Here is a 546,134-nt window from a genome sequence, read left to right on the forward strand (position 1 = left end):
AGTTCGGTCTGGACTCGATCCATTGAGGAGTAATTATGATCAGACAAGAAACGTTCGGGCCAATCAAATGGCCGGGGTGGGCTTTATACGTTGATGGACAGATGATCTTCAGGGACGTAATCATCACGTTATCAAAGAGCGCTTAACTGATTTCCGTCGGAGATGACTGGAGCATGAAGTAGCGCGTGTATGACACGCCAATTCGTATTTCCATTTTTGGCACGCTATCAAGACGCATAATCGCTTTTCAGCGTGTTTATGAACGCTGTTGACTTAACGTTATTACATAAAGTTATGACTGTTCCCTTACCATCCTAGGAAAAAAAAAAGATCACTCCTCAGATGTAGATCTACATTTTGCTTCGTTTCGCTCGGACATTTGACGGCGTGTACAGACACGTGGAATCACTCAGACGTTAATGGCGTAGACATACACATACACGCGGATAGCTCAAAATGCGTAGAGGTAACACGCCACTTGACTCGAAAGTGGCGTGTATGTTTACGCAAAAGTCATGATGTCATGTTGCGTCTGTTATAAAATAAATCGACAGCGCATTAATTTTAATAGAAAAACAGAGAACTGCAATCAAGGCATTTGTCGATCGGAAAGATATTTTTGGCGTCCTTCCTACATGATTCGGGAAAAGTGTAACTTATCAGCTGGCTCTGACGGTCGCTAAGAAGATGGGACGTAATGAAAAGCCTGTGGTCGTTGTGGTTTCTCCTTTGGTCGCACTCATGGAGAAGTAAGTAAAAGAAGCAACACTCGTTATTTAACTTCTAAAATATAGTTGAAAACTGCGCTATGCAAAGAAGTTGACTTACTGCGTTGCTCCGATTGGTTGTAGGTCTATCGACTATACAATTGAGTGCAGTTCGGTTAAGACGCGCCTCATAATCAAAGCCCTACGGAGCGGTTTCAGACTCATATTCTCTCTAGAATATGAGTATGACGAAGTCAGGCTACCATACTATAGCTTGTTATTTAAAATCAATCAATCAATCAATACCGGATTCAAAACTGGATAAGTATTTATTGATAGTTGAATTACATTTCTCTTTTATACACATTTCATAAATGATACAGGATTTTACATTGTCATTTTTAAAGTCTTCTAACATTACAGCATCCGATGCCAATGACAAAACCAACAAATAAAGAATATGAAAAAAACGTTTTTCATTCAAAGTCACCCATTTCCCTTTCCCCCGAAATATAATTATCATTTTAAGTGCACATGAAGAAAACTTGAAAATAATACATGTATCTAAACCATAATCAGTGTGAGAGTATAATGAGGAGCTAAAGAAAGAGGGGCAAATGGGCGGTGTTAGAGAAGGAGACTATATAGTGCGCTCAAGTCTTTCATACTCTCTGTTCTCAGGTCAGTGTTTAGAATAAAGGCAGCACTGCAGCGGTCGAGCAGCAGCATCGAGACTGAGAGAGAGAGAGAGAGCAAAGACAGGCTAAAACAAGACAATGTAGGAGAGAACCTTGACCAATCAGAGCCTGTGATGATGAGGTCACGGAGGGCCAGGGACTAGGATGGAAAACCAAACTCTTGATGAACCAGGAGTCTGTTAATCGGCAATCAGCATTCATAATAATCTTTGCTTTTTTGATTCATTTATATATAATTTCCCCATGTAAACATACATTCATGCAACACCCGCTTTAGAATAGATTCCATATATTGTATATATATTTTTTAAAAACCCTGAAACAAAAAGAAACCCTACAAATAAAAATAATAATAATAAAAAATAACATAAAAATGAAGGTATTAGATAAAGACCAGGTCCAAGACCTCTTAGACGGTCAAGGGATGTCAGTGTACTGGGCTTTTTTGAGCAGGAGATGTGTTTTTGCCCTATAATAACAGTTCAGAGTGTGTATCGGGTTGAATTCGTGACTGTTTGATCACATAGGTGAGGCAGAATGGATGTATTTTTGGCTTATGATGGATTTAATTATTTGGACTGCTATGAATGAAGATTATGCACAAATAAGTGACCAGGGACCTTAATTCTGACTCATCATCTTGTTCCTGGAATGACAGACATCACATTCATCCAGTCAGATTTTAAGGTTTAGGATTCATATAATTAGTCGATAGTTTCCTATAGGGCGATTAATGCTGAGGGTCAGCAATACGCCACAAAGTTCTTCCAGGACTAATGGTAGATGTGCAAGTATCCTCTACTCATTAGCTACAACTAGACTGATGGAGACAGAGTTTGAACTTCAGTTTATTATAGGATGTGCGATCTGATAAACCCTGTTAAAACACACAAACTCGGGTAAAAGAGAGAAGCAGCTCCGTTGAAACCAGCTGGGTTGCAAATAATGCGGTTATAAGGCTGTGTCATCCTTAAAATAACCTAGAGTTCAGGTCTTGCTGTGTTAAATAACAGCGTAATCCAGTCAAGCATGTTGGGTAAATCCCATAGACCAGAACTCCCAGAACTCCTCACCAGACACTTGCACTTTTAGCCAGATGTGCAAAACCGGCAAACCACAGTTTGGTTCATTATAACGGGATCGTTCTTTCCCTCCCAAAAATGTCTGTTTAAAGAAATAGTAAAAATGGAAATTATGGAAAAATGTCATATTTAAAGCTATAGGCTGTTGTTGTTGTTATTATTTGTAATACAAAATAGAGAAATTTTGAAGAATTGTCACAGTTGATGCAGCTCTTTTCCATTAAACCACAGTTCATGGTGATCATGTCTGTCAAGCTCCAAAAAGAACGTTATGAAAGTAGTTCATGAATCAAACGCTATATTCCAGGTCTCCTAAAGTCTACAACAGCTTTGAGTGAGGAATGGACTTAAATTTAAAATGTTGAACACCCAAAAATGAACTTCTGACGTCGTTCAAAACGTCCGAATCTTTGAAACAACAAACGAGGACAGTATTTTTATCAAGTCCACACAACTTTGCTGCCTCAAAAAGAACAAAAAAGATGGTAATCACTGTGAATCAAGTGGTTTAATTCAAGTCCCATGTATGTGTGCTGTATTTATGTTAATAAAAGGTTAAATGAAATCAGTTCACCATGTCACACAACAGTGTCTCATCAGAATACTTGGATTGAACCTTGATTCTTATAGATTTTTGGTTTTGGTTGCATGAACTTTCAATGAATGGACGAAAATGCTGAGAAAATATTAACAATCATTTTGTGTTTTGAATATGAATGGGTTTGGAATGACATTAGGGCTTAAAAAATTTCATTTTTGGGTCAACTAACATCAGTGTTTGAATCAAAACACGACTGACATTTCAGAGTTTTGTTGGAAGGGAAAAGATATCATTCTGTTCCTCAGAGTTGTTGTACTGTACTTGGAGTTGAGTGCTGCAGGGGTGACGTATTTTGTGGGTCAAATCCCAGAAGCGAGTTAGCATTTTAGCACTTCCAGTTCCACTGTCCTAAAGTCAATGGGTTTTTTGAATGGGGTTTTGGTTAAAAGCCTGGAATAAAGTCTGTGGGGAACACAAGCTCATAACATTTTTACGTTTTATTATATGACATAAGGGGAATTGCTGATAGAGTTTAAAGAGCTAGTTCACCCAAAAGTGATAACTCTGGCATCATTTATATATAAGGCTCAAGTTGCAAGTTCTTCTTGGAAAAACCCAAACTAATTGATTGGTTTTCTCCAATTCTTGAAGAAACACGAACAGTTTACATGATGAACGGATTAAATTTAGTCTCTTTTTCACATATGTACATTCATCAACCTACATATTAGATATGGTAAACAGAAGCTCAAACATGTTTGATGGACATGCGAGAACCAATGAGGTTCTTTCTCGTGTTACGCAGCACGTTTGAGCTTCAGCAAGTGCCAATGAGGTTTGTTCTCGTTTTTAAGAAAGAACAATTGAGCTTTTATGTTTGCTGATCAATGTTTATATGGAAATAAAATCTGTTCATCACATAAACTGATTGGGCCTCTTCAAACTAAACCACCTGATCCATATGGATTCGTTTTACGATCACTTTGCGGACTTTTTAAGCATCAAAATGGTAGTTGCGATTGGTAGTTGGTAGTAAAATTGGGATTTTTTTTTAACCCTAACCCAACATCTCAAACAATGTTGAGGTTTGTCACGCTGAGAAGAAAGGTTTTGTCGAGTTTACGAAGGTGATGCTTACGTCCGGTTATCATGCACAAATACTTCATCACTGCAGCGCTGTATATAGTGTATAATAGTTTATTTTTTTTAATTTTTCAAAGAAAATGTGTGTAGTTTCTGTAGGCTGGAGTCTCACCCTGTAATATATGAACAAACAGTAAGAATGAAGACATGCTGCTTCTAAGGGGATTTGAAACTCTTATGCCCTATCCGCCTCTATAGACACGAACAGTACACAAACATGGCTTCAAAAACGCTTGATGATGACCATAAGCACAAACATGGACAGTTTGACATAATGGATGGACTTCTGCTGTAGACTCACAGAGCTATTTCTCCAATGGGGTCTGAGTGTGTTGTCCCTTAAGAGACAACAAGATTATGGGTCAGGATAATGGCCTAAAAATGTGATATGAGCAATCAAGGATCAAGTTGATTTCACATCCCTTATATTGAAACAGTCTGGGTCGAAACACTTTTGTTTTATACTTTGTAATATAATATATAAATGACGTTGATGATCAGCTCAACCCAGCCAGAATCATTGCTAAGGCCTGTCGGCTACAGATAGCACACATAGACAAAGGATGCGACGATCTCTCTCTATAGCATGCCACGAAGTGTGCAAAACACACGCTAATTCTAGATCTAAAATATTACACAATCTCTGCACGTTCCAGAAGACTTGGCATATCGAGGCAGATATATGCAGCTAAAAACGCCACATGACTGATGGGAAATTGATTGCGTCCAGAACCTTTTTTCAAGAAAAAGAAATCGCATTTTACACAGTGACCTGCCTTAAGACCGTTCGATGAGTAATGCGTCTGATAAACAGCTGTTTAGTAACAAGCACGCTGCAGCAGATGCTGTGAGGCACTGTGGGAAAATGCCATTTGATGATGTTCCAAAGAGAAAAGAGGCGACCTTTTGGAAAAAAACGATCCACCTGCCAAGCGAGCATGTGTATGTGCGTTTCCCATCGCAATGTAAAACCGATGGAGATCATATTTCTGAAGAAAGAAAGCTCAGAGGTTTAGGGATGAACTATTTGACTGTCGCTTGATGATGGGAATCTCGGAAAATAAAGTATCGGAGCATCTGCAGGTGTGTAATGTCTGGTGGGATGGCTAAAATAAAAATAAAATCATCAAATAATGAGTAAAAGAAAAGGTTTCTACTCATTTCTTTCTTTTTTTTTTTCATCATTATAATAAACATAATATGGCTTTTAAAAAAAGTGCCAACATTTCTTTGATTCTTTTTTTTTTCTTTTTGGAATAATAGAACACACAGTGATATTTTAGCTGTTAGGTCTGCCTTCAGCTCTTAACATGTCCGTACAGGAAGTGAGAAAAGGAATCAAGCTTAGGGCTCTTGGGCACAGGTGTCAATGCAGCGTTTCGGCCACAAGAGGACTGGTTTCGATGGTAAACGGATCTTTTCCCGAGATGGAAAAGAGCACCACATCCCGAAATCTCATCCGCAAAGTGTCAGAGTTAGGGAAATCAGCAGTACTCCAATGTGGGAAAAAGCCAGAGGGCAGATGGTTTTTAGACCTCAGAGTCTGTGTCCCATGCAAGACGTGGGGTCATTGTCTCATAGCGATGTACTGTTTGAATCCCAGTCTACCAACTTCCTGTCTGAAGTAGCTGTGTGGTCCTGTAGCGTTACGAGGGCGCCTGATCCGCAAGCATCTGTCATCCGTTCATGGATGTAGAATTAACATTTCATTTAATTGTATCTCTTCTCCTCTGCATAGACTTGCCAAATTAAAGAAAACAACAAATAGGATAATAATAAATCTCCGAAGCTTGCTGTGGATATGGTTTTTCATTGAGGTTGTAGAGATAAGAACAAAACACAAAAAGACAGACAGAAAACGAAACGCAAAGAGGCAGAAGTGAGTGAAATAAGAGCGAGAGGCAAAAAGGGCTTCACTTTCTCATCAGTCCTTGCTGGTATTGATTTCCTGGACAGGGAGGTGCAACTGCAGCGGGTCTCGTAGACGCTTTAGATCCGACTCCGCCTGAGGAAAAGATGTTGGAGAAAATGTTAACACTGCTCTGTTCCGTACAACAAAACAGACAGTAATCAGCGGCTTTAAAAATAAGAGCTTCAAAAATGACAACAAGCACCATAACAATCTTAAAAGTAATCCATGTAACCCCATAAAGTCCTATACAGTTTCAAATGAACACTCGCCAAACTCCAAATCCGGGTTCTAGGAACTATAAAAAAGGTTCCTCCGGTGCGACCAGGGCCTAATTGAAGTTCCGGGTCAAAATCGTCCCTCAGAAAGTCCCTGCTTGCGAGGTAGTACTTTTTCAAAGTTTAGGAACTTTCAGGGCTGGGACTTTGGCACTAAACACTCTGATAGATTGAGTTCATGCTGCATTTTGATTGGTTGATAGAAAATTGAATTTCAATTGAATTTTCAAAGTAATGTTGAGTAATTTGCCTAATGATACTTAAAAAAAACAGTCGAAATTAGGGCTGGGTAATAAATATCGATTTCTCGATATTAATCGATTCTCATTTTTAAGAACCGATATCGATTCTTAAAATCTCAAGAATCGATTAGTCATCCTGTTTCATTTGAATAAATGGAACATTGTATTGCGGCTGTGCGCATCCAAAAAAAAAAAATAAAAAAATCGCAATAATCTTTGTCCTTTGTTACTATTGATATGAAACAAAGTCTCAAATTTCAAATTATGTCCATTTTCTTTAGAAATTCAAAAACAAATAACGTTTTAGCGCTGTGGCGTGAGATCGCTCTGGCGCAGCTCACGAGAAGCAGCAGTGCTGATCTCTCTTTCCGGGTTAATAATACCAGTCACAGCGCCAAATAAACATGAATGAGCATCTGAAAGTGTGTTAAAAGATGGAGTACAGCTTATTGAAATCCGTATCATGTCACATTGATTCGCTCAATCAGCGTTTCAACCGTGGAAAGACGTCAGTTAAACAGCTTATCAATGTCATTTATCGTCATATTTACCTCAGAAAACCCACATCAACTCGTTAGTCAGCTAGAAAAAATAACTCTAGAGAGGAGCATTTTGCTAAATATATACACCTTATTACGTACTGTATTATAATCTTAATGTTCTTCAATATTTAATGCATATTTGAATAAATCTGGCAAGTTTTTATGACAGCCAACATTTAAATGTTTATATTTCATATAATCTTCTTATTATAAAAATAAATAAAAGTGTAATTTAAGTGTTTGTATAGCTACAAAACAGTTAATTATTACCTTCATATTAGGCTAATGAAGCCTATTAGGCTACAACTAGACTCCCATAGTTTACAGCATTAGTTAAGAGATTTGATTTCCTTGAGAAAATTTGCCATTTATTGTAACTGATATCCAAAATAATCAATATTGAATCGAATCGGAATCGAATCTAATTCCAAGCTTGTGAATCGAAATCGAATCGAATTGTGAAATTTGTGTCAATACCAAGCCCTTGTCGAAATGCAAAAAGCAACAGGTCTGGGGGAAAAAAGTTCTTCGGAAAAATTGTTCGGTGGAATTTTTGGTCAATTTAATTTTGGTGGAATTTTGGCTCATGTCATTCGCCAGTTCGCCATCTTTATGAATTCTAGCAATGTCATTTTGTGAGAACATGAAGCTCGGGACAGTTGACAGGCCAGTGCAGCATCGTCATGAAAGTTTTAAGCAATATTCAAGCGCAAGAAGACGTAAAAGTGAATTCGTTACTCCCTGTGAAGGAAGTTTCCTGTTCGCAAACATCCAAAGTGTGCGCCCAGTAATTGCGAATACTGAATTTAACTCTCTTTCATGTCTTCTTGCGCTTAAAAATTCCTGTATTTATGAGTATCCCCATAAACTTAGTCAGTTATGCCTTAAGTGAACATGAACAGTTGAGAAAGTGCATGTCTGCAAATGTGTATCAGTTTATTGGATCTGCACATTAGCTCTTAAAGTGACAGCAGACTAATATATACCTGCTGCCATCTACACTGAGAAAAAAACTCACTGCCTTTGAGTAAGTAATCCTTTAATAAGGATTAATCTAAGTTTAATTTATACAGTGAAGACTATGCATTGTTACATGTTTCTTCAGGAATTCATTCTAAAACGCCAATTTGATGCTCAATTATTAATAATGATTCTTATTATTAGTTATGGGTGTAATTGTTCAAATTACTCACAGTTTGGTGTGTATCATTGTTTTACATTCACTGTTTCAGTTCGGTTCAGTGTGTGCTATGTTCAGGGGGAAAAGGACTACTGTCTAGGATGACCATACGTCCTCTTTTTGGACCTATAAAAAAAATTAATGATCGCCCAAAATGTTGGATTCGGCTTTTGCTTTCTACAGTCACCATTCATTATAGTGGTATGACTGTACCGTATCCCTTAAATGTCTGAATAGTTTGAACTTGCCGCTTGCTAGCAACTGTTTTCTTGCATGGAAAGGAGTAGTCCACTTTATATTAAAAAAAAAAAAAAAAACTTTTGCTGATAATTTTCTCACCCCCATGTCATCCAAGATGTCCATGTCTTTCTTTCTTCAGTCGAAAAGAAATTTAAAAATTTCAGTGCAGCTTTAAAGGGCTTTAAACGATACCAGACAATGAATAAGGGTCTTATCTAGCGAAACGCTCATTTCAAAAATAAATTCGTAAAAATAAAACTCATTAATCAAAGTGAACGTATCTTTTTTCGAATCATTTCGTTTGTTGAATGAACCAAATGACTCAAAAAATATTTGTTCATTTTGATGGACGAGTTCGAACAGGGGAGTCACGAACGAGTATCACAGAACAGAGCAAGGCGAGCATTTGTGCTTTTAAAACTTAAACTTTGTTATTTATGTTTTAAATGACCGATCGTTTCGCTAGATAAGATCCTTATTCATTGTCTGGTGTCGTTTAAAGCCCTTTGAACACTTCGAAGCTGCACTGAAACTCTCATTTGGACCTTGAACCATTTGGTTATATGGAGAAAAATCCTGGAATGTTTTTTATCAAAAACTTTAATTTCATTTCGACTGAAGAAAGAATGACATGGATATCTTGGATGACATGGGGGTGAGTAAATTATCATCAAAAGTTATTTTTAAATTGAGCTACTCCTTTAAAGACCTAATAAAAATCAACATTTCGTGTCTAATTATTTACTTGTTTGTTTGGGGTTTATTCTGTGATAACAACCAGCTGGATTTACATTAACCCCCTTATTGATTCACTACATTATTAAATGTCCACCATACCAAATATGAATTACTGTGACAAACCACATTACCAAATCACCGTGTCTAATGAGTACATACATCATTTTAAGAGACTATAAAGAGTGATGTTTGTTTGTGCACTAGCTTACATCAGCAATCGCATCCTTCAGTTTGTTGTACTTCTCAATGTCAAAGCGTGTTCTCTTCGCTCCCTTATGAAAGAACAGCAGGTACTGTCTGTCCCTGGCATCTGGGTAAATATATTCCTGTGTGAGAGAACGACGACAGAGAGGTCAGACGGATCTCCAGCCGCTTCGGCACCTTCGAATTCACAGGGACCTTATGAAATTCCACTGATCTAGAAATAAAGAGCTGGAGCTGCTCACCTGACGTGTCAGCACGAAGTAAGCATACATGGCCATGGCAGTGCCGTAGGTGATAAAATACGTGACGGGCTCCATGATGTCCCATGAGTACTCCCACCAGGTCAGCCGTGCAAGAATGCCAAACTGTGTGGCCATGTAAGCCATCCCACCCCACAGCACCCACGTAGTCCTGCGCTCGGCTTTCTTACACAGTTCTTCTTTGACCTGAGAAAGGAGATTACATTCGATTTTACAAACATCTAAAAAATAGGATTTTAGCATTACAGAACAGTGGTTAAACAGTGGAAAAGTAAAATGACAAATCATTAACAAGAGTTTCTTATGGCTTATGTTTAAAAAGGTTAATACATTTGAAGTGCTTTACACCTTACTAACGACATGGGATATTTACATATAAAATAGATTATATACATTTATATGTCAAATATATTTCCGTGATGGCAAGCCTAAGGCTAGTCTTCAGCGTCACATGACATTTCAGAAATCATTCTTATACGCTGATTTAATGCTCAATAACTGGTATTATGAATTCTTTAAAGGAGAACTCCGGCGCAAAATGAACCTTTGGTCTAATAAAACATTGGTACCTAGTCGACCGTTCTCTGAGATTTGTTTTAATGATAATCGAATGTAAAGAGTTATCTCTAAAAACTGTTTAGCGTATAGTGCTAGTAATGGGGGCATTGACTACATAAAAAGAAATCGCTAGTTTATACCACTAACAAGGCTCAAAATGGCCCCACACTAACACAGTAACATAATGAGGCTCCATACATGCAAAACGAAGCATTGAGAACTTTGTAAGGGTACAGACCGTTTAATAAGAAGATACTTTATAAAGACAGTCCACTTCGTGTATACAGACAGGAGCCATCTTAGAAAACAGTCACGACAAGTCAAACCACGAACGACGTGCTGAGTGAGCAGAACCCATAGACAGTAAAAGAAATGGACACAGCGACCCCGTTGATTTCAACGGAGAGAGCTGAAGCTCAACATGGGCACTCACTTCCTGATAGCCAAGCGTTCTGCGCAGGCTCAAACTGAGCTTGACGACGTAGATGTCACGTGAGCAAACTGACTGACTTACAGTAGCTGTGCCAAGAGAAATTTTAATCGTGCACAGAGACGGCGAAGCGCGACCTGGAGCAACTTTTGGTAAGTATTCTGATTAGTTATTTTGTCGTTTTGCTTCTATTTATGCCATGGGCTGACTTTAGACAGTAAAAGATTGCCTGCGAGGCTGTGCGAGCTTCTCTTCCTGTCTATACGGTAATTCTCTACTGTGCGACGGACAGTCGAGTGGTTATGACGCAATTTTTAGCCTATTTTTACAAGAACGGCTTCTACGTGGCCATAACGTAACATACAAAGTAATGGAGCCTTTTATGCATTGTCGTGTTTCTTTAGAAATAAATAATGGATAAATTGAGTCTTTGCACGCCTCAGATGTAAAGTTATTCGCTGTCAAAGTGACGCCAAAATGAATGGGAGTCAATGGGATGCTAACAGCAGGTGATAGTAGGCTACAATGGCGGCCCCCGGAGGCATCTTCAGCTTCCGGCTAATGGATTACCCCCTTGGCAGAACCAGAGCCTGTCTAGCGGAGAGCCTTGGCACTTCCTATTGTGTATCATCCTGGTTGCAGTTCCATTAGAATTCCACTGGAGATGATCGCGGGCGAGTGCAGAATGAATGGGAGTCTATGGAGCTAAACGGCTAAATGTGTCTCTTTCTCCTGTCGTTTAATCAACATAGATTTTATTGTTGATTCCGCAAGTTCAAAATAGATTATAGGCCTAAAGTCGAATGAACGAGTACTTCTGTGCTTTTGATTTCTTATAGGTTAGGCCGTTGTTGGCCGGAACACGCTAGCATTCTGCTATTGTGTGACATCATCACATTTTTGAACGGATTTTTAGAACAGATAAGTGAATTTAAAATGCAATTTTCAGCTGAGTGTATTATCTTAGCCCTCCCTTTTGAATGCAACTTTCAAATTACTTGACAAAAAATTACATCCTGAGAAAAGTAGATTTCTGGGGGTGAAACCCCATTGACTCCCATTCATTCTGCACTCGACCGCGAGCGCCCCCGCATGGACAGAGACGGTTACTGCAGCCAGTCCAGAAACCGGAAGTGACCAGCCAGTGCCAATTCTCTTCTATTAGACATTCTGTGGTTGAACTGTATGAAGTTCAGTGAACTTCTGAACTGTATGAATGGCGTTCGGGGGTCGACTTATCGAGACTATTTTCTAAGATGGCTCCTGTCTGTATACACGAAGTGAACTCTCTTTATAAAGTATCTTCTTATTAAACGGTCTGTACACTTACAAAGTTCTCAATGCTTCGCTAAACAGTTTTTAGAGATAAAACTCTTTACATTCGATTATCATGAAAACAAATCTCAGAGAACGATTGACTAGGTACTGACTGCCGGAGTTCTCCTTTAATAGTGCTCATTTAATAATAATGGTTATTATTATATTATCAATGTTAAAACAGTTGTGCAGCTTAACACTTTTGTGTTAAACGGTGATTAATTCTTTGATTAATAGAAAGTTCAAATAAATACTGTTCTTTTGAAATGAAAATAACAATATATATTTAATATTAATATATAATATGCAGTAATATTACTTTACTGTCACTTGAAACAATTTAATGCATCCTTGTTGAATACAAGTATTAATTTATTTTCTTTTTTAAATAGTATATTATGGTTTTCGTAAACACTATAAAGCAGTGCCACGCAACAGTTTTTTTTTTTTTTTGATTGATAATAATAAGAAATGATTCTTGAGCAGAAAATCAGCATATTAGAATGATTTCTGAAGGATCATGTGACACTGAAGACTGGAGTAATGATGCTGAAAATACATGCGTACATTATATGCAATAGGTAACGCTTTACTTGAAGGGGTGTGCATAAGACTGACATGACACCTTCATAACCATGATATGACATACGTCTTGAATATGAAGTAGGGTTTATGCATGTTTATGACAACTGTCATTAAGTGTCATTCACTCAGCTATGACATTTTGAATGCAAATATGCCATTGAGATGTCTTTATTATGACATCTTGACATAAACCAATACATCATAACCTGTCAGTGTCTTTGTCACGACAACTTGACATTAAATTAAGTTAAACTGTCATGTGGTAGGCTTTGACATTGGCTGTCATGAATATTTTTCGTGACCTCAACTACAGTGGTACTAATTGAATTTGTCATTAAAAAGTTATAATGGCTTCATGACAGCCAATGTCAAAACCAACCACCAGACAGTTTAATGTAATGTTAGACAAGTTTGATAATTAATCTGCTGTGTCATGTTTATGAAAGGTTATGATGTTTTGGTTTGTCAAGTTGTCATAACAAAAGACGTCTCAAACAATGTCATATTTGCATTAAAAATGTCATAACTGAGCAAATGACACTTAATGACAGTTGTCACAAACATGCATAAAATTTGTCATGTTAGTCTTATGCAAACCCCTTCAAGTAAAGTGTTACCGAATTGACTATAAAGTAATAGTTTAAACAATTTTTTAAATACTTTATTACTATACTTAAAAAGTGTAACCAAGATATGTCATGTTAATTTCCTCAAACTGAAAGTATTTGTTTGTTTGTTGCTATTTTAGTCTATTTTGCACACTCCTTTAAGACTAAATATGCCTTTTTGATTCTTGCAGAAAAAATAATAACAATGATACAATGCAAAAGAAACTGAAGTCCATTTAAAAATCAGTGGAGCGGTCAATGCTTTCAATGAAATAAGTGTTTGTGTTATTAGGTTAATTGTGCTCACTTCTAAATGCTGGAAGAACAGTTGACTTGAGCAGAACTTTGCAATTACAAAATTAGCCGTATTAATGCAGCTCTCAGTGTGTGAAAATCCTCAATTCCACAATCAATCTACTGTGCAATTAGACTAATTATCAGCTGTCAACAGCTGTGATCAGATAATGTGTGTTAGTATCACTTTAGATGTTTCCTGCCTGTGATATCCCACAATACTGTGTGAGCAATTCAGCGGTTGGTGAAACTAATAGGGTACATATGTCACATTTATACATTTTCAGATGTTCAGTAACAACAGCCAACAATTAGACATACCTGCAAACTTCAAAAAAAGACGAGCACAGAACAGCAGCGCCTGTACAGCACACTGGTTCTCTGCTCGTGTTCTTGATCTTACTGGCTGTTCTGCTACTGGATGCTATAATGATATTGGTAAACTACTACTGGTATAGCTTTTGAAAATTTGATCACAAATGAGATGTTAGTTGATCTTCATCTATTCTGGAAATGTACATAATGCAGGGAAAAGCCTATGTACATGCATCTATTATTATTATTATTATTATTATTATTATATCTCTGCATGTGGGCAGAGACGAATCATACAGAGCAGGGAAACTGCTTACGGACACATTAAGTTTGACAGAAGATGAATCACGAGAGCTCCACTCATTTGCAAAAAGTTGAACTTTTCTTAATTGTGAAGCATTGCTGGATACAAATGGAAGCCTGAAGCTGCCACAGAGCACAACAAATATCTGTGACTTTATATCGCACATTGCTATTAACAACTCTTACAGCGAAACATACTGTATATCTTGCAGCTGTAATTGTTTCGCGTAATTGCAACTTTATATCATTCTCCCTGTGACTAAATATGACTTTTGAAATTGTGACTACAGCCCTATTCAGACGGAAAATATTTCTTGTGGACGTCTGTAAAAATGAGCATGGCACCTCAGTGATAAAACTACAGAGCCCCCCTAGTCTCACTTTGAAAAATAAAAATTATAACTATCTCGTGACCTCAAGATACTAACTCGTGGCCTCAAGATACTAACTCGTGGCCTCAAGATACTATCTCGTGGCCTCAAGATACTATCTCGTGGCCTCAAGATACTATCTCGTGGCCTCAAGATACTATCTCGTGGCCTCAAGATACTATCTCGTGGCCTCAAGATACTATCTCGTGGCCTCAAGATACTAACTCGTGGCCTCAAGATACTAACTCGTGGCCTCAAGATACTAACTCGTTGCCTCAAGATACTAACTCGTTGCCTCAAGATACTAACTCGTTGCCTCAAGATACTAACTCGTTGCCTCAAGATACTAACTCGTTGCCTCAAGATACTAACTCGTTGCCTCAAGATACTAACTCGTTGCCTCAAGAGACTAACTCGTTGCCTCAAGAGACTAACTCGTTGCCTCAAGATACTATCTCAAGATAATAACTCGTGGCCTCAAGATAGTAACTCGTGGCCTCAAGATACTAACTCGTGGCCTCAAGATACTAACTCGTGGCCTCAAGATAGTAACTCGTGGCCTCAAGATACTAACTCGTGGCCTCAAGATACTAACTCGTGGCCTCAAGATACTAACTCGTGGCCTCAAGATACTAACTCGTGGCCTCAAGATACTAACTCGTGGCCTCAAGATACTAACTCGTGGCCTCAAGATAGTAACTCGTGGCCTCAAGATAGTAACTCGTGGCCTCAAGATAGTAACTCGTGGCCTCAAGAGACTAACTCGTGGCCTCAAGAGACTAACTCGTGGCCTCAAGAGACTAACTCGTGGCCTCAAGAGACTAACTCGTGGCCTCAAGATACTAACTCGTGGCCTCAAGATACTAACTCGTGGCCTCAAGATACTAACTCGTTGCCTCAAGATACTAACTCGTTGCCTCAAGATACTAACTCGTTGCCTCAAGATACTAACTCGTTGCCTCAAGATACTAACTCGTTGCCTCAAGATACTAACTCGTTGCCTCAAGATACTAACTCGTTGCCTCAAGATACTATCTCGTTGCCTCAAGATACTAACTCGTTGCCTCAAGATACTAACTCGTTGCCTCAAGAGACTAACTCGTTGCCTCAAGAGACTAACTCGTTGCCTCAAGATACTATCTCAAGATAATAACTCGTGGCCTCAAGATAGTAACTCGTGGCCTCAAGATACTAACTCGTGGCCTCAAGATAGTAACTCGTGGCCTCAAGATACTAACTCGTGGCCTCAAGATAGTAACTCGTGGCCTCAAGATACTAACTCGTGGCCTCAAGATACTAACTCGTGGCCTCAAGATACTAACTCGTGGCCTCAAGATACTAACTCGTGGCCTCAAGATACTAACTCGTGGCCTCAAGATAGTAACTCGTGGCCTCAAGATAGTAACTCGTGGCCTCAAGATAGTAACTCGTGGCCTCAAGAGACTAACTCGTGGCCTCAAGAGACTAACTCGTGGCCTCAAGAGACTAACTCGTGGCCTCAAGATACTAACTCGTGGCCTCAAGATACTAACTCGTGGCCTCAAGATACTATCTCGTGGCCTCAAGATACTAACTCGTGGCCTCAAGATACTAACTCGTGGCCTCAAGATACTAACTCGTGGCCTCAAGATACTATCTCGTTGCCTCAAGATACTAACTCGTTGCCTCAAGAGACTAACTCGTTGCCTCAAGAGACTAACTCGTTGCCTCAAGAGACTAACTCGTTGCCTCAAGAGACTAACTCGTTGCCTCAAGATACTAACTCGTTGCCTCAAGATACTAACTCGTTGCCTCAAGATACTAACTCGTTGCCTCAAGATACTAACTCGTTGCCTCAAGATACTAACTCGTTGCCTCAAGATACTAACTCGTTGCCTCAAGATACTAACTCGTTGCCTCAAGATACTAACTCGTTGCCTCAAGATACTATCTCGTTGCCTCAAGATACTAACTCGTGGCAATAGTATCTTGAGGCCACGAGATAGTTATAATTATTTTTTTTTGCCAAAGTGGGACTAGGGGGGGCTCCGTATAAAACTCATGGATTCAGATGGTCATTTATCTACAGTTGAGGAGCCAGTTCAGTGATCCTACGAACCCACTGCTCAGTCACATGGTTGTCAGCTGTAAATAAAATGGCATATACTTGGAATAATAAGAATAAGTTCATATTTAATGTGAACGAGCCTCTCCTCAATATTATTAACTCGTCTTTATCTTTAGGTCATGTCCCAAAAATATACAAGCTGGCTGTAATAAAACCGCTCATTAAGAAACCGCAATTAGATCCAAATAACTTGGCAAATTACAGACCCATTTCAAATCTTCCATTTATGTCCAAAATACTTGAAAAAGTAGTGTCCGCTCAATTGTGCTCTTTTTTGCAAGAAAATTATATCTATGAAAAATTCCAGTCAGGATTCAGACCGCATCATAGTACAGAAACTGCGCTAGTTAAAATTACAAATGATTTACTTTTAGCTTCTGACCAAGGCTGTATCTCAATACTAGTCCTACTTGATCTTAGCGCTGCGTTCGACACTATAGATCATATAATACTCTTGGATCGACTACAAAACTTCACCGGTGTCCAGGGACAGGCATTAAGCTGGTTTAGATCGTACTTATCGGACCGTTCTCATTTTGTCTGTTTAAATGGGAAAAAATCAAAGATAACGTCAGTAGACTATGGAGTACCGCAAGGATCAGTTTTAGGCCCTCTGATATTCTCAATATATATGCTGCCACTTGGTAATATTATAAGAAAACATGGAATTAATTTCCACTGTTACGCTGACGACACTCAATTATATATTTCATCACGACCAGATGAAAACACTAACTCATCTAAAATGACAGAGTGTCTCAAAGATATAAAATGCTGGATGACGCGTAATTTCCTGCTATTAAATTCAGATAAAACGGAGGTATTACTTATTGGTCCAAAAAACTACTCACAAAACCTCTCACAATACAACTTTAATATAGACGGATGTCCTGTTACTTTATCCACAACAGTAAAAGACCTGGGTGTTATACTAGACCGCAACTTGTCGTTCGAAAATCATATTTCATATGTTACAAGAACAGCCTTTTTCCACCTTAGAAACATTGCTAAGCTACGTAACATGCTATCTATTTCTGATGCAGAAAAATTAGTTCACGCATTCATGACCTCGAGACTAGATTACTGTAATGCTTTATTAGCTGGTTGTCCTGCATCCTCAATAAACAAGCTACAGTTAGTACAAAATGCAGCTGCTAGAGTTCTTACTAGGTCAAGAAAATATGATCATATAACACCGATTTTATCATCTCTACACTGGTTACCTATTAAGTTCCGCATCAACTACAAAATACTACTACTGACCTATAAAGCCCTAAATGGTTTAGCACCTATGTACTTAACGGACCTTCTTTCGCCCTACAATCCACCGCGTTCCTTAAGATCACTAAATTCAAGGCTTCTGGTCATTCCTAGGATATCGAAGTCCAGTAAAGGAGGGAGGGCGTTCTCGCATTTAGCTCCAAAACTCTGGAATGGCCTTCCCGATACGGTCCGAGCCTCTGACTCGCTGACACAGTTCAAAACTAGATTAAAGACGCATCTCTTTAGTCAAGCATTCACATAATGCTTACCTTCTAGTCCTCTGTTATGCCATACGGAACCGTTTGCCACTGAAACTGCTTAACGCACCAGTGGGGCTCGACAGCCTTTTAGACAAACGGGTCGGCGCGTATGGTTGGGTTGCGGAGAGTTCGGGTTACGGAGAGTTTGTGAGTTATAACGGAAATTATTATGAACATCAGCTATGCTAATTATTTCCCATCTGCCTTTCTGCTGTTATCTCGGGACGCTTGTCCCGAGAAAAATGGCGTTCGCCAGGTCCAGTTTTGTGTCCAGCCTCTCACGGGGATTTCGGATGCCCCAACGCCTGTGATGAGACGACTCAACGCCTGTGATGAGACGACTCAACGCCTGCGATATGTTATGGCGCCGTTTGATTCATAAACAATATTTATATTTAAACAATATGAATGTAAGCCAGAGGAGAACTGGCCCCCGACTGAGCCTGGGTTCTCCCAAGGTTTTTTCTCCATCCAATCTGATGGAGTTTTGGTTCCTTGCCACTGTCGCCTTGCTTTTGGCTTGCTTTGAGCTTGCTCAGTTGGGGTTATTTATTTAGTGTTTAGCAATGTTGTTGATCTGTGTTGTGCTACTTACATGTTATCACTGTGAAGCTGCTTTGATACAATCTGTATTGTGAAAAGCGCTATATAAATAAATGTGACTTGACTTGACTTGACTTAATGTAATAGGGAATTTAATTTCTAATTTCATTATTTAAAGGCGCAGCATTGTAAGAGGTCGCAGATTAAAAACAATAAGGTGAGGCTGTGACGGAGCGTGGCATGATGGGAGTTGTCGTCTTCACCTCCACTGCCGATGGAAAACAATCCAATGGGACTTACAAATCATGGATGAGGTAATGAAATAAAGTTTAATAAATTTTACATGTAAGTAATGGAGTGTAATCTAAGGTTTAATGCTAAATTACTACTCATACATGTCGCTTTATTTGTCGAATTAAATGGTGATCTTCAAAACAATCATACTAAAAGTATATTTGATAGTACTCACAGCATTTGCAAAAAGGTGGACTTCATATTTAACGTACAACACATACTGTATTTAATTACACTGCTATAGTCTTGTTACCCAAACAGGGTTAGGAAATGCTACACCGACATTATTCCTCGTTCATTTTTCCTCTTGTCCAAAACTCTTCTTGGCATTTAATTAATCCGTACATTTACATTTCTTGGAGTCATCTTTGACGACAGAACCTGCCGCAAACGATAACGAATAACTGTGTCCATGTGCGCAACAACAACACAGAGGTGTACTAGACGCTACAACTATTACTTCTGCATTTTTTTTCAAGAGACTAACTGTGTTTTCTTGGTTTCTACGACAGTAAAATTAGAAACGGTGCATAACGCGGACATGACGTCATTGACAGGCGACGCAATGAGGAGGAACATTAATCTGGTTGAAATTCTATGGATTTAAACAGTGTTGGAAACATTTGGGGTAATATAATTAATTATACAAGTCAACAAAACATAACACAGTCCTAGTGGTTTTTGGATATTATAATGCAGGGATCTTACATAATGTGCCTTTAAATCTCGTTTAAAAATGGGAAAATAGTCGCACAATGATGAAATACTCTCAAAATGATGAATGTGCAATACTAAAGTTAAAGTTCTTATTAATAATAAAGTTAATGCAACCTCTTATTTACACAAGTTAAACCTAATGCTGCTTCATTTATATTTTGTATATAACTACATAATACATTTCAAATAGTAAGATCTGAGATGAACTCGGGCCCAGATGTACAGTATAGATGTATAGATTTCTCCTTCTGTAACAGAGATTCAAGTTGCAGTTCTTGATTCTGAAGCACTCCTGAGTCAATGTGGCTATATACAGTATACACAGTATATATGAAGAGTTCAGATGCAAAAGCCTCTAAATGCCATTTGAAATTTTCTTCTTTAATGATGATTTTTATCAAACTTGTATATTTAAGTTCAGTGATTTCACTTAAATGGCAATGATAATTACCTATTAATTGTTATTTAAATGAAATAACTGAACTTAAATATACAAGTTTGATAAAAATCATCATTAAAGAAGAAAATTTCAAATGGCATTTAGAGGTTTTTGCATCTGAACTCTTCATATGTACTATATAACACACCAGTATGACGGTTTCTCTGGATTCCCTGAATCTTGTGGTATGGGTCGGTTTAAGTGTAGGTTAAGGTTTGAGGGAAGGGTCAACTGTGTAATTACAAATGTAATTACGTAAATGAATTATAGCTGTAATTACATGCTGGTATTTTTAAAAATATAAGTACAATGTAAAAACATGCATGTACACAATAAGTCCATTGTATCAAATTATTAATTTCAATGTAAGTATATAGTACTTAAAGCCACTTAATATAAATGGGACGATGGAATTAGGTTGCTTAGTGAGAACATTGGAAATCTTTTCTTTGTACTTTCATCAGTTAAATAACGGTACAAGAGAATTGACAAATCATAAATTCTTAATTTTATTGGATTTTAGAAAATGTCCAAACTCTTCTGGAAATGGGGTTGTACTTTCCAGCATTTCAGTTGCCCTGACAAAAGTGTACATCTTTAAAATGCAAACATCCAGGAAGCGCAACAGTTACTGTGCGTACGGTGCTGGTTAAAAATATTGAAACGATCCCTTCTTGCAAACTCAGAGATGTGCATTTGGATGGCAGTTAATATTATCACATGACCTTGGTGTGTGTCAAAAAAACAATAGGTAATTCGGCCAGGGATTCTTATGCGGATGGTGGCAGAAAAGAGCGACACTTTGTATTCAGAAAATAAAATGACTGACTAACCCCAGTAAATGTTGCAAATACCTTACATCCCTATGAGAAACATTTACCGTCTGAATAGGGCTTTTGTTTCTTGTAATTGCAACTTTATATCTTGCAATGTGGCCTTTTCCGTAATGCAACTTAATTTCCTAAAATTGCGACTTTCTTACCGTTACCTTTTTAATTTGTTTACTCTGAGGTGGAAACGACTTCCACAGGACCCCTGTGTGTGCCTACATTCTTTTTGTGCAAAATAGCCAAAAAGACTTTCAGAATGAGGGCATTAAATTAGTCCTGTTTATGATGTCAACATGACATATAACACAGCACACCTTCTCCAAGGGCCGGAGCTCCGAGTTGAGGTCCTCCAGTCGTCCAATCAGCTCTCTCTCTTTGCTCAGCTGATGCTCCTCTATGCGCAGAGTGCTGTAGAGCTGCTGCACCAAGAGCTTGACGTCGTTCAATCGTTCCGTGTCCTCGTGCGGTAGCAGATCTGCAATGGATGCCAACAGAATATCAAAAACTCTTCTGGGCATCTGCAAAGTTTTGCACATAATGACCCACAATGCAGCAGGGAAAACTCACCTCTCCTGGGTGGCAGCACCAGGTGTGTTGTGTCATTTATGACTAGCTTAAAGCTGTCCATTAGTAAAATGTCAATCCCTGTAGAGGACGCTATCCTTGCTCCATCTACGGAGAGAGAAAGAGAGGGAAATTAGAGGCGCTTGAAAGTGTACAGTCTCTTCAACCGCAATCCTCTCTCTGAAACGGTTGTGAAACACGAGAGCCGATCTAAATGCTCATCAAAAAGGTTTCCTGCTGTGTGTTAGTATGCTCATCAGGAAGAGAAGTTTTTTCCAGTCTGAGGTGAACGACAGTGGATTTCCTCTCTCACTCATCTACAGGCTCAAGCACCTCTCACACGGGAATAATTGAGCTTGAAACGGAGCAGACATGCAGTTTGCACAGAGAACAAATGATTCATGTTCCTCAATTAGATTAAATATGTACTATCAATTAAACACTTCAGATAAAGCCATAGATTCAACTGCGATTTGTGGATTAAACTACAAAACGCAAACTGATAACTTAAATGTTAATTAAATTTTGCCCATAGAATTGCGAACAATGACCGTATTTACATGCACAATACTCCATTAACTATTCTTAAAGGGATAGGTCACCTAAAAGTGAAAACTCTGTTATCATTGTATTATCTGTACACTTGAATTAGAGGTGTGCTTTAAGTGAGCAGGGCGTGACAGTGAATATCTAGCCAGTGCAAACCCTCTTTTAACGTTAAAAAACTACTGTCAGGATTTACTAAAGACACGCAGTGGAAAAATGAGCGCTGAAAAGGGTTATTTTTGTGGCTGATATTATTGAATTTGTAGGAGTTTCCCTTTAAGACGCACATTTATGGGAGAGGAGTGTTTAAAAGAATCACGCAAGGTGATTTACTAAGGTTTGCGTAGAGATGTACAAAGTACTAGAAACCCGGGCTTGAGTTAAAGTTCAAGTGCTCTATCAAAAAAGTGACTTGAGTAGAAGTTGAAGTGCTCTTTAAGCACCACACTTACGTAGAAGTACTAAAGTATTCAACATTTTTTGTACTTAAAGGGTTAGTTCACCCAAAAATGAAAATTAAGTCATTAATTACTCACCCCCATGCTGTACCAACCCCGTAAGACCTTCGTTCGTCTTCGGAACACAAATGAAGATATTTTTGATTAAATTTGAGAGCTGTATAACTACCACATTGGCTGCCTAAGGGACTGCCTCTTGACGGCCCAAAAAGTCAATGAAGAAAATGTTTAAATATCCCAAGTGACTACCGTGGCTCAACTATAAGTTTATCAAGCGACGCGAATACTTTTTGTGCGAAAAAACAAACAAAAATAACGAGTTTATTCGAAGAAAAGAATTTTATTTTCTTCCTTGTAGGCCAGAAACGAGACTTCCTTAGATTTCCACGACGCATGCGCGAGAATTGCGATCTGCTTACACCAGCTTACACTACTTCAGATCGCAAATCTCGCGCATGCGTCGTGGAAATCTAAGGAAGTCTCGTTTCTGGCCTACAAGGAAGAAAAGAAATAGTCGAATAAACTCGTTATTTTTGTTTGTTTTTTCGCACAAAAAGTATTCGCGTCGCTTGATAAACATAAAGTTGAGCCACGGTAGTCACTTGGGATATTTAAACATTTTCTTCATTGACTTTCTGGGCCGTCAAGAGGCAGTCCCTCAGGAGCCAATGTGGTAGTTATACAGCTCTCAAATTTAATCAAAAATATCTTCATTTGTGTTCCGAAGACGAACGAAGGTCTTACGGGGTTGGTACAGCATGGGGGTGAGTAATTAATGACTTAATTTTCATTTTTGGGTGAACTAACCCTTTAACTCTTTCCCCGCCAAACACGGAATTTTCCGTGTTTAATGAAAAAACGCATCTGCGCCAAACACGGAATTTTCCGGGTATCCGTGTTTTAGGTGGTATACGGTAAGGAAGACCCGCGCGCATGTCCTGAATGATTGCGCAACTCTTTGATCAGAGAAACAGATCGCAATCGTCTCAAACAGTGGAGTAGTGAGAATGTATCAGACAGACAATGCAGAGGTATATGGCTGAAGTACTGGAGGTTAATGGACTCGGAGTCCGATCACTCTTTATTTGATAATTCTGAATCTGATCGGGACGAAGTAGTCAGTGAGAGAGATGCACATGTTCATGCTAGCCATGGACGTGCCGCAGATAGATCGTATAATATTATGACACTATAATATGTATGTGTGTGTGCATGCATTTATGTGTGGCTGTCTAAATATGAAGGTGTAATTGTCAAATTATTTCTCTCTTTGTGCACATTTACCACATTGTAATATGTATTTGTGTGTGTGTGTGTGTGTGTGTGTGTGTGTGTGTGTGTGTGTGTGTGTGTGTGTGTCTAGGCCTGTTTATTGTAATTCCAATTATTCATTATTCACAGGTAGAACACAGAGAGGCAGAAGTTTTATTGCAAAAGTTACATTTCCCTTACATCCTGGGAAATTTGATATATTTTACATTTATTTTATGTTTTTAATTTATTTTGGAAAGTTTTATATATGAAGGAAACAACATCTGAATGTATTCTGCTTTTAAATGCACTTGTTTGATAAAAATACCTTTTTCTCAGTTTTTTGTCCAAAATGTTGTGTTTTTGACAAAACCTACCTCTGTTCAAGAGGCAATAAAAAAAGAACAGATGAAGATAAAATAAAAACTTTTTTTTTGCCTAAAAGCAGAGGCTCAGATCTTTATTTTTATATATATCATCTTCATATATTCATGGAAGAAAATATTCAGCGGGGCATTCAAATTTAGCGAAAATCGTCAAAAACCCTGGCGGTGGCTGGCAACTTTTTTTAAAAACGCTGGCGGGGAAAGAGTTAAGTATTGCAAGTAGTTTATTTTAAAATTCAATACTTAAAGGGATAGTTCACTTTGAAATTAATTTTTGATATGTTTTATCTTACCTCAAGGGCATCAAAGATGTAGGTGTCTTTGTTTCCACAGTATTTTCAATTTTAAAATTTTTCAGTCAAACCGTTGTTGTCTATCAGTCATACACTGGAGGCTAAGGGGGTCCACCAAAAAGCATGCACACAGAAGTCAAAATTAAACATGATTTAATGTCTCGTAAATGTAAGTACACATTGATGGCCTAAGACACGAAACGAGCGGTTTGTGTGAGAAAACAAACAGTATTTATATCGTTTTTACCTCTTGTAATCACAGTGACGTCCAAGTGATCTGAATCAGTTGTGCAACTGAACCGAACTGAATCAGTTCAATGTTACGCCGGAAGTGATCGCTTGCGTGTGACGTCACTCAATATTTACAAGGAGATTTCGGAAGTTTTACCTTTTACTAAACATATTTAGATATGCCGAAATCGTCTTCCATTGCGGTTTCCCGTACATCTAAATATGTTTAGTAAAAGGTAAAACTTCCGAAATCTCTGTATAAACAAAGAGTGACGTTGGCGCGCAACGATCACTTCCGGCGCATGCGCAGACCGAAGCGCCCGTGCAGTCAGATCATTTTGTCATGGCTATGATTACAAGAGGTAAAGACGATATAAATACTGTTCGTTTTCTCACACAAACCGCTCGTTTCGTGTCTTAGGCCATCAATGTGTACTTACATTTACGAGTCATGTCAAATCATGTTTAATTTTGACTTCTCTGTGCATGCTTTTTGGTGGACCCCCTTTGCCTCCAGTGTATGACTGATAGACAACAACGGTTTGACTGAAAAATGTCAAAATTGAAAATACTGTGGAAACAAAGACACCTACATCTTGGATGCCCTTGAGGTAAGCTAAAACATATCAAAAATTAATTTCAGTAAAAAAAAAGTACTAAAAGTAAAAATACAAGTATTGTGTCATGTAATTATTAAAGAAAGCAGTCGAAAGTTTGAACTAGCAATCAAATAAGGCGCTTTGGCGGGATACAAATTTACTTTGGCGGCCGCCAAAAACATGTCATTGGAGGGCAACCCCTGCATTAGTTGTCAATGTGTGTGTCGATCAATACCATTACCCTATAAAACTGGCGTGTGATTTAGGCAGCATGAAAGCCAACTTGCAACGAATGATTCGTAAAAATGTTATAATTGTAACGAGTAACTATCAGAACATTAAAAAAATATTGAAGTAAAAGTATTAAATTCATCGAAAATATCTACTGAAGTAATACTCTAGTAGAGTACAGATACAGCATTTTAGTTACTATACATCTCTGGGTTTGCGCTAGTCAATGTACTGGTGTTTGCGCCATTATTTACCGCCCCAAAAAAGCAAGTCTTAAACCAGACGCTACCTGGTAGATTGCGTTGGTCATTGTGGAAATGATCTGACTGCGTCTGTGTTCTTTAATGTACGCATCTACACATCAATGAGCAGAACTTTTCACTCCCATCTGTGCCATTTTGGAGTTACCCTCTAATGCTAATTCGCCCTGTTTAGTCAATCTGCCCATTTACATATTACAAGCTGATTTTAGCCAGTTAGAGTTTTGCTGTACTTGTATACACACCATCCACAGACAAATCAGCTTATAATGCAAAGAAAACCACAGTAGTGTCCAGAGATGTACTGTACCTTCAGAGTAGATGGCGACTCTATCGATGCCCCTGTCCTCGGCCTGCAGCTGCTGAAGGAAAACGCCCACATTGTCGCTCAAGGGTTTGAGGGTGAACTGGCAGAGTTCTCGTCGGGACGGCAGACGTACGGATATCACCGGCAATCCGTTCTGATACACCACCGTAACGTCTGCGGACACAATAGCAATGGTCGTTAGATGTGTAGTCACCAAATCACACAAGCATTTTATGTATCCTTTAGCTATCAAGTGTCGGACTAGAGCCTTTGAACGATTTTGAACTGTACCACCGAAAGAACAACAGCCAAGCAAGTTTCTTAGACTTTTAAATGGCCAAAGAAAGATTTGGAGTGCTGAGAGTGTGAATAGCAGTCTATGAGGGACCTTAGAGGAGTCGATGGCCAGCAGGGGGCAGTATTGCAGTGACAGTAAGGGGGAACAAAAGAGCCTTGTTGAATGATGGGAGTTTTCACCACACGACTGCAGCATTACATTGGTCCTGCCGGTCAAGTTATGTTGATCTCCAGAGCAAACAGCAAAGCTGGCCACTGTGGTGTCATTGTAAATCACAGTTTATATCACAGTCTGTGCGAGCTGTCCTGTAGACTGTACAGTTCTGATCCAGAGCCCTTAGTAAGCCGTATTCACCAAGCGTCCCATTATACTGCCTCATTACTGCAGTCGTTAAGTTTAAGGAGTCCGTGATGCTCTGCGGTGAGATCTGATGTCTCTGGATGATGAAGACTGGAGTCTTTTCGAGTGTCACTCACTCATCCATGGTGATGAATCCTACACTTCCTAAATCTAAATGACATGATTTCATTTTAGACAGACTCAGCCTCTGTGCGATGAGATTCATATTACGAAGTGGATGTGTGTCAGCTGAACAAATTTCCAGTGCAGACAGCTTCAGTGATTATAATGGGAGAAAACTAGTATTATACAGTCTGGCTTTGCTCTGCATCAGCTTCGCCAGAATGAATTCCTGGTTTGAGAGTGAGACCAGTCGGTTAAAGGGGCTAGTGCAGAGGTATTTTATTTCTTTCTCAGAACTGCCTTTTCACATCGAAATGAGCGGGACGAAAGATGGGTCAGCGGCTTTGGCATTATGACTCCAAGAGCATTTGTCAGGGCTGTAGTTTCATTAGGACCCTATGATTTCCACTATGCAGAAAATGGGGATGGAAAAAAGGGAATGAATAAGATGAGATGTACACTTGTTTCTGATTATGTGAATATTAAACTACAAAAAGGCTATTTAAATATGAAGTCTGAATGTTTTGCGTGTATCCAACACTATCTCACGACCAATTCGTACAAATTCGACGCATGATTAAAAAGTGGCTAATTCGTACTAATTCGTACGACCTCACTCGTACTAATTCGTACGATTTGTCTTAACCCACGTGATGGTTAAGTTTAGGGGCGGGGTAAGGGGTAGGTCATTCGTACGAATTCATACGAATTGGCCAATTCGTAAAATATGTACGATTTAGCAAAATCGTATTAATTCGTACGAGTGAGGTCGTATGAATTGTTACGAATTAGCCACTTTTTAATCATTCGTCGAATTCGTACGACTTGGTCGTGAGATCGGGTTGGTGTATCTTTGTGAATCATCACTTAACTTATGGAAGCTTGTTTCCTCCACAGAATGAAAAATAAAAAAAGGTAATTGCGACTTTTTATCTCACAATTCTGACTTGTTTTCTCACAATTGTGAGTTTACATCTCGCAATTCTGACTTTATTTCTCAGAATTGCGACATATGAAGTCAGAATTGCGTGATATAAAGTCGCAATTGCATGTTATAAAGTCAGAAATGCATGTTATAAAGTCAGAATTGTGAGATATAAACTATTCTAAGTTATAAGTTAGTAAGTATACTAAGTTAGTCCCCCCCCCCCCCCTTAGAATTGGCCTAATAACTTGCAATTGAGTTTATATCTCACAATTCTGAGAAAAGATGTCCGAATTTCGACATATAAAATCGCAATTATATGTTATAATGTCAGAATTGCGAGATGTAAACTCGCAATTGTGAGAAAAAAAGTCAGAATTGTGAGATTTTTGTGAGAAAAATTGTGAGAAAAAGCTGTCTTTTTTTTTCTCAGAATTGCGACTTTATATCACGCAATTCTGACTTTATATCTCACAATTCTGACTTTATAACACGCAATTGCGACTATATATCTCGCAATTCTGACTTTATATCACGCAATTCTGACTTTATATCTTGCAATTTTGACTTTATCACGCAATTCTGACCTTATATCACGCAATTTTGAGATAAAAAGTCGCAATTGTTTATTTATTTATTTATTTTTATTCAGTGGCGGAACAAGCTTCCACATTTCCTCGCATTCAAGTTGTTCCAAACCTTAAATGAATGGCTGCACACAAAAGATATATATATATTTTTGAAGAATAGGGGTAACTAAACAGTTGATGGGCTCCATTGACTTCCATAGAAGTGAGAAAATGAAAGAATTTTTAGTTCTTGAGTGAACAACTGATGTGCAGCACCAAATAATAATAATAATAAAATAATTAATTTGATTAAACGAAATGCATCTTAAAACATAATTTAAATTATTAAAGTTTCATATTAATTTGTTTTAAATAAAATAAAAGAATTTCGAAAAATGTAAAAGGATCACACAGAAAAAAAATGCATATCAGCCATAATAAAAATTCAACTAATTAGAAAACCTTTCGATTATTTAAATTTCATCAAAACATTAAAGATGGTATCTATAACCCAAATTAAAATGGAACTTATTTTATTCAGAATGAGTTTCAGGGAAAAGCTTTAAACTAACTTTACTATTGGAAGATTCATTTTAGCAAACTGGTTCATTCAAAAGGTTTATTTCAATGATCACTCAGGATCTTTTCTGTTTTATTAGCTGTAGACAGTGTGTGTTCTACTATAAGATGCAATTCCCCTAAATGAGATTGTGCTCCTCTGATTTTAGAGATTTAATTGAAAAGACATTGGGCAAATATATAGCTTAAATTAGGTAATTCTATTAGTACATTGAGTATATTGTAGCCTGGTGAGTTACAGTTATCTTCCTCAACACTGGTCAGGATGTATGTGAACTGAGTCTTTAGTGAGCCAGCTAAAGTACAGAAGATCCCAGACAGCATTAAAGCTTTGAATCAGCTGCTCTGATGCAGCGTGTCATGATCCAACTGTTATTAAAATCCGCTGTGAGGTAAATCACTCTCTCCTCAGTGCACAGATTTAACAGCCCGCATTCATACTCGTCTCTATGTCTTCACCTCTCCTAACCTGCGGGGTATAATCTATCTAAATGACACAGAGATGCATTGCTCTCCTCCAGGCAGACTGACCCCCTCACCCATCCAGTCAGGTCTACTAAAGCACTATAGTTGGGGACAAGGAAACTACATTACCCACAAAGCACTACGAACACTGCCTTGGAGCTGTGCTGAGTTCGAGGAGGTAGACAGAGTGCCATTTATCAGCTTTCTCATTCATCTTAATGACACTAATCATAAGACATAATGTATTTTTGAATGCTCATAAATGGTGATAACGGCTAAGTTATGGCATTTAACAGCATGGGGTTAACAAAACTTGCATTCCATTCTAACTCCGAAAGTCAGTTTGGAAAATGCAACAGAATGCCAAGTGAAATCACATTTCCAAAATTAGAAACTTGTGAAAATGTAAAATGTTGACATGTTGGGTATATGTCATCCAGAAATAAAAATCCTGTTTACATGAAGTAATTGTAATGTTTTATTAACTTGTATTCATGTATTATTTACTTGCGCACTACATGTATTCCAGTCATGGTGCACAGAATCAGAGAAAGCAACCGTGATAATGTCACCGGAGCTACCGTAAGCAGAAATGCACTAAAGAGAAAGCTGACATTTATGTCAGAAGAGCTTTTTTTAGCAAACAGTAAATATTCAGTCTCCTACACTGGCCAGTTTGTAAGAGAAGTGAACAAACATGCATGTTCATAAGTGTGTAAGGTATTTTTGAATCTGATTAAGTAAAGTCAAATTTTTTTTTTCTGTTGATCAGATTATTTCAGGTCTACAACACCCATTTCAATCCGATCGAAATTTCATTCGCATTGACCTCAATTGGATTGATTGAGGTGTTTATGTGAAGGCTCTCAGTCTGATTGAGCCATCAATCTGATTTTGGATTCGATCAATAGCCTCTTTTCCATCGTCCGGCTGAACGGTTCTGAGAACTTTAAGAACTGATTCCAGTTATATTTTTCGAGCTTGGTTTGGCACGGCACCATTACCAACCATTCTCGGCCTGGACTTCTAAGCACGGTTAGCCATACCCACGTGTAGTGACATCGCCACTCAGGATTGGTCACTTGTCTGTTGCCTGGCCCCTAGTTTTTCTATACATGGCCAAGTGTGCTACTTGAGCGAAGATAACACAAGTTAATAATAAAATTAAAATAAACAACTCTTGCGTTCCACAAGCAATGACTGACGCATTTGAATTACATTCCAAGGATTTTCCCCATAGTGGAAAATAAAACCATATCCATACCGACTAGGTCGGATCGGCACGAGTTAAGCAACAAAAACGGTTTGGCCTGACTGTGGAAAAGAGGCTAATTTGGGTGCATGTAAAAGCAACTAATGAGGCAAAGATCCTACATTACATAATGATAAAAACCTGTTTGGAAAACATACTGAGTCCCAATTCGCCTACTTATACTACACCCTAAAAAGTGAAGAAAAGTCACATCTGGAAGAACAATCCTAAGTAGAAATGGGAATTGCTTCAGACTCTACAGTAGTGTCGATTAATGCCAGGTTCAGACTTTACAATATTTGTGTCTGTTAAGCTAGTCCTACGCTATCTCACGACCAATTCGTACGAATTCGTACGAGTGATTCAAAAGTGGCTGATTCTTACTAATTCATACGACATCACTCGTATGAATTTGTACGATTTGTCTAAACCCACGTGACTGTTATGTTTAGGGGCGGGGTCAGGGGTAGGTCATTCATACGAATCCATACGAATTGGCTAATTCGTAAATTACTACGAGTGAGGTTGTACGAATTGTTACGAATTAGCCACCTCGTAAAATTCGTACGAATTCCCGTGAGATCGGGTTGGCTAGTCAGTGTGTCCGACTATGCGATGTTGACTATTAAACATGTCAGACTACACGTTGTTCATCATCTTTAACAATGTGCGTGATGTCATAGGAACTAGCGACTGACTTCCGGAAACAAGAGCATAAACAAACTACAGAAGCAGCGTGTTATCTTACCGCCAGCATTTATTCAGTTTCTTTTCATTAAATGAACTTGCGTTCTCTTCGCTCAAATAGCACGCTTGGCGGCCAGGCAACAGACAAGTGATGTCACTACACGTGCTAAGTCCAGGCCGAGAATGGTTGGTAATAGTGCCGTACCAAACCAAGCTCCATTTCTTACAGTTCTCAGAACCGTTCAGCTCGGCGATGGAAAAGAGGCTATTGATCTAATCCATAATCTGCATTTATCTCTTTTCAATCTATTGTGTTTCCACTCGAAGAAACATCATAAAGGCATAATTGCATAATTTCACTTAATAGCAACCTATATCAACATCTCTCTTTCGCTTCAAAATATTTGAAAGGTGTGTACGGAAGAGCTTCTGTCCTCTTATTGTTCAACTTCACAGATGTGGTGGAACCCATCGTAGAGGACCAGAATTTTTTTTTAAACATGCTAGACTTTCTGTCGTGACTTAGTTGTTGCCCACCGACACACCATACGAGATGACAGATCGCCGTGACGCAAAGAAAATTTACTGATATTGTATCGTCTGACCTGGCCAAATATTAGCTAGCTAGCTAACTGGTTAAGGAATTTTGGGATTATGTAGAGCATAAAATACAGTAGTAGATATAAAAATTAGACTCAATTAAATTAGATTACACTTGCAATTGATACAACCAAGTGTGTTACATTAAGTTACTCCGTCTTTTCTCCCAGATGTTCAAATATTTATGTCGATTTTTATTTGTTGAGTATATGCTAAGTTCTCAGAGCTAGCTGGTTGGTTTGGTTCAAGGCTTTGAACTCTTTATTAAACAATTTTCTGAAATGTCTTAAGAGAAAACCAAATGGAGAACACGCTTCTGAGAGCCATAAATAGGCGGTTACAGCAGAGCACTAGTTTGTAAACCATCTCAGTGATGCAAAAACCCACATATATTTGCTTTCAAATAAACCACATGAACATGAACACTCACCTTCTGTAGAAGAGGATGAACACAGTAGTCTTTGACCCTGCCATGAGGGGGAGCCCTTCCAGCCCTACAACAAGAGAGAGAGAGAGAGAGAGAGAGAGAAAAGGAGGTCATTTGTTGTTGAATCTTATTAAACAGTACATCTACACAAACATTCTTACTAAACTGCTTGCACAATCTACTCTGTTTAAATTGTCGTAGACATTCCCCATTCGCCCAGGCTTGTCTGACTGCAGAGTGTGAGATATGACAGTGCTGAGATCACAGATGGGATTTTTTTTTTCATTTTGAGTAGTTGCTGTGTGTGTCTGATCTAAAACAATCCTTTAGGGGATAAATGGAAATGTTTTGTCTCGGTAATGTGATGGGGGTTGGCACTGAACATGTACACAAACGATACACACAAACATTGAGGCGTGTTTGGAGGACCACGGAACTAATTCAGGAACCACTGAATCATGGAAAATGTGAAGCTGTTAAACCATTTCAAGTTCTTATTTTTACTTAACAAAAGTGACTGAGGGCCAAACTGTTGGATAAATGAAACAACAACAGTAGTCAGGGAAGTCTAGCTGAGGGAATAGGGACTAGCTGAGGGAATAGTTCACACCAAACGGAAATTTGGTTGTTTACTTTTGTCATTCCAAACCTGTAACCTGACTTTTTTTCTATAGAACAAAAAAAGATTCATTTTGATAGAATATACAGATCACTCTTTCAGGGGTTGTCATTCTCCAAAACACAAAACAAATTAATCTCTAAAAAAGTATCATACAAGTGGCCCATATCTGACATTTTGCACTATATATCCAAGTCTTCATATGATAGCATAGTGTGAGAAACTTACTGAGCCAGTCATTATTCACAGTTAATTTTGACAATCTGAGTCAGATCTATTCAATGAATCAACTGATCCAGTCCACCAAACTGGTCCCGAACAATTCCCGTTCCCTAGTTACTTTGATTGTATTGAAAAGAATGGCCAAAAAATATTTTTCCATTTATGTTCAACTAAAGAAAGTGCAACATGAAGGATGATAAATGATGCCTTTATGCTCTATCCCATTAAAGGTGCAGTCACATTTACCAGCTCAGCGAAATTTAAAGAGCGAAATAGAGTAAGTGGTAGTTGCGTAGGCTGTCAATGGAGGGACAAAAAGATCTCTGATTTCATTAAAAATATCTTCATTTATGTTCCAAAGATAAACGGGTTTGGAAAGAGTAATTAATGACAGTATTTTCATTTTTGGGTGAACTAGTACTTAAAGGGATAGTTCACCCAAAAATGAAAATTAAGTCATTAATTACTCACCCCCATGCTGTACCAACCCGTAAGACCTTCGTTCATCTTCGGAACACAAACAAAGATATTTTTGATTAAATTTGAGAGCTGGAACACTGCTACATAGGCTCTCTAAGGGATTGAAACTTGACGGCCCAGAAAGTCATTGAAGAAAATGTTTAAATATTCCATGTGACTACAGTGGCTCAACTATAAGTTTATCAAGTGACATTTTCTTCAATGACTTTCTGGGCCGTCAAGTTTCAATCCCTTAGGGAGCCTATGTACTGTAGCAGTGATCCAGCTCTCAAATTTAATCAAAAATATCTTCATTTGTGTTCCAAAGATTAACAAAGCTCTTACGGGGTTGAAGCTCATTTTTGGGTGAACTATCCCTTTAAGGTATATGAACTTTGAAAATGCTGCTTGCATTTGATGCAACAACAACCACAAAAATATCAGAAACAAAGTATGCAAATGAGGGTTGGGCAGAAAAACACGTGGCCAGTGAAGTCTGACGGAACACCCTCTGTCTCAAACCAGCAGTTGGGCGTTTCTGAAGTGAAAGGCAGCCAGAGGGGACCCACATGCTTTGAATCGAGGGAAAATACATCACATTTTCCACTGTGCCTCTGGAGAGCACAATTACCACAACGAGCGAGACAAATACAGAGATAAAGAGAGCAGAGAGAGAGAGAGGGTTGTGGCTAAACTGAATGGGGATTCTGCATTGAGATCATGTGAATTCAAGAGACCTTTGCCATACACAGCATCACACGCACACACACATTTTGCCGAGTTAACAGCAGCAGTGTGTTTGGGTGTAGAATGTCCGGAGATGCGGTCGTTTAAGCGTGCACCTGGTGTCCGTATAGTGTTGAGGTGAACAGGTCTGATCCATACTCTTCTGTCAGCGTGTTTCACAAGCCGCTCCATGTCTTCCTGAAATAGAGCTCTCGACATTTCCGCCCACGCATCACGCATCCACACACGGACTCTCCTCCCACACACAGAGCCTCACTAACCTGACAGCATTCTGAAATACTCCACAACACTTATACGCACAGTGGATTTACTCGCGTCGAGTCGCTTGTGGTGCACCAGTCAAACCTCACGGCTTGGGATGGGACGAACAAGTGTGGAACAAGTCATGAACTATCAGCACTTGGTTGCTCCAGGTGGATTGTCCCTTTAATAGATTCGCTTTGGTTAAAAGTGACTGTTTACTTGCTCCCAACTGTAAGCAAATGACTCACTCTACTGTAACCTACATGCTTAGATGCAAAACAAAAGGGATCAGGTGCCAGTTGAACCAGCTGTTTGTAAGTTACACTTAAAGGAGTAGTTCACTTTTGAAACAACTTTTGCTGATAATTTACTCACCCCCATGTCATCCAAGATGTCCATGTCTTTCTTTCTTCAGTCGAAAAGAAATTAAGGTTATTGATGAAAACATTCCAGGATTTTTCTCCATATAATGCAATTCAGTGGGAACCAGACGGTTCAAGATCCAAAAGAAACTTTAAGTACAAACTGCAACCTTGTTCAAAGGGCTTTAAACGATTCCAGACGATGAATAAGGGTCTTATCAAATGAAACGATCACTCGTTTTATAAATAAATAAAGTTTGTTTTAGAAGCTCAAACGCTCGCCTTGCTCTGTTCCGTAACGCACTCCTGTTCGAACTCGTTCATCAAAATGAACAAATCTTTTTCAGAGTTATTTGGTTCATTCGGCGAAAGAAACAAACAAATTGATTCGGAAAAAGATTTGTTCATTTTGTTGAACGAGTTCGAACAGGAGTGTCACGAACGTGCACCACAGAACAGAGCAAGGCGAGCGTTTGATCTTATAAAACTTAAACTTTGTTATTTTTTTTTTAAAAACGAGCGATCGTTTCGCTTGATAAGACCCTTATTCATCATCTGGAATCGTTTAAAACCCTTTGAACAAGTTTGCAGTTTGTGCTGAAAGTTTCTTTTGTAACTTGAACCGTTTGGTTCCCACTGAAGTCCTTTATATGGAGAAAAATCCTGGAACGTTTTCATTAAAAACCTTAATTTCTTTTCGACTGAAGAAAGAAAGACATGGACATCTTGGATGACATGGGGGTGAGTAAATTATCAGCAAAAGTTTTTTGAAAAGTAAACTAATCCTTTAAGCCTAGTTTTGACGTAAATGGGCACTAAGGCCTTGTCCAAACGGACACGGGTATTTTTATAACTTTTTTTACGCGGTTCGTCCACATGGAAACGTAGCATCAGGTCACATTTTTGAAAACCCTTACCAGGGTGAGGATTTTCAGAACGCAGGTTACAGTGTTGTCGTGTTGACAGTAAAACCGAGGGTTTTGCCTTGCGACGTCAGAGTGTGCGCCGTTATCCGCTGTGTTTGACGTCAGATTGTGCGCCGTTATCTGCCTTCTGATTGGGCAACGTGGCTTTACGGTTAGGGTTATATGCTGGTGCCTGCTGGTGTGGCATACTCTTGACAGCGATTGATAGCGTGTTTGTGTTTTTATAGCCCCTTTTCCACCAAAGCATTTTGAGAGCCGGTTCGGAGCCGGTGCCTGCGCGCGAATTCAGTTCTTTGTGTTTCGACAGCCAAAGAACCGGTTCTCGGCCAGGAGAACTGGTTCCAAAACGGCACCAACTCTTTGTTGGACTAGAACCGTTCTTTTACCACGTCATGCTTTTTTTTTTAAACGCGGGAGGAAAAACTCTGGTTATAAAAATACCCGTGTCCACAAGTTGGTCCACAACTCCACAAGGCCTAAGTTACGCAATATTCACATTCACAGCATTTTAACACAATTCAGCTCACGTATTACCCATGGTAGCTACTGGATAACCCATGGTAAATGTCAGGTTCTAGGCATTACATTATAGAGTGCTTATGAGCTACTAGTTATGTTCTGCCTTAAGAGCAAATGGTACAAAGTGCAGAGTTAGTTACAATCGACTTAGTAGTTACTAGGGGCCAGATTTAATAACATCTTGAGCCAGCGCCAAACCCTCTTTTGGCATTAAAAACCTACTGTCAGGATTTAAAGACACGCAATGAAAAATTAGTGCTGAAATGGCATGGACAGTTATTTTTGCAGCTGGCCTTACTGCATAGGCATTTGTAGGAGTTTTCTTTCCAGACACAAAATTTATGAGGAGAGTGTTTAAATGAATCATCCAAGGTGATTTACGCTAGTCAATTTACTGGTATTTGAGTCATTATTTAACTGAGTCTTAAACCAGATTTCCACTTCTCTTGGTAGATCGTGTTGGTCACTATAGAAATGATCCTGGCACTGTGTTCTTTAATTTGCGTGTCGTTAGTACATCAGGCACAGAACTTTCTACTCCCATCTGCACTTTTTGGGAATTGCCTTCTCACACTAATGTGCGGTATCCGGCCCAAAGCCTCTAGCGTTAACTTTGTTCCAAATTATGTAAGAACTTATGAATGGCTGGTGCAACCATAGGATCCAGATCTGTGAAAGGATAATTAATGCACTGTACCCCAACTGCCAGTTGGTGTATCTATACAAACAAACAATATTCCAACATTTCTGAAATTTCAAGGGCAAGTATGGAAGCTGGTTTATGATGATGATCAGCTGGAAAACAGATGATATGGTGGACCACTTGTTAGTTAGTTATGTTCAAAGCCACAGCTTTAAAAGAAAGAGATCACAATGAAGTTCTGGGCATTATTTACTCCTCACATTTTTCCAAGCCTGCATGAATTTATTTTTCTTTTCTTCAGCGGAACGAAAGATGAATTTGTGAACTTTAGTAGTTTACCCTGGTCACTCTTTTCACTACAACGGAAGTGGATGGGAAATGACCAAAAGCATGTTCAATGTGGAAATAAAATGTATCATGAATCTAGTCCATCCATAGTATACACAATCTGCCTGAATGGTACTTTAGTACAGATCTGATTCTTGAGCCAGAAGATTAGTGAGTAACAACCCTAACAGTTTTCAATCTCTTTGTTGTGGCTTCAGAAGATTTGGAATATTGCAAACAAGTCATGTAGACCATCGGTTTCCAACAAGGTGGTCGTGGCCCATAAGGGGGCGCGTCATATTTTGAAAAGTCTTGCGTTGGGATAAATGCTCTCATTGTTTGTGCGTAGCCTACACAGAACTCGTGAAGAGCTTATAACATGTGCAAATTAGCAGGAGGAATCCCTCTGTCACACACACAAATGAAGATGCGAGGAGATGAGGTCGTGATCTATGATGAGAAAAAGCAGGTATGCTTGAGCATTCTGCCCTTTAGGGTCGCATCTTGTGAGATCACTTCACGTTTTTTGGTTTGTTTACATGTCTTTGGTCCACGTTGCGTTCAAATTATCACTTTGCTTGGAACGGACCAAGACCCATCTTTTCAGCTGTCTCAGTCAGCTTGTTTGGTGCGCACCAGAGTTCAGATGGCAGCCTTCACGCTTATCCCAATAAATCGCACTAACAGAGCAATCTCACCAGGGTTCGTTTCAATCCAACCAAACATGCCAAGTTTGAACACCCTAATTAGTCAGAAAATACTTCTTAGTCTTTTAGCCAAGGTTTTCAGTCTGTCATATTATGTACAGTCCAACTTATTAAAATCTCTCTATAGTGTATGGCAATGTTTTTTGTAAATAGATCTAAAAAAACAACAACAACAACAAAACCCCACAGTTTGAATCAGGGGCATTTGGTGGGAATCAATACAAATGAATTTTTCATGAGCCTCAACCAATGTACCACCAAATGAAGGCTAATTTATTAGAATTCAATCTCTGGGAAAAATATCGATTTGTATTGATTTAATTAAAGATTCAAACTGACACTAAAGTGGCACTGAGATACCATGCAACCGATGATGAAGGTCCATTTGGAGCGTTTAATGCTGCAGTGAGAACTGGAAGTCACTGGTTCAATAGATCTAAAGCCCTAACTGTCATCGCAAACACAATGCTCGATTGTCACAATGGCGATAAAACGCCACAATATGTCCAAATACAACGCCAGTGCCAATCAAACACAATGATGAGAGCAGATCTGACATGGCAAATAACTGCTGACAGACAGCCCAATGGCCCGAAGGAGTTTAATAAGTGAATCATGGATCCTGAGGGGGGAAAGAGACTGGAGGTCGCTGCAGTTCTGATGAGGAAAGTCATTAATTAGTAATGAAGAGATAACGAGTCAATCCCTCTTCAGTAGAGGGAGATGTGTGCTTTCATTATTACGACTTATATGTGAAAAGGTGTCAGGGGGCTTTAGACAAAAACAACAGGCTTTAGCTTTACCTAAACAAACAAAGAGAAGTGTCGGATTCACACACGACACAACAGACAGCTCATACACCGTCTGATGTATTCAGCACATTTAAATGGCAAAAGCCAGCATAATTAAAGCATCTGATCCAATCATATTGAACTGGCATCTGCACTTTCTGAGCGTCAAGGAGAACTAGCTTTTAAGGACCTGTCATTGTCAACAATGTTTCCAAGCTGCTGCAATGAGAGCTCCTGGAGAAGAAGCTAGTTTCACAGTTTCGCCAATTAAATGCACACTATGCAGGAATTCCGTTTTTGTCAAACAGCGACCCCTAGAGTCGCTGTGGAGTACTTGTATTTAATGTTAAGGCCATTGCACACTGAGTACGAAATTCGCATCCGAAATTTTCGCACGTAAAAAAAAAAAATTCAACCTCACGTTATGTCAGTCACGCTTGCACACCGCCTCCGAAACTTTCGTCCGTCATAAAATTAATCGGATCGGGTTCGATTTTCTGCGTTTTTCGCATCCAGAGCCAGCATTTTGAGAGGTCTTTTGACAATTCAGGGCCGGAGGGAGCTCGTCCTCAAATCATTGCACATTATGCGCCGTGCTTTCAGTTTCGGTTTTCAATTCGATCAAGTGTTTATGTTCTCTTCTCTATATTGGATTATGAAATTAATAAACCTCCCCTTTCAGTCAGATTGAAATTTAGGATCAAATAAGGTGTGATTGAGCAGCCTATTCGATAACTAATGTATTATTTGGGCACAATATATACACAATATATACACAATAACAGCCTAGCTGTTCTGTCTGCCCAGCGCTTCCACCGGGCCACGCGCGGGTGTGTGTGTGTCCATACCTGGTCCATACCAGACACACTGCCAGTCTCCGTTCAGAATCGATTGGTTCACGGAAATTGGTGGTCTTGTTTTTAATATGTGGCTCCAGAATCGCTAGCAAAGCATCAAACTGTCCCACTGACATTCTGAGGTAAATTTTGAATCGCTCAGGATAAATTCGCAACTCCTTGATAAGGTGGAACGCTCCTTCCTCTCGGCGCAATTTCAGGATTGGATGGACGTAATATTTTCTCTTTCTTCTCTTTTCAATAAGAGAGAGGGCAAAAATCATCCTCACTGCTTGACGAATCCATTTGGTATTTTTGCGTTTTTTCCCGCAAAGGTTTAATAAATACTATGCGTTTCTATGCGTGACGAATTTTTAGGCTGACGAACACGAAAATACGCATACGAAAATGTCGTACTCAGTGTGCAATGGCCTTTACTGTCGTAAATACGCACTCACAGCCTGATGAAGCTGTTATATTAAGGTACAAATGTTGCATAGTGTGCATGTACTGTAAATGTACATCAAATAAGAGATCTAGAGCTAAAATGTGTTTTTGAACTCAAGCTGAGCGCTCGTGTCCGCTGCTATCGGTGTCATGGATAAATAGTGTCTCTTGTGGCGGCACGCATGCAGTCTTCACTCGGACGCGCTCTTCAATCTATCGCAGTTGTGGAGACTCTCTATTCATTCCAGTGAAATCACAAAATAAAATGCACAAAACGTGTCCCTGCTTCATATAGACTGTAACCACTGATGAACATATTCAGTTTTGATGAGAGAGAAAAAACGTAGAACCTGTAACCTCTGACACGCTTGGCAAAAGATCTATCACTAGGCCATTAAAGAACTCAAACAAAACTTGCGAATTAATGCATTTATTTACGGGTTGAGCAGAGAGTAGGGATGGGCAACGATTAATCGCGATTAATCACATCCAAAATAAAAGTTTGTGTTTACATAATATATGTGTGTGTGGTGTGCATAATTAATTTGTATATATAAATACCCACACATGCACGTATATATTTAAGAAAAATGTGTAATTAATATATCAAATATTTATATTTATATATAATATTAATTATGTATAAATATATATAAAGTATATGCGAATATTTCTTAAATATATACATTCATGTGTGTGTATTTATATATACAAATTAATTATACACACTACACACACACATATATTATGTAAACACAAACTTTTATTTTGGATGCGATTAATCACGATTAATCGTTGCCCATCCCTAGCAGAGAGGCTCATTCTCTTTTCCTTTTCCTAGTCTCTCCCGACCACGTTTTCCTTGCTTTTTCCATCGTCGAGTATCACGAAATGCGCGCAAGTGTTTTCGTGCTTCATGTTGTGTTTGATGTTTGTGACGTCGCTACCATAAAGCAATGTCATGATTCTCGCGAGATTTGTCAGGGGCGCTCCTCTCAAACTTGCATTGCTGGTTTTTCCGACGTGTCATGTTAGGAAAGTGACATCAACGCATACCCTCTGATTCCTCTTCTCCATTTTCTGTTAATAAATGCCCTGTGGTTCACAGTGATTAGCAGAAACCAACTATAACTTTTCAATGAGTGGTAATGAATTAAAGGTTCTCTAAGCGATGTCGGGTGACGTGACTTCTTATACGACAATTCACCATGACGTCACAACAATAATAGACGTTCTTCCCTATGGCAACACTAGTAAATTGCATGGAGGGAGACACACCGCCGGCAGAAGCCTAATCTACATTTCAACAGTTGATTCAAAAACAGACGTGGTGGAAATTCGGACATAGTTAACATGATCATTAAAGCTTAGATTCTTTGATCTAGAGACGTGCACTCCTAGTCCTAACGCACTAGACCGCGGCGCGGGACTAGATCTGATGGCCGAGTGCGGGCGGTAATGCACTCTGTGTGTGCGGATTGCAGGAGAATAAAACGATTCGCGGGACTCCCGCAAACTAGAAATATCTATGAATAAAACAAATAAAAACTAATACATTTGTATTTATCTGTTGCAGAAAAGCAACAAGAACAACTAAAACAAAATAGAAATGACTACACGGCAGAGTTTCTTTTTATAACGTGACTGCAGCGATGAGCGATGTAGCCAATCACAGACATATGTGTTGATTTATTGAACGCATTGGCCAATCAGAAGCATTTACGATGAAGAAGCATTTACTCACCGCTCAAAAGAAAGTAACATAGAAAGTAATAGAAATAACTAAGTTAGTTGAGAACGTCAGTTATATAACGACCCACGTATTTAAATGGTTGGGTTTAAATCGGGCTCAGGCTCATAATTAGAAGACGACATGCACTTTTGACGACGTCCACTCGCTTTAACCTCCTCACCCACAGGTTCTGCTGGATAGATTTACTTTTTTCTGAAGGAAATCGATAAAAAAAACCTACACCTTTTGCTGTATATCTGGTGGCGCAACCCCAAACACAACATATTTTCGCCATAGATTCAACTTTGATCAACAACAATGATTTTAACGGTGTAACTGTTCAGTTGCCGGCTGGATCTCTTCAGTTAGTCAATGGAAGACGCTCGCGTTCTGCCACCCGGAAGTATCGCGGTGCCTATTGTTTACAAACATTCTGAAATGCCCTATTGACGTTTAAAGTATTTTCAAACAAAATGGAGGTTAGATAGACCCTCCCTCCTCCTCATCTGCACTGACCCCCCCAAACCCCACCCCCAGGGCCTTCTTGTCAGTTATTGGCTGGAACAGTTTATGTTTCGTGGACGGGTCGCCGCAGTTTGACTTTGTTGCCATTTGTGGATCCTGGGTTGTCTGCATAGCCTGCGTTCGATCGCTTAGAGCAACTTTAAGGTGGCGTATGCGACACTGGCCACAAAGTTTGACAAAGTTGAGCAATATTCGGCTTTGTGTAAATGAGAAGCGATGCAATGTGGATACTACCAACAGGAGTGAAGAAGTTACCTTTATTTATATAGTGCTTTATACAATCCACATAATTTCAAAGCTGCTTTACAGTGATGTCAGTTGTCAGCTCAGTTCAGTTCTCATACAACAGCGTGAGTGCAGTCAGATCAATAATATTGTTGAATATTAAGAGTCCCTATAATTAAGCCAATCACAAGATCCACCTGCAAGTCGAGCAGGAATGCTTACTAGCACAGCAAGATGATGACCTTCAATTATTTACTGAAGAGATAGCAGAGATTGAGCAGAAGCGATAACTCACTTGGAGTCTATAATAGATTGTGGTGTTGCTTGCTTTATTTCTGTAGCTCAATTTTGGTAACTGTTGCTAGCCAAGAACTGTGTGTCAGTTGCTAAACTAAGAACTGATAATGGGTTGTTAGTGTAGGAGATCCTGCTGGAGATTTAGCTCACACAGTTTGGTTTTAATTTGTTAATTCAAGAGGAGGCTCAGCTGTGAAGCAATCATTGACTTTCTATTTAACAAACAATTATCGCTGACACAGAAACGTCAGTCCTTGTGTAAAGATCCATCTAGACAAATCCAAAAGGCACCGAACTCAACATTTAATGAATAGTTCATCCAAAAATTAAAATTCTGTCATTATTTATTCGCCCGCAAGTTGTATGAATTTCTCTCTTCTGATGAACATAGCAAGATATTTTGAAGAATGTTGGTAACCAGACAGTTGACGGACCCCATTGACTTCCATGTTTTCAAGGTAAATTTGCAATAATGAATTGGTATAATTATACGTGAAACTCCAAGGCAGCAGTAAATTCATAAACCCTTGCTGGAAAATGATGACATATGTGGAAAATCATTACTGACTGGTCATTTTTTAGCTCATTCTTAAAGGGGTCATCAAATGCAAAATTCCCTTTTATATAGGTGTTTGCATATAAAAGTCTTTACAGTGTAGGGACACAACCACCATACAATGAAAAAAAAATCCATTTACTCCTTTTTTTATCCTCAAAAAGCCTAAACACACTCAATAGGTGGTTTGCGGTCACGTGATTGTGTTGACGCGTGGAATGCAGATGGAGGGCAAGGAGTGAAGAGCGCAATGGACGAGATGGAGGAAAATCCGTACTGTACTACTTTAGACGCTATTACAAGAGAAATATATAAACAGAAAATAGAAACATATGTTGGACGTGATCCTTACGTTTTGAAGAGGACCGATTTTCAACTGAATTGAGAGATTTGATCGGGGCTGTAGATATCAGCAACTAACTCGTCTTACAGACATACTTTGACTTTACAAAGTTCGGAAACTGGTACGTTACACAAACAGCCACATAAGTGTATTGAAATGGAATTAAGGCAACAGGATTACAACTTCATATGGGCCTATATGACAGTTTTGGGGACTTTGAATTGTTTGTTTTGCATTAGCATTTCCTCAGAGCTCTGACTTAATGATTATCATCAACTGGAGATATGTCCACCTGAAACAAGGATAGGCCTATAGGTCTTTATTTTCCAGATTATTCCCACAAATGCATCTCCTGCTTTCTTTCATGGCATGATTCATTTTATTAAAACATAAAATTAACTCTGGAAAGATAGTTGTGATATGACGTGGCATAAGGGCAGCCATGCTAGTAATTAGGCTACACCGTGTCCCTTAATCACGAAGATATTTTTTTCTTTATATCGGCCACGCACACTCATGAACTGACTGAACGCTGTGTTGTGTGTGTGTGTGTGTGTGTGTGTGTGTGCACCAGTCGCGTGTGATCGTTGGACAAAAGTCTGGATGTCATATTTGGTGCGCGCAGCAGCACTGCAGGAGAGCATGAGACGCGCATATTTTCTGGATTCTCCCGCTATTAAAAAGATCGCTATATCATCACATTAAGTTGATAATTAAACACAGACTAAAACAGCCCTTATTAGTCCGACGACCAGCCCGCGAGTTTAATCTTCTCTAATTGCAATTCGTTTGTTATGTCAGATGTCTTCTAACAAGACTGCAATTTTTCAACACGCCAAAGTGGCTAGTGGGGGCGGTGACTGTGTTACCCGCCACGCGTGAAATTCACCCGCATTTGGCGGGTGTTAATGTCAAGCCCTGGTTATAACAGGTTATAACTGACGTTTGAAACACTGTAAATGTGTCTAACAAATGAATAAATGTAACATAGGAATAGACTGATATGTCCCACATTGGAGTGTTAAAGGGGAAATGAAGCAGTGAATCAAGTTCACATGATTTACAAGATGGATTTCCAATATAATCAACAATTATATAAGGAACATTACAAATGTAAACATTTAGAAGAAAAAAAGAAAAAACTTTGTATCTTTCGCCATCAGGGCGCCGCTATTGTGCAGTTGACGTCACGGGGTTGGTTGGCTCAAGTTTAACAGGCTCTGGGCATTGAAAATTGCGACATCAAACTGTGTTTATACCAGTGAATTGACCGCGAACGACTAATGTTAGGTACAGGTATTAGACAAAAAGACGACGTCTCATGTTATATGTTGACAAACTGCACATAGAAACATTGTTCGCGATGTCTGCCGTCAGATATTCCCGTCTCGTCAATAACATGCAAGTTAGCACGTATTTGTTAAAGGGGAAATGAAACGTCCATATGTTCGCACTGGTAGCCCAGATAGCAAACTGACACTGAATCAACGTGGAAATATGACATCGAAACAACGTTGATCTGACATTGTTTTGCTCATCGAATTAACGTTGAACCAACGTCAGACACGTCATTCTTTCAAAACTAACGGAAAATCAACTTGAAATCAACGCGTTGTTTCAACGTTATGAAAGCAAACCAATTTTCGATTTTCATTTAGCTTTGAAGAATGCCGCGTCTGACGTTGGTTCAACGTTAATTCGATGAGCAAAATCAACGTTGTTTCAATGTCATGAGAGACGTTGTTTCCACGTTGATTCAATGTCAGTTTGCTATCTGGGAGTGCTAGTAACGTTAGCTACAGCCTACATATACTAGGAAAAAGTGTCTCCACTCTGACATCCTTCAGGGAAAGCATCGCCGCTTCCACACGTCTAACTCCCGGCACAGCATGGTAAACGTGCGCGCCGGTGATGCAGAATTGACCACGCAATACATGCTCAAGATCAACCTCTTGACAACAGATGGACTCGACACGGAGGGCATCGAAGTAACGCTACAACAGCCAGACTGACACCTGGTAAGTTAGCGTTGCAAACCCGCTCTCCGCCCCAAACCACCACTGACTGTTCTACACAGCAACGTAACTTACATGGTGTTGACGAGACGGGAATATCGGACGGCAGACATCGCGAACAATGTTTCTATGTGGAGTTTGTCAACATATAACATGAGACGTCGTCTTTTTGTCTAATAACTGTACCTAACATTAGTCGTTCGCGGTCAATTCACTGGTATAAACACAGTTTGATGTCGCGATTTTCAATGCCCAGAGCCTGTTAAACTTGAGCCAACCAACCCCGTGACGTCACCCGCACAATGGCGGCGCCCTGGCGGCGAAAGATACAAAGTTTTTTTCTTTTTTTCTTCTAAATGTTTACATTTGTAATGTTTCTTATATAATTGTTGATTATATTGGAAATCCATCTTGTAAATCATGTAAACTTGATTCACCGCTTCATTTCCCCTTTAATATATTTTGATGGGTTGTACCCATTTTTTTTTACAGTCTATAGTCGACACGCCCCACGGAAGAGAGTGGTTGGGTGAGCAGTTGCTCATTAGCATTTAAAGAGACAGAGCTGTTTGAGGACGTGTAAAAAGTGTGTTGTTTTACGCAACCATTGAGGAATTTTAACCAAAGTGTGTTACACACTTTACATGAAGACCCTAAAGTGTAATACCAACTAGTGGAAAATAGGCATCCGATGACCCCTTTAAGGTCTTTGCACAGAGTCCGAAATTCTTGCATGTTAAGAAAATAAACACTGTTTTTAAACAAAAGATTTCACATCGGGTTTGATTTTCTGTGGGTTTTTTCGCATCCGTAAAAAGAATGATGAGAGGTGTTTTGACAATTCAGATCGACCGAACGACAAATACGAAAAAAAAATTGAGAATTTCGGACTCAGCGTGAAAGGACCTTTATTGACGCGCTGCTAAGACTATCATGCCTTCTGAACAACAAATCAATTTTGTTCCAAACCTCTGTCCGAGCAGACAGGTTAATAAGTGTGGATGAAACTCTCTGACACTGGCCCCAGGCCATCCTTATTCTTGAGCACTGCAGTACAGCTCACATTCACAGAATAAAGTGCACCTCTGATCACCTTAACTCTTCTCCGTGCTGCTCTATCCTTCTCAGGACTGTGCCAGTCGGCTGTCAGCAATGTTGACTTCATTCCTGCCCTCACCAGTCAGTCAAGCCCGTGTTAGCTTTATCTGAGGACCCATATAGACAACACTGCAGCCCTGTCCACTAAAACTAACTCTCAAAAATACAGAAAAAAAAAATACTATGATCGTATGTAAATACTAAAATACCACTGCTTCTTCAGACACTAAGCACTAATCTCATTGACTCACACTAGACACACACACCTTAGTTTTTCATGTTTAATTGGCTTTTTCCATAGACAATGATTTTTATACTGTACAAATTGTATATTTTATACATTTAAACAGTTCCTAAAACATCCCTTAGTGTGATTTGTAAGCTGTTTTCCACATGGTTACCAAAAATTGGTAAAAGGATTTTGGATATTGCCACCTTTGTGTGGATTTTGTCATCACAACGGAGGTCTCGCACACACACACGCAGTAGTGTGTACTCTCATAATGTACGGTACCTGTAATAGATAGTCAGCATGTAGTGAAGCCCAAACAATGGTTAGATTAGTGTCTTGATCAGATGCTGCAGTAAGAGACAATACAATCATAACAGTTACACCCACACACTTGCACTTCTTTACAGTGTGTCAGCACTAATGACCGCTACCACTGTTTTTAAATCAGGTCCTCCTCTCAGCTCAGGGAACAACACAAAGCACTGCTCAGCAGCGAAGCCACATAAAGAACAACAATCGAGAACTGGGTCTTATTCTGAACTGGTACCACTGCTCTTAAATGTCTTTTGCGGATAGAGGATTAAAACACTGAAAGTCTTTCCTGTGCCACTCAATCCGGGTCTCAGCAAACGAAATCACGTATTCTCTGAGTTGTCAGCTTGCGTTATGAATTGAATAGGAGACCGAAGATTCATGCCGCAAAAAAACAACACCGCATGCACTGTAAGGAGTCACTGTATGTTGTGTCAGTTGGTTATTAGAAGAGAACAGCTTGTGTGGGATTAAATGAATGGCACTGCATTCACAGTGGTGTGGTGTGTGTAATGTAGACGGGGAACCAGAAAACCCCTCCCGTCCTCCCTGCACGCTCACACACTGACTGAAATATTCAACAGAGGGCTAGTCAATAGCACAGCACCCGTAGAATCAATGTCACTCAGGCAGAGAGAGAAATGAGGAAGCAGATGTGAGAGGACCAATAATAGACAATACATTTGTGCATTCCCTCTGTGATGTTTTTTATTTGTTGGTCAATATACAACTGTGCCAGGCGGATGCTTTTGCTGATATCAAGCTGATTTTTAGCGCTTTTTAGTGCTAAATTTTAAAGTTGAAATCAATAGTAAATTAAAATTCACCCTTTATTCTCCTGGTCTTACTGTGATTCATTTGTGCATGCTATTCCAAATGAAAAAATATCTTCATCATCTTTCACACAACCCATCTCTTCCCTCAATCGCACTATCCTAGTAAGCAAATCCCACTTAGTACATACTCTTCCATATCCTGCTTTATATCCATGACCTCACTTGCTGGGTTTCCATGCAAAATGTGGCATGAAAACGGCAAGATGTGAATAAAATTTCCAAAATGCGTAGAAAAAAAAATTAGCCACTCTCTCTCTCACTGCACATCAACTACAATGGAAACATTTACTGAATAAATTCCTAGATGTACATCAAAAAAAGTAATGCGACTGAATAATTCAATCAGAGAAGAAATGTTTTTACACAAAGTTTAATCTAAACCTCCAGTGATATCACAATGAAGGGAAAAGATCACCCAAAAATGAAAGTTCTGTCATCATTTACTCACTCTCATATTGTTTCAAACCTGTATGAATTTCTTATGCGCAACGAGATATTTTGAACATTGGAGCCCATTGACTTCCATTGTATGGACAAAAATAAACACTGAGAAATTTCTCAAAATGTCTTCTTTCGTACAGGTTTGGAATGGTGTGAGGACTTTCATCTTTGGGTGAACTATCTCTTCAATAAAAAAAAGTCACAGAATAGACGGAAGTTGTAGTCAATGGGAAAGCCACTATTTTGCTTACATTTTTTGTGACGATTTCAATCTATTTTACACATCAGACAGTAATGACATTAAAGGATTAGTTCACTTTTCAAAAAACTTTTGCTGATAATTTACTCACCCCCATGTCATCCAAGATGTCCATGTCTTTCTTTCTCCAGTTGAAAAGAAATTATGGTTTTGAATGAAAACGTTCCAGGATTTTTCTCCATATAATGGACTTCAGTGGGAACCAGACGGTTCAAGGTCCAAAAGAAACTTTCAGTACAAACTGAAAACTTGTTCAAAGGGCTTTAAACGATCAAACGCTCAAAGATCAAACGATCGCCTTGCTCTGTTCTGTGGTGCACGTTCGTGACTCTCCTGTTCGAACTCGTTCAACAAAATCAACACATTTTTTTTCTGAATCAATTCGTTCAATGACTCGGAAAAAGATTTGTTCATTTTGATGAACGAGTTCGAACAGGAGTGCGTTACAGAACAGAGCAAGGCGAGCGTTTGAGCTTATAAAACTTAAACTTTGTTATTTATTTATAAAATGAGCGATCGTTTCGCTTGATAAAGACCCTTATTTATCGTCTGGAATCGTTTAAAGCCCTTTGAACAAGTTTCCAGTTTGTATTTAGTTTCTTTTGGAACTTGAACCGTTTGGTTCCCACTGAAGTCCAATATTTTGAAAAATCCTGGAATGTTTTCATCAAAAACCTTAATTTCTTTTCGACTGAAGAAAGAAAGACATGGACATCTTGGATGACATGGCGGTGAGTAAATTATCAGCAAAAGTTTTTTCAAAAGTGAACTACTCCTTTAATGGCAAAGACAGCATCAGGTTTATTAGGCTGCTGTCACTTTAAGATCAACTGTTACACATGCATTTTGTTCAACTGTTTATGTTCGCTCAAGACAAAAATAATTGTGTTTCACTTAAGACAAATGACTGTTTGCGAGAATACTTGCGAATATGGGCATTTGGACACGTACTGCAAGTATGTGTATCTAACCGTTCAAGCAAAAAAAGGCGGCAAAAATAATTCGGTTCACTTCTCGCGGGTTCATGTGCGTGGGTCTCTCAGAACTGTCTCTCTGACAGTGTGTGCAAATAGCGAAATGAGATGTCTTGTCTGCTTAAAAACGAATGAAACATTTGTGACCACACAGCAGAGTAACTTCACGTGAGCGTAACCGCGATCAGTGTTGGGGAAAGTGTTGAAGAGTAATGCAATACAATATTGTGTTACTCCCTTAAAAAGTAACTAATTCCGTTACTTAGTTACTTTTTAAGAAACATAGTTACTTTTCTCACCTGTGCTGGGCTTGTTTTTCAAAAAGTAACAAAAAGTTGTATTTTTGGGCAAATGTAAAGGCCCTTTCACACCAACATTTAAATATTAAGGCTGAAGAAAATGCAAATTCACACGTGCAGATTAGATAGCAAAACTCAAACTAACCTTCCAGCTGTGCTGACATTCTGGATTGCAGAAGAATAGAATGCAGGAGAAGAAAGTTTAACACTTACGTCACCAACAAAAAAATTTAAAAAAATCTAAAGTCATTTTGCTTTTGGTTTAAATCACCAAAGGTCAGCAGCAAGTACATTGGTCAATAAAGCGAGATTAAACGCATACAAATATATAACACATTTAATTATTGGTGGTTTACAAAGTATTTCGAATTTGTATTTCACTAATTTCATTTATTTTGAAGAAGTGAGATAAAAGTAAATGCATGCTCACATTTAGTCTAGAACTACAATAAGCATCATATTCGCACAACACACTCAACGCACCTTACTCAAAATATCTCTCAACATGGGGACAAGAAAGGTGTCAGTAAATAAATGGGAAAACAAGTAACTTGCTTATTTGAAAAAGTAATGAGTTACATTACTACTTACTAGTTTAAAAAAGTAATCCGATTACATAACTCGAGTTACTTGTAATGCGTTACCTCAACACTGACCGCGATGGAGATTATAGTTCAAAATAATAATGTCTACTGGTATATCACCCAGCCCTATTACCTTGGCAACTTGCTAAAATAAAAGAGTTAAAAAAATATATTTTATCAGTTAATATTTATTTTATTTTCAAGCAATGGAAATGTATTTTTATACTTTTAGTTTTAGCCAACGATAATAACCCTGGTTAAAGAGTATCAACTCCCATAAAAGCAAATCATTTTTAAATTAAATGCTTTATCATTTATGGGTGTATACAAACTAATATGGCAAACAATCCATTTCACATTGAAATTAAAAAACAAAACAAAACAAAACAAACATTGCAGCTCTTGAGAGCACAACCCTAGCAGTTCAGTACAGACAGAAGGAGAGAGCAAGAGAGTGTGTCGTGATGACGGGAGTCAGATGAAAGGATTTCTGGGGGAACACACGTTTGTAAGAGCGTGTGCACATGGGAAATCTGCATCGGCACAGAGAGAGACTGCAGGAAACATGATTACTGCAGTGGTGGAATCCCTTGCCTGGAAAGGAGGGTTACCCCTCGCCTCTCCTCTCGCAGGCATCCCTCGCCCTCCCTCCCTCCCTCTCTGAATCCTAGTGTTTCCCTGTTTGATATGTAATAACGCCCCCGCTACCCCCGCACTGCGCTGAAACAGCTCAGCACAATGCATTTCACACCGCACGCATGTGTCGTACACGTGAGGATTTCAACAGAGGATGTGGCGTGCAGAACACAAGAGCGCAAGCAGTGTTAATAAAACACCTTAACGCGTCTACACTTTAATGCCTGTAACATTAATCAATGTGTGCTGCAGCACTTTGTAGTATTACTGCAGAAAATCACAACCATCTGGGTTTTTCTCACACAGCACACAATAGACACATTTTGGGAATACTTTGCATACACTTCAAAAGGATTGGGACTCAAATTGATCAGTCGACCAATCACAATCCTATTGTGGTCTAAAAAAAAGAAAGGTCAAGGCAAGCAAATAACTGGATTTACATTTTCCAGAGTAAATAAATCAAGTAACAGTGAAATAAAGTTTAAATGTACCCCGTATGCTTTCTCAGATATTACCTAGTGTGTCAAACTGATTCTGAACTGCCTGAAACGAGTCATCAGTAATTGCAGAATTACTTTGCACGAACCAACCAAGGTTTGTGACAAATGTGCATAATGCTAGCCTATGGTCTTCACTAGCTGGGTTTCCACCCAAAGTGAAGCAATGTTTTTGCAATAAGGTTGCAAAAAACAAAAAAACGGAAAAACGAAATATGTGCGTTCCAATCAGCTTGTTTGAGCGGACGACAGTGGTATCGGTAACCTAGTAACCAGTGTTGTAGTACTCAAGACTCGGACTCGTCTCGGACTCGGTCTCGAGACCATATTTTAATGGTCTTGGTCTTGTCATGGACTCGTGTCCATTTGGACTCGGAATTGACTCGTACTCGAACATTTCTTTTTTAGGACTCGGACTTATTCCCGAGTCCACTCGAGTTCAATTAAAAATATTTTTCATGATTATTAATGTATGTTAATAAAATATTTCTTTAAATTAATTGACACGCCCAGTGATTGGTGATTTTCTAGTGCGCAACTGCGAATGAAAAATTGTAATAAAATTACTTTTAACACCACCTACTATGTGGCCTTTTTACCCTAAACTGATCATATTTTTTAAACTCTAAGTAAATTCAGTAAAAAACAAAAAAAAGGATTTCTCTAAGTAAATAAAAGTAAATTAGGTAATCAACCCTCACTGGTCTCGGTCTCGACTCGGACTCGACCGTCTCTAGTCTCGGACTCGACTCGGACTCGACTCTCTATGGACTCGGTCTTGACTCGGACTCGACTCTCTCTGGTCTCGGTGTCGACTCGGACTCGAGTGAGGTGGTCTCGACTACAACACTGCTAGTAACCAACAGTAAATAAAACACCATCAGCGGAAACTGTGACTACGTTTAAACGCAGTCAATAACCCGTTCAAAACCGAGATATTAGTAAGAACCCGGTCGCGAACGGTCATGTAAACACAGGCAAAAACCGGAATATTGCTCATATCCCGGATTTTAAAAATCGGGATATTATACCTGGGGTACCCCTTTTCGAACCCGATTTTTTTTTTTTTGGTCATGTAAACGCCTATCGGCATATCCCCATAGTGATTTGTGTTCTGCGCATGTTCTATTCGCAAGGAATCTTGGTCATTTGAGTAGAGAAACTTCTCGGCACATACAAAAATCCGCGTGCCGTATACCGGAAGTAAACATGGCGAGACACAGCACAGCATACTTTTGGAGCGAGGTCAGTAACGTTACCAGCATCAAAGCGCAAGCAAAGGCGATCGCTATCTGCCCCGAACTATTCATTATCCGCGTGCCGATATTGTTGTTGTTGTCTTTGGATACAGGAAGAAGAACGTCGCCGTTTACATCGGAGAGAAACTTTCTCTGCTCAAGCATGTAAACGGGTTATTCCTAATGTTTTAAAAACCCGAATAGTGACCTTAACCCGACCAAAACCCGAAAATTGGCTGCATGTAAACGTAGTCAGTGATGTGTCGTTTGAATCTATGAGCCGACTCCTTTAAAGTGAACTGCGAGTCGTTTCCAGTCTGAAAGCTGTATAGTATATATACAAACCTGAGCCAAATGATTGGAAATCATTTCCCTCTTTTTATGCCGAGTTCAGACTGCATGATTTTAGCCACGATTTTGGCTCGCCGACAGGTTTTGAGAAATCGCCGACAAATGCCCGAAATCACAGGCAAATCGGCGCTCGTTCACGCGAGTGACAATCACGCAGTGTGAATGAACAAAGACGCGAACTGAGAGAATCACCGACGAGTCGCCGACGCCCGTGAGATATTTGGCATGCTAAATATCTGGACCTGTCGGCGATTCAAAATCCTGCTGTGTGAAAAGTGTTTTGACTGAAAACTACATCGGCGATCACCGGCAGCCAGCGAGAGAGCAAGATACAGAGCAGCAGGGAGTTCGGGGAGGAGTTATAGATCACATATCAACATGATATGGCATTGTTTCAACAAAAAAAGCTTCTTCTCGGTCTATTTGGAAACAATAAATGGAAGAAAAATTAGTAGAAATTTGGCAGGAGCACTCGTGTCTGTTTTACCAGCTGTACCACAACCGGGGCGAAAAAAAAAGTCTCACGTGAGAACTCCGGTCTTGCACGTGTGGTGTCGCGCGTTGTTTCCTTTTCATATCTCACGCGTGTTGTGAAATGTAGTTTGCGTGCAGCGTGCTAGACAGAGTCTGTCGGCGATTTTTCTAAAGTCATGCAGTGTGAAACCTTCTGTCGCCGATCCATCGTCCAGTGTGAACACAGCAGCGACTGAATGCTGGCCAAGATAGTCATGCAGTGTGAAAAGAGCAGCGACCTGACTACTTTGAAAATCGTGCAGTCTGAAAGAGCCATTAGGGAATAGGAATTCCCATTGTGAGGAAACAGCAAATTAGTCACGTATGTTTGATGTTCACTACGTCACTAAATCTCCCATTATTCACATTAACCGTTTTTTTTCGCACAAGTCAAAAACCATCTCAAGCGAGCATAAAAACTTTTGCAAATTCCTTTCATAATTTGGTGTTTCCATCCCATTTCTGATGTGATGCTTCAAAATGCACATAAAAACAGGGTAATAGAAACATAGCTATTGGCTGCCTGCAAACAACGTCTACTTTGACTGCCCTCAAACACTGTAATTGTAGACTAGGAGAGTTCGGTTGGTGTTGTCTACATGTTGAGAATACTTTGCATGCACTTCAAAAGGATTAGGACTCTGGCTTAAATTGATCGGTCGACCAATCACAACAGATTGGGGAATCTGACCAATCAGAGCGAAGTAGGCTCTCAGAAAGGCGGGATTTAGAGAGACTGAATCCTTGATCGAACCCTTTCAGGCACCGTGAGAAAAGAGGTGATGCTGCACTGTATATTATGAGAAAATTAAAGTGTTCCTTGACCTTGGATGCATGTAAACCTGTTGTAGGAGACCTCCAAAACAAAATAAGAAACCTTTCAAATAGCATGACTAAATAATAAACCAAGTCACACTGTGAGATATAAATTCACAACTAGAAATTCACAATTATGCAATTATGAATTGTGAAATGGTCACATTTATGAAAAATAGCTACAGTTATAAAGAGAAATACGTCACAACAGAAAGATGTATATAGTTCAAAGTTGGAATTATGAAAAAAAGTTGTCTGCAATGTCTTCCATAATTAATCAAATATCCCTCCCACATTCAAACTTTCTCAATTTGGTATTGTTTTAAACAGTGATGAAATCTTTTACCAAGGCAACAATTTACATTTACATGATGGCAACCATAATTTCTTCCAAAATAACAGTTAACTGCATTTATTTCTACTAAAGCAAAACTGTGATATCCTGCAAAATGTAAGCTTTCATAATTGTTTTAATAAGCATAGTAATAATATCATTTTGCCGAAACATTGTAACATGATCCATTTGTCAAAGTTTCCCTGTTCAGCCATCTCTAGTATTGAGAGCAACCTTGGGAACTAGACACTAATGTTCGATGTACACCGTCTGCTTTTGGCTAACCTTTACAAAACACAAAAACACAACTCTAATATAACACTACTATTAGCCAAATAAACCTTTCTGCATCTGAAAGTATAAAGTCAGTGCAGTTGAATCATTCTGTTTAGGTTCAGTGCAGGGAGACGCACTAAAACAGACAACATTAAACTCAGAATGATGTCATTCAAGTTTGCGTATTCACTTGCGGTGTGAAGCCAGAATCATGTTTCTGAAGAGATCTACTCTATTTACAAATCATCCTCAATTCTACAGTTTCACAAATCACATCCACCCACACACACACACACACTTCACTGAACTGAATAGATTTTTACACCGAACATAGTAAAAACACCTAAACTCTGACTTCAGCTCTTTACCATGTGAAGTTGACTAGGCTCACTGAGATGAAATGTATAATTGATTTGTGCTTCCAGATTTATTTAAATTTCCTTGTTGGATTTTTAGTTAACAATATCAACACCGCACTGTATACAATTCAACGTGAAATGAAAGCAGCAGTGTAGCATCTCTCATATTGGCACATGTTAGAAATAAACAGCTTGGAAAAAGCTCCACATTTTCAAACAGATGTCACGCTTCTGAAAGATGTGAAGCTATAGTCTTGTTATTTCTTTTAGTTACTTCCCAACACTTGGCACACACACTCTCCATTGTGTGTACAGAACAAAGCACGGTTCAATGTGTATTATTTAGGGTTTGGTCTTTTACATGACAACCACATTCTACAATTTCTGACTGGAATTTCTGATCAGACAGTGACAACCAAACCAAATTTACATTAAATCCAAGTAGCCTTGATTGTGCAGAGCCAAACTAAACAACTATCACAATTTCAGGAGTGACTTCTGTAATCTGTACAAACACTTATTCATCACGCATTTAGATCCAACTGTGACACGCAAAAGCTTCACTTTTAACATAGCAGGTCATTTAAACCAATAAAAAATAAGACTTTTTTCAGATTCTGGGCTCCTTTCTTTTAACAATGTCTCAAAGTGTGCTAGTTTTTGAAAACCCAACATAATCGTCTCTGTGAAAACTAGAAAAACACAATTTTGTGAAAGCGGAGACATTATACACATGCATGTTATGTGTTCAGTCTATAGAGTTCTGTAGTGTTTCTTTACAAAGTGACATCAACTATTGGACTGGTCGAATAATAAAACGTTTTTAATCGTTTTGGCGGATCTGTGTGAACGGGGATTGCTTTGACGACGTATTTACCTACAGTATATGCAAAAAAAAGAAGAAAAAAACGGAAAGGAAAAACGTTTCCGTTTGAATGTTCCATTACAGGGACACACAGATATTAAAAATGTGTTACTGCTGAAATTAAAAATGTTTATACTATTATGTGCAAGAAAATTATTTTAAACAAACAAACAAAAATGCTACAAGTGAATTTAGGCATCACAACATTATATGTAAAGTATGAAAAATCTTTATTTAAGATTTTAACAGCGTTAGTTGTTTTTACAGTGTTTTTTATATTCAATTTAAATGACCTTTAAACATCCAATATCATTCAATGCCAATAATAATAAGAATAATTAAAAAAAATCCCTAATTGGCTTTATGCACAGCTCTGCACTACTTCCAGATCTTCAGCCAGCTCCTTGTTTCCTGTCTGCCATTATTGGACAAATTGATTAATTCAGGTGTGCCTGACCTCAGTAGTCACGGCAACAATAATCAGACACACCTGAATTAATCAAGTTCGTCCAATAATGGCAGGCAGGAAACAAGGAGCTGGCTGAAGTTCAGGAAGTAGTGCAGCTGTGCATAAAGGTATCTTGTATAGTGCATTAAAAATCATTACTTTAAGAATTGGGAACACATTTCAGAAAGGAACAAAATACAAAGCTAGAAGTGTTTGCATCATAGACTGTAAAAAAAAACATGGACGTAGTGTCCGTGACGTCACCTAGAGCAATTTTGAAGCCCAAAGTGGCGAAGCCGGCTGTCGCCATCTTGGTAGTGTGTCACTCCCGGATAAATGAAAATGGGCAAAGAGTCAGAGGTGACAGCTAACAGACAGCAGACGAACGGCTAGTAGTGACATAAGCGGCAATCCACCGGTCACTCAAGTGGCCACGCCCTTAATTATGCAGATCTTTAAGACTTAATATAATTTAAACAATGAGTTAAAAAAAAAAAAATTCACCCCCCTCACAGTTGTCATGAAGGGCAAAATTACCTATATAAACCATAACTACTTTTTGCACCAGGCTGTAAAAAAAAAATTTTTAAATCTGCTGTAAAGTTGGGCATTTTAACATGGGATTGACTTTTTGGCAGCCTGTCTCTAGCGGCCAGTCGATGAATTGCAGTGTCACTTCCGTGTTGGATTCAAAAGAGAGACAGGGAGGTTGCTGTTTGGTTAGCATTCATGTTCTTGTTCCCCATGTTGAAATGAGCGCACTGCATGCCAACCCAATGAGTCATACGGAGACAGATGGTCATAGACTTCAGAGAGCGAGTAACCCGACCACACAAACCTCACACATGACTCGCTGGAGAATTCTCAGTGACAGTTGCGCAAATATGTGCACACAAACCCCAGCAACAGACTCACTGGAGGATCTTAGGCTCCTACAGTACAACACAACCTCATGGCAAATCATAACTGCTTTACGTTTTGGTGAATTGGTGGCTAATTCGAATGAATTCAAACGTTTTCATTGGATCTTACGGCCAGTGATTGGTATGTTTAGGGGTGTGGTTAAAAGTGGGCCTTAAGGCTTGCTTTTTTCTAATTGTATGTTTCAGCACGATTCACATCATACGAATTCATACTAAAGTCACCTCGTAGCACTGTTTCGTTTTCTAGTTGGCTCCTACAACAATGGCCTCCTATCCTGGAGACCTGCAGTCAAGTATTCCTCTGCAGGAATTACATTTGCTTGTGGAAATACTGATGGCTTATGTATCTGAATGCTGGCGTCTCCAGTGCCAAGATAGGGTCTGCTAGACTAGGGGGCGCAACTGGGCTGGGAGGAAGAGAATTAGCCCTGGCCTCCCTCTGTCAAAGTTTCCGCTGCTTGTCTTTCTGTGGCTCATGTCCTCAGTTTGGATATAGAGTAGCATGGCTGGGTGATACAGCAAAAAAAATCTCTATAAAATATATTTTAGACTTTTGTTATGCATTTATCAGCTCAGAAACCACTTTAAAGGATGACTTTTGTAATCAAAACTACCACTATAGACCATTTCACAAGATGTAAACAACACTGGTCCAGAAGCACTTCCTGTTTCAGTTTGTAACTGTTTTCTTTATTTCACATGTAAGAAAACATCTTAAAGTTGTTTGTTTAACTTTTTGATTCAGTTTTAAATGTTCTGTTGGTTGTATTTTATCCCAGCTTTTATGTAGTGTTAAAAAACTGAAACAGGAAGTACTTCTGGACCAGTGTTGTTTACTTCTTGTGAAATGGTCTATAGCCAAGTAATGATTAATATGAAGAAGTAAAGATGATATTTAATTGTTTTAATTTATATACACAGCAAAAAGAAATGCATGTTAGACAGGGACTGTTTAAAGTGTCAGTTTTGGTGAATCGTTAAATTGATTCATAGAAATAAAATTCAACTTACCAGATCTAAGACCATTTTTCTTATTGAAATTTAAATTAGAGACGCTACAAAACTAGTAAAACGCTAGTAAAACTACTCAAATGACAGTCTTTAGGAAAACTAATGCCCAATAAATAGCTCATCAAATCCTTTAGATATTCATAATTTTGCTTAATTTTATATCATGAGAAAAAACTGTGCGAACACATCGTGAATATTTAATATATCACCCAGCCAAAAGACTTATTAAATGGTTATTGATAAAAATGAGCCAAAGGCTTGGAGATGACTTACAATGTGTGTTTGTGGAGTTTTCCAAAAGTCTCATAATTAATTCCCAAAGCTGTAGTAATTCAATGTTCATGTCAATAGACTTGAGTAATGGTGTCTGAGGATGGCTTACAATAAATAAAACACACATGCGCTTGAAAAGAAAACAAAGATTTAAATCACACATTATAGCTGATGTAAAATACTCCTGTCAAAAATATACAGCAATCAAGAACACAATGCATGTTTCCCACGATTGTGACTCCTGCACATGCATTAACGCCACATCTGATCCATTGCTTCAAGTTTGCCTGATCACTAAGACAATTAATGTGAATGTTCCAGCAAAATCTGGCAACATATTAACTTGCACTTCAAACAGTCAGCTTAAAAAAATTAATTCAAGTGATTCAAGTGTGAAATATGATGTATTTTTCATCCAAAATCAAATACTTCGCTACTAGAAAGATTGTGGAAAAACTGTACACCAATAGTATTTGAAACAGTAGGCGAATTTAATGGACACTTTACTATCCCATGAGGCAACAGGAGAGGATTTGTTAACGGTGGTGAAGCGACGCAAACGACGGCGTAGGTCATGTGACCATATTTCATTAAAGGATTCGTTCACTTCAGAATTAAAATTCCAAGATAATTTACTCAACCCCACGTCATCCAAGATATTCATGTCTTTCTTTCTTCAGCCAAAAAGAAATTAAGGTTTATGAGGGTAACATAGCAGGATTTTTCTCCATATAGAGGACTTCAACAGTTATCAATGGGTTGAAGGTCCAAATTGCAGTTTCAATACAGCTTCAAAGAATCTACACGATCCCAGCCGAGGAATAAGGGTCTTATCTAGCCAAACAATCTGTCTTTTTATAAAAAAAAATAAAAAATAAAAAAACACATGTATATACTTTTGAACCACAAATGCTCATCTTGAACCAGCTGTGATGTGCCACACATTACATAATCACGTTGAAAGGTCACGCGTGACGTAGGCGGAAGTACGGACCTGGTGTTTACAAAACGAACGTGCAAAGTCAAACGCCATTATTAACATATATAAAATAAAAGGTGACATCATTGAACGATGAAAAATTGAACGATTTTGAAGTTGGAGAAAATGAGATGGAGTTTTTTGATCTACCCTACATTTTCTGCCTATGTCATGTAACCACCTGACATTTTTAACGTGATTACGTAATGCCTGGTTCAGATTACACGATTTTTTTTTGTCTGTTACGATAGTCACTGTGTCAGATTACGCGATTTTGACTCCTAAAATCTTCTCGTGTGGTGGACAGGACACATGTCAGACTACACGTTGCTTCCTGACCAGTCATCGCATGCCGTCTTTAACGGCGCGCGTGATGTCATCGAGAAGGCGAAACTCGTAGCAAGTGACTTCCGGAAATGAACGTAAACAAACAATGGATGAAGCGGTGAGTGTTAAAAAAAAGTTAAAAAAGTTAAAAAAAAGAAAGATATCCCGACAACGTTCCTGGATTGCTCGAAGAAGACAGTATGGGCTGTCAATTCTCCAAAGAGAGCTTGAGGTAAAATATTGTTTTCTTATATATTTTTACTTTTAGTTTTAACGTTAGCACAATCGTCTCTCTTTCGTTTCGCCATTTTTGAAAGTTGTGTACGGAAAAGCTTCTGTGCTCCTATTGGTCAATCTCATACATGTGACGGAACCGTCGTGGACAACCGTTAAAAAAGTCTTTTTGTCGTGTAGCATCGCTGACGCGACATAGGTTGTCGCCCACTACACACTATACGAGATGATACGATCGAATCTTGTGTCCCGACGCCCGTTGTCGTTTACAAATCCCCACGACACCCTACGTCAAACGGATCGTGCCAAAATTTGGCTAAAATCGTGTAATCTGAACCAGGCGTAAGACGTTAATTTGTGGATGTGCAAGACAACCATTTGTGGTTAAAAACTATATTTTTTTCTTGATTAAAAGACAGATCGTTTGGCTAGATAAGACTCTCATTCCTCGTCTGGGATCGTGTAGAGTCGTTGAAACTGCATTTAAACTTTAAACCGTTGAAGTCCACAATGTTGAAAAATGTCCTGGAATGTTTTCCTCATTCATTTTAAAAATTCATTTCTTTTTGACTGAAGAAAGACAGATATGAATATCTTGGATGACGGGGGGATGAGTAAATCATCAGGAAATGTTAATTTTGAAGTAAACTAATGCTTTAACACTCCATTCAATCTATATAGAACATCATTTTTTTAACAGTCACAAAAAAAGTTTCAAACCAAATGTAATATACAGAATGTTATTTTGGACACCAGTTTTGTGTTTGTTTGCACTTGAATACTGAATCCAAAAAAAAAAAAAAAAAAAAAAAAACTTAAGGTGATGATGATGCTAGTTGCAAATGTTGTACTACTTATAGATAAATCTGTAGAGTTACCAATTAACAAACACACACAAACTAAACATACTGTAAGCTCCTTGGAGAGATGAGAAACAATTAAAAACATATGATTCACTGAAGTAAATCAATGATCAGTCACATGGGTTTCATCGGTCAAGAGCAACCAAGGATTGCTTCATGACATTTTTTGTTGTTGTCTTTTGCAAGCTCATTGAAACGGTTTGAAACCACAATCAAAGATTAAAATGCCATGACCCATTCATTTTCCTAAGAGACAAGAGGCTGAATCAATACTCGTCCAATACTTCAGCTTCACTCTTTCACAGCAAAGATTTTGCACGGTTGAACGAGTACAAATGGATTTACTCCGTATTGACCGAGTTCATGGTTTTCAATCTAAAAAACAGACAAAAAACAAACAAAAAAAACGTTCCACTGTAACATCACTAAAATGTGATGCCATTAAATTCAAATCTTATCTATTCAATTCACAGTTGCGGTCCATTTCTGTTAATGATGCCGTTCCTCTCTGGCACACACACCTCCCAGGAGATCAGATAAAGATCTGAGCCTTAACCGAAGAGAAAGACTCAGTTCAAGTGTTCAAACAGTCTTCCTCTTTACAAATATTCAGACATTTTTGGTCATGGAAATAAAAATACATACTGTATTATACAAACTCTACTTAGTAATTATAATGTTTTTATTTTAATAGCACCAAATTTAACTGTTATTTTACATAAATAGATAAGTCTATGATGAGTTGACTAAATCTATAGTCAAGAGAGTAATGAGAAATTAATTTAGCTATGGTCAAAATAAAAGGACTGAAATTAAACATATTAAAAATATTATAGACATTTCTATCTATCTAATCTATAATTTCTAACTATTTCTATTCAATCTAATTCTCAGAAGAGATAAAAACTGAAAAAACAATAGGTCATTTAATCCATTGTTAGAGTGAGAGAAAAGCAAAGATGGGTGTTTCGGACGGGATTCAAATCAAGTATGCTTGCAAAAAAAAAAAAAACACACACATGTACATCTGAATTGAGTTTAAAAGTGAGATGGTTCCACTTCATTGGCTCCTTTCCTATGGAGACTGTTGGTCATGATGCTTGTTTTCATTTCAACAAACTTCACTCATCTGAGCACATCATGATATAAACACTAGCAAACACAGTTAAGTCTAATGTTTGTGTATGTGTGCTGTTAAACGTGTGTGTGCCATCTACCTGTAGGCTCTGATGGGTTTTCAGATCACACGGGGCCAAAAAAACATTACCTTTCAGTTTTCCACAGGGAAAAAGAAAATCTCCAGGCGGCTTCAGTATCACAAACAGTAACAGTATCACCTAATATATAAGGTCTGCCTTCACCACCATAAAAACAACCTTAACACTCCGAGAAAGCATCTATTTACCATTTAGAGAGTGTTTATTTTTCCATCTCTAATAAAGTCATCAAACTTTGACGGGGTGAGATTGCCGAATGATATTATAGTTCTCTCTAGCATTACACTGGGATTAAGTATTGTGCCATTAAAAACACATCAGTGATTCCTATTCTCATTCCATAACGATTATTCTTATTGTATCCCCTGCCCTCAAATTACTACAGTAATAAAATAAAAAACTAAATCTGCACTGTAAAAAATATTTTCAAGATTTGTTATCACAACATATTTTCTTTTGTCAAATCAACTTTATAATAATTTATTTAGTTGAGATAACTTATTATTTTATATGATTTAGTTTCTGATGGTTAAAGCTAGGGTATACGATTTCAAAGATTGTTCATTATTAATATCCTCGTTTAGATGCTGGTTATGGTTATATAGTACAATCCTAACAATATGAATAGAAAAAAGAACGAAAAAAATCCATTCACTCTATTGGCTGTACAGCCGCAGATAAGTTGACCAATGTAAGCTGTGCGGCCGCACAGCTTATATTGGTCAACTGCTCTCATCCAATCACCAGCTCCACTTGAAACTCTGCCTGGCGCTCGCGTCTCCAACCCAACCGCACCCGCCCCTGCCCCCCTCCGTGCGTGAGCAAACAGCTGAGCTGACAGACTGTCTATGGTAGATAGCTAGTAGCGTCAGATCAGCAATGGATAAAGCAATGGATAAAAATATAAACGACAACAGCAAGTGGCCCCTGCTTGCCTCTACTGTAAAGTTTGGACGCAAGAGAAAGTCTGTGGAGGAAAGATCAGAGATTAAAAAGAAATGTGAAGAACGCCGGACTCTAAGTAGGATAAATATACCGTCCTTCATTGACCATTGGAGAAAGCTTCAGGGAGATCTGGGGCTGAAAACGACGCTGACACGGATGACTTTTTGTTGAGCAGGTAAACATTTATTTATTCTTTTATGGTGTGACGTGTTACGTGGCTTTTTATCAGTTTGACAACTTGCTCATGCTGCCGGTCGGCATTGGAATGTTAGCCGTTTAGCATCGCCGATCGCGGTTCAAAGTAATTATATTTCTTGTTCGAGGTTTCTGTTCGAGCCGATCGGAATTTGAACAAGATGCGCTGCGTGCTGCAATAACAATTACTGAAAACCTTAGCAATACTAGTAGTATTATAATGGTGGTGGGGAGTTTAGAACATCTCATGTGTTGCTAATCTTGCGTTGACGTGAACTCAAACGTGACATACGTCAGGGATCAGGTAGCACCGATTTTTCTCGACCGATTTTTAACATCGTATACCATAGCTTTAAATTAATCTACTTCATTGTATTAACTCACTTTTTCCAGTTTAATCAACTTAAAATTTGAAGGCAACCAGGTTACTTACTTTTTTAAGTTAAACCAACAATATTTTTTTACAGTGTAGTAATCACAACATTTTTTTCTTTTGTCAAATCAACTTAAATCATTTATTTAGTTCAGATAACATATAATTTTGAGTTTCTGATGGTTAAATTAATCTTCTTCATTGTATTAACTCACTTCAATGAACTTAAAATTAAGGCAACCAGGTTACTTACTTTTTTAAGCTAAACCATCAATATTTTTTTACAGTGAGAATACACATGCACATGTCTTCAAATACAAATAAATGCATATATCTACAACAAAACAAACTTTAGAAATCAGGAAACAATGAAAGTGGAAGAAAGAAACCAAGCTACCAACAGCAACACGTCTAAATCGCTTATCGTAGTTGTATACACTGTAAAAAAATATTTTCAAGATTTGTTATCACAGCATTTTTTTCTTTTGTCAAATCAACTTAAATAATTTATTTAGTTCAGATAACTTATTATTTTGAGTTTTAGATGATTAAATGAATCTCCATCATTGCATTAACTCACTTTTTCCAGTTCAATCAACTTAAAATTTTAAGGCAACCAGGTTACTTAAATTTTTTAAGTTAAACCAACAAGATTTTTTTACAGTGTAGTGTCACTCCTGGCTAGGATGTTGTGTTACAGTGGAATGATTTCCCACTCTGTAATCACTAAACAAGCTGGCTCAACAGAATGATGTGTTTGTAAATTGGACACCATCATCCCAAGCAAAGAAAGACCGCATGCAACCGGAAATGAGCCAGATGTGCGCGGCAGACCTCATGCCCCTTGAAAAAGAGCTCCTGGCTCAGGAAGGTCTGGCAGCTGGTATACACACTGAACACACACATTATGAAACCCTGAGCTTGACTCTGCTACTTAGTTAGTTGCTGTTGTGTTGCATCATGGGGTGATTCCTGAGGAGCTGTACCACAATCCTCTTCTGATTGCAGCAGCTGTGGTTAGACAATATCTATAATAGTACATTATATACAACAAAGAGACCATTTAAATAAAAAAAAATAAGGGAAACAATAGGCCAATAACCAGGTGTTCTGTCTGGTAACAGAGTGCATAAAGGTTTGCAATGGTTCCCCATCCCCATTTATATACAACAAAAGCTTAAATAATGACAAAAAATACTTTTCAAGTTACTTTCTTGCAAATTATACTGGTTTGAAGCTGGGATGAAACATAAGTTCTTCTATATTATGATGTAGATCTCAGTTAAATAAATTATCTAAAAAGGGAAGAAAAAAAAATGTAGGGAGGGGACCAGCAGTACACCAATTGTGTAATGGATGGGGAGAGAGATGAATGCAGTCGATTGTAAGAAAGGATGAGGTTTAAAGTGGATTAAATAATTGTAAAGGTCTGGCAAATGTCAACAGAGAAGTATGTAATTTCACTGGAATATAGAGATATGACATTTTGAGTCTAAAATTACGAGGTCAAAAAATGTATTCGCCATAAGATAAATGGTAAGATAAAATCCATTTAGAAAAATAGATGGGGAGAATTTTCATTTCATGCTGACTTCAACGGTGGCAGTTCTTGGTTCATTTCAAGTTGAATATGGTCAAAACTAATGACCTGTGTTTGAGTGATCGAGTCAGATGGTAAATCACTAACCGCCCCAACTGATTCAATCAGTGAGAGAGCCATTCAAACCAGAGCTGGAGATTGACTTGAATCATTGACAGATTCATTAAAAACAACAGGTTCATACGAGTCAATTGTTTTGGAACGGTCCTACACTGCTTGGGCTTCATTCACTCCTTAATTCAACAGAACCTAAATGGTCCTTCCAATATTTTTAAAGGGGTGATGAACTGAGAAATCAAATTTTCCTTGAGCTTTTGACATTTAAGAGGTCATCATATTATAAGAATATCCTCTAAGTTTCAGAACTAAAAACGTCCTTGTTAGTCCAATAAAAGCTTTTATTGACACCAGCCTCAGCAAACGACTCATTTTTCAAAGTGGGGAACTATGACGACAAAGAGGATAAAACACCACCCCAGCAGAAGAAGATCGCCTACTTCAACGCGGCCATTAGCCCCCCCACCGATTCGCGCATTACACGCATAGCTACATAACATAGATGCCTACCTCGTGATGACAAACCGGATCGAGCTACCGAGCAATACAGAATATTGTGCAGTGCCTGGTTGTGGAAGAAGTCGCTACATAAGCTTCCAATAGGACTGCATGGATAAAGTTTATTTTTAATGACGTTCCAGCTGATGAGGTAAAACATCGTCGTCTGTTCGCTTCATTTCACTGATGATTGTTTTGTAAACAAGACTGGATTTGCAGACCGATTAAGAGTACAGAACGGTGTTGTGCCGTCTATATTGGATCCGACAGGAATTGTGCAACACACGGACTCTGGGTCGAATCATTCCAGTTGCGATTTTACAACATTGGACGTTTTCAAAACAATTTCCCCAAAGTGCATCGACGGGTGAGTTGAAACTCATTATAATATGCAAAACTGTTATCCACTAACAGCAGTGGGCGTTTACTTCCAAGTCTACAGTGGGAGACGCCCATAAAAACCGAGCGTTTTTCAGGCAGTTAGAAAATAGCCTATTACTTATTCATTTTGATGTTTTTGAATGCAAAAACCAAACGAACGTCATAAGTTGACCTCAGAAAACAATATAATAAAATTTAAAAAGCTAGTTCATGACCCCTTTAAAGAGATGAAACAAGTCGTTGATACACAATTTGCTACAGTGTGTACAATGACACTCTTTACACACTCCTCTAGTGTATATCACACATTATTTAAGCATTACGTCTCAGGAATTCAGGGCACTTTTAAACAACACTCTCCTCATGTGACAAGTCTCAGACTAATCTAATTGAAGCAGATGCAGAAATTACCACAAGGAACTGGATTGTCTGTGTTCTCATTTCGCACTGTAGTAACTTGATTTCCACAGTTCTACAGAATGCCGTTCTTCAAGACAGGAAAGGTTAGATGGGACTGAGAGGGGTGTGAGGCCGAAAAAAGACCATGTCTCTGACTGCCAAAAAAGCAGTTTCTAAAATGGGACTTTTCAACTTTGGGCCCTGCCAAGGGGGGGTAATCCATCAGCCGGAAGTTGAAGCCTCGCAGGAGCCGCCATTGTAGCAGAACTTCACCTGCTGTTAGCATCCCATTGACTCCCATTCATTTTGGCGTCACTTTGACAGAAAATAACTTTACATCTGAAGCGTCCAAAGACTCCATTTGTCCATTATTTATTTCAAAAGAAACGCGACAATGTAAAAAAGGCTCAATTTCCTTATATCTTACATTACGGCCCCGTAGAAGATGTTTTTGTAAAAATAGGCTAACAATTGCATCATAACGAATCGACTCTCCGTCGCACAGTACATTACCGTATAGACAGGAGGTGAAGCTTGCAGGCAATCGGGGGGACATGGACGCATAAAGTCCGATAAAGTCAAGGGAGAAGCCCATAGAGGGTAATAAAGTTGATCCTGCTGCTAGCTCATGGACAGCTAATACTCACTGTGAGATTCGGAAGATTTTACTCGGCACAACTACTAGAAGACATACAGGTTGCTCACGTGACAGGCTCAGTTTGAGTTGGTGCAGTACGCCTAGCTATCAGCTTTTAACAGGCTTGAATTTTCTCTGTTGAAATCAATGGGGTCGCTCTGTCCATTTCTTATACTGTCTATGGCCCTGCTAGCATCTCTGAAACAAGAACAGGAGAAGTTCACACGACAAAATACGTCTGTGAAAGACAGAAGAACAATCTATTTAATATATAGAGGCCTAGATTTTCTGTGATGCCGAAAGCGGAGATGGAATCCAGTCGTAAAAGTAGAATTTACTGTGGAATGTCGAGGAATTTGGCAAAATTTGGATGAATGAATAAAAAAAATAGGGCTGTATATTTTATCAAATTGCAATATGGACTGGTGCCTGTGAATGCAAAAACACTGCTAGTATGAATCTGCATGTTCTACACATGCTCAAGTTTTCAGCATCTGCTATCTCAATATGAGAATATTGATGTCACATACTGTATATGTCACTTTACCAGCATTTCACCCTTTCATTTGATAAAACTTATCTTTCTTTAAACTAACTCTCTTTAAAACTATTTTTAAGAAAAATAACACTTTTCGGTCTCTTTTGATTTAAACTTTACTTTGTACCTCACAGCACTTTGTTGGCCAACACATTTCTCCAATTTTATTTCATTACGTTTTAAATGAATAATTCAATTTTGTATAAATTTGTTTTATTAAATCCTTTTTTAATAATGTATTTGTATTAAATAATGAAACAAAATTTAGATCAGTCAAGAGAAAAAACACTTCACAAGGAGGTATTATTGTTAAAATTTAAATAAATGATTGAATTATTAAAGCTTTGTAAATTATTCTCTTCAGTATTTTTAAAAGGTCTAATCCATAACAAAAGGAGCAGAGGAAGTTCAGCTTAAGTTAGTGTGTGGTTTGCCGGAGGTCAGAATAAATGAGAGCCTTGTGAAAAAGCAATATACCAACAATTCCAACTTCCTATCTGAATGGGATTAGATTCCTCAGAGGACACTAATATTACTTGATCCTGAAAGTTGTGCGAGGACAACACAGACATGTCTGGGATTAAAATCAAGACACTGTAACAGTCAAAACTGTGTACATGTTTTTTTTTTATTGTAATTGTACTACACACCTTCAGGGGGCACCAAGGGCTAATACCATCAGACATAAAGCAGGTGGAGAGAGTAGAAGAAGGAGATGGATAATGGAGGAGTAAGCATGTCTTATGAATTCAAATGATCAATGGTCCTGATTGGGAAACTAAATGTTTTATGCTCAATTGGAAGTAAGCAGTGTTTTGTAGAAGGACTTCACGTTCTGGTGGTTGTTTTGTCCTTCTGTTGCTTATGCCTGACTGAGTATGTTTGAAACTACATGAAGTGAGTTGGGAAAGTTATATGTCTTACCCCTGTTGATCCTGAAATTGGATTATACCTGCACAGTTGTGGATTATGAAGCTGTTTTACATCATCTATGTGATTTGGGATCAACAATAAGATGGACACTGGGAAGATGTGGAATTTGTATTCTTTGTTCTGAGATTTCCTGGACATTGACTTTGAGAAAGTGATCAATGAACTTTCAACGTGATTATCTTGGGCATCTCTCCTTAGTCATTATCGTTATTCAAAAACAGATAATACTTTCATTTATATGTAACTGGTTATTGAGTAAAAAGAACCTGTAAGAAGTTTTGTGTGTCCATAAGAGGGTTACAAAAGATAAAAGAAAAATACAATGAATGAAAAGTATTTGTTTAATATTGTTTTGCATGTCATAGATTGATAAAAAGCCTTTCCTGTCTACCTTAAATAACATATAGCTAGTGAAAAAACCCACCCTATAAAAACAGATTTATGACTAATTCTTTTGTGAGGTGAAGGAAACAGTTATAACACGATGTCAAATATTTACATTTATGCACTTTGCAGACGCTTTTATCCAAAGTGATTTACATAGCATTTAAGGTATGCTTTTTATATTGTCATGCTTTCCCTGGGAACAGCTTTCCCTTTTCATCTCCAGAGTCACTTCACCCAGTCACATCACAGAATTACACATTTTTTTTCAGCCAAGTTATCATTTCTTTCATTTCAACTGTAAGGGCCCTTTAAGGATCTAAGCGCATGGCGCAAGTGCACTTAGGACGGGTCCGAATCCACTTTTGCAAGTTTAACTACGGGAAAAATGGTCGGCGCGCCGGTCTAAAATGGTTGTCTCTATTCTCTTAATGAGTAAAGGATGTGTTTTGGGCATAACATACAATAAACCAATTAGAATCTCCCATTCCCTTTAAAAGCCAGCTGCGCTCGCGCCATGGTGGATTCGCAATTTACAAGGCGAAATTTGCAAGCGGAAAAATTAACGCTTCTAGCGAATAAACAGATCTGCTTGTGTGCGAGGTTAAAGCGAGACCATCTACGGGCCAACATTTTAGCACAAGTTAATATGAATGTTTAGGGTCTAAATGAAAATTTTGGAACATACTTTTATTAAAAATTCTCATTAGCTTTGTAAAGAAAACACAAATTTTACCTGGTCAAAAACTTTCACACCGTTTCAGTGCATATGCCTTTAAATGATCACGAGCTTCGCTGACTCTGCCCCTCTGTTCTTCTGTGGCGCGTTTTGATACAGCGCATGTGGAGTGTTGCCTTGACAAAGGTTGAGGGTTTATTTTGGAGAGAGAATGGCAACGGGAGTCTCTTACCCCTTTTCCACCAAAAAAAGAACTGGTTCGGAACTGGTGCTGCTTCAAAGTTGGTTCAACTTGCGAACTGCTTCAGAACCTATTTGTTTTTCCACTGACTAGAGCGCCCAGGGAACGACGTCGTTACGTCACTGTGTACGTCGCCATGCGTCCTAGCTAGAAACGCTTGCAAGTAGTACATTACTTTGGGATTATCTCTAACTCGTGTACCAAGAAAGTCTTTTAATCTCTTCGTTTGATATGTAATCTTTTCTGATAAGTTATGTACCCCTGTCTTGTGTCTTTTTTTCTTTCCATTTATTTGTTCTATATTGTGACTGTTTTCTTCTTCGCTTATAATGTCTTCAATAAAAAAAATTACAAAAATTGAAACGCTGCTGGTGTTAACTTCAAGCATAACAATTACAAAGGCGGACTCCATCATGTTTCTGAAAATGTTTCTCTTGGCTTTGCGATCCTTTATTATGGTCAGAAAAGATGTTTCGAGCACATCTAAACCCGCCCCAGCCCCCGACGTAAGCATGACGTGGTAAACGAACGGTTCTAGTCCAGCAAAGAGTAGGTGCCGCTTTGGAACCAGTTCTCCCGGCCGAGAACCGGTTCTTTGACTGTCGAAACACAAAGAACTGGTTCGCGCGCAGGCACCGTCTCCGAACCGGCTCTCAAAATGCTTTGGTGGAAAAGGGGCTTCTGAGGACACATCTGTGCCATCATATAAGTTTGTACCGGAGTCGGACCCGGAACAAGATGACGGCCGAGGAATGCTCGAACAAGACGTTTCTCAATGGTTGATTAACGTAATGTCGTGATCTGTTTTGTATGTACTGGCAGGGTAGAGTAGTGAGATATGAACGCTATGTGTTTACTGATATATACGGTAACATTAGTTCGTTAAAAGATTGACGTTACAACTAATGGTCATGAAAAACTTTTTTTTTCGCAATTTGCAAAGATTAATATAAAGGTTAATAAAACTTTACACTTACTTCTTCTGAAGGTGCAGAGGGAACATAATAGTTGCCACTGATTCATTTTTTAGGAGCAGCTTCTTAGCAAAACTAGCTTTATACTAACCATCGAAAACAAAACTCAGCCACTGCGTCTTCAGCGGTTTGGATTTAGGAACATCAACTGACTGTGTTCGTTATTACACCCAAGAACAGAACACCACAAACGCTTAGACGCCATTCTGCTCCAGCGTATCAACAATAGCGGACTATGACGACAACTCGCTCAGGGCTGGTCTGGTGTTGACCGCTGCTGTCAATCAACAATCGCGGGAGGGGCTTCCGTTTTATTGACATCACAAAAACGAAGGGCTCAATTTGAGGCAGGGGAAAACATATAAGGAGATTAAAACAAAAACACTGGATGGATTTTTATCATTATATTATGGTTGTGTACAGGCACTGCAAACACAAATTTCACTACAATCAACTTGTAAAAGTGTACGCAGTACATAAAAATGATAACTGCGTCAGGCTGAAACTAGCAAAAAACCCTTGTCGCGCCTGGCACTGCATTGCACTGGGTGTATGACAGGGTCCGAAACCTCTGTTGTGCTGCACTTTGTTTTTCAAAAAAAAGATTTGATCATATCTGATCTGACTATAAACTACGGTAGTACCATCTCTGATACAAGCAATAGTGACAATGGGAGCAAGTCTATCAGAGATGGCACATAAAGGGATCTTATTAAAAGGTGTTTCTGATAGGGCTCTCTGGACTCAGTACTGCAGCATGTTTGCTCACGGCATATACTTCTGAGAGGCAAATTAATTTCAAGCAAGAGTTGCTATTCTCTTGTTAGGCAGAGTGTCTGCCTGCACGTATAAGAAGGATAACAATCGAGTGTAGAAAAACAGGCTTCTGTCATGGAGAAAATTTGTGGAAGAGTGCTGCAGATATGGCTGAGGAAAGCAGTGATCTCTCGAAGCAGCGTGTGTGTGCAGCTGCACATTTCTGATATAGCTTCCCTAAAGACATCAGAGCGAAACGAATGGACGGCACTTTGACTACTGTCCATTTGCATGTCCACTGATTTTTAATATGGAACTAAAACTCTCAGGAAAGACCGCAGCACATTGACTAGATTGATGGATATTACTTTTTCATGACCATATATATATATATATATATATATATATATATATATATATATTTACATATACATATATACAGTATATTAGGGCTGTCAGTTAAAAGCGTTATTAACAGCGTTAACGCAAACCCATTTTAATGGCGTCAATTTTTTTTATTGCGCGATTAACAGTCTTTTTGGCCTAGCACACTTTGTCATGTTTTGCATATGCTTTTGCAACAGGACGCGGAATGAAATGCATTCCTTTCAATGGCTTGCGCCACGTGAGGACGTTTTGTTGCTTCGTCGACCAAAGCGCAAGCGGATCTAGCTAGACCGGAAGCAAAACAACAGATTTGTTTGGGGTTGCAAGACGGTCAAATAGTTGGTTTACGTTACGTTTTGAGTGGATGAGGAACGCGAGACGCCGGAATGAATGCCAATAAGATTCTGAATGGAAAGGTTAGTTTTAAAAGTTACCAAATGGTCCCATTGACAAGACCAAAGTGATCTGTGTGTTTTGTCATTGTGAACTGAGCTATTTTCATCGCAGCACGTCCAGTCTGAAACGCATTTGATTGATGGCCAAACACACACACAGCTGATGCGAATTCTCCGCCCCCTTCCTCAATATCAGGACCTCGTCAGTATTTCTTTCACCCTTTTATTGATGGACAGTGTTACATAGTTTTAGAGATTATTAGCTCCAAGTGAGAATGTTAGTGTGAAATTGAACACAGTATAGACCTTATGTAGCCCCGCCCCTTTTCAGCGTTGCGCTCGTTGTCTTTTGACTTCCGGTCTGTATTTCCACAGCGATCTTGCATAGGTATGAATAAACTGCTCGTAAAAAAATTCCCGTTCGACGTTTGTTAAGACATCTGCTTTACAATGCTTATGATAAACATTACAATGCTCATAACTTTTGTAAGTAAATCCACTTCACCAGCTAATTACTCCGACAGCGATGCCATAGAAATATACAGAACCGAAAGTTCAAACAAAGCCAATATTCTAAAGATGATGGCGCCCACATTTCTCTGGTGCATAAGGTCTATCCACAAGTTTCCTACGCCCCATGAGGCCTTGCGTCAAAAGTGGGCGCGACTTCCGTTTTAAGTAAACAAAGCACGATTTGACATGCTTGACACTCGTTCATTCAATAGTTGACAGTCATTCAAGTTATAGCGATCCAAACTAGCTAACGATGTGGGAACACAACCTCAACGAAATTAAAAAGGGTGAAATAACAGTACCTTAACCCTCTGCAGTAGTTGATTGGCAGTATTATAATAACATTATTAATAATCAATACTCATCAAGGCATGGTGACAGACAGTTGTGCGAGCTGACAAACAATTAAAATAAAAAATACACACTTAGTCATTGTGCTTTGGAGTTTATTCAAAATTATAAATGAATGTGCTACTTGAATACATTAACTGCACATTTGGTATTCTTGTCAACACAGGCTTTGATCCTGAGTTTAGGTGTAACATCAGTAGAGAACATCCAAACACATGCTGATAAAATTTGATAGAATATTAAGAATTTAAACAAATGTACACAGGAAGATTCGTCGTCTTTTGGGAGGTGATGGAAACTACAGTTGTTGGCAGGATCAGAGACGGGCTCTGGCAGGATCACTCTGATTTCGTTTTCAGCTTATGTTCAAAACAATCACGTTTAAGCCACTGAATTAGTTTAGTCCGGTTATACATACAACCGCGAACAGCACATGTTGCCCCTGAGCTCCGTAACGACATCTCTCATAAAGATTTGCGTCTTTAAATAGTAAAATAATTCTCCGAAAAACAGCTAGCCTCTTCGCTAACTAACACACAAAATACCATTGGAATGCTACTTCCGCCGCGTCACCGGAAGTTTCACCCACTTTATTTTTTACAGGAGCGCCCCTCGGAAACTTGTGGATATGGCAACGTTGTTTTCAATAAAAAAAAAAAAATTGCACAAAGCAAGCCGATCCACTTTTCCATGTTGATATAAGAGCATTAAGTTGAGAAAAAATAAGATATTTAGGTCAGATTAACACGTGTGATTAATCGCGAGTTAACTACCATGACATCAATGAGATTAATCGTGATTAAATATTTTAATCGTTTGACAGCACTAATATACAGTATATATATATATATATATACATACACGCATATATACATATACATATACACACACACACACACACACACACACACACACATATATATATCTCAGAGTTATTGGAATGGATTGTTCTGGTATTTGGCACACGTAAATAATATTGTCACATTCTTCACTTGCTTAATAATGAAAAAAAAGCATTGCGAGCCAAGTTGTTAGTGGAACTTTTGGCATCAATGGTCCCTATGATCTACTTGGGCTTATGATACTTTTGAGAAACACAGCCCAAGTCCGATGGATGGGGTGTTTTTACTCGGGTGGCTAAAGGTCCTTCTCAGCATGCCATGCAACTGCAGCAAACACTGGTGAGTATGGATTTTTTTTGTATGTTTGCTTATATTTTTGTCCTTTTGTAGGCGCTCTTAATCTTTTGATTATAACTGTTGCCTACTGTAGTCATTCCGCATGTGCTCGTGATTTTAATTTACAACCTATTTTGGGTAAATAAATAAAAAAATGTAGCCCAGCATTTAACATTTAACGCAATCTAGCGTTGGGTTGTCTGAATTACCCAAATTATAAAGAATCCTAATACACAAGACTTCAATTAACATACATTAGAAAAGAGTAACATCAAGAAAATCAGAAAGCAACATATACTAAGGCTCTTAATGGTCAGTACCATTAAGGTGGGTCTTAGCGAAAGTCCATTTTCTTAATGCAGCACACCAGTTATTACCCCATCTTTCCTGGCTGTGTCAGTGAACCTATCCGGCATCTCTCTCAAAGTGACGTGGTGTTTGTTGGGGTAATTCCTGATCGGTTCGTGTGTGTGTGTGTGTGTGTGTGTGAGAGAGAGAGAGATTAATCACGTCCATATGAGAATAATGCTGAGCACAGCTCTCTCTCTCTCTCTCTCTTTGAGATAACCTGTCAGTGGAGGAAGAGAGCTACAGCTCAAGGCGATCGATGCAGTGTCTGACCCTCAATACAGCAAAGCAGGAAGAGAAAGAGAGAGAGAGCGACAGGGAGAGAGCAAGACAGGCAGAGACACCGAGCGAGACATGCAGCCTAAAAGAGATTTGTTAATTGGGTTATACAATGTACTGGAACATAAGTTTTGTCAAACTATTATCTAATCTTTTGATTTTGTTTAATAGGGAAATACACTGTGGAACAACAAGTTTATACATTTGTACAAGCTCATTAAACTATTTTTGCATGAGATTACAGACAGGGAAAATAACTCCATGACAGCTTTCATTTGAACAAAGTATATAAACGCAAACCCTCTAGCCATGCAAACTCTATTTCACACATTATTGTTCTGAAACATCTGAGCACAAATGTGTTGTATTCTCAGTATTGCAGCAAGAGGCACTAGAGTGGTTGTACTTCTACCGTTTTAGAGTAGTTCACTTTTTAAAAAAAAACTTTTGCTGATAATTTACTCACCCCCATGTCATCAAAGATGTCCATGTCTTTCTTTCTTCAGTCGAAAAGAAATTAAGGGTTTTAATGAAAACATGCCAGGATTTTTGCCATATAATGGACTTCAATGGGAACCAAACGGTTCAAGGTCCAAATAAGAGTTTCTGTGCAGTTTCAAAGGGCTTTAAACGACACTTTAAACAGCTTTAAACGACATTTGTCCTTAAGTTTTATAAGGAAAAATGCTCGCCTTGCCCTTTGAAGCTGCACTGAAACTCATTTGGACCTTGAACCGTTTGGTCCTCATTTAAGTCCATTATATGGAGAAAATCCTGGAATGTTTTCATCAGAAACCTTAATTTCTTTTCAACTGAAGAAAAAAAGACATGGACAGAGTAAATTACCACCAAAAGTTTTTTTTAAAGTGAACTACTCCCTTAAATTGCATTGCCACAAAAAAACAAAACAAAAAAAAAAACCCATGAGTTAAGCTGCAACCATCCAAGTGGTTTAAACTTTTCTGCTGATGTAACGGAGGCCATGTGGGCGGAGAAAGATACTATTAACCAATCATATCATATCCTAACATGTTTCACTTCCTCACCAAAAAAATCTAACCCAACTTTTAAACATTTCCTCCAGTATTTTTTACACTATATCGTAACCAGACACAGCACACGATAAAATGCATCTTTTCTATGTTAATCAGAGTTTTTGTCCTAACCAAAAGCAACACACAATGAGATAAATGGGATTCTATTTTTGGGATGGTTTCTATTTCTGCCACGTCACAGCTGACAGCTCAGGTACTGATTACGTTTTGTATGATATTACAATGCTTTCTTTTGAGTTTGTATAATGCTGAGCTTACAATGAAAGAGACAATGGAGATCTTTTAAGATCTTGAAAATAACTCAAAAGAATGTTGAACTGTGTGAACAAACAAGTATATTTATATTCCAGATATTCCGTTTGCATCAGTCCCCGGGTATGGTTTTTGAACAACAAAAATGTTTTTTTTTTGTTTTTTTTTATCAGTTTGATTAAAGAGCCCCTATTATGGATTTTTGAAAATGACTGTTCATGTAGTGTGGACTATAGCTCTAAGGGAATGAAAACATCCTGCAAAGATTTATATCTGAAAGTGCACCGTATATAAAGTTATTGTTTTTCAAAAGTGAGAGTCCACTCTGAGTCTATGAAATGAATTGTTTTTGAAACGAGTCATTAGCTGTTACGTCGTGACGTAGATAGGTCATTGGCCACTCCCAACAACTGTGCGCGCAGACTTGAAGTGACGTCTAGAACACATTCAAATACTTCAGCTGAATAGCATCATGTCGAGAAGACGCTGTGTTCTACATTGCAAAGACAGTTCAGCCACTTGTTTTCATTGTCCAGGGACGAGCATGTGAAGAATCAGTGGTTAGAGTTCATATTTGCAACGATACCACAACAGTACTGCCCGAACCTTGTGTTCTCATCATTTTAATGACGAAACATTCGCAAGCCGGTTGTTCCCGAGGGAGGGCTCAGTATCCAGTGTATATGGATCAGGTTCGTCCTCCTCCGAATCACAATCTGTAAGTATTATTAATAATGTTTGCTGTTATATTTTCTGTAGCATGCACACTATAGTTATATTGTGTTATGTGTGTTGTGTACACTCCGCGCAGCTTCTAAGTGGGTAAGGTTAGTTTTGTTTTTGATATTCACCAGACATTCATTGAAAAATGGCAATTGCCTCCTAAACGACTTAGCCAAATATGACTTCGCTCTATATAATATGCACTGTCCCTCAAAAGCCGCCGCAATGTGAGTTTCGCCGGGAAAGCACGCTCTTGATGGAGACGCGAGTAAGGGACCGTGTGGAAAGTGCACTTTTTCTGACACGTTTGTTCAAACACTATATACAATTTTCAACACTTGACAAGCTATAATCCTTGTTATGGGCGTTCCGTTGCCGACAATCTCTGCATACGGTTAACCAATAACAACTGACTGGGTCATTTGACCAATCGCCGCAGATTCGCGTCACTCAAAGGAGGTGTTTGGGGAAAATGAATCGTCGAACGAATCATTTGGGAGTCGTTGAGCAAATCAGTTAAAAATAACTGCATATTATAAGACAAATAAAGTGTTTATCCTTGCATGCACATTAAACTGTTAAAATAGGAACATTTCAAATGCTATGATAGGGGCTCTTTAAGTACTAAACAGCAGGGCATTTCACATACATATAGTTTGTGATTGAATTTGTCTTGCTGTAGAAAATGGCTTGTTGCTGGAATCTTATTGCATTGCGTAAAGTTAGGACAACGTGTTAATCAATGTGAAAGCCCTTTACAGTATATTGTATTTCATATTTATATATTCAAATATAGTATCAAAACAGTAATGGTATTAAAAGAGTGCTTCTTAAGAACAAATCACCCAACTTTTTCAGGCTGCTCCAGTCAATGCGCACACACACACACGTTGATGTGTAACGACAACGGATACATTTGTAGAACTTTAGCAGAACTTTACAATTTCTCCCATATACACAAGTGGACCATCTCTGTCTTAATGCTCTAATATACTTCAAGCGAAATCGAAGAACTCGAAATCGTGTTCCTTTCAGGAGTTTGAAACAGCTTGCCAAAGCGAACGTTGCAGAAAAGTTAGCTGTGGCAGGTAAATAAACCTACAAACTTCCATTGGTCCTTGGCGATTACATAATAATATGTAGGTGTGGCTCTGTGGCTCTGCTTTCTTTAATGGGATAGTTACTTTGAAATACATTTTGGTATGTTTTAGCTTACCTCAATGACATCCAAGATGTAGGTGTCTTCGTTTCCGCAGTAGTTTCAATTTTGAAATTTTTAGGTCAAACCGTTCGTGTCTATCAGTCATATAATGGAGGTCTATGGGGTCCTCCTCAAAGAGCATGCACAGAGAAGTCCAAATTAAACATGATTTAATGACTCGTAAATGTAAGTACATATTGATGGCCTAAGACACGAAACGAGCGGTTTGTGTGAGAAAACGAACAGTATTTATATCGTCTTTACCTCGTTACCTTACATTTGCGAGTCAATAAATCATGTTTAATTTGGACTTCTCTGTGCATGCTCTTTGAGGTGGTGACCATAGACCTCCATTATATGACTGATAGACAAGAATGGTTTGACCTTAAGATACAGTATCACAATTGAAAATACTGCGGAAACAAAGACATCTACATCTTGGATGCCCTTGTGGTAAGCTAAAACATACCAAAAATTCATTTCAAAGTGAACTATCCCTTTAATGTGGAAATCCTGAAAAACCAATACCACAGGAGAGCCACTTTATAGTAGCAAATTCAGTGTCAATTCTAATTGAAAAGACTGTTTTTTCATGTTCAATACTATAAAGATGCTTGCTTTAAACAAACTAATTTCGCACATATTTACAGTCACATATCACGGTCATGTATAGCCATGTTTCCATCGACACGTTTTTATCCGAATTAAGTGATATCGAATGAAAAAAGCCTTATGGAAACAGTAAAATTCGATGAAATTTCATGAAAATCGACTCAAATGAAACGCGTTCGGTCTCATCAAATTTTCTCTTGATCGATATACGGCTAACGCGATAAAAGCTGATGGAAACGTTATTTGCCGAATAAATAATGAATTGCGATTAAGTTTTATGCCCTTTTATGGTTGCAACACGTCAGAAGACGAGTTCATTTCCGGCCAGTCTGTTTGCGCACACATGGCGGATGTCAACAAAGACAGATGTAAGTGGACAAAGCAAAAAGATGCTTCAACCAAAGGGTTTCCGTGAACCACAATCTCCCAGAACTGATGGAGCGCTGTCGTTCCCAAACCACAGTCACCTCCGCTGTCGTCGGGCATACGTGCATCGGCATCATCATAGCAATGTTTATAGCGTCGTTGTTTTCTTGGGTTAGTTTTGCTTGTTTTTACGTGGCTTGGACAACAGACTATTTTCTTTAGCACAAGCAATACTCGTTTTTAAATCAATCAACTCGTTTTTAAGTCAATATTTTGTGTCAAATGATTGATTTATTTATTTATTTGGTTGATTTATATGTAATAAGCAGGGTAATATATAGCGAGGCGGTTGTGAGGCGAATACAACAACCGCCTCGCATACATTATCCCATTCATATGTCGCTATCAGCTGGCACATAAGCATTATTAGGCTTCAACTTGTGAAATATTGATCATTTGTTGGTAGATGGCGCGATCCGTTTTGTTTAACAAAACTTTGTTCGCAAAAGTTTGCTTGAATGTTGTTCGATTCAGTGCGAAAATAAATGGAAACACCTTAAAATGTCTCAAATCAATTCGATATACCAATTTGATCGCAAAACAGCACGTGACGTCATTACGTACAGGTTTTTATTCGCTTTAAAGCCGTTGGATGGAAACACACTTTCACCAGCTTTATCCGCATGAGTTTTTTAACCGAATTTCAGATAATTCGATTGACAAGTGGATGGAAACATGGCTACTTTCGCACTTTTCCGAACCGAAAACGAAAAAGCAGTGAGGATTTCAGGGTCTTTATACAGTCTCTGATATCCTGTTTCACTTGGAAATACATCAGATTACAGAACTAAAATAGGTTTAACTGACTTTAAAGAGGTTTACAGCTGGCATGCCACTGGACCTACAGTAATACTTTCACACATCCTCTTTTCTTTCTATAAAAACACTCACTCTGCAGCAGTAAAGACACAGCTAGAGATAAAAAGGTGAAAGGAGAGAAAGAGAAAGTCTTGCCACTCTCGCTCTACTATCCTAAAGAGGTTGATAATGCGCTTTAATCTATTTCTTCATCAAATCCCTCAGGTAGAGAACGCCTTCATTTCACACTCAACACTTTGAAAATGGGACTTTTCTAAAAAGGTCATAGTTTTTTTTTCCCATTTCAATAAACAAAACACACACACACGGAGAGAGAATCATACTAATCCAACCAGCAAGAAGCACATCGAGCACTCACAACAAATATCCTCCTCTGATCATACATTTTTCATGTGACAGACACCGGCAGGAAGAAGATACGCATCACTATTTGAAAGATGTGAATACTTTCCCTTTCAGGGATGTTTTAATATCATGTGTATAGTTTGCTAACCAAACTAGTCTTGAAGAAAAAAAAAAACAATCCTAATGTTTCCCGGGGCAGATGCCGAATTGATCTCCTGTCAATGGGAATTACATTGAGTAAAAACCAGGATGAAATGATCATGCTACAGGAGACATCAATTCGATTATGCTTGGATTGCTCTTGAGGAACAAGGCAAAATAAAAAGCCTCTGGGAGTCTGAATCACTCATATGAATCATAATTCATTAGAGATAAACACTCAAACCTTGAAACTAATATTATATTTTTTTTACTAACATGAAGTCAACATGAGACAGCGAACAGCAAATTTTACCAATATTTGAGAAGAGTTGATCGGGAATTGACTGAATTGTGAAAACAAAAATGGCTTGATGTCATCTAATGAGGAAAGTAATTTCAGGGGTGGAGCAAGTTGTGTACTTTGTTTTAATGCGCGTGAACGCACAGCTTTTTAAAGCTTTTTGACACATGCAGATGGTGAAATTTGTCTCACACAAATGCATATCCTAATGAACGCGTAAAAAAAACAAAGGTTACTTTGGGCTTACACTCCATACATATACTCAGCTCACACATGAGCCTTGAATTTTTAGCACAACACTAGCTAGGACTGTTGTTCGCGAGTGAACAACTAGCGAATTCCTGTGTTGGCACACAATATCAAATGGAGAACCCTTTAAAAGGCTACTTTGGGCTTCATATTTTAATGAAAGACCATTCTTTGTTTTCTTTGGAATAACATGCACTGATGGATTGAGCATAATAAGACTATGAACCGCATCTGTGACATACTGTGTATCACCAGAGGTAAGAATTGTAGTTTTTCTTTTCGGTCCTTCATAAAAACAACCTGGAAATAATGAAAATGTACATTTGTATATAATATACAATGACTGCATGAGAAGATCAGAAAGGGAAATGAATGGAAAGGAAATGATGCAACTATGATGCAATGTTGTGCAACTAGTCTTCACATGGATCTGAGCTCTTTAAACTGCTTCTCCACAGGGGAGAAAAAGGTTTTCTCAAAAGGACAAGTTAGTTAACTTTTGCTGGTAACACTTTGGTTTACAGTCCAATTCTCATTATTAACAAGTTATATATTATAATGTATATTACAAGGATATTTGGTAGTTCATTAGTACTTTCTAAAACACACATTAATGCCTTATTCTGCCCACTACCTAAACTTAAAGGGATAGATAATTTCCCCAAAAATGAAAATTCTGTCAGTTTTTACTCACCCTCATGTGGTTCTAGCCCTGTAAGGCCTTCGTTCATCTTCGGAACACAAATTAAGATATTTTTTAAAAACTGAGAGCTGGATCACTCCTCCATAGGCTTCTAAGGGATTGAAACTTCCGGGCCCCAAAAAGTTATTAAAGACACAGTGGCTCAATCTTAAGTTTATCAAGCGACGAGAATACTTTTTGTGCGCAAAAATAAATAAATAATAATAACGACTTTATTTCAACTATTCTTCTTTGTGGGCCTCGAGCGAGTTCACTAGTGTAACAGCGTAAGCTTCTGTCGTTGTACGTCACACGCACCACACAAATGACCAGCGTCGGCCAATAGTGAGCCTACGTGTGACGTAGCTCTACGCTATGACAATACGTTAACTGACTAGAGGACCATAGAAAAGGAAGTGAATAGTTGAAATAAAGTCGTTATTTTTGTTTGTTTTTGCGCTCAAAATGTATTCGCGTCGCTTGATAAACTTAGGATTGAGCCACTGTAGTCACTTGCACTATTTTAACGGTGTCTTTAATAACTTCTCGGGGCCGGCAAGTTTCAATCCCTTAGAGGAGTGATCCAGCTCTTAGATTTCATCAAACATACCTTAATTTGTGTTCCAAAGATGAATAAAGGTCTTACAGGGTTGGAACAACATGGTGAGTAAATACTGACAAAATTTTCATTTTTGGGGTAACTATCCCTTTAACAACTACCTTACTAACTATTACTAAGCAGTAAATAGGAGTTTGAGGCAAAAGTCGTAGTTAATAGTTAGTACTAGTGATAACTGAACCCTAAACCAAAGTGTGACCCTTTGTCTATATTAGTAAAGACTGTAACAGCTTTAACAAAAATACTAAATTATAAATTTAAATGCTTCTTTTGGGCTGGAGCAAAACAAGCTGGAAAAAGAAGCAGAAGATGTCCTGGAGAAACATTCATAAATTGTGCACTTGATATGGATTTGCAACCGGATATTAAAAAAAGTCCACAACACTGCAGGTGGTTCAGAAGGAGGGCACGAGAGAACACATTTTGCATTTGCTATGAGCCCTCCAAGTTCTGAAGTTCGGTGTATGTCTGCGTATGATGTTAAATCAAAAATGTACTGTAGAGACTGAGAGCATTTGGGTCATGTCTCAAGCATCGCACCGTAGCTCAGATTGTGAATAAATCACTCACCTGGGCTGTCAGAGTGGCACTGGGGTGGCAGAAGAGAGCAGACCTGGCACCTGTTCTCAGACCGTGTGCTCTCCTGACAGTCTGGTGACTTCCAAGGGAAACGGACAGCGCCTCCTGCAGGAAAGGAGGAAATATAGAATATCAGTCTTTGAAAATGTGACCGTACATCAAATGATAATAAAATAATATCGTGCCCTTTAAGTAGAAAGCGAAGCTGTATTCACATGTGGGAAACATGAAATTGTATACGATAAATGCATTTCTGAGACGCGAGTTTGGAAGGGGCATATCGATTTGGAATATTGTGGAAAACAGTTTTATAAGACAACATCAAATTAACAGTATATATACACAGTAGAAATCGGTGAGTGGAAAGCAAGTAACCATCTATAAATAAGTGACAGAAATGGATCAATTTCATCCATCTGACTTGAATGCATGATGTTAACAAAAGCCTAGTCTCAGCCTCAAACGGAGAGTTGGACGCTCAGAGACGTAGCTCACATATGAGGCTGCAGTAGTGTGTAAAGTGTCGTAACCCCCATACATGATAAAGATGTGGTAAAAATCTAAAGTGTTGCTACATTTCACCAGGCTCAGGGCCAACAGCATGCGATGCAATATTTGCGGCAAGATAATATTGCCTCACATACATATAGAGATATAGGCATATAGAAAGCTTGAAAGTCTACTTTTAAATGCACCAATTCAAATCAAAATACAAATACTCTCGGATTATGTAATTCAAATGAAAGTTGAAAATTGAAAATTGAAAATTTCTTTACTGCGAAGATGACGAGTCAGCAACATTAACTTCATCTTTGCAGCCAACACTGATTCAAAACACTAGTTTATTAATAAACAATTAAAATGACTCCTTGCTTATTTTCTTCAACACATTCATAATCATTAGGCTACTTTTGCCAGTGCTTTGCGGCAATCTTATTCCGACCCTTAGTGGCCTGTAAAAGTCCAAGCCCGTTCTCATCCCAAGGCGTCGTATACAACGCTTTTTTAGCGTCAATATGAGACACAGATATATTTGGGGCAGAAGGCGCATCCAAATTGGTCTAACCCTAACCCTACCCATACTCTATGCGTGTTATATTGACGCTAAAGGGTGTCATGTGCATTGGATGTCTACGCTTTGGCAAAAGCGTCGTATATGACGCCTTGGGATGAGAATGCGTTGAAAGTCTTTGAGTCTGTAGTTAATGAAATTGGTATCAAAAAGAGTCATTCAGGAACCATTATCGAAGTCAAGGTATCGGTAATCTGGCTTCGTGAGACTAAAAAAAGCCTGACTGAAGTTTCAGTTATTTCAGTAAAGCCCAAATATATACACCATGAAATTAACATTCATCATTCAAAGATTCAAAATTGCGTTCTTTTGAGAAGATTATCATGACGAACATACTGTGTATGCATCATAAACTTTTGTTGGTTGGTCGCAGAGCTTATTTTCTGCAGCAATCCAAAACTAATTAACCCTCAGGTGCTCTTTGTTTCGGAGTCACACTTGTTATCTTCCCGGTCAAAAGTGTTCAAAAATATTATTTTTGTTCTATAATATTTATTCTTTGTAATTTAATATTTTGAGACAATTTGATTGAATTTGGTCTATTTTGCCATGGAAAATGTATATATTTTTCTATATATATATTATTTTTTTCAAAAAATTAATGCAGTATTTTAGTTTAACAGAGTCAAGGCCTTCAGAAAAAAAATATATTTTGAAGAAAATTAGCACCATCTGGTTACAGTATAGAGAAAAAGCATAGAATCATGGTGTAACCACTAGATGACATGTACAGCTCTCTATGGAGAAGCATGTGAATTCCCCAGATAATTATGAACACATTTTTTTTTTTTTTGGTGGTGGTGGATTTGAATATATAGTTGAAACAATCTCAAAAACGATATTTATTTTTAAAAAAATTTAAAAAAATAAATAAATAAATAAAAATTTGGGAATTTGTGTGTTTGTCAATTTCCCATTCATTTCCTATGAGGGTCATTTTTGACCAAAGACCACAAGTGTGACTATTTTTAATTTTTTTATTTTAAGACCACTTAGCATGCTCAGATCATGACCTCAATTTTTTTTGTGTGTGTGTTCACATACATATTGCCATAAATGTCACCAAGTTTCGTCACATTCAGATGAAGCTGTGATTTTTAAAAATTCAAAACATACTTTTTGTAATCAAAATTTATTGGTGTGTATGTGCATAAAAGTGTGTTTGTATGTGTGTGTGTGGGTGGGTAGGTTTGTCTGTTTTGGACTCTAGATGTTGTAGAGTGTCACCCATTTCCTGCGGTGTACTTTTTTTTAGAATTGTGGCCGATTTGTAGATTGCACTACAAAAATTCAGAGAATTTTTTTTTTGTCAATTTCCCATTCATTTCCTATGGGTCGGTTTCCTAAGACCACAAGTGTGATTATTTTTTTTAAGACCACTTAGCATGCTCGGATCATGACCTCAATATTTTTTGTATTCACATACATAATGCCATAAAAGTCACCAAGTTTCATAACATTCCGATGAAGCCGTAAATTTTAGAAATTCAAAACAGAAAATTTTTCGGTCAGAAATGACCAAAGAGCACCTGAGGGTTAAAAAGTGCTATTGTTTTTTTTTATTGAGGGGCAAAAATGCTACTTCCAGGCTAACCAACAATATGTCCACACTGCAACACCCGATAGAGAGAAAACAGAAAAAAAAATTCAGAGAAAGCTCATTTTGTGCCTGTAATTTTACAGTGTCGTGTTGTTGTTTTTTGAGTGTAGTAAAATAGGCTTTTGGAAAAAATAAATAGACAATATCATTGCTGCAAATTGTTGCAATGCACCAAGTATTTTCTGACACAAACTGAAATTTGAACTAGTACAACCATAGCATATTCATTTTACTCATAATATAGCAGCTGTTCCCTATCAAATTACAGCCAGTTTACACATTACAAATTAATAATGCAAAAGCTCAGGACTACAGATAGATGCAGGTGGGATGTCGCATCAAAGAGGCAGAAAGCAGCAGGGGACAGAGTGTGGATATATGAGGGACTACGTAGGCGAGGTGTAGCGCGGGTCGAGCAGGGTCAAGGACTCAAATGTCTGCAAAGCTCTTATCTTAAGTTAATGCAGGCGCCGAGCCCATAGATCTCACTCTCCACTTCTGCAGTGCATTTGTACAGCTCCCAGAGTGATAGATAAAAGGTGTCATGTCCATCACCTCAGGAACGAGAAGAAAGTAATAGAGAGAAAATAATAGGCCTGCGTATGCAGAGCCAGAGATGGAATTTCAAACACGTTGTGTCACCAGTGTTTAAGCAGGGAGTAGTGACAGGACAGTCAATGCGAGCAACTAGATCATTTTGTTGAACTGACACGGTCTCAGGCATGAGTGAACCTCATCCACTCATCCATGACAGCGCCAATTATCCCTGCCCTTTGAAGGCTATGAGGATATCCCTCAGTCAAATCATCTCATCAAATCCTTTATTACTTTTGCAACATCCACTTATAATATAATAGTCAAGGAGTTTCTTGTAGTCTGAACAATTAGGCATCACACTTACAGTCTTGTTCACGGACCATGCACTCAAAAACGGCAATCTGCCAAGCACTAATCAGGGGCGCGTTTCCCGAAAGCATCATCAGCCAACTATGGTCGCAAGTTCCGTCGTTATCAGCATAGTTCAACAGAGTCGGTGTTTCCCAAAACCATCGTTCCAACGAACATTCGCAATGAGCATCGCAAAGTTGTGTGATTGGAATGACAGACCTTGAGCTGTGGTTAGAAGCGTAGTTTCTTGTTTGAATTACATGTGGACTCAAGAAATCCTTATCTTGGGCAAAATACACAAGCTGACATTCAGTACAATCTGTATCAAATGTGATTTACATATTTTAGTTTGTCGAGAGATTTAAAGTGTCGTTTTTGAAGAGTGCACATGCGAGTACGTGCTCTTATAGTGCGTATGAACGAGGCAATGATTCAATCTGGAAATAAAGAAAAATAACTGAATAACAAAACATCAAACATTAATTCCGCTTCATTAAAAGTAGTTATTACTCCACCACCTGCGTGACATCACTATTTATCCTGGTTGAACGACCAATTTGCAACAATACGATTTCGGGACACAGTCAAGACTAGCTTGTTGATTTCTTCAATGATGCATTGCACTATGGGAGTTAAGCAGCGCGTTATGTCGTTGTACGGGAAACACACCCCTGATTGGTTGGCTTTGCATAACTTCCAGGACTCAAGTACAGGTTTACACAACACCAGGCCGCATTTTAGGGGAAGCAATCATTGGATTTGACCAAATTAACTTGAGTCGCAGAAATAGTAAATGACAACGATCCAGTAAATTCCCAATTTTTCAAGACGCCGTTTCACTCAGATATACATCACCATAGGGAAGAAAAGACTAAATTTCAAGCTCATTTTCATGACATTTGGGAGTAATACAAAATAAATAAACAGTAAAAATTATTCAGTATTTCTTCACAATACTTACAAAATATACCTGTGGATTCTTCACAAAAACATTAGGTTTCACTTTATTTTGATGGTCCTTTCAACACATTCTGTTGACTATAAATACCATTGCACCTACAATGTCTACTAACTCTCATTAGCTAATGGCTAATATCAAAATGAAGTGTTAGCAGAAGTGTTCGGAGTAGTTCACTTTTAAAAAAAACTTTTGTTGATAATTTACTCACCCCCATGTCATACAAGATGTCCACGTCTTTCTTTCTTCAGTTGAAAAGAAATGAAGGTTTTTGATGAAAACATTCCAGGATTTTCTCCATATAATGGACTTCATTGGAAACCAAACGGTTCAAGATCCAAATGAGTTTCATTGCAGCTTCAAAGGGCTTTAAACGACACCAGACGATGAATAAGGGTCTTATCCAGAACCCTTCGAGTCATGAATCGAAAAAAGATTTGTTCATTTTGATGAACGAGTTTGGACAGGAGAGTCACGAGCGTTCATCACAGAACAGAGCAAGGCGACCATTTGAGCTTATAAAACGTAAACTTTTTTATTTATTTTTGAAATGACTGATCGTTTCACTAAATAAGACCCTTATTCATCGTCTGGTGTCGTTTAAAGCACTTTGAAGCAGCACTGAAACTCTCATTTGGACCTTGAACCGTTTGGTTTCCAATGAAGTCCATTATATGGAGAAAATCCTGGAATGTTTTCATCAAAAACCTTCATTTCTTTCCGACTGAAGAAAGAATGACATGGACATCTTGGATGACATGGGGGTAAGTAAATTATCAGCAAAAGCCTTTTTTAAAAGTGAACTACTTTACGCAGACAGTCTACTAATACTCTAATGAGTTAGTTAGACATAGTTGCAAAGTTACTTATACTCAACAGAGTATTCAAATTATACCACATAAATGACCTCTGTTATGAGTAAACTGGAAATACAAACCGGAAGACAGAACGCAATGAGTGCAGCTATATAAGGTCTATTCAGTACTTCTGCTTGTATGGCATTAAACAGCCATTAGAAGATAAATAAGCTGGGACAATGAAAGTGGAAGTCCTATTGACAACTCATTTTTTATGCTGCATGAAAGGTAATACGTTTATGTGGTGAATCTATTGTGGCAGCCATTCAGATGAAGTAAGAGGTCTGCTGGAAAGCCAGTGTTGTGCACAGCTATGATACTCCAATACATTGGCAGTAATTGTTTACAATGACCTGAGGTTAAAAGTGCATGCTTAGCGTAATCTGTTAATTGTACCCCGTGGATTCATATGTGAGAAGATTAAAAAGAACAGCGCTTGAGAGGTTCGACTTAGGGATTATAAACTAGTTTAAATTGAACACAAAATAGAAAAATAGCTAATCTGCCACCTCTTCGGTCATGTTGATCTAGCAAAAACAGAGCTGCTCTTTCTCCTGTGCGTTTACGACCAGATATCTTCACACAGCAGTTCTCCTTATCACTGCATGAGACGCATCCTTTGACGCTGGGTGGGGATTTCCAAAAGACGCAAAAATTATCTTTCCGTGAAGGGATAAAATATCATGTCATGGTCACTGGCTTTTGTATTTTGCCCTGTAGAGAGCTGTCATATTGCCAATCTGGAATACACATGTTGCTTTGTGACAGTTTTGCAGTTTATTAGACAGTCATAGTTAATGGTACCATGACAAGCTTCCCCCCAAAGATCAAAAGAACAACAATCCAGCTGTCTGGTTTTCTTCTGTCAGCACAATGACAGCGATTTTATGGACATTTCATCTCTTGGGGCCTGTAGACACAGCGACCATGAGCACAGGCTGACAGATTCAGAATGTGCAGACTAAACATAGGCCTAAAGAAAAGCAACAGGGTCTAAGGGGGGGTTGAACAGCTAAAATATATTTTTATAAACAATAACTAAAACTTTGGCTATCAAAGGCAGGACACTATGGGAAGCTTAAACCACAGGAAAGTCACCGTTTAAAGTGACAAAATATGAAGTAGCAAATAATAAATGAGTCCGCAAATGAATATGCAAATTAGCCACGCCTCCAGTCAGTCAATCACACCAGCTCAGAGATCCACTCGGTCAACTTTACTGTAGTAAAAGTACCCGATTTTTCATATCAACAGAATAATATACCGAGATAACCTGGCTTCTCGTGACTCCCCTGTTCCACCGCAGTTAATGATATGCTAAAGCCCGCCCACACGTTGACGTGATTGGTTACAAGGTAGTTTGAGGCCCAAGAAAGACTGGCAATTTCAAACCATGTTTTTGAGCCAGCCTTTTTTTATTGTAGTTTTAAAGGAGAAAATTCACAGCAATGGTGTTGACTTATGAATTTGCACATGACATTCAAATTTTTTCAAATTCAAACTTTAATGATTTTGAAATTATAAACTTTACATGTTTCCCGATCAACATCTTAGCTGAAAATAAAACAAAACAGGAAACTTATTTTGTCATGATTTAGAGATATGGGTAATGGTAGATGTTCCTTAGGCAGACGAACTTATAAAACAGTGGTTAAAGTTGATTTTTAACATGGTTCCTGAACATTATATCCCCATCGTTGATCTGTGTGCTGCACATTTTAGAGGACAGCTTCCAGAACCCAAGAGAATACACTAAAGGGTTACACACAATGGATCACAACCTGCAAGTTATGTTTTATATTAACAGTTCCAATTACAAGTTTTATGTTGTTGTTAAGATGTAAACAAAGGGCAAAGTCTTTTGGCTCCACTAGCTAACATCAGGCCCCAATGCGTTTTGGTCGATCGGATTGTCTTAAATAATTCTGTATTTTCAGCTTCAGAATCATGAATATTTTTTATTCTGGTATATCAAATTTAGCATTTTAACCAACAGTACATTTTGTGTTAACCTTTTAGCATATGTCTTCGAGTATCACAATAATATCGTATTGGGAGTTCCGTATCGTGATATGTATCGAATCGTGACATGAGGGTATCGTTACACCCCTAGTAAACGTTCATGAGCTCGAATGTCTTCAAACAGCCACAAAGGACCACCTACCACCTAATGTGTAAATATTATGCGAAGTGCGCTAGAAAACAAAAAACAAACCAAGCACAAGGTTTTCTCGCCATTCCTAGTTTCTAACTCACAGCGTTCGGCTAGTCTTGCGGCTGTCAGAGCAGAAACGAAAGCTGCTGCTCTCCGTGTGTTTTTCAGTCGTCTTTGATCACGTTCATATGTAAATTGCGCAAGTTTATTTTGTCCATTAGGCCGTGTCCACCAAAACGTTTTTCTACGCGCCTGGCGTTTGTTTTCAATTGTTTTCAATAGGAGCGGCGCGCTTTTTAAACGGCATGAGCGTACCGAGGCGCTGAGCGTTTTTTTTCACGCTGAAGCGCCGAGAGCCCAGTGTTTTTTACTGGTCGCTGGGAGTTGAAAAATGTTCAACTTTGGATACAACGCAGCGCTCATCACTGTCACTTTTTACCCAGCCGTCCAATCACATTAGACCCTCCCCTCGAAGAAATCAGGACAGAAGTGTTTGAAAGTGGACAAGAGATGACGAGTTATTCAAAACCTTTCTTTTTGGTAAACTTTGTGTACACAAACAATGTAGTCAATGCTCAAGTTCATGTGTAGAGCCCCTGGTGATACTTAGAGCACAAGCGCAGTCTCACCCCAAAAAGTCATATAACTGACGTTTTGGGGCATCTTTTGAACAATGAACATACGTCAATATTCGCCTTTTTAGGGCCCCCTTAAACGTCGGTAGATGAGGTTATGGGATCCTAACTCTACCCCAGACCTAAACCTAACCCTAAACCTAACCCGTCACCTAACTGACGTTAAAGGTAAAGCGTCAGTTGTATGACGGCCTGGGAACGCCATCTACCGACGTTTAAGGGGGCCCTAAAAAGGCGAATATTGACGTATGGTCAAAAGACGTCCCAAAACGTCAGTTATATGACTTTTTGGGATGAGAATGTGTTGCGAGCACAGTTTTATTTTAGTTGTGTCAAGCCTTTTAGTGTTTTAAAAATAGCGATTTTGATGCTATCACAAAAGTGCCCCGTGCACTCCCATTCAAAAGGCAATTTGACCTAAAATGAAAATACGGTCAATCTTAATTTCCATTTTAATTATCCTTTCCCTGAAAATTTGACTCAGTTAGATAAGATTAACAAAAAGAACCTAGGTTCAATTTTGGCAAGAGTTACCCTTTAACATTTACACCTGAGCCAATGAAACTCGCAGTTATGGAAAGGGGCGTGGCCAATCACAACACACTGGCTAAATAACCAGAGCACATTTCATATTTCCAGAGGAGGGACTTCATCAAAACAGGAACTAAACAGAGCATTTGAGACAGACTGGGAAGAAGATAATTTCTGCAATAATGTAAAGTATGTGAAAACAATCAAGCATAAATGCAATTCCAAAACACCCCAAAAACAAAATCAAGAATTTGTAAAAGGGTATAGGACCCCCAAATATTCTCTGGCGTAGTCCTAATACTCTCTCCTCACAGATAGAGAACACATTCTCCTAATGAGATTCCATAGGAAGTTCTTCTCTGGTTTAGAAATCAGTAACAGACCTCGAGTTAATATATGACCTGACATACAAACACGAGCAAGTGGTAATGAAGCCCCGTGATACACAAGACCAGAGTGCAGCAGTTCTAAATACAGACAGATGGCTGAGAGAAACAGGAGTAAGAGGTAAATAAAGTCTCGCACGCAAACTAAACACCCAGCGAGGCTTACAGGCCCATGGCATTACACAGGAGACACCCTGGTCTGAAAGAGCTGTGTATTAACTGTACTTGGTATAGCAAGGTGTGAACAAGCCACAGTATCTAGGATATTTTTGGGAGTTCTCAGCAAAAGAAAAATCTAATTAACTTTGTCCTCCATTTGGCAATTCCACAGAAATGTCAACCATAGCATAAAAAGAATTCAAGACTTTAGAAAAGGAGCAAAAGTTTTAGATTCTTAATTTGGGCCTGTATTTCACTATAATAGATTTATGGAGATAACTGTATCGTTTATCCACCACACATAAGTTGTGTGCAACAATACAAACTTTCATTTTTATGGTTTCAAAATAGGGAATGGGGAACTCCTTACTCTTAATTTATGTTATCAATAAGCATTTTCCCAACAAACAATATGTATAAATATACAAAATTATACATTTATAAAGGCACTGCATTTCAGAAATGTCCCATCCTCAACATTTTATAGGTAAATAAATATAACTTTCTGTCCAAAGCTGACTTATGCTTACATCATTTATAGCCATTATTTCAAACTAAATAATTATTTTAGTTTTATTTCTATTGTCCTACACAGATTTGGTTACATTTAGTTAGTTAAACTGCACTGTAACAAAATAATTTTCAAGATTTGTTATCACAACATATTTTCTTTTGTCAAATCAACTTTATAATAATTTATTTAGTTGAGATAACTTGTTATTTTGAGTGGTTGACGAATAAATTAATCTCCATTGTATTAACTCACTTTTTCCAGTTCAATCAACTAAAAATTTTAAGGCAACCCAGGTTACTTACTTTTTTAAGTTAAACCAACAATATTTTTTACAGTGTATAGTAATCACAACATTTTTTCTTTTGTCAAATCAACTTAAATAATTTATTTAGTTCAGATAACATATAATTTTGAGTTTCTAATGATTAAATCATTCTCCTTCATTGTATTAACTCACTTTTTCCAGTTCAATGTACTTAAAATTAAGGCAACCAGGTTACTTAATTTTTTAAGTTAAACCATCAATATTTTTTACAGTGTGATGATCCTAACAGAATTGATTCTTTGTATCAGCTCTATACAGAAAATAAAGTGATTTCTGGGTAACTGCATTGAGTACTTCTTGAAAAAATAGCTTTCTAGAGTAAGTTAATGAGAATTATACATTACAAACTTGATAATACTGAGATGTAATTTGAAGGACACGAATAACACCACATATACATCCAAAGCATAATTATTCAACACCGAATAAAGGCCGACAGACATTACAACATTGCGAGAGTAGTACATTCCATTATTTTATGTTCATGTCAAAGTAATTGATAAATATTTGTATAGTACACTTTTTTTGCTCATTGTGCTTCAGTTCTCCTAAACTTTCACCGGGTGTTTAATGGCACTATAAATAAACAAGTTAGTTTGTAGTTGGTACATTCACTAAGAAGTTCCATTTTTAGGTTTTGACTGCAAATGTCTTGTCCAAAAAGGCTGATCATATGGCTCGAGACTGGTGTGTGTGTGTGTGTGTGTGTGTCTAGGCCAGTTCTCAGTGAGGCTGGAGCTTGTTTCACTTTCAAACTGGCCAGTTTTCCACAAACATGAGTAACGAACGATGATGACATAATGCAATGCGTTGTTCACCTGACTATAACCAGTCTAAAAGAAAAACAGCGTCCCAATGTATGTGAAGGCAGTGCGGCACTTCTTTTTTGCTGTTTATTCTATATCAGTAGTGATTCTAGCATACCGGCAGCTTGTATAAAGTCATGGTACTCTCGTCTGTCCTGAAACGGAAACTGTTGATTAACTTCCTCTAACTAATCACACGTAGGGGTGGGCGATATGGAAAAAATATCATATCACGATTTTTTTTTGGAAAATCACGATCACGATTTTATCACGATTCTTTTTCAATTTGGTTTTAATATTTTGCAAGTGGCTGTTCATTACAGCCAAACTAATGTTAAAAACAAATCCTTAGGTAACAAAAGAAAAAAGAAAGGCATACATTTAGGCCAGTGGCGAAGATAAAAATCTTTGTCATTATTTTCTTTTTTTTATATTAAAAAAATAAGACAAGATAAACATTACACAAATTAATATTCAAATTAAATAAATAGTGCTTTTTTTCAGATGCAGTAGGTGTATTTAGCAGTAGCATTGAAGAAAGTAATTAAATTAACAAATATGAAATTAAAACACTACATAGACTTCACTGAATAAATTGATTCTTATTAAAGCTACTATTAAAGTTCTCAGTCAGTGAGTGATTTTCTCCTTGTGTGTTTTTTATTTTTTATTAACACTAAAGGGATAGTTCCCTCAAAAATGAAAATGGTCTTAATTTACTCTCTCAAGATGTTTTAAACACGAATAAGTTTCTTTCTTCTGTTGAAAATAAAAGTTATTTTGAATAATGTGGGTAACCGAACAGTTGCTGGTCCCCCTGTTTTTTATAGGTTCTCTCCTGGAAGTTAATGGGGACCAGCAACTGTTTGGTTACCCACATTAAAAAAAAAAATGTCTTTTGTGTTCAGCACAAGAAAGAAATGAATACAGGTATGGAACAATATTAGAGTGAGTAATTAATGACAGATTTTTTTTTTTTTTTTTGTGAACTATCCCTTTAAGGACAAGCGGCAGTACTATTTACTTCTGTCGTTTATAGACCAGCACGCGACGCTTTTAATATAGACGCATATTACACCAGATATTCTCTCAAATGTTTGCTTTCACTTTAGACGTAGCCTGTTTATGTACACATTGTGTGTATTTAACAGTATTAGCATAATAAGACTCGAAAGATAACTTAGTCCAGTATTCTGGCGCTGTTTGACAGGCTTCTAGTGCCTGTGATTGTCGTGGGTAATTTATGCGGTCAGGAAAGTGCACGTTAGAACAGCGCGTGGATTAAATGTTTAACCGGCAAGGCTTATGCAAGTAATGAACTTTTGTGAATTGCAGTGTCCCGTACCTATTCATTAACGTGTGATGTCTAGGCTACGTTGCGTTGTACAGATGAGACGGAGGCGCCAGAACTGAACTGATAGAATGCACTGTAACACGATACTACGATATTTCTTCAAAAGCAGATCGTGGAGACATTTTAATCGTCCACGATTAAAAATCGTCATATCGCACACCCCTAGCACACAGTTTATATTTTTAGATATAAATAGCAACAGCGCTAAGTTATTACATTGGTCAACGACAGAATTTCTCAGCCCCTCGGCTCTGTTCGAGAACAGCAAGTTGTTTTTAGGGCCAGAGTTGAACCAATCTTTCCAGCACGGAAATAACTTTTCTGCAGTGGAAATGCGCAGAACGGTTCGAGAATGGACTTTGGTTGGGAACCCGCACCAGAACAGTGTCAGTGGAAGTGTGTATGAGTGTGTGAAAGGCTTCTCTCACATTCAAAGCAATCTGGCTGTTGACAGCTGCTGGAACAAAGAGTCCAAAAATCAATGACTTCAGCGTGAATGAGGATAAAAGCAGCAATCACAGCTTGAGAGTGTAAATGTAATGATATGGGATCAGTAGGATGGTATGCTTTGGCGGAATGATGAAAGGCCCTTCAAGATTAGGCTGTTTTCGAACCCTTTCCTTTTATTAGCCATAGTTTCTATGACAAGCATCATTATTACTATAGGACATACTGCATAAGAGAACAAACATTCAAATACTAAGTTTTAAACTTTGGATTGTGCAACATGTCCTAAAGTGCTTGTCCCATTACACACTTGAGGGGATCACACCAGCAATTAAAAAACTGGTGGTCGGCAAGTCAAATGTGTTGCATTGGAAAAGATTGCTGTTGCTCATGTAGCTTTGTCACCTCTACTCCCAGTCAGTGTGAATACCCCATTAGTGTTTCCCAACCCATATTCGGGAAGCACACCAAGAGGACACTTTTTGGATGTCTCCCGTTAACTGGCCCATCCATTTCAGGTCTTGTTGCAGGAATTTTGGAGACAATCTCCAACACTAAACACACCTGAACAAGCTAATCAAGGTCTTCAGGTTTACTAGAAAGCTACAGACAGGCGTATTTGATAAGGGAGGGTTGGAGCTTAGGGGCTGTTTACACGACGCCATTTTCGACTAAAAACCCAAACATTTGTATGTGTTTGGGCCATTCATTTACACGACAACAGTGTTTGGGTGGCAGAAAACACAAACTTTTGAAAAAATGCCATATAAATGGCCAGGCAGCAGAATACAGCGTTGATAAAGAGCACCTATCATAACATTTGAAATGTTCCTATTTTTGGTTTGGGAGTTCCCAAAAACAGTTTAACGTGCATGCAACTTTATTTGTCTTATAATATGCATTTATTTTTACCCGATTTGCTCAACGACTCCCAAATAATTCGTTCGACGATTCATTTTCCCCAAACACCTCCTTTGAGTGACGCGAATCTGCGGCGATTGGTCAAATGACGCAGTCAGTTATTATTGGTAAACCGTAGGCAGAGATTGTCGGCAACGGAACGCCCCTAACCAGGATTATAGCTTGTCAAGTGTTGAAAATTATATATAGTGTTTGAACAAACGTGTCAGAAAAAGTGCACTTTCCACACGGTTTCCACAAACTCAGTTTTAAGCATAGGCGATCATTGTCATGTAAACGTACCCTAAATTCTGCAGGAAAATGATTCTCAAGGGCCAAGGTTGCCCAGCTTTTGGAATCTAATGATTACTAATGAGCTGGAAAGTTGAATCAGGTTCGTTTCATTTGGAAGAAAATGTGTACTGCTGGTGTGCCTCCAGGAACAGGGTTGGGGAAACAATGCAATAAGTGTTTGGATATAGGCTACTCCTGGTGGGCGATAAAATAAATGACAGGTCTGAAGGATGGACCTAAACTGGAATGGATAAATAGTCCTCTTTGGTGGCCGTACCCGTTACCCAACAAACACAGAACGTTCTATCAATGTTTTAACAACATGGCTAAAAAGTTCCTATAACTACGTTGTGTGGTGAAGGTTGTTATAGCGTTGTCACAGCGTTGACATTGAACCACCGTTCATGATCACTGCCATGGTTGTCTGGACAACCACTGTACTCGTCACTGCCCTGAAGCGCAAATCAGCCTTAAATTTCCCGCCGTTGGCCCGTCTCATTCTTCATTGAGCAAGGATACGAGAAAATTGCGTTTAATTTACCTCAGCTAAACAAGATACGTAATTATTCAAAAACATCCTACAACTTCCTTGTCTAATCGTGACATTTATTTGTTCAGTCTAAAGGCCTGTTCACACCGGGACGAATTTAATGCGCGTTATTTGCCAACGTTTAACGCCTCGTGACTAAACAAAGGGCGCCAATGTGAGTGTGCACACCGACGCGTAAAAGCGTAATTTTTTAAAAAACGCCTCGGGTTCGTTTTTTGTTTGACGCGCTGTGTCAAAAACTATCCGACCAATGAGATTGGCGCTTTTGCTCACGTGTTTAGAGCTTCTGAAGTTACAGTAAAACACAACTTGGGGGCGCTCAAACACAAAACGGTCTTGCCGAGCACACATATGCAATGGCGAAGAAGATATACGCCAAGTAGCGTCGCACTGCCAGGAAGAAATAAGACGAGGAAGATGCAAGGCAAGATGAATATAGAGCTGCTGTTCTCGTTGGTGCTAGAACATGAACAATATGAAAAACGTGACAGCGACTACAAACATCTTGATAAAAGAAAACGGATATGGAGTGGTATTGCAGTGCAAATTGGCACCATCTAATGTCAGGGAATGAATTTGCATGTTCACTCGGCGCATCGTCAGCGAAAATCGCTTGCGTGTGAACACAAAAAACGCGTTGAAAAACGCTGACGAATAACACACGCTGATATTCGTCCCGGTGTGTACGGGCCTTAACAACTGAAGGGACAGAATCACATTAGTTGATTCATCCTTTCAAACCTTACAGTTATGAAATGGGTTGAACATCCTCTGGTCAGGTGTGACAAATATTTTAACTTCATGCCAAAAGTTATAAGCCATAATGAATCCAAAATTACTTAAATGATGAGTAACCCGTCTGAAATGTCTGTAACCGCTTGCACATCTGTTTAGATTTCCCTTAGTTTTTCCGACAAAGGAAGTCTGTTGTACAGCCAGCACCAGTACGGGCTGGGCAAATGTGCTTGTGACAGTCCTTCTGAAATCTAAATTGACAAATGGGACACTCCACAAATTTGCAGACTTTATGGAAACACGCACACAATACTTATCACAAATTCAAAAGACCACAACGGTATATCATGTGCTCCGTCAGGAGCCCAGTCATCGACTCTGTTTTATGTGTCTCAAGCCAGTTATGGGATACAATCTCTTTAAGCCATACACACACACAGGCGCATCTGTGCATTCAACATGGTCTTACTACTCACCTACTGACCTAAATGGACATGAAAGGGGAGGTTAAAGAAGGCAGGGAGGATGTATGGAGAACAGGTTAGCCTGACTAGAAGCTGATGAGGTGCGTTTTGCATTCAGTGAAGGAGAGTGTGTGTACATATGACTTAGCTCAAACGGGAGCAGAAAATTTGTGTGGCAGGAGTTGTGAGGGGGAGACGAGGAGATCTTGTGCAGATTTGGAAATAAAAGGAATCCCTCCTCCTAATGAACCATATTAGTGTGGAGGAACACATGAGCGAAGTAAACTGAGATGTCAGACAGTGGCTGTGTGAAAATATGCTGCAGCTGACGCACTCAGTCACGCACACACACACACGTGTCCATCTCTTCTATTCTGGACTTACATCAGGTGTGTAACCTCTACCAAGGATAAAACTAGGTAACTGCGGAAACCAACAGACAGAAGCTGTTTTTAAAAACAGCCCCACACCCTTGTTTTTTCAATTTGTCAATGTCACATGGTTGTGTACCTGAATATTTTTTTATTTGCGCAAAATGTATGTCATTAAAATAAATAAATAAATAAATCCATAAACACAAAAACAGCATGCGTTTTAGCTGGACACCACAGAAATAGGACATCAAGACCAAAGTTGTCTGATATTGTTATTGGAATACCACCTACATGCAAAACTTAAAGGGATAGTTCACTTTGAAATTAATTTTTGATATGTTTTATCTTACCTCAAGGGCATCCAAGATGTAGGTGTCTTTGTTTCCACAGTATTTTCAATTTTGACATTTTTCAGTCAAACCGTTGTTGTCTATCAGTCATACACTGGAGGCTAAGGGGGTCCAACAAAAAGCACAGAGAAGTCCAAATTAAACATGATTTAATGTCTCGGAAATGTAAGTACACATTGATGGCCTAAGACACGAAACGAGCGGTGTTTGTGAGAAAACAAACAGTATTTATATCGTTTTTACCTTGTGTAATCACAGTGACGTCCAAGTGATCTGAATCAGTTGTGCAACTGAACCGAACTGAATCAGTTCAATGTTACGCCGGAAGTGATCGCTTGCGTGTGACGTCACTCAATATTTACACGGAGAAATTTGGAAGTTTTACCTTTTACTAAACATATTTAGATATACCGAAATCGTCTTCCATTGCGGTTTCCCGTATATCTAAATATGTTTAATGAAAGGTAAAACTTCCGAAATCTCTGTATAAACAAAGAGTGATGTAGGCGCGCAAGCAATCACTTCCGGCGCATGCGCAGCCCGAAGCGCCCGTGCAGTCAGATCATTTTGTCATGGCTATGATTACAAGAGGTAAAAACGATATAAATACTGTTCGTTTTCTCACACATACCGCTCGTTTCGTGTCTTAGGCCATCAATGTGTACTTACATTTACGAGTCATTAAATCATGTTTAATTTTGACTTCTCCGTGCATGCTTTTTGGTGGACCCCCTCCAGTGTATGACTGATAGACAACAACGGTTTGACTGAAAAATGTCAAAATTGAAAATACTGTGGGAACAAAGACACCTACATCTTGGATGCCCTTGAGGTGAGCTAAAACATATCAAAAATTTATTTCAAAGTGAACTATCCCTTTAAGTCCAACCAAAATTAAACACACCTGAACCAAGAGCATACTGCAATCAAACTCTGCAGGAAGGTGGTCCTCCAAAGATAGGTTTGTCCACCCTTTCTGAAGATACAATTTAAAAAGGCAGTGGCTTTATCCCAAACGGGCAGCATAGGTGTAAAATGGTTCAAAAATATGGTACTTTTGAACCCGTTTTGTTTTCATGTACGGTTTAAAACAGGTTCGTCAGAAATACTTGATTCCACACAGGAAAAAAAATCCAATAACTGCAGAAAAGTTATAGTAACTTTATTTCCAGGAAGATTATTTCACTCCAATGGCCATAAATCAGTAAATCAAATAGAAAGTCTAAGATGGTCTATATACTAGGATTTTAAATATACAGTAGCAAGCTTAATTACAAAGTGGTAGTTATCACTATCTGGCTGCCAAGGAAGAAACAGAGATGAATTACTTTGATTTTCTTCATTCATTAAGACCTGCAATATGGCAGCCCAACAAAAAGAGTGCAAATTCTAGTCACAAATTCTAGTAATGTTGTGGAAGGATATCAAAACCAGATATTTATACATATTACAGCTGGTGTTAAAATTCTCTCAAAGGGGATGTGGAGCTACACGTCACGTCAAGCAAGAGCCTTGTAAACATGAGGGACTTCACAGCACTTGAAAACTACACCTCTGTTTATTGGAGCAAATCACCTTTTACTTGCAAACTCTCACCTGGCCTTTCTCTTGATCTACGCTTTTCTAACGGTTCTCCTGACATTTTATAAGTATGTCCATTTAAACTGGGAAAAAAAAAGAAGAAGGAAAAAACCCAGATTGTTACCAGGAAGTTATTCACCCTCAACAATTTTCAGGGTGAATATCGGGAGAAATGCTGATGGTGTAGGTGTGTGGGGGTGAGAGTGAGACAGACATACAGACGTATTAGGAAAGAGCTGGCGAACACAGATGGTGGAGAGATGAGTGCTGGTAAAGCGTCTGACAGAGCAGCTCTGCTAGTTGCTAAACAGGGAATTTGACAGTTGCCCCCTGAGAGCCTCTTTACCGTCTCATTTTCATTCACCCTCTCTTATGCACATCTATTAGCAGATCTTTCTTAAGGCTCAAGTTGTTCCCTCACAAGAACATATCCTGCTGCTAGCTGCTTCAAGCATGATTAGAGAAAGAAGCTAGTTATTAAATCAAAGCTATGCTTTATAAAGACCATGATAGAAATTCACACAATGTCAGTTTTGGGGACTGACAAACGCATTAACTTACAGGTCTGAAATGAAAATGAAATTCACACAGCAACTTACAGCATCTCAAATACTGTCTGTATGAACTTGCAAAGGGAGTCACGTCTGTATTCTCCTATCAGTAACCATAGCAACAGTGACCAAAATTATATCAAAGAAGGCGAAGTCCAAAAAATGACGCCTTATCACTTTTGGCATGACAAAAGTCAAATCATTCCGAGAGTTCATCCGTCAAATCTTCATTAACCGAAAGCAGCTGTGTGGACAGCAGTAGAGATTGGAAGTTTGGTTCATTTCACAGACTCGGATCAAAATAAAACAAATCTTTTTTTCCCCAAATCATTTCAACAGAATACAATTAAAACGTTACATGTAAATAGCCAAATCTCCAAACATATCTACTTCTTTTGTTTGGTCTCTCATCACATCCCTAGTCTGAAGCTATGCAAACTGTGTCCCAATTTGAAGGCTGCATCCTCCGAAGGCTGTATTTAAAGGCCGATTGCGTCACAGCGCCACGACGCGACGAAGGACATCCCAATTCAAAGGCTGCACCCTCCGAAGGAAAAAAAACAATTTTTGCACATTATTTATTTATTATTAATTTTTCATTATTTTATGCAACTTTGTGTAAATAAAAGAGAATTCATGGCTCTGGACATTGTTTATTTTCTACTTCACATTTGTATGTGAATACGTAACAAAGTATGCTGTTCTTACATTCCACCACTGGTTATTTTGAAAATTAAAGTAACAAAATGTAGATCTATTGTCACAATTTTAACAACTTGTTGCTAACTACACCTGTGTCCCATATCAAAGTGCGCATCTGAAGCGCTCAGACCGGTCTAGCTTACGGATTGTTCTTGTCGCCTAGCAACAGTGACTGACAGCTGCCGATGACGAGCAGGAGTAACGCTTGCTCTAGACTTTTTTTATATTCAATTGGGTTTTATATTCAAATAGGGTTGAAAACCTGTGTAAATATATTCACCATGGTCCTTTCTGTACATAATAAAAAGAATAGCCTACATGTCTAGCCTTCAAAAATGCATCAATAGCCTACGTACAAGTGAAGATTTGAATATATATAAATGTTTTCTTTTCATTTCATATTTCATTACATTATTTACATAAGTTAACACCCAATTCTTGAACAGTTTAAAGGGTAACCTGGCAGTTCAGGGCCCAGCCTCTGAATAGGTACTAGGGCTGGGCGGTATATCGAGTTTTTGTACGATGTATCGTTATATTTTTTTGAAACGATATGGAATGAGGCAATACCGTTATATCGATACAGTAGTTTGATATGAGCACATCTGAAAAATAGCGGAGGTTGCAGTGTGAGCTGCTGCAGTGAAAGTAGCTAGGCTACATATAGTACAATTTGTCCTAAACATGACGCAAGCTTATATTAATTGCTTCAAAATAACTGATAAGATATAGTTAACAAGTTTAAAGCAGCTTGCCCTGTCAGATGCTTTGACAGACACTGTTGTTGACTGACAGATTGCGCTGTTTAATGCGTTTGAGATGTGGTGCTTTCCTCAGTGCTCAACTTACATTTCACAGGTATATTCTCCATCTGTAAATGTTAGAAAGTAAAGCAAATATGTCCATTTCACAACAAATAGGTCCATGTCAGAAGAGGACGAGCTTCTGCAAGTGAATCTCCGCTAAAATTCATGCTTCCTTGAACGAGCGCCGCCGCGCGCATGCGCGTGTACATAATTCTGACTAAAATAAACATATTGCTAAAATATTTGTTGGAGAAAATAAATGTGCCATATGTGGAATTTTAAATCTACAAGTATATATTTTAATGTGACCATTATAATGGGGTAATCAAATGCAGGCTAATATAATTCGTTTGTGCTTTTGTTTTTATTTTCATTTTTAGTTCAGCCTTTAGTCAATTTAAAAACAAAAGCTTTTTGCACATGATAAATTGCATAGCCTATATCATATTTGTTTCCATATCCTTCAATATCAACATTGTTTGTAGGATATCATTGGGCAGAATGTGAGATATATATATATATATATATATATATATATATATATATAGCCTATATTTTTTAAATATAAAGATTTTCTTTATCTAAATAGAAAACGTAGAAAGTACCGAGATATATATCGTATATCGCCATTTAACCAAAAAATAACGAGATATGATTTTTTGGCCATATCGCCCAGCCCTAATAGGTACGCAGTAAACCAGCTCTGGCCATAGTCTTGGCTAAGCCAAAAATACATGACTCGGCGGCGCCGGAGCTGAAACATCCTCCCTATGTCGCACCAGTCTCTGTAAGTTACCGAAACCACATAGTTGTTCAGTCCGGTTCCGTTTACATAGTGCGGCTTTCCAGAGAATGCAGCTGTGAGGAAAAAAATTGAGGGGTGTGATTTGCTGCTGTGTGAATGCGGCCTTAATGTGTCTGGGATGTGGTCAATTTAATTTACATTCCAAATAATGTAATGTGGGAACCCAAATCTTAAGCTTAGGAATTTTCCTCAATCGAAATGTATCAGTGATCAAATAATCAGCCAAGTCACAGACAACTGACCCTGGCAAGCCCCATAAGGATGGTGATGGTCATTTGGTTGCGGTTTACAGTGGTGAAGAGGTGTTTTATGACACCCACCCCCTTCATTAGAGTCGGTCATTAGTCTTGCACTGCAAAGAGCTTTCAATATACAACTGGTCACTGATGGTACTTACCAGAGAAGCCAACCCGTACTCTTCCTTGAAATTTACCCACACTGCACAAGTTCAGATAAGCATTTCCCCATTGGCTGAGCAATATTGTAGTGTACTTTTTTCCCCCAACAATACATTGCAAGACTTGTAAGGATAGGACAAACTAAAAACTATCATCGAGTCTACTACTCTTCAACAAACATTCAAATTGACAGCAAAACATCTGTTTTTAACAGGTACCTCCAGGCTCCTTCATAGACTCCATGCTTGAAAAACCTAGATCTTAATTAATTCTTAGTTGCAGATGCCATTTTCTTTCCCCAGAAGAGGATTCATTAATTTCGAGCAAGCTTACGAAATGTTAAAGGTATCTGTGCATGAATATTTTACATAGAAACACAAAGTCCATGCCTTTTGGAGAACACTTGATCAACACTATGAGTATTTCTGTAGACCAAAACTACAGAATCAAAGAACTGTATTGATGCAAGGCCACACAATCAGAAATTTGATATGGGCTTAGTGAGTCAATACAAGAGCATATTAGTCTGGGACTAACACTACAGCTGCATGTACACCTTGACAACAACTCTGTTTAAACCTGAGAGGCTAATTGGCAGTGCCCTTAATGCAATGTGTTAGTGTTGACCAGCTGGATGTAATTGTAAGATCACACAGATCGCATGCAGTAAATGAACAGAGTGGGCTGAATTGGAACTTCCAGAAAAAAGTGCAGCGTTTCCACAGCAACTCCATGGTGACTGGGAAACGTGTGAGGTCATATGTGCTGTGAACACCATCTCTTCACTCCCTGCCTGTCTAAAAGCAGCTTGCCCTGAATGATCATGCTTTCTCTTGAGCTGCGCGTGGAACACTTCAGTCTAGATTTACATGCATTTGTGTAGTCGCCGCGGGCTCACCCATCACGGCAATTTGCCAGTTAAACAAATCTTTTGTGTGCATGTCTGTTTTCTGTGCAAGAATAAAAATGGGAATCCTTATAAAGCAGTCTATTGCCTTTAAGTATCTAAGTATCTCTACCTATTGCTCTGGGTAGTAAGGGGGAATCCTCAAGGATACCCTGGTGAACCAGAGATTCAGGCACTGAGGGATATATCAGCAGCAATGATCCTGGCTATAGATTAACTCTGTTGTTCTCCTCGCTTTACTCCTACCCCCATTTTTTCTTTTGTTCCTCCACTAGAAGGAAAATAGACCAATCAAGACAGAAGAGCTATTGAGAAGAATCCATTTCTCAGCTCAGAACTTAAAATGTGATGCACTTTGGCGCACTGGTGACCAGTGGTCTATTGAAACTAGTGTTGCATGGTGCACCGATACTTCAAAAGTATCACGATACTTGGAAATTAAAAACGTCACGATACCTAAATTTAGAAGTATGGATACTTTTATGAATGACCGTTTTCCAGATTTGTAAGAGACACATTTCATGTTGGTGTGTGCAACGCACGCCTCCAGTCCCTCCCTATGAACGTTTGTGTTTTTTTAAGGCCAATTTATACTTCTGCGTCGAGGACACGCACATAGGCGTGAGCATTTACACTTCTGCGTTCAGGTCTTGGTTGCTCTGCAGTACCGCTCCGAAACGCTAGTTGGCGGCGGAGGGTTTTAATGTTCCACTGTGTTTAGATTCCTGCGGCTAGGTTACTACAATCAATGGCGACTGAAAGAGAGCGGATCATGTTGGAGTTGGAGCTTATTGAGGTGGAAAAACAGTTAATTTTAGTGAAATTACTAAAACTAAGAAGCAGAAATGAGAAATCAATGCTACCGAGCCGACCAATCACAGATCTTGCGGTCCGCGTCGTCGCGGCATGTAGTTACATTTTTGAGGAGGTGCGTGTCAGGCTACGGCGAAGGGTACGCGGTATGGTAAGCGTCTGTGCGTATGCTACACCGTACCTACTGCGCGCACCATACACAGAAGTATAAATTGGCCTTTACTCCTCACGCACACCGCAAAGAAACTGCAGCTGTCATGAGACAAACACTACAGCGAAACGGCTGCATGCGCGATCAAAAGTGATACTGTGGCCGCCGGTCAGTAGCGGAGTGGCAATCCGGAGAGTCAGGACCTTTCCCAGTGGGCCGGTAGTGTTGAGGCCGCGAGGGCCGTTCTGATAGTTCAGCCCGTTCTCATCCTTTAGCGTCACGTAAAACGCTATTTGACAAAACGGTGCTATACTATGCACATGGCACCCTTTATCGTTAATATAACACGCAAACCCAAGACGTCATAAATCCTTTAGCGTGAATATGACACGCAGACCCTACCCCACACCTAAACTTAGCCCTCACAGCGCGTGTTATATTAACGATAACGGGTGCCATGTGTGTAGTATAACGCCGTTTTGTCATATAGCGTTCTATATGACGCTAAAGGATGAGAATGCGTTGCATAGTTATACATTGCAAGTTCTTAGCAACACAATCTGACGGCCTGCACCGGTGATAGATTGAAGTGCACATTCGAGTGAAGATGGTGCGCGACTACGTGAGCCGCAGAAGACAATGTATCCATGCAACTGATAGCAGCGAAAGAGCGCTCCGCTTGATTTAAAAAACAACCGATTTTAGCGCTAGATCTCTTATTTAATAGTCAACTAAATTAATTCTCTGCTAGTTAACTGGAGATGTTTTCATTTTTTTGTGTATTAGGTGTACAACTTCCCCCCCCCCCCCCCATTTTCATAGATAGCATATATAATTTGCAAGCTGCTAAAATAAAGCATACAAAACATCAGCTAAAATGATCTATATTCTATAGGGCAGGCTATATGATTATAACCAGACCTATGCAAACACACAGACCTACGCAAAGGAGGTGTATGTGAAACGCCTTGTAAGAAATACTTTTCCTTATCAGGAAAAGTATCGAAATCGCAATTCTTGACTTGGTATCGGTGTCGAAACAATGATTTTGGGATCGGGACAACACTAAAGCCGCGTTTCCACCGCAGGAACTTTCCCTAGGAACTAGGAAATTTGGGGTGGTACTCGGTGTGTTTACACCACAGGAACCAGGGTCTAAATGAAGTTCCGGGTAAAAATTTCCCCCCCAGAAAGTCCCTGCTGGTGAGGTGGTACTTTTTCAGAGTTCAGGAACTTTCGGGGTGGGACTTGTGCGCTGAACAATGCTGATTGGTTCTTACCACGCTATTCTTTCTGCCCGATGGCGCACGTTCGTCCCATCCATCTCACGGCCAATGTCCGCTGATAAAAAATGTCTACTTTTATATCTAGCATTACGAGCTTTCTGAATACGCTTTGGGTGCTCATCTCTTTTCTGCCGTTTTGTTAATTACCCCGTTAGTAAACCAATCGCACACAAAAGCAGCAAAGCTTGAATCTCCTCCATACAAAGCTCAAAACAAACGCGCAGGCTACTGTAGGAAGAGCAGTCGCACGCAGTTTAATCTTCCCGCCTCGGACCGGTACTTTAGTACACGGTGTAAACGCAGTAAGCAAGCGGTCTGGGGAAAAAAAGTTCCTGTGAAAAAAGTTCCTGGGACAAATAGTTCCTGGTAATTGCGGTGGAAACGCAGCTTAATTGAAACCCTCATGGACTACAGATGGATCCATATCATTTGACTACAATCTAAAACTGGCTTTTTACCCAGACCGCTAGGCTCAGCCTGTTGGGTCATTTTCTTGGGTTTTTGTCACAGTGTTGGGTAGTTTTGTGCAACCCACTGCTGGGTTAAGTTTCACTGACAGTACAAATTATGTACCTTCTCACAAACTACCCAGCCTGCAGGGTTACACTAGCCCACTGCTGGTCTGGTATCTATTTAATATTTGTAACAGTGAGTTTTAGAATGCAGGTCGCATTATATTGCAACAGTCTGGTGGTTTATCTGTTGCCAAGGAGACCTGATGTAATTCTTTAACCAGGGTGACCCTCACACATGCTGCTCTGCCTACTAAACCCCTCTGAGAGTTATAGTGCATCAAGGTTTTCCTTTTGTTTTTCTATTGTCTTATTTCCCTTGTGGCACACAGAAAATCACACACTGCAAATTCTGTTTGTGAACAAAAAAAAACGCCAGCTGCTAGAGCTGGCACAACTACTTCTTTTACTACTTTTTTAGAAGTCAATTAGTTGTTCACAACATTAGTCAACTGGTCGGCCAATGAATGACATATAAAACACATAAAACTCAAGTCATAAAATTCTACTTCCACTTATCAACCCCAAAGCATCGACTAATGGTAGGAACTAGAAGAGTTATCCTAGTGTGTGTATGCGAGTGTTAATATTTCTATTTACAGGAGCTTAAGGACTTACTTTGACAGGGAAATTAACCTAGCATCATGTTAAAGACTCAAATTAGGGATGTGCTTTAAAGATACTTTAAATGATAAATACTATATGCCACGGCAAAATTATTCACGGTCTGGTAGATGAAATGGCATAAGCATGTAGAAGGAAAAGTGAGCGTTTATTCATCCATCAGCGGTAGCGGGTAAACCCGTATCACTTTGACAGCCTATAGCTAGAGCAGGGCTGCAAATCTCCCGCTCAAGAGCCGAGGCTGACAGACTGATCCACAGCACAAACGAGAGTTTAGCCCACAAGACTCACAAATAACACACACAATTGTGCCTCAACCCCCTACCATCCAAGTCAACAAACAACTTAACCTGACATTCGTCCTTGCAAATACAATGCCGGGTTTGGTTTCCAGGGTTCATCGCACAGTCATGTGGGGTTTCGACAACTTAACGCACCATCAAACAAATCAATCGTTTTTATGTGCAGGTGAAAATATTAACAAGGCCAATAACTAAACAGGTTGACATGATCCTCCCCTCTGAATGAACGACTATCGACTAGGGCAAGGTGGTATGACGGAACATACTGTTTGACGTGGAAATGAGTTTGTTGCTATGTTCATTTTGCAGTGTAAGAAGGAATAAATTGGGATGCATCCCAAATAAGTCAAGAAGAGAAGACCTTGTCACTAAAGGGTTTCAGTTGGCTAGTATTAACATAGAATTCAAATGACAGGTGTCCATATACAACAGCTTTGAATGCGGATATAAGATTTTGGTTATCGCACTTGTTCACCACCTTTATTTCCCAGACATCTGTTTCCAGCAAAGATGCTACATTTTAAACAACCTTAAAGGGTTGGTTCACCCATAAATTTAAATGATCCCATAATTGACTCCCCCTCAAACTATAATAGGTCTAGATGACTGCCAAACACAAGCAGAGTTAAATTAAAGGTGCCATCTGTCAACAACAAAAAAAATCAAATCATACTCCATATTCCATACCAGATGGGGGCAGTATGCCTCCAGAAAGTGAGTTGTGCCACGGCCGCGTGTACGCACTCTCATAGACATATACACTAGACCTCACCTTGGGGTTCTAAGCATGCGTCAAAACGCCGCCATCTTTGAACAGGGGTCTTGTCATAGGAAGTAGCTAGGTAACGCTGCTATCTCTGCCTTTACGTCGAATTCATTGATGGTGGTGGACTTTTGTGCAGCGCATGATGTTCACGCGATGAAATCTAAACTAGGAAGAATGTTTTTTTTTAAAAATAAAATAAAATTCTTTCTGGAATCAATGATAAAAACATGTCTGACCGTTGGAAAAAAAAAAAAAAAAAAAAAAAAAAAAAAAAAAAATCGCATTCATGATGATTTATGGTGATTTTATTTACGTTAGACCTGCGTCTACTACATTGACGCTGATGCATTAAAGTGGAGGGGCTCCCCTGTTTCAAGATGGCGGCTCTATTGACGCATTCGTTCCAATGAACTGCCGTAGCCAAGGTGAGGTCTAGTGTATATGTCTATGACGCACTCTCACGTCTTCAAACAACACAAGCGAGCGCAGTTTTGCTCTCTCTCCCTCGTGCATATTAATCAAATCAATTGACACGATAGTAAAAGGTTGGAAGACCGCAGTTTCACATGGAGCATTTGGAGATTTTTAGAGATTAGAGACTCAATGAACAACATCTTAACACTAAATTATAAAGGCCGTCTCATAGACGCCTGTCTCAAATACACGCCGGTGCATTTCGACGATATGGGGAAATAAAAGCCCAGGCTGTTTTTTTGAAGTTTTACAGTTTTGTTCATATTACATTTTTATTGTTAGTTTGAATTAATTTGACAAAGCTCAGAAGTGATCGTTGTGGGTTGTGCTTTGTACATTACATACAATGGACTAGTCGCTTGCTTGAAATCTCTTCACCTACAAAATTTTGAAAGAGTAAATGTGACTGATATTATATTATTATTTTTATTATTTGAGAATGATTTCATGAATATCTTCCAGAAATTGTTCTAAACACTTAAATGAGGCGTAATGTGTAGCAGCATTTCCTAAAGGATTCTGTAGTGGGACACTGACCCACAGGCACTATGGGAACACTGGCTGTATCCACTTAGGAGCATCGTGCGGCCACGAAGTAATGAAACAGCGGTAAGCTGAGTCATCTACATCAGGACCACCATTACTCAGAACATTCACAGCGGCACATGCTGAATTAAGGATGAGAGAGTCGCACAACTGCCCTCATTATCTCACAAACTTAAGTTCACTGGTTGCAGCATTCACACTCATGACTGCTTATTTAACATACAGCACAATAGAGAGATTAGAGGGATAGTAGACTCCGCCAGAGCCCAATGGCTTTCTACAGAACAATTAACGTTCGGCTACGTGGACATCACGTGCTACAATTACTCCTCTGGAAAGGCTCAAATGACAGTTGAACAGCTAACCCACGTGTCTGATAATTAGGAAATGTGGAACATCTCCATCACTTTTAACCAACCGCAGTGACCTAAAACAAGCCCTGTAATGTAGAATAACAAAACCACCATGTCTGTTTTACTGACAGCAGGCGAATTAAAAGCTTTTCTTCTGTGGCCTCTTGGGACAGTGTAGCATTGCTGTACATGACGAACTCGACAGCTTTGGATTCTTTGCCTCCATGTGGGACGTGAGGGATTAAACTGGTGACTCGGAGTCGGCCGCAAGGTTACATTAGCATTCTCATTCTCATCAATAGACCACTTCGTGATGCACCTTCGATTTTTTGTATTTATGTATGTTTTCAATGTGCTGTAGTCACCTAGTTTTTGCATATTTACAAAGTCAACATTGACTGGACGAACACAGCGGTCTCCTCTTCAATCCAATTAACACGCTGAACATCACAGTTTGATATTTCGATTTTTCCTCTTAAAGTTTGCGCAGAAAAAAAATGAAGGAAACGTTCTTCATGCAAAAGCACTGCTAACCCTGCTCTAGGTTATAAAGCGATACTTATCTTTACTGAAAAAAAGTGTGAAATGCTGCATAATCAGGGTTAAAATGGGGATTAAAAAGATGATAAACTGGTGTTTAAGCAGTGTGAAAAGCCAATTTGAAGCAGCATATTGGGCAGAGAACCATCCAGCAGATGTTGAAATGGATCTGGTAGATTAATTTTTGTATCTCACAAGTTTGGCACAGTTTCAACTACACCTAAATTATTACACCAAGATGCATTTTGATGAATTGTGACTAATGATTCACATTCTTTATCATATCATGAGGTAATAGTGGGTGATGCTCAGAAGTATACTAATTTGCTTAAAGGGATACTTCACCTCTGGAAAGATGAATGTGTATTTAAAATGGGTCATTTATGTAGAAGAAATGTGAAATTATGTTTACTTTCTAGACTGAGAAAAGCCAGAAAATGTATTTTTGGCTTATGTGGATGAAAGACAACAACTCCCAGAATGCACTTGCTTTGCTGCCCTAGGAGGCCACGCCTACCGGTAACAGAGCGCAGTAGTTAAACAACACTTCTAGGCTACTAGTGAATCTCCGTGATGAGTCTGGCCCAAAATGCGTTTCGAGATCGCCGGGATTCGGCTTTTGCGTTCTCCAGTCGCCATTCATTATGTTAACTGTGGCGAGCCGGACGAGTGAGGGCCGCGGGAGAACGGCGCGAGGCCGGTGGCGTGATTACCGATGAGAGACACCTGTGAGACGCACCGGTCTCGTATATCTCACGGAGGAGCGGGAATTTTCTTAGCAATGTTAAAACGCACATCAATCGATCACTTGTTTAACGTTCACGTAAACACTACATTCAGATTCACCAATCAGAATGAATTCGTTCAGATTGAAACAAAAGGTGTGCATGTAAACAATGAATGACAACTGCAGAAAGCAAAAGCCGAATCCCGGACATCGAAAGCCGGACATGTCCGGGAAAAAGAGGATGCTAACCCTTACTACTCCGCTTTGTCCACAGAAAAAGAGCCTGCTAGCTTAGCATCCAAAAAAGATGGCTGACAGACACTAGATCCACCCTCTATGGGCGGGTTGAGAACATGCGGAACAGGATTTTTTCCAGACAAAAAAATACATAAATCTCTCGTCTCAGGGAGGCATGAGGGTGGAAAGCATGGTAATTTGAAAATACTACAGGTTTCCTAAAAATACAAAGCTTAATGCTAAATCCTGAAGTATCCCTTTAAGGCAAGATCTCACAACGTGACTCAAATCAACTAGATTTTGTTGACTGTTTGTAACTGCCTTTGACATTGCCCTCCTGTTCCTATAGTCACTAGAAGCTCACCAAAATAAAAACAGAAGCACCACGTGAAGAGTAATAGAGTGAATTAGAAGGAAAGTTTTAGATCCGATCTGACCACAACAATGATTCTTTTCTTTTTCCAATGACTAAAAGAAGCCACACATTGCGACTGAAAATCATGGGAAGCCAGAAAAATCTGTCCCGATTCTCAACAATACATTTTAAGATGTGGATCAAAACTCTAGTCCCCACTACAAAGTTCAGTCTAAGTACAGTCTAATTTGCTAAGCTATTATTTGCGAGCACATCTCTGTGAAAACCGAATCGGACCCAGAGGCCAGTGTGTGAGGCTGCTTTGTTGCAGTTAATAAAATCAAGCCCGAAAGGTTAACAGATCAGTTCGAAGGACGGGTTGCTTTTCTTGTTTTTCCACTAAGGAAAATGTTCCTGATTCTTTTCATTCCTTCCTTTTCTTTTAATTCCTTCAGTCACCATTATCCTGCGCAACCTCCAATTCCCCAACACGCTTGGCTTTTGTGTAATTATATCGATTTCCCGTTGTGATCCAGAGCTTAAGTGGACGAGATCAACCCCAAAGGAATCACCGTCTCCCGTCCCATTCTCTTTTCATTCAAGGGGAGGGGGAGGGGGGGGGTTATGGTGCTGCAGACAGCCCACTGAGAGCTCCGTGACAGGCCTGGCAGGATGAGGAAGTCAGATGGGAGCTTGCAGAACAACTGTGCCCTTGAAATATCTGGGTCAAATATACACTCGCACACATCTTTAAACCAAAATCACAAGCTGATCAGATAGCCGGTATGACTGGTTCTGGACTTGTCTATTGTACCCAGAATGAACGGGCAGTCGAGGTAATCGACTAGAAAAACAACATGGCAGCTGTTAAGCCAGTTGGAGCTGAATTGTTTGTTTATGCCGTTCTCAGAGTGCTCTATGCTAAATCTAGCAGAGCGCTGTTGTTGTGGTAACTCATTAGCGTAAACACAGATTTCAGGTCATCGTGTGGACGCCCAGGCTTCTTTGTGGCATTTTAATTGTACTAATTAGCCAGTATTATATGCAAGTAAAGATTTCCACTAACTCCTCCATTAATGATTATTTATTTCTAAGCACACAATCTTTGTCATTGAATTTTCAATTAACTAAGATAGGTCTTATGAAGGTGACTTGCTGTGGAAGTTTTTAAAGCTGTTTGTATGCTTCACTGAAGAGTGAAACATTGTCCCTGTCATCATTTTATTCACATCCATGTCATTCCAAACCTTTAGGAATCATATTTTGAAGATGTAACAGCTGTTCTAGTCCATTAATAAAAATGGTGACATGCATTGTTGTGACCAATCAAACTACGAATTTGTGATATCCAAGCTAAAGAATAGCTTGGGATAACTGAAGTGAACTTACACCATAAAAGGTACAAAGGTATTGTTAGAAGAAGAATATAATACACAAGTTATATGGACCAAATGCATTCAACTTTTTTTTTTTTACTTTGGAGCTCAACAGACCAGATCCTCATTCACTTTCATTACATGGAAGAGTACAAGAGTAACAGTGTTTCTCCTTTTGTGTGGAAGAAAGGCCCCGTCCACACTACTGCGTTTTCGTTTAAAAACGGAGACCTTTTGCAACGTTTTCACCTCCCGTCCAGACTAAAATGGAAAAAACAAAGACCTAAAACGGAGAAGTTTAGAAACGCTGCAGTTCCGTTTTGCGTTTTGAAACTCCGGAGGGCATTTTAATGAAGACGGGACAAAACGGAGGACATTAGAAACGATGACGCTGGCCCTCTGCTCTATGATTGGGTGTCATCAGCCATGACATGTCCTTCCCTGATTCGTCAGCCACCCATCACATGACCCGTTTCCTGTTTACACTGGCACGTGATCCGCATTTTCAGTCATTTTAATGTGAACGGATTCCAATACGCAGATGAAACGCAGGTGTGGACGGAGATCGTATTTGTTTTAATTCTCCGTTTTTGAATAAAAACGCAGTAGTGTGGACGGGGCCAAAATCACAAAGGTTTGAAATGCCATGAGTAAATTTAACTCTTTTACATGAATTCAGTTACGTCTTTCTGTCTGTTCTTTGTGTGAGAGTTACATGTGGCCTAGGTATTTGAAATACAAGGCAGAAGTATTTCACACAACATGAACTGTTGACATTGCAACAGATCCACCACAAAACAATGGAGGTCACTTATCACTTCCCCACTCAGTTCCCTTTAATGACCTCTGACAGTTCAAACAGTTTCAAAGCTTTAGGTTCATTCCAAACTCCAACTCCAGCCCCGCTGACCCTAGTAAGAAGTGATCAGGGTCTCACGAACAAAGTGAGGTCTTTTTGTGCAGAATGCTCAATAGACCTACTGAATGTCTCCCTTAAACTTTCAGCTACAAAACAAACATAAGCCAACAAATGTCAATGCCCTGCACGACCATGCACAGGAAGCCTTCACAATTTAGAACTCAAACCAAAACTAAGAAAGAAAACAACTTATTATTTTTTTTTAACAAACAAAAATCCATAAAAAATAAATCCACCCCATTTAAGGCGCATTTTCACAGAAAGCACCCAGAAAAATTTGTCCAAGGAACTTTTTTCCCACCAGACCAGTTGTTGTCTGCGTTTCCATCGTGGTCTAATGTAGTGTACCCTGAAGATTAGGATTCGAACAGCAAACAACTCTTACAGCACGCACCGCAACAGACTTTTAAAAATGATGCGGCATGAATTCAACCGATCAGCAAGTTCCTGAATTTTGAAAAGTAATACCTCGCAAACAGGGACTTTCTGAGGGGGCAATATTTACCCAGAACTTAATTTAGACCCTGGTTCCTGCAATCGAAACCAAGTCCCTAGATCCTGGGGGAAGTTCCTACGGTGACTTTAGTTCTACCAGAAAGACTTGGGAGAATAAATACATTTATTGATCGCCCAGAAAGCAATAAAGTTCTTTGGCGTAGAGTCCATAGCTCGCAATCCAAAGGTCAGGACGAGGACGACGAGGGCAGGGGCGCAGCCGACCCCGTGGGAGGTATAGGAAGGGACCATCCTGGTGATAGTGGGGAGGTTGGAAGGGACGGAAACCATCTTGGAGGTGGTGGGGAGGATGGAGGTCAATGAAAGCGTCAGCATCTGTGAACTCAAACATGTTTAAGTACCGGTCTTTTATACCGCAAGTATTAGACACGATTAGATAGATGAGAAGGTAATTGGTGACGCAACGATTGAGTCTTCCTGACAGAACTTAACGCTAAAGCTTCCATTTCTACAATAAACCAAAAAAGTAGAGAAAAGTAAAAGGTGGAGGTTGCCATAGGTTAATAATATCGAAAGGATAGATAGTGGCTCTACTCCTGTTGTGAAGTAGTATTCTGTGGTTTGGACGCAGTGCAAGATAAAAGGCAGCCATACAAATCCACTGATAAGAATGACTAAGGACTGGAAATGCAAATAAAATAATCTCACTCCAAACCTCTGTGCAATGCAATGCAAAATCTGTTAATGTCCTGATGCTATATGCAGTCTAACTGACAAACACTATCTTATATATTTAAATACTAAGATAGGGATTTCGGAAGTACTGGTACTTTAATTACTTTGATTGGTCCCAAGCGGCAATGTGGCTGAGTGTGTCTTGAATATGAATTTGCTTCTTGGTCCAAAATGCCATTCCTAACAAATGAATGCAAATTAATACATTTGGTTTTAAGTGAATATAAACAAGTGGGACAAAAAAACTGTATGTCTCAAAAATACATTAGATCTGATATTTTGCACTTCAAAGATGGTTTATTTCTCTTGCTTTGTTTTATAGTTTATAGTTACTTGCATTATTAAATCATTGCTTGAAAAGCCTCTCAATAATGTCATTGAGAAATGATTGAAGGCTAGCCTACATGCTTTATCATGCTCATAATAATATTTATGAGCATAAAACCAAATAAATGACCAAAAAGTGGATCAATGCATCAACATTTATTTCTATTTGTATCAACTATGGAAATAATGGGAAGCATGACAATAATAACATCTTTTAACTTTGACATCTTAGAAATATATGCATAAGTCTTTCCTATGTCTTAATTGCCCATTTCCTCTTATTTTAATATCATTCATATTCCATTAATATTCCACAATTACATCAATAAAAACTTCCCAGAAAAAAAATCCCAGGGTTAATATTTCCCACACTGGCTACAATTGACAGGCTCTTGAGTATGCCAGGCAAACAATTTCGTGCAATTTTTGTTTTCCCCCTGAGCTCATGGGTTTCCAGCGAGGTGCTCAAAATGATGAACTACTTCAAATCAAATAAGGCAGATTTCATTCACTTGTGCAATTAAATAAAAGCTGAATAATGAAAACGAGCAGGGGAAGGTTAATAACGCCATCCAGATAGAAAAAGAAGACTGCGAGAAGTGTAGAAGTGATAAAAGCAGAGTGACCTTCAACGACTCAAAATATGCATATCTGCTAACCATTAAACGTATATTTGGAGCACATCATGAAGCATTTCACATGTAAAAGCATTATCAATCCAATCACGCATTCATTAAGCATTACACCAACCTATCATTAACATGCTGCATCCGTCCAACCGGAATATCAGCTCGGATGACCTTCGTCTATAAGCCTAATTTACCAAGCTGATCCAGATCCTCAAAGGAGAGAGAGATTTGTTTTCCTGTCTAAAAGTAATGAAATTGTGATGCATCCAATATTCACTAACCAATGAGAGGGCCAGGCTTCATAACATTATCAGAATCATCCGTGCAGAAGGGGTAACCAACCATCTTCTCATCCATCATCACATTACTCTCACCGGCCTCCATTACTGCCCGCATTAAGCATGACTTGCACCTATGGGCAATAGAAAAGCACCACAGTACCACTGAGGAGGTCAAGTCTTCATGTAAGGGCACTTATACAAAAAGCAGCTCTAATAACCTTCAATATTGTGACCTAAAATGCTAAATACTACCCTGTCCTCTCCACACTCGAACCACTTAATTTTACCCTACTTAGACTGATTAAGTACAGATAGAAGATTGTTTGAATGATTGTAGAATGAGAATAAGTGAAACGGTCTTCATTTAAAGCTGAATTATATGTTTGGCCAGATCTCATGAAATGGCGTATGTATGACACGCCAATTCATATTTCCATTTTTGGCGTGCTATCAACGCGCATAATCGCTTTTCAGCGTGTATATGAACGCCGTTGACTTAACATTACATTACTGTATATACAAATATATGACCAACCCCAGATGTAGATCTACATTTTGCTTCGTTTCACTCTGACATTTAATGGCGTGTACATACACGCGGAATCACTCTGACATTAAAAATTCCATGTGACTACAGTGGCTCAAGAGATTCAAGAGATTTCCATGACACATGCGCGAGAACTGAACAAGAAGTAGTAGAAGAAGAACGTCCTCTTCTCAGTTCTCGCGCGTGCGTTGTGGAAATCTCTTGAACTCTCGTCTCAGTCCCAGAAGGAGGAAAAGGAATAGTTGAATGAAGTCGCTATTTTTGTTTTATTTCCGCACAAAAAGTATTCTCGTCGCTTGATAAACTTATACTTGAGCCACTAGTCACATGGAATATTTAAACATTTTCTTCAATGACTTCCTGGGCCGTCAAGTTTCAATCTTCATTTGTGTTCCGAAGATGAACGCATGTCTTACGGGGTGTACAGCTGAGTAATTAATGACTTGATTTTCATTTTTGGGTGAACTATCCCTTTAATATCATTTGTACTGATATCAAGTCTTCCATTCCATGCATGAGGCGTAGTATTCGGAAGACACAGCAAGGTTACTTGCTTCCCATTTAGGAAGTTACAAATGACATTCCATACCGAAGATCCTCAAGAATGCAGTAGACCGGCAGTAGTCAGCTCACTAAGCTTTTGAACAGTCACTGCATCAACTATCACAAACATGAACACTGAAGCAATGGATCATCTTTATGAGACATGAAGGAAGAGTATTGCATAATTTTGAGCTTATTATTCAGCCCAGAGTTTGCCCTTTCTGACATTCCTCAAGTCAAGGCTGAATAAATGACACGCTCTATTGTTAAAACATAGAGAGACCTCCATTTAAAAGACTACCGGTACTCATTGTTAAAATCCTAATCCGTCTGATCAGCATCCAGATATTGATTATTAGGTGTGTTTGCAAAGGCAAGCATTACTATGAGTATTCATGCAACCATAAATGGTACCAATGTGCAAAGCTCCATAAATCATCAACACCAGAGGAGATAGAGGAATGTTTTTGTTCATACCATGCAATCCAAAACAACATGGACCCTATTAATCTTTATTGTATGGAGAAAAAAAAAAAAAGAAATCTATTTATTTATTTTTTAAATTTGTGTCAAAGGTCCAAAACAACATGATGAGTAAAGTATGACACAATCTTCTTTTTTTGGTGAACTATCCCAGTATGATTAGGCTGGTTTGTCCACTTTTTAAAGTGCTTGTGGCAGGACACTCTAAAATAGTGTCTCATGTATTGTGTATGGCTTTGGCAACAGTGCTTTAGTGGGGATGAAATGCAAAAAAAACATCTCATAGTTAATATGATCATGCGTCTAAGCACATTTGAACTTGTCAGCATTAGAGCCAGACCGATATATCGGCGGCCGATATTAGGCATTTTCCATAATATCGGTATCGGCAGTTATAATGGCCGATAAATGAATATTTAAAAAATAAAATAAAAACGGACGAAACACGATTTAATCTCTCCTTGGCCTGTTATATTGAAAATTTATGTTTTACAATATGATGTTATCTATTGCTAAATTATGGCTCATCATAGACTAGCTAACCACAAAGCAAGCTAACGCCACTATCATCAGTGGAAGACCGCTAACATTAACATTAATGAGCTTGGAAACCACAATGAACTTTTTCTGCCTAAATAAAGTAATTATAACTGTATTTATAACTAGCATATCTCTAGTTACAGTCCCTGCATTGTAAAAATGTAAGTTATACTTGCGAGGAGTGAACATTTAGACATAGAGAAGAATTATCAAACGTATCTTGTGCAGAAAAGTTAGCTTTTCTTTTACACTTGTGTGAAATCCAACAATATTAAATAAAAAAAAAAATATATATATATATATATATATATATATATATATCGGCCGATATATCGGAATATCGGATTTTAAAACCCAAAAATATTTTTATCGGTATCGGCCTTCAAAATCCTTTATCGGTCGGGCTCTAGTCAGCATTCTAGTCACATAGGTGCTTTCTTATATCAACACAAAGGATAGTTGTGTGCCAACTGCAATCTGAAAACATATAGAGCTCCTTATAACAGACAAGAGAATGCTTTATGGAGACATTCACTGAGAGGGACAGGCAGACCAGTATTATAAAACCATATAAATTAAACAAATATAAAGCCAAAGGAACACATCAGTCATGTTATGCTGCTTATCAAGCATTGTCCTTTTAGATCGTTTAGATTCCACAACCTGGAACATAATGCAGGATGATCACAAACTGGTATTCGGTTCCGAGTTGTTGTCTCACCATTGGCTGTCAAAACGGACAATGAGTGTTGCAATCTCTGTCTAGAGACCAATTTCCCTCTTCCCCCTCTACTCTAGATCACTGAAGCCGCTCACTCAATCACGTCGGCAGTTAATCAGGCCACTTAAATCCAAATTGGATAAACAGGCACTGGGCAGTGTTAGAAATCAAAACTGTTCACTTAAAAAGAAAATACTGGAACCAAATGATTTCTTGATCACAATGAGAGAGTGACGGCAGTAAAAAAATACAAATTCATCCAGTATATAATCACATTTGATTTATATACACATTTAAAGAGGTCACATGATGCTATTTTTAAAGAGCAGTGATGATCACCTAATTGCATCCACTTTCAGAAAGCCAAATAAAGTCCTTTTGCTCTCGCATAGAAAAGCGCCTCACGACATGGTGGCAACAACGACGATAACTGAAGCCACGCCCTCTTTCTTTGCATATGCATTTGGGTGGTATCATGCATATATTTCCACCTAGTGACATAGGTCGGTGAGGGAAGATTCGGTCTAGCCATTTTAGCTAGGTCTGGATCTGCCTTCTCTTTTAGATACAAATTTTTTTTGTGGGAAGCTTTGAGCTTTGTAAATTTGTGGACCTTATTCATTCACAAATAATGCACTGAAGAAATAGGAAACCATGAAAACGCATCATATGACCCCTTTAAATTGATATGCAGTCAAACTTTTTGGATTGTCACATCTTCTAAAATGTTTTCAAGTTGAAAGGCCAGGTTCAACATGTTTGCTGCCATGCAGATGGAAAAAAAAAAAACCTAAATGCATGCTGGCTTGAGTCGCTTCAATATGATGTCATCATTGGTGTAAATACCAATAATTGACCCCACAAGCGATTCATCTAATGCGATTCATCTAATTTTGAATGGAACATAGACATTGTAAAAATGGCAAATATTACCCCCAAAAAAAATCGTTGGTATGGAATGCATGTCTCCAGATGGTTGGAAATGAATGCTGCATGTTTTTTTTAACATCTCTAAGGTATGCAAAGGGACACACCTCTACCCTGAGCCAGCTCACCCTCCGCATATGCTTGAAGAAACAAGAGTAAACCCAACAATTCATGGACAAGATTGATGATCCTTAAAAAGACATGGCAGAGAGCCACTGGAGTGATCTACTTTGTTTTTCAGCATTCTCTGTACTTGTCCACATTCAAAAATGGAGGCTTTTATTGAACAGTTGAGTCAATAGGGAGCTAACAAGAGTTAAGTGCATATCTCAGGGATCTGACATCACAGTCGGGATTAATATCTGACACTGCGTCTGGCGTTTCAGCTTCAGGACGTTTTTTAGCATTAGCACTCTCCACTGCTAGTGTCCAGGATCAAAGTGTTTTTAGACACTCAAAGCCTTATTATTCCTACTGAACTGCACAGTCCTTTGGGAAAACGTTGTGCTGTAGCAATTCGTTAGACACCTCACAGCTGTGGTTTGGATGTTTATGATAAAACAGTGCTTTGAGACTTGATCCTCGGGCAGCATGGCCTTTCTGTCAGAGACCTGTCACCGCCATGTCTCAGCCTGACAGGTTTGTGCCGAACGCCGGAAGAGGCTACGGCTTGGTTCGCACTATAAATGCCAGCAGAGCTGCAAATATTACTGCCCAGAGAGAAATAAACAAATAACAAAAGAAATGCATGATGGGATTGCTTAATCCACAGCGTAACATGAGGAACTTGGAGGAATGCCACTTTGTCAGTGGTAGTTTTGAACGATTAAAAATCACAACCGCGACTCATTGGAAAAACCTGCCTCTACCTACATTTCACGCGTTCACACTTACATACAATTAAAAGAGATTAAAACCTAATGCGTATTTGGCATGCTGTCGCCAAAAAAAAGTAAAAATATTTTTTCGGATGTGCCTTTCGTTTACACGGCGTGACGGCGACAGCGTTTTTGGGGCTTAAAAACGCGAAAAAGTGAAACCAATCTTAAAAACGCTCCACTGTTGCGTTCCCGTCTAAAGCCAAGTTCACACTACAGGATTTTAAGCCCGATTTAAGCCCGATTTGCAAATCGTTGAGCTCGCCGACCGGTCAGGGTGTTATCGCGTGCAAATCGTGGGGGATTAGCGTGCGATGAACGCTTGCCAATCTGTTAGTATGAAAGAGCCAACAACGCAACAAAGACGCTCGCAGACGCGTCGCCGAGCCCAGAAAAATATCTAGCATGCTAGATATCCAGAGCCGCTGTGCGACTCAACCTCAGTGATGTCAAGAGCTACAGCCAATCATAGCAAGGCATGGGTTGAGGTAACCAGTTAAATCTTATGTTTTCTTTTTTTGCATTTTTTTTCTCAGAGCAAATCATCGCGCAAACAGTGTGCAGCACTAGTTTCTGTCTGACGTCCATATTCGCGTGTTGTGTTCTCTTCTTCGCTGGGTATTGGTCATTTCGCTCATTTCTGGTTAGTTTTGTTGCGTGATTGTTCGTGACAAAATGTGGTTTGTAGACAAGATAGAATCATTGGGTGACAGAGTTGTTGTCACAAATGATTTGCTCTTATCATCCGATCGTGGTTGTATCTCTGTGTAGTGCGTTACCTCCTGTTGTTAATCTGTCACGTTGTGTTGTGTGAACAGCTAAACAACTTGACCACTCCTGATTTCACTGCGAGCAAGTCATGTAGTGTGAACCGCACAGTCCAGCCTGACATTTTAAAATCAAGAAGCGTGAACAAGGCTTAAAGGGTAAAAACGCAAAAGTCTGCTTGACAGTGAAGGTTGTACGCAGGCACGCGGACTTGGTGTTGTTGTGTGGCAGTGCTTCACATTGCCACCTAGCCATCTGGAGTGCATACTACATCGAATTTCACACTTTTGCGTCACCATATGCACGCGGATTTCCCACCCATGACGCTCGTCTAAACGCAGAACAAAAAGTGATAATGCAACGCCACTTTTGCGTTTGCTCTTCAGATCGTTTCCGTGTAAACATAGCCTAAATGTAGGTTCCTTGCAAAATGCTTTCATGACCTGCATTATCTGTAAACTATGTTTAAATCACATAATAAGCTCCATATGTATGGCTTTTCCGATGTAGTAAACTTGCTTGGAAGCTGAACTGGTTCGGCATTGAGTGGTGCACTCGGGTACGAGTCCCCTTAAACACGGAGTCATGATAAAACATTTGTTACAAATGCATTTCTCTCATCACGTTTACAAACCCATTTCCATAAAAGTTGGGACACTGTACAAATTGTGAATAAAAACAGAATGCAATGATGTGGAAGTTTCAAATTTCAATATTATATTTAGAATACAACATAGATGACATATCAAATGATGAAAGTGAGACATTTTGAATTGCCATGCCAAATAGTGGCTCCTTTTGGATTTCATGAGAGCTACAAATTCCCAAAAAGTTGGGACAGGTAGCAATAAGAGGCCAGAAAAGTTAAATGTACATATAAGGAACAGCTGGAGGACCAATTTGCAACTTATTAGGTCAATTGGCAACATGATTGGGTATAAAAAGAGCCTCTCAGAGTGGCAGTGTCTCTCAGAAGTCAAGATGGGCAGAGGATCACCAATTCCCCCAATGCTGAGGCAAAAAATAGTGGAGCAATATCAGAAAGGAGTTTCTCAGAGAAAAATTGCAAAGAGTTTGAAGTTATCATCATCAACAGTGCATAATATCATCCAAAGATTCAGAGAATCAGGAACAATCTCTGTGCATAAGGGTCAAGGCCGGAAAACCATACTGAATGCCCGTGATCTTCGGGCCCTTAGACGGCACTGCATCACACACAGGAATGCTACTGTAATGGAAATCACAACATGGGCTCAAGAATACTTCCAGAAAACATTGTCAGTGAATACAATCCACCGTGCCATTCACCGTTGCCGGCTAAAGCTCTATAGGTCAAAAAAGAAGCCATATCTAAACGGGAACCAGAAGCGCAGGCGTTTTCTCTGGGCCAAGGCTCATTTAAAGTGGACTCTAGCAAAGTGGAAAACTGTTCTGTGGTCAGACGAATCAAAATTTGAAGTTCTTTTTGGAAAACTGGGACGCCATGTCATCCGGACTAAAGAGGACAAGGACAACCCAAGTTGTTATCAGCGCTCAGTTCAGAAGCCTGCATCTCTGATGGTATGGGGTTGCATGAGTGCGTGTGGCATGGGCCTCTTACACATCTGGAAAGGCACCATCAATGCTGAAAGGTATATCCAAGTTCTAGAACAACATATGCTCCCATCCAGACATCGTCTCTTTCAGGGAAGACCTTGTATTTTGATACTATTTTCCAACAAGACAATGCCAAACCACATACTGCATCAATTACAACATCATGGCTGCGTAGAAGAAGGATCCGGGTACTGAAATGGCCAGCCTGCAGTCCAGATCTTTCACCCATAGAAAAAATTTGGCACATCATAAAGAGGAAGATGCAACAATGTTGTATTCTAAATATAATATTGAAATTTGAAACTTCCACATCATTGCATTCTGTTTTTATTCACAATTTGTACAGTGTCCCAACTTCTATGGAATTGGGTTTGTACTTTGTTAACACAATTGGTTAGGTTTAGGGTAGGGTTTAGTGAAGAACATGTTTTTGCTAATGTGGGAAATGAAGTATGCAAGTATAAAGTATTATCTATAATTGTACTGTAAGGTTTTGGTTTTTTTTTTTTTTTTTGCTTTTTGTTTTTAATTACCATGGTACTACCACTATAATATTGCCAAGAAAACTGGAACTACCCCAGCACTTTGTTTAAAAATATTAACTTTTAGTAAATGTGGAATATTAGGATGTGTTAATGTCCAAAATCAGGCTGTATTCTCATGGTAACACCACAGTTTCTAGATGATAGGGAACTCCTGGCCTTCCTCTTCACGTTCTTCTCGTTTTACTAGAAAGTCATCGAGGTGGGACGAATCAAAAGCTATGATGGTGGTCTCTCGGGGACTGCCCGCATGTCTTTTCTCCAGCTGACGAGCTTCCAAAGCATGCTAGAGCGCCATTGAGCAATGCGCACTGGAGTTCGCTCAAAGGAAAACCCACAGGCTTGCCCCTGGAAACGGGAAACACCCGCAGGAAGAAAGGGAGGTGTGTAAAGAGGAGGAGTGGCATAATTAAACGAAGAACTGAACTGAACATGCTTTGCCCGAGACTGAGAGAGAAAGTCTAATCCTTTCCCCCCCAACAATGACAGTGCTCAGACGAGCAGGGGGCGTTCTCACTGAACGCATTCTTGCGTTTTTTTTATTGTTTTATTTTAACTACGCATGCGTCAGACGGACGTTACGTTGCGTTTTTAGGCGGGCGTCAAGTTAAGAATAGTTCAACTTTTAAAAACGCTTCTTGAGAACGTTTAAACGCAAAGTCCTGTGAGAACGCAGGAATCCTGCCGCACTGTCACTCTCTCTCTCTCTGATCGCATTGTACACACACACACACACAATCGGACACTGCAGTGGATCAAACACACTCATACGGTCCGTCCAGTTCGGCAACGCTCGAAAGAACACGTTGCATGCTTGAAATCAGTGAAACGGTCCAATGCCACGTAAACAATCACGGAGAGCGCGTGATGTCTCAGAGTTGTCCGTGCAGTCAGCGTTAAAGTTGAGACCACTGTTGCTTTCAAGGTTATCCAGGAACGGATTGCACGGAGCCAATGCGCCAAAAGCGCATCCGGTCGCTCGCGTGCAGTTCTCTAGCATGCATGCAAACTTGAAATGTAATATGAGTCCAAGCCAAGACACTGACTGCACATGTGTAAACGCCTCCAGTAAACAGGACGTATTGTATAGCTAGACTGAAAGTGCACTGGATAATGATGCAGCACTGCTGATCATCACTGTGCAATGCACGACAACACTCAATGCGGACTGCAACGTCCCAAAACACTTCTTGGCGGGTTGTTTTTATCTAATCCTCTCCAGAGAGAGGAACCCAGCCCCCTTATCTCTCCCATCACAACCCTCCCCTTGTCCAGCAGCAGCGGCGGTAGTAACAGCACCCATGTTCGGTTTCCATTCCAGGAACTCACCGTTCTTGTGCTCTGATGCTGTCGTTGTGAGGAGACACCGAATGCGGGGAAAGCAGAAGAGGCTACGGCTCCGCTGCTCCGGGACAGGAGGAGGACCGATCTACACACTTTCGCAGCCATCTCTGATATGAATCCCCGGCCGAGAGAACGCAAGTGCTGCGGGCGAACCGACTGAGACTGTTTGAGGAAAGGGAGGGGAAATAGGAAGGGCTGCTGGGCTGGGCTAATATTTCATACACACACACACGTAACACTACACACACACACCTATTGCCTACACAACTAATGTTTCAAAAGAAGGATGCTGTAGTTCCGCGCTAGAAGCAAAATATTTCTAACGAGTGAAATTCGGTTAGAACGTTATGTCTCATAACCATAACACACGCTAAAATGTCAATATAAGGAAGTCGTAGACTGAAATGCCACGGTCTCTAGGACAACATGAAAGGAGAGTTCTGATTGGCCGAGCGGTTACCTGCTGGCACTGCTTGGAACTCTTTTCGTCCAATGAGAAGAGGCGCAGCTCTGTAGTTTTGACAACTTGAAGAGAACGCCAACTCGGCCAATCAGAGAACGCGGGACGCTCGCATGCTTGTGTTCTCTCTCTGTGGAAGAAATACAATATTATAATATATTGAATATATATTATGATAAAATATTAAGCCACAAAGTAAAATACTTAATATTTTGTTTCCGAAATGATGTATTTTGAAGAGAATCGCACATCTGTTCATTGCAAAGACAGTATTGGGATGCCAAAGGTAGGCTACTTGGTGCATTAGCCTAGCAGTTTTGTCTGCCATGGTAAAGTCACAATGGAATCAAATTCTTATTTTCAATGGAATATTGCAGTATTTATTAAAAATACATATTTTACCTTTTACCTTTAATCAAAATAATTTGCCTCCGTCTTGCTGCAACTTCTCTTCTCTGTCACTCATTTGTGATTGCAGCAATAGCAAATGCCAATGATCTAATGATCTAATCAATTCACAATGGACAAAATCAATTCCCATCCTACATTTTTTTCTCGTATGAGATGCAGATTCACTAGGAAAACACTATCAAAACTTCTGTTTCATGTTGACTTAAGAACTGGCATAAACAACACAATCCCAATATGGGTCTACTTGTCTATAACCACTACTTTATATTAACATGGATGATCAATATAGATCTTTGAATCACATTATATATTGCTCCACCTCCATCACACACAGATTTAAATGAATTAGTAGCATATTTTTAATATAACTGAATTAACCTAACTATGTGGAATGCACCAATTCAGATCAGATATAACAATTTTGTTAAAGGGATAGTGCCACCAAACGTTCTGTATTTACTCCCCCTCATGCAATTTCAAAACTATGACTTTCTTTCTCTTCAGGCTTTTCGGACTTTCTGTGGAATAAAAAAAAATTGGCTATAATTATTTGTCTCAGGTTCTTGTTGTTCATACAATGCAAGGTAATGGTAACCAACATTATTCTAAATATTTCCGTTTGTGTTCTGCAGAAGAAAGAAAGTCATACACATATGAAACGACTATGGGAAGAGAAAGTGATGACAGATTTTTCATTACTGGGTGAACCATCACTTTAAAGAAACAACTAAATTCAATAAAAAGAGTAGACTATATTTCTTAAACCTGTTGTTCCACTGTGTCATTCATTCTTGACTCTTGGCAACTGTTCCATCCTGTCCATTATATAATTGTCTCTATTATTAGTCTGTCCTTCAAACACTTATTTGGAGTTATGGGGCATGAAAATGCCAAACTGCATTTAATATTCTATTAAGACACCTGATACACTTAAAGCAATAGCAGCACAATTCACACTCCTGGTCTTGTTGTTTCTGATATCAAAAAGGTCACTAAGCAGCCAAATACAATTGAGGCTTTTAAATATATGTTTTTGTCTGTTCAAGGGTTGCATAGTAGGTCACACCCTGTAACTGTTTCTAACACATTCCAGAGTTCAACCTATGATTGCACGTCTTCAACGTATGCGTACACACAGCAACTCCATTATTCCAAAAGATCATGCATCAACATGAGGGATTAGTTTAGCATTGATCCGAACCAGTGCTACTGTTTTGATTCAGAGTGACAGATGTCTTGTTTTATTGTGGGATTTATTATTATTTTTTTTTCATATACACTTCTGTTAGAAATATATGTCTGTTATTGATAGTTCATTTTTTAATCTACTGCACTTCATTAACAATTTCCCCATAGTGCAAAGATCATTACATCTTACTTGAATCTCTGCTGATGTTCAAATATTTCAAATAAATCTTTATACTTTCCTATTTGTGAACATCTATGAACTGTTTTCCAAGGACTAACTCTACATGGCTGGTCAGATTGGATTTGTGTTACCTTTGAGCTTTGGTTCCACCCATGGTTTCTTTCCTCACCCTTAAGGATTGGTTTATTGCTTTGTTTGCCTGCATTTTTATGACCACTAAAAGCCTAATCCTGAACTGTGGCCTATAATGTACCTTTTCATTTTAAATAAACATTTTAAAATCACTGTTATACAATCAGATTGGGAATAAATCTGATACTTAAGGTGAGGAATTGGAAACTTGTTCTAAAAAAAATACATTTTGATTCCTGTGTGCATATTTCGATGTGATTTTAAATCATTTTCAAGCACAATAAGATGCGTTTCATATTCCCTGGCTTTGGCACTACCACGAGGGCCCTAGGCAACATAGGCTATATAGTGAGGCTCAGGCCACGGGGCTGGAGCCTCAGCAAAGATAGTCCGGACCCCTATTTCAGGGTGCAGGACAAATCAAGCAGACAAGATGCCATTTTTGTGAAAAATAGGCTAATGATTGTGTCATCACTACGCAACTTTCTGTCGCACAATAGAGACATTACCGTATAGATAGGAGGAGAAGCTTGCAGGCAATCTTTCACTGTCTATGAGGCAATCGGGGGGACATGGAGGCTTAAAGTCATGGGAGAAGCCTTTTACTGTCTATGGGAGAAGCTCATAGATAGAGAGTCCATTAAAGCAACGGAGAAAATATTTCAACAACGTTTTGGCTTGGCACAGCTACTAGAAGATTTACAACTGTTAGATTGTCGTCACGCTCAATTTTAAAAGCCTGCGCAGTCGCTCAGACATCAGACAGGAAGTGCAAAAATCGGGCTTCAAGTCTTCTCCGTTGAAATCAATGGGGTCGCTCTGTCCATTTCTTTTACTGTCTATGGGTTTGTGCAGCTGCAAAACAAATCCGTGAACAAATCCGGCTTCAGTATTTGAAGAAAACAGAACAGAAACCAAACTTAACCCGAAGTGCCACGAACAGTGTCCGAACAGAAAAAACAACTCATGTGGACAAATGAGCGCACACCACAAGCAAACTCGAATCCTCACGCTCACCATGACAAGACAATAGGAGTGTCAGAGCTCTGTCACCAAACCAAGAATGAAAAGAAGAGAGTGACAGAACCCTGACAGAAACAAGAATGGGTTTAAATCATGTGCACCACAACTGAATAGATAAATACCTTTTGTCCCTTTTCACACTTTTTCCCTTTTTACAAGATGTGATTTAGGTCTCAGGTGTCCCTAGAACATGTATGTGAAGCTTTTTTAAGCTCAAAATACCTCATAGATCATCTATTATACCATGTTGTAAATGGCAATTTTGAAGTGAAATGATTGCATCGAACGAGTGCATAATTCTCTAAATGCAAATGAGCTGCTGCTCCCCACCCCCGCTTTCCAGAAGAGGGCACACCCTTTACATCTTGGGCCTCGGATACTCTGTCAAAAACGAACAAAACATCTGTTTGGTTTTGATTGTCATCTGTATTGCAGTCACGCTCACATGACATTGCCGTTCTCCTTCATAATGAAAGTTTATCATCTGCATGCATTTTAAAGCCATTTCAGTCTAAACTTATATAGTTTTCTGTGCATCTAAAGTGCATGCAGAGAAAGCATCCCGTGAGTGTTAAACTAAGTTCTCTTTCGCATCTTATTGCATTAAACTATCAATTGCCAACGCATTCTCATCCTAGGGCGTCATATGGTGACGCTTTTGAAATTTCTTCTGAATCCAACGCTCATGGCACCCTTTAGCGTCAATATAACACGCACAGAGCTTTGTTCGGTTCTGGGTAGGTTTAGTTCTGGGGTAGGTTTAGGGTTAGACCACTAGGAGGCGCCTTCTAGCCCATATCTGCTGCGTCTCATATTGACCCTAAAGGGTGTCATGTGCATTGGATGTAGAAATGTCAAAAGCGTCAGTATGTGCCTTGGGCGACGCCTTGGGACGAGAACGGGCGGCAAATGCACACAAAGTCATATCAAAAGCTCAAAGTTCACATAAAATTCACAGTCGGTTATATCTGTGTATGTAAACAGCAAGTAAAGAAATCGCATGTGTATATTAGATCTGTTTATAAAAGTGAAAGCAGCCTAATATATAGTACCTACTGCTGTAAGCTGTTAATAAATATCATTCAACTAAAGAAAACCAGAAAATCATTTTCTGCTCTTGATTGAATAACTTAGTAGCTATAATAAGAATACATTTCTTACTTGAATGCTGCTGTTAAATGCTCTGGTGAGTAGATAAACATGCACAATGAGGGGCGGAGCTAAGTATGTCAGCAGTCGTGGGCGGGGTCTAAGGATTTGTGACATCACAAAAGCTACAGTCTTCAAATGCTTGTTCTGAGACACTGCTAATGATTTATGGGGATTCAAAAAAGAAGAGTGGGTGGATTTTTACCCATTGCGACACACATTTATGTTCATTTTAAATGAATTTTGCATAATAGGTCCCCTTTTAAGATAACTTTTGTTGTATAACCTATTAAACGTTTATTTCGTCATATTAAAGTATATGTTTTACTTAAAACTATTTAATATATATATATATGTTTTATAAGTGATTAACAGTCTAATTAAAGTGTTCTTGACATTTTGTTGTTTTGTGACATTGGTCCAAGCAAATTTGGACTATTCAGACTAAAGAATACCTACCCACCAAATCCTCGACTCATCTTGAGCTTTATATAGATGGTCATTCGTTTTTAGGACAACATAGCTGTAGGCCTATGTAATTCGTTACGTTGAGCCATGTGATTGAGGCTTTTTTTTTCACACCTGTTGCTCACAGACCCCTAAAGGCATATTTCTAACAATGACACCAGCCTGAAAACATGGCTGACATCCTGATTCTCTGCCTACAACTCTCTCTGCAACATGAGTCGCTCCTTTGTTGCCATGGGGGATAATCAGGCATATATTTGCTCTTCTCAAAATACTGAGGAGTCTTATCAATGAATCTGCACGAACTACAGGCGAGTCAAATGAATTCCGACTGATAAGACGAAACCAAACAAAATCTCTGTTCTTAACTTGACAATCTGGACCGGATTGCTTCAGTAATTGTGAAGGGGTTTGATTTAGCTGACACTAAGTCCAAAGGTATGGCTACAGCCGATATTCATGAACTTTGGGACTAAAGGAAGCACGTGGGTTGAAAGAAGGTTAGAACAACGGACAAATCAGGACAAATGGGTGTCCTCTCAGAGAGGCTATATGTGTTTATAAATGTGAATTTTGTCATTGTTTTGGAACACACCAGCTTAGTTTAAGCCATGCTAGCATAAAAAGTTACATTTTGATTTTAGGGGGCCTTTAATTTTGTGTGCCCTTTGAATTTGAGAGGTCCAGTGTCTCACTACTGGTCACATTTCATTGCCCATGCAAATTTGCAGGTCAGAAATCCTCAAATTTGACCAATAGGAGCAGAAGACAAACTTTTAGCGCACGTCTATGGAGATTGGTGCATGATGACTAATGCAACTGTGATTTTACAATAATAAAATGTGCAGATGGAATGCAAGAACACCTCCTGTGTGAAGAGCAGAAGGTTGAAATTATACAAAACACAGTTCGAGTGAAGTCTGATTTGAGATTTGAGTTAATTAATTGTGTAGAAGAAGAAATCGAACAACTAGATTTGCATTTCCTGAAGGAAACAGTGATGCTTGCAAGGCAACCAAAGAAACTTTATAAATTAAAGTTTCAGGTAGGCCTAAGTGAGAACATCTGAGGCGAAGTGGGATTTATTAATTGCTTAAAATTGTAAGAAGAAAATTGTAATGTTTTAAAATAATATTTAAAGCTACACTGTGTGATTTTTACCCCCATCTAGCGGTGAAAAGGTATATGACCATCCAGTGAATATTAGTTTCTGTTCCTCTCAATTCCAATTTTGTTTTAACGCCTACGGTGGCCAATGTAGTCCAATATTAATATGGCTTCCAGTTCGACCTCATCCATGAGTAAACTTAAACTCGAAAGGCGAAGCTTGAATTAACGGGTATGTCCCTCTTTGGTTAATGTAGGCTACTTTCAAGATGGAGGGGCAACATGGCGACTGACATTAGAACCACTTACCCGTATGTATTTTCCATGGCATATTATACACTCACGAGAATACTTTATTACTTGAGCGAAGTAAATACATTAATGAGCACATATATTTTTGAAGTGTTTTTAGCTAAGAATAAACTAAAAGAGTTACACAGTGTAGCTTTAATATAATTTAAATTGAGAAACAAAGTACTCAGTACTCAACAGCCCATTTCATGGTCATGTTGCAGTCACGTCTAAGGACATAAGCGACACGGAAACATTTGTCAGCAGCTGATAAATGCACCACTCATCATAGTCGAAAGGACTCCACACCTGATGACTCGTGCATGGCAGAATATTACACACACACTCACACACGACTGGACAAGATAAGTAGAAATCTGAACCAGCATTACTCGTTCTGTTGGAACTATCGCACACACCCGATTAACAGTTTGTAACCTGAGTCCATTTCTTTCATTCATGCACACACACACACAGAGAGACGACAGATAGCCACAGCATCAACATCGTCTCGACTTCTATGACACCAGTACCTGCAGAGCTCTGCTTTTTCAGGGTTTTCAGTCGTGAAGGGTGATTTCTAGCTCCATTAAGGACACTGCAGGCAAAACCATTGTTTTTTTTTAATACATATTTAAACCAGATTTCTTTTTTCATTTCTCTTTATCTATTTGCATCTACATTTCCATGACAGTACATATCTTTAAAGGCCATTTCCTCTAAATTAGATTTCTCTCTCTCTCTCTCATGCAGAAATTTCTCTTCAAGGAAAGCAGAAGAAAGTATTTTGTAACGACAACTTCCAAACAAACGTTAAATAATAATGGTAATAAATCATTTAGAAACTAGATTTTTTTAAAGAAATTGTAAGTGATGCCAAAGTCACTGCCACAATGCGTTGACGGTTTCTAAGGTTTTCTGGGTGGTTATTCCTTTCAGCCCAAGTCGAAAGAATGTATAGTTTACCTATAGTTTGTTAACTATGGAAGCTTGTTTTCATCACAAAATAAAAAAATTAAAAGGCAAAAGACTTTTTATCTCAAAATTCTGACTATCTCCTTGCAATTCTGAATTTATATCACCTTTTAGCGCTATAACGCAAAAAATTAGAGATATAGCCTAAAGGAATTGCAATATCTCGCAAATGCAAAAAAAAAAAAAAAAACCTTTAAAATATATCAAATGTAATTGCATGTGAGGAAAAAAGTTTGCAATTGTGAGAAAAAAGTCAGAATTGTGTAATATAAAGTCATTCTACCTTTTTAATTTGAGGAAGAAACCAGCTTCCATAGTTAACATCTACTTGGATTAAATTAGGGGCTTGGCAAGCTATACAGTTTTTATTGTATTGAATTTACAATCAGAAATTAAACAGACATGATACTGTCATTGCTGTCACGCATTTTCCTGTGATATAAAAAAAAAAAACATTGAATGGGATGAAAAACAAAAGAGATGAGGACACATATGCCGCCAATATGGCTAGTTCGGTCATGCTGTAGGCGTATGGTCTGAATAGGTCTATTGTAATAAAGATGGATTTGCGTGCAGATTATTTGACTTTTTTTTTCAGTGAACAATTAAAACATGATGTTTTATTCTGACTTAAAGCAGCCATTTAGAAGCCCTCGCTGATAAGGAGAGAGATTCTAACAATCTGACAGCAGAGAAATTAGATATGTTATGCAGTACATAGACTTGAATTGAAATATTGCTGTAAGTTACTCAATTTTACACATCATGAACGGCTGTATCACCGGTGACCGGTGATTATATGCAAACAAACGCAGTTCTTTTGAACTTTCTGAAACAATCCTGAGAAAAAAAAATGCACAAAATTATTAGGCAGAGCTGAGCAACTGTTTTCAGCCTTGATAATAATATGGTTTCTTAAATAATTGATGGCATTGTTTAATGAATGCTCATTTATTCTTTCTTGTGTTGCTTTGTTTACAACTGACAAAGCAAGTTGCTAGGTGATGTAGAAGAAAGGTCAGAGTTTAGGTCAAAAAACCTTGGCAAAACAAAGATTTGCTATTGCTAGTGAAGAAGTAGATGGAGATTCTCATTCCAGAGAGCTTTTTTTAACGGACAAACATTTGCACAATCAAACTGTATTAGTATTTTGGCTAATTTTCAAGGAGAGACGATTAAAAATAGTGCACTTCAGCGCTAATAAACATGGATAAAAATGTTGATTTATCACTATTTGACAAGCATTATTAGATTAATGGACCTGCTGCTCTTGTGTTTAACTTGTATAGTACATAACTGGAACAGTGGCTAATAATTTAGCGTGCAATGGCAACAATTATAACCTGGTGACAAAGCCAAGCTTCACACAGACTAAATTACAGAGCTACATTTAACTTCAAACGATTCAAGACTGTCCAAAATAGAATAGTTCGCAGATTGATACTCTATGCACCTAAGTCTGCTCAGATCCTGTTACACGGTTGGTTGATCCAGAGAGGAAATTTGCCAAAGACGATCTATTTTGCAGAGGGAGTGTGTGTGTGTGATACAAATTATATATTGAGAAGCAGGGAAGAAATAAGGGACGGAGTAGAAGAGCAGGGCTGAAGAAAGAGGAATTAATAGGACTCAGCAACTTCAAACATGTAGGGAGAAAAACTTTCCAAAATGTGCCCTACTTCTGGTCCCCAGCTCTTGTGTTCTGTGCTTTGGGCATACACTTTTGAAATTGAGCCATCTCCAGCTGCGGTCAGGCTGCCAGACATCTTGAAGAGAAAATTAAATAAGTCAGCTGAATCAAATATCAATCCCAACAGCATGTGAACATAAAAATTTAAGTGTTTATGTCCAGGACCTGCTGGAAAAGTCAAGTCAAACAATCCTAAAGTTGTCAAGCTGGTCAATTAATCAAGGCTGTATTTAGCTATACCAATAGGGCTAGTCAATAGGGCTGACTAGCCTTATTGGTCTAGCTTTACCCAGCTTTGGGTTCCTCTGGCTGGTCCAGTTGATCATACAGTATTATGTACCCAGTGACTATACGAACAGCTTTAACCAGTTAGAAGCCATGTAGCAACCATCCAAAGCTGGTTTAGCTGGATTTTTCACCAGGGTGACGGACCTTTTATGACAACACAACACAACAAAAACATGGTTTTACAGACAGGTTAGTCAGGTGTCACAGTTGTGTCTATTCTTAGGAGAAGTTTCCACAACAGTTTTCAGCTAAAAATGTAAAACTTTAAATGCGTTTTGGCCGTTTGTTTACATGACAACAGCGTGCCTACATTCAGTGTTTGTCCGGTCTCATTTACGTTAGCACTTGTCTGTTTGGAATATAATGGCGCTTTTCCATTACACAGTACCAGCTTGACTCGACTCGGCTTGCCTTTGTTTGGTTTTCCACTGTGTAAAAGTTGTACCTGTTCCTGTTTTCGGGTACTTTTTTTGTACAACCTCTGGTTCTGAGCGAGCTAAGGCGATACTAAAATGTCATGTGAAAACAATGCCGACTGCTGATTGGTCAGAGAGAATCGTCACCATTCACTGCGTCATCATTACACGTGGCAGATGGAGTATCCAGAACAACCCCGGCATTTTTAAATAGTTTGGCCAGAGATAGTTACTACACTAACTACTATTATTATGGCAACTCGGAAGAATACGCCGTGGTCAAACGAGTTGGTGCAGACTTTCCTTTGTTTGGTTGCCGAAGAGAGGATCCAGCGAGAGATTGATAGGGCAACGAGGAACGAAAGTCACTATGAAGACCGGCTACTATTTGTAGTGGTACTGTCTGCAATGGAAAACAGAACGAGTCGAGCCGAGCCGAGGTGAGGCGAGCCGAGTCGAGTCGGTACTGGTAATGGAAAAGCGCCATTATTAAACTCTGCCTTTGAATGTTATTGCTGATCTTCATCTGTCTGTCTGCACCTTTCTAACAGAAGACCAGACCTAAAAATTTATTCTGCAACAAAGTTTGCAGCTAATGCCCAAAAGGATGTTGACTTTTTTGTTTTCACTGAACTTCTTCCGTCTTGCCATCACCTGCCCATATGATGACGAGACCCTCAAATCGCTGTTCAAGATAGACCTCCCAGACATCTCAGGACTTGACTGGAGGGAAGCCATCATCAGATGTCTGGAGAGTGTCTGTCACCGATCCAGGATCACGGATACAGCCAGATCCAGAGCCCAACCCACCACCACCCTCTACCACAGAGACCACGCGAGAGCCTCCTGCAGACGGAGAGCGACCGCCTGCCACGATGCGTGAACCAGAGCCCGATGAGGAACTGACAGCGCTGACCATCGCCCTGGAGCCGGTTCCCCAGAGCCCCGACCTGTGGTGTGATCAGCTACAGCAGCAACAGAGGGAATACTGTTTGAATTGGACACGGCGGACTGGCTGATGGATCTAGACACGGAGGCATTGCCTCCCACCCAGTATTAACTGTCTGTTTTGACTCATCACTGTTTCAAGACAGCACTGAGACTTTTTTGTTAACCTCTTGGGAATTGGAATTACCGTCATTGATCTTGTCTAGCGTACCTCTGTCACCTTCACCTCAAAGCTCAGACAGTCCTCCATCCTCGTCTCTGCTGTGACGTGAAGCCACATCGAGTGCAACCAGCAGCCCCGCCCAAGTGAGGGGTTCCTGTGGCTCCGCCTCCAGCCTCTGATCTCTACTCTCCACCTCAGCCCGTCAACCTGTCAGCTTCGACCTTGGGTTCTCCCACCTTAGGCTCCACCTCGGCCCGTCAACCTGTCAGCTTTGACCTTGGGTTCTCCCACCTTAGGCTCCACCTCGGCCTGTCGACTTCGCCTTGGCTTCTCCCACCTTAGGCTCCACCAGAGACCATCGACCTTACGGCTTCATCGGGTTCCCTCGATTTACTGGCTCCCCCTTGGTCAGTCGTTACTCTACTTCCACCACGGATTTGCAAGCCTTTCCCTCTGCTCAGTCTCTCCACTCCTATAGCTACAGCAGGTTCTTCCTTCTCTCGGGCTCCACCTCAATCCTCAGGCACTCTGTCTCCGCCTCAGATGCTCGTCACCCACCTAGGTCTCCTATGCCAGTGGTGTTGCTCAAGTTCATCAGCTCTCCGTATGTGCCCGTGGATCCATCGGCTCCACCTCTGTCGGTCGTCACCAGGATGTCATCAGCCACAGCAACACCTTAGCTCCTCCCTCTCTCGACTCTATTGTGGGCTGTCATCCTTGCTGTGCTCTGGGTCTGCGTAGGCAGGCATCAACTATCATCGCTGCCAGGGTTTCGTCGTCCTCCCATCACCATCCCTTCAGCCAAAACATGTTTTTATTTAAATCTAGTGTTTTGCATGTGCTTCTGTGTATGTATATATATATATATATATATATATATATATATAGGGCTTGACATTCGCCAAATGTGGGTGGATTTCAGCAGTGGCTCCTGCTGCTTTGGCTGGTTAAATTTTATATAGCCTAATATACATTTCATAATTGGAATTTTTTAAAAAAAGGCTTCTGAATAAACTTAGTGTTATCAAAAATATAGATTTTTCAATACATATCGATACAGAAATATCTGAAACGCTTTCACAGGATACATACCAGATGTGCATTCTCGTTCTCTCCGACAGCGAGTTGACATTGGTGTTACAAGGCTCGAATGTCAGCAAGGAATGGCATATATTAAGCATAATTTTACTCATTCCAGCAGATTTTACATTATAGTGGATAAAAATCGTCTCTGCAAGGGTAGCCTAGAACCTGATATTTTTTACACCCATGAGGAAAAGAGAAAGAAAAGATAAAAACTATTTTTTTATCATAGGATTTTTTTTATTTTGAAAATGTAAAAACGCTGAATGTTTTCTAAACTTATTTGAGGTATTTTTTGACATAGTAGCCGTATAATTACCAAATTTACGTAGGCTATACATTGTAGAATCCGATTGCACAAATAGGCTACTTTGCGATCTATAATCAAAAGGTGTCTATCTATTTACTTGCAATGACCCTATCTTTCAGTCACACTTTTAAAAGTATTGATTCATAAATACTCCTCCAGAAGACTCGAATTATATGACACATACACAAAAACACGACCTCGCCCATGCAAACCTGTGTTTACAAACAGAAGGGAGATCCAGCAAAGGAGACGATGGAAATAGGAGGAGGCTCTTTTGACGTTTATGTTGAGTTATGTTTGTGTTCGGCCTCCGTAGACGCGGAACTTCATTAGAAATCGGACGCTACTCACGTTAAAGGAGAATCGGAGGGGAATCTGAAGCTTTCACTGAAAACATCTTCCTTAAAGGACTTTTACTGAGATCGCCTGAAGTGTCAGAGTGAGTATGATCAGACCTGATCACTTTCACACCACTGACAGAGACAGACAGCCACAGGGGATAGCGAATATAGCCAGAGTCAGTCTGTCTGCAGATAACGTTAGGTGGCCTGTCTATACGTGAATAATCGTACCTGCATGACCATACTACAATTGAAATGGCCATAATTACAAATAGACATGCAGTTGAATGTCGTCTTACAGGTTATCACTGAAAAGAAAGCAGTTATAGCTGCACTCGTGTAGCTGATGCTAATGCTCCAGCTGCGCAACGCCTCTGCTCATCCACATGCTAAAGCTCATCATAAACTCTGCCTCATATTTTGCAAGCTCTCGGTATTTTAAAGCTTCTATAATGTGTCCATGTTGATAAGAGACTAATATTTGCCTATGACCCTGTTTTATTTTTTTGTAAAGCAGTGTCGTCGTCGTCGTTTGCCCCACCACATTTAAAGGCATTATTGTCTTGTTGACAAACACATTTTTGTTCCGATAGTGCTGACATGTCTGTTATGAATATCGTATCTCATAATACCATTTTACTTTTTTTGTGTTTACAGTTAACGTATATGTGTTTGGTTTGTTTACGTTGTAGTTTAGAGGTTACAGTAACATTCGTGTAGAACTCATTGCCACAAGTTAACGATTATAGGGTTAAAATGATATAAAATGATGAGATACTTTCTCAGATAGACAATGTTACATATTTTTTTAATTATTTTACCAGTCGAAAATTATAGACTGTTATGTTATTATGTTTTCCTTTAGCTAAAATTTGAACTTTTTATTCCCTGCTATAATGCAGTATATCCTTACATTTGTTCTGGGTTTATAAGATTAAAATTTTATCTTAAAGTTATGTAGTGCTTTTCAATATGTTCTGATATCCAGTGAAGACAACAGGGGTGTAACAAGGGGAGAACAAGGGGTATTTTGTAGGCTTTTGCATAGGGGTGTAACGATACCCTCATTTCAAGATTCGATACATATAATGATACTGAACTCACAATACGATATATATTATTGCGATACTCCAAGACATATGGTAAAAGGTTAACAAACCTGTTGATTTAAAATGCTAACTTGGATATTACATTGTGGGTTTAAATGAATAGGCTTGGACTTGGTGCTTGTAACCCAAGGACAATAAAAATATTCATGATTCTGAAGCTGAAAATACTGCGTTATTGTAGATGAATATGCTTGCCTTGCACGCTTTCACTGACTAGATATATTTAAAATAATGTCGGCTGCTTTTTACTGGTTGCATAAATTTGACCTTATCAGGACCCACAAATATTCCCCAATCGCATTATTATATAATCAATATTATACATACTAGTTTAATGTAGTAAGTACTAGGGCTGGGGTAAACGATTATTAACTAAAAGAGTAATTGGGCGATTATTTTATCGATTAGTCGACTAATCTAATGACTAATTGGACGACTAATATAAAGAATATTTTTTCTGCTGCTCAATTAATAAAAAAACAATCTCAAATAAATACTAGCATACTGAATCAAGATACTATAAGCTGGCTAACGTAGTCTAATATTATGTATTTGAACACCATCATAACTCTACAACCGCCAAAACCGTGTTATTAAAATATTTTTTTATTTTTTTTCTTAAGGGTTTGTTTACTGTGTGTGATTCATTTAATGGATAGCACATTCACTTCTAGTTGTCTTCGTCCTCTATTCTGCAATGTTTCGGTCTCCCACGTGTGTGTGGCAAGCTGTACCGCCGGGAACATGCAAAAATTAAATAAATAAAGAAGCGTCGACGCAAAAATATGACGTCGACGCAATTTTGACGTCGAATCATCAACGTCATCGACGCGCCGCTACAGCACTAGTATGTACACTAAAACTCTGAAAAAAAATTTGTTTTTTCTCACACAGTATTTTTATTTTTGGGGAACTATCCACGATACTTATTGTTGAATTTTTATATTGCGATATATTGTGGCACGATATTCTGTTACACCCCTACTTTTGCTGACTTGGTGATGCAGGCTTTTTTACATTTTTAATTTTATTTTTATTATTAAAGCAATCATTGATTTCATCAAAAAACAAACAAACAAACAAAAAAAACATTATGCTATAAATGCTTTTTAATATTTAGTCAAGCCAAGTCATCCTCATTAATATAGCGCTTTTAACAAAGTAGATTGTTTCAAAGCAGCTTTACAGAGATAAACTTAATATAGCCTAATTTAAAGTAACAGATTGGTTTGGTTTCATAGTGGTTCTTGAATAATGTTATTTTCCAGGTAAAGTTAGTTTTGATTGATTCACTTCTGTTGAAATGATCATTTGTTATTAAATCAGGGCTAAGATGAAAAAAACAGACTTCTCTCTAAACGGACTTTAAACACAAACCTGTGATAAACGCTGATGGCGTTCACATGCGCTTTAAGAATTGATTCTATAGATGTGTGTTTGAATATATGTGCGCAGGTTTGTAATTCCCTACAAACCATGCCAAAACAAACTACTTGTCTTGCCTATACATTTTGATGCAGAATTTTATTTCATTTTATCACTTCGGGGTTGGTACGTGAACCCTAATTTCCGCAACACTTTATCTGTAGAATGGAATGAATCATCCATAGGGAGAGGCTAGTTCAGGACTTCAGGACTGCGTTGTCATCGGTCCAGGCGAAGGTCCTTCATCAGATCTGGATACGGCCTAGATCCGGCATGCGGCGGGAAAACCTTGGGATAAACGAAGACACTAAAATTAGCATAGATTCCATTCTTCTTATGATGTATCGAGTAATCAGGATTTAAGGGAAGTGTTCCCAGTTCCGCCTGACCAAATCTATGAAATTATTAACATTGAATTATTTAAGTCGATAATGTATTATGTGAATGCTAGGGCAAAGAGATGTGTCTTTAATCGAGCTTTGAACTGACAGAGTGTGTCTGCTTCCCGGACAATGTTAGGAAGACTGTTCCAAAGTTTTGGTGCTAAATAGGAAAAGGATCTACCGCCAGCAGTCCATTTTGATATTCTAGGTATTATCAACTGGCCGTAGTTTTGAGAATATCAACTGGCCGTAGTTTCGCAATAGACGTGAAGGAAGAACAGCCAGTCGTCGAGGTAGTTGAGAATGCAAATGCCCATTTGCTTTAACGGGGCAAGAGTAGCCTGTGTGAGTTTCATAAAGACACGAGGTGACACGGGCAGCCCAAAAGGGAGGACCTTGTACTGTTTTGACATGGAAATACGTATACTTCAGGTCTGTTGCTGTGAACCAATCCTGCTGGCGAACGCATGTCAGAATGCGTTTCTGCGTTAACATCTTATGCGGGAGCTTGTGCTGGGCTTGTTTCAAAGATTGGTCACAAACCTCTTACTTTATTTGGTACGATAAAGTAAACCCTGTCAAAACCCTTCTTCATCTTGGCTGGAGGGACCAACTTGCATGAGTGGCACTAGAGAAATGATCATTTTGAGGTTAAAGCAGTAGCAGAGCTGATGTGGCAGCCGCAGGCGGACACCCTCGGCAACAAGCAGACAACCTTGTGGCCTGTAGGTGGCACTCCTGAGATGGTGCTCCTGGACCACCGTGGTGGACATCGCCAGGGTAAGAGCCTGCGCCATGCCCTGCGTTGCTCGTAGAGTGAAGTCAATTGCAGTTCCTACATCAATCCTGGCTCAGGACTGCCTTCGTTCAGAGCTTTGGCCTGATGGACCTGCAGGATGGCCATGGGATGCAGGGGGGAGGCAGCCTGTCCAGCTGCACTGTAAGCCTTTGCCGTTAGAGACAAAGTGAACTCACAGGCCATGGACGGGATTCTGGGAAGATTCCATCCGGCAACGATGCCATTGTCACGTTCTCGCAATGAGGACATGTGCCATCCACAAATGCTGTCTCATTGTGGCTGAGACCCAAACACTTGAGACCGTCTGAGGCTGAAAGATATCGACTGCATCCAGAGACACAGGCAGAGTTGCATCTTTAAAAAGACGCTCATGTGTGTGTTTGCTCTTTTAGAGGAAAGCTATTGTTATGTTGCTAAGGTGCCCGGGGGAATTCTCTGCACTTATCCTTGGAGACAGGATATCAGGACATCAGGAGACAATGCTTGGAGACAAACCAAAATGTGGCTTAACACTTGCAACTCTCTTCTCCTAGAGGTGAATAAAATTAGCTCATGTAGAGGGATGATACTCTCAGCTCCGAAGAACAAATCTCAATGAGTGATGCACGCTTTATATTTGTATATGTGAGGGAGTGGCATGCAAATTTCACTTGCCAATTCTATTTGGCCTTTTTTCAAAGTATCAAAGTGTTTGGGGCTCCCAAGTGCAGTCGTCAACACCACGTCTAAGTGACTGACAGATAGGGAACAATGTTGGTCCTTAGTCAAGTTTGTCCTCTGCTGCCTGTGAAGTTGGCCCCGATGTCTCCTGTTGGTGCAATCCCTGGCAGAACCTTATCTGAGAGGCTTGTGGCTGTTCACTGGTGCATAGAGAGAAGCTGATACCAGATTGCCACTAGATATGTGAAATCCCAGACTGCTGCAGTTCTGTTGTAGATTGCAGAGAAGCAAGGTTAAAGAGTTCTCTTTGAATAGAACAGTTTGGGAATCTCAAAGTTTCAAACCCATGGAGGAATTTTGCTCAACCAATTGGGCGCAAAATAACTGCAGTTTATCTTAAGTGTTACAAAGTTTTTTTCCTGCCAGTGGTCTGGTGTGTTTCCAATCCCCTGTAACTTTATTTCTTCTGTGGTACAGAAAAGATGTTTTGTTGAATGTTCAGGCTGCTTTTTAAAACATTGAGATAATTGGCCTTACTAATCGGCCACATTTCCTTCTGTGAAACGCACAAAAATTATTGTTTGAAAAATGTCTTAGCGTTTTGTAGTACACACTGTTGTACACAAATAGTACCTGATTTTCAATATATATTCTTTGGTGATTCACAGAAGAAACAACATTTCGATTTCTGAGAAACACTTAGTAAGTGAAAAAAATCCAAACAAACACACTTCATTGCTCTGCCCCAAAATGCAATGCAATAGTGGATGTCTCTTTATTATAAAATAATCTATCCGCAAATAATTCACTAATTAATAATAATAAATAATAATTCACATTCAAATAATTACATTTGAATCGAAAATGTAATCGAATGCTTGACACCGCTACTCTGTTATATTGTCATTTTCTACTCGTCTGGCACTTTGCAACAACACAACCTTTCTTAAGTGACTTTCAGCATGTTTCCTATAACGACGTCTGACTTTACATTTTATGTGGCGTCAGTCACCAAACCATGCGAAATATGATCCGAGTGGTCTGACTGAAACAGATTTCCAGAAATGTGATTTTAATAAGATTTCAAGATTTTAAAAATCCATTTTTTTGTTGTTGTTGCTGTTCACACTTGCTAAATCTGATCGGATTTCAATCGGATATGCACAAAAAAACAGATTGGGACTTGGGCTACATGATTAATCAAAATGAAACCGAACGCGATTTGGCAAAGGCTCACAGAATCTCCAAACATACCCAGGAGAAGTAAATGACACATCATTCCAGGAAATCCCTATATGGGCATCATACTATCTGTAGCTGAATAAACAGAAGATTGAAACCGTAACATGACTAATAAACTCACGACTGCCTTATTCTGTGTAAGAAGAAGCCAAATCCTCTCACAGTAGAATGCTCGACTGTCGTTTTGAATTGAGTTTGGAGTAAAAACATGTCATTAAATGTTGTTTTTTGTTGGACAAGAGGTTCGTAAATGCTTCTCATGTTTGGGAAGATGTTTGACGTGTGTTGATTTTATCAAATGCACGTTATAAGCGACTCAAACTCACAGTGCTTTCAGATAGAGCAGCACTTACTATTGATCACAGAGCCGTGCTTTACTGACAAGCTGCGTATGAAAAATAATCGCGATTCGCAATACGCCAAATCGGTTTAAGTGAGATTTCATGTTAATTTGCGATTAATCATGAAGCCCTAATTTGGACTTATAGTCTGAACAAGGCTATAGATACATTTGTATACTTTAGTTAAAGGGATTGTTCAACAAAACATTTTAATTCTGCCATCATTTACTCACCCTCAAGTTGTTCCAAACCTGTAGTTGAATTACTGTCCAAAATACAACCTAGCTTACAAGTTGGAATGAGCGCAACTGTAATGGAGCCGACTAAGAATCAAATATCCTGTTTCACAGAACATCAATTGTGGATAATTCAGCTTTCTGAAAAGACTGCTGATGTTCTGTTAGTTAATCTTATATTTGAATGTGTGGATGAACTTGAAACCTTATGAACTGTCATTAAGCATTTGCATACTCTTGTGAAACTGCTGTTATTTGACTAACTTGTATTATCACATTCACCACTCAGTTGATTCTCCATGAACTGTGAAGGTTAATGTTAAGGAAAGCAATGGTAATCTATCTAAATGAGGCACTTGGCATGGCATCTCATATATTATCTTACACAATTTGCCCGTTTTTCCTTCATCATGTACTTGATCTAGTTATGTTCACAGGGAAGGACATTCTCCTTCGAGAGAGCATTTGATGGGACAAAAGTATTTGTTAGTCCAACTTGAGTCATCAATATTTTTGGTCAGTTTTCCAGAAAGAGAAATTTGTCAAATTGAAATGCATGTGTTGAGGTCAATTAACTATACGATTTTGACAATTTTTTTGGCAGCTGCACCACATCACATTGTACAACTTTGTCTTGTTATAAAAAATTATATTATGTTATATTTCAAGAGGCTTATTTGATCTTGACACTCAGTTGGGGTGGTAATAACAGGGTAGTTCCTCACTATACTTTACGATACCATCAGGATACAGCAATTCTGCGATTGCTAGACAATCATCCTATAATGATACATCACATTATCTGTAAAACTATGAAGACAAAATGACCGTGAAAAGGCAGTTTCTGTATATCGCGTAGGCTAAAATTGACGATTTTGTTTGTCCCATCAGTGGTAAGAAAGCAGAAGTGCGTCCAGTCTTTGGGCTTAAACGTGGCTGGGGCATCTATTATTTTACTCATCACTAGTAATCACACTGTTGGTTATTTGCTGTCCAAATGGTTTGTCTACTACTGTACACCACCTTCCACTCCCATTGGAAGTAACATTTTTAATGAAAAGCTCATTGTAATTACAATTAAACTGTGCAAATATTACATTAATAACATACTAATGACCATAACCAAATCCTTACAATGTGAAGCCTCACATAAATTGTTCTTCAGGAAGTCTTAAACCAGTTGCTTTCTCTCTGATAGAACCCACTAGGGTGTTTATTGGGCTAATGCAGTATCCGCTCTGTTTGAAGAGTTCTGCTCGGACCCAATGTCCTCCGCCCCAGAGACCAGTGCCATCAGTCTGCAATGTCACGCACAAGCGCTCACTCCAATTAGCATGTAGCGCTCCCACTCTCATTATGTTCTGCTGATTCAGGACCTCAATCAAACTACAGTCCATTTTGGAAAACGGACAGGTGGCTCTTCTAGCCTCTACGGAGCTTTTGCCTTCCTACGAACGAGAGATTTACCAGTCCCTCTCGGCCTACACTTGGATGTCAAAAGTTGTGAATGACATAAGTAGCTCATTTCAAGGAAAAATCAGCAGATGCTGGATTGTTTATGTGGGGGAGTCTGACAAAATTGGCATAGAAGATTGAAAATCACAAGTCTCAAGAGCTATCCTGCAGCTTCAATCAAAAGTTGTTATGTACACTGTTTGACTGCAATATGTTATTGCCATCACAGGAGCAGTTCACCCAAAAATGAAAAGTCATGAGTTTTCATATACTCAGACCCATGTTGTGATTGTGAAATATGTTTTGAAAGGTGGAATTTTGAAGAATGTCTTATTTTTTCCATATAATAACAGTAAATGGAGATGGATGCGGCTTTGGTCGAAAAACACATACAAAGCACCATAGAAGTATCCTAAATGGTCCATATGTCTTGTGTGCCTATCTCCAAGTTTTCTGAAGCTATTTAGTAGCATTCTGTGGTGAATATACCAATATGAACAGTTCTTTAGCCCTTGAATCAAATATGGTGCATTTACACACAGTGTCCTCATATTGTTTGGCCTATTATTTCAGATATAGCTTTCTGAAGAGAGTGAAGAGCTTTTGTGCCTATCTCCAAGTTTTCTGAAGCCATTTAGTAGCATTCTGTGGTGAATATACCAATGTGAACAGTTCTTTAGCCCTTGAATCAAATATGGTGCATTTAGACACAGTGTCCTCATATTGTTTGGCCTATTATTTCAGATATAGCTTTCTGAAGAGAGTGATGAGTTCCAGAAGAGCTCGAATAACGTTCGATTCGTAAGTCCATTGCTAACCTAAATAGCATTATAGCATATTAAGCTAATGGTTACAGTCGGTGCTGTGATGTGATTTGAAAAAGGCTGAAAATTGTCTGGTCCGATGTAAAGCAACTCCCCACTGTTCCTCCATTTTGTCTGTTTAAATAAATGCATATATCCTGTTTTAAAACTCTGTCTTAACAGAGATGAAAAAGCACTTAAGAATTGGTTGTTGTTACTGTACTTAAGTGTAATTTTGAGAATTTTTAGATGTTGAACAGGTAAGATAAAAAAGTAGCTTGCTAATATTTAGATCTAAACATGGCCTCTTGGTTTTATCTGTCTATTTCTAAAGCTAAGAAACATGTTTGGTGAAGCAGAAAAAATATCTATATATCTTATGTTTATCATATAGCATGGCGGCCCAGTCCCAGTTAAGCCTCAAAAACACAGTCGCCGTGTAAACGAAAGGCACATCCGATAAAATATTTGTACGTTTTCACCCGCGAGCGTTCTCGTGTTAACAGGGCCTAACAGGTCTTTGAGGGTCAGAATTCTAGCTGATAGACAGGTGTTCAAATACTTATTTGCAGCTGTATCATACAAATAAATTGTTTAAAAAATCATACATTGTGATTTTCTTTTTTTTTTAATTATGTCTCTCACAGTGGACATGCACCTACGATGACCGTTTCAGACCCCTCCATGATTTCTAAGTGGGAGAACTTGCATTATAGCAGGGTGTTCAAATTTTCCTCACAGTAATTGTTAAATGCTGATTGATTGGGGTGAACTTTTGTAGCTTGCTGTTTAGAGGATGGCGCAAATCGATACGTTTCCAATAGATGGACCACAAAGGCTTGAATGTCTCAGAATAAAATGTTATCTTTGCTAAACATCTTGCAGCGTACGGGCTTACACCTCAGAGTGTGGAAACTTGAAAACTAGATATGTTTGTGTCTCGTGTGTCTGCTTGATGCGATATGATAAGAGGAACTTAGCTTTGTTCCTATAAGGAACTTTATAATAAGGAGATCAATTTGTGTACAGGTCAGTCTTACCTCACACTCAGACATTTAGGCATGAATATTATACTCTGAGTGTTTTAATAATATTTTGCTTAGAAATATTAGAAGTGATTTTAACTGTTAATTTATGGTTCTTAATTATACTATTAATCCTGATTATGGATGAATTCATTTTTCTCTTCATTTATTATTTGACGGTCTGCTGTTAAAAATAACATTTTACTTAATCATCTGACTGGATCTCCTCCCCGCATCAGTTTACTTTTTACTAGGGCTGTGCCTGTGACGATGCACTAATAGCTGACGAGACGATACATGATTCACAATATTGGGTTACTTTAGAGATGAGGCAATATTCTAAAACCACCTGCAATGCAAACAATGATTAGAAATGTTTTAGTAATCTAGTGCTGTCACTAACAATTATTTTAGTAATTGAGTATAATCAATTGGTATTTTTCATGATTAATCGAGTAAATGGGTTAATTTTGTGTTAATAAAAATAGAAAAATAAATACAGTGAGGCAATAATATACGCTCACCTAAAGGATTATTAGGAACACCATACTAAAACTGTGTTTGACCTCTTTTCACCTTCAGAACTGCCTTAATTCTACGTGGCATTGATTCAACAAGGTGCTGAAAGCATTCTTTAGAAATGTTGGCCCATATTGATTGGATAGCGTCTTGCAGTTGATGGAGATTTATGGGATGCACATCCAGGGCACGAAGATCCCGTTCCACCACATTTCAAAGATGCTCTATTGGGTTGAGATCTGGTGACTGTGGGGGCCATTTTAGTACAGTGAACTCATTGTCATGTTCAAGAAACCAATTTGGAATGATTCCAGGTTTGTGACATGGTGCATTATCCTGCTGGAAGTAGCCATCAGAGGATGGTACATGGTAATAAAAGGGATGGACATGGACAGAAACAATGCTCAGGTAGGCTGTGGAATTTAAACGATGCCCAATTGGCACTAAGGGGCCTAAAGTGTGCCAAGAAAACATCCCCCACACCATTACACCACCACCACCAGCCTGCACAGTGGTAACAAGGCCTGATGGATCCATGTTCTCATTCTGTTTACGCCAAATTCTGACTCATCAGAATCGAGACTCATCAGACCAGGCAACATTTTTCCAGTCTTCAACTGTCCAATTTTGGTGAGCTCTTGCAGATTGTAGCCTCTTTTTCCTATAAATGCTTTGCTGCATACCTCGGTTGTAACGAGTGGTTATTTCAGTTGCTCTTCTATCAGCTTGAACACAGTCGGCCCATTCTCCTCTGACCTCTAGCATCAACAAGGCTTTTTCGCCCACAGGACTGCCGCATACTGGATGTTTTTCCCTTTTCACACCATACTTTGTAAACCCTAGAAATGGTTGTGTGCGAAAATCCCAGTAACTGAGCAGATTGTGAAATACTCAACCCGTCTGGCACCAACAACCATGTCACGCTTAAATCACCTTTCTTTCTCATTCTGACATTCAGTTTGGAGTTCAGGAGATTGTCTTGACCAGGACCACACCCCTAAATGCACTGAAGCAACTGCCATGTGATTGGTTGATTAGATAATTGCTTTAATGAGAAATTGAACAGGTGTTCCTAATAATCATTTAGGTGAGTGTATAGGGATGCACAATATATTTTGGCCATTATATCTGTATATTTATTCATTTTACATTACTAGTCAATATCTCAAAGTTGTAGTAGTATGTTTATGTTGTGTAAATATCTGATTACAATTTACAACTTATCTGATGTCATGCGTTTTGTTGAGTTAAATAATCCCTTAGCAAAGCACTTCAGTTTACTGGTGTAATGCAGTGCACTCAGTTCAATGCACAACATTTCTAACTATAATTGAGACCGTCATAAAATTATATAGAGTGAACTGTGCATTGGGTTGGTGTTTTAGTGCATTGTTACAGGATTAGCACATCCACAATAGGATTACACATCCTGACTAGCACATTACTTCAAGTTCACTTGTGCATTCGTGTCATTAAGTTCTAATATTATGTTTATGTTGTTCATTTATGATGCATTTGGTTGAGAGTTGGTTAACCTGCTAACAAAGCCCTTTAGTTTCCCGTTGTTCATTCAGTGCATGCAGCTCAATGCCATTATTTGTAAGGGTAATGCTCATTTTAGACGTTTCTTTAAAAAAATGCATTATATTAATAATATCTCACATTCCTATTGTTTAATTAAATCTTTTCATGAATCGTCTGTGCGGAGGCTATTCAATTTTATTTATCCATGGCATATGCATTTTCATTTTTTTATAGGCAAGTAATGTTGTCCAATGACTTGTTTGCATTATTTAGGCATCTTTTTATTTATTTCGAAGGCAATTTATTTATTTTATTTTTTATAAGGACAGTTGGCCATAGTAGTGTAAAATTAATTGTAAAACCTTCAAACTAGGCTACTGTACATGTTTGATTTATGTTGAAGTGCTTAGGACATGGCTTTTTAATTATGTAAAAAAATAGTTTTTGTAATTAGGCTCTCATAAATTGTAAATAAAGAAAATTGGATTTAGATTTATCAGCTTTCAAATATAAAGAACTATCGGTTATCATATCAGTGCATCCCTAATAATAATTGAACAACATCATTACAATTTATAATGTAATATTAAACATAATCAACTTATGTACATTACAAATCATAACAAATGTTGTTGTTACACTTTTCAGCCTGATCAAGTCCTTGTTTAACATCAGCCAAACAACATTTAATTCCACTGTCCTCTTAATCTTTGATATTTGGCCACTTCTTCACGATAGAAGTGCAAAAGCCACTGTAATTTCTTGAAAAAAGAACATGTGGACAGAACATGCAAACTCAAAGCGAGGGTGCGATGAATTCTCAAATTTAAAGGCTTAGTTCACCCAAAAATGAAAATTCTGTCAGTATTTACTCACCCTCATGTTGTTCCAAACCTCTATGTGTTTATTTGTTCTGCTGAACACAAAGGAAGATATTTAGAATAATATTTTAATCAAACAGATCTCATTCCCCATTGACTACCATAGTATGTATTTTTCCTACTATGGCAGTCAATGGGGAATGAGATCTGTTTGATTAAAACATTCTTCCAAATATCTTCCTTTGTCTATAGCAGAACAAATAAACACATAGAGGTTTGGAACAACATGAGGGTGAGTAAATACTGACAGAATTTTCATTTTTGGGTGAACTAACCCTTTAAATCCTCCTGGGTTCGGGTTACAAATACTTCACGTTGTGTTCCCAGATGAATGTTATAAGCAACCCAAACTCTCAGCATATGCATAGATGGACTTTGTAAACTGAGCTTTGTTCTGCTGAACACAAAGGAAGATATTTAGAATAATGTTTTAATCAAACAGATCTCATTCCCCATTGACTACCATAGTATGTATTTTTTCCTATGGTAGTCAATGGGGAATGAGATCTGTTTGATTAAAACATTCTTCCAAATATCTTCCTTTGTCTATAGCAGAACAAATAAACACATAGAGGTTTGGAACAACATGAGGGTGAATAAATACTGACAGAATTTTCATTTTTGGGTGAACTAACCCTTTAAATCCTCCTGGGTTCGGGTTACAAATACTTCACGTTGCGTTCCCAGATGAATGTTATAAGCAACCCAAACTCTCAGCATATGCATAGATGGACTTTGTAAACTGAGCTGCTGCGACAGGCTCCACGTGTGTAAAAAGATAACAGTGCAACACTTAGCAATGAAACGCAAAGCATGATGCGTTTTCCAAATGCATGTTTTTGAAACCCAAACAAACCGCAAGGTTTTGCCACAAACTTGCAAACTCGAGACGAGAAATATCGTCATAAGATCTTGTCACACCCCTACTTTTTTTGTTTTAAAAACTTAAGTACAATTAAATGTGATGTGGATACTTTTTACATTCACTTGCATTTTCTGCACCGTTTGCCCAGACGACAAAAACTTTATATTTGATATACTTGCATCTCATAAAAGTTTGTTTTGTAAACGTTTAAGAGTACATTAGCTTAAAGATGACCTCAAAAATAAATGGACTAAAAGCCTCAAAGCCCCATTTCAATTCAAGGCTTTCTTAAGTCCATTGTTAAAAATCTGCCTTGTTCCTGCACTTCTGGATAATTAGTTTTTTTGGGAGTGCAAGCGCAGGGTTGTGGGAGATGTGCTAGTGCAGGGATTCAGGCTAATCCATGTCGTGTTCTGGAAAGATCCAGAACCCCCATTTACAGTTTTAATTTCAGACAGAATCGCATTATATCTTACCATTTAAGATTGGCCCAAATCTCCTAATGAAAGAGAGGCGGAATGGGCCTGTTCGACTTTGGATGATTTTCATTTAACTTGATGGTTTATAACTCTAGTTCGCTGCCCTGATTATATTTTTGAAATGATGTCATTTGTGTCAGATATTCGCACATGGATGTAATTCTCATACTGTATTAAAAGTATCATTTGCATAATAATCACTCTCTCTTTCCATCTTTTTGCAGTATGTACCGCTTGCGGGCACTGACGGCTGCATCCGTCGGGATGGTGCAGTTGTCAAGAAGGCATCACACCGGTGCCTTCCGTTCTCATCAGCGGCGTAGACTGATGTTGGCCGCCCTGGCGGGGGTGACGGGCATCTCGGCCAGCGCTGGACTATTGTGGACGAGGTATGGACCACTGTGCACCATATACTTGTCCATGGATATGTTGGGTAGGGCTGTTGTCAACCAAAGAAATCCTTAGTCGACCAAAGTCTTGTCCTGCGCAACGATTAGTCGACCAAGAAAAAAAAAAGACGGGATGTTTTGATTAAATATTTTTTAAAGGGGGGTTTACTGCTTTTTTTCTTTGCATGATTGTGTTTATGGGGTGCAATATAACATGTATTCGTGGTTTTTCTTTTTTAAAGTCTTATTTTTCATAAATTTCACCTTTATTGTCAGCCGCGTTCTCCGCTGTCCTCTGAACGACCGGTCGACTTCCTGATTCTATGAAACCACTCCCTCAAAAACAGGCAGTGGGCTCAGATTGGTTAGTTTGGGCCGGTGTGTTGTGATTGGCTAAACTGTAGCTCACGTTGTCCGGAAGGTTAACGGCCATTACCTTTACTGGCGAAACGTGCATACGCTCCGGTCCAGCCAGAATCAGTTAGACCCAGAAATCGGCGATGAAGAGAGGCAAGCAGAACCTCACCACACACGGCTCTTACAAAACGTTTCTGAATGGTAATTTGCCTATATGTTTTAAAATTCATACACATTTGTTTTACACTGACTGGCTACTAACGTTATACACAAATGTGTAGGTATAAACCAAACGTTGACATTGGTTTACGTGCTTGATCAAATCGAAAATAACGTCATAAAGTATATATATATGAAAATACGTTTAAAACATTAGTACTTATACAAAATTCAGGTCCATAATGTTTGTACGCGTTTGTCGTAGACACAAAATAGCATAACTAGTAGCCTAGTGGCTATAAAGCCAGCGCTGGCATTTGATAAAAATAAAACATTAAGTCTTATGATTAAGTCTTAACCTACTTACAGTTTGTGGCCCAACAACTGCTGCCTCTGGTTTTAAATTTTGAACTGATTTATGTTTTAGTAACAGTTTCTTGTTGAATCTAGTGTTGTTTTTGGCGGCCTGTTTTAATTTTAGTTTTAGTGTAGTCTTTGTGTCAAGCTGACATTTTAGTTTTTATTAGTTTTAGTCACGTTCATACTGTTTTTAGTCTAGTCTAGTTTTAGTCGACGAAAACCGATGACATTTTAGTCTAGTTTTAGTCAACGAATTGTATTTTAGTCTCTATTTATTTAATATGCAATTCTATTTAACCCAGTCAATATATAAGTAGCCTGCCTAGTATAAGCTAGCCTATAGACGAAACCAAAATTTTCTTTTAGCCAAACCCATTTCAAACAATCTTATCTTCTTATTATCTTCTTATATTATTGTTACCTTATAGACTCAAGAATACATCCATTCCAGACACGGAAGACGCTCTGGTAATGCTTTTCCCTTTTACGGTACAGTACTTACAGTGTACTTACAGTATACTTACCTAGAAAGTACTGGCTAATATAAGGTAAGTACATGGAACAGGAGTAGGTTTAGGGGTCTTCAGGGTTAGTACTAGTTATTACCCAGTAATTGTAATTACTAAAATAAGTGCATAATATTTACATGGGTAACTGGACTGTAAAAGGAAGCGTTACCGACGCTCTGAATTGAATTTACAACATACTATTTTACCAACCAAACATGTTCGAAGTAGCCTACACGCATGATGAAATGAAAGAGATGAATCCCTTTCTCTGTGTCAGACTTATCTTTGTTTGTTGTCGTTTATGCTAACGCCTGTTTCACACATACTCCGTTTGCAGTGCGTATATTTTTTCTCACCCATGTTACAGTAATAGATTAGCGCTCATACATCGCGCTCACGCAGCTACTTCTTCTAAATAATGCCGCGAGAGGGGCTCGAGGATGTGAACGTCGCCTGTGTTTGCACAGTGCGATCTGATGCAGCCCCTGAAGTGACACAGGAAACAGAAATGCTGCATAAAAATAATGCAAGTAGGCTAAACGAGATGAAGTAACGTTAAATAACATTTTGTCTCGTCTCGTTTTGGTCAACGAAAATGAAGAGACATTTTAGCATAGTTTTTATTTTTGTAAACCACATTTAGTCTCGTTTTTATTCGTCAACGATATTGCATTATACATTTCGTTATAGTCATCGTCACACGACCAGCATTTACGTTGCGTCTCGTCTCGTTTTCGTCACGTGATAAAGGTTCGTTGACGACAACATTTTGTCATAATTTTCGTTGACGAAAGCAACACTAGTTGAATCCGGTGTTGAATTCGTGGAGATTCTGGAAGCTGTGTTCCGTAAAATGCGCAGCACAGAGAGCTAAATTACGATCGTCATTTTCAGGAACATAATCAAACATAAATTGTATCCATTGTTGACGAACTACAACGGCCGTGGGAAGCCTGAACACAGAAGACCTGACAGCTGTATGAACATAACACACTCTATATGGCCATGCCCATTTTTGCATTTTCCGGAGGGAGGGGTTGATGTAAATGTATGGGTTAGTGACGTCTAAAACCCAGCTGTAGTCCCAATCCAGTCGTTTTTGTAGGCATTAAACTTCCTAATTTTTAAAAGACGACATCTGCTTACACTGAACTTTCAGCGCTGCAACTTTGCAGATACTGTTCATGCACCAACAGCAACATTACACACTATTTAAAATGAAAAAAGTGAAATCGCAATCAACCCCCCCTTTAACAATTGTCATAGAGCATTTATAAAACAACAATGAAAAAACATCAAAAATACATAAAGGTATAATAATAATACAATTCTTTGCAAATTAAGTGATTTATTTTTTTTTAACTGCAAAGTGAGGAGCAATGTCTTAGGTCTGTGGTGACAATCACAACCGCGCACCTGACCATACCGCACGCTATCTGCTAACCGCTATCTGCCGCATAATGAAAAATCCTAACAAAAGTACCCGTTTATACAGGCTTTATATTCTTCTTTACTTTCAAAGCTATGGATTAACTTTTGTCCAGCCAATCTAGGCGTTTTAAAACAAACACTCAAAAAACCCAAATAGCCTAAAAAACAATCCTAATAATAATAGGCTGTATTGTAGGACCGCATATAGGTTTATTTTCATTTTGTTACATTATTTAGGCTATTTTCATATGCGTAAAGTGTAAAGTGTCATGATAAGGCTGTTAAAGGGACTGCTCACGTCTTTTGCGCGCTCAAGTTCGATTTCAAATGTAGGCACGTGGTGTGCGCGCTCATAATGGAAGCAATGCGTGTTTTTTTTTCAATTGCGTCCACTGAATGAATACAGCTAAACTATATCCCTTACTGAGCGCGCAGCATCACCACAGCCAGCCACATGTGCGAACCGAGTGCTCTGTGTGTGCGCTAAACTGTGGCGCTGTTACAAAATAGCTTAAATTAAAGCATTTAAAATATATATGCTAATTAGATTTAGAATACAGTAATATATAACTGCTTATAAAGGAATAAATATCAAGGAGTAAATCAGTGAAAATTTCTTTCTATTGGTAAAAAAAATAAATAAAAAAATGCAACTGGTCGACCAATAATAATGTCAGTCGACCAAGACGTCATCCACTGATTAGTCGACTAAACGACTAAAGTTGAAAGCCCTAATGTTGGGATGCACGATATATCACTCTCACTTTTGTAAGACGGTTCACCGCTTTTCAGGAAAATTAACCATGGTTTTGGGATCCGTTTTCCTTAGTTTTCCGACAAATATCACAACTAAATGGTGGATAACATCGTATTTATAATGTATAAGAAAATTACAGAAAACACACCATTTTGAAACGTCCCGTGAAATCCGTATTTGACATCCATTCTGCACTGTCCTTTCGTTCGTTAACATTGTCGGGGTCTGAATCAAGCTTGAATTGTTTTGAAATTGACTCCATCCTCATATATACATTAGCGAATAACTCGCAGTTATGGAGGGGTGGGACATTTCCAGAACATGCGGTGCCAGTCACAACACACTTGGCCAGCTAACCAATCACAGCACATTTCGTATTTCGGAAGGAGGGGCTTAATCGAAATTGATTTGTTCAAGCAATACTGGGGAGAGAGGTTCTGTAATATTGTAAAGTGTGTGAAAAAGAATGTTTTTGGAACAATCAAGCATAAAAACATAATTCTAGAACACCCCAATAACAAAATTAAGACTTCTTAAAAGGCCATAATAAGACCCAATTGGTAATTGAATTGCTATGTTCTTAAATACACTAGGTCTTAAAACGAGTATCCAATTTTTAAACGGCTGTGTTTCCTAAATTCACTTGACTATACTTTTTATTTTAAGTGTCCTTTTATGTTTTTAAAAATTATTATTTATTTTAGATCGTTTAGATTGACCATTTTAATATTAGCCAAATATCAGTTATCAGACATAACATCGCTTTATCAGTATAGGCCATAATTTTAATATTTGGTGGCGCATCCAGACAAATATGACTGTAAAATGTTGAAGTCTTCCTATGAATGGCTAACATGTATAGCTATATTAAACTGGGATAGGAGAAAGTGTTGTAATAGAAGTGTCCCCATATCTGCAGTCTGGGTGAAGGCCAGTCCAATGCAGGGTGTGTGTGTATGAATAGAGGAGCTGATATGTCAGCAAAATAGAGGAATGCATCTGGGACGTGATCTATAGAATGAAGGAGTTATGAGACGAGGTGGCAGTTCAGTTCTCAGTCTGTGCAGTCATTTTCCCCGTGTCACATTATAATGAGTTATGATACACACCTTCACACGTCAAACACACGTCCCATCAACACAACAGCAGGCCTTTTTTTCCAATTACTGCTTTGTGTCCTGAAGATATTGACCTCCTTGCACTCTTCATTGACTTTTAGTATGGGGCACACATCTAGAGATACACACACAGACAGCTTGACAACCATGTGTAATGCTGAGTAAACTAGATTTTTACATTCTTAAAGAAAAAAATGAGAGGTGTTTTCCTATGCAAAACTCAAAACCATCATGTCAAGGTGTTGCTAAGGTTTTCAGAGTGGTTTTTAGCACATTGTGCTTGGCTGTTCTGGGTTGTTATCTGGCCCAAATCAAAATTGCTTCAGTTTAATCAATGATATTTTATTATTATATACTTATAGTGTGATTGCTGAAAAGGAATGGTATGAGGACACATGACAAAAAACAGTTTACTAGATGGAGAATTAAGGCCTTGGATTAAGGCACGGTTTGCTAGATTTAACTATTGGTTACTTTTTTTTTTACAATTTAAAGAAGTCTCTTATGCTCACAAAGGCTGCATTTATTTGATCAAAATACATACAGTAATATTGTGAAATATTTTTACAACTTAAAAGAACTACTTTCTTTTTTTATTATATTTTAAAATAGAATTTAGTTTTGTGATGCAATGCTGAATTTTCAGCATCAGTACTCCAGTTTTCAGTGTCCTCCAGAAATGTTTAATATGATGATTTGGTGCTTAGTTTGTTATTTATGGTTCATATTATACATCAATGTTGAAAATGTTTTTGCTGCTTAATATTTTTTTGATTTTTTTTTTTTTCAGGATTCTTTGATAAATAGAACGTTAAAAGAACAGCATTTTTCTTTTGTAACAATTATCAGTTATCGAATTATCGTATCAGTTTAATGCATCCTTGATGGATTAAAGTATCTCTCTCTTTATAAAATCCCAAACTTTTGAATAGTAGTGTATCCACTAAAAGATTAAGCAGCAAAAATATTGCATCAGCATTGGTAATTTCAACACTGATAATAGTATAAATAAATGACAGTTGTTTTTCTCAGTAATTGATTTGTTTTCCTTTAAAGGGGACACAAAAAATACTTTTGCAAATAGAGTTTGACAGTATTCAATATCGCTCATTAGTCTCTAATATTGCTCTCATGTTAGACACTCATATTGCCAGACTTTCAGCACTGATAATAGTATCATAATAAATTATTCTTGAACTGCAAATCATCATATTATTATGATTTCTAAAGGATCATGTGACACTGACTGAAAAATTGAGTAATGATGCTGAAAATTCAGCTTTGCTTCACAGTAATAAATTACTTTTTAAAAATAGAAAACCGTTATTTTAAATTGCAATATTTCACAATATTTCACAGTTTTGACTGTATTTTTGATCAAATAAATGCAGCCTTAAAGGGATAGTTCACTTTGAAATAATTTTTTTGTATGTTTGTAGCTTACATCAAGGGCATTAAAGATGTAGCTGTCTTTGTTTCCGCAGTAGTTTCAAGTTATTTGTTATTTCTAGGTCAAACCATTCTTGTCTATCAGTCATATAATGGAGGTCTATGGTCACCACCTCAAAGAGCATGCACAGAGAGGTCCAAATTAAACTTGATTTAATGACTCGTAAATGCAAGTACACATTGATGACCTAAGACACGAAACGAGCGGTTTGTGTGAGAAAGCGAACAATATTTATATCGTTTTTACCTCTTGTTACCACCCGCGCCCTCAGATCATTTGGACGTGGCTGTGGTTTCAAGAGGTTAAAAACAATATAAATACTGTTCGTTTTCTCACACAAACCGCTCGTTTCGTGTCTTAGGCCATCAATGTGTACTTACATTTACGAGTCATTAAATCATGTTTAATGTGGACTTCTCTGTGTATACTCTTTGAGGTGGTGACCATAGACCTCCATTATATGATTGATAGACATGAACGGTTTGGCCTAAAAACATCAAAATTGAAAATACTGCAGAAACAAAGACACCTACATCTTGGATGCCCTTGAGGTAAGCTAAAACATACCAACAATGAATTTCAAAGTGAACTATCCCTTCAATGAGCGCGAGAGGCTTTGTAAGATGTACAGAATTACTACTGTATATTTACAGCGTAACTGATCTGCATCTCTCCTGCCTGGCAGAGCATATGCTGAAGCAGCTTCTTCAGTGAAGCATGAGGAGCAGATGCAGGAGGAGCCTCTGAATGATGTGGTGCAGGAGGAGGTCTCGGACGGCGCTCTCGAGTCCAGTGGCGGGGAGGAGGACGATGAGGCGGGCTCAGACGGGAAGAAGAAGAAACAGAGAGTCGGCTTCCGTGACCGCAAGGTGATCAATGCACGTGCACATCATCTCATTCGCATCATGATGAGGTCAGTGTCATCCAGCCATTATCTGATGATCCGTCTGACTTCATCATGTGCAGATGAAATGTGAAGCCGTCACGTCTAATCAACATGCAAATCCACAGTCGTAACATCAACCGGGTTTCATCCGAAATGCCAGCAGTGGGAATGTGGCAGAGCGACAATAGCAGACTTAATGAATTGTAGCTGACTTTGACTGTGGGGAAATTGTGATATTAAAGCAGCATCTGGGACAGGCAAGTGTGGGACTTGCTGATTAAAGGGAAAGAGGAAAACGAATAAGAGAAAATGGGGAAATAAATGACAGTTGTTTTTCTCAGTCGTTGATTTGTTTTCATTTAAAGGGGACACAAAAAATACTTTATCTAATAGAGTTTGACAGTATTCAATATCGCCAGACTTTACATACTCACACACACACACACACACACACACACACACAACTTGTGTCTTTTACAAATATACAGTACATTTTATGTGAAAGCAAAGTGATTGTGAGTATGTCAATCATGCTTGCATACCGCCTCCGAAACTTTAATCTGTCATAAAAAAATTCGGATCGGGTTCGATTTTCTGCGTTTTTTGCATCCACAGCCAGCGTTTTGAGAGTTTTTTTGACAATTCAGGGTTGAGGGAGCTCGTTCCGCACATCATTGCACATATGCGCAATTTCAATTCGATCAAGTATGAGGATTATGAAAGGAATAAACCTCCCCTTTCAATCAGATTGAAATTTCGGATCGATTAAGGTGTGATTGAGCAGCCAATTCGATAACTAATGTATTATTTGGGCACAATATATAACAGCCTATACAGCTGTTCTGTCTGCCCAGCGCTTCCACCGGGTGTGTGTCCATACCTGACATACTGCCAGTCTCGATTGGTTCACGGAATTTGGTGGTCTTGTTTTTAATATGTGGCTTTTTCCCGCAAAGGTTTAATAAATACGCATCGGACTCGGTGTGCAAGGTTTTTGTGCGTGACTAATTTTTAGGCTGACGAACACGAAAATACGCATACGAAAATTTCGTACTCAGTGTGCACTGGCCTTTAGCAACTTAAACACATGTTTGATCTCATTGATATTGTTCACTGAAGCTATAGTAGAGTATTTTGAGTGAGCGAGTGTACCTGCATTTACAGTAGACATAGCATTTTCCTTCAAGTCAGTCCTATATTCATAATAAAAAACACTTCGAATGTCACTTACGTCTTCCTTCTCCGTGATTACAAGTCCTTTGAATATAAAAGTCTTCTCTACTGACTGACTCACTCATAAAGACATCTATTGGCGAAATAAGCCTCTCGTACCTTATTGCTTACTTAAAACTGATGCTGTACTCCCCCCTCGACCAATCAGAACTTTCCAGTGGCACCACTGTTGTTTGTGTTTGCTAAACGTTTAGTAGATGCATGTTTTTATTTGACTTTGATTGTGCCGTATGCTGTGAAGCACTATGAAGGCCCTTCTGAAGATGGATCTATTCACCACCACAATTAGGTTTGGCTTTTACACATCTTTGTTGGATCATGGCTGTTCAATAATTGGATTCCTCAACTTGGCTACTTAGGTTTTGTGCGTGTATGTGTCCTTTACAAAAAGGAGAGAATTTGTCAGTATGATTTATTTTTGCTACTCTGCGTCCTAAAATAGCGAGACGCGGCAGCGACCTTTTTGTTTAGAACCTAATCTTCACAAGCCGAGAAAAAGGGAGAGAAATTGTAGGTATTCGCTGACATATGGATGCGGTATTAAAATAAACAGCATACATCAAACCAGCAGCACATTAAAAGCGAAGTTGATTTGTTGTAGGATGGTGGGGCTATGCCTTTGATGGATGAGGCCATTCATCACGTAGCAGGGTACATTAAATGGCTGTCTCTGTTTACGCGAGCTCTGCCCTCGAGGCCACTTCTCCAACCAATAGGCCTCATTCATGAAATGCAAACAAAACTAATTTGTGTGTTGATCATTTTTGGATTGGGATCTTGTTCTACCTCGCATGTTTTTACTATTTGTTAAATATTAATTTTTGAAGTTAATTAAATGTTACTTTTATTAAATTGAGACCTGTAACATTTGTTAACATCATGTCATTTTTATGATGTAAATTGAGGGAGCAAAATGTATCGGCTCCGGCTAAGGCTGATGGGAAAAAATTCGGTATCGGTATCGGCACTAAAAAAATCCATATCGGTCGATCCCTAATTAGGAGGTGTATAAACATACACATGTGCAACAGCAGAAATTTATAGTCATAGAGTTGTGCGATTATCATCGTAATTAAGCAAGTGCCACATTCTTGTCTGTATAATTTTTGGAAGCTTGCTTTATTGACGATATTTGCTGCGACCATATCTTTGAATAAATCATACGTGATGGCGTTGGTTATTTCTTTATGCCTTTTAGAACACTTTTCGTATATGTTGTGCAACTCGCAAATGCCTCTATTATTGATTTTTTGTTCACCTGGGGGCGGGATTCACGAAACATTCTTAAAATTTAGGCCTTGTTTACACGAGAACGCTCGCAGGTGAAAACGTAAAAATATTTTAGCGGATGTGCCTTTCGTTTACGCGGCGACAGCATTTTTGGGGCTTAAAAACGCAAAAAAGTGAAACCACCCTCCAGAGCGGAAATCTTAAAAACGGCGTGAAATCTCCACCGCCGCGTTCCCATGTAAACGGGAAAAACGCAAAAGTCTGCTTGAAAGTGAAGGTTGTACGCAGGCGCGCGGACTTAAGCCCCTTTTCCACCAAAGCATTTTGAGAGCCGGTTCGGAGCCGCTGCCTGCGCGCGAACCAGTTCTTTGTGTTTCGACAGCCAAAGAACCGGTTCTCGGCCGGGAGAACTGGTTCCAAAGCGGCACCAACTCTTTGCTGGACTAGAACCGTTCGTTTACCACGTCATGCTTACGTCGGGGGTTGGGGCGGGTTTAGATGTGCTCGAAACATATTTTCTGACCATAATAAAGGATCGCAAAGCCAAGAGAAACATTTTCAGAAACACGACGGAGTCCGCCTTTGTAATTGTTATGCTTGAAGTTAACGCAAGCGTTTCTATTTTTGTAATTTTTTTATTGAAGACATTATAAGCGAAGAAGAAAACAGTCACAATATAGAACAAATAACGTTAAATGGAAAGAAAAAAAGATACACGACAGGGGTACATAACTTATCAGAAAATATTACATATCAAACGAAAAGATTAAATGACTTCCATATTTCAATTGTTTTTAAAGCTTTCTTGGTACACGAGTTAGAGATAATCCGAAAGTAATGTTGTATTTGCAAGCGTTTCTAGCGTTTCAAGCATAGACTGTAAAAAATAAGACTTATTTATAATAAGACGAGGTTTCAAGACGTATGCGACGTACACAGTGACGTAATGACGTCGTTCCCTGGGCGCTCTAGTCAGTGAAAAAACAAATAGGTTCTGAAGCGGTTCGCAAGTTGAACCAACTCCGAACCAACTTTGAAGCAGCACCAGTTCCGAACCAGTTCTTTTTTTGGTGGAAAAGGGGTATTAGTGTTGTTGTGTGACAGTGCTTCACGTTGCCACCTAGCAGCCTGGAGTGCATACTACATTGAATTTTGCGCTCTTTTGCGTCACCATGTTTATTTCCCACCCAAAACGCTCGTCTAAACGCAGAATAAAAAGTGATAACGCAACGCCACTTTTGCGTTTTCTCTTCAGAATCGTTTCCAAAATGTATAAAATTCTTCTTAACTGCCAGTTTCTTTATATTTTTCTTTATAACTTAAATGGCCCTGAAACCCCAAAAACATTTTTTGAGATGTGAACAGATGTACATCACTGTAAACACTAAAAGAACTTGGTCATTTATGTGCTTTTTAGTGCAATATACTTCTTTAGGTTGAAAAACAAAGTCTAAGGCCGTGTGTCCACGAAAGTTTTTTTAGCCAGCTGAAAATGCTAGACGCTCTGCTGAAGACGCCGTGCTTTGGGCGCTTGAGAGCGTTTTGGCAGCGCAGCGTTTTTTCCGCTTAAACGTTTCGTTGCTATGATACAGAATATCCGCAGCAGTTTGAATGTTGTGACAGTTGGTCGGTGTGGTATTAGTCCCACCCCTCCTCCACTGTGATTGGACGGCCGAGCGTAAAAACGCTTTACGCTCGGCGCTTCAGCGTGAAAAAAACGCTCAGCGCCTCGGTACGCTCATGGCGTTTAAAAAACGCGGCGCTCCCATTGAAAACAATTGAAAACATACGCCAGGCGCGTGGAAAATCGCTTTGGTGGACACACGGCCTAAGTGACATCACAGAATCTGAAGTAGAAGCGTGCATCCGGAGTGTGTGATTGGCCACTGGGGCTGGAGAGGCATCATTCTACGTCATCTACATCATTCACGATTCTGAGCACCTCGCTGCATTTATTCATGAGTCAATGAACGGTGAGAATGAATGAGATTGCATAACAGCTGAGAATCCAACGCCAATCATAGCACACATGGACTCGAGTAAGCATGTTTCATATAGTGTCCTAAACATGAATGAGCAGCACCGTGTATGTAGGGGTGTGCGATATATATCGTTTAAATTGTTGTTTAAACGATATGCAAAATCATATTATCGAGTATGTCACTCATTTTCAGAAACCAATCAAAACGCTACATCAGTTGTTCACGAATTGACGGCGCACAAGGGCTTGACAGAAGTTAAAATGAACAAAGAAACTGTGAAAGAAGATATTCAAACAAGCAAACTCACAATCCACGCAAGATTTAATTCCTAGACATGGGTCGTCATCCCTAGCATGGAGGTGGTTTGGTTTTGAAAGGTCAGAGATGTTGGTTAAAAGACGCTGATCTGAAAATGTGCCGAAAATCGATTAGTCAAAACCAGCTTGACGGCCAATCTCTTTCTTCATCTTCCATCTCCCCACCGCCCTTAATATGAGGATTATGAAAAGCTTCGGGAGAAACTTTGGCCCATTTCATTTACCTAGAAAGTAACTTGTGACAGATGGCAAGATAACATACGCTGTCATCAATTACATTGCCAGAGATATGGCGCCAATTCAAGCAGTTGAGAGAGATGGTTTAAAAACAGCTTTTACCTTTTAGTCTTTAAATCGTAGACTTTGTTTACTGTAGAATCATTTGTTTACATATACATATTTTTTTCCTGAGTGCAATATTTGACAAATTATAGTAATTTAATTGAGAATACTATGGGCTAGTCTTTGGTATTTTTGACTATAGAACATTTTACAGAAGGGAATAATTTGTCTACAAAGGTTTTGTAGTGCTGTTTTTGACAGAAGTTTGCATTTAAGATACTTTTATTATAATGTCATATTTGCTTGTATTCTGCACAGTTCATCTTACAGCAGAGCAGTGAATTATTAGGAACACCTGTTCAATTTTTCATTAATGGAATCATCTATATATTTTATAGATTTTATATATATATATATATATTATTAGATTAATTAATCAATATAATATGTATATATATATTTTTTATTATATTTTTTTTAATTCCAACATAAATACATTAAGACTAAGATTTTTTTTAAACTGCCTACCTCTAATAAAACAAATTGTTATAATAGTTTTATGCATGGTTTATGCTGAAATTAATTCCATGCTTATTTCATAAATGAAACTAAGTTAAAGTCCTAATTAAACCTCTGAAAGGAAGCACAAGTTCCAGGCTGGATAGAAAACCTTCTGTAAAGGCTAGAAAGACCCGAAAGACACCCCCGTGATGGCTAGCTCGTTAGCTTTCTGCTGGAAAAAACGGTAAGAAAATCGATAAATCTGTCATCGAGTTATGTAAACATTTATCGGAGGTGACGTGTGGCATCGTCTACGATGCCGTCGGGCTCTGGGGGTTAAACGGTCCGTACACTTACAAAGTTCTCAATGCTTCGTTTTGCATGTAGGGACCCTCATTATGTTACTGTGTTAGTGTGGGACTATTTTGAGCCTTGTTAGCGGTATAAACTAGCGATTTCTTTTTACTTATTAAATGCCCCCATTACTAGCGTTATACTCTGAACAGTTTTTAGAGATAAAACTCTTTACATTCGATTAGCATGTAACAAAATCTCAGAGAACAATCGACTAGGTACCAATGTGTTAATAGACCAAAGGTTCATTTTGCGCCGGAGTTCTCCTTTAACATATTTGAGACCATTTTCCACCCTTCTGCTATACCCTTTAAGACAAATATGTAAAGTAAATTCCCTTTTTGCATTAAACTGCCTACCTCTAATAAAACAAATTGTTATAATAGTTTTATGCATGGTTTATGCTGAAATTAATTCCATGCTTATTTCATAAATGAGGACATTTTTTATATTTTATTTTTACATGCGCTTTGTGTTGTGTTTTGGTGTGTTTTCAGACTTCTGGATGGATCTGGGTCATTTTGAGTGTTCCCATCAAAATCCGATTATTTTTTTTTTTGCCAGCACTCTGAAATTGGAATATTATAGGAAGAATATAATAAGCAAATGCTTTTTGACGGGTGCCAATCATTCTATCTCATCCCTGTCCCCTCCTCCATCCCTGCCCCCAAAAAACATCTAACTCAAAACTCCCATCTTGTTTGAATCTGTTTCAAAGTAGAACCATTTCTTTCCGAAGGAGTATCGATCCATTTAGTCCGGGTATCTTGATTTTTGCTGATAATGAATGTCTCGTCACAATCTGTAAAAGTCTTAAGTTTGATGCTTTGTTTGAGATGAATTTTTAATCTTTAGCTGAATTGATATTTTCTGTAATGGACATTTTCCTTTGTCCTAATTAAAGTTTGGGCCGTGACTCCATTAACAGCCGACAGAAAAATAATAATGGAGATTAATGCATTCCAATGCATGCATTTTTTCCAGTTGTACCACATTATGTTAACATTATGAAAGGCTATAGTGTTTTTCTCCAAATATTCATAGGTGCTGTTCAGTAAACCAATCTTAGACTGATTCCCCCAAAAGTGTAAACATTGTGTTTCTATCTAAACATTACTCAGTTTCTTTGAGGATCTGTTCTGCCTGACACAGCAACATTGACTCCAGTGTCAGGGGTTTGTTTTAGGGGCATCTGTTAGATATGCAATAGGTCAAGAAACCTATTTGAAAACTTGGCATTTGGTGTTTAAACAAAGCATTTGTGTTTTTCTGATTATGCAGAGGACTACAGGATCAACTTTTTAAGTTCAAGGTTCTTTCGCATGCATATTAATGTAGTGAAATATTTTTCTGTAGTTTCTCGTCCCACAGTGCAAAAAAACCCCCAGAAAAGTAATAAAAAGAAAACACACACACATAATAAATATATAATATCAAATATACTGTACAGTCATGGTCAAAATTGATGGCACCCCTGGTAAATATGATCAAAACTGGCTGTAAAAAATAAATCTGCATTGTTTATCATTCAAAACATTCACAAAAATCTAACCTTTCATTGAAGTAAAAGAATTGAAAGTGGGGTAAATCACTTGGTTCGACTTATCGAAAACAGTCTCGATAAGTCGAACCACGAACGACGTGCTAAGTGAGCTGAACTGTATGAAGGTCAGCGAACTTCTGAACTGTATGAACGGCATTCGTGGTTCGACTTATCGAGATTGTTTTCCAAAGATGGCGCCACCTGTATACACAAAGTGGACTGTCTTTATAAAATATCTTCTTATTAAACGGTCTGTACACTTACAAAGTTCTCAATGCTTCGTTTTGCATGTAAGGACCCTCATTATGTTACTGTGTTAGTGTGGGGCTATTTTGAGCCTTGTTAGCGGTATAAACTAGCGATTTCTTTTTACTTATTAAATGCCCCCATTACTAGCATTATACGCTGAACAGTTTTTAGAGATAAAACTCTTTACATTCGATTAGCATGTAAAAAAATCTCAGAGAACAATCGACTAGGTACCAATGTGTTAATAGACCAAAGGTTCATTTTGCGCCAGAGTTTTCCTTCAACATATTTGAGATCATTTTCCACCCTTCTGCTATACCCTTTAAGACAAATATGTAAAGTAAATTCCCTTTTTGCATATGAAATGAGGAAAGTTACAAGCTACTATACAAATAATAATTCCTCTTTACAATGTTAGAATTACGTCATCACGGATTCAAAAAATAATCAGACTAAAATGATCAGGAACTTGTAAAAAATCAACTTCAGTCATTTATTTCTTATGTTGGAAGCCGGTGCTACACAACCAGAAACGGCATGAAGTTTGACAGCATTTTACTGTTTTATTGTTAGTAGCAATACAGCCTCCATAATTATGCTCCTAAGATACCTTGTACAGCAACACATGTATCCATGGCACTTAATACTATTTGTATGACGCATTGTGTCACTTCTTTTGTAGAGGACTCATACTCGCTTATGTGATTCCATTTCCTTAGCAAGGCATAGGTTTGAGACAGACAGTGTTTTATATCACAGAGAGCTCTCAAAAGATCAAGGAAAGTGTGTCTTATGTGTATGTGTGTGTGATGTATGCCTCTAGGTATGTCCTTGCTTTGGTACTTGTGTGTACTTTTTCTCCAGCCTTTCTTGGTGTGCCAATGTCAGCTGGAATCACTGCCAGCCCACTGTTGGTGCCAGCGCCAGTGAAATGTCCTCGATAGTCAGTCATAATGTTTCAATAGATAAATGAGGACATTTTTGGCCCTCACATAGCCAAACCTGTACACATACAGACACACTCAAGCTTCTTTCTGTATGAATGATATGCAGATGGCAGTTAGTGATGCAAAGAGTGACCTTTGTGAACGTTGTGTACATTTTCCTATTATTATTATTATTATTATTATTATTATTATTATTATTATTATTATTATTATTATTATTATTATAGACATCTGAACCACCGCCTGGATCAGTTTGTGGCTTTTTCGTTTATTGTTAGAGCTTCTTATGTGGAAGACAGATGGTCACACACCAATCGCTCACATGCTGGAAGAGTTTTTATTGTATGATATGAAATTAAATTCTCTGTAAATGCAAGGTTATACCAACTCATGTAATCATAAGCTTTAATATTTTAGAACCAAGTATCAAGATCACTTTAAAAAAGAAAAACTAGATTTGCATTATCAGTACTTGCAAGGCAGCAACAGGAAAGTGTAGTTCAGGTTTTAGGTTTTGTTTTTTGTGTAAATCACAAGGCTGAGTGCCTGAGTAAATCACGAGTGCATTTCTTGTTTTCTGTCAAATTTATTTTTGCAAATCTTAATATGTGTACTTCCCTATAGTGTGCAAAATCTGTAAGTCGAAATGTATAGGATCTCTAAATACACGTCAAATTTGAAAGTAAAAGGAAAAAAAGAGACCTGAATGCCATTCCAAACCTGTATAACTTTTTTTCTGCGAATTACAAAAGATATTTTAGGAATGTTTTGACAATTTTTGTAATGAAAGTCAGTGGGGTCCAAAACGCTTTAAATTTTATTACAGTATATGAAAAAAAAATTTTTTTTTCAAAATATATTTTTTTTGTCTCTCAGAAATAAGTCAACATCGCTCAAACTTTTATAATTGGAAACAGCAGTTTTTCACAGCGCAGCTGAATAAAACTGAAGGCAAAGGTCTCGTATATCTGTTGAATATTTTTAGCTTGACATGGCGTGTTAAATACGTTACTTGGTGAGTCATAACGAAATGACTAAGTATGTCCATGATCTGACACAAGTATGAACTAAAAATTAAAAATCAGTTGTAGTGCGCAGTGACCTCTTGAAACTCAAGTGCTCAAGTGCTTCAAACATCACTTACTGCACATCATGCTTTCAGGCAGGATCCTGAACTCCAAGTCCTCGTCATTTCATCTTGCAATTACAATCACTTCTCTTGTCAAATAGCGGCATGCAAACCTAAAATCAATTATCATAGAAATTACATAAATTTGCATACAGTGGGCTGCATAATGAGTCGCAAAATTGGCATTTGCTAAAGACGGCCAGATAGATGAAAAGGAAACATCAACAAAGGCTGGATGAGAATGATGAAACTGACCTCTATTACTGCTCATTTTAATGATCTTTGATTAAAAAAAAAAAATACAGAAAAATCCATCACACTAAGAGACACAAACTGCAGTAATTGCTCTTATTTAACAGTTAATTTGTCTCAATTAATGGCTGTCAATCAATTAAACAGTTTAATGGAATGAGTTACATGATCTCCCCAAATTACGATAGTTTAATATATCACATTATTGAGGCCAAAAAATAATTGAATAGACATCACAAAAAAGTGGCATTAGAGGTAAATATATTGCGTCTGTCCAAGGTGGTTGATCACATGATTTAACTCTGTTAATTGACAGCTGTAGTCTGAAAATGTCCAGTTTATGTATCTGAAATATTTATACAAATTATAAATTACTTAAGCCGCATTTCCATCAAAATTACCTGGAACAATTTGTCCCAGGAACTTTTTTTTCCCTCAGACCTGTTGCTTTCTGCATTTCCAAAGCGGTTTAAAGTAACGTGAAGATTGGGAAATTAGTCTGGTGACGTAGGACTGCACCCACCGCAACAAATTAAAATGGTGGTTGAAATGAAATTCTGCGTAGAGTCAACCAATCAAAATGCAGCATGAACTCAACCGATCAGCATGTTCAGGGTCCCACCCAGTGTTGGGTAAGTTACTCTAAAAAGTAATTAATTACTAGTTACTAATTACCTCTTCAACAGTGTAATTAGATTACTGTACTAATTACTCTCTCTAAAAAGTATTTAATTACTTTTAATTACTAATTACTTTCAAAATCCCATATCAATCTCAACCAGCTGAATAATACAAGGCTAGACATGAATCTGTTTTAATTCTTTCAAATAAATACTATAAAACTGCATGAATTATCCTTAAACTGACCAAGGTGGAGAAGGTTACATTATAAAAACACACTTTTTAGCATCAGACAATACATTTTGATGTTAAACCCACTATTGTTTTATTTCTGATCTCATGACATTTCACACTTTTTTCATACATATTTTACAATAATTCATACGAATTTGTACGAGTGCGGTCTAGACACCTCATAAAATGCTTACGAATCGCTGTGAGATCGGATTGATCTATACACAGTATTTACCTCAATTACATCAGAAGTAACTGTAATTAAATTACTGATAAATAAAGAGTAATCCCTTACTTCACATTTTCAAGGGAAAAGTAATTAAATTACAGTAACTAATTACTTAGTAATTAGTTACACCCAACACTGGTCCCACCCCCGGAAGTTCCTTTCTGAGGAGGAAATTTTTACCCAGAACTTCATTAAGACCCTGGTTCCTGCGGTCGAAACACACGGAGTACTACCCCAAAGTCCCTAGATCCCGGGGAAAGTTCTGCGGTGGAAACGCTGCTATAGAGTTTTATTTTGTTCAATAGCCAACCTGCAATGGATGATTTTTCAGTTATATATGCCATGTCTTCAGGCTATGCTTCAGGCTATGAATTACTTTTAGGCCCCAATCACACCTAACATGTTTTTCAAGTTCAAAAACGCGAGGAACGTAGCACTGCCAGTTGACCCCGATCACACAGAACTGGCAGTGCGCTGCGCTTTTTATGTTGCTAAGCAACCACAGAGTCAGCCGTCCTGTCAGTCTAATAGCGAGCGCTCTAAAAAACGAAACAATATGACGTCGGGCGCTTTTTCTGCTCAACGCTTTTTTGCTTTTTTTTTTTCAACGGCAAAAACGCGAGAAGCAGCAGGCGGTAAAACGCGAGGCGCCTGGGTTGCATAAATGCATGTTAACGCTCACTGCCATAGGAAAACGATTGAAAAAACGCCCTGGGGCTTTAACTCTTGGGGGCCCCAGGCTACCTATGCACACCTATACATTCCTCAAAAATGCATACTATTGCCTATATATAAACCTATGTGTGTGGATTATTTTCACCTCACAAATAACAGTCAGGGGTCGAAATTAACGTGACTTGGGGCAAAAACGCACCAAAATGGATAATTTCCCCGAAAATCAATTTGTGGGTGCATTTTCTTGTTTATATTTATAGTTAAGCAATATCACCTGCTCAAAAATGCTGTTTTCCCGAATATCAGCATGATTGAAAATGTGAAATTTACTTTACAACAATTCAGTAAACAAGAAGTTAATATTAAATGACTTACATTTTAGGCACAATATTGTCTCTTTTTGCTTTATCTTGACAATGAAAATAGTTACTAACAAAGCCACAGCAGCAACACACAGTGGTTTCTTTCCCAAAAGAATTTGAAAAAAGAAACACTACAACTGAATTTTGATTCAAATTAATTCATTATTATGAATCGTTCCAATCCTATATGAGAGATACTGGACATTATCAGATGGTAAAAGCACCAAAACAATATAGTGTGATGAGAATGGCAATATAGCATTTGGCTGTGCTATAAAGTTACTTGGATAAAATAGCATATTACTATAAAAACTACCCAATTTAAAAAATAAAAAAAAACCTGAAATTCTGTCACCCTGATAAAAAATTTAGTTTATTTAGTAGAAAATTAAGACCAAAGGAAAAAATTGAGTAGTTCCCATAATTGATTTTGTTTGTGTTTGATAAGTGTTTTTCTGTTTGTTTGATACAGGTGATGGAGTATGAGAACCGGATCAGAGCTTACTCCACCCCAGACAAGATATTTCGCTACTTTGCCACCCTGAAGATCATCAGTGAGCACGGAGATGCGGAGGTGTACATGACGCCACAGGACTTTGTGCGCTCCATCACACCCAATGAGAAACAGCCAGAGAGTGAGTTTCAGTCTTTCTTGATGGGGGCTGGGCAAAATTCAGAATTGGATATTGTAATTGACCACATCAGAAAGGATGTTGAATTGGAATGACTGGAAGAAGAATTTACAGAATTGAAAAGAAAGTCAAACAACAGATAATCTTTTATTATTAATTAACAAAGTTATTTTGAGCACTGAATTTTATTTAGCTGCAAATGAATTTTCAGGTTCGTCTAAAGCAGTTCAGGACTACACGCCTGCGCACAAAAATATTCAAACACGCATACCTATAGAGTAAAAATGTGATGCGCATGTGCACGCTGTCCGCGTTTTTCTGGCTGCTCTCTTAAGGGTCCGAGTACAGAGCCCCCCCTAGTCCAACTTTGGCAAAAAAAAAAAAAAATGAATTGTATTACGGAGCTCCCTATGTCCCACTTTGGCAAAAAAAATAAAAATAATTGTAACTATCTTGTGGCCTAAACATAGTAACTCGTAGCCTCAAGATACTATTTCGTGGCCTCAAGATAGTAACTCGTGGCCTCAAGATACTATCTCGTGACCTCAAAATAGAGTTAGTATCTTGAGGCCACGAGATAGTATCTTGAGGCCACGAGTTACTATCTTGGGGCCATGAGTATTTTATCTCATTCCTTTTAAGAATAGGCTGGATGCATTTTGCCTGTCAAAAGATGTTATCTATAATTATAAAGTTTGTCCTAAGAAAATAATTTTATGTAATTTATTTAGGATGTTAGGAAAGCTCAATTTATGAAATTAATGTGTTTTTTAACAAAAAAAAAAATCAAGGTGTGAATTTGTATATATATCTAGTTTTGTATCTTTTAGAGTCTGGAATAGAGGATTGTGTAATCCTGTACCAGAAATCCTTTCAGTAAACTAAACTTCAATAAACTTCAATAAAAAAAGCAGCATGGCAGATATGAGCAATCGATCAAGGCAGGAGCAATCGATCTGCAGTAAAGCATTTAAGAACGGTTATTCTGGTCATGAAGAATAACTTTTCTGTTTTATTAGATTACTAAATAAAGTACCCAACAGTAGCTAAAGATCAAACATTTAAAGGGTTAGTTCACCCAAAAATGAAAATTAAGTCATTAATTACTCACCCCCATGCTGTTCCAACCCCGTAAGACCTTCGTTCATCTTCGGAACACAAATAAAGATATTTTTGATTGAATCTGAGAGCTGGATCAGTCCTACATAGACTGCCTAAGGGACTGGCTCTTGACGGCCCATAAAGTCATTAAAGAAAAGGTTTAAATATTCCATGTGCCTACAGCGGCTCAATTATAAGTTTATCAAGCGACGAGAATACTTTTTGTGCTATAAAAAAACATAAATAGCGACTTTATTCCACTATTCCATTACTTCCTTATGGGCGCATGCGCGAGAACTGAGACGAGGACGTTCTCATTCGACCACTTCTTGTTACCGGCTGCTCACCGTTCAGGAGTTTTACCGCCCCCTACCGTATAAGATGATGTGCTGATATAGCTGGAAGTGCAAAACTTTCTGTTTACTAGCAGAGGAAGATGCGCGCTGTACATACGCTTTTCAATTAGCGTATTTTCCGCACTATAAGGTGCACTTAAAAGCTTTTAATCTTCTCAAAAAACGACAGTGTTCCTTATAATCCGGAGCGCCTTATATATGGATCATCATTTTATACGGTAGGTGGCGGTAAAACTCCTAAGCGGTGAGCAGCCGGTAACAAGAAGTAGACGAATGAGAACGTCCTCGTCTCAGTTCTCGCGCATGCGCCCATAAGGAAGTAATGGAATAGTGGAATAAAGTCGTTATTTATGTTTTGTTTTTTTCGCACAAAAAGTAGTCTCGTTGCTTGATAAACTTATATTTGAGCCGCTGTAGGTAGGTTTGTGAGCCTGAAGCGTTCTTATTTTGGGTGAAATGTCCAATAGTAGTTAGGAACTTCAAGCGGAGTTTTTGGAGTTTCTTTGTCTCCCTTTGACAGCCTAATTTGCCTGTTTTATGATGGTGTCAGAATTGGTCATTTGTACTCCAAAGGATGGTAAAAATAGTGTAATACATTTTATCATAACTTACTATCACCGTTAATGACGGGGCAACGAGAGGAGTATTTAGATACCAAGGAAGGTATGGCTAGAAGATATGAAAGTAGAGATATAAGCACTAAGAGTTTAACTAACACAACTAAAAAATCGTAACTAGGTTAATATAAGGAAGGGGACAAACTTACACACAGGAATATATCATATTCATTCTGGGCTGCCTTAATTATGAGTTAAATGGAATGAATATCTGTGTGTATTTATATTGACTGTGTTTCTCCAATGTCCATGTCACATGGCCTTTCGTGCCTGCCGTGGGAGGGAAGTGGAGTTGATTAAGATCTTATTGAACCTCACAAATGAGCTTGGAGGTGTTTCTGTTTAGCCTCTGCCAGGCCACTAAGTGACAATGGGGCAATTTGATCCAGACCCATCGGCGCTAGGCCTGTGATTTACATGAAGTAGTCCAAAAAGGTTAAAAGCTTTCTGAAGCTTAGAACTGAATCGGTCATCATGATCCAGTCCAGATGCTAAATGTCAGCATTTGTTTCATGCACACAATCTAAGTACAGCTACAACAGGCAAAGATATGTGGATGCTAAGGCTGGGTCGACAATATCGATTTGTTGTTTTTTAATCGATCTTTCTTTTGCTATGCTGTTTTCAGTAGATGCATGAACAAAAAAGTTTAACTAAACAATATTTGTAGCAGACCTATGATCGCAATAAGCCTTAGCTAAGTCTTAGCTAATTTCTAAAAAAATTCAAACACTAAATATTTTGATACTGTTAGGGCTGCAACTAACGATTATTTCGATAATCAATTAATCGGACGATTATTTTTTCGATTAATCGGATAAAATTTTTTATTTATTTATTTTTTGCTTATTATAACTTAGTCCTAAATCAGGGTTGTGGCGAGCAGGACGAGGCCTAGATGATCTGATAATCACTCTTCATAATAAAGATAAGCTACTTAATACAGACAACTTCATTATAAAGAAAAAACATATATATTTATATATTTTTTTTTAATTTTTTTTTTTTCTATATCGATTTTCATAATCGATTTTATCGATTAGTTGTTGTAGCCCTAGATACTCTTTAATGTCATGTGATAGATTGCTGTATCTGTTTCAGTTCAAGCTGCTGCGCGGAGCTCGCGAGTCCATCATCTCTTAAGGCCATTGCACACTGAGTCAAATTCGCATCCGAAATTTTCGCACGTTAAAAAAAAAAAATCGACCTCATGTTTTGTCAATCACTTGGATCAAGTGTTTATGTTCTCTTCTCTCGACTGGATTATGAAAGGAATAACCACCCCTTTCAATCAGATTGAAATTTCGGATCGATTAATGTGTGATTGAGCAGCCAATTCGGTAACTAATGTATTATTTGGGTACAATATATAACCTGTAGCCTATATAGCTTCTGTCTGCTTCCACCGGGCGCACTTGCCCAGCGCTTGTGTGTGTGTGTGTGTGTGTCTGTGTGTCCATACCTTAGACATACTGACTGTATCTGTTCAGAATCGATTGGTTCACGGAAATTGGTGGTCTTGTTTTTAAAATGTGGCTCCAGAATCGCAAGAAAAGCATCAAACTGTTCCACTGACATTCTGAGGTAAATTTTGAATCGCTCGGCATAAATTCGCAACTCCTTGATAAGGAGGTGTTTCCTCTCGCCGCAATTTCAGGATTGGATGGACGCAATATTTTCTCTTTCTTCTCGAGAGGACAACCAAATCATCCTCACTGCTTGACGAATCCATTTTGTATTTTTGCGTTTTTTCCCGCAATTGGTTTTACTAAATACTCATCGGACTCAGTGTGCAAGGTTTCTGTGCGTGACGAATTTTAAGGCTGACGAACACGAAAAAACGCATACGAAAATTTCGTACTCAGTGTGCAATGGCCTTTACGCTTTACCATTAGTTATATCATGAAATAAAATGAATGAACATGAGAAGGTATGTTGAAAGAAACGGTACAACTTACTGAAATTTATCATGTCTCATGTAATCACACAATCAGTGTTTCAAATGCGGAAAGACTTCAATTAAAAGAATACCATGGAACACAGTGAAGAGAGTGGAGAACGACAAGTGGAGAAAGTACAACACAACAGTGAACATTATCAAAACAGAGTGTCCCTCCAAAATTGATGAGAAGACAAAGAGAAAAAAGTCAAGAGGAGGAAATCGTGGCTTAATGGTTAGAGAGTCAGACTGATAACCCGGTTCGATTCTCAATACCGTCAAGAAATGACTGAGGTACCCTTGAGCAAGGCATCTAACATCCAATCACTCCCCTGGTGCCACAAGTCCGTGTGTGTCCACGGTTATCAGTGTGTTCTCTACCCACTACTCCTAATGTGTACATACACTCACTGGCCACTTTATTATGTAACACCAGTTCAACTGCTCGTTAACACAAAGGAGGACTTCGGTGATCTGCTTCAGGCGGTCATAGACACCATCACTTTGGAGAGAGCACCCTCTAAGAGGCTCGCTTACACTCTGAAGGGGAACCTGTTCACTGAGTGGCGTTCTTCTCGATCAGGAAGGACTGGAGCAAAGGCTGTCTCCCTCCACCCTGAAAGTGTATGTTGCCGCTATTGCCGCACATTATCATCCGCTTCGAAGACAGTGCTTTCCACGCTCGCTTCCATGAAGAGGGCAGGGAACCTGCAAGCATTTTTCGGTCAACCAATGGTGCCTGGAATTCGGGGACCCAGACCCAGATATGGGTCCAAGGTTCCCACCACTCCTTTCAGGGACCAGGGGGTGACCCTACAAGCGCTGCCCCTGGAGGAGACAGACCCTGCCCTTGCTTTGCTCCGTTCAGTCCATTCTTTGTGCCTGTACGTGGACATAACGCAGAGCCAAAACACAAATTCACATTTTTTTTTGTATGTGAATGCTGTTTTACATGAATATTTACGACTGGAGTGAAGCACAAAGCTCTGTTTACAAAAGAAATAATAGGTTCGCAATTAAATCACAGCCAGAGATGTATAAAGTACTAGAAACCCAGACTTGGGTAAAAGTACAAGTGCTCTATCAAAAAAGTGACTTGAGTAGAAGTTGAAGTGCTCTTTAAGCACCACACTTAAGTAGTAGTACTAAAGTATTCAACATTTTTTTGTACTTAAGTATTGCAAGTAGTTCACTACTTAAGTACTAAAAGTAAAAGTACAAGTATTATGTCATGTAATTATTAAAGAAAGCAGTCAAAAGTTTGAACTAGCAATCGAATAAGGCGCTTTGGCGGGATAAAAATTTGCTTTGGCGGCCAAAAAAATGTAATTGGAGGGCAACCCCTGCATTAGTTGTCAGTGTTTGTATCAATCAATACCATTACCCTATAATACTGGCGTGTGATTTAGGCAGTATGAAAGCTAACTTGCAACGAATCATTCGTAAAATTTTTATAATTGTAACGAGTAACTAGCAGAACATTAAAAAAATATCGAAGTAAAAGTATTAAATTTATCGACAATATCTGCTGAAGTAAAAGTAGAAGTATGAGAAAAAAACAATACTCTAGCATTTTAGTACTTAAGTACAGTACTTAAGTAGTTCTACTTCGTTACTATACATCTCTGATCACAGCCATGGAAACGTTTGGTTTTATGACGAAAGAGAGGGTTGCGGATGAGCCCATAAATTTAAGCTTTGTTGGCTTTGTATTCTGTTTTGCGATCTGGTCACCCGATTATCAGCAAATTGAACAATATTCCATTAGTTTTTCCACCGGACATGGAATCTCTTGTTTCTTTTCCCAAATCTTCACTCGCGTCTCACCCATTTTTGCAGGGGATCACAAACTTCTCTTCCTTTGGTTTGCTTTTAATTGGTCCTAATTTGCATTATTACTGTGTTAAAGTAGAAAAACGCTGTAGGAAAGATAGCCTACCTTTTTACTTGCACATCAAATTCTTTTTAACACAGTTTGTGCTTGTTGTTATTCTTGGTAAGGCGTGTCAAGATTATTTGTAAAGCGCGTTTCACACGCGTGGGTGATTTAAGTTTAGCTTTCTCTGGCAGTGCAGAATCAAACAAAACTTAAATGTGACCCTTGTGGAAGATAAAATTCACTCTTCAGAGCTTTTACAATTTACATTACATTTTAGATCGATGGTCTCTTTCCTGCTCGTGTCCCACATCCCTCTCAAAGCACAGAGCAGTAGGCTATTTCACACGTCTTTGTGTGGAAATACAGAACGCTTTAAAACAAAATGTTTTTTCAATATTTAACTTTTATTATATTATTGAAGTTAGGAGCCTGCTATTTACTGATATTTACCTCAGTGCTGTACAGGCTCTAGTGTGACGTTTCATTTACTGAAGTGCTCAAATAAACACACGTCTGTTACGAAATGGATGTTTAAGCTTTGTTTATTATTATTATTTTATTTAAAATGTATTTAATTGAGGTGTATATGTGTGTGTGTGTATATATATATATATATATATATACTGTATATATACACCTCAAATAAATACATTTTAAAAAAATAGTGGCCCTGCTGGATAGTGGATGCAATCTTTTTGGTTAAGGGTATTAACTATAATAACAAGAAAAAGTTGTGCCTTTGTGAATTAAAGAAAACAAACAAGATGTGCTTTCTACATGCTCCATGAACTGGAACATGTTGCATAAATGAACTTTAGCGTATACTTAGCGTATACTTGCCTCACACACATGAAACATTATATCTATGGAAAGCCTGAAAAGTCTACTTTTAAATGAAACAAATTCTGTTTGAAAATAAATACTCTATGCTTATGTAATCTGTATGAAATGTGCATTTCTCTCTATATGCGCGTTCACTATACTGCGGGGATGGCGAGTCAGCATCGTAAACTTGTTCTTTGCAGCCAAAACTGACACAGAAAACACTAGTTTACTAATAAATATTTAAAATGTGTCCTTGCTAATTTTTCCTTACGCATTATCCTTGAAGCTTTATCCTTACACTTGAGCGTGGTATAGGCTATATTATGCCTATGTATATTAAATGGCCATTATGGTTTAGCATTCTCCTCGGTATATATAAATATAAGTAATTATGACTTTACTGACTTTACAGAATTTATAAAATCGTGCGATTAGTCGACTTGTGGCTTAAATGAACAACAACTAGTCGACTAGAAAAATCTTTAGTCTGGTGCAGCCCGACTTCAAAGTCATCTAACTTCATGCTGTTTCTATAAATAGCTTTAAGTCATAAATACACCAATAGCCACTAGCTTGTGGAGCGGACTGACTTTCTCGATCATTTCTTGTGCTCTAATCTGAGTCTATAATGTTCCTCTGAGGACTGAGGGTTTTTTGACCTGTCATCATCTTATTGTAGCAGTGAAACAAAACCGAAAACTATCGCTGTCGTGTGAAATTTAAACTGTTGTTACTATTTTAACCCCCATCAACCTCCAGGGACTGACAGGGTTATGCTTTACAGCCAAACCTTGGATACATTCTACTTCAAATATCTATGCCCTTCACTCGACTTGTCTGCGTCTCATGAACTCTCATATACTGTACTTTGCTTGCATTCTGCTAGTGTCCACTAGTGTCTGAAGGGAATGGCCTAAGCCCTTGATCACTTGGAACCTGCCATGAAGGTTATTTATAATCAGTGGGGGTAGATTTAGTGCCATCTTCTGTAATGTCACAATCAACATTGCATCATGGGAAATGGAGCTGCCTGAAGCGTACATATGAGTTTGCTCTCTCCATTTGTCAAATCTGAAACATTCCTTCACACGCAGGGATTCCCCCGAGGGGAAGTGCTTCGAGAAGTTAGTGACTGTATGTCTAAAATGAAGTGGAACCCAGGCCACAACATGAAGCACCAAACAACTGTATTGGCTTTTTTGACATATTCTATCATATTTTATGTAGTAACCATCAAAATACACTAAATAATTTTTTTTTAGGCAGAGGATTCAGTTTAAAGTGTAAATAGTGTTGGATGCTATGTGTGCATAAAGGGATACCCCACTTTTTTTGGAAATAGGCTCATTTTACCACTCCCTCAGAGTTAAACAGTTGAGTTTTACCGTTTTCGAATCCATTCAGCCGATTTTTTGATATTTAGAAGAATATCAGTAACCAGACAGTTTCTGGTCTCATTGACTTCCATAGTAGGAAAAAAATATACTATGGAAGTCAATGAGACCTGTGAATGAAACTGTCTGGTTACTGATATTCTTCTAAATATCAAAAAATCGGCTGAATACATTCGAAAACGGTAAAACTCAACTGTTTAACTCTGGGGGAGTGGTAAAATGAGCCTATTTCCAAAAAAAGTGGAGTGTCCCTTTAAATAGTGGTAGATGGAAACTATCACAAACTTTAATGTAAAGTTGACATTTTAAAAGAATCTGGGTCTTCTCGGGTCCATTCAGTAAAAGCAAATTTGTCTAAAATTACCCAAGACCCAAGGCTACTAATACTAATCTTACACCCGACCCGGGTCCGAGTCACTTTTCAAGGTGTTCGACGTGAACCTAATTTTCGTGAAAACTGAAACTAAGACTAAAACTGTTGGTCAAAAAACGATTTTGTAAACTGAAATGAAATTTTAACACCAATGAAAAACTAAAACGAAACGAAACTAACAACAGTTACTGAAAAACTAAGGCAAATAAAATAATAATTAGCAAAAATAAATAATCATTTTCGTAATTAATAAGCTCTCATCCTGTACCGGAAAATCAAGCTTTTCCATTCCACCGCGCTACTTTATTTTTCAATGTAAACACGCGCTAGATGGACATGTATGACCAACGGCGTCTTTTGTAGCATCTCATGCGAGACACGAAGTTCCGAAAATGCAGCACTCAAGTTAAAATGAGTTTAGATTTTAAAATATGTCTCGATATTTTGCGCTTTTTACATATTCCACTGCCCGCGTCTCGCTTTTTCTAAGCAATACCACTTTTTGTATGAACCAGCCCTAACAAGAAGAAATGTCCAAATAAGTTTTCCATCATGAATAGACCTTATGCAATTACAGCTGTAACTTATTTCCAAGTAAGATAGCCAGCTCATGTGAAACTAAACAAGATAATAGACATAATAGACATAATAAGCATAATAGACACGACACCACACTGAACAGAAAACAAATAGGCCATAAACGGACATACATTTGTCAAAGTAGAAGTAAACTACATTTTTGGTCTGAATAGAACGCATGAATATGAGTAGACCTATAAGTATATTATTAAAAGATGTAATAAACGAAAAGCATAAATGGATCAATACAATAATAATGTTTGAAAGAATTAATCATAATAATCATACGCATGTTTTTTTTTTCTTATACACCACAAGTTTAATCTTTAATATGAATGAGTATGAATTAATTGTTTTTACTTTTAAGTTGTATTTGTTAGCTTATTTGTTCAATCTCAAACAATTATTTTATTTTTTTATTATTAAGAGGTTTGCACAAGAGTAAACTGAAAACATTTGCTGAAATGAACTGTCTTTAAAGCCACAATATGTATTTTTTCTGCATTAAAAATAGCAAAAATAACTGTATCTATGTTATATATTTCTGTTAGATATGTACTTACATTATCCCGACAGTTTCCACCAAATTTCAAATACGGAGAAATTTATAGTTTAATTCGAAGACACGGGACGTTTCTTTATTTCCGTTTCGTCGCCCGTCTATGGCGTCATATAACCTTTGACTCCTCTATTTTCTCTAACTTCCTTGCGGAACCCGGCGAAACCGCCAAACACAAAGGGGAACACTGGACTACCGCCAATAAAGCAAAGAAAATGACGAAGAAAAAAAAGTAGTACGTATTTTTATGTGTGTAAATCACGTAACACACGAGCGCTCACTCTTAACAGACACACTGTCCCCGGTGCTGCTCACGCATAAAGCGCTCCCCGTTCACAGTAACCGTGTCGTCTCATTCAAATCAGCCAACTGTTGCTGTTAGCGAGCCGCGCACATTGAATACTCATATGAGTCAGGCTGCGAATGTACGTGCCCGCTTCAGCTCTCTCATGCTTATTAAATAAATGCCTCACCTCCGGCGCCGCGCACTCACTACATTCCCTTTAGCCTTTAGCACATAGTGGATGAATAACGCAAACCCAGTCAAACGTTAGACTGCAGTATCTTATGTGCTTTATAATCCGGTGCGCTCTATATACGAAAAATATTCTAAAATAGGTCATTCATTGAAGTAGCGTAATATTAATATTTATATTCGTCTGTATAATAGTTATGGACCACGATTACGCTTTGCCTGCACGTTCTGCTGCTACAGCCAGCTCATTAGCTAAAGCTCAAACGTACGGGTGAAAAATATGACCCGAGAAGGGTTTGGGACAGGAGAAGCATGACACAGGTAAACATTGGGGTTGCATTTAAAGCTTCTTGACAAGCTAAATCTACAGAGAGATGGCGTATATCCGTATATTTTGTGAAACGATGATGTCATGTCATGAGCTGAGCTGGTTGTCATTGACAGCGACAACAACTCCCGTAAGCCCACGCTCTTTCCCGACGTCATCAAAGTACGTCTTTTGTTATTATTTTAAACGAGTGACCCCTGGTGGCCAAAAATCGCATACTGTACGTTTAAAGGGATACTCAACTTTTTTTGGAAATAGGCTCATTTTACAACTCCCCCAGAGTTAAACAGTTGGGTTTTACCATTTTCGAAACCATTCAGCCGATTTTCTGATATTTAGAAGAACATCAGTAAACAGACAGTTTCTGGTCTCATTGACTTCCATAGTAGGAACAAATGAAGAGTTCAGATGCAAAAGCCTCTAAATGCCATTTGAAATTTTCTTCTTTAATGATGATTTTTATCAAACTTGTATATTTTATTTCATTAATTTCACTTAAATAACAATTAATAGGTAATTATCATTGCCATTTAAGTGAAATTACTGAACTTAAATATACAAGTTTGATAAAAATCATCATTAAAGAAGAAAATTTCAAATGTCATTTAGAGGCTTTTGCATCTGAACTCTTCAAATATATACTATGGAAGTCAATGAGACCAGAAACTGTCTGGTTACTGATATTCTTCTAAATATCAGAAAATAGGCTGAATGGATTCGAAAACGGTAAAAGCCCAACTGTATAACACTGGGGGAGTTGTAAAATAAGCCAATTTCCAAAAAAAAGTGGAGTATCCCTTTAAGTGTTGGAAGTGTTCTGTTGGAAACTATGAGTGATTAACTAAAAGAGAAACTAAATACATAAAAACTAAATAGAAATGTTCACAAAAGAAAAACTACATTAAAAGTAACAAAACCATTAATGAAACTAACGGAAACTAAACTGAAATTTATTGAAAGTTTGAAAATGATATTAAAATAAAAACTAGTAACAACCTAGAATCTGCTCGGGTCTCGGATCCAAGTGGAAGACCTCTAAATGAGAGATCCACCTTTCAGTTAAAAGAGACATGCATGCACATTATCTAGACCAACCTGAGGAAATACAGCTTTTGAAGAGGATATCATTTTGTGTGTGTGTGTGTGTGTGTCAGATTTCATTGAAATATGTTGCTGAACTACTTATAAGCATAGCCTGCAGTTTTTCTTCATTGAAGCAGACAGGAGACGTGTGACTGCAAAAACCCCTGCCTGGGGCATTACCAAAATGAATTGACTTTGGTTTTATTCATTAGACGGTTAATTTAAAATAATTGTATCATATTATCTGCTTTCTCATAGTGTTTAATAATGGCTTTTTACATTATTTACTTTATCAGCAACATCTTGGCATTTTGATGGGGGCTTGAATTTTGCACACCTTCCTCATGGGTCATCTTAGTTTCCCATGGTTCTCCATTCCACCCCTCACATGATACCGGAGTCCATGACAGCTGAGCTAGGAAAATAGCTGTTGCGTGTAAAGAGATGGCAAACCACGCAGAGGCTTTTATAGGAGGGAATGCCATGCACAGTGAAGCCCACTTCATTGAGTGAGTGTGTTTGTGTGACGTTGCTTGGTAAATGAATTAGCATGGTAGAATGAAAGACTCAGTCACTCTCACCCAGAGGCTGAGCTGATGCAAGAGATTTGATCACTGGCCATGAATAACCGATAGAAGTGCTGATGGCTGCAAATGTGTGTATTTGCATGTGTAAATGCATTTGCACTTTGCGTTCACAGCCAAAAGACCATTTTTAGACCCGTCTGCATTATACATAACGATTTGTCATCTCGGACAATAAATGTTAGATATATAATTTAGATTAGGGACTGTTTATGAGTTCACACATTTTGGTATTCTAACCTTAGACGTTTTCACTCCTGGTGCGTTTGGGGGTTTGTTGTGATCACACCAAAACAGTCAATCAGTTGTTATCTCAGAATATAAACCCCCGACAGGCAGACGAGGAGCCCGGCGTGAAGCGGGATGAAACGAGTGAGCGAGTCCACGATACTGGATGGCATATATACAAATAACTGTACACAAAATATTGATTTGGCTGAGTTTTAATATTTTATTAGCTCACCAAATGCAAAACTAGGAAGCGTATATCGCTGCCGACTTCAGTAACCCAGATGAGTCTGTGTTATCGGTTTTCAGCGGTTGTTATCTGGGAATAACATACCGCTGGATGGCGCGATTGACCAATCAGAATCAAGTATCCTACAGAGCCGTGTAATAAGTATGGAATAATTGATGACGGGCCGTTGACTTATTGGACAAATACTGCATACCCGCGTCGTGCCAAGGTCATGGGTTCGATTCCCAGGGAAAGCAAGAACTGATAAGAATGTTAATGTGTACTTTGAAAAGCAATGGAAGTCGCTTTGGGTGAAAGCGTCTGCCAAATGCATAAATGTAATACATTATCTATCCAAAATACATTTTTCTTGTTATGAATTGTATCGTAATTTCAGTTATTACAGTTAACTACGCAAAGTGATATGGATCTGTAATGCGGTCAAGACCTGCCTGGAACTACTTTACCGAACGTTCGGTTAAAGCGTCTACGGGACAAACAGGATTTCACCATATCTTTATTTATGTACACAATAATAAACTTTTACATTGTAATCCTTTTATTTTGAATATTTGGCATGTTTGTGTGCTTCTGTTTGTCCCTGTGTGTGTAGCCATGTTTCCATTCACACGTTTTTATCCGAATTACAGACTGATCTCATGAAGTAGCGTGTGTATGACACGCCAATTCGTATTTCCATTTTTGGCGTGCTATCAAGACGCATAATCGCTTTTCAGCGTGTTTATGAACGCCGTTGACTTAACGTTATTACTGTATATATAAAAATATGACTTACCTCAACCCCGTCCCTAAACCTAACTGTCACTGGGGTTAATGGCATTTATGACTGTTCCCTTACCATCCTAGGAATTTTGCTTCGTTTCGCGCGGACATTTGACGGCGTGTACAGACACGCGGAATCACTCGGACGTTAATGGCGTAGACATACACGCATACACTTGGATACACGCGGATGGCTCAAAATGCGTTGAGAACACGCCACTTTCGAGTCAGGCGTGTATGTTTACACAAAAGTCATGATGTCATGTTGCGAATTAAGTGATATCGAATGAAAAATACCTTACGGAAACAGTAAAATTCGATTACATTTCATGAATATCGACTCATATGAAATGCGTTCAGTCTCATCGGATTTTATCTTGATCGATATACGGCTAATGCGATAAAACCTGATGGAAACATTATTTGCCGTATAAATAATGAATTGCGATTAAGTTTTAGGTCCTTTTATGGTTGCAACACGCCACAAAACTTAGAAGAAGACGAGTTCTTTTCCGGCCAGTATTCCCGCTCTGTTTGCGCACACATGGCGGATGTCAACAAGCAATGTCAGAAGCAATACTCGTTTTTAAATCAATAAACTCCTTTTTAAGTCAATATTTTGTGTCAAATTATTGATTTATTTGGTAGGTAGCCATGCAATAAGGAGGATAATGTATAGCGAGGCGGTTATAGCGAATACAACCCCTTCAGCCTAACAACCGACTCGCATATACATTACATACATTATCCCTTACATATGTCGCTATCAGCTGGCACATAAGCACTATTAGGCTACAACTTGTGAAATATTGATCATTTGTTGGTAGATGGCGCAATCCGTTTTTTTCTAGCAAAACTTTGTTCGCAAAAAATTCAGTGTGAAAATAAGGTGGAAACACCTTAAAATGTCTCAAATCAATTCGATGTAACAATTTGATCGCAAAACAGCATGTGACGTCATTACGTACAGGTTTTTATTCGCTTTAAAGCCGTTGGATGGAAACACACTTTCACCAGCTTTATTCGCCTGAGTTTTTTGTACCGAACTTCAGATAATTCGATTGAAAAGTGGATGGAAACATGGCTTGTGATAAGCAGAGTGTATGCGCATTGTGGACCCGCCTATAGGCTCATATTACTAATGTGCCCTTTAATAACAAAAAAATATTGACTTAGAGCAGGTTTCAGTCAGTCAATGGTGCAGTCTATTTCAGTTGCTTCAAAATAGCAACCCGCCAAACAATGCACCTGAACACACATCGTTTTCAGATGGGCGCAAAAATGCATTTTCTATCCAAACAACGTGGCACTGGACGTGAAAATGATAATTGCGTCGGGCTGAAACTAGCAAAAAACACGAACCTGGACTTGGTCGCGTGTGATAGGGCCCAATGTCTTGAATACACTACATCACTGATGAACATGTTTTAATTTTTGGATTAAAATTTTGAAATATTTATGTTTTGGGGGCTCATAAAGTTACAGGGGGGTACAAGTGTCATGATATCATAATGATGAAAATAGAAGGGTGAAATTCTTGAAAAGAAAACCATGTTGAGTTGGAATAATCATATTTTTCTATATAATATTTTTTCGAAATATTTCTTTAAAGTAATGAATTAATTTAATGAAATGTATTATTTATGAATTAGTAATTAATGAAGTTAAGAATACCTCATGCATTCAAGGTGTATGGACATTTATTATGTCATTTATTACTTTTCACTTGATGTCTACACCGCATGACATTTTTAGTCTTTTTTTTTTTTTTTCCAAAGTGGCATAAATATTTTTTAAAAACATGTACAAAGATTACATTTCTAAGAACTTGGCATTTTTTTAAACAAATTCAAATTTAGAGATGCTTTGATGCTTATGTTTGTCACCCACAGAAAATCATCCCCTTGAAAATTGTTCTCCATTACATAATTCTCACACATGCACACACACATAAAGGCTTTTTAGCACTTAAGTACAAGACAGTAGAGGACATAACCCTGACCAAACTTGAGCCTGGATCTAAGCAAGCCAGAAGAAGTGCACTTCCTTCTGTTCCACGGTCTGACAGCTTGGTGCTTCTGTAATGTAATACATTCAGATGTGCTTTAATCACACGGCTGTGTCAGTAAGACCATGCTAAGAAAAATGGCCACTTTTAAAGCAAAGTGGATAGTAAATGTGCACTTTAAGCACAAATTTGACTGCAATCCCTAAATGAAAGTATTCACTGTTCACTTGTACGCGGTAGTACTGGCTGTCCCTTCCTCTTTATCCTCTTTTGTTGGACTCTAAATGATGGCAGTGTCCATACAGCCCACCTCAGCAGTCCTCTAAGACACATGACACACACCTCCACAGCTTTTTAATCGCTTTGTGCTGCTCTCTTCTTGTCCAGCTCCTTATTTGTATTCCTTTTATTATAAGCATTGCTGTACCAGCATTGTGGTGGGTGGTATGATACAAATTTCACCCTGAGACTATCAGTAATTTATCATAATAACAGTATATATCACAGTATAGTCATTTCAGCTGGGCGTATATATAAATAACCATCTTTTTATATAATACAGTTAATTAAACAGATTACTAACGGAAGGTTCTTTATTATTTTGCTAACACTTTACAATAAGGTCTTGTTAGTTAACATTAGTTGATGCATTTACTAACATGAATGAAGTAATAATGAGCAATACATTTGGAGCAGTATTCATTAATCTTTGTTAGTGAATAAGTCGAGCTGCTCATTGTTTGTTCATGTTAGGTCACAGTGCATTAAGTAATGTTAACAAATACAACATTTGATTTTAATAATGTATAAGTAAGTGTAAAAAATAGCATTAACTAAGATTAAATGCTGTAAGTATTGTTCATTCTTAGATTAATTTAACTAAAGTATTTAAAGGCACAGTATTTAAGTATGATGTGGTATGTATAGTGGTCGAAATAGGTACTGCATTCGAATTTAGAATATTGGAGATGGTCGTTTCTCCCGCCTGCTCCTCAGACTGGATGGAGCTCACACGAGGTGCCAGTTTGAGCACACGTAACAGGAACGAGCGCAATGGACAAGGAAGCAATGTGCTGGATCACAGACTGAAACAATAACAATGGGGTGGTGATGGCGCAGTGGATAAGACACATGTCTTTGGTGTGAGAGACCTGGGTTTGAATCCACTATGAGACACCAATGTGTCCCTGAGCAAGACACTTAAAAAAGTGTCAAAAAAGTGTCAGCTTGAATGAATAAATGTAAATGTAATGTAACAAACATTCTAGCCTGGAAACACATTTCAAAGTAAAATAACTTGCTGTAGAAGTGTTTTTCAGAAACACTTGTGTGAACTTATGAGAAACGAGCATGTTTCCTAATTATACACAAACATATTATGGTATTTTTATGCTTTAGTGGAATGAAAAAGTTGCACACCTTTACCTAATAATACCTTCTTTGTAAAGTGTTACCATTATGATTATTATTATTATTAATTTTATTTCGAACTTAATGAAGTTGGACATCAAAAACACTTTCAAATGATATTACTGAGTTAAAAACTGAGCAAAAATGAAAATAAATATTATTAAATTCTAAAACTACTTCTGATTGGTTGAGACATGTTTGAAGCCATTGTAAATTAGCCATACACACACATTACTACACATTAATTAAAGTCTGTAGAGCGTTCCTAATGTCTGAGACCACTATTTTTCTAATTTAATGTGAAATTTGTCATTACAAATTTAATTATAATAATTTGAGTCAAAGGTTTATTTAAAAAAAAACCAAACAAACATGTATTTAATTTCAAAACGACACTTATTAACGAAAAAGACTTCTTTGTGGACGTGTCCTGATCTATATTTTTACATCACTTGTCTCCTCATCATTCTTAAGTGTAAATAACCATTGATATCTATATAAAGGCTAGATGTCTTAAGGCGAAGTTTCTGTCGTCATGACCGGCGGCCATCTTGTCACAGGCAAGCTGATGTAAGATGAGTGGTCAGGACGAACACAAATACTCTTATCTCGTTGAAATCTTGACGGATTTACAAATGGTTTGGTTTCTTACAAACGTTATTAACGTGGCTATAATTATCTGGATGATTATTTGAAGAGCTCTTTTCCAAAAAGCGATAAGCGACATTTTTAAAAAAAATGAGTTTGTCGTGTCATTCTGCTGTGGACAGAACCCTTTCACTGCTCCATCAACGTTTCATGCCAAATCGCTATATTTCCTTGTTTAAAATGTACTGCAAGATACAGTTTCTTTCCAAGCCGCGATAAGCGCCAGCCCTGTTTTTAGCCTAAACACGATAAATCCTCAAATTCAATGAGCGCTCTACACAATCCAGCACGGCGGCACTCTGAACAGAGGTTTATTATGTTCATTTATTCCTCAAAATGAGTCCTAGTTTTCTAGTCGACTAGTAGTAGATCATTTAAGCCATTTGTATTATCAGTAATCACATATATTGATTTAATTAAATGGGAGAGAAACCATATGAGCGTTTTTAATCGCCTATTCCGCATTTCAACGTATGCATAAAGCTTGCCACAAAGAACCGGCAAAAAGTAATGATTATGCATGAAACATTTGAATTGTTTATTAATAAACTAGTGTTTTCTGTCAGTGTCAGCAACAAAGATAAAGTTGATGATGCTTACTCGCCATCTTCGCAGTGAACGCGCATAGGCCTATAGAAACGCATACTTCGAATTAGCCTACATACGCAGAGAGTTGCCAATTTATTTTAGTTTTTAATTGTTTTGTTTAAAAGTAGATATTTAAAGCTTTCTGTAGCTTAGTTCTCAGGCCTGTGTGAGGCAAGCATCGCGGTGTTTCGGTTCATATTATGAGACGCGCTCCGGTTCACCTGCGCGCCTCTGTGTCCTGATTATATTGTCTGATATTTACTTCTAATGTATTAATCCAGTCAATTTGTCGATGAAACATTTATTAAAATGAAGATACAATTTATATGAAACGAAATTTACAAGCTTTCTAGAAAACAAAACTTAATAAGTGGTCAAAATCATGTCTGACGCACTCCAAATATTTTCCGATATTGGGCAGCTTTTGAATTTTAATCCTATCTTACTCATCTCATGCGGTTCCCTTTTCATAGCCTACTCAACATAGATGAAATAATAAAAATAAGTAATGTAATATTATTAAAAACAAATGTGAAACGTATATTTTATGTTTATTTTGTTTTTTGTTTTTTTTTTACTTATATTTAAGCGTCATGCTGCTCCGCTTTGCTCACATGTTATGTAGCCTGTGTGTGTGTGCATGTGCTGGAGGGGTGCCCATCCCTTTTTTGAATATCGTTATCATATATTGATCATTTTTAATAATTCGTTTTTTTTCATGCATATGTTGAAATTGGTACTATTTGTTTGAGGTTTGACTCTTTAGTAAAAATGACTTTACTAAAAATGATACAAAAAATGGATGGATTTATAGCGTTTTGGGAAAAAATAAAATTAACTTTTAAATTATCATTAACAATATTGTTGTTTGATTTAATAATTATTGTTCAAAATGTTCAGACTGAACCAATAAAACATTTAAACAGGATAATTTGAATATTCACAAAATGTGTGGGTCTAGGTAAAAAATGTAGTTTTCCTGAAAACTATTGAAATGGATTTATAGCGTTTTGGAAAAGAGCTCTTCATTTATACACTTATTATTCATAAGTATGCAGTGTCATAACTACATCTCTGACGTTTATAACAAACCAAACCGTTTGAAAATCGGTAGAAAATTGAGCAAGTTATGGCTATTTAAATAGTACATGTACCATTAACACAATGTTACGAGTGAGCGAGCTGCCTGTGACAAGATGGCCGCCAGGTGCAGACGTCGACCTCCATTGGCCAGCAGCGTGGACGAGATATCTAGCCTTTATATACATATCTATGCAAATAACACAGTCCTGCTTGCTGCGCTAAAATACATCGTAAATGATATTACAAAATCTCTATTTATAAATTGAAAATAAAAATGGATTTATTTCAAGAGTTTATGTTCACACCCATATTTCTTGGGAATCAAACCCGTGACCTTAACATTGCTCTAGGGCTAGGCTCAGGAATACTGAAACGGTACATTAACTTACATATACACCACAGGTTAAAAGTTTGGAATAATTCAGATTTTTTTTTAATGTTGTATAAAGGATTATCTCATGCTCACCCAGGCTGCATTTATTTGATTTTAATATTTTATTTTCAAATCTAATCTGTCGTTTATCTGTGATGGCGAAGCTGCATTTCAGCAGCCATTACTCCGCTCTTCAGATTTCTTAGAGTGGGAAACGCCACAAATGAGTGTGAAACGCTTCATTCATTCTCCTCTCAGCCAAATGCCCTGTGACCGTGATTACAAAGAACAGTTTCACCAGCTTTATTAGTTTAGTGCCTCGTTGAGTCCAGACAAAGTGTTCTCTTTCCCCTCTCGTTGTTATCCTGACTCGCCAAAGACATCAACATAGAAACATAATGAATAAGTTATTGAGAGTTCTTGAATTATGTGTGGCACCCATTATGATAAAGTCTCCGTTTTCCCAGAGCCAATTTGTCGCTTATGATAAACACGAAGGTTTGATGGGTTTATAACGGAGACCGTCTGACATACAGACCAAGAAATGCTGACTGTTTGACTGAAGCGTAGAGATTCTGTTAGCTGGCATTGATCTAGTGTGGGATATACCCGCACAAGCAGTCATTCAGATGGAAAGTATGTTTCTTTCTCTCTTCACAGACCCACGGCATGCCAGAGCAGGGAGGGATGTCATTTAAGTTAGTTTAAAGAGTTGGGGCTTTTCTTTAGGGAATGAAAAGTGGTTGTGAAGAAGAGAGGGAGTGTGGAAGTGAACATAAAATTCATTATTCATCTGGCTGTGAGGAAAGCTGTTCCATAATTCATCCTGTTTCAGCAGAAGAATTAGAGAGATACACTCAGCTCAAAGGCCATCCAGGCTTCAAACAGGAGTTAGGCCCGGTTCAATCCTAATCGCTGTCGTGACATCACCTCACCTGTCACTCAAAGGTTTCGTGTAAATGAGGAGACCCCGGGGATGAACAGCTAGTGCTGGAGTTGTTATGATCAATACTAATATAAATGAATAGTTTGAGTCAAAGGTTTATTTAATAAGAAAAAGACAAAAATGCATTTAATTTCATGATATTGATTTAAAAAAAAAAAACTTCCTAACTAAAACTCTTGAATTGTTTATGAATGATTTGTATTTCCACATTTCACATGTCTCCTTATCATTTTCACGTTGAAATTTTACATGATGGTAACCAAATATAATTTTCGCAATATAATTTATTTTACAATTATTTATGTTTTAAAGCTGCAGTCCGTAGTTTTTCCTCTTTGTCACCATCTCTGTTTGAAATCTGTAATTGCAGTTATTCGTGGAATTATTAACTTTACGTCAGTTGTACACCTCCAATATCCTCACATGCAATACTACCCTGGACTCCTTCTTTATGTGTACAGATGTGACGTAATGACGTAAAGACATGCTCGAATTTCCCACGGCAATCCACCAATACCACAGGAATTAAAATCATTATTACAAGCTAACTGTTTTGAATCGAGCAAAGGCAAACAGATATTTTTGAACACTGGCTGGTTATGTTTTTTTTATTATTATTATTATTATTTTGGATCATTTTTAACCCAAAAAAGTTACGTACTGGAGCTTTAAATAACCTATTAAAGCGCAAAATGAACCTTTGGTCTAATAAAACATTGTTACCTAGTCAACCGTTCTCTAAAAGAGTTTTATTTCTAAAAACGGTTTAGCTGTGGTAAAGCGGTTAAAAATGGTTATAACGCTAGTAATGGGGGCATTTATTAAGTAAAAAGAAATCGCTAGTTTATACCACTAACAAGGCTCAAAATAGCCCCAGACTAACACAGTAACATAATGAGGGTCCTTACATGCAAAACGAAGCATTGAGAACTGTGTAAGTGTACAGACCGTTTAATAAGAAGATATTTTTTAAAGACAGTACACTTCGTGTATACAGGCGGCACCATCTTGGAAAACAGTCATGACAAGTCGAACTACGAACTCCGTTCATACAGTTCAGAAGTTCGCTGACCTTCATACAGTTCAGCTCACTTAGCACGTCATTCGTGGTTCTTCATTATTTAAATATTATTTAAATAGCAAATAAAAGGTATGTTTAAAGGTGCTTTTTCATCTTTGGAACTTGATTGATATCTGCCATGTTTATAAAAAAAATATATAAATATAATGTACACTACCATGCAAAAATTAAAAAAAAATATATATATTTACCAAGGACCCATTAAATTGATCAAAGTTGACAGTAAAGACACTTGTAATGTAAAAAAAAATTGTTTAATAAATGCGGATATATTGAACTTTTTATGCATCAAAGAATCCTGAATAAAATTGATCACGGTTTCTGCATTAATATCAAGCAGCACAACTGTTTCAGCATGGATAATAACATGACATGTTATTATTAGCATATTAGAAAGATTTCTGAAGGATCATGTTTTTTTATCAGCTTTTTTGTTATTATTGTAATTTCACAATTTTGCTGTATTTTTGATCAAATGATTGCATGAAACTACTTCTATTCCACAGACTTCCATTGTAAATGCATTACTTTAATTGCAATTTTTTACAAGTGTCAATTATTTTCAGTGTGAATCGATCTTAGCTTGTATTGAACCCGGAAGTTCCTTTAATGGATTGTACAATGATGAAGTCTTGGCTCATGAAGCTGACCCTAGATCAGCAGACTCTATCACGTTGGGCTCTGTACTGCATTCAGTTACACAAGATTAATGGAGAAATGATTCGGTGCTGAACGACTATGACATTTATTTGGAACTTCTGGAACATGGAAATGAGCCTTAATAGCTTATATTAATCATTCGTACACGTCAGTAATCGCCCAGCTCCTGTAGTGACATCTATAAATGAAAATGACTACTACAAATAGGCTTGTTTACGTGTGATAAAATCTCTTTAAATTCTAGTAAAGTTGCCTATTTTAGTCAGCTTTTAGTAGAAAGGTAGACGACAAGATCATGCATTTTGAACCCCATTCCGTCGCTAAAGCACCGTCACATTTATCGTTTAAAGGGAAAATGATCCCAGAGTGTATTGGGACAAACTCAAAAATCATCCATCTTTTGGTGTTTAAGAAACACTTTTTAAATTTAAGTTTTGAAAACGCGTAATATTATGGGGCAAACCATTTGGTATTTCTTCTCAGTGTTCTTTGTTGAATAGACATTCCAATGAACAACATTTATTTGGAATACAAATATTTTGTAATGCCACTTTTGATCAATTTAATGCATCCTTGATGAATAAAATTCCACAAACATATGTTTTCAACATCGATAATAATAAGAAATGTTTCTTGGGCAGAAAATGTGCGTAATGATTTCTGAAGGATCATGTGACTGGAGGAGTGATGTCATCACAGGAATAAATTACATTTTATATTCAATAATGTATTCAGAACTGTTATTTTAAATTGTAATAAATTTCACAATCGTCCTGTTTTGCAATATTTGATCATTTAAATGCATCTTTGGTGAGTGAGACTTACATGAAAAATATTTTAAAAATATCTAAAAAACTTTTGATCGGAAGTTTACTTATATTTTGTTCAGTGTGATTAAAATGGCCTATTTTATCCAATATTTGCTATGTTTTTTTGGAGAGCCGCCACGTCTGACTGTTTCTCTCTCTGTGTCTCTGTCTCTAATAGACCTTGGTCTGGATCAGTTTGTGGTGAAACGCTATGATGGAAAGGTAAGCAGCGAGATCTGTGTGCGTGTGCATATGTGGGCGAGTGAGTGGGAACCGAATAGTTACTTTGCCATTGTGCAGCTCGACAGGATGACGCAGGATGGAGACGTTTGTTCTCATTCACTCTTCATGAAAATCTTTCACTCTCTCTCCACAGAATCTCAACCACAGCTCAATCGTGAGCATGCTTTAAAACATTCTCTCTTGTACAATCTAAAAAGCTCGTCGCACTCTTGAAAAAAATTTGCATGAAAAGTTGTACATACATTGTCATCAGGGATATTTGTTGTCATTATGTTGTTATAGTCATTTACAAAAGACTAATCGGCATCCAATACGTGCCTTCTGGTTAATGTGGTATCCTGTTGTTTTTTAATGTCTCTAGACTAACCTCTTTAAACACACCTCTGTCCGTCTTATACATGTCTATCCTTGCCTTAGATGCTCGGTCTCTCTGTTTAGTCCTTTTGTTGTTGTTGCTGTCCTGTAGTACTAGAAAGGCACAGATAGTCATTTTGGTCAAAACCAAATTCATTCTAGAGATGGTTGATGATAAATGTAATTTTTAATGTATAAATAATCTAGTCAAGTTCAATACTCATTTATTTGTATAGCGCTTTTCACAGTACATATCGTATCAAAACAACTTTACAGAAAATGCATGCGTCTACATTACAATTTAAAATGATCTGTTATCAGAGGTGACTGTGTCCAAGTAATGTCCATATTTCAGAAATGTACAGTTCTAAGGTGATACAAATCATGCAATAGAGTGCCGAAGTTACGACGTCACTCTGTAGGCCAAAACGCGGAAGTGAGTTAGCATTTTAGCACTACCGGTTCCCTCGCTCTAAAGTCTATGGGATTTTTGAATGGGTTTTCGCTAAATCGCCTGAAATAAGGTCTGTGGTGAACAAAGCCTCTAAATATTTTCACGTTTTGATCTCTGACATAGAACACACAGTTATAACCTGCTTGTGTTTTTTTTTTAACTTTATTGTGTCGGATTGTGTTTTTTAAAATCTTTATATAGGCTTCAAAATGTATACATTTTGGATTAACTTGTAAAGATTATCTTGATAGACAAAACGTGTAAGTGTCACTACTCTTTGTTAAACACAGATCTTATTTTGTGCGATTTTCTAAAAGTTTATGGGGAAAATGCATTGCTTTTCGACCGAGAGAACCCATGCGCCGCTAGCTTCCGAGTTGTCCTACAAAGTGACGTCATCACTTCGGCACTCTATTGACCTATGATTGAGCCACGCCCTCAAACGCGACGAGCCAATCGCAGTGCGCAGCTAACCCAATACACTCGGACATTCTCTGCTTCCACGTCCATTGAAATGCATTGCAGTTAGTCAGTTTTCATTCGTGTTTTTTTTGTCATTTTAAGTTTAAAATGGTCAATCTGTGTGCATGGAGTACATGCAACTCTGACACTAGGTTCCTGAGAGGCTGGGCGATGGTGTTTTTTTAACCTTTTCCCAAGCCACATCGCAACCGACATAAGTGTCTGTTCTGGATTAAGTTATGCGATTAAGTTACGTGGTAGACCACAACACCAACTATACGTGGATAAATTAAACAAGGATGTTTGAACGTTATCTTTAAAATCTCTAACGTAACGTTAGGCTAACGTTAGCCTAACATTAGAAAACGTTAACGTTAGCTTCTAGCTGCGTTGTCACTTAGCTTCATTAATGTATCTGTAAATAACTGAGATAACAAATGTTAACAATGTTGTGCTGAATGATTCATGTAAATACTGTAGCACCAAACGTTGATGGCAACGATATGCGGTTTATCACGTTTACACTGTGACCTGTACATTTTTGCCTAGAACTGAAGCTTTTTATCGACCTTCTCAACAATAAACTTATTAATATAACCCTCCAATGCATAGTTAAGGCCCTTTAGGTGACTTCAAGATGATATATAATCTTTCTGTTTCCAAAAATCACCAATTGCTTCCTGTGAAATGTCTCCTACTGTGACAGCTGCCATAGCGCCCGTGTCCGAATGTTGACTGTTTGTCCGAGTGAGTGGAGGGGGCGTGGCTTAGCCATAGGTCAATTAGACATGGAACGGAAATCTATGAATTTAAGTGACAATGGCATTTTGGGCACCTAAAAAAGCGAAATTTTCAAGTTTCAAAGTTTAAGTTGAAAACAGTAGTTATCGTCGCACTGTTATCTACAAAAACACGAATTTGTGAAAACAGTAACGTTTTAGTGCTTTAATCGTATTTTTTTGCGAATCCGTGTGAACAGGGATCGTTTAGACAGCATTGTCGTCTGTACTTTTCCATTTTTAGTACATTGTTGTCGAAAATCGATTCCTATCCTGGAATCGGATGCTTATTATATAATTTTTATTTCGATTCTGCTTATCAATTCTAGTGTGAACATTTTAATTTCAAACCATTCAATTGCAAAAGATGACTCAATTCGGCACTCACGCTCTATTTTTTGCGTACACTAAAATCTGCGGCTCATAGTGCGCGAATAATGAATTGGCTTCTCTTTTGCGTCTTCTTGAAAACTTTGTCAAATATCCTCGCAAACCCAGTTGGTTATGTATTAAGTTTACATAAACAGTTGAGAAAGAGAAAACGCATGTATATTGGATCCATGCATTGTCTTAAAGTGACAGCAGCCTAATAAACCTGCTGCTGTGTAGTTACTGTGAATCACAGAACAAAAGAAAAAGAAAATCACTCTTTGATATTGACTGAATAACTTATGTAACTTTAATAAGGATTAATCTATAAACGAGATTAGTCTAGTTTTTTAGTTAGTTGTTCTTACGGGTGCTGATTTTTGTTTAAGGTATAACAGAATCTTTTGCAAAAAATGAAGATAAATATGTTTGATAGCTAAATGTTTTACTTTTTTTATTCATATTGGAATTGAAACTGGGAATCGTTAAGAATCAGAATCGATAAGCAGAATCAGAATTGTAATTACTAAAATATACAACCCTAATCAGCAAAGCCTTGCTATTCGCCATAAAAATGTTCAGTTGAAGCTTGTTTGTCGCAACTAGGGTATTTAAAGAAGTAGTTCACTTTTGAAAAAACTTTTGCTGATAATTTACTCACCCCCATGTCATCCAAGATGTCCATGTCTTTCTTTCTTCAGTTAAAAAGAAATTTGGGTTTTGATGAAAACATTCCAGGATTTTTCTCCATATAATGGACTTCAGTGGGAACCAAACGGTTCAAGTTCCAAAAGAAACTTTCAGTACAAACTGCAAACTTGTTCAAAGGGCTTTAAACGATTCCAGACGATGAATAAGGGTCTTATCAAGCGAAACGATCGCTCGTTTTATAAATAAATAACAAAGTTTAAGTTTTATAAGCTCAAACGCTCGCCTTGCTCTCTGTAACGCACTCCTGTTCGAACTCGTTCATCAAAATGAACAAATCTTTTTCCGAGTCATTTGGTTCATTCGGCGAAAGAAACGAATGAATTGATTCGGAAAAAGATTTGTTCATTTTGTTGAACAGTAGAGTCACGAACGTGCACCACAGAACAGAGCAGGGCGAGCGTTTGATCTTATAAACCTTAAACTTTGTTTTTTTTATTTTTTTTAAATGAGCGATCGTTTTGCTTGATAAGACCCTTATTTATGGTCTGGAATCGTTTAAAGCCATTTGAACAAGTTTGCAGTTTGTACTGAAAGTTTCTTTTGGAACTTGAACCGTCTGGTTCCCATTGAAGTCCATTATATGGAGAAAAATCCTGGAACGTTTTCATTAAAAACCTTAATTTCTTTTCGACTGAGGAAAGAAAGACATGGACATCTTGGATGACATGGGGGTGAGTAAATTATCAGCAAAAGTTTTTTGAAAAGTCAACTAATCCTTTAAAGAAATAGTTCACCCAAAAATGAAAATCAGTGTCAGTGACTTTTTGGTCAAGCTGTTCAACTATTGTATGACCATTGAAGTCTTAGCGCATGCACTTTGTATGGTGTTTTTTGGAGCTTAGCTGTGTAAATCACCACTCATTTTGATTATATGGAAAACAGAGGATCAGAAAGCCTCAGATCCAGACTTGAGTTTGTTGGAAGAAAGACAATAGAGTGAGCCAATTATTGTTTTTGTCAAAACTATTATTTTTACTAACTAACCACCAACGGTACAACAAGTCAACCATCTAACATTGTGGTTAGACTAGTCCCTTAATATCACAAGCATTCATCCTGGTCTCAGCTGAGGTTTTCTTCAGGGCTGTTTGTGGTTTCAGGTCCCATTTTCCTTGTACAGGAAACAGTCTCCTGTCTCCATGGTCATTAAGAGGGAACATTTGTCAAATGACCCAGTCAGAGAGCAGCTGTTACGGTACTGGTGCACCTTAACCGTAACTGGCTGATCTCTGGACTGGGTTAGGTTACCTAATGTCTGTGTAATGTTTGTGCTGTGTTCACACGCACACTTTATCTAGGCATATTTGTTTTCGACATTAGTAGTATTGAGTTAGTGAATCATTCTCAAGTCAGATGGTGATAAATCATTCCTCAGTTTCGCAATAAAGTCTCACAGCTTTTTTTTTAACCATCATCTGTACGCAAGATGCATAGCGTTTCAGTACACTGAATCTGTAGTTACGCATGATTGATTTTTTTTTATTAAGATCAGCTTTTTTGTTTTATTTTCCTGCACAGCTGAGAAAGTGAAGGAAGTAGCTCTTGGTCAGTTGCTCAAGAACACAATGATTTTAGAGTGAGTCTAATTTCTCCCATTCAAATGGAATTGGAAAAATAAAAGCCGTTTTAAACTGGTCTACCAAGAAAATACTGTTGATAGCCCCGCCCCCAAACCCACATCATTGGTTGATCCTTTTCCACCTTAAAACTATGACAACCCTATTTACCACAGTTATTATTAGCACAATACTGTGACTACCACTCCATACAAAAGATTGTGTAAGCTTGTATTGTCTGAAAGAGATCACATAAGTAATTACAGTTTTAGGGTAGCAACAATAATAGTAACTATTGCTCGTTGTACCTCAGTCTGTAGATACATACGTTAACATGTCTCGGATCTATAGCTTTTTCTGTGTGTTATTTCAAAAAAATTCAATTTCCACGTTGCGTGAAATATGCTCCTCTTCCCATTTCCATTTCCTTCCATCTCTTTTTCGTTCTCGAATTGGGACTGTCGGCCAGCGTGCAGCCTGAGGGATGTGGACTAGGCTATGTCTTATGATTTTTCATTTCCATATCTCAAAATCTCGTGTCTGGTTTGCTCCATTCGGGCTCACGGCAGGACCGCTGGATCCCCCTCTCTTCTTCTTACACACTTCCTCATGTCACCAATGCCACTAAATCTTGAATGGCAAAACCGAAATTCCAGGAAGGGTATTTTTTTGCAGTTGACGCATGGGTGCACTATGCTAATAAACACTCTTGTGTAATTGTTTTGCTTTCACAAATGTGTGAACACACCAGCACTTTTAACCTTCTTGTTCGTCATCCATCAACAGTATTTTGCAGGTCATCGCAGCTGGTGCTTTGCAAGTGTGACTTTCACATCTAAAACGGGTTGCGTGTGTGTGTGAGAGAGGGAGAATGTGTGTGTTCCACTCAGCCCACTTTAATGCGCACAGGTGTTTTGCAAACATCAGTGTTGGGGAAGGTACTTTGAAACTGTAGTTTATCAGGTTACACGTACAACTACTATTTAAAGTTACAGCTGCAACTACAATCTAAGCTGCTCTTATCTATATGATATATCAGCCTGTTCTCATCCCAAGGCGTCATATACGACGCTTTTACCAAAGCGTAGATATCCAACGCACATGGCACCCTTTAGCGTCAATATGAGACGCAGGCGCCTCCTAGTGGTCTAACCCTAACCCTACCCCAGACCTAAACCTTCCCATAACCGAAGCGTGTTATATTGATGCTAAGCGGTGCCATGTGCGTTGGACGTCTACGCTTTGGTAAAAGCGTCGTATATGATGCGTTGAATATATCTTTCAAGAAATGTATTATCGTGTTAAAATGTCACTTGTATGAAGCACAGGTCACAAAGGTGTCACTTTCAAACTGAATAGCTGGTCAATGCAATGCAATTAAACCCATTGCAAAATTTGCATGGTGAAATCTTTTGCACTCATGAGAAATTTGGGATCATTCCTTAAATTAAAGGAGTAGTTCACTTTTAAAAAAAAACTTCTGCTGATAATTTACTCACCCCCATGTCATCCAAGATGTCCATGTCTTTCTTTCTTCAGTCGAAAAGAAATGAAGGTTTTTGATGAAAACATTCCAGGATTTTTCTCCATATAATGGACTTCAGTGGGAACCAAACGGTTCAAGGTGCAAAAGACAGTTTCAGTGCAAACTGCAAACTGTTCAAAGGGCTTTAAACGATTCCAGACGATGAATAAGGGTCTTATCAAGTGAAACGATTGGTCATTTAAAAAAAAAAAAAAAGTTTAAGTTTTATAAGCTCAAATGCTCGCCTTGCTCTGTTCTATGATGCGCGTTCGTGACTCTCCTGTTCAAACTCGTTTATCAAAATGAATGAATCGTTTTTCATGTCATTTGGTTCATTCAACAAACGAAATGAACGAGTTGACTCGGGAAACAATTTGTTGATTTTGATAAACGAGTTCAAACTGGAGAGTCACAAACGTGCATCACAGAACAGAGCAAGGCGAGCATTTGTTTAGTTTTTTTAAATGAGCGATCGTTTCGCTTAATAAGACCCTTATTCATCGTCTGGAATCATTTAAAGCCCTTTGAACAGTTTGCAGTTTGCACTGAAACTGTCTTTTGGACCTTGAACCGTTTGTTTCCCAATAAAGTCCATTATATGGAGAAAAATCCTGGAATGTTTTCATCAAAAACCTTCATTTCTTTTCGACTGAAGAAAGAATGACATGGACATCTTGGATGACGTGGGGGTGAGTAAATTATCAGCAAAAGTTTTTTTTTAAAGTGAACTACTCCTTTAAAATGAATGGATTTTGCCTGCAACGTTGACCCCTGACCTTAGGCAGCAAAATCAAATTTGGCATAAACATTGCTAACTTTCAGTAGTAGTGTACAGAAATGATTTTCATGATTCTGGTTCAGATACACAATATCCGATTATTTTGAGTTTGATTTTTGAAATAATTTTTTTTACAAAAATCTGCTCTTTTTGATTCAGGCAGTGAGTGCCTCTTTAGACCAATTCAAACCAATAACACAGTTCGAGACCAAATTTATCAGTCTTTTTTTGCATTAAATGGCTCCCGGTTCAGCATCACTACTTGTATCTAATCACTCCCCAACGCTGATATGTATATATCTGAATGAACATATAACTGTATATCTGTGTTCAATCTCTTTTAACACATGAAATCATTCTTCCTCCAGGCATCAAGATGTCCTACATTGTTTTGTTTTTAAGGATATGTTTGTGGTGATTGTTATTAATTTGTGCTCTTCCGGCACTTCCTGTGTCCATCTAACCAATAAACCCCATCATTCTCTTCTCTGCCATTTTTACTTCTCCATCCCCCTTTCCGTGCGCCCCTCCCTCTCTGCAGGACTTCTGGCAGGTATGGGGCGAGTGCCAAGCTGCATGGGACTGCGTGTGTGTGTGTGTGTGATTAAGCCTCTGTAGCGGGTCTACTGAAAATTTCACTAGACCTCCTAATCCATCTCTCTCTCTCTCTCTCCCTCTCCTTCTTCTCCTTGAGTTGTCAGAGAGAAAATCCACATAAGTTCCCATATGTGGAGCTCTGGCCAAACAATGCATTAAAAGCCTCTCCATTTCATTAAAAGTCACTGGATGGGTAATAAACCCCGGACAGAAGAGCAGAAGAGCTTTAGCTCAGCAGAAAAGAGAGATTTCAGTATGTTAGTATGATACAGCAAATCAGGAGTGAAGTTATTGACAGTGCATTTTCCAGGAGAGTTGAGAGGCTAATGTTTGTGCTACTGGAGCGAATATCACACTGGATCAGGGGCCTATACCATGAAGCCGGTTTAGGTGGCTAGCCAGGTTTGTTTCAGTTTAGTTTGCGCCAACCCTGGTTTTTTAGGCATCATGAAAGTGGTTTGGTTTTTAACAGTGTTATCGCCATAGTAACTTGCGCTCCATGGCTAACCTGGTCCGGGAGCAGGTTATGTTCCACACGGTCAAGTCAAGTCACATTTATTTATATAGCGATTATTTATATATTTATTATTATTTATATATATTTAAATATTAAATAACCCCAACTAAGCAAGCCAAAAGCAAGGTGACAGTGGCAAGGAACTAAAACTCCATCACTGTAAAAAATATTTTCAAGATTTGTTATCACAACATATTTTCTTTTGTCAAATCAACTTTATTATAATTTATTTAGTTGAGATAACTTATTATTTAGTAGGGGTGGCACGGTTCACAAAACCCACGGTTCGGTTTGTATCACGGTTTTAGGGTCACGGTTTTCGGTTCTGTACGGTTCTTGTTATTTTTTCTTTTAATCTTTAACACTCCAGAAATGTACTTCAGCATGTGATATATAGCTTAATTATCCACACTTTAGGATACAGTATTAAAAAAATATATATTATATTCATGCAATCATGCACAAACTGAATTTGACTCTTTGACTTTAAGCACATTTTGGGACTATCTCAGAGGAAAGCTAGGTGAGATTTAGATACAGCAAGAGAGAAGAAATTGACATGCTTTTTGTTTATTTGGCAAAAAAAGGAGAATGTGTATCACTATCTCTACAAGAACTTGTGCATTTTTATCACATAAATCTTATTTACACAAAGAAATTAACTTGCATGTATCAACTGCCAACTTTTGTAGCTCTTACCAAAATTCTATCTTTTAAAAGAAAAAGAGAGGAACTCTTAAAACACTGTCTTTTAAATGTCAATATACATGAAACCTCATTGCCTATAGATAATTAAGCTATAGCAATAGCAAAGGCCATAAACATAAAGTGAAATTTAAGTTCAACCTCAACACAAAAACAGTATCAACAATGCTTCTATTCCCAAAATGTGAGGGTACTTTTTTCCACTTAAAATTAAAGTGCAGGGTTTGGAAACGTATGACTGAAGCTCTTATCTATACATAAAGTGCCACTGTAGTTAAATTAAAATATCATAACATGAAATCAAAAATGTTCCCACACACCGGACTTATACCATAGACTTATACGACGCTGGCGCATCCTCCAACTCCCTCAACTCTCCCACTTGCCATTTCTCCGCGTGCCGTGACCTGCAGCGCTCCATACTCCACTTTTACTGGCTTGTTTATTAACTTGAACCGGCGCTGCACAGAGCGATCGGTAATGACATCAAATACCGCGAAAGTGATGAATGCATACGGAGCCAACTCGCGCTAGATTGATGTTATTCACCGATCGCTCTGTGCAGCGCCGGTCCAAGTCGAACAAGTTTATGTCGCGCGAAAAGAAAACAAACGTCACATACGGGCACGAGGTTACATTGCGCATGCGTCGAACCGTGAGACGCACACGCGCTCCGAACCGAGACAAGCGAACCGAACGGTTCGGGTGTTTTTTCATGTACCGTGCCACCCCTATTATTTAGAGTTTCTGATGGTTAAATTAATCTACTTCATTGTATTAACTCACTTTTTCCAGTTCAATCAACTTAAAATTTTAAGGCAACCCAGGTTACTTAACAATATTTTTTACAGTGTAGTAATCACAACATATTTTATTTTGTCAAATCAACTTTATAATAATTTATTTAGTTGAGATAACGTATTATTTTGAGTTTCTGATGGTTAAATTAATCTACTTCATTGTATTAACTCACTTTTTCCAGTTCAATCAACTTAAAATTTTAGGGCAACCCAGGTTACTTACTTTTTTAAGTTAAACCAACAATATTTTTTTTATTTAGTTCAGATAACATATAATTTTGAGTTTCTGATGGTTAAATTAATCTCCTTCATTGTATTAACTCACTTTTTCCAGTTCAATGAACTTAAAATTTTAAGGCAACCAGGTCACTTACTTTTTTAAGTTAAACCATCAATATTTTTTTACAGTGCACATGTCTGACGCAATAAAGTCACTCGCCTGTTTCTACTCCGAATTAAAGGTCATAGCAAATGATTTTTAAAGACAAAATCATCTGGCTTTTAGTAATGCTTATTTAGAATAATAGATTTGTATGATTTAGTAATTATTTATGTAATTATTATACCCTTAAACGATCTCACATGTACAATTTCAGTTCAGCAATTATTATTACGCAGGTTTTAAATGAATAAGTATATAAAGATAATATAAATATGCTTTAGAATCAATAAATGAAGCTATAAAATGACTACATGTGAGCTTAATTGTTCAATTTAATGCTCTCTACAGCTTTATCAACCGTATAACTTTTACTTCCACTAATATCGCAAGACCTTTTCTTTTAGTTGTCCTCTTTATAGACGGCAATTTTCTTGCTGTGTAAAGTTCTTAATATTTGAATACTTTTATTTAAATAAGTGAATTGCACTGCTTCTCTTGCGAGAAATTAATTTCAATGGGTTTTGAAAGAGTTTCACTCTTTCTCAGCATGTGATTGGCTGTTCGCTACTGATGTCACACCTAAACACCTTATCTCAGGATCAAAGCCTGAGTTAGAGAAAGCTGATGATCTGCATCATGGTACCAACAAAGCCTGGTTCGGTTTGGTTTGGTTTTGTCAACTCAACTAATCCTGCAACTAATCTTGAGTTTGTTCAACTACCATCAGGGTACAGGCCCCTGATATCTCATGGCCAGATGATGGTTGTAGCATTTGGGGGGTTTTCTGTTACACCGAGGCTGCTTTTATTTGATCAAACATACATAAACAGTAATATCATTATGATTTAAAATAACAGTTTTCGATTTCAATATTTATTTCAAATGTAATTTATTCCTGTGACGGCAAAACTGAATTTTCAGCATCATTACGTTAGTTTTCAGTGTCACATGATCCTTCAGAAATCATTCTAATATGCCGATTTGCTGCTCAAAACACATTTCTTAGTATATTTAGTATGTTGGAAACTCTGCTGCTTAATTTTTTTGTATGAATCATAATTGGGTGGAGTTTAAAAAAAATTGAAATATGATTTTGTTTGTGACAATGCAAAGTCTTTACAGTCACATTTTGATCACATTCACACATACTGTCACATTTTTTTAAAGTGTTAAAAACAGGTGTCCATGTGGTGATGTTTATGTCGATTTAATTTTTTTAATATTTTTTTTTTTATTGAGCAAAGATGCATTAAAGGGATAGTTCACTGAAATTAATTTTTGGTATGTTTTAGTTTACCTCAAGGGCATCCAAGATGTAGGTGTCTTTGTTTCCGCAGTATTTTCAATTTTGATATTTTTAGGTCAAACTGTTCGTGTCTGTCAGTCATATAATGGAGGTCTATGGTCACCACCTCAAAGAGCATGCACAGAGAAGTCCATTGAAGTACACATTGATGGCCTAAGACACGAAATGAGTGGTTTGTGTAAGAAAACGAACAGTATTTATATAGTTTTTAACTCTTGTAACCACAGCCACGTCCAAGTGATATGAGGGCGTGGGTGCTTTGTGGCTGTGGTTAGGTAAAAACGATAAAAATACTGTTCGTTTCCTCACAAAAAACACTTGTTTTGTGTCTTAGGCCATCAATGTGTACTTTCATTTACGAGTCATTAAATCATGTTTAATTTGGACTTCTCTGTGCATGCTCTTTGAGGTGGTGACCATAGACCTCCATTATATGATTGACAGACATGAACGGTTTGACCTAAAAATATCAAAATTGAAACTACTGTGGAAACAAAGACACCTACAGCTTTGATGCCATCAAGGTAAGCTGAAACATACCAAAAATTCATTTCAAAGTGAACTATCCCTTTAAACAGTTTTTGTTTTAAAGTTTTTCTTTAGTATACAGTAGCATGTTTTTGAAACCTAAAACTAGGCATACTTTTTGAACAGTGTATGTCTTTCCCATACTTGCAGCTGTTTGTTCTGTGGTGATTGTGGCACCAAACTGATTTAAAAAGGTATATATTGGTAGTGTCTTGGGTGTTCTGGGTGGTTACTAGGTGGTCGCAAAAAAAATAAAATAAAAAGTCCTCCCTCAATGTAAGTCTATTTTTATGCCAATATCATCAGCTAGATAAAAACCTTATAGAAGCATCCTTTAAAAAAAAGTATTAGCTCACCTCTCCCCATTAAACCACACAATTAAAGATATATTTAAAGTCTGTAGCACAAACACTAATGCACAAAGTTTTAAACCTTAGAAAATTATCCAAATCTCTAACCGTAAGCATGAGTACACTTGCTTTAGCAAACACTACTAATGACTGTTTCCCAACAATTCCCCAATCACTATCCTCCTCTGCCTTTGTTTGATCAAACTGGTAGTCCCAGTCCATTGGTTGAACCAGAAGCTGGCATGTCAAACAGTTTGAAACCACCACAATATTTACACCATTATTCAGGCTTACTTACAGGCTCTGCATATTAAGCTGATATTTTCACATTGACAAATGATATGCTTCACCTTTAAGACTTTGTTTTAGTGGAAAGTGGGCAGTGGTGACCTTTGCTCAATGTTTAGATCACACAAACACAGCATGTTCAGACCAATCCAGACAGGAAAACACAAGTATACCCACTGACACATCACTGGGCGTCACACCCCAGTTTGCACAGGACCTGCCCGGGACATCAAGGCAGTGCTAAAGGACTTTGAATTAATCTGAATTGATCTAGAAGATTCTGCCACTCCATTCTGCTGACACCCACACTCACACACACACACACACACACTCAAGGTTTAGCGTGTGCACATGTGCGGTAGAGTCTGTTATGGAATAGCATTGAGGGAGGCCAGCTGCTATCTCTCCCTGCTGAATTATTGAGCGTAGAGACTCTTCTTTGTGTGCTGCACAGAGAAAGCAAGAGTGTGTGTGTTCTGTGCATGCATGTGCAAATGCTCATGTGCATGAATAATGCAGCACTGGGGATCAGACCAGTCAGCCATAGACCTTAGTCAGGATAATGCCATTTTAATTTCCGACGGGAATAAAAATGAGGCTGTGAGGGTTTGGAAGTACAGTGTGTTCAATGGATCGTACTTTTATCTACCAGCATGGCAATTGTTCAGCTTGAAAAACATTTTTCAAGTTCATTAGACAAAAACTCCATTAAACAATTCGAGTTTTGAAAGTTATTCGATATTTATAGAGGGCAAGCCGTTGTACATTTTTCACAGCCTCGTTTTCATCGGTGTAAAATATGGCGCATATTGAAAAATATTCAATGTGCCGTCCACCCTGTCTCTGGTAGATCCAGATATCATGCAAGTGTGTATAAGTAAGGGATCATTCACACATAGTTGTGTTGCAATTGCTGTTAAGTATAGTGTTGTTGTGATTAAAAAAAAAAAAAATCAGCTATCAAAAACAACACCTGTAAATTTCACAATTTAAACCCAAATGGATACCACAGCAAAATATAATAAACTCTCCTTGATTATAATCTTTAAATATTAACAAATTAAATGAAACTTGTATAGAACCTTTAAATATTTAGACAAATATTGCTTGAAATATTTAAACTATTAATCAAACAGCTAATAATAAAATTGACAAAGTCAATTGAAAGCAATAGAGTAAATGTTTTTCAGATTATTATTAAAGTTTATTAAAGGGATACTCCACTTTTTTTAGAAATAGGCTCATTTTACCACTCCCTCGTTAAACATTTGGGTTTTACCGTTTTCGAATCCATTCAGCTGATTTTCTGATATTTAGAAGAATATCAGTAACCAGACAGTTTCTGGTCTCATTGACTTCCATAGTAGGAAAAAAATATATACTATGGAAGTCAATGAGACCAGAAACTGTCTGGTTACTAAAATTCTTCTAAATATCAGAAAATCGGCTGAATACATTCGAAAACGGTAAAACTCAACTGTTTAACTCTGGGAGAGTTGTAAAATGGGCCTATTTCCAAAAAAAAAGTGGAGTATCCCTTTAAGGTAAACAGTCCAAACTATTTTCAAGCATTAGAAGAAATAAATCAAGACAACAAAAATACAATATTCTTTATGTACAATATAATTGATAATAATAATAATACTATCGACGTAAATCTTCGTAACTAAATTTGACTAGATTATATTATTAAAAAATTATAATTAATATTAAGAGACAATTATATTATAAGTTACATTTATATATAATATTCAAATTAGGTTACACTGTATTTTAAAGGTGCTATATGTAGCTTTTCTTTTATATACAGTCTATGGGACGGCACTGCAGCGAACGACATGAGTCTGATAACACCAAAACACTCCTCCAGCACAACACACACTCCAACACAAACTTCACAGAAATATAAAAAAACAATAAAAATATATCTGCCGAAGCTCATCAGGCCAAACGTGAATCGGACGAAAACACGGATCAACATCAGAGCGTTTGAATTATGGAGAGACCTCCGCTATTTTTATTGTCATAAATTACAAGTTTTCAGATATGCTGAAATAAATAATGGTAAACTGTAATCAAATAGCAAGGTAAACTAAAACATACATGAGACATGAAATGAATACAAAAAACTGTTCCGGGGATAAGAAAAAGTGGCTTTTATTTTATGCACTAGATCTACTGTCTAACATCACTCATCCCACTACTACCATATTGTTTATAATACACATTTCCAGACACGTTCAGTACAGTAATGTTACTTCCTACGATCTTACTGTTACACTGAAATTGTTCAGTCTAGTTCACTAATCGTTTTCGTTATCTATTATACATTCACCTATGTTGACATTGCTGATTGTGAAAGATACACGAATATTTAGTGAAATACCTTATGCTAGATAACAGCACAAATGTAACGTTATCATGGTACGATTAGTTCAAAGTCAAGCTGATAAAAGAAGCCTATTATTGTAACGTTGCAGTGGGAGTTTACATGAGTTTGCAGAATGTCGTGTGATGCTTTCTCCGGTGTGTAGAAAGACTCAGTGTGGCCGTTTACCATGATCGCTCTTGTGTTCGAGCACACGCAAGAGCACGAGCACTCTTGTAAAAATTGGTTGCAATCTGAAACATCACAGATAGAGCCCGCTAAAAAATACATATAGCACCTTTAAAAAGTACATTTAACATAACATACTGTGTATATATATATATATATATATATATATATATATATATATTATAAACTATAATAATTATAGCAAAACTTCTTGTTATTACAAATATATTTTGCAAAAGGGGGGGGTGACAGAAACAGGGATCTAAAACATAGAGCATTCCTACCCTATCTCACGACCAATTCGTACGAATTCTTACGAGTGATTCAAAAGTGGCTAATTCATACGACCTCACTCGTACGAATTTGTACGATTTGTCTAAACCAACGTGACTGTTATGTTTAGGGGCGGGGTCAGGGGTAGGTCATTCGTACGAATTTATACGAATTGGCTAATTCGTAAAATATGTACGATTTAGCAAAATCGTACTAATTCGTACGAGTGAGGTCGTACGAATTGTTACGAATTAGCCACCTCGTAAAATTCGTACGAATTGCCGTGAGATCGGGTTGAGCATTCACAGACGCATGTAGGCTATAATGATCTGTTTTTTTTAGTTTATTAACTAGCCTACAAGTCTTGCCAATTTTTTTGGAGATTACTTGTTGTTGTTGATGTAGTTGGAGGCACACACCAGTGTTTTGGCAGCCGACTTAACTTTGCATACTCAGGTTTTGAATTGACTTGATACTGCGTAGACTGACTAGTATTTATTTACTGTACATATTGACTTGAAACTAAAGTACTGTATACAGTTTATGTCTTGAGTCTGGAATAATGGGCTTAAAGGATCGATATTCTAATTTATTTGTATAGTTTCAGTTCAGTGGTTAATTGAATTGGAAGTAAATTATTGCTGCTGTTGAATCACAGCCTATAGTTATATAGTACCTGTTCTTTTTCTTTGCACAGTCAAGAAGAAACAATAATTTATGATTACTGAACAAGGATTTTTTTTAAATCATTTGATAAAGAAGATTTCAAGGGAGAAGGTTAATTCTTGTAATTGATAGACAGTAAAATGAGAAATGTCTTTAGATGTGAGGATTGGACTCGATCGGTATACGCCCTCTAGAGGAAGACATCTTTTATTTTTGTCTCACAGGAAAGAGTTATCGTGTGTGTTGCAATATGATCTCACATATCAGTTATCTCAAGATCTCACAAGACTTGTCAGGAAGTATATGGGTTGTTTTTCATTTCAAAATCACAGAAAATATATCTATAAATATTCTGCATAAAAAGTTTTTAGGACCATTAAGATTTGTTTGGATTGTGAAATTTTCAAAAAAGAATTTCTTATTATTTCTAACATATTTATTCATTGTGTTGTCGTGGTTGTTGCACTGCCTTTTTACTGATTTTAGAAAAAAAAAAATATATATATTATGCACTAATGTATAAATTAGGTCATCTCAATAATCCTTAAAATAGTAAAAAAAAAATAGTTAAAATAGTTATTTTACTTTTGATTCTGGTATGAAGTGTTACTAGTATCTGATCTCTGGCAACTCAAAAAGACGAATGTTCTCTCTCTCTCTCTCTCTCTCTCTCTCTCTCTCTCTCACTCTGTGTGAGAAGCGGAGACCTTGCCTGTGCTTTAGATCTCTGTGCATGCCCTGCGCTGAATGCCTGCAATTGACTGGCTGCAGGACAGGCTGCTAGTGGGACGGGGTGCAGCTGGCATTATGTAGTACCCCCTGCCTGCACTCGGTGACATCACACTTTACTCTGGATCCAGGAACACATGCTCCCTTCGTCAATGGGCCTATACCTGCATGAACACCACGCACACAGCATGAGTTGACTAACTTTGGGTCAGAGGTCATGTTATTTTGGACAATCCCTAAAACACTTGTGGGTATGGTGAACATGACGGATGGGGCGGGAGGGGGTGGAGTCTGCTATGTGAAGCTGATGGGGCCTATCACCATGGAAACCAGTCTGATGTCCTGTGGTTGACCCTATTTTGACCTTCAGGTTCAGTGGGGGCCTTCCATGAACAATATTGAAGAAGTCTAAAAATGTACACTTTTTATAAACAATAACAATAAATAATGTGATCATTTAGTCGCCCACCTCAGACGTTTTATTTTTTCTCTGGAACACAAAAAGGAGAATTTTTGAAGAATGTTCATGCTGCTCCTTTCCATAAAATGATGGTGTAAAATAGCACCAACTCCTAAAAGTATGATGCATTTGTGTGAGGAACAGACCAAAAGTTAGGCTTACCATAGGAACTTTCAACCTACTTTCAAACTTTTAAATCCTGTGCAGTTGCAAGACTTGCAAGAATCAGTCAAACCTGCAGTGATGCGTCTTGATGTGGCGAGTGCAAGTGGGATTTTTTTTAAAAATACTTACTTCCGGGTCACTTTTTGGAGCTCGACAGCATCCTGATTCCCTTCACTTTTCTGTTCCATGGAAAAAAGATACTTTAGACAGACTATAATTTATTAATTTACTTATTTTTTTGTTTTTACCACAGTGGTTTTTACATCCCTATTCTGGAATGATGGATTGAAATGATCAGCCGCCTAAACAGTGTTCTTTTATTTCATTGGACATAGTATATACCTTTTTTTTGGGCATGTGCAATTTGTGAATGAATGAGTGTAGTGGGTCTAGAGTACGGTGACCTTTTTCTAAAGTTTCTCTGGCGTTTTGTGTGGTACTTTGGATCTTAACTAACATGCTATATTCAATTTTTTGTTGTTATATTTAGGGAGTATTTTTAATTCAACACACTCTTAAAAATAAAGATTCTTTGTCGGCATCTATGGTTCCATGGAGAACATTTCAAATCCATGGAACCATTCCATTTCACAGTTGTGGAAAATTAGTCCTCAGATTTTTGAAATGTTCTACACAAAGAAACAATGTTTGCTTTAAGAACTTTTGAAAGGTTCTTTTAGGAAACCAAAATGGTACTTCTGTGACTTTGCTGTGAAAATCCATTTATTTTTAAGAGTAAATGGAGTGTTGTTGAATGGCTTTGTTTTAGTGGATGTTCCTGCTGGCTGCTGTCATGTTATTGTTGGGCTGCAGGACAGGCCATAACTTTTGGGAAGTGGGATTTATATCAGTAAAAATGATGTCATTCTTATTTTGAATCGGTTTTATTGTTGATTGAAATGAACATTGTGCGGTTTGTGTTTAAACTGCAACAGTTCAAATTGAATCATCTCATGAACATGATGCCCGATTAGCAATGCTTAAATCAAACTCACTCAGAATTCAGGCATTTCTTTCCCTTTTTTTAAAAATGATTTCCCAGTATCTATTTCTAATGGCGTCTCAAGAGAAGACACAGTTTACTGTGTTATTCCTTTTACATGTACCACAGAAAGTTTATGCACACTTGTATTTATCTACATTGCACTCCAACGGTCCTGATAATACTTGTAGCAAAATCGAAGAACGAGAATCTGGCGACATTTCAGACAAAATCAGGCCAAAACGAAGTTCATTTGGAGTTCGTTTCAGGAGTTGTCTTAAAGGATTAGTTCATCATTTACTCACTCTCAAGTTGATTCAAACCTGTTTGAATTTCTTTCTTCTGCTGAGCACAAAGGAAGATATGCTGTGGAATGTCGGTAACCCGACAGTTGATGTACTTTATTGACTTCAATAGTATTTTTAAGTCAATGTGGTCCATAAACTGTCTGGTTATTGACATTCCACAACATGGGCCCTATTTTAACGATCTGAAATGTGAGTTTCACGCGCGAAGCGCAAACAACTTTGTGGGCGGGTCTTGGGCGCTGTTGCTATTTTACCGGCGGGATAAATGACTCTTGCGCCCGACGCAAGTTTAAAAGGGGTCGGTCTGAAATAGCTTCATTATTTATTGGTGTGGTTTGGGTGTAACGTGAAATAAACCAATCAGAGCGTCATCCAACATACCCTTTAAGAGCAGGTGCGCATGTTGCATGGCGGATTAGTATTATTATGGCGGATTTACCAGGAGCGTTCACAGCCGAGGAGACCGACGTTCTTGTCAGGACAGTGAAAGACAGAGAAGTGACGTTGTATGGGGTTGGGAGAAACACACCCAAATCTGCATTGGTTAAACTACATTTTTTACATCTTCATGGACACAGCAATGATTTCCCTCATGTGTTAATATTTTTCCTTGTTAAAATGTTAAATCAAAAAATGTTAAAATGTTTTTCAAAAATAAAAACTGCTGCATCTGTGTTGATGAGAGAATCAAAGTGTATGCGCGCTGTGACCCGCTACATTATGGCCAAGCATGCGCGCTTAAAATTGCATTATGAACAACGCGCAACGCGCCACTGACTTTAGACTAGTTTTTTTGTGGTCAGTGGCGGAATTGTTTTTTGGAAGTGTAAAATAGCACTAGGGAATCTTTGCGCCGAAACACGCCTCCTTTTTGCGCCGATCCGCCCAGGGAGCGCAAGTTCATTTCCTAGTTTACCGACGTGCGTCTGTGGAAGGAAAAGCCCGCTTTTCACGCGTGCAAAATAGGAATGAGACATGCGTCTGCTTGCTTTAAAACTACACTGTGTGATTTTAGCGGTGAAAATGTATATGACCATCCAGTAAAAAGTTCCGATTTCGTTTGAACTCCTACGGTGGCCAATGTAGTCCAAGATTAATATGACTTCCAGTTCGACCTCGTCCATGAGTGTTAACTCATACGTAAACGCGAAAAGCGAAGCTTGAATTGACGGATATGTCCCTCTTTGGCTAATGTACTTTCAAGATGGAGGGGCAACATGGCGACCGACATTAGAACCCCTTACCCGTATGTATTTTCAATGGCATATTATACACTCACGAGAATACTTTATTACTTGAACGAAGTAAATATACATTAATGAGCACATGTATTTTTGAAAGAACCAAGTGTTTTTAGCTAAGAATAAACTAAAAGAGTTACACAGTGTAGCTTTAAGGCAAAACGTACTGTATAAATAAATGTGACTTGACTGGGGTGCAGAATTGCAGAGCTCATGCAAGCATATCACTGTTGCTATGATCAGATGCTTTCTAAACTGCTGTTTTTGTTATTGAGAGGAAAGTAGCATGGAATATCTGGACCTAACACAAAATACTGTGGGAAGTTGTTGCCATAACTCGGTTCAGTCCCTGTGATTGGCAGTATAAAGCTTCCCTGTGTTGTAGGAAACTGGTACCTGTCAAGTGATTCCAAAATCCCACAGAGACTATTATTTCCAACACTACCATCATACAGCAAATTGCTATGCACATCTCTATTCAAATATCAGAGGGGGGGGTAAGAAAGGAATACATTTGAATACAAGAGCCACAAAATCAATAGAAATGGGCCATTCTTATGCTTCATTGACACTGTTTTTAAAAACTCAAACTGCGTTTTTGTTGGAAAAAAGGAGCTAACTTTATTTCTTTCTAGCCTACTTCATGGACAACTGATGATCCTCATGACTCCTATGTAGTGTACTCCAGTCAATTCCGTTGTGCGAGGAAAAGCAAGAAGTAGAAATGTTTCCTCTCTTCAACTAACATTTCAATCGTTCTAAAGCTCTGCAGTGAAACTTTCTTTTGGCAAGTGAGGAACCTCTGAGGAACTAAGAACCTTTTCCAAAAAGAAAGAAAGAAGCGGTTATATACTCACAGTAAAGTTCTTTTTCATTCTTCGCCGTCTTGAGAGAACCGTTTAGATGATCATGCAAATATGTGTAACATGATTTCCTCTCAATAACAAAATAAGAATGACAGTGAGAAAACAGCAGTTAAGAAAGCATCTGTGGCAAAAGTTTGAATGAACTCCAGTCATTTCACGTCACATTTATTTTTAAGATTGCTTAAAAGCAAGCAGCTTTACTGTATTAACCATGAATTAATTATTAGTTTCAGTGTCTCTATCAATTAGAATTACAAGTCTTTGAAGCAGCTCTCTAGCGTGTTCATGTTTTTACTCGTGGATGTCTGATCTTGATGGACTGAACTTAAGAAATGAACCAGAGAAGATTTACACATCAGAGAAGGCGAAGCCTCAGAGCCACTCCTACCTTTTACGTAATCGCCATGGACCAATAGTTCACCAGCCACATCGAATGTTTCTGGAAGGTTCACTTTAGTAAGGTGTTTTGAAGTCCTAAAACAAACACCGTTTTGTTCTGGTTTTGTTAAAAATAACGTCATAGAAGTTTGTTCTTCGATTCGGCTTGGCGTGAATCTGGGCCTTAACAGGACTGTGCTCTTGGACTCTGTCCTTTCCATATAAACGGTGGCACTGGAAATTAATCTGGCTGTCTTTTCAAGAAAAGAGCCTCAAGTGAAATGAGTATAACCTTTTAAAGGGGACCTCTTTTTACAAGATGTAATATAAGTCTCAGGCTTCCCTAGAATGTGTCTATGAGGTTTGAGGTAAAAATACCCCAAGGATAATTTATTTCAAAAACATGCGGTTTTAGTGCATGTATCTTTAAATGCAAATGAGGGCGGAGCCTTTACATCTCGTGCCTTGGATGCTCTGCCAAAAACTAACTTTTTAAAGCCATATCAGTTTAAACTTCTGATATACTATATGGTTTTCTGAGCGCACACATCCGCACTAGAGCCAGACCGATATATCGGCAGACCAATATTATCGGCCGATATTAGGCATTTTCCAAACTATCGGTATCGGCAGTTATAATGGCCGATAAATGAATATTTCAAAAATAACATAAAAACAGACGAAACACGCTTGAACCATGTCATGAGTGTTGGAGTTGTAAAGTTTGTCCACCAGAGGGCACTCTACACCGTTCCTGTTGGCAACACTCGTTGAATTGTTCACGATACATACATTGCTTGAATAACAATTAAAAGATCATCCCCATCAGTTCTCTTAACTCAAATAAGCATGACAAAATTTGTGACTATCATGTCCAGTTTAAAAAAATAAATAAAATATCGGCCGGCCGATCGTATCGTATGTATGTATCGTATCGTATCGTATGTATCGTATCGGCCTTCAAAATCCTTCATCGGCCGGGCTCTAATCCGCACAGCTGGATGTTAGTTGGAGCTTCCTGTGAGTATTAAACGAATGACGCTTTTCCACTGTTGGTATGGCTCAGTACGGTGCGGCACGGTTCGCTTCGCTTCACTTTTCCACTGCGTGGTACGACTCGGCTCGAAACAGCACGGCTCGGTTCGCTTTGGCTCAGTTGCTTTTCCACTGCAGTTAGTACCTCTTTAAAGTGGGTGGGATTATAGACTGATCGATAACAGCGGTGGCTTTTACTGGCTATTTAAATCTAGCGGGTTTGGTTTCTCTTGTCGATGTCTATTGGTCGCAAATACAATGACGCTGGTACTGACGATTCTGTCTGAAATGCATTGTTTCACGTCACATTTAGTATCGGTACGGTACCCTTAGAACCTCAACAGACCAGGTACCATTTAAAGCGAGCTGAAGCAAGCCGTACCGTACCATGCAGTGGAAAAGCGCCATAAGTTCTCTTTCACGCCTTATTGCACTTAAACTATCAAATACACACAAGGTCATGTCACAAAAAAACACACAAAAATTCACATAAACACAGTCTGTTGTGTCTGTGAATGTAACAACAGGGAAAGAAATCATGTGTTTATATTATATCTGTGTATTAAAGTGACAGCAGAGTACTACACAGTACCTACAGCTGTAAATGCTGTTGATATGAACCAGACAAAAGAAAAACACACACTGCAGACACATTTTTTTCTTCAAAAGGGAATTTTGTCTCCTTTAAATGAAAGTTAATATGGGAGGGTCAATAACCTCAGACATATTGAGTAGAAAATGTAACATTTATTTGTCATGATGCCTCTTATTATGGCATGTCTGGTTACCCTGACGCTATTACCCTGAACAATTCCCAATTGAAAGTAATCCAGAGGGTCTTGAAAGAGAACCACAATTTATGAGGACAAGTGATGTCCTGCAAGCATGCATTTTTAAGTTACTAGAGTACTATTTTCCTAACACTTTAAAGACTGTTTAGCATATTGCAATATGTTTAGCACATTTTTCACTTCATTATTGGTGCAAATGTAATTCGTAATAGTACATTTATGTTGTGGATATGTCTGATTAATATCATATAAGATGTGTTTGAGGAAGCTAATTAGTAAAGTGGTTCAAACTGCTGTTCAGCTCTTTCAGCTCAAGTGTGTCAGTGCCCAACGCACTGCTGTTGGATCATCTGAATCAACTCTTTCTGGATTTTCTTTCCTCTAAAATATTATTAGTTCATTATTAATTTAATATATAACTTCCCTATACATTAATATACAATGTAAATGAATTTATAACTTCATTTGTTTACATCAACAGTATTTAAAGGGGAATTGTTTTTCTCCTTTCCTTTAGTGTGTAATATAACGATGTATACATTCAAACGAAGCCAAACGGAGTGAATCTCTCTAACAGAAAACGCCTGCTTTAAATGCCTTGTCTGTAGTGCTGCCATTATTTTCAGTGATTTACTGTGAGTTTATCACTTTGTCAAAACCACATTTACGTTGACATTTAAAATGCTATTCCTCAGCGTTGTAACCACAACCTTTTGTTGCAAAGGTGGTTTGGGTCGATCAGCTTGTTCTTCTTGACTGTCATTATTGAACTCGGGCTCGAACTGAAACAGCAAAACTGACGCCACAATTAATGTAGTTACAGTAGTATTTACAGCACCTCAGGAGTAACGATTGGAATAAAATATCAGATAAGCTGTTCTTTTACCTGACAGACTTCAATTCTTTAGACAAATGGCAATGTTGACATTTACTCTCGCTTACATTTTAAGAGAGAGAACATTGTGAAAAGATTACTTTGTTAGCAGCTCTTTAACACGAACTTGTCCTTAACAGCGCCGCCGTGTGCATCGGTCCATGTTCTGCATGTCAAATATCAGTCCTGATCAATAAACGTAATTTCTTGGGGTTTTATCAGTATTTTTTTATTGATCCTTATTAATTTCATTTCAAATTCAGTTTCTGAATGTTATTTATATAAAAACACTTATATTATTCAAGATCAAGCATCATATTAAATGGAAGATTATTTTTACTGTTATACGCCTTACCCAGACAGCAAACTGACATTGAATCAACGTGGAAACGACGTCTCTCATGACATTGAAACAACGTTGATTTGCTCATCGAATTAACGTTGAACCAACGTCAGACGCGGCATTCTTCAAAGCTAAATGAAATCGAAAATTGGTTTGCTTTCATAACGTTGAAACAACGCGTTGATTTCAAGTTGATTTTCCGTTAGTTTTGAAAAAATGACGCATCTGACGTTGGTTCAACGTTAATTCGATGAGCAAAACAATGTCAGATCAACGTTGTTTCGATGTCATATTTCCACGTTGATTCAATGTCAGTTTGCTATCTGGGTATTCACGGCAGCGCCATCTTTGATTTTTAGTGAGAATGAAAGCGAGGCTGTGAGGGATAGACATGCATCTCTTCAATGGGCTGTACTGTTATTTAATGTGTTTTCGGATTGTTCTGCTCATAAAACACTGGAAAAAATATCTTTCCAAGAAATTTCAGTGGACAAAAAACTCACGATCTGTAAGCTGTGGAAAATTGTAAGTAATCTAGCCGCTTTATTCAGCTTTTTACAGCGGATGCCATTGTAAACACGGAAAGTCTATCCCTCACAGCCTCACTTTCATACTTGTCATGGCGCTGCTCTGAATAGGGTTTATTAATGTGAGGCAAAAGAAGTTAAAATGAAGGATAAACTGTAATTCACTGCATTTCAACACAACTTCTGTTCACGCATTTGAAGGCTGCTATTAGTTCCTCTAGGCTAAACGTCATATGCGAATACGCATTACTTTACAGAGACTTCAAAACCTGAAATGGTGTGTCAAAAATGTGTACTGTCATGTTGCGTTCACACCGGACACGAATAGCACGTCAGGTGCGAGTGAATTCAATGTTAAGTCAATGCTAAGACGTGTTATGCACGTAAAAAATTCCTGCGGTGTAAATGAGGCGTAGAGCGCGACGCGAATTGAGCGTCTGGCGCGTTAAACGCGAATGATTTAGTTAGTGCCACTTGTGCATTCACGTGTTTGACGCAAATTCCCGCCTGCCGACCGAGTTGAAAAATCTGAACTTTGCCGTCAATTCGCGCCGCGTTAACCAATCAGGAGCCTAGCTGCTTGCTCACGTTGTGAAGCATCTGGATGCTTCAATATATTGTTTTGTAATATGACTAAATGCCTGGTGTGGTGGTTCTAACCCAGACAGCAAACTGACATTGAATCAACGTGGAAACGACGTCTCTCATGACATTGAAACAACGTTAATTTTGCTCATCGAATTAACGTTGAACCAACGTCAGACGCGGCATTCTTCAAAGCTAAATGAAAATCGAAAATTGGTTTGCATTCATAACGTTGAAACAACGCGTTGATTTCAAGTTGATTTTCCGTTAGTTTTGAAAGAATGACGCGTCTGACGTTGGTTCAACGTTAATTCGATGAGCAAAACTATGTCAGATCAACATTGTTTCAATGTCATATTTCCACGTTGATTCAATGTCAGTTTGCTATCTGGGAATGCACAACAAAGCAAATGTTTTATCACTTAAAACTTTATTTCAATATACGAGACATGTTCATTTTGTATCGAATGTTATTTATTCCATATCTAGATTATATGAGATATAATATTATAATATAAAGACAACCAACATACATGTGCATAAGTTCGTGTCTGGACGTGAGAGAGAAAAAAATCACTTGACAGGTTATAACTTTTTGAGGCTGGCTCTTTTTATCATCAAAACAAAAATAAATGACAGATGAGGGCGAGGGTGATCCTTGCTCCGATGCGGGACAACAGGTCAACAAACTGGGCTCGCGGGACAGGCGGAACGCGTAAATTTCGCCTCAAACTTTCGTTTTTACACACGTCAATTTCACTCTCAACGCACGAATGTATTCAAAGTGTTCAAGCGTATAACTAGACGCGGTAGGTGCAAAATTGACGCGCTATTCGCGTCCGGTGTGAATGCACAGTTAGGGGGGTACTCCGTGACCAGGGTTGGGAACCACTGTTCTAGTAAAATTATGAACCTGTAAATGAGCATAGGCACTTTCATTATCTTAAAGCAACCCCTATTTATTATCACTAATAAATATTTAAAAAAATGTTAATCGACAAGATCTTTTCTATAATTTCATTGAGATTAACAGCAAATGCTCATTGTCTTAGAAGAAGTGGCCTTTGGAAAGCTCACATACTTTGCATCTCGAAACCAGAATCAAGTTTTATTTAGGTAGTTAAACCTGGAGAAAACAAATTTCAATAAATCAGTGTAGTATACATTATGGCAATATCTCCTTTGTTTAAAAGATCTAGGGAAAAAATAGAGCAAAAAATCCCCTAGGCCAACAAATGTTTTTGTGTTAGCTATATTTGTCATATCAACTTGTATAAGATTGTATTCTAATCTAGTTATTCGTTTAGTTTGAATTTAGTGCCTCTGCAGTGACCTTCAGCTGTCAGATATCTGTATTTACTGCCTCAGGGGTTAGAGCTGCTAAAACAATCTCATAAAAATGAGCTTTAGGTGTAAGTTATTGCCCCGTAATAAAATAAAAAAGTTAGTTTAAGAATTTGACAAAACCTTTCATGCCCAGTTTGATATGGGCACCAATGAGAGGTATTTGAGCTCTGAATATGTCTCCTGTTTCTCTGGCTGGAGATGACTGCTTAAAAGCTTTTCACAGCTCTGTTTCTTTCTCGTTTTTTCACCACCCACATCCTTTCATCCATTCAGACGACTTTTGAAATATCAAAAGAGAAAAAGAAATATCCTGGGTCGACATTTCATTCAGTAACATTTGGCAGTTTTTTATTTTATTTTACTTATGCATCTGCTTACATTTGCTATCGCTTGTTTCTGCTTTTTTTGGATCTAGGGATTCTGTACTCTTTCAAAAGATGTATAATAGCGCTCTCTCCCATATAACAGTGGAAACAGAGAAAGATGGAAAATTCTGTCAATGTCATGGGTAAAAGATAAATATATAAAACAAAAACGTTAACATGTTGGCAATATGTCTACATTGAGATTGTGGATTACAGAGACTGTAGAAAGGCTGTTATAGTTTTGCACTGAAATGCCAGTGTGTTTGACACCCGCACTGCTAATGTTGGGTAAGACTGCTTGAGTGTCTCTGAAGGTGACAACAGGGACACAGTGTGCCCAGAGCTTATTAGCCCACACAAACACATTTGGTTTTGTCAGCGTCAACCGCCACACCTGCTATAGCTGCTTGAGCGTATTCCCACTCTGACTAGTTTCAGAACCGGTACAAAAATAACCTGTTTACCTTGTCCCCAATGCACACGCTTGACCCTCCATGTGGTCAAATTCAATGGTATGAAAACAATATGGTTCCTATATGCAGTTGCTTGGGTGTTCTAGGTGGTTGCAATGACAGGGTGTTTATTAAATCACATGCTATATCCACTTAAAGGGATACTCCACCCAAAAATGAAAATTCTGTCAGTATTTACTCACCCTCATGTTGTTCCAACCCCGTAAGACCTTCGTTCATCTTCGAGAGCTGGATCACTCCTCCATACTGGTCCATAGGCTTCTTGAGGGATTGAAACTTGCTGGCCTCGAAAAGTCATTAAAGACATCGTTAAAATAGTCCAAGTGACTACAGTGGCTCAATTTTAACTTTATCAAACGACGAGAACACTTTTTGTGTGCAAAAAAACAACAAAAATAACGACTTAATTTTAACTATTCATTTATTTCTCCCTCTGCCTCGAATCAGGTTACTAGTTTAATAGCGTAAGCTTCTGTTATTGTGCGTCACACGCACCACACACATGACCAGCGTCGGCCAATAGTGAGCCTACGTGTGACGTAGCTCTACGCCATCACACTACGTTTACTGACTAGAGGCTCATAGAGAAGGAAGTGAATAGTTGAAATAAAGTCGTTATTTTTGTTTGTTTTTGCGCACAAAACGTATTCTTGTCGCTTGATAAAGTTAAGATTGAGCCACTGAAGTCACGTGGACTATTTTAACTAGGGCTGGGTAATAAATATCGATTTCTAGATATTAATCGATTCTCATTTTTACGAACCGATATCGATTCTTAAATCTCAAGAATCGATAGTCATCCTGTTTCATTTGAATGAATGGAAGATTGTATCGCGGCTGCGCACATCCAAAAAATCGCAATAATCTTTGTTACTATTGATATGAAACAAAGTCTCAGCTTTCAAATTACGTCCATTTTCCTTAGAAATTCAAAAACATAAATGACGTTTTGGCGCTGTGGCGTGAGATCGCTCTGGCGGCATAATAATACCAGTCACAGCGCCAAATAAACATGAATGAGCATCCGAAAGTGTGTTAAAAGATAGGGTACAACTTATCGAAATCCGTATCATGTCACATTGATTTGCTCAATCAGCGTTTCAACTGTGGAAAAATGTCAGTTAAATACCTTGTAATCAATGTCATGTATCGTCATATTTACCTCAGAAAACCCACATCAACTCGTTAGTCAGCTAGAAAAAATAACTCTAGAGGAGCATTTTGCTAAATATATACACCATAGATATGCATTATAATTAGGGCTGGGCGATATATCGAGTAGGCCTATGTACGATGTATCGTTATATTTTTTGAAACGATATGGAATGAGGCAATACCGTTTATATCGATACAGTAGTTTGATATGAGCACATCTGAAAAATAGCGGAGGTTGCAGTGTGAGCTGCTGCAGTGAAAGTAGCTAGGCTACATAGTACAATTTGTCCTAAACATGACACAAGCTTATATTAATTGCGTCAAAATCACTTTGATATAGTTAACAAGTTTAAGGCAGCTTGCCGCCCTGTCAAATGCTCTGACAGACACTGTTGCTGACTGACAGATATACTTGCGCTGTTTAATGCGTTTGAGATGTGCTTTCCTCAGTGCTCAACTTACATTTCACAGGTATATTCTCCATCTGTAAATGTTAGAAAGTAAAGCAAATATGTCCATTTCACAACAAATATGTCCATGTCAGAAGAGGACGAGCTTCTGCAAGTGAATCTCCGCTAAAATTCATGCTTCCTTGAACGAGCGCCGGCGCGCGCATGCGCGTGAATAGTACTACGTAGTACGCAATAATTCTGACTAAAATAAACATATTGCTAAAATATTTGTTGTTGGAGAAAATAAATGTGCCATATGTGGAATTTTAAACCTACAAGTATATATTTTTAATGAAAGTGAAAGTGATTATAATGGGGTAATCAAATGCAGGCTAATATAATTAGTTTGTGCTTTTGTTTTTATTTTCATTTTGAGTTTAGCTTTTAGTCAATATAAAAACAAAAGCTTTTTGCACATAATATATTGCATAGCCTATATTATATTTGTTTCCATATCCTTCAATATCAACATTGTTTGTAGGATATCATTGGGCCGAATGTGAATATATATATATATATATATATATATATATATATATATATATATATATTAAATATAAATATTTTCTTTATCTAAATAGAAAACATAGAAAGTACCGAGATATATATCGTATATCGCCATTTGACCAAAAAATATCGAGATATGATTTTTTGGCCATATCGCCCAGCCCTAATTATAATCTTAATGTTCTTCAATATTTAATGCATATTTGAATAAATCTGGCAAGTTTTTATGACAGCCACCATTTAAATGTTTACATTTCATATAATCTTCTTATCATAAAAATAAATAAAAGTGTAATTTAAGTGTTTGTATAGCTACAAAACAGTTAATTATTACCTTCATATTAGGCTGATGAAGCCTAGTAGGCTACAACTAGACTCCCATAGTTTACAGCATTAGTTAAGAGATTTGATTAAAAAAATTGCCATTTATTGTAACTGATATCCAAAATAATCAATATTGAATCGAATCGTAATGGAATCGAATTGCAAGCTTGTGAATCAAAATCGAATCGAATTGTGAATTTTGTCTCAAAACCCAGCCCTAATTTTAACTATGTATTTAATAACTTTTCGAGGCCAGCAAGTTTCAATTCCTCAATTGAAGAAACAAAAAATACTATGGAAGTCAATGGTGCCAAAGTTCCAATACAACTTACAATAAAACAATTACAACTTGAGGGTGAGATAAATGATGACAGAATTTTCTTTTTTGGGTTGAGTATATCCCTTTAAATAGTCCACTGTTTGCGGGAAAGACATTTGCAGTGGTATCCGAAACCAGAGTGGACATTATTGAGTGCAGTCATTACATCCCATAATAGACCTCAATAACGAGTATACGACTGATGTACTCTGAACGTGTAGCTGCTACAGAATATGTATGCACTGTGAGCATCACACTGAATAATTTCTCACTCGTTTTCATTAACTTGCAACCTAGAAGCATCCCGTAATAGGGAAGTGTGTAGCATGTGATTTCAACATGGCAGCCACCATGAGGATGGACCAACCTTATGTACTGTAGGATTATTAGGCCAATGGTATTACTGGAATATTCACTTGATGTGAGTGGAAATCATTTAAAATATTTTGATGATGATAAAGTGAGTAGTATTTGGTTAGTCATGTGATTTCAACAGTTGAGTTCAAATTGTTATATTATTTGGTGAGAAAGTGATACGAATGACAACTAGCACAGTGTCATTATACAAAAATGTTTGACAGATATTTGCTGAAGGTATTTCAAGCAAAAATTCGGCGAAGGGGTTCAAATAATAGCAGTAGCAATGCTAGCATTAGCGAACACCGCTAATAAGAGTTTCAGGGGGAAATCGAACTTTCTGTTTTTGATTACTGATGCTACTACGTGTATCATGTGTTATCAGCTTGTATCATGTTGCCACAGAGGAAGTATGTGTGGGACGCTGCATAAATGTGTGTTAGCATGAAGTGAAAATGGCTGGAATTGGGTGTATGTTATGGTGTGTTTGTACACACATGGTGTGTGGTGGGCCTGATTGTCTGCGCCAATGGTCAGGTTGTTTTAATCCATTCTCTCTTCCCCACAACACACTGATGGGAACCACCCCAGACAGAGGTAACAATAAATCGGCAAAAAGCTGAACTCTGGCATGCTATTTGTGTGTGTGTACAGTATTTGTGTTTCACACTTGAGGGTCCTAATGAGTACATTTTCTGTCTTTCTATGTCAAAAACAGGTAGCAAACTGTGTTCACACCACTGTGGAGTCACTTTCGCACATGCTCATAGAATGTGAACAGTTTACTGCAGAAATGACAAATACAGTGTGATCTCGCGATTTGTGAAGCCAAATCAGTGGTTTACTGTGCTGTTGTTCAATATACGCATATCAGAGCTGGTTACCTAGACAACATTGTTGAGCATCATCAATCACGCGCTGTTAGGTATGCACCTACTGCAGTTTAGATGGTCAACTCTCTTGATTTAAACATTTAAACACACATATGATTATGAAAATGTGCATAAGCCCTTGATTCAAATGGTCAAATGCTTCTCCAATGACCAAAATGTTGTTTACGTAGAAACCCCTCTCAAAGGATTAGTTCACTTTTAAAAAAAATTTGCTTTAAATTTACTCACCCCCATGTCATCCAAGATGTCCATGTCTTTCTTTCTTCAGTCGAAAAGAAATGAAGGTTTTTGATGAAAACATTCCAGGATTTTCTCCATATAATGGACTTCAATGGGAACCAAATGGTTCAAGGTCCAAAAGACAGTTTCAGTGCTGCTTCAAATGGCTTTAAACGACACCAGACAATGAATAATGGGTCTGATCTAGGACCCTTCGAGTCATGACTCGAAAAAGATGAACGAGTTCGAACAGGAGACTCACGAACGCGCATCACAGAACAGGGCAAGGCGACCATTTGAGCTCATAAAACTTTAACTTTTTATATTCATTTTTTAAATGACCGATCGTTTCGCTTGATAAGACCCTTATTCATCGTCTGCAATCGTTTAAAGCACTTTGAACAGTTTGCAGTTTGCACTGAAACTCTCATTTGGACCTTGAACCGTTTGGTTCCCATTGAAGTCCATTATATAGAGTAAATACTGGAATGTTTTCATCAAAAATCTTAATTTCTTTTCGACTGAAGAAAGAATGATATGGACATCTTGAATGACATGGGGGTGAGTAACTTATCAGCAAAAGTTTTTTTTTTTTAAAGTGAACTACTCCTTTAATTTGAGCATTTGCACATTCATATAATGCCCACAAATGCTATTTTGGTAGGAAATCTACTTTGGACAAACATTTGGCCTCAAATATGGTGCTCAAAAATGTTGTTTAAGCTAGACAATCCACTTGATTTAAACATTGAGAGAGATCTACGATGGGGACCCCCTTGATTTGATTGTTTGACCATGCCAAAAAAATGCTGTCTAGGTAGGCAGCTCACTTGGTTTTGAAACAGCCCATCTCATGTGCTGTTCTATAAGTGACACTTCTGAAATGTCTGCTTTAATGATCTTTTCATGTTGTTATCTCTTTTGCTTGTGTCTTGTATGACTGCATCACTTGCATGATTGTACTGTGCAGTGTTAGCATGCTAGTTCCCTTGTATCTGCTTCTCTGTGGAGCTCAGAACTCAGATGGTGCTCCACAGAAGCATTGCTGACTCTCTCCTCTGTTTCTCTCTGGGCACCTACAGAAGATCTCTCAGGACAGGGAGAGGTTTGCGGACGAGGACAGCATTTTCTACACACTGGGGGAGTGTGGACTCATCTCTTTCTCTGACTACATCTTCCTCACAACCGTCCTTTCCAGTAAGTCTCTGAGTTTCTGTCTGTATGGCCGTGTGTCCACCAAAGCGTTTTTCCACGTGCCTAGCATACTGTATATTTTCAATGGGAGCACCGCCTTTTTTAAACACCGTGAGCGTAACGAGGCGCTGAGCGTTTTTTTCACGCTGAAGCGCTCGGCGTTTTTTACTGGTCGCCGAGAGTTGAAAAATGTTCAACTTTGGATAAAACGCAGCGCTCATCACTGTCACTTTTTACCCAGCCGTCCAATCACAGTGGAGGAGGGGCGGGACTAAACCACACTGACCAACTGTCACAACATTCAAACTGTGCTGGTGGAAGGTGACGTCTCAACAGAAAAAAACGCTGCGCTGCCAAAACGCGCTCAAGCGCCCTTCAGCAGAGCGTCTAGCGTTTTCAGCTGGCTAAAAACGCTTTGGTGGACACACGGCCTATCTCTTTTGTATCACTTTTTGTGTGGCTAAGTCTGGTAAATTTTAAACCCGATTTTGGATCCGATTTGCACCCCCCAAACGATCGGGGGGCGTGGCCCAGTTTGAGACTTGTCCTCAAAATTCCTCAATTTTGTGGTGTAATTAAGATTATTTTCGTACTCCCGATTGAGTTGGAGCCTCCCCGATCCAATATATCCGATATTTACGACTCTTGATCGGGCTGCCTCCAACGGGATACCCACAATAGCCAATGAGAGCGAGCAAGCTTCACCAATCGGATGTTGCGTGCTTCTATAGCTGAAAAATGGCAGCCACAAACATGTCACGAAAGTGGAAAATTGAGAAAGAAGGTCGACTTGCACTGAATTCCTTGAATTCCTTACGGCCTGTTCACACCGGGAAGAATTTCGCGCGCGTTATTCGCCGACGTTTGACGCCTCGTGACTAAACAAAGGGCACCAAAGTGAGTGTTCACACTGACGCATAAAACGCCACACGTAAAAGCGTCATTTTAAAAAAAACGCCTCAGGTTCGTTTTTTTAGTTTGACGCGCCGCGTCAAAAACTATCCGACCAATGAGATTGGCGCTTTTGCTCACGTGTTTGGAGCTTCTAAAGAGACAGTAAAACATAACTTGGGGGCGCTCAAACACAAAACGGTCTTGCCGAGTACACATATGCAACGGTGAAGAAGATCTACGCTTCGCCGTCTACACAGCCAGGAAGAAATAAGACGAGGAAGATGCAAGGCAAGATGAATGTAGAGCTGCTGTTCTCATTGGTGCTAGAACATAAAGAACTATATGACAAATGTGACGGGGACTACAAACATCTTGATAAAAGAGAAACGTTATGGAGTTGTTTTGCAGAACAAATTGGCGCCATCTAATGTCAGGGAATGAATTTGCATGTTCACTTGGCTCATCGTCAGTGAAAATCGCTTGGAAAAAACGCGTTGAAAACGCTGACGAATAACGCGTGCTGATATTCGTCTCGGTATGTACAGGCCTTTATGTAGGATTAAACAGCTTTTATCAGGCCACTGATGTACTGAAATCTTCACCTGACATGAATGGAGATCATGGAGTGATATTTTGGTCAAAAATACTTTATTTAGTGTTGTAATGACATTTAAATGCTATGGGAAGAAGCAGGCGGGAACTTGCGAACGTTAAACATTATCTTTAATCCCAAAATAAACAAACACCAAAAATAAAATAAAGTGGCAGCCCCTTACAGATGACTGTCGCTAAACTAAAAACAACATAAATGTCCCAGACCTGGTCTTCTATTCTCCTTCACTGTCATCACTCCTCCTTTTATCCTTCCTGAGCTCCTCCATGAGACTGTAGACCTATGTGGTGACGTTTATTAAGGCTCACACCACCAGCCTTGCGCCGTTCCCCCGGAAAAAAGTAGAAAAAATATTGATAATTATATTTTTAACCAATAAAGATGCAGTAAGGGATTTCTGGTAAATACAGTTAATATTTGAAATCACCAAAACAAACACGCCTCAACCCGAAATAAACACACCCCTATCTTGATGCCTCCGCCCACACATTCACGTACACCGCCAATGACTATGGTGGAATCTGCCGTGCCTGCCGCCCGAGGGTATGATGTCATCAATATGTGAATGCAATTTGTGTTACTGTAATAACTCAGGTTGAATCTTGTTATTTAGCTCCTCTACTCCTTCGACAGCAAAGTCATCCCTTCCATCTCAAAAAACAAACACTGTTTTCATGAGCAGCTCCCTACACATCACGGTAATCCAAGTAGGCTGACTAATATATTACAAATGTGACAAGATTAAGGGGTCAAAGCAATCACTAAAAGGGGAAACCAAAATAAAAACCATATATTAGGGAGTATATTATCTCACTTTTCAGAAACGCTTAGATGCTTGAATCGGGCGATGGAGGAGGTAAAGGTGTTCCAGGGTTATACTAATAATAATGCGATGAACAATCGAGGAAAGATCACACGAGTGTATTCAAGCAAAAGACACCATATCTTAGTTCTATGAGACACAGTAAAACCAACATTACTCGCGTATCGAGAAGAAATAAAGCAACATCGTCGTCAGCTTTCAGGTTTCTCCAATATTACTGCGGGTCCTAACTCTTGCCTGATCGTAACCCTTCTTTTTAAAGTTATATCCCCTTGGCCTTTTCCTCTTTTGTATATGCTCCACCAACTCTCTATTTCTATAGTAGTTCATCCCCCATCATTACTGTACGCCCCTTACTGCTGATTGGCTACCAGTGTGTTTTGGTGCTTGGTCCGATTGACTATTCAACAGCTTTTTTTTTCAGAAATAGCCATTATGTGTAAGTGAAGTACATACATTTGATACCTTTGGGTTCCAAAGGTATTTAAATCCTCTGTTTCTTGTCTCTGCAGCTCCTCAGAGGAACTTTGAAATTGCTTTCAAGATGTTTGACTTGAATGGAGACGGAGAAGTCGACCTTGAGGAGTTTGAGCAAGTAAGTGAGCACCAAAGAAAGACCAAATCCAATTTATGTGCATATCCTTTTGGAAGCCAATCATATTTAGCAAGTGTTAACAGTGGGATTATTTACAAATCTGTGTCAACCTACATCCATATGTAGTTTGAAATCCGATTCGAATCACATTTCTGAAAATTAGTTTTGACTACGATTTCACATAGCTTTACTGCCTTTGTCACTTTTTCAACTTGTTAGACAAAGGAAACTTGCAGAAAGTCGTTGCAGAAACAAGGTCGTGTTGAAGTAGGTCTGTCCAAATGGCAGAAAAACTAAATTAGAATTTTATACTTAAAGGAGAACTCCGGCGCAAAATGAACCTTTGGTCTAATTACACATTGTTACCTAGTCAACCGTTATCTGAGATTTGTTTTCATGATTGCCGAATGTAAATAGTTTTATCTATAAAAACTGTTTAACCTATAACGCTAGTATAACGCTAGTATATAGGGCATAGAGTAATGACCCAAGTGCGCTGAACTGTGCAGAATCTCATATGGTCCGTTGTTTCCGGAAGAAACACAAACCATTTTCTTCTCTTCAATATGTACATGTAGACTACTGTTCGCCCTCACCTTATCACCTTATTCACATCTCACCAGCGCACTTGGATCGGCATTCGTAGATCGACTGGTAGAGACTATTTTTCAAAGATGGCTTCTTCCTGTATTCGCGAAGTTGACTCTGTGTATAAAATATCTTCTTATTAAACTGTATGGACACTGACAAAGTTCTCAATGCTTTGGTTTGAATGTAGGGACCCTTGTTATGCTGTCGCGTTAGTGTGGGGATATTTTGAGCCTTTTTAGTGGTAATAACAAGCGATTTTTATTTGTCATTACTCTATGCCCTATATACTAGTGTTATACTAGCGTTATAGGCTAAACTGTTTTTCTCAGATAACGGTTGACTAGGTAACAATGTGTAATTAGACCAAAGGTTCATTTTGCGCTGGAGTTCTCCTTTAAATATGACTAATATTATTGAGATTGTAAAAGCTTTGAGGGCACAACGCGCAACATATTAATGAATGCATTAAATTGTTTATTCAAAGCAATAAAATAACTTGACTGTCTGTACAAAAAAAGTGCATAACGTTTAAATTAACATTTATAAATCAAATATAATTTTGTAAATTGCGTAAACAATTATGAACAAAACGGCGTCATTTATTTATGCTTAATTTAATACAAAGAGCCGTGCTGTTTTGTGTTTAAAAACATGAGATGGAATGGAATGGAAAACGGAATGGAAAGATTTTTTTTAAAGTTGAACTTCTTTTAACTTTACATGGCTTTCGAAACATGCAGCTCTTGGGCGAGACGCGAGTGCAAAGGTCAAGTATGTCCGTCTATCGCGTTTTCATAGAAAGCAAAGCACAGAAAATGCATTGCAATACAATTCGAATGCCCCGTTTTTGCATTTCAATGTGGATCTTTATTTTTAAATCCTTTTACTTTTTTATAGAATTTTACAAAACATAGGAGTGTTTTGTGACACTTGTCACATCGGTACAACTTTGTACCTCGTTTACCCCTAAATGTTCATTGTGGTACTGTAGAGGTACATCTCTTAGGCCCCGTCCACACTACTGCGTTTTCGTTTAAAAACGGAGACCTTTTGCTACGTTTGCACCTCCCGTCCAGACTAAAACGGGACAAACGAAGACCTAAAACGGAGAAGTTTAGAAACGCTGCAGCTCCGTTTCGCGTTTTGAATCTCCGGAGGGCGTTTTAGTGTAGACAGGACAAAATTTAGGAGTTTTCAAATGATGACGCAGAGGCTCACGCTCAGCTCTATGATTGGGTGTTGTCAGTTATGACGTGTCCTTCCCTGATTCGTCTACCACTGTTGAATAGTCACGTGACCCGCGTTTTCAGTCGTTTTAATGTGGACGGAGATCAATTCAAATACGCAGATGAAACGCTGGTGTGGACGGAGATCGTGTTCGTTTTAATGCTCCGTTTTTAAACGAAAACGCACTAGTGTGGACGGGGCCTAAGGCACTAAAATGTACCTTTACAGGTTGATAATGTTGACAAAGTTGTTCCTTTAAGTGTACTGCCTCGGTGACAAGCTGTTGTACCCCTCATGTTTTCGCTTGACCTCCTAAGGCCACATTTGCCTTTCGTTTGCAAAATCACTGAGTCATTTACCTGGTAGTATAAGGTCTTTCAGTTTCCCGAAGCATTCTGAGTACATGCAGTACCCGTCGGTAAACACACTGTATTAATCCTCAACAGAGCAAATATACTAGCCGCATCACAGGGAATACACTCAATGCTCTTGTCCATGGATGGAGACCTCCAGTAATCAGTGTATTGATCTACATCTGAGATCAGCCAAGAGGGAGACATTCAAACCACAACAGATGCAATAGGTCAGAGAATTGTATAGTGCCTGTTTGTCAGCCCGGGTTTCAAGAAGCTTAATTAAGCCCGGAACACACCAAGCCGACGCCAACGAAACTAGCGCTGATGAAAGCCGACTGTGTTGTCGCCTCTCTTCCGCTCTCGTTGAGGTAAAAAGCTGCACTTGAACACACCGAGAGAACTACAACTAGAATGAGCGTTCTGCGCCTGCGTGTAATGAGCCAACTGTCTATAGACGAATCCGACGAGCGTTCTTGTGTAGGCTGCCATCTTGTGGCGACGCCATTACTGAGCTGTTACACCGGCATAGACATATGCACCGGGATGTAAACAACCCTCGGAGATAAGGTGATAACGCACCCTTGATGACAGCTACAGCCAGGCAGACTTGTTGGGTTGATGATGTTAGACATTGGCCTCCAGTCACAGATGAAGGTACAAACGATCTTACAGATTATTTATGAAAATAGCTTGGCAAGCAAGCTAGGCTAACGTTTGCTACCGAGGAAACTAAAAAAAGATCTGTCCATTTGGCAACAATAAATAAATAAATGAAATCAAATAAACAAATTCATGTTTTTCATTTGTGTCCATTATTTATCTAATTTTTACATTGCAACGGGCATGGGTAAGGTAACGTTACAGCTAGAAAGTATACACAATATGACCAACTACTGTTTTTAAACCATGGAAAGAGGTCAATATAACAGCAGGAGAACAATTATGTCACATAACGTTATATTTAGCTCAGGAAAGCCATTTAATGACCATAGCATGTAAATTGAATAGAAAAAATAACAAGAGAGGAGATTTTGCTGATCACTATATCACACATTTATTATATTTTTTTACTTATGTCATTAAATAATTGTTATTATACGCGAATGTCCACGTCTTGTACTCGCCCAGGAAATCTGTGTTTACCGTACGGCTCCAGACAGGGGCAGTCGACCCGGGGTATTCACAATGTTTTCTCTTCAAAATTGAAATTTTACTGCCACCATTGAAACAATTTATAACAGAAACTGTTTACCCACTCGACATTATACAAGGGCTAACGTTGTAACGTTAGTGTCAGTCGTAAATCTCGAGCTGTTTATTCCAGTGGACGCAAGTTGCAACTAAAACAATAGAAGGCAATGGCGCAACGCTACCCAGCAACAGCTCAGTAATGGCGCCCGCTTACTTCCGGTAGTTTCGCCGGATTCGTCTATTTCTGCAGATATATTAGTCTATATTCGTCATTCAAAAAGGAAACCCGACGCTGCCGGCTGCAGATACACATTCCGTAAACAAAGCAGCGTGTGCTTACCGTTTTGAATATCAATCCTGCTAAACACTTTCTTTATTCCACTCCGCTCATGTTAATATTGAAATATTCGCCAAGGAACTCTCAGGTAAGAAGACGTAACATAAGAAAAGGCTTCTATCTTTACCGTTTTGACTTCTTTGCTTGCCGTTTTGCTTTTATTCTCGTGCACTGACTCTTTCACTAAGCTGAACAGCCAATCAGAGATCTCTCTTTCCCCAATGGCCCGATGCCGATTCAACATGTCGAATTGGGCGAAACAAAGCCGACGAGGACTATTTTCAGCCAACGGCACGGAACCGTGTGTATCACACTGAGGAAACTTAGTTGGCCGACGCACAAAATCTGCCGGACGGCCGACCGTCGGCTTGGTGTGTTCCGGGCTTTAGGGATGGAAATAAAAGGAACCTTCACAAATAGTTGCTTCACAAAATGTTATTGTCAAAAAATCAAATGGAGGTCGTTATCCTAAATTTCTCACGTATTTAAGCTTTTTTCCCGCTGTCTTCCCATTTTAGTATTTTCCCATAAAATATCCCATATTTTTACGCTCTGACTGTGAGACGTACAAGCTTGGACAGATTCGGCTTGAAGTCGTTCATCCTCGGACACAAAAAAAGCTGTAAACAGACATGCGAAATGAGGTCTTGCCGGTCTTGCGCGCTCGATGCGTCGAGTATAAAGGCTTTACTCCGTGTCAGCGCGCGCTCTGATAGGTAAAGGTGCACAGATCTCTCCCAATCATCTCTTGCACTCAGCCTCTGAAGCACCACTAACTCCGCCTCCGTTTCCCAAAAGCTTGTCGGTTTCCCTCATAAGCTGATATTAGAGTATTTAAAAAATTTTAAATTACACACTCTCTCTTTCTTTCTCTCCCACATATAGGCTATAAACTCTTTAGACTTTTAATGGTTAGTGTTTTATTTTTAAAGTTTGAGGGTAAGAATCGTGTAAAAGAAAAAAAATCCCTTATTTTGGTGATGGATTCTGGGAAATCATCCTTATTTTCAATGTTCGATGTTGACAGCTATGTATCCTAAATGTTGGCTATTGAAATGTTGCCTATTAATAAAGGATGTGCAGTGTGTTCATCACAGATCATCCAGATTAGGGCTGCTCATTTTTAGAGAACAGATTGTTCTAGTGACAGTCTTTTAATGTGCTAAGGGAATCTAAAACTGCTTGATCTTTAGGAGCATTTCAGCTATCTTGGATTGACTGATTTACACACATCACTGCCCTTATTCCCAAAAAACATCAGGAACTAATACCCTTGATGTCCTAGACAGTGTCCTAGTTCCTTCTGAAGCTCCACCAGTCCTGAGAAGAGTCCTTGACTTCCTCCCAGTGCTCGTCGTCTTCTTAACTGTTTTCAGTATTCTTTGGAGTCCAGTGTCCATCAGTGAATGATATGTAGAAAAAGAAAGAGAAGACATTTTTTCTGTGTCCTCCTCCTCATCATCATCATCATCATCATCATCATTCTCCTTCTTCTCAATATCTTGAGAAAAAGAAGGGGGCTTATTCTGTTTATCCTTGTGCTCAATCTCCCCGTTTTCTCTTCTTCCATCCTCCTCCTTCCTCTTCCTTCTTTTTACCTCTTTCTCCTTCCACCTGCTTCTCCTCCGCATCGTACCCATCCTCCTTCTCCTCTGTCTTGTCCTTCTCCTCCTTTTTTTCCTCCACCTCCTCCTTTTTCTCCAACTCCTTTTTATTTTCCTCCTTGTCCTTCTTTTCCACCTCCTCCTTTTTCTCCACCTCCCTCCCATCTCTACCTCCCCCTTTTTTCTCCAACTCCATTTTCTTCTCCTCCTTCTTCCCCACCTCCTTTGTGTCTCCTCCTCCGTGTCCATATTCACTTTTTCCTCCTCCTTGTCCTTCTCCACCACCCGGTTTTCTCCTCTTCCTTCTTTTTACCTTTTTGTCCTTCCACCTGCTTCTCCTTCTAATCACCCCCATCCTCCTCCTCCTCTTCTGTCTTCCTTCTCCTCCTCCTTGTCCTTCTTCCCCACCTCCTTTTTCTCCATCTTCTCCTCCTTTTTCTTCTGCTCCTCTTTGCCCTTATTCTTCACCACCTCCTTTTCTCCTCCTCCTTCTTTACCACCCCCTTCTCCTTTTTCTACTCATCCTCCTCATCTTTTGTCTCCATCTCCCCCTCCTTTTCTCCTCCTCCTCCTTTATCTTCTCCTCCACCTTGTCCTTCTTTTCCACCTTATTTTATATTTTCTCCTCTTCTTCTTTTTTCCTCTCCTCCTCCTTTTCCACCTCTTTCTCCTCCTCCTGCTCCTTGTCCTTTGCCACCTCCTTTTTCCCTCCTCCTCATCCTTGTCCCGACATCTCCACCTCTTTCTCCTTTTTCTTCTTGTTCTCCTACCCTTCCTCCTCATTGTTTCTCTCAACCTCCTCCTCTTCTTTGTGCTCCTTGTCCTTCACATCCTTCTCCTTCCTCTGCTCTCTGTCTCTTTCTGAGTCGGCTGCATCACTCTCTCTCTACTGATAGTCAGTGTGGTGTGTGTTCTGGTGCGCTCTGGCCATCAGTGTGCATTGCTACACATTGGTGGATGAGGTGATTTTCCTCAAGTGTTATGTGAGGAGTGGCAAAAATGCTCTGTGAATGTAATGAATTACTGACATTATTATTTCTGGGTCTTTTTTTTCAGGTTCAGAGTATCATTCGTTCTCAGACCAGTATGGGCATGAGACACAGAGATCGCTCCACCACAGGAAACACTCTGAAAACAGGAGGCTGCAGTTCAGCTCTCACCACATACTTTTTCGGGGCTGACCTGAAAGGCAAACTCACCATCGGCAGTTTCCTGGAGTTCCAGAGGAAATTACAGCACGATGTGCTTAAACTCGAGGTATGGCACAGAAGTCGAGGAAGATGGAGAAGTGCAGATTACATATGGAAATAAATTGAAGTTGAAAGTTGTCAGCCAATGTCACCAATGGAAGTTTAGACTCCTGCATAAGTTACTACTGAAAGAATGAACGAAAAAATGATAGAAAGAAAATATTACTCACAAGATGTCTAAAGGTAGTGATAAAAGGATCTAGATTGAAAAATATATATATATTTCACTTATAACTGACTTATTTATAACTTATTGTCATTATATGAGTCATCTGCCACCCTGCTCTTTAGATATTGGTCAATGGAAAAAACAGGTCAACCACTCTTGGTAGGGTGACCAGATTTCTCAGAGTGGAATATGGGACAGACACAGAACCCACAGACCCACAAAACCTACTGCCCACATACAAGTATTTACACTTGATGATATTGTTAGCTATGTAAAAAAAAAGAAAAGACTTAGGCTACATAAAATTGCAGATCAGTGGGAACAAGATGGTGCAATAGCATCATTCACTGTTGCCGTTGTGTATTTTTCACTTGTCTTTCAAGAGTTTATCATAAAATGCAGAGCAGTCCAGTCCAAAATAAATTTGTACGAAAAGCATTGCCTTCATTGTTGTTACACTTTGTCGAGATTTTTCATCCGTCCATGATGCATTCATTAACGTGAATACACGCTCCACAGGTGTAGATGTACCAGCCAGCCATAAAACAAGATACACACGCTATCACTCAGCGAAAAAAAAAAAAAGATAATTCCCAAATCGTTGAACTGCACCGGCTTGTATTTGAGACAGGCGTCTATGAGACAGGCCTTTATAATTTAGTGTTGAGATCATTGTTCATTGAGTAAGCTAGTCTCTAATCTCTAAAAACGTCAAAATACTCCACGTGAAACTGTGGTCTTCCAATTGATTTTGATTAATATGCGCGAGGACATCGCTAGTGTTGTGTATGCGCACGTCTGGCGCGCTCTCTCTGCTCGATACGCCCTATCAAGCGCAGCAGTTTCTATTCTACATCACTCACAGATCAAAAGAGGCTTTAGAGGGACAAAAATTTGCTTTGGCGACCGCCAAAAAGCGGACGATCTGACGGGTTTTAGAAGATTAAATACAACTGAAACTAAAAAAACAGATCGGCTTTTATTTACCAACATCCAGTCACACCAGGCGTGTAAATAAGACAAGTTCTATTTAAGACTCGGCTATTATTTGACGTTTTACTTAAAATAATGATGAAATACAGGACGGGATACGGGAGCTAAAATTACGGTTGAAATACAGGATGTCAGGTCACCCTAAGGCTGTGTGTCCACCAAAGTGTTTTCAATTGTTTTCAATGGGTGCGCCGCGTTTTTTAAACGCCATGAGCGTAACGAGGCCCTGAGCGGTTTTTTTCACACTGAAGCGCTCGGCGTTTTTTACAGATCGCCGAGATATGAAAAATGTTCAACTTTGGATAAAACGCAGCGCTCATCACTGTCACTTTTTACCCATCCGTCCAATCACACTGGAGGAGGGGCGGGACTAAACCACACTGACCAACTGTCACAACATTCAAACTGTGCTGCAGATATTCTGTATCATAGCAACGAAACATCTCAACAGAAAAAACTCTGCGCTGCCAAAACGCTCTCAAGCGCCCAAAGCACGAGCGTCTAGCGTTTTCAGCTGGCTAAAAACGCTTTGGTGGACACACGGCCTAACTCTTGGAGGTACAGTAGTGTAAACTATAATACTACCATGGCAGATCTCCAAAAAAACTCGTTTGATAAACAAAAGAAAGACGATTTGTAATGTAGGAGTCAGTGAGAGCAGTTGGCAGCAGTGAGTGACACTGAATGTGATGTAACCTCCTTAGGGTCTGACAGAGAGTCAGTGTTTCAGGCAGCCCCTTTGACAGACACCTCTCTCTCTCTCTCTCGTTATCTGGTCTTTGAGATGTGCTGAGGCTGCAGCTCTCTCTTCTGTCAGATATTCCTCAGTCTCTCCCTCCTCCTTCTATGTTAACAGCTCCCACTCACTGGACAGCCTCACCTCAGTGGACTGAGCATTTATATCCAAGATTACAGAAAGCAGAAATGAGAGATCTCACAATCCTGACAATCACTAATAATTCTTTTGCTGAAATATTCAGCAGCCATTCTTTTTTTCATGTGTGTTGAAATGGGGGCCGATCCAGTGTTGGGAAGTTATATCTCTTCTGTTTTCTAACGAGTGTTTGCTGTTATCAGATGTAGCACATTCATGATGGTTGTTTAGTAGATAATAGCCACACTTTTATTTAAATGGATGTAATGGTCAAACCCTAATGCGTTCCAACCAGAGAGAGAGCTGTTCAACTTTTGCTGTCAGCCACTTTAAATCCTCCAACTCGTGACCTGGCTCAGCTGTGCCCACGCTTAAGTATTCACATGTCGAACATGAATTGTAAATGATATTGACTAGCTGATCTCAAGATTCACTTCTGAAGCAATTACTCAGCATTCTCCCTGTGTGTGTGTGTGTAGTTTGAGAGGAATGATCCGGTGGACGGCAGGATCACAGAGAAGCAGTTCGGAGGGATGCTGCTGGCCTACAGTGGAGTTCAGTCTCGCAAACTCAAACTGATGCAGAAGAACCTCAAACGAATGTTCAAGGATGCTCAGGTGGGCGAGACGCCAGTCTGAAATATTGGTGTGTGTGTGTTTGTGAAGTGTCACTGTAAGAGGAGAACAGTAAGTCCTCAACTGTCAATGAGTGCCTGTGTCTGCGATATTTTCTCTGTTCTTTTTCCCATCGTCTCTTTTTAAAATATTCACGCGTCCTAACCTGGTTGGTATCATGTGACAACTTTTGAAAGTAAAGTCATTTCTCTGTCCCTGCTGAGAGAACAAAGAATTAAAAGAACAAAATTAGAGCCCATTTGAAATTATTTAGTCAAAAATACAGTAATATTGTGAAATACTATTACAATTTAAAATTAATGTTTATTATTTGAATATATTTTAAAATGTAATATATTCCTGTGATTACAAACCTTTACTCTAGTCTTCAGTGTCACAGGATCTTCAGAAATCATTATAATATACTTAATAAAATGTATTATTGTGCTGCTTTGTATTTTTGTGGGAATTGATGAAAGTAAATTTTCAATAAAGTCTTAACTCTTTTTTTAAATCAATTTAATGCATCCTTTCTGAAGAAAAGTATGAATTTCTCTGAAAAATTTTAGCAGTTTAAAGCACATCCACTACAGCCAAACACATTCAGACAGATGTGTCTGGGCGTTGCGTCATCCTTTGTGATGTTTTTTGAATGTCCTGCCATGGTGTTGTGTTTTTAACACCGCTTTTAACCCTCTGATGGACCTGGTCTTCCTTTATGAGTCACGTCCTGGGCCTTCCCAGTCAGAAGTGACCGGAGGCCTAAAAATGAAGCTTCTTCCATCCCAGTAAAACCAATGCAATTTATTTTTGTTCTGTAATATTTATTCTTTTTAATTTAGTATTTTGAGACAATTTGATTGAATTTCTTAATATTTATGCAATATTTATGGTCTATTTTTTCAATGGAAATATATATATATATATATATATATATATATATATATATATATATTATTTTTTTTTTTTTAATTATTAATCCAGTATTTTTGTTTAATATAGAGTCTAGGCCTTCAGAAAAAAAAAATATTTTTTAAAGAAAATTAGCACCATCTGGTTACAGTATAGAGAAAAACGTAGAACCATGGTGTAATCAATGGATGGCATGTACAGCTCTCTATGGAGAGGCATGTGAATCCCCCATCTGTTTATAAACACTTTTTTTTTTTTTGGTGGATTTGAATATATAATTGAAACAATCTCAAAAACTATTTCTTATTAAAAAAATTGTAAAAAAAAATAAATAAAGAAAGAAATAAAAATAAATTTTGAATTTTTGTGTTTTTGTCAATTTCCCATTAATTTCCTATGAGGGTCATTTTTGACCAAAGACCAAAATCGTGACTATTTTTTTTTACAACCACTTAGCATGCTCGGATCATGAACTCAATTTTTTTGCGTTCACATCCCTAATGCCAGAAATGTCACCAAGTTTCGTAACATTGCGATGAAGCTGTCATTTTTAAAAATTCAAAACAGAAAATTATTCGGTCAGAAGTGACCGAGGACCATCAGAGGGTTAAAGTGAAAAACAACTTGTCTAATTCTAGTAACATTTAAAAAACATGCTGCCAGACCCCTGTAAGCTGTTCCGTTTCTTTTCTGTCCAGCTGTTCACATCACTGCCTCCTTAAAACACTTTTGTGTGGACTTTTTCTCTTGCAATTGTGAGAAATAAAGTCTGAATTGCGAGATATAAACTCGCCATTAAACAAGGTAACTGAATTTTTATCTCATAATTCAGGCATTTTTTTTTCTGAGTTTATTATTTTCTTAGAATTGTAAGATACAAAGTCGCTATTACCTTTTTCATTTTTTTTTTTTATTCCATGGGGAAACTTCCACAGTTTGGTGTTCGGAAAATTACAGTATGTTTCTTTTTTTAATAGTAGACAATGACCTCCCCACCATTTCAAGGCTCAAGTAAAGTTTGATTCCTCATTATATGATATGAATATGCATTAGAAGTCAGTAGCCTTTTTGACCCTGGAGTGCCATTTTAATTTTCTTATGCCCCAGGGTTAATTTAGATTTTTCTTGTTAATCAATGTCTTTAAATGTTAACCGAGGTAAATGGATCATTTGAACCCCATAGGCTGATTTTTAGCACAGAGTTGAATACTTGGTAAAGCGAGTAAGAATGCATTGGGATACAGTTTAAATGGCTCATCATACTCTCTGAAATGTTTGTATGTTTGTCTGTCTTCAGTATGATTGTTGTTTCGTCAGGCCGTACATTATCATGAGAGCACTCCGGCACGCTGGAATATGAAGAGCTTTCCCTCCGCAGAGCTGTTTTGTGTTTATGTGTCGCTCAAATGCTCCCATTCTGTATTTTTATGCTCTTATTAAAAGGATATTAAAACAATATGTACAGGCTCTGTGCTCATTGCAAACACAGCATGTTTTCCTCAGCGCTATTTGAGAGAGCTAATGTCATTTGACTTTCATTTCACTCTCTCAACGGTCTAACTGAGCTGTATGACCGGATTTGTCATAAAAGAATTGTAATGAACTAGTTTGGTCGTGGGAGTCATTCTCTGTTTCTCTCTCGCACACAGGGCATCACGTTCGAGGAAGTGGAGAACTTCTTTACCTTCCTGAAGAACGTCAATGATGTCGACACTGCACTGAGTTTCTACCACATGGCGGGCGCCTCTATAGATAAAGGTACACACACACTAATACATGATCCCTCAGCCAATTCCTTGTAATCCTTTAGTTTGGAAGCAAACAGAAGTTGACTGAAGCAATCAAATGCAGCTTGAGATTTCCAGATTTCCAGAGGGTCGGTTTGTGCTCATGTTGCTGACTCTGAGTCTACTACAAGACTGACTTTGCAATGCAAAAATTCCCATTTGTAATTTCCATATTGCATCAGCTCATCCTGGTCCCCTCCCTCTCACTCATTCCTACCATTAGCAGAGTCACTCAGCCAGATGTGTCCCATTTCACTGCAGCTGCTGCTCTTCCTTTAATAATCTTCTCTTTTAAATACAGATTACCTGGATTTTCAGGCAATGAAATATTGAAACATATTGAAATTTGAAATATTGCATTAAAAAAAATGCTGGATGGAAACATAAATTCTGAAAAATGCGCATAAAAACATAGTCGAGTAAATTGTATATCCAATAAGGAAACATATGCATAAATAACCATGCAAACACACTTACTTGATGCGCATCTAAAAAGACATGTGACTGCGATGAGATGGCATTACTAGACTAGCCAGCATCAGAAAAGCTGTTTTGTTTGAGCAAAGTGGTTCGGTATAATAACTGTCTTTCAAAACTGCTTTTCTAAACACTAAGCATTCGCCTCAGAAAGCAAGAGAACATGACCACGTTTAGTGTGTTTCGTAGTAATATATTTTTACAAACATTATAATAAACAGTGGCTTCCATTAACTTCCATTTTTCTTAGTGATATTTATCACCAATTTATCAGCAATTGGTGATTTTTTTTTCTTTTGCATTTATTTTTTAAACATGTATTTTTGGTGGTTTTTGCCTTTATTGTGATGTTTAAAAATGTCACAGTCATGTTTAAAACTGTGACCATGAGCGCTTATCTGAATCAACTAAACGTTGGATTTTCAAATGAATATCAAATTTGCGGCTCCATTGGTGCATTATATCTTACGCAATGTTCTCGAATGAGTAAATTACAGACTGCTATTGCAGGGACGTCAACTTTATATTTTCATGCCTCTAAACATGTCGCGGAACAAAACGAACTGTGATTGGTTATGTACATGTCAGTCAAACGTTCTCTTGGTCAATGAAAACTGCGATAGAATCCAGACTTTCTGCCGTCAATCTGAAGATCTGGCCACGCGAGACTAGCCTTAGAGTAGCAAACACCATTAATATTGGTTGCTAACATATTATAATATTTCAGATTGAAGCAGCTTAAACGATAAAACGATAAAAAAAGCATTGTGGGCAGTGCTTCGAGACTTGTGGTCCCATTGCCCTGTCTCCTCTCTTATCACTCTCTGTCTCTGCTTCTACTGTCCTAATCATAAAAATATTACAATGTATAAAGAAAACATAGTGAAAAAAGGGAGCGGTGCATACTGGAATGGAGTCAAATCTGAATGTGATGTGGTTTAACTGCTGCATGGGCTTGCATATTTCAGAGAGGTGGCACTTATATCAGTGGAAGAGTAAGTTAAGATTAAAAATTACGAGGTCTGAAAAAATGTATTAAAATAAATGTCATGTTCAAGAAACCAATTTGAAATGATTCGAGCTTTGTGACGGTGCATTATCCTGCTGGAAGTAGCCATCAGAGGATGGTACATGGCGGCCATAAAGGGATGGACATGGACAGAAACAATGCTCGGCTAGGCCGTGGCATTTAAACGATGCCCAATTGGCACTAAGGGGCCTAAAGTGTGCCAAGAAAACATCCCCCACACCATTACACCACCACCACCAGCCTGCACAGTGGTAACAAGACATGATGGATCCATGTTCTCATTCCGTTTACGCCAAATTCTGACTCTACCATCTGAATGTCTCAACAGAAATCGAGACTCATCAGACCAGGCAACATTTTTTGTCCAATTTTGGTGAGCTCTTGCAAATTGTAGCCTCTTTTTCCTATTTGTAGTGGAGATGAGTGGTACCCGGTGGGGTCTTCTGCTGTTGTAGCCCATCCGCCTCAAGGTTGTGCGTGTTGTGGCTTCACAAATGCTTTGCTGCATACCTCGGTTGTAACGAGTGGTTATTTCAGTCAAAGTTGCTCTTCTATCAGCTTGAGTCAGTCGGCCCATTCTCCTCTGACCTCGAGCATCAAGGCATTTTCACCCACATGACTGCCGCATACTGGATGTTTTTCCCTTTTCACACCATTCTTTGTAAACCCTAGAAATGGTTGTGCGTGAAATTCCCAGTAACTGAGCAGATTGTGAAATACACCAACAACCATGCCACGCTTAAATCCCCTTTCTTTCCCATTCTGACATTCAGTTTGGAGTTCAGGAGATTGTCTTGACCAGGACCACACCCCTAAATGCATTGAAGCAACTGCCATGTGATTGGTTGATTAGATAATTGCATTAATGAGAAATTGAACAGGTGTTCGTAATAATCCTTTAGGTGAGTGTATACACACAAATGAATCCGTCTCAATAAGACCAGTAATACTGACTTTAATAAACATCTAGTACTGCAATGTCTACTCTTCAGCACATCACTTCCCTCCGTACACACACTTCCTCACAGTCCTTATCTCGGGATTGATTCCTCTCGTGCAGAATGATGTCTCTCGATAACCTTTCTTACATTTCTCTGAAGTCTAGCCCCTGACATCCAGATACTCTGAATCACTGATCCTTATGAAGACATAAGAGGCTTTTTATCAGCTTGTCATCTTCAGAATGGCTCTTTTCTCGTCTGTATATGTTGATGTCAAGGCTGTGTCTGAAAGGCTGGCCACAGATGGATGTCTTTTGCCTTATCTTGTTCAAACTTCACATTTCCTGGTCCTTGGTCCACTATTGTCCTTCTCTTATGTTCCCAATAGGCCATTTTCTCACTCTTCCACCAGGATGTGCAAAACAACACATTCTTAATTATGAAAATGGTTCATTAATAGTAGGTTGTCTGTTTGATTAGTTGACTAGTCCACAGGTCTTCAACATGCAGGTGTGTTAAAGCAGCATTTGCCAAGTTTTTTGTCTAAACATTTATATTATTCTAGCCTGCTTAAAACCAGACCATTCTCAGTTGTAACTGAGTTATGGTCTGGCAAAGCGTCATAGATAAATCATTTCCAGAGGGGCGTCACCAATGGACGTCGCGGATAGACCTAAAAGCAATCAGAGCGATGAAGGAGATGACGTAAGGAGATGGCGCTATCGTCATCGTGTAAAGCCCGCCCCAACGTTTCTGATTGGTGCCGCGATTTTGGCGGATTGGAAATGGGCTTGAATGAGCTCTTTGCCAGACTAACTTTCAGAGCAAATCTAAATTTGCTGGAAGTTTTCTGGGTTTTCCCAGGCTAATTATATTCATTATAATTGAATAATCTGGTAGATTGTAAATTACATGCTCTGGACGCTTCTCATTCATGTTTATACCCAGTGATGGTCGTGTCTAGATATATACTGGGCTTTGATGATAATTTAATATTATTTGGTTGAAAAATTACACTTTGTTCCTATACCTAGAAACTTCTACCTTTTATTCTAATTCAGTTGGAAACTCAAAATTAAGAGATTTGGTACATTCTGAACAGGTAACGTGTAAGTGCATGAAAAACAATAGAGGAAATTCAATACAAGAAACATTAAAGGAATAACAACACTCAAAAAATAAATATACTTGGCACACAGTCCAATTTAATCAGTGTTATTTTAGTTTGTTATATTATATTGTTTTTTATATAATTTTATATAAAATTAGCTTTTATTTTTATGTTTTCTAAATAAATTAGCTTTTTATCATTTTTTTTTAAATTTCTGTTTAGCTTAGAATTTTTTATTTAAATTTTAGTATAGGTTTTTTAGTACTTCAACTTGTTTTATTTAATTTCAGAATTTCACATTTTCGTTTAAGTTTTTAATGTTATATTTTTCTACTTTATACATTTGCTTATTTAATAAAAAAATATATATGTAATATAAATTTTCCATCTTGGTATTGAATGCATTATATAATTATATATGATGATGTCTTAGAATGTTTATATCTACAATTGCAAATTTAACCCTCTGATGGTCTTCCTTTATGAGTCACGTCCTGGGCCTTCCCGGTCAGAAGTGACCGCAGGCCTAAAAATGAAACTTCTTCCATCCCAGTAAAACCAATGCAATTTATTTTTGTTCTATAATATTTATTCTTTTAAATTTAGTACTTTGAGACAATTTGACTAAATTTATGCAATATGTATGGTCTATTTTTTCAATGGATATATATATATATATATATATATATATATTTTTTTTTTATTTATTTTTTTTTTTATTTAAAAAAAATAATTATTAATGCAGTATTTTAGTTTAATATAGAGTCTAGGCCTTCAGAAAAAAAATATTTTTTGAAGAACATTAGCACCATCTGGTTACAGTATAGAGAAAAACGTAGAATCATGGTGTAACCAATAGATGGCATGTACAGCTCTCTATGGAGAGGCATGTGAATTCCCCATCTGTTTATGAACACATTTTTTTTGTGGATTTGAATATATAATTGAAACAATTTTAAAAAGTATTTCTTATTAAAAAATTGTAAAAAAAATAAAAAAAAAATAAATAAAAAATTGTGAATTTTTGTGTTTTTGTCAATTTCCCATTCATTTCCTATGGGGGGGGTCATTTTTGACCAAAGACCAAAATCGTGACTAATTTTTTTTACGACCAATTAGCATGCTCGGATCATGAACTCAATTTTTTTGTGTGTGTGTTCACATCCCTAATGCCAGAAATGTCACCAAGTTTCGTAACATTCCCATGAAGCTGTGATTTTTAAAAATTCAAAACAGATTTTTTTGTAGTCTGAATTTATTGGTGTGTATGTGTATAAAAGTGTGTTTGTATGTGTGTGTGTGTGGGTGTAAATTTTTTGCACTCTTGATGTTGTAGAGTGTCCCCCCTTTACTGCGGTATACTTCTTTTAAGAATTGTGGCCGATTTGTAGATTGTACAAATAAACAAATTGTCACATAAAACGTTTGCGAATAAATCAGCAAATGTTGTTCAAGAGAACAAAATGGTCACTTCCTTAGGAATTGGCACAAAATATCGGTAATAAAAATGGTTGCTGCAATTGGTTGCTGCAATTTTTGATGCTATACTGTATCATAAATGACTTGCATCTTAGAGTGCATTTTTATAACTTTTTATACGATATGTCAAAATGCACATAAAAATAGGTGGATGGAAACAGCTCATCATGTCTTAAGATGCTGCTTATGAAGGCAGCTCAGTTTTTGGTCCAGATCTAAAATGCCTCTGCTTCCTGACAGTCATCAGTGACAGCGCTCGACTCTGTGTCAACAGCAAAAAGAAAAGGTCAAAAAGAAAGGCTTGTATAAGAAACACTGTCTGTCAGACATATTGCAAACTCATATTGTCTGACAATTCTTGACAGTCTTAGTAATTAGCATTATGATCTGAGTAAGTAATGACATGATTCATCTGATAATCTGCCCCTCCTCCTCAATCTCTAAATGATCATTTTAATAAGGGGTGGACACACCTCCAGTCCATCCTCCTCCTCTGTTTCTGTCCATCTTTTTCTTCTCCTATTGGGTGAGATGTCCTCCGCAGGGAATGAATCAGTGTCCAGTATTGATTACTCGAGCTCAGGCACACAGTTCTGTCTTCATTCATCCCCGTTCTCTCCCTCTCTCCTCAGCCACCATGAAGCAGGTGGCCCGCACTGTGGCCAAGGTAGAGCTGTCCGACCATGTGTGTGACGTGGTGTTCGCACTGTTCGACTGTGACGGTGAGTGTGTGTGTTTATCAGGTTCCTCTTTGAATATCATTTCTTGAGACTGAGGACGATATCATATCATTGTTTTGAGTTAGTTTTAATAGTTATTTTTGTTTGTATCTTGTCAAATTGGGTGTTGCGTTGATTTCAGTGTTGCCAGGTCCTTTTAAATTGGTGCCACAGGTCCCCAGTGGGTTAAAGGTTGCTCTATCTATTGGGCTAGTTTTGATGTGCAAACCTGGCAACCCTGTGTTTTTTGTGTATGTTTGATTTTGTTTCGTGCTTTCATTGTGGGTTTGTTCACAATGACAACAACAATATCACAATGACAATCACAATATTTGTTCTTTGGTTTGTGTTTTTCTTTTGTTTTCCTTAGTTTTTTGTTTTGTTGTTATGTTTTGTGTTTGGTTTTGTATTTTAATTTTTGTTTTGTGCTTTGGTTGGTTGCGTTTTGTGATTGTGTTTGATTTGTTTTTTGTTTTGCTTTTGTTTTGTGGTTTCGCTTAATTTTTGTTTTGTTTATGTTTGGTTTTGTTTTGCGTTTTGGTTTGATGGGTTTTGTGGTTGGCGTTTGTTTTGGGTTTTAATTTTGTTAGTTCTGGGGTTTGGTTTGTTGCGTTTTGTTTTTGTTGTTTTGTTTTTCATTTTGCTTTCTGTTTTTGTTTGGTGTTCTGGTTTGTTGTTTTATTTTTTGTTTTGTTGTTTAGATTTGTTCTGTTGTGTTTTGATTTTGTTTTGTGTTTGGTTTTGTATTTTAATTTTTGTTTTTGCTTTGATTGGTTGTGTTTTGAGATTTTGTTTGATTTGTTTTTTGTTTTGCTTTTGTTTTGTGGTTTCGCTTAATTTTTGTTTTGCGTTTTGGTTTTTATACGTTTTGTGGTTTGCGTTTGTTTTGGGTTTTAATTTTGTTTATTCTGGGGTTTGGTTTGTTGTGTTGCTGCTTTGTGTTTTCGTTTTGCTTTCTGGTTTTGTTTGGTGTTCTGGTTTGTTGTTTTATTTTTTATTTTTTTATTTTGTTGTTTAGATTTGTTCTGTTGTGTTTTGCTTTTGTTTTGTGTTTGGTTTTCACTTATTTTTTATTTTGTTACACAGATTCTGGATTTATTTGTTTTGTTTTTGTTTGTCTTTAACCATGAAATAACTCCAATTTCGACCACTCTATTTCTCTTTGTGTAATGGTATTTATGCAACAAATGTTGTAAATGATTTTTACAGTATCATATTTTAGCATGGGAGTATTTTAAAAAGTACAAATGTATGTGCACGGCATCGGACCTGCTGAATCGCTACTTTGAATTCTGCTGAGGGTTGATAAGCATATGGAGTTGAGTGGCACTGGCGGTGATAATTACCCATCATATTTCTCTCTCACACTCTATTTCATTTGCACTTTTTTTTAGGAAATGGGGAGCTGAGTAATAAGGAGTTTATTGCCATCATGAAACAGCGGCTGATGCGTGGGCTGGAGAAGCCCAAGGATATGGGTTTCACCCGGCTGGTGCGCGCCATGTGGAAGTGTGCCCAGGATACCGCCTGGGACTTTGCCATGCCGAAACAGCAGTAAAGTCCCCTCATATTATACACCACATGGGGTTTAATTAATCATTGAAGGATCAACTACTTTGGAGGGCACATCTGATAACAAGCATGCCAGTTCTCATGCATTCGGCCCTTCTGTGCCCACCTTCAACTCAACTCAACATCCAGACAGAGCTTGCTATCTTGTATTTATATCTTGCTGTTTGCAAGTTTTAGAGTTGGATACACAATTCTACATACACTAGAATGTAACTATGGCATGTAAAAACAACAACAACTCAAGTGCCATGATTTGCTATCTGAAATGAATGTTGGGACTTACTCAGATAATTAAGTATCTAAGATAATATCATATATTCAACTTTGATTTTTAAAACGTTCATCGTCACTTCTTAAGCAATAAGCTCCCTATTTTGCACTCCTGTTCTCAGAGGTCTCTGTGTCCCAGTCTTCACTTCAGAACTGAATTATTAGCAATTTCCATTGTACTATAAAACTGCATTATTTTGGAAATCTCATTGTTAAATGACTTTATAAGAGTGATGCTGAAAGAATAAATCTATTAAAACATTTTACAGTACTGAATTTATGGTGCATTTATGTGTGTTATTTAATAATATAAGTGGGTTTGAGGATGTTTAATGGCTTAAATTCCTCCATACAAAAAAAGAGAGACAAAGGTGTCTTGAAACCATCCACTTATAAATACTTTACAAGATCACCCCTGACACACCAATGTTCACTAAACAATGTATGCAACTTCTTAATGTAGCATGTATGCTAACATTTGTGTTAATCAGTATTTTAAAATTATTTTCAATGCGGCTCATCCAATCAGAACTTATGTTCAAATAAACCACGTATTTAGGACAAAATAATAAATAAAACTTAACTCTTTCCTCACCACTGATGGAAATTTTCCACGCCGGCTTTCTGTGTTTTCACTGTCATACAATAGGGGGCGCTATTAGACCTCTTCTGAAAGTTCTGAGTTCTGAATCTCGAGATCATAAGACAAGAAGACCAAGCTGAAACATCTATCTATCTATCTATCTATCTATCTATCTATCTATCTATCTATCTATCTATCTATCTATCTATCTATCTATCTATCTATCTATCTATCTATCTATCTATATATCTATCTATATATATATATATATATATATATATATACAGTGGGGGAAATAAGTATTTGACCCCTTGCTGATTTTGCAGGTTTGCCCACTTACAAAGAGTGCAACGATCTATAATTTTAATCATATGTACATTCTAACAGTAAAAGACAGGATCCCAAATAAAATTCAAGAAAATCTCATCATATGAATTAATTAAAATTGATAACCATCTGATGAGGAAAAACAAGTATTTGACCCCCTAGACAAACAGCATGTTAATATTTTGTAGAAAAGCCATTATTGGCCAGCACAGATGTCAAACGGTTTTTATAGTTGGTGACTAGGTTTGTGCACATTTCGGCAGGGATGTTGGCCCACTCCTCCCTGCAGACAGCCTCCAAATCTTTCAGGTTTCGAAGGTTGTCGCCTGGCAACTCGAATTTTAAGCTCCCTCCAAAGATTTTAAATTGGATTCAGGTCTAGAGACTGGCTAGGCCACTCCAGAACCTTGATGTGCTTCTTCTTCAGCCACTCTTTTGTTGCTTTGGCGGTGTGCTTAGGGTCGTTGTCGTGCTGAAACACCCATCCTCGACCCATCTTCAGCTCTCTCACTGAGGGAAGGAGATGTTGATCCAGAATTCCATGATACATGGCCCCGTCCATCCTCCCCTCAATAGGATGGAGTTGTCCCGTCCCCTTGGCTGAAAAGCACCCCCAAAGCATGATGTAGCCACCACCATGCTTGACGGTGGGGATGGTGTTCTTTGGGTTGTACTCGGTGTTCTTTGCCCTCCAAACACGACGAGTTGAGTTGAGGCCAAAAAGTTCTATTTTGGTCTCATCTGACCACATCACCTTCTTCTGAGTCGTCCAGGTGGTGAATGGCGAACTTCATGCGGGCCTGTACATGTTTCTTCTTGAGCAGGGGGACCTTACGTGCGCTGCAGGATTTCAATCCATGACGGCGTAGTGTGTTACCAATCGTTTCTTTTGTAACTGTGATCCCAGCTGCCTTCAGTTGATTCATCAGTTCCCCCCTTGTTGTTTTGGGATGATTCCTCATCGTTCGCATGATCAGGGACACCCCACGAGGCGAGATCTTGTGTGGAGGCCCAGACCGAGGGAGGTTGGCGGTGGTGTGGTGCTTCTTCCATTTCCTGATAACTGCACCGACAGTTGATCTGTTCTCTCCAAGTTGCTTTTGGATTCTCTTGTAGCCCATCCCAGCCTTGTGCAGATCAACAATCTTGTCCCTGATGTTAGTAGAAAGCTCTTTGGTCTTGCCCATGGTGGTGATGTTGGATGCTGGTTGTTTGGGTGTTGACAGGTGTCCTTTATGCAGGTAATGAGGTGAGGCAGGTGTATTTGATGTAGATAATTGGTTGGGATCGGGGCTGTGTCTTAAAGAAAGACTAACTGACTTGTAGGAGCCAGAATACTTGCTGTTTGGTAAGGGGTCATATACTTGTTTTTCCTCATCAGATGGTTATCAATTTTTATAAATTCATATGATGTGATTTTCTGGAATTTTCTTTGGGATTCTGTCTTTTACTGTTAGAATGTACATATGATTAAAATTGTAGATTGTTGCATTCTTTGTAAGTGGGCAAACCTGCAAAATCAGCAAGGGATCACTTATTTCCCCCACTATATATATATATATATATATATATTGCTACTGGATATATTTTGCGTTCAAAGACTAATAGGGAAATATCCCATTGTTAGATCCTAATGCAGACCATGAAATGCTAAAAAACTCAGTTCAGTCTAGACTGCATATTTTTATTAATGAATAAAACCACAAACACCCCACTTTCACCTCTAAGTGTCTTCTTGAATCATGGTTTCTAAGCATTATATTATTTAATTCCCCATTGCTGAAGTATGAGCAGTGTTTTAAACACCCACCCAAGGGCAGCATTACACTTATCTTAAGTGAATCAGCATTTACAGCTCTTCTCTGAACTAATGACATACCCGTGAGTCTCTTTAATTAGCACACATTAAAGTCACCATCTGTCATAGATCTCTGATAAACCATAAATTTTAGTATTTCTTTAAATTTAAACTGGCTGGAGAGAGAGATGTGGGGTTGACTCGTGTTTTTTCCTGTTGTATTAATGCAGTATTCTGCAGATGTGTCCGCCAGCTCTCACACTTAATGAAGCGGTTAGGGATGTAAACAGAAAGTAAAAAAAAAAAAAAAATGTCAGCAAAAGGTCAAAAAAAAAAAGTTTGAGCCTTCTTTCTTACACAGAACCAGTTGTATAAACTAAAATAATAATAATAAATATAGCTGTAAGCTGCAATTAACAGGGTTCAAGTGTTTTAGATCTTCATGCATACAGTACTATGCTGTTAAGGTCTAGGCCAACCAGAAATGTAGGGCTGACACCATAACATATCCATGATGGAGAATATGCTAAAACACATTCACAAAAGAATGAAAGGCTGAAATGTTTACCGCTAGCATCTCTCTGTAAAACACCATTTTCTGACAACAGAACCGGAAGACAATACAATGCTGAATAAAGTCATAATTTTTGTTAATTTTGGACCAAAATGTATTTTCAATGCTTCCAACTAATCCACTGATGTCACATGGACTACTTTGATGGTGTCTTAATTTCCTTTCTGGACAAGGACAGTATATCGTACATACATTTTCAATGGAGGAACATTCTAGAAAATCTAAAATAACTGTTTTCCGAAGATAAAACGGAGGTCTTACGGGCTTGGGACGACATGAGGGGGGAGGCATTAATGACATAATTTTCACTTTTGGGTGAACTAACCCTTTAAAGGAATGAGAAACAACAAAAGAGAAACTACAACTGACTTCATCCACAGCCTTAGATGAAATCCACTGAAGATAAAAGAAGGGGCCAGTTGTTCAAAGGTAAGCTGACCGGATTTTGGTTATCGGATTGGATCGAATCTTGAAAATGGGTTGTTTAAAAGGGAAAGAAGGAATCTGAAATCAGATTAGATCAGGGAAACCAATCCTAGTTTTAATCTGGATCAAACCTTCAGTTTGTGTTTTTCAAAATTTGTCAGTGGGATTTGGATAACTTTGATCCAAAAAAAACAGGATTATCCTGATGCCAGCAGGGGGTAGGATTTCAAGGTGGATTTCAGGAAGAAAATGTAGTAAAATTTATACATTTGTATCATTTAGTGTATATACTTTTATTTATATTTTGCACTTGACTTGTGTAACTGTTGTAACAGTGATAAAGTAGACATAGGCTAACAATTAACCTATTCAGTATAGTAAAAATAAAATAAATAATATCTTGTCCCCATTTGTGTTTTGTCTCAAAATAAGAAACACTTACAGTGACCCCATGTTGGCTCTTCTACCTGTTCTTTACATAGCTGGTATCCCACATTGTGATATGTTGTCCCATTTAGAGCACTTGTAATCCGGATTTGGTAATCTTGAAAACTAAAACGTACTTCCAAAAATAATAAAATAATATTATTATTTATTCTAAGCAATATAATTTTATATTTTACCTTTATTAAAAAATTATAGTTCACTTCTGTTGCACATCATCTTATTTGACAACATAAAGTGAATCAAATGAAAATATAAGTTAAGTTTGACTACATTTTTAAATGTTTACATACCTTCGTATTAGAATGCCAAAAGAATAAAATGTGCAAAACTGTATTCAGTTTGGAGAGTCAGTAAATCTCTGATGGATTCAGTAAATAATTCTTCAAACCAAATACAGGATTATCCACTTTATTATTAAATATCTGGTCCCAAATTAACTAGACCCCACTGAGTGCAGTCTTCTTTTAGGCTAAACTCACACAGCCACACATTGCTTGATTTCATTATCATGGATTTAAATCTGTTCATCAGCAAACAAAACATGAGCTCAGAACTAAACATTTGATTTAAAAAATACAGTTGGGTTCAGACAAAAAATTTATTACAGTTACAAGACTGATTTATTAGGGAGATCAAATTACAAAATCCTGCATAACAGAAGTGAAACCATAAAATATCAAAACTAAAATCAAATGAGGATGACTGATGGCGGTCTTCCAGTGGTCCGTTGAACGGAAGTGGGCGGAGTCATTACACGGCTTCTTCAAATGAGACGATCGCGAGGTTCAAAATACATGGAAAGGCTCATAAGGTAAGCATAACAATGACATTTCTTTAAGACTGGTAATAAAAAAAGCAAATCTCTCCATTGTTTCTAGCATATTAACAATTACCTGTTAGAACAACCATTCATAATTTGTCAACCAACTTCAAGAAACATTTACAGTAAAGCCAAAATGATTTAAGCTAAATCAAAAGACTTTCTATTGCAAAACTTATGAAACGATGCCACCACGTGGTCACCACGTCTAACCGCATGACGGATTGAGTGTAGAGGATCATGAAACCGCACACTCTCCCAGCCGCCTCTATTCCTGCCTTCTTCACCTCAGTAGTGATGGCAGAACAGGGGCGGGAGGGTAGATGGGTAAGAACAGTGCTTGCTAGAGCCGATACAGCAAAGAATGGGAGATACAGGCGGGAAAGCTCATTCAAATGGAATCCAAGTTCGTTTACATTGTGCGCTCATTCATTCGCTGTCGAATTTTATTGAGTTCACTGAGGTGGAGATGGCACCGCCAATGTAACTGCCACGCTTCTTCTTAGTCTTTTCATGCCGGAAAGATTTGCCCTTGGTAAATTTAAGCACATTGTTGGCTTTCTGCCCCCAGTCTCCGTTGGCGCCCATCTTGAAGTAAAAAATCAGAGTCAAACAAATGAAACTAAGCACTACGAATGCACGAGGATATAGGCCTAATAGACATTCACATGTTTCTAAATCTCACCTTTGCGTCAAATGAATTGTCTGCCAGTCGGGGGTCCACTTCAATTTCCTCGTCTCTTACTCTACGGAAAGGAGCATTGGTTTCCTTTACAAGCCACACAACCGAGAAACAAACAGAAAATGCATTTAAGCAGAAGTGCATAACCAAACAGTCGTGACAATATGGCTGTGTGGCGCTTCCTACTGTGGGTACGGAGAATTGCTTTAAAAATGTTTTTGACATAATGTGTTTCACCAGTTTTAAAACTTGTCCACCAGACAAAAAATGTAATTCTATTTGAAGACTTGGTCTAAAATTCTCCCCCCCCAGAGTTAAACAATTGGATTTCACCGTTTTCGAATCCATTCAGCCGATTTTCTGATATTTAGAAGAATTTCAGTAACCAGACATTTTCTGGTCTCATTGACTCCCATAGCATATATTTTTTCCTCCTATGGAAGTCAATGAGACCAGAAACTGTCTGGTTACTGAAATTCTTCTGAATATCAAAAAATCAGCAGAATGGATTTGAAAAAGCTAAAACCCAACTGTTTAACTCTGGGGGAGTTGAAAACTGAGCCTATTTCCAAAAAATATGGAGCATCCCTTTAAGCTTTGGAAGTACGATCATCACACGGCAACATTCAAATCTGCGTTCGTGCTTCCGCTGATCTGCACAAAGCAGCTGCGATGTAAATGTACAGTACGAGAGTCTTTTCAACCACACATTAGTGTTATTTATGTGTTACAAACATTTTAATAACAGGATAAAAGAGCTTTTTGTTACACCAGTGGGTGGAGACAAAAGAGTGTTTAAAAAAAGTGCTTCATAAATTTATACACAAACGCTTATCAAATTTCGAATTAATCCAATAAGGAAACGAGTCTTGATGAATGAGGTTGTTTTCATTTTGTCTTGTAAACTACAGGCTCTGACAAAACGGTCATTGCTTTAGTCCAATCAAATGTTATTTTGTTTATTTAATCGTGATTCGATGTCGATCCGAATCGGCTCTAATTCATGTGGATTACTTTGAGGCTTCAAAAGTTTGGTTTTGGTGGAACGGACTTTGAATAGACGCAGAGACATCTCTCAGATTTCATATCACTGAAGCCGATATACTAGTGTTTGTCGCATGTTTCCAGGAATCAGAATCCTCAACCCCTGGGTGTGTTTGAATATGCACTGAGCCAACACACACACACACACACAATCACAGGCATTTACCTTCTGTTTGGTTCTGGGGAAGGTCTGAGGTGTGGATGTGGTGACTTTTTTATTTTTGGGTGTTGTCTTGCTCTGTGTGCCTGCGATCAAGAGGAAGAGAGACAAAAAACAAACGTGAGTACATTAAAATTATGTTCTGTTAAACAATTTACAATAAACCCCTTACATCATTTTAATTATGTCCTGCCACATCAGTGTCCGAACCAGACAAGATGGAAAAAACAGGATTTGCTGCAACCTAATGTGCTGTTTGTTTTTTCGAATATTACACTGTTAGCTTACCAATGAAGGGTTACAAATTTAAAAATGTTTAATTAATTTAGATTCCACAGTTTTTTAACTGAAAAAGTGCATACAGTGTTTACCATTTCGAGGCCAAGAAGATTAAGCCAAGCATTCCAGGTGTCTGACATTAGCTTTTGTTTTTTTCTGCACTTCCTGACCATTAAGTTTGAGATACAGCTCTGCTTTTGTCTATGATAATGGTAATGGTTGAGCAATCTAGTCAGGCTAATGGGATTAGCCCTGAATAACGGTTATGCTAATGAGATCAGGCCTGGGGAAAGTTTGGTAACGAGATCACACCTACAGCATTTGCTTTGTCCCTAGTCCCCTTCTCTCTTTAAATCCCTCCGCCAGGGATGTAACGATTCACTCAACTCACGATGCGATTCACGATACCGTTTCACGATACGATTTTCTCACAATTGTTTTAACAAATGAGACAAATTATAAATGAAAAAGTGTCTATTTTATTATTTCTCAGACAAAATGCTGCACATTTCTGTTTCATTTTGAAATATATTTGTCAAATAATAAAAACTACATTGAAAAAAAACATTCCCTTCCATCTGCCTGATCAAGAGGCTGGACACTGGTCACCTTTGCACACTAAATAAAAGACTGTGAAATTAGTAGGTCTACCACATTGACAGGCGTTTTTCATTGCAATAAAAGAAAGATTTAAATTTTGTAATAATTTGTATCATTAAACTAGAAAGAGTTAAAAAAAAAAACAGAACACATAGCAAAATATGCTATAACCATAAAAAATAAAATCCATGTACACATTTAGAGAAAGAGATAGTAAAATAAATAGGACACATGGTTGCCATGGAAACACTGACGCACCTTGTGATCTCCGTAGCTCTCACACTTGTCGTATTATGACTTTTACGTGAAAACGGAGGTGATGTGCTTCTCACGGTGGTAAATATTTTTAGTCTACGAAGAGTCAAAATGCCGCCACAGCTCCGATTTGAATGAGTCAACATCTACGCTTGCCGTCGCCATGTGTTTGACAGCGCGTGCACACAGTCTATGGCACACACGCGCCGCGAGCAGAGCAAACGAAGTGTTTTCAGTTCATTACGGAGTGCTCACACAAGCTCAAGTTCCTTACGAATGAAGTGAAAACACTCGCTAGGTTCGTGCCAGTGTGTGCTATTGTGCAATAAAGCGAGGTTCACAGCTTCACAGGCTATTCAGTAAACGTCCCTGCTGTTTAAAATGTGAATCGCGATTCGTTAACATTTCAACCGACTTGAATCATCACACATTTTTATCGATTTTCAACCGGCTGCGAGTGAATCGTTACATCTCTACTCTCCCCCTTGAAATGTATATTTAGTTGGAATGGTATAATGTTTAGTTAGACTCTAGACGAGATTTCGTTGACTACAGCTACCAACAGCTACACTTGAAAAGAAATAACCTCACTACACCATGTGAGAAGTGAACTCTAAAAACTATTCAATTATGACTTGAGTGTTCTTTATGAAAGAGTAGTATTTGGCAGTAACAACATTTGTAATAGGGCTGTCGCTATAACGTGTTAATTTAATTGAATGGATATGGGGGGGGGGGCGCCCTACCCCATACCTTCGCAGGTCATCTTACATTACAAATTTGATTGTGACAAAAATAAAGGTGCTCGCATCTCACACGCAAGTGCCATATTTTTATAATAGAGCCCGACCAATATGGATTTTTGGGGGCCGATGGAAAAAGCCAGATACCGATATATCGGCCGATATTATTTATGTGTATATTATAATACAGTAGCAATATTATGTACAGTATGTGTATTATAGTACAGCAACATTCAAAAGTTTAAACACACTTTCCTATTGGTGTGTACAAACTTTTGATGGGTACTGTATATAGAATACACGGCATAATCAGAATAAATATATAAATGTTTTGCAATGATCACTCAAATGTGGTGATCACACACTTGTGCCAAAAATATGTAATGGAGACAGGGTGAATGACAGAATGAGAAAGACATTTAAGCTGTAACCAAACTAGTTTGCATTGTTATATTAAAAATACTTTTGCATAATCTTCACTAACGACTTTGTCTTTTAATGTAGTCTCGATATACAACACATAACTTGTATCAGTATATATCAAAAGTGTCACTGACAAAACCTATTTTCTTCTATTTTTAGTCTTAATTCCTCTAATCTCTACCAGTGGAGGAAGAACTTAGATCTTTTTCCTAAAGTAAAATTAATAATAGCCTATCATAATGAAAACATTTTTAACTGTATATGTACAGTACTTTCATACCATTTTTAAATAGTAGGCAAACTGTACTAAACAGTGTTATAATCATAAATTATTGCTGGTGTAATGTACCGTTATCGGCAAAATGAGCTTTAACACTGTGTCTACACTGGACGTGGCCATTGTTGCTCGTGACGTACCAGCTGTTTACCTGAGACGCAAAAAAGTGGCTGTTACAAAGCAGAATGGGGCATCAATTTACTGTCGGAGATTTGTTGCTTGCGCAACGCATTTTAATCAATGTTTCATCAACCAATTGCCTGGATTTAATAAATAAGAAGTAAATATAGCAATATATTTACAATATAATATACAATATAATCAGAACTTCTCAGCTGCGCGCTTTCCCTAGTCATCACAAGCTCACACGATACGTGACAGAAGCTGCTAGCAGAGAAATCAATTCTGTGAATAACACTGCGAAAATCAAAAGTAATAGGCTACTAGCCACCGGATGAAGAAGGGCTGGCTCTCAACAGAACATAAATATGCGTCTCAAATGAACTGAAAACTCAGCATATAGACCTGAGAAATATCTATATTGAAATGTCTACTTTTACGGAAAAATTTGTAAATGAAAGAAAGACTGCTCTCTGCTGTAATCCGTATGAAATGTGCATTTCTCTCTGGCGTGTTCACTGAAGATCACGTTGTAAACTTTGCAGCGACACTGATTGAAAACACTTGTTTATTAATAAATTAAAATGTCTCCTAGCTATATTTGATGTATTCACAATAATTACTTTTGCCAGTTCTTTGTGACAGCTTTTATCAGTCCCTCCAGGATTTCACGATTTTTTTTTGTGATTTTTGCGATCAAAATGACTGATTTTGTGGTGGTAATTTCCAAAAATTTGTGAAAAAATTTATGATTTACATATAACATTTAACATAATAGTATTCAGTCCTTCCAGAAAAACGCGGAGTTTTTTTGTGATTGTTGCAGGCAAAAATTTATTGATTACGCGGTAAACTACTGGCAGCTGTGGTTACCAGCATCATACCGTAAATTTATGCAATTTTATGCGATGAAATTGCAGGAATTTGCAAAAATTGCAGTTTGATGAAAAAGAGAAAAAAAGTGATTCCCCCAACATCCTGTTCTCACTAGGCTAATGTAAGAGTCATTTCTTATTACTTCCTTTGATAAGCAAGCATACTACATCATAGAAAGTGCTGGGAATATTTAATTTCTCATCTTGTTTTATTTCAGACTGTAACGAGTGTAAATAAGGTGTGGCCCCTTTAAGAGCTGCGCGCTCCCTGTTGAACTCTCTGCAGTGTTATATGTGCGCCTCGAACAACCCATGTGTGCGGGTAATTTCTGTTTGATGCTACTTCTTTTATCTTATGATGTTTATTAAGTAACGATGTGACGGTAGAACGTGTGACGGACAGTTATACGAGTTAGATTTGTGAGATGTCAATCGCCTCCGTGAGTCTGTCTGTCGTCGCGTAATTGCGTCACTTCATAACGTTCCCATGGAAACAGGGGGAAATGGCTGCTCTTGTGTGAAGCAAACGCAACATTTTTCAACTTTCTGCTAAGATACATGTGACTTTTTTTGCAACGAAAATGCGAGGATTATGAAATTATGCGAACCCCGCATATTTTGCACGGAAATCGGCAATTTATGCGGCGAAAGTGAGGCGTATTTGAAAAAATGCGGCCCCCACATAAATATGCGGACTTTGGCTGATTTTGCATTGAATTCAGCGATCGCATAATCGCGTTTTTCTGGAGGGACTGTTTTATTGGCAGCGTAACCCTTACACCGCACCCGCATTTAAAAAAAAATATTAATAATATATGATAATCAGTCAGCCTCTATTTTATAATAACATCAAGTTAGTTTAAATGTCTCGATAATTTCAAGTGCGAAATTGTTGATTTTTGTGTTAATTTTTGTATTTTTTTAATGTGTTAACCGGCCTGAGAGCCAGTAACACGTTTGCATCAGCCAATACCGTTTGTTGCAGAAGTGACCGGAGTCTTGGTTTCCTCTTCCTCAGACGAGTCCTCAGAAGAGCTGCTGGCTTTGGCTTTAGCAGGCTGTGCCTTATTAGCGGGTGGAGTTTTGACAGCCGGTGTTTTAGACGGCTCCTCTTCATCAGAGCTGCTGTCATCCGAGGATGAAGACTCGGCTGTCTTTTTGGCCGGTGTCTTCGCTGCAGAGGTGGGGGTTTGTTTCGCAGCCTTCCCATTGGCGACTGCAGGCTTTGCGGGAGTCTTCTTCACTTCCGTCTCAGAGTCTGAGCTGTCTGATGAATCCGAACTGCTGCTCTCGGCCTTCTTCACGACTGGTTTAGCTGCTGCTGCTTTGGGCGTCACAGTAGCCTTTACTTTCTTCTCGTCTTCACTGGAACTGTCGTCTTCACTGCTGCTGGACTGGGCTGTGGTCTTACTGGCTGGAGCCGGTGGTTTAGCAGCAGACGCAGGGCTCTTAGCAGTCGGTTTCGGGGTCTTGGCAGCTGGAGTCTCGGCCTCTGAATCGGAGCTGTCAGTCTCAGAGTCAGAACTGCTATCGGCTGGTTTAGCTGCAGGTTTCGCTGGGGTAGCCGGTTTGGATACTGGTGTGGTGGTGGCTTTCTTCTGTGGTTCCTCATCGGACGAGCTGTCTGAATCTGAACTGCTTTCAGCGGGTTTAGCGGCAGGGGTAGATTTGGCTGAGGTAACCACAGGTTTAGGTTTGGATACAGGTGTGGTGACGGCTTTCTTTTGAGGTTCCTCTTCATCTGAAGAGCTGTCTGAGTCTGAGCTGCTCTCCGCTGGTTTATTGGTTGGTTTGGATACCGGTGTGGTGGCAGGTTTCTTCTGAGTGCTCAAAGGCTTGGACGTGACTGCTGGTTTAGCTGGTGCCTCATCTTCAGAACTGTCCGAATCTGTGGGAGGTAAAACAGATCCATAAGTTAATACAATCTTGATCTTCAGCACTCACTCATTTCCAAACCTGAATGAACAACTATGATGAAACAAATGTTAGTTGATCCATTTCAAATAATGGCAAAAATATTTCAAAACAGGGAGTTGAGATTTGCTATAAATTAACACAAGTGCTGCATGCAAGAAAAGTGGCTAGATATAATGCATCCAATTTTAGTATATGTATGCAATGACGGTGCAGAGTAATGGTATGGCTATAGGAACATAGAGTGCCGAAGTGAACTCGGAAGCTAGCGGCGCACGGGTTCCCTCGGTCGAAAAGCAATGCATTTTCCCCATAGACTTTTGGAAAATCGCAAAAAATAAGATCGGTGTTCAACAAAGAGTTGTGACCCTTACACGTTTTGTCTAACAAGATAATCTTTACAAGTTAATCCAAAATTTATACATTTTGAAGCCTATATAAAGATTTTAAAAAACACAGACACAATAAAGTTTAAAAAAACCACAAGCAGGTTATAACTGTGTTCTATGTCAGAGATCAAAACGTGAAAATATTTAGAGGCTTTGTTCACCACAGACCTTATTTCAGGCGATTTATCAAAAACCCATTCAAAAATCCCATAGACTTTAGAGCGAGGGAACCGTAGTGCTAAAATGCTAACTCACTTCCGCAATTTGGCCTACAGAGTGACGTCGTAACTTCGGCACTCTATTAACAAAGCTCTAGAATTTAATGAATAATGGCAAAATGAGCATTAACTTCCTATACAGTTTTTTTGGTAACACTTTACAATAAGGTTCATTAGTTAACATTAGTTAACTACATTAGTTAGCATGAACTAATAATGAACAGCACTTATACAGCATTTATTAATCTTTGTAAACGTTAATTTCAATATTTACTAATACTTCATTAAAATCTTGTTAACATTAGTTAATGTGCTGTGAACTAACATGAACAAACAATGAACAGCTTTATTATCATTAACTAACATCAACGAAGATTAACAAATACTGTAACAAATGTATTGCTCGTGGTTAGTTCATGTTAGTTAATACATTAACTAATGTTAAATAATGAACCTTATTGTAAAGTGTTACCGTTTTTTTTTTTTTTTTAATGAGATGTAATAACAGAAGAAAACAAAGGGTTTGCTTGCCCAACATATTTCTGCTTTTATATTTTTTACTCAAATTATATACAAGGTATCCAAAATATATAATATATATTAAATGCTATTATTGTTCAATAAATAATAATTTATATTATAATGTTGACGTACTTGGTATTGAGAAACGGTCTGATGGGTGTTTATCAGACTGACTTTAAGAGCGAGTTAGACCATTCATTAAACCAAAAAAAAAAAAAAAAGCCAATTCATTCTGGACTGGAACTAAGCAAGGTTGTAAACAAATAAATTATTATTTTAACTTTGAACGACACCTTAAGGTGCAACCGCCAAGCAAAGCGGGGTGAAGCTGAATTGACGCTTCACAAAGAGATCAATTCATTGACCAGTGCCATCCCAATCATGGGAAATCCCCGTAACCATGAGTCATGACAAAGATCTTTTAAATTGATTTATCTTCATGAGTATATGATAGACCTGAAGAATGAAAGATGCATCAAATACCTGGAAATACATGAGCAACATCACACTCCACATCTAAATCAGACAGGCCGCTAAAAGACTTTTTAAATTGAACTAACTTTATATATTGTCTTTCAATAATTCAAGAACGTTAAATATGTCTTTTTTCAAGGGTTTTGCAGGACTTCATTTAAAAAAACAACAACATATCAAGCACTTGAGATTTGCTATATAGGACATTGTGAGAGTGAGAGTGGGCCATATGTTTCCAAGTATTTTTGGATATAAACTAACTGGACGTAATGATGACAACAGACCTGAACTTGAGGAGTCATCTTTCTTAGCAGTTGTTTGAGGAGCAGCTTTAGCAGGGGTTGCAGCTTTTGCAGGAGTTTTCTTTTGAGGAGCAGCTTTAGCAGGAGTTGTCTTCGGAGTTGCAGATTTAGCAGGGGTCGCCTTGGCCGGAGTAGGCTTTGCGGCCGGTTCGTCGTCTTCAGACTCTGAGCTGGATGAAGAAGACTCTTTTGCAGCAGGCGTGACTTTCGCTGGCGTTTTCTTGGCGGGCGCAGGTTTAACTGGGACAACTTTGGCTGCTGGTTTCTTGGCCTCTTCGTCGTCAGAGTCTTCAGAGCTAGAAGAGTCGTCTGAAGCTGGAGTGACTTTAGCAGGTACGGCTTTAGCCGGTGTAGATTTAGCAGATGCAGCTTTTGCTTTTGCAGGTGTGACTTTGACCGCTGGCTTTGCTGCTTCATCCTCTGAGCTTGAAGAATCTGAGCTTGAAGAGTCCTCTTTCTGAGCAGGAGCAACCTTTGTAGGAGGCTTCTTAACGGGGACTGCTTTCACGGGCACAGCTTTGACCGCTGGCTTCTTTGCTTCATCCTCTGAGCTGGAATCTGAGAAAAAGAAAGTTCATTTTTGTGAAGTTTCATTTTCAAGAGCCCCAATTGTGACTTAGTGGTGATAATCTGCAGAGAGATCGTACCAGAGCTGTCAGAACTGGAGTCCTTCTTAGCAGTAGCTTTGGGAGTCACAGTCTTTACTGCGGCTGCTTGGAAAAGGGATAGGAAAAAGAAATTAGATTTTGCTTGAAGAACTTACACCTATATTTGGACATCTTAATAAGCAAGCACATTTTCTAACCAATACCTATGATAGTAACAGAACTATATATAAACTTGTATATATATATTTGTATTTGTACATCATGGCAGTTTTTTAATAATGGCTTTAAATCTGCCTTTTTTTTTTTTAAATCTGGGCGATACGGTAAAAAAAAAAAAAAAACTCGACTTTTTCAAAAGGATTGATCCATTCACGATTTCAATTACGAGATGTTTTACTACTTAGGGTTAACTCAATGATAATATTATTATTAACTATTATTGTTAACTCAATGCAACAATTATAACAGCCCTGAGCAAAAATCAGTGCATGGCCTCTCATAGCTTGCTGTAATAAGTTCTACAGGACTGTGCTATTAATCAAAAACGAGTTTTGATTTCGGCTTTGAAAGTATTATAATAAAGATAAAACTATTATAGTGCCGCATTCTGTTGTGCTTTATATTAAAGAGTTATTAAAAGTGTGAATGCGAACTCCTGCTGATCCTCAGGCAGTTTTCTGTATGTGCGAGAGGGAGTTCTGCGCGCCTAAATGCCCGGCTTTGCGAGTATTTGCATAAACCCTGTCAATTATGTCTTAAGTGAATGTATACAGTTGTGTATCCGGTTGGATCAGAGCATTCGGTCTTAAAGTTACAGCAGCCAAAAATATTCTTGCTGTCTGTCAATGTTAACAAACAAAAATAACAAAAAAAGACAAATCAATCACTTCTCTTGACGAAAGGACTTTTGTAGCTTTAATAAGAATCAAAACAAGTTTAATACAGTAAAGACTGTTGCATTTTATTTTACGTATTCGTTTCTGCAGCAGGCTGTTAGCTGAATATTTAAAGACTTAAAAAACCTAAAGCACTATTTGTTATTTTGTTTTTCTATTGTATTTTTCCTTTTGTTTGTAATTTGCATTATTAATGGTTTACTTATTTTCAATCTTTTTTTTTTTTTTTACACCTGCATTAGTTTGCCTAGTATTCTGCTCTGGTATCGAAATTACAATGTAGATGTCATAGCAACCTCACTTCAAGCAAATATATACTTGCATATTTATAATATACATCACAATCGTAAAATAAATATATATGTATATATATATATATATATATATATATATATATTAGGGGTGTGCAAAAAAATCGATTCACATTTGAATCGCGATTCAATCTTTACCGATTCAGAATCGATTCATAGAATTCCAAAAATCGATTCATAGGCTATATTTTTTAATGGCGTGCAGGGGCGGAGTGGCAATCGGGTAAGTCGGGACTTTTACCGGTGGTCCGGTAGTGTTTCTATGGTTTCGAGGCTGCGAGGGCCGGTCTGATAAATAGTCATTGCAAGTTCTTGCCGCCCGTTGGTCAAACTGTGCAGCCACTGTGCTCAACACGTAAATAAATGCATCGATCCGCAGATCTGTTTGAGTTCTGTAGATCTTTTGCCAAGCGTGTCAGAGGTTACGGGTTCTAAACCGCACTCGTAAAGTTTTTTCTCTCTCTCATCAAAACCGAATATGTTCATCACGTTTGTGTGCATTTTATTTTGTGATTTCACCGGAGTCTCCACAACGGCGATAGATTGAAGCGCGCGTCCGAGAGAAGACTGCGTGAGCCACAGAGAACACTGTATCCATGACACTGAATGCAGCGGACACGAGCGCTCAGCTTGATTTCAAAAACAACAGGTCTCTTATTTAATAGCGAACTAAATGAATGCTCTGCTAGTTAACTGGAGATACCCGCAAATTACGCGCCTATGAACGACTTCACTGGATGTAAACAAATCAATCTAACCATAGATGTTACCAGTAGCGGTGGCTTTTTTAAAATCTATTTAAAATATTTTCGCAAGGGTTCTATGAAATTAGTATATATTTTTAGGAAGTTCAATGTGCCCAGTCGAGTTCACATTTCAACAGTCAACCTGGTAGCTGAAGTAGGCCTACTCCTTAAACCACATTTAGCATAATTGTTTGTTTGATCTGACTATAGCACTTTAAAGCTAAATGTAAAAGCTTTTTATTTAAGTTTTATGGTAACACTTTACAATAAGGTTCGTTAGTTAACATTAGTTAACTACATTAGTTAATATGAACTAATAATGAATACTAATACTTGATTAAAATCTTGTTAACATTAGTTAATGCACCCTGAACTAACATGAACAAACAATGAACAGCTGTATTTTCACGAACTAACATTAACAAAGATGAACAAATGCAGTAACAAATGTATTGCTCATGGTTAGTGCATGTTAGTAAATACATTAACTAATGTTAAATAATGAACCTTATTGTAAAGTGTTACCAGTTTTATTTTAAACTTGAATTAAATGTATTTAAAAGCTGGCCAAAGCTTGGCACTTCGCACTTTTTAGTTGCAAAAGTTTTTATTTTTGTATGAAGACATATAAAGTAATATCAAACTTTTCTTTTAAATTATGTCTACTGCAATCAATCACATAGGAAAAAGTAAACTACATTTATGTAGACCTGCGAATCGTTTTTTGAATCAAGAATCGTTTTTGAATCGAAAATCGATTTTGAATCGAATCTCGAGACAAAAAAAATCGGTATCGAATCGAATCGTGACATTTTCTGAATCGTGCACCCCTAATATATATATATATATATATTACTCTAAGGATTTGGTCATATGGCCTGCTCACAATCGAGTTTAATAATAGTGATTATGATTTTTGGCTTAGTCGAGCAGCCCTACAGAACACCTCACACTCTTACCGGGGGCTTTGACTGGAGCACGAGTTGTCAGTGCTGCAGGGGGCGGGACGGCACTGAATTGTCCTGTGAATAGAGATGCTCAATTTTACATTGGTGTTCTTTTTTGGAAAATCATTTTTGCCTCATAAGGTGCACTAAGGTTTTTTGACAAATGTTTAAATAAAGTATGTTCATGACAGACTCTAGTCATATACAGTCCTGAAAAGCGGTTTAATGTTATGTTGAGATCACATGATCTGGTGAACGCTGCACCCAGGGTGAAGTCCAAGATCCCAATAATATTGGTGATATAAGACAGAAAAACCCTCTTTTTAGTGCACCTTTAAGACAGATAATACAGAAAAAAGCAGTAATACCAGTCTTGGCTTTCTTAGTAGGAGGGGCATCTTCCTCATCTGAGGATGAGTCCTCACTGCTGGACTCTGCAGGGGCCGCAGGTTTGGCTGGAGGGGTCTTCACCGGGACTGCAGCTTTTACTGCTTTCTGTCATAAAGTCAAAAGAATATATCAATATCAAATCATCAAAAAAATATAAATATATCTCATGAATATAAATTTGTGAACGTTTCTTCACTTTCACATTAGCGTCTAAAATACATAAATCATGGGTTATAAGACTAGTTTATTGTTTTTATCTTAAATAAAATTCCCAAATGTGAATATTAAACCTCAGAAAATTTAAATGCTATTTAAATGCAAAGTCCCCGGTATGTTAGCCAAAATAAAAAGGAATTGTTCCAATCTCATTTGATTACATTTTAAAATAGGGGTGAATGGAATTTGGGGTAAAAAAAACTAAATAGTGAATTCTGCAGCATGATTACGTTACATGTTATTATGTTAAGACCTTAGCTGGAGCCTCGTCCTCAGATTCACTCGAGCTGTCGTCACTGCTGCTGCTGTCCTGCTTCTTCTGAGCTGCAGGTACAGGAGTGGACGCCGGTTTAGAGGTCGCTGCCACAGGCTTGGCTCCTGGAGACCACAGATCACCACTTTGAACATGCAACTCAGCAAGCCCGGAGTAATACACGCGTGTAGTCCTGATTGAGAATATGACCTTGTGCTTCAGCTCACCTTTAGCTGGAGTTTTGGCGGGCTCCTCCTCAGAGTCGGACTCTTCACTGCTGGAACTGGTGTCTTTCTTTCTGGCCGCTGCCGCAGGCTGAACAGCAGGTTTCACAGCTGCAGGTTTCTGCACAACAATTCAACAAGCCGAGATTCAGGAAGAGGCATTCTAGCAGAGAAATCCCACACGCTCATGTAAACATCATCAACTTCCTGACCGTTGCTGCTGTTTTAGCCGGAGCTTCATCCTCAGAGTCACTGGAGTCAGAACTGCTGCTCTCTTTAGCGGCTACAGCTGCTGCTTTCTTTGGAGCCGGAGCTTTCACTGGAAACACACAATACTTCATATCAGTGTACAATGTAGTGTTGAAAAACAACCATTCAAAAGTTTTTCTTTGAAAGAAATTAACACTTATTCAACAAGGATACTTTACATTGATCAAAATTGTCAGTCAAGACATTTACAGTGATGTGAATAAGTTTGGACACCCATGCTAAAGTTGCCTAAAAAGAGGAATAAAAAAAAAAAAATCATCTTTTGGATATTGATCTTAATGCCTTAATTAGAAAAATGAGGAAAACTCCAACCTTTAAAGACACAAATTTTCTTAGTGAATGAATAATGTATCATAAATAAATAAATGTTTTTCCTTAAAATAAAGGGTGCATAAGTCAGGACACCCCTATGTTAAATTCCCATAGAGTCAGGCAGATTTTTATTTTTAAAAGCCAGTTATTTCATGGATCCAGGATAATATGCATCCTAATAAAGTTCCCTTGGCCTTTGGAATTAAAATAGACCCACATCATCACACACCATTCACCATGCCTAGAGATTGGCATGGGGTACTTAGGCTAACTGAAGTAAAACCATGCCAATCTCTAGGTGTGGTGGAAGGTGTGTGATGATGAGGGGATATTTTAATTCCAAAGGCCAAGGGAACTTTATCAGGATGCATTTTATCCTGGATCCATGAAATAACTGGCTTTTAAAAATAAAAATCTGACTGACTCTATGGGAATTTAACATAGGGGGGCCCTGACTTATGCACCCTGTATTTTAAGGAAAAACATTTATTTATTTATGATGCATTATTCATTCACAAAGAAAATTAGTGTCCTTAAAGATTGGAGTTTTCCCTCATTTTTCTAATTAAGGCATTAAGATCAAAATCCAAAAGATGATTTATTCCTCTTTTTAGGCAACTTTAGCGTGGGTGCCCAAACTTATTTACATCACTGTATAAAGTTTAAAAGATTTCAATTTCAAATAATAGCCGTTCTTTCTATTAATATATATATATATATATATATATATATGAAGAGTTCAGATGCAAAAGCCTCTAAGTGCCATTTGAAATTTTCTTCTAAAATGATCATTTTTATCAAGCTTGTATATTTAAGTTCAGTAATTTCACTTAAATGGCAATGAAGATTACCTATTAATTGTCATTTAAGTGAAATTACTGAACTTAAATATCCAAGCTTGATAAAAATGGTCATTTTAGAAGAAAATTTCAAATGGCATTTAGAGGCTTTTGCATCTGAACTCTTCAATCATATATATATATATATATATATAATTTAAAGGAATGAACGTGTTTGATTCGTTGTCTCCTGGCCACAACGATGCACTAGATATTTCTAAAATTAGCAACAGCAGCATCTCTCACTCAGGTAAAAAAAATATACAGGTGAGGCAACAATTTAGACAATGCATAATTCAAGATAAACTGAGAATCTATTTTGTTTTTAATTATTTTTTTGTTTTGTTGAAAATGGATATCATGAATACATCTACACACAATATCATGTTCGTCTACTTATTAAAAAAAACTTATTTGATTAATTAATTCAAACACTTTTAAAACTAATTCAATATCTCATTCAATGGATGCTGAATGAATGGACGATTCACCGTTTTTGAATTAATCTCTCAAGTCTTCTTGAATGATTCAGTGAAAAAAAAATTACAGTTGAGTTTTGCCAACTACTGGTGATTACTAATGCAATCAACAATCTTTATTTTAAGAGACTCCTTTCACTTTAGCTATTTTATTGGTTATTGCTTAAAATTGGCAAGAATAAAAGGTAGAAATATTTATTCAGTAAGGATTTGCCCTTTGTTTTTTTAAATATTGGAATCGGAAACAATAAGCAGAATCGGAATCGCTCAAATCGAAACAATACCCAACCCTCAGCGCCCCATCCGATCAACCAAAACGCATCTCGATATGAGGTGAACAAGGCCATTAAGTGGAAACTTGTTAAGTGAGAAAGATAAAGTGATAGCTATGTACCTTGCACTGCTTTCTTGGCAGGTTTAGCTTCCTCTTCACTGCTGGAGTCTTCACTGCTTGAACTCTCTGCATCTTTCTTTGCTTTCTTGGCTGACGGGCCATTGACAGCCACAGGGCCACTGGTGACCGCTTTACGCTTTTTGGTTTCTGGTGACCTTGAGGAAAGAAGATGTAGTGATGATAACCCAACATTGGAAATGGCAGCAAAACTACCGGCATGAGCAAGAGTGAACTACAGTTCCCATACAAACAATTAAAAGACAGCTTATACTTACTTCACCCAGAAATTGAAGATGTCCAGGAGACTGTCCTCATTTTGGTCCTGGGGTTTCTGATGAGAGGAATCAGATAAGATTGAAAATTATAATACTTGTACAAAATTGTACAACTTAACTACACAAATGCTGTATATGCATGCATATATAAATGTAAAGTAGTAACTCCAAATTTGAGGGGTGATCATCAGCAGCAGAGACAATCTAAAACTAAAAGTTAAGAACTCTGTGGCTATAGAAAACATTTGTAAGAATAATGAATGCAGCATGTCCATTTTGCATTATTGTTTATTATTTTGTCAGCTGTAATATTTTATAAATCTATTAGGCCTACTCTTAATATATTTATTACTTAGTTTTGATATCCCAGGCTTTATAGGTTATACTGTAAGGTCTGTAAAATGTTATACATTTATAGTTTGATTCCAACACTGAACCTGTTGCTAAAGTCTGTCTTAGGAGAATATTGATGAATTAGTGATGAATTAATTCTGGGATAGAATACAAATGTAAACGTATAAAACACTGCTGTAATGGCATAGGATACAAATTATAAAACAACCGGCACAAATTAAATGTTTTAAAACATATTCTATACAGCGGCTCGTAAACACGTGTTGAACAGAAACTGCGTGTCAGTCCCACGCGTGTGCAGAACTATGCGTCCCGGTCGACACATCACAGGACTACTGCCTCCACGCGCACGATGGCTTATAAACACGTAAAAGGCACTTACCACTTTAGACTGCTTTATAAACTCTTTCGCAGCTTTAGCGAACTTATTCTCCACGAGAAACGAGTACACATGCTGGTAGAGATCGCTGGGCACCTTGCCGTCTTGCGCCATCTTCGTTGCACTCATGTGGAGGAGGAGCGCGATTGGCTATTTCAGCGTCACGTGGAGACGATGAAAATGGCGCACAATGAGTGCGTCATACTAAATGTACGATTATAACATTTTCATAAATTCTGTATTCACGAATTCATGTTTTTGTAACCCACAACCACCCCCTCCTTTAATCAACTTAAAATTCTTGCTTCCATCCCTGAGCTAACAATCAGACAAAATAAGGCATAGATTGTACAATCATTTGTTTTTAATAATTTTAATCATGTTGATAGTTTAGAGTCCTCAGGAATTCGTGTTACCGCGAAGTCTTTACAGGATTAATAAGGTCTGAAAACAGTTTTATACATTTATACAGTTTATTTCGACAGTGTAGCTAGCCTACATTTGTTTTGATTTTTTTTAACTGTTTACTTATTATTCGCCCATTTGTGCTTCATAGTTTAAAACTTGCTACACACATGTATACAAGATTTTATTTGTACTTTTTTCTTTTTTAGGTGTAGTCGGTTTCTGCCTGAAAGCCACCACCAATTGATAAAGTGGTGGAGTGGGGCTATGATTGGGGATTTAGATTTTCTATAAGACACGGTAAGTTTTTTTTGTTTGTTTGTTTTTTACTAGGAAAAGAGTTCAGGAAGGAATAAAGCTAAGAATGTATGGAAGCGATTCAGAGAGAGTTGGAACTTAGTTTGGATTCACAATTTACGTTTTCAGATCGTATCAGGAAAATGGAGGAAAAGGGGGAAAAGTAATAGGCTAAATGATGAGATGTCTGGGAAGAGATTGGGAGCAAGCAGATCATCACTGAAAAGAATATATGTGGTATTAATACGATCAGCTTTAAATTATAGAAGCATAGTAATTTGATGAGGATTGGGGGTGGTGATACCAGATAAGAATAGGTATCAATAGGAGAACATCTAATAAATTAGGGGTTTAAACAGTGGAAATGCTGTTTGAAGTAGCCTACTCCAGTCAGTAACAAGAATAGTAATTCAAGGAAGACAGGTAAAGTTATGGGTTCCCAGTAAGGGGGAATGAAAAGGCAGATGAATTAGCAAAAAGGGTGTTAACAAAAGGAAATATATAAATGCAAGTTAATATTAGCAAATTAGAGGTTAAAATTGTGATATGGGAGAAAATAAATCAAAAGTGGCGAGAAAAATGTTCATATAGAGAGGGGAAATCCAAAGGGATGTTAGAGATACAACAAGGGTTGAAAATGGAAGGAGAGAAGAAATTGTCATATCTAGGTTAATATCGGGACATTGTTTATTAAATAACAAAAGGATTATTGAACAGGGGTTTTGAAAGTTGAAAGTATATTGTTGTTGATATTATTAGTATTATGTAGAAGGACTGGGATGAGGTGGGTGTGTGTGTGTGTGTGCGTGTGTGTGCGCGCGCGTGGTGGGGGGTATGTGTGCGTGGGGGAGAAAAAAAGGAGGGTTTGGCTTGGTTTAGGCCAATTTATACTTTATAATTTATTTTATTTATACTTCTGTAAACCTATTTTCCGATTCACACTCCGGAGCATAAGGTGGCGGAAATGCATCAATAAGCTGGATGCCAACCACCTAAAATAGCACGAAGAAGAAGAAGAAGAAGAAGAAGATGAAAGCAAAACCTTCCGATGCTGTAGGTGGCGCACTACATTATCCTCCACATGTGTTTCCACAGTATCCTTGATGAAGACCTTTTACTGTCTATGAAGAAGACACACATGCACTTCAGAGCAGATTTGCCTTTTAGATAACCTCTCTATTCCCTCAGCACCGGGAGATGCCGCGTTATGAGCTGTCCGTGATCCTGAAGGCGATGCAGAGGCCGGAGACCGCGGCGGTGTTGCGGCGCACGGTGGAGACGCTGTTCGAGCGCGGCGCGGTGGTGCGGGGTCTGGAGAACCTCGGGGAACGCAGGCTGCCCTACAACATCTCCAAACACAACTGTCTCCACACGCACGGAGGATACTTCTCCGTGGACTTCCACGCCTCGCCGAATATCGTCAGCGGGCTGTTAGAGCACCTCGAACGAGACATTGACGTGCTGCGTCCGACTGTCCTGAAGAAAGACGACGAGGTTTCCGAGGCGCAGTGTTGTGGCCTACAGAACAAGAAAGCAAAGAGTACATCCCGTTAAATGTGAGAATCTTCATGTTTTCTTGATTTGTTTTTACTCCCAGGATTTGCGAGAATCGGTTTAGATTTGAAAAAACTATAAAAGATTGTTCAAAATGTAGTATTTGAACTAAGGTCATGAACTTCACCCCACCTGTCTGGACTGAATGAGAATTGAGTTAATCACTACAAATCACAAGTTGAAACGCAAGTAGTCTTTTCTACCCGGTTATCTCTAGCAGCACGAACAAGAGAAAACAGTAGGGCCATTGGGAATTGAGATTGGATGGTGTGGTTTGGTTTTCTTTTGCCCAGCCCCAGACAGCTACAAAGTGTCGGCCCACATCTGGTACACATTGAATCCACATGTACCTGACACAATGTTGTGGTCTGTGTGGTTGATCTTTTGTGAGTGATAGGTTGTCCCACCCTTATACTTATTTTAAATGAATAATTTGTCACATATATATAGTGCTATTACATGAAAGGGGGAATCTCCTCAACCACCACCAATGTGCAGCATCCACCTGGCTGATGCGACGGCAGCCATAGTGTGCCAGAACACCCACCACAAACTTACTGGTGGAGAGGGAACCTTTGATGAAGCCAATATGGGGATTATTAGGAGGCCATGATGGACAGGAATTTGGGCAGGATGCAAGGTTTACACCCTTACTCTTTTTTTGAAGGACATCCTGAGATTTTTAATGACCACAGAGAGTCAGGACCTCGGTTTAACGTGTCATCCGGAGAACGGAAATTACGTTCTTGAAAAGTATATCTTACTATGAATATAATCTGGACATACTACATTTACCATTTCATTATCTCGGGACCCACCAGCGTCAGTTACATAGCTTTACAAATCCTCTCCTGTGGCCTCATGGGATAGTTAAGTTTCAATTGTATTGCACACTTCAGAATCTCACCGGAAGTAGTACGACATCCGGTTATTTTTTTGACTACTATTTTGTGAGTACTGTGCGTTTAGACATGATACTTTTGTCACATACCCTTTCCACCAATTATTTAGTAGGGAATTATGCCATTTCGAATGCAGCCGAGATGTCGTTGCAAGTGGGAGGCGACGTCATTTAGATTACAAAGGGCACATGAATTAATAATGAAGCCGTGCATGGGTAAATCATTTGTAATAAATACTGCAATATTCCATAAGCAAGGATCAAGTTTGATTTTATTTAAAGTCATTGCAAAACTGATGAAGAAAAATTAAGTTAAGGTTAAAAAAAAAAAAGCTTTTCAGGTGCCACTTGGATTGATATGTAATGGAATCTGTGCCAAAGTGTTCAAATGCTTTTGGGTTCACAGTCACACTTCTATTGTAGTTTTTTATTATTATTATTATTTTTCTAAATAAGACTGTTGTTGATCACAAGTAAATTCCTGTCATTTCCCCCTAGGACTGTGAAGATCGCCTCATCTGCTGGAGTATGTGAACGGACAGCAGCCTTTTAATGGTTTTGCAGCAGTGCATTTACTTCAGCTAATGATGTGTATTTCTGCAAAGAACTCTGTACATATGATATTTTCTCCGGATCAATATTGTTTTTGGAGTATTTAATTTTAGAATGACAGAATCTGCTTTAATAATTACATGCTCAGAAATAAATCATTTGAAATTCTGTATTTCAGTTTATAGCAGTCATTCTCTTCCACTAAAAAGGGACACATAAAGAACTACATTTAAGTGGAGTAGAGGAACGCTATGTAATAAATGATTTATCCTCAGGACACAGTCATGTGAGTTTGTTGCGCAAGACTGAAAAAAATCCATTCTACTTTTCCTTGTAGAGAATGTAAAAAAAAAAAGGTCAGCAGAGAAAAGAGAAAACAACAGTTGCTGCATACAAAAGTTTTTAATAGATCTAAAAGCAAATCAAACAAGGTGCTGGAGTGAAATTAACAATACAGTCTTTTCTCAGTCTCTTATCATATGGTTAATATCTCAAACTACTTTAATCTCGTTTTTGGTTGAGTGGTTAAATTCATTCTTTATCTCATGTAGACATGTCTCCCTTAAATAATGCCATCAACATCAATTGATAAAATTGTCTTAACATCTTGTAAGGTACTTGTATTATTAGGTTAAAATTTAAGAGGTGTTCAATCCTACACATGCATCATAAGTAATAAATGGGTTATATTTGATATAGCATTATTTTCTGACAAGCTGTTCCTAGTCAAACAATTTTTGATAAAAAAAAATCTTATTAAATGAAGGGAGAAGCCACACAAAAGTGATTGTTCCAAGGGCACTTTGATGAAAACTTAATAACACCATGGTACTATACTTTATATACTACGTAAATTGTTGTATAAAATGGTTTATGTGCCACATATACTGTATAGTAAATGTCCAAAAAAACATGGCAATATAATGGTGATTTTGTAATTGTAGAAATGGAAATGAACATAACGTTAAAATACAGTTGGTCTTTTACACAATGGCCTTTGGTGGCGATATCACCAATAGCTGGTCATGTTATGGTTAACCCTAACCCGCTTCATATGGATTATGCCACTAATATCCTTGGCTTTTTTTTATTTTTATCAGAAATTAAACAAAATTCATGAAATAACAAAATGGTTCTGTACAAAAATATCAAACCTATTTTTTTTAACCTGATTGTAATATTGTGAACAACATATGACATAAATTACACTAATAGTTTGTTAAAGTCACAAATAGGCTACTGCAAAAAGACAATTAAAGTGATTTTTAAAAATGCATTTATTTGTTGAATATTAACAGAAAAGCAGTAATAATTGAATGATTTACAAAGAACGACTGAGATCACGTTGTATTTTCACATCACATTCTACACAACATACAAAAAAATAGGACAGCTAACAAAGGGAAAGAAAAATAAGTTGTAGCGTAGGAGTTTTTTTTTATTTTATTTTATATAAGACAAAAATCCTCCAATAAAGAATACAAATATAGGCTTTGGGACTTTTTATCCCTCTCAATGTCTCCAAATATATTAGAATATATTCCAATATCAAATATATTCCTCTTTAAAAAATAATAATCATAGAGGATTTTTAAAAATTCTACTTTGTGTATGTAAATCTGAAACAAAAGTAACAAATTATTTAAGATACATTTTAATCCTTAATTAATTCCAACTGAATGCATCATTCCAGAATCTGTGCACCACTGAAAAAAAAAAACATTAATTGGCATATTTGACATCAATTTAAATCCCTTATTCTTAAAATACTTATTTTGCAGGGTTTGTATGATTCTGTGCCTCTACATTTAGGGTTAACAGGAAATGAAACAAAATCGGTTCTAATTTGACACAGTTTTTTCTTATAATCACAGAAATACAGGACTCTTTACAGGTCCTGGGAAACGTAAGTAAACAATTCCTCAAAAAATTTTGTATTATTGCAGGCTATCACTGAATATTTCAAATGTTCCTTTACTCATGTAATCGTTGGTACTGGAATACGTTTGATTATTTTTTTCATACATTTTAAGGAGCAAATTAGATGAACCACAAAAAGCATAAGGCTCAATATGTTCCATGAGTTTGTCCACGAAATGATAAAGGTCTCTCTGGTCATTTTCATTTTCCCTCATAAAGCCACGCCCCAGTCACGCGGTCAGCTGACAGTGAGAACAGCATAAAGCCTCATCATCATCACACGACCTAGCGCTTCACTGCAGCACAAACACCATCAACAGAACCCAAACCATATAACGTACAAAACACGACGCTGCTGTTCGACAGAAGCGTTTCCGAAGACACGATGCTTCTCACGCTTCTCTTTATCTCCACGGGTAATATATATTTTGGTTTTACTGAGCTCCACATTATTGTGTGTATTAGTTCCTTGTAAGAAGTGTGTCATAGCTGCAGTTAATGGCGGCGGAAGTGTTGTACGTCATGTAACTTAGGTTACCGAAAGTCAAGCAAATTGGAAGTGTTTATCTTCGAATAAAAGTCTTAAGTTATTCTTCTGTTCAAGAAAACCAGAATAAAGAATCTTATCTAATAATGGCGATATTGAAATTGTGTTCCCGTTTTGTTTATTGACGTGCTGTGCTAACGCTAACGATTAATGTAGCTGTTTTTAAACAACAGACTCTTATGGCGTTCCGGTATTTTTAAAAACATACACGGCATTATTTATTTGAGTTTACTTATCTGATATCTGCTTTTTTTGCGCAGTCAGATCTTTTTAACCTGTCTAATCTCTTGACTGGTGAGATTGAATTTTTAATATCTGCCGATTGTTTTGTCTGAAGCCATACAAATGTAAATAGGTTGGGTTATAATAATAGTCACGAATGTGCTATTACATTTTAATTTCCTTTTTTGTACTTGATGCGAATCATATCCGCATTATGACTCATCACTTCTCATAACGTTCGTCTCGTGCATGATCGATTTAAATGATTTCATCACCTTTATCTCTTTTGTTTTGAGCTTTGACAGACTACAGTGTCTCAATGTTGACAGTACATGAAACTTGTTTATCAGCGTTACCTTGATGCTGATGCACTCAGACTGTCTTTAAACCGAGATCTGACCAGTTAAATGCGTTATCATTTGCATCTAAGCAAGTGTTGCTTGTGTGTTCTCACTCCCAGGTATCAGATCTCTGCTACATCAGTAGTTGCCACATCCTCTTCTGTGTTCCTCTTGGATTTCTGCTTGCAGTCACAGTTTATCTTATCATCTTTTTGCAGAGAGGTCTGAAAGTCTTTCTTATGTGTGGTCAAGTCAGAGCTTCTAGTTTGTGAAATGATTTATTTAAAACCACACATGTCACAACCAAAGAATGTTCTACTTCTTATTGACATTACGTTTTCTCAGTAATTGCACAAGAGGAAGCTGGAGACTATTGGTCAAACAGACCCGGAGTATGACTATTTATAAAAGTATAGTGCTATGGCATTTTGAGTATGTGATTGTGTTTGCTCTTGGCATATCACTAGGATCACTTCCGCATTAATCCAGGTCTAATTTTTAATTGGCTTTTTGCAGTTCACTCCAGTGAAATTTAAAAACGTATCCATGTACTCAGTCTCCATTAAAATGATGCATGCATGTATGGATTTATGAGATGATTTGAAAAATGTTGTTTAGAGTAGTGTCCTGTCATTACTATTTACATAATCCCTCAAAGAGTCAAATCACACCAATCAGACTTTGGGTACTTGCCAAAATGCCGATATAGCCAATAAGTCACAGAAATCATCGTTTTGATGATCAGTTGTCGCTGTCATGTTCAAGTACTCTTGCGCATCCCTTTTAAGAACACCACGGTTTGTTAAACCACCAGGCTTTCACTTCTGCTCTGCAGTTCATATCAGTTGTCAATCAAATCAGAAAAATATCTTAATTTGTGAGAAGTTGCAGACTGTACAGATTATGGGTTTGCACCATGCAGATTATGGGTTTGCACCATGCAATAAACATATGGCCTAAGAACTGGCTGTAAAACTGGGTATCATTCAAGTAATGAACGTGTTTTGCCCTAGACACCATGTACTTCCATTTTACCAGCACTTATGATGCGTCCGGAAAACAGGCTTCAATCACACTTGCATAGAACGTTAAATCTGCTAGATATCGGCCAAAATGCCCACCCCTTATTTTTCATTGGTATTGGTATACTTGGTGCCTTTTGTTTTCTTTGTTTAAAAAGAGTATAATTTGGGAGTACACAGTATGATTTTTGCTTTCATACATTTAAAAGAATAAATACATGAAGAGTTCAGATGCAAAAGCCTCTAAATGCCATTTGAAATTTTCTTCTTAAATGATGATTTTTATCAAACTAGTATATTTAAGTTCAGTAATTTCACTTAAATGGCAATGATAATTACCTATTAATTGTTATTTAAGTGAAATTACTGAACTTAAATATACAAGTTTGATAAAAATCATCATTAAAGATGAAAATTTCAAATGGCATTTAGAGGCTTTTGCATCTGAACTCTTCACATATTCTCTCTAGGGAGAAAGTGTGGTCACGACTTGTATTGTGTGCGAGTTGAGTACTATACAAGCTCCAGATCATTTAACCCGGTTTAAAACATTTGTGAAATCAGCCTGATTTCGACCAGTGTATAGGCTTACCCTTATTGCCACATCATGCACAACAAAGTCATAGGTTAGATCAGTGAATATTATAGCCTAGTGACTTCAACCCTACAGTTAAGCACACTCGTGCACACATACTTTCTAGTTGTGTCATTATTCACTACAGTAATACACTTGTGTTAGTCATTTGTTAGTAGTGCACTTCCTATTTCACATCTGGGTTTTGTCAACTTGTCTTTTGTACAGTCAGGTATAGAGGCTGAGCTGGTGGAAACTGGATCATAAGATTGCTCACCCTCATAGTTTTTGTCAGTGCATGTGTCATGTCAGATGATCTTGTCTACGAATTTCGGACTAGAGTCTGCAGAGTTTTTTTTTCCAATGGTAATTTCATGAGTGGGAAGAATAATTCTACACATCCGAAGCTGCCAGTTTGATTGTGCAACTACAGTTTAGTTTCTGATCCGCTCAAAGTGGAAAGAAATCTGCTGTCACTGGCTTCACATGAGCCTGTTTATTCCTGATTTTAGACTCTTCATGTCATGGAAAGTTTTAAAGGAACTATAATTAGCCATTGTACTTGGTGGAATTGGTATTAACTGGCTTGTTAAGTTCTCCGGACTTTCCACTTTTGTCAAAACTCTAAAAAAAAAAAAAAAAAGTCCTCAGACTCCCCACCCCCTTTTTTTTTTCAAATCCAGTTTCACTTCTGTAATGTAGCTTTAACATCTTAAACTAGTCTCAACTAGTAGAAAATCTTTTTTTCCAACTGCAATTAGATTTTACAATCAGTGCTATATAAGAGGATGCAGATGATGGTCATATATAATCATGGTCATAATGCTTTGAAAAATTGATATTTGAGTAGAAGACCTGTTGTTGTTGTTATGTTTTTATTTTATATTTATTATGTGCTGCTGTGACCTATAAATTTCCCCCCTTGGATTAATAAAGTAAATCAAATCAAATCAAATCAATCAAAAACAGTTCAGCTCAGATAATCTGATTGTGAAAGCCTAAAGTTTGAATAACCTGTTATAGGTCACCTGAATGTAATTCTACCTGTATACAACGTTAAAGCAACAACAAAACTATTAGAAAACAAAACATGTTCTAAAATACTTTATTTTTTAGGCTGATCAGATGAAAAATATGGTACAGATAGGCCTAGAAGTGCTATTTACGTTTACATTTATTCATTTAGCTGACACTCTTGTCCAAAACAACTTACAATTGCTAAATATGTCAGAGGTCGCATGCCTCTGGAGCAACTAGGGGTTAAGTGTCTTGCTCAGAGACACATTGGTGTCTCCCAGTGGATTCGAGCCCAGGTCTCTCACACCAAAGGCGTGTGTCTTATCCACTGCGCCATTACCACCCCATTTTTGAGGTTGCATGGGTCAGTTGTTCTGAACCTATCCGATGTTTTCTTGCTAGCTGTGGCGAGTCCCCTGTTGGGTACGGAGCAGTGTGCCCGCGGTCCCCCCTACTGGTGCCAGAATGCTAAGACCGCTTCTCTTTGTGATGCCGTCCAGCACTGCCAACAGAATCTGTGGAGTAAGCCTCAGATGGTGCGTTGACCTGATTCTCAGAAGCTCTTTAGTATGCCAGTGCTTAATTCATGAGCACTAAGTGTATAAAACCTTCTTTCTTGCAGAAAACTGTGCCATGTGATCTGTGCAAAGAGGTGTTGATGGTGGTGGAGCAGCTTTTGAAGGATAATGCCACAGAGGTATGTGAACATGATAACACTGGCGTGCCGTTGAGTGCTTTTAATGGAGGTCAGAGTCTAAATTCCTGTTGAATCTAGAGCGAACTCCTCGGATACATGGAGAAGGCCTGTCAGCTGATCCCTGATGAGGGCCTGGCTGGCCAGTGCAAGGAGATTGTGGACAACTACTTCCCCATTCTCATGGGCATCATCCAAGGAGAGCTGGTGAGCTGAGTGCTTCCCTTTTAACTGAGTAACAATTTCTCTTTTAGTTGATTTGTGATTCATGCGTGGTGAGTGTTTGGTAACAGTACTTTCTATACCCCTTTCAAACAAGCTGTCTCAAGCTGTTATAAACCTATTTGCTCAATTAAGCCCAAATTTTACTTCTGTTTTTACGGGTAAACGAGGCTCCGCGTACAGTACATGGCTCAAATTTCTTGAAGTTTCACTTTTAGTAACAAGTCAGTAGCCTATATTTTAAATGTTATGTTCAATGGCTTTTTTTATGATGTGTAGGCCTAGGGCTTGTTTATTATTAATTTATGGACCGTTTACTGGACACGTTTACATTAACACTTTTTAAGTCAAAATTAGCCAATTAATTTACTCGCCCTTAAGTTATCCTAGGTGTGTATGACATTTATTCTTTCAGGCAAATACAATCGGACTTGTATAAAAAATGTCCTGGCTCTCCCAAGCTTTATAATGGCATTGAATTGCCAGTTTTTTCCATCCATCAGTGTTTCACATGGCTCTAGGGGGCTAATAAAGGCTTTCTGAAGCAATGTGATGCATTTGTAACATATTAAAGCTGCAGTCCGTAGTGGTTTTTTTGGAGTTGTTATTATTATTGTTTGGAGTTATTGTATAAATTATTCAAAATGCATATTTCAGATACTTAACCGGGCACTGTTTAAAACTCTCTGCTTGCCTTGGCTCGATTCAAAGCGGTAAGCTTGTAATGTTTTTAACTCCAATGGTACTGGTGGATTTCCGCTGGAGATTACGAGCATGTCATTACGTCACATCTGTACACATAAAGAAGTCAAGCCTTTTAGACTATATTGTGTGTGAGGATGTTTGAGGTGGAGATGTATAGCCTTTTCTCACAGCTCTTGATATAATTAAACATCAATTTGATGGCGGATCCAGAGAGGTTCAAACAACAATCACCAGTGATAACAGATTCACCCGCTTAAAAATGCAAAAGACTTCGTTGAGACTTCAAAGTGGCTACAGAAAAAGAGACTGACACCGGACCCATGCAAAAACAAGGATAGTGTCAGAAGGACATTACATGAAGTCCCACAATGCTTAGTTACTTTGTTAACATTAACAATTTGAGAATTAAGTATAATTTCATGGTTTTCCATGATCTAATTTTATATTAAATTAATTAAATAAAAATTAATTAATATTTAATTAAATTAATTTTTTTTATAGATTAAATCAGCACGATTTACTGCAATGTTGGAACCAGAACAAAAGTGGATGTTACTTGTTCAGATGACATTTTGCAGTCTAATTACACCTAAAGGTCAACTTATGTCAGAAGTAGTGTAAATATCCATATGTAGCAAGTAGTCTAATCCATATGGTCGTTTGGCCGAAAGCTAGTTATTTTACTTTATAGAGTTTTAAATATGGATATTTTTTAAATATTATTTTATCAGATATGCACTTTTCAAAACGATATAGTTGTAATATGTAACCCTAACATGACTCTGAAACGTAGCCTTTCTAAAAATATAAAGCTAAACATTAAATGTGCAAAAAAAGAAAACTAGTACTTCCAAGTCGATGAGCAGATCTTTTAAGCGACTATTCGAAGTCTGAAAATGACTATTAGTATCGCAGATGCCGATAATTTCATCCATGGTAGGATCTCATTCGAATATTACATCAGACCTTTGGGTGCACCAATAGAGTTATATATTCATAACTACTTCATCAGAATGTTGATTGTGGCTTTTACAAAACCAAATAGAGAAGTTGCTCTAACAATGGAATCATTGTTCTCATTAACTGCAATAAAACAACTGGGGAGAAATTGAAACTAAAAGCATACATTTTTATGACTCCAAATCTAACTAAAAGCTTTAGTGTGACTAGACTGTTAAATTGCCAACTATCTTAGCAGCACTAGGCCAAAGCAGCCTTTATGTAATTGTCTCTCACTTCCTGTTGAGCCTCATCTGTCATCAGTCACAATCCTCTTTAAAGAACTGAAGGGGGTCAGTGTATTCAGCTGCAGATCCTATTTGAGTGTTTGTTTTACAATGCTTCTGTTGTCCTTCATCTTGCAGGATGACCCCGGTGTGGTGTGCGCTGCTATGGGTCTGTGTTTGTCCCAGCAGGCAGGTCTGGCTAAAGCTCAACTCATCTCCAACGAGATCCCTCAAGTGGACCTGAACCAGAATGAGCTCAACCCCTTCCTGCTTAACATCCCCCAGCTGCTCTACCCCCAAGAGAAAGTCAAGGAGAGCACAAAACAGGTGAAGCTATCAATGGGTTAAAAAGCCATGGGGATTCTAAGTGTTGAGCTTGATGTATATTATGCAGTGTGTCCATGAATTTGTCATCCTGCATGTTCCCTAACTGGCTGTTTTTCTCTTCGGTGTGCAGATGAGTGGAGATGCCGTGTGCAATGACTGCGTTACGTTCCTCACTGACACTCAGGAGGAGGCCAAAGCCAACGCCTCATTTATCAACTCTCTGATCGCACAAGTGGAGAGCCAGTGTGACCTTCTGGGACCTGGCATGTCTGACATGGTGAGAACATGAGCATTGAGTTAATGTAAAGCTGCCATCCTTTTTGCATTGCATGTCTGGTACATATCTTGCTATGTTTTTTTTTTGGTCTTTTTTCAACAGTGCAAGGAGTACATCGGCCAGTACGGCCCACTGGTCTTTCAACAGCTCATGTCTATGGTAAGTCATTTAGCGTTTTGCATGAAATGTCTTCTCATTTGTGTTGGCATTTCAGTAGTTTCATTCTTCACTACCAAAATGGAACTTGAGTTCAACTCTTGTGGCACACTACAGTGAGTTATAAAGGGGTCATATGAGGGATCAAAATTTAATTTACTCATCGCAGTGTTCTATATAATTTCCTGAACTCTTTCTCCCCAGTAAAATTGCTAGTTGGATTAGTTTAAAAATTAAACTCTTTTGCAGATCTCTAGCAGGTGACCACATAAATATTACAGGATATACAACAGGGTTCCATTTAAAGGTGGAATAGCTAAGATTTTTGCATTAAAATATCACAAGGCCAGTGTTCTATATTTAGTTAAGATGATAACTCACAATATTCCAAATGTTTCAAACAAGGTTTAAATCGCGAGAAAATTAAGATTTTAACCAAGGAAACGGGGCGTATGAGCAGGGGTGAGCTGGGAGTCGCGAGTCAATCGCGTCATATCCGCTTACCTCGGTTTCCGCTCGTACTACGTGCAGTCCTGGACAAATGCGGTAGTTGTAGTTGTGCGTTAGCGTCTATCAAGCAACAAACGTAAGCTTGTTTCGCGCATTTGTTATGGAATGGAGCACAATTACTCTTTTCATTTATTCTCGGAATGTGAACTGTTGGCTATAAAGGGGGTCGCAACCCGGACAAGAAGCGCTGCGCCACGTTTAAGACGACTCCACAGTAACGCAGACCGGACGCGCACTTTCTCATCAGTGTATGGCCAGCAATATTGTTGTTTAATGACAGAAAATGAAGATAATGTCTGTTCTATGTTATGATTGTACTGTACAATTAAATACAATCGTTGCTGAGTCTGCATTCTGAGAACTTTACCTCAGAGCATCCGTTCACTGAATGAATTGAGAATCTCACCATCAACATTAGCGATTGTCATTCAAGCAGCTGATTTCTGTAAATGACTGCGAAACTAAATGCATATTGCAGCATAGGGCGAAGTCAGGATCCATTAGCAACGATTTGAGACAAAAATAATTAATTTTATATAAAACTATGCTGGGCACCGCGGACAGACGCTGAATGGCGCATTATTATAGGTAATAATGTGTTCGAATTTTAAAGATGTGGTGCCCTTAATGTTAATTTTGTGGAACTGTAGCTGTGGTTGAATACTTGCACGACATGAAAAGATGTGTCAAATGTACATTTAAATTGATTTCATTATGGCACTAACTGCTATCATGGGTTTGAAAAATGAAGTATAGGCGAGTCAGGTGCCCCAAAACATTCTGGGTCTTTAAGGGTTAACATGAACTAACAATGAATACCTCTAAGCATTTGTAATCACAGTTGATGTTAATTTCCTCATTTACGAACACATTAGCAGATAAGGCTTTTGATTTAAATCATATTTAATGGACGTAAGCTAACCTGATCAATGAAGTTATTTATTAACTAATGGTCACAAAGGTTAATAAATGTACTGTAACAAATGTATTGCTCATTGTTCGTAAATGCATTTAACAACATTAACTGCTGAAATGGGTAACGTTCGCAACAAGTTTCCATTTAAAGTGCATGTGCCATTTAGAAACTTGGCCGAAATTGATGACGATTAATCTATTGTCACGGCATAATGCAGAGTTTGCGCCTAGGTTGATACTGAGTGGGATCAAAACTGTTGATTTAGTCTACAATGCAAAGAGGATGTTTCTATTAGAGGCATAAGTGGCAAAAAGCATCCTGGTCAAAGAGAAGGTGGAAAATGGTCGTGAAAATGAATTCTGATGGCTGCATAAATGACTAGCTTTTATAAGTGGACCGCAGGGGGAAAACACTATTAAAATATGTCCCCTTTCATTTGTAAAGCTTGTTGGAAATGAACAAAGCTGCTTCTGTTCCCTTTTCCTGTTAAGACTCTTCTTGTCTGCCAGCTTAATCCACATCTCTAATCACTTGTCTTTTTTTCCCCCCTATTCTTTACTCCCACCTTATTTTTGTTTTTCTTCTACTTGTGGTTTTGTTTGCTCTGGTCTTCAGGAGCAGGTAGGTTTCTCTGAGCTGCTAGTCTTTTAATCTGTCCTCTAATCACCTGTGCTGTTTTCTAATCCAAGTGACCATTGCTAATCTGTGTTGTGTAGAATAGCCACTCACACGCTCTTTAAATAGCCCTAACCTTCAGGGTTTGATTGTAGATGTAGTACCAGAGTGATCTTCCATTTATCATTACATTCGTCACCCATAAAACACTATCTGTGAGAAGAGTTGGGAACTATGTACTGGTTCTCATTCAGTAACTGGTTCTATTAAACAACATTATTAATTTCATAAAGGCCATGTCTTCATTCTTCACCAGAACAATGGATGCGACACTAACATTTTCTTAACCGTTGGTCGTGCACACCATGTTTGCAGTTTAACACTTTATTTGCTTTTGTAGTTCTGAACTTAATCCTCCAAAGCGCAATGGGTTGTGGGTAATATCAGAGTATGCACAGATCCACACTTAAAAAAAAAAACTGTCAGAAATAGTACAAATTGTAAACGACTGATCGTTTAACCATAAATTCTAGGATGGCTATTCTGCACATTTGGACGCTGGGTTTGAATTGGTCTTGCATATACTCCCTCAGTGACCGAATCGCTCTAGACTCTGAACGCATCTTGACTTGGGGCCTGTCCCAATACCCACACTTACAATATTTCCACCTCTCTTTGCATAATGACGTATTTCTGGTATTTGGCCAGTGTTCAAGTGGGTTTGCAAAACTCTTGATTTATCTGATGGGACACTTTTCGCACTGTAAACTTGACTTGATCACTATTACACATTTTGATTTAATACTGTAAATATCTGAACAGTCATCAATAGGTAATGGGCAACAGTTTATTAATTGTGGTGCTTTTAATTTAACAAATCATTGTCAAATGCATCTCATCTCTGCATCAATAACGTGCAAAACTTTAGGTTTACTGCCAAATTAAACGTAATATCTAATGCAAAGTTTTCCTCAATTTCACAATATCAGGTCAGGCGAGTTCTTAAACATGAAGATGATGCACTCAACAGTGATATTAGATATAGTGTGGTGTTAATGGCATAGAGTTAAGTTTTATCAGACATGGGACAGTCTTAGCCACTTGAGATGACATGCACACAACCGTAAGTGCAGATGACCACAAGTGTGGGTGTTGGGAAAGGCCATTAAGTTGCGTTTGTGTCCAATTACTAAACGTATTGTTAAAGGGATACTCCACCGGGTTTTCATATTAAACACTTATATATTTTATATTCTCGTCTCAGTGCGTGCACTCTATCGCTCTGTATTGCCGCAAAACTATGTTAGCACTTAGCTTAGCCTAGTGCATTAAATATGGGCCAAAAAGAGAAGCGACCAAACACTTCCTCGTTTTCCCTATTTAAGCAGAGTTACTCGATTAGTGTAACTCGACCTAGGCTGGTGACACAAAATAAAACGTGTTTTTCTAAGTGTTTAAAATTGATGACTATATTGTATGGCGGAATACCATAAAAAAGTGCTTTAGAGCACTTCAACTTGGCGCAATAATACCTTCACTCGTGAAAAGTCCTCTTACCGGCTCCCGCTTCCTCGCTCTCCCCCTCCCTCTTATTTCCGTCAATGCAGCCAACGTGACATGCGACAAAGCGGGAGCCGGTAAGAGGACTTTTCACGAGTGAAGGTATTATTGCGCCAAGTTGAAGTGCTCTAAAGCACTTTTTTATGGTATTCCGCCATACAATATAGTCATCAATTTTAAACGCTTTGAAAAACACGTTTTATTTTGTGTCACCAGCCTAGGTCGAGTTACACTAATCGAGTAACTGTGTTTAAATAGGGAAAACGAGGAAGTGTTTGGTCGCTTCTCTTTCTGGCCCATATTTAATGCACTGGGCTAAGCTAAGTGCTAACATAGTTTTGCGGCAATACAGAGCGATAGAGTGCACGCACTGAGACGAGCTGATGCATACCTCTCTCGTCTCAATTAAGGGAATAACATAGTTTAATATGAAAACCTGGTGGAGTACCCCTTTAACTCTATTATTAGAAAACTGATTAACCGTTATTCGCTTAACCACATGAGTTGGATGAACAAGTTCATCAGATCACACTTGCGCACATGTATGCGTGGTAGTCCTCAGGCTGGCAGGGTGATGTGGGAGACTGTGGGCATGAAGTAGAGCAGGATCATGGGTAATCGGTCGGTCAGAAGTGCGCTCCAATGGATGCTGCATGATGCCATCCTGCTGTTGTAAAAGCATGAGATCGGTCCGTGCATGCCTGAGATTTTGCTCATGTTGACCCAACATGGTGACGTGTAATTCTCAATGAATGTGTATCTACCATTCCTCCAGCAACCCAAGGATATCTGCGCTCGTGCTGGCTTCTGCCCCATGAAGAAGTCCTCTGTGCGCATGGAGAAGCTGATGCCTGCCAAATCCATCTCTGCTGTCAAGATGTTTCCTGCAACCAAAATTGAAATGCCTGTCGTATCCAAGCCTGCTAAGGTACAAAATATAGCTTCTGCATTATCAAAATTGAAGAAAACAAATTCTAACATATGTGGGGATGTTTCCTACTTGTTAATGAAAATGAACTGGCTCTAAATATTCAAGTCAAACTCGAGTGTGGAAGCTGTGTCAAACTGCAGGATATTTTCTTGATGCACATTCATTTGTTTTGACAGAATCTGGTGCGAGTGCGGGACTCCCCTCAGTGTGCCCTCTGTGAGTTTGTGATGAAGGAAATTGAGGGCATGATTGAGGGTCAGACATCTGAGGTATGAAGCCAACATTGACAATCTGTTATTTTCCGAGTTTAAAAAAAAAACATTTCGATGCTACAACAAATAACGGAGTATAAGTAGAATGAATGCATGTAAATTAGGCAAGCAAAACACCAGTGAGATAAAGGGTTGATTAAGCCAGCGAGATGACTTTATCAGCAGGTGGCACTGATGTAATAAGGTCTTCTCCATTCATTGAAGAGAAAGCAGATTTATTGAAGTGTAATGGCATGCATGCTGGTTTTTGCAGTCAGGCGATTAGCCAACAATCTGTTGCAAAAAAAGTCCATTACAGTTGGAGACTAACAAAAACCAGTATGAGAAAATTGTGTTTTAATTTGCTTTCGTTTATCTTCAAAACAATTGGGGCATGTACCATGAAGCTCTTGGTTGATTTGGCTGTCAAATCGAAACCAAAACTGTAACAATCAGGCTTTATCACAGATGCTGGTCATCAACTCTGGTATTGATGTTTAACTAAGAAGTGTGTGAACATGAAAGTGGGATATCAGTAGCAGTAAATTAATGTAGGAGATGTTCATTTTGTTGACAATGGTCCAATTTTGGCTTGACCTCTTACCCAGAACAAAACCTGCCTCCAAACAGGTTAGCTGTGGAGCATGAGTATGGCGTTGAATGCTGGTATAAGACTTCATGGTACTTTCAACCAAGGGTTGGAACAAACTAATGGTGAAAAATTAATATGACGCAGTCCCATGGATTTGTCCCTCATTGAAAGTCTACCCAAAAATATACATCACAATCAAATCAAACAACCTAAGGTCTAGCTTGAGACCAAGGAGCAGAACCGGACCACAGAACGTTATAAATTATTTTATTAATAAAATGACTATAACGTTTGAAGAAGACGCATGGGCGTCGAAACGTGTGTGTGTGTGCATCACATTTTACAGAAGCACAACTGATGCCAAAAAAAAAAAGATAAAAAAAATATACATAGATTTTTATTTATTTATATATATATATATATATATATATATATATATATATATCTATATATATCAATAAAAAATTTTAGAATATATATATATATATATATAATCTGTTTTTTTTATATATAGTTTTGTTTGTTTGTTTTTTTGCATCAGTTGTGCTTCTGTTAAATATGATCTGTGTGCGTCAACCAATGTGAATAAAAACCTAAATTAGTTGAATTAAATACTTGATTCATTTTATACATGTATTGACATTTTTGCAGCTGATGTGTTTTCTGGAATTGACTTTCAATGGAGGGACCGAAATCTCAAGTTTCATTTTAAAAATATCTTCATTCATGTTTCGGTGATGAAAGTCGAGTTTAGAACGACATGAGGGTGAAAAATAGTTTTTGGTTGAGCAATTCCGATAGTTGCTTTAAATCTGTGACTCAAGTATACAAGATTCCCCTGTTGAAGCTGACACTTGTGTGTTTTTAGGCGCAGATCGTGCAGGCTGTGGAGAAAGTCTGCGATATTTTGCCCTCCTCAGTCAAGGCTCAGTGCAAGGACCTTATCGAGACCTACGGGCAGGCCATCATTGAGCTGCTTGTTCAGGAGGCGGATCCCAAAACTCTCTGCTCTTTACTCGGACTCTGCAATGGGGTCAGCCATGTCCGTAAGTGATGCGTTTGTTTTCAGCATAATGCTCTATTTTGTTTCTCCGTTGGATGCAGGGTGGTTACATTTATTGTCTTGCTATTTCTTCTTTTACCGGTCTCGCAGCTGTAATGGAGAAGGAACAGTTTGAGGCGGGTGGTTACTGTGACGTGTGTAAGATGGCAGTGCGTTATGTGGACGGGATCCTGGAGCAGAACGCCACTCAGGAAGAGATTGAGGAGGCTGTGATGAAGGTCTGCAACTTCCTGCCCGAAGCAGTCAGAGATCAGGTACATCAAACCTTTCATGCTTACATCCATACTTCACTTGCAGTATTTCCAATACAAGAACAAATGATTGATTCAAATTAGTTAATTTGCCAGCAACTAAGCTGTTATATTTGTGGATTTCATTTTAATGGTTTAATTAAATAAAAAAAAAAATCCAAAGCATGTCTAATGAACTGAATTCATGAACTTTAACATTTTAGTATTAATGTTTACTATAATAGGCCCATTTAAAATTAGCATAAATTGTCTTTTAATTTCTGGATTTATGAGTTAATGTACCTGTAAATGATCAAACATTACATGAATCACAGGGCTCTAAACATGCAGTCTAACATTCACTTCTCGCATCTGATTTGCTAAAGCTTGTACTTGTTAGTGGGTTGAATTGAACCGCATTGAGAATCCGCCATGACTACCACAAGCCTAAAACACAGTTTGGCCGTACACTGATTGCATTACAAAGCCCCAACTGTCATTAGCTGTTTTTTAATAGAAATTGAATCCATTTAGTTCAGTTACAAGTACAACGGACTCTACAATTTTAAACTGAAAGCGTCTGCTCAGAGTCACAGCAGGAGTCAGATTTCACTTTTGTTAGGAGAGATGACTGGAAAGATCCTGAGCATCATTATAGGCCTATATTGGTTATTTGCTAACGATTTTTTTTTTTTTTTTTTCACAACCCCCATGTTATGGCAAGTATGTATATTTACTGGTGTGAAAATATCCCTACGGTGTGTGTGACCGCTCTCCTCTCTGCAGTGTAACCAGCTCGTTGAGCAGTACGAGCCTATGCTGGTGCAGCTGCTGCTCCAGACACTCGACCCTGACTTTATCTGCATGGTAAGATTTACACTGCACACTCAAGATTAGGGTTGGGTATCGAGAATCAAGTATCAATTGGAACCGGGACTAACTTTTCGTTTTCCCGGAATCGTTCAAAAGTTAAAATTTCGATTCCTAGTTTCGATATTCACAAAAAAAAAAAAAAAAAAAAAGTTTCGATATTCACAGTCCGCCGCGCGGAAGAAGAAACTGCTGAACAACACCAACGAAGAAGCATCTACCAGAAGTGTTGGCATAACCACGCGAGTCGAACATGAGTAGCTTACGTCGGCGATCCAAAGTGTGGCTTCACTTTTCTAAAAATAACGAAATCTCGGCAAAATGCAAAATTTGTGACAAAAGGAGTACTTTTACAGAAGGAGTATTTCCTTCAGAAAGACCGTTGGTTAGCAAGGTTAGCTAAACTTTTTTGACCCTGCCTCTTAAAAGAATCGGAATCAAGAATCGTTAGGAACCGGAATCGAAACAAGGAATCGGAATCAGAATCGTTCAAATTCAAATGATACCCAACCCTACTCAAGATGAAGTCATGTGACCAAATAATGAGCGTAGACTAAGCTCTTGTTGTTGTTGGTGGATTCAGAAGCTGGGAGCTTGTCCTGAGGTAGTGCGGAGGCTGCTGGGAATGGAGCAGTGCAGCTGGGGACCAGCATACTGGTGTAAGAATGTGGAGACCGCCGCCCGCTGTAACGTGAGTATTGCCTGTCCGGCTCCAGAAGATGCCCAGTCATGTTTGGAGCATATAATGTTTTCTTACAAACACTGAAGCTTCATGTACATCACAGCCTGTTGTGTGTGTGTGTGTGTGTGTTGTAGGCCATGGACCACTGCAGGCGTCACGTATGGAACTGAAGGATGAGGAGAATGTTCCAGAGCAATCTTGGGAAACTAAAGGAGAATTACTTTAGCGCTGTTTTTTTGTTTTGAAATCAATACTTGGGTTTTCTTTTTAATAAGTGACATTTTGAAATCGATCGGTCACATCTAATTTAACAGCCTTGTTTCAGGGGAAGAAAGCTTTTACTGAAAGGACGCGTACACTTTTGAGGGGGCAGGGGTTTGGAGGGAGGTGTAGGTATATGAGAAATACTTGCACTGAAACTGGAATTTTTTTTTTTTTTTTTGTGCAAGTTGTACAATCCTTCTTTAAATATGCACATAGCATATATGTTGCGAGATAAGTTTAATGGAAATAGATTGTGCCTTTATGTAAGAGGTGGTCTGAGACCCCTGAGAATAAAGATGACCTGATTTAGGATGCTCTTAATATCCCTGCTTCACTTTTTAACGGCAAATACGCCTGCAAGGCCAGTGATTTAAACTTCCTTTTAATGGGTGATGTTTTGGTCCTAATATAAGTTGATTCTCTAACTTTGTCATTTTGTATCTGTTATTAATGAGCTGATGGTGACATTCTTCGTTTGATCCACTAATCCCTCACTGATTGATCAGACACTGCTCCCTAAATGTCAGATTTTATCCTTGTGCTTCACACTGTCCAGACTGAGCCTTTGTTTTTAAAAAAAATAAAATTAAACCTCAAACCCCTTCTCTGTGGTTTCTTTGGTTTTTTAAATGCATTTTCTTCTTTGAAAGTTAAATAGAATTCAGTTCCTCTGTAGAATTTGTAAACATTTTAATTTAAACGTCTAAGGAATGCATGACTTTTCCAATTTAGTCTGCTTAAACCCAGCTATTTCTTAAGTTGTGGTCATTTACCATTGCTCTGATATTTCACTTGAGGTTGAAGATTGCATTTTGTCAGTGTTCAGTAAAACCCATGCATTTAATTCCCTTGCAAACTACCATCTCATTAAAGGGATAGTTCACTTTGAAATTAATTTTTGATATGTTTTAGCTTACCTCAAGGGCATCCAAGATGTAGGTGTCTTTGTTTCCACAGCATTTTTGACATTTTTCAGTCAAACTATTGTTGTCTATCAGCCATACACTGGAGGCTAAGGGGGTTCACCAAAAAGCATGCACAGAGAAGTCAAAATTAAACACGATTTAATGACTCGTAAATGTAAGTACACATTGATGGCCTAAGACACGAAACGAGCGTTTTTTGTGAGAAAACGAACAGTATTTATATAGTTTTTACTTCGTGTAATCACAGTGACGTCCAAATGATCTGAATCAGTTGTGCAATGTCCAACTGAACCGAACTGAATCAGTTCAATGTTACGCCGGAAGTGATCGCTTGCGCGTGACGTCACTCAATATTTACACGGAGATTTCGGAAGTTTTACCTTTTACTAAACATATTTAGATATACCGAAATCGTCTTCAATTGTGGTTTCCCGTATATCTAAATATGTTTAGTGAAAGGTAAAACTTCTGAAATCTCTGTAGCCTATAAACAAAGAGTGACGTCGGCGCGCAACGATCACTTCCGGCGCAGGCCGACGCGGCCGTCAGATCATTTTGTCATGGCTATGATTACAAGAGGTAAAAACGATATAAATACTGTTCGTTTTCTCACACAAACCGCTCGTTTCGTGTCTTAGTCCATCAATGTGTACTTACATTTACGAGTCATTAAATCATGTTTAATTTTGACTTCTCTGTGCATGCTTTTTGGTGGACGCCCTTAGCCTCCAGTGTACGACTGATAGACAACAACTGTTTGACTGAAAAATGTCAAAATTGAAAATACTGCAGAAACAAAGACACCTACATCTTGGATGCCCTTGAGGTAAGCTAAAACATATCAAAAATTAATTTCAAAGTGAACTATCCCTTTAACTCAGATGCACATCATTGCACGAGTGCCCACTACTGGCTGAACCCGGACTGTGCTGTGCACGTGATCACCTGGAATTGGAGCTTATATAAAAAATGTTCTTAAATTTGCTTAGGCTACGGAGCCCCTCTAGTCCCACTTTGGTAAAAAAAATTAATTATAACTATCTTGTGGCCTCAAGATAGTAGGCTAACTCGTGGTAACTCTTTCAGCATTTTCAAATATTGCCAGTGGGCTGAGTCAGCCAGGCTCTGACCAGGGGTTTAGTTAAACCTTTAAGCCGCTTTGCTTAGTTATATTGCATTTCATTGTGACTAAGAAAAAAAAACAACAACAAAAAAACGAATTAACTCAACTCAGCATTCTTGAAATCACATCAGGTTCCCCCTTCACGTTCAATATTTTGCAGTGTTTCTCAAAACTATACTGTATTTAAGTAAATCATGTTGGGGCAAAAGTGTATCTAAGGTTTTTACTAATAGTTTTGGTAATTAATCAACCTTGGCAATAGATGCAGCCTGTTTCAAAATGATAAAAACAATAAAATTTGGCTTTTAAAAAATTGGCAAACAAATACAAGCACATGTAAGGCATAAAATAGTAATATCCTTTTCAGGTTCACAACATCTGTATTCATTTCACAACAAATTAATAAAATAGTAATATTCTTTTCAGGTTCACAACATCTAATCAGTTCACAACAAATTAAAAATGTACAAATATAATTTTCTACTTTATGCCAGAGGTAGAAGATATGAGGTAGTGAGTTAAGTGGACGCTGTATAAGGCTGATATTTCAGTCTTTATGGTTGAAAAGCTGAAAAGTATCATTTCCTGATTACAGGGTTCAGAATAAACCAGTGTCATTCCATCACTTCCAGCGATTGATCCGACGCAGCTGCACGTACGCCAGAATCAGACACGTGCTCATAATGCCTGTCAGAGCGACCTGATTCTGCCAAAAACCCCAAGCGCTGTGGTCGATCTCTTGATGATCCAGGTACATGTCTCCCGTCATCCTGCCGGTCAGAGAAAGAGAGAGAGTTTCTTAGGTGTGCAGCTGAAATCCAAACACTGGCACTGACCTCTTGTGGCCACTTCAGCTCAACAGATTTGATTGTTCTGTTTATTTCCAGTAGGTGGCGCTGTTGGGCTTGAGTGAGTCCTACCTGGTGTAGTTACTAGTGAAAACTTGATCTTTTAGTTCATTGATGGCAAGTGCCTGAAGAGAGACAGTTTGAGTGGGTTACTGCTGAACTGCAAATTTGTATACAGCCTCAAATGTGTTGTAAAATGTTTTACGGTCTTACATTGTAGCCATATCGGAAAATACTGGCCCATTTCAGCCAGGACATCCAGCTCAGCATTGAATTCAGGTTCACCAGGAAACCCCCAAACACCTGAGAAAGCAGGTCAGGAAAAACAGAGCTATGACCCCAAAACATTAAACCCTAGACACGACATTCATCTCAAAAATTGACATTTAACTTCCTATATCTGGAATCTAAGAGCATTTTCACACCTGGCTCGTTTGGAGACTTTAATTTGGAAACTGGCACATTTTCTCTAAGTTTATTAAGGCATATTGACACAAGAGGTGGTTACAAGATGTAAACAATATAAATACTGTTCGTTTTCACACAAACGGCTCGTTTCGTGTCTTAGGCCATCAATGTGCACTTACATTTACGAGTCATTAAATCATGTTTAATTTGGACTTCTCTGTGCATGCTCTTTGAGGTGGTGACCATAGACCTCCATTATATGACTGACAGAGAAGAACGGTTTGACCTAAAAATATCAAAATTGAAACTACTGTGGAAACAAATACACCTACATCTTGGATGCCCTTGAGGTAAGCTAAAACATCCCAACAATTAATTTCAAAGTGAACTATCCCTTTAAACAGCTAACTAAACCAATGAGAAAGTGCAACCTTTTAAGTCTCTGTTTTGTAACAAAGTGAAATCTAAAGTTCTGAAAACACTCTATAAGGGGCCATTCACCCAGAACACATCTTTGCAATTAAAGGAGTAGTTCACTTTAAAAAAAAACTTTTGCTGATAATTTACTCACCCCCATGTCATCCAAGATGTCCAAGTCATTCTTTCTTCAGTCGAAAAGAAATTAAGGTTTTTGATGAAAACCATATAATGGTTCTCCATATAATGGACTTCAATGGGAACCAAACGGTTCAAGGTCCAAATGAGAGTTTCAGTGCTGCTTCAAAGGGCTTTAAACAATACGAGACGATGAATAAGGGTCTTATCAAGCGAAACGATCAGTCATGTCAAAAATAAATAAAAACGTTTAAGTTTTATAAGCATAAATACTCGCCTTGCTCTGTTCTGTGATGAGCGTTCGTGACTCTCCTGTTCATCAAAATGAACAAATGTTTTTCTGATGAATAAGGGTCTTATCTAGGACTCTTCGATTCATGACTCGAAGGGTCCTAGATAAGGCCCTTAATCGTCGTCTGGTGTCGTTTAAAGCCCTTGCACTGAAACTCATTTGGACCTTGAACTGTTTGGTTCCCACTGAAGTCCATTATATGGAGAAAATCCATGTTTTCATTAAAAGCCTTAATTTCTTTTCGACTGAAAGGGTTAGTTCACCCAAAAATGAAAATTAAGTCATTAATTACTCACCCCCATGCTGTACCAACCCCGTAAGACCTTCGTTCGTCTTCGGAACACAAATGAAGATATTTTTGATTAAATTTGAGAGCTGTATAACTACCACATTGGCTCCTAAGGGACTGCCTCTTGACGGCCCAAAAAGTCAATGAAGAAAATGTTTAAATATCCCAAGTGACTACCGTGGCTCAACTATATGTTTATCAAGCGACGAGAATACTTTTTGTGCGAAAAAACAAACAAAAATAACGAGTTTATTCGACTATTTATTTTCTTCCTTGTAGGCCAGAACGAGACTTCCTTATAGATTTCCACGACGCATGCGCGAGAATTGCGATCTGAAGTAGTGCTGGTGTGAGCAGATCGCAATTCTCGCGCATGCGTCGTGGAAATCTACAGCATGGGGGTGAGTAATTAATGACTTAATTTTCATTTTTGGGTGAACTAACCCTTGAAGAAAGAAATACGTGGACATCTTGGATGACATGGGGGTGAGTAAATTATCAGCAAAAGTTTTAAAAAAAGTGAACTACTTTAAAAACGTGAGACGCGGGTAACAGGAACTAAAAAACGAGTGCAACGGTCGATCATGTCCGGTCTGCCGTGTAAAATTAGTGCTGTATAATGGACAAGGATGGAAAATCATGCTGTGTGTGAACTTGCCCCCAAGTAAATATATTCTGTTCCACCAAACTCACCATCATAAAGACATACGGCAGTGCGATGAGGATGTTAGCCATGGCGAAGGAGCCCACGCTGGCACTGACCAAGAAGGCCAAGCTCACCGCTGACAAACTGACCATGCTCATGGTCAAACAGTACAGGAAGAACGCCTCCACATCAGGCTTCAGACCTGAACTCATGAAAAAGGGCCATTTATGTTCATACGTGTTGCTAATCATGATGCTATTGCTAATCATTTGTGACACAATGACAATAAGGAATTGACACTTTTTCATTTTAGCCACTTTCTTTTGTCAACATGGAGGGTAACAACAAGAAGACAAAACCTAGTGCTTTCAGTCTGATCTGAAATGCTCTACGTGTGCATCAACTCTTTCATCACAACTGATTTCAATAGCATGTTGCTAAGCTAATAACGTAACACTTTATTAAAAGTAAAACATTTACTATCTATTTTATACAATACTATACATTTGTAACATTTACCATTTTGGATTTATGTTGTAATTCATTATGGGATTGTCTTCTTGGAAAAGGATCCATGTGATATTTGGCCAGAGAAGGTCTCAGAGAAGGCAGTGCCACTACTTACCCATCATGAAGTACGGGATGGCGGAAAAGATGAAGACGGGGAGGATGCGGTTTGGAATGAGGTCAGCAAACACTTTAGACAGGAAGTAGACAGAGGTGCGGTAGAAACCACTCGAGTTCTCATGGCTGAAGACGAGAGGAACATGTGTTGATGGTCTTCATCTAACAGGTTGGAAAGCTCATGTTTAGAGGTTGACTCACATGAAGAGCACTCTCTCGCTGATGAAGAGCTCCACCGCAGACAGATTGCCAAACACCATGTTGATGACCAGAAAAAAGAAAGCTCCCGTTCTGTAGAGAGAAAAAAATTAAAAACATTTGTCAACATCTCTGCCATGCTGGAAATCAGCTTCTGGGCCAAATCCTAAATGATTGTGAACCATTTTTGCCCAGAGTTGACAATTTGTGGACTTGTTCATCCACCATTTGAGGATTTACCACAGGTTCTCTATGGGTTCTCTAAGACCATGAATTAAAAATTTAAATGTAATGATCTCCAAACCAATTCATGATCACGATTCACCTTGTGACATGAAACTCATCATGCTGGAAAATGCATTAATCATCAAGTCAAGTCGAGTATATTTACGTTATAGCGCTTTTCACAATATAGATTGCATCAAAGCCAGTGTTGTAGTACTCGAGACTCGGACTCGGTCTCGAGACCATATTTTAATGGTCTTGGTCTTGTCATGGACTCGTGTCCATTTGGACTCGGAAATTGACTCGTACTCGAACATTTTTTTTTTAGGACTCGGAATTATTACCGAGTCCACTCGAGTTCAATTCAAAATATTTTTTCACGATTATGTATGTTAGTAAAATATTTCTTTAAATTGATTGACACGCCCAGTGATTGGTGATTTTCTAGAGCGCAACTGCGCATGACAAATTGTAAAAAAATTACTTTTAACACCACCTACTATGTGGCCTTTTTACCCTAAACTGATCATATTTTTTAAACTCTAAGTAAATTCAGTAAAAAAAAAAAAAAAAGGATTTCTCTAAGTAAATAAAAGTAAATTAGGTAATCAACCCTCACTGGTCTCGGTCTCGACTCGGACTCGACCGTCTCTGGTCTCGGACTCGACTCTCTCTGGTCTCGGTGTCGACTCGGGTGGTCTCGACTACAACACTGATCAAAGCAGCTTCACAGTATCAATCAAAACATAAAAACAATGTTCGTTTCATCCACGTTTGGTAGAGCTGATTAAGGATATTATTGATTGGTTAGTTGATCTGAATATCCCCAACTGAGCAAGCCAAAGGCAACAGTAGTAAGGAACCGATAAACTCCATTAAGTTACCTAATGGTGTCCTAAAACTCCATCAGGAGTTTTTGCGAGAGCCACTCCCTTGGGTGAAAAGCAACCCCACACATGGATGGTCTCATGATGTTTCACTGTTGGCCCGACACCAGACTCATGGTAGCTTCTTTCCAGAAGTCCCAAACAGCCAACAAGAGGGCTTCATCAGAGAAAATAACTTCACACCAGTCTTCTGCTGTCCAATCCTTGGCTTGTACTTCCTGCTGAATTTCAGTTTGTCCTTGATGTTTTCTCAGGCTGCTCTTCTTGACACCAGCCCAAATTCTTCGCCTCACTCAATTCAATTCATTCAATTCAAAAAACTTTATTTATCCCCATAGGGCAATTCAGTTTTAGCCATCCAGTCATTTTAAACAAGACAAGACAACAATCAATCGAACTTTCAGAAACACTGTCAGTGATATCGCATTTGGGCACCAGAACAAAACAGTGAGCACACCGATCTTAATACAAAGACAGAGCAGGGACCCAAGTTCAAGAAAATAAATACATAAATAGATAATAATAAATAAATACATACAAGGTATATGATTCAAGGCACATGACTAGTTGCCACTGCCAGCAGTATTTAAAAGCCCGATGACAGAAGGAATAAAAGAATTAGCATATCTGTTAGGAGCGAGGTAGCGCCGACGTGAGGGCATTAGACAGAATTCTTGACTAAGGACGTGGTCAGGATGACTCAAAACTTGTCTAGCCTTCTGAAGCACCCGTTTTTTTCCAGAGGGAGCTCAGGTCTGTCAGCTGAACTCCAATAATCTTGGAGCAGATTTTAACAATGCTGGTGAGGCTATTCTTGTCTCTCACAGACAATCCATGAAACCAACATATAAAAGAAAATGTTAGAAGATTTTCAATGAATGAATAATAAAAGATACATAAGATCCTCTGAGACACATTAAAAGAATTTAACTTCCGCAATAAGTGGATTCTTTGTTGTCCCCGCTTAGTGATTGATTCTGTGTTTTTGTCAAACTTTAAGTTGGAGTCAAACATGGTTCCTAAATACTTGTACGTCTCTACAATTTCAACATTTTCTCCATGTATGATGCTGGCTTCTGGGTTAAAACGATTCTTCCTAAAATCAATAATTAACTCTTAAGTCTTTGTCACATTAAGGTCCAGGTAATTATCATCACACCACTTCACAAATTGTGATAGGGCACTCCCATGGCCCGATTGATCCCCCTGCAATAGTGACAGTAAAACAGTGTCATCAGAGAATTTCACGAGGTAGCTACCCTGTTGGGCAGTCCTGCAGCTATCCGTGCACATAATAAAAAGCAAGGGAGAGAGGACACAGCCCTGTGGAGACCCTGTATTTGAAGTAAATGTGGCCATTCGCAAACACCTGCTGGAGTCTGTCCGTTAAAAAGGTTAAAAGCAACAATAAAATCTGATCAGGCAGATTAAAATAAGAGGCAAGTTGCTCAATTAAAATATGAGGCTGCATCTTGTTAAAAGCTGAAGAAAAATCAGCAAATAAAAGTCTTGCGTGTGTTTTGGGTTTTTCAAGGTGCTTGTATAATTTGTCCAATATGAATATCTTAGAGTCATCCACACCCTTCCCAGCTTGATAGGCAAACTGAAGTGGATCTAGTTTGCCATCAATTAGGGAGACAATTTCATCTTTCAATATTTTCTCAAAATTTTTCATCACAAGTGATGTTAGTGCAACTGGTCTAAATTCGTTTAGTTCTTTTGGATTATTGGATTTAGGAACAGGAATTATAGTTGATGTTTTCCATAAGGCAGGAATTTGACCACACTCAATACACATCTGAAAAAGTATTGTAAACACCTCACTAAGCTGGTCTGCACAATGACGCAGGGTGCGTCCACAGATGGAGTCAGGGCCAGCAGCTTTGCGTACGTTTACTTTTTTGAAAAGATTTGTGACATTACTTTGTGTTATCACTAAACAATTCTGTGGAACCAAAGATTCCCGCATTTCAGAGATATCCTTCAGAAAATCAGATCTTTCAAAACGAGAAAAAAAAGAATTAAAACCATTAGCCAAGTCAGCATCATCTACACCATTTACATGAATGGCCTGCTTGGTCTCACAGGAAGACTGATTAATTGATGTCATGGGTTTTATACCCGTCCAGGCTGCCCTGAGGTCCCCTCAACAATACAGACTTTCAATTTTGCTTCTGTACTTCATTTTGGCTTTCTTTATTTCAACCTTAACTTCTTTGGAAGCTGTTTTTTTCTCCAGGGGGGTTCCTGAGTAAAATATTCTTTTCTTTTTATTAATGGCAGTTTTAAGTTCTTTGGTCACCCAGGGTTTATTGTTTGGGAAAGTAACCACTTTTTTAGATGGGATTACTGAATCCACACAGAAAGTGATGTATGATGAGACAGTGTCTGTAAGTTCATTTAAATCATCACACCCATCATAAAAACATTGCCAGTCTGTACACTCAAAGCATGCCTGGAGAGAGGAGATGCTGGCCTCTGACCAGATCTTCACTGTCCTTTCCTCCCGCTCCAGGCGCCTGAAGGACGGTTTATATACCGGCATGAGATAGACACTGCTATGGTACGAAGCACCAAAAGGAGGCATAGGTAGGGATTTGTAAGCTCCGCTTACTGAGCCATAGCATAAATCTAGCATGGAGTTCTTCTGTGTGGTAGAACAGGTCACATACTGTTCATACGTCCTCAAAGACTTTTTTAAATTACAATGATTAAAATCACCAAGGATAAACTTGGGTGCCTCTGGGCAAATAGAGTCTAGTTTATACTGTGTGCGTTCAGATGCACTCAAAACCACCTGTTGCCAGTATTGAGCCACTGCACTGCACTGGTGGTGACATGATTCAGTAGAAGATAGTCCTGGTGCTTACTGGACACTCTGGGACGTCCTAAAGCCTTCTTCACTGCAGTTAAACCTCTCTTCCTTAAGCAAGCAATATATATATCTATATATATATATATATATATATATATATCCATAATTCATGTACCATGAATGCAAATTTTCAAAATGGTGGCAAAAAGTTAAGTTAGAACATAATGAACACTAATTTTGAGCCATGGGTCTACTCACCTGTTCTGAAGAGCCTCTGGTAAAGTGTGTGGGATCTGGTAGTATATCAGTCCTACTAAAATCCCAAAGAAAATGTTGAGGAACAGTTGAGCGTAAGACGTCTGAGGATTCCTCAAGATGTTTCTTACAGTGCGGCCACTAACTAAAAGGAGCTGCAACATAGATTATGCCAATTACAAAGGTACAGAGTTACAATCACCTTTAATTTTATAGTGTTTTGTACTAGATATGCATTGATATGAACATTTTGACTGATACGATCATTCTTTATATTTAAAAGCCAATAACCGATATATTGGCCGATAAATCTAATTCAAAATTTGTATACATTTTGATAGCCTGTTTACAAAAACGAAAATCTCACTATTAAAAGCTCCGTCCCAAGTACACATTTATAATGATCTCATTATATTTTTTATGTAGCCTATAAAACAGACTGGCGCTGAAGTGCTTTCAATCATATTTCAAGGGATTCAAATCCCATCAGGGCAAACAGTGCGCATCTGAAATGTCTTAGTTGAAGGAAATAATTCATTATTTATCGGCTTAAATATATCAAATTTCCTTATCGGGCCGATAGCAATAACATTAAAAGTTATCACTTATCAGCCGATATATTGTGCATCCCTAATTTATACAATACATATGGTTTCAAAGCAGCTTTGCACTGATAAACAGTAAAATAATGATTCTGCTGTAAAGAAACTCTAGAAAGAAAATAGTAAACGGTCAAGTATTCAGTTGATTCAGTTTAGTTCAATAACTGTGCAAAGTTCATCAATGATAGAAGGTCATCTATTGATGTTATTCTTGGTTATATATTTTAGTCAAAATAGGTAAAGTTAACCAGTTGCTTCTACGTACCTGGTAATAGAAAGGTGTGGCGTAACCGACCCGGTCACCTTTAGTGACCTCAGGGTCAATCCCATCTGAAATCTGACTGAGTTGTTCTTTCACTTTGATGAAATGAGCGGACTGTCTGTAAATTACTGCCAGAGGGTTCTCATTTTCCACAGTCTCCTCACCGCTGCTGCACTTTTCTATAAACACCCCAAACACAGATGGTTAGCTGATCACATATAGTTCAGAAATGTTAAAAAAATATATATTTTAGAGTTACCACGACCAAAAACATAGAAATGTGCATGTGAAGTACCAAGAATTACAACCAGTAGTGGCCAAAAGTATTGGAGATATTTGTTTTTAATGACCATACAAATTCAAATAAACCATCGAAATATGAGGAAAACATTTTTCAACATTTTTGGTTAAGGTTTTGGTTCTTGGTTAAGGTTAGCCTGGGTTTGCCCATTCTGCCTTGCAGAAACGTGATTTTATTCGCGCTGCTAGGCAGTCTGGATACCATGAATCAAATTTTCCCCCGAATTAGGGAACCAATCACAGAAGGGGGATGGAGCACAGGCGCATTTGATAGACGTACAGGCACATTTGATAGACATTCGTAGCACCCAATAATACGGCTCTGGGCATTCGTAAACCACGCCTCAAATGCGAGAAATCGAACATGTGGTTTCCAGACCACGTTTCATTCTCAATGATACGTAGTCTGGCGTTAGCCAGGCTAGGTTAAGGTATTTATCTGACAAAATTATTCGACAAAAAAGGCAAAAACTACAACTACAGGTTTTATTTTACAATGCAAAAAAGAATACTACCCCCACCCCCCCCCCACCCCTAAAAAAAGCTCACAGGAAAAAGCATACATTGGCATACAATCAGACCAAAAAACTCCTCAATCAGACCATGTAAACACCTTAAAGGATTAGTTCACTTTTGAAAAAACTTTTGCTGATAATTTACTCACCCCCATGTCATCCAAGATGTCCATGTCTTTCTTTCCTCAGTCGAAAAGAAATTTAGGTTTTTGATGAAAACATTCCAGGATTTTTCTCCATATAATGGACTTCAATGGGAACCGGATGGTTCAAGTATCAAGAGACGGTTCATAACAGTTTCAGATGCAGCTTCAAATGTCTTTAAACGATATCAGACGATGAATAAGGGTCTTATCATGCGAAACGATCGCTTATTTCAAAACTTATTCCAAAAATGTAACTTTTCTAAGGACAAATGCCAGCCTTGCTCTATTCTGTGAGGCGCGTTTGCAACGTCACGTATTACGTAATTACGTTCAAAAGGTCACGGGCGACGTAGCCGGAAGTACAGAATCAAAATCGTCCGACATCGTTGTTTTTCCTTTTAATTCCTTTTTTTTGTAAACGGTGTTTGAGTTAGTTTGCACGTTCAACCTTTGCGTTCAACTTGTAAACACTGACTCTGTACTTTCGGCTACGTCGCCCGAGACCTTTTGAACGTAATTACGTAATACGTGACGTTGCAAACGCGCCTCACAGGATAGAGCAAGGCTGGCATTTGTCCTTAGAAAAGTTACATTTTTGGAATAAGTTTTGAAATAACCGATCGTTTCGCATGATAAGACCCTTATTCATCGTCTGATATCGTTTAAAGACATTTGAAGCTGCATCTGAAACAGTTATGAACCGTCTTTTGATACTTGAACCATCCGGTTCCCATTGAAGTCCATTATATGGAGAAAAATCCTGGAATGTTTTCATCAAAAACCTAAATTTCTTTTCGACTGAGAAAAGAAAGACATGGACATCTTGGATGACATGGGGGTGAGTAAATTATCAGCAAAAGTTTTTTTTCAAAAGTGATCTAATCCTTTAATTGATCTGATTTAGCTCGATCCGAATTAAATTTGATTTAAATTTTTTTAAATCAAATTTAAATCTTTTAAATCTTTTTTAAATCTTTCTCTAAATTACTCCAGTCTTCAGTGTCAAGTGATCATTCACAAATCATTCTAATATACTGATTTGGTGTTCAAGTTGTTATCTGCATAAAAAAGTATAAAAGAACAGCATTTATTTATATTAATATTATTTATATTATTATAAGCGTCTTTACTGTCACATTGGATCAATTTAATCTGCCCAATTCTTGCTGAATAATTTCTTTTTTTTAAAAACCACAACAGCACCTGATTTATTGTTATGAATTTGAGGAAGGACAGTTCCGTTTATGACATCCAGGAAGAAGTCTGCCGGGTTGTTGAATGGCTCACACTTGTAGCCTACGACACAAGGACACAAGTTTGAGAATCATAGTACACATGCAATCATGTAATTAGCAAATCACAGCTCATTTGCTTTTGAATTTTTGGATTATCATCAGTATGTCAGTACCCAAGTCCTCAAAGTAGGTAATGGCTTTGTCGGCGGCACCTGCGTAGATGATTTCTCCTTTATTCATGAGGGTGAGGTGGTCAAACTGCCTGAAGATGGAGTAGCGTGGCTGGTGAATGGAGAAGATGACGGTCTTACCCTTTTTGGAGATCCTAAAGCAAACACAACAACAAGAGTAAAACCAGTGTGAAAGCTAGTTCAAGTAAATGATCAAAATCAATCAATCTCTAACTTTCCCATGATTCCCTTGTGTGTGACTGTACTTTGACTTTGAAGTGGAATGTGGTTTCTCGTGACAGATACACAGTACAACAACCCTGAAGGTGAAAACACGGTACATGTTTTGCAACTTTCCGGACGTTTCAACAAAACTTCAAATGATCTGAGACTGTGACAGGCTCACACACATTTCCAATGCCTCTAAATTATTAACATGATCAAAACTTTGCTGAAAAACCTTTTGTACACAATCTACTGCATTCCTTCTGTTGTCTAATTGTTAGATTATATGTGTTTAGTAAAAGGCCTTTTACTATAATATTTAAAACACACACACACACACACACACACTACTGGTCAAAAGTTTTAGATCGGTAAGATTTTTTTTTTTTTAATGTTTTTAAAATAAGTCTCTTCTGCTCAACAAGGCTGCAATTATTTGATAAAAAATACCAAAAAAAAAGAGAAATATTGTGAAATATTATTACAATTTAAAACAGCAGTTTTCTATGTGAATATATAGTGAAGTATAATTTATTCCTGTGATCAAAGCTGAATTTACAGCATCATTACTCCAGTCTTCAGTGTCACATGATCCTACAGAAATTATTATATGATGCTCGAGAAACATTTATGATTATCATCCATGTTGAAAACTGTTTTTTACATTTTTATTTCAGGATTCTTTGATGAATAGAAAGTTCAAAAGAACAGAATTGATCTGAAATGGAAAGCTTTTGTAACATTAATCACTACCATTCAAAAGTTAGGGGTCAGTAAGAATTTATTTTTTATTTTTGGGGGAAAGAAATGAGAAAATACTTTTATTCATCAAGGATGAGTTAAATTGATCAAAAGTTACAGTAAAGACATTTATAATGTTAGAAAAGATTATATTTTAAATAAATGCTGTTCTTTTGAACTTTTTATTCATAGAATTTTGGGGGAAAATATAGTACATGACTGTTTTCAACATTGAAAATAATAATTTGTTTTTTGAACATAAAATCAGCATATTAGAATGATTTCTGAAGGATCATGTGACACTGAAAACTGATGTGTAATCAGCAACAGTAATAATGTTGAAAATTCAGCTTTCAAATTACATTTTAAAATATATTAAAATAGAAAACAGTCATTTTAAATTGTCATAATATTTCACAATATTACTGTTTGTCATTTTTTTTTTTTTCATCAAATAAAGCAGCCTTGGTGAGCAGAAGAGACTTAAATTTTAAAAACATAACACAATTTTGACCGGTAGTATATGTACACACACACTTTAATATGGATTTTGGACTGTCAAAATGTTCTACACTACATATGATATGAACACAGAAAGACAGATAATGAATACAGAAATATTCATTTTTGGGTAAACTATTGCTTAAAGCTGGGTGTTTTTTGTATGGCTCACTTGTAGTGAACCTAGATATATGTATATTGGATAAGAGCATGTGGTACTTCTGCAGTAGCTCCATGATGGAGTTGGCTGTGTTGGCGTCCAGGCCTGTGGTGGGTTCGTCCAGGTACAGGAGAGAGGGGGAGGTGATGAGCTCCATACCGATGCTGCACCTCTTCTTCTCTCCACCAGAAACACCACGCAAAAACATCGTCCCAATCTGAGACGAAACAAGGACACATACCTACTGTCACACAGTATATGTTCTGGCATAGCGCCTAATCGTATTGTTAGAAATAGTTCTTGTGTGACTGAAGCACATGTGACCTTGACTCTGAAGAGAGGATGTTTTGTTCATACCAACACAACAAATCATTCTCAACATTCCTCTTCTCCGTACCTTAGTGTCTGCGCAGTCTTTGAGGCCGAGCTCCTGGATGACGGAATCGACCCTCTTCTCTTTGTCGGATGAGGAATACTTATTTCGTGACAAGCGGAGATTGGCAGAGAAGGCCAAGTTCTCTCTTACGGTCAGAGTACCCATCAGAATGTCATTCTGAAAGACAAACAAAAGGAAATGTAGGAGTTATATTGCTACCAATTATCCAGATACTTTATAACTTTATACACTACCGTTTTTTTTTCTTTCAAGAAATAAATACTTTTATTCAGCAAGGACACGTTAAATTCATCAAAACTGACAGATATTTATATTGTCACAAATAAAATTAAAATACTGTTCTTTTAAACTTTCTATTCATCAAAGAATCCTGTAAAAATGGATCACAGTTTCCACAAAAATATTAAGCAGCACAACTTTTTCAAAATTGATAATAATAATAATCATAATAAATGTTTCTTGAGCAGCAAATCAGCATATTAGAATGATTTCTGAGGGATCATGTGACACTGAAGACTGAAAATTCAACTTTAGGAGGAATCAAATATACATTACAGAATTCAAAGAAAAATTGGATGCACTAAGTCCAGCTGACTTCAAACAAATTTCACAATAAATTCGAAATATTTACGGAACCTGTGAATTATTTTGAAGAATTATTCACAAAAAAATATGAATAAAAATAGATAAATAAGGTTGAGAACAAACAAAAGAATATATATATAATGAAAATAAAAATAATAGCTTACATTACAGTCAAGTGGAAACTTTACATAATGACAGTGTTTAATTTACAACAATAATCTATGATTATATAATTATTATATTATTTAGTTACTATTTCTCAATTTTCCACAAATTCCTTCCATCTTTTCGACTACAGAGCACCTTTTTGATTTTTTATTTCTAAATAAAAGGTAAGGAATTCCATCTTATATATACAATTGCTTTCCAGTCCTCTATAGTGCACTTAAAGGGACACACACAAAAACGATGCGTCACACCCAAAAAGTGACAAGCTATAATAAATGATCTGGACTGGGGTATTTTGAGTTGAAATTACAGGCACATTCTGGGGACACCATAGATTTATACAGCGTTGTGCCCGAACGCATTCAATAGTTCATGAACTCCTTCATATTTTGGGCGAATGTGAACTGAACGTATTACTGCCTGATGATTGATGAACGTTACTGTGAACACGTTCATTCTAGTGTCTGTGAACGCACGCTCTCTCAGTTTAACTTTGTACAATAGGGGCCAGATTTCTATAGAGCATTCCAGGCTAAAGCACACATGAACAGGCCTTAATATGTAGCGAAAAAATACCCAATCTGGCAACACCAGCCAGCAGTGCCGTCGACAAAGCAGCGACTGAGGAGGCGTGTATGATCATTTAAACGGATTTTATGACGAGGTCGGTGAGGATGGGAAAAATCTTACATTTGTGTGCAAACTTTGCCCGTCGATAAAATAATTGTTGTCTGTGGTTGTATATGGGCTGTGGCAATAATAATAAAAAAAGAACTATGAATGAACTAGTTCATTTTTTGAAGTATGAACTATGAACTGAACTAGTTCATTTTAAAATGTGTGAACTGAACTTTGAAGTGAACTTTTCTTATCTTAATATGTCACCTTTAAAATAATATTTGGAAAGCCACAGATTCAGATTATTTTATTTCTTGCCATGTCAGCAGTCAGAGCTATTTTCATGGCAAAAAAAATCATTTACAAAAATACAAATATCATATACATACAACAAAAACAAAACAAATATAAACAAGAAGTCATATCATACAATCTATTTTTTTTTAATTAACATATGATAAAAAATCCAGAACCTTTTCAGGCATAATCTCATTAAATAGGTCCTTCAAAGAAGTAACTTCATAAAAGAGCCTTCTGCTTGCGTTAAGTCCAGGACAATCTAATAAAAAATGTTTGACAGATAAGGGAATTTTACAAAACATACATAAAGTTGGGTCTTCAGCTTTGAAAAGCCACAGAGAGTTTTGTCTCCTCACCTGAACTACATAAGCAGAGCAGAGCCTGAGGTCAGAGGTCACGATGGCGTTGTCAACTAGAACTTGACCTGATTTTAAGCCTTTAGGATCTTTCCGTCCTGCAATCACATCCAGAAGCCTGAATACAGACACACTGATATTAATAGCATATATTATATGCAGATAACTACTTAAAAATAATAGTTAAAAAACAAAACAATTGAACATTTAAAGGGATAAGGAACCAAAAAACATTGGACTTCCATTGTAGTCATAGAGGATTGGAATGACGAATTATCCTTTTATGAGATGATTGAAAGTGAATGAATCTCACCATGCGGTGACAAATTTATTTTGTAAAATATTTTATATGTAAACCTGTGCTTGTGAACTTATTTTGATATTTTGTCTAATGCAATGAGATTCAGATATTTTTAGCATCCAAATACTATCAACAGAAATAAATGAACACGTGCTTACGATGTCTTTCCACTTCCAGTAGGGCCCATTATAGCATTCATTCCGGGGTTTATGATACCACTGCAATAGATTGAACACAAAAAATGAAAACATCCGTTTTTGAGCTGCTTTTAACTACACAGGGAGTTACTTGGATTTTTATTACTAATTTTAATATATTTGAACCTTTAATTTATTCCTTTGATGGCAAAGCTGAAGTTTCATTGGTGCAGTCGTTAGTGTCACATGATCATTCAGAAATAATTCTAATACGATTAGGGCAGTCAAGGCCTAATGGTTCGAGAGTCAGACCGGTAACTCAAAGGTTGTGGGTTGGGATCGATTCTCAATGTGTGTATTTATTCACCACTTATGACTCCTAATGTTTCTGCACTAATTTTGATGGGTTAAATGAAAAGGACAAATTCCGAGTATGGGTGCTCAAGAAACACTTCTAATCATTATCAATGTTGAAAAATGTTTTTGTTGGTAAATATTTTCATGGAAACTGTGAGACACTACGATTCAAAAGTAATATTTAAAAGAAGAATACATCAATAAATGAATAAATAACAAATGAATTATTTTTCTCCCTGCAAGGATACATTAAATTGATCAAAAGTGACATTTATAAAGTTACAAAAGATGTCTGTCAAATAAATGCTGGTCTTTTAAACTTTCCATTCTTCACTCATGTCTCGTGGTTTCCACAGAAATATTAAGCAGCTAAACTTACACTGATAATAATAAGAAACATTATTAATAATTGAACAGCAATAATAACTGATGATAATTGAGCGCCAAGTCTGCTTATTAGAATGATTTCTGAAATATCATGTCACATTGAAGACTGGAGTAATGATGCTGAAAATTCAGCTTTGTCATCACAGGAATAAATGACATTTTATAAATATATTATTAAAATAGAATTTTTAAATTGTAATGATATTTCACAACCTTACTGTTTTAACTGTATGTTTGATCAAATAAATGCAGTCTTGGTGAGCAAAGAGACTTCTTTCAACAACATAACAAAAATATTTAATGAGTCCAAACTTTTGACCAGTATTGTAAAACCTACCAGTCAAAAGTTTCTCATTACCAGGTTTATGCTTAAACTCCTGGGCAAAAAAGGGGCATTTTTAGTGGCCTTTTTAATTAATTTCACAAATCACATTTCAGGAAATCAGCAATATTTGCACAAATACTGTATATAAAGTAACTTATAAAGAATAGCCTTTTTTTGCCCTGGAGTGTACATGCTTAAAGAGCCAGTAGTAGGTGTGCCCAAACTTTTGATTAGCAGAACAAGTCATTTACCTGACATCTTTGAGGATATCCTTTACAACCCAATCCCTACTAAACATTCCTAATCGTTCTTTCACACGGTAATGAATTTGATGGAAGGTGACAGTGGGTCCTGGAGTCTGGAAACATGGTATCGACTCCTCTGTGTCTATCGACGACTGCTCGTTCACAACCACCTCGTCCAGCATGATGCCTTCTTCTGTCTGTGGGAGATACATGAGGATTTCAATGAACAACTAAACAAGTACATTTCATTTGTACCACTGACAACATGTAAAGTGCATAAAAAATACAAGTAAGTCACACAAAAGTCAATTATAATAATAATCTGCATTATTGTGTCAACATATTATATTTTGAAATTCCTGATTGTTCTGTAACCTTTTGAAAAATCTGCTTAAGTTTAAGGATGTTGTAAGATAATTTAAATGAATAATTTAAATAATTTGAAATATTGAACTATTAACAATTTTTTGCCTAATTTGAACCACCTTTTGGAAGATTTCTGACATTTTATCAAAATGATACTCAGAGCTTTGGCTTTTATAAACGTGCTAGAAAAAAAACTACTGGTGTGCATCAGTCTATGATGTGCATCTGAGACAAAATATAAGATATCAGTTGATTTCCATACATTTTAGTCTGGGACTAGGCTTCAGCCTTGTCTCTGAAAACGGGCATTAACGTTAATGTTTTAAAGCTAGAGACAACCAACTAATACTAGCACAGAACATTCATTAAATCCATTGTTACGACTTACTGATGCTTTTTTTTTTTTTTAATTGCAGAAAGGTAACATATACAGACAATAATAGAACATAAACAACCAAAACAAAAATAAATACATAAATAAATAATAGAGCATAGTTCACGTTCAATTTTAACAAATACTGGAGCTGTTGTTATCCTAAAAAATGATGTCACTTCCTGGAGTATGACCTGGCCGAAAAGCGGTTCTTTCAGGACAAGTTTCATTATGTTGAAACATGTTGAAACATGTTGATAGTACGAAACACCGTGTTTACTACAGTATTATCTGGCGTAGAACCACCGCTGTTCAACTTACAACGTGAAATCTACAGCATTGGCGTGTGTGAGAAACAAATAGCGCGATTCATACATAGCCCGATTGATTCCCAAACGAATGAATCTTATGAGTCGGTTCATACAGTGAATCATAAAGACAGTCAGTTTATTCTGACTCCCGATTCTGAACAAAAGACTCTTAAGAGCTGGTTGATTTTAATGACTCAGAAAACATTCGTTATTGGCCGTTACTTAACTTCTCTATTTACTGAGTTCCAAACAACAGATCAGAAATTAAAAGCAACCGTGAATAAAGGGCACTGCTTGGCGGATTTATAAGAATAATATCGAGCACATTTTAGAAAATAGCACGTACGTGCGCAGGCGGAATCGCAAACATAGCCTACAACTTTCGTTCTCATAAAAAGGGTGACGAGTCCGACTTGTGTAATTGATCATTATTCTGTTGCCGATTCTTCTCACTCTTGGTGAACACACTAACCCATCGTTAAAAAATTAGTTAACTAGTTTCTCAAATAGAACTTAAGAATTTCCACGCAATTTTCCCTTTTTTCGTTACTTTAGTCGCTAAGTTAGGCTACATTCTCGTTTAAAAAAATCTATAAAATAGAGGCAACATACCATGTCTTCGAGTTCGAGGAAATGTGCTCCTCTGGGTTTATTGTCCACCAATGGTGGTCCTGACTCCTGGCTTTGGTCAGTTTGGGGTTTTTACGGGTGGGTGGGCTTTAACTCACACTTCTAAGAACAACACTAAGTCGAAATAAACAGCAGTATCTCTCCATATCTGCATTCTGTACATCAATGTACATCACAGCATGTCACACACAACTGCTGAAGCCTGCAGGATACAGAGGAATGAACAGGTTTGTCTGATTATTAAGAGTGTTGAAGAGATGAAAATGCAAATTCTGACACCCATATTGTTCCAAACCTGTATAAATGTCTTTGCCTGCAGAACACAAAGGAAGAAATTTTGAAGAATGTTTGTAACCAAACAGTTGTGGGGCAACACTAATTCCATAATATTATTATTATTATTTTAATTTTAACTATGCTATCCCTTTAGAACTACCCCTTTACGTTGGTTTCAGGACTCATGCAAAAGGCAAATAAGTGAGAAGTGAGGTCAGAGTTACACTTACAGTCTATTGGTGAGGAGTAGGCTGAAGATTATATGTTTTCTATTTGAATTGTCTCAATATTTAAATAGGCTAATTTTTAAATCACAAAAGAATAGAACAATGTTAATGCTTATATTACTGAAAAACTAATATAATTCCCAATCTTTCTTAATTTTAACAAATGTATTGGTAAAACTTTACAATAAGGTTCCGTATCGATTCGGTTCACTTGTATTGCGTAACGATTTGGCCTCCATGGCCCCTCAACAAGAACGTATTAACTGTTAATAATTGTCTGTAATAACTGTCAACTGTTTAACTCTTGGGGAGTTGGAAAATGAGCCTATTTCCAGAATAAGTGTAGTGTTAAACACGAAATAACAATGAACAATACTTCTACAGAATATTTACTAATCTTATTTATTGTTAATCACAACATTTACTATTAATATTTAATTAGTTAAAACCCAAAAGCTTATTAACTGTCATATAAACCGTCACATATAAGGAACATCATATAATTATGAGTGTTTTTTTTAAAGATCTTTCCACTGTAATTGATGTAATGCTTCAAATGGATTAAAATGGTTTAATTGTCCAAAAGTGTAAATACACTTACTAATTCTTTAACTGTAAACATTTCCCTATTTTTTTAAGTAATCTAATCTAAGTAATGTATTTGACAAAATATATTTAAATCTATAAAATATATTTGAGCTGCTTTTTTGTCCAGATTCCAGCTCTGCACACCCCAGGTTTCTTACACCCTAACTAAATGAAGTGCATCCTGGGAAGCATTTTTTTTTTTTATCAGCATTGAAGGACTACAATGCAGATGTGTGCTGGACACTTAATAGCTGCTTTTCCTTCCACTACTTCAACTCATCAAAAACTATTTATTAAAAAAGGCCTAAATTCATGTGTATAATTTATATTTGCCAACAAAAGTCATTTGAAGCATTCAAGCATAACTTGTCAGGTCAAAAGTCTAAAAGGCAATTGTACATAGCTGATATATTTTTGCTATCGAACATTAAAAATGTACTATCACAATAAAAAGAACACTTAAAACCCTTCTAGTTTATGTCAGTGTATTATGGCAGGAAAATAATATTCAATGCTTCTTTGTATACAAATATTTTATTATAAAAGGTCTATCTAAATTGGCCCGGAGCCCCGGACATGACCACATATGTTCATTTAAAAGATGACAATAAAAATAAAAAAGTAAAAGATTAAAATGAAGAAAAAAAAAATCTATACATGATGTCATTAGGACCATTAAAATAAAAAAAATTGAGAAAAAATGGTGCGCTGTAGTGTAAATGATCAGTCCCGAGGCAATCCCTTTAAAAGTCTGAAGGGCAGCCTGTCTGTCTTAGAGTTCAGATACAGTGAACGAGCGCCACCGAGACGGCAGAGCCCACAGCTAGCCCAAGCGTGAGGAAGAAGGACATGACGACACCTGCAGGTTCAGCCAGCTCCCGCGGCACGACTTTGGGCCCGTAGATCATGGGCAGTGTGCCCAGGTACCCGTTAGAAATCCCCAGCAGACAGATGAAGACCACGGGGAAGAGGTCATGTGCAAAAAATACATTGTGCAAGTGATACCGCGGCTGATAGTTGCAGAACACGAACAGAGGTACTAAGACGGTTCTGGAGATGACCAGCAATGGCAGCACGCGACTGGTCGGACCCGGCACTTGCAACCAGGCCGTGACCTGGCGGCCACAGAAGTCTGCAACGTTGTACAGTAAAAAACTAGTCAGAGGCACAAAGTATGTGGTAGTCAAAGGGTTTCCAGAGTCTTTATTCATTGACTGGATTCCCGAGGAGACGGCGGGGAAAATCATGATGGAGATGAAAAAGACGTAGAAGACGCAGGCGCCCAGCACCCAGGTCTTCTTCAGGATGGGTCTGAGGGGGGGCACGGATACGTCTGACGAGGCTGAGCTGCTGCTGGGGCTGTTAGACTCACTGAAGGGGGCAGCAGACAAGTCCATGTAGTATCTGAAAGACAGAGTGACACGTGGTATTATGGTCAATGAAAATGAAAGAAAATTAGAGTAGTAGTTTACTTTAAAAAAAACAACAAATTTTTGCTTATAATTTACTCACCCCCATGTCATCCAAGGTGTCCATGTCTTTCTTTCTTCAGTCGAAAGGAAATTAAGGTTTTTGATGAAAACATTCCAGGATTTTCTCCATATAATGGACTTCATTGGGAACCAAACGGTTCAAGGTCCAAATGAGAGTTTCAGTGCAGCTTAAAACGACACCAGACGATGAATAAGGGTCTTGTCTAGCGAAACGATTGGTCATTTAAAAAATAAATAAAAAAGTTTACGTTTTATAAGCACAAATGCTCGCCTTGCTCTGTTCTGTGATGAGCATTCGTGACTCTCCTGTTCAAAATGAACAAATCTTTTTTTCAAGTCATGACTCGAAGGGTCCTAGATAAGACCCTTATTGACTGAAACTCTCATTTGGACCTTGAACCGTTTGGTTCCCAATGAAGTCCATTATATGGAGAAAATGCTGGAATGTTTTCATCAAAAACCTTCATTTCTTTTCAACTGAAGAAAGAAAGACGTGGACATCTTGGATGACATGGGGGTGAGTAAAGTGATCTACTCCTTTCAAGTTGCAATTCATACAGACAATGACTGTGATGAATATGTTGAAATTGTGTTGTGGGTCAAATGTTTAGGTGGTGCAACTGTCTGGGTACTGAAATAAATGGTTTCATTGATTATTATATATTTGTTATTAAATAATATATAATGGACTAGTAATATATAATAGACCATAATTAAATTTCTATGAAATACTATACACTTCTATTGCTACAGCTGGTTAAGTTCATTTCGGTTCAATTTTGAATGCTATTTCTGTTGCATTGCTTCTGTTGTTTTCCTTTATTTCCAAATTATTTTCTTTACCTGTGTCATGTTTAGTGCTTTTGTTATATTGTGATAATACTGTATATTTCTTCAGTTTATTGTCTTTGTTTGTGGATAATCTTGTTTTGGTTATTTAAAAATGAAGACTGCTGCATTAAGACCCTCGCCTCTACTCCTGCTGAAACGTAACATCTATATAAATAATAAAATCGATGATTTTAAAACTTTTTTCTTTTGTTGTAACCAACATGTAGGAAGCCTTTTGTGTTGTGACAAGAAAACCATAAGACAGGAAATTACATTACGAAAACCTCTGTAGTGGTGTGTGAAGGACGGTCACTATGTGCAATGTAAAGAGAGATCAGTTGATTAAAAAAGTGAAGAAACACCTTGACTTAAAATGATTAGGTAAATAAACTTCAATTGTGAACTTATTTTTATTTACTTAATTTTAAGTCAACAGGTTTCCTCACTTTTTTAAGTTAAATCAACTGATCAACTTACAGTGTGTTTAAGAATTATACTGAATAAAATAATGTAAATATTTAATAATAGACTCTCAGTAACCATTTTGAGCATTGTGCCAGTGATTTGTGTGCTGTTGTTTTGTTATTGCTTTAAATGATCCCAGTGATGGGAATGGACCACGCATATTTATGTATTTGTTTTTTTCTATCCGTTACTTTTAATGTTTTTGAAAGAAGTATCTTCTGCTCACCCAGACTGCATTTGTTTGCTCGAAAATACAATTTTGACAAATATAAATACAATTCAAAATGTTCTATTTGAATATATTTATTGCTGTGATCAAAGCTGAATTTTCATCATCATTACGCCAGTCTTCAGTGTCACATGATCCTTCAGAATCATCATTCTAATATGCTGATTTCTTGCTCAAGAAAGATTTCTTAGGATTATTCAAAAACAGTTATTGTTTTTATGGAAACCATATTCTACAGTCCTGTTCCCCATGTACATATGTACGTATTACAGTAATTACTATAATTGGGTAATAACTGTACTAACCCTGAACCTACCCCTAAACCTAACCCATGTATTTCCCTTATATTACAGTTATATCTTAGGTAAGTACACTAAGTAAACATACTGTAAAATAAAGTGCAACCTAAATGTCTTTACTGTTGCTTTTGATATATTTAATGCTATGCTGAATAAAAGTACTATTTTCTCTCTTTTTAAAATCTTACTGACCCCAACATTTTGAACAGTAGTGTCTTCTAACAAAAAAAAAAGAAGAAAACAATGCTATGTGCCATGGAAATAATGCTGACCAAAAGAATAGAAAACATTAAAATGATCTTCTTAAAAGTAAGGATTTACAATCAATGATTTAGACAAAAACACAAAACAGTAGTGATCAAATTTTGTATCATCATTATTTAAATAATTACTTGTGATTTAGACGAGTAATAATTAAATGATTTAGTGATCGTATCATGTAAATACAGTACTCTAGTGCCACTTAATGGTATCTCGCAGTATTGCATTTACACCAATAGTTTTAATCCAAAAATTCTATCATCAAAAGTTTCAAAAGATTTGGAATGTAAAATAATATGAACTTTAATTATACTTTCATGGTTCTTTTACTTTACTAAATTGTTGGGTTTTGATAGAGCCGGTCTCCTTTCAGTGACATTTTATGGAAGAGAGATTCTGCTAAACTTCTCTTTTTGTGTCTGGCTGACCAACAGATTTGATATTCAGCAGAAATGAGGCACATCATCAACTCCTGATCTCAACATCACAACTGTGTCACGAAACTGTGGTGTCACGAAACCGCTGATGAAACTCAAGGATTCACTACCAGCAGCACACTTCCTCTTTCTGCTCCCTTTCAACAAACGACACTGTGAATGTGATGTGGTGAGGGTTTACGGCAGAAACTCGTGAGACAAATGAAAGAAAACTATGTTCATAGGGTCAGATGTTTAGTGTAGTGAAATGTTCATAATGGTTATCAAGTGTTGGGTGGTATGACGATGTATACAGTGCAACGATGGAAATGTGTCAGCTGGTCTGTTCATACCTGAAATGTGTTTGTGCTACATGTGCTACATATGTTTGTGCTACATATGGAGACTCACTCACCTCGAGTAAGGGAGTATGGGCAGCAGCAGGTACATGATGATACAGATCACGGTGAAGACGTCAGCTGTGATGAAGTACACCAGTGCACTGTCCGTCACGTCACTTGAGGCAGCCAGATCTACTATCGACGCCAATGCACTCAAAGTGCCGCCCATGGCCTGACCTGAAGTCAAAAGATGCAAGATTAAGCCTGGTTTGTACTCGCCACGTCCTCAAGTTCGCTTGGTTGCAAGTAACAGAAAATGATGTCATCACAGTGCTGGCAGACATGCTAGATCCAATTTCGCACATCGGTGTGCATCCCATTTGTTTTTGTAACTTGAGCGAGCATGTTGTGGAAAGAAAGATTTGGAAAGAACATGTGATGTGGGAAGTTATTCAGTTGAAGATTACCTGGGAAAATGAACAAAAAAAATAAATAAAACAATGTGCATGGGTAAATCATTTATACATACTGCAATATATATATATATATATATATATATACTAGAATTTCATTTCATGGTGACTGGGGGTTAGAATTTGGGATATAAAAAAAATTGTATTCGAAAAAAAGAATTGTTGTATATTTCCAGATAAATAGCCACAAATAAATGTAAAGAGATTCACAAATATGAAACAAATTCACAAACAATAAGAACAAGATTCACAAATATATACAAATATTTTACAAAAATGGATTAAATTCACAAATAAATAAAATGGGTGAATAACAGCAAGTTACTAGTAGGTACAACTCCATTCGCTAGAGAATTGTTAATAATAGCTGTGACAGCTGGACTCAAGGTTTCAAACACTTCCTTGAAAAGATAAGTTGGGATGACATCAGACTCACAGCTGGAACATTATCAAGCAGCTGAGCAGCGGTAACTGGATGAAAACAAGATAGCGAATCAGTTGGTGAGCAAATTTAAGGGGGATCATATGCTACTGGCTTAATGGCTTAAAGGTTGTATCAGCGATTTCAGGCCAAAACAAAAATGATCACATTCATCTAATCTTTCATATCGATCCGCAAGCTGCCCGCCCCATACGCAGGCTGTCAAAAAACGTGTCTATGTAGGCAGCCTAGGCTCTGAGATCTGCACACAAAAACAAATGGGTACAACCACCACTCAAAATCAAAATAAACAGTGTTCTAACCAATCACCGACAGGGGCGGGTGTTGTTTGTTTTTGCGCTCGTTCACGGCGCCTGCACGCGAAAGTCGGAGCTGAAGAATAAGCTAGCATATTAACCCTATGCTATCAACGGACCAGATACATTTAACATGGAAGAGGCAATCCCCAAGAAGAGGAGGAGGTTTAGGGCTAGAGCCCGACCGATAAAGGCCGATACCAATACAAATATATGTTGGTTTTAAAATCCGATATGCCGATATATCGGCCGATTTTTTTTTTTTCAGAAACGCGCAACAAAACATTAACAGATTTCTCTAACATTAGTTATTTGTAGTTATGTATGATTTAAACTAAAATAATATGATAATGCATTTTAAAAAGAACTTGTTTCTTTTATTGTCGCAACAGGACCGAGGAACCAAAGCTCATTAATGTTAACGCTTCCACTGATAATAGTGGCATTAGCTACATAGCTTTGTGGTTAGCTAGTCTATAATTTAGAGCCATAATTTAGCAATGGATAACGTCATAATGCAAATTGTAAAATATACATTTTCAGTATAACAGGCCAAGGAGAGATGATGTCTCATTGCTATAACTGTCATGTGCTATTAAAGAAATACTTAAGTCACATTGTCAAAAGTTAAAAGGACAATCAGTCAACTACACTGTAACAACTTTTTTTATTTTATTTTTGAAATATTAATTTATCGGCCATTATAACTGCCGATACCGATAGTTTGGAAAATGCCTAATATCGGCCGATAATATCGGCCTGCCGATATATCGGTCTGGCTCTAATTAGGGCGAGGGAATACTGTCGTTTTTCGTCAAAGAAACGAATAATAATCGGGAAGGCTTATAATAACAGTGGAGAGAACTCAAAGAATTGGAAAATTTCAAATGTTTCAAAATCCACAAATTTGTGTAGCAGAGAATTCATAATTCGAGTTATGCGGTCCACAAAAAAAACAGCAGGCAAAGCCGTGTTTGTGACATGAACACATATTTGTGAATACTTTTTTATTTGCAAATCTCATTTTATTCATTTTTTAATTTTTGAAAAAAAAAATTGTAATTATTTGTGAATCTCCTTACATTTAATTTTTTGGCTCAAAATCTTTTTATCTGGAAATATGCAATAATTCTAACCCCATTTTTTTTTTTGACAAACACAAAAACTAGATTGAAGTTTGATGATTGTTCTGCCAGACTACTACTTCTCACAGCTACTTTCAGTTTCTTTAGATCATTCTCCAAACCTCACTCTATAATTTCAGAAAACAGTACAATGGCAATAGCATTGACAATAAGGCTGTGTCCATTAAATCATTTTTAAGCCAGCTGAAATTAAACGCCTTGCTGTGGGTGCAGTTTTTCAGTTGAGATGCATTGACTGGCATGAAATGGAATATCCACGGCGGTGTTACTAGTATTTGATTTGGTGTTTATTTGAGAACAAACCTCATTGGTTCTTGTGGAAGCTTAAATGTGCTGAGTAACAGGAGAATGAACCTCATTAGTTATTGCACATCAAGCAAACATGCTTGAGCTTGATCAATGTTTAAATGTGAATAAAAGCCTAAATTCAATCTGTTCATCATATAAAGTGATTGTGTCTCTTCAGAAAATTTGACATAAACCGCTCAATTCATATGGATTAGTTTTAGGATCTCTTTATTAACCTTTTGAAGCAATGGTTTTAGCATAGCTGTCTATAGAGGGAAAGAAAACTCTCAGATTCCATAAAAAAGATCTTAATTTGTGTTACGAATATGAACTAAAGTCTTATGGGTTTGGATTGGAGCAATATGAGGTTGAGTAAATGACAGAATTTTCATTTTTGGGTGAACTAACCCTTTAAATATGTGGCGCTCCCATTGAAAACAATTGAAAAAATACGTTAACCTTAGAAAAAAAAACACTTTGGTGGACAAACGGCCTAAATGACTGAGGTGTGCGTTCAGTTAACTCAGAAGGAAGTTCAGCTGTACCTGATATGATAGCTTGAGATATCCTCATGGGAAAATGGCCACTGATACCGAAAACACTTCCAGAGAAGATGTTGGACGCCCCACTGACCAGCGCCACACTGGCTAGAGTACCCCCAAAAAACTGCATCCTACATCCAGACATGTCCACTTTCACCAGCACTGTGGTCACCACAAACACAACCAAGATCACCAGGAGAGAGGCCAGTATCCGGACCCGAGAGGACAACCTGAAAGAAATACACACTTTTGTTTTTGCCCCCATTTTTCATGAAATGAACTCAAAGATCAAGACTTTTTCTATGTACGCGTGGCACCTTTAGATGTTTTTTTCCCATACATTTAACATTATTAATCAGCATATTAAGAGCATTTCATAACAAACAATGTTATGATTTGGAAAATGATTTAAAGATGGCAAGGAATGACAAAAAAAAACTTTAAACTTTGTTTTGTCGTCATGATGAAAGTTTTGATTATTAGATTATTGTTAGTAGTTTATTACTTTGGGCAAAATATGAAAACGGTCCATACTTTTCTTAAGAGGTAAACCCTACACCCCCAGTATGTTTCTCAGTCCCAAGGCTTCTATGTGCCATTCACGTCTAAATGTAAAAAGGAAAAAAAAAAATCTGTTTTTGTTTTGTATGTTTTTAATACCTTGTCATTTTGTTCATACAGGACATTATTCAAACTGCAATGTGTTAACTTATTTGTGTACACTCGCAATAAAACACAACATTGTGCTTTTGTCAAACAAATTCTTGCGTGTTTTGAGCGAGTTTCTTTCCTGTTTATCCTCGCCAGCCATAACGATTTTATCATCCATTGACCCAGCAGGAGATGACCATTTTCACTTTTTAGCACGAAACTCATTTCACTTCATTTAACTCGTATTGCTTCTTGTAATATTTTGCCCTCAGCAATGGCGCCGGGTCTGCAAATGCCTATATGTTGTGACGTCATGTGGGAACTATGTATACTGGTGCACCAATTAGGAAATTTGAGGCAGATGGTATATTCAAAGATCAGTGCACCAATTCTTTTTTTTTTTTACAGCAATTTCTTGCAGTGTAGGCTTATTGACATGCTGCTTATGCTCCTACATAGTTAGCAGAAAGTCAAGTAACGTTCTAAAGCCAATTTAGCTCCTATTTACAGGTCGACATCAATCCCGAGGGTCAACATTATTAGCTACTATTTTTATGTATATGACGTTTCTCCTTTACTTGCTGGCCACAAAGATCTCGTTTGCAACTTGTATTGACTCATTAAAATTATATCATAAAAAAAACCCACAAAAAAGGGAATCCTGGAGATGAACATGTAATGTTTGAAAACAGACACAGTGGATCTTTATTCTCTAAAAGTACAGGAATTGGCAACGGATACAAAGATACCACAGTACACTTGAACAGGACACTGTGTGTTAACTGATTTAATTTAGGCGGAGACAGATGCTTTGTTTGTGCTGCACAAGAAGTTGCAACCTTTTGCGCCTGTTTTTAAGGGAAGACAAACAAATGCTACTTTTCATCTGCAAATCTCAAAGTCCCTCCTTGATCTATAGGCATTTGAAATCATAAATCGCATGCTCTGGCTGGATAATACAGAAAGTGTGCAGATGTGTTTGTTTTACCTGTTGACCAGGAGGTAGCTGAGGATTAGACACAGCACTGATGGAATTGTGGAAGCGATGGAGATGTAACTCTCAAAGTAATCCTGAAGGAAAAAAAAACATCAGGCAACTCGCGTTTCTCAAAATCATACATGCATCAGTGGTGTATGTAAGGGACAATGCCAGTCATTTGTCCAAAATAACACTTCTTTATGACTATTGCTAACCCAATCAATAAATAGGCATGAGATATTATTATTATGCAAGAATAATTAGAGAGCAGAATGAAAAAAAAGAGGAAACTAGCACAGCTACAAAGGGCAGTTAGCTTAATTTCATATATGATTGCAGAATACCACAATTGACCAATCAGAATCAGACGTATTGCAGAAAGTATTCAACTTTTAATTCAAATCAAGTTGACAGACCGATAGGCTGCCTTGGATGATTAATTTGCTGCTATTTGACATAAGATCATTATTTGATAATAGTGATTCTGTGTTTGTACAGTATGTCCAGAATCAGATTTGTAAATAGATAACCCACATTTTCTGTTTCCAAATATTTTTGATAAACCTTGTGTAGAATAAAGGTTAATTTCAGCAATTCGCAATCATTAATTGTATTATATAATTTATTGACATGTATTGGTCACCCAGGTCTCCAGATATGACTCACTGAAAAACATTTTACAAATTTCAGACAGAAAAATACAGTAAAAATAAATGTTTATAGCTAAGAAGCCATAGGTATGCCCCATTCTGTGTTTTTTCGTTGCGTTTTGGTTCAGTCCTGTGACAGCGTTTTCCTCAGTAATTTGTATTTCTTTACTATTGGAAATGTCAGAAGCGAAGACCAGGAGACTCGGTTGTGTATCTTCAGCTGGATTTTTCATTGAGAACACTTGCTGTTGGTAGCTGCAGTCATCAAGTCTGAGTATTTTATAGGCTTTAAGTGCAGTCCTTAAAGATATTGAGTGTTGACCTTACACAGCCTTGGAAGTAACCACAAAAACAAAAGCATCTAAAGACAGACAATACAGGCAATTACCTCAGACTGTTTAGAATATAGTACCCCAAATGATATAAAACAGTAGCAAGAACTAAGACCAATGTAAACATTCTCAATAGGAAGATCAACGACTGATAAACCACCCTCACTGGAAACTGATGCCATCATGTTCATCTTGAATGCCCAATACAGTGTAGTTCCCCTTTGTTTTTCATGTGACGTCATGTCAGGACGTAGGATCAGCAGATCTTAAACAGATTCTTAACTTTGTAATCCCAAATTACCTATTACTATCTGTTGTCGTGATGCATGTGAATCGCAGAGCACGTGCAAACATATCCACATCGCAGAAGCTTCCTTAACTGCTGCTTTCTTATTGCTGTGTGCAGCACATTTAAGTATTCCTCTAAACCCCAATCCGGAAGTTGAAGCCTCGCGGGAGCTGCCATCTTGTAGCAGAACTTCACTTGCGTTAGCATTTCCATTGACTCCCATTCATTTTGGCGTCACTTTGACAGCGAATAACTTTACATCTAAGGCGTTTGAAGACCCCATTTGTCTTTTATTTATTTCTAAAGAAACAGGACAATGTATAAAATGCTCCATTACCTTGTAGCTTATGTTATGGCCCCGTAGAAGCAGTTTTTTGTAAAAGTAGGCTAACGATTGCGTCATAACCATCAACTCTCTGTCGCGCAGTAGAGAGATTACCATATGGACAGGAGAAGAAGGGGAAACGTGGAGGCAAAATGACAAAATGATTAATCAGAATACCTAGCAAAAGTTTCTCCAGCTCCTAGCTCATGGACAGCTCCGACTCACACTCTCCACCTCTGCGAGTTTCGGAAGGGAATGATTCAGATTTCTCATGCCACAGCACTAGAAGACAGACGGGTTGGCCACGTCACATCTACGTCATCAAGCTCTGTTTTTAGTCGGTTTGAGTCTGCGCGTCAGGAACGGAAGTGCTAAAAAAAATAAAAATAAAATAAAATTTAAAAAAAATAATCGCCAAAAAAAAAAAAAAAAAAGCTTCACTTGTCTCAATGGAGTTCCAATGAGATGGCTCTGTCCATTTCTTACCGTCTATGCTCTAAACGTCTCTCTCAGCAGCATAAAAGGCGTTGGGATGTTCGTTAACAGTATATCGCTGCAAAGGTATATCAGGGCTTTGAATCACGTCCAGTCTCTTGTATGTTAAGTGTGCTTTAAGTGGCACGAGCATTAAGTTGCTGGCTGCAGTTCACTTAACCGCCACCGGTGTCACTAATAACAAGGGTTTCTGAATTCTGCATATAGTCCCTTTAATGCTAAGCAATAAATTAGAGCCAGATCGATATATCGGCCGATATTAGGCATTTTCCATAATATCGGTATCGGCAGTTATAATGGCCGATAAATGAATATTTAAAAAATAAAAACGGACGAAACACGCTTTAATCATCTCTCCTTGGCCTGTTATATTGAAAATGTATGTTTTACAATTTGCAGTATGATGTTATCTATTGCTAAATTATGGCTCATCATAGACTAGCTAACCACAAAGCAAGCTAATGCCACTATCATCAGTGGAAGACCGCTAACGTTAATATTAATGAGCTTGGAAACCACAATGAACTTTTTCTGCCTAAATAAAGTAATTATTACTGTATTTATAACTAGCATATCTCTAGTTACAGTCCCTGCATTGTATAAAAAGTTATACTTGCGAGGAGGGAATATTTAGACAGAGAAAAAGTATCGTATCTTGTGCAAAAAAGTTAGCTTTTCTTTTCCACGTGTGTGAAATCCAACAATATTTAATAAAAAAAAATATCGGCCGATATATCGGAATATCAGGTTTTTAAACCCAAAAATATTTGTATCGGTATCGGCCTTTAAAATCCTTTATCGGTCGGGCTCTACAATAAATATGCCAGTCATCCTTAGTGATGCATCTTGCAATTCCTAGAGAAATATGCCACATGCTCAAAAGGGCAAAGCTCATGTGCTCCCGATGACTGACACACAAACACAAGTCGAAGAGTCTCGTAAAATGCTTTTTACCATTTCCTGCCCTGTCAGATAAAACTAAAGTTTGAGCAGAAGTGAGAGTGACAAACAGGGAAGAGGAAAAATATTCAAATCATACTTTTGAATTTGTAACTTATACGAATATCTCTATATCTCTTCAGAAAAAAAAAAAGTCCAGATTTCTGTTTATGGCAACTTAACCAAGAATGCTCAACTTAGTTTAAAAGTCAATGATCCAAATACTAGAACTGATGTAAAAACCTAATGTTTTTTTCTTCCTGTTTAAAATCATGTGATCTGCTTTTGACACCCCAGCAACTAATAGAGAAATACAAACATAAAAGCTATAAAATCCTGCTGATTCAATATATTTAGAAACAAACATTAAAATGCACCCAGTGGGCGTAATTAGATCAACTGCAGTCTAGAAGGAATGACAACAGTAGACTAAAACCTTTTTGCTTTGAAAAATGCGAGACTGGAATGGAAAAATACCGCAAGGTCACAAAAGTTGTTTTTTTTAAAAACTTAATTTATGTTATTTGATGACCACATTTTTGAACACGTGTGATGCATAAGACGCTGCAAACTACGTGAGCACAATGGTGCGTCTAGTGTGTGTTTACATAGAAAAACAATGGAAAAGTAGCGTAGTGGAAAAAACACGTTCTGTCACATGCAAACCAGCCCTAACACTATAAATCACAGTCATACACTAATGCAACTAATGTCCCCGTCTAAAGGGGACATGTTCTACCCATTTTACTTTATTTTACCTTCAGTGACCCTCAAAAAGAGGTCATGTGATTCTGCATATGAAAAGAACGTCAGTTCTGTCAAATATCACAAGACCTTGAGAATGCTGGAGTGAGCAAAAGCACAGAGATTGTGATTCCTTTAAATAGTTCTTCAGTGTGGTAGCAAGTAGGTGACAAACACTTTCTCTGTCATCTGACACGCTTTAGCAACATCTGGCACATGGCTGTGCAATATACTGTGTATTTCCTATGTAAAACCTACTATTCTTCAAAGGCACACTGTAATTATTTATTAAAAAAAACGTTAAATTGTCATGGTAAAATCCTGTCCGTTGATTTACTGTAAGTTTTACTGTAGTGTTTGGCTTGGGTATAACAATGTTTTGGTCTTGATGGTATAGATCTGCTATGATGCTGCTTCTGCAGAGCAAGTACTGTGAGCAAGTAAGACATGCTGCACAATATAGACCTTATGTAGCCCCGCCCCTTTTCAGCGCTGCGGTCAATCACAGTGATCTTGCATAGGTATGAATGAACTGCTCGTAAAAAAGTTCCCGGTCGACATTTGTTAAGACATCTGCTTTACAATGCTTATGATAAATAAAACATTACAATGCTAATGATAACTTTTGTTAACTCTACAATAAGTAAATCCACTTCACCAGCTAATTACTCCTCGACACGAATGCCATAGTAATATACAGAGCGATCGCACTGGTGCATAAGGTCTATAGCATACATGAATTACTCATAGCAGATCTATACAGGTGGAGCTGGGGAAGGGGAGGGTTTCTGAACACCGTATAAGTCACATGCTGACCAAGTATTTGAAGGCTGAGCACACAAGCTTATCAGCTACTGATACAACAGGAACCAATCAGCTGTGCCCTACAGAGAATGATGTGATTGCAAGCAGGTTGAGTTAAGGACCTATTAGCCTGCGCCATCTAGACCCATCACAACCTTTTGTAAACGACTTTCATCAAATTATATTTAAATTGTAAAATACTGTCAAATGTATAGTTTTTGTATATAAAAACTATAATTTAAAGCATAGTAAAATAAACTTGCAATTGTGTGAAAAAAGTCAGAAATGAATGATATAAACTCGCAATTCTGACCTTTTTTCTCGCTATTGCTCGCTATTATAAGTTTCTGAATCGTCTGATTTTTTCACACCAAAAAATAATTTGATGTACATTTTCAGTAATTTAGTTATTGTTTATTGCTTAATTTAGTGTCATATGTGTTACCCTGATGGTGTTTTGTCTTTGTGTTGCACAATGTTTAATGGAAAGACCACTTATGATAAACTGAGTTTTAACACTTGTATTATTGTGCCGCTCTCTCATTACATTTTTAGGTAAAACACAATTTTGGTACTTAATAATTGGTTTATAATTAACATTATATTGCTTAATATACAATTATAAGGTGTAAAATATTCAAATATACACACTAAAATATTGTCATCATATTTTTCATTGTGAATTTCTGGCAACCACAGCTGCCAGTTTCTTCCCTTTTCTTTTTTACAGTGTGCAAATAGATAAAATCATGTAAATTATAAACAAAATATATATTTTTTTTAAAACACACTTACGCTGAGGTCATTGTGAGGTTCCTCCTGACCAGCGGGGCTGGAGTTGTTACTGAGCTTGTAGAGCCAGTACTGTTTGGCTGTGATGAAGACATTCCAGGGCAGCAGAGAGCCGATACCCATCAGGAAGAAGATGATGTACACTAGATTGTAGGAGTCCTCTGGGCAGCGACGGGTCGCTAGGGGTCCCGCTGGCTGCAGTCGGGACAGCAATGGGGAAGTGTCCTCCCCCGCCGCCTCACCTTCTGAATGCTCTTCGTCAGACATGGAGGAGATGGCAGTAGGAATGTAGGTGGAGTTCGTGCTGGCCTGAAGAGACTGCTTACCATCCATTCTCAAAGAGAGAGGATGGACGGACGGAGGGAAATCCAACGGATTGTATAGGTGAGGTAGACCAGGATAAACTAATGCTGGAAAAAAGAGAAAAAGAGGAGAAGGGTAAAAAAATGTATTAGACATTAAACTAATGAAGGGTAAAAATCTAAAATGTATTAGATTTTCAGAGTAAAAAAAGTGAGTGGTGCCTGTTTTTGCAACACTTGCCAATACAATAATGGCGGTAAACGGATGTGATTGTTACAAAAACGGTCAGGAATATAACTATATGCTTATAAATGATCATTTAATCTTTTAGCAGATGCTTTGAGGAATGAGAAATGAGGAAATCAATAGAAGCAGAACCAACAAAAGACCAACAATATGTAAGTCTTTTTGTCTTATTTTTAGTACAAATATCTAAAAATTATTACTAGAAATTAAGGGAGTTTTTGCTTAAACAAGCAAAATTATCTGCCAATGGACTAAGAGATCTTATTTTCAGATAATTTTGCTTGTTTTAAGCAAAAACTCACTTAATTTAGATATTTTTTCCTCCCAGAAAACAAGAAAAAGGGCCACGTTTACTAAACAGGGCAAACTATCCTGAGAAGGCAATTCCACTAAAGTGCCGATGGGAGTGGAAAGTTTAGCGCTTGATGTACTGATGATGAGCAAATTTAAGAACACAGACGCAGCCAGATAATTTCCACAATGACCAACGCACTCCACCAAAAGCAGCGCTAAATTAGCATCTGGTTTAAGACATGCTTTTTGGGGCATTAAATAATTGCACAAACACCTGTAAATTGACTATAGCAAAACTTAGTAAATTCTGACAGAAGTTTTTTCACAACAAAAGAGGGTTAGTGTCAGCTGTTAGTTAATCTGGCCCAATATATCTTATGCTATTTTACATATCTAAAATATGCATCTTGATTTAAGAATGTTTAGATATACGGACTGGAAACAAGACAAATTCTAAGTAAGAAAAGCATCTTTGGCAGTTAGTTTGAAAAAAAAAAACAGAAAACAAAGATACAAAAGAAATGGAATAGAAAGTGGAACTATTAATGAGTAAAGTGTTATATACAAATATATATATATATATATAGACTCACCTAAAGGTTTATTAGGAACACCATCTTCGACCCCCTATCTTTGACCCCCTTTCACCTTCAGAACTGCCTTAATTCTACGTGGCATTGATCCAACAAGGTGCTGAAAGCATTCTTTAGAAATGTTGGCTCGTTCCACCACATCCCAAAGATGCTCTATTGGGTTGAGATCTGGTGACTGTGGGGGCCATTTTAGTACAGTGAACTCATTGTCATGTTCAAGAAACCAATTTGAAATGATTCGAGCTTTGTGACACGGTGTATTATCCTGCTGGAAGTAGCCATCAGAGGATGGGTACATGGTGGCCATAAAGGGATGGAGATGATCAAAAACAATGCTCAGGTACGCCGTGGCATTTAAACGATACCCAAATGGCATTAAGGTCCCGTCCACACTACTGCGTTTTCGTTTAAAAACGGAGACCTTTTGCTATTTTGCACCTCCCGTCCACACTAAAACGGGGAAAACGAAGACCTAAAACGGAGAAGTTTAGAAACGCTGCAGCTGCGTTTTGCATTTTTGAATCTCCGGAGGGCGTTTTAGTGTGGACGAGACAAAACGGAGAACTTCAGAAACGCTGACGCTTGGCTCTATGATTGGGTGTTATCAGTCATGACGTATCCTTCCCTGATTCGTCATTCACTGTTTACACCGGCACGCGCATGCCCAGTGTTGGTGAATGGTCACGTGATCCGCGTTTTCAGTCGTTTTAATGTGGACGGAGATCGTTTCTAATATGCAGATAAAACGCTGGTGTGGACGGAGATCGTATTCGTTTTAATTCTCCGTTTTTAAACGAAAACGCAGTAGTGTGGACGGGGCCTAAGGGGCCTAAAGTGTGCCAAGAAAACATCCCCCAAACCATTAAACCATTAGACCACCACCACCAGTCTGCACAGTGGTAACAAGGCATGACGGATCCATGTTCTCATTCTGTTTATGCCAAATTCTGACTCTACCATCTGAATGTCTCAACAGAAATCGAGACTCATCAGACCAGGAAACATTTTTTCCAGTCTTCAACTGTCCAATTTTGGTGAGCTCTTGCAAATTGTAGCCTCTTTTTCCTCTTTGTAGAGGGTGATGAGTGGTACCCGGTGGGGTCTTCTGCTGTTGTAGCCCATATATTTGGATATAGAGAAACAAAGCTGCAACCGTGGGAAGCGACTAAAGGTTGTTGTTTTTTTTTGCCTCAGACATTTCAGAATGACTAAAAAAACTTTTGAGATGGTGTCCAATAAGATTTGTATGCTAGTTAGTGCAGTTATCTAGTCACATGATTTTTTTTTTTTTGCACATTAATTGGTAAATGCGTTTCCACAGTAGTTTATGAGCTTCATAAAAAAAAAATCCACTTCAACTGAGCGCAGTTTTTTGTTTTTGTTCTTTTTTTAAGCACACCTTGGTGTTTCCGTTCAGTTAGGAGAAAACATTGGTGCTTGAGAAAGGCTATTCAGATTTCTAGACAAGGCTCAGTTTCTCCCTTTTGGGATATTTATGGCAGTTTATCATCCACCAGGTGAAAAAAAAAATAAGTCTGATATAAAAAGAATGTCAAATAAGTAAAAAAAAGTAGACTAATAGCATGCCTTACCTACTGTACATAAGTCACATGATCATTCATATCCATGTTTGCTTAAGCATTAAAGAGGAAGGAATTTCAAAAAATATAACAACCACTTCAATAAAACACAGAACCAATAAAAATGAAGGAAAGAGTGTATCCAAACTTACTAGATTGTCAGCCCCTCTGCTGCTGTGAGATTACAGTCACTCTCCTTTTAAAACCAGTCTGCCATTCTGGAGATGCTGGCTGCTCAGATCACAAGGAAGAAAGAAGCAAACACTCCGTCAGGACTAACAGCGCTGCAAGAGACATGAGAAAACACCTCCACAACATTACTCAAAGTACAGCATGTGAGCCAGTTACACAGAACAATCTGTCTCTATCCCAATCCCCTCTGGTGCGTCACTCAAGGAATGCTGGAGTAACTGGTAATGCCTTAGTGCATTTGCTCAAACTAGCCTAATTACAAAATTCTCACATGCTCCTCCTGTACTCCACTCAATCACATGACACCAGACTGACATTTACCTAGAAGATGACAAACATACTCACTGTGTAAATAACAAAATCCACTCTCTAATATACAGCTGATAATATGATATCCTCATAAATGAACAGTGCACATTTACTATTTTTATTATAATTTCAAATAAATATTGTGTAACATAAAGTCTTAATGTAAATTCACCAATTTTGCCTTTAATTTATTGTCATGATTCTGCCCTCTTGTCATTTCCTTTCTCTAGTCCTGTGGCAGGATCATGACAGACCTATGTTTTGTGTGCAGGCACATGGCCTTGTTTTTGGGCTGTGTGCTTGTGTTGTCTCGTTCGCTTACCCCGCCCACTTGTTATCCTCATCTTTTCTTAATTGCCTGATCGGTGTCACCTGCTGTCGTTATCTGTTCTCCCTATATTATTCCCTTGTGTTTGCTGTCCTGTGCTGGTTCATTGTGATTGATTGTGTGTGTATCCACACGGTAATAATTGTGAGTACCTTGTCTTGAGATCTGTCTAAAAAGTTTTCTTGTAATAGTTATTTTGTTCCTGTGAAGTTTGTGTCTTAGTCTCAGTCTAGTATTGTTTAGTCTTTTGCTTTGCCTGTGCTGTTTTTCCCCCCTCGTGGGGTTTTATTTTCCCTTTTTGTTCAATAAACCTGGTGTGTGTCAGCAAACTGTCTGCGATTGGGTTCGTTCCTGAAAACTCATGACAGAATGAACCAGCCAAAGAAGAACCCAGCAGACAGTTTGTCTTCTTCTGCCAAGCAACAATCTGATCCCCTTGAACAATGGTGGCTGTCGACTACCTCTGACATGATCAGTGGCAAGGCACCGTTTCCTGCCCAGGGAGAGAGGTCGTTGAGAGAGTACGCCCAGGCTGTGGAAGAGAGGAGGAGGTTCTTGCCAGAGATTCTCCTCAATTCATACTTCATCGCGGGTCTCAAGGGTCCTCCTCCTTTGACTGAACGGGAGGGGCTGATCCGTCGTCCGTTTCGTGAAGTGGTGGACCGTTTGTGTCGTGATGAGCTGCAGGGCTCCTCCAAGAGATCTTCTCCTTCTGCCTGGCTGCCAGTTATTCCTGAGGGTCGTTTGATTGGCGTCGCGACGTTTGGGAACCAGGTTAGCTCCTCCACGACTCCTGAGACTTCATCTGCTTCTTTCGGTCTTTGTGGGAAACGAGGTAGACGGACCTCATGGGAGTCTCCTTCAGAGTCCTCAGCGACAGAGTCGACCCAGCCAGAGGAAGCCACTTCAGCCGTCACGGTTCCTGCTTCGCTTCCCCAGCCGCTCACAGATCTGGCTTTGGTCTCTGCTTCACGCCCTAGGAGAAAGAGGAGGAAGAAGGGGGCCTGCCGTTCCTCGTCTCTTCCTTCCCCTGAGCCCGTGACTGTTTCTCAACCTTTCACTACTACTGAAAGAGCCGTTCCAGAGTCTGCCACAGAGAAGGCAGCTCAGAAGTCTGAAGCAGAGGGAACGGTTCCTGGACCAGCTGCTGAGGGCGCTGATTCTACCAGCGTCGTTCCCGAGCGACCAGCTGCTGAGGGTATTGCTTCAGCCAGCGCTGTTCCCGAAACTGTCTCTGCCAACGCTGTTCCCGAGCCGGTTTCAGACAACACTGTTCTAGGGTCTGTTCCTGTCAACTCGGTCCCAGTGTCAGCTGCGGACATCGCAGGTTCAGAGTCTGACATGAGCAGCACCTCTTCTGAATCTGATGTGATGAGCGCTGTTTCTGGTTCTGCTACGGAGAACACTGATCCCTTTCCTGCTCTTCAGCCAACCACAGTGTTGCCCTTCTCCGCCCCACAGTCGGCTACATCTCGCCCTGTCTTTTGTCCTGTACCGTGTCCTTCCCCGTCCCAGTCTAGTTCTCCTTGCACTTCTCCACGTGTCACCCTTCCTGGTCAACGCCCTATGAACTTTCTTGTTCCCCCACCCCCCCTCCCTTGTTTGTTATTTTTATTGATGCATCCCAATCCCATTATTGTATATTCTTGTATGCCGTTGCTTTTATTTGTCATGTTTTGTTGGTTTGTGTCCATTTCCCAGTCTGTCATGTCTCGTGTGTGATGTCCTCTTTTGGAGCGTCTGGGAGCCGCTCCTTAAGGTGGGGATTCTGTCATGATTCTGCCCTCTTGTCATTTCCTTTCTCTAGTCCTGTGGCAGGATCATGACAGACCTATGTTTTGTGTGCAGGCACATGGCCTTGTTTTTGGGCTGTGTGCTTGTGTTGTCTCGTTCGCTTACCCCGCCCACTTGTTATCCTCATCTTTTCTTAATTGCCTGATCGGTGTCACCTGCTGTCGTTATCTGTTCTCCCTATATTATTCCCTTGTGTTTGCTGTCCTGTGCTGGTTCATTGTGATTGATTGTGTGTGTATCCACACGGTAATAATTGTGAGTACCTTGTCTTGAGATCTGTCTAAAAAGTTTTCTTGTAATAGTTATTTTGTTCCTGTGAAGTTTGTGTCTTAGTCTCAGTCTAGTATTGTTTAGTCTTTTGCTTTGCCTGTGCTGTTTTTCCCCCCTCGTGGGGTTTTATTTTCCCTTTTTGTTCAATAAACCTTGTGTGTCAGCAAACTGTCTGCGATTGGGTTCGTTCCTGAAAACTCTTGACATTTATTTACTAGCATTAAATTGCATTGTTACCAAGGCCGTTGCTCACTCTCCAGCTAACAGGGAGCGTTCTCAGAACTTTCACCAATGTACAGCCAAGGTTCTCTCAAAGTTATGAGCAAAAATTCTTTCAGCAATGTCAATATAACGGTCATTATTTATACATCGTTTATGGGTTTTTTTGTTTTGTTTTTACATATTCGTTGCACGTTGGTTTAATCTTTTTTTCAGAACGTTCAGAAATAACTTTTTCATAACTAATAGGAATGTTAGCAGAACATTCTTAGAACATATTTTTGATATCTGTCAAAAAAAAAAAAGACAACGATCATTCACCAATAGTAACGGAGGCAAATATGATCACTACAGTGTAAAAGGTTTTATGCAGAGCCATTAGAAAGATACGATGTCATCATTACAAAAGGGTACAGTTGATAGTGTCTGTTGGTAATATCATGGAACTAAATGCACACAACAAAGAATACTTGACAATATAGACTCCAAGAAAAACATGATAATTGCATTAATGAGAAATTGAACGTGTGTTCCTAAGAATAGGATAGGATAAATAGGATATACATATATATATATATATATATATATATATATATATATATACTAGGGGTGTCACGATTCTCCAAATCCTCGATTCGATTAAGTTATCGATTCTAAGGTCACGATTCAATTCGATTCTCGATTTTTAAAAAAAATGTAACAAATGTAAAGCGCAGATTGCTATGCAATTTTTAGACTACACATTTATGCATTATGCAATATAAATTTGTTCACGATGTACACTACACCATTGCCAAATTTAAAATATAACAAAAACAAGTAACATAACTTAATAGTATAACATTTAAAGCCCCTGAAATGACTAGAAAAAAAGTTTAGTTCATTTTGATGAACGAGATTGAACAATAGAGTCAGTAAAACGATCTGAACTTTCCATCACGGACGCGACATGGGGCGTGGCAGTATCGACGATACCATTTTTTATTTCGATTTCGATACCATTGAATTAATTTCGATCAATTTCGATTTAATATCGAAATCGTGACACCCCTAATATATACATATTAGTAATTTTGGGGTGAAATGTGAGCGGATTGTTGAGAACCACTCATGGATTGTCAGTGGTATTCTGGGCAGTGGTTAGGTGGTTTTTATTTGGATATAGAGAAACAAAGCTGCAACTGTGGGAAGCGACACAGTTTTTTTTTTTTTCTCAGGCATTTTAGAATGACTAAAACAACTTTTGAGATGGTGTCCAATAAGATTTATATGCTGGTTAGTGCAGTTATCTAATCACATGATTTTTGTTGTTGTTGTACATTAATTGGTAAATGCGTTTCCACAGTAGTTTATGATTTTGTATTGTATTGTAAGAAAAAACATGTATTACTTGGAAGCCGCTCATTCATTTAGTTCTAAAGTTCTCAAATATGAGTACATAAAAAGGGGAAATAAATAGTATTTGTTTTTTTGACAGCTGTTAGTGATTGTTTAAAAAAAGGTGCAACATTTTTTTTTTTTTGTAATATTTAGGCCCACAGTTTTTGCTGTATTTTATTGCTACCACACTGTACATGCATACTACATTAACCATTTTCCTGTCCCTTTTGAGAATGGGGGTTAAAATGCACTATTCAAAACTGAAATGGTTGTAATTCAAGAATGCTTTGAAATATATACCCAGTTTGGTCTTGTTTAAAAGAAAACACTCTGCAGATTATTGCTGAAGTGAAAACACTTCAAAAAACGAAAGTATGAAAAAGTTATGGAAGTTTTAATTTACAGTAAATCAAATCTGTACTATATATTTTTTGATATAAAATAGATATTTTACAAAATAGTTTTTACTCTAAAATTACCATAAAATCAAAGCCATAAATCTAACCAAGTTATGTTCCAAATTTGAAGTTGATATCACAAAAATTGAAGTTCCCATGAGATTTTATTTAGGCGTAGTACCAAAAATAGCCACCAGGTGACATTGAATTTCATTGAATTTAGTTGTATACATTCTGCCTTAACAAATCAACATTATTCTTACTTGTATGTATTACTTTGTAATATACTAGTATGTTTGGAAGCAACCATTTAAACTTTTTGTTTGTTTGTTTGTTTTCTTGTTGTTGAATCATACACCAAGAAATACGGATGAAATTAAGCAGAGGTATTTCTTACTCTCTATGTCAAAACAAACACTGTGTTGTCTTTCTCTTATTCTCTCTCTCTGATTTGAAAAACACTAAAAAAGTTAAACTAAAGTTCTCAAATGTGTTTTACTGAAAAATAAACTTTGAGGTTTTTCCTCAAATTCATTAGAAGAAAAAGACAAATGAGACAACTGTTGGCATACAGTAAAAAGAGTATAAAAAAATATAAAATTAGCGTGAAGAGGAGCTCCAACCATTTGTTCTTTGTAGAATTTGCAGCAACATGTCTCAGTTTGCTGACTTTGCTCTCTCACTATCAATGCTGTCTGGGAGAAACAAATGAGATAAGAGGGTTAAATGTAATTTGGTTCTTTCTTATAGCGGCTCCTAGGAATCAACATTTCTGGCTATCATGTTAACCACAAATGTTGTGTGGGTAGCATAGACTGTCGGTTGTCAGATGGGTTTCGAGACAGTGAAGGGAAGTGTATTTCAGTATGACAGGAAAGACAGATTCAGCATTTTTAAAAATGAGTAGGAAAATTGCATTTTAAACAGAAAACCAGTAGGCTAACGTTATAGCTAAGAAAAGAAATCAGAAGTCAGACGAATGATATACAAAGTTCGGATAAAATAACTGTATAGTAATACATACAGCTGTTATGAGAAAAATATATTTGCTACAGATGTTATGAGAGAAATATACAGTTGTTATGAGAGACGAAACAGCTGTTTTGGAGGCTATGACAATATTGCACTTACACCAGATAAAAGTCTCGTGTAGCTGCTAAACTTCTTTAGTCTAATGTTTTTCGCAATCATGTGACTATATTATGACATTCCTTCACTTATGAATCAATTCAATCCTGCTGAACTAGGTTGAACTGTGAACTGCAACAGTATGACTTTTCACGTAAATTTACATTTTTACTTTTTACATTTTACATTTGGCACACGCTTTTTTAGCCAAAGCGACTTATATTCCATTTCAAGGTAACGGCTAACTTACACACATTTACATTCTTATAAGTTTTTCTGTAACAAGATACTCACCAAAAGCTTGATTTTAGCTGAATTCATCTTTCTTTGCACCTGGTTTGACATACAGACAATAATAGAGGCTGATAGAGGTGGTGCCCGTCACACAAACATAGGAGACATCACAACAACAAAACCATCTGTACAGTGTAACGCATAGACGTTAGTACAGTTCACTTGGAGAACATTAAAAACACGATTTCAAATTAAAAGCTTGACGGCAGGTTAAAAGTCATGTAACCAAAAAAAGAGACACATTTATGATAATGATTTATGTTTTCAAGAAATTGCAATCAGGATTTTAGAAATAATATAAGCAAATTTGAATTTAAAGTTGAACCAATTTTTCCTCTTGCAACCTGAAACATCCACTAATAAATTAATATTAATTAATATTTAAATTATATTTAATATTTAAATAATAAGTACGTTGATATATATGTAAGCACAGCTTTTTATCCATTTTATCCAAGATGAGTAACGTATCAGAAAAGGAGGATTATAAATAAATAATAATATATAAAATTATATTGTTTTTACAGTAATACATATTATTTAAGTGTGCTGTGTTTATCAGTGTAATACTTACTTCGTGTACTTGTAAGAAGAACACTACTACATAGACGTTGGAACAGGGGGGGCGGGAGGGGCGGCCGCCCCCCCTCGAATGGCCGCCCCCCTCCCCCGGCCGCCCCCTAAATTCACCTAAGCACGGGCGTCAGTTTGAAATTTGCTGGGCACAGAGACACGTTCGGAATGCTGGGTACAAACTTGCCAAACTGTGCAGCCTTTCTATTCAACCCATACATAAATAAATCGATCCGCCAGATTTCATTTGACCGTTTGAATGGTCTAGTGGTAGCTCTTTTGCCCAGAGTGCCAGAGGTTACGGGTTCTAATCCGGCCATGGCACAGTTTTTTTTTCTCTCTCATCAAAACAGAATATGTCCATCTGTGGTTACAGTCAATATCAAGCATAGGACACATTTATTTTGTGATTTTACCGGAATGAATAGAGTCTCCGACGTAAAGGCGATTAAAGTGCGCGTCCGAGTGAAGACTGCGCGCCACAGAGAACATACTAGCCTACAACTGACAGCAGCGGCAACAAGCGTTCCTCTTGATTTCAAAAACAAAACATTTTAGCGCTAGATCTCTTATTTAAACGAACTAAATTAATGCTCTGCTTAACAGGATATGTTTTATTCATGTTTAAAACGTTTTATTTTCCGATATATGGTGACTCAAGCCCTGATGGATCAAGGAGCGGTCCATCAATAGAGTCACCATATCGGAAAACATGGAATGAGTCAGACATAGCCCACGGTACTTCTGACTTATTATGTTTTTTAAAAGAATTTCGTTTTTATAAATTGTATTTAATTTTAATCAATGATTTTAATCAACAAGTTGACTGATAAATTCTCAGAAAATGGATTTAATACCAATATTTTGAAACGGTGCGTAACCCCCCCCCCCCCCCACCGGGAATTCCGCCCCCCCTCTCACAAAATAGTTCCAACGTCCCTGCACTACTAACACCCAGTAAATTTACATTTTTAGATTCAATTTCGCAATCCACACAACAGCACATCTAGCGTGGCTTTTATTTTGAAATACAAGGGACTTGAACGTCGCTCATTTAGGATTTTTCTTGTGTTTGCCGGAAGTGCAGTGGCGTGTGTGGGATTACAGGTAATGGCTTTTTTAATAACATTAACATTGTGTGAAAATATGATTTTAATAAGTGTTTAATGGGCTATCCCGGAGGCCGTCGCATTGATCTTTTTTTTCCGTCCAGAAAAGCAATTGTGCTGTAAAAGCACGCAGTCACCAACACACACACACACACACGTGGATAAAGACATCTCCATACTAACACATTCAGCCTGCACGCTCGTTATAATCTTGCATTTTTTTGTGTATTATTTATTAGATATGTTTTTATTGTTATATAATATTTTAACACTAACGTGATGTCCACAACTATTAGCCCTCATGCATTTCCCCATTGTCAAATATCAAAGAATTTAAAACGTCCAGCCTAGACCAAAAAAAGTCAAGGTAAAATTAAAATATCATGTTGTTGACGTCTAAATATTCCCAATCAAATGTGTTTTAAAAAATGTTTTTTTTTCTTCAGTTTATTCAGTACAAGTTTGTAATAACCCGGATTTGTATCAAATTGTTTTAAATATACCATTTTTTTTTCAGTCAGTTGTTAGACAATGGCTGACGACGGTCAAGGAGAGGATTATCCCACCGAAATCGAGGAATACCTCAATGATTTTGACTCCTCTGTGAGCTCAGTCCAGAATATGGTCCAAACACTTGTGTCTGTATCCAGAAGTGACCATCTGCGTAATGTATGTGGAAACTAAATGCGTAAAATGCTCAACACTTAAATTAACTTACATTATTATGTTATTATGTTTATACATTGTTACACTTGTTATTGGAGTGTTTTGACCATTTTGTACCTCATTTCCAGCTGGATCCTCTTGATCAAGCTAAATTGGATCTTATGTCTGCATATGCCCTCAACTCCATGTTTTGGAGTAAGATTTTACATCTTTGTTTTTTACTTGTCAAATGTAATGAAATTTTACAGGTTATTACAAGATTTATCTTTCCTCCTTAGTGTATCTGGTGACACAAGGAGTCAATCCAAAAGACCATGCAATCAAACAAGAATTGGTAAGAAAGACTGTCATTTTAGTTCATTTTAGTAGAATTTGTGACATTGTGGATAACTACAGTAAATAATTGTTGTCTTTCAATAAGTTAATTGAATTTTTAATTAATTTAACTCATGATAACAGTTGAAATATTGCATATAATATTGTACAGACAAGGTTAGTAAGTTATTTTAATCACTCTAGTGACATTGTCGTCAAACTTTAAATGTGAAATTGTATGAATTAGCTTGTAAAAAAACAGAAAAAAACCCATTAAGCATGAAATAAGTCATTTCCCTTATGGAGAACCTTTTTTGGCATAATTGTTCTTTAAAATTGTGTTTTCGTTTTAACATACCAGCTTCGTCCATGCCGGCGCTTCCATTGCATTTCAGAAACGATCTCCTCATCCACACTTCACGACCGAAAACGCATTTCGCACACATGATTACAAGTGTAAACTGTTGCCGATTGCTCTAATAATAATAGCTTGCCTCTTGCGCATGTGTTTAAGTGATGTAACGTAACCGTAACAAAGTTCAAGATTAGGGAAGAAAGAGGCAGACTTTAAATGTAACTTTAATCGTAAAATATTCATAAACAACAAAACAAAAGAATGACTGGAGCATATATGTATAATAAAAACAGTGTCCCTGTGTCCCAGGTTCCTGCCCCGCCCTGCTTAATACCATAGTAACGTCAATACAACTTTAATAGCCTACATCAGCTCCTCCATGAACATGAGTCCCGTCCGATTGCTTTCTATTGGCTTGAAGGTGAAGACGACACATCCCATGATTCTACGCCCATTCACGGCATCGATAAAAACAACGCTTTTATTATTGGTTTGAATAAGCGACCTCTAGTGGCGAAAATGACATGCTGTGACCTTAACAGTGTTTCTGTGGGTCTTAAAATGGTCCCAAACCCCTGGTTTGAGTCCTAGTCCCAGACTAAAAGCAACTTGCACTGACATATCTTAAAACATAAGATGATTTTTTTTTTCGTTCTAAGGAAGGTTTATAAAAGCTACTTAAAGAGTAACTAAACCCAAAACCAAAATTTTTTAGTTAATGATCTGTAAGAATGGATCTTTATTAATACCAGTCATTGATTCGAGTAACTTTTTTGACATTTGTGTATAAAGTGTTTTATTTCTACAATATATGTTGTAAAAATGTCTTAGTGCTGCCCTCTTCAGGTTGAACGGTGGCTACTGCAGTTGAATTTTCCTATTGGATGTTAGCGGTTCTTCGTGACGTGCGCACGTTTCAGCTCACCACGCTCTTGGTACGAGCTACGCCCTTTGGCAGTATAAAAACCAGCTTTTTTTTCTTCAAAACCTTTGTAGCGAGTCAGGAGTTGGAATTGTGAGTATTGAAAACGATCAGGATAGAGTGTTTTAGCATCTTTTTCGTCCCCTCTATCTCCGCTGGGCTCTGCACACTTTTTCAGCATTTTTTCAAATATTGCCAGTGGGTGGAGTCAGGCTCTGACCAGGGGTTTAGTTACCCTTTAAATGTCCAAAAAGAACCAATTCCTAATCTTGGATTAATCTAAAAACCAGGCTTAATTCAGGTCTCTCAATTATGGTCTTAATTTACGTCAATTAAAGCCGTAAAAAGGTCTTAAATCAGAGCAGAGCATTAAATGTTGTCTGCATTGCAAAAATCTGTTTCCCAATACACATACATTATCTAAACATCTTTAAATTAAGATACATTGCTTTGAAAAACTGAACCAAATTAAGTGAGTTCGTGAGTCTTTAAACTTTGTTAAATTTAAAGTAGGGCTGGGCGATATATCGAGTATGTACGATGTATCGTTATATTTTTTTGAAACGATATGGAATGAGGCAATACCGTTTATATCGATACAGTAGTTTGATATGAGCACATCTGAAAAATAGCGGAGGTTGCAGTGTGAGCTGCTGCAGTGAAAGTAGCTAGGCTACGTAGTACAATTTGTCCTAAACATGACACAAGCTTATATTAATTGCGTCAAAATCACTTTGATATAGTTAAAAAAGTTTAAGGCAGCTTGCCGCCCTGTCAAATGCTCTGACAGACACTGTTGCTGACTGACAGATATACTTGCGCTGTTTAATGCGTTTGAGATGTGCTTTCCTCAGTGCTCAACTTACATTTCACAGGTATATTCTCCATCTGTAAATGTTAGAAAGTAAAGCAAATATGTCCATTTCACAACAAATATGTCCATGTCAGAAGAGGACGAGCTTCTGCAAGTGAATCTCCGCTATATGTGCCATATGTGGAATTTTAAACCTACAAGTATATATTTTTAATGAAAGTGATTATAATGGGGTAATCAAATGCAGGCTAATATAATTAGTTTGTGCTTTTGTTTTTGTTTTTATTTTCATTTTTAGTTTAGCTTTTAGTCAATATAAAAACAAAAGCTTTTTGCACATAATATATTGCATAGCCTATATTATATTTGTTTCCATATCCTTCAATATCAACATTGTTTGTAGGATATCATTGGGCCGAATGTGAATATATATATATATATATATATATATATAAAGATTTTCTTTATCTAAATAGAAAACGTAGAAAGTACCGAGATATATATCGTATATCGCCATTTGACCAAAAAATATCGAGATATGATTTTTTGGCCATATCGCCCAGCCCTAATTTAAAGTTATGTCCAAATTCTAGTGGTTGGGGGCAGAGGTGTTTTTATTCGATAAATTCAAAATAATGGATATCTGTTGGAAGTTATATTTTTGAACCCTGTAGTGTTGCTAATAAAATAAAACTATTGTTTTTTCTCCCCAGACATTTACAAAACGTATTGTTTTCCCTTCAACGTATTCCTTAAATTTTCTTTACTCGGCCTCAAAGATGTTTAAAAATTGTTTACCTTCGTAAACAAACCAGCAGAAACCCTGATTAAATCTGTGAAGTAGAGTTCTGTGTAAAGTCACTACTTGTCTTTGTGAATATAAGTATTTAGTATTTGTACTATCAGAGAAAGGAAACTAACATCGTCCTCCACCTCACAGGAGAGAATCAGGACGTATATGAATAAAGTTAAAGAGATCACGGACAGAAGAAAAGCTGCACGGCTGGACAAAGATGCAGCATCACGGTTTGTCCGGAGTGCACTGTGGGAGCCAGAGGACAAGAAAAGAAAGGACACGAAACGAAAGGACACAACTGAGCATTCCCACAAAGGAAAACACATAAGGTTTTCTTGATTAGGTTGATTGGTGAAACGCGTTGAATTTTCTCTGCAAATATTTAGCAGACTTTGAGATTAAGCGCAACAAATATCTCAATGCACTTGGACTTGATGAAGAAGCATGCAATTTACCATGTGACTGTCCATGATGCCGTGTTGTTCATTGTGGACGTGTTGAGTAGCATCATTCTTTTCAAGATGGCGTGTTTCAAACAAAAAATCAAAGTTTAAAAAAAAAACACTTTTGTTACTCACCCCGTGTTTTTTTTAGCGTTTCTTTAATTGTTTTATTCTTTCCTATAGTCTTCATTTTGTTTTATATCTGGGGTTACATAATCTGAAATTTGTGATGCGGACCATCAATAATACCAGTCCCATTAAAACTACTAAATCCTATTTTTCTTGTCAATTCTTTTGGATGTATTGTCTGTAGTGATGGGAGAAATGAAGCGTTTCGAAACTTTGAATCAATTGAACTAACTGCTCCACAAAATGAGATCTTGTATCGAAACGCCACATGCAGGTAACTCCTGCCGGTCAGAACAGTGTAAGTGCTGACCAAACAACTCTGCACAAACACATAAAAAACACCTTTTACAAACTCACTGCAAATATTTTATTAAACATGTATTCTATTTAATGCAATTATTAAATCTAAATCTAATATAGGGGTGCACAACCCTAATCCTGCCGATCGACTGTCCTGCACAGTTTATCTCCAACCCTAATTAAACACACTGAAGCAACAAATTAAGGATCACTTGAAACTTAAATGTAGGTGTGTTTGATTAGGGTTGGAGAAGAAGGATCGGCAGGGTTGAGCACCCCTGATCTATTATTATACACATGTTATTAAATGTCTACAAATATATCATAACGATCCAAGATCAAATCATATATCTGGGGCCTGTTTCAGAAAGGAGGTTAAGTGAAAACTCTGAGTATGTTAACCCTGAAATGAGGGAAACTCTGGGTTTTCCGTTACAGAAAGGGGGGTATATCAAACCCGAGAAAGCAGAGTAAGTCAAGCCCGTTTCGGAAAGAGAGGTAACTTATACTCAGAGTCAGTTACCATGGTAACTTACTCTGTGAACCTAACCTGGTCGGGAGCAGGTTTTCTTCAGTAAACCCAGAGTTTCTTGCGGTCTCCTCCCCTTTTTTAAAGAGGAAGTGCTGTTTAAACACCAACAATAATACTAAAATGTATTTACACATTCTTTAAGGAATATATATATATATATATTGTATGTCTATGGTTTAATTGACTAAATCTGTTTATTACTAAATCCTATATCAACCTCAACCACTTGATTAATACAAGGAGGAGAGACCTTGTATTTTAATGCTTTCAAATTAACAATATACAATTGCATGAATTATTCTTGAATTGATCAAAGTGTGTAGAGGGAGAAGGTTATATAAAAATATACCTTTTAAAAATGTATGCTAAATCCACTATTGTTTTATACTGAATTGGTCTATAGTTTATGCAGTAGCCAACCATGTAATTGCATCATATTTTATTTTAAATTAAAGAAGAATTAAGAGTAATCCCTTTAATTAAATTACAATATTTAGATTACTTGGTAATTAATTATACCCAACACTTTTTTTTTTGGTCTGGCGCTGTTGCCATGGTGACTCGTAATATCTGCGCTCCATTGATGATGGCTTTTTATAGCTGTGGTGCACGCGCTTAACTCAGAGTCAGTCAACTCAGAGTCGATTGAACTAACTCATTTCAGCTGTTCTGTAACCGAAAACTCGGAGTTTCCCATCTCAGGGTAAGTCAACTCTGAGTTCAGAGTTGGTTGAACCTCCTTATTGAAACGGGCCCCAGGTTAGTTTTTTTTTTGTTTTGTTTTTTTCAATTACTGAGAAGCATCGGTCAATACTGGAGCCACAATTTCAAGACTCTTCACAAATTCAGCCAATATGGACCAAACTGTGAATCATTTTTCACTGCTTTCCCTCAAAATAAGTGCCTGGGAGATGGAAATGTTGGGGATAGTCTTTCTGGCAGTTTTTGGGGAATGTATGATTCCACTGTGGGGAAGAGAGTGGCCTTCCGCCTCTTGGCCTCACCTATCCTGAGGTGTCCATTATTGCTGCAGTCGGAGCCTGCCTGGTCTGTCCCTTTGGCACCGCCCTGGTCCTCTCCCAGGATTCTAGACCCGCTGGAGCCTCCTTGGTCCGTCCCTCCGGCACCCTGGCCCTCTGCCAGGACTCTAGCTCTGCCTCCCTTAAAAAGAAGGTTTTTGATAACATTCCAGGATTTACTCCATATAATGGACTTCTTTGGGAACCAAACGGTTCAAGGTCCAAATGAGAGTTTCAGTGCAGCTTCAAAGGGCTGTAAATGACACCAGATAATAATTCATTCATTACATTTATATAGCGCTTTCCTCAGCACTCAAAGCGCTTTACATAGAGAGGGGAATCTCCTCAACCACCACCAGTGTGCAGCATCCACCTGGATGATGCGACGGCAGCCATAGTGCGCCAGAACGCTCACCACACACCAGCTTACTGGTGGAGAGGAGACAGTGATTAAGCCAATTGGTGTATATGGGGATGATTAGGAGGCCATGATGGACAGAGGCCACTGGGCAAATTTGGCCAGGATGCCGGGGTTACACCCCTACTCTGGGATTTTTAATGACCACAGAGAGTCAGGACCTCGGTTTAACGTCTCATCCGAAGGACGCAATGATGATCTAGATGATCTAGGACCCTTCAAGTCATGATTTGAAAAAAGATTTGTTCATTTTGATGAACGAGTTTGAACAGGAGAGTCAAGAACGCTCATCACAGAACAGAGCAAGGCGAGCATTTGTGCTCATAAAACTAAAACTTTTTAATTTATTTTTTAAATGACAGATCGTTTCACTAGACCTTAGACCCTAAGACCCTTATTCATCGTCTGGTGTCTTTTAAAGCCCTTTGAAGCTGCACTGAAACTCTCATTTGGACCTTGAATCGTTTGAAGTCCATTATATGGAGAAAGTCCAGGAATGTTTTCATCAAAAACCTTCATTTCTTTTCAACTGAAGAAAGAAAGACATGGACATCTTGGATCAGAAGTGTAAGGTGTCAGGATCTCAGAGACTTTGGTTAGGCAAAGAATCCTAAAAAACGACCCCTGCTTAATAAGAAATGAATCATAAGCTGAAGTGTATTAGCACCAGAACCACATCATCGTGTTACCTCTGTTTGAAGAATTCATCTTCCAGAATATGGCAGTAGGTTTTGGAAATAAATCTTTAGTCCTCCTCTGCAAAACGGACTTCGGGATATAGCGGGAGATGGACTGAAAATGAACTTCTAAAATCTTACTGTGATCTTGTGATTCTTATTAGGTGGTCGTTTTTTTAAGGATCCCCCCCCCCCTCTCTCTCTCTCTGGCTTATTTTATCTATAAAAGAAAACGTTAATTATGATTATGCTAATGATTGGATGTTAATAATTATGCACATCTGAATATAAGACGTTTTTCATTTCTAGACTTCATGAACAATTACATATCACTTATAACTGATTCAATGCAAAATGAATAAGTTATTGAGATTAATGTGGTTTGGAATTGGTAAAATGTTCCTGGAGAAAAAAAAAATATCAAAAATTTCTGTACCGTATTTTTCTAAACGCATGCTCAAATTAGTTTGTTTGTGTCAGACCCTCCCACTTTTGATTTAAGCGAATCAAAATTGATTTTAAATATTTTGGCCTTGCGTAATTGGACCGTTCTCGACTTTCAAGGTAAAGAAGCGCAATTTCTCTTTCAAGATTAATTTAAAATCGGTTTTATCTTTACAAAAATGCTTTCTCAGGGCGTTCAAACGAAGACAAAATAAGGATGATGGAGCTTGGGAGTTGGCTAGCTGGATGTGATGTAAGTCATGCTTTTTTATTGTTTTACCTGTTTGCTGTTTTAAAGTCCTGTCACGTAACGTTAAGCGTTGTGGGCAATGCCAATGACAGAAGCGGGTAAATGAAACAATGCAGTTTAACTTGAGGCGATCGTCGGGGATCAAGCACAATCGCTTGTGTTGATACAATAGACATGTCTCTTTTCAAATAAAATATGTGTTTATGGTAGTATTAATATGTGCTAAATAGACAAATTAATATAGTGCCTCTTCTTTAATTGATTCTGTCATGTCTGCAACTTGGCAGATGATATGTTGTCAAGATCATTAAGTTTAAATTTAAAAAAAGTATAGTCTGTAAGTTTTTTCAAACTCATTATTGCACTTTATTCAACTTTATGAAACTATAATGAATTTATAGGCTATTCTGATTACAAGTTATTAACGATTTTCTTTTAACTGTGAATTCCTGGTGGTCAACCTTATTTCATGCTTTAACTATAGACTGTAAAAAAGGCTTTAACATATTAGTTTTAGCTAAGTAGTAATGACACATGATTATATCACTTGTTAAATGGTTGTTTAACGATAACATTCAGTCCTGTATTCCTGATTCAGTTTGTTTGCAGATTCGATGTGCACTCAAGCGTGACTCGCACTACTTCAGGTATTTTGAATAATGCGGTTGACGTCACAGTCAAACGTTAGATCGCTCTCTTTGTTGACTGAAAGACGAGGCGAATTCAGACAGTTGCTGAATATTTTCTGCGTTGTGTGTTGTGTTGTATTGTATGGTACTTGTATCATTTAATTGCAGTTTGAAGAAGATGTCAGGCCCGACCCAGGCACAGAGTCAGGAGCTTATTCCTGGATGTTCAACACCTCGGTCTTGTGAGTTCGTTTCTGTGCCCACAGGTTCGGCTCACAGGAAGAGAGAGATGCAGAGGTCAGATGATGGACGTCCGTCCACTTCATCCAAACACTATCGCATAGGTTAGTATAGGCTTTTATTAAAGTGAAAATAGAAAGTTGATTTTTTGTGTGTGTGACCACTGACAATTGATTATTAATATTATTAAAAATGTCTGAATTATTCCATCAGGCCGCTTCAGATGCAGGAGAGTTGTTTCCAGGAGCAGTAACAACAGATCTGAGAGCCAAAATGAACCAGGCAGTGACGGAAACAGGAGTTTGTCCAGATCCGACAGCTTCCAGTGGATGTGTCCTCCACTGCCTGGTCAAGTTCCCGTCGAGCCAACCGACATTTCTAATGTCCCGACTGCTCATGGTGCCGTGGAGGCTTCACCTGTGAACAAGAGCTCGACAGGTGAGATTGAAATAAGGCAGAATGATGAATACACACAGTTTCTCAGCAATTTTTTTCCGAAATATTTTAGTTGGACAAAACGTTCTTACAATATATTTTTGTTAAGCCAACAAGCCATGAACTCACTCAGCTGACACACACACACACACACACACACACACACACACGCACACACACACACACACACACGAAGACACACGCACAATCCCAAAAAGAGTTCTGTTTCACAACGTATTGCGTTTGAATGGTCAAATACTGACAAAATTGTCCAAATGGCTGTTGTGACCAGTGTTCATGTAAACAGAGTTGGTTAAGTTATGTCTTTAATATAAATCAATGTTGATTTAAATATAGGCTATTATATTTAATAAGAAATAAATGTGAAATATATTTTAAGACATGATGGCTCATATGACCTTTACCATTGCCAGAACTGTGCCAAATAATAATGCCTGGAAATGAATGGTCTATTTTTAATAAAAGATATATATATATATATATAAAAAAACAACAACTATTATTACATAATATTGTGAAAGAAACTTTTGGTCACCCCTAAGGGACATTTGTGCAGGTATTGAGCAGAAACATGGCGTTGTGAGGCGGATAGCTTGGAAATATTTGCATTATTTTGGATTTGTGACATTAAAGATAAAATTGAACAGTTAAATGGAAGTTCTATCATTATATCATTTTTAAATGTGAGGTCAGAGATGTTTATAATGTTTTTTTTTTTTATACTTAATTTTTTCCCCTTTGTTCCAGAAAAACCTACAAAAGGAAAGAAGATGAAAAGAATTCGTTCGTTCCTCAGGAACGTGTGGACGGCTGTAAAGAGTCCGTCCGGCTGCTGTTCTGACAGTAAAGCTGTGGATGTTGTGGAGCCTTTCGTTCCTCCACTAGATCTGCTCTCGGAGCCTGATTCTGATTCACGTCAGTCCGGTGTCGAGCCAAATCATGGTAAATCTGCAGTCCTTGTTTCTCAAACGTTGTTTTAAACCGTATTATCGTCTTGTTTTCCACTAAAGATATCTTGAGGCTTGTTTTCAGAATATTCATATTATTTTTTCGACCAGCACGGATATTTTTAATATAAAACAAAGGATCTAGCAAGCTCATATATTTCTCTTATTTTCTGTTTGTTTTTCAGACTCCTTCAAGTCTCTCTATAACGCGGGAGAGATGATTGGATGCGGAGGATACGGAAGAGTGTTCAAAGGAACACGGAAATTTGATGGCAAAAAGGTTTTTGCTCAATTAAATAAACATTTTGCTCTTGCATGCATCAAAACATATTTAATACACAGGGTTTTATACTTAGATGCTCAAATCATAAATGTTATGTGCAAGGTCAGGCGCTTGAATGTTGTTACTCTTATTGAATTCTGTTTCTTTTTTCATTTTTGCAGGTTGCTATCAAGCGGATGCGCAAGACTTCCGACGATCTTTATCTCACTATGGTAAGTTGGCCAAAAGCTGAATGTGTATTTAGTTGTTGAAGTGTTGATTACTGTAGTTAATACACCTGTAGGAAACATTAGGTGTAAATGTAGTAGACGAATAAGCCTGCAAAGCCACTGTTGATCTTGTCTACCAAAATCAAAGAAAAATGATGTTTTCTTCAGATTTTTACCCAGCTAACCTTTTGTCTTTTCTCCAGCCTGGGCATCCCAAACCTCTCATTGCAGAAGTGGCTGTGCTGCTAATGATGAGGGAAGAACCCGTAAGCCCGTACGCCATACAACTACACGATTGGTTTGAACACCCTCGAAAATTCACCCTGGTGATGGAGTATCCCGAACCCTGCGAGAGCTTGCTGGACTTCATCTATGATAATCCTCAACTGGACGAATCAACAGCACGGCTCATCATGCGACAGGCTGTGCTGGCAGTGCAACACTGCATTGAGCATAATGTCTTTTACAATGATATTCATGCGGACAATTTCCTGGTGAAGAAAGACACTTTAGAGCTCAAGCTGATAGACTTTGGCTCTGGACAGATACTTAATAGTGATGGGTATGACAGCGACGTTTACATTGGTGAGCATTTTGGAAGTTTGGAAACCTAGATGTAATGACTTGCTGATTCTTTGACACTTAAAAAAATTTTGCTCAACAATGCACAAATGTCTTGCTTACCTTACAGGAGTAAAGTTTTACTTCCCACCTGAAGTCCTCACAGAGCCTTGGTTTCACCCCGTCCCAGTAAATGTTTGGGCTCTAGGAGTGTTGTTGTACGAGATGGTGAACACATGTCCTCCTTTTCGGAATCCAAAGGAAATCACAAAAGCCAAAGTTAGGTTTCAGAATGCCAACTTATCCAACGGTGAGTGAATAATATTGATGACATTGATAAACACCCAAAGCAAAGGCTCTGTGCAGTTAAGAAACAGTTAAAGGTGAAGTATGTGAAGTATGAAGTATGTTTTTTTTTTTGTTCATCAATTACTATTAGTATGCCATTTGTGGGTTTATCTCCCCCAAAAGTGTAAAAAGGCTCCATCTTATCATTGAGAGCCATCAATCTTTTTCCAGCTCAACCTATAGTGTTTGGGGGCGTGGCTATTGTAGCAGGCGGAGCCTGAGGGTGTTTAGTCACAGTGGGATCGTAGGAAAAATTCACTGCATTTATTAATACCATACAGCATCATCATGCACCCGTTCATAAGGACAAATGCAACACAGCTAAAAGTATTCCTAATATGTTGGACCTGAAACATGTGTTCACATGGACCAGTAAGAGCTGTGTTTGTGATGTTTGAGCTGGGGGAGCCGTGGCACACGAAAGAGACGTTTGCAAGATTGTTTGAAATATGCTTTATTTTTTGTAATTCCCCAAGGTGCCACTAGTCCAGCAGAAAATACATACTTCATCTTTTAAGGAAACACTTTTTTTAATTAAATTTTTCATGTTTCAGAGATGCTGTTTTCATAAATGCCTACATTAGTGTCACATGGTCATGACTAACCGGCTCTATCCTTATTAAAATGTGTACAGAATGCAGGGATCTGATTATCCAGTGCCTAACCCTGGATCCAACTAAACGCCCGACGTTAGAGCAGATCTTACAACATAGATGGTTTAGAAATGATCTACTGTAGAATGGAGAAGTTCAGGAGATTCATTCGATCAGAGATTTCAGGTGTGAAGAAGTGTAACAGAGTAGGATACAACATTTGTGATGTCGTTTATCTTCATTTCTGGATTTGTTTTGTAGTGAGATTTTCAAATATGTTTAGTGAATTGAGTTCATTTTAATGTTCTTGTTATAGTCAAGTCAAGTCACTTTCATTTATATAGAGCTTTATACAATAGAGATTGTTTCAAAGCAGCTTCACAGTAATAAACAGAAAAGAGACATCCATGTTGTTCATATGATCTTTGTATTGGATATGATATAACATTTTTGGCTTACCGAAGTCCAGCCCAACGACTGGAATGTAATAAACTGTCAGCGCGAATAATTGTTTTGGTTTTCTTCTCCAGGGTTGGACACACCATCCAGTCTATAAAGAACACTGGTTTAAATGCAGGATTGGATGGATATCATCCTGACAGAAAAACTCAAGCCACTCACGTGAGCCGCTTCACCAGAGAGATCAGAGCCTGTCCACGTCTGAGTAAGAACATGAGAGACTGAAGACTGGAAAGGTAAATTAAGTGATGTCATCACCGCCACATTTGCTTTGGTAAGTCAAGTCACCTTTATTTATATAGCGCTTTATACAATTCAGATTGTTTCAAAGCCTTTTTACCTTGATAACAGGAAGATAATGATCAATGCCTAAGTTTACATGCAGCCAATAACGGCCATGTAAACACCGGCAAAAACCCGAATATGCTCATATCCCGGATTTTAAAAACTGGGATATTATACCTGGGGTACCCCTTTTCTAACCCGAATTTTTGGTCATGTAAACACGTATCGGCATATCCTCATAGTGATTTGTGTTCTGCGCATGTTCTATTCGCAAGGAATCTTGGTCATTTGAGTAGAGAAACTTCTCGGCGCATACAAAAATCTGCGTGCCGTATACCAGAAGTAAACATGGCGAGACACAGCACAGCATACTTTTGGAGCGAGGTCAGTAATGTTACCAGCATCAAAGCGCAAGCAAAGGCGATCGCTATCTGCCCCGAACTATTCATTATCCGCTTGCTGCTGTTGTTGTTGTCTTTGGATACAGGAAGAAGAATCGGAAATGACGCATATTGCGTCTTAAGGTTTTCCGTACGTCTAGACGCTAATCGCGCGTCACCGTTTACATCGGGATATTGCAATTCCATGTATACAGGAGAAACTCTCTCTGCTCACACATGTAAACGGGTTAATCCTAATGTTTCAGAAACCCGAATAGTGACCTTAACCCGACCATAACCCGAAAATTGGCTGCATGTAAACGTAGTCACTGATACAAACAGAATTCAATTGTGCTGTAAAGCAGCTCTAAAGCCCCGTTCACAAAGCCTGCGACTTTTGTTCAGGTCGCTAGTTCCCAATACTGTAGTGATTGGTCGGTCATGAATAGGGTTGGGTATCGGTTGGGTTTTATCCGTTATCAGTACCTACTCGGTATTTTTTAAATGGTTCCGGTGCCTAAACGGTTCTTAAACGGTACTTAAGAAAACGAAACCGCACACACTTTGGGGACGAGCGCGGGGACGAGCGCGTCGGAGCTGTTGTGCTGCACGCGGGAGCCAACGACATTAGGCTGCGGCAGACGGAGGTTCTGAAGAAGGACTACAGGAGCCTGATCGAGATGGTACGCAGCACAAGCGCCTACAGCAACGATCATCGTGTCTGGACCGCTTCCCACGTACCGACAAGGACAGGAAAGGTTCTGTAGACTATTTGCATTAAATGAATGGTTAATGTTATTGTGTAATGAACAGAAACTGCTCTTTGTAAATAATTGGCATCTGTTTTGGGAGAGACCCAGGCTGTATCGTGCAGATGGACTCCACCCCAGCAGAATCGGAGCGGCTGTTATGTCGGACAACATCTCCAAGACGTTACGCACCAGATGACTAGTAAGTCAAAGTCCAAATCACAGCCTTTGTTGTCCAAACTTAACTAATATGCATAGTGTGGAACATTATATAGAAACTGTCTATTCCTCGTTTAGTGAAGCCAAACTATAAATCTAGTGCAGGATCTAGCAAAAATTTTAAACCAGAAAATCTAAATATCAGTGAACAAAAACAATTTCTAAAGCTAGGTCTTCTAAACATTAGATCGCTCAAACCTAAGGCGGTTATTGTAAATGAAATGGTCACAGATAATAATTTCGATGTTCTGTGCCTTACTGAAACCTGGCTTAAACCAAATGAGTATTTCGGTCTAAATGAATCTACTCCGCCAGGATACTATTATAAACACGAACCTCGTCTGACCGGTCGTGGCGGCGGTGTTGCAACAATCTATAAAGATATTTTTAATATTACTCAGAAAACAGGTCACAGGTTTAATTCATTTAAAGTACTTGTGCTAAATGTTACGCTCTTAAATGTATGTTATGCCATACGGAACCGTTTGCCACTGAAACTGCTTAACGCACCAGTGGAGCTCGACAGCCTTTTAGACAAACGGGTCGGCGCGTATGGTTGGGTTGCGGAGAGTTTGTGAGATAGTGGTTTTCTAACACGACTCCCATTTAATGGAAATCATTATGAACATCAGCTTTGCTAATTATTTCCCATCTCCTTCTGCTGTTATCAATGGCGTTCGTCAGGTCCAGTTTTGTATCCAGCCTCTCACGGCGATTTCGGATGCCCCAACGCCTGTGATGAGAAGACCAACGCCTGTGAAGAGAAGACTCAACGCCGGCGATATGTTATGGCGCCGTTTTATATATAAACAATATTTATATTTAATATTTATATATAAACAATATGAATGTAAGCCAGAGGAGAACTGGCCCCCGACTGAGCCTGGGTTCTCCCAAGGTTTTTTTCTCCATCCAATCTGATGGAGTTTTGGTTCCTTGCCACTGTCGCCTTGCTTTTGGCTTGCTTAGTTGGGGATATTTAATATTTAACAATATTATTGATCTGTGTTGTACTACTTTCATGTCATCACTAGGCGCGTTTCCATTACAGATTTGCGCAAAACTTTTGCGATATTTTCCAAATGTTGATAAATAAACTATTGTAAAATGACGGTGTTTCCATTAACTGATGTTTTGCGACTAAAACGTCTTTTTTCCCTCTCGCGATAAGTCATTCTAAAAATCATGGCAACGGACTTTGGTAGGTTTATAACCTATTTCACAGCCATGCACCACACTAGACTATTATTATTAATGGAAGGAGACGTGGTGTGTTATCCAAGCATTAATGGCAGGGAAAGACACGGAGTTGTTTCTCCCTTATTTCTGCTTCGATGTCTTGATGGCATTTCTTTGTAGCCTGGTTCTACCAGACTCTCGTACATACATTTCATTTGTACAGAGAGTCTGGCCTCCCTCAATTGAGAAACGTTTCCTTCCTTGTAGGCGGGTTCACTATTAAAGTTCAAATCTATTGGATCTGCCCAGAGTCACTCACGATCTGCCATAGCCAATCGCTAATGTGTGGTCGTGAGTGACGTATGTCATGCGCCGAAACGGCTGGATACAACCATAGACAGTAAAAAGAAACAAGTCCGAACTCCGAATGATCAGAGGATTAAATTTACAATAGGATTTCAGTCAACGAGAGCTGCAGGTTTTGTTAATCTAGGAACAATTATTAATTCGAAATGTATATTTGACATGAAGGACAGTGATTATTCAGTCAATGCTGTAAGTTACAGTGAATGATCAGTCTGTCTGCAGATGTGTAATAAACAACAATTTTTCATATTACGTATTTTTGTTTCTTAATTACCTTAATTATGGTCTTCAAAGTATGTGTTTGTACATTTTTATATGGCATTTAGTTGTTTTTTTTTATTAAAACAAATTAACCATTGACATCTAAAACTGAAAATCAAATATAGTCTCCAAAGTATGGGTTTTCAAATTTTTATTTATGACAATTTTTTTTTTTAAATCACAACCAATTTGTATGATTTACAACATGTAAAACTGACACACCAACCTCCTGTACGAGTGCACAAAGGGGCTCAAAATGTTCTATTCATCACAAGAATCAGTAAATTTACTGTTGGGAATCTGAGCGACTGACATGACTCCTGAGCGGATCTTCAACAATAGTTTAGCAGCCAGGACTCGGGGCTTCCGAACACCGCGAACACCAGGCTAAAGTCCAAAATGTCACGGTCATTGTGCACGAGCTGCTCAGCACAAACTTCCAACCTTTCTGCCTCCTTCACTTGGTCCTCCGTTGTGCAACAAGAGGTGAGACGACAACAATCCGGCTTTAAATTCTGTATATTCGGCAGTTTCTTTTCCAACAACGGACCGAATAGCTTTTCTCACGTCTTTCTCCGCTGCCATTACTGCACTCAAACTGACGCACTACATCAACGTCATCGTTCTCAGCCACTCCCTCTATTCGCTGATTGGTCCTACAAAAAATTGATTTCTGGAAACCTAAGGATATGGAGCGGTCCCAGACGCAGTACTGAAGGAAAATGAAATTGAGCGGAAGTGCGTAGGCGGGCGCAGCCAGGCTAATTTCTTTGAGGTTTAGAGAGGTTATTCCTGTAATTAATGTTTCTTTTTTTTAAATGAATTTAATAAAGAACTCTAACTCGTATTATGTCCAAATGGTCGTTGCAAAACGAAAAATTAACGGTTGTTGTATTTTTAAAACACAAAGTTTAACACTAACGTTTTAGTTAGACCACACCAATAGCTGCGCTATATACATCTCAATGAATTTTCATATATTTGTTTATGACTTTTTGCCCCCTTTAAAACATTTAAAATATTCACAAATTAATATGGGAAAATTTTTTAGATTTTACTGGTTTTCTAAGGCCAAATTAGAACCTGGATATTTATGATATTTTTCCCGCAGTGCTGAATAGGTGAGTTATTATAAATGCGTCTGAAAAAATAACGAGCTAAAAACATAATCTCCGGATGCACCTTTAGAGAGAACTGCACCTTTCATATAAAAGTAGTTGCGAATAATGTATTATTATTTTCTGTATAACCAGAAATGATAGAGTATTTTAAGTTGATTCTGTTGATGGGAAAATGAAAGTGTTCACGGCGCACCCACGCCTGTCTGCCATCCAGTGCGTGGTCCAAACTCCGCACACACTCTTGGATATTGGACAAAATAGAGTGTTTATTTGTGATAATCTTAGCCCTATTACTGTCCAACAACCAGTACTAATGAGATGTGACGAATTGCTTTGTTCCTTTTTTGGATAAAAGCGTCTTCTACATATGTAGCCTAATAAATGTTATAATAAGCTAATGATGATAATTATTATTATTATTTGCGGACACGGACCTAAAACACACTCCGTCTAGTTAGGTGACTGTAAATGCGCAAAATCCGTTTCCATTGCAGTTTTGCGAAAAAATCCTTTTTCGAATTGCCTGAAAAACCTCCTCATGCGAGCGTAAAAACTTTTTTGCGATAAACGGGATTTTTTACGAAATTGACGTGTTTCCATTGAGCGTATTTTCATTTCGCAATTTCAATTTGCGCAAATTGAAGGGTAATGGAAACGCAGCTACTGTGAAGCTGCTTTGATACAATCTGTATTGTGAAAAGCGCTATATAAATAAATGTGACTTGACTTGACTTGACTTGACATATTTTTGAAAGAACTAAGTGTTTTTAGCTAAGAATAAACTAAAAGAATTACACAGTGTAGCTTTAAAGGTGCCATATGGAATAATCGAGGTAAAAATATCCAAAAAATGAGCTACACACATCAAAAGAATGAGAAGAAATAAGTGCAATGATGTCATTAAAAAACTGACAAGTTATAGTGCTGCCGAGATATAACCTAAATTAGCATGCTAAATTACTAGCCCCGGCCCGGCAGGTGTCGTAATACCAGTTTCAGCCATGGGAGGCGGTATGCGGGCGGGCAACGTTACCACCAGCCAAACTGCAGTAACACGAGTAAGTCGCGCCGGCTTGTGTGTACTTGAACCTGATGTCATGTCGTGATGTCGTGTGGAAACTACTAAATTTCAGTTCAGGGATGAGTTAAAAAAAATGATTGGTCGATATTATGCATGAGGAATACATTTTGGTAAGTTGTAACATACTGTATCTTTCAACAGTGTTCGTGTTCTTTTACCATTAGCTAGTAGAGATGATCGGTTCACGTGCGCTAGGGATCTGTCGTCTAACATTTACAAGCGCCAAAACTGCATTTATTGTTTGAATTGCGTAATAAAATTAACAGAATCTGAGAGCTGAGATTGGTCTCTGTGTCCTTTTCTGTGCATGACAAAATGGATGTGGCGTGAGAGTGTGTGAAAAGTTGTGTGTCTCACGGTGAATTCGTGAGAGTTGGCAGCTCTGAAAGGCGCTAGCTTGGTCCACATTAGGGAATGCTGTCTGTCAAATTAATTGAAACTAATGATAAAAATGTAACATGAACAAAACGAATACCATAAACTAAAAATGCCTGGGCTTTAATTTTCCCACATCGTCGAAATGGACCGGCGTGTCTATGAGATGCCCTTTATAATTTAGTATTGAGATGTTGTTTAGTTAGTAGTGCTGTAGCGGCGCGTCGATGACGTCGATGCTTCGACGTCAAAATTGCGTCGACGTCATATTTTTGCGTCGACGCTTCTTTATTTATTTATTTTTTGCATGTTCCCAGCGGTACAGCTTGCCACACACACGTGGGAGACCAAAACATTTCGGAATAGAGGATGAAGACAACTAGAAATGAATGTGCTATCCATTAAATGAATCACACACAGTAAACAAACCCTTAAGAAAAAAACAAAAACATTTTTGCAATTTAGACGCGCAAACTGGGTGCCGGTGTGGTGATACAAGCTCGGGCAGATTCGGCTTGAAGTCGTTCATCCCGGACGCGGCACCGCACGCGCTGTTACAAAAAAGCCGTACACAGCCACAGTCTTCCTGGTCTTGCGCACCCAACGCGTCATTTTTGCCGCACGCACATTCGCGCTCGTGTGGACGTGTGGAGGAGCCTATAAACAAGGTTTCACTCCGTGTCAGCACGCGCTCTGATCAGTAGGTGCAGAAACCTCTCCCGATTCATCTCCATCAGTAGCAGCCTCCGATCGCAACACTAACTCCGTCTCCCGATCCGTTTCCCTCCTCAGCTGATATTAATAATTAAACATTCTCTATGATAAAAACTGTTTGTAAAAAAAAAAATATTTTAATAACACGGTTTTGGCGGTTGTAGAGTTATAATGATGGTGTTCAAATACATAACATTAGACTAATGTTAGCCAGCTTATAGTATCTCAGTATGCTAGTATTTATTTGAGATACATTGTTTTTTTTTATTAATTGAGCAGCAGAAAAATATTCTTTATATTAGTCGTCCAATTAGTCATTAGATTAGTCGACTAATCGATAAAATAATCGCCCAACTAATCGTTTAGTTAATAATCGTTTACCCCAGCCCTATTATTTAGTCTCTAATCTCTGAAAATCTCCAAATGATCCACGTGAAACTGCGGTCTTCCAACCTTTTACTATTAGTTTTACTGATTAATATGCGCGAGGGTGTTGTTTGAAGACATGAGTGTGCGCGGCCGCGGAGGTATTTTTCTGGAGGTATACTGCCCCCATCTGGTATGGAATATGGTGTATGATTTGATTTTTTATCCCAGAGGGCACCTTTAAGCTTTAATTTTAACAGCTACATGAAACCCTGTGTGTCTATATATATTTATATATATGGTTCGAATTACGTGGGAGCCAGTGGGAGCTGAGCTCCCATAGAGAGAGGATGAGCTCCCATGAAAGCAGAAAAATCATACACATGTGGGGCTCTCTAAAAATCATCAGCACCATTATTTTAAATTAGAAATAAAGCACTTTTTCCTTCAATATATTCCTTCAATGTTTATGTAAACCCTTTCGCACGTACGATCGATCACACCAGTGTGATTAGAACGGTCAGTGCATCACGTGATCAACTGCTAAATTCAAACGTGCTTTCACTTTGGTTGGCGCTGAGCCAGAGACTCGCTCAATGCTGCTGTCGTGTATCACAACTATTCTGTGTTTTCAACCACACAATGTTTATTTTAGGTTTCAGACATTTAAATACACATAAGTACTAGCAAAAAAATATTTTGAGTTCGTAAAATACACACTGATGTCTAGGGAAGCGGCAATAATAATCCTTTCCATTAATGTTACTTTACAATAAGGCATGTTTTCATATCAGATACACATTGTGTAAGAAGCTTTACATTTTACTCTATTCTTCTCCCAGTTCACCGGTAAAATAACATGGCGTCCCACATACAGCTCAACTAACTTAACGTGATTATTATGAAGGTGTTTAAACAACAAAACACATCCACTTGCACATATTTAACAATCGGAATATCAGTGTTTCGAATATTTAGCATAAAAAAGGAAAAATTACATAAAAGCAGATTATCATTCATTCAGCGCTGTGTTGTGGTTGCGCTGTGTAACGTGACAAGCAATAACGCGTCACCATGGAAACATTAAAGTGACAGGTTCTAAATAACGGTCACCTAGAAAAACTCACACTGGGGGATCAGTTAGAATATTTTAGAAATAGTGTATATGGCTAGTTTCCACTGAGCAGTACGGTACAGTGCAGAACGGTTCGGGCCGGTAAACCATGATCCGGCTTGGGTTTCCATCGCCAACAGTAAGCTTACTTGATAGCCAGGCGTGGTGTTTGCCGGAGACCCCCAGAAAGATGAAATCATAATTCGAACCCTGATTTTTGCAAAAAGTGAGAGTGACATTACAAAAAAGTTTTAACAATATGAACACTGACTGCACAAGGTATAGCTACAGTAGTCACATTCAAATCCAGACTCAAAACACATCTGTTTAGCTGTGCATTTACTGAATGAGCACTGTGCCACTGTACGTCTGACTGTTTTTACTGTACTGCTTTAATACTGCTCTGACTGGAAGAGATTTTGATGGAGAGTGGGAGAGTCTTCACTCCGATGAGGCGAGTGAAGAAGTAAGTTACTTTTACTGCTGAGAGTATAAGAAGTCGCTGAGAGCGTCATTAAGGGTAATGGCAGCAGAAACGTGCTCTGTGGGGGCCCCACTGGGCATTACTGGTGTAGCACCACCCCAGCAGAGTACGTCCCTGGGCTGGAGGTCCAGTTGCACCGTAAACCAGCTCAATCTCTTCCATCTCATATAGGGGTATACTGGAAGAGATTTTGATGGAGAGCGGGAGAGTCTTCACTCCGATGAGGCGAGTGATGAAGTAAGTTACTTATACTGCTGAGAGTATAAGAAGTCGCTGAGAGCGTCGTTAAGGGGAGAAAAGTGCTCTGTGGGGGCCCCGCTGGGCATTACTGGTGTAGCACCACCCCAGCAGAGTACGTACGACGCTCTACATCCCTGGGCTAGAGGTCCAGTTGCACCGTAAACCAACTCAATCTCTTCCACCTCAGATAGGGGTATTACTTTATTTTATTTAATTTTTACTCTTAACTGTTTTTATTTATATTGATTGCATTTACTTGAATACTTGAATTCATTAACAATGTCAAGCTCCTGTCCTCTGAAGAATACATTAGAATGTGACACCTTCATACTTTGTTTGGTTTGGTGAATGCCATACAGACCGTTTTTTTTTTTTTTTTTGGTGTTTAGACATGACTTAGTTAGCCAATCATCAATATGAGCCATTGCCGAAGTGAGTTGGGATGCTATGTCCAGATAGTTCTTACCATGTGTAAATATTACAGCATCATCTGCACACTGTACAACTGGACATCAACGTTTTTACATACTTCTGGCAGGTCATTTATATAAAGTGTGAATAAAATCGGACCAAGTATGGAGCCTAGTATGAGGACGGTTTCCCATATTGGTGACGGAGAAGCCTCTGAACTGCACAACATCAGCCAAGCTGGGAGCAACAATGCATGTTGGGAGACACTCATGACTACTGCAGTGCTGAGGGTGCAGTTCCTTGGGAGCCACAGGCATGAGCGATTCTTCACAGAAGCAAACCAAAGGCTCTTTTAAGAGCCACCCACATTTGAAAAAAAGAGCAATTTTTTCCTGTGTCATTTAAAACAATGATATGCTGACTGCATGTCCATGGTATCTCCATGCAAATAAATCTTATTGTGAACACACTCTAATAGGCTACGAACTGTAATATGTACTAAATTGTTTTATATATCAAATTATGAGGGTAAATGTAGAAAATAATTATGTAATTAATTATGTAACAATCAAATGATGAAATAATTAGGATTTAATTAAGAATTTTTCAGCAAATTATCCTCTTAACAATCACAAAAAGGAACAGATTAAACTGAAGCATGTGTATTTATTTATCAAAACTGACCTGAGAGTGTTTTTTAAAAGATTTAACTTGGTAAAAGTGGAAAATAATAATAATATATAATATTTTACGCAGTGTTTAATATGTGGCAATGTTTGGTCTTTAAAAATCTGACATAACACAAAATCTTTAAATGCACCAGAAATAACGTTGCTGTTAATCTTTGACATATTCAAGACTCTGATAATCCAAATCTAAAGTTTTCTCTTTGCAGTTAGTGTATTGAAAATAATTACATTTTTGTGTTTTTTTCCTCTTGTACAAATTGATGGTATCGCCCAACCCAGTCTCATATAAAAATGTAATTAAAGGGTTAAAATCCTGAAATTTAATAAATATTTGGTAGTTATGATGAGAACTGATGCTGGTTAAAAGATTTAACTTGGTAAAAGTGGAAAATAATAATAATATTTTAGGCAATGTTTAATATGTGGCCATTTTTGGCCCTTAAAGCACTCAACTGCGTAAAAAATCTAATGCAACACAAGGGTTAAATTAACTTGTTACATTATGTTATTATGTTTATACATTGTTGTTACACTTGTTATTGGAGTGTTTTGATCATTTTGTACCTTGTATTTTGAACAGGAGAGTCACGAACGCTCATCATCAACTGAGCAAGGCGAGCATTTGTGCTTATAAAACTTAAACTTTTTTATTTATTTTTTAAATGACAGATCGTTTCGCTATCTGGTTAGCTTTTTTTCAATTTTTGACAAGCATCGGTTAATACTGGAGCCACAATTTCAAAACTCTTCACAAATTCAGCCAATACTGACCAAACTGTGAATCATTTTGCAGTGCTTTCCCTTAAAATAAGCGCCTGGGGCATGGTAATGTTGGGAATACTGTCTTTCTGTCATTTCTTTTTTTGGGGGTGACGGGCAGACGATGAATAAGGGTCTTATCTAGGACCCTTCGAGTCGTGACTCGAAAAAAGTTTTGTTCATTTTGATAAACGAGTTTGAACAGGAGAGTCATGAACGCTCATCATCAACAGAGCAAGGCGAGCATTTGTGCTTATAAAACTTAAATTTTTTAATTTATTTTTTAAGTGAGCGATCTTTTCGCTAGATAAGACCCTTATTCATCGTCTGGTGTCGTTTAATACATTTGAAGCTGCACTGAAACTCTCATTTGGACCTTGAACCGTTTGTTTCCCAATAAAGTCCATTATATGGAGAAAATCCAGGAATGTTTTCATCAAAAACCTTCATTTCTTTTCAACTGAAGAAAGAAAGACATGGACATCTTGGATCAGAAGTGTAAGGTGTCAGGATCTCAGAGACTTAGGTTAGGCAAAGAATCCTAAAAAATGACCCCCCTCTTAATAAGAATCATAAGCTGAAGTGTATTAGCACCAGAACCACATCATCGTGTTACCTCTGTTTGAAGAATTCATCTTCCAGAATATGGCAGTAGGTTTTGGAAGTAAATTTTAGTCCTCCTCTGCAAAACGGACTTCGGGATATAGCGGGAGATGGACTGAAAATGAACTTCTAAAATCTTACTGTGATCTTGTGATTCTTATTAGGTGGGGGTCGGGTTTTTTTTTAGGGTTCTTTACCTCTCTCTCTCTCTCTCTCTCTCTCTCTCTCTCTCTCTCTCTCTCTCTGGCTTATTTTATCTATAAAAGAAAACGTTAATTATGATTATGCTAATGATTGGATGTTAATAATTATGTACACCTGAATATAAGACGTTTTTCATTTCTAGACTTCATGAACAATCACATATCACTTATAAATGATTCAATGCAAAATGAATAGTAGTTATTAAGATTAATGTGGTTTGGAATTGGTAAAATGAATATGAAAAAGAAATATATAAAATGAAAGAAAAAAAAAATATTATCAAAAATTTCTGTACCGTATTTTTCTAAACGCATGCTCAAATTAGTTTGTTTGTGTCAGACCCTCCCACTTTTGATTTAAGCGAATCAAAATTGATTTGAAATATTTTGGCCTTGCGTGATTGGACCGTTCTCGACTTTCAAGGTAAAGAGGCGCAATTTCTCTTTCAAGATTAATTTTAAATCGGTTTTATCTTTACAAAAATGCTTTCTCAGGGCGTTCAAACGAAGACAAAAATAAGGATGATGGAGCTTGGGAGTTGGCTAGCTGGATGTGATGTAAGTCATGCTTTTTTATTGTTTTACCTGTTTGCTGTTTCAAAGTCCTGTCACGTAACGTTAAGCGTTGTGGGCAATGCCAATGACAGAAGCGGGTAAATGAAACAATGCAGTTTAACTTGAGGCGATCGTCGGGGATCAAGCACAATCGCTTGTGTTGATGATATTAGTTATACAATAGACATGTCTCTTTTCAAATAAAATATGTGTTTATGGTAGTATTAATATATGTGCTAAATAGACAAATTAATATAGTGCCTCTTCTTTAATTGTTTCTGTCATGTCTGCAACTTGGCAGATGATAAGGATATGTTGTCAAGATCATTAAATTTAAAAAAGTATGGTCTGTAAGTTTTTTCAAACTCATTATTGCACTTTATTCAACTTTATGAAACTATAATGAATTTATAGGCTATTCTGATTACAAGTTATTAACGATTTTCTTTTAGTGATCTTTAAGTATTCCTCTGGTGGTCAACCTTATTTCATGCTTTATAGACTGTAAAAAAGGCTTTAACATATTAGTTTTAGCTAAGTAGTAATGACACATGATTATATCACTTGTTAAATGGTTGTTTTACGATAACATTCAGTCCTGTATTCCTGATTCAGTTTGTTTGCAGATTCGATGTGCACTCAAGCGTGACTCGCACTACTTCAGGTATTTTGAATAATGCGGTTGACGTCACAGTCAAACGTTAGATCGCTCTCTTTGTTGACTGAAAGACGAGGCGAATTCAGACAGTTGCTGAATATTTTCTGCGTTGTGTGTTGTGTTGTATTGTATGGTACTTGTATCATTTAATTGCAGTTTGAAGAAGATGTCAGGCCCGACCCAGGCACAGAGTCAGGAGCTTATTCCTGGATGTTCAACACCTCGGTCTTGTGAGTTCGTTTCTGTGCCCACAGGTTCGGCTCACAGGAAGAGAGAGATGCAGAGGTCAAATGATGGACGTCCGTCCACTTCATCCAAACACTATCGCATAGGTTAGTATAGGCTTTTATTAAAGTGAATAAATGATTTGTCATTGAAAATAGAAAGTTGATTTTGTGTGTGTGTGTGACCACTGACAATTGATTATTAATATTATTAAAAATGTCTGAATTATTCCATCAGGCCGCTTCAGATGCAGGAGAGTTGTTTCCAGGAGCAGTAACAACAGATCTGAGAGCCAACATGAACCAGGCAGTGACGGAAACAGGAGTTTGTCCAGATGCGACAGCTTCCAGTGGATGTGTCCTCCACTGCCTGGTCAAGTTCCCGTCGAGCCAACCGACATTTCTAATGTCCCGACTGCTCATGGTGCCGTGGAGGCTTCACCTGTGAACAAGAGCTCGACAGGTGAGATTGAAATAAGGCAGAATGATGAATACACACAGTTTCTCAGCAATTTTTTTCTGAAATATTTTAGTTGGACAAAACGTTCTTAGAATATATTTTTGTTAAGCCAACAAGCCATGAACTCACTCAGCTGACACACACACACACACACACACACACGAAGACACACGCACAATCCCAAAAAGAGTTCTGTTTCACAACGTATTGCGTTTGAATGGTCAAATACTGACAAAATTGTCCAAATGGCTGTTGTGACCAGTGTTCATGTAAACAGAGTTGGTTAAGTTATGTCTTTAATATAAATCAATGTTGATTTAAATATAGGCTATTATATTTAATAAGAAATAAATGTGAAATATATTTTAAGACATGATGGCTCATATGACCTTTACCATTGCCAGAACTGTGCCAAATAATAATGCCTGGAAATGAATGGTCTATTTTTAATAAAAGATATATATATATATATATAAAAAAACAACAACTATTATTACATAATATTGTGAAAGAAACTTTTGGTCACCCCTAAGGGACATTTGTGCAGGTATTGAGCAGAAACATGGCGTTGTGAGGCGGATAGCTTGGAAATATTTGCATTATTTTGGATTTGTGACATTAAAGATAAAATTGAACAGTTACAGTTTTTTTCGATTGCTAAACGACAGTGAGCACAACTGGAGCTAAATGTGCAAAACTCTAACTACAGTCTGCACTACCAACAGTTACCTGAGCACAACTCTTAACACACGGCTCAAAACAGGCTCAGTGTGCACAACACTATGCACAACCCTCACTGAGATAACAAACACTGTCACACAGAACACACTGAGAGGAAAAACACTAGCATCAAACACCAATGCAGAAAATACAAACTTTTCATCTTTACAGTTTCAACAATTTCAGTGATTTATACAAAGTAATATTTTCTTCAAAGAAAACAGTGACATTCTTTCATTTGATATATTTACATTTTTAAAACATAACAATTGAAAATTAGCAGTTTGCTTCAATAGTCTGTAGTAATTTACAGAATTACAGTAATGAGAAAAAAAAGGTAGAAACTAAAAGTACATACTGTAATACTGTAACCCTGCCTCTCTCAAGCATCAGGCCACACGTTTTCAGCCTTTCAGCTGAAATTGTTTGAAAATCAGCAGTGTGTGAAAGGCACAAGGCTGAAATTTATTCTGTTTTGAATGTCGTTCACAGTTTTGACAGCAGTGTTTTAGCTTTTGAACACTGTGCTGTAAATCCACAGTGTTGTGCAGGTTGTGGTTAAAGTCATGGAATAAGTGTGTAGAGTTTTGAAAACTGTGTTCAAGCAATGAAAAATGATCTAGAGTTTGGTCCACATGAACTGCTGCTGTGCAGATTGGAGTTAGAGTTTTGCATATGTAGCTCCAGTTGTGCTCCACTGTGGTTTAGCAATCGAAAAAAACTGTAAATGGAAGTTCTATCATTATATCATTTTTAAATGTGAGGTCAGAGATGTTTATAATGTTTTTTTTTTTTATACTTAATTTTTTCCCCTTTGTTCCAGAAAAACCTACAAAACGAAAGAAGATGAAAAGAATTCGTTCGTTCCTCAGGAACGTGTGGACGGCTGTAAAGAGTCCGTCCGGCTGCTGTTCTGACAGTAAAGATGTGGATGTTGTGGAGCCTTTCGTTCCTCCACTAGATCTGGACTCGGAGCCTGATTCTGATCCAGATCACTCCGACAGCCTCACTAGTAGTGTGTCCAGTTCCGACAGCCTCACTAGTAGTGTGTCCAGTTCCGACAGCCTTAACAGGAGTTTGTCCAGATCCGACAGCTTCCAAGAGGGGATCTGTCCTCCACCGCCTAGTCAAGTTTCCATCGAGCCAACCGACACTTCTAATGTCCCGACTGCTCATGGTGCCGTGGAGGCTTCACCTGTGAACAACAGCTCGACAGGTGAGATTGAAATAAGGCAGAATGATGAATACACACAGTTTCTCAGCAATTTTTTCTGAAATATTTTAGTTGGACAAAACGTTCTTAGAATATATTTTTGTTAAGCCAACAAGCCATGAACTCACTCAGCTGACACACACACACACACACACACACACACGAAGACACACGCACAATCCCAAAAAGAGTTCTGTTTCACAACATATTGCGTTTGAATGGTCAAATACTGACAAAATTGTCCAAATGGCTGTTGTGACCAGTGTTCATGTAAACAGAGTTGGTTAAGTTATGTCTTTAATATAAATCAATGTTGATTTAAATATAGGCTATTATATTTAATAAGAAATAAATGTGAAATATATTTTAAGACATGATGGCTCATATGACCTTTACCATTGCCAGAACTGTGCCAAATAATAATGCCTGGAAATGAATGGTCTATTTTTAATAAAAGATATAAAAAAAAACAACAACTATTATTACATAATATTGTGAAAGAAACTTTTGGTCACCCCTAAGGGACATTTGTGCAGGTATTGAGCAGAAACATGTCGTTGTGAGGCGGATAGCTTGGAAATATTTGCATTATTTTGGATTTGTGACATTAAAGATAAAATTGAACAGTTAAATGGAAGTTCTATCATTATATCATTTTTAAATGTGAGGTCAGAGATGTTTATAATGTTTTTTTTTTTATACTTAATTTTTTCCCCTTTGTTCCAGAAAAACCTACAAAAGGAAAGAAGATGAAAAGAATTCGTTCGTTCCTCAGGAACGTGTGGACGGCTGTAAAGAGTCCGTCCGGCTGCTGTTCTGACAGTAAAGCTGTGGATGTTGTGGAGCCTTTCGTTCCTCCACTAGATCTGCTCTCGGAGCCTGATTCTGATTCACGTCAGTCCGGTGTCGAGCCAAATCATGGTAAATCTGCAGTCCTTGTTTCTCAAACGTTGTTTTAAACCGTATTATCGTCTTGTTTTCCACTAAAGATATCTTGAGGCTTGTTTTCAGAATATTCATATTATTTTTTCGACCAGCACGGATATTTTTAATATAAAACAAAGGATCTAGCAAGCTCATATATTTCTCTTATTTTCTGTTTGTTTTTCAGACTCCTTCAAGTCTCTCTATAACGCGGGAGAGATGATTGGATGCGGAGGATACGGAAGAGTGTTCAAAGGAACACGGAAATTTGATGGCAAAAAGGTTTTTGCTGAATTATATAAACATTTTGCTCTTGCATGCATCAAAACATATTTAATACACAGGGTTTTATACTTAGATGCTCGAATCATAAATGTTATGTGCAAGGTCAGGCGCTTGAATGTTGTTACTCTTATTGAATTCTGTTTCTTTTTTCATTTTTGCAGGTTGCTATCAAGCGGATGCGCAAGACTTCCGACGATCTTTATCTCGCTATGGTAAGTTGGCCAAAAGCTGAATGTGTATTTAGTTGTTGAAGTGTTGATTACTGTAATTAATACACCTGTAGGAAACATTAGGTGTAAATGTAGTAGACGAATAAGCCTGCAAAGCCACTGTTGATCTTGTCTACCAAAATCAAAGAAAAATGATGTTTTCTTCAGATTTTTACCCAGCTAACCTTTTGTCTTTTCTCCAGCCTGGGCATCCCAAACCTCTCATTGCAGAAGTGGCTGTGCTGCTAATGATGAGGGAAGAACCCGTAAGCCCGTACGCCATACAACTACACGATTGGTTTGAACACCCTCGAAAATTCACCCTGGTGATGGAGTATCCCGAACCCTGCGAGAGCTTGCTGGACTTCATCTATGATAATCCTCAACTGGACGAATCAACAGCACGGCTCATCATGCGACAGGCTGTGCTGGCAGTGCAACACTGCATTGAGCATAATGTCTTTTACAATGATATTCATGCGGACAATTTCCTGGTGAAGAAAGACACTTTAGAGCTCAAGCTGATAGACTTTGGCTCTGGACAGATACTTAATAGTGATGGGTATGACAGCGACGTTTACATTGGTGAGCATTTTGGAAGTTTGGAAACCTAGATGTAATGACTTGCTGATTCTTTGACACTTAAAACATTTTTGCTCAACAATGCACAAATGTCTTGCTTACCTTACAGGAGTAAAGTTTTACTTCCCACCTGAAGTCCTCACAGAGCCTTGGTTTCACCCCGTCCCAGTAAATGTTTGGGCTCTAGGAGTGTTGTTGTACGAGATGGTGAACACATGTCCTCCTTTTCGGAATCCAAAGGAAATCACAAAAGCCAAAGTTAGATTTCAGAATGCCAACTTATCCAACGGTGAGTGAATAATATTGATGACATTGATAAACACCCAAAGCAAAGGCTCTGTACAGTTAAGAAACAGTTAAAGGTGAAGTATGTGAAGTATGAAGTATGTTTTTTTTTTTTGTTCATCAATTACTATTAGTATGCCATTTGTGGGTTTATCTCCCCCAAAAGTGTAAAAAGGCTCCATCTTATCATTGAGAGCCATCAATCTTTTTCCAGCTCAACCTATAGTGTTTGGGGGCGTGGCTATTGTAGCAGGCGGAGCCTGAGGGTGTTTAGTCACAGTGGGATCGTAGGAAAAATTCACTGCATTTATTAATACCATACAGCATCATCATGCACCCGTTCATAAAGACACATGCAACACAGCTAAAAGTATTCCTAATATGTTGGACCTGAAACATGCCTTCACATGGACCAGTAAGAGCTGTGTTTGTGATGTTTGAGCTGGGGGAGCCGTGGCACACGAAAGAGACGTTTGCAAGATTGTTTGAAATATGCTTTATTTTTTTGTAATTTCCCAAGGTGCCACTAGTCCAGCAGAAAATACATACTTCATCTTTTAAGAAAACACTTTTTTTAATTAAATTTTTCATGTTTCAGAGATGCTGTTTTCATAAATGCCTACATTAGTGTCACATGGTCATGACTAACCGGCTCTATCCTTATTAAAATGTGTACAGAATGCAGGGATCTGATTATCCAGTGCCTAACCCTGGATCCAACTAGTCGCCCGACGTTAGAGCAGATCTTACAACATAGATGGTTTAGAAATGATCTACTGTAGAATGGAGAAGTTCAGGAGATTCATTCGATCAGAGATTTCAGGTGTGAAGAAGTGTAACAGAGTAGGATACAACATTTGTGATGTCGTTTATCTTCATTTCTGGATTTGTTTTGTAGTGAGATTTTCAAATATGTTTAGTGAATTGAGTTCATTTTAATGTTCTTGTTATAGTCAAGTCAAGTCACTTTCATTTATATAGAGCTTTATACAATAGAGAGTGTTTCAAAGCAGCTTCACAGTAATAAACAGAAAAGAGACATCCATGTTGTTCATATGATCTTTGTATTGGATATGATATAACATTTTTGGCTTACCGAAGTCCAGCCCAACGACTGGAATGTAATAAACTGTCAGCGCGAATAATTGTTTTGGTTTTCTTCTCCAGGGTTGGACACACCATCCAGTCTATAAAGAACACTGGTTTAAATGCAGGATTGGATGGATATCATCCTGACAGAAAAACTCAAGCCACTCACGTGAGCCGCTTCACCAGAGAGATCAGAGCCTGTCCACGTCTGAGTAAGAACATGAGAGACTGAAGACTGGAAAGGTAAGTTAAGTGATGTCATCACAGCCACATTTGCTTTGGTAAGTCAAGTCACCTTTATTTATATAGCGCTTTATACAATTCAGATTGTTTCAAAGCCTTTTTACCTTGATAACAGGAAGATAATGATCAATGCCTAAGTTTACATGCAGCCAATAACGGCCATGTAAACACCGGCAAAAACCCGAATATGCTCATATCCCGGATTTTAAAAACTGGGATATTATACCTGGGGTACCCCTTTTCTAACCCGAATTTTTGGTCATGTAAACACGTATCGGCATATCCTCATAGTGATTTGTGTTCTGCGCATGTTCTATTCGCAAGGAATCTTGGTCATTTGAGTAGAGAAACTTCTCGGCGCATACAAAAATCCGCGTGCCGTATACCAGAAGTAAACATGGCGAGACACAGCACAGCATACTTTTGGAGCGAGGTCAGTAATGTTACCAGCATCAAAGCGCAAGCAAAGGCGATCGCTATCTGCCCCGAACTATTCATTATCCGCGTGCTGCTGTTGTTGTTGTCTTTGGATACAGGAAGAAGAATCGGAAATGACGCATATTGCGTCTTAAGGTTGTCCGTACGTCTAGACGCTAATCGCGCGTCACCGTTTACATCGGGATATTGCAATTCCATGTATACAGGAGAAACTCTCTCTGCTCACACATGTAAACGGGTTAATCCTAATGTTTCAGAAACCCGAATAGTGACCTTAACCCGACCATAACCCGAAAATTGGCTGCATGTAAACGTAGTCATTGATATAAACAGAATTCAATTGTGCTGTAAAGCAGCTCTAAAGCCCCGTTCACAAAGCCTGCGACTTTTGTTCAGGTCGCTAGTTCCCAATACTGTAGTGATTGGTCGGTCATGAATAGGGTTGGGTATCGGTTGGGTTTTATCTGTTATCAGTACCTACTCGGTATTTTTTAAATGGTTCCGGTGCCTAAACGGTTCTTAAACGGTACTTAAGAAAACGAAACCGCACACACTTTGGGGACGAGCGCGGGGACGAGCGCGTCGGAGCTGTTGTGCTGCACGCGGGAGCCAACGACATTAGGCTGCGGCAGACGGAGGTTCTGAAGAAGGACTACAGGAGCCTGATCGAGATGGTACGCAGCACAAGCGCCTACAGCAACGATCATCGTGTCTGGACCGCTTCCCACGTACCGACAAGGACAGGAAAGGTTCTGTAGACTATTTGCATTAAATGAATGGTTAATGTTATTGTGTAATGAACAGAAACTGCTCTTTGTAAATAATTGGCATCTGTTTTGGGAGAGACCCAGGCTGTATCGTGCAGATGGACTCCACCCCAGCAGAATCGAAGCGGCTGTTGTGTCGGACAACATCTCCAAGACGTTACGCACCAGATGACTAGTAAGTCAAAGTCCAAATCACAGCCTTTGTTGTCCAAACTTAACTAATATGCATAGTGTGGAACATTATATAGAAACTGTCTATTCCTCGTTTAGTGAAGCCAAACTATAAATCTAGTGCAGGATCTAGCAAAAATCTTATTGTAATTAAACCAGAAAATCTAAATATCAGTGAACAAAAACAATTTCTAAAGCTAGGTCTTCTAAACATTAGATAGCTCAAACCTAAGGCGGTTATTGTAAATGAAATGGTCACAGATAATAATTTCGATGTTCTGTGCCTTACTGAAACCTGGCTTAAACCATATGAGTATTTCGGTCTAAATGAATCTACTCCGCCAGGATACTATTATAAACACGAGCCTCGTCTGACCGGTCGTGGCGGCGGTGTTGCAACAATCTATAAAGATATTTTTAATATTACTCAGAAAACAGGTCACAGGTTTAATTCATTTAAAGTACTTGTGCTAAATGTTACGCTCTTAAATGTATGTTATGCCACACGGAACCGTTTGCCACTGAAACTGCTTAACGCACCAGTGGGGCTCGACAGCCTTTTAGACAAACGGGTCGGCGCGTATGGTTGGGTTGCGGAGAGTTTGTGAGATAGTGGTTTTCTAACACGACTCCCATTTAATGGAAATCATTATGAACATCAGCTTTGCTAATTATTTCCCATCTCCTTCTGCTGTTATCAATGGCGTTCGTCAGGTCCAGTTTTGTATCCAGCCTGTCACGGCGATTTCGGATGCCCCAACGCCTGTGATGAGAAGACCAACGCCTGTGAAGAGAAGACTCAACGCCGGCGATATGTTATGGCGCCGTTTTATATATAAACAATATTTATATTTAATATTTATATATAAACAATATGAATGTAAGCCAGAGGAGAACTGGCCCCCGACTGAGCCTGGGTTCTCCCAAGGTTTTTTTCTCCATCCAATCTGATGGAGTTTTGGTTCCTTGCCACTGTCGCCTTGCTTTTGGCTTGCTTAGTTGGGGATATTTAATATTTAACAATATTATTGATCTGTGTTGTACTACTTTCATGTCATCACTAGGCGCGTTTCCATTACAGATTTGTGCAAAACTTTTGCGATATTTTCCAAATGTTGATAAATAAACTATTGTAAAATGACGGTGTTTCCATTAACTGATGTTTTGCGACTAAAACGTCTTTTTTCCCTCTCGCGATAAGTCATTCTAAAAATCATGGCAACGGACTTTGGTAGGTTTATAACCTATTTCACAGCCATGCACCACACTAGACTATTATTATTAATGGAAGGAGACGTGGTGTGTTATCCAAGCATTAATGGCAGGGAAAGACACGGAGTTGTTTCTCCCTTATTTCTGCTTCGATGTCTTGATGGCATTTCTTTGAGGTTTAGAGAGGTTATTCCTGTAATTAATGTTTCTTTTTTTTTAAATTAATTTAATAAAGAACTCTAACTCGTATTATGTCCAAGCGGTCGTTGCAAAACGAAAAATTAACGGTTGTTGTATTTTTAAAACACAAAGTTTAACACCAACGTTTTAGTTAGACCACACCAATAGCTGCTCTATATACATCTGAATGAATTTTCATATATTTGTTTATGACTTTTTGCCCCCTTTAAAACATTTAAAATATTCACAAATTAATATGGGAAAAAAATGTAGATTTTACTGGTTTTCTAAGGCCAAATTAGAACCTGGATATTTATGATATTTTTCCCGCAGTGCTGAATAGGTGAGTTATTATAAATGCGTCTGAAAAAATAACGAGCTAAAAACATAATCTCCGGATGCACCTTTAGAGAGAACTGCACCTTTCATACGGATTACATAATCAGAAGGTATTAGTTTACGATTCGAATTTGTTCTTTTTAAAGTGGACATTTAAAGCTTTAGTCTATAAAGGCTATTGGTTCAGTTCTCGCGCTCCAGTTCACGAAGATCATAAAGCGCGCCTGATTGTTTTATGTTATTTTACAAAAGCACAACGTTTTGTTGTTATTGTGACATTACGCAAATAAAAGTAGTTGCGAATAATGTATTATTATTTTCTGTATAACCAAAAATGAAATGGGAAAATGAAAATGTTCACGGCGCACCCACGCCTGTCTGCCATCCAGTGCGTGCTCCAAACTCCGCACACACTCTTGGATATTGGACAAAATCGAGTGTTTATTTGTGATAATCTTAGCCCTATTATTGTCCAACAACCAGTACTAATGAGATGTGACGAATTGCTTTGTTCCTTTTTTGGATAAAAGCGTCTTCTACATATGTAGCCTAATAAATGTTATAATAGGCTAATGATGATAATTATTATTATTTGCGGACACGGACCTAAAACACACTCCGTCTAGTTAGGTGACTGTAAATGCGCAAAATCCGTTTCCATTGCAGTTTTGCGAAAAAATCCTTTTTCGAATTGCCTGAAAAACCTCCTCATGCGAGCGTAAAAACTTTTTTGCGATAAACGGGAGTTTTTGCGAAATTGACGTGTTTCCATTGAGCGTATTTTCATTTCGCAATTTCAATTTGTGCAAATTGAAGGGTAATGGAAACGCAGCTACTGTGAAGCTGCTTTGATACAATCTGTATTGTGAAAAGCGCTATATAAATAAATCTGACTTGACTTGACTTGACATATTTTTGAAAGAACTAAGTGTTTTTAGCTAAGAATAAACTAAAAGAGTTACACAGTGTAGCTTTAAAGGTGCCATATGTAATAAAAATGAGCTACACACATCAAAAGAATGAGAAGAAATAAGTGCAATGATGTCATTAAAAAACTGACAAGTTATAGTGCTGCCGAGATATAACCTAAATTAGCATGCTAAATTACTAGCCCCGGCCCGGCAGGTGTCGTAATACCAGTTTCAGCCATGGGAGGCGGTATGCGGGCGGGCAACGTTACCACCAGCCAAACTGCAGTAACACGAGTAAGTCGCGCCGGCTTGTGTGTACTTGAACCTGATGTCATGTCGTGATGTCGTGTGGAAACTACTAAATTTCAGTTCAGGGATGAGTTAAAAAAAATGATTGGTCGATATTATGCATGAGGAATACATTTTGGTAAGTTGTAACATACTGTATCTTTCAACGGTGTTCGTGTTCTTTTACCATTAGCTAGTAGAGATGATCGGTTCACGTGCGCTAGGGATCTGTCGTCTAACATTTACAAGCGCCAAAACTGCATTTATTGTTTGAATTGCGTAATAAAATTAACAGAATCTGAGAGCTGAGATCGGTCTCTGTGTCCTTTTCTGTGCGTGACAAAATGGATGTGGCGTGAGAGTGTGTGAAAAGTTGTGTGTCTCACGGTGAATTCGTGAGAGTTGGCAGCTCTGAAAGGCGCTAGCTTGGTCCACATCAGGGAATGCTGTCTGTCAAATTAATTCAAACTAATGATAAAAATGTAACATGAACAAAACGAATACCATAAACTAAAAATGCCTGGGCTTTAATTTTCCCACATCGTCGAAATGCACCGGCGTGTCTATGAGATGCCCTTTATAATTTAGTATTGAGATGTTGTTTATTTAGTCTCTAATCTCTGAAAATCTCCAAATGATCCACGTGAAACTGCGGTCTTCCAACCTTTTACTATTAGTTTTACTGATTAATATGCGCGAGGGAGACAGAGCAACACAGCGCTCGTGTTGTTTGAAGACATGAGTGTGCGCGGCCGCGGAGGTATTTTTCTGGAGGTATACTGCCCCCATCTGGTATGGAATATGGTGTATGATTTGATTTTTTTATCCCAGAGGGCACCTTTAAGCTTTAATTTTAACAGCTACATGAAACCCTGTGTGTCTATATATATTTATATATATGGTTCGAATTACGTGGGAGCCAGTGGGAGCTGAGCTCCCATAGAGAGAGGATGAGCTCCCATGAAAGCAGAAAAATCATACACATGTGGGGCTCTCTAAAAATCATCAGCACCATTATTTTAAATTAGAAATAAAGCACTTTTTCATTCAATATATTCCTTCAATGTTTATGTAAACCCTTTCGCACGTACGATCGATCACACCAGTGTGATTAGAACGGTCAGTGCATCACGTGATCAACTGCTAAATTCAAACGTGCTTTCACTTTGGTTGGCGCTGAGCCAGAGACTCGCTCAATGCTGCTGTCGTGTATCACAACTATTCTGTGTTTTCAACCACACAATGTTTATTTTAGGTTTCAGACATTTAAATACACATAAGTACTAGCAAAAAAATATTTTGAGTTCGTAAAATACACACTGATGTCTAGGGAAGCGGCAATAATAATCCTTTCCATTAATGTTACTTTACAATAAGGCATGTTTTCATATCAGATACACATTGTGTAAGAAGCTTTACATTTTACTCTATTCTTCTCCCAGTTCACCGGTAAAATAACATGGCGTCCCACATACAGCTCAACTAACTTAACGCGGTCGTTATGAAGGTGTTTAAACAACAAAACACATCCACTTGCACATATTTAACAATCGGAATATCAGTGTTTCATGTTATACAGTAGCTAATACATTTGTGAATATTTAGCATAAAAAAGGAAAAATTACATAAAAGCAGATCATCATTCATTCAGCGCTGTGTTGTGGTTGCGCTGTGTAACGTGACAAGCAATAACGCGTCACCATGGAAACATTAAAGTGACAGGTTCTAAATAACGGTCACCTAGAAAAACTCACGCTGGGGGATCAGTTAGAATATTTTAGAAATAGTGTATATGGCTAGTTTTAGGGATGAGCGAGTACAGCATTATCTGTATCTGTATCTGTTAACCATATGAATTATCTGTATATGTACTCGGACTGGGCGGGGCCTAAACCCGGAAGTGGGTCGGGTAGTCTTGAAATGGGCGGGGCTTTAACCGGTATGTTATTTTAAGCATGCAATTGATATGGGTTGATCTGAAATTGCTATATTTTTTGCTGATAAGAAATAAAACTATTTACATGACAGCATCAGCATTGAGCTTCAGATCAATAGTTTTGATCATGATAACAAACGAACTACAAAACAAGTTTTGCAACAATGAATACAACACAAGTGGCTGCAATTATAAAGTAAAATGTAATGAACAAGAGTTTTCATCTCAACTACGGCTGGGTGATATGGGCCAAAAGTCATATCCCGATATATTTAGGCTGAATTTCGATGTACAAAATATATCCCGATATTTTTTCTGCAAAGTGAGAGCAAATGTTCAGTCAAAGCCAAATATGACATGTCACAAGTAGTTTTATTGAAACTTGAACATTTGCCAAACCAAATGAATAAATAATAAACAGGTTTCTTCACCTTAGGGCTGCATGATTGTGACAAAAATCTTCATTGCAGATTATTCCCTTGGAATTGTAATTGTGATTTATTAATTGGTTTATTTATTTTGTTAATACAACGTTGGTATGAGCCATTACAGTCATTTAAAAAAATATAAAAAATAACACAAAGAAAAATAGGGGCATTAAGGGGTTAATATAGAAACGACAGTTACTATGGTGAATAGTGAATACACAATACTAACAAGAACTGTTTATGAAACATGGAAACTGCTCTGGTGAATAGAATGAAAATCATAACTGCATTGCTTTTATTTCGTGTAATTTACAACGTAACGGTGTTGCATGCTCGTATAGCCTAGTTTCTTTTGCACTTTATATACAGAGGCGATCCAGCGCGCGCCACCGCATTTGCGCGTGCAATTGAGTGTGCGTTACGACTAACGTTACAGTATAACGGGTGACAGGACAGAAAGTCCGTTTTGCTGAGGTGAAAGACTTTATTTCATAACATAACATGCTTTAATCAAGCACGCAAAGTGGAAAAGGAGTGGCTGGGGCGCGGGGAGCAGTGCAGAGAGCTCTGGATCAGCACTCAGCAGCTTGCAAGGATCACAGCGCAAACCTGAATAGCCTATATCGATATGCAATATGGTTTAATTACATATCACATTTAAAAATATATATATTCTTTATATTGATATATCGCTCAGCCTTAATCTCAACATAACTTTTTTTTTTTTTTATCCGAGCACAGATATTGACTCGAATTACTCGTATAATATTCGTACTCGACAAAAGTGCTTTATCCGTACCGGATACTCGTTTCAGCCGAGTATCCGGCTCAACTCTAGCTAGTTTCCACTGAGCAGTACGGTACAGTGCAGAACGGTTCGGGCCGGTAAACCATGATCCGGCTTGGGTTTCCATCGCCAACAGTAAGCTTACTTGATAGCCAGGCGTGGTGTTTGCCGGAGACCCCCAGAAAGATGAAATCATAATTCAAACCCTGATTTTTGCAAAAAGTGAGAGTGACATTACAAAAAAGTTTTAACAATATGAACACTGACTGCACAAGGTATAGCTACAGTAGTCACATTCAAATCCAGACTCAAAACACATCTGTTTAGCTGTGCATTTACTGAATGAGCACTGTGCCACTGTACGTCTGACTGTTTTTACTGTACTGCTTTAACTGCTTTAATACTGCTCTGACTGGAAGAGATTTTGATGGAGAGCGGGAGAGTCTTCACTCCGATGAGGCGAGTGAAGAAGTAAGTTACTTATACTGCTGAGAGTATAAGAAGTCGCTGAGAGCGTCATTAAGGGTAATGGCAGCAGAAACGTGCTCTGTGGGGGCCCCGCTGGGCATTACTGGTGTAGCACCACCCCAGCAGAGTACGTCCCTGGGCTGGAGGTCCAGTTGCACCGTAAACCAGCTCAATCTCTTCCATCTCATATAGGGGTATACTGGAAGAGATTTTGATGGAGAGCGGGAGAGTCTTCACTCCGATGAGGCGAGTGATGAAGTAAGTTACTTATACTGCTGAGAGTATAAGTGTGACGATCAGCAGCCGTGGTGCCCTCGAGAGCCACTAGAGGGCACCCTCTCCCCACGTTTGTTTCCCCATGGACTCTTTGTGTTTCATTATGTTCAGCTGTGTTTCATTATTGGTTATTGAGTTCCTTATTTAAGCCTGAGTTTTCCCTGTGTCCCTTGCGAAGTCTTGTTACCCTGTAAGCGTACAATTCCGAGCGTTATTCCCTGTTCTGTGTCTCCGTGTTTCCCTGGACTCTTGACCCTTGCCTGTTTCCTGGACTGCTCTCGAACCTGTGCTGCCTGCCTCGACCATTGCCTGTTTCACGAGTTCACACTTACATATAATTTTGAGTGAGTAAGATTCAATGCGTATTTGGCGTGCTGTCCGGAGGGAGGGCTCCGAGCTCGGAATTCAGCCCGAACCCAGAGTACTCCCCCCGTATGTAAGTGATTTTTAGAAAGAGGAGTGTGGAGAACTCGGAGTGTGGAGAAGGGGTGGAGGAGGGATGCTGCAAACTGTTAATGGATCGAGGTAAGACTGCTGAGTCTATTTGTACCCTCTTATCATTGATTGCTGATTGCTGTCCACTCGTGTCAATTATCTGAACGTGCTCCTCCCGAACTTAGTTAATAAAACTTCATTTCACGAGTTCACACTTACATATAATTTTGAGTGAGTAAGATTCAATGCGTATTTGGCGTGCTGTCCGGAGGGAGGGCTCCGAGCTCGGAATTCAGCCCGAACCCAGAGTACTCCCCCCAATAGGCAAGAAGCAGAGGACAGCCGCCGGACTAAAGACCCCCCGATGAGTGCCGAGATTGGCGGGCTGGCGTCTTGAGAAGGGGCCTGGATGCTCGATCGGGGAGGCCCGTGATGGTGGCTCACAGCCTGGACTGCCCTCTGAAATGAAAAGGGAAAAACGTGAGTGCTCTACCGGGATTTCAACTGCATCCGCTGTGAGACCAAATGCTCGCTGGATGAAGAGAGAAAATGTAATGCTCTACTGGGAAAGTTCTCACTCCGTCCGCTGAGAGACCAATGCTCGCTGGACGGAAAGAAGAAACTGAGGAGAGGGAAATGAGTGCTTTCCTAGGAGATTTTCTCAAACTGCATCCGCTGTGAGACCAAATGCTCGCTGGATGAAGAGAGAAAATGTAATGCTCTACTGGGAAAGTTCTCACTCCGTCCGCTGAGAGACCAATGCTCGCTGGACGGAAAGAAGAAACTGAGGAGAGGAAAATGAGTGCTTTCCTAGGAGATTTTCTCAAACTGCATCCGCTGTGAGACCAAATGCTCGCTGGATGAAAAGAGAAAATGTAAGTGCTCTACTGGGAAAGCTCTCACTCCGTCCGCTGTGAGACCAATGCTCGCTGGACGGAAAGAGGAAACTGAAAAGAGGGAAGAATGAGTGCTTGCCCAGGAGATTTTCTCACACTGCATCCGCTGTGAGGCCAGATGCTCGCTGGATGGAAGAGAAAATGTAAGTACTCTACTGGGAAAGCTCTCACTCCGTCCGCTGTGAGACCAATGCTCGCTGGACGAAAAGAGGAAACTGAAGAAAGGAAAAATTAGTGTTTGCCCAGGAGATTTTCTCAAACTGCATCCGCTGTGAGGCCAGATGCTCGCTGGATGGAAGAGAAAACGTAAGTGCTCTACTGGGAAAGCTCTCGCTCCGTTCGTTGTGAGACCAATGCTTTTCTCCTTACCCGATGAGGGTTTGGTGGGCTTTTTTAATGTGGAACCGATTGGTCCTGATGTAACTTTGGAAAGCATCAGAGGACCATCTCCCAAGGGCTTGGATCTGCTGTTGGGAGAGTCCTTTTTGGGCTGCTGAAGTTGCTGCCCCGATGCGAAATGAGTGGCTAGAAAAATTCTTTGCTGGAATGCCTGACTGTTGGAGAACAGATTTAAGGTGTTTCTGGAACCAAAAACGTGTCACGGGTTTTTTGGATTCGTCTAAAAACAGGGGTTCCAAAGGAGATTTAGCCTGAGGACTTCTCCATTGCAGATATGCCAGAATTGACTGGTATGGTTGGATTTGCGAAGCGAGGTTGAAAATGTAAATGAAATGGCCTTTTTTGGTTTGGTCAGTCTTACTTTGTTTAATCAAGTATGAAATGGTTTCGCCATCAATTACTGATAAGTCTGAGATGGTGGGGTGGATTTTTGGGTCGAATTTAGAAGTGATGGCGATTTCTGAACATCTGAGAAAACCAAAAAAGGCTAGGATAAACATGGCATCGAGTGTGCGAGCGGAACTAAGGGGCTGGTAACCTGAACGGAGAACCTGAATACATTTGGTGAGAATGTCCAGCGTTATGGGTTGTCTGGCGTCGGGGCGGGTGGGCTGGGATCGTTGAATCCCTTTAATCAGGAGAGAGGTTTGTGAATTGTTTATCTCCACGGAAGGACCGCCATACATCAGTTTATGGAAAAACTGGATGCCGCTCAAATAACCTTTAATGGACCCGACTTGTAGGCCTTTAATGCTATTAAGGTAGGAGATAAAAGAGGTGATTGAAAGAAGAGAAAAATCAGGGAAAGATAAGTTATAAGAGACATGAAATGTTTTAAAACATCTCCAAGCAGTGACGTAGGATTGAAGGGTCCTGGGAGATACTGCTTGGAGGATACCGTCAAGTGATGCTTCGAGCAGTGGTTTTAACGGGTGGGTTACGGGAATATTAGCTCTGAATAGCGAGGAACTGGAGTTGGGAATTGATCCGCCTCTGGAGCCAGCGTCCTGAATTTCTGGAATAGAAAACGAGACAGGGAGTCAGCGATTTGGTTTTTTTGACCCAGGGATGTGTTTAGCAATGATAATGAATTGATCGCAAGCTGAGATCCAGGTGAGACGCCTTAAGAGTGGCATCAGAGCGGGTGAATGGGAACGGCCTTTGTTAATGCAATGTACTGTTGCTTCATTGTCACAATGCACTAAAACGCTGCTAGCGGCCCATTCTTTCCCCCACAGAAAAGCTGCTACTACGAGAGGGTAAAGCTCGAATAAAGCTGAGGATTGGGTTATGTCCTGAAGCTGCGGGGGCCATGGAGCCGCGAACCAACGACCTTGATAAAATCCCCCGAACCCGATTGAGGGTGCGGCATCTGTGAACAATTGGATGTCAATGGGGGATGAAACGAGGTTGTTGTAGAAAAAGGAAAGGCCGTTCCATTGTTTTAGAAATGTTAACCAAAGCCTGAGTTCGTCGCGACATGCTTGAGTTAGAGAGATGCGGTCTTCTAATGAATGGACAGAGGACGCGAGTGAGAGGAGATGCGAGATGAAGGGGCGGCCTTGCGGGATGATGCGTATTGCGAAGTTTAAATGACCGAGCAGGGACAGGAGTTCGCGTTTTGAAAAATTGGATTTTTCAAGGAAAGTAGAGGAGACGAGGATTATTCGGTCGATTTTTTCTTTGGGGAGGGATGCTTGAAATTTGTCCGAATCCAAATTAATTCCTAGGAACTCGATGGACGTTGCAGGGCCCATGGTTTTTTTTTTTTTTTTTTTTTTTTTTTTTTTTCTGTGCAATAGGAATTCCTAGCTCAGAGAAAACGTTTTGAACCGTGAGAATGTGCGCTGCTGGAATAGCATCGGGAGGCGAGATTATTAAAAAGTCGTCTAGCAAGTGAATGAGGTAAGGGATGGCATAGTTGTTCGAAAGGATCCAACAAACGGCTTCTGATAGCATGTCAAATATTTTGGGGCTGCTTTTGCAACCAAATGTTAAACGGACGGCGAAATAATATTTCCCGAGCCAGCAAACTCCAAATAGATGCCATGAACCTGGATGGATAGGCATTACTTTGAAAGCAGAAGTAATGTCGATTTTTGCAAGCCAAGCGCCCCGACCTGCGATTTTTATCATGTCGATAGCCTGATCTATGTCGTGGTATTTGAGCGAAAATTCATCGAGAGGGATCAGGCTGTTTATGCTTGGGAACGGAGAATTGTGCGGGGCTGACAGGTCAATTATTAGGCGTTTTTTACCCGAGAATTTCCTTGTAGCCACTCCAATGGGGCTGACACGAAACGGATTGAATGGAGGATTGTCAAACGGACCGATCATGAAGCCAGACTCAACTTCTTTTTTGATCAGTTTTTCTACAACTTCGGGTTCTGTCAGGGCGGATTGGAGGTTATTGCATATGATGTTTTGAGAAAGCGGGCATTCTAAGCCGGGTTTAAAGCCGTTTTTTAAACCTGACAGCAGATAATCGGTAAATTCGGTATTTGGGTGATGAGCTAGTTCGTGTTGCATGCGCGAAATATTCACAGGAGTCGCCAAATAATTTTTAGATTTTTTATTCACAGACTTGAAGACTGGACATACAATGCGAGCATGGGCGCCGCCACAAAAGCTGCAGATGTGCATGTAGCGGCAGCGCGCTCTTTGACATTTGCCTGCGTTGAAGTGATTACAGGGCTGCCTGCTTTCGTCAAACGTAGAATCTTGAATTGCGCTGGTGGTTGCTGCACGCGGCACATAGCTGGTGGATTTATTATTACTTATTCCCACAAAGGGAAGAGAGGTAGTGTTAACCTGTGGGCATGTTGCGGTTGAGTGAGCCACTGACCTGCAAACTGCACAGGTAATGTTTTTGCAACCTAAAAATACCCTGCTGTGAAGATCAGAGTCGAGTGCACCCCAGTATGTGCACTGATTCCATTGTGCGACTCGCACGGCACTTTTTGCAGAAAAAAGTTTATGGTACGTGTAGAAATGCCCTCCCCCATAGGACAGCGCGAGTTCGGCAATGATTGCTTGATAATCGTTCAGTTCGCGCCGCCTGTGGGGGAAGGTTGAACAGACGATTTCCGTGTAACGTGAAAAAGCAATCGTAAATTCGGGAAATGAAAGGACGCGAGATGAGTGTGTGTTTGTGTTTTTCAGGGTCACTGAAAAATCGCCGCAATCCACTTGGCGGTCTGATTCGGCTGCAGGTAGGAGAGACAACAGAGTGGAGAGGTCTATGTCCATACCTGAGAGGATCTGAGCGCGGATGGATTGAGAAACCGGTGGGGGTTCCATGGCAACTGCATTGAGCGGAACAGGCATCGGAGTGGCTGTGAAAAGAGAATATGGTGATTTAGTTTGTATAATGGAACTGGGAAGGGTATTATCCGGGGCCGCGATTGACGGCTGTGCCCTCGCGATTGGATGACCTGTTGTAAAATTAGAAGGAAAGTTAGTTGGAGGATATGAGGGATGATAGAAAGCGGTGTGAGGTTGTGCTGCAAGCGGAGGCGGGCCTGCGCTTGCTTGAGCTACTGGAGCTGCAGGCCACTGGAAGTGGGCGGGGTTGTAACCTGTTGGGTAGACCTGTTGTTGACATTGTTGGGTCTGTGATGCTAGCGGCGATAGCTTCGCGCTAGTGTATGCAACTGGAGCTGGAGGCCACTGGAAAGGAAAAGGGTTATGTACAGCGGGAGAGTAGAATTGAGCAGCTGTGGGGAGGCCACTGGCCCCGGCTGTATGTGGCATTGCGGCGGCGGAAGCAGAGGTGGAGGGCTGGGCCTCATCAAAAGGTGATAGTGGAGCTGTTGTGACGAAACCTGAAGAGCGGCCCTGGCTCGCTGAGGGCCTGTTGCTGCGGCGGCTCGAAGGGCGAAGCGAGCTGCGTCCTGTGCGAAGAGACGAGGGTGGTGACTGGGCAGGCAAATTTTGAGCCCTGCGGACTTTGCTCTGCCTGTGGGTTGTTTTAGGAGTTGGATTTAACGAGACGTATAAATCATACAGCTCCGCTTTATTCATTTTCCTTGGAGCTTGTAGATCGGAGTTGCCCAGCGCTTGCCTCAAACCAGCCACGGTCCATTTCCCGATGGGTGGGATCGTCGGGACGGCTGAGCGGTAGGAGGAAGCTGGGGAAGAAGATGGAAGTCTTGCCGGAGGCGGCGAAGACTGGTCATGGCGTCTTGTTGAGCGCCGGGCTGATCGGGCCGGTGTGCGGCCGCGAGGAGATGCCGGGGGCTCAGGTGCACCGACCGGCGTAGAAGGGATGACCGTGGGACGAATGGAATGAGAAGTTGCGTCCGAAGTAAATTCTCCGTCGGAAGAGGAGCTTGTTGGAGACATGCTGCGAGTAACCGGAAGTTAACCGAGGCGGCGAGTCTACTGAATGCTGCAAACTGTTAATGGATCGAGGTAAGACTGCTGAGTCTATTTGTACCCTCTTATCATTGATTGCTGATTGCTGTCCACTCGTGTCAATTATCTGAACGTGCTCCTCCCGAACTTAGTTAATAAAACTTCATTTAGACCACGAGTTTCTGGATTGCCCCTTTGTTTAAGTGTTTGCCTGTGTTCATGTCTGCTTGCTTTAATAAAGTGCTGCACATGGATCCGACCGTCTCTGTCCGTACGTTACAGAAGACTTCGCCAAACGAGGATCCAGCAGACTTTCTGCATCTATCCGCCGTGGTCAAGACCCGAGCTTCAATGCTAGCCTCTCATAGTTCTCAGCTGGCGAGACTAACTTCTCTCCTCGAGGAACTAGCTAGCTCCGTGCAATCATGGTCTCCGCAGAGCTCAAGCACAGCGGCTAATCAATAATAATAATAATAATTCGTTACATTTATATAGCGCTTTTCTGGACACTCAAAGCGCTTCACATAGAAGGGGGGATCTCCTCAACCACCACCAATGTGCAGCATCCACCTGGATGATGCGACGGCAGCCATATTGCGCCAGAACGCTCACCACACACCAGCTTACTGGTGGAGAGGAGACAGTGATGAAGCCAATTGGTGTATATGGGGATGATTAGGAGGCCATGATAGACAGAGGCTACTGGGCAAATTTGGCCAGGATGCCGGGGTTACACCCCTGCTCTTACGAAAGACATCCTGGGATTTTTTATGACCACAGAGAGTCAGGACCTCGGTTTAACGTCTCATCCGAAGGACGGTGCTCTTTTTGACAGCATAGTGTCCCCATCACTTTGCTGGGGCGTTAGGACCCACACGGACCACAGGGTGAGCACCACCTGCTGGCCACACTAACACCTCTACCAGCAGCAACCTGGCTTTCTCAGAAGGTCTCCCATCCAGGTACTAACCAGGCTCAGCCCTGCTTAGCTTAAATGGGCAACCAGTCTTGGGTTACAGGGTGATATGGCTGCTGGCATATATGGCAATCAAGCCCAAACCCCCGCTGCACCTGTTCCACCGCAACCCTGTGTGAGTACCGCATGCAGTAATTCCAGTACGCCGTTTCCCGAGAAGTTTAATGGCTCACCTGAAGCGTGTGAAGGATTTCTTCAGCAGTGCAGTTTATGAAACATCAGCCCCAGTTATACGCCTCGGATACCGACCACGTTTCTTTCATCTGCTCACTGTTGACTGGAAAGGCTCTGGAGTGGGCAGGCACGTTTTGGGAACCAGGTCGGATGTCGTTTCCTCCTTTCGACGTGTTTACCGCCCTGTTCAGAAAGGCTTTTGAACTCCCCGCAGAAAAGGAGGGTCTCGAGGAACTGCTCTTTTCCCTGCGCCGGGGAGGTTCGTATGCGGCGGATTTCTCTCACTCACTCCGCACGCCGCATAAGCCTCAGCTCGCTAAACTGTTTGATCCTCCCTTAAGGACCGTCAGAGGAGCTTCTAAGCATATCTTTCCTGCCAAAACCACTCATCATGTCGGACCCCTCGAGCCCGTATCCCGCACTGGCCCTGTTAAAAGTGCTGTTCCTAAGACAGCGGAGCTGACGCGGGTCGAACCGGAGTTTGACCGCGTGCCAGCCGACTCGAGTGAGTCAAGTGCCGAGCTGAGTGAATCAAGTGAGTCAAATAGCGAGCTGAGTGAATCGAGTGCCGAGTCAAGTGAGTCAAGTGCTGAGCCGAGTGAATCAAGTGTGTCCAGTGTTGAATTTAGTCTGTCCAGTGAGTCTTCAGTTCAAGTAATTGAATCTCCAGTTCAGGTGAGTGCTGCATCTCCAGTTCAAGTGAGCGCTGCATCTCCAGTTCAAGTGAGCGCTGCATCTCCAGTTCAGGTGAGCGCTGCATCTCCAGTTCAGGTGAGCGCTGCATCTCCAGTTCAAGTGAGCGCTGCATCTCCAGTTCAAGTGAGCGAGTTGTCCAGCCCTGTGACGCGCCGCCGCAGGAGGAGGAGAAGGAGGACTCGTTCGGTTCGCCAGGCCCCGGTGAGCGTGCCCAGACTCCTCGCTCTGCCGGCCCCGCCTCTGCGCCTCGCCCTGCCGGCCCCGCCTCTGCGCCTCGCCCTGCCGGCCCCGCCTCTGCGCCTCGCTCTGCCGGCCCCGCCTCTGCGCCTCGCTCTGCCTGCACCCTTTAAGCTCCGGGAGGCCTTTCCTGTACCCGTTCACCACCCAGAGGTTCCTCCCGTGAATTTCCCCAAGTATTTTTTTTTGGGGGGGCAGTAGGTACTCTGTGGGGGCCATGGAGGTGATCCTGACATGGACCTCTGAGTCTGTGAGGGCCATGGAGGCGAGGCTGTCATGGACCTCGCCTGTGTCTGCTCCGCCCTGGCCGCCATCACGTCCTGCTCCTACCTGGTCACCCACGCTCCACGGCCCCAGGCCTCTCCATGTGCCTGGCCTCCTGCCTCTCCATGGGCCTGGCCCTCCATCCCAGCCCCCGTTGACCTCCCCCCGGAGCTCTTAGGAGCGTCTGGAAGCCGTGGTGCCCTCGAGAGCCACTAGAGGGCACCCTCTCCCCACGTTTGTTTCCCCATGGACTCTTTGTGTTTCATTATGTTCAGCTGTGTTTCATTATTGGTTATTGAGTTCCTTATTTAAGCCTGAGTTTTCCCTGTGTCCCTTGCGAAGTCTTGTTACCCTGTAAGCGTACAATTCCGAGCGTTTTTCCCTGTTCTGTGTCTCCGTGTTTCCCTGGACTCTTGACCCTTGCCTGTTTCCTGGACTGTTCACGAACCTGTGCTGCCTGCCTCGACCATTGCCTGTTTAGACCACGAGTTTCTGGATTGCCCCTTTGTTTAAGTGTTTGCCTGTGTTCATGTCTGCTTGCTTTAATAAAGTGCTGCACATGGATCCGACCGTCTCTGTCCGTACGTTACAATAAGAAGTCGCTGAGAGCGTCGTTAAGGGGAGAAAAGTGCTCTGTGGGGGCCCCGCTGGGCATTACTGGTGTAGCACCACCCCAGCAGAGTACGTACGACGCTCTACATCCCTGGGCTAGAGGTCCAGTTGCACCGTAAACCAACTCAATCTCTTCCATCTCAGATAGGGGTATTACTTTATTTTATTTTATTTTTACTCTTAACTGTTTTTATTTATATTGATTGCATTTACTTGAATACTTGAATTCATTAACAATGTCAAGCTCCTGTCCTCTGAAGAATACATTAGAATGTGACACCTTCATACTTTGTTTGGTTTGGTGAATGCCATACAGACCGTTTTTTTTTTTTTTTTTTGGTGTTTAGACATGACTTAGTTAGCCAATCATCAATATGAGCCATTGCCGAAGTGAGTTGGGATGCTATGTCCAGATAGTTCTTACCATGTGTAAATATTACAGCATCATCTGCACACTGTACAACTGGACATCAACGTTTTTACATACTTCTGGCAGGTCATTAATATAAAGTGTGAATAAAATCGGACCAAGTATGGAGCCTAGTATGAGGACGGTTTCCCATGTTGGTGACGGAGAAGCCTCTGAACTGCACAACATCAGCCAAGCTGGGAGCAACAATGCATGTTGGGAGACACTCATGACTACTGCAGTGCTGAGGGTGCAGTTCCTTGGGAGCCACAGGCATGAGCGATTCTTCACAGAAGCAAACCAAAGGCTCTTTTAAGAGCCACCCACATTTGAAAAAAAGAGCAATTTTTTTCCTGTGTCATTTAAAACAATGATATGCTGACTGCATGTCCATGGTATCTCCATGCAAATAAATCTTATTGTGAACACACTCTAATAGGCTATGAACTGTAATGTGTACTAAATTGTTTTATATATCAAATTATGAGGGTAAATGTAGAAAATAATTATGTAATTAATTATGTAACAATCAAATGATGAAATAATTAGGATTTAATTAAGAATTTTTCAGCAAATTATCCTCTTAACAATCACAAAAAGGAACAGATTAAACTGAAGCATGTGTCTTTATTTATCAAAACTGACCTGAGAGTGTTTTTTAAAAGATTTAACTTGGTAAAAGTGGAAAATAATAATAATATATAATATTTTACGCAGTGTTTAATATGTGGCGATGTTTGGTCTTTAAAAATCGGACATAACACAAAATCTTTAAATGCACCAGAAATAACGTTGCTGTTAATCTTTGACATATTCAAGACTCTGATAATCCAAATCTAAAGTTTTCTCTTTGCAGTTAGTGTATTGAAAATAATTACATTTTTGTGTTTTTTTCCTCTTGTACAAATTGATGGTATCGCCCAACCCAGTCTCATATAAAAATGTAATTAAAGGGTTAAAATCCTGAAATTTAATAAATATTTGGTAGTTATGATGAGAACTGATGCTGGTTAAAAGATTTAACTTGGTAAAAGTGGAAAATAATAATAATATTTTAGGCAATGTTTAATATGTGGCCATTTTTGGCCCTTAAAGCACTCAACTGCGTAAAAAATCTAATGCAACACAAGGGTTAAATTAACTTGTTACATTATGTTATTATGTTTATACATTGTTGTTACACTTGTTATTGGAGTGTTTTGATCATTTTGTACCTTGTATTTTGAACAGGAGAGTCACGAACGCTCATCATCAACTGAGCAAGGCGAGCATTTGTGCTTATAAAACTTAAACTTTTTTATTTATTTTTTAAATGACAGATCGTTTCGCTATCTGGTTAGCTTTTTTTCAATTTTTGACAAGCATCGGTTAATACTGGAGCCACAATTTCAAAACTCTTCACAAATTCAGCCAATACTGACCAAACTGTGAATCATTTTGCAGTGCTTTCCCTTAAAATAAGCGCCTGGGGCATGGTAATGTTGGGAATACTGTCTTTCTGTCATTTCTTTTTTTGGGGGTGACGGGCAGACGATGAATAAGGGTCTTATCTAGGACCCTTCGAGTCGTGACTCGAAAAAAGTTTTGTTCATTTTGATAAACGAGTTTGAACAGGAGAGTCATGAACGCTCATCATCAACAGAGCAAGGCGAGCATTTGTGCTTATAAAACTTAAATTTTTTAATTTATTTTTTAAGTGAGCGATCTTTTCGCTAGATAAGACCCTTATTCATCGTCTGGTGTCGTTTAATACATTTGAAGCTGCACTGAAACTCTCATTTGGACCTTGAACCGTTTGTTTCCCAATAAAGTCCATTATATGGAGAAAATCCAGGAATGTTTTCATCAAAAACCTTCATTTCTTTTCAACTGAAGAAAGAAAGACATGGACATCTTGGATCAGAAGTGTAAGGTGTCAGGATCTCAGAGACTTAGGTTAGGCAAAGAATCCTAAAAAATGACCCCCCTCTTAATAAGAATCATAAGCTGAAGTGTATTAGCACCAGAACCACATCATCGTGTTACCTCTGTTTGAAGAATTCATCTTCCAGAATATGGCAGTAGGTTTTGGAAGTAAATTTTAGTCCTCCTCTGCAAAACGGACTTCGGGATATAGCGGGAGATGGACTGAAAATGAACTTCTAAAATCTTACTGTGATCTTGTGATTCTTATTAGGTGGGGGTCGGGTTTTTTTTTAGGGTTCTTTACCTCTCTCTCTCTCTCTCTCTCTCTCTCTCTCTCTCTCTCTCTCTCTCTCTCTCTGGCTTATTTTATCTATAAAAGAAAACGTTAATTATGATTATGCTAATGATTGGATGTTAATAATTATGTACACCTGAATATAAGACGTTTTTCATTTCTAGACTTCATGAACAATCACATATCACTTATAAATGATTCAATGCAAAATGAATAGTAGTTATTAAGATTAATGTGGTTTGGAATTGGTAAAATGAATATGAAAAAGAAATATATAAAATGAAAGAAAAAAAAAATATTATCAAAAATTTCTGTACCGTATTTTTCTAAACGCATGCTCAAATTAGTTTGTTTGTGTCAGACCCTCCCACTTTTGATTTAAGTGAATCAAAATTGATTTGAAATATTTTGGCCTTGCGTGATTGGACCGTTCTCGACTTTCAAGGTAAAGAGGCGCAATTTCTCTTTCAAGATTAATTTTAAATCGGTTTTATCTTTACAAAAATGCTTTCTCAGGGCGTTCAAACGAAGACAAAAATAAGGATGATGGAGCTTGGGAGTTGGCTAGCTGGATGTGATGTAAGTCATGCTTTTTTATTGTTTTACCTGTTTGCTGTTTCAAAGTCCTGTCACGTAACGTTAAGCGTTGTGGGCAATGCCAATGACAGAAGCGGGTAAATGAAACAATGCAGTTTAACTTGAGGCGATCGTCGGGGATCAAGCACAATCGCTTGTGTTGATGATATTAGTTATACAATAGACATGTCTCTTTTCAAATAAAATATGTGTTTATGGTAGTATTAATATATGTGCTAAATAGACAAATTAATATAGTGCCTCTTCTTTAATTGTTTCTGTCATGTCTGCAACTTGGCAGATGATAAGGATATGTTGTCAAGATCATTAAATTTAAAAAAGTATGGTCTGTAAGTTTTTTCAAACTCATTATTGCACTTTATTCAACTTTATGAAACTATAATGAATTTATAGGCTATTCTGATTACAAGTTATTAACGATTTTCTTTTAGTGATCTTTAAGTATTCCTCTGGTGGTCAACCTTATTTCATGCTTTATAGACTGTAAAAAAGGCTTTAACATATTAGTTTTAGCTAAGTAGTAATGACACATGATTATATCACTTGTTAAATGGTTGTTTTACGATAACATTCAGTCCTGTATTCCTGATTCAGTTTGTTTGCAGATTCGATGTGCACTCAAGCGTGACTCGCACTACTTCAGGTATTTTGAATAATGCGGTTGACGTCACAGTCAAACGTTAGATCGCTCTCTTTGTTGACTGAAAGACGAGGCGAATTCAGACAGTTGCTGAATATTTTCTGCGTTGTGTGTTGTGTTGTATTGTATGGTACTTGTATCATTTAATTGCAGTTTGAAGAAGATGTCAGGCCCGACCCAGGCACAGAGTCAGGAGCTTATTCCTGGATGTTCAACACCTCGGTCTTGTGAGTTCGTTTCTGTGCCCACAGGTTCGGCTCACAGGAAGAGAGAGATGCAGAGGTCAAATGATGGACGTCCGTCCACTTCATCCAAACACTATCGCATAGGTTAGTATAGGCTTTTATTAAAGTGAATAAATGATTTGTCATTGAAAATAGAAAGTTGATTTTGTGTGTGTGTGTGACCACTGACAATTGATTATTAATATTATTAAAAATGTCTGAATTATTCCATCAGGCCGCTTCAGATGCAGGAGAGTTGTTTCCAGGAGCAGTAACAACAGATCTGAGAGCCAACATGAACCAGGCAGTGACGGAAACAGGAGTTTGTCCAGATGCGACAGCTTCCAGTGGATGTGTCCTCCACTGCCTGGTCAAGTTCCCGTCGAGCCAACCGACATTTCTAATGTCCCGACTGCTCATGGTGCCGTGGAGGCTTCACCTGTGAACAACAGCTCGACAGGTGAGATTGAAATAAGGCAGAATGATGAATACACACAGTTTCTCAGCAATTTTTTTCTGAAATATTTTAGTTGGACAAAACGTTCTTAGAATATATTTTTGTTAAAGGAACACTCCGACTTTTTGGGACTTTAGCCTATTCACCTTACCCCCCAGAGTTAGATAAGTCCATACATACCTTTTTCATCTCCGTGCGTGCTATAAGTCTGTTTGACGCACCCACCGCTAGCCTAGCTTAGCACAAAGACTGGATGTGAATGGTTGCAGCTTTCATACTAATCCAAATGAGTGACAAAATAACGCAAACGTTTTCCTATTTACATGTTGTGGTTTGTATAGTCACAGAGTGTGCAAATATCAAGGCCATATGAGACACAGACATCTTTTGACCGTATAAATACTATATTTTCTGAAGGGGAAGCACTGCTACTTGGGCAGAGGGATAACAATCACCTGAGACGCACCGTGACGAGGAGCAGAGAGTTCGCTTCGCTCAGCGTTGGAATAAAGAGTCAGCAATTACTAACGTTAGATAGAAAAGCATAGTTTATCATGGGTGTTTGCTTTATTGTATGAGCTGTGACAATAAACAGGGGAGACCAGGTAATACAGTACCATGTTTCATTGATTTCCAACCAAAAACGCACCCAGATTTATAAATATCACATGAATAAATAATTATTATTACAGGAATCAATATATTTTAAATGCAATTTATTAGCTGAACCAAATGTAGGCTATTCAACAGTAGCCTATATAATATACTGTATACTATAGGATAGAATAAGGGGAAAGTAATAGCACAAATTGTTTTTGCACAATGAACTCACAGCCTATCGTACCCTTTTGCACGCTCAAGTTCGTTATTTCCATGGTTATTTCAAATTTAGGCTACTAGGCGCGCCGCGCGCAGGGTGCAAGTTCAACGCGGTAAACGCGCTCGTTTATTTTCCCCAAGCGCGTCCGCACCGCATCAAGATAAAAACATATTCATACCCTAATCATATAATAGTGTCACTAACGTTACATTAGATCTGGCTAAAGGCACTGTTACAGTAGGTCATCTAAAAACATAACGGAACACTTACCTCAGCCGCAGGTGATCCACTTGTCCTGTCTGTGCTATCGATGGGATGGCCGTATCCTTCAGCACATTATGGTCCGTGTGGCAAATTCCATTTTTTCAAAATAGTCGTCCTCATTGAAATGTACCGAGCAAACATAATGTCCCTTGATAATCTTAGGTGTGTTTGGATAAATATCCAGAGTAAGTTAGCCATTTCTTCATCCAGTCAGCATTTTTAGTTGGAATTCTGTGAAACATGGTATTACCTCCCCTGTTTACTGTCGCAGCTATTTACAATAGAGCGAAAACCCATGACTCTAAAGTAAACTACGCTTTTACTATTTATAAATTGCTGACTCTATTACCCAAACACCGAGCGAACTCTCCGCTCCTCACCACGCCGTGTCTCCGGTGATGCGGTTATTACGCCGTCAAAGTAGCAGTGCTTCGCCTTCAGAGAATAGTTCCCAGGTTTTATACGGTTAAAAGATGTCTGTGTCTCATTTGACTTTGTTATTTGTACATTATGTGACTATACAAATCACAACATGTAAATAGGAAAACGTTTGCGTTATTTTGCCACTCATTTGGATCAGTATGAAAGCTGCAACCATTCACATCGAGTCTTTGTGCTAAGCTAGGCTAGCGGTGGGTGCGTCAAACAGACTTATAGCACGCACGGAGATGAAAAAGGTATGTATGGACTTATCTAACTCTGGGGGGTAAGGTGAATAGGCTAAAGTCCCAAAAAGTCGGAGTGTTCCTTTAAGCCAACAAGCCATGAACTCACTCAGCTGACACACACACACACACACACACACACACACGAAGACACACGCACAATCCCAAAAAGAGTTCTGTTTCACAACATATTGTGTTTGAATGGTCAAATACTGACAAAATTGTCCAAATGGCTGTTGTGACCAGTGTTCATGTAAACAGAGTTGGTTAAGTTATGTCTTTAATATAAATCAATGTTGATTTAAATATAGGCTGTTATATTTAATAAGAAATAAATGTGAAATATATTTTAAGACATGATGGCTCATATGACCTTTACCATTGCCAGAACTGTGCCAAATAATAATGCCTGGAAATGAATGGTCTATTTTTAATAAAAGATATATATATATATTAAAACAACAACTATTATTACATAATATTGTGAAAGAAACTTTTGGTCACCCCTAAGGGACATTTGTGCAGGTATTGAGCAGAAACATGGCGTTGTGAGGCGGATAGCTTGGAAATATTTACATTATTTTGGATTTGTGACATTAAAGATAAAATTGAACAGTTAAATGGAAGTTCTATCATTATATCATTTTTAAATGTGAGGTCAGAGATGTTTATAATGTTTTTTTTTTATGCTTAATTTTTTCCCTTTTGTTACAGAAAAACGTACAAAAGGAAAGAAGATGAAAAGAATTCGTTCGTTCCTCAGGAACGTGTGGACGGCTGTAAAGAGTCCGTCCGGCTGCTGTTCTGACAGTAAAGATGTGGATGTTGTGGAGCCTTTCGTTCCTCCACTAGATCTGGACTTGGAGCCTGATTCTGATCCAGATCACTCCGACAGCCTCACTAGTAGTGTGTCCAGTTCCGACAGCCTCAACAGTAGTGTGTCCAGTTCCGACAGCCTTAACAGGAGTTTGTCCAGATCCGACAGCTTCCAAGAGGGGATCTGTCCTCCACCGCCTAGTCAAGTTTCCATCGAGCCAACCGACACTTCTAATGTCCCGACTGCTCATGGTGCCGTGGAGGCTTCACCTGTGAACAACAGCTCGACAGGTGAGATTGAAATAAGGCAGAATGATGAATACACACAGTTTCTCAGCAATTTTTTCTGAAATATTTTAGTTGGACAAAACGTTCTTAGAATATATTTTTGTTAAGCCAACAAGCCATGAACTCACTCAGCTGACACACACACACACACACGAAGACACACGCACAAACCCAAACAGAGTTCTGTTTCACAACATATTGCGTTTGAATGGTCAAATACTGACAAAATTGTCCAAATGGCTGTTGTGACCAGTGTTCATGTAAACAGAGTTGGTTAAGTTATGTCTTTAATATAAATCAATGTTGATTTAAATATAGGCTATTATATTTAATAAGAAATAAATGTGAAATATATTTTAAGACATGATGGCTCATATGACCTTTACCATTGCCAGAACTGTGCCAAATAATAATGCCTGGAAATGAATGGTCTATTTTTAATAAAAGATATATAAAAAAAAAAAACAACAACTATTATTACATAATATTGTGAAAGAAACTTTTGGTCACCCCTAAGGGACATTTGTGCAGGTATTGAGCAGAAACATGGCGTCGTCAGGCGGATAGCTTGGAAATATTTGCATTATTTTGGATTTGTGACATTAAAAATAAAATTGAACAGTTAAATTGAAGTTCTATCATTCTCTCATTTTTAAATGTGAGGTCAGAGATGTTTATAATGTTTTTTTTTATTCTGAATTTTTTTCCCCTTTGTTCCAGAAAAACCTACAAAAGGAAAGAAGATGAAAAGAATTCGTTCGTTCCTCAGGAACGTGTGGACGGCTGTAAAGAGTCCGTCCGGCTGCTGTTCTGACAGTAAAGCTGTGGATGTTGTGGAGCCTTTCGTTCCTCCACTAGATCTGCTCTCGGAGCCTGATTCTGATTCACGTCAGTCCGGTGTCGAGCCAAATCATGGTAAATCTGCAGTCCTTGTTTCTCAAACGTTGTTTTAAACCGTATTATCGTCTTGTTTTCCACTAAAGATATCTTGAGGCTTGTTTTCAGAATATTCATATTATTTTTTCGACCAGCACGGATATTTTTAATATAAAACAAAGGATCTAGCAAGCTCATATATTTCTCTTATTTTCTGTTTGTTTTTCAGACTCCTTCAAGTCTCTCTATAACGCGGGAGAGATGATTGGATGCGGAGGATACGGAAGAGTGTTCAAAGGAACACGGAAATTTGATGGCAAAAAGGTTTTTGCTGAATTATATAAACATTTTGCTCTTGCATGCATCAAAACATATTTAATACACAGGGTTTTATACTTAGATGCTCGAATCATAAATGTTATGTGCAAGGTCAGGCGCTTGAATGTTGTTACTCTTATTGAATTCTGTTTCTTTTTTCATTTTTGCAGGTTGCTATCAAGCGGATGCGCAAGACTTCCGACGATCTTTATCTCGCTATGGTAAGTTGGCCAAAAGCTGAATGTGTATTTAGTTGTTGAAGTGTTGATTACTGTAATTAATACACCTGTAGGAAACATTAGGTGTAAATGTAGAAGACGAATAAGCCTGCAAAGCCACTGTTGATCTTGTCCACCAAAATCAAAGAAAAATTATGTTTTCTTCAGATATTTACCCAGCTAACCTTTTGTCTTTTCTCCAGCCTGGGCATCCCAAACCTCTCATTGCAGAAGTGGCTGTGCTGCTAATGATGAGGGAAGAACCCGTAAGCCCGTACGCCATACAACTACACGATTGGTTTGAACACCCTCGAAAATTCACCCTGGTGATGGAGTATCCCGAACCCTGCGAGAGTTTGCTGGACTTCATCTATGATAATCCTCAACTGGACGAATCAACAGCACGGCTCATCATGCGACAGGCTGTGCTGGCAGTGCAACACTGCATTGAGCATAATGTCTTTTACAATGATATTCATGCGGACAATTTCCTGGTGAAGAAAGACACTTTAGAGCTCAAGCTGATCGACTTTGGCTCTGGACAGATACTTAATAGTGATGGGTATGACAGCAACGTTTACATTGGTGAGCATTTTGGAAGTTTGGAAACCTAGATGTAATGACTTGCTGATTCTTTGACACTTAAAATTTTTTTTCTCAACAATGCACAAATGTCTTGCTTACCTTACAGGAGTAAAGTTTTACTTCCCACCTGAAGTCCTCACAGAGCCTTGGTTTCACCCCGTCCCAGTAAATGTTTGGGCTCTAGGAGTGTTGTTGTACGAGATGATGAACACATGTCCTCCTTTTCGGAATCCAAAGGAAATCACAAAAGCCAAAGTTAGGTTTCAGAATGCCAACTTATCCAACGGTGAGTGAATAATATTGATGACATTGATAAACACCCAAAGCAAAGGCTCTGTGCAGTTAAGAAACAGTTAAAGGTGAAGTATGTGAAGTATGAAGTATGTTTTTTTTTTTGTTCATCAATTACTATTAGTATGCCATTTGTGGGTTTATCTCCCCCAAAAGTGTAAAAAGGCTCCATCTTATCATTGAGAGCCATCAATCTTTTTCCAGCTCAACCTATAGTGTTTGGGGGCGTGGCTATTGTAGCAGGCGGAGCCTGAGGGTGTTTAGTCACAGTGGGATCGTAGGAAAAATTCACTGCATTTATTAATACCATACAGCATCATCATGCACCCGTTCATAAGGACAAATGCAACACAGCTAAAAGTATTCCTAATATGTTGGACCTGAAACATGTGTTCACATGGACCAGTAAGAGCTGTGTTTGTGATGTTTGAGCTGGGGGAGCCGTGGCACACGAAAGAGACGTTTGCAAGATTGTTTGAAATATGCTTTATTTTTTGTAATTCCCCAAGGTGCCACTAGTCCAGCAGAAAATACATACTTCATCTTTTAAGGAAACACTTTTTTTAATTAAATTTTTCATGTTTCAGAGATGCTGTTTTCATAAATGCCTACATTAGTGTCACATGGTCATGACTAACCGGCTCTATCCTTATTAAAATGTGTACAGAATGCAGGGATCTGATTATCCAGTGCCTAACCCTGGATCCAACTAAACGCCCGACGTTAGAGCAGATCTTACAACATAGATGGTTTAGAAATGATCTACTGTAGAATGGAGAAGTTCAGGAGATTCATTCGATCAGAGATTTCAGGTGTGAAGAAGTGTAACAGAGTAGGATACAACATTTGTGATGTCGTTTATCTTCATTTCTGGATTTGTTTTGTAGTGAGATTTTCAAATATGTTTAGTGAATTGAGTTCATTTTAATGTTCTTGTTATAGTCAAGTCAAGTCACTTTCATTTATATAGAGCTTTATACAATAGAGAGTGTTTCAAAGCAGCTTCACAGTAATAAACAGAAAAGAGACATCCATGTTGTTCATATGATCTTTGTATTGGATATGATATAACATTTTTGGCTTACCGAAGTCCAGCCCAACGACTGGAATGTAATAAACTGTCAGCGCGAATAATTGTTTTGGTTTTCTTCTCCAGGGTTGGACACACCATCCAGTCTATAAAGAACACTGGTTTAAATGCAGGATTGGATGGATATCATCCTGACAGAAAAACTCAAGCCACTCACGTGAGCCGCTTCACCAGAGAGATCAGAGCCTGTCCACGTCTGAGTAAGAACATGAGAGACTGAAGACTGGAAAGGTAAATTAAGTGATGTCATCACCGCCACATTTGCTTTGGTAAGTCAAGTCACCTTTATTTATATAGCGCTTTATACAATTCAGATTGTTTCAAAGCCTTTTTACCTTGATAACAGGAAGATAATGATCTATGCCTAAGTTTACATGCAGCCAATAACGGCCATGTAAACACCGGCAAAAACCCGAATATGCTCATATCCCGGATTTTAAAAACTGGGATATTATACCTGGGGTACCCCTTTTCTAACCCGAATTTTTGGTCATGTAAACACGTATCGGCATATCCTCATAGTGATTTGTGTTCTGCGCATGTTCTATTCGCAAGGAATCTTGGTCATTTGAGTAGAGAAACTTCTCGGCGCATACAAAAATCTGCGTGCCGTATACCAGAAGTAAACATGGCGAGACACAGCACAGCATACTTTTGGAGCGAGGTCAGTAATGTTACCAGCATCAAAGCGCAAGCAAAGGCGATCGCTATCTGCCCCGAACTATTCATTATCCGCGTGCTGCTGTTGTTGTTGTCTTTGGATACAGGAAGAAGAATCGGAAATGACGCATATTGCGTCTTAAGGTTTTCCGTACGTCTAGACGCTAATCGCGCGTCACCGTTTACATCGGGATATTGCAATTCCATGTATACAGGAGAAACTCTCTCTGCTCACACATGTAAACGGGTTAATCCTAATGTTTCAGAAACCCGAATAGTGACCTTAACCCGACCATAACCCGAAAATTGGCTGCATGTAAACGTAGTCACTGATACAAACAGAATTCAATTGTGCTGTAAAGCAGCTCTAAAGCCCCGTTCACAAAGCCTGCGACTTTTGTTCAGGTCGCTAGTTCCCAATACTGTAGTGATTGGTCGGTCATGAATAGGGTTGGGTATCGGTTGGGTTTTATCTGTTATCAGTACCTACTCGGTATTTTTTAAATGGTTCCGGTGCCTAAACGGTTCTTAAACGGTACTTAAGAAAACAAAACCGCACACACTTTGGGGACGAGCGCGGGGACGAGCGCGTCGGAGCTGTTGTGCTGCACGCGGGAGCCAACGACATTAGGCTGCGGCAGACGGAGGTTCTGAAGAAGGACTACAGGAGCCTGATCGAGATGGTACGCAGCACAAGCGCCTACAGCAACGATCATCGTGTCTGGACCGCTTCCCACGTACCGACAAGGACAGGAAAGGTTCTGTAGACTATTTGCATTAAATGAATGGTTAATGTTATTGTGTAATGAACAGAAACTGCTCTTTGTAAATAATTGGCATCTGTTTTGGGAGAGACCCAGGCTGTATCGTGCAGATGGACTCCACCCCAGCAGAATCGGAGCGGCTGTTATGTCGGACAACATCTCCAAGACGTTACGCACCAGATGACTAGTAAGTCAAAGTCCAAATCACAGCCTTTGTTGTCCAAACTTAACTAATATGCATAGTGTGGAACATTATATAGAAACTGTCTATTCCTCGTTTAGTGAAGCCAAACTATAAATCTAGTGCAGGATCTAGCAAAAATTTTAAACCAGAAAATCTAAATATCAGTGAACAAAAACAATTTCTAAAGCTAGGTCTTCTAAACATTAGATCGCTCAAACCTAAGGCGGTTATTGTAAATGAAATGGTCACAGATAATAATTTCGATGTTCTGTGCCTTACTGAAACCTGGCTTAAACCATATGAGTATTTCGGTCTAAATGAATCTACTCCGCCAGGATACTATTATAAACACGAACCTCGTCTGACCGGTCGTGGCGGCGGTGTTGCAACAATCTATAAAGATATTTTTAATATTACTCAGAAAACAGGTCACAGGTTTAATTCATTTAAAGTACTTGTGCTAAATGTTACGCTCTTAAATGTATGTTATGCCATACGGAACCGTTTGCCACTGAAACTGCTTAACGCACCAGTGGAGCTCGACAGCCTTTTAGACAAACGGGTCGGCGCGTATGGTTGGGTTGCGGAGAGTTTGTGAGATAGTGGTTTTCTAACACGACTCCCATTTAATGGAAATCATTATGAACATCAGCTTTGCTAATTATTTCCCATCTCCTTCTGCTGTTATCAATGGCGTTCGTCAGGTCCAGTTTTGTATCCAGCCTCTCACGGGGATTTCGGATGCCCCAACGCCTGTGATGAGAAGACCAACGCCTGTGAAGAGAAGACTCAACGCCGGCGATATGTTATGGCGCCGTTTTATATATAAACAATATTTATATTTAACCTGTTAAGCCCTGCCCCCTGATATGAAAAAAAAACAAAAAAGGCTAAAAATAGTATCCCCTAAAACAAACAGGTATAACTTTTCAACCGTAAGACCCACATACATGATTCTGGTATCGTTGGATAGATCAGAACCTAAGGGATATAAATACATTGTAAGTAAAAGTCTATCTTTTATTATTGAAGAATAATATCAGATGGAAAACAGCATAAATAAAATATGTATTTCTCACCTAAAGAAACACCACATTTTATAGGGAAAATCCCCTAGGTATAATGCTGTTCAAAGCCTAAAAACTGTAGAAAACAAAAAAATAATATCTCAACATCATCTGCTCAAAGTTTGAGGTCATAAGAGTCTAGTATAGCAGAGTTATACATGATATATTAGAGGCATATCTAGGCGAACTCTCCAAATTTTTGGAGCTCATTTGGGCACAATTTGGCACAATCTGTGCCATTTGAAATTTCTCAGGTACCAAACTGTAAAACTCGTTTGATTTCACTTACATGTCACTATAGCTATTTATTCCATCTAAAAACAAAAGTTTTGGCTTTGTTTTGAAAAATCAACCAGACCTCATTATAGTTTCCCATGCAAAAAAGACATACGAAAGGAATAAAGTTTGACTCCAAATGGAGCAGATTTATTCAAAACAAACTGAAAACAACAAAACTCAGTATAAATAAACTGGTGAAAAAAAAGACACACACAAAAAAAAAAAAACACTAGCAATAGCTAGATCTGTTCTCCTAATACCACTAATGGCTGTCATGCCACTCCTGGAAACAGTTTTTCTTTGAGGTAAGGCACAGAGGGACCTGACACTTCCGGCAATAAATGGGGGTTTTTACTCTTTGGATGCCAGCCTCCTGGCATCTCCTGCAGTACCGCCGTGCTTGTGTGGCATCACCCCCATAATACATAGGCATGCAGGTGGGCTGTGGTGGTGGTGGTGGAGGAGGTGGAGCTGCTGAGGCCTCAGCAAAGCTCAACATTTCTGCAGCCAACCTCTCTCTGAAGGTTTTCTGTGTGAGAGGCTTCGTGAGTGTGGGCTCGTTCCTCATCTTGAACAACTCCTTGTGCAGAAGGAAACTGTTCACCACAGCGATGTCAATAAAATGGTAAAAGAAAGTCTTGTACCACTTCATTGTCTTGTGGTGCACAGTGTAATAGCCTATCAAGGCATCAGATACATCAACACCACCCATGTTCTTGTTGTAGTCCACCACAGCGTCTGGAATAGGGATGTACTTGATTTTCCACACACCAGCCTCTTTCACCTTCCTCTTGACAGTGTGTCCACTAAAAGCCTCATGGATAGTGGAGCACATGGTCACCTCCCGGGTATCCATCCACTTCACAAAGAGAAGTTTGCCATCTCTTATCCAGCGCATATCTCCCCGGGCAGCCTTTTTGTGGAGGTCGTTTTGTGTGATGTGTGGAAACCCAATACGATTTTGCCTGATGGTCCCACAACAACCAATGTGTTTCGTGTACAAGTCCAGAAACAGGGCAGGGCTAGTATAAAAATTATCTACGAACAAATTATAGCCCCCACCAAGCAGTGGAAATGGCAAAAGGTCCATGACTGAACTGTAGCTGAGACCATGGCCTGTGGTGTCCACACTCTTGCCGGCATACACAAAAAAATTCCATGTGTACGCAGTTGCTGCATCAGCCAGAACAAAGAGTTTGTAACCCCACTTTGTTGGTTTGTCCTTCATATACTGTTTCATGCTGCTGCGGGCCTTGGACGCGACCATCCTCTCGTCGATGCAAATGTTTTTATTCGGGTGGAAGTTTGCTTGGCAGGCAGTCACCATCTCAGTGTAGAGAGGCTTGATCTTGAAAAGCCTGTCGTACTGATCCGTGCTCCTCTTCCGCTCATTCTCCTCGTCTTCTTCTGGGTTACTCAAATGCAGGGACCACAAGATGGCTTCGAAGCGGTCCCGTGACATCTTTTCACCTGGGAAGTGGAAGTTGTATGGCCACGCCTTCCGCCAGTAGTCAGATCTGAGATGCACCTGAACGAGGCCTGTATAAAGTATGATGGCCATGAAAATGTAAAATTCCGGTGCTGTCAGTGCTTTCCACACAAACTTCATGCCAGCCTGTAGTCGCTTCGCAGCATTGAAATTTGTATTGTCAATTATTGTCCTGACCACAGATGCACTAAAAAAAAGCTGGAACAGTGTGAGGGGAGACCATGATGCTGTTGTATCAAAGGTGGGTCCTGGGGTCCTGGCTGGCATGAATCTGGGTGGGTCAGGTTTGTTGTCCTTCTCCTCTCTGTTGTGCCACGGCTGCTCTTGGTCTCTTGAAGTGGCAGTGGCAGACCTACTCCGACCACGCTTAGGTCTTGCTGACTTCTGTAGTGCTTTCCCCTTTCTTTTTGGACGGCTTTCTTGAGGCACATCAGAATCAGATGAGGTGGGGGATGTGCTTGATGGCTGTGGTTGAGGTGTTGATGGCCTTGCCTGTAACTGTGGTGCAGAAGCTCGTCGGGGGGTGGTGCGGCGTGGCTGGGGCAGAGGTGTTGATGGCCTTGGCTGGGGGGGGTGGGCTGGTGCAGAGGTAACAGAAGATGAAGGCCCCTCATAATCTTCATCATCACTGTGAAACAAAGGAGAAAGAAAAACTATAAAGATATATTCACACTGACACTGTATTTGAACAGAAATGATTCACTGTTACAGAAAACTGTAGTAACATAACCCACTGACTAACTGAAATGCCTAGAAATGTTTATAGAAGTTTAGAGAAATAACCCACAGTAACTGTAAACACTAGTACATTTTGTTTTTACTGGGAAAGTAAACAAACAATCCAGTTTGAGTGTGTGGTAAACATGTTTGGACTTAGAAAGTAAGCAAACAAACAATCCACTTTGAGTGTGTAGTAAACATCTTTGAACAAAGAAAGTAAGCAAAAAAGCCAGTTTGAGTTTGTGTATTCAGACGCTTTGTCCATATTTTTCACAATCTATGATCCATTCATTGTACGGAAGCTAGAAAGCTAACTAGAAAAACGGGCATTTTACACAAATAACAGTGAAACAGCTCCGTACTTTGATACCAACACAATAAATAAATTATAACAAAACGTATTTCACATACCTTTCCGTTGATGGAAGTTTATAATCTGGGTCACCGTCGTCCGAAATGCCCTCTGCAACAAACAGATCTTCATCCTCAGATGACGAGTCAATAGCACTCACCGCAGCTTCTTCATCCGCCTGAATCATTGCCAGTGCTTCGGCGGCCGACATCTTCTTCTCCCATTTTCTCTGTGCCATTATTTCTCCGAGAAACGAAAAGGAATGGCTCAATAGACAATATTATAATCCACGAGTGCAATCAGTGAATTCAGGTGTGCGATCAGCTGCGCGCTACTACTATTTATCCGCAGAGGGATCCTTTGTATTGGCTGTGCGCGCTGCGTCATGAAGGCAAACGTCCTACGCGCATCCATATCTCGGCAACCGATTGGTCAATTTGGATGATTGACACCTCTTTCTTATCGTCAGAACCAATAGAATCGATGGCATTTCGCAAAATCCGCGCAAACAACACCACTAGCCAACCAGGAGCCGATACGCGCATTGCGTAAGACTAGCACGTTTCACCCCACTCCTTATGCGCAGTCTGTTTCCAAAGCAGGAATTAGTTGCAGACTGTCCGGAATCATCTCAAAGTGACACAGAGGCATCGGAGTAATCGCAAACACAGTTGATATGGCATTGTACACATTTTTTATCTCAAGACAGCAATCGAAGACACAATTCATAGTGGTAAATGTGTAAATAAAAGTTTTTTTTCTGTTGTTCACTGACTGTTTACTTCGTGAGTTTTTGTCGTACAGTGATGTGAGTTAGACTGTTGGATTCTGTGGAGCCTCCTGAATCATTTGAGAGGTCGTTTGTCTTCATAGATCAACATTAGAGAGATTAGGAGTGCTGTGATTACTGGCATTGGCGTGTTTCAGACAGACAGTGTGTTTTACAATAAAATTACTCAATTGCTTCGTGTTTGATGTGTGTTTTGTTTTGGCGAAAATGGATAGCATCATTTTTTAGCGGAGTTCTGTCTGATTACGGGGATATGCGGCATAGTTAGGTTGCGCTCACACTCTTTGAAGTGAAAGGACATAAAAGGCGCTAAGCCCCGTTGCCCCCGGTACCGGGGGCGGCCGTTATTAAGAGGTTAATATTTATATATAAACAATATGAATGTAAGCCAGAGGAGAACTGGCCCCCGACTGAGCCTGGGTTCTCCCAAGGTTTTTTTCTCCATCCAATCTGATGGAGTTTTGGTTCCTTGCCACTGTCGCCTTGCTTTTGGCTTGCTTAGTTGGGGATATTTAATATTTAACAATATTATTGATCTGTGTTGTACTACTTTCATGTCATCACTAGGCGCGTTTCCATTACAGATTTGCGCAAAACTTTTGCGATATTTTCCAAATGTTGATAAATAAACTATTGTAAAATGACGGTGTTTCCATTAACTGATGTTTTGCGACTAAAACGTCTTTTTTCCCTCTCGCGATAAGTCATTCTAAAAATCATGGCAACGGACTTTGGTAGGTTTATAACCTATTTCACAGCCATGCACCACACTAGACTATTATTATTAATGGAAGGAGACGTGGTGTGTTATCCAAGCATTAATGGCAGGGAAAGACACGGAGTTGTTTCTCCCTTATTTCTGCTTCGATGTCTTGATGGCATTTCTTTGTAGCCTGGTTCTACCAGACTCTCGTACATACATTTCATTTGTACAGAGAGTCTGGCCTCCCTCAATTGAGAAACGTTTCCTTCCTTGTAGGCGGGTTCACTATTAAAGTTCAAATCTATTGGATCTGCCCAGAGTCACTCACGATCTGCCATAGCCAATCGCTAATGTGTGGTCGTGAGTGACGTATGTCATGCGCCGAAACGGCTGGATACAACCATAGACAGTAAAAAGAAACAAGTCCGAACTCCGAATGATCAGAGGATTAAATTTACAATAGGATTTCAGTCAACGAGAGCTGCAGGTTTTGTTAATCTAGGAACAATTATTAATTCGAAATGTATATTTGACATGAAGGACAGTGATTATTCAGTCAATGCTGTAAGTTACAGTGAATGATCAGTCTGTCTGCAGATGTGTAATAAACAACAATTTTTCATATTACGTATTTTTGTTTCTTAATTACCTTAATTATGGTCTTCAAAGTATGTGTTTGTACATTTTTATATGGCATTTAGTTGTTTTTTTTTATTAAAACAAATTAACCATTGACATCTAAAACTGAAAATCAAATATAGTCTCCAAAGTATGGGTTTTCAAATTTTTATTTATGACAATTTTTTTTTTTAAATCACAACCAATTTGTATGATTTACAACATGTAAAACTGACACACCAACCTCCTGTACGAGTGCACAAAGGGGCTCAAAATGTTCTATTCATCACAAGAATCAGTAAATTTACTGTTGGGAATCTGAGCGACTGACATGACTCCTGAGCGGATCTTCAACAATAGTTTAGCAGCCAGGACTCGGGGCTTCCGAACACCGCGAACACCAGGCTAAAGTCCAAAATGTCACGGTCATTGTGCACGAGCTGCTCAGCACAAACTTCCAACCTTTCTGCCTCCTTCACTTGGTCCTCCGTTGTGCAACAAGAGGTGAGACGACAACAATCCGGCTTTAAATTCTGTATATTCGGCAGTTTCTTTTCCAACAACGGACCGAATAGCTTTTCTCACGTCTTTCTCCGCTGCCATTACTGCACTCAAACTGACGCACTACATCAACGTCATCGTTCTCAGCCACTCCCTCTATTCGCTGATTGGTCCTACAAAAAATTGATTTCTGGAAACCTAAGGATATGGAGCGGTCCCAGACGCAGTACTGAAGGAAAATGAAATTGAGCGGAAGTGCGTAGGCGGGCGCAGCCAGGCTAATTTCTTTGAGGTTTAGAGAGGTTATTCCTGTAATTAATGTTTCTTTTTTTTAAATGAATTTAATAAAGAACTCTAACTCGTATTATGTCCAAATGGTCGTTGCAAAACGAAAAATTAACGGTTGTTGTATTTTTAAAACACAAAGTTTAACACTAACGTTTTAGTTAGACCACACCAATAGCTGCGCTATATACATCTCAATGAATTTTCATATATTTGTTTATGACTTTTTGCCCCCTTTAAAACATTTAAAATATTCACAAATTAATATGGGAAAAATTTTTAGATTTTACTGGTTTTCTAAGGCCAAATTAGAACCTGGATATTTATGATATTTTTCCCGCAGTGCTGAATAGGTGAGTTATTATAAATGCGTCTGAAAAAATAACGAGCTAAAAACATAATCTCCGGATGCACCTTTAGAGAGAACTGCACCTTTCATATAAAAGTAGTTGCGAATAATGTATTATTATTTTCTGTATAACCAGAAATGATAGAGTATTTTAAGTTGATTCTGTTGATGGGAAAATGAAAGTGTTCACGGCGCACCCACGCCTGTCTGCCATCCAGTGCGTGGTCCAAACTCCGCACACACTCTTGGATATTGGACAAAATAGAGTGTTTATTTGTGATAATCTTAGCCCTATTACTGTCCAACAACCAGTACTAATGAGATGTGACGAATTGCTTTGTTCCTTTTTTGGATAAAAGCGTCTTCTACATATGTAGCCTAATAAATGTTATAATAAGCTAATGATGATAATTATTATTATTATTTGCGGACACGGACCTAAAACACACTCCGTCTAGTTAGGTGACTGTAAATGCGCAAAATCCGTTTCCATTGCAGTTTTGCGAAAAAATCCTTTTTCGAATTGCCTGAAAAACCTCCTCATGCGAGCGTAAAAACTTTTTTGCGATAAACGGGATTTTTTACGAAATTGACGTGTTTCCATTGAGCGTATTTTCATTTCGCAATTTCAATTTGCGCAAATTGAAGGGTAATGGAAACGCAGCTACTGTGAAGCTGCTTTGATACAATCTGTATTGTGAAAAGCGCTATATAAATAAATCTGACTTGACTTGACTTGACTTGACATATTTTTGAAAGAACTAAGTGTTTTTAGCTAAGAATAAACTAAAAGAATTACACAGTGTAGCTTTAAAGGTGCCATATGGAATAATCGAGGTAAAAATATCCAAAAAATGAGCTACACACATCAAAAGAATGAGAAGAAATAAGTGCAATGATGTCATTAAAAAACTGACAAGTTATAGTGCTGCCGAGATATAACCTAAATTAGCATGCTAAATTACTAGCCCCGGCCCGGCAGGTGTCGTAATACCAGTTTCAGCCATGGGAGGCGGTATGCGGGCGGGCAACGTTACCACCAGCCAAACTGCAGTAACACGAGTAAGTCGCGCCGGCTTGTGTGTACTTGAACCTGATGTCATGTCGTGATGTCGTGTGGAAACTACTAAATTTCAGTTCAGGGATGAGTTAAAAAAAATGATTGGTCGATATTATGCATGAGGAATACATTTTGGTAAGTTGTAACATACTGTATCTTTCAACAGTGTTCGTGTTCTTTTACCATTAGCTAGTAGAGATGATCGGTTCACGTGCGCTAGGGATCTGTCGTCTAACATTTACAAGCGCCAAAACTGCATTTATTGTTTGAATTGCGTAATAAAATTAACAGAATCTGAGAGCTGAGATCGGTCTCTGTGTCCTTTTCTGTGCATGACAAAATGGATGTGGCGTGAGAGTGTGTGAAAAGTTGTGTGTCTCACGGTGAATTCGTGAGAGTTGGCAGCTCTGAAAGGCGCTAGCTTGGTCCACATTAGGGAATGCTGTCTGTCAAATTAATTGAAACTAATGATAAAAATGTAACATGAACAAAACGAATACCATAAACTAAAAATGCCTGGGCTTTAATTTTCCCACATCGTCGAAATGGACCGGCGTGTCTATGAGATGCCCTTTATAATTTAGTATTGAGATGTTGTTTAGTTAGTAGTGCTGTAGCGGCGCGTCGATGACGTCGATGCTTCGACGTCAAAATTGCGTCGACGTCATATTTTTGCGTCGACGCTTCTTTATTTATTTATTTTTTGCATGTTCCCAGCGGTACAGCTTGCCACACACACGTGGGAGACCAAAACATTTCGGAATAGAGGATGAAGACAACTAGAAATGAATGTGCTATCCATTAAATGAATCACACACAGTAAACAAACCCTTAAGAAAAAAACAAAAACATTTTTGCAATTTAGACGCGCAAACTGGGTGCCGGTGTGGTGATACAAGCTCGGGCAGATTCGGCTTGAAGTCGTTCATCCCGGACGCGGCACCGCACGCGCTGTTACAAAAAAGCCGTACACAGCCACAGTCTTCCTGGTCTTGCGCACCCAACGCGTCATTTTTGCCGCACGCACATTCGCGCTCGTGTGGACGTGTGGAGGAGCCTATAAACAAGGTTTCACTCCGTGTCAGCACGCGCTCTGATCAGTAGGTGCAGAAACCTCTCCCGATTCATCTCCATCAGTAGCAGCCTCCGATCGCAACACTAACTCCGTCTCCCGATCCGTTTCCCTCCTCAGCTGATATTAATAATTAAACATTCTCTATGATAAAAACTGTTTGTAAAAAAAAAAATATTTTAATAACACGGTTTTGGCGGTTGTAGAGTTATAATGATGGTGTTCAAATACATAACATTAGACTAATGTTAGCCAGCTTATAGTATCTCAGTATGCTAGTATTTATTTGAGATACATTGTTTTTTTTTATTAATTGAGCAGCAGAAAAATATTCTTTATATTAGTCGTCCAATTAGTCATTAGATTAGTCGACTAATCGATAAAATAATCGCCCAACTAATCGTTTAGTTAATAATCGTTTACCCCAGCCCTATTATTTAGTCTCTAATCTCTGAAAATCTCCAAATGATCCACGTGAAACTGCGGTCTTCCAACCTTTTACTATTAGTTTTACTGATTAATATGCGCGAGGGTGTTGTTTGAAGACATGAGTGTGCGCGGCCGCGGAGGTATTTTTCTGGAGGTATACTGCCCCCATCTGGTATGGAATATGGTGTATGATTTGATTTTTTATCCCAGAGGGCACCTTTAAGCTTTAATTTTAACAGCTACATGAAACCCTGTGTGTCTATATATATTTATATATATGGTTCGAATTACGTGGGAGCCAGTGGGAGCTGAGCTCCCATAGAGAGAGGATGAGCTCCCATGAAAGCAGAAAAATCATACACATGTGGGGCTCTCTAAAAATCATCAGCACCATTATTTTAAATTAGAAATAAAGCACTTTTTCCTTCAATATATTCCTTCAATGTTTATGTAAACCCTTTCGCACGTACGATCGATCACACCAGTGTGATTAGAACGGTCAGTGCATCACGTGATCAACTGCTAAATTCAAACGTGCTTTCACTTTGGTTGGCGCTGAGCCAGAGACTCGCTCAATGCTGCTGTCGTGTATCACAACTATTCTGTGTTTTCAACCACACAATGTTTATTTTAGGTTTCAGACATTTAAATACACATAAGTACTAGCAAAAAAATATTTTGAGTTCGTAAAATACACACTGATGTCTAGGGAAGCGGCAATAATAATCCTTTCCATTAATGTTACGTTACAATAAGGCACGTTTTCATATCAGATACACATTGTGTAAGTAGCTTTACATTTTACTCTATTCTTCTCCCAGTTCACCGGTAAAATAACATGGCGTCCCACATACAGCTCAACTAACTTAACGTGATTATTATGAAGGTGTTTAAACAACAAAACACATCCACTTGCACATATTTAACAATCGGAATATCAGTGTTTCGAATATTTAGCATAAAAAAGGAAAAATTACATAAAAGCAGATCATCATTCATTCAGCGCTGTGTTGTGGTTGCGCTGTGTAACGTGACAAGCAATAACGCGTCACCATGGAAACATTAAAGTGACAGGTTCTAAATAACGGTCACCTAGAAAAACTCACACTGGGGGATCAGTTAGAATATTTTAGAAATAGTGTATATGGCTAGTTTCCACTGAGCAGTACGGTACAGTGCAGAACGGTTCGGGCCGGTAAACCATGATCCGGCTTGGGTTTCCATCGCCAACAGTAAGCTTACTTGATAGCCAGGCGTGGTGTTTGCCGGAGACCCCCAGAAAGATGAAATCATAATTCGAACCCTGATTTTTGCAAAAAGTGAGAGTGACATTACAAAAAAGTTTTAACAATATGAACACTGACTGCACAAGGTATAGCTACAGTAGTCACATTCAAATCCAGACTCAAAACACATCTGTTTAGCTGTGCATTTACTGAATGAGCACTGTGCCACTGTACGTCTGACTGTTTTTACTGTACTGCTTTAACTGCTTTAATACTGCTCTGACTGGAAGAGATTTTGATGGAGAGCGGGAGAGTCTTCACTCCAATGAGGCGAGTGAAGAAGTAAATTACTTATACTGCTGAGAGTATAAGAAGTCGCTGAGAGCGTCGTTAAGGGGAGAAACGTGCTCTGTGGGGGCCCCACTGGGAATTACTGGTGTAGCACCACCCCAGCAGAGTACGTCCCTGGGCTGGAGGTCCAGTTGCACCGTAAACCAGCTCAATCTCTTCCATCTCATATAGGGGTATACTGGAAGAGATTTTGATGGAGAGCGGGAGAGTCTTCACTCCGATGAGGCGAGTGATGAAGTAAGTTACTTATACTGCTGAGAGTATAAGAAGTCGCTGAGAGCGTCGTTAAGGGGAGAAAAGTGCTCTGTGGGGGCCCCGCTGGGCATTACTGGTGTAGCACCACCCCAGCAGAGTACGTACGACGCTCTACATCCCTGGGCTAGAGGTCCAGTTGCACCGTAAACCAACTCAATCTCTTCCATCTCAGATAGGGGTATTACTTTATTTTATTTAATTTTTACTCTTAACTGTTTTTATTTATATTGATTGCATTTACTTGAATACTTGAATTCATTAACAATGTCAAGCTCCTGTCCTCTGAAGAATACATTAGAATGTGACACCTTCATACTTTGTTTGGTTTGGTGAATGCCATACAGACCGTTTTTTTTTTTTTTTTTGGTGTTTAGACATGACTTAGTTAGCCAATCATCAATATGAGCCATTGCCGAAGTGAGTTGGGATGCTATGTCCAGATAGTTCTTACCATGTGTAAATATTACAGCATCATCTGTACAACTGGACATCAACGTTTTTACATACTTCTGGCAGGTCATTAATATAAAGTGTGAATAAAATCGGACCAAGTATGGAGCCTAGTATGAGGACGGTTTCCCATGTTGGTGACGGAGAAGCCTCTGAACTGCACAACATCAGCCAAGCTGGGAGCAACAATGCATGTTGGGAGACACTCATGACTACTGCAGTGCTGAGGGTGCAGTTCCTTGGGAGCCACAGGCATGAGCGATTCTTCACAGAAGCAAACCAAAGGCTCTTTTAAGAGCCACCCACATTTGAAAAAAAGAGCAATTTTTTTCCTGTGTCATTTAAAACAATGATATGCTGACTGCATGTCCATGGTATCTCCATGCAAATAAATCTTATTGTGAACACACTCTAATAGGCTATGAACTGTAATATGTACTAAATTGTTTTATATATCAAAATATGAGGGTAAATGTAGAAAATAATTATGTAATTAATTATGTAACAATCAAATGATGAAATAATTAGGATTTAATTAAGAATTTTTCAGCAAATTATCCTCTTAACAATCACAAAAAGGAACAGATTAAACTGAAGCATGTGTATTTATTTATCAAAACTGACCTGAGAGTGTTTTTTAAAAGATTTAACTTGGTAAAAGTGGAAAATAATAATAATATATAATATTTTACGCAGCTTTAATATGTGGCGATGTTTGGTCTTTAAAAATCTGACATAACACAAAATCTTTAAATGCACCAGAAATAACGTTGCTGCTAATCTTTGACATATTCAAGACTGTGACAATCCAAATCTAAAGTTTTCTCTTTGCATTTAGTGTATTGAAAATAATTACATTTTTGTGTTTTTTTCCTCTTGTACAAATTGATGGTATCGCCCAACCCAGTCTCATATAAAAATGTATTTAAAGGGTTAAAGTACTGAAATTGAATAAATATTTGGTATTTATGATGAGGACTGATGCTGATTAAAAGATTTAACTTGGTAAAAGTGGAAAATAATAATATATAATATTTTAGGCAATGTTTAATATGTGGCAATTTTTGGTCTTTAACACGCTAAGTGGGATTTAAAAAAAAAAAAATCTGACATAACACAAAATCTTTAAATGCACCAGAAATAATGTTGCTGCTAATCTTTGACATATTCAAGACTGTGATAATCCAAATCTAAAGTTTTCTCTTTGCATTTAGTGTATTGAAAATAATTAAATTTTTGTGTTTTTTCCTCTTATACAAATTGATGGTATCGCCACCAAAACTTATAATTAAAGGGTTAAAATCCTGAAATGTAATAAATATTTGGTAGTTATGATGAGAACTGATGCTGGTTAAAAGATTTAACTTGGTAAAAGTGGAAAATAATAATAATATTTTAGGCAATGTTTAATATGTGGCCATTTTTGGCCCTTAAAGCACTCAACTGCGTAAAAAATCTAATGCAACACAAGGGTTAAATTAACTTGTTACATTATGTTATTATGTTTATACATTGTTGTTACACTTGTTATTGGAGTGTTTTGATCATTTTGTACCTTGTATTTTGAACAGGAGAGTCACGAACGCTCATCATCAACTGAGCAAGGCGAGCATTTGTGCTTATAAAACTTAAACTTTTTTATTTATTTTTTAAATGACAGATCGTTTCGCTATCTGGTTAGTTTTTTTTTTCAATTTTTGACAAGCATCGGTCAATACTGGAGCCACAATTTCAAAACTCTTCACAAATTCAGCCAATACTGACCAAACTGTGAATCATTTTGCAGTGCTTTCCCTTAAAATAAGCGCCTGGGGCATGGTAATGTTGGGAATACTGTCTTTCTGTCATTTTTTTTTGGGGGGGGGGGGGGGGGGGGTGACGGGCAGACGATGAATAAGGGTCTTATCTAGGACCCTTCGAGTCGTGACTCGAAAAAAGTTTTGTTCATTTTGATAAACGAGTTTGAACAGGAGAATCATGAACGCTCATCATCAACAGAGCAAGGCGAGCATTTGTGCTTATAAAACTTAAATTTTTTAATTTATTTTTTAAGTGAGCGATCTTTTCGCTAGATAAGACCCTTATTCATCGTCTGGTGTCGTTTAAATACCTTTGAAGCTGCACTGAAACTCTCATTTGGACCTTGAACCGTTTGTTTCCCAATAAAGTCCATTATATGGAGAAAATCCAGGAATGTTTTCATCAAAAACCTTCATTTCTTTTCAACTGAACAAAGAAAGACATGGACATCTTGGATCAGAAGTGTAAGGTGTCAGGATCTCAGAGACTTTGGTTAGGCAAAGAATCCTGAAAAATGACCCCCTCTTAATAAGAATCATAAGCTGAAGTGTATTAGCACCAGAACCACATCATCGTGTTACCTCTGTTTGAAGAATTCATCTTCCAGAATATGGCAGTAGGTTTGTTTTGGAAGTAAATTTTAGTCCTCCTCTGCAAAACGGACTTCGGGATATAGCGGGAGATGGACTAAAAAGGAACTTCTAAAATCTTACTGTGATCTTGTGATTCTTATTAGGTGGGGGTCGGGGTTTTTTTTTTTTTAGGGTTCTTTACCTCTCTCTCTCTCTCTCTCTCTCTCTCTCTCTGGCTTATTTTATCTATAAAAGAAAACGTTAATTATGATTATGCTAATGATTGGATGTTAATAATTATGTACACCTGAATATAAGACGTTTTTCATTTCTAGACTTCATGAACAATTACATATCACTTATAACTGATTCAATGCAAAATTAATATTAGTTATTAAGATTAATGTGGAATTGGTAAAATGTTCCTGGAGAAAAAAAAAATATTATCAAAAATTTCTGTACCGTATTTTTCTAAACGCATGCTCAAATTAGTTTGTTTGTGTCAGACCCTCCCACAAAATTGATTTGAAATATTTTGGCCTTGCGTAATTGGACCGTTCTCGACTTTCAAGGTAAAGAAGCGCAATTTCTCTTTCAAGATTAATTTAAAATCGGTTTTATCTTTACAAAAATGCTTTCTCAGGGCGTTCATACGAAGACAAAATAAGGATGACGGAGCTTGGGAGTTGGCTAGCTGGATGTGATGTAAGTCATGCTTTTTTATTGTTTTACCTGTTTGCTGTTTCAAAGTCCTGTCACGTAACGTTAAGCGTTGTGGGCAATGCCAATGACAGAAGCGGGTAATAAATAAAACAATGCAGTTTAACTTGAGGCGATCGTCGGGGATCAAGCACAATCGCTTGTGTTGATGATATTAGTTATACAATAGACATGTCTCTTTTCAAATAAAATATGTGTTTATGGTAGTATTAATGTGCTAAATACACAAATTAATATAGTGCCTCTTCTTTAATTGTTTCTGTCATGTCTGCAACTTGGCAGATAATAAGGATTGTCAAGATCATTAAATTTAAATTTTAAAAAAGTATGGTCTGTAAGTTTTTTCAAACTCATTATTGCACTTTATTCAACTTTATGAAACTATAATGAATTTATAGGCTATTCTGATTACAAGTTATTAACGATTTTCTTTTAGTGATCTTTAAGTATTCCTCTGGTGGTCAACCTTATTTCATGCTTTATAGACTGTAAAAAAGGCTTTAACATATTAGTTTTAGCTAAGTAGTAATGACACATGATTATATCACTTGTTAAATGGTTGTTTAACGATAACATTCAGTCCTGTATTCCTGATTCAGTTTGTTTGCAGATTCGATGTGCGCTCACGCGTGACTCGCACTACTTCAGGTATTTTGAATAATGCGGTTGACGTCACAGTCAAACGTTAGATCGCTCTCTTTGTTGACTGAAAGACGAGGCGAATTCAGACAGTTGCTGAATATTTTCTGCGTTGTGTGTTGTGTTGTATTGTATGGTACTTGTATCATTTAATTGCAGTTTGAAGAAGATGTCAGGCCCGACCCAGGCACAGAGTCAGGAGCTTATTCCTGGATGTTCAACACCTCGGTCTTGTGAGTTCGTTTCTGTGCCCACAGGTTCGGCTCACAGGAAGAGAGAGATGCAGAGGTCAGATGATGGACGTCCGTCCACTTCATCCAAACACTATCGCATAGGTTAGTATAGGCTTTTATTAAAGTGAATAAATGATTTGTCATTGAAAATAGAAAGTTGATTTTGTGTGTGTGTGTGACCACTGACAATTGATTATTAATATTATTAAAAATGTCTGAATTATTCCATCAGGCCGCTTCAGATGCAGGAGAGTTGTTTCCAGGAGCAGTAACAACAGATCTGAGAGCCAACATGAACCAGGCAGTGACGGAAACAGGAGTTTGTCCAGATGCGACAGCTTCCAGTGGATGTGTCCTCCACTGCCTGGTCAAGTTCCCGTCGAGCCAACCGACATTTCTAATGTCCCGACTGCTCATGGTGCCGTGGAGGCTTCACCTGTGAACAACAGCTCGACAGGTGAGATTGAAATAAGGCAGAATGATGAATACACACAGTTTCTCAGCAATTTTTTTCTGAAATATTTTAGTTGGACAAAACGTTCTTAGAATATATTTTTGTTAAGCCAACAAGCCATGAACTCACTCAGCTGACACACACACACACACACACACACACACACACGAAGACACACGCACAATCCCAAAAAGAGTTCTGTTTCACAACATATTGTGTTTGAATGGTCAAATACTGACAAAATTGTCCAAATGGCTGTTGTGACCAGTGTTCATGTAAACAGAGTTGGTTAAGTTATGTCTTTAATATAAATCAATGTTGATTTAAATATAGGCTATTATATTTAATAAGAAATAAATGTGAAATATATTTTAAGACATGATGGCTCATATGACCTTTACCATTGCCAGAACTGTGCCAAATAATAATGCCTGGAAATGAATGGTCTATTTTTAATAAAAGATATATATATATATTAAAACAACAACTATTATTACATAATATTGTGAAAGAAACTTTTGGTCACCCCTAAGGGACATTTGTGCAGGTATTGAGCAGAAACATGGCGTTGTGAGGCGGATAGCTTGGAAATATTTACATTATTTTGGATTTGTGACATTAAAGATAAAATTGAACAGTTAAATGGAAGTTCTATCATTATATCATTTTTAAATGTGAGGTCAGAGATGTTTATAATGTTTTTTTTTTATGCTTAATTTTTTCCCTTTTGTTACAGAAAAACGTACAAAAGGAAAGAAGATGAAAAGAATTCGTTCGTTCCTCAGGAACGTGTGGACGGCTGTAAAGAGTCCGTCCGGCTGCTGTTCTGACAGTAAAGATGTGGATGTTGTGGAGCCTTTCGTTCCTCCACTAGATCTGGACTCGGAGCCTGATTCTGATCCAGATCACTCCGACAGCCTCACTAGTAGTGTGTCCAGTTCCGACAGCCTCAACAGTAGTGTGTCCAGTTCCGACAGCCTCAACAGTAGTGTGTCCAGTTCCGACAGCCTTAACAGGAGTTTGTCCAGATCCGACAGCTTCCAAGAGGGGATCTGTCCTCCACCGCCTAGTCAAGTTTCCATCGAGCCAACCGACACTTCTAATGTCCCGACTGCTCATGGTGCCGTGGAGGCTTCACCTGTGAACAAGAGCTCGACAGGTGAGATTGAAATAAGGCAGAATGATGAATACACACAGTTTCTCAGCAATTGTTTTCTGAAATATTTTAGTTGGACAAAACGTTCTTAGAATATATTTTTGTTAAGCCAACAAGCCATGAACTCACTCAGCTGACACACACACACACACACACACACACACACACACACACGAAGACACACGCACAATCCCAAAAAGAGTTCTGTTTCACAACATATTGCGTTTGAATGGTCAAATACTGACAAAATTGTCCAAATGGCTGTTGTGACCAGTGTTCATGTAAACAGAGTCGGTTAAGTTATGTCTTTAATATAAATCAATGTTGATTTAAATATAGGCTATTATATTTAATAAGAAATAAATGTGAAATATATTTTAAGACATGATGGCTCATATGACCTTTACCATTGCCAGAACTGTGCCAAATAATAATGCCTGGAAATGAATGGTCTATTTTTAATAAAAGATATATATATAAAAAAAAACAACAACTATTATTACATAATATTGTGAAAGAAACTTTTGGTCACCCCTAAGGGACATTTGTGCAGGTATTGAGCAGAAACATGGCGTCGTCAGGCGGATAGCTTGGAAATATTTGCATTATTTTGGATTTGTGACATTAAAGATAAAATTGAACAGTTAAATTGAAGTTCTATCATTATATCATTTTTAAATGTGAGGTCAGAGATGTTTATAATGTTTTTTTTTATACTGAATTTTTTTCCCCTTTGTTCCAGAAAAACCTACAAAAGGAAAGAAGATGAAAAGAATTCGTTCGTTCCTCAGGAACGTGTGGACGGCTGTAAAGAGTCCGTCCGGCTGCTGTTCTGACAGTAAAGCTGTGGATGTTGTGGAGCCTTTCGTTCCTCCACTAGATCTGCTCTCGGAGCCTGATTCTGATTCACGTCAGTCCGGTGTCGAGCCAAATCATGGTAAATCTGCAGTCCTTGTTTCTCAAACGTTGTTTTAAACCGTATTATCGTCTTGTTTTCCACTAAAGATATCTTGAGGCTTGTTTTCAGAATATTCATATTATTTTTTCGACCAGCACGGATATTTTTAATATAAAACAAAGGATCTAGCAAGCTCATATATTTCTCTTATTTTCTGTTTGTTTTTCAGACTCCTTCAAGTCTCTCTATAACGCGGGAGAGATGATTGGATGCGGAGGATACGGAAGAGTGTTCAAAGGAACACGGAAATTTGATGGCAAAAAGGTTTTTGCTGAATTATATAAACATTTTGCTCTTGCATGCATCAAAACATATTTAATACACAGGGTTTTATACTTAGATGCTCAAATCATAAATGTTATGTGCAAGGTCAGGCGCTTGAATGTTGTTACTCTTATTGAATTCTGTTTCTTTTTTCATTTTTGCAGGTTGCTATCAAGCGGATGCGCAAGACTTCCGACGATCTTTATCTCGCTATGGTAAGTTGGCCAAAAGCTGAATGTGTATTTAGTTGTTGAAGTGTTGATTACTGTAGTTAATACACCTGTAGGAAACATTAGGTGTAAATGTAGTAGACGAATAAGCCTGCAAAGCCACTGTTGATCGTGTCTACCAAAATCAAAGAAAAATTATGTTTTCTTCAGATTTTTACCCAGCTAACCTTTTGTCTTTTCTCCAGCCTGGGCATCCCAAACCTCTAATTGCAGAAGTGGCTGTGCTGCTAATGATGAGGGAAGAACCCGTAAGCCCGTACGCCATACAACTACACGATTGGTTTGAACACCCTCGAAAATTCACCCTGGTGATGGAGTATCCCGAACCCTGCGAGAGTTTGCTGGACTTCATCTATGATAATCCTCAACTGGACGAATCAACAGCACGGCTCATCATGCGACAGGCTGTGCTGGCAGTGCAACACTGCATTGAGCATAATGTCTTTTACAATGATATTCATGCGGACAATTTCCTGGTGAAGAAAGACACTTTAGAGCTCAAGCTGATAGACTTTGGCTCTGGACAGATATTTAATAGTGATGGGTATGACAGCGACGTTTACATTGGTGAGCATTTTGGAAGTTTGGAAACCTAGATGTAATGACTTGCTGATTCTTTGACACTTAAAAAATTTTTGCTCAACAATGCACAAATGTCTTGCTTACCTTACAGGAGTAAAGTTTTACTTCCCACCTGAAGTCCTCACAGAGCCTTGGTTTCACCCCGTCCCAGTAAATGTTTGGGCTCTAGGAGTGTTGTTGTACGAGATGGTGAACACATGTCCTCCTTTTCGGAATCCAAAGGAAATCACAAAAGCCAAAGTTAGATTTCAGAATGCCAACTTATCCAACGGTGAGTGAATAATATTGATGACATTGATAAACACCCAAAGCAAAGGCTCTGTACAGTTAAGAAACAGTTAAAGGTGAAGTATGTGAAGTATGAAGTATGTTTTTTTTTTTTGTTCATCAATTACTATTAGTATGCCATTTGTGGGTTTATCTCCCCCAAAAGTGTAAAAAGGCTCCATCTTATCATTGAGAGCCATCAATCTTTTTCCAGCTCAACCTATAGTGTTTGGGGGCGTGGCTATTGTAGCAGGCGGAGCCTGAGGGTGTTTAGTCACAGTGGGATCGTAGGAAAAATTCACTGCATTTATTAATACCATACAGCATCATCATGCACCCGTTCATAAAGACACATGCAACACAGCTAAAAGTATTCCTAATATGTTGGACCTGAAACATGCCTTCACATGGACCAGTAAGAGCTGTGTTTGTGATGTTTGAGCTGGGGGAGCCGTGGCACACGAAAGAGACGTTTGCAAGATTGTTTGAAATATGCTTTATTTTTTTGTAATTTCCCAAGGTGCCACTAGTCCAGCAGAAAATACATACTTCATCTTTTAAGAAAACACTTTTTTTAATTAAATTTTTCATGTTTCAGAGATGCTGTTTTCATAAATGCCTACATTAGTGTCACATGGTCATGACTAACCGGCTCTATCCTTATTAAAATGTGTACAGAATGCAGGGATCTGATTATCCAGTGCCTAACCCTGGATCCAACTAGTCGCCCGACGTTAGAGCAGATCTTACAACATAGATGGTTTAGAAATGATCTACTGTAGAATGGAGAAGTTCAGGAGATTCATTCGATCAGAGATTTCAGGTGTGAAGAAGTGTAACAGAGTAGGATACAACATTTGTGATGTCGTTTATCTTCATTTCTGGATTTGTTTTGTAGTGAGATTTTCAAATATGTTTAGTGAATTGAGTTCATTTTAATGTTCTTGTTATAGTCAAGTCAAGTCACTTTCATTTATATAGAGCTTTATACAATAGAGAGTGTTTCAAAGCAGCTTCACAGTAATAAACAGAAAAGAGACATCCATGTTGTTCATATGATCTTTGTATTGGATATGATATAACATTTTTGGCTTACCGAAGTCCAGCCCAACGACTGGAATGTAATAAACTGTCAGCGCGAATAATTGTTTTGGTTTTCTTCTCCAGGGTTGGACACACCATCCAGTCTATAAAGAACACTGGTTTAAATGCAGGATTGGATGGATATCATCCTGACAGAAAAACTCAAGCCACTCACGTGAGCCGCTTCACCAGAGAGATCAGAGCCTGTCCACGTCTGAGTAAGAACATGAGAGACTGAAGACTGGAAAGGTAAGTTAAGTGATGTCATCACAGCCACATTTGCTTTGGTAAGTCAAGTCACCTTTATTTATATAGCGCTTTATACAATTCAGATTGTTTCAAAGCCTTTTTACCTTGATAACAGGAAGATAATGATCAATGCCTAAGTTTACATGCAGCCAATAACGGCCATGTAAACACCGGCAAAAACCCGAATATGCTCATATCCCGGATTTTAAAAACTGGGATATTATACCTGGGGTACCCCTTTTCTAACCCGAATTTTTGGTCATGTAAACACGTATCGGCATATCCTCATAGTGATTTGTGTTCTGCGCATGTTCTATTCGCAAGGAATCTTGGTCATTTGAGTAGAGAAACTTCTCGGCGCATACAAAAATCCGCGTGCCGTATACCAGAAGTAAACATGGCGAGACACAGCACAGCATACTTTTGGAGCGAGGTCAGTAATGTTACCAGCATCAAAGCGCAAGCAAAGGCGATCGCTATCTGCCCCGAACTATTCATTATCCGCGTGCTGCTGTTGTTGTTGTCTTTGGATACAGGAAGAAGAATCGGAAATGACGCATATTGCGTCTTAAGGTTGTCCGTACGTCTAGACGCTAATCGCGCGTCACCGTTTACATCGGGATATTGCAATTCCATGTATACAGGAGAAACTCTCTCTGCTCACACATGTAAACGGGTTAATCCTAATGTTTCAGAAACCCGAATAGTGACCTTAACCCGACCATAACCCGAAAATTGGCTGCATGTAAACGTAGTCATTGATATAAACAGAATTCAATTGTGCTGTAAAGCAGCTCTAAAGCCCCGTTCACAAAGCCTGCGACTTTTGTTCAGGTCGCTAGTTCCCAATACTGTAGTGATTGGTCGGTCATGAATAGGGTTGGGTATCGGTTGGGTTTTATCTGTTATCAGTACCTACTCGGTATTTTTTAAATGGTTCCGGTGCCTAAACGGTTCTTAAACGGTACTTAAGAAAACGAAACCGCACACACTTTGGGGACGAGCGCGGGGACGAGCGCGTCGGAGCTGTTGTGCTGCACGCGGGAGCCAACGACATTAGGCTGCGGCAGACGGAGGTTCTGAAGAAGGACTACAGGAGCCTGATCGAGATGGTACGCAGCACAAGCGCCTACAGCAACGATCATCGTGTCTGGACCGCTTCCCACGTACCGACAAGGACAGGAAAGGTTCTGTAGACTATTTGCATTAAATGAATGGTTAATGTTATTGTGTAATGAACAGAAACTGCTCTTTGTAAATAATTGGCATCTGTTTTGGGAGAGACCCAGGCTGTATCGTGCAGATGGACTCCACCCCAGCAGAATCGAAGCGGCTGTTGTGTCGGACAACATCTCCAAGACGTTACGCACCAGATGACTAGTAAGTCAAAGTCCAAATCACAGCCTTTGTTGTCCAAACTTAACTAATATGCATAGTGTGGAACATTATATAGAAACTGTCTATTCCTCGTTTAGTGAAGCCAAACTATAAATCTAGTGCAGGATCTAGCAAAAATCTTATTGTAATTAAACCAGAAAATCTAAATATCAGTGAACAAAAACAATTTCTAAAGCTAGGTCTTCTAAACATTAGATAGCTCAAACCTAAGGCGGTTATTGTAAATGAAATGGTCACAGATAATAATTTCGATGTTCTGTGCCTTACTGAAACCTGGCTTAAACCATATGAGTATTTCGGTCTAAATGAATCTACTCCGCCAGGATACTATTATAAACACGAACCTCGTCTGACCGGTCGTGGCGGCGGTGTTGCAACAATCTATAAAGATATTTTTAATATTACTCAGAAAACAGGTCACAGGTTTAATTCATTTAAAGTACTTGTGCTAAATGTTACGCTCTTAAATGTATGTTATGCCACACGGAACCGTTTGCCACTGAAACTGCTTAACGCACCAGTGGGGCTCGACAGCCTTTTAGACAAACGGGTCGGCGCGTATGGTTGGGTTGCGGAGAGTTTGTGAGATAGTGGTTTTCTAACACGACTCCCATTTAATGGAAATCATTATGAACATCAGCTTTGCTAATTATTTCCCATCTCCTTCTGCTGTTATCAATGGCGTTCGTCAGGTCCAGTTTTGTATCCAGCCTCTCACGGCGATTTCGGATGCCCCAACGCCTGTGATGAGAAGACCAACGCCTGTGAAGAGAAGACTCAACGCCGGCGATATGTTATGGCGCCGTTTTATATATAAACAATATTTATATTTAATATTTATATATAAACAATATGAATGTAAGCCAGAGGAGAACTGGCCCCCGACTGAGCCTGGGTTCTCCCAAGGTTTTTTTCTCCATCCAATCTGATGGAGTTTTGGTTCCTTGCCACTGTCGCCTTGCTTTTGGCTTGCTTAGTTGGGGATATTTAATATTTAACAATATTATTGATCTGTGTTGTACTACTTTCATGTCATCACTAGGCGCGTTTCCATTACAGATTTGTGCAAAACTTTTGCGATATTTTCCAAATGTTGATAAATAAACTATTGTAAAATGACGGTGTTTCCATTAACTGATGTTTTGCGACTAAAACGTCTTTTTTCCCTCTCGCGATAAGTCATTCTAAAAATCATGGCAACGGACTTTGGTAGGTTTATAACCTATTTCACAGCCATGCACCACACTAGACTATTATTATTAATGGAAGGAGACGTGGTGTGTTATCCAAGCATTAATGGCAGGGAAAGACACGGAGTTGTTTCTCCCTTATTTCTGCTTCGATGTCTTGATGGCATTTCTTTGAGGTTTAGAGAGGTTATTCCTGTAATTAATGTTTCTTTTTTTTTAAATTAATTTAATAAAGAACTCTAACTCGTATTATGTCCAAGCGGTCGTTGCAAAACGAAAAATTAACGGTTGTTGTATTTTTAAAACACAAAGTTTAACACCAACGTTTTAGTTAGACCACACCAATAGCTGCTCTATATACATCTGAATGAATTTTCATATATTTGTTTATGACTTTTTGCCCCCTTTAAAACATTTAAAATATTCACAAATTAATATGGGAAAAAAATGTAGATTTTACTGGTTTTCTAAGGCCAAATTAGAACCTGGATATTTATGATATTTTTCCCGCAGTGCTGAATAGGTGAGTTATTATAAATGCGTCTGAAAAAATAACGAGCTAAAAACATAATCTCCGGATGCACCTTTAGAGAGAACTGCACCTTTCATACGGATTACATAATCAGAAGGTATTAGTTTACGATTCGAATTTGTTCTTTTTAAAGTGGACATTTAAAGCTTTAGTCTATAAAGGCTATTGGTTCAGTTCTCGCGCTCCAGTTCACGAAGATCATAAAGCGCGCCTGATTGTTTTATGTTATTTTACAAAAGCACAACGTTTTGTTGTTATTGTGACATTACGCAAATAAAAGTAGTTGCGAATAATGTATTATTATTTTCTGTATAACCAAAAATGAAATGGGAAAATGAAAATGTTCACGGCGCACCCACGCCTGTCTGCCATCCAGTGCGTGCTCCAAACTCCGCACACACTCTTGGATATTGGACAAAATCGAGTGTTTATTTGTGATAATCTTAGCCCTATTATTGTCCAACAACCAGTACTAATGAGATGTGACGAATTGCTTTGTTCCTTTTTTGGATAAAAGCGTCTTCTACATATGTAGCCTAATAAATGTTATAATAGGCTAATGATGATAATTATTATTATTTGCGGACACGGACCTAAAACACACTCCGTCTAGTTAGGTGACTGTAAATGCGCAAAATCCGTTTCCATTGCAGTTTTGCGAAAAAATCCTTTTTCGAATTGCCTGAAAAACCTCCTCATGCGAGCGTAAAAACTTTTTTGCGATAAACGGGAGTTTTTGCGAAATTGACGTGTTTCCATTGAGCGTATTTTCATTTCGCAATTTCAATTTGTGCAAATTGAAGGGTAATGGAAACGCAGCTACTGTGAAGCTGCTTTGATACAATCTGTATTGTGAAAAGCGCTATATAAATAAATCTGACTTGACTTGACTTGACATATTTTTGAAAGAACTAAGTGTTTTTAGCTAAGAATAAACTAAAAGAGTTACACAGTGTAGCTTTAAAGGTGCCATATGTAATAAAAATGAGCTACACACATCAAAAGAATGAGAAGAAATAAGTGCAATGATGTCATTAAAAAACTGACAAGTTATAGTGCTGCCGAGATATAACCTAAATTAGCATGCTAAATTACTAGCCCCGGCCCGGCAGGTGTCGTAATACCAGTTTCAGCCATGGGAGGCGGTATGCGGGCGGGCAACGTTACCACCAGCCAAACTGCAGTAACACGAGTAAGTCGCGCCGGCTTGTGTGTACTTGAACCTGATGTCATGTCGTGATGTCGTGTGGAAACTACTAAATTTCAGTTCAGGGATGAGTTAAAAAAAATGATTGGTCGATATTATGCATGAGGAATACATTTTGGTAAGTTGTAACATACTGTATCTTTCAACGGTGTTCGTGTTCTTTTACCATTAGCTAGTAGAGATGATCGGTTCACGTGCGCTAGGGATCTGTCGTCTAACATTTACAAGCGCCAAAACTGCATTTATTGTTTGAATTGCGTAATAAAATTAACAGAATCTGAGAGCTGAGATCGGTCTCTGTGTCCTTTTCTGTGCGTGACAAAATGGATGTGGCGTGAGAGTGTGTGAAAAGTTGTGTGTCTCACGGTGAATTCGTGAGAGTTGGCAGCTCTGAAAGGCGCTAGCTTGGTCCACATCAGGGAATGCTGTCTGTCAAATTAATTCAAACTAATGATAAAAATGTAACATGAACAAAACGAATACCATAAACTAAAAATGCCTGGGCTTTAATTTTCCCACATCGTCGAAATGCACCGGCGTGTCTATGAGATGCCCTTTATAATTTAGTATTGAGATGTTGTTTATTTAGTCTCTAATCTCTGAAAATCTCCAAATGATCCACGTGAAACTGCGGTCTTCCAACCTTTTACTATTAGTTTTACTGATTAATATGCGCGAGGGAGACAGAGCAACACAGCGCTCGTGTTGTTTGAAGACATGAGTGTGCGCGGCCGAGGAGGTATTTTTCTGGAGGTATACTGCCCCCATCTGGTATGGAATATGGTGTATGATTTGATTTTTTTATCCCAGAGGGCACCTTTAAGCTTTAATTTTAACAGCTACATGAAACCCTGTGTGTCTATATATATTTATATATATGGTTCGAATTACGTGGGAGCCAGTGGGAGCTGAGCTCCCATAGAGAGAGGATGAGCTCCCATGAAAGCAGAAAAATCATACACATGTGGGGCTCTCTAAAAATCATCAGCACCATTATTTTAAATTAGAAATAAAGCACTTTTTCATTCAATATATTCCTTCAATGTTTATGTAAACCCTTTCGCACGTACGATCGATCACACCAGTGTGATTAGAACGGTCAGTGCATCACGTGATCAACTGCTAAATTCAAACGTGCTTTCACTTTGGTTGGCGCTGAGCCAGAGACTCGCTCAATGCTGCTGTCGTGTATCACAACTATTCTGTGTTTTCAACCACACAATGTTTATTTTAGGTTTCAGACATTTAAATACACATAAGTACTAGCAAAAAAATATTTTGAGTTCGTAAAATACACACTGATGTCTAGGGAAGCGGCAATAATAATCCTTTCCATTAATGTTACTTTACAATAAGGCATGTTTTCATATCAGATACACATTGTGTAAGAAGCTTTACATTTTACTCTATTCTTCTCCCAGTTCACCGGTAAAATAACATGGCGTCCCACATACAGCTCAACTAACTTAACGCGGTCGTTATGAAGGTGTTTAAACAACAAAACACATCCACTTGCACATATTTAACAATCGGAATATCAGTGTTTCATGTTATACAGTAGCTAATACATTTGTGAATATTTAGCATAAAAAAGGAAAAATTACATAAAAGCAGATCATCATTCATTCAGCGCTGTGTTGTGGTTGCGCTGTGTAACGTGACAAGCAATAACGCGTCACCATGGAAACATTAAAGTGACAGGTTCTAAATAACGGTCACCTAGAAAAACTCACGCTGGGGGATCAGTTAGAATATTTTAGAAATAGTGTATATGGCTAGTTTTAGGGATGAGCGAGTACAGCATTATCTGTATCTGTATCTGTTAACCATATGAATTATCTGTATATGTACTCGGACTGGGCGGGGCCTAAACCCGGAAGTGGGTCGGGTAGTCTTGAAATGGGCGGGGCTTTAACCGGTATGTTATTTTAAGCATGCAATTGATATGGGTTGATCTGAAATTGCTATATTTTTTGCTGATAAGAAATAAAACTATTTACATGACAGCATCAGCATTGAGCTTCAGATCAATAGTTTTGATCATGATAACAAACGAACTACAAAACAAGTTTTGCAACAATGAATACAACACAAGTGGCTGCAATTATAAAGTAAAATGTAATGAACAAGAGTTTTCATCTCAACTACGGCTGGGTGATATGGGCCAAAAGTCATATCCCGATATATTTAGGCTGAATTTCGATGTACAAAATATATCCCGATATTTTTTCTGCAAAGTGAGAGCAAATGTTCAGTCAAAGCCAAATATGACATGTCACAAGTAGTTTTATTGAAACTTGAACATTTGCCAAACCAAATGAATAAATAATAAACAGGTTTCTTCACCTTAGGGCTGCATGATTGTGACAAAAATCTTCATTGCAGATTATTCCCTTGGAATTGTAATTGTGATTTATTAATTGGTTTATTTATTTTGTTAATACAACGTTGGTATGAGCCATTACAGTCATTTAAAAAAATATAAAAAATAACACAAAGAAAAATAGGGGCATTAAGGGGTTAATATAGAAACGACAGTTACTATGGTGAATAGTGAATACACAATACTAACAAGAACTGTTTATGAAACATGGAAACTGCTCTGGTGAATAGAATGAAAATCATAACTGCATTGCTTTTATTTCGTGTAATTTACAACGTAACGGTGTTGCATGCTCGTATAGCCTAGTTTCTTTTGCACTTTATATACAGAGGCGATCCAGCGCGCGCCACCGCATTTGCGCGTGCAATTGAGTGTGCGTTACGACTAACGTTACAGTATAACGGGTGACAGGACAGAAAGTCCGTTTTGCTGAGGTGAAAGACTTTATTTCATAACATAACATGCTTTAATCAAGCACGCAAAGTGGAAAAGGAGTGGCTGGGGCGCGGGGAGCAGTGCAGAGAGCTCTGGATCAGCACTCAGCAGCTTGCAAGGATCACAGCGCAAACCTGAATAGCCTATATCGATATGCAATATGGTTTAATTACATATCACATTTAAAAATATATATATTCTTTATATTGATATATCGCTCAGCCTTAATCTCAACATAACTTTTTTTTTTTTTTATCCGAGCACAGATATTGACTCGAATTACTCGTATAATATTCGTACTCGACAAAAGTGCTTTATCCGTACCGGATACTCGTTTCAGCCGAGTATCCGGCTCAACTCTAGCTAGTTTCCACTGAGCAGTACGGTACAGTGCAGAACGGTTCGGGCCGGTAAACCATGATCCGGCTTGGGTTTCCATCGCCAACAGTAAGCTTACTTGATAGCCAGGCGTGGTGTTTGCCGGAGACCCCCAGAAAGATGAAATCATAATTCAAACCCTGATTTTTGCAAAAAGTGAGAGTGACATTACAAAAAAGTTTTAACAATATGAACACTGACTGCACAAGGTATAGCTACAGTAGTCACATTCAAATCCAGACTCAAAACACATCTGTTTAGCTGTGCATTTACTGAATGAGCACTGTGCCACTGTACGTCTGACTGTTTTTACTGTACTGCTTTAACTGCTTTAATACTGCTCTGACTGGAAGAGATTTTGATGGAGAGCGGGAGAGTCTTCACTCCGATGAGGCGAGTGAAGAAGTAAGTTACTTATACTGCTGAGAGTATAAGAAGTCGCTGAGAGCGTCATTAAGGGTAATGGCAGCAGAAACGTGCTCTGTGGGGGCCCCGCTGGGCATTACTGGTGTAGCACCACCCCAGCAGAGTACGTCCCTGGGCTGGAGGTCCAGTTGCACCGTAAACCAGCTCAATCTCTTCCATCTCATATAGGGGTATACTGGAAGAGATTTTGATGGAGAGCGGGAGAGTCTTCACTCCGATGAGGCGAGTGATGAAGTAAGTTACTTATACTGCTGAGAGTATAAGTGTGACGATCAGCAGCCGTGGTGCCCTCGAGAGCCACTAGAGGGCACCCTCTCCCCACGTTTGTTTCCCCATGGACTCTTTGTGTTTCATTATGTTCAGCTGTGTTTCATTATTGGTTATTGAGTTCCTTATTTAAGCCTGAGTTTTCCCTGTGTCCCTTGCGAAGTCTTGTTACCCTGTAAGCGTACAATTCCGAGCGTTATTCCCTGTTCTGTGTCTCCGTGTTTCCCTGGACTCTTGACCCTTGCCTGTTTCCTGGACTGCTCTCGAACCTGTGCTGCCTGCCTCGACCATTGCCTGTTTCACGAGTTCACACTTACATATAATTTTGAGTGAGTAAGATTCAATGCGTATTTGGCGTGCTGTCCGGAGGGAGGGCTCCGAGCTCGGAATTCAGCCCGAACCCAGAGTACTCCCCCCGTATGTAAGTGATTTTTAGAAAGAGGAGTGTGGAGAACTCGGAGTGTGGAGAAGGGGTGGAGGAGGGATGCTGCAAACTGTTAATGGATCGAGGTAAGACTGCTGAGTCTATTTGTACCCTCTTATCATTGATTGCTGATTGCTGTCCACTCGTGTCAATTATCTGAACGTGCTCCTCCCGAACTTAGTTAATAAAACTTCATTTCACGAGTTCACACTTACATATAATTTTGAGTGAGTAAGATTCAATGCGTATTTGGCGTGCTGTCCGGAGGGAGGGCTCCGAGCTCGGAATTCAGCCCGAACCCAGAGTACTCCCCCCAATAGGCAAGAAGCAGAGGACAGCCGCCGGACTAAAGACCCCCCGATGAGTGCCGAGATTGGCGGGCTGGCGTCTTGAGAAGGGGCCTGGATGCTCGATCGGGGAGGCCCGTGATGGTGGCTCACAGCCTGGACTGCCCTCTGAAATGAAAAGGGAAAAACGTGAGTGCTCTACCGGGATTTCAACTGCATCCGCTGTGAGACCAAATGCTCGCTGGATGAAGAGAGAAAATGTAATGCTCTACTGGGAAAGTTCTCACTCCGTCCGCTGAGAGACCAATGCTCGCTGGACGGAAAGAAGAAACTGAGGAGAGGGAAATGAGTGCTTTCCTAGGAGATTTTCTCAAACTGCATCCGCTGTGAGACCAAATGCTCGCTGGATGAAGAGAGAAAATGTAATGCTCTACTGGGAAAGTTCTCACTCCGTCCGCTGAGAGACCAATGCTCGCTGGACGGAAAGAAGAAACTGAGGAGAGGAAAATGAGTGCTTTCCTAGGAGATTTTCTCAAACTGCATCCGCTGTGAGACCAAATGCTCGCTGGATGAAAAGAGAAAATGTAAGTGCTCTACTGGGAAAGCTCTCACTCCGTCCGCTGTGAGACCAATGCTCGCTGGACGGAAAGAGGAAACTGAAAAGAGGGAAGAATGAGTGCTTGCCCAGGAGATTTTCTCACACTGCATCCGCTGTGAGGCCAGATGCTCGCTGGATGGAAGAGAAAATGTAAGTACTCTACTGGGAAAGCTCTCACTCCGTCCGCTGTGAGACCAATGCTCGCTGGACGAAAAGAGGAAACTGAAGAAAGGAAAAATTAGTGTTTGCCCAGGAGATTTTCTCAAACTGCATCCGCTGTGAGGCCAGATGCTCGCTGGATGGAAGAGAAAACGTAAGTGCTCTACTGGGAAAGCTCTCGCTCCGTTCGTTGTGAGACCAATGCTTTTCTCCTTACCCGATGAGGGTTTGGTGGGCTTTTTTAATGTGGAACCGATTGGTCCTGATGTAACTTTGGAAAGCATCAGAGGACCATCTCCCAAGGGCTTGGATCTGCTGTTGGGAGAGTCCTTTTTGGGCTGCTGAAGTTGCTGCCCCGATGCGAAATGAGTGGCTAGAAAAATTCTTTGCTGGAATGCCTGACTGTTGGAGAACAGATTTAAGGTGTTTCTGGAACCAAAAACGTGTCACGGGTTTTTTGGATTCGTCTAAAAACAGGGGTTCCAAAGGAGATTTAGCCTGAGGACTTCTCCATTGCAGATATGCCAGAATTGACTGGTATGGTTGGATTTGCGAAGCGAGGTTGAAAATGTAAATGAAATGGCCTTTTTTGGTTTGGTCAGTCTTACTTTGTTTAATCAAGTATGAAATGGTTTCGCCATCAATTACTGATAAGTCTGAGATGGTGGGGTGGATTTTTGGGTCGAATTTAGAAGTGATGGCGATTTCTGAACATCTGAGAAAACCAAAAAAGGCTAGGATAAACATGGCATCGAGTGTGCGAGCGGAACTAAGGGGCTGGTAACCTGAACGGAGAACCTGAATACATTTGGTGAGAATGTCCAGCGTTATGGGTTGTCTGGCGTCGGGGCGGGTGGGCTGGGATCGTTGAATCCCTTTAATCAGGAGAGAGGTTTGTGAATTGTTTATCTCCACGGAAGGACCGCCATACATCAGTTTATGGAAAAACTGGATGCCGCTCAAATAACCTTTAATGGACCCGACTTGTAGGCCTTTAATGCTATTAAGGTAGGAGATAAAAGAGGTGATTGAAAGAAGAGAAAAATCAGGGAAAGATAAGTTATAAGAGACATGAAATGTTTTAAAACATCTCCAAGCAGTGACGTAGGATTGAAGGGTCCTGGGAGATACTGCTTGGAGGATACCGTCAAGTGATGCTTCGAGCAGTGGTTTTAACGGGTGGGTTACGGGAATATTAGCTCTGAATAGCGAGGAACTGGAGTTGGGAATTGATCCGCCTCTGGAGCCAGCGTCCTGAATTTCTGGAATAGAAAACGAGACAGGGAGTCAGCGATTTGGTTTTTTTGACCCAGGGATGTGTTTAGCAATGATAATGAATTGATCGCAAGCTGAGATCCAGGTGAGACGCCTTAAGAGTGGCATCAGAGCGGGTGAATGGGAACGGCCTTTGTTAATGCAATGTACTGTTGCTTCATTGTCACAATGCACTAAAACGCTGCTAGCGGCCCATTCTTTCCCCCACAGAAAAGCTGCTACTACGAGAGGGTAAAGCTCGAATAAAGCTGAGGATTGGGTTATGTCCTGAAGCTGCGGGGGCCATGGAGCCGCGAACCAACGACCTTGATAAAATCCCCCGAACCCGATTGAGGGTGCGGCATCTGTGAACAATTGGATGTCAATGGGGGATGAAACGAGGTTGTTGTAGAAAAAGGAAAGGCCGTTCCATTGTTTTAGAAATGTTAACCAAAGCCTGAGTTCGTCGCGACATGCTTGAGTTAGAGAGATGCGGTCTTCTAATGAATGGACAGAGGACGCGAGTGAGAGGAGATGCGAGATGAAGGGGCGGCCTTGCGGGATGATGCGTATTGCGAAGTTTAAATGACCGAGCAGGGACAGGAGTTCGCGTTTTGAAAAATTGGATTTTTCAAGGAAAGTAGAGGAGACGAGGATTATTCGGTCGATTTTTTCTTTGGGGAGGGATGCTTGAAATTTGTCCGAATCCAAATTAATTCCTAGGAACTCGATGGACGTTGCAGGGCCCATGGTTTTTTTTTTTTTTTTTTTTTTTTTTTTTTTTCTGTGCAATAGGAATTCCTAGCTCAGAGAAAACGTTTTGAACCGTGAGAATGTGCGCTGCTGGAATAGCATCGGGAGGCGAGATTATTAAAAAGTCGTCTAGCAAGTGAATGAGGTAAGGGATGGCATAGTTGTTCGAAAGGATCCAACAAACGGCTTCTGATAGCATGTCAAATATTTTGGGGCTGCTTTTGCAACCAAATGTTAAACGGACGGCGAAATAATATTTCCCGAGCCAGCAAACTCCAAATAGATGCCATGAACCTGGATGGATAGGCATTACTTTGAAAGCAGAAGTAATGTCGATTTTTGCAAGCCAAGCGCCCCGACCTGCGATTTTTATCATGTCGATAGCCTGATCTATGTCGTGGTATTTGAGCGAAAATTCATCGAGAGGGATCAGGCTGTTTATGCTTGGGAACGGAGAATTGTGCGGGGCTGACAGGTCAATTATTAGGCGTTTTTTACCCGAGAATTTCCTTGTAGCCACTCCAATGGGGCTGACACGAAACGGATTGAATGGAGGATTGTCAAACGGACCGATCATGAAGCCAGACTCAACTTCTTTTTTGATCAGTTTTTCTACAACTTCGGGTTCTGTCAGGGCGGATTGGAGGTTATTGCATATGATGTTTTGAGAAAGCGGGCATTCTAAGCCGGGTTTAAAGCCGTTTTTTAAACCTGACAGCAGATAATCGGTAAATTCGGTATTTGGGTGATGAGCTAGTTCGTGTTGCATGCGCGAAATATTCACAGGAGTCGCCAAATAATTTTTAGATTTTTTATTCACAGACTTGAAGACTGGACATACAATGCGAGCATGGGCGCCGCCACAAAAGCTGCAGATGTGCATGTAGCGGCAGCGCGCTCTTTGACATTTGCCTGCGTTGAAGTGATTACAGGGCTGCCTGCTTTCGTCAAACGTAGAATCTTGAATTGCGCTGGTGGTTGCTGCACGCGGCACATAGCTGGTGGATTTATTATTACTTATTCCCACAAAGGGAAGAGAGGTAGTGTTAACCTGTGGGCATGTTGCGGTTGAGTGAGCCACTGACCTGCAAACTGCACAGGTAATGTTTTTGCAACCTAAAAATACCCTGCTGTGAAGATCAGAGTCGAGTGCACCCCAGTATGTGCACTGATTCCATTGTGCGACTCGCACGGCACTTTTTGCAGAAAAAAGTTTATGGTACGTGTAGAAATGCCCTCCCCCATAGGACAGCGCGAGTTCGGCAATGATTGCTTGATAATCGTTCAGTTCGCGCCGCCTGTGGGGGAAGGTTGAACAGACGATTTCCGTGTAACGTGAAAAAGCAATCGTAAATTCGGGAAATGAAAGGACGCGAGATGAGTGTGTGTTTGTGTTTTTCAGGGTCACTGAAAAATCGCCGCAATCCACTTGGCGGTCTGATTCGGCTGCAGGTAGGAGAGACAACAGAGTGGAGAGGTCTATGTCCATACCTGAGAGGATCTGAGCGCGGATGGATTGAGAAACCGGTGGGGGTTCCATGGCAACTGCATTGAGCGGAACAGGCATCGGAGTGGCTGTGAAAAGAGAATATGGTGATTTAGTTTGTATAATGGAACTGGGAAGGGTATTATCCGGGGCCGCGATTGACGGCTGTGCCCTCGCGATTGGATGACCTGTTGTAAAATTAGAAGGAAAGTTAGTTGGAGGATATGAGGGATGATAGAAAGCGGTGTGAGGTTGTGCTGCAAGCGGAGGCGGGCCTGCGCTTGCTTGAGCTACTGGAGCTGCAGGCCACTGGAAGTGGGCGGGGTTGTAACCTGTTGGGTAGACCTGTTGTTGACATTGTTGGGTCTGTGATGCTAGCGGCGATAGCTTCGCGCTAGTGTATGCAACTGGAGCTGGAGGCCACTGGAAAGGAAAAGGGTTATGTACAGCGGGAGAGTAGAATTGAGCAGCTGTGGGGAGGCCACTGGCCCCGGCTGTATGTGGCATTGCGGCGGCGGAAGCAGAGGTGGAGGGCTGGGCCTCATCAAAAGGTGATAGTGGAGCTGTTGTGACGAAACCTGAAGAGCGGCCCTGGCTCGCTGAGGGCCTGTTGCTGCGGCGGCTCGAAGGGCGAAGCGAGCTGCGTCCTGTGCGAAGAGACGAGGGTGGTGACTGGGCAGGCAAATTTTGAGCCCTGCGGACTTTGCTCTGCCTGTGGGTTGTTTTAGGAGTTGGATTTAACGAGACGTATAAATCATACAGCTCCGCTTTATTCATTTTCCTTGGAGCTTGTAGATCGGAGTTGCCCAGCGCTTGCCTCAAACCAGCCACGGTCCATTTCCCGATGGGTGGGATCGTCGGGACGGCTGAGCGGTAGGAGGAAGCTGGGGAAGAAGATGGAAGTCTTGCCGGAGGCGGCGAAGACTGGTCATGGCGTCTTGTTGAGCGCCGGGCTGATCGGGCCGGTGTGCGGCCGCGAGGAGATGCCGGGGGCTCAGGTGCACCGACCGGCGTAGAAGGGATGACCGTGGGACGAATGGAATGAGAAGTTGCGTCCGAAGTAAATTCTCCGTCGGAAGAGGAGCTTGTTGGAGACATGCTGCGAGTAACCGGAAGTTAACCGAGGCGGCGAGTCTACTGAATGCTGCAAACTGTTAATGGATCGAGGTAAGACTGCTGAGTCTATTTGTACCCTCTTATCATTGATTGCTGATTGCTGTCCACTCGTGTCAATTATCTGAACGTGCTCCTCCCGAACTTAGTTAATAAAACTTCATTTAGACCACGAGTTTCTGGATTGCCCCTTTGTTTAAGTGTTTGCCTGTGTTCATGTCTGCTTGCTTTAATAAAGTGCTGCACATGGATCCGACCGTCTCTGTCCGTACGTTACAGAAGACTTCGCCAAACGAGGATCCAGCAGACTTTCTGCATCTATCCGCCGTGGTCAAGACCCGAGCTTCAATGCTAGCCTCTCATAGTTCTCAGCTGGCGAGACTAACTTCTCTCCTCGAGGAACTAGCTAGCTCCGTGCAATCATGGTCTCCGCAGAGCTCAAGCACAGCGGCTAATCAATAATAATAATAATAATTCGTTACATTTATATAGCGCTTTTCTGGACACTCAAAGCGCTTCACATAGAAGGGGGGATCTCCTCAACCACCACCAATGTGCAGCATCCACCTGGATGATGCGACGGCAGCCATATTGCGCCAGAACGCTCACCACACACCAGCTTACTGGTGGAGAGGAGACAGTGATGAAGCCAATTGGTGTATATGGGGATGATTAGGAGGCCATGATAGACAGAGGCTACTGGGCAAATTTGGCCAGGATGCCGGGGTTACACCCCTGCTCTTACGAAAGACATCCTGGGATTTTTTATGACCACAGAGAGTCAGGACCTCGGTTTAACGTCTCATCCGAAGGACGGTGCTCTTTTTGACAGCATAGTGTCCCCATCACTTTGCTGGGGCGTTAGGACCCACACGGACCACAGGGTGAGCACCACCTGCTGGCCACACTAACACCTCTACCAGCAGCAACCTGGCTTTCTCAGAAGGTCTCCCATCCAGGTACTAACCAGGCTCAGCCCTGCTTAGCTTAAATGGGCAACCAGTCTTGGGTTACAGGGTGATATGGCTGCTGGCATATATGGCAATCAAGCCCAAACCCCCGCTGCACCTGTTCCACCGCAACCCTGTGTGAGTACCGCATGCAGTAATTCCAGTACGCCGTTTCCCGAGAAGTTTAATGGCTCACCTGAAGCGTGTGAAGGATTTCTTCAGCAGTGCAGTTTATGAAACATCAGCCCCAGTTATACGCCTCGGATACCGACCACGTTTCTTTCATCTGCTCACTGTTGACTGGAAAGGCTCTGGAGTGGGCAGGCACGTTTTGGGAACCAGGTCGGATGTCGTTTCCTCCTTTCGACGTGTTTACCGCCCTGTTCAGAAAGGCTTTTGAACTCCCCGCAGAAAAGGAGGGTCTCGAGGAACTGCTCTTTTCCCTGCGCCGGGGAGGTTCGTATGCGGCGGATTTCTCTCACTCACTCCGCACGCCGCATAAGCCTCAGCTCGCTAAACTGTTTGATCCTCCCTTAAGGACCGTCAGAGGAGCTTCTAAGCATATCTTTCCTGCCAAAACCACTCATCATGTCGGACCCCTCGAGCCCGTATCCCGCACTGGCCCTGTTAAAAGTGCTGTTCCTAAGACAGCGGAGCTGACGCGGGTCGAACCGGAGTTTGACCGCGTGCCAGCCGACTCGAGTGAGTCAAGTGCCGAGCTGAGTGAATCAAGTGAGTCAAATAGCGAGCTGAGTGAATCGAGTGCCGAGTCAAGTGAGTCAAGTGCTGAGCCGAGTGAATCAAGTGTGTCCAGTGTTGAATTTAGTCTGTCCAGTGAGTCTTCAGTTCAAGTAATTGAATCTCCAGTTCAGGTGAGTGCTGCATCTCCAGTTCAAGTGAGCGCTGCATCTCCAGTTCAAGTGAGCGCTGCATCTCCAGTTCAGGTGAGCGCTGCATCTCCAGTTCAGGTGAGCGCTGCATCTCCAGTTCAAGTGAGCGCTGCATCTCCAGTTCAAGTGAGCGAGTTGTCCAGCCCTGTGACGCGCCGCCGCAGGAGGAGGAGAAGGAGGACTCGTTCGGTTCGCCAGGCCCCGGTGAGCGTGCCCAGACTCCTCGCTCTGCCGGCCCCGCCTCTGCGCCTCGCCCTGCCGGCCCCGCCTCTGCGCCTCGCCCTGCCGGCCCCGCCTCTGCGCCTCGCTCTGCCGGCCCCGCCTCTGCGCCTCGCTCTGCCTGCACCCTTTAAGCTCCGGGAGGCCTTTCCTGTACCCGTTCACCACCCAGAGGTTCCTCCCGTGAATTTCCCCAAGTATTTTTTTTTGGGGGGGCAGTAGGTACTCTGTGGGGGCCATGGAGGTGATCCTGACATGGACCTCTGAGTCTGTGAGGGCCATGGAGGCGAGGCTGTCATGGACCTCGCCTGTGTCTGCTCCGCCCTGGCCGCCATCACGTCCTGCTCCTACCTGGTCACCCACGCTCCACGGCCCCAGGCCTCTCCATGTGCCTGGCCTCCTGCCTCTCCATGGGCCTGGCCCTCCATCCCAGCCCCCGTTGACCTCCCCCCGGAGCTCTTAGGAGCGTCTGGAAGCCGTGGTGCCCTCGAGAGCCACTAGAGGGCACCCTCTCCCCACGTTTGTTTCCCCATGGACTCTTTGTGTTTCATTATGTTCAGCTGTGTTTCATTATTGGTTATTGAGTTCCTTATTTAAGCCTGAGTTTTCCCTGTGTCCCTTGCGAAGTCTTGTTACCCTGTAAGCGTACAATTCCGAGCGTTTTTCCCTGTTCTGTGTCTCCGTGTTTCCCTGGACTCTTGACCCTTGCCTGTTTCCTGGACTGTTCACGAACCTGTGCTGCCTGCCTCGACCATTGCCTGTTTAGACCACGAGTTTCTGGATTGCCCCTTTGTTTAAGTGTTTGCCTGTGTTCATGTCTGCTTGCTTTAATAAAGTGCTGCACATGGATCCGACCGTCTCTGTCCGTACGTTACAATAAGAAGTCGCTGAGAGCGTCGTTAAGGGGAGAAAAGTGCTCTGTGGGGGCCCCGCTGGGCATTACTGGTGTAGCACCACCCCAGCAGAGTACGTACGACGCTCTACATCCCTGGGCTAGAGGTCCAGTTGCACCGTAAACCAACTCAATCTCTTCCATCTCAGATAGGGGTATTACTTTATTTTATTTTATTTTTACTCTTAACTGTTTTTATTTATATTGATTGCATTTACTTGAATACTTGAATTCATTAACAATGTCAAGCTCCTGTCCTCTGAAGAATACATTAGAATGTGACACCTTCATACTTTGTTTGGTTTGGTGAATGCCATACAGACCGTTTTTTTTTTTTTTTTTTGGTGTTTAGACATGACTTAGTTAGCCAATCATCAATATGAGCCATTGCCGAAGTGAGTTGGGATGCTATGTCCAGATAGTTCTTACCATGTGTAAATATTACAGCATCATCTGCACACTGTACAACTGGACATCAACGTTTTTACATACTTCTGGCAGGTCATTAATATAAAGTGTGAATAAAATCGGACCAAGTATGGAGCCTAGTATGAGGACGGTTTCCCATGTTGGTGACGGAGAAGCCTCTGAACTGCACAACATCAGCCAAGCTGGGAGCAACAATGCATGTTGGGAGACACTCATGACTACTGCAGTGCTGAGGGTGCAGTTCCTTGGGAGCCACAGGCATGAGCGATTCTTCACAGAAGCAAACCAAAGGCTCTTTTAAGAGCCACCCACATTTGAAAAAAAGAGCAATTTTTTTCCTGTGTCATTTAAAACAATGATATGCTGACTGCATGTCCATGGTATCTCCATGCAAATAAATCTTATTGTGAACACACTCTAATAGGCTATGAACTGTAATGTGTACTAAATTGTTTTATATATTAAATTATGAGGGTAAATGTAGAAAATAATTATGTAATTAATTATGTAACAATCAAATGATGAAATAATTAGGATTTAATTAAGAATTTTTCAGCAAATTATCCTCTTAACAATCACAAAAAGGAACAGATTAAACTGAAGCATGTGTCTTTATTTATCAAAACTGACCTGAGAGTGTTTTTTAAAAGATTTAACTTGGTAAAAGTGGAAAATAATAATAATATATAATATTTTACGCAGTGTTTAATATGTGGCGATGTTTGGTCTTTAAAAATCGGACATAACACAAAATCTTTAAATGCACCAGAAATAACGTTGCTGTTAATCTTTGACATATTCAAGACTCTGATAATCCAAATCTAAAGTTTTCTCTTTGCAGTTAGTGTATTGAAAATAATTACATTTTTGTGTTTTTTTCCTCTTGTACAAATTGATGGTATCGCCCAACCCAGTCTCATATAAAAATGTAATTAAAGGGTTAAAATCCTGAAATTTAATAAATATTTGGTAGTTATGATGAGAACTGATGCTGGTTAAAAGATTTAACTTGGTAAAAGTGGAAAATAATAATAATATTTTAGGCAATGTTTAATATGTGGCCATTTTTGGCCCTTAAAGCACTCAACTGCGTAAAAAATCTAATGCAACACAAGGGTTAAATTAACTTGTTACATTATGTTATTATGTTTATACATTGTTGTTACACTTGTTATTGGAGTGTTTTGATCATTTTGTACCTTGTATTTTGAACAGGAGAGTCACGAACGCTCATCATCAACTGAGCAAGGCGAGCATTTGTGCTTATAAAACTTAAACTTTTTTATTTATTTTTTAAATGACAGATCGTTTCGCTATCTGGTTAGCTTTTTTTCAATTTTTGACAAGCATCGGTTAATACTGGAGCCACAATTTCAAAACTCTTCACAAATTCAGCCAATACTGACCAAACTGTGAATCATTTTGCAGTGCTTTCCCTTAAAATAAGCGCCTGGGGCATGGTAATGTTGGGAATACTGTCTTTCTGTCATTTCTTTTTTTGGGGGTGACGGGCAGACGATGAATAAGGGTCTTATCTAGGACCCTTCGAGTCGTGACTCGAAAAAAGTTTTGTTCATTTTGATAAACGAGTTTGAACAGGAGAGTCATGAACGCTCATCATCAACAGAGCAAGGCGAGCATTTGTGCTTATAAAACTTAAATTTTTTAATTTATTTTTTAAGTGAGCGATCTTTTCGCTAGATAAGACCCTTATTCATCGTCTGGTGTCGTTTAATACATTTGAAGCTGCACTGAAACTCTCATTTGGACCTTGAACCGTTTGTTTCCCAATAAAGTCCATTATATGGAGAAAATCCAGGAATGTTTTCATCAAAAACCTTCATTTCTTTTCAACTGAAGAAAGAAAGACATGGACATCTTGGATCAGAAGTGTAAGGTGTCAGGATCTCAGAGACTTAGGTTAGGCAAAGAATCCTAAAAAATGACCCCCCTCTTAATAAGAATCATAAGCTGAAGTGTATTAGCACCAGAACCACATCATCGTGTTACCTCTGTTTGAAGAATTCATCTTCCAGAATATGGCAGTAGGTTTTGGAAGTAAATTTTAGTCCTCCTCTGCAAAACGGACTTCGGGATATAGCGGGAGATGGACTGAAAATGAACTTCTAAAATCTTACTGTGATCTTGTGATTCTTATTAGGTGGGGGTCGGGTTTTTTTTTTAGGGTTCTTTACCTCTCTCTCTCTCTCTCTCTCTCTCTCTCTCTCTCTCTCTCTCTCTCTCTCTCTCTGGCTTATTTTATCTATAAAAGAAAACGTTAATTATGATTATGCTAATGATTGGATGTTAATAATTATGTACACCTGAATATAAGACGTTTTTCATTTCTAGACTTCATGAACAATCACATATCACTTATAAATGATTCAATGCAAAATGAATAGTAGTTATTAAGATTAATGTGGTTTGGAATTGGTAAAATGAATATGAAAAAGAAATATATAAAATGAAAGAAAAAAAAATATTATCAAAAATTTCTGTACCGTATTTTTCTAAACGCATGCTCAAATTAGTTTGTTTGTGTCAGACCCTCCCACTTTTGATTTAAGCGAATCAAAATTGATTTGAAATATTTTGGCCTTGCGTGATTGGACCGTTCTCGACTTTCAAGGTAAAGAGGCGCAATTTCTCTTTCAAGATTAATTTTAAATCGGTTTTATCTTTACAAAAATGCTTTCTCAGGGCGTTCAAACGAAGACAAAAATAAGGATGATGGAGCTTGGGAGTTGGCTAGCTGGATGTGATGTAAGTCATGCTTTTTTATTGTTTTACCTGTTTGCTGTTTCAAAGTCCTGTCACGTAACGTTAAGCGTTGTGGGCAATGCCAATGACAGAAGCGGGTAAATGAAACAATGCAGTTTAACTTGAGGCGATCGTCGGGGATCAAGCACAATCGCTTGTGTTGATGATATTAGTTATACAATAGACATGTCTCTTTTCAAATAAAATATGTGTTTATGGTAGTATTAATATATGTGCTAAATAGACAAATTAATATAGTGCCTCTTCTTTAATTGTTTCTGTCATGTCTGCAACTTGGCAGATGATAAGGATATGTTGTCAAGATCATTAAATTTAAAAAAGTATGGTCTGTAAGTTTTTTCAAACTCATTATTGCACTTTATTCAACTTTATGAAACTATAATGAATTTATAGGCTATTCTGATTACAAGTTATTAACGATTTTCTTTTAGTGATCTTTAAGTATTCCTCTGGTGGTCAACCTTATTTCATGCTTTATAGACTGTAAAAAAGGCTTTAACATATTAGTTTTAGCTAAGTAGTAATGACACATGATTATATCACTTGTTAAATGGTTGTTTTACGATAACATTCAGTCCTGTATTCCTGATTCAGTTTGTTTGCAGATTCGATGTGCACTCAAGCGTGACTCGCACTACTTCAGGTATTTTGAATAATGCGGTTGACGTCACAGTCAAACGTTAGATCGCTCTCTTTGTTGACTGAAAGACGAGGCGAATTCAGACAGTTGCTGAATATTTTCTGCGTTGTGTGTTGTGTTGTATTGTATGGTACTTGTATCATTTAATTGCAGTTTGAAGAAGATGTCAGGCCCGACCCAGGCACAGAGTCAGGAGCTTATTCCTGGATGTTCAACACCTCGGTCTTGTGAGTTCGTTTCTGTGCCCACAGGTTCTGCTCACAGGAAGAGAGAGATGCAGAGGTCAAATGATGGACGTCCGTCCACTTCATCCAAACACTATCGCATAGGTTAGTATAGGCTTTTATTAAAGTGAATAAATGATTTGTCATTGAAAATAGAAAGTTGATTTTGTGTGTGTGTGTGACCACTGACAATTGATTATTAATATTATTAAAAATGTCTGAATTATTCCATCAGGCCGCTTCAGATGCAGGAGAGTTGTTTCCAGGAGCAGTAACAACAGATCTGAGAGCCAACATGAACCAGGCAGTGACGGAAACAGGAGTTTGTCCAGATGCGACAGCTTCCAGTGGATGTGTCCTCCACTGCCTGGTCAAGTTCCCGTCGAGCCAACCGACATTTCTAATGTCCCGACTGCTCATGGTGCCGTGGAGGCTTCACCTGTGAACAACAGCTCGACAGGTGAGATTGAAATAAGGCAGAATGATGAATACACACAGTTTCTCAGCAATTTTTTTCTGAAATATTTTAGTTGGACAAAACGTTCTTAGAATATATTTTTGTTAAGCCAACAAGCCATGAACTCACTCAGCTGACACACACACACACACACACACACACACACACGAAGACACACGCACAATCCCAAAAAGAGTTCTGTTTCACAACATATTGTGTTTGAATGGTCAAATACTGACAAAATTGTCCAAATGGCTGTTGTGACCAGTGTTCATGTAAACAGAGTTGGTTAAGTTATTTAAGTCTTTAATATAAATCAATGTTGATTTAAATATAGGCTGTTATATTTAATAAGAAATAAATGTGAAATATATTTTAAGACATGATGGCTCATATGACCTTTACCATTGCCAGAACTGTGCCAAATAATAATGCCTGGAAATGAATGGTCTATTTTTAATAAAAGATATATATATATATATTAAAACAACAACTATTATTACATAATATTGTGAAAGAAACTTTTGGTCACCCCTAAGGGACATTTGTGCAGGTATTGAGCAGAAACATGGCGTTGTGAGGCGGATAGCTTGGAAATATTTACATTATTTTGGATTTGTGACATTAAAGATAAAATTGAACAGTTAAATGGAAGTTCTATCATTATATCATTTTTAAATGTGAGGTCAGAGATGTTTATAATGTTTTTTTTTTATGCTTAATTTTTTCCCTTTTGTTACAGAAAAACGTACAAAAGGAAAGAAGATGAAAAGAATTCGTTCGTTCCTCAGGAACGTGTGGACGGCTGTAAAGAGTCCGTCCGGCTGCTGTTCTGACAGTAAAGATGTGGATGTTGTGGAGCCTTTCGTTCCTCCACTAGATCTGGACTTGGAGCCTGATTCTGATCCAGATCACTCCGACAGCCTCACTAGTAGTGTGTCCAGTTCCGACAGCCTCAACAGTAGTGTGTCCAGTTCCGACAGCCTTAACAGGAGTTTGTCCAGATCCGACAGCTTCCAAGAGGGGATCTGTCCTCCACCGCCTAGTCAAGTTTCCATCGAGCCAACCGACACTTCTAATGTCCCGACTGCTCATGGTGCCGTGGAGGCTTCACCTGTGAACAACAGCTCGACAGGTGAGATTGAAATAAGGCAGAATGATGAATACACACAGTTTCTCAGCAATTTTTTCTGAAATATTTTAGTTGGACAAAACGTTCTTAGAATATATTTTTGTTAAGCCAACAAGCCATGAACTCACTCAGCTGACACACACACACACACACGAAGACACACGCACAAACCCAAACAGAGTTCTGTTTCACAACATATTGCGTTTGAATGGTCAAATACTGACAAAATTGTCCAAATGGCTGTTGTGACCAGTGTTCATGTAAACAGAGTCGGTTAAGTTATGTCTTTAATATAAATCAATGTTGATTTAAATATAGGCTATTATATTTAATAAGAAATAAATGTGAAATATATTTTAAGACATGATGTCTCATATGACCTTTACCATTGCCAGAACTGTGCCAAATAATAATGCCTGGAAATGAATGGTCTATTTTTAATAAAAGATATATATATATATTAAAACAACAACTATTATTACATAATATTGTGAAAGAAACTTTTGGTCACCCCTAAGGGACATTTGTGCAGGTATTGAGCAGAAACATGGCGTCGTCAGGCGGATAGCTTGGAAATATTTGCATTATTTTGGATTTGTGACATTAAAAATAAAATTGAACAGTTAAATTGAAGTTCTATCATTATATCATTTTTAAATGTGAGGTCAGAGATGTTTATAATGTTTTTTTTTTTTATTCTGAATTTTTTTCCCCTTTGTTCCAGAAAAACCTACAAAAGGAAAGAAGATGAAAAGAATTCGTTCGTTCCTCAGGAACGTGTGGACGGCTGTAAAGAGTCCGTCCGGCTGCTGTTCTGACAGTAAAGCTGTGGATGTTGTGGAGCCTTTCGTTCCTCCACTAGATCTGCTCTCGGAGCCTGATTCTGATTCACGTCAGTCCGGTGTCGAGCCAAATCATGGTAAATCTGCAGTCCTTGTTTCTCAAACGTTGTTTTAAACCGTATTATCGTCTTGTTTTCCACTAAAGATATCTTGAGGCTTGTTTTCAGAATATTCATATTATTTTTTCGACCAGCACGGATATTTTTAATATAAAACAAAGGATCTAGCAAGCTCATATATTTCTCTTATTTTCTGTTTGTTTTTCAGACTCCTTCAAGTCTCTCTATAACGCGGGAGAGATGATTGGATGCGGAGGATACGGAAGAGTGTTCAAAGGAACACGGAAATTTGATGGCAAAAAGGTTTTTGCTGAATTATATAAACATTTTGCTCTTGCATGCATCAAAACATATTTAATACACAGGGTTTTAGACTTAGATGCTCAAATCATAAATGTTATGTGCAAGGTCAGGCGCTTGAATGTTGTTACTCTTATTGAATTCTGTTTCTTTTTTCATTTTTGCAGGTTGCTATCAAGCGGATGCGCAAGACTTCCGACGATCTTTATCTCGCTATGGTAAGTTGGCTAAAAGCTGAATGTGTATTTAGTTGTTGAAGTGTTGATTACTGTAATTAATACACCTGTAGGAAACATTAGGTGTAAATGTAGTAGACGAATAAGCCTGCAAAGCCACTGTTGATCTTGTCCACCAAAATCAAAGAAAAATTATGTTTTCTTCAGATTTTTACCCAGCTAACCTTTTGTCTTTTCTCCAGCCTGGGCATCCCAAACCTCTCATTGCAGAAGTGGCTGTGCTGCTAATGATGAGGGAAGAACCCGTAAGCCCGTACGCCATACAACTACACGATTGGTTTGAGCACCCTCGAAAATTCACCCTGGTGATGGAGTATCCCGAACCCTGCGAGAGTTTGCTGGACTTCATCTATGATAATCCTCAACTGGACGAATCAACAGCACGGCTCATCATGCGACAGGCTGTGCTGGCAGTGCAACACTGCATTGAGCATAATGTCTTTTACAATGATATTCATGCGGACAATTTCCTGGTGAAGAAAGACACTTTAGAGCTCAAGCTGATAGACTTTGGCTCTGGACAGATACTTAATAGTGATGGGTATGACAGCGACGTTTACATTGGTGAGCATTTTGGAAGTTTGGAAACCTAGATGTAATGACTTGCTGATTCTTTGACACTTAAAAAAATTTTGCTCAACAATGTACAAATGTCTTGCTTACCTTACAGGAGTAAAGTTTTACTTCCCACCTGAAGTCCTCACAGAGCCTTGGTTTCACCCCGTCCCAGTAAATGTTTGGGCTCTAGGAGTGTTGTTGTACGAGATGGTGAACACATGTCCTCCTTTTCGGAATCCAAAGGAAATCACAAAAGCCAAAGTTAGGTTTCAGAATGCCAACTTATCCAACGGTGAGTGAATAATATTGATGACATTGATAAACACCCAAAGCAAAGGCTCTGTACAGTTAAGAAACAGTTAAAGGTGAAGTATGTGAAGTATGAAGTATGTTTTTTTTTTTGTTCATCAATTACTATTAGTATGCCATTTGTGGGTTTATCTCCCCCAAAAGTGTAAAAAGGCTCCATCTTATCATTGAGAGCCATCAATCTTTTTCCAGCTCAACCTATAGTGTTTGGGGGCGTGGCTATTGTAGCAGGCGGAGCCTGAGGGTGTTTAGTCACAGTGGGATCGTAGGAAAAATTCACTGCATTTATTAATACCATACAGCATCATCATGCACCCGTTCATAAAGACACATGCAACACAGCTAAAAGTATTCCTAATATGTTGGACCTGAAACATATCTTCACATGGACCAGTAAGAGCTGTGTTTGTGATGTTTGAGCTGGGGGAGCCGTGGCACACGAAAGAGACGTTTGCAAGATTGTTTGAAATATGCTTTATTTTTTGTAATTTCCCAAGGTGCCACTAGTCCAGCAGAAAATACATACTTCATCTTTTAAGGAAACACTTTTTTTAATTAAATTTTTCATGTTTCAGAGATGCTGTTTTCATAAATGCCTACATTAGTGTCACATGGTCATGACTAACCGGCTCTATCCTTATTAAAATGTGTACAGAATGCAGGGATCTGATTATCCAGTGCCTAACCCTGGATCCAACTAAACGCCCGACGTTAGAGCAGATCTTACAACATAGATGGTTTAGAAATGATCTACTGTAGAATGGAGAAGTTCAGGAGATTCATTCGATCAGAGATTTCAGGTGTGAAGAAGTGTAACAGAGTAGGATACAACATTTGTGATGTCGTTTATCTTCATTTCTGGATTTGTTTTGTAGTGAGATTTTCAAATATGTTTAGTGAATTGAGTTCATTTTAATGTTCTTGTTATAGTCAAGTCAAGTCACTTTCATTTATATAGAGCTTTATACAATAGAGATTGTTTCAAAGCAGCTTCACAGTAATAAACAGAAAAGAGACATCCATGTTGTTCATATGATCTTTGTATTGGATATGATATAACATTTTTGGCTTACCGAAGTCCAGCCCAACGACTGGAATGTAATAAACTGTCAGCGCGAATAATTGTTTTGGTTTTCTTCTCCAGGGTTGGACACACCATCCAGTCTATAAAGAACACTGGTTTAAATGCAGGATTGGATGGATATCATCCTGACAGAAAAACTCAAGCCACTCACGTGAGCCGCTTCACCAGAGAGATCAGAGCCTGTCCACGTCTGAGTAAGAACATGAGAGACTGAAGACTGGAAAGGTAAATTAAGTGATGTCATCACAGCCACATTTGCTTTGGTAAGTCAAGTCACCTTTATTTATATAGCGCTTTATACAATTCAGATTGTTTCAAAGCCTTTTTACCTTGATAACAGGAAGATAATGATCAATGCCTAAGTTTACATGCAGCCAATAACGGCCATGTAAACACCGGCAAAAACCCGAATATGCTCATATCCCGGATTTTAAAAACTGGGATATTATACCTGGGGTACCCCTTTTCTAACCCGAATTTTTGGTCATGTAAACACGTATCGGCATATCCTCATAGTGATTTGTGTTCTGCGCATGTTCTATTCGCAAGGAATCTTGGTCATTTGAGTAGAGAAACTTCTCGGCGCATACAAAAATCCGCGTGCCGTATACCAGAAGTAAACATGGCGAGACACAGCACAGCATACTTTTGGAGCGAGGTCAGTAATGTTACCAGCATCAAAGCGCAAGCAAAGGCGATCGCTATCTGCCCCGAACTATTCATTATCCGCGTGCTGCTGTTGTTGTCTTTGGATACAGGAAGAAGAATCGGAAATGACGCATATTGCGTCTTAAGGTTTTCCGTACGTCTAGACGCTAATCGCGCGTCACCGTTTACATCGGGATATTGCAATTCCATGTATACAGGAGTAACTCTCTCTGCTCACACATGTAAACGGGTTAATCCTAATGTTTCAGAAACCCGAATAGTGACCTTAACCCGACCATAACCCGAAAATTGGCTGCATGTAAACGTAGTCACTGATACAAACAGAATTCAATTGTGCTGTAAAGCAGCTCTAAAGCCCCGTTCACAAAGCCTGCGACTTTTGTTCAGGTCGCTAGTTCCCAATACTGTAGTGATTGGTCGGTCATGAATAGGGTTGGGTATCGGTTGGGTTTTATCCGTTATCAGTACCTACTCGGTATTTTTTAAATGGTTCCGGTGCCTAAACGGTTCTTAAACGGTACTTAAGAAAACGAAACCGCACACACTTTGGGGACGAGCGCGTCGGAGCTGTTGTGCTGCACGCGGGAGCCAACGACATTAGGCTGCGGCAGACGGAGGTTCTGAAGAAGGACTACAGGAGCCTGATCGAGATGGTACGCAGCACAAGCGCCTACAGCAACGATCATCGTGTCTGGACCGCTTCCCACGTACCGACAAGGACAGGAAAGGTTCTGTAGACTATTTGCATTAAATGAATGGTTAATGTTATTGTGTAATGAACAGAAACTGCTCTTTGTAAATAATTGGCATCTGTTTTGGGAGAGACCCAGGCTGTATCGTGCAGATGGACTCCACCCCAGCAGAATCGGAGCGGCTGTTATGTCGGACAACATCTCCAAGATGTTACGCACCAGATGACTAGTAAGTCAAAGTCCAAATCACAGCCTTTGTTGTCCAAACTTAACTAATATGCATAGTGTGGAACATTATATAGAAACTGTCTATTCCTCGTTTAGTGAAGCCAAACTATAAATCTAGTGCAGGATCTAGCAAAAATTTTAAACCAGAAAATCTAAATATCAGTGAACAAAAACAATTTCTAAAGCTAGGTCTTCTAAACATTAGATCGCTCAAACCTAAGGCGGTTATTGTAAATGAAATGGTCACAGATAATAATTTCGATGTTCTGTGCCTTACTGAAACCTGGCTTAAACCAAATGAGTATTTCGGTCTAAATGAATCTACTCCGCCAGGATACTATTATAAACACGAGCCTCGTCTGACCGGTCGTGGCGGCGGTGTTGCAACAATCTATAAAGATATTTTTAATATTACTCAGAAAACAGGTCACAGGTTTAATTCATTTAAAGTACTTGTGCTAAATGTTACGCTCTTAAATGTATGTTATGCCATACGGAACCGTTTGCCACTGAAACTGCTTAACGCACCAGTGGGGCTCGACAGCCTTTTAGACAAACGGGTCGGCGCGTATGGTTGGGTTGCGGAGAGTTTGTGAGATAGTGGTTTTCTAACACGACTCCCATTTAATGGAAATCATTATGAACATCAGCTTTGCTAATTATTTCCCATCTCCTTCTGCTGTTATCAATGGCGTTCGTCAGGTCCAGTTTTGTATCCAGCCTCTCACGGGGATTTCGGATGCCCCAACGCCTGTGATGAGAAGACCAACGCCTGTGAAGAGAAGACTCAACGCCGGCGATATGTTATGGCGCCGTTTTATATATAAACAATATTTATATTTAATATTTATATATAAACAATATGAATGTAAGCCAGAGGAGAACTGGCCCCCGACTGAGCCTGGGTTCTCCCAAGGTTTTTTTCTCCATCCAATCTGATGGAGTTTTGGTTCCTTGCCACTGTCGCCTTGCTTTTGGCTTGCTTAGTTGGGGATATTTAATATTTAACAATATTGTTGATCTGTGTTGTACTACTTTCATGTCATCACTAGGCGCGTTTCCATTACAGATTTGCGCAAAACTTTTGCGATATTTTCCAAATGTTGTTAAATAAACTATTGTAAAATGACGGTGTTTACATTAACTGATGTTTTGCGACTAAAACGTCTTTTTTCCCTCTCGCGATAAGTCATTCTAAAAATCATGGCAACGGACTTTGGTAGGTTTATAACCTATTTCACAGCCATGCACCACACTAGACTATTATTATTAATGGAAGGAGACGTGGTGTGTTATCCAAGCATTAATGGCAGGGAAAGACACGGAGTTGTTTCTCCCTTATTTCTGCTTCGATGTCTTGATGGCATTTCTTTGAGGTTTAGAGAGGTTATTCCTGTAATTAATGTTTCTTTTTTTTAAATGAATTTAATAAAGAACTCTAACTCGTATTATGTCCAAACGGTCGTTGCAAAACGAAAAATTAACGGTTGTTGTATTTTTAAAACACAAAGTTTAACACCAACGTTTTAGTTTGACCACACCAATAGCTGCGCTATATACATCTCAATGAATTTTCATATATTTGTTTATGACTTTTTGCCCCCTTTAAAACATTTAAAATATTCACAAATTAATATGGGAAAAATTTTTAGATTTTACTGGTTTTCTAAGGTCAAATTAGAACCTGGATATTTATGATATTTTTCCCGCAGTGCTGAATAGGTGAGTTATTATAAATGCGTCTGAAAAAATAACGAGCTAAAAACATAATCTCCGGATGCACCTTTAGAGAGAACTGCACCTTTCATACGGATTACATAATCAGAAGGTATTAGTTTACGATTCGAATTTGTTCTTTTTAAAGTGGACATTTAAAGCTTTAGTCTATAAAGGCTATTGGTTCAGTTCTCGCGCTCCAGTTCACGAAGATCATAAAGCGCGCCTGATTGTTTTATGTTATTTTACAAAAGCACAACGTTTTGTTGTTATTGTGACATTACGCAAAGAAAAGTAGTTGCGAATAATGTATTATTATTTTCTGTATAACCAGAAATGATAGAGTATTTTAAGTTGATTCTTTTGATGGGAAAATGAAAGTGTTCACGGCGCACCCACGCCTGTCTGTCATCCAGTGCGTGCTCCAAACTCTGCACACACTCTTGGATATTGGACAAAATAGAGTGTTTATTTGTGATAATCTTAGCCCTATTATTGTCCAACAACCAGTACTAATGAGATGTGACGAATTGCTTTGTTCCTTTTTTGGATAAAAGCATCTTCTACATATGTAGCCTAATAAATGTTATAATAGGCTAATGATGATAATTATTATTATTATTTGCGGACACGGACCTAAAACACACTCCGTCTAGTTAGGTGACTGTAAATGCGCAAAATCCGTTTCCATTGCAGTTTTGCGAAAAAATCCTTTTTCGAATTGCCTGAAAAACCTCCTCATGCGAGCGTAAAAACTTTTTTGCGATAAACGGGAGTTTTTGCGAAATTGAGCGTATTTTCATTTCGCAATTTCAATTTGCGCAAATTGAAGGGTAATGGAAACGCAGCTACTGTGAAGCTGCTTTGATACAATCTGTATTGTGAAAAGCGCTATATAAATAAATGTGACTTGACTTGACTTGACTTGACATATTTTTGAAAGAACTAAGTGTTTTTAGCTAAGAATAAACTAAAAGAATTACACAGTGTAGCTTTAAAGGTGCCATATGTAATAAAAATGAGCTACACACATCAAAAGAATGAGAAGAAATAAGTGCAATGATGTCATTAAAAAACTGACAAGTTATAGTGCTGCCGAGATATAACCTAAATTAGCATGCTAAATTACTAGCCCCGGCCCGGCAGGTGTCGTAATACCAGTTTCAGCCATGGGAGGCGGTATGCGGGCGGGCAACGTTACCACCAGCCAAACTGCAGTAACACGAGTAAGTCGCGCCGGCTTGTGTGTACTTGAACCTGATGTCATGTCGTGATGTCGTGTGGAAACTACTAAATTTCAGTTCAGGGATGAGTTAAAAAAAATGATTGGTCGATATTATGCATGAGGAATACATTTTGGTAAGTTGTAACATACTGTATTTTTCAATATCTGGAAAATCCCGGCTTAATCCGCTATCTTGGTTTTGTGAAACAGCCCTCTGCAGACATGAGTATGGGTATAGGGTATACACTCACCTAAATGATTATTAGGAACACCTGTTGAATTTCTCATTAATGCTATTATCTAATCGACCAATCACATGGCAGTTGCTTCAATGCATTTAGGGGTGTGGTCCTGGTCAAGACAATCTCCTGAACTCCAAACTGAATGTCAGAATAGGAAAGAAAGGTGATTTATTAAAGGGTTCGTTCACCCAAAAATGAAAATTCTGTCAGTATTTACTCACCCTTGTGTTGTTCCAAACCTCTATGTTTTTATTTGTTCTGCTGAACACTTGTGCTATCCTCCGCTATACCTTTAAAGGTATAGCGGAGGATTTAGTTTTTCCGGGTGGGTAGTCTATACTATTGGTCCACCTAAGTGTCAATCATTCTGGTGATATGTTTACGTAAGGCCGTCGTACGTGCTCATCCCTATGTAGTTTTCACTTTCCGGTGTACTATGTCGGAGTTGCGGTTTCAGCCATTCCTTTGAAAATGGCTGAGGGTCGAAACAGAAAAAAATGTATACGAAGTGTATGATAAGAAGAGAAAGGCCGCAGAATATAGAAACAAGACCAGAGAGATTTTGGGTTAATATCACATGCTGGCGTGCGCTAAAAGCACAGGTTGGGCTTCTCACTGATGCCGCAGTCGTGAAGATTCTACTAGACAGGTAAAGTTTGTCATGCTATTTGGAGAAATCAATTTAAAATCACTAGTAAAAGTTAATGCAAGCTACTTAGCAATATAGCCCTGGCACAAGTCATGCACCGCATAGACACGGTAAACATCTCAATTTGTCTAAAGTAGCCTTTTGACCAAATGATAAATGGTATCACCCTGAAATATTCTAAAACCTTGCGTGTTCATGTGTTCATATTCTAAAACCTTGTGTGTTTATTATTACACAAATGCAACAAGCTACTTCTCCATTACATATGCAACTATGTATAAAAATAACGTATTATTAACAATGAGACATATTAGGTTAAGGAGTCCTTAATAAGGACCAACGTAATAGCACTGCTTATATGTTGCCATGTAACGTAATTGCGATTTGCAAAATAGTTTCCTCAGAACGTATTTCGTGTGATACCATGTCTTGAGTCCTCGGTCACTCAATCGATCAGTATAATAAGTAAATAAAACACGGAAGGGCATTTGACATGTTGTCTTTTTTATGAATGTTTTTGAGTTAGTTTATAATTTGCAACATAATTGTGTAAGCAGGGATGGGCATAAATACATGGAAATGTATTTAAATACAAATACAAAATACTGTGTGGAAAAATGTATTTAAATACAAATACAGTATTTTGTATTTTGAAAATACATGTGAAATTGGCAATTCAGTGCAGGCATCCCTATTAGGCTGAAATCTATCTGGGCCTATTCTGAATGCCAACAATTATTTAGATGTGTTAGGGGTGTAACGGTACATGTATTCGTATTGAACCGTTTCGGTTCGAGGCTTCCGGTTCGGTACGCATACAAACCGAACGATTGCTTGGACCATTTTTCCTGCCGGCAAAATTCGTGCTGACGCAGCCAACACAACGTTGCGCAACATCAAATGGCAAGCGTAATGAAAGCAGAACGAAACTGCGCTACTCGTTATGTGCTTCATGGATCGTTTATCAGTTCCGACCAGCAACATCTGTGCAGCGCGAGCCGATCTCGAACAAGCAATACTGTTACTTCACAGCGCTAAGAGATCCGGTAAAGAAAACATTTGAATTCGCCACTGAGGTAATAACATCGCTGCGAGATCTAGTGAGAAGCAATCACATTTCTCCGTTATTAACCGTAGATCTCTATTAGATCAAACAGCGCTGTCATGGAAACCAGGAGAAACATTGTGCCGTGAATGAACTAGTTATACTTTCGTCCACAGACCAGCAACATTCACCATGGATTTAATATAGTAATACTAACTGGAACCAGTTTGGCTGGAATGGTGAAATGCTTTCAAGTACTTCACACATCTTTTTCCAGCACTTCAAAATTCAAATATTATATAAATAAATATATATTTAAATGTTATTTTTAACGTGATGACTAAAACATTATTTGTTCATCCTTCAAAGATGACCCCCATTTATAAACCTGAAAGTTTCAAGATCTAGGAAAACTCACACTTATTTAAAAATATTTTTTCTTTAAACAAATAGGAAATTTCTCTGGAATTTCTTTCTTTTTGCTGTATCGAAAATGTACCGAACCGTGACTTTAAAACCGAGGTACGTACCGAACCGTGATTTTTGTGTACCGTTACACCCCTAGTGTGCAACTACTTAGAAACTTTCGTTTTCATTTTAAATACCTCTTGCCTTCCCCAGCCCTGTAGGAACAAAACTAAAAAAAAAAAAAAAAAACTAATTTCAAACATCTTTTATTATGTTTTATCACCACCATTAGACTCAGACTCAGTAACAAGAACTCAATAACACAAAGTCAATTATATTTTAAATAACTGATCAAAAAGTTTGGGTTTAAGACGTCGTCTGTGTGGCCTATTGATTAAACGGTAACACTTTATTTGAAGGGGTGTGCATAAGACTGACATGACACTGTCATAAACATGACACTTTTAATGCAAAGTTGACATTGCTTAAAATGTCTTTGTTATGACAACTTGACATTAACCAAGACAAAAATGTCTTGATTATGACAACTTGACATTAACCAAGAAATCATAACCTGTCACAAATATGTCATAACAGGTCTAATTATCAAACTTAAAGAAGTTATTTAGCTTTGCGTTAACATTACATCACCCTGTCATATGTGGTTGGTTTTGACTTTGGCCGTCATGACACCATTATAACTGTGACATGAATATTTTACTTGTCCTCAAGTAAAGTGGAACACATTGTACTAGTTATAAAGATGTCATTAAGGGTTATTACACTGTCAAATTTTTTAACAAGAGTGTCATTAATATTTCCCCTTACCTCAAGTAAAGTGGAACACGTTGGACTAGTTATTAAGATGTCAGGTTGACAGGTTATGATTTCTTGGTCAATGTCAAGTTGTCAAAACAAAGACATTTCTGTCTTTGTTATTGTCAAGTTGTCATAATCATGACATTTTTTTGTCTTTGTTAATGTCAAGTTGTCATAACAAAGACATTTTAAACAATGTCAACTTTGCATTAAAATTGTCATCATTTACCGAATGACACTTGATGACAAAAGTCATAAACATTCATAAAGACTTCATAAAGAAACTTCATGTTTATGACAGGTGTTATGTCATGTTTATTACAGTGTCATGTCAGTCTTATGCACACGCCTTCACATAAAGTGTACGGATTAGACCCGCAAAGGAAAATAAGTGTGTGATTGTGTTGAACCTCACAAACAGCTGTCTAATAAGTGGATACTGGTTCAAGATGTCCTTCCTCTGATCTTCTAGGATTCTGGCTCAAAGTATTTTGAGTATTTTGAAAATACTCATCTTAAATGTATTTAAATACAAATTACATTTGATTTTTTCCAAAGGCTTTAAAATACAAAATATTATTTTGTATTTCAAATACGTATTTTAAATACATGTATCTGAAATACTGCCCATCCCTGTGTGTAAGGCGTAAGACGTTCCCTCTCGGGAGCAAGAGTGTTGTGTTTGTCCATGTGCATTTTTTTTTTTTTTAAATTGGAGAGGGCGGGTCTTCTCTAAAATTCGGAAAGATCCTCCGCTATACCTTTAAGGCAGTTCTAAAGGCGAAGGGGGGTTAAACACAGTATTAGTGTCACGTTGCAGGTTGGAACATCGAAGAAGGCAGGATCCAAATGCAGCAGTAGTACTTTTATTAAATAAACCAAAGACTAGACATACTCAAAACTTCAGACACAGAGAACAAGAACAACATCAAACAACATCAAGAACCCACAACCACTGTAACAAGACACATGGTTTAAATACAGAGACTAACAAGCTAAATGAGATAACAAGGGGCGTGGCATACATGAACACAAATGAGGAGCGGGAAAAGGGGAACAGGACTGAACCAAGTGCACAAAGATAGGGGGAACCCAGATAGACATCATTACAATTAGTATGGTCTTACTTATAATCCTTTAGGTGATTGTATATACAGGTGTTAATGATGGTGACTGATGAGTGCGCAGCTGAATAAAATTAATATTGTCAGTTTATGAAAATAGCCAGCCACGTGTAAACATATCTAGAATACTGGCAACATGTGAGAAGTGCTTGTGCGCTTGAGTACACTACAGATTCATATAGAATAGATTCATACAGTTACTGAATATTAAATGCATTATGATATATATTTAAAAAAAATTATCATTTATTTTTCAATTACTTATGTATTATTCAATATATTGTAATATATTAACCCAATGTATTCTGTATATTTTCGATATACCATTAAATCATTTAATATATTGATAATTAATTTAAGGAAATATAGGCCTACATTTACACAATATACAGGAAAAAGTACATTTTGTAAATATTATTTGCATGATTGTACTTTTATTTATTTTATTTATTCATCCTTTATTTTACCAGAATAGTCCCATTGAGATAAAAATATCTTCTTTCAGGGAGTCCTGGCCAAAAGTTTCACCTATAGATGTTATTCGATCTGCGTCATGTTTGCGGCGGCCATATTATTGACATAGAAACCACGGCAACTCTCAGTCTGTCAATTGACAAGCGAGATAGCGTCGGTATTATCCATGGTATTATCCATGGTATTATCACTTTTTTTTAAACAGCATGATGGTGTGTTGTGTAATACACGGCTGTAACAACAGCAATAAGAACCCCGGAGTTAGTTTTTATGCGATAAGTTACCGACTGTCAGAAAACGTGAAGGGGAGGAGTCAGAGTTGAGCCAGCGCAGGAGAGGCTAGCTAGGATAAATAGGCTAAACTTTCAGCCACCTCCCCACGGAAAAGTCTGTTCCCATCATTTTACCACAGGTTTCACACATTATCCGTGTGCAATGCATGTGCGGTGCGTAAACGGCACAGAAGCAGGATGCTGCGGTGCTATATATGCTGTGTTTGCAGTGCGTAACTGATCCGCGGCTGTACCACAAACACCCCGGTACTCACTATTTTTATTTTAACGCATACTCACTATTTAATTTAAACAACGTAAGCCAATTATTCCATGCATTACTTCTATAGACCTTACTGTATGTAGCCCCGCCACTTTTCAGCGCTGCGGTCGTTGTCTTTTGACTCCCGGTCTGTATTTCCACAGCGATCTTGCATAGGTATGAATGAACTGCTCGTAAAAAATTTCCTGGTCAACATTTGTTAAGACATCTGCTTTACAATGCTTATGATAAACATTACAATGCTCATGATAACTTTTGTTAACTCTACAATAAGTAAATCCACTTCACCAGCTAATTACTCCTCGACAGTGATACCATAGTAATATACAGAGTGACCGCGAAACCGGAAGTTCAAAGACAATATTCTAAAGATGACGGCGCCCACGTTTCTCTGGTGCATAAGGTCTATATATTAAGTTGCTCAAGCAAGTGGTCAAATATGTAACCATGTACTTATTAAAATCACAAACATTTTAAATGAAAACGTAAGATGCTCAATATCAACAATATGGCCGCGATTAGCTACTTCCGGTGTTTGTGAATAAGGTCTATACAATACAAACATAAAATCTCAAAATCTTATGTAAAATTTCAATCATAAAATGCCAACAAAAGTTACTTTACAAAACATGTACGTTTCCTTTAAATTGGTAGATAAGAGATTTAAAAAAAAAAAAAAAAAAAAACGTTTAAAGGGGGGAGTGTTTTTATCATTATTATACTCTGCAGCTCATTCCATAACCAGGGAGCATAGGAAGAAAAGGCAGTTTTACCAAGCTCTGAACGTACTCTAGGAAAATCACAATTTCACAAAAAAAATAAAAAATAGCAGTTCTGTTTGGTGTCCTTAGTGGTGTTGAAATTACTGACTTAACCTGTATGTGAATAGTTCTGTCTCACTCTTTTATTTTTGTAATCTTCAATGTAGACTGTCTACAGGCAAATCACCCCAGCCCAACAGAGGGCAGTAAAACATGCTCTCTAAAATCCATTATGCTTAGAGTTGACACTCATCTGTTTGTTCAGTAGAACCTTAGGGGCTTTGGTTTCAAGAACATGCAGAGTAAAGTTTCATATGTTTGGAAAGTATTTGAAAGGCAGTTCGTACTGTAAGTGGAAAGAGTCTGGAAAACTGGTGGGTCTAAGGGACTAATTAAATGCTTGGTGTAGGAGAAATTCATGATGGCTATTTTTGGCATTGCTTCAGGATTTAATTAAACAGCCTCATGTCTAATGATGTGATGTGGGATATTGCATTTGTCTTATAATCCTTCAGAGAGAGAGAGAGAGAGAGAGAATGAGAATGAAACTGTACATAACAAATAAACTTTGAAGACAGTCAATACAGTTTGTGGTATTCAGGGGAATGGCCATTGGCTGGTAGATGAAGGAAGAAAAGCACTTCTGTTAATGGTTCATTCTTGGGACACAAGCTCTCAAACGTGTAGACCAGTGTTGTTCAACCCTGCTCCTGAAGGACCCCCAACACTGCACATTTTCCCTATTCAAACCCATGTGATAATGAGCTGATGAGATGAATCGGGAGTGTTTCAGGTGTAGACTTCAAATAATTATGCCTTCAAGGCGACGATCACCAGCCAAGAGTGCCCTTGATATCCATAGATATCCAAAATAAAGGCTAGATGTGATGAATGTCTCACTGCAGAGTTTCTATCGTCATCACCGCTGGCCATTTTGTCACAGGCAAGCTGATGTATGATGAGTGATCAGCACAAACACAAACTCTGGCAGAGTGGTTCGAGACATGCTTCACCCTTTCTCTGCCTTCACCTCCTGCCAGGTCCAATGTCTCATCTCTGGGTTTGGAATCATGCTTTGCGGTTACATCCACCCCGAATGAGGCACCGGTACTGCAATTATCCAGTTCTGAGGAGCTGAATGTTGTAGTTATCGAAACAGACTTCATGTGAAGCAAGCAGCCTTTTAAAATTGTGTCCCTCCCTGCCGTCAATACATTACGAGCGGGTCTTAGCTTGGGTCTTACGAGCGGGTCTTAGCTTGGGAACTAGCTTGGATCTCATGCTTGCTGAGGCAGCTCATAGAGGGTAAACAAAGAATTTACGGCTCAGATCTCATTGGTCTGCAATGTCACCAGACATACGTTCAAATTTCTAACCAAATATGTAAAACTCCACAAAATTTTGCGTTAACACTACATTCCGTCTTAATTTGCCAATTCCGTAATTCCGTCCGTGATCGTGGAAATCATAGGGGCCTACTAGAATATCAAAATCAACTGCTGGTGGTAGATCTTTTCCTATTTAGCACCAAAACTGTGGAATAGACTTCCTACCATTGTCCGGGAAGTAGAAACACTCCGTCAGTTCAAAGCTCGATTAAAGACATCTCTTTGCCCTGGCATTCACATAATACATAATAGACTTCTATAATTCAATTTTAGGCTGCATTGATTAGGTCAGCCGGAACTGGGAACACTTCCCTTAAATCCTGATGTACTCGTTTCATCATAAGAAGAATGGCATCTATGCTAATTTGAGTGTCTTATCCCGAGGTTTTCCCGCAGCCTGCCGAAACCAGGCCGTATCCAGATCTGACTAGGAGCTTAGCCTGGACCCAATGACAATGCAGTGCTGAAGTGCCAACTAGCCTCTCCCTATGGAGGATCCCTTTCCCACTCTACAGATAAAGCGTTGTGAATTTCGTTTCGCGCACCTACCCCGAAGTGATAAAATAAAACAAAATTCTGTATCAAATTTATAGACAAGTAGTTTGTTCAGACATGGTTTTGTGTGGATTTACAAACCTGCGCACATATATTCAAATGCACATAACTATAGAATCAGTTCCTAATGCGCATGTGAACGCCATCAGCGTTAATCACAGGTTCGCATTTAAAGTCTGTTTAGAGACATTCATATACATTTTTACCTTACAGTTACTGCAAATCCGGCCTCTAGTTCATAAACGCTAGAGGAGAACTGGCTCCCGGCTCAGCCTGGGATCTCCCAAGGTTTTTTCTCCATTGGGTCGCCTGATGGAGTTTTCAGACACAATTAGGTCACTTGATGGAGTTTTTCGGTTTCTTGCCACTGTTGCCTTTGGCTTGCTCAGTTGGGGATATTCAGATTAACTAACCAATAAATAACACCCTTAATCAGCTCTACCAAACGTGGATGTTTTTCCACTAAGAAACGAACATTGTTATGTTTTGATTGATACTGTGAAGCTGCTTTGATGCAATCTATATTTTGAAAAAAGCTCTATATAAATATACTTGACATGACTTGACTAAAACAAACAACAAAACGAAAGTAAAAGACAGCAGACCCTCATGGACGACTGGTGTTACAATAAAAAAACAACATAAGTCCAGGCCTTTTCCTTTCTCGTCCTTCATTGTTGTCGCTCCTCCTTTGAGGCTATGTTTACACGAAAACGATTCTGAAGAGAAAACGCAAAAGTGGCGTTGCGTCATCACTTTTTATTCTGCGTTTAGACGAGTGTTTTGGGTGGGAAATCCGCGTGCAGATGGTGACGCAAAAGTGTGGGAAATTCAATGTAGTATACAATTCAGGCGGCTAGGAGTGCATACTACAACAACAAAAGTCCTCGCGCCTGCGTACAACCTTCACTGTCAAGCAGACTTTTGCGTTTTTACCGTTCACACGGGAACGCGGCGGTGGAGCGTTTTTAAGATTTCCACTCTGGAGGGTGGTTTCACTTTTTTGCGTTTTTAAGCCTCAAAAACGCTGTCGCCGTGTAAACGAAAGGCAGATCTGATAAAATATTTTTACGTTTTCACCCGGAATCTCCTCCGTAAGAGATACTGTACGAGTGCGGTGCGTCGGCAGGTGTCGCTCATTATCACTCACGACACTGACTTCACGCCGTTCTCTCACGACCCTCTGCCTCGTTCTGCTTCCCACAACCTGCTATGCAATCCTCAGACAGAGTGTTGGGCATTGGAATACCTTAATGGTTGAAAGTTGGAGAAATACAGTAAATAAGCATATGATTTAAATGTAAAAGCACGATAAAACATCAATTTCACACCTAATGCACATCCTTTGCTCCTTATTTTATTGCACTAGTGCTAAAATGCCTTTTGTCTTTGTTGAGAAGGGAAAAAAAGAATTATGCAAGGCACTTTGTGTATGTATATATATATATATATATATATATATATATATATTTTTTTTTACGAAAGTTATATTTTTGGGTTTTCTGCTTTTATTTTGTTAAGGACGGCTAGGGATAGGAATTGGATTGGGAAAGAACCATGAGCCAAACTTGGGTCACTCAAAGTGTTGTTGTGTCATATATGAGCGCAAAATTTGGTTGCACAAACAGTGATGTGTCGTGCCAACTAGGTGACAGCAGTGTTATAATTTATGATTTTCTTTCTCCTATTTGTTTTTACTATGTGTTTGTATATACTGCCAAAAGCTGTGTGTTTCATGGGGCTAATGACAAACTAATGACATTCTGGGAAGTTCATGGTCAGTGTGGAAAGTTTAGCGAGTGTATATCTGTAGATCAGCGTTAATAACACTGTCAGTGACATTGGTCATGTGTGGGGTGGAAATGGGCCGTAGAAATGGGGAAAGTCAACGCCTGGCCGTACTGATAGAGAGTGAGGTGGTCTGTCAAATAACTTTTTTACAGCCCGTGGTCTCATAAAACTACAACCATTACAGCCAAGAGGAGTACACTCTGTCCAATTAGCATTCATGAATTCCCTTCTTGCAGCATAGCCCAGTAAAGTATTACAGTCTCATAACCTGACAGTGAGAAATTATTAACAGTAACTGCGACTGGTAAGTGGCTTAACTCTTCAGTAGTTAAAGTAGTCAAAATGGTAAATTCTGCCATTTGTTTTACCCACCCTCATGCTGCTCACAACCCATATATGCTGTGAATTTTTCCATCATCATGTAGCTATTTTGTCAAGCTTGAAAAAGCATCATAAAAGTAGTCTATATGACTCATGTGCAATATTAAAAGTGTTCCACTATCAAACAGGCTAGAAATTAGATTGCAATTCATTTAAAATATTAATTTCTACTGCAGCTCTAAAATTAACACAGTTGTTGCACACATGATACATCAAACATGGCATGAAGCATAAAAGTAAATTTTTTGAATCTGAATGTCATCACAATTGAGATTATAGAGCTTTAGCTTCATGTTGTTCCTCAACATAATTTTTGGTGCTTGATAAGTTGACTCGAGTTTATATATACTCTTTATTTAAAGACTCGTCTTTATAATTGTTTCAAAGCAGCTTCATAGTAAAAACAAGGAAAATAACAGTGTTAATGTTGCAAACTACATTCTGAAACAACTTCAATTTAAGCTGTAAAGCAGCTCTACAGAAGAAAATAGTGTCATTATTCACCAACATTTAGTTGGATTGAGCCGAGTAGGGGACATCTCTAGGGTCTTCAAGTGGGCACCTTCCATCCTTAGTGTTTCGTCGACCTGCCCATGACACCTCAAGAGGGCTCGACAGTGACTCTATATATTATTGGTTAACTTACCCAACAACCAATTAGTGCAGGCTACTGGTTGTCATGTCATCCATGTATGCTCAGATTGGTGGTAGTCGCATCCCAGAAGCCAAGCGCTCTCCTCCTATGACCCGCCGTCTTGATGCCTTGATTGGTTCTTGATGTCCAACCAATCATTCTGCAATCATTGCCATGCAGTGCTGAATTCTGGAGTTGAAAACTAAATTGCAAATCTCCAACATGGCTTTCACTAAATTTGTTATTGACATTGGTACTCTGAAAAAATCAAATGCTGCCCAAAGAAGCTCATGCGGCACTGAACCATATGCGTTAGCCAAATCCAGGAATGTCACATGGAGCTCCTTCCTCTCCTTTTTTGCTGCCAGATAACATGGATGTGTTCTAAGCATCCTGAGAAACCTAGAATGCCCGAATGAAGCCATTCTTTAATAGATAGGTGGACAATCTCTGAGCAATAATGCTAAAGAAAATCTTACCTTCAACGTTTAATAGTGAAATAGGACGAAACTGACTGATGCTTGTAGCAACATTTTCTTTAGGTATAAAGACTCCACCTGCTCTGCGCCATGCTCTAGGTACAACCTGTTTTTCCCATGCCACTTTTATCAAATTCCGCAGAATTCGTTGAACTCCTGAAGCACTCTTGTACACACTGTACAGTAGGGCTGGGTAATAAATATCGATTTCTCGATATTAATCGATTCTCATTTTTACGAACCGATATCAATTCTTAAATCTCAAGAATCGATTAGTCATCCTGTTTTATTTGACTGAATGGGACATTGTATCGCGGCTGCGCGCATCCAAAAAAACCGCAATAATCTTTGTCCTTTGTTACTATTGATATGAAACAAAGTCTCAATTTTCAAATTACGTCCATTTTCTTTACAAATTCAAAAACATAAATAGCGTTTTGGCGCTGTGGCGTGAGATCGCTCTGGCGCAGCTCAAGAGAAGGAGTAGCGCTGATCTCTCTTCCGGGTTAATAATACCAGTCACAGCGCCAAATAAACATGAATGAGCATCTGAAAGTGTGTTAAAAGATAGAGTACAACTTATCAAAATCCGTATCATGTCACATTGATTCGCTCAATCAGCGTTTCAACTGTGGAAAGACGTCAGTTAAACAGCTTGTAATCAATGTCATGTATCGTCATATTTACCTAAGAAAACCCACATCAACTCGTTAGTCAACTCTAGAGAGGAGCATTTTGCTAAATATATACACCATATTACATATGCATTATAATCTTAATGTTTTTCAATATTTAATGCATATTTGAATAAACCTGGCAAGTTTTTATGACAGCCACCATTTAAATGTTTATATTTCATATAATCTTCTTATTATAAAAATAAATAAAAGTGTAATCTAAGTGTTTGTATAGCTACAAAACAGTTCATTATTGCCTTCATATTAGGCTGATGAAGCCTAGTAGGCTACAACTAGACTCCCATAGTTTACAGCATTTAAGAGATTTGACTCCCTTGAGAAAATGGCCATTTATTGTAACTGATATCCAAAATAATCGATATTGAATCGAATCGAATTGTGAAATTTGTCTCAATACCCTACTGTACAGAACTCCATTAGGCCCTGTAGATGATGAAGCCCTTGTCTTTCTCACAGCCTGCTCTACCTCTTTCCACTTAGGTGCACAGACCTCCATTTGGTATTCTGGTGGATTGATAGGTGGGATGTCGGATAGAATTGACATAAGCTCATGCCTTTTTGCATCTGTATGCGTGTCCTCCAAATATCTCTCTAGCTCATTCTTCTCACTGGTGAATAACTTCTTTACAAATATGAATGGGTCTTTATAGAAATTAGCTCTCGCACGTTCCTTCTTTTTGTAGAGTTTCCGTAGGTGCTCAGCTCGGCGTAATGTTACCAACTTATCTTTTATGCCCTATTGTAAAAGATTGAGGCCCTCCTTATGTCTTTGTTCAGCTCTTATCCATGGCTTTCTCAGCTGTTTCCTTTCTCTAACTAACCCTTCGATTTTCTTGCTGCTGTATAGACATTCCAGTAGTTTGTACTTATTCCTTCCTTTTTTCCACACCAAACCTCTCACTTCCATATGCGTAAATGATGTCCCCAAATTTGTCCAGGTTCTTTTCAACTGTACCAGATAATCTTTCCAATGCAAAGCATAGATCTGTGTTTACCATGTCCCATGCAGTTTTCTCACAAGCTCTTGGCCATCTAACTCCAGGCCTATGCCCGTTGATGTTCTTTTCTCTTTTATGCTGGTTAGTCTGACCGGGTTCACAAGTATCAATATGTTCATCACCAACTGTGCAAACCCTCCTCTCCTCTATGACAGGGGTGCTGATGTCCTGCGAGCTGTGGTTTGCTTCCTGTCGCTGGATTTCATTCGACTGAATTCGTAAGAAGTACTGATCAATGCGAGGCCCTTGTCCCTTCTCCCTCAAGGCTTTCATTTTCACTTGATGAATCTTCAAACCCCTTACCGTTGTTGCCTTGCCACAGACACAAGCTTGGAGTTCAATGACTTTACTAACTGCTGATCTTGAGCTAGACTTACTCTCCATACTTTTATCCGTTTCCATTGCTAAGTCGTTAATCGTGTTGTCCAACATTGAGTCATCTTCCGCCCCCGCTCTCGCAGACTCTTATGGAATGCCAAAGCTGACTTGATTAAAAATAAATAAATACATAAATAAATATACGAAGAGATGTAAAAGTACAAATAAATGAGTATTTATACTTTTATTTCCTTATTTATGTATAATTGTTTTTTTTCTCACATTTATTTCTTAATTTCTTTATGCATTTATTCATTTATTTATTTCCACTTTTATTTATTCCTACATTCATTTATGTATTTATTTTTTTTATGTCTACTTTTAATTATTTTCACACTTATTTGTTTCCATATTTATTTATTTCCACATGTAATTATTTCCACATTTATTTATTCCAACATTTCTTTCTCCGTATGCTAATGAGGGGGCCGTGTTTAACTCAGACATCAGCAATCGAGCTCAGAGTGGCAGTGCTGAAGCTTTGAGGCCACAGTGACACCTTGTGGTGTGTGACCAAAAGAAATGCAAGAGCTGTGTGGGCAATATCACATTTTAAGTCGTGTATATCACCCTAACTGTATGTAGGGTAGGCTATATAGGGTTAACACACATAGATAGCACACATAATATTGACAGAAACTGCACTTCGAAACGGGTCTGATAGCAGACACTTGGACATGAAAGCGCATGAAAGTATCCACTGTTAATAACAATGTTAACGCGGTTGTTATCAGTAAAATAAAATTAACAAAAGTCATTAAAAGTCAAAATCTTAAAAAAGAATGCATGGCGTGAGATGCGTGGCTCACTGCGTTTCCATTTTGTTTACAATAATTCAAAATGAGTGACTTGTGATTCATCAGTAGGCTATCTAAGAGCAGCATCTAAGAAATATGGGTTGCGTTTTAAGCATTTGAATTGTCACCTGTTACGTATACGAAATTAGGAAACGCGAATGTAAGCCGCGTATCGAGTCGCGTTTCAAACTCATTGATCAATATGCTTGCGTGGGAGTCAGTGAAATGTGCGTTGGTTTCTCTCCACGTTCTGCGCTGGTGTGCGAGTCTCATCGGCAATAAACCCCAGCCGAACGCAAGCTATCAGCCCTATCCACCGCGTTTACATTGTTATTAACAGTGGATGCTTTCATGCGTTTTCATGTCCAAGTGTCTGCTATCAGACCCGTTGAAGTGCCGTTTCTGTCAATATTATGTGTGCTATCTATGTGTGTTAACCCTATATAACCTACCCTACATACAGTTAGGGTGAAATACACGACTTCAAATGTGACATTGCCCGCACAGCTATTGCGTTTCGTTTAGTCACACACCACAAGGTGTCACTGTGGCCTCAAAGCTTCAGCACTTGCCACTCTGAGCTCGATTGCTGATGTCTGAGTTAAAACACGGCCCCCTCATTAGCATACGGAGAAAGAAATGTTGGAATAAATAAATGTGGAAATAAATAAATGTATAAATAAATAAATAAATGTGAAAATAATTAAATGTAGACATAAAAACATAAATACATAAATGAATGTATAAATAAATAAAAGTGCAAATAAATAAATGAATAAATAAATAAATGTGTGAAAAAATAAAATCATACATAAATACTCATTTAATTGTACTTTTTTACATTTCTTTGTATATTTATTTATGTATTTTTGCTTTTTTACATTTCTTCGTATATTTATTTATGTATTTATTTATTTATTTTTAATTAAGTCAGCTTTGGCATTCCATAGACTCTAGGGATATTTTTGTCTTTAATTTCTTATAAGCCAGGTGTCTCCTACCGACAAGGGTAGCTAACCCTTAGCAGCCCCGTTGGGGTCTCTTTCCTCCTGTCAGCACTATTCACCGCAGTCACTGGACGTATCCAGATCTTCTTGATTTCCATTACACAAGAGTAGATGTTTAAACTTCATGCTGATTGTACTCGGCTTTCTCCAAGACTGAATAACTGAATAAAAATATTTTTGTAGTAAAGGAATTCAAATGGTTTGTTTGTCTACAAAAATCATTTCAAGATTGTAAGGGGCACCAGTGACTCCAGTGGTTCATGTAGGTTGTCTACTTGCCGGAAGGTTGATGGTTCCATCCCCGGTTCCACCTGACCATGTGTCGAGGTGTCCATGAGCAAGACACTTAACCCCAGCTGCTCGCCGAGCTGGATGGCGCCTTGCATGACTGACACCACCGTCGGTGTATGAATGAGTGAATGTGAGGCAATATATAAAGCGCTTTTGTGGCCATTGGGTCTGTTGAAAGCGCTATATAAAAGCAGTCTCACCCCATTTACCATTTAAAGGTTCTCTTAGCGATCCTGGGTGTTGACGTTCGGAATATTTTCAAACAAATCGAAGGCTAGCTAGACCCTCCCTCCTCCGCATCTCATCTCCTCCCCCTCCCTTCCGTGCTTCCTGAAATAATTGTGAACGTGCATAGTTCTAGCTAATTATATCCTTGTGTGGGTTTGGCGAACATAAGCGTCAATTTAGAAGAAAAAAGAACAATTTAACGTTACCCACCTGTCCAGCAAAAACAGAGCAACCTGAATGTCGGACTGGAAGCCCTTCTGCCGCCGGAGTTCTCGCCATCGTTCTAAAGCTTTGCTACCGATGTAAATTCGGAACTTCGCGCGTTCTTTATCCGACTCCTTCTTCTTTTTAACCCTTATGCTGCATTAGGGACATTTTTGGTCTTTTGCAGTTTAATTTCTTTGACCATTTTGGCTGTTTTAATGCAAATGGTATGAAATTTGGCAAAATTGTGACTTTTTGGATACATGTAAAAAATGTGATCCCATTTTGCAAAATATGTATAACACACACTGTGTAGATCAAATAGTAACACTCAGCACCATAAAGACCAAAAATGGCCCATTGAAACCCATTAAAACGTTGTTTAAATCTGAGGCTGTCAGTAATACATGAAACATGATTTTTGCACAAACATCCTTTCATTTTGAAGCAAAAGCATTATATTTGCATTATATAGTGTATTCCACCAGATGACGTCACTACATATTTATTCCCTATGGGTGGAAATGCACCTTATTTTAGGCAATAGGCAATGTTTAATAGGTGGCCATTTTTGGTCTCTAACGCGCTAAGTGGGATTTTTTGCAAAGTGGAACTGTGATAATCCAAATCTAAAGTTTTCTCTTTGCATTTAGTTTATTGAAAATAATTGAATTTTTGTGTTTTTTCCTCTTATACAAATCGATGGTTTCGCAAACAAAACTGGTAATTAAAGGGTTAAAATCCTGAAATTATGTAGTTATGATGAGGACTGATGCTGGTTAAAAGATTTAACTTTGTAAAAGTGGAAAATAATAATAATATATAATATTTTAGGCAATGTTTAATATGTGGCCATTTTTGGTCCTTAATGCACTCAACGGTGTTAAAAATCTAATGCAGCACAAGGGTTAATTTGTTCCTCAGAACGACGTCTCTTTGGTCGTGTGTTGGCCATTTTTCAAACTTCCCTCTGATGCTTCTATCTCATTCACACACACACCCCCTTCATGTGCATGCGCACTAACCCCCCAGACCCACCCTCAAATACTTCTTGCCAGTGATTGGCTGGAACACTGTTTGTTAGGTTTCGTGGTCCGGGTGAGACATGATTGTTTTTGTTGCCGTTTGTGGAGCCTGTGGTGTCTACAGAGACCGCGTTTTTTTACAGTGTGTTTAGGGGACAGGCAGCTAGCCGATAGTGAGGAGACGTTTGATGTATGTGACACAAAATGTTTTGGCCCCACATCGCTTAGAGAACCTTTAAGCATAAACATTTACATCATGATCATGAGAAATATAAATCCATGACTCCCAACCTTTGACTGGTAGTTTAAATGGGTTTGTTTTGCATTTACATTTCCAAATCCAATTTTGTCAAATTAAGAGACATGCGACGTGAATTAATGCGATCTGGTTACTTTTTTGGGATTCATGTGCTCAGAATATTGAAATTAATTATAGAAATGTCAGCTTCTACAAAAATAGTGGGAGCAGTATGCTGTTCTAAACATTCCCTGTGTGTGATGAATGCATAAAGGAAAGAATGGGAAAAGAATAGAGGAAGTTGTGGGAAGAACCCTGACTCCATGGGATCACCTCCCCTCTCTCTAATCACTACTCGTGACCTCACCAGTGCTGTTGTTGGCTCTAAATAAATGGTCGGGGCCTGGACCCAAGGGGAACGGCCCCTGCCATGAGTGATGGAGCGGAGCCTGACCCACGGGCTGTTTACACTAGCACACTAAACATTCTTCACCCTCATTTGTGCCAACTTCCATTCACCTTGTTCGGTGTAGAAGGATAGATTAATCAGGATAAGAGACTTTTATTCACCCTCACTGGGCTGAGCAGGACAAATTACTTTTGAAAGTCAGACTCGGCTGTGAGCCCGGTCCCTGCCGCGGAGCCTAAGGGTCCTCAAGCATCTACATCCACCCCCCCTCCAGCCCCCTCTCATTTTCTTCCGTTTTTTCAGTCTCTTTCACAGGGGTTTTGCATTAAGAGGAAATTACAGCATGCTGAAGGCACGCGTACAGGTTTTTGATCTGAGACTTAAGCTTGCGTTCATATATGCAGCTCCATGGATTCTGAAATGATCTTTTAAGAGCTATTCCATTTGCCAAACAATATCGTTTTGATGTCTTAAAGGGACAGAACTGTCATATTCTATCATCATTTACTCACCCCCATGTTTTTCCAAACCCCGTATGACTTTCTTCCTTCTGTGGAACATAAAAGATGGATACAGTACTTTTATCATTCATCCGTGCAAGTTTACGTCATAAAATAAATAAAGGAAAAAAGGTCATGCTACTGCTATACCCAGTGGAAGTAGCCTAGCTTGAAGCCTGAAAACTGAACAACTGAACCTCAAAATGAAAAGATTTTGCAAGCGAAAAGGGATAGGGCCAGTACCAGTAATTAAGCATGATTCAACATAGTTTGCATAGCATCATATCTGCTGTGCATTTTTATGTTCCTAACAATGCCCATTTCTAAACCAGCTACTAATTAGTGCTAAGTTAGACAAGTAACAGTCTTAGTAGTCTTGTCTTTCCTTTTACGGAAGTCCAAAGTGAAACATCTTTTAGAACAATAAAAAATGTATGGACTCCATTTAGTCCATGAGGAATTGATTAGATCGTTGTGGTTTGCTATTGCTACGATCTCGTGAGTGACACGTTGTCCAAGCCCTTGGTGAGAAGAGGGCTGCGTCCGAAAGCTTAGGCAGCTGACGTTTTGCCTTGCTGCCCTATCCACAAGTTTCCTACGCCCCATGAGGCCTTGCGTCAAAAGTGGGCGCGTCTTCCGGTTGGAAGTAAACGAAGCGCGACTTGACATGCTTGACACTCGTTCATTCAACAGTTGACAGTCAGTCAAGTTATAGCGATCCAAACTAGCTAACGATGTGGGAACACAACCTCAACGAAATTAAAACGGTATTACCTTAGTGTTGGATTCAAATATTTTTGTATTCTGCAGTTAGGGCTGTTCGATATATATATAGATATATTCACATTCGGCCCAATGATATCCTACAAACAATGTTGATATTGAAGGATATGGAAACAAATATAATATAGGCTATGCAATATATTATGTGCAAAAAGCTTTTGTTTTTATATTGACTAAAAGCTCAACTAAAAATGAAAATAAAAACAAAAACAAAAGCACAAACTAATTATATTAGCCTGCATTTGATTACCCCATTATAATCACTTTCACTTTCATTAAAAATATATACTTGTAGGTTTAAAAATTCCACATATGGCACATTTATTTTCTCCAACAACAAATATTTTAGCAATATGTTTATTTTAGTCAGAATTATTGCGTACTACGTAGTACTATTCACGCGCATGCGCGCGCCGGCGCTCGTTCAAGGAAGCATGAATTTTAGCGGAGATTAACTTGCAGAAGCTCGTCCTCTTCTGACATGGACATATTTGTTGTGAAATGGACATATTTGCTTTACTTTCTAACATTTACAGATGGAGAATATACCTGTGAAATGTAAGTTGAGCACTGAGGAAAGCACATCTCAAACGCATTAAACAGCGCAAGTATATCTGTCAGTCAGCAACAGTGTCTGTCAGAGCATTTGACAGGGCGGCAAGCTGCCTTAAACTTGTTAACTATATCAAAGTGATTTTGACGCAATTAATATAAGCTTGTGTCATGTTTAGGACAAATTGTTCTACGTAGCCTAGCTACTTTCACTGCAGCAGCTCACACTGCAACCTCCGCTATTTTTCAGATGTGCTCATATCAAACTACTGTATCGATATAAACGGTATTGCCTCATTCCATATCGTTTCAAAAAAATATAACGATACATCGTACATATTCGATATATCGCCCAGCCCTATCTGCAGTGCATTTTTTGATCGACATGAGGCTGAGTAAATGATGACAGAATGCTCATTTTGGGTGAACTATCCCAGTGAGATGCATTGAACAGACTGTATCCAATGTCCGTGCCTTAAAGGCTCAAATTCATGAACACTTAGGCCCCGCCCACACTACTGCGTTTTCGTTTAAAAACCAGAAAACGATCTCCGTTCACATTAAAACGACTGAAAACGCGGATCGCGTGACCATTCACCAACACTGGGCATGTGCGCGCCGGTGAAAACAGTGAATGACGAATCAGGGAAGGATACGTCATGACTGATAACACCCAATTATAGAGCCAAGCGTCAGCCTCCGCGTCAGCGTTTTTGAAGTTCTCCGTTTTGTTCCGTCGTCACTAAAACGCCCTCCGGAGATTCAAAACGCAGCTGCAGCGTTTCTAAACTTCTCCGTTTTAGGTCTTCGTTTTTCCCGTTTTAGTGTGGACGGGAGTAAAAGGTAGTGTGGACGGGGCCTTATATATAGTGTTTATGGTTAATCGCAAGTGTTTTTTTTTTGTTGTTGTCATTTATACTTCTCACTCACAACCATTCAAAGTTGTCTATGCCAATTTGCTATATAGTCCTATTTAAACGAAACCTGTGCGAAAGCTGACCAAATGCTTGAGTTTTGAAATTTTGCCAAGCTTTCAAAGTGCACAGACCTTCCTAAAAGTCCTTCTTCATGATGGATATTGCATGCTGAGGTGGTGTGTAATGGATTTGATCCAAGACAGTGGTTTATTCAGCAGTCTTAGTGGGAGCGGACCGCAGCTGTCGCTACATATATTTCCCGAAGAACGTTTCTGCCTTGTAGCTGAAGGCTGTGAATTCATATTTCTACCAAATGCCAGATTATAGGTTTTAAGGAACATCTGTATACACACACTGTGAGGCAAGTGTGTGTTTTGCATTTGAAAGGGAGATGAGCGAGATCAAGTCGGTCCTCTGACTTCCACCCAGTTAAACGACAGCTGGCTTTAGCGAGGCAGCTGAAAACATTTCTCTTATGGTCATTATGCCTAAACAGTTGCTTTGCACATTTACTTCAACGCACGTCCCTATATATGCACTGTCTAATAAGCGTTTTATATGAAATTGACGTCATTGGGATATTTTATCGCAAAGAATCATCTCCAGCTCAGCCTTTCTCAATTTCATTCTATTTGTTGAATGCAACTTACATAAAATGTGATGAGATACTCTAACAAAAAGTACTGCGGTGTGCTGTAAAAACAATTAATAATTCGAGTTCATTGGTTAACTGTAAGTTACCTTACCATATATCAAGAATTAACAAAAAATTATTATATAAAAGTTAATGTAAAAATATCATTTTTATATTTAACAAGACAATAAAAGTAATTTCACTGTAAAATCTTGTTGTTGTAAATAAAGTGTTTGAAAAAGTCATCAAATTAACTTCCACCTTACATTACCACTTGTTTTATAATGGCAGTTAACAGGTTTAAGAAGTTCAGGTAGTTTGGAATATTAACATTTTATCAATTAACGGCAAACCTCTACTCAAATCAAAGGCTGGATTTTACTGATAAAGTACGGATTTGTGCTGATTTGAAAGGCCATTATCAAAATGTGTGTTAATGCCTCTCAAGCTTGACATATTTGAATTTGTTTATTTAGACAAAGTGATTTAGCTGTAGTGTTAGAAAAGTTTGAAGGTTAAGGAAAGGTATTCCAGAATGGCTCTCTGCACTCGTCCTCCCCTCTCCAATGAAATAAACGCTTTATAAAATGTCAGGAGAGGCTCTCTTCCCCGTGTGATGTTTGTGTTTTATGACTGTATGTGGGAAGCTCGTATGCAGTGGGCTCAACATTGATGTGAGTCCACTGTAACTGTGGTTAAGGGTGTAGTAAACCCTGGGCCCTTCACTTTTATGATCTGAATGAAGTAGCTGGAAAACACTGTTGGGAAGAACAGCAAGCTCTCGTCCTCCAACCTCTCAAACAGACTGCAAAAACAAAACAGGCTGGATAGATTACAGTATATGGATGGAACTTTCAAGCAGTTTCTAATGCAGGAATAGGATTAATTTCAGTAATTTTTGTGCCTACTATTTATTTATTTGTTTTAAAATAACATTTCCTCCATATGAAGAGATTTCATTTATACATTTATTTTCATAGAATTAAGAAAAGCAGACATTTTTTAAAAATATACACTACCATTTAATACGATTACAATTATGAAATATGATTACAATTTAAAAGAATTGTTTCATTCCTGTGATTAAAGCTGAATTTTCAGTGGCATTACTCCAGTCTTCAGTGTCACACTTCATTCTGATATGTTTGGCTTTCTGCTCAAGAAACATTTCTTATCATTTGGAATGTTGAAAACAGTCGTGATGCTTAACATTTTTGTGGAAACCATGATACATTTAGATTAAGATTAAAATGGCCTTCACTGTCACTTTTGGTTAATTTAATGCAATTTTGCTGAATAAAAGTATTAATTTCTTTTAAAGGAAAAAAAAATCTTTCTGACTTTTTAATGGTATAGTTTTCCTTTTATTTGTTTTCACAGTTGTGTTAATATTTTATGTATTCAAAAATATTATTAGGTGTAGGCATTAATCAGTCAGACTCATTATAGAAAAAAACGAATCCATTTTGTATCTAAGCCTGATGAGAATCTCTATTAACTTCTACAGTGTTAAGAAACTACAGCACAAAATGACCACTAGGCGTCACTCTAAGACAGCTTATTTTTGAACAGATGACCCTGTTGGCATACAACATGAGGGTGGAATGCTTCTCAACCTTTAAAACTGTAAACAAATTAACACAGAGTCTGGTGACAATTATACGAATCGCAGTAAATAACTACATGAATGCTAGTACCAGCTGAAGCAATCAAATTCATTTCAGTTACAACACAAGTGTGTTTTGGGTGATTTCCCACCCCAAAGTGTCTCTAGATATGTCTTGGGTTCCTCCTAAGTAAGTCTTTATGCTTTTTTTTAAAAACCCAAATCATCCATAAATTAAAACTGTGTCTCATTTCTAAGAAATTAGAAGGACACCTCAAAAAGCCACATGATGTTTTATACTTAAAGGGGCACTGGGCAACTATTTCAACTTAATAAAACCGTAGAAATCACTTGAATAGTTCAATAACCTGTTCTGGAGAGAATGGTGACTTTCCCTGCTATAGCGCCCCCAGGCGGAAAACCAACCATGGATCATGGGGACTAACGTCCCAGTAAGTTGGAAATAGAAGTCTCGTGAGAAGCGAAAACGAGCGAGAAACACGAACTGCTTTATGGCAATTCGACATAATTCTATGATACTGTGTTGTATTACCCACTCGGTAGACATAGCTTCACACAGTAAAGTTGCCCGGCTCCGATAATAACAAATGCACATGAGCAGCGGTAGAAAGCGAGAGGAAGGTGCCGCAAGTGAGTTTTTTTTATGACAGTGTTATGAAAATATACGCCGCACAGCTGTAGGGGGCGCTGATGAGAACATGCGACAACAAAAGTGAAAATCAGTGAAGAAATGACTAGAGCTGCTCCTTTAAAGGGTAACTAAACCCACTCCACCCACTGGCAAAATTTGAAAATGCTGAAAAGGTGGGCAGACCCCAGCGGAGATGGGACGAAATAGATGCTAAAACACTCTATCCTGGTCGTTTTCAACATTCACAATTCCAATACCTGACTCCCTACAGTGGTTTTGAAGACACAAGATGGTTTTTATACTGCCGAGGGCGTAGCTCGCGTGGTGAGCTGAAACCTGCGTACGTCACGAAGTGCGGAACATCCAATAGGAAAATTCAACTGCTGTAGCCACCGTTCAACCCGAAGAGGGCAGCACTAAGACGTTTTTACACCATATATTGTAGAAATTGAACACTTTATAAACAAATGTCAAAAAAGTTACTCGAATCAATGACTAGTATTAATAAAGATCCATTCTTACGGATCATTAACTAAAAAAAAGTTGGTTTAGTGTTTAGTTACTCTTTACGGTTATATCTCTAACACTAATGTGAGCAGTAGTAATGATAATAATGCAAGCACCTCTAATAATATGGATAGAAACATATCAAACAATGACCAACTATTACATTTCAGCCTGTTTGGCTTCTATGGGTTCTAACAGGTGCTCTTTAACACTTCTATGCCTGAAAGCGTCAATGCCCGTATTTACTTTGAAGACAGTTTTGATGGAATGTTTCCGTGGGGCACACGGTCCAATGAAACCCTTATCTTCATGCAGCGAAATCCTTGCTTCCCTACTGACTGGGCTTGAATAGAGACAAATGATTCCTGCATGTAGGAGGGACTGATGTCTCATGTGGAGTTTTGGAAAAGTTCTCATTGAGACAGCTGCTGTCTAGACTGTCACCCTGACATCTCACGGTTGTGCCGGAGGGCCAGATCTGTGAAGAGGAGCACTTGACAAGAAGCTTAACTGATCCTTGCGGCCTGTAAGATTATCTGCTCCTCTTTAAACATCCTATGCCCGTGTTATACCTGCTTCTGGAGCAAAAGAAAATATGTCATATGACCCGTGAACCCACTGCACCTGAATGCAGACTCTTTGTCTTTGACACGCACAATGGAACTGTAATGCAGGCTGACCTATCAAAGGTCCACAGTCACATATTTTGCTGCGACCCCAAGTGAAACACAATTTGTAAGTCGTTTTAGTAATATTGGACTGGTTGTTACATTTAAAATCAAATGAAGGAAGTGAACTTTTTAAAAGGACAAATTAATGGTCATGATAAATGAATTAAAAAAAAAAAGAGACATTTTTAACAGTTTATTTAATTATTAAAAATGCACTTCAAACAATACAAAAGTAAATAGAATTAAAAATGATTTTTAAATGCACATTTTAAATCGCATCTTTAAAAACCATTTGCTAGTTGCTTTTCTTTGTCAATTTGCCAAAATGCTTTTTACTGTGTCGTTTTGTCAATTGCTTTGCTTTATCCACTTGTCAATAGAGTTAGAAATGCGCATGCCACACAAGTTTTCCCGACAACAGTCTAATGGAGAAACCAATATAGGAGAAATTCTCAATCATGCCTAAAGTCTTAGCTAAGATGGCTGATGATGCAGTCTGCCTATACCAGACTAAGACCAGCAAATTAGTGTAGATTGTTTGTGTATTTGTAGACCCCCACAAAGTCACTTTGCAATAGAAACAATCGACCATTTCACAAGATGTAAACAACACTGGTCCAGAAACACTTCCTGTTTCAGTTTTTAACTGTTTTCTTTATTTCACATGTAAAGAAAACATCTTAAAGATGTTTGTTTAACTTTTTGATTCAGTTTTAAATGTTCTGTTGGTTGTATTTTATCCCAGCTTTTATGTAAAACTGAAACAGGAAGTGCTTCTGGACCAGTGTTGTTTACATCTTGTGAAATGGTCTATAATACAGGGCTGAAAATTTACAATATACAAAAAATGTTGGTAAAAGCTAGTTTAGCTATTGTTTTTTCTTTGTGAAAACATAAGCACACTTTTGCGTACTTTAAAAAAAAAAAAAACTTTAAAAAATTTAATCGGCGCTACCTCACTAGACAAAAAAGAGAAAATGGCTTTGGTTTTCCCTTTTACCAACTAGGTAGGAAAACTTCAACACCCATAATGCACTGGGCATGGTGCCATCCAATTAAGGCCACTCCCACCAGTCTGCTATGGTTACGTTTGACCAGAGACAAATACCGCCTTGCTTTAGTATGAAACACTTTTAAGCAAACTTTTAGTCATAATGGTGTTGACCATACTTCCCGTGTGCAAATGTTTTCAAATAGTAAACATTTACCATGAGTTTTTGGTTTCCAGTGAAGGATCCAGTGTGTGGCTAAAGCTGCAAAGCATCGTAAATTCAGAGAGATCGTTTGTAGTCAACCTCAAACTGGATGGCCAAATGAAACATGGTTCTGTCAGTTCTTCTGAACCTCTGAAGCAAAACCACAACGAGTAACGTTAGGCCAACAGGTAAGAAAGCTGTTGCTACAGTGTTTCCTTTTTACCATAATGCTGTTTAAAGTAGACATAGTATGATACAATTTTCAGTCACAAACTACGTACAATAACTGTTCTGTTAATAATCCTCTGTCGATCCGACTGTCTTGCATGGGGTATACACAAATGCGGAAGTATAATCTGTAGTTTTCATGAAAGTCCTGGAGCTTTCAAACGTCCTGACAAATTAAATGTGAAAAATCAGCGGTTTCCCTTTCAGAGGGCTTTTTGACCCACTTTAGTGGGACTGAAGTACAATTTCATAATTACTTCAATTGACATTGAAATATGGTTAAAGGATTAGTTCACCTCAAAATTAAAATTCTGTCATTTACTTGCCCTCAAGTTGTTTCAAACCTGTTGTTTTTTTCTTCTGCTGAACACAAAGGAATATTTTGAAGAATGACGGCAACCAGTTGATGTACGCCATTGACTTTCATAGTAGGCTTTTTTTTTTCCTACTATGGAAGTCAACAAGGTTCATCAACTGTCACCGACATTCTTCAATATATCTTCTTTTGTGTTCAGCAGAAGAAAGAAATTCATACAGATTTGGATCAACTTCAGGGCGAGTGATGATGACAGATTTTTCATTTTGAAATTAAAGGGATACTCCACCGGGTTTTCATATTAAACTATGTTATTCCCTTAACTAAGACGAGCTGATGCATACCTCTCTCGTCTCAGTGCGTGCACTCTATCGCTCTGTATTGCCGCAAAACTATGTTAGCACTTAGCTTAGCCCAGTGCATTAAATATGGGCCAGAAAGAGAAGCGACCAAACACTTTCTCGTTTTCCCTATTTAAACACAGTTACTCGATTAGTGTAACTCGACCTAGGCTGGTGACACAAAATAAAATGTTGTGTTTTTCTAAGCGTTTAAAATTGATGACTATATTGTATGGCGGAATACCATAAAAAAGTGCTTTAGAGCACTTTTGCGGCAATACAGAGCGATATAGTGCACGCACTGAGACGAGAGAGGTATACATCGACTCGTCTTAATTAAGGGAATAACATAGTTTAATATGAAAACCCGGTGGAGTATCCCTTTAACAATTTCTTTAAAGTCACATCAGAATAACTTGTACTTTAAAGCATGACAAAGGATTATTAAAACAATGGTACGAAATGTTTACAGTAAATCATTTATATTATTACTTTTTAAAAGTGTAGTCTCTGTGAAGAAACAGTCATGTTTCTCCTTAAGTACACATAAGTGGCCTTTTATTTAATTCATATGTTAAATGCAAGTGCAGTAAAAAGTTTGAGGTACTCTACAAGTGCACATTCAGTACAATATTGCCCTGTCCCAAATGGCACCCTAAACATTTGCATACTTCCTTCGAGCACTTTCATGACGTAATGCCGCTTTGACTGTCGGGAAGAAGTCTGCTGTGGAGCTCGCATCAGTCTAGGCTCGGCAAAAGTGCACATCGACCGCAAAATTCGCGAACACCCTTCTCAGACAGCAAACTGACATTGAATCAATGTGGAAACGACGTCTCTCATGACATCGAAACAACGTTGATCTGGCATTGTTTTGCTCATCGAATTAACGTTGAACCAACGTCAGACACGGCATTCTTCAAAGCTAAATGAAAATCGAAAATTGGTTTGCTTTCATAACGTTGATTTCAAGTTGATTTTCCGTTAGTTTTGAAAGAATGACGCGTCTGACGTTGGTTCAACGTTAATTCGATGAGCAAAACAATGTCAGATCAACGTTGTTTCGATGTCATGTTTCCACGTTGATTCAATGTCAGTTTGCTATCTGGGTTACCTTTAGCACTTAAAGCTAAAATTACAAATGGGACACCCTACGTTCTCATGAACTTAATGGACACATGCACGTGGCAGGCATTGTAAGTCCACAAGTCTGAAAGTGCAGATGAAGTGTGCCATTTGGCACAGGGCCTTAAGTGCACTTCTTTTTCACAAGGGTTAGCTGTCCAGCTGGTCCTGATAAAAAACCCAAATCAATCCAAAACTATCAAAACAGACTAGCGTAGCGTAAGTTACCACCTCATCCTGGCTAGCTAACCGAGACTAGCTAACCGAAAACTGTTATTCCAGCACTCAAACTTCCTTTCTCAATTCTGCTGATTCAGGCCCAGACCAGTTGTAATTGAATGAAGTCTAAATGAGGCCTGGCAATGCAACTGTCACATTCTCAACCCCTTTCCTGTTTTTCCTGCACAATGTGCAAAGCTATTAAAAGCAGCTCTGCCAATAGTAGGAAATACCAAAGCTGATGTGAGCTGCCTGAGTGGCTAATGGTGATTATGCTTGATTTAAGCCGAATGTGTCATTAACTAATCACACGGTATTCTCCCAGTCTGAGGTCTGCCAAGTTCTGCCCCTTCAAAGAAGCCCATTATACTTCAAGAGAGAGTAAACAGCCGGTCTCTAAGAACCATGCTCTCTAGAGTTTAAAGAAACATCATCTATCACCCTGCCAGGCACCTGCAGGTGTGACCTTGCTCTCTCAACACAACTGACACTGGAGAGAACCATCTCCCAGGCTGCCCTCTTCGGGCTGATGGCGAGGTCAAATGAAAAGCATGATGGGATATATATTAAGTGGCTTCAGGCGAAGGCACAATTTGTGACATGGGACATACTGTTGCTCTGCCATGACAGTGGTTGACCTCAGTGAGATGACTGACCATGTAAGAAGCCAGATTATGCCAATGGACCCTTTAAAAATATACAGAGATTGATTAGGTTGGTCAGAAGATGTCAAATTGGACGTCAAACCTTTGCGGTTGTATAACAAACACCCTCGCAGGAGCGTTCTTTTGTTTGTTGGCATTTACTGACAACGTAATATAACACTATATAGGGTTGTAAATTAATATTGAAGTTTTTAAAAATTAAAATATGAAAAACTGTACTAGATTTATGATGTTGATAACTGTGGAAATGCATCTTCACAGTATGTGAAGAAGGGTTGAAATAAAATAAAAGGGCAAAAATGGCTGATAATCCCTGTTAACAGTGCCAAGAATGCAACGCATAGGCGATCTGTGTTGCATTACACAGCAAAAAATTTTAGGCCTGAATTGTTTAATTAGTTATTTTAATTAGTGTTTAATAAAAAAAATAGTAAAAATTAAAGCTGCAAGCAGCGATGGGCGGGCCCTCGCACCTGTAGTGCGTCGGGGTGTGAGGCGGCCGCGTTGCATATTCTGGAATTTAGCCGGTGCGGCTGTGAATTTGCTACGCTTCATTAAAGGTCACTTCCTGTTGCCAGCAGGTGGCGCTATGACTGTTGGTGAATGTCGGCATGTAGATTTGTTCAGGGCGGGACTCTTGTCAAATGTGTTAAATTTCGTTCAGATCTGGGCATTTACATCCAAGTTAATACAACTTTCTGTTTCATGGCGAATCATCAACGCCACGGACACACCCATCGACGAAAATGCGTAAATAGCACAATTTTACATCATCAATGCCTTTAGAAGGCACAGCAGAAATTTGAAGTCGATCCGACTAAATCCCTAGGAGGAGTTCGTTAAAGTACGGAGTCTGTAAATCGTCCAAAAATGGCCGCCAAATTCAAAATGGCGGACCTCCTGTCGAGTTTAGGGTATGGGTTCTTGAGGCTTTTTTGTGCGTCTTGATATGATACACGTCCCCACCAAATTTCGTGCATGTAGGTTGAACGTGGACGAGGGGCTAATTTTTTCCAATTTTCTAGGTGGCGCTAGCGAGCCATTTTGCCCCTCCCATCCGCGAAACCCACAAAATACGAAATTTTTCACCAGTCCTGACATGCGTGCCAAATTTGGTGAGTTTTTGAGCATGTTGCGGCCCCGAAAATGGCACTTACTTTGCAGAAAGAAAAAAAATTAAAGCTGCAAGCAGCGATGGGCGGGCCCTCGCACCTGTAGCGCGTTGGGGTGTGAGGCGGCCGCGTTGCATATTCTGCGGCTCAGCCGGTGCGGCTGTGAATTTGGTTCGCTGCTTCGTTAAAGGTCACTTCCTGTTGCCAGCAGGTGGCGCTATGACTTAGGGTGAATGCGGGCATGTAGATTTGTTCAGGGCAGGACTCTTGTCAAATGTGTAAAATTTCATTCAGATCTGGGCATTTACAGCCAAGTTACTACAACTTCCTGTTTCATGGCGAATCATCGACGCCACGGACATGACCATCGATGAAAACGCACAGAGAGCACAACTTTACATCGTCAATGCCTTTAGAAGGCACAGCAGAAATTTGAAGGCGATCCGACAAAAGCCCTAGGAGGAGTTAGTTAAAGTACGTAATGAGTAAATCATCCAAAAATGGCGGTAAAATTAGAAATGGCTGACTTCATGTTGAGTTTAGGGCATCGCTCCAAGAGACTTTTCTGTGCGTCTGGACATGGTAGATGTACCACAGAAATTTCGTACATGTCGGTCAAACATGCGACGGGGGCTGCTTCGTTAAATGTCACTTCCTCTTGCCACTAGGTGGCGCTATGAATGTGGGTGAATGTCGGCATGTAGATTTGTTCAGGGCGGGACTCTTGTCAAATGTGTAAAATTTCGTGCAGATCTGGGCATTTACAGCCAAGTTACTACAACTTCCTGTTTCATGGCGAATCATCGACGCCACGGACACGCCCATCGACGAAAACGCGCAGATAGCACAACTTTTCATCGTCAATGCCTTTAGAAGGCACAGCAGAAATTTGAAGGCGATCCGACAAAAGCCCTAGGAGGAGTTAGTTAAAGTACGTAATGAGTAAATCATCCAAAAATGGCGGTAAAATTAGAAATGGCTGACTTCATGTTGAGTTTAGGGCATCGCTCCAAGAGACTTTTCTGTGCGTCTGGACATGGTAGATGTACCACAGAAATTTCGTACATGTCGGTCAAACATGCGACGGGGGCTGCTTCGTTAAATGTCACTTCCTCTTGCCACTAGGTGGCGCTATGAATGTGGGTGAATGTCGGCATGTAGATTTGTTCAGGGCGGGACTCTTGTCAAATGTGTAAAATTTCGTGTAGATCTGGGCATTTACAGCCAAGTTACTACAACTTCCTGTTTCATGGCGAATCATCGACGCCACGGACACGCCCATCGACGAAAACGCGCAGATAGCACAACTTTACATCGTCAATGCCTTTAGAAGGTACAGCAGAAATTTGAAGTTGATCCGACTAAATCCCTAGGAGGAGTTCGTTAAAGTACGGAGTGTGTAAATCGTCCCAAATCGGTCGCCGAATTCAAAATGGCGGACTTCCTGTCGAGTTTAGGGTATGGGTTCTTGAGGCTTTTTTGTGCGTCTGGTCATGGTAGATGTACCACAGAAATTTCGTACATGTCGGTCAAACAAGCGGCGGGGGCTGCTTCGTTAAAGGTCACTTCCTGTTGCCAGCAGGTGGCGCTATGAATGTGGGTGAATGTCGGCATGTAGATTTGTTCAGGGCGTGACTCTTGTCAAATGTGTAAAATTTCGTGCAGATCTGGGCATTTACAGCCAAGTTACTACAACTTCCTGTTTCATGGCGAATCTTCGACGCCACGGACACGCCCATCGACGAAAACGCGCAGATAGCACAACTTTACATCGTCAATGCCTTTAGAAGGCATAGCAGAAATTTTAAGTCGATCCGACTAAATCCCTAGGAGGAGTTCGTTAAAGTACGGAGTCTGTAAATCGTCCAAAAATGGCCGCCAAATTCAAAATGGTGGACCTCCTGTCGAGTTTAGGGTATGGGTTCTTGAGGCTTTTTTGTGCGTCTTGATATGATACACGTCCCCACCAAATTTCGTGCATGTAGGTTGAACGTGGACGAGGGGCTAATTTTTTCCAATTTTCTAGGTGGCGCTAGCGTGCCATTTTGCCCCGCCCATCTGCGAAACCCACAAAATACGAAATTTTTCACCAGTCCTGACATGCGTGCAAAATTTGGTGAGTTTTTGAGCATGTTGCGGCCCCGAAAATGGCACTTACTTTGCAGAAAAAAGAAAAAAAAAAAAAAAAAAAAAAAATAATCCTAACAGTTTCAATAGGGTCCTCGCACTGTTAGTGCTCGGGCCCTAATAATAAATAATCCTAACAGTTTCAATAGGGTCCTCGCACTGTTAGTGCTCGGGCCCTAAATATCTAAAAGTCCTTAAAACAGGGTTGAGAAGCAACACTGCATAACATGTTGCGACTTGTTTTCAGCGAATGTATCTTTAATAAAGTGTTTTTAACTTGTTATGAGCTTGTTTTTACTATTTAATGTATTAAATTTACTAAATACTATTTTAATACTAAAAAAAATCTGCCAATATGTCAATGTCAATAAAAAAAAAATTGTAACATATATATATATATCACAAACATCTGAATTTATAATACTATATGTAATGCTTTAGAAAGTATTCAATATGTTTAATAAATGTTCCAGCTGCCTTTGCTTACACAAGGAAACAGTATGGGAAAGCGCACCCAGGTAAAAATAAGAATTTGACAAATTCTACAAACAATTTTAGTTTGGCAACAGTTAATAATAATACATAAATATATATAATATAATTATATATGCAGGACGCGCACGGCGGTAGAGAGGTAAGGTATTACATATGCAGCACACGCACGCACACAACCCCCCCACCTACCCCCAACCCCGCCGATGACTCCTAAACCATTTACCATCCATACACATTTTTAAATTACAGTACCGACTTGGTACCAACGCCGGTACTTTTTGAAAACTTTATTGCTGGAATACTTGAACTATTCATGACCATTTTTGCTTTTTGGCAGAATCTCACAAAACTTTTCATGAACATATTCAGATCATATGTACGGAAGCCCTGAACCGCAACCTAAAAAAAAAAAGTCAGTAAAAAAAAAAAAAAAATCTTAAAAAAAAAAAAAAATCTGTAAAAAAAAAAATCTGTAAAAAAAAAAAAAATCTAGCATTTCGAGATTAAAGTCGAAATGTTTCGAGATTAAAGTCGAAATGTTTCGAGATTAAAGTCGGAATGTTTCGAGATTAAAGTCGGAATGTTTCGAGATTAAAGTCGAAATGTTTCGAGATTAAAGTCGAAATGTTTCGAGATTAAAGTCGAAACATTGTGCATTCATAACAGTGCGCGTCCACTGGCTCAGAGCGCGCGCGTGTGTGTGTGTGAAGTTGAACTGCCATGGATAAACCCAAAATAGTAGCTTTTCGGTCTCCTTTGATGAAACAAAACACACACACACACACACAGTGTGTGAAACTCGCTATTGGCCATTATAAATGCCTGTGTGTGCGGCAATGTGAGACAATGGAAAGCACACACGCGCAGCTTCTACGCGATAGCGAGTTTCACACTGTGTATGTGTGTGTGTGTGTGTGTGTTTTGTTTCATCAAAGGAAATTCAACAGGTGCCAATCTACCAGCATTAAGCTACCATTATAGGACGTTATAAAATATACTGCGCCGGAATAGACTTTAGCCTATAGGAAAACCAACACGGAAAACATTTTTTTTAGACTGGATGGAGAAATCCAGCTTTATGAATGAATGAATGAATGAATGAATGAATAGGGCATTTATAGCGCTTTCATATATGCCTACACTCAAAGTGCTTTACAATCATATCACAGAATCTCTCCTCAACCATAAGTGGTTATTAAATCTTAGGAAATCACAGGATCCGGCCAAATGATTGGATACAGAATGATGCACTTAAAATGTATCCAGAGCGTATTTACGTTGAAGAGGGAGACCGAACAGTTACTGTTGTGTTCTCGACCCAGATAGTGTTGACTAGACGAGCACGAAAACACCTCAGAAACACTGCCACTAGCACGTGTGACGTGTGTAGAATTTTGTTGAAAGCCCAGATAAAAGTAAAAAGCTACTATTTTGTGTTTATCCATGGCAGTTCGACTTCACACACACACGCGCGCGCGCTCTGAGCCAGTGGACGCGCACTGCACAATGTTTCGACTTTAATCTCGAAACATTTCGACTTTAATCTCGAAACATTTCGACTTTAATCTCGAAATGCTAGATTTTTTTTTTTTTTACAGATTTTTTTTTTTTTTAAGATTTTTTTTTTTTTTTAAGATTTTTTTTTTTTTACTGACTTTTTTTTTTTTTTTAGGTTGCGGTTCAGGGCTTCCGTACATATGTTACCTCAAATATACAATTTTTCTTAAATATTTTTATGAACCATGTGCATTCATTGGTCTCAATGCATTTTTTTTTGGATCGAGACCAAAAAAATTCTGACAAAATATTACTATAATGTTGAAGGAAGAAAATACAGAGCAAGCTATTTTTTGACCAAAAAAAAAAAAAAAAAACGAAGATAAACATTTTTGGGATTTAACAATGAGGAAATTGTGTACAACAAGATTAGGAATGAGTAAATTGGGCCCATTTTGATTCCATGTTCACTTAAGGGAATTGCGTAGTGCGTTCATGTTGGCACTCAGGATGGAAAGGTAGTTGCTAACAATCTTGGCTATTTGTAATTTTGTCCACTTGTCCTTGCGTTACATCTTGATATGGTTGTGTGCAGGTATGAAACAGAGTTACATTTTTTGTAAGTTCTGTGTGAGGTCCAGAGGTGCACTTGGGTAAACAGTGCTGAACAGCCTGTGCTGTGTCCCTGGGACGAAAGCCAAGGTGACACCAACAAGGCAGCTCAGACACACATATACACACACTGTGGGTGAGAACGAACGCTGAATGTGAACTCAATGTGCTAGAATCTACACGTAGGGTTAAGGCACCTGCCCACCGCAGCGGATGTATTTCAATACTACCAAGGCCAAATACCTCCCTGCTAATATTGACTCAGATAGTGGAAATGATATTGATGGGTCTTCTGTGTGTACACAGGAAGAACAGTGGCATTGTATCGGCAGTACCTCTTTATCAGCGGCTGTGTGCAGAGAGCTTATGTAAAGTTGGGTTTCTGATAGCGTGCTGCAAACACCACAGCAGATGCACTGTTATGCTATTTGCACAAACGATAAGCCAGCAACCTGAAATAGACTTAGACCTACATGTTGTTGCAGACAGTTAGCTTCCCTAAATTTTACAAATAAATCATTGCTGGAATACTTTAACCATCATCGCCATTTTAGTTTATTTTTGGCTGAATAACACACTGTAAAAAAAAAAAAAATCTTTTCATGATTTGTAAGCACAACATTTTTTCTTTTGTCAAATCAACTTAAATAATTTATTTAGTTCAGATAACATATAATTTTGAGTTTCTGAAGATTAAATCATTCTCCTTCATTGTATTAACTCACTTTTTCCATTTCAATGAACTTAAAATTTTAAGGCAGCCAGGTTACTTACTTTTTTAAGTTAAACCAACATTTTTTTACAGTTCATCAACATGTTCAGATCATTATTTTACCTCAAATCATACAAGGGAATATAACATATATTTTGGTAATACTTTATTTTGATGGCTCACATAAACATTCTACTAACTATAAGTTACTTTGCAACTCGTTAAATAATTAGTAGACTGCCTGCTTAATATTTGCTAACTCTTTATTTTGATGCAACAGACATTATACTAACTATAAAACTTTGCAACTACAACTTTGTCAACTTATTCTACTAACCCAAACAATAATAATCTACAGTAATATTCTAAGGAGAGATAGTTGACATGTAGTTGCAAAGTTACAAAGTAATTTTTTTTGTACATAAAAAAGACACAAATATATACCAAAACAATCATGACAAATTACCATAATGCAAAAAGAAATCTCATTAACAGAAATAATGCAAAAAACAATCAAAAACAAATGTGTATTACAATACTTTTACTATTTCTAATTTGGAAATTATATTTTCTCACAAAATCAATTAAAACACAAATCATCCTCTTCTTAAAATCTTCATTATACTGCAATATGAAAAAAAAATCATATATGTCAATTGCAAGGTTTTTGTTATATTGTCTTTTTGATTGATTTAAATAAGAACAATTGTATTTTTTTATTGTAATACAATAATGAGAATCTATTGAGAATCAATTCCAAAAGACCTCAAAAATAAACTATTTAGAAACAATAACCCAATTAATTTATTTGCTTATAAAAATAATGTCAAAGTTGTTAGTTACGTTTTTTTTTTTGCCATTTCCTTTCGTGCAGAGACACACGCCACCTTTAGCAACACTTGTTTATCTATTTATTTGTTTATTTAAGTCAAGTCAAGTCACATTTATTTATATAGCGCTTTTCACAATACAGATTGTATCAAAGCAGCTTCACAGTGATAACATGAAAGTAGTACAACACAGATCAATAATATTGTTAAATATTAAATATCCCCAACTAAGCAAGCCAAAAGCAAGGCGACAGTGGCAAGGAACCAAAACTCCATCAGATTGGATGGAGAAAAAAACCTTGGGAGAACCCAGGCTCAGTCGGGGGCCAGTTCTCCTCTGGCTAACATTCATATTGTTTATATAAATATTAAATATAAATATTGTTTATATATAAAACGGCGCCATAACATATCGCTGGCGTTGAGTCGTCTCTTCACAGGCGTTGGTCCTCTCATCACAGGCGTTGGGGCATCCGAAATCCCCGTGAGAGGCTGGATACAAAACTGGACCTGACGAACGCCATTTTTCTCGGGACAAGTGTCCCAAGATAACAGCAGAAAGGCAGATGGGAAATAATTAGCATAGCTGATGTTCATAATGATTTCCATTATACAGGAGTCGATGTAAGAAAACCATTATCTCACAAACTCTCCGCAACCCGAACTCTCAAATTTAATGCAGACGATGTACATTAATGAACATCAAAATAAAAACACAAAACTGAAAACGTGCTGAATTTCTGCAGCACTGCTACAGATAATAATTGATTCATGAATAACCTCTGAAAACACACAATGTCTTCATATGTCTTGGCTGATTATGATTAGGCATCTGTTACAAAACAGCACCATTTAAACAAAATCTGTAAAACATAGTTCTTCTAACTCTCTTGCGAAACCTTTTGAGAGTTTCTCTCAATGGCTGCAATGCAAAGAACAGAAATTACCAGGGGACCAACTTTAGTCATCATGAGGCCAGTGCAGAACTGCACACGCTGAGAAAACAGCCGCTAATAACAAACCAAACAATAGTAGAGATGAAACGACGTGCCAGTGCACACTAATCTTGGCAGAATAATTGTGTGAGAGTTGTTTGACTTGAAAACAGTGCAATTTGAACTCTTTGTCAAACACGCTTGTGTAATTAACAACATCTGTTAAGAGGGAAGGGTAACAGAGTTTGAAAACAAGTGAGCCAGTCTTTTCCCCTCTCTTCTGTCTTTGAATGAGTACATTATTTTACTCTCTCATCAATGTATATAATAAACTTGTCATGTGGGTAAACGACTCTCTATCAAAAGATGCTTTCAGTGGTTTATTCTCTCTGCCCCCCAACCCGGTATCACTGATTGTGCAAATGGATCTCTCATAAAGAGAGGATGTTGTGGATTTTTTTTTTTTGTCCAGAGCATGTAAACATTTTGGAAATGTTACAATATGTTATTTCATAAGAGGCTGTGAAATGCGGCTCGCCTTCACTAATTCGTCATAAAGTGCTGAAGACTATTTGAACATGGAACTACCCTGCACAGCACTGTTATGAAAAATTTGGGTAACACTTTATTTTGGTGGTCCCTTTTGAACATTCTGTTGACTGTAAGTAACTTTGCAACTTCATGTCAACTACCTCTCGTTTTAGGGCTGTCAAACGATTAATCGCAGTTAATCGCATCTAAAATAAAAGTTTGTGTTTACATAATATATGTGGGTGCACTGTGTATAATTATTTTATATATATAAATACACACACATGCTTGTATATATTTAAGAAATTTTTTCATGTATATACTGTACATAGATTTATATATAATTTATATTATATATAAATATTTTATATATAAATCATATTTTTTTCTTAAATATACATGTATGTGTGTCTATTAATATATATATATATATATATACAAAATAATTATACACAGTGCACCCACATATATTACTTAAACACAAACTTTTATTTTGGATGCGATTAATCACGATTAATCGATTAACAGCCCTAATTAGAGTATTAGTAGACTGTCTTCTTAATATCTGCCAAGTCTTAATTGTGATGCTCCTCCAATTCTAAAGACTATAATCAACTTTGCAACTACATGTCAACTTATTCTATCCCTAACCCTACCAGTCTACTAATCCTCTACTAACACTCCAGTGAGAGTTAGTAGAGATGTAGGTGCAACGTTACCTATAGTCAACTGAATGTGGTAAAGCAATGCATTCTCACCCCAAGGCGTCACCTTTGACCATGCTTCAATATTTGACGTTTTGGGCGCCCTTTAGCGTCACTTACATGACGCGATCCTACGGCGTCATCTAACTGACGCTAAAGGAAAGCGTCAGGTAGATGACGCGGTTAGGTTTAGGTCTGGGGTAGGGGTAGGGTTACACCCGATCCTAGGGCGTCATCTAACTGACGCTAAAGGGCCAAGTGCTTGGTCAAATGCTTTGCATGGTCAAATGCTTCCCAAGGCGTCAGTTAGGTGACGCCTTGGGGGTGAGAATGGGCTGGGTAAAGGGACCATCCAAATAAAGTGAAACCAAAATTTGTGACATTTAATGTTGTTTTCTTGGGTCTTTTGTATTTAAATTGACTGCTGGTTTGATGGATTTTATATTTTATTTTTATGTTCAATATATTTTAAAAAGTTATTCCTGTGATGGCAAATCTTAATTATATTCATTACTACAGTCTTCAGCATCACATGATCATGCAGAAATCATTCTAATATGCTGATTTGGTGCTCAAGAAACATTTCTTATCATTATCAATGTTAAAAACATGGTGCTGTTTAACATTTTTGGAAGCCGCAGGATTTGTGTTGCATTTATGTGGAATATTAATATTTTGTAACAATGAAAAGTCTTTGCTGCTACTTTTGATCAGTTGAATGCCATTGTTGAATAAATGTGTGAATTTATAAAACAAAACAAAAACAAAAGCAAAAATTACCACCCCCAAACTTGAACAGTATATAAATAATGAGTTCAAAAAAGTTTGTAAATTTGTATGAAACAGTTATTTCCCTTTCAAGGGAACTTCGAGCTGCGTTGTGAAACGCGATGGGAACGCTCTGCGGGATTGCGTCGTGAAGCGTCTGTACAATCAGTTCAATGAGAGAGTAGGACGTCAGGTGACGTCATTTACCAGGAAACTATAAAGCACCCCTGAAATCAGACCGCGACAGCTTCTGTTGCCTTCAGCAAGCGATCTCTGTACTCTGTCTATTTATTGTTGTTTGTCAAGCACACTATATATATATATCAATGGCGAATCAAGAATTTAAGCGTTGTGTTGTTCCTTGCCCTCATTTCATCACGGGTGGGGACACACATCAGCTTTGTGTGGCTTGTCTGGAAGTGGAGCATGCCCAATCAGTTCTCGAGGGAACAGCATTGTGTGAAGCTTTCTATGAGAACGCTCCGCTCCCGCCGGGCATTCTTTGAGAACGACGGTACGGTCCGCGTTACCTGAGGTGCGGGTCCCGCTGTCGCGGAGGCACAGCATCGACTTTCATCTTGGGCTTCGCAAATGGATCTGGTCGCGGGGCTTGAGACGGGCCCCGTCCTATCTCAGCCCTTACCTGCTGGATCTAGTGCCTCTGCCCAGGGAGGAGCCTGCTCTGCGGATTCTCCTTCCTGGGCTGAGGCACCAATGCTGACGCTATCCAGTTCTGAGGAATTGGATGTCGTCAGCGTTTGCTGTATGCGGGGGATCATGATGTTTCGCCAGCTCATACCCCGGTGATGAGGACCTTTTGGAGGTATTATCACGGGCTGTTACAGCTAGATTAAATATCGACTAGCCAGCTGATGAAAGTGAAAGTGTGTCTAAGAAAAGTTTACTTGATGAAAGATTTTTGTCATCTGCCTCCATGTCGGGGTTTACCATTCTGTCCCGATCTCCACACTGAGCTGGCGAGATCGTGGAATAAAACTGTCTCATTCACAGTGTTTAACCTGCAAACATCTAATTATAGTAACGTATTAGGTGCTGCTGATCATGGTTATGCGACGATGCCTCGGGCTGAAGAGACGCTTGTGAGCTATCTCTCTCCCAAGTCATCGTCATCATTAAAAGCCCTGACGTTACCCACCAGACCATTAAAATCTACATCCTCTCTGGTGGGTAAAGCATACTCGGCAGCAGGCCAGGCAGCATCATGCTTGCACACAATGATCATACTGCAAGCATACCAGGCTGACCTGCTAAGGGAAATAGATGAACGCGAGGAAGTGAGCGCTGACGCAATTCGAGAATGGCGTCGCACAACAGATCTAGTGCTCCGTGCCACTAAGGAGACGGCCAAATCAGTGGGCCGGTCTATGGCAGCCTTGGTGGCCACGGAGCGCTGATATCATCATCAAGTCTGTTCGGCGACGCTATCAACTGTGTCGTCGATTGATTTCAAGAAACTAAAAAACAGTCAGCTGCGTTTCAGAAAATTCTTTCTCATCGTTTTGATGTTCCTGAGGCTGCTGGTCGTAGAACTTTTATTAAATCAGCCAAGTACTAGCTCCTCACACGGAGCACGCCAAAGGCAAAGCGTGGCCGCCCGGGCTCCTTCACAATCTTCGGAGCCTCAGTGGTGGTCGCAATCCAGGTCAGTTAGGGGTAGGCAAGATCCGAGGACTGTCATCTCTAAGAAGTCCTGACTCACAGGGGGTCAGACTTCTGAGGGTGGTCCCCTCCGGGGAGGGATGGTTTCGAGAAATCGTTCCTCCTCGGCTCCCTCTGGGGGCGGAGTATCGCAGCGCTGCCACATCGGTTGTTCCCTGTCGGTTCGCCGTTTCAGGGCACCAAGGTGTCAGCGTCCCCATACGGTCCTCCGAGGAGGTTCATAGAATGGTCAGTTCGGTTGTTCCCTGCCGGTTCGCCGCCTTTTGTTTTCATTCATAAATTCGGGGGTATCTGAATGTGGGGGCCGATATTCTGTCGAGACAGGGGCTGAGGCCCGGGGAGTGGAGACTCCACCCGGAGGTGGTGGAGCTCCTATGGGAGAACTTTGGTCAGGCTCAGGTCAATCTATTTGCAGGAGACAACTCATTGTCCATTATGGTTCTCTCTCACGCAGCCAGCTTCTCTCGGACTGGATGCGATGGTGCAGGTGTGGCCGAGGCTACACCTGTATGCATTTCCCCTGATATCAATGCTCCTTGGAGTTCTGGAAAGAGTTTGCCAGGAAGGGGCTCATCTGTTGTTAGTAGCCCCGCACTGGCCAACCAGAATATGGTTTGCGGACCTAGTGTCTCTCTTGGATGGCTCTCCGATGGAGATTCCGGTCAGGAGGGACCTGCTTTCACAGGCGGGGGGCACAATATTTCACCCTCGCCCCGAGGTTTGGAAACTATGGGCTTGGCCTCTGAGGGGGCCCAGCTCTTGAATGCTGGTCTCTCGACTGAGGTCGTGGAGACCATTCTTCAATCCAGAGCTCCCTTCAAGAGAAAACTGTATTATTTGAAATGGAAATTGTTCTCTACATGGTGCGGAGAACGTACTTTAAATCCTGTTGACTGCCCGGTTGGTACAGTTCTCGATTTCCTTCAAGACCATTTCTCTGCTGGACTAACTCACTCCACCTTGAAGGTGTATGTTGCGGCTATATCTGCCTTTAGATCCCCTGCGGGGGCTACTTCTCTGGGGAGAGATCCTCTAATAACTCGTTTTCTCCATGGAACTCTGAGGCTGAGGCCTGCTTTGTACTCTAGAGCGCCAGCTTGGGACCTGGCCATTGTACTCAAGGGTCTGGCTTTGGCTCCCTTCGAGCCTATCGAAGAGGTTTCCTCACCTTAAAAGCTTTGTTTCTTCTCGCTATTTCTTCTATTAAGAGCTCCTACATGTCTGGAATTCGCACCTGGTATGGTTAAAGCATTTCTATACCCTAGGCCGGGATATATTCCTAAGGTCCCTACTAATGTGATGGGTCCTATTGTTTTGCAGGCCTTCTGTCCTCCACCCCTCAATACTCCAGATTCTGAAAGTGTCAATCTGTTATGTCCAGTTCCGCATTGAATGCCTATGTTCACAGAGCTGCCCTGTGGCGTAAGTCAGAGCAGTTATTCGTCTGCTTTGGTTCAAATAAGAAAGGTTGCCCGGCATCGAGACAAGTGATGAGCAAGTGGATAGTCTCTATTGCTTATAATGCGGTCGGACGTCCCTCACCTATGGAGTATGGCTGCCTCTAAGGCTTTAATTTCGTGTGTTTCCCTTCAAGACGTGTGTAATGCGGCAGGGTGGTCTTCACCGCATACATTTGTCAGGTTTTATGACCTAGACCTCTCCACTCCCGGGGCTAAGTTGCTCGCTTCTTAGTGTGCGCATTCGACTTCACACAGAACGGGTATTTCTCAACATGGCATAGTGGGTATGGGGTTCCCATCCCGTTTGACAACGCAGCTCGAAGTTCTCTTGAAAGGGAACGTCTCCGGTTACGTATGTAACCCTGGTTCCCTGAGAGGGAACGAGAGCTGCGTTCACCTGCCCTACTTCCTGCATGCCCTGATCGACTTGCTTCAGGCCTTTTCAGAAGCTGTCGCGGTCTGATTTCAGGGGTGCTTTATAGTTTCCTGGTCAATGACGTCACCTGACGTCCTACTCATTGGACTGATTATACAGACGCTTCACGACACAATCACGCAGAACGTTCCCATCGCGTTTGACAATGCAGCTCTCGTTCCCTCTCAGGGAACCAGGGTTACATACGTAACCTGAGACGTTTTGCATTTCTTGCAGTATACATTTTGGATGGTATTCAAAATCACCTTTAGACTTCCATCTAGAATGTTTCATCCTGAAGTGGACATCCAACATCAAAACACAATAGTGTACTTCAGCTAAGGTGGATACATGTTTGGTATTTTCATAATCAGGAATAGAAAAGGATAATTTGTAGGTACTGTTCATGACTCAGTCATTTCTCTAACTACCACACGCTCTCCAGTGACATGAGCTATGTTATGCAGAGCATTCTTATTGTCCCACTGGGTAATCTCCTCACAGTTTGCATTCTTCTCATGGATGCTGCAGTGTTTTGTGGTGAGGAGAATCTATCTTTACAGATTTGCATTGTTCTAATTTGATGGTCCCAAGGCTGGTTTCACACATGGTTCAAACCCAAGTTCAACTCCACCCTCTCTCCTAGAGGTTTTCTTTCTGTACACTCTATTATTTGGGGCTGAACCCAAGTACATTTGCGTCATTACACATGTACCACTGTGAGTATTACGTTAGTGGCAGCTTGTTTTCTGCTGTATTTAAAAAACAACTCAGGAGGAGAACTGTGAACCATACGATTCCACATGCATTGCGTTTCACTGCTACCCACCAAGTTTAGAATACCATGTCAATGCCAACAACATCCATACTCTTATGTCACACAGACTCTGATCCACACCAACCGCTCTAGTGTTAAGGCTTCCTAGAGAATGTGTGGATTTCTGACATAGCTATAGTGTCTAGCTATAGACATTTTCTGGCGGTCATCAAAAGGAAAATGTTCAGACAGTATTTTGTTCATTAAATAATGCAGAAATGTGTTATTTTAAAGCTACACTGTGTAAGATTTTCTCCCATCTAGAGGTGAACTTGTATATGACTACCAACTGAATATTATTTTCTAGCCCCTCCCATTCCGAGGGCATTTTAACTTCTACGGTGGTGATGAGGTTACTTTAGAAAACCAAAAAAAACCACAAATGTACAATACCAATATGTACAAGCAATTTTCTTTGCCTGTACAGTAAACTGCTTATATATATATATATATATATATATATATATATATATATATATATATGAGTTCACAATGGTATTCCCTGCAACGTTCTGGTATGGGATTAGTTTAGCATTGGCAGGCACATTTTATTTTGAGATGGGGTCTTAAAGCGAAGCATAGCTGACCTATTAGACACTCGTTTGCTGGATCTGTGCATGATTTAATGTACATCCATCATGTGGTGGTAGTGATATGCGCGTCTGGGACCACCCACACATTATAAGACTAACAGCTGGACTCCCTTCCAAACATCTCCTTCCCCAGCTGTAAATCGTTTTTTCCCCTGTTGCATATCGAGATCAAAAATTGACATTGTTTTTATAATTAAGTTTCATAATTATATCAAATTCCTATTTATTTGTTTTTGAAATTACTGTACTGTAAAAATACCATGCTACTAATGATTTATTTTATTCGAATTAGTAAAAGTGCAACAAATACTACAAAGATGTATAAATACCGTAAAATTTGCATAATATACCATGAAATATACATTGCATTTTTACAGTGAGAATGATTTTTTTTCCTTTTTAAATTGACTGAAAAAAAAAAGATTAATAAACTAATTTTCTTGAAGCAAAATTAAATTTTCAATTTTTTTAGGATGCTGAGGTAAAATTTGACCTGGACCATGTTTATGACAAGTTTGTATAGATTCAGGATTAATTATTATTATTATTATTATTATAGGTTGCCTTGTTTTAAGGTTGTTTTTTAAAGTTTTATTGGAAATTGATACAAAAATACCACAGCACAGGTGGGATGTTTACTTATGAGACACAAATCTGCTTAGTAATTATAACGTGATTATACACACACACACAAAACATATTCAAGTTTCTTTGACATTTCACCTGCTCCTTTCAGTCCCTGATCAGACAGGATATTTACGGTGCTAAGCAAACTATATTGCTCCGATGGAATAATAGACAGGGGATTGCCAGCTTAGATGACACTTTTTGAAAACATGATCATGTCTTGAGAAGCATCTCTCTTCTTTTTCCGCCCCAAGTCCCCAAGGTCTGTATTGAGGAACACATAAAAACAGGTAATTGAACCGTCTGGCTGGCATTACGCGACTAGGATTTCGTTTTTCATCCTTTAGGAACCTTGAGATATTAGTTTTAATATCTGTCACGGCTTTATTTGGCAAAGGTCAGCTTCCGTCACAGCCTCCTTATGTGTGTTGATCCACTGCACTGCATTGGCTACTTCACTAATCCTCATAGTACTTGTGCCTGAGGTATCGAGGGTGGAAATGTGTCAACTATGGAAGTAGGTTATAAGCTCAGGGATAAGTCTAATAGCTTCATTTCTCTCTCTCTCTTTCTGGCTTAGCGACTGTATTGTTATCGACCTGGCTTCGCTCCAGCACTTCAATTCAAAGAAGTTTGTCTTATTGAATTTCACCCAGAAGAGATATTATAGTCTAAAAAGGTAAAGTTACCCCTAGGCCCTCCCTTGAGTCTATGATAGTCCCTGTCCCCTTTTCTGTCTGAGAGAGTCAACACCAGCTATTTGACCGAGACCATGGATACACCTTCTTCAGATGGTTGTTCACATTCTCCTCTCCCTATCCAAGGTTACAACCTCTGGAACCCACCGTTGGTCTCAGGTGAGCAGCAGGTGCAGATGCCAGGACAGAGTCGTGTCTGAGGGTGAATGCAAGGGAAATTAATTCTGTAGAGAATGTAATGAGCTCCTGTGTTCATTGATAACTCCAGTTCATTCAGGAGGTGGACAATCAGCAGGATTCTCAATGTATTTGAACATGCAAATCAAAGTACTATTGCATATACAATGTAACAAAACATCAGGGGCGATTCATGTAGTTTGTCTACAAACCGTAAGGTTGGTGGTTCAATCCCCGGTTCCATCTGACCAAGTGTCGAGGTGTCTATGATCAAGACACCTAACCCCAGCTGCTCCCGACGAGCTGGATGGCTGATGATATGCTGTTGATATGAATGGGTGAATTTGAGGCAATATGTAAAGTGCTTTGGTGGCCATTGGGTGCAGTCCATTTGCCATTACCATTTACCATCATTGTTTTATCAAACACATACAGTAAAGGCAAGCTAAAGCTAAGGCACTCCTGCATACTAGTCCATAGGCTTATTGAGGGATTGAAACTTGCATCGTAAAGACATAGCTAAAATAGTCCAAGTGACTACAGTGGCTCAATCTTAAGTTTATCAAACGACGTGAAAACTTTTTGTGCGCAAAAAACAACAAAAATAACGACTTTATTCAACTATTTATTTAGTCAGGTTACTAGTTTAATAACGTAAGCTTCTGTTATTGTACGCCACACGCATCACACACATGACCAGCGTCGGCCAATAGTGAGCCTACGTGTGACTTAGCTTTACGCTGTCACACTATGTTAACTGACTAGAGGCCAAAAGGAAGTGAATAGTTGAAATAAAGTCGTTATTTTTGTTTTGTTTTTGCGCTCAAAATGTATTCACGTCGCTTGATAAACTTAGGATTGAGCCACTGTAGTCACTTGCACTATTTTAAAGATGTCTTCAATAACTTTTCGAATTTGTGTTCTGAAGATGAACGAAGGTCTTGCGGGGTTGGAACAACATGAGGGTGATGTAAAAAGGGCCACGAAATCGACCCAAATCGCGGAATTCGATTCGTGGTGAAGGTTTCAAGCGCGTTCCGTCTTTTCCAAGCAAAGTGTTTTTTAATTAAATGCAATACATTTAATCTTATGTATTAACTCGTTTCATCTGACTCCATAAAATGAAAAGGGTTTATCAATGATATCTGTGCATCATTAAATATGTTAATGCTTGACTATTACTTTTAACTTAATGAAAATAAAGTCAAAGTCTGTTAGAATAGCCAAATATAACAATTTATTATGTCAGTGTATCATTAGAATTCCACAAGATAATCAGAGCAAACCATTAAATGTTTCAAAGAACAAAGGACTTTACCCAACATATTACATGAGCTGAGCCTAGACACAACATCACGGGCCGATCTGAATACAGAAAAGCAGCCCCGAACTCTTGTTACATCTCCCTTTATAATCAGACCTCACCTGATATGTAAATCACCAGGATACAATGGAAAGTTACTGAATCCCCCTTCCATGTTTATCGGGGGCAGACCATTTGCTTGGTTGTAATTTGCATTCAGACAACAAGGCAGAAGTTGTTAACTCAAAGACCACACTCCTTTGTGTGACAGTGATTCCTAAACTTCTTAAAAACCTTATTACCTTTTCTTTTATTACTTTAGGAATGAGACATTATTACCAGTCACCCTGAGACCATCAAAATGATTCTAAACAATCCTTAAAGATTATCAGATTCACATTAAAACCACATTCTTGTGTGAGCTTTCAGTATCATTGACTGAGAGAGTGAAAGAGAGAAGATGCAGATAAGATGTTCAGAGAAAAGGGGGTAGGGTGTCAAATGTTAATTTGCAAGCAGTGCATAAGGCCACTGGTCAGATATTTTCTCTTTAACCAGTTTTTCCAGTCTTACAGTGAGTAAATACTGACAGAATTTTCATTTTTGGGTGAACTAACCCTTTAAAAACCTGCTGCAATACTTACAACAACCAGCATAATAAAACATTGCCAGCTTCACACCTACGCTTAAGTCCATTAATACCTAGACAATGGACACCTCGAAGGGCATTAACCCGCTTATACCATTGTCACTTGCCAAATAACACATTTTTAAAACATTAGTTAATATTTCAATTAGTTTTACAATCGAAATCTAAAGTTTTTACAAACAATAACTTGGTTTCCCTGGTTACGCCTGATGGTTTATTTAGCAACCGGAGATATTTATAGCCCGCTCAGCTCGTAGAAACCTTCAGTTTAGCTAACTTACGAGCCAGCAAGTTAACGTATCTTTTTCATGTAAGTTAGCTCGTTTAGGCATAGTTTTTTTTTCTTTTTTCCATTCATTGTTGTAATAGTAGGCTATGTATAACGGCTACTAGATGTTTGTTTTAATACAGTATATTGTAAACGGATACTTTGACTGCCTGTTGCTATGGTAACACACAGCTGATGTAGCCAGTGCATTTGTTTATTAATTTATAAACAGTCAGTATCATCCGAACTCCTTTACTAGGTGTCCTCTCTCACTTTTTAATGGACACCCTGTAGCCAATCAGAACTGAGTATTCACCCAGACCATGGTATACATGAAGAGTTCAGATGCAAAAGCCTCTAAATGCCATTTTAAATTTTCTTCTAAAATGACCATTTTTATCAAGCTTGTATATTTAAGTTCAGTAATTTCACTTAAATGACAATTAATAGGTAATATTCATTGCCATTAAAGTGAAATTACTGAACTTAAATATACAGGCTTGATAAAAATGGTCATTTTAGAAGAAAATTTAAAATGGCATTTAGAGGCTTTTGCATCTGAACTCTTCACATTTATTTAATACAATATCAATACAATAAAAGTCAAAACCTGTGAGGTGGGAGATATAAGGGTGTGGGGATACAGATATTTGATGTGTTCAAAACTATGGACTTCATCCTTATTTTATTTTATTAGATTATATGAACTCCACAAACGGGATTTGTACCGAAGTGCTGTATTAATCACAATACACACACAGATAATGACTGTCCTCATTAGTACAATGCAGTGGATCTATGGTGTTGCTCAGCAGATGGAGGTGTTACCCCATCACTGTTACCCTCAGAGGCAAAGGCACTCTCAGGTTTCAATCCCAACAGTGGCAGTCCGCTCCTCGTGTCTGAGTGTGCCAATGTAAAGTGGTGTAAACATTAGTTCTTAAGCTAACACCGCAGAGTGTTTTCAGCTCTTAACATTTCCAGTAAGCAGCTACTGCCACCACTGCTATTAATAATGCATACGGAAGAAGGAAGTCCTTCAATTTGTCAGCTGTGTCGACCAACAGATGGATCACAGTTAGTATAAATGAAGCTAGCATGTCTAAAAGCAAACCCACATATTAAATTAAATACATTGACAAAGGTTAATAGGAGAAGGAAAGCGCATCCATTATTATGTTGTCACCAGCAATCCGTTTTTGAAAAACCTAGTGAGCTGCATACATAGTCAGCATTTTAAGTCACCACATACGCCAGTAAAAACGATTTGTTTTTAAAAAACGATAGGGGAATGATTAAGCATGAGAACAATCCAATATGGCGAATGAAGCGAGAGAAATGGTGCACCTAATTAATTTATACAAAGTTTAGATATTATAATTTAGAAATTGAAGTACTGAGACCACTCAGACAGAGTATGTCGAGTACGCCCGGTTACACATAATTAGGATTAGATTTTGTTCTAGGGTTAGTTGCTTTATGCATAATTTACTATTAGGTTTTTGTTGTTGTCTTGGTTTACCATTTCAGTTTAGTCTTTAGCGTGTTCTAGTTAGCCCCCCAACACCAACTATTTAATAACACTTACTATTGAATTCTGTATGTATTATTTAGGGTTTAGTATAAATTTAATTTATATATTGTCCTAACCAATCCCTAACCCTAAACATGCCCATTGGTATCCCTCTTGAAACATGTAACCTAATTTATTTCAATATAATATATGAGCAACTATCTTCTGGTTTTAAATTAATTCTTCTTGAAAGAAAGACTGTTTTCATGTGTACGTGCGAGACTTCATTAGCCGCAGCTCAGCGTGGCGCTTCATGTCTGATGTGTGATTCTTAAGTTCAGTGAACGGTAAAAAGATTGCTCTACAAACTAGTGTGTTTATTATTATGTTAACAAATTAAAATAATTTGAAAACCAATACCAGTTTACAACACACACCAGCACAATAAACTGTTTTTGCACAGCTAAAAAGTAACTGGAGACTGCTAGAACAGACAGCCTTGCACATTCAAGTTTAAAATGGCCATGTCAGCTCTTACGTTAAAAATAAGATGGAAAGATGATTAAAAATGAATAATTTCTGTGGGAGTAGTATTTGCATCTTCTTCTAGGACCCTAAAAAACTAGGGTCCTAGAAATGCAGTCCTGGAACTGTGGTCTTAAGTTTTGTGGACATGTTACAAAGACACTGTACAATAAAATTTTAGCAACATCACTTTTTTAGACTATACAAGTTCAAGTACAAGTTTTTTTTAAAATTGGTACCAAGGTCATACAATGGGTTTTAAACATTACTATTATATAGTAGTTCAGTTTTTTTAATAGCTTACTCCAGTATATGAATATGGTGGTCTCTCAGTACCATGGGTTTTCATTATTCAGACCAATATATTCATATACTGGAGTAAAGTACCATCTGATTACAGTACTTTGTTTGAAATACTCGCTGTCTTTAATTTTTCTCTCTTATTGAATAACTAGCACACAACCACTATGAATGAAACCGTAGACAGCAGAAACAGGTGCCATAACAAATCTTAGCTCAGATTCGGAGTGGTGGAACGCGTGTGCGTGTCTTTGTGCCATTACAAACAACAAAGAGGAGTCAAAACATTCCGGCACTGCTGTTCAGCCCATGTTTTGGCCACTGCAAAGGATCCTGTGGTGGAAATGTCAGAGGTTGAGTCAGCACAGAGACATGCCGCTGGTCTGCTAAGAGAGAGAGGAAATGTACTGATTGAAGGACATGAGGAAAGTGTATGTTTGGATTTGCTCAGTTCCAAGTTATGTTTTTTTCCCTAAAAACTATCCGGACTTGCTTGCTTTGTTGGTCATTACTTAGTCTTGCTTGTCAGACTAAATGACAATAAGTCTGGTCCACGTTGCAGCTTTGGACCAGAACCACGAACAACCACTTACTGTGTACAGGGAGAGATTGTCTGACTGACATAAAAAAAAAAAATCATTGCTTGTTCTGTTTTTAAGTGCCATTTAGCGGTGGTTTTATTTAAAATATGTTGCACAATAGAATAATTATAATGTTGTGAGTGTTAGACTCTGAATTTGGACAGACAACACGTGTAGATGTGTAGTGTTGTGAATATGTGTAGACACTGTAAGCAGATTGTCTACTGTAGAATATAGAGCTCTGGTTGTGGATGTCTAGTTTACAAACCAACATGAGTCTCAACCAACATGCGACCAGGCGTAGACAACCTCGCCCCTCCCTCCTCACCACCCTGGACAGCAGGGCGGTGCATGGGTACGAGGGAATCCCCCAGTAGAGCGGTTGCGATGCAGCTGTGTCCAAAGACTGCTTCCACTTGGCGGGGTGCCCCTTCATTCCCCTCCCATGCCTGTAGGTTTACTTCTGGTCTGACCAGGGATGCCTACATGGCATGTGGAGACGCCGCCTCTGACCTGCATGCAATGGCGCTTTTGCCAGTCCATGAAGCAAAGGCGCACCATGACTTGCATGCAGGTTGGACTGACCCAGATCTGCTGCAGAAGCTGCGTGTTGCGACGGACCTCGCCCTCAAGGGCGATGAAAGTCACCGCACGTTCGCTTGGTAGGGCGATGTCAACCTTGGTGGTCCAGGAGCGCCACCTGTGGCTGACCCTGGCTGATATGCTGGAAGCGGAGAAGAACAAACTTCTCAACTTCCCCATATCCCAGGGCGGCCTCTTCGGCGATGCTCCACGTCCAGACCCCACTTCCAGTGGCTACATCGCCATTGGAGCCGGGTCCCTGCCTTCCACCTTGCTGCCCCTCCGCAGGTACGCTGATGGTTCGGGTGGGCTTGTTGGGTCGGTACCTGGAAGCCTGGCTAGCGCTTCCGGGTCCGTCCTGTTGGCTCGTCCGCACCATTCGGTTTGGCTATGCAATTCAGTTTGCACGACGGCCTCCCAGGTTCAGGGGCATCCACTTCACCCGTGTGTGGTCAGTGGACGCCCCTGTCCTGCGTAAAGAGATCGATGTCCTGCTGGCGAAGGACGCGATCGAGCCGGTCCCTCCTGCTGAGATGAGATCTGGGTTTTACAGCCCCTACTTCATTGTACCCAAGAAAGGCGGTGGGTTACGGCCAATCCTGGACCTATAAGTTTTGAATCCGGCCTTGCACAAACTCCCGTTTAAGATGCTTACGCAGAAGCGCATTTTCAAATGCATCCGTCCCAAGGTTTCGAGGGTTTGGCATGTCAGTACAAAGTCCTACCCTTCAGGCTGGCCCTGTCGCCCTGCGTCTTCACAAAAGTCGAGGAGGTGGCCATTGTTCCCATGAGAGAACAAGGTGTTCGCATTCTCAACTATTTCGATGATTTCGATGATGCTCATTCTGGCTCACTCGTGAGATGTGTTGTACGATCACAGGGACATGGTGCTACGGCACCTCAGCCAGTTGGGGCATCAGGTCAACTGGGACAAGAGCAAACTCTGCCCCATGCAGAGGATCTCTTATCTCGGTATGGAGTTGGACTCGGTTTTCAGCTGCAGCCCCAGTAACGCCGCTCGTCCTGTTACATTTGAGACCTTCAGGAGGACCCCCAAACTTGCCTGATCAGAGTCGTGCTTTTCTTCCTACAAGATGGATTGGATCGAAGGCCACCCTCCATCCTCAAAGTGTATTTTGCCACAGTAGCCACACATCACAATGTAGTAGAAGCTAAGTCCGTGGGGAAGCGTGCGTCTTTTTGCTCCGTTGGCGCCCTACGTTGGTTAGCCTCGTGAGTTCCTCCATCATCCCTTCGGTGCCAGGTGTGGCGGACCGCTGGGGCCAGGTCTACTACCTCTAAGGGATTTGTCGTGTAGACTGGGTGTTATGTCCCGTGGTCTCTTCGGTGACCCATTATGCCACGTGCAGTCCAGCCGTGTCTTTCCCTTGACAGACTCGTTCTGTCGTCCCTGTTGAGTACGCTCCCACTCCCCTTGGATTGGGACTACCTTAGGGACTGCCATATGTTTCACTATTCCCCTGGGCTAGTACATTTGTGTATTCCAGGCCTTCAACAGGCAGCTGGCTTCCGCAGCATTCCCTTCCTCGTAATGGGTTAGGGCACGCTTTCTCAGTGTTATCCATTGTCCACTGAATGGGTCTTGCAGAACAGCAGTGTGACTCCCTAGCTAGCTCCCGCAATTTGTGAAACTGCTTTTGGGTAGCTTAGCTGGGTGCTGTAAGGGGCCAGCACCAATGGCGTGTTGTTAGGGATCCCAATTCATCAGGGAACTCCCCTGATGACACGTCGAAGTTCCCAGGACGAAAAGGAACGTCTCGATTACGTATGAAACCCTTGTTCCCTGATTACACGGAATTGAGACATGTCGTCTCTTCGCCATGTTGCTGTACCTTCGAGGAGGCATGGACTCTGTTCAGCTCCTCAGTGAAAAGCGTTCATGCAATGTTTACTTCTGCCTTATATATCCGCGCTAGTAGGCAGCTCGTGGAATGCAAATTTTGCATGCCAATGTTTATTGGCTCGTTTTTAATTCTCTCGAAGGCAATAGGCTCCCTAGCGTGATCCCAATTTGTCAGGGAACTTCTCCGACGACATTACATACGTAAACGAGATGTTTTTCCTCTTAAACGATTGTGAAATCTAGTTGCATCACGCACATAAGGAGAATCTTCTTTCAAATCTTAAACCTATACACAGGGAATGAAAACCATGGTGCATAACAAACTACTACTAAGATATTGTTAATAGTATCATGCCAGATTTAGCACCTCGCTTGGTCTCACAGAGAAGTGGATGTAAACAAAATGGATACTGTGTCTCAGCAACTTGCCAGATAATATATGAGGAGTCATTTTAAAGGCAGTCATGTTTTTGCCACATTTCCACCAGCCGTTCTTTCATCTCTGTTGTTCACTGAACCTGTACAGCTGCTTGTTGTTTCGCGGTCGCCATTTCAAAAGTTCCATTACTTCCTTTTTCCTTGTAGACTTGTCTGTCCAATTGGATTTTGGGGACGTATTGACGTAATCATAGTTGTAATAATCCCGATTTAAAATCCTATCTAATTAGTAAACGTCTTAAAATACCACAAACGTACTAAATTTTAAAAACTATTATATGTTATATAACATTGTGTGAAGAACTTGAGTTGTATTTTCAGTCATGAAGTAAAAACCAAAGTAAGTATTATGCAAAATTTGGATACATACAATACTAGCTGTAAAATTAGATTTAGCTAGACAAAGGAGTAATTTTAATCCAAAAATGCTTGTAAAAATGTTAAACAATTGCACTAGTGAGAAAATGTATATGAAAAGTGTAACCAGTATTTATTTTATCCACAGAGTCAAAAGTGACCATGTAATACCCAATTACTGGCTAATGGTGACAAATTGTTGCTTCTTTTTATTTAATTTATTTTAAAAAAAAAAAGAGAAAGAAACGTAAATTAAATTTTACAAACCTTTGTTTGGGTGATATTAATTATTAAAAAGCTCCACAAGATCCTGGTTAAACTGGTAAAGGAAATGTTTGCCATTATTAAATTATAACATCTAAGATCAGTGGGCATTGTGCAGCGACTTCTTCCTGCTGTAAATGACTACTGCTAAAGTGAACGTGTTTAGCTTTAGCTTCTCTGCTCCTCTTGCCTGGCTGCGGTCCTTTAAAGGTGCTGCTCATGCTAATTATGGCTGTAATCAATCTCTGCTCTTTCTCTGCACCTCACAGGAGGCCGTCATCTGCCTCTTTGATGTTAACTAATGACCCTACCAGCAGGCCATCTCAAATGCAGAGAGAGAGAGAGAGAGAGAGAGAGAGAGACATGAGCAGAGAGAGGAATATACTGCAAAGAAAATTCTCTTAGGCCATGTGGACACTAATTTGTTTTCGTTTGAAAACGCATCTTTTTCTCTCCGTTTTGGCCTTCCGTCCACACTGAGATGGCGTTTTTATTCATGAAAACTTCTGTGTTGTAGTGTGGACTGTGAATTAGTCAAGCAGCAAAACACGAGAGCAGGGGTGTTTTAGACCAAACATATGGTGACTAGTGCGACTGGAGCAGTGGATGGTGAGATATTTTGCTAAATAAAAGTATCCTGTCAGAAGAATTGTGCGATAACTTTATGATGTATTTTTCCATATTATCTCAGTGTGCTTTTATAAGGTTTTACACACACGGAGTAAAAGTGAATTTAGCGTCCTAACTTTTCTCATCCAATTTTCAAAGTAACCATGTTAATGTAGCCTTAAGCATCAGTTCAGTTTCAAATAAAAATTTACTGATAATTTACTCACCCCCGTGTCATCCAGGATGTCCACGTCTTTCTTTCCTCAGTCGAAAAGATATTTAAGGTTTTTGAGGATTTTTTAGTGGCAACCAACGGTTTGAAGGTCCAAATGTCAGTTTCAGTGCAGCTTCAAAGGCACAACACGATCCCAGCCGAGAAATAAGGGACTTATATAGTGAAACGATCAGTAATTAAAAAAAAAAGAAAAAAAAAAAAGAAACGTTTTAACCACAAATGCATCTTGTACCGTCTCTGAAATGCGCCATGCATTACGTCATCACGTTGGATGACAAGGTCACTTGTGGCATTGTTAAACATCCAGGATATCCACACGTAAGGACCATTTTAAACAATAAGCTGACACAAATACATATAAATATGTGTCATAATTTTAAACGGTCCTCCTACTCCAAACATGTAAACACTGGGTCAGTACTTCCGACCACATCACGCGTGACCATTCCAACATAATGACGTAATGCGTGGTGCATCTCAGAGATAGTACAAGAGGGGCATTTCTAGTTAAAACGTATATAATTTTTAATTTTAATTTCTTTAACGTCTTTAATTTTTCTAGATAAGACCCTTATTTCTCAACTGGGATCGTGCTGAGCCTTTGAACCTGTACTGAGACTGACATTTGGACCTTCAAACCGTTGGTTAGCATTGAAGTCCATTATATGGAGAAAAATCCTGGTAAATTATCAGGAAATTTTTATTTGAAAATGTACTACTCCTTTAATTAGAAGTTAATTAATCGGTAACACTTTAGAATACGGTTCCTTCGTTAATGAATAACTACACAAGAACTAATGAGTAACACAATATTAACAATCTAGTAACTATTATTAACTAACAAGAAACTCTGATTAATGAACTAGTAAGTAATAGCGCACAGACGAAAGGTAGTTCACTATTAAGTAATCAATAACTACTATTTTTCTTCCCAGAGAACTACTGAAAAAGTTTATTAACAATCTAGTAACTGCTATTAACTAAAATAAATTCGTATTAACGAATTAGTAAGTAATAGCTCACAGGTGAAAGTGTTACTAGATACTTCTGTGGGAGTTACTAATTATTTGGATTCGTATTATAAAGTGAAGATCATTGGAACTAACTAATTACTCAAGTGTTACTAAAGACATTTTCTAAAAGTATACTAAAGTTCACTAAAAATCTCAAACGGTTGCACAAATCATGACTAGATCATGTAGTAACACTTCAGTAATTACAAGTTAGTTCCAATAATCTTCACTTTATAATACGGATCCAAATAATTAGTAATTCCCACAGAAGTATCTAGTAACACTTTCATCTGTGAGCTATTACTTACTAATTATTTGGATCCGTATTATAAAGTGAAGATCATTGGAACTAACTAGTAATGACTCAAGTGTTACTACATGATCTAGTCATGATTTGTGCAAACGTTTGAGATTTTTGGTGAACTTTAGTATACTTTTAGAAAATGTCTTTAGTAACACTTGAGTAATTAGTTCCAATGATCTTCACTTTATAATACGAATCCAAATAATTAGTAATTCTTACAGAAGTATCTAGTAACACTTTCACCTGTGAGCTATTACTTACTAATCCGTTAATAAGAATTTATTTTAGTTAATAGTAGTTACTAGATTGTTAATAAACTTTTTCAGTAGTTCTCTGGGAAGTATTAAAAAAATAGTAGTTATTGATTACTTAATAGTAAACTACCACTTTCGTCTGTGCGCTATTACTTACTAGTTCGTTAATTAGAGTTTCTTGTTAGTTAATAATAGTTACTAGATTGTTAATATTGTGTTACTCATTAGTTCTTGTGTAGTTATTTATTAACGAAGGAACCATATTCTAAAGTGTTACCAATTAATCTAATTTAGTCTATTTCCAATAGAAATATCTGAACATCCTTAGAAGTTTTGACAAATTAATTTTTTACTCCATATTCTTTGTTTGTGTTCCAGCCACTCGTTTCCATGGTCACCGTCTTTATGAGTTGGTTTGTTTCAGCTTTGTTAGATTAGACAATTACCTTGTTTGAGTCCATCTTTAAAGGCCCCCTGAAATCAAAATTGACGTTTTGTAGCTTTTAGTATGAATATGTTAGCCTTAATGTTATGAATAAGCTTGTGTGTTCCAAAACAAGGACAAAACTCGCATTTAGGAGATACACTGTAAAAAAATATTGATGGTTTAACTTAAAAAAGTAAGTAACCTGGTTGCCTTAAAATTTTAAGTTCATTGAACTGGAAAAAGTGAATTAATACAATGAAGGAGATTAATTTAATCATCAGAAACTCAAAATTATATGTTATCTGAACTAAATAAATTATTTAAGTTGATTTGACGAAAGAAAAAAATGTTGTGATTACTACACTGTAGAAAAACATTGTTGGTTTAACTCAAAAAAGTAAGTAACCCGGGTTGCCTTAAAATTTTAAGTTGATTGAACTGGAAAAAGTGAGTTAATACAATGAAGTAGATTAATTTAACCATCAGAAACTCAAAATAATACGTTATCTCAACTAAATAAATTATTATAAAGTTGATTTGACAAAATAAAATATGTTGTGATAACAAATCTTGAAAATATTTTTTACAGTTTAGCATTCAAAACGTTCAGTCTCTCACTTCAGCTAAAATGGATCACGGATCACGGACCTCACTTCAGCTAAAATGAATCCGTGATGGCCGAAGTGAGAGACTGAACGTTTTATGACATCACCGTGGACTTCAGTATTATTATTACTTCATTATTACTTTTATTATTACTTTATTCAGTACTTCAATATTATTATTAAATTTTGTGTTTTGGAACTTAATTCTTCGTCTGCCTTCCTGCAAACACACACACACAACAACATTAACATAAGTGTAACAATTTTTATGAGGTTTGTTCTTTTTTTTTTAAGCATTTAAAAAAGTATGTAAAATGACAACAATGTTTTTTTTTTTTGTTTTTGTTTTTTTTTTTTTGCTCTCAAATGACATTTTGCTCTTTATAGCTCAAACCAGGCTTGAAGAATATTTTTGCCCTGGTCCAAAAAGGCAGTTTTAACTAAAAGTCTGGACATATTAATGTTATCATTTCTCCCATTCATATTTGAGCTATGTCTCTGATTCCGCACACCGGTGGGTTTCCTGTTCCTTACATCACATTATTTATAGCTCCCCTTTCCATCTAAATGTCTGTGTTATTTCCTCAATATTAAACTGTTTAAAAAACACTGTTACCCCATTGGCTGGGAAATTTGGATTCAGAATCCAAATCCAAACACGAACAAGCTAAAGCTTGAACTCCGTTGAGTGATTTTCGTGGATTCTGTATTAATCTGGAACCTCAATCACTCGTCACCCCTAATGTGTACATTAAATCATATTGTTTACATCAACCCAGCAGAAGGGTGGCCTTTGTTCCACCCTTTGTAATGTTTACATGAAAGCCTACCGAATCATGAAACGTAGTAAATTAAGATAAGATATTATAGCGCACAACCAATGATGCATTGTTTATGACGCACATATAATGAATATGCGCACAGACAGTGTATCTATCTTTTAGTAGGCTGGAAGGGTGTTTAATATTCATCTGAGCCTGCCGTTGTTTTGGGAGGGCTACATATGGTGTAATTATGTGGGTAATTTATACCTTCATAAAGCAGTGCCTTCTGGTCCTATGTGAGTAAACTTTAATGTGAAACAGACAGTGGGAGCGCTTCAGTGGTGCTGTGAGAGAGCGTGACTGCTCTAACTGCTCCCCTGAGTGCACTGGAATCCACCTCACACTGCCACTGTCCACACACACACTAGAAATTGAGGGAGGAGTGTATATCTGCACTGTGTTCACCACACTTTACATGGATTATTGTTTGCGATTAGGTCGAGAAACACTGTAAAATCCGAACATGTTGCAGTTGTTACGTTAAAGGTGAAGCGTGTAATTTTTGCCGCGTCAAGACGAATTGTAAAATTAATGGACGTCATTTATGTAACACGGGCAGAACAAATTTCTGTGAAAAATCTATAATATTCACATTTAAAACTAACCCAGACTCACTGGAAATATGCAACTCTGGATGCGTATATAAAAGTCTACACACCCCTGTTAAAACAGCTAGTTTTTGTGATCAGTTCAGCACTTTTAATCAGCATGCTTAATGTAAAATCCGCCACTAAAAACCAGTGACACATTTCATAGAATAATTAAAAAAAACAAAAACGTATGACCCCTGAACTTATATATTGAAGCTTGTTTAAAAGATAATTGCAACTATCTCACAATTCTCTCTGTATAATACTCAGTTGCAACTTCATATCATGCAATTTTGACTTTATATCTCCCAATTACGTGTTTTTATCTCACAATTGTGAGTTTATATCTCACAATTCTGACTTCATAACGCACAGTTGCGACTTTATATCATGCATTCTAAAACAAAAAGTCAGAATTGTGAGATAAGAAGTCACAGTTACCTTTTTAATTTTTTTTTATTCTGTGGCGGAAACAAGTTTCCATACATTTTATTACAGAGTTCGGTCTATTTGGATAGGAGCTCGGCACATTTTGACTTAGCAATATTTCCCCACAAAAACATTACAGATCTGTTAAATTGCAAAGGCATCTTTATTAATCAATAATCTGCCCATAAAAGTTGTTGGTATTTTCGAAATTTGTTCAGCTTGTGTTTCATGAATAAGGCTCAATGATTGTTCTCCTTGGTTTTTAAGGTTTGGACAGAGGTAGTTCCATGCCATTGGTGAGGCATTTGCTCAAACGATTCGCCACAGTTTTTGCACTCTTCAGGAAGTTAACTTACAAATGGTTTAGTTACACTGCAGACTCCCTTTAATGTGCTATTTCTATCTGATGTGAGCTTTAGAAATGACTTTTATTTACAAATCTATTTTATTACCATAAAACCAATTAAATTAGATTTTAACATGTGAAGTAGATTATCATTTTTTTTTTTTTGTCATAGCAGACATTAAATGTAGTTTTTGGAAAGGTCATTGGATGATCTTATACTGCAGTAATAACTGCAGGTGAGACTAAAATGAATTTTAGTGGACGTTTATGGACATAACTAATATTCAATATCTTTCCCTAAGCCAAAACTGTAACTCAAAGGGTTAGTTAATCCAAAAATGAAAATTCTGTAATTTTTTGATGAACTATCCCTTTAACCCTTATATATATATATATATATATATATATATATATAAAGTACAAAAATAATATTAATATTAAGTATAAATAAAGTTTAAATATCTCATTACTTTCTATTTTTTATGAAGATTATTTTCATTATAATTAAGCACATTTCCCCTAGCAATTCTCATTACCATTATGAAAAAAAAAACTCATTCTCATTACCATAATGTAAAAAAAGTAATTATATCTAATCTACATTCTATTTATTCTTAATTGCCCTAAAGATAGACTTAATTTCATTCACCTGATTATTAGATGGCCAACCCGCTTATTATTATGCTGTCTACCACTGCATTGTAACCAGTTACCACAAAATAAAGTTTAAAAAGGGTTTAAAAGACAATTCTGACACACTGAAAAAAAATTGAACTGAATCGAGCTGGATAATGACACTAACATTGCAACATTAACACTATCATTGAATGGAAATGAATCAACATTGAACTGACTTGAGCTAAATAACAACATTATTGTCTTGAGTTGCTTTTAGCTGAATTAAACTTGTTTCATGTGCGATGAACTCCAACATCGATGCTGTCATTGAACTAAATAGAAACAACGTTGAACTGATTTGAGTGTAATAATGACACTATTATTTTCTGTAGACCTTAGCTGACATTGAATCAATTTATTGATTATTTAAAATTAAAGTTGGCAAGAAACAGAAAATAGTATTTTTTTTCCTATTGTGACATACACTCACCTAAAGGATTATTAGGAACACCTGTTCAATTTCTCATGAATGCAATTATCTAATCAACCAATCACATGGCAGTTCCTTCAATGCATTTAGGGGTGTGATCCTGGACAAGACAATCTCCTGAACTCCAAACTGAATGTCAGAATGGGAAAGAAAGGTGATTTAAGCAATTTTGAGCGTGGCATGGTTGTTGGTGCCAGACGGGCTGGTCTGAGTGTTTCACAATCTGCTCAGTTACTGGGATTTTCACGCACAACCATTTCTAGGGTTTACAAAGAATGGCGTAAAAAGGGAAAACATCCAGTATGGGGCAGTCCTGTGGGCGAAAATGCCTTGTTGATGCCAGAGGTCAGAGGAGAATGGGCCGACCGATTCAAGCTGATAGAAGAGCAACTTTGACTGAAATAACCACTCGATACAACCGAGGTATTCAGCAAAGCATTTGTGAAGACACAACACGCATAACCTTGAGGCGGATGGGCTACAGCAGCAGAAGACCCCACCGGGTACCACTCATCTCCACTACAAATAGGAAAAAGAGGCGACAATTTGCTAGAGCTCGCCAAAATTGGACAGTTGAAGACTGGAAAAATGTTGCCTGGTCTGATGAGTCTCGATTTCTGTTGAGACATTCAGATGGTAGAGTCAGAATTTGGTGTAAACAGAATGAGAACATGGATCCATCATGCCTTGTTACCACTGTGCAGGCTGGTGGTGGTGGTGTAATGGTGTGGGGGATGTTTTCTTGGCACACTTTAGGCCTCTTAGTGCCAATTGGGCATTGTCTAAATGCCACGGCCTATCTGAGCATTGTTTCTGACCATGTTCATCCCTTTATGGCCACTATGTCCCCATCCTATGATGGCTACTTCCAGCAGGATAATGCACCATATCACAGAGCTCGAATCATTTCAAATTGGTTTTTTGAACATGACAATGAGTTGACTGAACTAAAATGGCCCCCACAGTCACCAGATCTCAACCCAATAGAGCATCTTTGGGATGTGGTGGAACGGGAGCTTCGTGCCCTGGATGTGCATCCCACAAATCTCCATCAACTGCAAGATGCTATCCTATCAATATGGGCCAATATTTCTAAAGAATGCTTTCAGCACCTTGTTGAATCAATGCCACGTAGAAATAAGGCAGTTCTGAAGGCGAAAGGGGGTCAAACAAAGTATTAGTACTGTATGGTTTTCCTAATAATCCTTTAGGTGAGTGTATATGTGAGAGTAAAACTGCTTCTCGAGCAAGAAGAAATGTGGAGCAGGACTTGATTTTGTGCATGAGGAGTTTATTGGATCATTGTTATTTGCTATTGGTCGATCACATGTCAGTGACAGGTTGCAGGTTCCAGTAAACGCATCTTCAGAGAAGAAAAGAGATGTTGCAAAAGGGAGGGGAAGTTAATTGGTATTAAAGATAACAAGGACACATGAAAACACATGTGCACCGATAAATCCTTTATAATAAATACTTCAGTATTCCATAAAAAAATAGATTTCATCGTAACTTTAGCATCACTGCTATTTTCCTGTTTATTAAACGTGAAGATACTTTGAAGCAATGTTGTTTCAAGCGCTTTATTAATAATAATACATCTATGCATTTAACATTAAATGTGATCATGTAGCTTTGTGTTGTATTGCTGTTCAGTGAGGACAGAAACATCTGAAAACATCTGGTCTGAATACACAATGTTAGATCTGTTGATCTTCCATAGACATTACTTTCCATATTATGTACTTACAGATGAATGACTTTCTATGATGACATTCTGGAGCCGAGCACACACAGGTGTGTATGTGTGTGTGTGCACCTCAAGGTCATGAATGCATGGACATTTCCTCCACCGTCACGCCTCCACAGCAAAGTCAAGTAGTGCACACAGTTCACACTGTTGGCTTGTGTGGAGAACCCTTCTGCTGCTCACTACTGGAAAAAACAACACAAATCTATACAACCCAACACACATGGGCTTCATCATTTACTGACTCCCAGCACCAGGTCAGGAAAGAAATGCTCTTTCATGGCAAATTCTCCTTCTGTCATAAATCTATAGGAAACAGTGGGCTTTGTTGTGGCCTGACACGTAGGAACAGCCAGACGCCACAAATGAGATTACATTTGAGAGCGAAAGAGAGAGAGCTTTATTATTATTATGACTGTAAATCAGAATGGATGAATGGAACGTCTTCATGTCCTCACATAACATTTCCTGTTTTCTGTCTCACATGAGTTTGAGTCGCTACTGTACGTTTAGGGAGATTTGTTTCACCAAACAGTGGCTATACAGTACATTCAGATTAACAAACTGCTATTCGCACTTTGACTTTAAATAGTATAATATGCACCTTATGCAGTTGTAGATATGGCATGATCTTCCATTTTTAGTGTGAATGAACTGAAAGAATGGTAAATGTTTCAAATGAATTTGTGATATATATTTCTTTCCTGATTCTTATTTGATCAGACGGCCAAATTTGAAGCCTTTATAAACAAAATTGGATAAAATACACTACTGTTCACAAGTGTGGGGTAGGTGGATATGTCTCTCATAACTAAAGCTGTATTTATTTGATCAAAATTATTGTATATATATATATATATATATGATTGATTTATTTCTCTGATGGCCAAGAATAATAATAATAAAAAGAATGTATTTCTTTTCAGCAGCCAAATAAGTATTTTGTATAATTATGACAGTTAAACAGTAATGCTGCTTAATATGTTTGTGTAAAATGTATATAAAAACTCTTATGTTGTATAAAACATTTTCTTTGATAGAATATTCAAAATAACATTTATAACAATAAAATAGATTTTTAGTATTCATGCAAACATCTTTAGTGTCAATTTTGATCTGTTTAATTCATCCTTACAGAATAAAATGATTATTTTCTTAAGAATAAAAATCATACTGACTTGAAACTTTCGAACGGCGGTCTATTCGATATTTTAAGTGAATCTATTTTTATCGAGTTTAATCTTATCTGTCAATTCTATCTAATATAAACATTTAAGTTATGAGGTCATGACACAATGTAGCAAAATACTGTTTAAAATATGTATGTGATATGCAGTGTTGGGTGTAACTAATTACTAAGTAATTAGTTACTGTAATTTAATTACTTTTCCATTGAAAATGTAAAGTAAGGGATTACTCTTAATTTATCTGTAATTTAATTACAGTTACTTCTGATGTAATTGAGGTAAATAAATACCGTGTATAGATCAATCCGATCATACAGCGATTCGTATGCATTTTATGAGGTGTCTAAATTGTACAACTGCACTCGTACAAATTTGTATGAATTATTGTAAAATATGTATGAAAAAGTGTGAAATGTCATGAGATCAGACATAAAACATAGAGGGTTTAACATCAAAAAGTATTGTCTGATGTTAAAAAGTATGTTTTTATAATGTAACCTTCTCCACCTTGGTCAGTTTAAGGATAATTCATGCAGTTTTATAGTATTTATTTCAAAGAATTAAAACAGATTCATGTCTATCCTTGTATTATTCAGCTGGTTGAGATTGATATGGGATTTTGAAAGTAATTAGTAATTAAAAGTAATTAAATACTTTTTAAAGAGAGTAATTAGTACAGTAATCTAATTACATTGTTTAAGAGGTAATTAGTAACTAGTAATTAATTACTTTTTTAGAGTAACTTACCCAACACGGTGATATGAAATGTAAATGTTGCCTAATGCATAATTGTAAAAATTACAAACTTACTAGTTAACTAATTTCATGGCATTATTTTAATTATATATATATATATATATATATATATATATATATATATATATAAATGTATACTGCTGATTTCATCGCTTACATGTTAAACATGATACCATGGGTTATCATGAAAATACTGTAGTAACAACATACAGAAATTCTGTGGAAACAGACTGTTACAAACACCAGGTTTGTTCACTTTATTCTGTGTTTGAACATCTGCAAAGTGTTCCTGCAGCTGCCGCAGAACAAATGTCTTCTTCTGTGGAGAGCCAGAGGTCTGCTGACCTTCTCTACACCTGCCATGGCCTCTCCTGGTGAAGGAGACATAATGTTTATTAATCCTACTGAAAAGCTCCTGATTATAGGTTTGGGAGTCTTACATATTGATGTGTTTTGAAGTGATTGTAGTCAAATAAAATGGTGGGTAATTTCTGATGGTGTAATAATACCAATTTATCCAGTTTATGAGGTGACAGGCAGCATGAGTGGAATTAAACACATCAGTTACACGTTGAATGTGCAATATTTGCTTTTTTTAAAAGTTTCATCAGAGCTGAAAACGTCCTGTTTGTGAGGAAAAAAGAAAAAAATTAAATAGCTGCAGCAAATCCATTGAATTCCGACTAAAATCACTTGAACTTAAATCGCATTATAATTACAACTTCCGAACTAGTTAGTAGGACTTTCCCAGGAGGACTTGAAAGCGCCGTAATTGCGTCATTATGGTGGGGGCTCATGTGCGCTCATCACAAAAATACTATAATTCTGATATGACTTCAGGCTGTATGCATGTAGCGATGAGGCTGTGCAATGCCAAACTCAGGCTCTCTTTTTTTTTCTTTCAGTCCAGATCAAAACCAGATCAGGCCGGCCGGTCTCTCTCATAGTGTCCCACACTACCCAGAAGGAGCCCTTGAAGTGCGGATTGGGAGTCAGCTAACAGATGGATAGAATTTGGAGGCTAAGGTCTGGCCAGGCCAGCTGGTGAGAGCTCACATTTCCACTGGCATGAAAATGTTCTGCTTATATCATCTGCAATCTGAGGAATTGCATTCAGGTGTTGCAGACCATGTTTTTTTTTTTTCTTCTCACAAGGACAGGGAATGCTTTGGCAGCAAAACAAATGCATCCTGAACTGTCTTGCACGCAGAAACACATTTACACATGGGTTGAACAAACCTATAATGCTAAAAATGCAACTTTGATGGGTAACTTGTCCCATACTATTTGTGTTACAGATGTAATGATATAATAAATGATTGTGTTTTTTCAAGAAAAGATAGTGATCAGACTTAAAACTGGAATACACTACAGGGCTTTCACACTTAATAATTAATCCTGGGTATTCATTAGATGTCGTTTCACACAGTACATTAATTTGGGTTTAACGTTCTTATTTGGATATTGGCAGTATATTGTCAGTAGCCCCTTTCACACACACAGTCTTTATTGGTAATTTACCGGTAACAGATCATGTGTGAACAGGACCGTTTCAAAAATACCGGTAAACTGGTTCCGGCAAGGGAAATTGTAACATTAGCCATTAAATCACTGGTAATGTGCTCTGTGTGAATGTGGAATGAGGATTACTTGGATTTGCACAGGCGAAGTCACAACGCGATGACATAAGAAGTAGAGCCCGACCGATAAAGGATTTTGAAGGCCGATACGATACAAATATTTTTTGGTTTTAAAATCCGATATTCCGATATATCGGCCGATATTTTTTTATTTCAGAAACGCGAAACAAAACATTAACAGATTCCCTAACATTAGTTATTTGTAGTTATTTGAGTTTTAACTAAAATAATATGATAATGCATTTTAAAAAGAAACTTGTTTCTTTTATCGTCACAACAGAACAGACCGATGATAGTGGCATTAGCTAGCTTTATGGTTAGGTAGTCTATGATGAGCCATAATTTAGCAATGGATAACGTCATAATTGTAAAATATACATTTTCAATATAACAGGCCAAGGAGAGATGATACGTCTCATTGCTGTAACTGTCACGCGCTATTAAAGAAACACTTCAGTCACAATGTCAAAAGTTAAAAGGACAGTCAGTCAACTACACTGTAACAACGTAACGTAACTATTCCTAGCTAATTTCGCTTCACTCTTGGCTTATTTAACAGCAGCAAAACTTTGTCATGCTTATTCGAGCATCGATAACTGATGGGGATGTTCTTTTAATTGTTATTCAAGCAATGTATGTATCGTGACCAACTCAACGAGTGTTGCGAACAGGAACGGTGTAGAGTGCCCTCTGGTGGACAAAACCATACAACTCCAACACTCATGACATGGTTCAAGCGTATTTCGTCCATTTTTATTTTATTTTTGAAATATTCATTTATCGGCCATTATAAGTGCCGATACCGATAGTTTGGAAAATGCCTAATATCGGCCGATAATATCGGCCTGCCGATATATCGGTCTGGCTCTAATAAGAAGTCTGCTTTGAGCCAATCATAAAGATTTATGAAGATGACGTGATTATTCAGCACTGTTTACAGTGAACTTTTTAATTGTTTTTTTATATTTAAATATGAGCTAAATGATCATCTTTGACCGTTGTGCCACGTCTTGTGCTCAAAACATTCATTCTTTCCATTCGCTGCGGCTCTGCAGTTGGTCACTAATATGCGCGTCTTGTGTTTTTAAGAGCTAGAAGCGTTCTGATTGATCATCCGTTATGCCTTTTAGTCAGACGTCGAAATTTTTTGTCAAATTGAACAGATAGTGAAACTGCTCATGCGGTGAATGAAGACAATGGTGCGGCGTTTAAAGATTATTGATTTTTTTTTTTAGCTCAACTGAGACTGCGTTTGTAGACGTTTAAACGAATAGTTGACGTAAAAATGAAAAAAATTCTGTCATCATTTACTCACTCGAGTGGTTTATGAATTGCTTTCTTCTGCTGAACCCTAAAGTAGATATTTTGAAGAATGTCGGTAAATGGACAGTTGATGAACCCCGTTGACTTCCGTAGTAAGAAAAAACTGTTCAGCAACTGTTTGGTGACCACCATTCTTCATAATGTCTTCTTTTGTGTTCAGAGGAAGAAATCTTAGGTGGTCATGCCTCTTAGGTGTTGAGGACTAGTGCATCTTTGAGCCTACATTCAGTGTGAGTGAAATATTTAAGTACTGTTAAAATCAGATACTCTAATGCTTAAGGCTATAGTCTCAGACTAAAATGCTGATTTAATTGAAAGCAACTTGCACTGACATATCTTAAAATATATCAGTGCCTTCGTTTTGTCTCAAGATGCAGACCAGTAAGGTTTTTTTTTAAAGGCGCATTTATAAAAGCTGCTTCTGTCCAAAATGAATTTTCCCTGTAAGGCATCTGTACTTTTACTCAAGTTTTGTTTTAAAGTACTTTTTATCCACAAGTTTCCTACGCCCCATGAGGCCTTGCGTCAAAAGTGGGCGCGACTTCCGGTTTGAAGTAATCAAAGCACGATTTGACATGCTTGACACTCGTTCATTCAACAGTTGACAGTCATTCAAGTTATAGCGATCCAAACTAGCTAACGATGTGGGAACACAACCTCAACGAAATTAAAAAGGGTGAAATAACAGTACCTTAACCCTCCGCAGTAGTTGATTGGGAGTATTATAATAACATTATTAATAATCAATACTCATCAAGGCATGGCGACAGACAGTTGTGCGAGCTGACAAACAATTAAAATAAAAAATACACACTTATACACACTATTCAAAATTATAAATGAATGTGCTACTTGAATACATTAACTGGGACATCTGGTATTCTGTCAACACAGGCTTTGATCCTGAGTTTAGGTGTGACATCAGTAGCAAACAGCCAATCACATGCTGATAAAGTTTATAGAATATTAAGAATTTAAACAAATGTACACAGGAAGATTCGTCATCTTTTGGGAGGTGATGGAAACTACAGTCGTTGGCAGGATCAGAGACGGGCTCTGGCAGGATCACTCTGATTTCGTTTTCAGCTTGTTCAAAACAATCACGTTTAAGCCACTGAATTAGTTTAGTCCGGTTATACATACAAGCGCGAACAGCACATGTTGTCCCTGAGCTCCGTAACGACATCTCTCATAAAGATTTGCGTCTTTAAATAGTAAAATAATTCTCCGAAAAACAGCTAGCCTCTTCGCTAACTAACACACAAAATACCATTGGAATGCTACTTCCGCCGCGTCACCGGAAGTTTCACCCACTTTATTTTTTACAGGAGCGCCCCTCGGAAACTTGTGGATAGCTCTGGTAAAAAGTGTTGCTAACATTCTATATTACAAGTGGGGTTTAAAAAGACAACAACCAGGGGTCAAGCACAGTGTGAATGAAGGGGACAGACAGATTTTTTAGCTTCAGACTATGAACCCATGCAGTCTGTGGACACCAAACATGTTTGATATTTTGAGCCAATTTAAGACATTGTTTTCATTTGTCATGCGTCGCCTAGCAACAAGGTTCATCTTTCTGTGTGTTTTTTGTTGAATGATCCTGATCACCTATTACCATTGGCAAGTGTAGTGTTTTAAAATCTGTTTAGCTTTTAAAAGTCATGTAGTGCATTCCATACTTTTCTGACTTGGTGGACAAAAAAACCGAGTGAAAAAACCCAGATTAAAAAGGTCTAACTTTTTAATTATTTTACTGTAACAATTCTTATTTCATATGATGTTTATAGATGTTTGTTGAGACCCCCGGTTAAGAACCAGTAATGCCAAATACATATATATTCAGTGTTGAGAGTTTGATTTTTATGTTAAATGTTTACTTTATTGCAAGTTTATTTAAATCTGTAGCCATACATGCAATATAACAGTATAACGGGTAAATGTCGCAGTTGTCAAATTTTCTGTTTTCATCCAAGCAAAGCTGTCAGCCCATTCAGAAATAGGCTATGGGGGGAATTAGGCAATTATGCTGTTAGACCGTATATATATTTTACCTCAGTGCAACGGTAACACAATGAAATTTTAAAATGCCAGAAACCGTCACGTCTACCATCAGCTCTTAGTGCTGGATTAGGAGCCTTTACCCTCAGAGCTGCTAAGCCTCGGCTTACCTCGACAATCGCACCAGGCGAGTTGTTGAATGGGTTGTTGGTGAGGTAATGAGGAGCCCGCAGTTTGGGGACATGGACTCCAGGGCAGCACAGCTATGACCCATGGGAGCTCATTATTTACCATGCAGCCAGGCCTGGAGTTCAGCCTCACGACTAAAGACACACTCGAGCTCGTTTACACGTCATCCCTGACCTGTAAATAACCATGAAAGTGAATTAATGTGGTGCCATCGGGAACATGGCCCGAGCATGCGCCGTTAACACAGGAGTGCTCTGTTTTACACAGACTATGGGAAACGTACACAGCGAGTGCTGTTGGAGAGCATGTTAGTATGCAGCCTTTCGCTCTCATGGGTCCTGACAGTGCAGGGATTGATTGAGTTATGCTTAAGGGAGGATTGGAGAGACATCGATAGTATGAACTGTTTCCATCTGGAGTGCCATTAAAATACGCAGAATGCTGCGACTTTCCATTCTCAAACTGAGGGTATCATTATCGTTTGTTCTTAATTTTGTGCTCATCTTCACTTTCATGGTCAATTATGCATTTTCTTGGCCTTTCTGATGAGTATAACAGTTTCTGAACACATGATACATAAATCCCCATTGTGTTATCTATGCATTAACAAAATGACATTACATTGAATATTTTAAAATAAACAAGTGCAGTAATATAATTGAAGCCACCATCTACTGTTAAAGCAACACTAAGTAACTTTTCCTCTGTGGCCGCCCTACAGGCTGTAAGTGGAATTGTCCAAATAATTTAGCCTACTGTCGCACACACTAGAGCCCTGCACGGGCCTCAAATCTAGGCCCTAGCCCGGCCCTGGCCCGAGACGTCCAGGCCCTAGCCCGGCCCGTGTCCGACAGCTCATCAGAATGATCAGCCCGAGTCCGACCCGAGCCCGTTATTTAAAAAAAAAAAACAAAAAAAAAAAAACACCTTACACAGCCTGCCCTGTTGCAGCAGTCATTTAAACAGATATGTTTTGTCCTCAATGGCAAAGTAGTTACCGTTTAGATTATTTTCATTTCTTTATGAAGTTAATTAAGACAAATGTTTCTTTTTATTTATTTTTTTATGACGACCAAGCACCCGACAGCGAGTTAAACATGTTTGATCCATTTATAGACACTCAAATCAACACTTTACTTGGCTACAATAAAATCCATAGATATAAAACAACTTAAATATATTCACACAGACAGTTAACGTTAGTTTAAACGTTTGTCAAACGTTTATTGTCATTTTTGAAAAGCTGAGGAAAACTGCTCCGCTGCTCGCAACAGCGCTCGTACAATACAATACAATACAATACAATACAATACAGAGAATGCAATCTAAACAAATCAAATAAATTAGGCCCTACATTAAAAACAAACATGCAGGTTATCTTACCTCAAAAATCAAGTCTTCACTACAGAACATGGCCATTCGTATTTCCAAAAGTTTCCAACAGACTCATGAAACTAAAGTCCAATCAAACAAAAACAACAAGACAACCTCCTAAACAGTCTCTTACAGAGCATCGTGCAGAAAAAGCACCATCCACCGTGGAAAGTTTTAATCCAGTCGTACCTTTTCCAGCTGCGCTGAAGTCACGCTCACTACTTCTGCTGCTGGCGGGACACTAAACACAGAACTAGCCGGTCGCGCGGATCGCGTTGAAACCTGTGTGCGCGTGTGCGTGCCGTGAGCAGACAGTCAGTCATATATGTCAGTATGATAGGTTATAAAACGTCTTTCTATGTTTGCTTTTCAATAGTCATCTTCTCATATTTTATTTTAAGTAATATCTAAAATAGGCTATAAAAAAAGATAAGCCTAAAACAGGCCCGAGGCCCGGCCCGCGTGTGAACTATGACGTTAAAATTGGCCCGAAGCCCGGCCCGAGGAGTGTAAATAAGTCGGGGCCCGTCGGGCTCGGGCTGAAATGCAGGCCTCTAGCACACACCAGCGCAGTCTCATCCCAAGACGTCATACAACTGACGCTTTTGACCATACGTCAACATCCAATGATTTAGGGTACCCTTTAACATCAGTTAGACAGTCCCTCCAGAAAAACGCGATTATGCGATCGCTGAATTCAATGCAAAATCAGCCAAAGTCCGCATATTTATGCGGGGGTCGCATTTTTTCAAATACGCCGCACTTTCGCCGCATAAATTGCCGATTTCTGTGCAAAATATGTGGGGTTTGCATAATTTCATAATCCTCGCATTTTCTTTGCAAAAAAAGTCACATGTATCTTAGCAGAAAGTTGAAAAATGTTGCGTTTGCTTCACATAAGAGCAGCCATTTCCCCCTGTTTCCATGGGAACGTTATGAAGTGACGCAATTACGCGACGCCAGACAGACTCACGGAGGCAATTGACATCTCACAAATCGAACTCGTATAACTGTCTGTCGAACGTTCTACTGTCACATCGTTACTTAATAAACAACATAAGATAAAAGTAGTAGCATCAAACAGAAATTACCCGCACACATGGGGTGTTCGACAGTTCAACAGGGAGCGCGCAGCTCTTAAAGGGGCCACACCTTATTTACACTCTTACAGTCTGAAATAAAACAAGATGAGAAATTAAATATTCCCAGCACTTTCTATGATGTAGTATGCTTGTTTATCAAAGGAAGTAATAAGAAATGACTCTTATATTAACAGGATGTTGGGGGAATCACTTTTTTTTCTCTTTTTCATCAAACCGCAATTTTTGCAAGTTCCCTCAATTTTTGTAAATTCCAGCAATTTCATCGCATAAAATTGCATAAATATCCCACATATTCCATCGCATTGTTAAAGAAAACTGGCCGCATAATCAATCAATTTTTGCCCACAACAATCAAAAAAAAAACTCTGTGTTTTTCTGGAAGGACTGAATACTATTATGGTAAATGTTAAATATAAATCACAAATTTTTTCACAAATTTTTGGAAATTACCACCACAAAATCAGTCATTTTGATCGCAAAAATCACAAAAAAAATATCGTGAAATCCTGGAGGGACTGGTTAGAGGACGCCATCTAATCCTAACCCTACCCCAGACCTAAACCTACCCGCGTCATCTAACTGACGTTAAAGGTTGGATGACACCCCAGGATTGTCATCTAACTGACTTTAAAGGGTACCCTAAAACGTTGGATGTTGACGTATGGTCAAAAGCGTCAGTTAGTTGATGTCTTGGGATGAGACTGTGTTACACACACACTCGCTGTTTATCCAGCACCGGCTTTGGAATGAACGATGTCCGCTGACAAGCTAGAGGATGTTGCATGATTTCATGAAAGAATGATGTATTGTGACATCAGAAATGAAGAAAAACAAAATAATGACAATTGCAAAAGCAAAAGCAAGTCATATTTGTAGTTTTCTTATGTCTTATTAGAACTACAGAAATGCAACCCGATCTGGCAATCTTACATAGCGTGGTTATAGCAGAGGCATAAGTGCACCCTGTTACGACTTGATGAACCACTGAAATGATTTTGGTTAAAAAAAAAAAATAAATAATTAGTGTTGCTTTAAATTCTCAGTGAGGAAATACAATAGTTCAATTTCTTTGTGGGTAACACTTTACAATAAGGTTCATTAGTTAACATTAGTAAATGCATTAACTAACATGAACTAACGATGAGCAATGCATTAGTTACAGTGTTTATTAATCTTTGTTAATGTTAGTTAATACAAATACAGCTGTTCATTGTGCGTTCATGTTAGTTCACAGTCCATTAACTAATGTTAACTAATACAACCTTTGATTTTAATAACGTATTAGTAAATGTTGGAATTAACATTAACTAAGATTAATAAATGCTGAAGAAGTATTGTTCACATATTGTACATGTTAACTAATGTAACTAATGTTAACTAATGAACCTTATTGTAAAGTGTTACCTCTTTGTGTTACAGAAATGCTAAATGGTGACGTTAATATATATATATATATTTTTACTGTTGAACTATAAGACAAAATTGATCTGTGAACAGAAACATCTTTTTGGCTTATTAAAGATACAGACTAAAAATCAGTAGAAGAAATGTACAGAAAATGTTTAATTTGAGGAGCTTTTCAGTATTTGTTCACTGTAGGAGTAACCCCTGTCTTGAAATGGAAATCAAATGTAATGTAGCTTAAAAAGGCGCATTATTGGTTTATTCAAAGACTTTTGCCATATGGAAACACTGTACCAGATATGGTTAAAGTTAATTTTTTAAGGCACTATTTTCTCCTATGTCTCTGTTCATTTTAATGTGACAGCGTGGATATGTTTGCTGAACCATATCCAGCATCGAATTAACAATTATGAATGAAAAATGAGAGTAAAACCAACTTGGTTCCTCTGAAAACTTAAAATAATGTCACTTCCTCTTTATTATTTAAAATTAAATAATCAAATAAATAAGACTTTATTTCGATTGTCCGCTTAAGACCTTCTACTAAACATAGCAGTCATTATAGACTGTCTGCTTAAAATCTGCTTTTACACGTTAAAGGAGTAGTTCACTTAAAAAAAAAAAAAAAAAAAAAAAAAAAACTTTTGCTGATAATTTACTCACCCTCATGCCATCCAAGATATCCATGTCATTCTTTCTTCAGTCGAAAACAAATGAAGGTTTTTGATGAAAACATTCCAGGATTGTTCTCCATATAATTGACTTCAATGGGAACCAAACTGTTCAAGGTCCACATGAGAGTTTCAGTGCAAACTGCAAACTGTTTAAAGGGCTTTAAACGATTTCAGACGATGAATAAGGGTCTTATCAAGCGAAACGATCACTCATTTAAAAAAAAGGTTTCATTTTTATAATCTCAAATGGTCGCCTTGCTCTGTTTTGTGATGCACGTTCGTGACTCTCCTATTCAAACTCGTTCATCAAAATGAACAAATCTTTTCCAGAGTCAACTCATTCATTTCGTTCGTTGAATGAACCAAATGACACGAAAAAAGATTTGTTTATTCTGATAAACGAGTTTGAACAGGAGTGTCACGAACAAGCATCACAGAACAGAGCAAGGCGAGCATTTGAGCTTATAAAACTTAAACTTTCTTTTTTTGTTGTTTTTATGAGCGATCGTTTCGTTTGATAAGACCCTTATTCATCGTCTGGAATCGTTTAAAGCCCTTTGAACAGTTTGCAGTTGGCACTGAAACTGTCTTTTGGATATTGAACCGTTTGGTTCCCATTGAAGTCAATCATAACATTAAACTGAAGTTTATAACATCAAACTTTTCGACTGAAGAAAGAATGACATGGATATCTTAGATGACATGGGGGTGAGTAAATTATCAGCATTTTTTTTTTTTTTAAGTGAACTGCTCCTTTAAATAATAATAAAAAAAAACTTTATTTTGGTGCTCCCCAACAGACATTCTACTGACTATAAGTAACTTTTCACCCACTGCACCCAATGTCAACTTATTCTACCAACCTGTACTCTCATACCTTAACTTAACAGTCTACTAATACTCTACTGAGAGTAAATTGACATGTAGTAACCATATACATTTGATTTATTTAGTGTGGATTGAAACAACAACAACAGTAACAATAAACTTTGTCATATATGTATTTTTTTAAAAAGGTCATTTGCTTGAACATCAGTGGTACTTTAGCTTGTTTGGGTGCTTGTATAGTTCCTGAGAGTGTGGACATTCAGCGTCACAAATATGCCAATGCTCCCTGAAACCAAATACTTGCTGCCATAGAGCTCTGATTATGCTGGACTTAAGACCAGTATTTGAACTTTTCCGAAGCAAGGGATTTGATTTCAATCTTTGGACTGATTGTTTTTAGCAGTGGGGGGCTTTGATGGAAAAAAAAAAAAAACAAGAAACAGAAATCTACGATCAGATACAAAATGACATTTTGTTGTTCCAGCACTAAGTGTGCATACAGCGCCTACCAACCAGTCAAACTCTTTTCCTTCCACAATTTCTCACTGTTTCCTGAATGGCCTTAATTGAGATCACCTAGAGAGGAAACCACGAGTCCCAGTCACTAGCAATTAAAAATCACATTCATATTGTGCTGGCCAGCACATGGGCGTTTTAAAGAGTGTGATTTTCACTGGAGCAGCCCATCTGTTTGTGATTTTTACATTCAGGCCCTTTTTTCATATTTATTTAAATGTGGCCCATCATGAAAGGCTGGTGAATGAAGCAATGTGGTAAAATGGCTTTTTGATCATACAAATAATCAAGCTCTTGGCAGGATTTGTCTTTTTAAATAAATACCCGATTTGCAAAATATTAGCTTTTTTAAAAGTCTGTTTATTGTCCGTATTCCTAGTTCCCAAACCGAGTAAGAAAACAGAGAATCAATTATCACCGAATCAAACAGCCGCCTGATTAAATAATGCATCTGACAGAGGGACTGACCACATTTCACAAATAAACTCGACGTTTCTGATAGGAATGCGTGGGAACGTGGAGCTGAATGGACTGGGCCCTGCTGCATTTGGGGCCCAGCGCTGTCACGTAATTACCTTTGATCCGCCAGCCGCTCAATAGCAAACTGTATGTGTATAAATGATCCCATTACTACATCCAAAGAAAGAGGGAAGACTAGAGAGCAAGCAAGCAGGGGGAAAAAACATGTAATACAACACTCTCCTGGAGTCATGAAAATAGATTTTATCGCAGTCTCAGAGACATTTGGTTTTTATTTAGTACCATAATGACGAATGCAATCTAAAAGTGTATGCATATGTCATCAGAGAGACATGTCACCAATGAGAAATTTAAAAAGACACTCCCGGGATTACATTTGCTCTAGATGTCAAAGGAGAAGGACCTTCTGGGAGCAATATGTTACGGAGCGTGTCCCGCCGACCTGAATTGTGCTGTAAAATAAGATTGATTCCGAGACTCATGTCCTAATGAACAACGCATGACAAACTCAAGCCAATAGAAACCTGGCCAGTGAGTTTGGCAGCTGTTTTTACAAAAGAGATTCTGATTTTTTTTTTGACTGGTGTGGCACAAACTGGGCCTGAACCAGCAATTGATTCAGATGAAATGGTCCAGGCTGGTCTTTGTACCCAAAACAGGAAACTACTTAAAGGGGTCATGAACTGGCTTTTTAAATTTTATTATATTGTTGTCTGAGGTCAACTTATGACGATCGCTTGGTTTTTGCATTCAAAAACATCAAAATGAATAAGTAATACACTATTTTCTACCCTAGTTTTGAGCCTAGCTGAAAAACACTCGGTTTTTATGGGCGTCTCGCACTGAAGACTTGGAAGTAAACGCCCACTGCTGTGAGTGGATAACAGATTTGCATATTATAATGAGTTTCAACTCACCCGTCGATGCACATGGGGGAAATTGTTTTGAAAACGTCTTATGTTGTAAAATGGCAAACGGAATGATTCGACCCAGAGTCCGTGTGTTGCACCATTCCTGTCAGATCCAATATAGAGGCTGAGGCATTTGCTGAGGCTGGTGTCAATAAAAGCTTTCATTGGACTAACAAGGATGTTTTCAGTTCTGAAACTTACAGGATATTCTTATAATATGATGACCTCTTACATGTCAAAAGCTTAAGGGAAATTAGATTTCTCAGTTTATCACCCCTTTAAGCACAGAGATCTTGAAAATGTAACATTCCATCAGCCTTTCATGTAATGAGGGTCCTATTGTGACATCTCTTCCCAAACCCTTCCTCCTGTAGCTAATCCATTTAAGACATTAACAGTGTTACATTTCCACACCTGTCACCTTGTTTGAAACATGGTCAATCCAGATAGATCCAGAAATCGCTATCATTGCAGAAAAGTAAAATTGCCTTCGTGTTCCATGGTCCTGCCAACATCCAGCAACTTCACATAGCCATTGAAGAGGAGTGGACCAATATTCCACAGGCCACAATCAACAACCCTTTTTTTTGGGAGCCCAGCCTCAAGTGTGTGAAATTCTATGTAGTATGCACTCCAGACCGCTAGGTGGCAATGTGAAGCACTGACACACAACAAAACCAAGTCCGCGCGCCTGCGTACAACCTTCACTGTCTAGCAGACTTTTGCGTTTTTACCCTTTAGACGTTACGGTAGAGTGTCTTTAAAATTTCCACTCTGGAGGGTGGTTTTACTTTTTTGCGTTTTTAAGCTCCAAAAAACGAAAGGCACGTCTATTTTAATTTTAAGTTCTCACCCGTGTGCGTTTTCTTGTAAACAGGGCCTAAAACTGCACATTTTAGAGTGGCCTTTTGTTGTAGCCAGCCTATGGCACACCTGTACAATAATCCAGCGCAGTCTCATCCCAAGACATCATATAACTGACGTCTTGGGACGTCTTTTGACCATACGTCAACATCTGCCTTTTTAGGGTACCCCTAAACGCCGGTTAGATGACGTTATCAGATCCTAATCCTACCCCAGACCTAAACCTACCCCGTCACCTAACCGACGTTAAAGGTAAAGCGTCAGTTGTATGACGGCCCGGGATCGTCATGTAACCGACGTTTAAGGGTACCCTAAAAAGGCGGATGTTGACGTATGGTCAAAAGACGTCCCAAGACGTCAGTTAAATGACTTCTTGGGATGAGACTGTGTTTAGTAATCATGTTGTCTAATCGGCATCTTGATATGCCACACCTGTGAGGTGGATGGACTATCTCGCCAAAGGAGAAGTGCTCACTAACACAATTATATAGACGAATTTGTGAACAATATTTGAGAGAAATAGGCCTTTTGTGTACATAGAAAAAGTCTTAGATCTTCGAGTTCAGCTCATGAAAAATGGGGGCAAAAACATGCGTTTGCGTTTATAATTTTGTTCAGTGTATGTCTGCATCAGCTGTTGGCCACTATTACCTAAAATTGTGTAATTTAGGCTCAGTCCCAATTCACCCCTTGGCCCTACCCCTTGTTTTCGAGTGTACCCCTTGGCCCTTTAAAAAGAGTTACAAGGGCCAAGGGGTTGAAATATTCCCCTACAAAATGGAACAACCCTTCATTAACCCGATGCATCATCAGTCGTCGGCGATGGCTCTGCCGTTACATAGTGATTATAGCTTTACTTCCTCGAAATGTATGTCTTTTCTGATTCGGAAAGGTAATTTATTATACAATTTCTTAATTTAAATGACTATAGTGTTATTATAAGAGTAAATAAAGTGTGTGGTGGCGTCATCTGGCGCTAAATTTAAATGTTTAACCGCTTTCTCGCTGGTGATTTGCGATGCATTCTGTGAATTTTCTCTTAGCCCTCCGTTTGGAGTGTGCCTCTGAAAAATCTCCGTTTCGAGGGCTGTGTAACCCTACCCCATCGCCCTATCCCTCGATCTCAACAAGAATCGGGACACCCTACCCCTAGATGTGAACGTGCAAAACGGAGGGGTAGGGCCAAGGGGTGAAGTGGGATTGAGCCTTAATGCACATGATAAAGAATGGAGCAAGATTAGTTTTACAAACTTTAATGTTACATCAGTCATTCACGTTAGTTCTCGGCTAGCATTTGTGTTGTTACTATACAGTTAATGATGCTGTTCCTACATGTTCACCGCAATAAATGATAAATATACACATTGGTTTGTCGATGGACATGCACTTGTTAATGTTGATGGTGAGGAATTACAGATGCAACATCTCATGATGAACACCAAACTGAAATGGTAAATGGTGAGTAACTAGATCTTCCAATATTTCATCATCGGACTCGCGCTCGTTTTGTTTCCGACATGCGCTGCAAGCGGTAGACCGATCACAACAGACTGGGTGATATGACCAATCAGTTTTTGACATTTGATGCATGTAAACCTGTTTTAGGAGAACTCCAAAACAAATGTAGCAACATTTAACATAATAGGGGCACTTGTCTTTATGATGTGAAATTTTTAATGATTTTTATAAAGCATAAGAATAACCTTTACATTGTTAGTAATAAGAGTTATTAGCTTTAAAAGTGAACATCATGTTAAAATGTGAGTATTAAAAATGATACATCATGCTTTTGAAGAAAAATTATTATTATTACCTCTCTAAAATATATATTTTTTTGTATTCTATTGCATTGCGTTGATATATTTTGCCCACACAATAAAAAAAAAATAAAAAAAATACAAATGCTTACTCATTCCACTAAGCATTTAATTATATCTTACTAAGACTTATTGGGAAATATAGAGTGACAACTGATATTTATATGCATTTTATGTAAGTAATCTGCTATACTGTTAGATCACATTGATTTACATTGCAAGCTATCAGAATATAATCTTTTTAAAAAATTTTGCTCGTTTTGGGCCTCTGAATAAAACTGAGGTGTTTTTTCTCCTTGAGTATGAGCTTCATATTCTCACTATATGAGCCTTAAAGCCTGATGTATCAAATATGATACTGTACTATTTTATTAACAGTTTAATAAAACTACAAACAAACAGACAGGTTTACAGGGTTAATAGAGAATGCAGATACGATTGGACAGAAGCGTGCAGGAGAGATGTAAGAGGGAGTAGGTGTCAGAATGTGGTTCAAGCTACCAGTTTGTAAGGAGATGCCAGCCTCCCCTCATTAATTACCCGAAGAGTTATTCACAGGGCAGCATGCTTGCTGTGCCATCATCACCTCGATCCCTTCACAATCTGCCACTTATCCCAATAACTGGCTTCCATTAGCACCTGCTCTTTGACGTCATGTTTGATCACGGTGATCGCGCAGTGACGGCTGCTCTTCATGGAGGGCACATGTGGCTCTCTGTTCACGGTGCAGCTGTTTCCCAGTATGCACGGGATATCTTCTGCCTTGTGAGCTCCACCTCCTATAGTATGCGGTGATATAAATACGAATCCAAAAGAAATAAACAACAGTGGGGGGTCCTTTCGGGGGGGAGGGGGGACATGGTCAAGGCTAGATGCCTTGTTTTAATTTAAAGTGCTTTGTGATATGAGGACAACTGAAATTCATCCACAAATGTTTGGAGTATTGGAGGGTAACTGGGCCCGTTGCAGCGGGAGGTTGTTTTTCGACTCTGACCCCAGCAGCTCCAGGAAGATTAGTCAAAACAAGAGGCGCTCCTGTCATGTGTAAGATATAAATCAAGCCTTAAACAGACAGGTGGGAGTAGTCAGCAGTGCTATACATTAACCTTCAGGGCTTTTGTAAAAGCGTGTATTTATTCGCATCAAAGATTATTGTCTTCACTCATTTATTTAATATGCAGTGTAGTGAACATGTTTAGCATGTGGTTGCTTAACATTATAGATTTTAGACTTAGATGGGAAGAGATGTCACATGACACTACCAACCACAGTTAACTTTGCTTATAGGTTATGTTCAGTGTTGGGAGTAACGCATTACAAAAGTAATACATTACAGTAACATATTACTTTTTGCTGTAACGCAGTAGTGTAAGGCATTACTAATCAATTTTCAGTAATATTTTACTCGTTACATGTTCAGTGAGGCTTGTATTACAGTTGTATTACAGTGTTGTCTGCTTTTACTTCTTAAAGGCAACAGACTATGTGAACGTTTTAAAGCAGTCTTTTAGTGCCAGTTGAGAGCGGTCGCGTCTGTAACATTGTTTTTTCCTCATAAATGCGAACACGAAAACTAAAATAAAATGAATATTTTAAGTTCTATGGTTACTGCAGAGCCAGCCCTTCCTCATCCGATTTGCGCAGTGTAATTAACAGAATTACTAAAAATATATTTTGCCTCCTATTTTTTTGTCACGCATGAATGTGTGTCTTTTCCCTAATATTAAAAATAAAACATAGACTGATATTTGTCTAATGTCTGGAGTCCTTAAAGGAAGTAGCCTATATACGTTTCAATACATGTATTTTCTGAGAAATTTTATTTCAAGTTTTGACTACAAATGTCATCATGTCCATAATGCTGGACTTCCCCAATTTTAAATAATTTATCCTCAACTAGTTTTGTGGTGTAGGTCTACGTATTTTATAATGTTAACTTCAAATAATACTAATAGCCTAATTTAAAGATAAGGCAGCATTGGATATGGACGGTAAGGAGAATAACGCTGGAGTTGGAAGAGGTGTGTCGCGATTCTGTAGGTTCGTTGATCTGAGTCGTGTGGCGAATCGCGATTTCGGTTTCATATTGCATATCGTTACAGCCCAAAAGTTAAGTTCTACTTAGTTATTTTGGTGAAAGTAACTCAAAAGTAATACATGAGTAATGTAACGCATTACAATTCTGAGACAGTAATATTGTAAGGTAATGAATTACTTTTAAATGACAGTAACAAGTAATACCTAATGTATTACAGTTTGGAAGTAACTTGCACAACACTGGTTATGTTTACGGCAAGTTTTAAACAATAGGCTGGTGTGAAGGAAATTCATTCAAATAAAGGCATGTGGGAAAATGTCTATAGATTTGGATTAGAAGTTTTGTTTGTGGAAAAGTAGGCCTATGGGTCTTATATTGCCCCAAATAAGTTAATGTTTCCCAAATAAACAAATAAATAAATGTCTGGGCAAGAAATATTAATCTCAGCTGATTCTTGATTATAATTAGTTTCCACTAATACAAAAATACCATTATTACATTCTAATCTAATCTGAGCTTCAAATCTTAATAGTTTTCTGGTCACCATAAAAGTAAAACTGATGTCATTCAAAACCATATTTAAATCTGTAACTTTTATGAAAAGTAAGACTGCAGAGAGTACCACATTTTATAGTGGTCCTGGCATTTTGGCCCAGACCGGCTCACTACAATAAGATCATAAACACAACAGATCTCTGCATGCCCTTGAATATGTATACCAACTCCTATTCCTTAAAACCGCTAATGTCACGTAATGAGTGAGTAGGAATGAGTAAGATAACAAATGAAATAACTATTTGTAAAATACAATTGAACAAATCATAAAACAAGCTATAAACTGCATTGGCATCGCAATAAAAAAGTGTTTGACACATGATTTTTAGTAAATCTGTGGTGTCTGGACCTCTGTCCCTCTAGGGTGGTTCAGGTGCGTGATCCCCGTAAGAAAATGTTCTGCTTTTTAATGTTAAATTCATCAATCTGGTGCACTTTGAGAGTTCAAAATTAAGAGCTCCGAACCATATTCAGTGTGCAAATTGAACAAAGGAAAACTCTACGTTATAGTATAGCGTCTACAAATCTAGTGTCTACATTACACTACTACATAATAATAGTTATAATATTAATCCCATGACTGTAATAGCCATATGTTGTAAAACAAATGCACTGAAAAATAAAATAAACTTTCATTATTAGTTTTGTACTAATTTCTGTACTTGAAAGAGATAAACACATGATCTTTTATTTTGACGGAAAGATGTGGAAATAATGGGTAATGGGTTCCTACACTCATAGCCTAAGTGTTCTGCTAGTTCTGCCTACCGCAGTTCTCTACACTCACTCATTCCTCTCCTTGTCCTCCTCACTATCCTCATCAGCCACTTAAAGGGCCTGTTTCTTTTTTCACGCTATTTCTCTGCACATTCCTTGCGTTTCTTCTCCATCTCTCGGATTATTTTGACAGATATACGCTGACAATGCATGCTCGCTCAGAGCCCAGAGGGAGAGGTGTTTAAAGATGTGATTGGACCAGCCCAGTGTCAATCAAGAAAATAACCAATGGGCCGCTGATCTACATGTTTCATGAGCTGGTCTGTGAGAAAAAAAAAAACAAAAAACAAAAAAAAAACCTACGCTAACTTTTTTTTGTCCAATGTATTACATCGCCAATTGAGCAAAACAAAACTAAGCCGATATACAAGTTTTATGGGCCATTTTAAAAAGTTTAAAAAAGTAAACAAAAAAAAGGTTTCATTTCCTCATAATATACATTTGCACATCACCACATTTTCAATGGTTCTCAAACAACTCGTCAGATGAATCAATCTAAATCCTCCTTTCCGCAAGCTACTCTGCTCTGATTGGCCCGACAGCTCAGTCTGTTGTGATTGGTTTACCGCGTACAGCACATCGAAAACAAACGCCCATTGCCATAACACCATAAACTAAACAGACTAACGATCAATTACATTGATTGTACCATATCAATGCGAGCGCGAGTCCGAAGATGAAACATTGGAAGAACTATTCATTAAACCCGAACCTCCATCGCAAGGACGATTCGAGCAGGACGTTTCTCATTGATTACGTTTACATGCAGACAATTTTCGGGTTATGGTCGGGTTAAGGTCACTATTCGGGTTTCTGAAACATTAGGATTAACCCGTTTACATGTGTGAGCAGAGAGAGTTTCTCCTCTATACATGGAATTGCAATATCCCGATGTAAATGGCGACGCGCGATTAGCGTCTAGACGTACGGACAACCTTAAGACGCAATATGCGTCATTTCCGATTCTTCTTCCTGTATCCAAAGACAACAACAACAACTGCACGCGGATAATGAATAGTTCAGGGCAGATAGCGATCGCCTTTGCTTGCGCTTTGATGCCGGTAACATTACTGACCTCGCTCCAAAAGTATGCTGTGCTGTGTCTCGCCATGTTTACTTCTGGTATACGGCACGCGGATTTTTGTATGCGGCGAGAAGTTTCTCTACTCAAAAGACCAAGATTCCTTGCGAATAGAACATGCGCAGAACACAAATCACTATGGGGATATGCCGATACACATTTTCATGACCAAAAATTCGGGTTAGAAAAGGGGTACCCCGGTTATTAAAATCCGGGATATGAGCATATTCGGGTTTTTGCCGGTGTTTACATGGCCGTTCATGACCGGGTTATTGCTAATATCCCGGTTTGAACAGGTTATTGGCTGCATTTAAACTTAGTTTGAGGTATGAGATGTTGCAACTAATGTCCATCAACAAACCGGTTATTTTACTTGTATGTATTTATTTACAGAGTATTTTTCTAATATATTGCAGTGAACACGAGGAAACTGTATCAATAACAGTGCATGTATGAAATGTATACATTAGCCGAGCTCTAGCGTGAATGACTGATGTAACATAAACGTTGGTAAAACAAATCTTGCTCCATGCTTAATTTTTTCGTCAAAGTAGTGAGAACAACAGATAATCTGCTTACATTTCAAGAGCAAGCGGTTTGCGAATCCTGAGATTCGAGAAGCAGTCGTCAGAAAAATAAAGGAAACACCGCAAAAGTTTATGGTGTCACAATGGTGTCATTGTAGAGCACAGGGTCTTCTCGACATTATGCTATCCAGTATCCACAGCTGTCGGTTTGAGGTTCAAGTTTTACCTGGTGTCTGCGAGTGCAATAAGTGGGCGGGCAGTATTATAATGTTTTGTCTTGACGTCACAACGAAACATCTTGTGATTCATTTGATAAACGATTCCTTTAATTGACTCAGAGTCGACTCTTACATTTGAAAGACAATAACTTTATATATACAGTGGACTTTAAGATCAAAAACTTTGCAGGATGTTTTCATTCACTTAGAGCTATGTTGCACCCAAAATAAAAGGTCATTTTCAAAAATCCATAACAAGGACTTTGGACAGGCTGAGGCTGGGAGTCGATCTGTTTCCATCTCATTTCCTTCACCTTGACCTATTATGATGTAGCCCACATTGAAGTATTACAATGAGGATGGCCTTTTTTAACAATTAGCAACACGTGACGCTGAGTATGACCCAGCTCTAATACACACGCTCAACATGCGTATGACCACATGCTGCTTGGCGAGCATGCTGAGCACGTTGGAGGGCTCCGTGGGGGTATTTGGTGTCCTGTTGAATATGCGGCCTCCCTAAAGATTTCAGAATCGCAACTATTCCATAGCTGTGGTGTCAGATAGCTGCGAGGACTTGTGGGAACTTGTTGATGCATAGAAAGACTGGGCAAAGAGTGTGTCTCTGGGTACCATCAGCCTCTTCTTTCTTTGAGTAGCCAATGAGGAATCCACACTCTCTTTCCAGGTCATCAGTTTACAGCAGGAATGAAGATTTAGGGAAAGCAGGGAAACCTCCATGATCAGGTTTCCCTCTCTGAGATTGAGTGAGGGGTGTGGAGGAATCCATGGGTGAACTGAGACACTTTATCCTTTTACAGAATTAGGGAAGCGATGAACTCATAATGAGGTGAATTTATAAGTGATGAAGAAGGCAGAAATCATGGCCGTCGCTGACAGGAAAGACAACAGTGATCTCAGTTTGCTCTTTTATACTTAGTGAAGTTCTCAGTTATGTTTCTAGGTGTCAAGTCAAGTCAAGTCACCTTCATTTATATAGTGCTTTTTACAATACAGATCAAGTCAGCTTAACAGGAAAATAATGCAACACTGTTGTTTCAGCGCTCTGGACAAAAACAGTGATGTCATTGTCCAGCTCAGTGGTGTCCAGCTTCATACAATGGTGTCAATGCAGGAAAATCAATAATATTGTTGAATATTACTGTAAGTGTCCCCAACTAAGCAAGCCAATGGCGACAGTGGCGAGGAACCAAAACTCCATCAGTAACAGAATGGAGAAAAAAACCCAGACGGGGACCAGTTCTCCTCTGACCAATGAACGAACAGTGTATGATTATGATTTAGGCAGCATTACAACATTCTGAATATTATCTTGTTCCATCTGGTTGAAGATCGGAGTCATGCAGGTATGGAGACGGCTTTGTTGAGGATCAGTGCCGATGGCTGTCGTGTTGATGAGACCTTCACAGGGTAGAGTCTAGTTAAAGCAATCTCTGCTGACACTTCAGGGAACCGATATCATGGAATATCCAAGAACAGTTTGAGATCTCAAACATTAGAAGAATGTTTGTAATGAGAAAATAATTCTCAGGAGAAAAAAATCTAAGCAGTAAGAGTTGTCAGCAACAATCTCCATTTGGTTTAAATGAGTAATTTATGGTTTTTGATTAAAACATTCCAGGATTTTCTCCATATAATGGACTTCATTGGGAACCAAACGGTTCAAGGTCCAAATGAGAGTTTCAGTGCAGCTTCAAAGGGCTTTAAATGACACCAGGCGATGAATAAGGGTCTTATCTAGGACCCTTCGAGTCATGACTTGAAAAAAGATTCGTTCATTTTGATGAACGAGTTTGAACAGGAGAGTCACGAACCCTCATCACAGAACAGAGCATGGCGAGCATTTGCGCTTATAAAACTTAATTTTTTTTATTTATTTTTGAAATGACCGATCGTTTCGCTAGATAAGACCCGTATTCATCGTCTGGTGTCGTTTAAAGCTCTTTGAAGTCGCACTGAAACTCTCATACCATTTGGTTCCCATTGAAGTCCATTATATGGAGAAAATCCTGGAACGTTTTCATCAAAAACCTCAATTTCTTTTCGACTGAAGAAAGAATGACATGGATATCTTGGATGACATGGGGGTGAGTAAATTATCAGCAAACGTTTTTTTTTTTTTAAAGTGAACTACTGCTTTAATCTCATAAGAGAAACAAATGAGATATTAAGGAGATCTCATTGTTTAATACTCTTTAGAGGAGACATATGTGAGATTAACAAGGGCTTGAAATAAAAATCTACCATGAGTCCTATACAGAAGTCTCCGTTTGCTGACTAGGCGAAACATTTAAGACGTCAGAGATTTTAGCTGCGATTTTTTTCCCTCTGTGGGTTCAGAATGAGACCATGATATCATGTAATGGAGAGCCTTTGGTGGTGCTGTGATTACAAAATCTTTTAAGGATATTTTCATTATACATGTGGCTTTTCTCGTCAGTCAAGCACTTGCAGAAACTATGCACCTGAGTAGCACCAAAATCAAATCCATCTGTGTGTGAAAACCCTCCAGGGGGGGACTGGGAGTCACTCTGGATTAAGAGGGAGCCAGACTAATGCATACGTTTGAGGTGTATAAGGAATACATCACCCTCTGCCACTGGGCTGATATTGGAGATTAATCCTAAGGCTCGGACCAGAGCTAAAAATGAGTAATAGTGGAAGAAACTTTCAGGATTAAGTTCCAAGTCAACCAATGATCGCAGAAGAGGGTGGAGGAGCTTGGGAGTTGCACTGACCCAAGAGCTGAAACAGCAGTGCAGGAGGAAAAATAGTCTGGAAAAATCAACAGCTTGTACGCAATGTCCAAAAGTATCCGATCCAGTTTCATAAGAACTATTATTGTAATCCTTTCAGGAACTGAGAGCTCCAACTTCATTTGTTGAAAAAATAAGGTGATGAAAGCCGACATGAAGCAGGATAATTCCCAGTACTTCAGTAGCCATGTATGCCATTATAAAAGCATTACGTTCAGGGTGTGGACACATTTCTTTGGGCTGAAAGCAGATTCACTTGACTGCCGGTCTAATGATGAGATGAACCGATAATGTTTCACTCGCAGTATTTTAAATATGAAACATAATGTATTTAGTGAGTCACCTCAAAAAAAGAAAAAAGATATATACGACACAGGTTTCTTTGTACTGGTATTGAACTTTTGGATCGTTCAAATTCCTAATTATATCAAAAGTCATCACAAAAAAAGTAGTCTCAGTGAGCAAAAAAAAATATGTATGTGCAACCCGATCTCACGACCAAGTCGTACGAATTCGACGAATGATTAAAAAGTGGCTAATTCGTAACAATTCATACGACCTCACTCGTACAAATTAATACGATTTTGCTAAATCGTACATATTTTACGAATTGGCCAATTCGTATGAATTCGTACGAATGACCTACCCCTTACCCCGCCCCTAAACCTAAACATCACGTGAGTTTAGACAAATCGTACGAATTAGTAGGAGTGAGGTCGTACGAATTAGTACGAATTAGCCACTTTTTAAATCATGCGTCGAATTCGTACGAATTGGTCGTGAGATAGTGTTGGTATGTGATGACTTTACATATACAGTTAGTCCAGACTTATTGAGATGTACTGTACAGGCTAAGGTTTAGTTCATTAAAGGACTTCTTAAAGGAACTGCAGAAAAGACTTGCCATTCTCACTTTTAGTACAATAGATGGATCTGTGGACACTTATTTATTTGTCTTGATCCATCATTTTTTTTATATATACACTAAGAATGCAATTCATTCACAGAAAGGGGGGTTCAATATTGAAAGTAGCAGTCTGTATCTGGTGTGGTGACTACATTGCATTTTATCCTCAACGAATCGTCTTGTGATGAGAACGGGCTGTAAATGTATGAAACCAACATGAATAATAAAACAAAACTACTATTGTTTGACTAGATTTTCAAAGGATTGACTGGGATATCCTTATTAATTAATGATTATTATGTTCATTGATATCGTTTGGTATAATTAATTTTAACCTTGATGTGACGCATCTCAATATCTGTCTTCTTCAGTAATGATTTTTCTTCTGGCCTAATGCTCAGACTGATCTCATGAAGTAGCGTGTGTATGACACGCCAATTCGTATTTCCATTTTTGGCGTGCTATCAAGACGCATAATCGCCTTTCAGCGTGTTTATGAACGCCGTTGACTTAACGTTATATAAATATATGACTTACCTCAACCCCGTCCCTAAACCTAACCATCACTGGGGTTAATGACATTTATGACTGTTCCCTTACCATCCTAGGTAAAAAAAAAGATATGACTTACCTCAACCCCATCCCTAAACTTAACCGTCACTGGGGTTAATGGCATTTATGA

At 38.7% G+C, this 546,134-nt stretch overlaps 16 protein-coding genes across 34 annotated transcripts; 10 read left to right on the forward strand and 6 right to left on the reverse strand.

The window, feature by feature from the left end:
* Window positions 1-1,017: 1,017 nt before the first annotated feature.
* On the reverse strand, window positions 1,018-127,915 carry mcu (mitochondrial calcium uniporter). Its single transcript, XM_039673355.2, has 9 exons — window positions 127,560-127,915; window positions 84,164-84,277; window positions 32,392-32,455; window positions 26,128-26,298; window positions 21,566-21,670; window positions 21,313-21,473; window positions 9,747-9,950; window positions 9,510-9,626; window positions 1,018-6,176 (listed from the first exon to the last, which is right to left on the reverse strand). Exons 1-9 carry the CDS (start codon window positions 127,677-127,679, stop codon window positions 6,096-6,098), a joined length of 1,137 nt encoding a protein of 378 aa, XP_039529289.1. The 5' UTR covers window positions 127,680-127,915; the 3' UTR covers window positions 1,018-6,095.
* A 12,238-nt stretch (window positions 127,916-140,153) lies between these two features.
* Window positions 140,154-252,864, forward strand: micu1 (mitochondrial calcium uptake 1). Its single transcript, XM_039673542.2, has 12 exons — window positions 140,154-140,296; window positions 154,169-154,333; window positions 161,160-161,343; window positions 173,973-174,135; window positions 197,249-197,292; window positions 230,048-230,162; window positions 233,002-233,084; window positions 239,447-239,647; window positions 242,156-242,293; window positions 244,852-244,960; window positions 250,660-250,749; window positions 252,141-252,864. The coding sequence occupies exons 2-12, from the start codon at window positions 154,170-154,172 to the stop codon at window positions 252,302-252,304; spliced, it is 1,455 nt and encodes a 484-aa protein (XP_039529476.1). The 5' UTR covers window positions 140,154-140,296; window position 154,169; the 3' UTR covers window positions 252,305-252,864.
* A 4,476-nt stretch (window positions 252,865-257,340) lies between these two features.
* On the reverse strand, window positions 257,341-274,895 carry nolc1 (nucleolar and coiled-body phosphoprotein 1). 4 transcript variants are annotated; one of them, XM_039673998.2, is made up of 14 exons: window positions 274,737-274,895; window positions 274,001-274,056; window positions 273,726-273,880; window positions 271,644-271,750; window positions 271,435-271,552; window positions 271,208-271,332; window positions 270,717-270,843; window positions 270,361-270,423; window positions 267,488-267,550; window positions 266,823-267,398; window positions 263,995-264,909; window positions 259,456-259,535; window positions 258,249-258,332; window positions 257,341-258,151 (listed from the first exon to the last, which is right to left on the reverse strand). In XM_039673998.2, the coding sequence occupies exons 1-14, from the start codon at window positions 274,860-274,862 to the stop codon at window positions 257,993-257,995; spliced, it is 2,754 nt and encodes a 917-aa protein (XP_039529932.2). In that variant the 5' UTR covers window positions 274,863-274,895; the 3' UTR covers window positions 257,341-257,992. The 4 variants fall into 4 exon arrangements, with proteins under 4 accessions (XP_039529932.2, XP_039529933.2, XP_039529931.2 ...); XM_039673999.2 differs by having other exon boundaries at window positions 258,249-258,309; window positions 267,488-267,553; XM_039673997.2 differs by having other exon boundaries at window positions 267,488-267,553.
* Window positions 274,896-276,507: 1,612 nt separating this feature from the next.
* On the forward strand, window positions 276,508-278,614 carry mrps6 (mitochondrial ribosomal protein S6). Its single transcript, XM_039674082.2, has 2 exons — window positions 276,508-276,991; window positions 278,389-278,614. The coding sequence occupies exon 1, from the start codon at window positions 276,633-276,635 to the stop codon at window positions 276,987-276,989; it is 357 nt and encodes a 118-aa protein (XP_039530016.1). The 5' UTR covers window positions 276,508-276,632; the 3' UTR covers window positions 276,990-276,991; window positions 278,389-278,614.
* A 1,995-nt stretch (window positions 278,615-280,609) lies between these two features.
* psap (prosaposin) lies at window positions 280,610-296,778 on the forward strand. Its single transcript, XM_039674036.2, has 14 exons — window positions 280,610-280,778; window positions 284,488-284,621; window positions 284,708-284,782; window positions 284,861-284,986; window positions 287,071-287,259; window positions 287,390-287,536; window positions 287,639-287,695; window positions 292,069-292,221; window positions 292,401-292,493; window positions 293,936-294,113; window positions 294,221-294,384; window positions 295,147-295,227; window positions 295,814-295,921; window positions 296,047-296,778. Exons 1-14 carry the CDS (start codon window positions 280,748-280,750, stop codon window positions 296,080-296,082), a joined length of 1,572 nt encoding a protein of 523 aa, XP_039529970.2. The 5' UTR covers window positions 280,610-280,747; the 3' UTR covers window positions 296,083-296,778.
* Window positions 296,779-298,434: 1,656 nt separating this feature from the next.
* Window positions 298,435-317,056, reverse strand: abcg2c (ATP-binding cassette, sub-family G (WHITE), member 2c). The gene is made up of 16 exons (XM_039674008.2): window positions 316,963-317,056; window positions 315,307-315,497; window positions 314,008-314,067; window positions 313,549-313,666; window positions 311,522-311,677; window positions 311,184-311,341; window positions 309,501-309,652; window positions 309,296-309,388; window positions 307,135-307,310; window positions 306,271-306,422; window positions 302,089-302,178; window positions 301,889-302,013; window positions 301,311-301,465; window positions 299,287-299,376; window positions 299,146-299,198; window positions 298,435-298,995 (listed from the first exon to the last, which is right to left on the reverse strand). The coding sequence occupies exons 1-16, from the start codon at window positions 316,963-316,965 to the stop codon at window positions 298,848-298,850; spliced, it is 1,920 nt and encodes a 639-aa protein (XP_039529942.2). The 5' UTR covers window positions 316,966-317,056; the 3' UTR covers window positions 298,435-298,847.
* Window positions 317,057-318,599: 1,543 nt separating this feature from the next.
* On the reverse strand, window positions 318,600-342,078 carry slc29a3 (solute carrier family 29 member 3). 3 transcript variants are annotated; one of them, XM_039674033.2, is made up of 7 exons: window positions 341,921-342,078; window positions 335,761-335,892; window positions 332,596-333,002; window positions 327,232-327,314; window positions 325,596-325,822; window positions 322,481-322,643; window positions 318,600-319,475 (listed from the first exon to the last, which is right to left on the reverse strand). In XM_039674033.2, exons 3-7 carry the CDS (start codon window positions 332,923-332,925, stop codon window positions 318,851-318,853), a joined length of 1,428 nt encoding a protein of 475 aa, XP_039529967.2. In that variant the 5' UTR covers window positions 332,926-333,002; window positions 335,761-335,892; window positions 341,921-342,078; the 3' UTR covers window positions 318,600-318,850. The 3 variants fall into 3 exon arrangements, with proteins under 3 accessions (XP_039529967.2, XP_039529966.2, XP_039529968.2); XM_039674032.2 differs by having other exon boundaries at window positions 335,761-335,839; window positions 341,921-342,075; XM_039674034.2 differs by lacking the exon at window positions 335,761-335,892 and having other exon boundaries at window positions 341,921-342,077.
* Window positions 342,079-343,443: 1,365 nt separating this feature from the next.
* c1d (C1D nuclear receptor corepressor) lies at window positions 343,444-348,189 on the forward strand. Its single transcript, XM_039674080.2, has 5 exons — window positions 343,444-343,600; window positions 344,120-344,271; window positions 344,397-344,463; window positions 344,547-344,602; window positions 347,615-348,189. Exons 2-5 carry the CDS (start codon window positions 344,134-344,136, stop codon window positions 347,807-347,809), a joined length of 456 nt encoding a protein of 151 aa, XP_039530014.1. The 5' UTR covers window positions 343,444-343,600; window positions 344,120-344,133; the 3' UTR covers window positions 347,810-348,189.
* Window positions 348,190-349,646: 1,457 nt separating this feature from the next.
* Window positions 349,647-354,695, forward strand: LOC148977227 (uncharacterized). Its single transcript, XM_089116674.1, has 9 exons — window positions 349,647-351,552; window positions 351,624-351,685; window positions 352,281-352,329; window positions 352,480-352,655; window positions 352,765-352,989; window positions 353,755-353,949; window positions 354,140-354,234; window positions 354,399-354,449; window positions 354,615-354,695. The coding sequence occupies exons 4-9, from the start codon at window positions 352,490-352,492 to the stop codon at window positions 354,693-354,695; spliced, it is 813 nt and encodes a 270-aa protein (XP_088972800.1). The 5' UTR covers window positions 349,647-351,552; window positions 351,624-351,685; window positions 352,281-352,329; window positions 352,480-352,489.
* Window positions 354,655-359,390, forward strand: LOC120480661 (serine/threonine-protein kinase pim-2-like). Of its 2 annotated transcripts, XM_089117274.1 has the most exons (6): window positions 354,655-355,031; window positions 355,138-355,317; window positions 355,990-356,134; window positions 356,479-356,643; window positions 356,759-358,023; window positions 358,725-359,390. In XM_089117274.1, exons 1-3 carry the CDS (start codon window positions 354,695-354,697, stop codon window positions 356,091-356,093), a joined length of 621 nt encoding a protein of 206 aa, XP_088973400.1. In that variant the 5' UTR covers window positions 354,655-354,694; the 3' UTR covers window positions 356,094-356,134; window positions 356,479-356,643; window positions 356,759-358,023; window positions 358,725-359,390. The 2 variants fall into 2 exon arrangements, with proteins under 2 accessions (XP_088973400.1, XP_088973401.1); XM_089117275.1 differs by lacking the exon at window positions 355,990-356,134.
* Window positions 359,391-368,362: 8,972 nt separating this feature from the next.
* Window positions 368,363-376,906, forward strand: LOC120480689 (uncharacterized). 5 transcript variants are annotated; one of them, XM_089117278.1, is made up of 11 exons: window positions 368,363-368,430; window positions 368,502-368,564; window positions 369,474-369,551; window positions 369,682-369,906; window positions 371,447-371,839; window positions 372,563-372,757; window positions 372,948-373,042; window positions 373,207-373,257; window positions 373,458-373,839; window positions 373,946-374,125; window positions 375,289-376,905. In XM_089117278.1, exons 3-11 carry the CDS (start codon window positions 369,497-369,499, stop codon window positions 375,312-375,314), a joined length of 1,602 nt encoding a protein of 533 aa, XP_088973404.1. In that variant the 5' UTR covers window positions 368,363-368,430; window positions 368,502-368,564; window positions 369,474-369,496; the 3' UTR covers window positions 375,315-376,905. The 5 variants fall into 5 exon arrangements, 4 of the variants coding, with proteins under 4 accessions (XP_088973404.1, XP_088973403.1, XP_088973402.1 ...); XM_089117277.1 differs by lacking the exons at window positions 368,363-368,430; window positions 368,502-368,564 and adding an exon at window positions 369,184-369,225 and having other exon boundaries at window positions 369,376-369,551; XR_016145603.1 differs by lacking the exons at window positions 368,363-368,430; window positions 368,502-368,564 and having other exon boundaries at window positions 369,247-369,551; window positions 375,289-375,453; window positions 375,569-376,906.
* Window positions 376,907-383,969: 7,063 nt separating this feature from the next.
* On the reverse strand, window positions 383,970-389,909 carry LOC148977228 (uncharacterized). The gene is made up of 2 exons (XM_089117280.1): window positions 388,636-389,909; window positions 383,970-386,399 (listed from the first exon to the last, which is right to left on the reverse strand). Exons 1-2 carry the CDS (start codon window positions 389,726-389,728, stop codon window positions 385,351-385,353), a joined length of 2,142 nt encoding a protein of 713 aa, XP_088973406.1. The 5' UTR covers window positions 389,729-389,909; the 3' UTR covers window positions 383,970-385,350.
* Window positions 389,910-395,823: 5,914 nt separating this feature from the next.
* LOC148977229 (serine/threonine-protein kinase pim-2-like) lies at window positions 395,824-403,804 on the forward strand. 4 transcript variants are annotated; one of them, XM_089117283.1, is made up of 9 exons: window positions 395,824-395,887; window positions 396,797-396,874; window positions 397,005-397,229; window positions 400,800-400,994; window positions 401,185-401,279; window positions 401,444-401,494; window positions 401,695-402,076; window positions 402,183-402,362; window positions 403,524-403,801. In XM_089117283.1, exons 2-9 carry the CDS (start codon window positions 396,820-396,822, stop codon window positions 403,547-403,549), a joined length of 1,209 nt encoding a protein of 402 aa, XP_088973409.1. In that variant the 5' UTR covers window positions 395,824-395,887; window positions 396,797-396,819; the 3' UTR covers window positions 403,550-403,801. The 4 variants fall into 4 exon arrangements, with proteins under 4 accessions (XP_088973409.1, XP_088973410.1, XP_088973407.1 ...); XM_089117284.1 differs by lacking the exon at window positions 395,824-395,887 and adding an exon at window positions 403,035-403,179 and having other exon boundaries at window positions 396,558-396,874; window positions 403,524-403,804; XM_089117281.1 differs by lacking the exon at window positions 395,824-395,887 and having other exon boundaries at window positions 396,559-396,874.
* A 16,266-nt stretch (window positions 403,805-420,070) lies between these two features.
* LOC148977230 (uncharacterized) lies at window positions 420,071-430,197 on the forward strand. 3 transcript variants are annotated; one of them, XM_089117286.1, is made up of 12 exons: window positions 420,649-420,801; window positions 420,952-421,127; window positions 421,258-421,482; window positions 422,216-422,638; window positions 423,378-423,572; window positions 423,763-423,857; window positions 424,022-424,072; window positions 424,273-424,654; window positions 424,761-424,940; window positions 426,104-426,268; window positions 426,384-427,648; window positions 428,359-430,197. In XM_089117286.1, the coding sequence occupies exons 1-10, from the start codon at window positions 420,689-420,691 to the stop codon at window positions 426,127-426,129; spliced, it is 1,866 nt and encodes a 621-aa protein (XP_088973412.1). In that variant the 5' UTR covers window positions 420,649-420,688; the 3' UTR covers window positions 426,130-426,268; window positions 426,384-427,648; window positions 428,359-430,197. The 3 variants fall into 3 exon arrangements, with proteins under 3 accessions (XP_088973413.1, XP_088973412.1, XP_088973411.1); XM_089117287.1 differs by lacking the exon at window positions 420,649-420,801 and adding an exon at window positions 420,071-420,138 and having other exon boundaries at window positions 421,050-421,127; window positions 426,104-427,648; XM_089117285.1 differs by having other exon boundaries at window positions 426,104-427,648.
* Window positions 430,198-434,784: 4,587 nt separating this feature from the next.
* LOC148977231 (uncharacterized) lies at window positions 434,785-440,724 on the reverse strand. The gene is made up of 2 exons (XM_089117288.1): window positions 439,451-440,724; window positions 434,785-437,214 (listed from the first exon to the last, which is right to left on the reverse strand). Exons 1-2 carry the CDS (start codon window positions 440,541-440,543, stop codon window positions 436,166-436,168), a joined length of 2,142 nt encoding a protein of 713 aa, XP_088973414.1. The 5' UTR covers window positions 440,544-440,724; the 3' UTR covers window positions 434,785-436,165.
* A 6,644-nt stretch (window positions 440,725-447,368) lies between these two features.
* Window positions 447,369-456,792, forward strand: LOC120474461 (serine/threonine-protein kinase MARK1). 4 transcript variants are annotated; one of them, XM_089117290.1, is made up of 12 exons: window positions 447,369-447,691; window positions 447,822-448,046; window positions 448,786-449,178; window positions 449,900-450,094; window positions 450,285-450,379; window positions 450,544-450,594; window positions 450,795-451,176; window positions 451,283-451,462; window positions 452,135-452,279; window positions 452,624-452,788; window positions 452,904-454,153; window positions 454,855-456,792. In XM_089117290.1, the coding sequence occupies exons 1-9, from the start codon at window positions 447,490-447,492 to the stop codon at window positions 452,236-452,238; spliced, it is 1,827 nt and encodes a 608-aa protein (XP_088973416.1). In that variant the 5' UTR covers window positions 447,369-447,489; the 3' UTR covers window positions 452,239-452,279; window positions 452,624-452,788; window positions 452,904-454,153; window positions 454,855-456,792. The 4 variants fall into 4 exon arrangements, with proteins under 4 accessions (XP_088973416.1, XP_088973415.1, XP_088973417.1 ...); XM_089117289.1 differs by having other exon boundaries at window positions 452,624-454,153; XM_089117291.1 differs by lacking the exon at window positions 452,135-452,279 and having other exon boundaries at window positions 447,370-447,691; window positions 452,624-454,153.
* The last annotated feature ends 89,342 nt before the right edge of the window (window positions 456,793-546,134 follow it).

The sequence above is a fragment of the Pimephales promelas genome, chromosome 11, assembly GCF_988280905.1.
Source record: "Pimephales promelas chromosome 11, fPimPro1.hap1.1, whole genome shotgun sequence".
Lineage (NCBI taxonomy): Eukaryota > Metazoa > Chordata > Actinopteri > Cypriniformes > Leuciscidae > Pimephales > Pimephales promelas.

What these genes read in the sequence shown, in the direction of transcription:
- mcu (XM_039673355.2), bottom strand. Translation starts at nt 127,679, where the DNA reads ATGGCTGCGAAAGTGTGTAGATCGGTCCTCCTCCTGTCCCGGAGCAGC. An exon ending in TTCATCCTCTTCTACAGAAG is followed by an intron (nt 26,299 to 32,391) that starts GTGAGTGTTCAT and finishes TTGTGTCCGCAG; the next exon opens with ACGTTACGGTGGTGTATCAG. An exon ending in AGTCGCCATCTACTCTGAAG is followed by an intron (nt 21,671 to 26,127) that starts GTACAGTACATC and finishes CTCTCTCCGTAG; the next exon opens with ATGGAGCAAGGATAGCGTCC.
- micu1 (XM_039673542.2), top strand. Translation starts at nt 154,170, where the DNA reads ATGTACCGCTTGCGGGCACTGACGGCTGCATCCGTCGGGATGGTGCAG. An exon ending in ACCTTGAGGAGTTTGAGCAA is followed by an intron (nt 233,085 to 239,446) that starts GTAAGTGAGCAC and finishes CTTTTTTTTCAG; the next exon opens with GTTCAGAGTATCATTCGTTC. An exon ending in GAATGTTCAAGGATGCTCAG is followed by an intron (nt 242,294 to 244,851) that starts GTGGGCGAGACG and finishes TCTCGCACACAG; the next exon opens with GGCATCACGTTCGAGGAAGT.
- nolc1 (XM_039673997.2), bottom strand. Translation starts at nt 274,862, where the DNA reads ATGAGTGCAACGAAGATGGCGCAAGACGGCAAGGTGCCCAGCGATCTC. An exon ending in TGCTCCAGTCAAAGCCCCCG is followed by an intron (nt 267,554 to 270,360) that starts GTAAGAGTGTGA and finishes CCCTTTTCCAAG; the next exon opens with CAGCCGCAGTAAAGACTGTG. An exon ending in ACAATTCATTTGACGCAAAG is followed by an intron (nt 258,152 to 258,248) that starts GTGAGATTTAGA and finishes TTTTACTTCAAG; the next exon opens with ATGGGCGCCAACGGAGACTG.
- mrps6 (XM_039674082.2), top strand. Translation starts at nt 276,633, where the DNA reads ATGCCGCGTTATGAGCTGTCCGTGATCCTGAAGGCGATGCAGAGGCCG.
- psap (XM_039674036.2), top strand. Translation starts at nt 280,748, where the DNA reads ATGCTTCTCACGCTTCTCTTTATCTCCACGG. An exon ending in TCGTATCCAAGCCTGCTAAG is followed by an intron (nt 292,222 to 292,400) that starts GTACAAAATATA and finishes TTGTTTTGACAG; the next exon opens with AATCTGGTGCGAGTGCGGGA. An exon ending in CAATGGGGTCAGCCATGTCC is followed by an intron (nt 294,114 to 294,220) that starts GTAAGTGATGCG and finishes CCGGTCTCGCAG; the next exon opens with CTGTAATGGAGAAGGAACAG.
- abcg2c (XM_039674008.2), bottom strand. An exon ending in CCAGAGGCTCTTCAGAACAG is followed by an intron (nt 302,179 to 306,270) that starts GTGAGTAGACCC and finishes TTCTCTCTACAG; the next exon opens with AACGGGAGCTTTCTTTTTTC. An exon ending in TTTTCCGATATGGCTACAAT is followed by an intron (nt 299,199 to 299,286) that starts GTAAGACCGTAA and finishes GTCTCTCTTCAG; the next exon opens with GCACTTGCCATCAATGAACT.
- slc29a3 (XM_039674033.2), bottom strand. Translation starts at nt 332,925, where the DNA reads ATGGATGGTAAGCAGTCTCTTCAGGCCAGCACGAACTCCACCTACATT. An exon ending in AACCTCACAATGACCTCAGC is followed by an intron (nt 327,315 to 332,595) that starts GTAAGTGTGTTT and finishes TTTTTCCTTCAG; the next exon opens with GATTACTTTGAGAGTTACAT. An exon ending in CCCATACTCCCTTACTCGAG is followed by an intron (nt 319,476 to 322,480) that starts GTGAGTGAGTCT and finishes TCTGTCTTTCAG; the next exon opens with ATACTACATGGACTTGTCTG.
- c1d (XM_039674080.2), top strand. Translation starts at nt 344,134, where the DNA reads ATGGCTGACGACGGTCAAGGAGAGGATTATCCCACCGAAATCGAGGAA. An exon ending in CCTCAACTCCATGTTTTGGA is followed by an intron (nt 344,464 to 344,546) that starts GTAAGATTTTAC and finishes TTTCCTCCTTAG; the next exon opens with TGTATCTGGTGACACAAGGA. An exon ending in ATGCAATCAAACAAGAATTG is followed by an intron (nt 344,603 to 347,614) that starts GTAAGAAAGACT and finishes TCCACCTCACAG; the next exon opens with GAGAGAATCAGGACGTATAT.
- LOC148977227 (XM_089116674.1), top strand. Translation starts at nt 352,490, where the DNA reads ATGTCAGGCCCGACCCAGGCACAGAGTCAGGAGCTTATTCCTGGATGT. An exon ending in CGGTGTCGAGCCAAATCATG is followed by an intron (nt 353,950 to 354,139) that starts GTAAATCTGCAG and finishes TTTGTTTTTCAG; the next exon opens with ACTCCTTCAAGTCTCTCTAT. An exon ending in GGAAATTTGATGGCAAAAAG is followed by an intron (nt 354,235 to 354,398) that starts GTTTTTGCTCAA and finishes TCATTTTTGCAG; the next exon opens with GTTGCTATCAAGCGGATGCG.
- LOC120480661 (XM_089117274.1), top strand. Translation starts at nt 354,695, where the DNA reads ATGATGAGGGAAGAACCCGTAAGCCCGTACGCCATACAACTACACGAT. An exon ending in TGACAGCGACGTTTACATTG is followed by an intron (nt 355,032 to 355,137) that starts GTGAGCATTTTG and finishes CTTACCTTACAG; the next exon opens with GAGTAAAGTTTTACTTCCCA. An exon ending in GAATGCCAACTTATCCAACG is followed by an intron (nt 355,318 to 355,989) that starts GTGAGTGAATAA and finishes AAATGTGTACAG; the next exon opens with AATGCAGGGATCTGATTATC.
- LOC120480689 (XM_089117276.1), top strand. Translation starts at nt 369,350, where the DNA reads ATGGTACTTGTATCATTTAATTGCAGTTTGAAGAAGATGTCAGGCCCG. An exon ending in TGTGAACAACAGCTCGACAG is followed by an intron (nt 371,840 to 372,562) that starts GTGAGATTGAAA and finishes CCTTTGTTCCAG; the next exon opens with AAAAACCTACAAAAGGAAAG. An exon ending in GGAAATTTGATGGCAAAAAG is followed by an intron (nt 373,043 to 373,206) that starts GTTTTTGCTGAA and finishes TCATTTTTGCAG; the next exon opens with GTTGCTATCAAGCGGATGCG.
- LOC148977228 (XM_089117280.1), bottom strand. Translation starts at nt 389,728, where the DNA reads ATGTCTCCAACAAGCTCCTCTTCCGACGGAGAATTTACTTCGGACGCA. An exon ending in CCGCGCTCAGATCCTCTCAG is followed by an intron (nt 386,400 to 388,635) that starts GTATGGACATAG and finishes TTTCTATTCCAG; the next exon opens with AAATTCAGGACGCTGGCTCC.
- LOC148977229 (XM_089117284.1), top strand. Translation starts at nt 396,673, where the DNA reads ATGGTACTTGTATCATTTAATTGCAGTTTGAAGAAGATGTCAGGCCCG. An exon ending in TGACAGCAACGTTTACATTG is followed by an intron (nt 402,077 to 402,182) that starts GTGAGCATTTTG and finishes CTTACCTTACAG; the next exon opens with GAGTAAAGTTTTACTTCCCA. An exon ending in GAATGCCAACTTATCCAACG is followed by an intron (nt 402,363 to 403,034) that starts GTGAGTGAATAA and finishes AAATGTGTACAG; the next exon opens with AATGCAGGGATCTGATTATC.
- LOC148977230 (XM_089117285.1), top strand. Translation starts at nt 420,689, where the DNA reads ATGATTATATCACTTGTTAAATGGTTGTTTAACGATAACATTCAGTCC. An exon ending in CGGTGTCGAGCCAAATCATG is followed by an intron (nt 423,573 to 423,762) that starts GTAAATCTGCAG and finishes TTTGTTTTTCAG; the next exon opens with ACTCCTTCAAGTCTCTCTAT. An exon ending in GGAAATTTGATGGCAAAAAG is followed by an intron (nt 423,858 to 424,021) that starts GTTTTTGCTGAA and finishes TCATTTTTGCAG; the next exon opens with GTTGCTATCAAGCGGATGCG.
- LOC148977231 (XM_089117288.1), bottom strand. Translation starts at nt 440,543, where the DNA reads ATGTCTCCAACAAGCTCCTCTTCCGACGGAGAATTTACTTCGGACGCA. An exon ending in CCGCGCTCAGATCCTCTCAG is followed by an intron (nt 437,215 to 439,450) that starts GTATGGACATAG and finishes TTTCTATTCCAG; the next exon opens with AAATTCAGGACGCTGGCTCC.
- LOC120474461 (XM_089117289.1), top strand. Translation starts at nt 447,490, where the DNA reads ATGGTACTTGTATCATTTAATTGCAGTTTGAAGAAGATGTCAGGCCCG. An exon ending in ATCCAAACACTATCGCATAG is followed by an intron (nt 447,692 to 447,821) that starts GTTAGTATAGGC and finishes TTATTCCATCAG; the next exon opens with GCCGCTTCAGATGCAGGAGA. An exon ending in ACGATCTTTATCTCGCTATG is followed by an intron (nt 450,595 to 450,794) that starts GTAAGTTGGCTA and finishes TCTTTTCTCCAG; the next exon opens with CCTGGGCATCCCAAACCTCT.